Source organism: Grus americana, chromosome 3 (assembly GCF_028858705.1).
Source record: "Grus americana isolate bGruAme1 chromosome 3, bGruAme1.mat, whole genome shotgun sequence".
Classification (NCBI taxonomy): Eukaryota; Metazoa; Chordata; class Aves; order Gruiformes; family Gruidae; genus Grus; species Grus americana.
In genome coordinates, this window is record NC_072854.1 from 81102579 (window position 1) to 81679294 (window position 576716).

The window sequence follows — 576716 nt, forward strand, 5'->3', positions numbered from 1 at the left end:
CAACGAGCAGAGGAGGAAACTGAGAACAAGAAAACCTGATAAAACCAGTAGGAAGGAGGCTCGAGATTTCAAGGACAGGCAGCTAGAAACTCTGATCAGTAAAATAACCTCCTTTAAAGCCTGGGGGTGAAAACATGGCAAATGCTGCTCCGGCTCCCCTGGTGCTGCGCTTCCCGGTGGGGGTGAGCGCAGGGAGCAAAGCCTCCGTGTGATTTATCCATTACACACCGAATTAAGTCGAAGGCCAGCACGTCCTGTGAGCGCCGAGGACCTGTCAGCGGCTGAATGGGTGCATTGTGCGTCAGCTGCTGCTGTCAGAAACCGGGTCCGCAGTCAGAAACTGTCTGCAGAAGCTCTTTTCTGGCGAGGAGGGCTTTAATCGCTCGCTCACTTGGTGGTATCAATGCAGACACTTGTACCTTTGTGCTCCCCTTGCAGGGGGGGCTTTTCACTGGGGTCTGTGCCACAGGAGGCAGGGGAGGAGACAGCACTTCTTAGTGGGAAAGAGGCAAAATCCCATCAGCAGAATAAGAGCGAGCAGAGCAGGGCAGCCTTGCCTATCCCTCGTGGCCTTAGCGAATGAATGCAAAAGCAAGAAAATCAAACCCATGTTACAAATCCCTGACTTAGAAGGGCCCAGGCCTTCAGGGGGGTCATGCAAAGGTTTGGAAAACATCTGATCCCTCGAAAGCTCTTTTTTGTTTTTTAGAGATGGGTGAGCTGGAGTTGTCACATTTTTTTGGTTTTTGAATACTGGGAGTGCAGATGAACGTGCTCCAGCCTCCGAATCAATATACTGTAGGTGGGTTTGGTGAGTAGAAATTTCATGATTTTGCCTTTTTTCACCCCAAGTTTTACATTACCTTAATTCAGCTGATCCATGTCAGGCCTGGCTTGCACCACAGGGAGGATGAGAAGAACCATGTCCTTGGGGAGTCTTTGCTGGTGTCCTCTCTGTAGCTAACTGACTTGGTGCAACAGGATGCACTCAAAGGGAAGAGCCCTGTCTGGAAGAAGAGATTAGTGGGGTGCCTTTATTCTGGCTGTAACTCCTCTGAAGTAACAGGACTCACACCACAGATTAATTTAGACCAGGGTTTTTACTTGACCATCATTAGAAAGGAAGGTTGCTCAGGTCTGAGGAGAAACAAAGACACTGCATCCTTTGTAATGCAAATGTGTTTTATGCTTCAATAGGCTTCAGAGAATGATGGACAAAAAAAAACATTGTACAGAGATGTCTGTGCCTTCCCTCTTATTCTTCTGCGATGTGTAACTTCAAAAGGAGGCATTTTAATTTGACAGATGGACATTTAATCATAAATAATAATGTATACTGGTTCTTAAGTCACAAACGCACAGTGCCTCTGCACCTGTAGCCACTCTCCCTCCCCTCTTCCCAGATCATCCAGCCCATTTCTTTTTCCATCTCCCCACAAAACCTCCTGCCCTTCCAGGCAGATCCAGCCAGTAGAGCCCTGCAAACATCTGTCACTGCTTGCATGGCAGGCTGCAAGGTGGGGAGAGACGGTCTTATGGGTGTGGGGTTCACTTAAGCAACTTTGAAACATCCCTAAAACTGGGTGAACTTGCCTCCTAATCGCTACAGATGGAGCAGGAGGTGTTGGGTGGATGAATCGGTTGCTGTCTGGACTGAAAAGGCTTGTCCTGGGTGGAAATACTGTGACCTTCAGGCTATGGCTGTTTTTAGCCTGTTTCCCTAAGAAAACAAGACTTATAGGATCAGACTTTGTGAGTTTGTCTGTTACTATCTATTGCCAATAACTTTTGAACTTATTGGCCGGTTTCAACCATTTTGACAGAACGGTGGAAGTCTAAAAGCTGTTCATTTTCTTCCAGGTTGTGAAAATAAACTATGATGCAACGGAAAAAAATCCTGCCAATGTTCCTCCAGGTGAAGGGTTGATAAACTCAGCTGTAATAGACATCAGATAACTGTGCTAGGAAGGATGGAAAGTAGAGGGTGAAAGAGGCTGTGAAGCAGACAACTGCACTGCGATTGCTCCCTGAACTGCTCCAAACACTTTCCCTTCTGACTCGCCTCTGTCAGAAATGATTTGCAAAAAATTTCATCTCTTCCCACCGCAGGCCCAGAACTGGTGTGTAGGTTTTCAAAAGAGCACCCATGTTGCCTAAAAAATGGGCCAGAGGCAGCATGCCAGGAGCTGCTGGATGCCGAGCAGCCTGGAGGGTTCACCCCACCGGGGAAGCAGAGCTTCCCTGAAACTCCCTGGTTGCGCAGAGCAAAGCAGCCCCGGAGCGCTTGTCCCTGGCCAGCCAGAGTGCCCCACCATGTTCATAACCACCCTGTTGTGACAGAGGGTCTGTTGGAGAAGAAAGCAGTATGGGGACGCTTTCAAGGAACTGCAAGATTTGGCTTGTTCTGAAGTGTGAGAGAGATATTCTTTTTCTTGTGGACACTTGCGAGCTAATTGCAGCCGTCCCACAGCCCCACTCCTCGGCTCACCCCACTGCTCCAGCTGGCCAGAAACCACCGTATGGAGGAAATGCAAACACGCAGTGATGCCACATGCAGGGAGCTGCAGACCGGTTATTTCCCACAGCTCTGCTAGCGCTTCAGCAAAGGGCATAACTCCGTTTTCCTCCTCACTGAAGCCTTTTTACCTTCTCATGCCTCTGCCACCTTTGCAGGACGTGTGGGTCAGCAGGCACGCGGGCACCCTCTCCAGCGATGGTGCTGGGACACTGGTGGAGATGAGGGCACCTCAGCCCTGGCTTTACACACCTGATGGAAACAGGGAACGCAAAACTCTGCTGTGCTCTGTCCCTCCTTTCCAGCACATTCCCCACTGGTTTCTGTTGCTGAAAACTAGTGTATTTTCACCCATTGCTCTGAAAAGTTTGAACAGAGCATCACTACCAGACCATGGGCTGGAAAATGGCATGTCTGGTGTGTGAGACCACAAGCCAGTGTTTGCTCACGTCCACCTGCCTACGGCCGTCTGCTGCCTCTCGTCTTGCATTTGAATAACGAGGCTCCCTGGGGCAGAGACAACCTTCTTAGGCTGCCAGCGCTCGGCACAACAGAGCCGCAGTTAGGATTCGGTGTTATGACAATAATAAAGAATACAGTGATGCTAAACGCAGTTGACGAGGACATCACAAACAGAAGAAGAACGGGACTAAGACACGGACTACTGACTGTGTGGAAGCGTTAGGAAAAAAGAGGGTTATTTTATATCAAGATCTGCCCAGACTTGTACACATGAGTTCTACCCTGCTCCTATCCTTCCCTTCACTAAGGGAAGCTAAGTCACTTAGCTTCATGAGAGTTTCAACAGATGGACAACATGCACTTTATAAGGTTGAAGTTACAGCCAAGCAGCGAGGCAAAATTTTCTTAGTGACATCCAGAGAAATTTAGTCTGCAGACTGGGAATGATGTGTAAGGCCAGCTCCAGCCTAGAGCTGAGATTCGTTTTGGAAAGCACTAAAAACCACATGATTTGTGCTTGCAAGAAGTATTGTTTCTGGTTTTAAAGGATTTAATTCAAGTCTGGGTCATGTTTTCAAGGCAGTCTGGAGATATTCCAGGGGATTCAATTTGTGACATTAGCGCTCGCTTAATACTGGGGGTATGTGTCCAACAGACAGGAAGCACTCTGTAACATGTCGGGTCTGTGTTTAGAAATAGGCTGAGGAGATTTAGAAATTTTGTGGATTTGCCTGCCTTTGAAGTCAAATCAGCTTGAGCCAAAAAACTTTGAATGCAAGCTGGAAAGCCATTTTGGAGCTTTGTATTACTGTCATGGGCTTAAAGGAAGTCCAGGGACAGCTCAATGTGACAGGCTGCTTCAGGCAGGCTTTGGCTCAAAAAAAAGTCCTAACCGAGTGCTCACGCTTCTAGAACTGCAGGAGAAATTTGGATTTGCCTCCTGATGGAGACCAAATTCAACAGGGTCTGACAATCCCTGTAAACTGCTCCTGGGCTGAGACCCATGGCACTGCCTCTGCTCCCTCCCCTGATGCAGCCCCAAGGGTGAAAGCATCTTTTTACCCATTCCCCTCATAGATGAGGACAGCACATCCACAGCAGGAGTGGCAACTTGGTGGCAAATAATATTCTGGGTGGAGCACCACACCTACATGCATGATGCTTCAGCGACTGTATGGACATTGGCGCCGGTTACTGCTGACACCGGCCTGCACGCCCAGGCTCAGGGCTGGTGGGGACACACGCTGTGGGGCTCTGCGGAAGGAGGAGCAGCGGGGGTTCGGAAGAAAGACAGACCATGGGGATGGTGGCTGTGGCAGTGGTTTTAATGTATCTTTGTGTTCTTCTGAAATGAGCTCCTCCACAGGCGGAAAGGGTCCTACCACAGCCAGGGTAGTCCTGGACCAGAGTGAAGGACCACAAGGAGCTTCCCTACCTATACATGCTGTAGCCCACACGTCTCCCACCACGCAGTGACACCACCATCCTCTGGGACACCAGCAAGGACAGGGTCTTGCAGCAGCGCCCTTTCACAGCCGGGCAATGCCTCCAAGGGACACTTACACCCCTTCAACCCCTCTGGTTTGGATGGAAAGAAGAGGTTCTTCTTTGTCTCCGTTATTACAGAAGCGGTGCGTTTTGTAGCACAAACTTCATATCACGTAGGTCCAAATTCAGACTCTCGTCTTAAGGGTGGTGGAGCTGAGCAGCAGGAATGACACAGGAGCAGGAGGGGAGGAGGCACCCGCCAGCAGTGCAGCACACAACGTGGTCCTTGTCATCCAGCTCCCTTTCATCTCCCTTTCTCCTTCTCTCTCTCACGCACGCACAATGAGGTTAATATTTGGTTTAAAATAAAGCGGAGTAATTTAAAACACACACTTTGCAGGCAAACCAGTGTTCAGTGTAAACAAAGCATTAAACTGAAAAGATCCATATGCACTCGTTATCAGTTATTGCATTTTTTTTAAAAGGAAATCTAATACATTTAAAATAAACCCATAGCATGAAACAAAATAAACTATGGTCTTGGTTAGTTTGGTTTGATTTTTTTATTTAATGAGGAAAAGAGCTCTGTGATAAAGTAATCCTTTCAGAGGGAAAGGCCTGGGCAACGGTGAACACACCAGCCACATGCTGAGGGAAGATTAAAGTCTAACGAGAGTCTTTCCCACAGTTTTTGCAGCATTGCAATACTTCTGTGCTTAGGACAGCCCAGAGTATCCTTCTGGAGGGGGGCCCCACAGCCCCCACAGCTCTTTGCAGAGAAGCCCTGTAAAGACCCACTGACAAGCCCGTCACCTTCCAACATTTAGGAGTCAAGGGAATCTGGTACAAACTGCCCACACTAAGCCCCTAGAAAGAGATCCAGACTTTGGGTTTTTTGATATAATGAAATTTTGCGGGGAGCTTTACAAATGAGCCAAGGGCAACTTACAGTGTAACTCCCATGGGGAGTGGGAGGAAGGCATTTACCTTTCAAAGTCCGACCATTTGTCATCTGAAAAGGTCCTTAACGATGTGGCTAGTACCAGCATGTTACCTATATCCCTTTTACCCAGTGCCACAACCTGCTTAGGAGAGGAGAGAGTTAATTATACATGTAGATTAGTTATCAGCCCTAGATAAATGAGAAAATTTTCCACTTTTTTTTTTAAGACCTTGTCTTCCGTTCAGCGTTAGCTCAGGTATTTTATGTCCTGAGGTTAGCCCGAGGAAGAGAAGCCCCACTAGAGGGTAAGGCAGTGCCGGGCCAGGGCGCCTGCACCAGCGGCCCAGCAGCTGAGCCCTGGGCTCCTCAGCCCCCGCTGCTGGAAATGCACCCAGCGGGGCGCCCGGCAGCACTCACTGCGACAGGCTGCCGGCAGGTTGCATTTCTGCTCTATTTGCCAGAGCTTCCAACGTGGGGCCACGTGTTGGCTTTACAGCAGAAACCAACCAAGGAGGAAAAGCTGTCCCTGCAGAGCGGGACAGGCTCTGGGCTCTTCAGGATGGGACGCACCTATCCTGGAGGTAATCTTCTGATGATCGAAGAAACCACTTCTAACCCACTGCTTTGTAGCTCACGTATGTGTTGGGCAGGAGGCAGAGAAGGGCCCCTTTAATCCGGGAAGCAATGGCCTGGCATCCAAAACTAACTCCTGATATTTGATTTACGGTTCTGAATTTAGTGTGCACAATTATGTAAAGTCCAGGCTGAGAAATTTCCAAAGATATTAACTTGCGCTAATTCGCACTAATTTTTGTCCTCTGATGAGAGGCCAAGGACTGACTGATAAGCCATAAAGTTCAGACCTAATTCTTGCCTGCCTTGAAGCTCAGATATATTTCTGCTTGGCTCAGACCATCACCATAGATGATGCACAGGTCCAGCTTTTAGCTGAGTTATACGGGGTGGAGCAGGAGATGTCCTCTCTGCCAGAATGACCAGGCAAGGCTGAGGGCACAGTCAAGTGCTGCTCTGCCAGAATGGGCCACTTCCGTCTGAGTATTTTCAACAAGATGCAGTTCAGGAAGCAATAGGCATATAGAGGATATAGACATGGATTACAGACAGGGATACGGATGCAGATACTGATACAGATATAGATACAGATGATACAGACACAGATACAAAAGCAGTTCTGATGCAATAACTATGAAGAAGGTGGGAAGGCTCTGAGAAACAGAAGTCAGGATGGGGTAGATTTTAACCCAGGCCGGCTATCCAGACCATCACGCCACATGAGCCTTTAAATCTTTCTTTTTATTTTATGAGTATGCAGTCAGAGCCAGTCGTGACAACTGTGGCTGGGCTGCTGGGAACGCAGCTCCCTTTTAAACAAAAAACGCTCTGTGTTTTTTGAAAAATGGGAGCAATGAGGAAGATTGAAAGCTGGGAAGTGGGAGGTTTCAATATTGGCACAGAGTTAAATGTTTTGATTTCTCAGGAGCAGCCTTTTAATGTGACTGCTTTTTAAGGGTTGTAATCTCTAATGCAACATGTTATTAACTAAAAAGCCAAAATTGACACAAAATCCTTCAGTCAAACTAAAATATTATTTGGTGCTTTTCATGGAGAACTGTGGCGATTTTTTTACCTGTTTGGGTTTTTTGCCTCTCATTCCTACCTGGAACAAAGGGAAATGCTGAAGTCCCACACCCAAGGTGAAGTGAAGTGCCACTCCCTTTCACGATGCTCTGCAAATGATGCTGTACTCTGGGATGTCTGCTTTGCTGCCATTTGTATTTTACGAGCTGGCTTACCTCCCAGCCAGCTCTGCCCGCGGGGCTCTGCAGGCCTCTGGAGCAAGGACAGCAATAACTGGGGAGGTAAAAGAGGATGTCCCAGTCCGATGGTTTGGTGTCGGTGAGTGGGAAGGGAAAGGGAGGCCGCACCAGGCTGCCTTCACCATGGGCAACCGCCTGCCTCTCTGTGCCTGCTTCCCCCTGCCCACGGAGGCGGGAACGGTGCCCTTTTTCCACGACTAAGTGCTTCAGGAGGCACAAGGTGAAGGGCTACAGAATAACCCAGTGGGGTAAAGTTTGTCACCACATCCAGACATCAGTGCTGTAGCAGTGCTGCAAAAAGCAGCAGTAAGAGTGGGAGCTTCTGGTTTAATTTCTGGGGGGTGGGGGTTTGCACCTGCCTTCAGCTCAGGAAATGCCCAGTTTTTAGAGCAGAAGCCTGGTGTAAGTGGGCAAAGCTCCTGCTTCTGCTGCCTGTGAATCCTGTCCGTGTGAAGGCAAGGAGGGAGTGGAAACACAGAGGCCAACCCCCTGAAATAAATATCTGAGAGAAGAGGGTAATTTCCTCTCACCCTGGTGAGCGGCGGGGCTGTCTGGCCCTGCAACATCTGCATGTTCTTACAGCTCAAGTCTATAATCCCGTCCTGAAAGAAAGTGGTTTCTTATGGAAAACCTAAAGATCCCCACCCTGGATTTTGCAGGCAGCTGAAATGGTCATCCCAACAGATGCTAGCAATTAGCCATGGAGAGGAGGCCTGATGAGGGGGGTGAGAGCCATGGGGGCCGTGCCGGCACTTTGGGGTGCACAGACCATGCGAGGCAGCATCACCACAGCTCTGGTGGGCACAGGGTTAGACTGGGAGCCAGCCGAGCACGGGGTTCAGGGGAAGCAGAGGGAAACTGCTCTTTCAACGCTCCAGGGAGATATCTGGATGAGGAGTGCTCAACCAGGGCCCTTAGTTCTCCTCCTCCTCCCCTGCTGACCCACATGCTGCCCCTGGGGAAGGGGTAGTGACGGAGCTGCAGGGGGAGCAATGCGTGGCTAGAAACCCTGCGTGCCCGGGGTGCACGCATCCCACACCGGCGAGGGCATCCTGTGCAAAGCACCCACTTCAGTGCTGGCCGGGACCTGGGAGCTCAGTATGTCCCAAATGTGGGGCTTTGTCTTGTCTCCCTTTTTAGAGGGTGAAGGGGGAAAGAGAAGAGGCTGAGCCTCATGAATTCATGGTTTCAGGCTTTTCTGCCACAACTGAGTGTTCCTCATGTCCTTTGATGACTCCAGAAATGGTGGCTTCTTGAAAATAATAAAAGCAAAGAAAGACATTGTTTGTTGGGCAGAGGGAGTATTTCCTGGCTCACATCCCCCCGTGCCATATACCCAGCTCCTCCATGGGCACCCAGGAGCACCCGCAGGCAGGGGATGGCAAAACCAGTCCCATGGGTGTTGGCCAGTGGCCGCAAGCTGAACACAAAACAGTGGTGGCCCCCTGCCTTCTCTCTGCCAGGCCATCTCTCTTCTACCCAGCTGGCAATTAAAAAAATCTGTTAAAGGAATATAGATTAAATCCTGCCCTGGTCAATTGTTTCAAGAACACCAGGAGGGGACTGAAAAGCCCACGGTCAAGCTGTGGTGAGGTAATGTCACCAGGTCTCACCGTCCCTATGGGGAGGCAGCTCGCCCTGTCCCAGGCAGAATGTGACTTGGAAAAGGCAGAAATTGCAGCCAGTCTACGGAGTTCACCAGGGACCTCATTATTGTTAATTACTGTAAATGGAGAATGTTGGATACTCTGGTGGTGGGGAAAAGGTACCGAGAGAGAGAAAGGGAAAGAAAACACAATAAGCTTTGAAATCTGCTTGGAGAGACACTGATTTCCCAGCAGGGCTGTTTGAAGGGGTCTCATCCGGAAACCCCCTTTCAGCCCCTCGGCTGGGGAAGGAGAGGGAGATGCTGGGGGAGAAGTGAGCCCACCGCCTCCCAGGCTCACCCAGCTCCTGCCGGCTCTGCAGTGCTGCCGGCAGCCCTACGGCCCCTCGCTCCTGATTGGGGCAAACCCTGCTGCCTCCTCACTTTCTCTTGTACTCTTGTCTGGGACAGAGATCACAGCCCAGGTTATCTTTGGTGCTTGACACTGCGTCATGCGAAAACTTGCTTTTCCTGACTTGGTTGCAAATTCTGAACAAAGGAGGGGATTTTCAGAGGGAAATGCTTCAGTACTCCTTCCTTACAGAAGGTATTCCAGAGAAGAGATGGCAAAAGCCCCATCTCCTCTGCCGTTTGCAGTTAGTCACACCAAAGCCCTGGAGAGCACTATGCCTGAAGGTGTGCTGTGAGGGAGGGTGCAGGTACAGTGACCCTAGAGCATCCTTCTGTCTCCCACTTCAGCGATGGGAACCTGCCCCTTTTTATGGACCCATTTGCAGATGCTAAGCGTATTAGAATAGCCCTGCCAGGACATTTGTCATCTTCAGGAATATTAATTGTCTTAGTGCAGAAAATTAACGGGCATGAATAAGCTATTTGATATGTAATTTGCACAGATTCCACAATAATTAATTAAGCTTCGGCTAATGGATAAGTTAAAACTTTAAAGTTAAAGGGAGTTAACTGTATGCTTCGTTCCCACCAAGAGTGTGAGAATCCCTGAAAACCACTTTGGAAAATTAGGGAGGAATATTCCTCCCCCACACGTGCACTCAACTTTGATATGTGTGTGTGGGCCTCCCAAATGAAAGAAGAGTGATACTGCAGCAGGGTTTGGGACTGGTTTGCAAGCTGCAAAATTCAGAAGATGACGGTTCCCAAGGATCCCAGCTGAAGAGATGCTCGTGATAGGCAGAGGTGACCATGGATTTAACTGAGGATGCTCCTTGAAACAAAGGCACAGGTCTGCATTACAAACCTTACCCCTAACAGCGGGGAGAGGGGAGCCAATTTCAGCCTATTAACATATATTTAATGAAAGATGGTAACCAGATAGGCCCATAGTTCAGGGCACCTTCTGATTCACACACATTCTTCTACAAGCCAGATGCCAGAGCTATGCTTTGCGGATCACAACTGGAGGTGTCACGTGGATTTCTGAAAGCCTGCTCCCTGGAGCAGGGAAAAGGGACAACTGTGAGACACCAACAAAAAGTCTGGCTGTAAAGCTGTCAGAAAGGTCCCATACAAGATAGTTTCTAAGAATTAATGCTGCAGGATGGTATATGTTTGCATATCGAAAGTACTAACCCCACAAGAGAGACACAGGCAGTGACAGGCAAAAACTGCCAGGTAGCATCTTGCTGCAATCTCTGGTGGAAACAGGGAGAGAAGCTCAGGTTAGTTTCAGATGACAGTTGAAAGAGAGAACTGAAAGTAAGAAACAAAGGCTTATGCTAGGACCTTAATTCAGTAGGCAAAGCTTTTATGTTTGGGTGTTTTTAATCACATCTACTGTTTCTTTGCTTTTAGATCTTTTCAGTAAGTACATTCTGACATTGATGCAATGCAATCTGATGTTAAAAACATTAAGACGGTGGTGAAACATTAACCAATTTGCAGACTATGAGAAGTTTTGCTATTATACAAAAATAGGAGACCTATGAATATCTAGGAGGTCGAAAAACATTGTTATTATAACCTTAGGAAAAAACATGTACAACCTTCCGCTCTTTTGGAGGGTTGTTTGTATCTAGAAAGAAGATGGTTGTTTCTGAAGGAAGTTTACTTCTGAAGGGTGATGGAGAATCATAACTGAACTGGCTCGGCTGGTTGTGGGATCTCCTAGCACATGGGAATATAAGGCAGCTCCTAAAGACTGTAACTCTGACAGTTGTAAAATGATTGCTTTTGAGAATAACCAGATAAAGTCAGTAAGCCACCTACCCGTGCCATCTCTTTTCTGTGCTACCCACCTGTTTTCTTCCCTCTTGTTAAATGTTCCTGAAAAAGCAAGGCTGAGATATTGTCCTGGAAAGAGTGCATTGTAATAAAATGTAGCTTTTGCCCATCCTAGCACTTGGAAATTGTGTTTTGATTTATTATGTGTGGTTTGGCAAATCTGCTTTTGCAAGCTGCAGGCAATTGTCTGTAGAAACCACACTTGCTCTGAGCGCAATGAGCACAGAGGCCTCTGATGGGCTCCTTAGAGACCACCGCGAATGGAGCCAATAAAACAGAAAGCCAAAGGAAACATTTGTGTTACAGTCCAGGAGGAACCAGACCTTGGTTTTATCAGTCTCCTCAGTCTTCCGTGATGGAAACCTTCTCTAAATGTGCTCGTCATTAAGTCAAGGTAAACACACTCTGCATCCCCAGTCTGGAAAACACGAACCGTACGCTGGCACTTCTGCACCCCTGACTGTCAGCGTCCCGGTAGAAGGCTCAGCCTCTTCCCCAGGGCAGAGGAAGGCTGATGTCGGCTGCGCAGTGGCTGATGTCAGCCGCGCGCACCCGAGCAGTGCCCAAGAGGGCAGCGAATTGGAGCCCCTCACAGTAACGTCGTGGCGTTTAGTACAGCCGGGGTCCACGGGGCCTGAAAATCCTTACATAGTGAACTCTGTAAAATCGGTCTGTGGTCTCAGCCGGGTCATATACCGCAGGTGTTCACGGCCCTACAACCATCCTCACTCCCGGCAGCATTTCCGCCTGCCCCTTCGGAAAGGCATTAGCCCATGGAGGCTGGACCAGTAGAGGCAACAGCCCTGGCTCAGAGCTCAGGAAACACACGCGGTGCTTTTCGATCTGCTGCCTCTCTGGAAATTATTGGAGACCTTATGTGCATGGTGGCCCATGTGCACCAGCAGGCCGGGCGTGAGCAAACCCCACGCACCCACATTAGAAATGCTGTGGCTGGATAGTTTTTCCCAAGCTCCAGCCAGCCCCAGAGAGCAGGACCTGCCAGGGCACAACGTATTTATGGAAGGGTAAAATTCCTCTCTCTGCAGGTCAAGGACCATGCAACATTCAAATCCCACTGAAGTGTATCCTCATCAAAGAACCTGGGACAGCATTTCAGCTCACTGTGAGTAGATACACTGAGGAAAGCCATGCAGCAAGTCTCATACTGAGATGCCCATTGCTGCTGATGCTGCCGCAGGAATCTGTACTTGATCCTACCGGGCTCCAGGGCGATTATTCCCGTGGGTGCAGTTGCTCACGTGCATAAGTAAGTGTGGGAATGGGGGCTTTGGCTGGTGCCACTTAGCAGAGTTTTTCTCACAGCCTTGACTAGGGTTTTACTCCTAAATCTTCTTAATGATCCCAAGACACTCCCACATTCATTCCCTGTTTAACAGGGCTAAGCAGAGCAATAAAGAAGGGGCAAGGAAGCCACAAATGCAGGAGGCTCAGCAAGGCACTCCAAGCACTGGACTACAGTCCTTAAGTAGCAGCAATTACTTTTTCTGCTGGTATATTTGCTGTCTTTGCAGTTAAGGTTATGGGTTTACTTTTTGGCTAAGAAATGCCTGGATTTTCTTTCTGAATTGGCACTGTTATGTACTGCATATTTACAGCACAGTGTTCAGCTGTTGGTCACCAACCCCTTCACAGTGCAGCCACAGGGAAGGTGGGTTTTTTTTCCCCCTTGTCAGTACAAAAATGGGGTTCCTTGTTGGAAGCATCTTGATTTTTGAGGAAAGCGAACAATCACTGCAGAGTCCTTCCAGAAGAGCCACTTCCCTGTAGGCTTCAAGGGAAGGACTCTGCCTCTGGATGCTTTGCTAGTGTTGGTGCTCTTGGCTTGTGCCTCGATGTAAAATTCAGCAAGGGTCTCGATATCTAACCAGCCTGAGAACTCCTGGATCCTGTATGAAAATTTTAGGGATTTACCCTGGTGGTCGTTTCCCAGCGGGGTTGCGAAACTTATGGAGGAGCTGCACAGCTGGTTGCTCTTCCAGAGCAGCCAGCATCACCATGCCTAAAAGCTTCTGTCCCAGGAATGATGTTTCCGCTGTGATAGTGCTCAAGGGGCAGACATGTACCTCTCTTCCTCCGGCAAGTCCGTGCAGACAGCAACCCTCCATGAAGTACACAAGCAGGAAATTCTGACCTTTTCTATGCAGCGCTGCGGTGTTTGCTCCCAGCATAAGGGTCCTTCCAGAAACCCAGTCACCCCTGTACTGAAGCACCTTACCACCTTTCCTCTGCCAGATCCAAATGGCCCTGGGACGTAAGGGAGCATCATGAGCATTTCACAGACTCTGTGGTCCCCATCAATCACGGGTGTCAGTCACTCAGCAGGACCTGCGCTTCAGCAACTTGCACAAGGTCTGGCACACAAAGTCTGCAAACAGAATGACACACGCATGCTGGGGCAGAGCCAGCAGCTGAGTTTGAGTCTCAGCAGTCCCTGTGACGTGCTTTAAATACTAGGTCATCCTTAGCATTGTCATTCCTTGGCAGGGTCTGGGTGCTCGATGTTACCAGCGGCTCTCCACACGGAGCTGTGCCCTGCTGTGTGGGCAAAATCAAGAGGAGAGATTGTGCTAAAAGCGTGCAGTAGTCTCCACTTTAGCGCCCATCCACAGCGCTACCACTGCAGACCACCAGGACCATTGCAAGCAAAAGGTCTTCAGGACAAGTCAAAAAAAAAAAAAAAAGTCATTTGTAAGCAGGCTAATGAGCCTCCTGAAAAGTCAAAAAAAGGCCACAAAAATGCTATATCTGAAACGCACAGGCGCATCTAAACTCTCTTTTCCAGAAAGTCCGTGTGCATGTGAATAACTTTACCTGTAGAAAGGGAATTATTGCGGAGCAGACATGTACTCAGGACGCGGCCCCCGGTGCAGCTCTCTGACGTGTGGCTTGTGAAGGAGGGTGAAGGAGGAAGCTGCTCGCACACCCCCGGTAATCTGTCATCCCTGGGTTCAGGCTGCAGCCAGCAAGTGCCGGCACCACGCACCATTTAATTAACCTTTCTACAAGTCGTAAGATGAGCCATCTCCCTTTGCCGCGAGATTTATTTTCAGCACTACATGATGGCAATAGAAAATAGATACTGCAATTTAACAGGAAAGGGAGCGTAGTAGGGGCAATACAGTTCCATTAGGGAAATTGGTTTAGTACAATGGCGCATTCTGATTTTTTTACAGTCTCCTCTAGCAAATTCATTCTGTTTCTCATGCGTCAAGGTTTCTGAAAAATCCTCGTGTCATATTCATTTCTCTTTAGCATGTGTGTGAAATGTTCCCCGGGCCCGTGAAGCAGATCTGCAGAGTCAGAGATTCACAGATGTTTCGCCTGCACCATATGGTGCGTTAGGCACCATTCCCCGCAGAGCGGCTTCTTGCGCTGAAATTCAATGTTTTTCCCACACATGGGAAAACCAAACGGAGTGGCTATAAAAGGGAATAAGGAAGAAAAAAACAACAACCAATGAATCAAAGAAAACTGGTCTGAAAAATCAACCCAGAAAGGTAGTAAGTAAACTTAGCTAACGTTGTGCACACTGGTGTAAAAAGCTGGTTGCACGCTCTTCAGCATATACTGTGAATTTAAAGCACGAATAAAGAGTACATTAGACAATATGCTAAGTTGTATCCCGGCCACGTGTATATATATATATATATATATATATATGTATACTATTGTCAGCTTGTACTCCAGCATTCAGGCACTTAACTAGAGAGGGCTCTGGAGAAACGACTATTTATAACCGTCTGTGTTTTGTCAGAGGGATGGAATATTGTCAGCACAGCTTGCAAATATCATTACTGGAAAACATAGGCTATTTCTACAGCATCCTTTGTTTAAATCCACCCAGTGCAGTAAGGATTAATTCATTTTAATTTGACAAAAAAATAAACAGAAAAGAAATGGATTGAAGTAATACAAGACTTCCCAAGTCTTTCCCAGCCTATGTCTGTCAATCATATAGACATGTTCAAAGAGATTGTCTAGGGCCCTAATGTCAATAAGACACCTATGGTAAATCCTGTTTGACCTTTCTGGGGGCAATGTACCTAGCTCCCAGCTACAGCTGTGCAAGTCCTCCCCGGGAGGCGTATCCAGCCTTGCTCTGCCCATCGCTTTGGGCCACGCTGTAACAGCTTTTCATGAATGTATTCCTGCTGCAGAAATAGCCCTTTAGGGCAGAATGCAAAGAACATCAGCTCCAGTCAGAGCTACAAGCTGAGCATAAAAAGCAGCCCACACCATTTCCTCCAGCCCCTCGGTTTTCCTTCGAGAACCTGCCATCCAAAAACTGTTCCAATCTTTAATCAGTCCAAACTTGCTCAAGAGGAGCAGTCTGGCCAGGGGCAGGAGACACAGCCCCATCCTAAAGCCTGTGGAGTTGCAACTGTGCCATATGATATGGAATTGAGGTGGGATTTTTTTTTTTGGGGGGGGGGTGGTGGTAAAGCCCTTCAGACCCCAAGAAGCTTTGGACCTGGCAATATCACAGGCGCTTCATGCATCTCCTGCAAACATGGTAAAATAGCCAGGATTAAGGAAAAGAAAACAGTCCCAATTGAAAGCTATACTGGTATATAGTAAAAGATACACGTATATGGTTCTCCAGCCCATGCAAATAGGAAACCCACTGATATTCACCATATATAGAGATTTTGATCACCAGATCCTTTTTCTGTGGGCAAATGTTTTTTACACAGGACATCCCACAAGCTTCAGAGGGACAAGTCATTCAGGTTGGACCTTCTGAGGTGGTGCCCCGTTGCTGCTGGTGTGAACAAGTCAAAGGCAGCAAATAACGATTTCAAGCCATTTTTGGATGTCCCAGGCTGAAACGAATGCCTGAATCGTCTCGCATTTCCACCCGTGTCAGCCTCCAGCCCTCGCAGCGGAGCCAACGGAGTGACTCTGGTGCAAAAGCGGGAGCGATAGCCGAGCCCCCAGGCCCCCCACGCAAGCGCTATCGGAGGGAACTGGTACCAAGCTCCGCTGTGTAAACAACCAGGGCAAAGGAGAAAGAGGTGGTGGTGGGGTTAAATATCTGCTTTCTTTTACGAGACCACCTACAAAATGTTGCAAAGACCCCGCAACAAAAATAATCTGCCACAATTCCAGTGTTAGGCAAAATATAAACAAGTTAAGTGCTCTGTTAAAGAGAACATCTGGGAAGTTGCGGGCTGCGCAGATGTTTTCACAAGTTGTTTTTTACGGAAAAGTAACCCTGCTAAGCTTTCTGCCTCTTCCATCTTCTCTCTCGACTGTGTTTATCAAGTCGAGATATAAACACATTAAAAAACCTTTAGAGGCCCGTCTCACATTGTATTATTAATTTGGGATTGACTGAAGGTTGACAGCTGGTTTCGGTTTGACTCCTGGCTCTTGTAAAGTCACTCCACTCAAATAATCAACCAGTTTTATGTTGATTGGATTTTACATACATGCATATATGTATATAGGTATGTATGCAGTAGTTTGCCAGAAATGACCATTAGACTCAGCACCTGGATCGCACAGGGTACCCCGGGGGTCCTGGGCAGCCGGGAGCGGGGGTCACAGGTAGTTTCAGGAGTCCTGGAGGGGAGGCAGGGGCTGGCTGAGGAAGATTTATTGCCTGGGGAGGTACAAGGGGTATGGTGGTTAAGGCAGCTTTGATTTTAGCATCAGGATCCCACAGCATGGAAAGAATTTAGAATTTTTAGATTGAAAAAAATTAGAACTTTTAGAATTTAATTTATCTTTTCCTAATTCTGTAAAAAAAATCTTGCGTCATTAAAATATAAGAAGTAAATTAGGAAGGCTAATTGGAAGACCAAATACTAAGATCATCATAAAATACAAACGTACCTATTCCTTGAAATACATGGGGAAATAAATTTGTCCACTGGGTCACTAGGAAGCAGAGCAATTAAACAAAGCAGTAATCTTATGCCAGAATAGATATTTGATCCCTTTAAATGCAAGTCTTTTCCTCAGAGGGTGCTGGAGAGGCTTACTACGCTCAGGTAATAAAAATAAGGCACTGCAAGAACCTGAGGTGTTGAAAGAGGAGGGTGCTGAAACAAATTAATAAATTAAGTACTGTGAGTCACCGGACCCAGATGGCAAATAGTAACGCGACCTGAATGCAGTGTTGGAGACCTCAGTGACTGACCTAACAAAAATGCGCTCTCTCTCTCACTAAGAACGGTCCATGTCTCAGAGGACTAACAAGCCATGGAGGCTGGGACCGTGTCTTCGAGCCAGCCCCTATCTGCAACGGGGGAAGGTCCAGGTCAGGGGGGGGTCTACCTCAGACCTGCTAGGCTGGTTGAAATCCAAACAGAAAGTAAAATTTTGAGGCACCTCAATGGTGATGACGGGCATAGTGACATGCAGTGGGATCTGCCACTGGAAGACCGAGCTTCTCCGCTCTGCTCGGCGAGCCGGCCAGCAGCATGGCACCCGGGGATGGTGGAAAAGATGGTCACAGGCAGCGTAGGGTCTCGGTGCCACGGCCTTGCCAGGCCCACCATGCCCTAAGGTGGCAGCTTTAGGGAAACCAGGGAGTTTCTTTTGCCGAGCCAGAGGTGTAGCCAGGACCTCAGGGCTGGTGACCGCATTGGGTGTGGGCGTAATACTACTGGAGACATGGTCACCTGCATGGAGTGGTGGGACCACAAGCAAACATGAAACTGCCCGGCAGTGACACTGGCAAGACTGAGAAATGGGAAAAGCAAGAGAAGATTAAAAAAGCCAACAACTGTGAAAAGCATTTGAGATGTTTTATGCTATTTTACTACTCGTGATGTAAAAATATTACTATAAACACCATCAAGAGGTTCCTCTGTTTCGTTTAATGCTTGGGGTTTTTCCATTTTTTGCTCTTTATAGCATTGCCTCAAAAACCAAAGTGTGATCAGAGCATTGCTGTTGGGACTGGTGAAACCTGGGAGTTAGAGCAGAAGAAGAACAAAAGGGCTTCATGACGATGAGATGATTAATGTAACTTGGAAAAATTGAACAAATAAACTCATAATAAGCAAGACAGCAGCTAGCTTCGCACTACATTATTTGCTCTGCTCCTCCTTGGTCGAGAGCCTTTTAGGCTATCAGCTCGGTGGGGATTTTCATCAGTCCCTGGGGACTGGGGAAGCCTCCACTGCATGGCCAATTTGAGGTGCCTTGAAATAAGTCTGATTTTCTGCCTGTGCTAAACATTCACTTCTTTCATGATAAAAGTTGGTTCCCCTGGAGAATGAAGGCATTAAAATAAATGAATGAATAAGTAAATATTCATTAAAATGTACGTATAGAATGTTTTATTATATATAATATGAATAGGGTTTATATACACTGTATAAAAATAATCTTTCTTTACAACCCCATCCTGCCTTCCTCTGTGATTTGAAGGTACCCTCTGCAGCTCGGGCTCCGTTGCAGTCTCGAGGAGGTAGCATCAGCCATTCAGCCATTGACACACTCCCCGTTATAAGCTGGATCTTGAGGAATTCCCAGCTTGTCCGGGTGGCCAGGGCCATGGGAAAGCACCCGCTGGAAAGCAGCGCTGCATCCCCAGCCAGCTCCTTACGTTTTGGTGAATGGCCCCTAGCACTGCAGGCTGCAGCGCTGGAAGTTCAAGCCGTGGAGTCCCCCGCTCTGCTGCGGCTGGCAAGAGACAAGAGGCATGTGGAGGCGCGGAGCTCTCGGTCTCCAAAGGCCACGTAGCTCACACCTCCGGGCTGAGCGAAGCCCCAGCCACCAGTAATGAGGTGGCGGTGATTAGCCGCGGCCTGGGAGGATGTAGAGCAGAGCGGGAACGCAGCTGCCTGCACGCGTGGGAGAGGGCAATGCCTGTGCCTTGGCCCCCAGCCACCGTGGGGACGCGGCCCCCCAGGGGCGTTGCGCAGCCGGGCTGTGCCTGTTGCACACCCACCATGGGCACCTGGAAACAGAAGATGTGGTGGGACACAGAAGCAAGGGTCCTCGATAGCACCTTCCCTGTGTGGGTTATGTTTAAGCACAGCCCTCGGAATAAATCCATTGCAGTTTCACGTTGCAGAGTGCACAGAGCCTGAGGGTTGTGTTCCTGCTTGCTGGGGATGAAGCCAATTAATAGGAGAAGGCAAAGGAAACCCTGAAACTGCTTTCCTGCTGTTTGATGAGCAACTTGTCAGAGCAGCAAGGAACCTCTGAAACCTGCATATTTCCCTCTTGATTTTCTCTACCATCTCAAAATTCTGGATCAGTCACAGCAAGCCAGAGATTTTGGGGGCTGATGGCCACTCGTCAGCTCTGCATCATGGCCTGGTGACAAAGGTGTTTGCCCATCTGTACCAGTCTACTGACATTTTAAAAAGTCACTGCACTCCTTTTCTCCCAAAGGGACAAGCAAGAATCAATTCAATTTGCAATCTGAAAAGACAAATATCCCTTTCTCTCCAGTCTAAGCATAGGCAGAAAATATTGAATTCTGCTTTGTTGACTGCAGAAGGAAAACAAAGATTTGTCCCTTTCTCTCTCTCTTCTTTTTTATTTTATTTTGAGGGGGTAAGTTTATCCTGGTACAAAGCAAAGTATGATCAGAGGCTAAAGCAGATTTATGTATGGTTGCGAACATCATTTATCCCCGGAGATATTGAGCAGCAGGACCTTTGGTTTGCAGAGACACGTGGCACTCCTGGCTCTGTCTCAGATCACATGCCTCACTGTCTTTCAAGCCCCATGTTTGAATAAACCCCCAAAACTCCAAGACAAATTCAAACAAATCCACACGGTTTGATCAGGTTTCATCCTGGAGTTGTTCTGTGGATGTTCAAGGAAATCACCGGATGACATGGATCACCTTGATATCGGGGTTCCTTGCTCATTGTATATAGCTGGTTTTGTTTGCATTCATCTTTGCTATTAGCCTTGTGCCCACAGATCAGGTCTTGGCCTCGCTGGCCATGGATGGTTACATTCCTTTTGCAAAATCTGGATGGGTTCAGTTTGGTTTAGTTTTGGACCAGGGACAGAGATGGGGACTTTGCGGTAAATCCCACTCAACCGTGTTATGAATTCACGAGATTTTGGTCTGGAGATTGAGGCAGAGATCTACCCTGGTGCAGCCAAAGGAGTAATTTCACCGGAGGGATTGCGGTGTGCTTGGTCTGGGCCATGTGCTATAGCAATGGGTGATGGCTGCTCCCTCTCTGACCCCCATCCCCAGGGTGGCTGCAGCCAGCCCATGAATTTCTGTGTCCCTGGGGCCTGTGGGAAAATGCAGATAAAATGATTTCTCTCTTTAAGTTGCAGTCATCTTCAGAAAGGGACTGTGCAATTGTTCGTGCTGTGCCCTGAGCTGAGGGCTGACGCTGGGCGCTGCTGCTGCTGGAACAGTAACCAGTGGTAACAAACAATAGCTTTTGTCTGCTCACAACAGTCAGTGACAGGGAGGGGGGCAAGCAGCTCGCACTTCTTGTCTCACTCTCGTTTTAGGGACCCGAAGCAAAAGAGATCCTTCTGAGGAAAGCAGGCAGGACAAAATAATTTAGGAAATAAAGTGCTTCAAAATTCTCAGTGTCACTCCTTCCTTCTGCTTTTTTAATGGTATAAGTAAACTGATGGTAAAGCCCCAGATTTCCGCCAGAGCCCTCAGCTCCTTGCTTCCAGGCAGCTCTGTCTGTCACCTCCCAAAAAGTAGGTGTCTTTTTGAGCCTGGAGCATGTCCTTGAACCAGTTCACAGCTTGGCTCCACACAAATTGCTTGGTGAAGAAGTCAAGGTGGCTTCTTTAGGTGGCTTTGCCAGCGCATCAGGCTCTGCGGCCACCAGCGCCGGATGTGTTAGTATGTTTGTGGAAGGTGACTGGAGCTTTCTTAAAAGTCCTCTTTAAAATCCATTTGTGTTCACGAGTCTGTGAGAAATCACAGTTCCGACCTCAGGGAAGCTGCACGATGGGTGAGATGGGAGGCAATAACTAACGAAGGAGAAAGGTGACATTTGCACTAATATCCTACTGGTGCTATTTCGGGCAATGCAGGAGCCTGCTGGTAGCAAAGCAGCCTGATTTGCATAATAATCTGTGTGCCTCCACACTTCCACCAGAATCGTTTATTGCTTAATTAGATGTAGTCAAAATGGAGATATCAGCAGGTCGCATCGTTAGCCTTCCAGCCACTTACTCCCCATGGTGCCAGTCACAGCCCTTGCTGTCCTGCAAGGAGAAAATGCCAATGTAAAAAGGTTGCAGGCAGAGGACAGCCCCGGAATGGCTCAATTCGAGCTCACTTTCTTTGCCAGTTGGAGCTGAACACCAGAGATGAACGTGAAAAAGCACGCTGCTATTTGTCCCCCTTCGAGAAGCTGCTGAAAGGGGCAAACCTGCCTGATGGTCCCAAGGACTGAATGAAACTACAAGGCTCCTCTCCCTGCAAAGCACGATCAACAACAGCTTATTCTACCTGGTTTTGGCTTGAAATGTCACAGTCCTGATGCTTGATCGTTCAGAGTGACCAGGGTGCAGTGGAAAGGGGTTAACAAAAGACACCCTGAACCTTTGCTCAAAACTCATCCCTGGTATCAGGTTTGATTCCTCCTCCCCTTTTTACGTAGCTTGTGCCTGCATTTTGTCTGTCCCGCTCCTCTTGTGGGGCTGAATGGATGAACGGATGCCAGGAAATATAAAATAGCTTCTCTAACGAGCTTCCTGACAACTCTTCCCACTCTGTTTTTATGAGTACTGGAGGCTCATAAGCAGACATGCTAAAGCTGGGAGTCAGTTCAGATCCTGGCTGTGCCCAGTACTTTCTTCATGACCTTAAGACATCTTTTAAGCTAGCTGAGCCCCTTTCTCCCATCTCTAACCCATGGAAGCTGCAGTATTTTACCACATTCCCTTTATTAAAGAGCCATGAAATCTGCAAGTAGAAGCTGCTAGTGATGTATAGTTTTGAGGCTGGTCTATTCCTAAATTGCAGGAAAGCTTGCAATCTGTTTATCCAAATGGAAAATAATCCACACTGTTGTTTTTATGGATTCATCTTTCTTTTTAAAACAGAGCCACAAAACTTCATGTGAGTTTGGACCTAATCCTCAAAAAAAAAAAAAGGCATGTTTGCACAGCTGAGCAGAGACCCCAGTGAAGCTTAGTGCCGTGTTTCAAGCGGACTACAAGCACTGACAGGGGACTTGTCTCGTCCATGAAAAACACCTGTTTCTTTGAGGTTCCCCTGCCTGCTGTGAGAAGAGGGGTAGGCAGCCACTCTGCCCAGAAAAGCACAACTCGGGAAAGCTTTTTCTGCTCCTGTAGCTGATTTTCACATATGTTGTATATTAAAAAGGATATGACTTTGATGCTTTCTCATTCCTGATATAAAATGAAAATTTTATGTATTATTTTTATTGGACTCGGCAGATACCAGGTTTTCAGCCAGGGTCCTGTTGCATTAGGCACAGTACAAGCGCAGGGCTCAAGAGCTTATTGGGACCGTAAGAGGAATCAACGAAGGATACCACTTTGATTTCAGCGTGGGTTTTAATGCCCTGCTAAGGAGCACAGTTAAGATTTGTAGCTGGGAAAACTATACATGTGAGGCTTAACCCAACAAAAAGGAGAGGTAGTCTTATGCAGTCCAGGAATTTTCTTCCACAATGTTTTCAGAAGGTGGTATGTCAAAGAAAAGCAGCAACCTCAGGCAGTGCCTGGCAAGCAGTTCTGCAGCAAAGATGTTAAATTCCTGAGGCACCGGCATTTTTAGGTCCCATAAACCGTGCTCTTGCTGCTGTAGCTGCAGAGACTGTTCACCTGCTCTCACAAGCTTGGGCCCTTTGGGTGCTCACTGCCCCACGGGCTCCAGGGTATCGGGGGCTGTGAGGGCTGTGCTGCTGGGACAGCGGGGTTTGCCCACAGGCGCCGTGAGATATAAAGTAGTGGAATAGCTCCGCTGTTTGGGCTATGTGAGCGGTGGGCACACTCCCTAGTGCCCAAATTTGTGAAAAAAAGTTTCAGCTGCGTGTGCTCCTGGGTATAAAGGGGCATAGAGGCAGCAAGGAGCAGCATGCGCTGGTGAGGTTTTGGTGGTGCCACGGGAGGGTGGGAAACCTTGAGGCAGAGCCTGGCGTGGCGTGAGGGTGGGACAGGGCTGGGGTCCCCGCGCAGGCCATCACTAGCACCCCGAGTGTTGGCCCCAGCTGTCAGTGCCGGGAAGCTGCTCGCTGGGCCTCGAGGACACATCGGCCCCGCTGTGGGGAGGCTGATCCCTGCAGCACTTTTGGGGCAGGCAGTGTCCCAGGCACAGGCAGCCCTACGGTCCTGGGAGCAGCCTGGGCTGCACTCATGGCCGGGCTGCTCAACAACATCACTGTCCCGGCCGTGAGCTCCTTGCTCCTTTTTTTTTTGGCTTGAAGCACCGGAGGGAAGTGGGTCTGCCCGCCAGGCAGGTGGGGGCCCTGGAGGGTGCTGCACTGCAGATAACACCGGCAAGCCCCAGGCAAGCTGGCCGTGCTCTGGCAAGCAAATTATGTGCAGAAGGGAATTAATTTACCCCCTTCCTTGGGTTAGGGGACCCTTCTACACCACCACACCCACAGTCCCTACGCCCTTCCCTGATTCGAATCCCGGGTGATCAGCACGATCCGCCGGAAAGCCGGGGGCAGAGCCAGGACCGCAGCAGAGCCCATCGTGCCCCAGCCTGCTCGCGGCTGTCCCCTGTCCTTGGGCATCACCTGGGCCAGGCAGATGCTGTGCTGTGAGGACAGGCTGCGCTCACCAAGTGCTTTTGCAACTTCTGGGGCAAAAGTAGCTCCTCAAGGAGGAAACTTCTGACAAATGAATCCCCAAAGCCTGCTTTTTTCAGTGACAGACGCACGCTGTTTTCTTCAGCAGTTAATACCCGCAAGGTGCTTGGGAGCGCTGGTGACTGTTGTGGCCACCAAACAGGACCAGGGGTTTAGGAAACCTGCTTGTAAGGGACTATTTCAGGTGCTCAGAGAGTTTGGTCGCCGGCTGTTACTACTGGATCTGTGATCAGCTGGTGCATCTCCGGTCCTCTGGGAAAGGATTTCTAATGAGGATGGAGGCCCCAGGGCTACGATGTGAAACAGAGACGGCTGCACAGCACAGCAGAGCAGATAAGATCAATAGGAAATGCAGATTTGCAACATGTTAGCAATATGACAGCTTCCACACACACCATGGGGAAAGGATTTTTAAATCTTTTAAAGGAGTGGCAGAAAGACTACATCTCATAGATATATATATATATATATTTATATATGTAGGTATGTGGATAGTAGTAAGAGGCAATCCGCCACCTCACCTCTAAAATATTTGCTGAGGATTGTGGAAATCTTTATCGGGTTGGTCGGGTTACTAAAACAGCTTTGTTTTCCTGCAGGAGACCTAAGCCGTACTGCTCCGCACCAAAAGAAGCCCCGATAGGGAGCGGGCAGCGGTTCCCAGCCCGTGCAGTCCTGCAGAGCCCACCGCAGCCCACCGCAGCCAGGGCGGCAGGTCTCCGCAGGGCTGCGTCCCAGCTTGCTCCCCAGAAGCAGGGGCTGCTGCTGCAGCTCCCGATGGCTGGTCAGAGGCGAGCGTTTGGGTCTTCCCCAGCACTTTTAATTCCCCAGGAGGTTACAAAGCACTTGGCAAGCCAGAAGATGTAAGTTGAAACAGCAAAGTATGAAGCAGCAGCGAGCTCTAAGTTTTTAACAGCCAGGATAAATGACTGCTGAAAGCATTCACTGAAGGATGGAGTGAAGTTGCCACCACTTGAAGCCTGTATAATTCAAGAGCAGATCTTCTAAATCATCACTGAAATTCAGCCGCACATTAGTCAAGCTGGTGGAGTAAAAACTGAAGTGACATTCCTGGGCTGTGTTACGCAGGTGGACTGACTAGGTCATCATGATAGTCTCTCCTGGGCTTTAAGATCTGGCATCTATTGCTGTAATGTACCAGAAACACCGTGAGGAGTAATTCAGGTGTTGGCATCTTATCACCTGGTCTATCAGCACCTGTTTTGTGGCTGCTTGCTGCATTAAAGGTGCAAGAAATACCACAACCTACCTATTTAAAGTCTTGTTCGTGAGCTCTGTCACCTCCTGCAATGAGTTTGTTCTTGCTAGGAGGGAAGCTGCAATCTGCCTGGAGGCTGAGTGGAAGAAATAACCACTACTCATAAATGCCTCCTTAGAAAAGGTGTTCCCTTCTCACCACAGTCCCGCAGGAGGAGAGCCTGAGATCCTGTAAGCTCCCACCTGACCACAGCTCCAGCTCAAAACCATGGGCACAAGGAGGGGTGATTATCCACTTGGAGATACTCCTCCAGAAAAACAGGTTCAAGAAAACTCGCTGTCATTCATGTTGAAAAAAAAAATCATCATGCTCTGAGACCAGAGCATGCCCCTGCAGAAGTGCAGGTTTCAGTTCTGCGTGGGGCGAGAGGGATGGAGCAAGTGATTTTGCATCTTACCCTGACGTGAGCTGCAGATACCTCCCAAGTGCGGCGGCCACCTTCCTGCTCCCTTGGTCACCAGGTCACGGGGTGAATAGTCTGTGCTCGCCTCACTGTAGCTGAAGTCATGGTGTTAGCCTGGACACCCTGTGGGAGGGAGATGGACTGTACCCCATCATGGTCACTTGTGCCTGCAAGGCTCTGCGAGGAGCCCAGCTCACTCCTGTGTTTGGTTTGGGGTTGGAAAGGTTCATTCTGTAATTAACAGCAGATGACATCATTTTCATGATTATGTTATTACCAGCAAATGATCTAACGATTTGTCCTGTAACACACACATAACCAGCTCCTACGTGGAGACTGGTGCTGCCAGCCCGCCTGGCACGGCTCTCTGCTCCCACAGCCGAGAGCAGCGCTCCCGGCGATGCCGGGCTCCTCGTCGACTCCCAGCCAGCCACCCGAGTGGGGAGCTCACATTTGGCAAGCACCCTACACATGTCTGTCACATTTCCTAGCAGGAGCTGCAGTGATGTGTCCTGCAGCCCTGCAAGTCAAATACTAAATGCATCAGACAGTGCATTTACAGCTAAAAATATCGCCGAGCAATTTGCCTGAGAAAGGAGCCTATCACCCCTGGTTGGCAGCCAGATGACTTTGCCCCAGCGAGAGCTGCCTTGTGCGCTCCTTGTGTAAAACCATTTCAAATATTATAGCTTGATAACGTTGGCGGCAGAGTTTAATCTCCCAGAGAATGGAAGCTGTGGGTGCTAAATCCTGGCACAGGGAAATGAGTCCAAAGCACATTCCTTCAGCGAGGCGACGAAAGTGTGCCCGCCAGCCCAGCTTTACACATTTATGTCCAAATTTAGGGTATTAAGCAGGTTCTCATACCGCAATCTCTGTTCATTGAGAATGTTTATGACTGAGGGAATAGCAAGTGAAATCCCTGTTCATTCACCAGATTACTGTATGGTCATCACTTGTCTCCTAAATATGTAATAATTATAATACATAGCACTTTGGCAGTATTTTTCATCCCAGAATTTCAAAGCACTTCAATTAAGCCTCCTAATGCAGCTGAGAAGTAGGGCCAGGAATACATCCTCTCAGTTAATCATTAATGAGTTTGCACTACATGATATATAGAGGTTAAAAATAACATTTTGTGAATATAATACATAATCTTGATAATACAGATAGAAATAATCATCTTGTTCACTGGTGGGCAAAGACCCAGCATCAGGACAAGTGCAAGGCTGCTCCTGCAACCTCACTGTTTCCCACCTGTCCAAAGCAACAGGACCAGAGCTGCGTAAGCATCTCAGAAGAATTAGGGAAAACTTACTGCTTTTATAAACTTTCAGGCACCAGTTGAATTTTGACAGAGAGCAGAGTTTTTTACCCACAGGCCCCCTTCCCTGTTGCTCACCTGCTTCTTCCACGCCTGCTTGGCCGGGCAGAGGTGGGCAGCGCTGGGGCGAGACGGGGCAGCCCTGGGGGCATGGATGGCCCAAGCTCCTTTCCACTTTCCTACTCCCAGAAGATTTTGGCTAATGTGTGGAAGGACAGAAGACAGGCCAGACTGCCTTGCCAGCACAGCGCTGACAGCTCTTGTCATGAGTCGTGGCCCATTTTCCTCCAAGGCCTGCTTTCCCCAGGGAGTGGGTTATCCCAGACTCTCCCCGCTCCTAGGATCTAACTCACCCTGCAAAATAAGAAGCATGGAAATCACAAACTCCTAGTACCTCCAGGATGAGAAAGCCAATTAAAAGGATACTTTGCCGTATGATTTTCAAGCTACTCTTGTGATTGTTTAGGAGCATGACTTACATTTTTTTAAGTACATGGCATTGGCAATCCAGCTTTCATTACCAAGATGAAGGCAGATTTAATGTACAAATTAACTCACAGATGCACTGAAACTATTTTTCTTTACCTTGACCCTCAGTCCCCAGCCAGATATAAATCCCCAGCCGTGAATCAATGGCACTTAATGTTCTCCCGTAATTGGGCTGGAGCTTATCTCCTTCTGCGAGACCTGCAGCATCCAGGGTGCAGTGGTTTGCATTTGTCTCAAGAAAAATTACTGGTACAGGAAACAGTGAGCTGAGGGACTGGGTAAGAGTGCTCTTGGTGGAGTTAGTTAATGTTTGATGGACAGGTGATGGAGTAGGCTAATATTTGAACCTCTGAAGATTTAACTTCAAACACCCGTTGGGATTTCAGTCAGCTCTGATCTGCTATGGCCACTTGCCACGTCAAAGGGCTTCTACAAAACCGAGTGTACTTCAGTCAGGCTGGCAGTCTCACTAGCCATTCCCCCCCCGGCTTGTGGAGGGCACTGTGTCCCCAGTGACCTCACAGCCCTGCCCCAAAACGCATCAGATTGTCCCAGGGCTGCTGTGACAGAGAAAGTGAAAGTGAATTGAGTCCAACATGTGGGAAAGGGGCAGATCCAGCAATGCTGAGAATGAGCCGGGGGGTCCCAGAGGTCCCAATTCAGTGCCCTGTTTCTAAATTATTGGCTTTCTCTGGTTGGAAGCGGTGGTTTGAAATAACAGTTCCGATGCATCCCCCAAGGTAGGAATTAGCAGAGCTGCATAGGGAAGTCTGCAAAGTGCTAGGCAGTGCTGCTCAGAGCAGAAAGGACTTTGGGATGGCGGTCTTGTATTTCCTTTCTCATGCTTTGTTTTTTGAGGAAAAAAGGTGCTTTTAAACAAAGATTTCTAAGGTACAAGGTTTCTCCTTGAATTTGCATTTGTTTGATCTATATTTCTCTGCTTCAGCACAAAGCCAATCTAGTTTATTCCACGCTCTGCATCCCCATCTTTCTAGCTTTGAGGAGCTTTAGTCAGAATTAGCAACCAAAGCTCCAGCTCGCAGAGGTCTGTTTACTCAGCCCAAATGATCATAAAACAGGGACATGCCTTCTGGGCTTTGGCCTCTTCTGGCCATTCTGTACTAGGGGAGCATGCCAGCTCACCAACTCCTTACTCTGCTCTCAGTGCTCTCCTTGCACGGAGAGACCCCCAGGATGCGCAGAGGATCAGTGGAGGGACCTCTTGCACAGCTCCCAGCGGGGAACACTGCCGGAAAAAAGAGTCTAGAAACAAAGCCAAGATGTGGGGCAGTTTGCACTGGGGTGAAAAAGGATAGATTTGGGGTTTTACTGTTCTTATGCGATGCTGCACTTAAATGTGGCTTACTCAGAGAGCAGCATATGACCCATGCGTACCTTGTCACATCCAATAGATTTCACGTGAAAGGCTGAAAGCTCTCAATAGCAGCTGGGCCCCAGGGACCATCACAAGGCTGAGCTGTGTGAATTAAATAACCAAGAGCAAAACCCACAACTCCTCTGACAGAGCCAGAACCCTGCCAAGAGTGCGGGGCTGCTCCAACCCTGCCCTTCTTTTTCGGCACCCACGGGACCAGACCTTCCCAATATGACTCTCGTCGCTCCAGTGACTCCAGAGAAACTACAATAGTTTAAATCAACACCGTGTCTGGCCCTTTGTCTTAAATCTCCCACCCAGACTTGATTTTACAGACATTCAGGGTCGCGACAGAGTCCTCATCTATCACAGTCAGGTTGCTCCCCTCCTATCCTAAATCAAACAAGCTCAACCGAAGCAGCTCTTTTGTGGAAGGCTTTCTGGGCTGGTTCCCCCCTTTTCCCTCCCTAATTGTTCGTTAATGTACGTAAATGTTTTAACCAAATAGAGGCTGGAGTTTCCCTCTCCCAGAGGAAGAGAACGTTGTTGGAGGAGGGGACGATCGCACAGATGGATTTATCTGTATCTGATTCTGGGTAAATATTTATTCTCCTTTCCCTTTTCCGCACCCTTCTAACCCACAAGGAACAATGACAGATCCTCCCCTGCCGTGGGGCAGCAGGGAAATATTATTACTCCCATTTTACGGATACACAACTGGGGCAAAGGTAACTTAATCTCAAGCTGGGGAAAGTCAGCGGTCTTTTTTCCACCGAGTCTGAGGGACTTTGGACAGGAGCAGTCAGAGCAAACAGCCAGAGCCAGCCCGGCTGCGGGCAGGAGCCGGGCTCCCAGGCTGCATCACCCGGCACCCCAGGGAATGGCCACCATCCCCCTTCGGAGGCTCGGCCACTGCCGGCCTGAGTCATGGTTCCTCTGCTCGACACGGCTCCTGACTTCAGCCCCTCTGGCTTACCGTGGGGAGGTGCTGGGAAGTTTCATTAATTCATATTAGTAAAGCAGATTTAGAGCGCTGCCTACAATGAATTCTTTGTAGCAGGAGCTACGGCATTCAGCAAGACACGGGGTGCAAAACACTCCTGTGCCTTTTTTTCCTTTGCCTTTTTTTTTTTTTTTTTTTTTTTCCAGAAGGGAAAAATCAATGTTAGGCTTTTATTACAAAACAACAGACTACAGCCACCCTTTTTTCCCGGAATAATAATAATAATAATAATGCATTACGTCAGGTTAGTCAGTAGTTTTCACTAATCTGCAAGACATGCACTACTGACCTCTGAGGTAATTTTGGATCATGCTCAAGCCAAATAAAGGCAGATTTGTGGCTGCAGGTGAGAGATCCTCTGAAAAACCATAAACGTAACCACAATGTCCTCTGGTTTGATCTGAACTCAGCCTGGCCTTCATCAGTTTTTCTGGCACTAGTCCAGACGTAAGACGGATTAATGATTTAAAGGCATTACACTATGATATGATGTAAGTCAGGACAGGGTGGTGGTTTTGTGAAGATAGTTAGCAGTAAGTTAGCAGTAAGTACCCAAGGTAGCAAACCGTGGGCCACCCTTCCTGGATGGTACCTTGCTCCTTGGAGGACATTATGGGCTTTATTGGAACTATTCATCACATGAATGTACTCTTCTACAGGGCAGAAAGTGCCCCTGTGAAATAGTATGCCCCATTTTCCGAGTCCTGAAGAGACAGCAAAATGGTTTGTGGCTTTGGTGGATGATGAATGAAGTCAAGGGAGAGAGGGGTGTGCCTGTGAGGGTAGTGGCAGTGTCCATGCCCATGCCATGATACGGCACGCTGCATGCCCAGAGCGGCTTGCAGCTCTGGCAGCAGTGACCCTATGGCCTGGGCTCCGCATGTCATCTTCTGTCATCTCCCCAGGCACTGCTTTTTGGGCTCATTAGATATATCTACCAGGGGTCCACTTACCCACTCTGTAATCTCTTCTCTGAGTAAGGTCTCAACTCCTGTGTTAATCTTGAGCCTGGACAGAAAATATTCCCCAGCCTGTTATGACTACAGGTCTGCCTGAGCGCTAATAAATCAGTGCGGCTCCAGTGGAGTAACGTAGAGCTTGAGGGAGTGCTGTGTGGGGAAATGTATATAAAAGGCAGTCCCAGTCTTCCTTTAGCAGCCATTAATTACAGTCAGTGATGGGAATAGGAAACAGCAGTCATGCTGGGATACTGCTGCTTGCAACTCAGTCAGGGGAAGGCTGAAACCTGAAGATAGAGAGGACAGGCACTGTGTAGTGGACGGGGGAGATATGTGAAGTTTAAAAACAACCTCACCTTAAGCTTAAGGGTTAGTGCTTGTTTAAGCATGTGGTCTATGAGGTGACATCAGTACAGTGAGGCACAAGCCCCGTCATTGCACAGCAGAGGCACAGGGAGAGAAAAGTGGCACACATGGGAGCACATCAGTCAACGGTGCCAGCCCTGAGGGGCACCATATTGACACCGGCCGAGCAACACCCCAACTCCTCCACTTGAAGAGGCGCTTCTGTTAAACAGCAGTCAGCAGGGACTTTGTAAAGGAAAGCAGGTTTCCCAGCCCTGCAGTTGGGGCAAGGCGCTCGGCGGGGGGACCAGGTTGCTGAGCTGAGGCAGGTATTGGGTCAGGGAGCCAGGAGGCAGCGAGGGGTCGGGCTGCTCTGCAGCTGGCCATTCGAAACACTTGGGAAAGATCTTTTTCTGTTTATCAAACAGCTTACAAAGAAGCTTAGCCAGTCCCTCTACAGTGATTTGACACCAGTGGCACCGTGACTGTAATTATTAACAGGCAAGGAGAAGCGAGCGGTGCGGCAGGTTTGAATAGCGCTCTTGAGAAAGTAGATTTAAATCAGTGGTCAGATCATAGCCCCTGCTTCATTGAAGCTGCTGGTGTGTTTCCTCCCTCAACAAATAACTTTCTTCTTGCCGAGGCCTGAGCCGAAGCACTCACCGCCCAACTGGAACAAGTCAGGAGCACAGGTACAGCCTGTCCTGATGGTTGGCAGCAGCTTCTCACTGTGCCACGACGCCTTCTTTGCACCGCCTTCCTCCCACCAGGGTCACCCTGCTCCTGTCGGTACCGAAACAAAACCGTGTGACAGCAGAGGCAGACACGCAGCTCCAAAAACTGGCTTTATCCTATGATTGCTTTTCCTGACGTCCGTTCAGGCCAGCGGCGGAGTCTCATCTGGCCACTTTCATGCTGGCAAATGAGTTATCAGTTCAAGGCAACTTGGTGCTTTCTCTGGCATGGAGGATTTGGCTCTCCCCCTCTGCTCAGTAAATTTCAATGTTGGCTTCATCTGGTGTGACTCCGCTATGGCTGGAGTGGTCCCACTGCCTCTGGATCTCCTTCCTGACCGCTTCTGCGTTTGCACAGCACAGGATGCCAGACCTGAGTCCGCTGCCTTGGGACAGTTTGGAGCCTGGTGCCTCGTGAGGTCTCTTAACAGATTTATGCTTAAAATATCTCTGAGCTAAGAAGGTGTTAGGCCCTCTCAGAAGTGCTCTCTCTCCCATCTGCTTTTTCATGTAAAAACTGGAGGTGCCAAAATCTGCTCAGAGCACTGCAGAGGAACGGCCAGGAAAGATGCCTGCAGTTGTCCCTCAGGCTCCTGCACAGACAGCGTTTCACAGATGTGAAGTCATGAGTACGGCCATAAACATTTTAAGACCCACCTGCCAAATAGTTCTGGAGTTTTCTAGTGAGAACAAACCTTGCATAAATGTCAAGGGGAAAAAAATCAGGAAGATGCTCATTTTGTGGGTGGATTCAGTGGATTTGCTTTCTCTGTGATGAGCACAGACTTATCTTCACCCTCTCCTATAAGCTCACTAACATTTATTTAGCTATGTAAAGCATGAATTATAGGAATATAAAAAAGTATGTCTCTGTCACACGCACACTCCACCATTCTTTTTTTCAATTTCTCTTCCTATCACACAAATAGGAGTTAAAACAGATGCACGCACAGACTTCCATGCTCTAATTTCCCCAGTTTTATGTCCCGTTACAGCACCTACACACCCTCACCAAATGCAGCCTTCCTCTGTGAGTCATGCTGGAGTTGCCCTGTCAGCACAGGTGGCTTACACACATGTGTGCACACACACACACATACACCCACCCACCCCCCCCCCCCATCCATTCCGACAGCAATGAAGAGCAGCTGAGGAGCTGCCAGCAGGCTGTAGGGTGGCTCCCATCTCCTCGCACCGTGGGTGACCCCATCCTGACAAGGCTCCTGCATGCCCACCTCACATGTCCACCCCGGTGCAGGCCCCCTCTCTAACAGACTTACCTTGGTGCCTCATTCCCCTGGAGCTGTACACTTAATTATTGGAATATTTGGGTCCAGAGACCTAGGGCTGTAAGCAGGCAGATGCCCACCTCTAACTACCCAGCCCCTAGCACAACTCCCCTTCCCTTAACGTGGTGGAGAGAGGGCTCTTTCCCCCTCCATAATCCCTAATAGCTCGGTCCATCTGCGTTTTTAATCACAACTGACTAACCACCACACGGGTGGTGGCTGGAGAGGATAGGACTCCTTAATCTTCCTGGGCTGTGATTCCCTCATCCGTGAAACGGGGACGGTCCCTCCTGGGAGCATCATCCTGGAGCCCTTCCCCAGGTGAGCTCATGCTGTGCTGAGGGCCAGTGCAGGGCTCCGGCTTGAGGAGAGCCCATCTGTGGGGATTTAAGCAGCCAGCCTTCTGCTGACTAAATGCCTTTCATTATAACCTTGGCAAAAAGGCCCTGAGATGCTTTAACCACATCTGAAGTTGTTCACAACCTCCCGGGCAGAGAAATGGGAAAATATAAGGTACGCTGCAGCAGGAGCAGTGCTAGGACTGTGATTAAAAGGCAGGTCACTATAGCTGCATCTGTTATGGGAATAAGAGAAAAACATATCACCTCCCTAACCTACCCTCTTCTCAGTGCTGCTGTAGCTATACAGGCAATTATGTCCTGCTGCTGATACAGCTTACCCCCATCAAGGAAGGGGTTTAGACTATACCAGCAGGACAATCTGGATTTTATTTGCCAGGATGGGGCTGCATCTTCCCTGGGATAGCCCAGCAAGCCCTTCACACCACTGCCGGCTCTCACCTTGTGATGGTGAATGGCCTTAACACGTATCCTCTCCCTTCCTCGTGTGCAAGGCCGTGCTGCGGGGAGGGGACGGGAAAGAAGGGGGCTGTGAACTCTTTCCAGCACTGAGCACCCAGTCTGAGGTTAAAGATTTTCTCTTCTACAGCTGTGGTTTAGGTTTTTTTCACCCTTTTACTGTGGCCTGGCCAGCTCTCGCTGCTCATTTCTCCATGGGGTGCCCTTGATGGAGGCTTGGAGACCGTCCAGTCTTGGTGGGCAGCCTGACCTGCCGCAGCCCCGCTGGCTGTGCCCATCCAGGCTGCAGCCCCCTCCCCAGAGGGGCTTGGAGACCCAAGCAGTGAGTGCCCTGTTGTCCCCTCCTTGTTCTGGGAGAGAGGGAGCCGACCCAGGCACTGCTGCCGAGGTGCTCCAGATCAAGGTGGACAGCATGCTTTGGGGAAACTCATCCGACTTGCTGCAGGTGCAGAGAAGAGGGTCTGTGCTCCTCCAGCCAGCATCCCCCTGCGCTGCCTCCCACCCATCCGCCTGGTCCCAGCTGGCCTCAGGCAGAAGCTGAACAAGTTTTAGTCATTACCTCCTGCCCTCACCCACATGTGAACCTCAGCGTGAACCTGGCACCATGGACGTATGTAGCTTCTGCTCCTCAGCCCTGCGCACAGGCAGGCAGGCAGCCCCCACAGTGGTCCTGCTCTGACAAGGAAGCAGCGTCTAGACACAGATTAGGCAAACAGCTAAAGCACAAGACCAGAAACGGACAAGCCAGGGGAAAAAAAAAAAAAAAAAAAAAAGAGCTCCCTAGCTCTGTCCGCCACTGATTACTATGAGATTTGGGGCAAGGGAGGGAACTTCTTTACATCTTTGTCTTCCTCACCTGTGTAGCGTGGGATAATATTTCTCTTTCTGGCAAGGCTATGATCAGATTTAATTAGCATTTGAAAAGTGCTTTGAAATGGAAGATGCGTTTGGAAAACTGAAGTATTATTACTAGAATTGAGTGAGTAGCTCACAGGGCAGGGGAGAATTTCACTTCTTTTTCCCTGTGGGTGGAATAGCCTGGAGGATACTGGGATTTCTTCGGATTTAATCATTATTCAAACATCTAGTGCGTATCAGGTATCTAAAACAGAACTTGGTTTGGATATTTATTCCACGAAATATTGGATTGCAGATACATGAAATCCAAGCTACGTTGCCCAGACAAATAAATCACATGACACTGGGGCTCTTCCCCTACTGGCACCAACTCTCCTGGCGTGACTACCCAAAGCCGGGCATTTAAAATCTGTTTTCCATGACTCCTCACACAGGATTTTGAAATGTACTCTAGATTTGCCAGTAAAACAAGGTCTTGCAAGAGTCTCCAGCAAGCAAAGCAAGAGCCCTGAAACAAGTACATGTAAAAAAAAAAAAAAAATCTAATAAATGTACTTTGTTTGCTCAGGTTATGATTCTGCAGGATGTTTTAAAGTATTCATTCGCAGTCTCATGATTAATCCTACTGAAGCAAGTGGAACTGTTTCTGGGCAGAATCAGGCAGATGCTTAAATACCCTGCTGAATATGGCTTCCAATTATTATTTCATCAGCCCAAGTGCTCTTGTACTGTATTTTAAAGACTTCCTGTGTATTGTTTCACTCTCTTCCCCTGGATGCTCTAATGCCAATTGCTGCTGAGCCTAGGTTGGAAACATACCACCTCTGTCACCCATGAAACACACATTACTCTATAAAAAATGTGTTTTCCATTCCAAGAAACCTCTGGTAAATTTAAAAAAAAAAAAAAAAAGAAAGAAAAAGAAAAAGCTATAAGTTATGGGGTACATTTTCAAAGCCTTGCTGGCTTGCGGGGGTGGCAGTCCTTAGCTCCATGTCTCTCATTAACTTCAGCTGAAATTGCCTGTCTACCCGTGCAGCTGTGGCACCACGCTCTAAAAATCTACGCTGAAAGTGGTGCCTTTTGGAAACAGAGTCATCAAGTCCCTGCGTAGGCACAGGTTGGGATTGATGCAGAGCTCGCGCATCCCGAGTCTAGCTCGTTTTCATTCCATGGAGGTGAGTGGTGCTACCTCCGAGTGACTCCTGCACATACACAGGCAAATCATGCGTATTTTAAATGAATAAGGATGTGGTGCAAATATCTAGCAGATCCCACTTGGAGAGGAGAATTCAGGTTAAATCCACCTACTAGTCCAAACCCAGAGGTTACTTTCCTTTGGCTGAGCCATAAGCGATTAGTCACCGGTCAGTTTTCACTGAATCAACAGGCTCCACCTCAGCTAAGAGAGGTGCCGAACATGGGATAATCAGAAGATATTTTGATGAACTGCAGCTCCCCTCCCTAGCTGGGTGTGTGTCTTTGAGGCTTGGGGCAAAGCCCCCACCATAACCAGGCATGGGTGAAGCCCCACAGTTTGCAGCCACCAGCCCACAGCTTGCACCCTGCGCTTGCACAGTGCCGCACACAGAAGAGGCCAGGAGGCAGATGGTGGTCAGGGCATTCACCACAGAATAATGCACAAGATGGCAAATCCAGCTCAGGACACTCATATTCTCAGCCCCTAAGCCTCTGTCTGTCTTTGTGTCCTTTCCCCACTAATTCTCTTTGGAAGGACTTCCGTGGAGTTAGCACGGCTATCTGCTGAACTCTACCTAGGACTGGTCCTGTGCGAGGAGGGTGAAATGCTATCATCACCTGTCTGTGCCACAGCGATGAGGTCTACAGGGCAAAGCAATGTTAGCTGCTGTGAGTGGCAGCCTGGGAGGTGCCCAGGCTGGCGGTGGGCAGCTCCTGTGCTGGCCCTGCCACGGGAAGGGTCTGCACGAGCCCGTATCTTCTTGGAGCAGCTAGCACAGCGCAGGGATGCCACATGGATCCTGTCGCAAGCATCATCAATGAAACCCTTCTTTTTTGTTTTGCTTTCTTCTGCCTGATGTTGGTCCTGAGCCCCTGTGCAATGTCTTCTCTGTCAAAGTCTCTGCTTCCCCTAGCAATGCTGCAGTGCTGAGTTGGACAGAAAGCAATGTGAACACTGCAGTAAACCAGTATGAACGGCTGCATCTGAGGCAGCTCCATCCCTGTTTAACCCAGCGTCTCATCTTGAGGACACGTGCCTCCCATTTCTGCCGGAGGCAAAGATAGGTAGTCCCAGCTTGAACCCATTGCTCCTCTGTTTCTCTGACTCATGGTTTAGGTTGTGCCAAGGGTGTGTTTTCTTCCCTCTGCTTACAAAGCTCACTTCCACTAGCAGTGACAGGAGTGCGAGTCTGTGTTATCCATGGGAGACCCAGCTGCTCGCTGTTAATGTTTAATGACAGCTCTGCAAGCTGGAGATATTCTCAGACTCTATTTCAGCTGGTCAGGTTTCGTGCAAACTGTTTTCAGCAAACGCTGTAAATCTACAGAGCATTAAGTTATTTAGTAACACTGGGCCAGATTCAGAGAAGACTAAAGGAAACTTGGTGTGACTTCTTCCAAAGGCTTTCCTGCATCTAGGCTTAATATTTTTCACATATGCAAAACTCACTCCCTATTGCTGTGGCGTTTGTGCAGTAACAAATGTGTAGGCAACAGCCTGCAGCAAAGGGCTGGTGCTGAACGGGACACGGATGCCCTCCCTGTCTCTCCCAGACAAGTTACTATTCTGTCAGCATAGTCCTGCATAAGAAGTGGTGTCAGATAGTTTCCTAGAGTAAATTACTGCAGCTCCATTATGTTAGGCCAATTGATATCAGCAGAGAATTCAGACAGCTAATTTTTAACCTTCTCCAATTTCTCTTTCGCTCATGAAACCATTTCCTGTCCCAGTCCCTCTGACAGTACCCTGGTTCTCCTCCAAGCATCTATCCAGTGAGAGACAAAGCTAGACGTGATGTGTAGGAAGCTCAGAGCTCAAGATCATGCAAATACGATCTAAGGGACTTTAATGATCCTGAACTGGCAATACTTATATGCCCAGCCTTCCAGGAGAAAGGGTAGTTCAGATCAGTTCGGCTAGAAATTTCAACCCTTAGACCAAACTCTGCCTTCATTTAAATCTCATCATAGCTATACAGGTATTATAACTCAGGGACGATGTGATGCCTCCACTCTCCACCTTGACCAAGAACTGATCTGAGGCACGTATATTTTCTGCAGATATTATTGGCAACTCACATCCAAGAAAGACAATTGTAACTGAGAACAACTGCATGGAAATTTCGAAGTGTGGGATTTGGCCCTGGCTGCCTTGATGTTCTGCAAAGACCTTGAAAGATCTTGAAAAGGTCATTGCTTTGATTTTGTAAGGAAGGTGAGCTTGTACAAAGATTTAGGAAACTCTTTGTGCATGCAGTCGTGGGCTCACCTCAAGGGAAAGCTGGCTTTGCCAGCCATGAACGTGGGCACCGCGAGGGTGCCAGGCCAGTGCCCTTTGGATGCAAGGACAAAATGGAGCAAAGGATGTCTGAGCCATGAAGACAAGTTTAAACACTATCCTCCCTTCTGCCTTCCCTCCTCAAAACCCTGAGGGCTATTAAATGTCTGCCAAGGTGTATTCCATCCCTAAACCGGGGAGGGGGCTGAACGGTGACAATCTGAATATCAGGGGAGGAAGGGCAGTGACAAACCTCACCCTGTCTGCAACTGCAAGTACTCCTGGCCCCACATCGCTCGGAGAGCCAGGGCCTTCACTGTGCTCCTCATCGTCACTAACAGGGACAGGGTGGTCCTCCCTGCACACCCCTGCAGAGCTGCTTCCCGTGATGGGAAGAGAGGGGTCTTCTGTGCGTGTAGAGCTGCACGTGCTCAGCTGCCAGGCACTCACGTGTGCAAAACCACACTGCAATATTACAGGAACAAGCTTCACCTGGAGATTGCTCGTCCTGCTTGCTCTGGGGCACGCTGGAAGCGTGCAGGACAGCCTCATCCCTGCTCGTTATAGAGAGCAGGTAGCAGAAGCTGCGAAGGCAGATTTCCGCCTACCCGGAGCTGAATCTTTCAAAAGCCTGGGGTTGTTTGGAGACAGAGTTCATAGGTTCAAATTTATGCCTACTGCTGATGTTAGGTCACGGCAAGGGAGAGGTGAGCAAGCACTGCGGAGAAGGCAGGAGCCGGCTGGGCTGGGCAGTGGGAGGCTGGTGCTGTGGGGCAGCTTCTGTGGGTGCTGGTTTTAGGACTTACTTTTGGCCCCTTTTTGGCTGGTGTCTGCTGAGGATGCAGAGGATGTGCCCAAAGAATGTTGCTACTCTCGGTCTTCTTTTTCCTTCCCTCAATCCTGTTTAAAAGCATCCCTTTCGCAGGAAGAAGACTCTCTGTTAAACTGGGAGTGTTGTCAGCGGCCACTGTAAGTAACCATAATAATCTGTAAGGCAATGTGCAGCTCTGATGTGCAAATGGGATTTAGGGAAGCCTTGCTAAAGGGATAACACAGACAGCATTTAAGCTGAGTTTCAAACTGATCGTAACGCTTCACTTGACAAATGTCTGGTTTTGAACTTTTTTAAGCCTTCATGGCTTTAAGCAGAGAATGTCAGTCTCCTGCAGAATAAATCCTTAATATTGTGGGCTTTCATTTAGGAAGAGGAAAAACTCTGAGCAGAGGAGAAGCCAAAAAGAATATCTGATTTCATTGCTTTCACCATACACCACTATGTACCATTTATTTTCTCTCAGAAGCTAGGGGCATATCTTCTCTAAATATTTACTTACTTTCTTTCTAAGGGCACGTCTGCACTGCAGTCACCACACTGATTTCTGTTGTAGACATACCTGCCTTACTTTTGACTTAATACATCTAATACACCCAGGCTCTAACAGCAACCTAATAAAGCCAAGGTCTAATAGTTACAGCGTGAGGTCAGGGTAGCCAACAACATCTGCTGGGAATATCTTCCAGCCATTCCTCTGTGCCGAGCCAGCCACCCTAAATCTGCACTGCAGGTCTTGCAGTGAAACTGGGGACAAGCAGGCTTTACTGGGCATGGAAGTTTGGCTACAGGAAATCATTCATCCGCATGGATCATTAATGCCTTTCTGAAATGGAGCCACATCTGCCGAGTCTCTCTCTGCCTCCACGTTCACTCACCAGTTAACCTGGTCAAGCAGAGGCTGTGCCATCTCCATCCCTGGAGGCTTTCAAGCCCCAGCTGGATCAAGCCCAAGCAACCCTGAGCAACCTGGGCTGACCTCAAAACTGGCCCAGCTTTGAGCAGGTGTTGGTCTAAAGTCTCCTGAGGTCCCTCCCAGCCTGAATTATCCTGTGATCCCATGACCCTAGCCCAGAGATGCCCTTCTTGACTTCTTGGAGGGCTCGGCTCCATCTCTGTCCCAGCAACAACTACAAGGCTTTGTACTCTGAGCATATTCTACCTCAGTATCAGAAACCAAAGATGTGACTATTTCAAAGACATGTTGTTTTTTCCTTACCTCACTTTCCCACAGGCAGGCAGTATTGATCTCTCCATCCTAGAAAGGAAACTAAGGCTCACTTGGGTGCCATAAGATGGGTCTGGTTGAGGAAATAGAAAAAATCAAAGTTAATGGATCATTGCAAGGAGAATAAGGATGGGCTCACAATGGCTCTATCTAGTTTCATCAGTACTGTGGGAGGCCTCTGGCATATCTTAACTGTAGTCGAACAGCGATTCCTGTTCAAAATGACACTTTCACATTGTGATTGCAAACCCTGCTGCATGCCCCACTTGTCCTTAGAATTGACAGTCACCTCAGCAATCTTCCTGCCGCCCTGGACCAGCAAAGTTTTAAAATGTTTCTTTCCTTTTTTTGACCCTTATGCCTTTCTTAAGTTGTATCTGTCTTGCTGTGCATGTTGCTAGGCAGGTAGTCTGAAAGCCTCGGTCTTCCAGTATATGTGGCACAACCTGCAAGCCAAGTAGAGGATGAGGGCTTGCAAGCCATAGCTCTCTTCCCAATATCGGCATTGCTTTTGCTTTGTGTGAGCTCACCAGCACCAGTCCCTCTCTCTGCTTCCCTCTGTAGAAGGGGGAAACAAATAGCAACCCACAGCAGTGTGAGGATGTGAACGTCTGCATGTCCTTAGCTGTAAGGTGCAAGAGAAGAACAAAGTACTCTGTGCGTTCTAATGGCCCCATTTCCTTACCTCCTCTTTCCCTGAGAGGACAGATCCAGCATTACTAAACTTCCTGCCCAGTTATGTTTCCTCCCTCTCCTGTAGCACTCTGGCTGTGCTCTGCTGCATTTTTTCCACTTCGGTTGCCTCCTCTCTGTAGCAGCCAGAGCCGCGCACCTACTCCAAAGGCAGCCCCAGCCAGCTATTACGCCGGGCCCCCTTCCTTCCCCTGACCCACACGCAGGACTCCAGCTAGCCTTTATTTTCTTTTTTTTTTTTTCTCCCAGGCACTCTTTCAGAAACTTTGGGGAATACTTAGCACTTAGCTGCCTAAATGTCCTGGCCTTCCTGCCCCGGGAGCTCCACGGCAGATGGCAGCAGGCAGGCCGGGGCTGTGCAACACCCCCAGCTCTCTGAAGTGCTCGTGCTGCTACCAGCGCTGCCCTTCCAGCTCAACCGCTTCACTTCCCGAAGGCAAGAGAGAAATGAAGCCTTCCATGAGCCTCTACTTAACTTAGGAGAAGTATTTCAGGAGCCTTAGCAGCCCCGTTTTCAGTGGTTTCCATGAAATTTAAGAACTTGCTTAGCTCTTTGTAAAACGGGGCTTGGGTGCTCCTGGGAAATTTGCCTGCAGTCTCTTCCCAGACTTTGCAGCAGATTCGTCTGAAATGTCTTTACATGTGAGTGACATCTACACGTGAGCCAGACACCCTGGGCTCGGTTAACAGAGATAAACAGGCATTTACAGGAAACAATTCATCTTCTCCTATGGTAGATACATAAAATAGCCCAGAGCAATCACAAAACGATTGCTTTCCTCCACAAACTATAAATTTAATCTGGAAAAGCAGCTCGGCCCTTGACATGTGTTGGAGGATTCAGGTGCCTGGTGCTTTTTGAGCTATACTACCTTATCTTAGGCATTCACACGGGCAGGCAGGTATATACATATATGTACAGGAGCCTGCAGGAAGCAAATGCCCTTCCAGCATGTCGCCTGGACACCAGGCAAAAGATCCTGGATTCACTGTCCTGTTACCACCAAGACGAGGGTTGCTACTTTTGGGATAGCTGGAATAATTTCTCTCCATTGCAACCCTGTATTTATATCCTGTATGTTGACATAAATTGTCCGTGCTGGTATAGCTGAAAACTAATAATGTGGCCCACAATGCTACACAACAAAGCAATGATTAGTGAAATAATAGTTGATTTTATTAAAAAAGAAAATAAATCAAGTCAACTACATGGCAACTGCCAGAGTAATGTGCAAAGGGTATCATTTAGGTTCTGCAGATAACTAGCCCAACCAGGAAATGTATGCAAGATGTCACGTTAGAAGTGTTACATCATCAGGAAAAAATCTCAATGGCTGATCATCCCCGAGGGGGATGTCAGTGTTCCCAGCTTCTGTGCTGAGAGAAGTCTTATAGGAATTAACTCTTTCCTAGGTGATGCACGCCGCTAGATTTTACCAGTATTTCTTCTACCTCATTTGCCTAAAATGAATCATCGCTCTCTTACTTTCCATTTATGTCTTTCACTCAAGTCATAAACAGCATGACTTTGCAGTGACAGTTGTTTGTCACATCTGCTGTGTGACTGAGGACTTTTTCTCCTCCACCTCACTAGTGGATTTCTGCTGGATGCTCGATGTTCACCACAGCCATTCCCATAAAAGGCGATAATTGTTATCTGCTAAATGCACCCCAGGCAGCCTCTCTGTTGTCTGGGGAGCAGCCCTTCGTCTTACATGAAGAAATACTCCCTGTGGATTGCCAGAATGACCCGTCCTCTGGTAATAACCAAGGCAGTGTGAACATTTGTCTATTTTCCCTGAAATATGTTCTGGGGGAGGCAATGATAAAATGGGTTTTTACCAACTCAGAGATCACACACTACGGCTGGTTATTGCTGATGTTAAGGGACCCTTCCCAGTGAGAAAATCCCCTCTCGTCCAGAGGAGATGGAAGTGACGCTGCCTTTCCCCAAGTTTCCACAGACTCCAGGCAAGCTCCAGCCCCATAAAAATGTCCTTTCTAAGTCAGGGGCACAGTGGATAGGATGTATTTCCTTTTCCTCCTTGACATTTTGCACTTAGAGACACTGTCCTCAGTCCTCAGCAGGTGCCAAAGTATCTGAGCTGTTCTTCATGCTGGATCGCTGTGGTTTGTGCCTGGAAACTGGAGTCCAAACCGTTCCTGCTATTAATGCAGGCTCCATCCTGTTGAAAGTTCACCTTTGTGCCCTGGGCCAGGCTCTCACGGGGCAGAAGGAGGTGTCCTGTGAGACAGAAGTGCCTGTAACCTCTTCGCTCCCACCTGCATTTGTTCTCAGTTGTTTTGCATCTCTCTTGCTCTCTCGGTCAGGTAAGACACAAATTCCTAAGTACCTTGCTTAATTTTACTCCTTTTTTTCCTGATGCAAAACTATGCTGCTGCATCTTTTGGTTTGTCCAGGATCTCCAAGCTGCCTCTTGCATGGGCAGTACAGTCCACCTCCCCACTTACCTACACTACTGAGTCTCTTTTTAAGTGATCTTAAACCTGTGGTCTATGGCCAGAAACACACCGCTTCCCAGTTACCCAGTTTTCCACTGGCATGTTTTTTGCCCTTGTATTCACACCAAGAGGCCCACTAAACTTGTGCTTACTTCTGGAGATGTTCCTCACTTTTGTCCTCTTCATCACATCCCTTCCTGCACACCAGCTCCTGAAGACGCTCTCTCCCTATCGCCCTGCTTTTTCTTTCTTGCGCATTCAAATACTATTTCTCTCCTCAGCCCTCACGTGCCTCCCCCCTCTCAGCTCTTCAGCTGTTGTCTCCTTCCAGGCTGTGCCATGCTGCAGCTGCTGAGCAAAGTCTGGGGCGTTGATTTTTCTTCCCTGCTCACAGCCACTGAGGCCAGAGCTCACAGACACCTCCTGGACACCAAAGGTCCTGAGGCAGCCAGGGCCCAGGGGACAGGTCTCCTCAGCACCTCAGGCCCCAGGACCCCCTGTAACACCCTGACCCCTTCCTGCCTGCCTGCCTTGCCTTCCCTGCCTTCCTGCCTGCCTGCCTATCCCTGCCTGCCTGCCTATCCCTGCCTTCCTGCCTTGCCTTCCCTGCCTTCCCTGCCTTCCTGCCTGCCTGCCTTCCCTGCCTTCCTGCCTATCCCTGCCTCTCCCTGCCTTCCTGCCTTGCCTTCCCTGCCTATCCCTGCATTCCTGCCTTCCTGCCTTCCCTGCCTTCCTGCCTATCCCTGCCTTCCTGCCTGCCTGCCTTCCCTGCCTTCCTGCCTATCCCTGCCTATCCCTGCCTTCCTGCCTTGCCTTCCCTGCCTTCCCTGCCTTCCTGCCTTCCTGCCTTGTCTTCCCTGCCTTCCTGCCTATCCCTGCCTTCCTGCTTATCCCTGCCTTCCTGCCTATCCCTGCCTCTCCCTGCCTTCCTGCCTATCCCTGCCTATCCCTGCCTTCCTGCCTTGCCTTCGCTGCCTTCCCTACCTTCCTGCCTTCCCTGCCTTCCCTGCCTTCCTGCCTTCCTGCCTTGTCTTCCCTGCCTTCCTGCCTTATCCCTGCCTTCCTGCCTTATCCCTGCCTTCCTGCCTTCCCTGCCTTCCTGCCTATCCCTGCCTTCCTGCCTTGCTTTCCCTGCCACCTTGCCTTCCTGCCTCTCCCTGCCTTCCTGCCTTCCTGCCTATCCCTGCCTTCCTGCCTTCCCTGCCTTCCTGCCTTCCTGCCTTGCCTTCCCTGCCTATCCCTGCCTTCCTTCCTATCCCTGCCTTCCTGCCTTCCCTGCCTATCCCTGCCTTCCTGCCTTGCCTTCCCTGCCTTCCTGCCTTCCTGCCTTGCTTTCCCTGTCTTCTTGCCTTCCTACCTATCCCTGCCTTCCCTTCCTTCCTTCCTTCCTTCCTTCCTTCCTTCCTTCCTTCCTTCCTTCCTTCCTTCCTTCCTTCCTTCCTTCCTTCCTTCCTTCCTCTTTCTCTCAAATTCAATTCTTTTAATCTGTTTAATGCTGTGCAAGCTCTAAGTCTCCAAACAAGTGGAGTTCTCCAGAGGAACTAAGGCCCCCCAGCACAAAGTACATACTGCGCTGCCCCTGAATGTCTTGATTCAGGAAGCTTTGAGCTCCCATTGTCTGCAGTTCACAGAGTTCACCTGTCTCCTCATCTATTAAAGAAAACAAAGTGGAGAGGAGAGAGGAGAAATAGGGCTGTAAAAGCAGCAGTTGGTCAGAGAGCCCTCATGTTGCTGGTACCAGTTGTGTTCCAATCAATCAGTCTCAAACAGCCCACTGGAGAATAACTGCCCAACTTACCCAAATTTATTTTCTTTAATAACAGAATCCTCCTGTGACCCCGCGGTTATTGCTGACACAAAGCAAGGCCTGCTTGAGCCTGATATCTGCTCCCTTGCTCCCTGCTGTATGCTGAGCAATGGAGCCATCATCCCCTTGTTTTCTGCAGACAGCAGCTTTAAATCACTGCCGGCCACTTCTGCCCGCGAGGGCCGGGAGAGACTTTCCTGCACAGGTCACTCACTTGTGTGCATTTGCCCGTGCGTGCTCAGGGAGACTTTAGCTTTTTCTGTTTTCTTCTTGCTTGGTAAAATAAAGGCCAAAATGCCTGGGGACGTCTGCTTATTTTTTGAGTGCTTGGCTCTGCGAGGGCTGTGAACACTATTCAGGTGATGTAGGGACTGAACAATCACATGGATACTCGGCTACAAAGAGAAAAGCGCTGTAAAATCTCCACACTTGTGCTCTGGCCAAGTGGCATCACTAGCCAGGAGGCTGGTGTGCCCCAAGCAGCCAAACATCAAGATTAAACAAAGGAAAATGGAAACTTCAGGATTATAGGGCAGGTCTTGCATTGTGGACAGAGTCCCAGGGCACAACATCCTATGTGATGTCTTTGTTGCAAACTGTGATCCTTCTTCGGGTGGGTGTTCAAAAATCCTTATGAGAAATGTGGAGGGATGGGTTTTTTGGCATTCTGGAAGAGGAATCCTGCTCAGCCCTCAAGGTTCAACTATAAGGTAGGTCTTTGGAAGGTAAATAAAAGTTCTTCAAAGGGTAAATGAAGGTTTCTTAGAGCTGACGTAAAACCCACATTGCTCTTTATGTTAAAAAAAAAAAAAAAGTGTCTATGTCTGCGTCTGTAGGACTAGATGAATAAAAAACTTATAGAATGAAACCTGCCTTTTTCAAACAGTATTATTTTAGAAACTCAGAGGACATGCTCCTACAGACTTTATCCCCATTTTGAACCCTGCAGTGCAACCTCAGCACAAGAGTCCAAATGCTGCACTGACTTCTTGGAAAGATTTGACCATCCTGGAGGAGTCTTCTACTGCTAGCTGGAAGGCTCAAGGCACTCTAACAAAGCAGCACCCATGAGCTTTCCCTCAGGGAATCCCGGGTGCTAGGTATAAAGCATGCACGCTGCATCAGCCATTGCCGTGGCAGGACACAGCTCCTGCAAAATGCGTTTCCTGAGCGCGTTGTGCTGCACAGACGTGCCAAGCAATTGCTTTCCTAGGTGTGAGACTGGAGTTCAGATACTTGATACCAAAAGCTGTCCCCAGATGCACAGTGTCCCTTCTCCAGCAAGCAGTTGGGTATGTTTGGGAGTACCAGCTCTCTTCAGCTGCACAGCTCGGAGCTGGAGGGTGCCGGGGAGCCTGGGTGTCCCAGAGCCCTCCCTGCCTGCGTGCCACCCTCTGCTAAGAGCCACCCTGTGATGGCCGCACCGGGGGGAGACCCCATCCTGGGGGTCAGGGCTGTGGCAAGCTCCTGCCTGCCTGAGGACCCTGGGAGAGGGCAGGGGTCCCTCTGCAACACTGTTCAGATGTATGGCTTTCCCCTGGCTCCTGCCTCCCTGCCAAATGCCTCTCCCTGTGGAAACCAAAGCCCTTGTTGTCACCAACTGTACGCGTGGTCTCAGCAGGATGAGTTGGTGCAGCTGCCGCGGCCGCGGTGCTGCCTGTCGCCAAAAGGGAAAATACACACGCTGCTCGCACGACTGGCCTTTCTGCTGGACGGCACTTCAAGGTTACACCCCAGATTAAGCTTTGATTTAAGCTCCCTATCAGGTGTCTCTGAGAACAGGCCTGCTGCCCAAGGATGGAGAGAGAGCATTTCACCCATTGAAGGAAAGAGGTTTTGGCGCTTGACTTTGCTTATTCTGTGAGGGGGAAGGTCTGGGTTACATTTTCTAGGCATGTAGGTACAGACCAAATCTCTTGTTATGGTCCATTGGAAGCAGGATTGGACCCTGCTGAGACAGTAAAACCAAAATGCAGGTTAGCTTGGATGCTTCACTTCAGTGAGGGTTTTAAAATCCTTTCCCTTTAAAAATCTGCATTTTTTCTAAAGCTCAAGGACTAATTACAAGAGGAAATACCTGTGCTACGCCTGTACTGGAGAGCAGATTCTGGGAAAAGAAAATCCACTCCAAAAATGTAGGAATGGCCCCACAAGGCAAAGTTTCAATCCAAACCCAAGCCCTTGCACGGTCCAGGAGAGGACATGCTTTCCCTGGGAGGGGAGGACACGGCCACGTCCCTGACCTGCCGAGGTTAGGCAAGACCAGAAGTGAGGAGGCAGAGATGAAAAGCTGGAGCGCAGTGAGGGAAGGTCATCGGGGGTGCTCGGTAAGCCTGTAGTGAAGGAGCACGTGTGGCCTACAGGTATTTCAGGTATTTCCAGGTGAGGCAATGCAGTCCTCTTCTCCTGGGCTGCTTCGTGCAGAGTGTGTGCTGCAGCACGCCCCAGGGGTCCTGGGTCCCATAGTGCTGCCGGGACTGGTGTAGCCGGGGCAGCACCTGGAGCCGGGAGCTTGGGAGTTCATCCGCACACCCTGTGTAGCGGTATCCCGGGAACCTGGGCAATTTAGGCTGGGCACATCTGACCTGCTGACAGCTACACATCCACAACCCCTCCTGAACTGAGCAGCACGGGGGTCTTTTTGCAGGACATGCGAGCGGGTAGGGCTGCAGGCATCTCGCTTGCCTGGCAGGGCTGCTGCTTCTCACCCTGTGAGTAGAAACCTGCAGGTCTGTCTGCAGGGATGTCCTATCATCCCACAACACATGGAATAATTAATGGACTTGAAGCTAAAGTGTTGGCACAGGCTGCGGTCAAATGTGTTTTTTCCAGTCATTATCATGTTTGCACTTGGATGCAATCCAAAGTGTATAAACCTTCCTGAGGACATTAATTGGCTTATTGCCTGTCCCTCAGTATGGCAGGGGGCTCAGGGCTGATGCTGTTTGGCTTTTCATAGGTTTGTTCAGTCCCCTAATCTTATGTGAAAATTATCTGGCATGAATTCTGCAAGTCAGAATGGCAAAAGTATAATTAATTCCCTGTGTGAAGCAAAAACTGCCAATTTTCCACAGCGTCAGCTTGAACATCAACAAGGTATGGAAGTAATATGCAAAAGGCAGACAAAATTTGCACACAGACAGTAGATATACTAAATTTTTATGGGGCAGCAGTGCTTTATATGCCACTGGATAAAAATGTCAATACAGATCCGAAGTGCTTTTCGTTCCCTTTATTTAAGCTGAAAGTCTGGAACAGCCTCTAAAGACAACCTCCTTTTCTGATCAGTAAGTATCTCAATACAAGGAATTTGTTGAGAATGTGTGCTCATGTGATTTTTTTTCTAGACTCTACAGGTCCTCCACAGGTATCTCAGCATAGAATGGAAATTATTTTTCTCTAACCAGGGGTAGGGATTAAAAAGTAAAACATTTCTGAAGCCCAAGCCCACCCCTTCCACTCCCTAAGGCTTTCTCTCCCTATAGCAGACTGTGTGTGCTTATGTGCTCTCTTCCTTTGCACCTCGTGTTCGCTCCCCCCTTGCTGGTCAAGGGCTGGCCCCTGGACCATTGGAAGTTCATTTGCACAATCTGCACTTGACTTAACAAACTCCAACAGTGCTAACAGAGCTCTTCGTTCCTCTTTGATCCCCCAAAACACAAAACAGTCACCACAGTCTGACTGGCCCGGAGAACTGCTGGCAGGTCTGGAAGCCAGCTAAAACGGTTCCTGCGGGCTAATCCTGACCCTCCAACCACTGTTTGCTCTCCATGGTTGATAACTTGATTTGGAGAGGGTGGGTCTCCAAAGGAAAACCTCAGCTGTTGACGCACCAGAGAGGCCACGCTGCATTGCTTCTCATAATGAGTGGTGTTGAAAAGCACCTTTCATGTCTCCATCACGCTGTTTTGCTACAGGTGAGTTGCAAAGCAAAGAAGAAAAGCGAGTTGTGCTCAGATAGCGTCAAATACAACTTGTTCCTATTAACTGGGCCCTGGTGAGTATCCAGAACAGATGTTACAGATATACATCTCACCTCTCCGAAACCCTCTTGACACTTCCTGTTACATTCTGGGACGGTGGTGAAATTAAATATTAGCACCAATGTTACAAAAGCCAGCATGTGCAAACACTGAACTGAGATGTCTTATCTTTTTTTTTTTTTTACCACTATACTTAGAATAATGACGAGGTAGTGCAGGTGTAGGGTGTGTGTTGGCAAATGTGAATTCTTGGGGGCTATTACCCCACTATGTATTACAGTGACAGTGTTGGTGCTCGCAATGTCATTCTCTGTCACACTGCAAACCAACAATTTCAAATTAAAAGATCTGATAAAAAGGCCACGTAATCACTATTTTCTTTTCCTCTGCCTGCAAATAGCCTTATTACTTGGAATAACAGAGGGAGAAATCCATTTTCTCCCTTCACCAATTCCTACTTTACACTTCACACGTCCCAGAAGCTTCCTCACCATCACAGGGACCACTTCCTACGCCTCTCCTCGCTGAACAATTCTTAGCGAAAGGCCATGATAGCTCTTTGTGTATGTAAAATGTAGCAGAAATATTAAACCAAAGATCAAAGGCAGTCCTGTTCCTCAGATACTTTCACTGACCCTTTAAACTGGCTAGGTGCAGAATGAATAATAAGGACCAGGCTCTGCCATCAATTACGCAGAGTTAAATCCAGAGCAGGCTGTTGTAAATCAGGTTACTTTAGAGCTACACAGTGTCACTGGGGGCAGATTTGGGACCTGAGTCTGCAGGCCAAAGAACCAGACTGCAAAGGGAAAATCCCACCTCTCTCCCTCTTCGTTTCACCTAAACTCCCTGGCTCTTCACATAAGCAGCCCCATCTGCCTGCTTAGGAAAGCACACAAAGCTAAGGTCTTCCTGAGCTACCCAGCCAGAGCAATCCCGCCTTCAAGCACAGCCAAATGGATCGCAGATAAAGGAGGTTTTTATTTAACTACCGTGGCAACATGCAGCCCAAAAGGACCAAACAACATCTAATTTTTGTCAGCAGCTATAAAAGGTGGAGAGGAAAGGCTTGAATTGCTTGGGTGCAAAGCTTACTGGAGGAGAAATAAAACCAGAAGACTTAAGTGTTGACTAAAAGGTATCTGGAGTATAGAGTATATATAGGTATAAAGTCTGCCTCTCCTCTTTCTCTTCCCATTACATGATGTTCCTCCCCCTCACACAAGCCTAAGGCTTGAATTTAGCTAAATAATCACAAATTGGCACCACATCGGATTGAGACAATAGAGGGGAATAAGCAAAGTGATGCAAGTCATGATATACTTCTTATTACAGCTATAGCATTTCACAAGATTAAAGGGGATTTTCTAGGCAATGGAGACAAATCCAATGCCAGCTTTATTGAGCAAACGTCACAGATGCTTCACCCGTTAACATGTGGTAGTGCAAACAAAGGAGATTATCTCCTTTTCCAAATGAGCACTGTCAATGCTGCTATTCCATTTATTACACTCAAGTGTTTGCTTTTGAAAGGTGTGTTGGCTGCAGGGACCTGGGTGAGCCAACGAAGTAGTCTTTGAAGCAGAAGTCCCTGCTTGATTGCAGCACCAGGAGAAATTATCGATCGGCAACATCGCTCTTAGGAGTAGGAGTAACACCAACAACCAGGGAGAGAAAAGGAGAAGGGGGTGGGGGGGGAAGCAACCCCAGGCCCTTCCATCACAGATTTTATGGGCCACGTGTCCTGAGAATCTCCACTCTGGTCCACCCACTGAGACAAAGCTATTTGTAAACACTAGATTGTGCTATCTTTTTGCCACCCTGATTGCTAATTAATCAGAAACAGAAGTGCCTGGGTGAGAAATACAGAGTGTCAGGGGAAAAATGAATGGGAACCTGCACAGCAACTGCTGTCCTCACTGTGGAAACACCCCTCTGAAGCCAATAGACTGGACTACAAAGCAAATGGGGTCTTGCATTAAACTGGGACTCTAGGATCTAGCACTCCCCAGCCTCAAACACCTTTTCATCCCGTTTATTACAGAAATGACAACTGTCAGGGCTGCGAAGAGCCCCAGCAGCCCCAGGGCACTGCTCGGTTGCAGCCCTGACCCTGCCCGCTGCCACTTCCATTTCTCTCCCTGTGCCCTTCTCCACGGTCTTCTGTGTCCAAAGCACAGGTCAAAATTTCAGGCCTCGTAAATGTTATGTCTCTCAGCTGTACAGTAAAGTGACGCAAAGGACCAATAAGAGAGCTGCTGTGACATGTTGATTCACTTTGAACTATTGCAGATGGATGAGGATCTGGGGCTGCTTCCTCGTCAGCCAGCCCCGGTTCATGCCAGAAAGCTTTACCAGCAAACACAGCCTCCAGTCAGAACAACCTGGTCCCAATTAGGACCGATCTGTCGCACTTTAAAGGGGTTTAGTGACTGTTTTAACTGACCTTCCAGATGAAGAACTCCAAAAATCTGGACTGGATCCCAAACAATAACGATGCTTGTCAAGGCATCCTTCTGTCATGAGGCTTGCCAAGTGCCTCCTGTCCGTCTCTCATCATTATTTTGATGTTGCTTCTCCCAAAAACATTGAATGTAACAGTTGCTTCTCTGGATTCACAGGGCTAAAATGCCTGATCACCTCTACAGGCTGCATCTCGCATCCTGATAGTAAGGTCCCAATGAGACAAGGAGGAGTTTCACCTGCTAAAAACTTTGGTTAGAGTCCAATATGCTTCCTTCTTTTGCATTTTCTTGCTAAAGGTAGCAGTTATGATAATATCATACTCCATTTTTCCCTAGCCTGGAGTAGCAGTCTGTCAAGTGTCCCCATTGCCTGAAATCAAGCAACGGCAGATGTATATTGCCTGGGATCACAAACTCTCAGAAAATTAGGAATATTTTAAAATTACTAGGCCAGATCTACTCTCTGTGACCCCACTACAAATATTGCATTTGCACAAGTGCCTTTCACAACCAATTTTATTATGGGAACACCTTCAATGTCATTTTGATAAAATTTACTGAGTTTCCATTCTAACTGGCCAAATGATACATTCTGCACAAAATATTTATCCAGTGAGTCAAAATCAGCTTTAATTTATACTTGAAAGAAGGACATGGAGACCCCTTTCTCAAAGAACTTTGGCAGGAGAATATTATTTTGCACTGCTGCTCTACCTCCCACCTCAGGCAGCTGAAGCGTTTTTGCCCTCCTAAGGTCAAATGTTTCAAATGGAACTTGGCATTTGCGCAGTCAGATCTGGAATAATTATAAAGGGGTCTGCTTTCCACTGGGTCAGTGATCAGCAAACCTGGTGAAGAATCCCTGGTGAGCTACCCACCAAAGTGGCCAAAAATTTGTGTCACGGCTGAAAAACTTTGGTCTAGTGTGCCGGAGCCTTATAGTACTCTGGTGCAACAGGAAATGTTCACTATTGGTGTCCTCTAGATGGAGGGGATGATGGAGGAAGCGGTTGCTTGACTTTCATCTTTGGTAAGATCACAGATCCATAGAAAAATTTGGATCAGAGGAACCCCCGGGCAGTTTCTCCTTCCCAGTACTGTACTGCTCTCACAAAAAGGACTATTTCCCATACGTTCATGTGGAGGGTAGATGCTACAATAAAGAGTAACTTAATGGACCACATGGACAATATGATCTGTTGGGAAAGTGCCAGCCTCACTTGTCCAAGGGGAAATCCTTCTGGAAAGCTGCTGCAGATGTAAGGGTTGAAGGCAAGCTTGGGGGTAATGGGGGTCCAGGGACATGGTATGGCTGGATTCCCAGAAAGTATTTGACAAGGCTCAACACCAAAGCTTGTTGAAACACCACTAACAACATGTTAGGCATTACCAGGAAGAGTGCTGAAGAACAAAACATGGGATTTTGCCCGTGGCTCTGCTCTCCACCCCTCAGGAGCAGGATAGTGGAGCTAGAGGAGACCCAGAGGGATGGTAACTGAAATGATTAAGGGGATGGAGCAACTGTCCTATGAGGAGACACCAAAAAAGGCTGGGATTCTTCAGCTGGGGAGGAAAAAAGCAAAAATTATGGTGGTTTATGAAACAGAGAAGGCAGTAGATCAAGTCTCGCTGTCATTTACCTGGTCACCTGGCCGCCTATTTACCTGTACACTGGTACTCACCACCTCCTACAATGCTGGAGCTAGGGGTCACATGGTGGAACCAACAGGAGCTCAGTTTAAACCAAAGAAAACCAAATACTTCCTTATGCAGTGGGTGTGGGACCTGTGGGGCTGGTTGTCCTGGGCAGCAGTGTGGGCAGACGGCATCGGCGAGGGAGAAGGCAAATTCACAAATAACAGCTCCACGCAGATACTGAAAGGACCAGGTAGGGACGTACCCACCAATGTCTGCCTCATACAACTGCAGGCCCAAGTCAGATGTTAGAAAAACCATTGATTTAAACTTTAAAAACCCAAGGTTTCACATTACTTTGCATTTTCTGCTTGAATCCCTGCGTATCTTCTCGGGTGTCAGCAGCCCAGGTTTTGGCCTCCTTCTGGGTTACCCAGCCTAGATAAACATACGTGTGCTGAAACTGTTTCCAGAAATGGCTTCCTCCCCCTGCAATCTCTTATCTCCTAGAGGAGATTGTCAGAGGGTACTTCAAAGCCCTTTGAAAATGGCCAGGGCTCTGCCTGTAGCCCAGCAGATACAAGCGCCCTCGCCCCGAGATGTCAACAGCCGCCCCGCACGACGGCGTTCCGCGCCGCCTTATCACCGCCGCAACAACAACAGACTTTACCCCCTTGCTATCACCACCCGATCTTCAGTCTTTGCTCTGCGATACGCTGCCCGTCTTCTCTCCAGATTTGCCCAGGTGGGTTGTGGCAGATTACGAAAACGAGGGGAAAGAAAAAGGAGTGGTTTTGCTCAGCTCTGAGGAACAGGGAAGCCTGAAGCCTGCTGAGCTTTGTAATTAAAATGTGGAAAGGCCATGACAGAGCTCAAAAGATGGAAGAATGGGCTACAGGGAGCAGAAAAATGCTGAGCACCAGGCTTCGGGCAACGCATCCTTTTGAATTAAAAATAAATGAGAAAATTGCCTATAGAGAGGGGAACGCGGGGGGAGAGACAGCCATGGAAAGAGAGGATGACTTGGGGGGGAGGGCTATTGTTCAAGCACTACCCTCAGAGGAATCTTTTCGGCGTTCCTCCACCGAAAGACTACGAGGTGTAGTGAGGCAAAGGAAAGCACTGCAGCTGTTCCATGGTGTTATTACCCCTGCTGAACTGTGGGAGACCAAGTGCCTGCAAGGACAAAAGACAGGACTCTGTGCATGCAGCTCTCACTCCATCAGCAACTTGAAAATGGAAATGCAAAACGTAAAAGTCACATTTCTGCTTGGAACTTGTTTTCTGCCATCGTTAAAAAGTAGCACCACCACAGGGGCCGGCATCAGGGACACAGACAAGGTGGCCACAGAGGGCCCACGGCACACACACAGCCAAGAACATCCCACTGTGACAAGAAAAGTAGCAACCGTCTGGACAAGGACCTTGCTTTATCCCATGTCATATTTATCCCATCCGTATTAACCCCATTAGGCCACTGCTGCTAAAATTACCATCCCAGAGAGAAGGATTTTAAAAAGATGTTTGGAGTTAACTGAATAAATTGTGGACCAGAAGTCAGAAAAATCAGATGGGTACGTGGCGGAGATTGGTGACGACAATATACTTTTTAGAAAGGGTGAGCAAAATAATTTGCAAGAGGTGTTGGGTTGGGATGGCATAAACCAAGTGATTAAGCCTGTCCTCTGATGAGCAATAACCAAAGGAGTCATACCTAGGTCCATGAGGCAGACACTGAAACTAGCTCCTTTAGGTGATTAATGCTTACGCACAGAAATGGCAGGCTAAAATTTACAGAGGATTGAAGTAGGTGGGCTGGACCCAGGGGACCACCAAGAGCAGCAAAACTCCGAGCGGCAGTAGAGAATCAATATTCATCCCTCTGGGTGAAGTTAGGGGGAAAGAGCCATATACAGGCAGTGCAATTACAAGCACACCTGCAGCTCCAGAAGCTTGACAGGGATCCCTGGCGAGTCTTTTTTATGCTACATAAAGCTTTACAGGTCTGCATCTCTGCTGACCTCGGTGAAATGATTTCTCTTTCACCTTCAAGTAATAAGATCATGATCAGACCTGAAATGCACAGACCTAAAGAACGAGAGATGCCTGGTGACATCTTGCACCCACCACTGGCGCCTGAATCGGTGCCTGCGGCAGGTCTCCTTGCTCTGCGCTGAAGAGCCAGAGGAACTCCCCAGACCGGTGCAGTCCCCTGCAGATGAGCAGGGCTGCTCCTCACACTTCCTCTAGACACATTTCCCTTGCTGAACCAAAAAAGATGGGGCTGAATTAAAAAAGCCGGTCCAAGCCGGGGCTTTATGCCTTTTTTTTCATACACATCACTGATTTATCTGTCCTGTAGAGTGGGGAAATAAATCGGTAACACTGAAGAATACTCTGCCTCAGATGGTAAAATTCATTGGATTACACAACTGCTTGTTCCCCAGTTTATACCATGGAGGACTGCGCTACACGGGTAATGAACAACCCTCATCACATTACATCTTCCCATTGGCTGCCGGGAATGGGGGAAGGTATAGCTTTGGAAGGCTCCATTGGATTTTGGGGCCCTGCTGTTGGCCTGAAACCCATCCTGCTTGTTCAAAAACATTAAGCACGTTAGGACGGCTGTGCTGGTTGATGCCAAAAGTCCACCTCATCCTACATCCTGTCCCTAGCCAGCACAGATGCTTGAGGAGAGAAAATCAGAACCGAGCAAACGCTGAGTGATTTTTCCCTGTAGTATGCAGTGATATTTCCTCCCAGCTTCCAGCTATCCGCAGCTTTGAGATTTCCTAAAGAAAAGGCTGTATATTTGTACCTAACAGCCCTTCTTGGGGCTTTTCATTTCCCCATGCATTTCTCTAATTGGGCTTTTCATCTGCTTATGCCTAAAGTAGGTAAAAGTAGTTTCTATCACTCCCCATTGCCCAGGAGTCCCTTTGCCAGTTCTGAGGTTTATAATGTCCCTCTTTCCTGAGCAGCTGTTTTTTCCCTCTCCCCACCTTGCTACACACCAGGGCAACACTAAAGGCAGAAGTTGACAGAGGTCTCTTCTGTACAAACCTCTGAGCACATCGATTATCTGCTAGAGCTCAGAAAAGTTGCTCAATTGTAAGGGCACTCACATGCTTGAGCAAGGTTCAGTGTTTAAGCATAATACACATGACAATATTAGGTCAGCTGCATGCAGTCATACAAAAAGGCCACCTCCTGCAGCAGTCTGTCCCTCTTTGTGGTCAGTAACTGATGTCTAGGAAGAAAATAAAAAGCAAAGTAAGAGTGTGGTGAAGTTTCCTTAGAGACACCCTCTCCCAAAACTGCCATATTTGTCAATGTCTCAGCTCTAGTCAACCCTCGATCATACCCTAGAGGTATGTCCAATCTACAAAATACGTGGAGAAAAATGGTGAAGGTGACATTTTTTTCCATGAAAAAAAAAATTCCATTTTTTTCTACAGCACTTTAATTTGATACGAAAGAAAACAAAATCCTCTCTCGGGAAGTTCCATCCATCACAAAGCGGCAACAATTTCAGCGTTCCTGGAAAACCTTACGTACAGCGGGCCTTCTTCAGTACACTCTTATCAGCCTCAGCTGCCAGCCCATCCAGTATCTGAAGCAGGGTAGCTGAAGGAGCCTTTTGATCACAGCAGCACACACGTGCACAGAGTTACGCCTGTGTAAAGGATGACCTGAACTGCATTAGCCCTGTCCAGATGTCGGGGTGCATAAGACAGCAGCCCGCCTCTGCAGAAAAGCAACACCCCACAGGTAGCAGAGGGATTTTTGCACCGGGATTTGGCAACGGCAGGTTCTGGGCTCTCAGCTAGCGCAGCCCCTTTTCCTGCAAAGTCGGCGTGCAAAGGTGGGACGACTGGGTCTCCAGCGAGTGCACCCCAACTTCACGCTGCCCAGGGCACAAACCCAGCGGCAGTCATTCTTCGAAGGCACCAGCAATGGCAGAGGTGATTCAACAGCAGGCACTCACCAGAAAGGAGCCCGCTGGCGGGTCGGGCACCGGGGCAGGGTCACTGTGCTGCAGACATGACCAGGTGAACAAGCCTCCCACAGTCCCCGGCGTGTTGGTTCACAAAGCAGAAAAGAAGTCAAGACTTTGTTTCAGCGAGGAACCAACCGTGGGAAAAAGGAAAAGCACATCAATCTCCTTCCTCTGCTTCGTGCAGGTCGCATGCGATAGTTGAAAATACATCGGCCTTACGACCTGGGAGACAGGCGGCATGGGAGGGCATCCCTGTACGCCACCCCGGTGTGCCTGCTCCGCTCAGCTCCCAGAAAAACAAACACAACAGTGACAGTTTACAAACCTTGGTCCAGAGTGAAGCTCCTTCTCCGGAGCAGTTTCCAGGAGGAGCGCTGGCTCCACAGGGATGCCCGGGGGTCTAGATGCTGCTCCCCACCCAGCTAACAGAGCCCTGGGACGGCCATCATGGCACCGAAGGGCGGAAGGCCCCTGTGCCGTGCCCACATGGGGCTGGGCGCAAGCAACCTCAAGCCTCGGCCTCAGCATGAGAGACAGGACCCAGGGAGGGGGTGACAAGGCCCTCGGTGCCAAGAGGGAATGGGCTGTGCTCTTCCAAAAATGACCTCTGGCTCCCCTGGGACACACATGGTGCAACGCGCAGCAGGTGAAACACCACGCCGCTGCTCCCAGTGTCTCCCCAGCTGTCCCCAGCCAGGCTCTGCTCCTCCTGCCGCTCGCCCTGCTTTCGGGGGCCAGGCACAGCGAGCCTTGCGGGGACACAGCAAGAGGCTGCCATACTGCCCGGGAGGGAGAAAGCCCACCATTGCACCCTTCCCACCCAGCCCAGCCCCCTGCAGATGGGGCAGTGTGGGGAAAAGTCTCTATTTTTTAACCAGATGCCTTTTGCCAGGGCGCCGGGAGCGCAGCCCAGGGCTGGCAGCACGGCTGCCTCCTCCCTGCCGGGTATCGGCGCGGTGCACGGCCAGGGACTGCCCTCCAGCCTCCCCGAGCAGGCAGCACAGGCAGACACATACACAGATCAGAATTTATTTCCAAATACCTCATTTATATCATTCTCACATGAAATATTTCTTTCAGAATATAGCCTACACTTAGAAAACAGAAGAGAGGGGTTTTTTTTTTTATAAGGCACATCAGATTATAGACTACATAGAGACATCTCCCTCTCACTTGCGCTCGTAAAATACTGGTGAATTTAAAAGGAATATTTCTAAAACCTAGACCCTGTGTAGCCCCGTGTAGAGCAGTATTTGTAAAGTTATTAGACCTCAGTTTACACACACCTAGTAAAGGGCTATAACAAGTTGTATATACATCACATTTTCAGAAACAGTCACAGCTGGCTACATTTAAAAGTAATGCTACTCCAGACTATGAAACAGGCTGCTTATAAAATATAACCTACTGCTTCCAGTACAGAGTGATGCAAAGCAGTATGATCTTGCAGAAGAAATGTTGTTATTTTTGCAAATGGAAGCTGCTCAGATTCAAGCCTGTCTCCTCACCGAATCCACATTTTTGATCGATTGAGACTGTTTTACAGAGAAGCAAAGCACCCAAGAGAAATCTGGCTTTATGTTTTTCTCCAAGATGACGGTATGACTGCATATCTGAAATCCTGTCAAAGCATTCGAGTAAGAAATATAAAGGCTCAGATGTTAACTTCATGACCAGTAAATATTAAACTATTACCAGCCAGATGCAACCAAGTTAAATGCATCCAGCTTCTGTGCTATGGAAACTGTTTTTCCAGGCTGTTCCAGTGCAGAAGCCAACACATTTTTATTGAATTAGGCCCTAGGTAAAGATTTCCATCCCATTTTCAAGTTTTCAGCAATGGAACATTACCCATTCCACACTCATTTCACTGTAGAGGAGGAAAAAATACTGCCTGTGGAGCCTATGCCAATACAGCCCAGAATCCATTTACATAGTGTCATTTTCTTTAATGGGCCAGGAGGTAAACTGTGGTCAGCTTTATCAACTCAAATGGCTTCCACAGTTCTTCTTTATATCAGGCATTCATTCATTTCTGATGAAAAAAAGGTTCCGGCTTTCTGTCACTGCAGTTTAGTTTAAGACTATGAAAAAGGTCACTTGAAGGTTATGGCCGAAGGAGAAAAAAAAATAATAAAAAAAAAAAATCTGATCTTGAAATATCCAGGGGGAAAAAAAAAGTAGTCAGGGCCATAAAAAGGCAGACAGACAGCACAAACTAAATGTCCTCTGCAGAATAAGTTAAAATACTGATTCTTCCAGAGTCACGTTACCCTTCAGGTCTCTCAAACTCACCAGGGCTGGAATTAGGCTTAGTGTAGTAGGAACCAGATTTACTCAGAGAACAGGTCACACTCAGCGCTGCACTATGTTGATCACTCAGCTAGATTTTAGGCACATTTCAGTTCATCTGTTGGACTGATCAAAAAAAAAAAAAAAAAAAAAAGAGTTAAATTTCTGGGGTGGCCTCAGCCAATTTCACGACTATGAGCTTGGACAAGATTCAACCACAAGCGACTGTTGCCTTTAGAAGGGAAACATGATCTTGGTTGAAAACAGCATCATGAAGAGGACACAGCAGCCTCAGTTTCTAGAGTCCGGTTTGTTATATATCTTGATCTGCCTGATTTGTTATTTGTTTAGCAGCCTTAAAAGGTAAGGAGGGGCATCCTGAAATTCTTGACCGTAGACTTAAAACCAGATGCGGTTTACATGGTGCTGCACGGGTATTTGTTACATCTCTTTAAAAAAAAATAATTAAAAAACCCTAACAGAACAGCATTTACATTCCTTTCAGCTGAAATAGATGAACTGTCGTCATGTCTGCAAAAATACAGAGGAAATCGCCACTGCTCGAGGTAGCGAGTTAAAGCTTGGTCATGTTCTTGGGCTTCCACTCAGCTTCCTGGGAAGGGCAGGGGAAGGAGGACAGAAAGGACTTTCACAAAGTCAGGGGGTGACAAACGAGATGTCAGCTCCGTAAGGGATTAGGTTCCCTCACCGCACACTGAAGGTATATTCATGACCTTTCCAACCGTGGCATTTGTGTATAGATTACACCTCTCGCGTACCCTTTATAAAGCGATCCCTAAGAGCGTTGGCTTGGGAAAACACGGAGAAGAGAGCAGGAGTGGGGTTTTAAAGCTACAAATGTCAGTTAGGAGGCACAGTGTTATTTTTCCCTTTGATCGTCCACGTACAGAGCTCTACGTTTCCACCATTGCTCGTGCGTTCCTCCTGCCAAGCCCTGGCCGCAAAGGCCTCTGGTGTGCTCCTCCCCATCGCATACACCTTACAACACGAGAAGATGAATCCTTTGGACAAATCCTTCTACCCTCACAGACACGTGGTGCTCTTCTTCCTTATCGAGAGGTTTTAGTCACGAAACTGAATGCCAGACCTGATTTATAGCAATTATTTAACTAAGAATCCTTCTGCCACCCTTGAAAGGGCAACCAAGATATCCAGTAGCAACATATACACATACATATAGATCTACACTATACACTCGGGACGACACAGAATGAGATTTCAGCTAATATAGCCTCTATTCGATTTCTTCAGAGCAGCACTCAGGTCCCTGCAACCCCTATACAAAACAGCAGTATTTTTTCCACCAGGATTTGGAGAGGTTTTTCATCTTGTCTGGAGTCCTACACTTGGATTTCTTTGGTTGCTGCTGGGTATCCGAGTACTGAATACCAGCCACGATGGCCGCATCAAAGACCTCCTTGAGGTTTTTCTGAGTCAAAGCAGAGCACTCGATGTAGGACGTGGCTTTTATTTCCTCGGCACAGAGCTTCGCGGCCTCCTCCGAGACCGGCTTTTCTTTGCACTTGTCCAGCTCAATGAGAACTTTGACATCCTCGCGGAGGTCCGACTGTGTCCCGACCAGGATAATGGGCGCCTTGGGGCAGTGGCATCGGATTTCGGGAACCCACTTCTCACTCACATTCTGGAAGGACGAGGGGCTCACCACACTGAAGCACAGCAAGAAGATGTCCGTGTTGGTGTAGCACAGAGGCCTGAGCTTGTCGAATTCATCCTGCATGGAACAAAATTGTGTTAGCACCCCACAGAAAGAACACATCAGCCTCGGACGATGCCCCGGTATGCTCCCAGCTCTAGACCTTTGGGGAAGGATCACCTGAGGATCACATGCCACTGCCATCTTGAGAGGCACCTCAACGTGAGCACCCAGACCACCCTACAAGGGGTGTGACGAGCAGAAGTTGCCCGTACCCAGCCTGAGGTCTGATGGCTGCTAGCCAGCAGGCACCCTGCCAACGTCGGGCACACAGGACGAAGGCGGTGGCTTCCCCACGTAGCTGAGACTTTCTGACTAATGCCACAGCTTGTTTCGAGTGCTTAAATATTTCCCTCGCTCTTTGTACACAGGCCCTCTGCCCTATTTCAGCAAAGGAGCAATGCTGTAGGAAGCAGGTTAAGGCACACGAGCGATGAAGCCAAAAATGGAAGTACGGGAGGGAGAAGGCACCTTCTACAGGTCCACCTCTCACAGGGGTGAGTCAGTGAGCCGCTCCGATGAGGAGCACTCGTGCACCTCAAAGCTGCTCTGCTGACACCCCTATCTCCAGACGCAGGCAAGAGCCGAGCAGACAAGCTGCAGCAAACTTACCTTTCCCAGAACGGGCTTTTAAACTGGTGACTACTTAACAACATCCTACAGGATATGGGAATAATTTCCCTGCCTTTGTGCCAAGGGATTTAAATCTGATGGCAGCAATAACGACTCTCAGTGTGCAGGCTTAACATGCCAATGGCATAGAGTAAGAGCTTTACCTTTCCCTCCCACCCATGCCACATCAAACAAACTGCAAACAGGCCTCCCAGCGCTACCTTTCTTCTTTTTTTTTTTTTTTTCCTTCTAGTGCAAACTCCAGCAAAGCAAAGCCCTTTCTCAGCTTGAGGAACTAGCCACAAGAAAGCCAAACACCTCCTGGTAACAAAGGCGTGCTGATCCTCAGGGAAGAATGCAGCAAGAAGCAAGGGTTAACTCCAGGCAGGCTGCTTTTATGCTGACAGTAGGATAAAAGCAGGGTAACACTAGCAGCCCGAACAGGTAGGATTTGCCTCAGCGGCAGTGACATTTTAATTAAAACGGACCGTGTTCTCAAATGCTCTGAATTGAGAGTGGAAAGAACACACAGAGCTGAAAACACCTCTCTGGTACCAGCAATATACTGCTGAATTGCAAGTTCCATGTTAATTTTCGAGAGGTGAAATCTTGCTTCAAAGCCTCTGGAGGCCCAGGATATGCAGTTTAAAGCCCCCCTGAAGCCTCAGAAGTCTCGTTCCACTCGAATGAATTTCTTCCAGCGAGTATCTCTGAGAGAGACAGCAATTTATAAAACACGAGTCAAGAAAGCAAGCTTCATTAGCTCTCTTGATTCTCAGATTAAGCTTCTGAGGAAGCCAGGCTCTCACCGCTCGGCTGGAGAGAAACCCCGCATTTTCTGAGAGCTGCCGCTCTGAACGACAGGGCTGTTTACAGAAAGGCACCTCAGAAAGGCACCTCAGAAAGGCACCTCGCCATCTAATTGCCTCTAAAACCTCCAAAGCGCTCGATTCAATGAGTTGGAAAGCCAAACCCAGATCTTAAGGGTTTCTACCCAGATGAAATAGTGCCCTTTATATTCCAAGTACACTCCTGCACTTTCAATGGTAGGTACATGACCTGCAGGGCCTCTACACCTTTTTGGGCTAGAGATGCTGAGTATTTCCCTCTGCCTGGAGTGCTTTTTTAGCTGCAGATTTCCACAGCCATTTCACTGCAGCACTGTTTTACGAAAATATCCAGCCAGGTATCTTTTATTACAGACAACTTCCGTCAGTTTAGATAACCCCTTCATTTTTAAGGCAATGACTCTACCCATTCCAGCTGCACTGGGGCAGCCAGCGCAAACATCTTAACCATTAACAGCAGCAAAGGCAAGAGGTGACTGGACCTGCCTGCAGCTTGTCGTTGCATTTCCACAGGCGCTGCCTGTCCACTGGCTGTCACTCGATGGCAGCTTCACCTGCCACGCTCTCCATATGAACACACACAGCCAAGGCTGTCGCGGCACCACCTTGTCTTTTCAACAGGGCAAGAAATCATGGGACAGTTGAGCTGTTCTACTTCATATTGTTACCTGCAGAAGCCTGCTTGTAGGATTTTAGCTTCAGTTTGCAGGGCACATGAAAGTCCTACACTGCTGTCTAGGACTGCACAGCCCTTCAAACCCCTTTCCTAAGTAGGGCGCCCAGTTACAGCTCATCTAAATAGGTTTGTATGTTAAGGCCACTGAGATTTTTCAGCATGGTTTCGGTGAAGGCGTACACCCAGATCGACAAAGCTGTGCAGGATCCTAACTCCCACTGCCTTCAAACACCAACTAGGTAGCAAAATACTTTTGGCTATCCAGATTCAACCCCTGGCAAGCCATGTTGCACACTGCTCAGGGTGGTATAAGCCAGAGACTTGCAGAAAATACAAGGTGGTAAGAAATGGGGGGTTTTTTATGTATCAGGCAAACTAGGAGCTGAGAGGCATCAACCACCCTCAACCTTGTGGACTTAGATTACAGCAAGCCTTGGCTTTGGGGAGGCAGCACTTTTTAAGGGGGTGGCAACGGCAAATATGAAGTCTCCGTGGACAACACCCAATAGGACTTTTTTCTCCCTTAAGCTTCTGCCCCTTCAAAAAAAACAGTCTCTATCTCGGGACACCTCTGGCTATGGATGCTTTGCATGCGTACGTCCCAACAACCATAATTCTTAAACCCGCAGTTATTTAGCAAAAATAAAGACAGTGACAACCGCTCAAAGAGAAAACCAGGTGGCCCTGAATTCCCAATATGTTCAGCCTGTCTAGTCAGGCTAAGCAGAGCAGCAGGTTGAGCCAGCAGAGCAGCAGCATGTGCCCAGCCCCTATACAGGGGCATAGTACGTCCCCCACCCTTCAACAGACACCAGGCAAAGCAGCGGGTTAAGCAGCAGGGAAAACGATAGCAGTTTAATAAGATGATCAAACACTGGGAATCCTTTCAAATCCATGAAGTCATTATTAGCAGGACTACTTTGCGCAACAACTTCTCCCCTCCCGCTGTCACTTAAATCAAATAAGTGGCTTCACTGACCTGACCAGCTGTGTCGCAGAGCTGAAGTCTCACCGGCTTGCCATCGACAGACACGACAGCTTTGGAGAGAAAGGAGGAGGGAGGGGGAAAAGCGTGGTGAGTCCAACTTTACACGTTTTCCATTAAAGAAAAAGAAAAGGAAAAAAAAAAAAGGAAAGAAGAAGATTTACCATCCCGCAGCTCTTAGAGTCTCCTCTTCAATCAGTTTAGATTTAACAACTTAACAGAGCTGGAAGGGAGTCTATCGCTAACACTTGGGCACACACAAGCCCTTCAGGGCTTTCCGATTCATTTCACTGCGAGAGATGAGGTAGGCAGTGACTGCACTAACCCTCAGCTGGCAGCGGGGAGAGCGAGCCAAGCGGTCCGCATCCTTTTTCTGCTACAAGGGCTTTAGGCTATTATCCTCTTGTACATCTTCACCACGCCCGGGACACAAAACCCCCCCGCTGAACCAAAGAGAGAACCCCGAACCTGCCCCTTTGCAATGTGAGACAAGGCAAGTATTTAAGTTTTCCTTGTAGGCGCTTCCTATCTTGCCGAGAGCTGGAAGTTTTAGACCGGAGAGTTCACAATTAAAGCCCGGCTTTGGCCGCACGGGCGGGCGCGACACCAGCTGCCAGCCTGGCTCCGCTACGCGGGAGATCAGCCGGTGCTGCTGGCTGCTACGGAAGTCTAACAAGCTCCGGTCCAGCCTGAGTAGGGTCCTGTCTCCAAATAAATGAAAACGGAAATAACCGAAGCTGGACACCCCCCGCCCCGAGCAGCCCCGCCACGGCCCCGAGGGGAGGCACAGGCGGGACCCTCCCGCCGCCCCGGTCCCCGCGGCCGCCCCCGCCCCTTACCGGAGAAGTTGTCGAAGGCGGTGGGGATGTACTCGGTGGGGTACCCGTTGGTGGTGTAGCTTACCACCAGGCTGGTCTTCCCCACGGCGCCGTCCCCCACCAGCACGCACTTGATGCTGCGCCGCGGCTCGGCTCCCGCTCCGGCCCCCGCCGCGGCCCCGGCTGCGGTCCCCGCCGCTCGGCAGCGGCCGCCCAGTGCCGCCCCCAGCGCCGCCGCCGCCCGGCCGCTGCGTACCCTGCGCGGGGGCACCGGCGGCACCTCGCAGCCGCCCGGCACCGGCTTGCTGATGTAGCCCGCTTCGCCCTCCTGCTGCGGCGGCATCCGCGCGGCGACGCGGAGCCCCGCCGGCCGGGGGCCGGCGCGTGACCCGGGGCCGCCGGCCGAGGGGCGGCGGGGCGCGGCGGCGGCGGCCGCGGGCGGGCGGTGCGGGGCCCCGGCGGGCCGGCAGGCGCGGCGCGACCGCCGCGAAGCCAGCCCTCGGCGCCGCTGGCCCTTCCCGGGCGCAGCTGGTGGCGCAGGCTCCCGGAGCAGGCGGCGCTGGCGGCGGGATCCCGGCTGCGCTGCGCTCGCCTCGCCCGGCGCTACCGAGTCCCGACCGCCGGCTCCGCGCCTCCGCGTGACATAGCGCCGCGCGGGGAGGAGTCGGTGCCGCACGGCCCGGCCCGGCCCGGCCCGGCAGGCGGCGCCACAGCGCCCCGCGCCGCCCGCCCCGACGGCGACGGGCAGGCGGGCAAGGGGCGCGCCACCGCCGCGCGGGCGCGCCCCCCATTGGCTCGCTCGCCCCGCCGCAGAGCGCGGCGACGAACCGCGCGCCGCCATTGGCTGGCACGGCGGGGGCGCGCCGCCCGCCCCGTCGGGGCCCCGCCCCGCCCCTGCCCGCCGCGCCGTGCCGGCCCGGGGCTTCCGCGGCTGGTCCGTCCCCGTTAGCCGGGCGCCGCGGGCCGGGGGCTTCGCCTCCGTGCCCAAAGGCTCCCTGGAGCAGGGGAGCCCCTCGCCCCGGCCGGATATAGATAGAGCAATCGATACGACTTAGCAGGGCGGGAGTGCACTTACGTTTCCACGGGTACTCCCGGTGTGTTCGCCGCGGGAGCAGTGGGCGCTCGGTGAGCTCCCAACTGCAGGCCCGGGGAGGGATAAACTGGGCCGTGTGCCGTGGGAACGGGGGGGACTACGTTTTTAGCACAGTTGAAATAAGTTGGCCGTGGCGTGCTTTGCGATTGGGCACAGAAAATGAAACACCGCTGGAAAGTTTGGCTCTGCCCTAAATTGGGAGCATTATTAACACGTTTCTTCTGGGGACCTCAGCAGCGCTGTACAAACATGAACGGTGCCACCTGGAGAATCCGGCATATAGGTGTTAGTATCCTCATTTTGCAGACAGCAAGTACAGGTAGCTCAAACGACTTAAACATTGAGATTTCAGCAGACCATTTTCATCACCATCAAGTTCCTAGCGTGACCTGGAGTGCTGTTTCCTCATTTCCCTCACTGAAATGGAAACCCATGTGATGCAGCCGGTTTTGTACCGCAGCACGTGCTGCAGCTGCCCGTCGTTCCCCACTGCCCGTCCCACGCTCCCTGGAGGAGCTGGAAATGTTTGGCCTATGGGGCTGTCACCTTCCAGGTTCTAAAAACCCTGGAGCTGCGTGGTCTGACCACCAAAGGCCCTGCCAAGGCTCGTGCCTCACGGAAATACGCACTCGCTACAGCTGATCTTGCTTTTGAATGTGCGCTGGCCTCTTCCATGGGCACAGCCGCTGTGGCTCTCCATGGGGTCGTGGCAATCGTGTACTTAGGCAACATTTTGGGCACTCCAAAGCAGGGCCAGAGGCGAGGGCTGGAAGCGGGGAAGGCAGCTGGGAAGACCCCAGGTTAGATGCCCAATTGGAGGAGTGGGGAAGAAACAGCTCCTTGGAGCCCCGCGCCTGGCCGGCAGCGCCCACCCACTCCCTGCGGGGAGCACAGCCGGGCAGGGGTGGAGCACAGCGGCCAGCGGAGCACAGGGGCTCAGTGTGACCCTCATGACCAAGACTCACAGGGGCCACTGAGCCTCCTGTGGGACTCCCCAGTCCTGCAGAATTACCTTCCCCTAAATGAACAAAGACGGTGCTGCAGTGTGCGGGAGTGAGCAACAGAGAGAAGTCACAGGGCGTCCTGCTACAATTAAGAAGTTTTTCCGAGTCGGGTGCTTTCCTATATTGATCCCCCTGTGAGAAAGCCTGAGAAGAGGAGATCACCCAGGCAACTGAGCTTTGCCAGGATCGACAGCCAGAAAGATCGGAGTTGGAGCCTGCCTGCACTCAGGCGTGTACGAAAATAACAGAAATGGCTTAATTCGTATATTTGGTTATTTTGGGGCAAGTCCTCGTGGGGATGCCTAGGTTGGAACAAAAGCATTCTATTTTAATTCAGTGTAATTATAGCCTGTCTACCTACAAAAGCTGAATTGCTTTAACAATACTGTTGCAGCTAACTCCCCAGAGTATGGATGCAGTTGTGTCGGGATACTGCTAATATGGCTTATTCTTGTTGGAAAAGGGAAAAACATTACGTGTGTTAAGTGCAGTCCCCTTTACAAACGGTTGCAGCTGTTTGAAAGGTTACCACCAGGGCAGCCTGTTGCCACACTTGTTCCTGGGGTTGCTCCGTCCATAGCAGAGCCCTAAAGCCTGCGTGTTGCACAGACACCTGGCTGCAAAGTCACGGCGTTTGTTTAATTCAGTATTAGACAGCTTCAGCCCAGCGGATGTTTCACTGAAAGGATGAGAAGCCTTTGCATGGCTGCTCTGCTGTAATGGTTGACAGTGCTCGGAGCTACCTGTAGTGTGGTAATATCTTGAGCACCGATGCTGTTTCAACAGTGAACTGCACGGCTTGGTGTAGGAGTGATACAAGTGACAAATCACATCCCTGTTCAAAATCAGGTACCAATCCCAGTACCAAAAACTGTTATAGGTCTTTCTTTTAATTCCACTGAGCCAAGAGGAAAATGGGTGAATTGCTGAATTGCAAAGCCTTGTGTCCCTTCTTCTGAATTGGAAACAAATCGCTGTAGTGAAACTGTGAAGGTAGTCAGGATCTATGCAAGAGAAGGAATAACATCTTCAGTCATTTCCGAAGAACCGCATGGAGCATGGGGGGTAGATGCTGTTATATCTGATGGGTTTGCTCCCTACTGCTCTGTGCAGCGGGCAGAGCCACGCTCACAGTCCAGTGTCTCATCTTTATGTACACACAGCCGCATCTCTAGGCAAGGCAAGGCTAACAAAAGGCGCGCACAATGGGAAAAGGTACAGCTTTTAAGACCAGTTCCCTGTGAGAGTTTAGTCTTCAGGCTCTGAGCAGCACCTGAGAAAGTTGTCCCCCACACACATGAGCTTTGATAGAAGGGCCCGTTGTGCCTGAGGAGCAGAGCTGTCAAGAGGAGTCTCCATCACCATGCCCAGATCCTTGTTACTCTTCCCCTTCTGCCAGAGCCCAGCAGTCTGTAGTTTTCCATCACTAGAAATCCAGAGGAACCTTCCACCTTGGGGAACAAAAAATTGGAGAAAAGTCAATAGACCAGACTCGGTTCGCACCACATTTATGCAAGGAAAGAAATAAAAGGAGAACTATAATTACATTTTAACTATATTTTACTCTCGGCAGCATCCCATAAATCATGTACCTTGTTAGTCCTGTGGAATGGCACGTGATGCTGGAAGTCAGCATACGGTAAATATGCTGACGGTGAATAGGCTGACAGTAAATACCATATGCTAGTTGGCTTTGGCTGTCTTGGGCAATGTGTCATGGCACACTGGAGTCATGACAGCAAATGAACTTCTGTCCATTTTGGACAATGTGCCAGCTGAAGGTGAGCAGACATATTGCAATCTCTGATGCCAGGATGGAATATGGCCCAACTGAGGACACAAAGATGCCTGAGCAATGTCACCTCTTATCTGCAGTGACAAATGGCAAATCTGTGGCCTGTATCAATGCTGCAGTGAGAACTCATTAGGAGGAAAGATGCACAACCACAAGGAAAACTCCTGTAGGTGGGCGATGAGAGGGCGAGCAATATGCACTGGGTGACAATCCATTTGAACGGTGTCAAAAGGTGATGTAAGAAAGCTCGCCATGGAAATGCTGCAAGCGAAAAATGCCACATGCACATTTTTAAACACCTTCAGTAGACAAATACAGTCAATGCATTGAGCTAAGTGAGGCTCCAGTGAGACAGCTATAACGGTCTGCATTGTTTCTGTGCTTGGGGAGCGGGGCGTGAGTGGATTCAGAGCTGCATGGTTGCCCTATACTGTAATGTACCCTACCAAATACAGTAGCCTTTTGTGTAAGAGGATGAGCTAACCAGTTGTTTTGCGGAGGGGGGGGCCCATTCGCACCACAGCAGCAAGTCGGAGCAGCTCCCGGGCAGCTGTGCTGGCGGTGGGCTGAGGGTGCACTGATGGAGGGATGCTGTGACAGATAGCTGCTGTCTCCGAAGCTTTCGGCCTCAGCCCTATCGCATGCATGCATCTCATAGGTTTGAACCCAATTGTTTTCAGAGCTCTGAGCTGGGGGATAAACAGGCTTAACTCCACATAGGTCAACAGGGTGGCAGTTGTCTGTCTCAGGGCTGAATTTGGCATATTATCAGCTAGTTCACAGAAAAGCTCTTGCTCTATCTTACATGCTCGCATTAGTCAAATATTATTCTTTGAGAAAAATGACAGAGAGAGGAAATTATTTTATCAAGACGTGAAGTAGGTCATTGTTATATCCTGGCTTATCGTTTTCCCTGCGATATAAAAAATATGAACTGGATGCTGGCCTTGTAGAATGAAAGCTTTCTTCTTTTTTTTTCTTTTCTTTTTTTTCTTGTAGAAACTTGAAAAGCCTGACACGGAGAGAGGCGAGGGAGTGAGGCAGCACACTCCGAGCATGACGTGATGCACTGCTGCTTGTTCAAGGGAAGGGAACAGCCTGCTCTGCTGTCACCAAGATCCTGTTCTTTGTCGAGAAGAGCAACCCCAAGGTCTGGAAAAAACCCATCTGTGATGCACCCCTTCATTTTCCAAAGAGCAGGATCATGGTAATATGGCTGAGCTGGCCGGTGGCAGGGGAGGTAGGGAGAAAAGGGAAGTATGAGGGAGCAAAGAAAGGGCAATAACCTGGGAAAGAAAAGGCAGCTTGTATAAAGGACAGCTCTGACCTGCTCTGACTCCAGGGAAGTGCTTTTGAGGCTGTTCTTCGAGAACTAGGAGGGAAAAGGGCTAGAGAAGTAAAAGATATTGCTGCTTTTATTATATATTTGATTTGTAATTTCAAAAAAAATACATATACATATATATTTGCCAGGGCTTTTTTTAAAGAACATTTTAATCACCCAAGATATCGATCCCAGGGAAGTTTTCACTACCTGGGGAAAGGGATCAGTAAGCAGCACACATTATTAACACAATAAAGTCTCATCACCCCTCCAGCTAAGTTCTGATTGAGAAGACGCTACGAAAAACTCACAGGCAAAAAGGATTGTTGAAATAAACCTGGAAAAAAAACAAACCCAAACCCCCAAAAAAACAAAACAACAAAGCACAATTGATCCAAGCCTCCCAGAGTCCTAGTTAATTCAGAAAACAAATTAACCCTAACCTCCTAAATGCAACTGCCTCTGCAGGGGAACCACGGTGGGAGGTGAGCCCTTTATCTCGCTTTCAAAATCCTTTTCAGCTGATCTGGGGTCACAGCTGCTGAAAAGTGCTGCATGTCCTGTATTTTGTGTGACGGTCACCAATTTGCCTGCTTGTCCTGTAAGCCCCTCGCTGCCCTAGGGCTGCCCCACGGCCCTCCGGGTGCATCAGCGGTGGGATGGGAGCTCTGCTCCGGGCAGGCTGCTCTTCCCAGGGCTCTTCCTGCTGGGTCTGAGCAGGCACAGAGCGGTGGCCCCAGCAGGTCACCTGAGCACTGCTGGGGACACACTGGGTAAGAGCTAGGTGCTGGCAGATAAATGCCGCGGTAAGAAAAATAACAAAGACACCAGTTTTGCCAAACATCTGGATGAAGGAACTGCCCCTGCCCTGTGGCATACTGCATTTCATTGCCCTCCTGCTCACTGGGATTTATAACCTGCCATGCCCCAGGAGCCCTCGTTTACAGTCTGGAGAGAAGGAAGTAAATCCAAGGACTAAGCCAGAGGAGAAGAAAACATGCTTGGGCAACGTGCTGCACATTGGTGGGACTGGTGAGAGTGGCAGAGGAGAGAGCTGAGCAGGCAAATGACAGCTCAGTTTGGACACACATCTCTGAGGAGCCAGGGGCAGAGCAGCTAGCACCAAAAACAGGCATGGTATCTGCAGCACAGATGCTCTTTGCCACACTGCCCATCAGCCCATATGTGAATCCTCTTACTAGTTTTTCTTAGCTGCCACAACCCCACCAGTTCCACAGGTGGACTCCCAAAACAGCTGTCAAAATCCTCGTCCACCACGCTCCTGATCTCTAGAGGCTCTTTCCAGCAGCTGGGAAAAACTCCCCTTCCTCCTATGCAACCCCCTCCCAGTCAGGACAGAGTAGTGGGTAACTTTTCTGCCACAGCGTTCCCAACATTTGTAGCACTCCTGGGAAGAAATCCTGCTGGCTGCCTCTGCCGGTTCCTGCTCCAGCCCTGCTCTCACCCCTGCTGTGAGCACTGTCTTCACCCTTCACCCACGCTTGAGCTGAGGTGACCTGCATTTACGGGCATCTTCATGTGACCCCACAGGTAGATCTCCATTGCCTTCATGCCCAAGCCTAGATTGCAATCCACCATCTCCTATGTACCCTCCTACCCCAATTGTCAGTGTTGTAATCGATGTTCCTGAAGTGGTCTGTATCTCAGAGGTATTTTCTGTACAGCAGACATTTACTTTTCTAGACAAACTAAAAGACCTTTATTGGTTTTCCTCTCAGGATTGTGCCAGGCATCTGTTTTGTTTTCACACTGGTTAGACACCCAGAGTCTCTTTGAATGGGAATGAACCCCAGCAGTCCATGCGCACCTAAATTCATCACTCCTCTCCGTGCACCCCGCCTGCGTGCCATACCTCACTTTGCCAGAGTTTCAGGCCTCAGGGCTGCTTCAAAGGGGAGCCAAGTTCCAGAGCAGCCTGCCAGACCTGGGGTTTCCTCCCCAAAATGTCCACCCTGGTGGCAGGACAGATGTAAGGAGCCTGATCTCCCAGGCCTGCAGAGCGAGAGCTGGGAGGCGCGGGGGGGACTCCAGCTGTGCAATGGGAGATGCAGGGCTGGTGTCCGGACCGGGGAGTCCTTGGTGGCCAGACTTAAGAATGCTGACACTTTTACATATTGATAAAGTAAATGCAGGGATATCTCTTTGCATTTTGGAGGCAGGGCTGTATTTAAGAATAAGGTCCCAGTTTGCACATGAGTTGTGATCCGACCTGGCTGGAGGATCGGGAGGAGGCAGCGAGAGCCCAGGCAGAGCAGGGAGCGCAGAGGGAGGCAGTTAGCAAGGAGGTGGGCGGAAGGACACAGGTTTTGCACGTCTTAAACCCAAATGCAAACATTGCAAGAGGAAGGGGACTGCAAGGGAGTGGACGGTCCGTGTCTCCCCTAGGCATAGGGAACCAGGGCACTGAACAGCTTCGTAATGCTGAGCAGTATCTTACAGTGCTTGTAAAATATGCCAAGGTAGGGCTGAAACGGTCACTGGCCAGGGTGAACAGAGATCAGTACTCCGTGGAGAACTCCACTGCCTCCCCACCGCCATGGGATGTCCCCAGGGGCACCTCTCACTGGGCCGTACATGTCCTTGCATGAGCCCACGTTGCATGGGGGGTGAGAGCAGCTTCCTAATGGGGGACTTAACTTCAGTCAATGGTGCGGGGAGGTGAGGGGGGCAGAGACACCTGGCTGCTCTGTATGGGCCTCTCCTGCGCTCGCTTCTGCACCCACCCTCCCCAGCAAAGCTTGCCTCAGCCAATAGATCTGTGATAACGTGCCTCTGTGTACAGTTTGGCCCATACATTTTTAGTTGGTTACCCTTAAAGTCTGAAAAACAACTATTGGTCCTAGTGCTATCTCTTTTGGAGCCAGCCACTTCCTCTTGGTGTCAAACTTGGAAGAATCCCATGGCCACTGCTGAAAAGCCTTTTCCTTTTCCACGTTTAAAGGTCTTTTCTGAAAGCAGTTGCTAGGATCTTCTCGGTGGGGATTAAAGGGCTTGGAACAAGCCAGCACAAGTGTCAGTTTTCTTGAAAGTGAGCAGGCTGTGCTTCCCTGATAGCTGCCCGACTCCGAGGGCAGGCATCGCAGGACAGCATCCACAGCTGGCTCTGGGGCAGTTAGCGGAGGGGGAAAAGCCACAGCTTTTTCTGTGCTGCATGGTAACACAAAGGCAGGAAAGCAAAGGCCATGATTCACCTGGTGCAGAGCGAACCCCGCCGTCCAAATCTGCACTGTCCTGGGTCAGGTTCTTGTACATGGTGCCTCCCTGATCCCCAGCTTAGCTGAGCCAGCTCAGCGCTGAGTCCAGCCCACCTCTGTGGTGCTGCCAGCTGCAGCTGGGGAGGAGCAGGTACTTCTCAGCACACTGTGCTTCACCCCACCAGAAATCTGCTTTGGGAGAGGGACTGTATGCATGTTTGGGATAGTGGAAAGCAGTTACCCAGGCATTATATTTCTCTTCTTTTTCAGGGAAGGGATGAAAACCTTCATTTCCCAGGTTTCCAGGCCAGAACTTTTCAAACATAATAGGTATACATAATCAGATGTAGAAGCCAGCCACAATGTAAGTTATTTTTTCCCTTTCAAGCATCCCGTCTCTACCTGTGAGTCCCTCACAAACTGTTTTGTTAGCAGCCAGAGTGTCGCCTGGCCAGCGTACAAGGCCAGGCTCAGGAAATTGCCATTCTAGTCCCAGCTTTCCTGCTCACAGACCTCTCTCTGCCTGAGGATTTAGCTGGATTTAGAAAGAAAGGGTTGCCAGACCAGTACTACCAACATGGCTCTACAAGGCAAACCCTTCCAGGGTGGTTTATTTTCACAAGACAGCCTAGTTTAAACCAGTTTTCTGAACAGAATTAGATCCAAAGGACTCCTTTGCTGGATAACCTTGCCAGACGAGTGTCCTCTGTTAGCTGGGGAGGGAGAAGGCAGAATTCATGTACCTAAAAATGTAGCTCTACAGGAAAACTTCTGTAGAGTGAAAACTGAGCCTCAGTTTATCAGTATGAGAAGATACTTCTTAGATGTCTTGAAGTCCTCAGATTAAAGATGTGAACAAGGGCAAATAATTTCTGGTAAATAATGTGATCCTGGCTTCAAACCTACTTGTCCCGCTGCTTTACAATTCTCCATACCTTTGAAAGAGAGTGCCAGAGCAAGAGGGACGAAAATGCTGAACCTCCTCCCTGCTCCAACGGTTAAGGAGAGAGGTTTTCACAGAGAGGTGACCTAGGGGCTTGGAGTGCCAGCCTCTGTTAGCTGTAAATACAAACCACTAAGAGGCACCGGAGCTTTCCCACTGAAGTAAAGGCATCGGGAGCAGGAGATTAATAGGTTGCCAGCTGTGTCGGCATGATAAGCCAAGCAAGGACCTGGGCGCTTTCAGTCAAAAGTGGATTGAGACCTCAGCAGGGACACACGGCAAATCAGCCAGGAGCCACACATGGAAAACTGAGCGAGGCAGCGCAGGCAAACATTTCTTATCTTTGCTTTACGTCAATAGAAATGGCATTGTAAAGGAGGCAGCAAAGTATTTGCTAGAGAGGAGGAGGGAAAAGTCCACAAGCTTTTTTGGCTGTACGTGTGGGTTTTAAAATGCTACTGTTTTCCTCGGAAATTTGTCATTGAAAACAAACAGACAAAAATCACCTAGCAAGTTCTTCCAGAAGGCTGGTTGGTTGCTTGTTTCAGTGGATTTAGCTGGGCTGTGCTGGCTGGAATGCTGCCTGCCACTGCTGTTGCGCTCCGAAGGCAGCTGGGAAAGTACAACCTCTTAAACCAGCCCAAAACACAGCTGCAATAATTACCCCATCTACTCCGATTCGCTACGAAATGGGGCTCAGGGGAGAGGAAGACCTCAGAAATCTGGGGCTGTCTGCAAGGTGATGCTCTCTGCAGCTATCTCCGCATTTCCCACAGCTCGTGCTTCTCCAGCAGCCCAGCCCAATTACCTCCGTTGTCTTTTGCTTTGCTTTCTGGTTTTATTGTTTTCTTTGAGGCTAATTAACACAAGAGTGGATAAGGCCCAGATTTCTTGCGTGGATTTTTTTTTTTTTGGTGGTGGTAGTTTTCATTTTGCTGAGTTTTCTTTTTGCCTTTTGCTTTTAAGCTGTTTTGATAATGCAAGGAAAACATCTTTCCTACCAGAGCGAGGAGAAGACTCAGCAAGGAGAATAGTAATTAGAGAAAGGCCATAAGCAGGTTTCATCTCCTCAGTGAGGTCCAATTTTGCAGCCCCACCCTGTGTGGGTAATGGGCCCCTGCTGCACCTCTGCTGTCTGCGCCCTGGAGCAGGGAAAGGTGCAAATATTCCCACCACACAGGAGGTGTGCAGGTGTCAGTGAGAGATGAGCCGAGAAGAACAAAAGGCTGGTATAAATACAACTGAAACCTCACAGCCTGGATTCATATGGCCCCTGGATCCATCCCTGCTCGGCGGAGCCTCGGGGTGGCTGCTGGCCAGAGCAAAGCTGGTCGCCAGGTTATGGCCAGGGGTGGGCTCACTGCAGCTGGGTGGCTTGGGGCAGGCCCCCCTGCCGCACTGCCCGCGGGGAGCTGTGGCTCCCGACACCCTCCTCCTGCCGCAAATCCTCACCCCGGGTCTGCAGGGCTCTGCAGGGATGTTAAATGTGTCCCTGGGAGCTGGCCTGGAAACCTGAAGGTTCTCTGTCAAAAGGTCCAGTTATGGCTTTTCAGGTATCAAAGTAATGATATTGCTTAGAAAAATCTCAAAGTACAATTGTAGATAAAACAGTGCATTTTCATATAAAACTCTTGGATAAAGCCTTAATTTACAAACATGGATTCTCTGTATTTGCAGTCCCTGACACCATGGTGATGGACATGATCCAAGAGCAGTGACAGATGACCCAATAGCTAAAAGACTGATCATCTCCCTGTTAACACAGGCATGGGGAAAATGAACATGAAAAATTCATGATGCTGAACTGCTTTCCATTTTTTCTCAGCAGAGGAACTTCAGGCAATGCGGCTGTAAAGCGCTGAGCACCCTCTGTTCTTCCTGACCCCACCAATTTCCTCTGCACAAGCTATCCATATGGATTTGACACGTGGTCTCTCAGTCCCAGTAAGGAAAAGTGTACGGGGTGGAGGAGCCAGGTCCCTGCCTAAGCTTCTGCAAGTCCCTAAGGGTCAAGCTAAGTGCAAGCCTGACCCTGTTCTCAGGACCAGACTTGCCCGATGCATGCTTGGAGCCTCCCAGCCTCACCAGGTTGGGTTTTGTCTCAGCTGCAGAACTCAAAGGACGTGGCCCCATCTTGCCCTGTGCAGTCCTGGGCAGCAGTCCCACCAGACCTGGGGCACATCACCTCAGCTGGCTTATCCTCACCGACCTGAGGGGCTTTAAGCCCTGGGGCTGGGGCAGAGGTTGGGAAACGAGGACCTGAAGGCTGTTCTGAAGCTACGTTGGACTTTCAGTGTCCCCACGGGTGTGTTTTTCCTGTCAGACTCAGGGGCTGAGCAGCACCTCCCTGCCCTGCATGGGTACTGGGATGAGTAAATCCATTAACAGCTGTGTGGTGCCAAGACACCAAGGCTACAGCTACGTAAATTAATAAGACAGTCCAGGGAATGCTTTCCGCTCCCAAGACCTGCCCGTGTGCCCAGCCAGTGCCAGAGGGACAAGCTCTTGTCCCCCTGGAGCAGGAGAGCTGTGCCCAAACCCTGCTGAGAACCCTCCCTGGCCCACACCGGCTCCCGAAACATGCCTGGGCACTGGCTGCAGGAATATTCGCTTGGTCTGGGGCAGACTCATGCAAGGACAATTCCAGCCATTTAACTGTATGGGCAACTGCCTGGGCCTGCACCCTGCCTCCGCTTTGTTTATTAGTTTGTTAGTAGCTTGCTGCTAGCCTACACTAGTACAGACAGCGGGCCCGCCATTAACAAGGGCAATAAAGTACCTATGAGGGAAAAGTCCAAAGAGTTTCACTTGTTTTTATGAGAAAAAGGTGCTTTCTCATCTAGTCCTGGTCTTTTTCCTGGTCGCTCCAGAGCTAGAGCGTGATTTTTTTTGTGTGGTGCCTAGCAGAGGGAGCCCTGGCTGCCGTGCATCCCTGCCATCCCAGCGGAGCCTGCTGCTGTTATGAATAATAACACGGTCAGGTTTAAGACAGGCCTGCCTTGCAAGAATATAATGATCCGAGTGGCCAGCTTACCAAAGAGAACAAAGAAATGATTATAGGGTCAGGGAAAAAATAAGGAAAAAAAAGAACTAAAAGAAAACAAAGAGCCATTGACAAGAGGCACAAATTAGTTAGGTCTCGAGTGTCATTCTCCATCTGATAAAACAAAAATGTCCAGAGCAACAATTAACAACAAAATATGAAGGATAAAATATCTCTGTTTATCTCCAGGTACTGACTATGCACAGAGCTCTTTTTTTTTTTTTATCTTGTGCTTTGGGTTGTCTTAGGTCTTGGTTAATGTGGAGCTGGTTGCATGGGGGGGGGGGTGTGTGTGTGTGTGTGTGCGTGTGTTGCAGGTTTGGGAGCTGCCTTTTGTGAAGGGCAGCCCTCCTGAAGGGAAGCAAAGGAGCAAAGCGGGTGCAAAGGGAGCGGGAATGTGCTTTGGCTGCTCCTGGGAAATATCGCCTCAGGGGTAGGAATGAGAGCTTGAAAAGGACTCAAAACTAGAGGCAAATCCAGCATGTGGTTAAGGACGGTAAGGCGGCAATGAATAAAACCAACGCAACAGGAAAGGAGAACTGCGGAGAATGCTGTTCCTGGGCTGCTCTGGGGTAAATCGGTCATTGCTGGCTCGCTGGCAGGTGAAGGAGGGATGGGTGCCCCCACAAAAGGGCCGTATGAACAACGGGGACCTGAATACAATTCGGCTTTACCACATCGAAGGGAAAGGGAATAATCTGTTCTCCACAGCATGTGGAGGTAAATAAGGCAAGCAATAATGAGCTTAAATTGCAGCATGGAAAGCTCAATACGGATGGCAGTTCAAACTTTCTGATGGGATGGACAGTTGCGTACTGCAGTTGCCTTCAGGCGCTGTGGTGTCTCCAGCAAGGTGAGACACCCAGGGCTGTCAGTAATGGTTTGGGACAGTTGATTTTATTTCTAGGCAGCTGGGATGTGCTGGTGTTCCCCGACAGCTTTTCTTCCAAGTATACATTTGGAAAACAATCCAGGGACTGTAACGTGCAGTGGCTCTGTGATGATTTTCACTGGCAACAGAAAGGAAACCAGACAAAGCCTAGGATGCATGTCAGTGCTCTTGCTCCCTCACTGTAATATTTGTTTGCATGCATGGAAGCAGGTGCGCCTGTTCGATTCGCTTTTTCTCCATCCACCCCACTGACCACCTCCTCTTGCCCTGTGGATCACTAGCGTGTCCCTGAAGCGCAGCCTGAGGACCAGGGGACAGAGTATCCTCTGAGGAGGCCTTTTGGGTCCCTTCTCCATGTGAGTGCGGCCAGCTGCCCAGCGGTGGGCACTGCCTGCGGCCAGGGGACTGCTCCTCTCTGTGGGTGAGGCACAGACGGGTGCTGGGTGCCAGACGCTGCCCAAGAAGCCTGCAAGAAGATATAGTCAAGAGCCGTCAGATGTACAGCTAGATCCTGTTAACTACTGTCTGTTCTCGATTTCAGATTGCTCTCTATCAGAGAAAGATCACAGAAACAAAAAATGACACTTGCCTGTTACAGCTTAGTGTTTGGAAGCAGCAGTTGTTCTTACCTATATTATATCATTTACCCATATCACGCTATCTCCGTACGGTCTCGCTGGAAAAGTCCCCATTTGGTTTGCAGTGATTCCTCTTGCCTTCCCTGCTGGATCGACAGACTCAGCTGGTGCCCTCAAAATTGGTCTGAATTCCTCCTACTTTTCACAGCAGCTAGTGGCATCATAGGTTATTCAGTCAAAGTTTTCCCAACAATCTTGTTGCCATAGCACAAAGCAGAAGGGAGAAGCCCTATCTTTGCTGCATTAGCTTTTGTAGTTTAAATAATTAACATTTCTTGTGTCAGTAAACTGAAGAAACATGAATTGAAGACGAACAAATAAAAATACTTTTTTTTTTTTTTCCAGTGCAAAAAGGACTGGATTCTGCAAACCCTCGTGCGGCTTGCTTCCCTGTTAACCCAAGCATAAATGTTCTTGTGTTCAAGGCCTGACTGGAGGTCTTCTGCACGGCTTGTCCTTCAAAAGCTAAATGGCAATAATAAATTGTCCTACTTAAACAAGGGACCGATTTCACCTTTTCACCACACTCATAAAAAAATGGCGGTGCTAAAGACACTTAAAGATCAAAGGCCTGGTATGCAAAACAGGTCCTGTGCACCAAACAGACGAGCTCCTTATGGATTTGTTGCTATGGTGCTATTGCCTTGACAAGTTAAAATATCCCTCGTCAGCCTCCGTGGAAGCCTAGGCAGAAAAGTAACCATCAAAAAATAACCGAATATGGTCTTTGACTACAGTCACCGAGCAGTTAATTATTTTTTGGCTTTCATCACCCTTAACTTCATGTTTGGCTATTAACACACCAACTGATCATTAACCCTACGGACTGAATGACTGATTTCCAGAGGATTGGTCCAAAGCTGGGTTGTTTTTTAATTTTTTTTCTGAAGGACTTTAATATCTCCCACCAACACGCAGACAACCTATTGAATCCCCCGTGAGACTCTGGGGCTGGGCATGGAGGTGCTTGCAGGTTATCTGCCTAGAAACACACTGCTCAGAGCTGATAAACTCATTGAGGCTCTATCCCGCTTTCCAATTTAACTCAAGCCTGGCTAAGCGGCAGGAGTAACCTGACTGAATTGTTGTGGGTCACAGCTTGAGGTCTTTAATCAACATTCCCAGCTTAATCAACGGGAGCTCAGCTAGCCTGAAACCCAAATCAGGATATTTCTGGTGTTTACCCTGGTGCTTCTCCTTTTCCTATCAGGTCAACTGGTTACGGATAAATGTAAAGTTGCTGCAGAAATAATCAAATGTCAGTTGAACTTTTTTTTTTTAACCTCTCTAGCTTTAAAATGCCTGCAGCCGAAATTTTCTAGTGACACCTTGCTTAGGCTGGTTAGAGACATCTGCTAATAAATGAAAGGAGCAATTTTATTTTTTTTTGTGAATAAACTCTTCTGACTCACAGTCCTTATCCTAAGCCACAAGACCATCCTTCCCTCCTGACTTAAGATCCGTAAGACCTAAGAAGCTGACTCTGACTCACCGGAGGAGGGCTGGGATTGAACTGTATCTGCTATGTGTATCTTTCTTCCGAACATAACACAGCCAGAAATAAGATGGGAAAAAGCCTCCGGTACACTGATCCTGGTTTCTCTCTGGGAATCGCTGGGGTTTTCATTGCTCCCTTTGGTATGAGACTGAATTAAGCTCAGATTTGTAAATAGCGGCCTAACCACCCCTGCGCTGACAGGCACAAACGTCAGGAAATATGTAGTTAGTTCCACCGGTGCTGCATCTTTGAACTTTAATTGTAAGTACCTCTGTCATACCGGGGGGAAGTAGAACAACACATCTGGAACTAAAAGCTTCCTGCTAGACTTTCGACACTAACTATTTCCAGCTTTTTTCCAGATAGGACTTTTCAGCAAAATATTTTCTAGTTGAAAAATACCGATTCCTTAAAACTATTGGTTTTCTTGTGGGAGCTACAAAAGAAAACATGCTCAATACATTTCTCAAATAAAAGTAATAAAGAAAAAAATTACGAATATCAAAGCATCACATTTTTCCATCATTGACATTTAGAATAGTGTTTTCTTTATTCAAATGTCTTCTACAATTTAAATAATTTTACTTTTAAGTGATCCAAAAAAATCAGCTTGAAAGTACTGAAATGAAATATTTCCATTGACTCAAACTGCATTTTTATTGTTTGCCTGCAAATATTTTCCATGGTTTGATTTTATATCCCATGTTGTGACTTGAGGGACTTTTTCCATTTCAAGTACCTTCTCTCGCCAAAAATAGTAACCAGATATTTTGTGCCTGAATGAAAAATAGGATGAAGTTCCAGCTAAGACAGCTCACATGTGCCTTTGGAATATGTTCACAGAGGAGCAGCACACCTGTGCCATCACTTCGGGTATACAGCAAGGCTCTGCCATAAGTCAGGCAGAAGAGGGGTGCTCCATTAGACCGAAAGTGCTACTGACCTCCTGCAAGGAGTTGCCAGCATGAGGCTCAGCAGGAGAAGAAAGTGGACAGGAATAGACAAAAAAAAATTGGGGGAGAATAATTTTTCTGCATATATTTATTGAATTTTCCAGTTGCAGAAATGCAATCATGCGGATTCACAGTCAGCAGGATGAATGCCCCAGTGTAACAAAAGCACCAGGTTTCCAGAATTCATATCTAATGCTAAGATCCTGCAGAAAAGTCTGTTGCTGTGCACAGGGAAGGACTGTTCCTGATGGGGACAAGGCTCACAGTGAAGTACCAGGCTGGAGCACTGGAGCCAAGAAGTTGCAAAGGCAGCTGCTGCTGCCTTTATTTACCCACGTTGCGTGCCTGCCTCCAGCCCTGCGCAGCGGTGGGACCAGGAGCGCACCAGTAACTGGCTGCATCCTGCACATTTGTAAAGCTGCCTCCTCAGGCTGCAGCAAGCCCACATTAGAAAGACTTTTCCAGCTCCCGGGAATGAAATAGCATCTCTGCCAGTGCAGTTTATATCAGGGCCTCAGGCAAAAAAGCCCCAGTATAACTATAACCACCTCTACGGTCACAGTTGCCATTGCCCTTGAGGGCAGAAACCACAATAAAACCTTGACCCACCAGCAGCAGTACTGTGCCAGCCACGCTTGCTGCATGCCCCGGCCTGGGATACTGAGCTGCTTGGGCTGCTGAGCTGCTGGGTGTGGGGCTGCAGGGATGCTGAGCTGCAGAGCCGCGGAGCTTTAGGGCTGCTATACAGCTTGGGTGTTGCGCTGGATGGTGGGCTGTGGGGATGGTGGGTGGTAAGGCTGTGGGACTACAGGGCTCCTAGGCTGTCAGGCTCTGGGGACGCTGGGATTCAGGGATTTGGGGATTTGGGGCTGGATGCTAGGCTATGGATCTGCAGGACTACAGAACTGGACATTTGGATGCATGTCTGCCAGTGTGCTTGGCTGTGGGACTGCTGGAACACTGAGCTGGGCAAATAGGAGGCTGCTGGGTGGTGGGCATGTGGAAATGATGGGCTGGAGGGCTGTGGGCTGGGTCCGAGGCTGCAGGGGTGCTGGGTGGAGGGGCTGCAGGACTGCGGAGCTGCACGCAGGTCTGCAGGGCTGGATGCTGGGCTGCGAGGCTGTTGAGTGAAGGTGTGGAGGGGTGTGGGCATGCGGAGCTGCTGGGCTGGGTGCGGAGCGGCAGAGATGCTGGGCTGCGCGGCTGGGTGCGGGCGGCGGGCAGTTGCGGCAGCGGCGGCCGCCCCCTGCTGTCGGTACCGCTGCGGTGCACGGCTGCGGCCGGGGGCGGGCCGGGGCCGCGGCCGGGGCCGGCGGGGAGGGCGGCGGGGTGCCAGCCTGGCCGCCGGGGGAGCATCTCCCCGGCCGCATCCCGGCGCGGAGCCGGGGTGAAGGACCGAGGGCGCCGCGGTCCCCTGGGAGCTGCCCCGGTCCCGCTGCCTGTGCGAGGCACCTTGACACCGCGGTGCTTTGGGGCCTGGCAGGCTGTAGGGCTGCCTCCTCTCCCTTCCCTGCAACGGCCACTTCTCTGCACCCCTGTCCCCTGTTCTGGCCGTAGCAGCGACCTGAATTTGCAAGATCCCGACGTATCGTGGGGTTTTGCTGGGTTTTTTTCTTTTTCTTTTTTCCCTTTGTGCCTAGAGCTGGCAACAGAGGAGCCTGCATTTTCCATGTGAAAAGTCCTGTGGTGCCATCAGGTTACTGATTTACACCATTAGTCACAGCTTAGAGGTCACAGCATCACACTCAGGGGCTATTTGTCCGCTAGCTGGAGTCACTCACAGGACACCAAACCTTGGCATCATCCTCATTTTCAGCTTGCTGTGGCTGTGTGCATAGCAGAGCTGCAAGCAGGAATGGCATCCGGTGTCCTCAGCACCCATCTTTTCCAAACTGCAGGGCATCCCCATTAAGCAGCACAACAAAATTGTGCTCACAGGTAGTTCAATGGATCTAACCTTCCTTCCCCCAGGGACCACCGGAACACCTACACAAGCACTGCAAGCTCCCTAGCCACCCACGGTGGGGCTATTTTTTATTCTCTTATTGTATACTTCTGCTTCCTACACTAACAAACCTCCACTATCAGAAATGTCCTGGTATTAGTACAAATAGGCTGTGCTGCACTCATTTCTTAATCTCCTCTTGGATGAACTAAATAATTACTCACCTGGTTAACTACTTCACATCAAATATAGACTGTACCAGCCCCTAGGACACTGCATGCAGTACAGTGAGTTTCCCAGAGCTGTCCTGTACCACTTGTGCAGTGTTAGCAGCACAGCTAGAGCTCAGGGGGCAAGATCCAGTACAGCGAGCTTCTCAGCCCTCACATGCTCCGTGGACCACTTTTGGAGTCTCTTCAAGAAGCCAAAACCTGATGCTTGAACTGCTCACGAACAGCAGGAGGAAAACACACCGGTTTCTACCCAATTTTAATTTGCAGACCCCAATATTTTCCATCAGAGGTGCAGACCATCTGTCATGAATTTAAGACAACTGACAACAGGGTTGATTTTCTTAGCTCCCTTTCCCCTGCAGATAACCCACAGATCCCCTCAGGGCCTGCAGACAATAGGTTGCAAACTGTTGGCGTTGATAGATGAGCTTCCTCCCCCTCCACACAGCCTGGAAAAGTGCTTGCTTGTCTCTTAAACAAATTAAATATTCCAACTCCAAACAACACTAGAGCTAATAATGGAAACAGGGACACCTTTAGGATTTGAGTCTCCTACCTCCTGATCCTTTCTATCCCCACCCCTCTGCTCTGGCACCCGTTTCTTAGATTTTAATTTAATAACGAAGTGCACAGGCATGTGGATTTGTGTGTGCGTGCAGACTCGCAATGTTAAATAGAACATGTGAGTGAGGTGAGCGACAAAAAAAATCATTCCAAAGGTATCAGTGTTTCAAACTTTGGCCTTGATGCAGGGTTTGAGCTGGCAAGGTGGTGAATTAGTCTCTTCTATATCAGCAGCCACAAAAAAATCACTTTCTGCCTTTCCTACTCCTGAGAGGCTCTTCTGCCTCAGCCAAGTGATATTCTCTGTATCGGGTCCCAGGCACAGGAGCTGGTCACAGGCAGAACCAAACATGTATAGCTGCAGCACCAGCATGAATACAGATATACAGAAGCAAGGACACATTTAGGGCTGTAGACTCCTGGAGGCAAGCTTGGCTTGTGGCTCCCATACCTGTCTGCCAAGGTACTTGTATGCACTGCAGTATTAGACGTGTTCAAACCCTTGCACCGCAAAATACTGGAACTATTTTAATGGTGGAAAAGCATCTGGCTAGCAAACAAGCTTTGTGTGTTTGGGCCTGGCTCATTTAAAAACCTTGTTTCCTCCAGAATATTGGAAGTAATGAAAGTGCCTGCAGTAAAATACCTGATAAGCCTCTCCTCCTCTATAGAGAGGGTAAATGCATGTCATTTTCCAATTAGCTCTTGCTCTGAGCAATTACGTTGATCAAATAATTGAATAAGTGACAGGAATGTGAATTCTGGAGACAGTTAATTTCATTCATCTGCCAGTTTATAACTTGACTTGCATGAACACATAAACCAGGCTAATGTGTTATTTATAACTTTGAAAATACGATTATAATAGTCAAACATGAAGAGTTGTGTGTGCAGAGAGGAAGGTTTCTGCTAGTAAATTATGATAATGTCATAATAAGGGAGATTGTAATTTCTAGCCAGCATGTAGGACAGGAAGGATATGTGGCTTGTGTTTGAAAAAGTGAGCAAGGTTGGTATCAGTGTTAGCAGGAGGGGAAATGGCCCTGACCTGAATGTGGGGCAGAGGGGCAGCCGAAGCCTTACCCTCCTGTTTTGTGAGACATTATGTACGTGCTGCCCCAGGGACTGTCCATGAGGGCTGAACATCCCCCAAGCTCTCCCTGCCCTCGTACATACACCTCTCTCAAAGCAAAGCTGAGCATTGTTTTTGAGGGAGAACCAAGATTGCGATCCTGGTGTGGATGTGGGTGCAAAAGAGACGAACTAGGTGTTTCCTACTTGGGATCAGTCTCAGACGAGCACCAGGGTGCTCTGGAGAAAAACCCAGTTGAGTGTGCTCAGCATCGAGGTGCTGGAACAACCCTCACAAACCTGGTCCTGACTTCCATCAAAAGCATGAATCCTGCTTGGGAGTTTTCTTCAGAAATAATAATAATAAATAATAACAATAACAATAATAATAATAGAGCTCAACAGGAAAAAAAAATCAATTATTTTTCTTCTTAAAGCTATCTTTAGATTGTCTTAACTGATTGTACCTTTTATCTGAACCCCCTGTAGCAACCTGGCCTCCCAGCCAACAGGAATTAATTAGCAGAGATATACAGTAATAAAAGTAGTGCGCAGGCATGAGCCGTCACCTCGCAGGGAGTCTTACCTGGGTGAGCACTACGCTGGCTGCAAGGAGGAAATCTGTGCAATTAATTTGCTTCCTGATTAAAGGCATTTGCTTTCTGGCCCTTAAATTTTCAAGGCCTAAAAACACACGTCGAGTTAAACATTGCCCCAGACAGCAGGATTCAGTGCTGTAATTTTGGTTGGGAATAAACACTTTCCTGTCTAAGCGTATTCTACCCCAAGCCAAGTACGTAGAAAGTGCTCCAATCAAAACTAAAGGGCCACAGAAGGTCCTGCGTGGGTTTAAAACAGTTTCTAAACCAGTTTAGTTGAACCCGTACCATTTTCCTGTGAGGACATGATCTTAGGGGAATTAATTTCACAGAGCGTTAGGCAGCAGAGCCCGAAACCCTCAGGACATCTCAGATTGGAAGGCTATTTAAATGGTAATAAACTTTGGGGGAAAACAAAAAAGTGGTGACTGATTACAGGCACACCAGGAGAGGGGCTACTTGGTGTGAAGATGCCAGGCGGCAGCCCAGGGACCTTCCGCCTATGGCGCACATCGCTTGTCGCCAAGCAAACCAGACGGGCTTTCATCCCACTGAGAGCTTCAGGCCGGGTGGACGGCAGGAGGGCAGCGCTCGCTGTGGGAGGCCTGGGGTTTGGGTGACGGGAGGGAGGAGGAGGTATGGCAGCAGGCTGGCACTGCCGCCCCGGGTGCCAGGGCTGGGCTCGGATGGAGCCACATCCCAGCAGAGCATCTGATCCAGCCTCGCTGCGCGCCCTTCCGTACGTGCCATGGTTTTCCCGAGGCTGTTTCCTCCACCCTGACACAGTGCCACGTATCGCACCCGCTCAGATGACACAACTTTATTTTAGCGTGTCCAACTCTGTTATTGCCGCCTCCTGGAAAGTTGCAACGCTGGTGATTTATGGAGTCTACTGCTCCTGCTGAAGGGGAGGGAAGCCTTTGTTTGGGGCCATGATTTTTCCCACTCAAGTTGAGGCGTCACAGAAACGCACATTTTGCTTGCTCACGTGCTGCTGTTGCTCTAGCATCGCCCTCCTATTGCTTCTTTGCCAGTTGATTTTGCGAAATTCAACAGAAATTTAATGATGCTCCAATTAGCTCTGAGTATAGGATTGGGCCTCTCAAATTCAGGGGCGCATATTACGCTCTTCAGCGTGTGCTTAAGCACCTCGCTGGATGGAAGTCAGAGGGACAAAGATTACAGATCTTTCCTTGCACCCCCCCCAGTCGCCCTCCTCCCCACGTACATTGTCAGGAGCGAGAGCAGGCAGGGAGGTATATGGCCTGAATTACGTTAAGACAGATGCACGGAGTGTAAATTAACTTGGAGTTTGGCCTCCTTCCTCCACAAAGCCAGGCTGGCACCTCTGCTGGAGAAGTTACACTGCGGAGTGGGAAAATAAACAATCCTGCCAATTGTTAGCGGGGCGGGGAGGGGGAAGCAGAGCAGGAGCTGCTTATCAGAGACCCACATTTTCAGAGGAAAATTCACTGAATCCTGAGGAAGGAAGGATTCTCTGCAGAACTTCAAGGACTCTTCTGACAATCCCATCCTGCGGGAGCTGGGCCCCTTCCCATTGTGAAAACTGGGTCTGGAGAGCTGAAAATGAACGTTAACAACCCAAGTCCCCAGACTGCAGCAGTGCTGTAAAGCTGTAATTAAAAAACACCCCAAACAACAAAACCAAAACACATTACTCTTAACATATCTGACCAGCACAGACAGTTGTCTATGAATTGTGATTTTAGAAACAGTAGGAATGACTCAAAGCCCAGAGAACTTGAAGTCTGGAAGTGTCTGAGGCAAAGTTTTCCCTCAGCCCACAGTCAGGCTGGTGAGAGTCTGAAGTTCAGATCTCAATTTTGCCCAAGTTTGGAAGCATTTAGATTTACATGCCTTGTACCACAAAGGATTTGGCGAACTCTCTCTCACCTTCGTGAGAATTCTGATTTTGACTGGATCAGCTTTCTGGGAGGACAGAGAAAGAACTGTGTGTTGGTACAACTAGCTGAAGAGCTGCATGATTAATTTATTTTTTATTAACTTGAAATCATCATTAATCCAAGCATCTCCAAGGACTTCCCAAGCAGCAGTGAAGTTAATGCTACCTGCTCTTCTCCCTGGTCCACCTTGCTAATGCAATTATTCAATAATCACATGCCAACATATTAGCACATCTGAACAAGATTCCCAACAGCTGCAGGGCCAAATTATATTTTGGGTAATCTTCGCCAATGTCTCAGAGTCCAGCTCCTGCCATGACACGAAGAGATTAATATCTCAGCTTTCATACCTCCTTTTAGCTCTTGTACTGGGCTATGAGAACAAATTGAATGCAATCGTATACGCATACGGCAGATGCCTGTTTTCCCTGCACCGGGGTGATGCTCACCAATGCAGAGCTCCTGTGGGGCCCCCACTGGTAACCATGTGCCATCGCAGCTCCCTTCAAGTAATTTGGGCAGCAGGCTCTCTCCATCCTCCCATGTAATCTTCTGCCTGGGTGAGAAGTGGGATGCTGAGGCCATTGAAAGGAATGCAGCTGTGATCCAGCTACCGCATGGGGAGGCAGAGAGGATAAATACCGCAGGGTCACAAGAAGGGTGATCTAAAATTGCCTTAAAGCTGTCCCGGTCAGCCACGTAAACCACCGGGAAGGGGAATACTGCTCAGTGGTCAGCACAGGCCAGGCCTCTAGCTAGTACTTTCACTCTGCTATATGACAGAGCACATCTCTAGCAGAGACTCTAGTTCAGCCTGTAACCCTGAAGTTGAGAACTGTATTACAGGGCACGTTGAGCCCACCGAAGTTCTATTAGCAAAGTTTCCTAAATACTCAAGAGGTAATTACTCTGTATCTGAGGTGGCTCCATCAAATTCTGATGTATTACTCTAGTCAGCATACCTACAAAGGACGTAAATCTATTTTCACAAAAAACAGTATACTACATATGATCGGGAAACATTCTTTCCATAGTTTGCAGTGTTTCTCTCTCCACTACCTTTCAGAGTTTGTCAGGATTGAATACATATCACAACTCTGAAACTTCTGAGGGAAAGTATATTGTCTACAGGCTATGCTCACAAAGCTCTCTGACAGATACGCCCCATTCTGGGTTTGATTTTCCTCAGAGAAAACACACTGGGAGTTTGCATAACTACTAATATTTTTAAGTAAAAGGTAACCCAATCAAAACATAAAAGTTGTGCAGCAAAGGGAATGTAAAGACTGCGTCAGTTATGAAGATGAGTGGTGGGGAGCTTCTGCATTATTGTGCTGGAGTGCAAAGCTGTGTTATGAGCGTGAACTCTCATTGGAATTTGTCATGGTTTAGCCCCAAGCCGGCAGCTGAGCACCACGTGGCTGCTCGCTCCTCCTCCTCCAGTGGGATGGGGAGGAGAATGGGAAGAATCAGTTGGGATAAGGACAGTTTACTAGGACAGCAAAGGAAGAGGAAAACAACAACAACAGTACTTACAACAGAATATACAAAGCAGATGATACACAATGCAATTTGCTCTTTGCCGATCAGCTACTCAGCCTGTCCCCTGGCCAGCTCCCCCCTTATATACTGAGCGCAACGTCATATGCTATCGAATACCCCTTTGGCTAGTTTGGGTCAGCTATCCCAGCTGTGTCTCCTCCCAGCTTCTTGTAAAAATTAATTCTATTCCAGTCAAAAACCAGGACAGAATTTCAGTCCAATATTGAAGTAAAATGACAAGTGGTCATGCAAGCTTGACTTTGAGAAGTCATTAAGCTGAATATCTTACACGAGACAGCTGAAGCTGGGACAAGCGACTGTTCACATCTCTGCAGGGGCTTGCAGTCTAGCAGCGCATCTCTCAGGCGGAACGAAAGTCACATGTTGGTACGTACCCTTAGAAAAAACAGACAGCTGAGATCCTCTGCAGGATGCCTGCTGATGGTATAGAAACACAGCAGGAAAAGAAAACATGAAGAATTACAAAATTAACAGTACAAAAATTAGAAGATGCAGAAGAGCACTACCAAGGAAGGAAAAAGAGTTGACCCTAACATCTGAATCGTTTGGTGCAGCATCGTCTTTCCCCATTATGCTACAAAAACATCCCTAGCCACGCTGCAAGGTACACAGATTTAATGCCCGTGCCTGCCCACAGCATACTGAGGTTTCGGCAGACAAAACTTCACCTAGTGAGGAGATGGACTGTATTGCACACTCAGCATTCAAGTTAAGTATGAAGGGACTCTGGTGACAAAATATCCTCTGGAAGGTAACAAATCCTATAGCATTACACTGCCCTGGTGTTGGTAAGGCCTCACATATCTATGCAAAGTGCCATTAGAATAGAATACAGCCTCTCCTCAATTTGAATCAGATACAGTGTTGAGAAACATTTTCTTCCAACTTCACCTTATTAAGCTACACGCTGACTTCATAAGAATGTAGCTGAAGTGACATCACTTGGCTTTCATCACCTCGCTGCCTCTTACATCTCCCTTACAAACGACTGACCTGAAGCTCTTCGACTTCACTGGAAATTTAATAGTGGACTTGAACTTTGAACCAATATCCCCTTTCTGATGATGATATAATAAAACCAGATATACACCACTAGTGTTGTGTGTCCAACAGTTTTAATACATGGTCTTCACCGTTCAGAAAAGTTATTGCATTAAATTCTAATACATAAATTCCTCTGAATTAAAGAAAAAAAACCACTTCATTTTACACACCACAATTTTGTCACAACAGCTAAAGGAAACCAGATTTTATATGCAACTGTCTCAAAACAAAAAACAAACAAAAAAAACCCCAACCCAAACCCACTAGTTTTTCCCCAGATCAACAAAACTGCTATTGTATTATTCAGTAGTTACTGCAAATCCCAACTTGAACACCACCATCCCCACAAGTGTATAGCTCTGGAAAAGTGCCATTCCAAATTACCATCTGCAAATCTGAAATTTATTAAACCATGACTCTCAGCACGTGTTGACTTTTTCTGTTAACTGAATTAATATACAAAGCTTATTTAATTAAATTGCACACCATTTTCCTTAAGTCATTGGTTTTCTTTTATTATGACTTGAATAGATTCACAAGTTACAAAATACCGATGTTACCTACAGCAGTTTATACAAATCCACACATGTGTCTGAATTGTGACAGGCACAAAAACATGATATTTGATCACCCAAAGGAAAGGCCAGATTCCCTGATCCATTAAAAGCAACATCGACGTAAGCCCACTGCTCCACGGATCATGGCAGAGACAAAATCCGTAGGCCCCGTGTGCTGTAAATAGATTGATGAAGGGATCGGTGACAGAGGCATAACAGAGCACATGGCAGAATTACATTCTACATTTCATCCTCTGATGAGGGTAAGACGTGCTACACCAGCCTGCAACAGAAGCATGAATGGGGCTCTCCTCCTATTCAATCTTATGCCAGAGCTGGGAATCTGGAAACTACAATTCGGCTCCTTACACAAAATCCTCAAGAATCAGAATAATCAAGAGTCTTGAGCTGCAGTTCTACAGCCTTCCCTTCTCTTGCACAGCCAAAAAAAAAAAAAAAATTACATAAGGCTCATCTGTACTTATTCTGTGCTCACAAGATACCTTCTTCTGCTGTACAGAAAACAATAAAATATACCTGTCTTCAGAGAAAAAACCCCCTCCCTTCTCCTCCTCCAAAATACCTGTCATCATGGAGAGCTCTCACTTATAATCCACTTGAAAATACTTCTCAAATTAAGTAAGGCCAGGTTGCTACCTTTGTCCACTTTAAACAGATGACAGAGAATATGTTATTTCAATATACTTCACTAGGTTCTGGTATCAAAGACAGTTCACTAGCAAAATAACGTCTGTGTGGCTCTCTCTTGGAGACAACATGTTCACATAAGTTCTAACTCTCACTGGCCCTGTACCTTGAAATAAAACTATAGCTATTTCAGTGGTTTTCAATCAGTTTTAGCTAAGAGCACCAAGTTACCCTGTAAAACCAATTTGTACATTTTTTCCCTGTGATTTGCCAGCAAAAGGCTCAAATACTGGAGAGCAAGTGAGCCAAGACAGTGGGATGCCTTGCAAAATCTGGCAGTTCAAAAGGCATCCAAAGAACAAGAGAAAGAAAACTAGCCACTACAATGAAAATGGCATTGAACTAGTAGCGTGAAAACAGCGAGAAGTGAAGAAGGTTCAGTATAAACAGTTATGCAGAGTGTTTTAATAGCAATATCTTTTGTTTGTTCAGGCAGTCACAAGGCATTCATTACCATGATACAAATTGCAAAAGCTTTCATTTGAAAGCACAAGAGGATTAGGATACTCAATTATTCCAGTTAATAACACTTACTGAGAGTCTAATACAAGGTTACTTAGCTGTAACATGATTTTCTCAGAATTAAGAAAGTCTGCACCGAAGGGGAAGAAGTTTACACAGCTTAGAAGATGATGCTGACAGCTTTCTAAAGCCAGCCTTTACACAAAACTTGGCTTATTTTATTTTCATACACACATACTGAACAAGATAGCCATCACCTTCAATCCAAATAAGGAAGTATTTGCATAAACTTCCTCCATCTACATTAGAGTTCCCAACCAAATACAGTCCTTGTGCTTTCTGAAAAAAAAAAAAAAAAAAGTTGTTCTTGGTTATTGCTGTATTACAGGAAAGGAGACTGATATTTGCAGGAGCGACAGAGTGTGTATTTTGAAGATTGCATCACTTACAAAAAGCCTTACACCCAGTCTCTTCATCTTGTGCTGCTTCTGTACAGCAAAACTAGCATTCTGTTTCTTCCAAACAAAACAGTACCTTCAGACTCTCTCCCTGCCCTGCACATCTCAAGAAGATTTATGCCTCTCTGCTATGGTTTCTACCAGTAGGTAATGGTCCATAATGCATTTATGACAGCACCTCAAGGAAGAGTGCATACTTCATCAAACGGACATGACCCCAGTGAAGTCCATGAGAAAACAAGGAAGGGGAACACAAAGGGGAAGGGAAGAAAGTTACGCTCTTTCTCTGAAGGGAACAAATGTTTCTGACAGCAGGTTTGTTTTCAGAGAGCTGTAATTTAAGTGAACAGGCCAGCTTATTAAATAGAAGCAGCCCCTTCACCCAAACACAAAAACCTATACAAAACCCCTTTTTAATTTAGATCTACCTCTGAAATGGATGAAGAGAATTTGAATGTTGGAGAAACTGAAGAGTCTGCGCTGTTACCAAACAAATCAGACTGTGCAAAACCATGTTGTATATCTGCAGTGCTGAGTCACATATGGATGGTGGACACGCCTCAGTGAATACCACACCCTGGGAGCATTTCAGCACTTCCCCTCCTACCAGAACACTACCTTAAAAAAGAATTCCTACAATGACATGATGAGAAGTGATCTTTTCCTGCCATATGGTGTACTTATATTTAAGACTTTCACAAACATTTGGCCAAAAATTGTGTATCACAGTATTTCCCAATCCACAAACACTACACAAGCCATTCTTACAGGATATGCTGTCCAAGGAAACATGACCTCAGCCTTACTTCTCGCTCCCCTACCTGCCATCCACCAAGAAAAGCGTTGCATCCTTGCAGGCTTTGATTGTAAGTCTTCAGTTTCTGGAATGCAGCAGTTAGACTTCTGCATTTTTCAGGGACTAAAAAAAAACCCATTTAGTTCATATATTCAATGTACAACATTTTCAGTAAGTGCTTTCACACTCTGTTCATAAGATCAGTCAGGTCACTTCACACCACAGAGGTGGTACTTTCCGGATTTACACGCATCAATCTTGAAGCATTTCTCAGATCCTGTAACTGCTTGGCTGGCTTTCCAACTCCTTCCTCAAATCTTTTTTCCACAACAGGAAGGACAGTTTCATACAGGAAGGATGCATTCTGCCTAATGAATGCTTTCTTCTCAGGGTCCTGTTCACACCGTAAACTGTAATCAACATGCTGGACAGCCACCAGGATGATTTCCACAAGACTCTCCAAAAGAACCATATGCAGCTCTGGAAAGTAAAGCTTTAACGCTTCCTCCAAGAAGGCCATAGTCTGCTTAGTGAAAGCTACTACAGTATAGCTAAGGTTGACCCAGCAGTCATCACCAGTGTATTGGTCAAAATTGCCCACCCCGCAGCTCCTCATCTCCTCCCTGAGTTTCCCCAGCGCCTCTGGAGTCATTAGGTTCATCCTTCTCCACATCTCCTCAGAGTTGCGGTGCTTGGTGGCCTCGATGATGATATCCTTGTAGCTCTGTAAAGCACCTTTGATATCCTTTACCAGAAGGGCGTGAATGACGAAGGTGAGATCCAGTCCAATCTCGCTAAGCTGCTTGCAGTGCTCTTTAGCTACCTTGGGTATTAAGGAAAAGCGAAGGGTGTTACTAGTGTGCAGGCCCTCTTCACATCTCACACATTTACCAAATGTACCAATCTCAGAAAATGGGGAAGCAATAGTCATATTTCGCTTATTTCTCCTGCTTGAAGAAACTCCTTATTAATGAGAAATTAATAACTGAAAGATAAACCCTGACTGTCAAAAATACTCCGGACGATTACACGATAACCGCCACACATACTTAAAGCTTCAAAATACTCATCATTCAGATGTAGCCTATGTAAATTTTCGGGCCTCCTAGCGGCTAAACACAAATCAAGAATAAATACATTTTGCACTCCTGATAAAGGCAGGGTTTTTCTTGCTGTGTATTTTCATCTTAATGCTTTCCTCTGTTATATTGAAAAAATGAACCAACCCCAAATGAATATTAACCTTTCAATGCAGGAAACCTCTCGGAGACCTACTCAAGAGTCAACAACTAACCTAGGGTTAGACAAGAAGATTTACAAACTTTGCAGCCTTTGTTTTGATCATCATGTCACACCACCCTCTTTAGACCCTCTTACCTTGACACACTCTGCCGCAGTTGACAAGCTCTCTTTACTATCAAATACTTGCTTACTGAAGGCATCTACAAACATCCTCATGGAAGAGCGGGCCCAGACAACGAAGGCTGAGTAGCAGCCGTTGTTGCCAGCAAAGTCCGTCTCAAACTCTCTTGCTGTCTCTAGGAGGCTGGTGAAGAAGACGTGGCAGAGCTTGTGGATGTAGAGCAGCGTGGCACCCTCGATGCGCAGCTGTCGGATGGCCGTCTGCACTGCAGCTGCCCGGTTCTTCAGGAAGAGCTCACATGCCTTGGTGGACTGGCCCAAGCGAATGAGCTGGGACACGGCTCGGCGGGTGGCCCGTGGCCCTCCCCGCAGTGAGCGGTCTGGAGACAGCTCAAACACCAGCACATCTGTAAGCTGCCGGACCCGCTCATCCACCTTGGCCCGCAGCTCCTTCACAGGCTGGCTCACGGGCTTGTCCCCCAGGTACTCATTGAGTTTATCCAAGAGGTCCACCGCCCCTTCAAAGTCCCGCTGAGCAATGCAGACATCCAGGTCCTCAGGCAGCTCCTGGATCCACTCAAGTGAGAGGTCAACCACCTCTTCCTCAGCAGAGGGCTCTTCCTCCTCATCATCCTCATCCTCCTCAAAGGGGTTGGTGGATTCAGGGGGTGTTGGTGCAGGCCGCGGCAGGGCCTCCTGCTCAAGGCGTCGCTTCTCACTGAGGGCCCGGTTGCGCTTGGTCTCCTCCAGCACCTCCAGCCACTCCTTCTTGATCTTGGCGTTCTCGGCCTGGAAGATGCGGCTCTCGGGGAACATGAGGAGCTTGAACATGTCCTTCATGGGTGGGTTGTCCTTGACATTGACCACAGCCAACCCGTCAAGGGGGTAGAGGGCGTCGTAGCGGTAGGCGCCGCGGCGGTTGGGCAGGGTGGTGGCCACGAGCAGGCAGTCGTTCATGAGGAAGGCATGCACCCGCTGGATCTGCGCCATGTGGTCGGCATCATACTCCACCAGGTCACCATTGTAAACCAGATACTTGCCAGGGCTCTCAGGCAGGAGGTCGCGGCAGCCCTCCACCTTCTCCAGGAGGGTGGTGAGCGTGCGCTGCCGCCCCTCCTCGCTGGCCGCGGCCTCCTTGGCCGACAGAGGTAGGAAGGGGTCGGCAGCAGCGGCGCGGCGGGCGCCCAGGGCGGGGTCGTCGCGGTCGGCCTGGAGGAGCAGGGCCTGGGTGACGGCCTCCATGATGCCCTTCTGCTCGGTGAGGATGTGGCTGAGCTGGTACATCTCACTCTCCAGATAGCTGATCTCCCGCGCCGTCTCGATGAACTGCCGGTAGTTCTGGTAGACGTTGCGCTTCAGGCTCTGGGCCGTCTCCTCGCTCAGCGCCTGGATGCGCTGCCGGTGCTCCTGCAGGTCCCGGTCCCCGTCTGACTGCTGAGACAGCTGCTTCACGTACTCCCCCGCCGCGAATCCCCCAGATTCCAGCTGCCGCCGCAGCCGGCTCCCGCCGCCTTCGCCCAGCGGCAGCGCCATCGCCGCGCCTCCAGCCGCCCCGCTGCCCGGCGCCCGCCCCGCCGCCGCTGCCGCCGCCGCCGGGGAGACCACCACTGCGCCTGCGCACAGCGGTACGTACGCCGCCTGCGCCAGCATCGCCGCGCCGATCGCGCATGCGCGGGCTCCCCGACGGAAAGCGACTGCCCGGAGCGACGCGAGGCCGCCGCGCTGGGGAAGCGTCGGACTCGGATGGGGCGGGGCGGGGGAGGAGCCGCGCCGCGCGCATGCGCCGAAGGGGGGAAGGGCATTGGGGTGTTCAGCGCATGCGTAGTTGGAACGAGGTTGCCGTGCTACAGCGTTTGTAGCGCAGTGCGCGTGCGCCGGCGGTTTCTGCGGCCGTTGGGCCGGTTGTAGCGCCCGCCCGTGGTGGCGGCTGCGCCGCTGCGCTGCGCGGGATGGAGGAGGACTTCGTGCTGGCGCTGCAGCTCCAGGAGCTGTGGGAAGCGGAGGATAAGGAGGCGGCTGCGGCGGCAGCAGCAGCGTGCCCTGAGGCCTCGGCGGTCCCCTCGCCGCTCCGCCCGCTGTCGGTGGTGGACGAGGCCTGGGAGCTGCTGGACCCCAGCCCAGACGTGCACGGCCTCTTCGTGCAGTTCAACGAGACGCTCTTCTGGGGGCGCCTGGCGGCTGTCGAGGTGTCGTGGAGCCCACGCATGACCCTGTACGCCATCCGGGGGGGGTGCGCTGGGTCTGCTCGCAGGGCAGCCCTGCGTGGGGAGGGGGCCGGGGCTCTCGGGCCGGGCACGGCGGTGAGCAGCCTGCCGCCTGGCAGCGCCTGGCTCGGGCGGGCAGCCCGGTGCGGAGGTGGGGAGGGCAGCCGGTCGTTCCCAGGCAGTGCTGCCGGGTGGCGTTCTCTGGCCTCAGGCTTCAGAAGCTGCCGTGCCGCTGAACGGCCCCGGCAGTGTGCTGGTGCTGTGTCACAGCTGTTGGAAGAGGCTGTCACCCATCAAATAAGCAACGGCTCATCTCATCATATAGCTATGGGGTTTGGGGAGGGGGAGGGAAAGCTGTCATTTGTCACTCTATGCCACTCCTAACCGTGGCTTCATAGGCATGACCTACTAGTGCCACAGCTTCTCTTCTAGATACTTGAATGTCTTGCTTTTCTAACATAGTTTGTGCCCCAGCATGTGGGTTGGTCACTGTTTTGTGATTCATTTCTCACCTTTGGCAGTCGTGAATGGCTTTTCCTATAGTGCAGGCAAAACTGTGAGATCTTAAAGTGGAATATGTAACTTGGTCTTAAACTGCGTATGTCGAAACTTAAAAGAACATACTAGTATTGCTGTAACTTTTCTTCTTGATTTTTATGATAGTTTTACAGCATGGCAGAAAGGCAAATATGAAATGATAATACCATATTAATAAGAGAATTGACTATGAAGGGGAATATAACAGAAATCTGAGACTTAAAAAAAGCTCTGCAGACTGCAGTTCTGCAGCAGATCAGCTGAGACAATTGCTGGCTGCTGGAGGCCTGCACCGTCTTGTCCTTTGCTGTCTGCAGTATTGCTTAGACACTTGGAAATACTGGGATATTGAACTGGTAGAGGACTAACCCAATAATGGAAAAAAAAAAGTGTTTTCTGCTGTGTTACTACGTATAAGTGACGATATGTAAAGGTTAGTAACAGCTGAAAGCTGGGGGGAGGGGTGAAATTGCAGGAACCAGCAGTTAAGTCAGTGTTGGCTCCTGTGAATCTCCAGCCTCTGTTTTATGTATGTCATTCCTTGAGTTCTAATGAAAATGGTCCTTTGCCACCTAAACAGGTTAGCTTGTAACAGTCCGTTGTGATTTTTTTTTTTTAAATTGTTAGAGTTAAGTGATTGCAAGAGATCTAATAAATTATAGTTTCACTTTTGCTAGTTTAGTCACAGTTTGTTGTAAGGAGCTTGCGGGCTTTTTTTTTTCTCCTTGGTTAATGATACTGAGTTTTTCAAGTAACTATTAAAAGTGTTTCTCATGTTCTGAGTTACCTAGCATATGTTGGAAGGGGCTGGCATTTTATCTCCAATTCTCAATTTTCTTCATGTACTACAGAAACAAGTAGGTTTTCATATTTTCTTTCTGTGTCTCTTTTAGCTGTGCTGGAGTGTGTAGATATGAAGGAAAAGGTGGAATGTGTTCCATTCGTCTAAGTGAGCCACTCCTAAAGTTAAGACCGAGGAAGGACCTTGTTGAGGTATTTGAAGATTGCTCATGAATCTGCACATAAAATGTATTGTGCCTCCCCCCCACCGCATGCACACACTTTACATTTCATAGTGGAATTCTTATATGCAGTGACTTGTAGATCGTAAAATAGTGGTAGCTTTATCGCTACGTTTGTGTTGCTTATCCGGGCAATGTCACGGTAATCTTTCAGTTTTGAATTTCTAAATGGGCAACTCTGAGAAGGAGTCTGAAGTCACATGTTTATTTTACTGACTTTATAAAGGGAAAACTAACCCCCTTTTTTTACTCCTAAATTATCCTCTAATATGAAAACCAAACATGGACAGAAGGCACAATCAAAAAATGTCCGTAGCTTCATCTTTTACATAAAAAGGCCAACAGCAGAAAATAAGGATACAGGATATGACTGTCAACATAACTTTGTGTTGCTTGTTGTGCCTGTGTCAAGACTGCTTGTTTGACTTGGCTCAACATTCAGATTTGCTTAATGAACAGGAATTAGGTAGAGGTTCAACCTTCTCACAAGAATCTCTTTCTTTGCTTTTAGAGGGGATAATCTCTTTAAAGATCTGACTTAAGTTTGAGGATTATGTCTTCTTTTTGGAATGTCACTTACTGTAGTAATATTCCTCAAGTATGTTTTGGTGGTATGGAAATGGAGGTAATTTGATTTGACAGGTGGAACAAGTATTACATTTTTATGACCCAGACTGAACATGTGAATGCATGAAAATAAGATCAGTACCAAGATAAATGTAATGGAATAAAATATTTCCAGCTTAATTTTGAAAATATATGTAATGCTTTTCAGTAAATAGCTAATGGTTTGCATCGTTTCAGACACTGTTGCATGAAATGATCCATGCCCTGCTTTTTGTTACTAATAATGACAAAGATCGTGACTCTCATGGACCAGAGTTCCGCAAACACATGCGTCGTATTAATCGCTTGACTGGAGCCAATGTCACAGTAAGCATAATCCACTTAACGTAATTTAATAGAGGATTTTTTCCTGATTTGTTTTTTCAGTATGCCTGGTGTGGTATGAGTAATATACTCGTTCTTGTTAGACACTCCACAGTTGGCACCAATACAGATTTGCATCCAAGTATATGCCACTTCCATAGTTATTTTGTTGGGGATGATGGTGGGAACAGGTTGAGGAAGATGTGGTGAGTTGTTAGTCGTATAATTTTCAAGTATACCCTCTCTAAGTATTTTTCTTTAACCTCGTTTTAAACTTGAAACAACTTAATGATACCAGGGACAGAATAGTTCCATGTTCAGAATAATATTTGGGGAAAAGCAGTTTGTTTTAGTTAAGATTTATATCAGTAAAAGCTAATGGGTTGATGATATTTAAAAATCATGTGTCTGATAAGATCAATTAGGGTAATAGCTGGAGGGAGAATACAATACTGCTATTGTTTACAATACATTCTAAGTAGTATGTCATTTAGGGTGAAATTGTAGACAGATTTTTATTGTAGTTCAGACAAGATAGCCAGGACGTATTCCTACACATCCTGTCTTTTTTTTTTTTTTTTTCTTTAAAAGCTTTGTTTTAATGGTACCTAAATGGTGATCAAGTTTTACCCAAGTTCAGCTCTTCTAAGTGGTAATGTAAAAATCACAGCAGTAATGGAAGGAATGAAACGGTGATATATTTAAAAAAAAATTGTAGAGCTAGTTACATAAAATTAGAAACTTTCTGAATGTCTGCTTTGTTTTTTTTAAACCTAGATCTATCATACCTTTCATGATGAGGTGGATTTGTACCGCCAGCACTGGTGGAGATGCAATGGCCCCTGTCAAAATAGAAAACCTTACTTTGGATATGTGAAACGTTCGATGAATAGAGCACCCTCTGCACGAGACTTTTGGTGGGTTGAGCATCAAGAGACATGTGGAGGTACATTCACAAAAGTGAAGGAGCCAGAGAACTTCTCTAAGAAATCCAAGGAGAAAACCCAGCCAGCAAAGCATCCAAATTCTGAGTCACCTAACAAAGGTATTTAAAATAATTCTTTTTTTCTTTTCCACACTGTTTTTGTCCAAACAGTTCCTTGCATAAATACATATCAAAGACTATATGAGTTTTGTTTAGATATTACTCTTACATAGCAAAGAACAGGGCACATTTTATTTGCGTATTTCTAGGTTTCTTCTCAACTTAATTGTTTGCAAAAGATTTAGTTTGCTACACTGTTTTCAAGCGGCAAATTTTTCGAGCAAAACACATAAAATTCTAAGGTCATGATTTATATATGAAAAAGTTACTAACTTTTCTTACTTCTCTTATTTTGCAGGCAAGACACAAATGCATGATATGCAAGATCTAATACCTTTTAGTGGAAAGGGATATCGGCTTGGAGGAGGAGACAGTGGACTCTCAGAAAAAGGCACAAATTCCAGCAGCAGCGTTAGAAACAGTGAAACACCTGGTTCACAGCTCCGTTCAGTAGTAAGAACAATACCAGTCCCTAAAAATGAGATAAAATTTGAAAAATCGCCCCGTAGTGGCATCTTCTTTCCACTTTATACTGATGATGCCAGTGAGAAAATCAACTTAGCTTCAAAGCGTGAGTTTCCTAAACCCTCTGTTGCTAATACAAAAGCTTACAAGAATGTTAGTGGGTCTCCTGTTAAAATTGCTCGTGTTATGGAAGAAAAATCAAACCAAGGCTCTGCAAATGGCAAGAGGGTAATGCCGCTTTATAACAGGCCATCAAAACAAATCTGTTTTGAGCAGACAACAGCAGCTCAGGTTGCACCTGAGAAAAAAATCTCTGAGTGTACTAAGACCCTGCAGCAATGGCCAAAAATGGAAGACAAAACTGCCTTTGAAAACTATTTCATTAAAAAAGGGAGTACTGATGTCACTTTAAGTATAAATACACCTATGAAAACCAAAGCTGAATCTACAGTGTCCTCTCCAAGTTCCAGCACTGCTGTAGGGCAGGATAAAAAAGTCAGTTGTCCTGTTTGCCAGTCTGAGGTTTTGGAGTCTAAAATAAATGAACACCTTGATTCTTGTCTTGCATAAAACCTTTCAGAAAGCTGTCTCAAAAAGATAAACCAGGACCGAAAACATTGCCCCAAAACTACTTTGCTCAGGGTTTGCTTAGCTGTGGTTACTTCACTGTGTGCCTGTTCTGAACTGGAATTTTAACTACTGTCAGCATGCAGAACAACAGGTTTTGTGGAGCTGCACGTCAGTGCTGACTAGGAAGCTGGTTGCTCCTTGTGTTCCAAAGAATCGACTACTCTCTTTTAGTAGGTGAACGTTTGTGCCAATGTTCTTGCTGCAGAACCTGGGTAATACAAGAGAAGGTGAATACTTGCAGAACTGCATGTTATCAAGGCAGTTTTTAAAATTAAGACATTTTTAATCCTGCTAAATTATCTTTGTTCCTAAGACCCTTTTATGTTGGTTTTTGTAAGTGTTTTTGGCCATTCTTAACCATCTATAATAGATAAGAATTCTTCTGTTTACTGCAATGCCATTAAGTGGTGGGTATTTTTAGAGTAGTAAATATTTTGCTTAAGCCACAATTACTCTCAGGTGGTCCTACTCACCCATGACCTTTTTGAAAAGATAGACAAGTGTGAGAATCTCAAATACTTTCTGAGGAGCTTGTTTTCAAAAAGAATTTAAAAGTTAGCCATACTGTTAGAATTTGGAGCGGTCAAATGGAAGATAATGAACTTCAGTCTTAGGTGTCTTTTGGTCCAGGATCCCAGTTGGACTCTCCACCCACTTTTTCTGATGGTTTGCACAAACTCTATGTTGAAAGTTCACTAGTTCTTAGGCTATAGGTATTATATATATGAGTAGCTGACCCCCATATGCTGATACTAGTAAGTAAAAGTTGTGAGGAATATTGGTAGCAATACTGGTAAAGACTGTTCCTGGCTGTATCATAAAAGCCTTCATGATTTTTCAGTTAAACTTCCAGTGTTTTACAGGCCAAAATGGCATTAAATTGACATGAACTGCCAATCTTTGTTTTGCTGCTTCTGGATGCCAGCCAGCATAGTGGTTAGTATCCAACAAGCCAGTCAGTTGAGTACTGAAACCATTGTGCTGTGAAAAGTTATGAGTGCTGAACAGATGGGTTTTCTCTATAAACTTTCTGAAATGTTAACAGTTCTCTTGCTGCACTGAAAGTATTTAACTGGTTAAACAGTTAACAGCTTGATTCCTTACTTGTAAAACTGATTATAAATATTTTTGTTTAAAAAAAAATTATGCTGTTTCATATATTGTTGCTATAACTTTAAATGGCTATATTAGCCTCAGATGCACATATGTTGCCTTTATATTATCAATTGCTGCTCCCTTTTGAAATTGGGAAATAAACTGATGTGCAATGGAATTTGGCAAATGATACCTTGACTCTTTTTAAACATTGATGTATTTTTTTTTTAAATACTGATGCTACAGATGTTTAATGTGAATTGGATTGTTCTTGCATATTCTGAATAAATTGGTATGTTTCAAATTTTCATTAAGCCTGGGGTTCACATGGCAGTTGTGGCCATCTCGCGTTACTCACCAGTGGGCTCACCTGTATATCTAGTAACAGTCTGGTTTAATAGATCCTTTCTGTATTTTTTTTTCTTTTCTTCTTAAATTTACCTGTAAAAACAGGAGTTGGTGAATATATACTGCATCAACCTCTACCTTCTCCATCATATTTTGAGTACAGTTTCACTTTTGTTGCATTTGAAAACTTTACAAATGTGGATTCTGAAACTTGATTTGACCAGCTAATTTTCCATACTTCCTTCTTAAAACTGCAGAATCTGTCAGTGTTCCTGGTGAAACTTGACATTTCCAAGGACAGTACTACTCAGAAGTATTTGTACTATCATATGTTTTCAAGATGAGGACTAGATTCACATCATGAATGGTCTCTCACATCATGAAGCATTTTTGACAGAGACTTCCTTTAGTATTGTTCTCACCAGTTTTCTGGTTTGTCTTTCCCATTGCAACTGATAAGAGTAAAGGAGAGGGGAGGATTGTAGGTATTGTTAAATGGATTTTATTTTTTTTTCTAATGTCATCTTTTATATCAGTGGTGTTCATAGAAAACAAATGTGGGAATTGACCCTTAGAATTCAGGGAATAGTTAGCCTGTTGGGGCGAGGGGGAACTTAAGCTATAGGCAAGTCCTGTCTCAAATAGACAAATGTCCTAAAATAGATCTGTTTTCAAAACAATTGAGCAATTCTGGACCAGCTGTGAAAAAACATCACCTCTGCCCATGCGTGTTTTTACAATGAAGTGTTGTGATGCCAAGATCTCTTTTATACAGAGATAAAGGTGACAAAAGAGCTGGGTGGATAGGCTTTGCAGTTGCTGCCTATTGCAGGCTATTATTAATAGGTCGTGGCCTTGGTTTTGTTTTGGGTTTTTTTATGTTACTGTGAATGCTGTTTCTGTAAGATTTTGTTCTTGAATACAGCGTCCTTCCCACAATTATAACAATGACTACCAATATATTTTTAAAATATGCTGGTAAATTTGTGTCAAAGGTGAGAAATTTCATCTTCTATATCAGTTGACTTTGTCTTGAGTGAGTTTAGATACTGTCTATAACAACACAAACTAGTAATGAATCTTGAACAAACATGCTTCACTGAATTGCAAAATTAGGTGCATGACCGGAAATCAGAAAAAAGTTAATATACTTGATTTCCAAGACAGATCCGGTATGAGAGAGGTCAAACGTGCATGCTATTTGTCAACAAATAGTCCTGCAAACTAAAGGCAAAAGCAGTCTGGCTCTGTGGTGATCTACCAGAATTGCTCAGGATTCAGGTAACACTTCTAGAGGTTAAACTGCCTAAGTGAGGGTTACTTAGCTATTTCATTGTTATAATAAAAGGGTGCTCTTAAGTTGTCTTGAAACTAGTTACTGGGCAAGAAATCTCGAAGGTCAAATATTTTCAAGTATTATTTTGCTTTATGGAAATGTTACCTAGGAAGTTTTAACAATACTTGATGAGTTCTGATGGGAGTGGGAAGTAGAATTTTTCTCTGGAGTAATAAAATCTAATTAGTATATTGCAAGAAAATATGTAATAGAAACAGTGTGCTTTGTACCATGTTTTATAAGTGATAACATGCATTTCTCTATACTTTACTATCTCCAGTAGTCCAACCACTATTTGTGTTCACTTGGGATATCTAGGTCACGTAGGAAGCGTATTCTTATAGCAAGTTCAGCCCTAATTCCCATGTGTAAGCTGATGGGCAGGATGTTTTTGTCTAGGTGGAGGAAGGCTTCTTGGTCAGGGCAGGTGCTGCTGCTCAGACTGTATAGGAATTAGTTACCTGAGCCTCCTTTCTAGGAGTGCTTTTCAAGAGAACAACTAGATGTAGTTCATTTGGAACAGGCTGTGATAAATAGTGAGTTTCTGAGAAAAAGCGAGATGGACATCTCTTCTAAATTGGTTGAAGCAATGCGTGGAGATGACAGGGTGATGCAGACTGCTCTGGCTGCACAGTGTTAAAAAACTGTCACCACGGCTGTTTGCTTCATCACTGCTGGAGATGGTCATCCCTGAACACAGTGTCCATGCATCAGCTGTTGCATTTAGCCACCTTAAATTGAAGGGCTGCTGAAAGGTTGGACTGGATGGCCTCCTGGGCTTACATCTGACCTGCCTTCCCCTGTGAGCATATGATCATTGCTGCCTGAGACAGCAATGACAGAAGTGAAATGACCGTTCTCCATCAGGTGCTTCCTTCCTACCTGCTAGCCAGCATTCATGAATTGTACACTCCAAACTGAAACACCCAAGTTCTTACTTACATCTGGATTATTACAGCTTTTTTGAAGTCTTAAGCTTAAAGAAACAATTGCTTTTATATGAACGTAAAGACTCTAGGTTAAATTACCCTTAAAGTGTAGTTTATGGGTAGATGGGCCATGAAGCGCACTTGCATGTGAAAATATACTGCTTTTGTTTTCATATACTCATGTATATGGAAAAAAACCCAAGACTGTACGGCTGTGTGGAACTTTGGTGATTCTTCCAGGGGCCATTAGGTGGCACTCCTTGCACTCAAGGAATACTTGGTTCTTCCTCTCTGACCTGTACAGGGAAAGAACAGCAAGTGCAGAATTAACAGCCTGTGTTTCACCTACGCCTGCGCTCCACGCTGAAGACAGATGGCAGGAACCCCGACTGAACCACAAACAAGTTAAAGGAGGAGGAATGGGGAGTGTGTGGGGGGAGGTCTGCAACTAGCTGAGAGTTGCGAAGTAGAATTTACATCTAACTGGGTTTTGTGCAAGTGTTTCTTTTAGCTCTGCTGCAAGAGGGACTTGGAAGATGAGGCAGTAGCTCCTTTTTCTAGTTGAGGCCTCAGTGAATAACCCAAAAGGCATCCTTTTGTGGTCTACGTATACGGCACCTCTTGCATCAGTTGCAGTGAAAAATCTAACTTCCTGTCACCATTCAGCATCAACCCAGTTCCTCAGGAGAGGCAGGACAGAGAGCTTTGTAGGAAGTCAGAGTGGTTTATAAACCACAAAATTTAACTCCTGTGCCTCGGCTAAGCCTGGGAGCTGGAGGGGTGTGACAGGCCAAGGGAAGGGTAGGTGGGAAAGCTAAAAAAGGGAGATAGCTGTGGCCTTAATCCATCTGCTCCCTTTTAGCTTTGGCCAGGCTGCTTTAAGACTAGATTAAGTTTCTAAGAAGGTGCAGCAACTTGGCCTGAATAGCTCACCCTGTCCCCAGCCCATCCATCCACTATCCTTCACATAATTTCATCTGCTTTTTTGTACTAATAAGTCATAGACCTGCCATTTCATAAACTGCATAACAAAGAATGGTTGAAGGAGCAAAAAACCAAGCCAAATATTTGGCCCCCTGTTGCTTAATTTAGAATTAATTTCCTCCCAGTACCTGAAGGGGCCTACAGGAAAGCCGGAGAGGGACTGTTTATCAGGGAGCATAGTGATAGGACAAGGGGTAATGGCCTTAAGCTGAAGGAGGGTAGATTTAGATTAGATATTAGGAAGAAATCCTTCCCTGTGAGGGTGGTGAGGCACTGGCACAGGTTGCCCAGAGAAGCTGTGGAGGCCCCATCCCTGGCAGTGTTTAAGGCCAGGTTGGATGGGGCTTTGGGCAACGTGGTCTAGTGGAGGGTGTCCCTGCCCATGGCAGGGGGGTTGGAACTAGGTGGTCTTTAAGTCCCTTCCAACCCCAACCATTCTGTGATTCTAAATAGTTTATTTTTCTTTAAATGACATCAACCTCCGGACCATAATTTCTGTGTTCACTGCAAGCACCTTCTCTTCAGAGATCTGTCACTGGGCACATAGAAGGTCTGGGGTAAGATGCAGACTAGAGCTCAATGAAGTCTTGGTACAGTATCTTAGCTATAGGAATATGGTTTAGTTGGGGTTTTTAATTGTTCTAGTAGCTTCGTTCCATGCAGCACCTTACTGGTGGGAGGAACACCCATAGGGCCTCTCTGCTCTCACTCCACTTCCTCCCCACAGCTTCGCTCCCCTGCCTTTGCCTTCCCACTCACCACCCTGCTCTCTCCCCAGAAGCATCCCAGCAATTACCCACTTTCCTCCCAGAAGGATCTGCTCAGTGGGTGTGCTACCACCCATTTTTAAACAGGAGGGCATGTGTTGTGTTTTGAGAGAGGCATGAGGCAAAAAAGCTGTGCAGATTGCTTGCCGGCGCAGCCTCTGCAGCACTGGCCTGCAGCCGGTGCAGGGCGGCATGCATCCTTCCCACAGCACCTCAAGCATGGCTTGAGGAACTACTAGCCATTTGTTCAGCTCAAGGGCAGCGCTTCTTGGAAGCAAAAAATAATTTGACCAGAGCAGTTTATTTTTTGTGCCCCTTCATTCTGAGTGCAGCATCCCAAGTCCAACGTTTTTGGCCTGTTTAACGCGTAACCCAGTACACGCTTGCTATTTTACAGGCATTACTCCCAAGACTCGTAGGGGCCGTGCTGTTTATGGTGCACAGCACATCTTATGCTAGCTACTTTTCAACCAACAGCAAGACAAACTCCCTGGTGTGTGACAGGACCGCACAACTTGGCACAGGCCGCTCCAGATAACGTGGTGGTGGGAGGATGTGATACAAAGTCTGGGCTGTTCTGGCAGATGGCAAACGGGAACCCGTTCAAAGGGAAGAGTTGGCTTGAGGATAAAACTCCCCAGGGGCTTCAGAAAGGACGGCACCTCTACCAGGCGTGGTATGGAAAGCTGCGAGTAGGGGACTTCAGTCTCAAATCTGCTGTCTTCTGCAAGATACATCGCTAAGAATTATTTGGGTTAGTCTTTAGCTTTGCATTTAGCAGTACCTATACAGGAAATTTAATTTAAATGTAAGAAACAACTCTTTTACAGTGAAGGTTGTTCAACACAGGAACAGGTTGCCTGGCGAGGTTGTGGAATACTTGAAGATAATCAAACCTTAACTGGATGTGGTCCTGGGTGACCCCATCCAGGCCAGGAGGGCTGGACCAGACCATCCCCGGGAGCCCCTTCTACCTCCGCAGCCCTGGGTTTCTGCCTAACCGCCCCATGAGCGCTTTGGGACAGAGTGAAATTACAGCAGAAGGCGGTTAAGATCCATCTGCTTGTCCTCGCGCTGGCACAGCCCAGAAGTGCTCACACCATCTCTCTTGGTTTATTTCCAGCTGCACGTTTCTTCCTCTCTTTGCAAAGTTCGGCAGGGGCAGCGCTCCTCACTGCCACCACGCAGGCCATGTCCAGGAGTACCCCATGGGGACTGCATCCCCCCCACACCACACACTGGGGGACTTCAGGCAGGAGCTGAGCACGTGCCATGACACAAAGACAGGTACGAGGAAGCTCTGCCCTGCCAAGCCGGGTGGAGGAGCAGGTATCTGGGTCAGGGCTTCTCACAGCCTGCCCTGGAAAGGCAGGTTTTAATTGCTGCTTCCTTGCCAAGCCACACGGCGGGGGGGCGCAGGATTATCAGCCCTGCAGATGACGTGAATTAAAGCTCAGATGTAATTAACTTTGAATGTACCTATAAGAGATTTAGAAGGCAGGAAAAGCATCTGATGACAGGAAATAGGAGGTATTTCAGGCACTGCAAAACCCCAAATGACTATTCAAGCTAGCTGGCAACATTTCCCAGGCAATTTGGCAGAGTTAAGAAGACACCACCCAAGAGGTTTTACTGCTAACATTCAGGCTGACGCTTGGGTCTTGAAATGCCATTTTGTTGAAGCAGACGCACATCCCAAATGGTTAAGTGATGCCATGACTTTGGAGCTTTTTGCAAGGCGTTTATGGACACGAGCATCCCCCGGAGGAATGAGGAGACCTGAGGTTGGAGGAAAATACATAAAGTTGCCTTAATGCAGCCTTCTTGTTAATCCCTTTGCAGGCTCCAGAAATGCTACCTTCCCTCAGGACCTTCTGCAGTGGAGGGCTCCCATGCTAAACTAATGCTCTGCACCTTTAGCAGCGTAGGTGCTGAACCACACATAGGATCACGGTCAGTCTGTGCCCGCCCTGCAGCGGGTACTGAGGGAAATGCTGCCTTAACTTCTTGGGGAAGAGAGATAGATTGGAGGTCTCTGCTGTTGGGCAAGCATCCTCACTCAGCTTTGGGTTGTTACACGATCCCAGCCCTGAGTGTAGTGTCAGATGTAGCTGTGGATTTGTGTTGAAGTGATACCTTTTTCAGGAGACTGACTGGTAGATGTCCTGTTTGTGAATCCTGCACCAGTTTCCAGTCTCCTTGTGTCTCTCCCTTTCCTTTCTTCAATAGAAAGACTACACAAGCTTGGCGTGAAACTGCTCCTGGGTGATGCTAGCATGGTTAGATATACTGAATTCAGTGCCAGCTGAAGGGTACAGCCCATGAACTGCCACGGTTCAGCTGTGTCGTGTGTAATCCCGCCACCTCTACCAAAAGAGGAGGAGCACCCTCAGCAATTCAAGATCAGTTTGCTTCCTTGTGATGGTCAGCAGCTTGCCACACTTGCCACTTTGTCAAGCAGCACCAACTCAGGGCAGGCAGCAGCAGCCGCCAGAGCCCACGCTGCTGGCCAGGACTTGGTAGCCACCCCTCTCTCGGCATTTTTTGCAACTCTCAGCCAAGGGCTTAGGTAGCACCTGACCACCTGGAAAGGCAGCACCCAGCTGCTGCCAGCCTTCATCTCAGGAAGAAAAACCCCAACGTTTTCCTCAGCCAAGTGTTCTATAATTTAATCCACCACCCACACAAGGGGAGCAGCACAAAAGCCTGCAGCTTGGCTGACAGCCATGGGACAACACTTGGGGAGCTGACGCAGCCTGGAAGGATGCAAAAGCGCTGGGCTAGCGAGGGGGCAGGAGAGGCCCCCACGCATCTGTGGGAGCAGAAATGGCACGGGAAGGTGCCGAGGAGGTAGGAAGCAGAGCTGTCGTTCTCCGTGCACTCTTGCCTGAGGAAACTAGAGCAAATTTGCAAAGCTACTGTAAGCACTTGAGGTGTTACCAACCCTCTCCCGCTTCCCCTACTCCGTCATCCCTGCCCCGGTGGATGTCTAGTTGTACATAAAGCTGCCTCCTGAGTATCTAAACAAGAGCTTACACCATCGTAAGCAACAGCAACAAAATCTCCCGTCAAAACACACATCCTTTGATTGCCACAAAGTTAAAATAACTTTTGTTTGTACAGCACAACATCCTCCACCTAAAATAGAGCGCCTTGTCCCTGTGCTCCCGGGGACACGAAGAACACGTTTTCCTGCCGTGACGGGGAGGCCTTGTCCCGGTGAGGACGCCAGGGGTCACTCGCTGTCCCCGGGAGCGGCTTCCCGAAGCCTTTCTGCATCCCCGCTCCCGAGCAGAGCCACGGCCGCGGGCAGCTGTGCCCAGCGCACGCAGGAAGGATCGCGCAGAGCCCCCTGCACCACGCGTGTTTTCCTGCATTTCTATAAGCCTGGTTTTTACTGTAAAATACATGCCCTCCGTGGTAACGTGATATTTGAAGTTGCAGCAACTCTTGCCTATATATAGTCGCTTCCTACTTGCGCTATTTTAAATAAAGGTTGGTTTGGGTGTTTTTTTAAACTAAATTGTTCTCATAGTGCAGGTGGGGAAAAAGAAATAATCAAATAAAGTTTAGAAATTGCTACCTATGTCCCTTTAAGGAATTCTACATATAACAAAAATTTAGGACCAAAGAGGGTTAATTTACTACAGTTTTGCTTGTTGATCAAAATATGATGGTGCAGAACACATGCCCAGGACCACATTACTTACTGTTATGTTGTGGCTGGGGAAGGGGAAGTGAAGGGAAAATAAATATGCCAAATCTGACAGCTCAAACCTTTCTCTTTGCTATTGGGAACACCATCACCCAGACTCTAATCTCAGAAAAGAGATTTGCGGTTATTACCCATGCCTCTGATTCCCTTTGCCAAACGTTAGTGGTGTCTACAATCACATTTTCCTCGGAGGAATCTTTTCTCCTTGATGTCCAAAGATGTTGCCAAGTGCTCAAATAAAAACAGTTCTTCTGAAATATCTTTCAGTTCCAGGAACCGAAGCCCAGATCGCACTTTTCATGTTTAGGGGTGGTGGCGTTGAGCTTGTTGCTGGCTAGTGGTTTGTTGGGGTTTTTCACTGTATGGAAAAACTTTTCAGGATTGCAACAGCAATTAATCAAGCTCCGAAATTCTAGTTTCCTTATGTTTCTTAGAGATGCCACCGTGTCCTCTGCTATAGTGCAATCTTTATTAATAACTTTATAAAGTGACTTGCCTTCAGATAGTTCTGATCTTTTTTTTTTTCCTTGGCTTTTTTGTTTGACCCTTGTTTTCTTTAGGTAGTGAAATACCAGCTCACAACCCAATGCAATATTCAGGTATTAGGCTTTCTGTTGGTGAGTAGGAGTCAAATCTCTGCATTTTAGTTATTCTGGATTAATCTTTTATTTAAAAGCAAAAATAAAACTGAACCACGCCAGCCCTTGAAACGAGCCCAGGAGAGGAACCGGTTCCACCCTGACAAAGCACGCTGCCACCCAGACAGGCCCACAAGGAGCACTGGATCCACACGGTGAATATTAGAGATGAATTTTACTTCCCATCATCCTCAACTGCATTTGAAAAAGAATGGCTTTCCAGTTTAGACACTGCCCTGAAGCAGTGAGTCAGCTGTGTGTGATACCAGCAAGTTGTTAGTCCATCTGCGTGCTTTACACCCCTCCCCACTCAGACGTGAGGCATGCCCTGCAAACCTTTAGCCATGTGAAGATGCTGGTACTGGGCTCATAGGCTAAATGAGGTGGTCACCTTTCCCAGCATTTATCTCCACATTATATACAAGGTAGTTATAGTAAGTTCTCCAGAAGAACCCATAAACTATTACCAATGGAAGTTTCATCCCGAGCTGTACATTTAATAAGACACAAAAAAAAATCCCCAAAGTCCAACAATTTACAACTGGAAGACAGACAAGGAAACCAAATCCTACTTCAAGCAAAAAGTTATGAACCTCTCATTTTCAGAGATAAAAATGTGCTATTTTGCAACACATCCATGAAGATAAAAGTGGATGGGATGCATCAACAATTGACTTTCCCAAGGCAAAAACATTATGTATCCTTTCTCCTCACACCTCATGTTCCCTCCCAAAGCAGATCCCCATCGCATATTTTTGCTTTGCATGTCCCATATTCCTCACACCCAGCCCACACACTTTTTATCTTGGTCTGATGTATGGGTCTGTCTCTTCCTGTCCTGCTTTACCATTTCTATTCAACTCATTCCTTCCTCCCTGTCCTGCTAAGGACTCGAGCCTATCCCCAGTGGGCCAGTGATTTGCATCTCATCTGCTCCTTCCACTTTTAAAGCCAAGTCTTAGTACCTGGCTCATTCATTTGGGAGCTATGGGCTTTTTTTTTTTTTCTTCTTTCTTCCTTATTTTAGGAAAGGGGTAAATGTGCTGTGTATTCACTCAACTTCAAAGCTATGGGGAAAAGCTTGATGGAACTAAGTAGTAGCAAAAGTCAACAAAGAGAATTCTCTGGAACTGGTTTTGTCTGGTAGGACAAGAGGACCTTGAACCTGCTTCTGTCAGCTGCTATCCCCCCCCACCAGACAGGGTCGGGCAACTCCAATTCAGCAGACGCTCTAGAGTGAGCACAGATCTTGCAGCAGTGTAATAGCACAAGCAGGGTTCAACACATTTGCAGGAATTATTTACACTCAAGCTTTACTTTACATCTACAAAACAGCTAAGTGAGTACTCTATATGAAAGGTGACTATTGGAGGCCCAAGTTTCTGCAGATCCATACCCCCCCAAAAAAAATTTTAAAACCCAAAACAAACCCAAAACCAGATGAGATACAAATCCAAGTCAGCCCTATGAATTTCTTCAGTCTTTGCTGCTGAGTACTCATAAATTCCCACTATGTATTTGCATGTGCATGCAGCTATCTGCATATCTGCATGCTGCAGGCAAGGTACACAGGCTAGACATCCAAGGTTTTGAGATTTTGAGTTTGCTGCTGTCACTTAGCAGTCTCCTCTCTTCTTCAAAGCATTCAGCAGGCAGAAAAATGGTACTTTCCAGTCTGATTATAGTTCTCAGTGTGACTTAGAGGTGTGATCTTTCCACTCCTGACCTTAAAGTGGTCAGCACAGCCAGATGTTTTACATAAGATATAGGCTGTCAGCTAGCTTCCTCTCAGATTTGCAAGCATTTTTCTTTTGAGAAACACCCAAGAGAGACTTCATCTTTCCCTGGTGCAGTGTTTGACTTTACTATGCAAAATGATCCTCCTGCGTATTGTGCTCAACAATGTGATAATTAAAAAAAAAAATTAAAAATCAAGTCTACCCAGGATGGTTGCAAGTGCTAGAAAGGCTTCTTCGTTGTTCAATGTAAAACAAAGTTGGGGAAGAAGATATTTCAAGGGAACATATAAGAAGTTATACAGCACTGAAGCATGGAAACAGCCAAAAAGCACTTTGGGATCAGCTCAGTGCTGCTGCCCTTAGGTTTCAGCAAGAGCAGAAGTACCCAAGTGCCATGAAAGGTGCACCAAGACTGGCAGACTCAACTGGAGATCCAGGTAACTCCTCCTGAACTGACACAAGATGGACAAGGACATGCAAGGGGGCTTCACAAGAGTTGGAGCAATGGCAGAAGCACAGCCACCCAGATGCTTCCTTCATTACCATACAGACATTTACAAAGATCATCAAAAAGCTTAGGGAAATTGTGTGGCATCTCATACGGACTGGCAGCTGTAGACTCTACCATTCTTCTGGCATCTTCAGAGGGTCATAACTCATTGGGAGCCACATAAAAATGAAGAGGTCACATTAAACCTTAAAAATCCTGTTTGAAGAGGACTTTTGTTTTGCACCTCATGTACCTATCAGAAAGTGGAGAAAAAACTAGAGCTGCCTGTACGTCTATCATCACTCTCCAGTCAGCCTAAACCATGTGCTATTTTTAAGGGAGAAAATCATCAGCAAAATGATCACCATCCCCAGGCAACTGTAGGCAGTCTAAAAAGCAGCAGACCCTTCTCCAGAGCAGAAATAGCTCTGACTTAAAAAACAAACAAAACAAACCGCAAAACCACCCGCAAACAAAACCCCCAACAAATAAACAAAAAAAAAAGAAACCTCCACAAACCCACCAAAAATCCACATGCTCCCTTTATCGGAGGTGGGGTGTGTGAGGTGTGTCTGTATTTATAAATTAGTTGCTACAGAAAGTTACATAGATTACAAATAACCACATCATTCCGAGAACCTTTATACATCATCTTTTTTAATTAGATTAGCTTTACAAGCAACTTGAGAGCTCTTTCATAATGAACACTGCTTTTCAAATTACACAACTTTATAGGCAACCTGTAAATGAATCCTGAATTTCTTTGCCTGCTATAGATAAAGGTCTCATATTTTACAGCCGGCTAACATCATGAATAAAAATAGCATTATGAAGCTTTATCTTTAACCAGGACTAGACACATACAGATCATAAGACAGTTTAAAAAATAGTTTTAAAACAAGGACCTGCTTGGTGATGCTCAAGACTGAATATTCAACTGACATGAAATGAACAGTTTCTAAAGGACATGGAAGAAATGGCTGACCTGATTTGTTGACCCTATTGTAAATGACTTACGTGGAGTGAAAAATTAAGCACTTTTTAAACCTGTCTGGCAAGCACAAACCTACGGTGTGATTAGAATTTGATACGCCGTGTAACTGCAGAAGTTTGAATTACAGAGGGACTGAAATGAGTTTAAAGGCTTATACTTACATTTCTAAACCAAAACCAACCAAACCTCTGTTAAAGTAGTACTAAAGAAGATGAAGTAGAAGAGGTGGCTTTTTTTTTTTTTTTTTGCTTGTTTCATTGGTAGCCTAAATGCACTGCAGACCAGACAGTAATGAAGATTTGCACTCCTTGGCCAGGTTGGCAGAGGCACTTACAGTAAAGGTATCCTGTCTGTTTTTCTGGGAAGAAAAGAGGAAAGAGGAAGAGAACTATAAAGGGCAAGAACTTACTAAAAAAAGGAAAAGAGAAATCAAAACAAAATTGGGAATTCTGTTGGTTCTCCTATAATGATATACTGATACTGAATTTTTTCCCCTTTCTGTCAGTTTGTTATTAAACAATTAGCTTTTTCATGTTTTACATGAACAATAGTAATCTTTTTAATAAAAAATTACTGAGCTTTCCATAGAAAAGGTCTCTAATTGAATACAAACTATACAGATGCTAAAATTGTCACAAGTTGTAATATATACAGAAATATTTCTGTACACTCACATTGTTTTGGCTAAGTTAGGAAATAAGGGACAGATAGAAAACTGCAGTGGGTAAGCTGATCAACCCCCAAACTCCTGTAAATATGAATGCTGTCTTTTATAGGTTTACTTTTGTTTTCTCAAGCTTTTAAAGCTCAGGAGAAAAAAAAAAAGAAGAAAAAAATCAGTGTCTAAAACATCCATTTCTTAAAAAATAATAATATCAAAGTTTCTCACATCTCACTTTTATTCTGTGATGTCCCCTCTCCTTGATAAAATGAAAACAATGTAAAAGAAAATAAAAATTTTCTTACTAAATATATACCTCAGTATTGATCAAAGGACAGTGCCTTTTTGGGGAAATCCTTCAACACAGTGAAAACCTAACGATGTATTGCACAAGGAGCCTACAGTGATGCATTTCAGCTTCAGTGTGCTGACCATCGCCTTGATACTATATAATAGATCAAGGTGTCACCTTAAAGACTGCATGGGACACCAACATTTGAAAAGGAAATTTTAAAAAAGTGAATTTTAGATATTCTATTAACTTATATACAAAGGAAAGGGGGATGGCAAGTATTCTTTAGAAATGGGAAAAAGCTCAAAATTTTCTGTCAAGTATGTAAGGAGGTTCTGGGTACCTCTAATAGCCTAGGAAAGCCCTTGTATATTCTTGTAACTCGATGGTATTTACCAGGTCCCCAAAGCCAATGACAGCAACCGATAGTGTCAAGTTCACTTAGTGCCAGTCACTTAAAAAAAACAAAACAAACAAAAAACCAAACAAAAAAAAAGAGACAGAAACTTCCCCTCTGTGGATTCAACATACAAAACCACAAACTGAATGTTATTAATAGCAAGATACTGATTTGCGTCTGTTAATAAGGTTCAAGAAGACATAGTCAAAAAAAACAATACAGCAGCAATCTTTAAAAGTTAAGATTAGTGTGAGATATGATATAAAACAATCAGGTTTTTAGCTGGTAATTAAAGTGCTCCTTTTCTGACTTAAGGTGTAAAGAAAATTAAAGTGATTATCAGTTACTGGCAACCCTTACATTAAATTAGGTCTTTCATGGCAGAGGAGAACAGTATGAACAGTTTTACAAAAATAGATCCATGTTATTTTGGAGAATACTGTAATTTTTTTCTTTTTTTTTTCAGTTTTTTTTTTTTTAAGACTCAATTTTGATAAACTGTACCTGGTCATACAAAAATTACCCAAAATTCAAACTTTTACCATATAAAAAAAGGGAGAGATGAATTGGATTCAGCTGGATGACAGGTCTGGCAAAATATAAGAATGGACAAATTCTATGTAGGGCACTTATTTATGTCCAGATGCATATGCTGTTTCTTACTGATTGCTTATCTTCTTCACATAAGCAGTCACAGGCCTGGAGTCACAATCACATAGTACAATGCTTCAGCAGTCAAAGAATCTTCTATTTGATGCAACATTGAAACACTGTTTGCTTCTTTATTAAAATGTTGGTTTGTTGTTGATTTTCCTTTATCTTGTTATTCACATTCAAAAATTAATAGATAGCATCAAGATTTATCAGGGAGAATAGCAAGGGGAGTTGCTAAATCAAAGGCTTATAAAACGTCTTTCCCAACTGAGTCAGAAGGTTTATTAAGTTCAACCCTCACACCTTTTTCACCTGCAGAAATATGCAAAGGAAATCAATATTATTTTTCAGCATTTATCAAAGTATAGTCTATAGAATTGCTACATCACTTCCCAGGTTACTTTTAGGAGAGTGCTTTGAAGACTGTTTAGTGCATATGATCTAGGAAGATACACATTTCTGTATACATGCTCTGAATCCTGTGCTCCGTACAGTTAACGATCCGTCGTTACTCATCATCTCTAAAAGCGGGCATTTATTTGACCGCTCAAGTAGAAAACTAGATACTTCACATCATTTGTGCAGTTTTGAAATTCATCATTCTAGTCTTTACATGCAAAGGTAAGCTTTAAGAACGGCCAATTGAGATTCTAAGGATATTGTCCATTATTCTGGATCAGAATATCTGGAATTTCTGGGTATTTACCTTTGTAAAGAAACTCTGAAGGATTTTTAAAAATGCAATGTTCCATTTGACTTGCTGCTACAAAATAAACCAAACCCACACCTCTGCTGCCCTTTTCTTTAAAAATTGACTTTCAGGCACCCCCAAAAAAGTTTGACTATCAAAATGTTAACAGATACAGCATCCCATATTCAAGAAATACACATATTCTGCATAGTTAGACTGATACTAAGCCAAAAATGAATCTTTTTCTATTTCATGGCATTTTATTCTGTAATTTTATATTTTAGTATCAATGGAAAATAAAAAGCTTCTTGCACAATTCTTGCTGGAGATACAAGAGAGCAAAGAATGCAGTTTTAATTGCAAATGAAACTGGAATCAAAACAATATGATAATATAAATCAGTTACAGGGCAAACCAATACCAGAAGTGAAACAACCCCTCCAACCCAGCCTTCCTTCCTTAAGTGCCTGCTGTTTAGGCACTGGACCCTGGAGAGGGAGGGGTGCTGGGGGCGGGGGGGGGGGAAGGACCTCCCTTGCAGACCCCAAGCCCACCCAAACCACTTCCCTGCACTCTCTCTGAAAAAGCAGCAGCCGGAGCTCTGCAGAGACAACCGAAACAGCTCTGATCCAGCAAGGCTCCACCACATGCATGTGACGCAAAGCCTGGCTTACAGACAGACAGGCAGGCTTCCTGCAGAGACCAGGCAGGCGTTATCCGGCATTCCTGACCGCCTGGGAAGTCACTGTGCCTTGCCAGGCATGAGCCACCGAGCAGCGGGACAGCCTGCCCGGCCGGAGCTGAAGCGCTGCCTGTGTTTCTTTGCAAGCCAGGCAGGAGCTGCAGTGCTCTTAGCGCTTCTGAAATGCACAAAGTCGCCGGCTGCACCAAGGGAGACCGAGTTAAACTGCAGCTTTTGCAGGCACTAGATAGCTCTGGGACTACTTGTGAGCTTCAGACACCTAACAGCAATGAATGGAAATCTCATTTGGAAATGACTAGCCCGTGTCTTCAACATCATCGGCTTCAGAGCTCTTGATGAAACCATGGAGAAACTAGCCCTGTGCATATATGCACCCGTGGTATACCTGATTTTGGTTTATTTTTAAACTTTTGTAACAAACACAAAATCATGACGGCAATTACAAGCATGACAGAAGTCCTAGACTCTTTATAATGCTCCTTATAATGCTAATTTGAACAGGAAAATTAGATCAACTTCCTCTTGAGGGAGAAGCCAGAAAAGGAAAACAGATGCTAGATATGTGGAATTGGAAGTGGAGGAAGTAACTCCATTCTTTGATTCCAGATTTTAATTTTAGGCTTTTGTTTTTCTGATGCAGAGATTCTAGTCCAGTTAAGTTGTATTCACTTGTTGAATGACTGTATTTGATCAAAACCATTTCCAGGGCTCTCAGTTCTGCAGTGCTTCAGTCTCTGCTCTATCCTCCACACCAATCAGGGAGACAAAACCAGGGCAAAGCTGTATCCTCCACATAAAAATACTGAGCAGCCTCATGCCTCAGAGGAAGTGTGAGCAGGACAAGGCACTGACCTGGATTTCCCAAGTCACTGCCTAGCAGCTCAACCACTGGATCACCTTCCCTGCAAAACCTGGCTCTCTTCAGTTATGCTGTTTTTCTCCCCGCTTTCATGCACAGGGTGGGCCAAGGAGGTGAGGTTGGACTACTTAGCTATTCTTCCAAAAAAAATGAACACAAAAGATATTAAGAAGAGATTACCTGTTAGATATTTTACTTTAGCTCGTGCTCTTTCATCTGCATCAAAATACCACACTGTTATTGCGTACCTAGGGAAACGGATGGAAAAAGAACTCCTGAACTATGAAAAAAAAAATGCAACAGTGAAACACTTGACATAAAACACAACTTAAATGAGATATTTCTGCAGTCTGACAGAAGATTTCATAAAGCACCAAGCAAGCAGGTTTTTTTTCCTATTAGTAGGTATTGTCTGAACAGTCAGTGAAAGGGTGACACTGATGCTGTAAGTTTATGCTTTTTCTTGAGTTGCTATTACTGTTCTTGCCCAGAACCTGTAATATAGTCTCTGTCCAGATCACCTTGCCCTGTGACCTCATCTTTTACTTTACTCTGTCAAGTCCATCACTGAGTCACACTGCAAGAATGTCTTTTTTTGGATGTTTGCCATTAGCTACCCCTTCTTACACAGCTCCTCGGGTTTTCCACTGCCTGTAGAGGATTTAAATATGAAATGCCAGCTATTGAGAAAAGACTTTAAGGAGCTTTAGTAAATGGCATTTCATCCTCCGACCCTGCTGGGAGCACAAAGGGGGAGGGGAAAGGCTGCAAGAGGACACGCCGATGGCAGTTTCAAGTTACTGCTTGCAAAGGTACTTGTGTTATCTCCCAGTTCCAGTCAATGTTCAGTGCTCTGGCCATGCAAACAGGTTTTGAGACATGGGCAACAGGAAGTCTGGATGAAGGACTCCAGTGATTTGCCTATTAATGCTATCTGGAAACCCCACTCAAGATGTGGGGGCACTGAATGCAGGTACCTTTAGCATCATCCACTGCCCTACAGTGACAGACAAAGGAGACATGAAAGTCCCTCTGTGACTCAGACCGGGAGCAACTCCTCTAATACTCCAGAGAAAGAAAAGATTTGTGTATCAATGGTAGTTTCTGCCCCACAGCCCTCTCCCAATTCCTAAACAAAGCCACCCCTAGAATAAAGAAGGGAGAGTGAACATGACCATCTTCTAGCAACTCCCTCTGCCCCAAGAAAAGAGGACATAAAAGTGAAGTACCTTGTCAATCTTTCAGTCACACAGTAAGGTGCTAAGGACAAACGGAAGGGACCACAGTGTAAAGCCATTACAGAGAAATAAGGAAGACAAGACCCCTTGGCTAAGGTGGGGTCTGCTTAAGGCTCTGTGTGCTCCTACCCAGTTCTGCCAAGTACACCCTCAGGAACTTCTGGTGTTTCCTGTCCTCCCTCCTACCCACCCAAGAGGATGTCTTCTCCAAAATAAGAGACAGGACGTCGGTGCAAAGGCAGCAGCACAGCAGAAACCTAATCGATCAGTAGAAAAAACCCCACCCTTCTCATAGTGCAACTGGAACTGTACATGGAAAGACCTGGGATCAGGTCATCATTCATAGCATCACTCATTTCTCATCAGGATTCACTCATTTCTGGATAAGAGGCATAGTGCAATACATAGAGAGTCCGTTAGTCCTACCTTGTAGCAAATGCTGGCTGTACTTCATGAGGGTTGCGGCGATCAGACCAGAAGAATAGCAGTCTATCAAATTTGGGTTCAATATCAGCGAATTGGGCTTTACCTTCTGGAAATATCCGAAGGATGCCTCCACTTACCTACAAATTAAATATTTAAAACCAGTGCTTGAAAACAATGTCTCAGTGTATTTAAAAGCACTGAATATCACATTTGATAATACTTCAGACACTTGGAACTGAAATAAAAGCCTTTATCATATGCTACAGAAATCATGAAACTACAGCTCTTCTATTAATACATTTCATATAATGAAATGTTTTACAAATTTTACACTGAGTAATTTCAGAATGCTTGCAAATATTAAACCTCTATTCACATTTAAGTAAAAAGCTGTGGGTTTAGATTCATTGGTTTTTAGCTGCATTACCTACTTGCAAAAAATGGACAAGACTGACTGATATTACACAGATGGCTAAAAATATGCTAATACAGATGAGAGAAACATTGTATTTCACATCCAAGTTTCACTCGTTCCATTAAAGATACTGTTTCATTCAACAACAACACAAATTTATGTCCTGTTTCTGTAAATTAGATGAGGAAAGACTAGGAAACTTCAACCTAAAACTTGAATCTGTATTACTCCTGATCAATTTAGAGCTCTTCCAGGCTACTGAAAAACAGTTGGATCTACCTACGCGTGCCTAAAAAGCAGCACAAGTAGGTGGGGTTAATTATTTCTAAGTCACATTAACTTCTTTGTAACAATGGTACTGATGTTGTTAAATCTAACTATAGATAGTCACCGCAGGCCTTCACGGGAAAGTCATAACAGTGCAAGTAGTAACAAGGTAAATTGATATAAACGACTGTTTATTAATTGTGATCTAAATTGGCAAACAAGAAGTGACAATTTAGATCAATTTGTTGTCCTAAAGAAAGTGTGAGCTTCTTTCTTTGCTAACCAATATACTTGCTAATATATTAATTTGTATTTTAAAATAGATTTTGCAGGAAAAGAAATACCTTTGTTCATAAATTAAATATCCAGCTAGTAAATTTTTCAGTCATTGTGAAAATGCAATTTGCTTGACTTCTATACTCTAGTATGTATTCATCCTTTTCCAGGACAGAAACCATAAATGAACTAAAAATATCCCAAAGTTGCATTTTAAGATGTTCAGTCCAACCAGTGCACTTATATGCGAAGATGCTACCACGGCAAAAAAGACTAGTCATTTATTTTTTAATCAAAGGACCAAATTTGACATTTCAAAGAACAAGTAAGAAACAGAAAACTTCAAGCACATCCATTTCTGACTCAGCTTTCCAATCTACCTGTTTTACATATGTTACTAGTCTCATTGTCTCATCCAGCTCTTATAGGAGCTGGACAGCGTTCAAAAGAAAAAAAAAGAAAAAAAAAGAAAAACTCTCAGCTGCAACCTGTGTTATCCATATCTGGTGCACCCAATTCACAGAAATAGCTTTCACAGCTTTTTTATAAGCATACTCAATTATGTAATCTAGTTGCACAAACAGTAAATTCAAGATTCAACATAAATATAAGGAGAAATAAACTAAAAGCAACTATCTTTCAAATATTCTCTATTTACTCTTCACGTACGTGTGGTGTGCGGGTGTTGACCATGCAAATAACGTACACTAAGTTGCATAATTAGATATTTATGAAATGTGGATACTAGCAGATACTTATATGTATAATTAAGAAACATACATGAAAAACATGCAACTTCACTTCAATCTCACTGTGAAGGAGGTGCTGCTGGCATCATTCAAAACCTTGAAAATAAATGCCTCATCTCTATCTGCTCTTACTAACAGCAGAATTAGGGGGGCAAAGGATACCCACAGTTAACGTAATGTAAGAACATAACTAAGACACAGAAATAAGGACATAACAAAGACCTGTAGCAAAGGTGCATTAGCAAGTATATGTTAAAAAAAAGATAAAGAAATTATTGCATACCTTGGCATCCCAGTCTTTATTAAGATAATATATACACGTAACACATCTTCCGTCTCCATTTGGATTATCAACATGGCGCACATATCCCGTTCCATTGCCTGGATAACAAGCCACCATAGCCTAGAGTCAAAATCAAACAGGATAATTAATTTTATCTGTGTGTGGGGAAAAAGTCAACATTTTATCTGTATTAATCCCTAAGTAACTCATAAGCAACAGACAATTTAAGTTAAAAAAAAAAATCTTTTCCCATTATTTCTATCTGCGTTGTCTTTCTAGTTAAAAACCGGTTTTGAACACAAACAGATGTCTACAACAAAGGCATGAAACACATTGAGAGGAACACTGTTAATTAAGGATGGAAGGTGGGGCTGCTCCCATCTCGTGACTAATCCTTCAGACTTCCCTCCCTTGAATGAAATACAAGAGAGGAAAAATGTCTTGTGTATAATTAAGCAGCATGTGCTTCTCCTTGTGATAAGAATACTTGTTTTCCAGACTCAAGTTGTTTTGTTGTTGTTGTTTTTTCCCTGCTGTGTTTCCAATGCAAAGAATTCCTCCTCAAAAAGTAGCGTCAAAATTTATTTTTAGGAGACTTTTTAGACAAGACCAGTAGCCCATCTTACTCAATCACTCCAAGTGCATTCTTGGCCTTGTGTTTTGTCCTGTACATAGGAGGTCTTTGAACCTTTGTTGAAAAAAGCCTACATGTACAACAAAAACATCCTTTTTAGTCAAGAAGTGAGAAATTGAAAACAGACACCGAACAGTAATCTGCAATAACCTTCTGACATCAAACGATTCCCAGTACGGTAGTATATTCAACTTCCCATGCTGCACTTAGCTCAGCTGACTTGAAAGACCACTAGAAGGTGGTTTGGGTTTTGAGTCCTCAGGCACACAGATGTGTGTGTGAAACAAACTGGCCATCTTGTTAGCGGATGGTCTGATTAGCCTGATTAGCTATCAGTTTGCATGGCCGGTTTGTTGTACGGCACATCCCCATATCTTTATGCATCATGAATTTAATCATTCCAGGTTTTTGACAAGAGATCAGAACGAAGTTTTCCAGGCCAAGTCATCGACTGCCACCACAGTACTTGGATGCCTGCAGTGACGATATGCTTTCTGCAAAAAGTTGTAATATGAATTTAAAAGAAAAGCAAAAAAAAGTGAGTTTCTGCCAACTATCCAATACACAACTAGCTTCAATGAATGTTTGATGTCTAAAAAAAACGCCCAAAACTTTTAAACACAATCATTCCTGTCTAGATTTAGCCTTTTTAAGTTAGAATTTAAAGTTAGACCTCTGGATTTCAAACTCTGTCACCTCTCTTATGTGAAATATAAAAAATAGTTTTCCAAATAGCATTAGCAGTGAAAATGTAACCCATCAAATTAAAAGTATTGCAAATCAATTGTTTCAGTGCATTTTTTGCTTTATACTGATAATTTTAATGTTTTTTCCCCTTTTTAAAATGTTAACAAATAAAGCTTTCCAGTTTGCCCTACTTGCAAGAAACCGTGCTTTGAGCAGACTGAGAAATAGTTTAAAGTACTTGGCAGTTCAATCAGTAAGATACTTGTATATCACATGTAAGCAGAATGGATTTCACTAAAGCAGCAAATATTTTAAACTCTTTATTTCCATGTATACTCTACTAAAGGAAGAAGCAATTTTTTGGTAGCTCCTTCTAGGTAGAAATGAGAACATAGTGTTTGCCAAATAGCACAGTAGCACTCTGGTTATAAAAAACCCCAAACCTAAAAATTAAGCCAAACTTCATTCACATGAGATGGAAGTGACTACACTGCACAAAGATAAGTACTCAAACTACAAAATTCAATATACTTGTAATTTTGAGATTAGGCACTTCAGCTTCTCAATCCCTTTACTGTAATCATAATCTAGTCATCATTACAGGTCTCACCTTATATAAACATATTACATGTATCAAGTAATGTGACCTAATATTTGGCAAAGCCATTACTTATCAGTTTTGCTGCAGGAAAATAAACCCACAAAAATCAAAACAGTGAGTTAAAGATATCAAATAATGTAATAAGGATTCTGTAATTTCCTTTCTTATGGAGAAAAAAAGGAACAAAACAAAAGCAAAGCTGGGCTGGAAGAGGAAGATATTTGGTTTCCACTGAAAGCCAACCCTCTTGAAAAAAACCCACATACCACATAAACCCTGTGTCAAGCTCTCACAGAGCATGAACAGTGCTGAAAGCAAATCCAGATCCAATCCTCTATCATTCCTAAAAACAGGAAAATTATAATTTAAGAGGTTTTGCTGAGAAATGTCATGTAAGTTAAACCCCGATGTTAGTTGTTGCTCAATATCTGCCTGAAACAGCTACTAAAACTCATTGAGAATGAAGAAAACATTGAGATGTTGAAATGTCAATTCTCACTAAAATCACGAGGAGTTACAGTCAGATATGAAAAGATCTTCATGCACATAAGTGACCACCGAAATATCTGTTACTGAGCTAAAAAACCTCACGTTTAAAGTTTAGGACAGTTCCCAGGTCTCTCTGGCCAACACAGGGGTTTTTTCAAAGGCATACTTGGTTGCCATCTGTTCCTCAGATAAAAAAAGATAATTTTGCAGTTACAGAAGCATAAATTTGCATCCTATCACTATAGTTACCTTTATAAGGTACTGAAATGGGTACTTGTTCTCTTTGCTGAAGGGAAATCAAGGAAAGAATCTTTAACATCAATACTGCTGAAGAAAAAGAGGACCAGCAGCACTTTTTGGCAAGTCTGGGGAAATGCCAGTTGTCATCAACTTAACATAAAGAGCAGCCATATTCAAGGTCAGAAGCATTTCATACAATAATTTGAGTCTAAAATACTGCCAATGTATAAAAAAAGCCCTTGTTCTTGACTTTAGAGTCAAAACTTCTGCTATCATTAACTGCAAGAGACGAGAAACAGTTTTGCTGTGATAACTTATCTAATATGTATTTGTTATAACAGTAAGAATGACTCAGCCTTTAGCAGCAAATTGGAAAGCAAACAAATTCTTTAATCAGCCGGTGTAGTATAATGTACATTGCTTTCGCCAGTTAGTGTGACAATTCCTTCTCCCCAGTTGAACTATGATAAGGAAAGTCACAAAACTTAATTTACAGGACACGGGTAATATATTGCTTTGTGAAACAATACAAAGTGAGTTTATGTCAAACTGTCATGTACTGCAAGATTACTCACATGGAAAGGACAAAAAAGTGACCCAGGTAAATAATGAAGTCACATAGTTTTGCTGTTGCTTTACCATTTTACAGCATACATAAGCTAGCAAATATATGTATGTCAGGCAAAAAGAAAAATTTGGGTTAGTGGCTTTTTTTTTTTAAACACTGTTAATAACAACCAAAAAAGCCAGCATTTGAGATCAGAATGTCCAAAATTCCTTAACACTTTAGACCATGAACAATAAAGTTAGCTCTCCAAAATAGAAAGCTACTCATTTCATCAGTTCTCTCATAAAAGTAATTGATGAATTCAACTCAAGGCATTACTTGCATTTTCTTAAGAGAAAAGGAGGTCTCCCCCTTTTGTGTTTCTTGGGCATTATAATTTTTAAGCATTCAGTAATCTTAACTTCTGCAAAGAATATACTGAAGTCTGCTGCTGGATTTGTTCACCCACTGGATTCCTTTGCAAACATTTTTAATATTAACCTTCTTTAACCCAACAGCATTCCCTCTCTGTCAGCCTGAGCCCTCCTGCCCAGCACATGAGCGCTGTCCTAAGACACCCTCTGGAATTCATGCGTAATGGAGAAAGCACGAAAGCGCCCTCCCCGCTCTGCAATCCACCCAACTTGCGTCTATCAAACCCAAGTACTCACACACTGAAAAAGCTGCTGATCGTTCGGTCACATTCAGATGTTCTGCTTGCAAATGTTTAACTCTGGAAAACTAACTTTTTTTTTTTTTTTTTTTGCTAAGCATCTGCATCTTTAGCATGTCAGCCATTATTCTAATTAGCAATTAAATGCATGAAGGTAACATCAGAGGGGATAATCCATACAGCCATCAGCTAAGACACTCAACCCTGGGAGGCACAGCACACCAGTGCAGCAGAAAACACAAGTTCAATTGGGATCAGCCTCCATCCCCTTCACAGACAAGTATGACAGCCTCACCCATACGTAAAGAAGGAAAACTTGCAGGTAAACAGACTGAAGCTTTATCCTCTATCCTCTCCATTCCTCTCACAGCTGGGTACCTGCAAGTTTAGGTATTGCTCCTTCAGAAAAGGAAGCAATAATAGCAAGCTCTTAGGAAATAGGGGAAAATACTAGTTACTTTTCAACACAAAATTCTTTTAAGGGGAGGACTCCCCCTTGCCCCAACCCACAAACATAAAATGGAGAGAGGACGTCTGTTCTGTCATATTAATTTATTAATGTGAAATAACTTGTATTGTTTAGCTCAGATTAAAGAAAGCTGCATCAGTCAAGGAGATGTCACTTTTGCTGTTTGCTGAAGGAACTGCAAATCTCAGTGAGCAAAACAAGATGTCTAAATGCAAGACCAATGACTTCCTACCAAAATTTATCAGATGCTCTCACAAAGACTTCACTGCAAATCCTTGGCATGGGTCATTTGACAGATTATTCAAAAGAAAAACAAAAAAAACAACCCAAAACCCCACCACTGGAATAAAGAACCAAAGAAAAGAAAAAAACACCTGACCTGTCCCTGATTGGTCCATCCGTGATGCATTTCTAGTTCAAGAATTGGTTCATCCCTGACAAACAACAGTTCTGAGGAAATGCATTTCAGTTTAAGCACACGTCACTCAGGTTTTTCACAGGGAGTACAAAACAACAATCAAACTGAGGGAAAAAAGACTGTATTGGTTCTACCTTCACAAGCATAGTCAAGGTGACTGACTTAAACGTGCTAAAGTGGTACAACTTGGCTTGGACTCAGTCTTCTCCTGCAGATTCTTCACAATCAGAGACAGAAACTTGCAATACAAAGAAATTATCAACTGGGGAGAAACTTCTGTCAGCCTTACCCAAAACAGAGGAAGCTAAAAGGGGTAAGATAAACTCTTTGGGACACAGCTAATTCAAGTATTTCAATACTAACTTTCACCTAAGTAAAACTTTATGCTGATATCCTCCATGATTTAGTAAGCAAGGGTAGAGAACCAAGTGTTCACAGAAGTCATCACTGAGAGTACAAAAGCTGGAGAGAAATACTAGCACCTGCATAGACTCCCTCATTAAAAACCACGCCTTTCAATCTCTGTCAACTGGAGAATCTGCACAAGGAAAGCAAACTACTGCTTATCGGCTTAAAAATTAAATAGCGCAGTACTTCACACGTCCCCAAGAGAGAACGGGAATCCGTAAATTTGAGTTAGAAGCTAACATAAAGAAGACACAAACACATTGCAGCAGCTTTGAATCATTTATCTTTAAGCCCTCTTCCTGATACTAAATTACCACAACAGCCATCCAATTTGTCTATTGGCAAAGTATTTTCTGTTGCATTTTAGCGGCACATAAAAACAAGCAAACAACCCCCCCCAACTACTTCAAATACCAGCTATTTGGGTCATCTTCTGGCAAGCACAGAGTAAGCTATTCTTCTATGGAAAAACAACTGAAGGCAAGAACAAGTGGATCACCCCAGGGTGGGGTGACTGCTCTCCTGTGGCCTGCTGAAGGTGGCAAAGCTGCCGGCTCTCCAGCTGGCAAAGGGAAAGCAAACTGAACTGAGAACAGAGACGAAAGAACAAATTCAGATAGGAAGGGAGAGAGGAAAAACTGAGAGTTGACATAGCTTCTTACACTATAAATAGAATCAACACATAGCTATGTACATGGTTTGTATCTTGTGTGAGCTTCTAGGCAGTCTAGAAACTAACGGTGACCCAACCTACATCACTCCTTCCTGGGCCTTTCAATGCAACGGCCAATACGAGATTTCTAATTGCTTTGACTGAACCGTGTTTCGTATGCATACAAAATCAAGCAACGTAACATGCCATAAAAAGTTCAGAACAACAAATTAATACTTTTACTACGTTGCTTATTTCTAACTTGCCAATCAAGTGTTGATTTCTCAGACTTAAGTTCAGAGAAAGCTTTGCCAACCTAGCAGTTCAGTGGCAGGCCCTTCAACTTCTCTTCACACTAAGTCACTGCTTTACTCTTGCCTTCGGTTTTAAGTGACATTTACCTGCTTACAGCATTCATTTCACACATCCTAATAAACTGATATAAATCAGAAGGCAGAAACTTTCATGCTGGTTCAGGGGCCATGTTCAGCCCAGCACTCTAAGGCCATAAGATCCGCATGGAGTTTGAATTTAAGGCAAACACCTTGAATGTAACCCAAGGTGCCACTCAGCAAACAAGCTCAGCTATTTTTTGCTGTAGCTACATAAAGTTTGGTACTCCCCCTTTACCGTTCAATTCTAATTGTGCTCAACAGCAAGATCACACAAAATTGATTTCCAAGTATCATTCCTCTCATTCATGCATGTGCATAGGCTCTAAGAAACGAATTGTTGAAGAAACTTGCCTACAAATACGGATAATTCATCAGGTTTTCCAAATGGCACAGAAAAACCCAGAACTGCAGTTGCTTAAGTCTGATATTCGGGAAATGACTGTGAACGTGGGATGTGCTCACACTTCAATGAATAAACCTAACAAATAAGAGACTTACATAGGGAAGAGAAGCTCCCATGAAGCTATCAAACAAGAGCCATTAACCTAGGGGAGATGGTGGAGATTCTCACTGCAGGGGCAGAAGGCACAGAGGCTTTGATGGAGCCCTGAGGAAAGCAGGGCAATCGGAGAAATGCATCTCAAAAGGTGAACTGATGAGCAACTGCAACCAGTGTTATAGACAGACATAACAGGAAGACCTAAAATACACTTCCTAACTCCCAGCTGAAGTCCTGCAGCTCCACATAAGTCAGCTACTAAACTGAGATAACAACATTTAAACATTAACAAGGTTCTGTCTGCACTCCTGGTGCCTGAGCTTGTAAAGTTGCAAGTCTCAAATTTCCAAACCCAAAGAGAAGAGATCGCTGGGTCAGCTTACAAGCTCCAAGGGGAGGGGGGGGAAGATGGTCTCTTTCTTAATAGCTAACACACTGGCATTTTCCAGGCTGCTACCCAAGGTAGGTAGGACAAGCCTATTCTCAAAATTGTGCCAATTTAACCAAAAGGCGCTGTTTTAAAACTGAATCAGTGAAACCGATGCAAATACCCTTGCAGTCCTTCAATCTTAGCTTCCTTCAAGCCTAGCTTCCATGAACTTAATCTAACTGCTTATTAGGAAAATAAATTAGGAAAATAAAATTGGGTTCAAATCTAAAAAAGTCTACAGAGAGTTGTGTACTGGCTTAAACAGGACATTAAAAAAAAAGAAGTAAAGTTTATCTAATAAGTCTCTGAATATAAACAATGTCTTAAGCCTAAACCACCTGCATTCCCTTTAAAAAAAAAAATTTAACACGAGCACATCCAAGCTATGTTAGTGCTTCAAAGCTTCTCTAAGGTTCAACATAACACATTCTGAGAGTTTTGATATCGAAGTCTACTACAAGCTTTAAAAAGTCAACAACCTAGAACAAAAAACCAAAAAAACCCCCAGATATACCTAATCGAGGCTTCCCAAGGAAGGTAGGTGAAAAGCACTGTCATCAGGGGCAGAAAGTTCTCTATTAAAAGCCTAGGAGCAAACAAGCAAACACAACACTCAACTTTGCAGCTCAGAAGGGTTTAAAGCATACTTTGATTTTTGTCAACCTAAATCTGTCTACATTATGATTAAATAAGTTGACCAATACACTTCAGATTCAAACAGCTGTTGAATAATGTAAAATATGTTTGTAAAATTGGCTGGCCTCCATGGATAACTCCCCATTCCCTCCAAGAGAAGTAGACTGTTGACTCAGTGTTTTGGTGCTGTACAAAAATTTGACAGAGAAATAAGTCAATCAACATAAATTTTAAGAGTCTGGTTTTAATTTAACATCATAAATGCTCTGAAATGAATACTACCATTTAGAAAATAAGTACTTCCAAACTTCCTGCCCTCCTCCTTCCCCCAGATGGGGCAGAAAGTTCTGCTTTTGCATGAGATTGGTCAACTTACTAGTTTCATCACTAATCATTCAGAAAGAGCACAGAGAAGCAACATCTTTAAGAACTAAAAATAACACAACACTAAAACAAATTACAACAGTGCACTAAAATAGTAAGAAGTCTTACTCAGCTACATCACTTAAAATATATTCTGACAGTAGTTTGTGCACATCAGATTTTCAGAGCCAACCACATGACATCAGCAGACATACTGATGATGACACATGAAAAAGCATGGTCACCTACTTTAAGATTAGTACATTGATTACAATCAGTGAATTTGTTTAGTTGTGTGAGATATACTGCATAAGCTGAACTTATATTACCTTAAAAAATAAAGCATATGCACTAGCCCAAACTTCAAAGCTGGAGACTTTTTATACGTCTTAATACCAGGAGAGGCTGGGGAGGAAGAAACTCTAAGGATTAAGGGTGGGCAACGGGTGGCTGTTTTTTGGTTTTATTTTGAAACAAAAATCTCACCATAATATCGGTGAAAGTGAATGGCTGGGAGATTTGCCATTTAAAGAATATTATTCATCATCGCTACCATTCTTTCCCCAAAACTATACCTACTGAGAAGCCTGGAACTTCTTCCCTGTAGAAGATAAACTGTATATGACAGTTTTGCTAAATACTCGGTTATTATATATATTTATTTATATATAAAGGACTGAATTTAGTAATTTCTTACTTAAAATTGTAATTATGTTTCTGCTTTAAGAGGTAAAAATAGCCATATAACTGAAATTTAGCTTGCAGGAAAGATATCTTTCTATAAATTTGAATGTTGTACAACTGCATGGTAATAGGATTGCATATTTAGTACCACGGTTAGCCAGATACTTGAAGGTACTTGTGCACTGTAAGTTTCTTAAGTTTATTGCACCTACATGAACATTTACTAGAGCATCCAAGTCAAGGTCTCAGCTATCACCTCTAGATTTTAACCACAGAAGTATTTACTGCCATAAACAGTATGTCGAGGAAAAGGATTTTTAAAATAGTTTTTAATCATATTTGGAAGGGGACATATAAGATCCAGCATGCCCACAGCATTCCAAACTTGACACCATACACTACAGCATTCACTCCTACTATTAGAGTCCAGACAATTCTTTGAAATTATTTGTAAGTTAAAAACCCAAATAACTATACACCGAAATGCTAATAGACAAAGCGCTGCTTTAATTTATATTAACACTGCACAGAAGCCTGATGGAGGTTTAAAGCCAGACAGCAACAAACAGCCTATAATGTGCTTTCAAATCACCTACAATTTAAATCCAAGAAACGCTGACTCTGCCCGTACTGCTTTTTATGGGCTTTCACATACAAACTGTCTCCACCCAAGCCCTTCTTTACAATCCCACCCTCACACTGTAATAGGGCCTCTCTCCCAGCTGGTATAAACAACACTTGGGTTGTGGTTTGTTGTTTTTTTTTTTTTTTAAACCAGATCACCCAGTGTATCCAGTTCAAATGTAAGCAGGCATTCTACAAATCTACTGGTGTTCCAGCTGTGTTGGGCTCCCATCGGTGCTTGGGGAAAGCCTTGAGGAACAGCTGTGGCCACACAGAGTTAAGGGCTGACGGTAAACACCAGGAGCAGGACTGCTGACCTTGGCATGCGAGTCAGAAGAGTGACTTCAAAACCCACCCCTTCCACATACATCCCAGCAGAGCCAGCCACATTATTTCAGGTTAAGGAGGCATTCTGCTGTGACGGGGAGGCTGCGCTGGCTCCGTGCAACTGCTGGAGGAGGACGGCTCAGGAATGCGATGTGTTTGCTCCAGGAACACGCGGCCATGTGAGCACAAGAAAGATCCGAATGTACCCAACACTGACTCCAGGCAGCGAGAAACACCTGAGGAAACTGCCCGTCCTCACCTAGCTTGATACAAAAGCCCCACCATCTTCTGAAACATCAATTCAGCTGACTCTACAGCAAATTTATGCTCATGGCAGCAATAAGATCATCTTTAGTTTAGGACCTCCTGCAGAGAGCAGAGCTCCCTGGTGCTGCTCCAACAGATTTTCCCCACTCTCCCCGTCAGTCACAACCATTTATGCCCCAAGAGACCAGCGTGATGGAAAAACACATCACCCTCATGCCTTGGGAAGAATAAGATGTGCTGCATTACGAACCATCAATTGATTAGAAGGAACCCATCGGGTTTGTTCCAAGTCCATTTATGCTTGGCGTTAGGAAACTGCTACGAAAACAACCAAACCAGGAAAAAAGCTACCTATTTTCCTCCTTGCCACTATTTCAATAACAAGAATAATATTTTATATATTCATCAAATTATTCACCTTTCCTAAAAGGCAAGTAGGCTTCTCCACAGATCGGCCCTTTTCTGTGAACAACAACCAAAATACCTGCTGATGCTATATGTCAAGGCTCCTGTCAATCACCATTGCTATGACTATCTGTAACTCAACAAGTACCGTGGTTATAAGTAGGATGCTAACCTCAAACTCCACTCTAAAAATCAGAACGTGGCGGAACCCAAACTCCACACAAACTGATGACATATGAAGAAATGCTGTAAGTGTATGAAACTTGACATTGAGGGGAACAAGCAGAAAGCCTCTCTGAAACAACTTGCCACCAAGATCTCTTTCAAGGCATTCAGAAGCACACAGAACCAGAACCTCTTTCCCCAAATGCTCACACAGAAAGTTATAAATCCTAACACCAGCTGAGTTAGCGTGCAGCCAGTACTTACACACTCTTAAACCTTCTTAAAAGCACAGCATTTAGTAAAAAAGGGACGCATACTATTCCACATCCCACCCAGAAATAATGGATCTCAAGACAGGACATGGACACCTCATTCTCTCATGTTTCTGCAGAAAGGTTTTTCTGTCTGTCTGTAAAAATCCCATCAGCAGGAACTTTTCTGGTAAAGCAAAGGACAGTTAGGGCTTTACAATCTACCGTACTCACTGGGGAGATTGCAGGGATTAGCAATAGTAGCCTAGATCAGACATGTCACATCAGACCATGAGGACTGTTCCATAGGACATATTTATGCAACCTACATGCAAGATCTGCAGAACTTAAATTTTATTTTTCAAAGCCTGTTCCCAGCTTTAAGTTGTGACCAAAAAAAAACCCAAACTGCAGTCTGCAAACACCCTGAAATGACTCAAGGATATGAACTCCTCATCACCTTAAGCAACAGCAGTGGAAATTACTGATGGACAGATGATGCAATGAAATGATGAAATGAAAGGAAGATGAAGAGAAGCAGACACCAGAAGGAAAAGCAGCACTGACAAAAGCCTGCATTACCGGAAGGGGGAAACCAATGCTAAGTTCCATGAGAACTAAGGAACAAGTAGAACAACAATCAGTTCTGCAAAATACTAGACTCCAGATTTATATATAAGAAATTAACTTCCCCTTGTAGTCGGCAGGCAATCACTTCAGGGTTGGCAGAAGTCTCTTTTTTGGCCATAGACTATATTTTAAAACAAAATTTCTATACAATTACTTAAAATAAATAACAGATCTTCTAAAACGTGTATCTATTATTGTACACTAACAGTGGATAGTAGTTTCTGAATAGGAGATAGCATTTCAGAAAATTACCTGTGGACAGCCAACTGATATACTGACTTCTATTACATGTAGTAGATGGCCCTGTATCTTTACATTAAAGATACTACAGATCCCAGAACTCACTTTGTACTCTAAATCTTTACCTTGGTAAAACCAAAGAGGAGGAAAACCTATTCTGAAGCCAGAGAAAGGCTGAAGGGAAGAAGTGGGAGTAAGAGCAGGTAAGAACCTGTGGATGGCAAAGGCGCTTGCCAAATATGCGCCACAATAACGGAGTGAGTTCCACAGTTTGTGACTACCCTGCTACTAACCCCATGAAATCAAGCTGCAAGCACTAACGACTGAGATACCCCATCAGGCCTCGTCTATAATTGCTTTTCTGTGTCCTCTGGTTCCTTAATCAACCGCAGTACAAAATATCTTAGACATCAGAGGTTACTCTCAGCACACAGAATTGCAACTGAAAATAAGAAAAAAGCCACTGCTCCATGCACAGCACAGTATTATTGTGCTCACGTCCACCCACTGCGTGCAGAAGGCTGCTCACATAATCTGTCTCCCAGATAAAGTGTTCACACAGAGTAGTCTTGCAAAAAGCTAACTAGAAACAAAAAACAGTCAATTCAAACTGCAGGTGCCATAATAATAGATAACCGCAGTGTTTCTAACAAAATTCTTCCATTAGTTCCAAATGGAATTGACTTCTTTCATGTGTTAAATAATTACCTAGTTTTTACTGGGGTGTGGGTACACACAGAATTATTATATACAAAGATTTAGCTTATATTTAATTACAGATTCTTCTGGGTAAGCACTGTTTTTGTATTACTTATTCATATAAGCAAAATGAATTTAAAGTCTATAGGCAGTAACACAATATAACCTGATTACTTAAAACCAGTTTAAATTCACAAACAGGAAAACAACAGAGCTTAGGATGCAATCTGAAAAGGACACAGCCCACGATGCTCAAGAGGAGCCAGCAGTGTATCGTGGTGCCTGGGAAGGACAACAGCACTACCAGAAGCAGAGCCTGTAGACTGAGGGAGGTGACGATCACCCCCACCCAGCACTCGTTGGTCCCCCGTCCATACCACTGCAGGGGGCTCTTCCAGGCGCAGGGCTTTGCATTTGCCCTTGCTGATCCTCACAAGGCTGCTGTTGGCCCACGCCTTCAGCCTGTCTGCATCTCTGAATGGCAGCTCTGCCCTCAAGCCTATCGACCGGTCCCCCAGCTTTGTGCACACACACAAACCCTCAAGTGCCACTAAAAAGACTATAATATATTTTATTCCCAGGATCAATACAAGCAATGCTATGCAGCTATCAGCAAGACTACTGGCAGTTACTCCAGAAAACAAGAAATTTTTTTCCTCTGTAAAGGCAACCTCAATTAAGGGTTCCAAAGCCAAGATAACTCTTCCTTGCAAATAAAGGACAGCTGACAAAAAAGAAGTGTAAGGAGTTTTTCAAAGGGACTCCATCTTTCCATCACTGCCAAATTCTGTTCTCCACTGAATCCGTGAATAAATCGTTTACTCCATCTGGAAGGCTGTACCCTTCTTGGGGAGCAGGGGGAAGGAAAAAAAAGTGCTTTGGAATTTTCCCTCACTCCAAGGCAATTTTCCTCTGGGGTTTTACTACGGAGATATTAACAGTTGAACTGTAGAAGCTGAAGCCTCAGTAAGGGTCATTTATTACTAGCTTTGTCTTTCAAAGGATGTATGTACCTTTAAAGTAGAAGGATGCGTATTTAGAAAGACTAAAAGGCACAGTAAAAAGCAAAAATCAGAAGCAACACCTCTGCAATATCCATGTTGCTATATGAGAAGACAAAATGAAAATAAAGGTAGTTGTTAGTATCTTCATCAACATTTCTTGTCCTCTAGAGGAATATTATTTTCCATGTTTGCAAGGCTCTCTATAAAGTTATACAACTAAATAGGCAAAAATAATGTATGTTTATCTTATCAATACCTATCTAGCCTACAATATAATTTTGGCGTAGCCTTTGGCTCATGAGAGAGACCACTCCCTTTTTCTATTTTCACTGAGGAAAATGATGAAGTCAGGACTTGAGCCTAGAAACTCCTGTGTTGTTCTTGAGTCTGTGCCAGGTGTTAAGAGGCCTTTGGGAGTCACTGCATGTCATTTTCTCCAAGCTATAATAGAGATTTAATACAAATTTACTTGAGGCATTAATTTTAATGTAAAAATTAGACATTTTTACGTATAAATCATTTTAAGCGTGGATCTTACTCCCAAGGCATTCCAAAGTACTGGAACAGGCAAAGCAAATAGCAATCAAATAGTAAGTTGCAATAGGAATTTCAGTACAGCAAACTAACGTCCTTTCAGCCAAAAATAAGAGTTACCAGCAGGATCCCCACAGGACCTGTACTTTTCCAATGTGACCCGGGAAAAGGGGGCAAGCTGCAGAGTGGCAATGTTTACATGCAACATGGATATATATTGCGTAATCCATCCTAGCTCGGACTGCAGAAAGATGCACAGAAAGGTAAAATGATACCAAGTGCCTGGAGAACAAAACGGCAGGTGAAATTCAGTAAAGAATAAGTGCAAAAGAATACTCTCTTGGGGGGGGAAAGCCTCCTTATACACGGTGATGTCTTCTAAACTGGATAGCATCACTTTAGAAAAAAACTGTAGTAAATACAGGCAGTTCTCCTAAGACCATCATCTCAGCACAGCAGCAAAGGCAACTAAAGTGTCGTAAATCATTAGACAGGGAAAGGCGACACAGAATACATCACTATGGCAGCATACAAATTCATTATGTACTTGTACATTAATACTGTAATTCTGGTTGCCTTAAAGAGGGATTAGCAGAACCAGAAAAGCAAAAGCTGCACAGAAGAGCAGCAGGAGTGACCAGAAATGTGGAACAGTACCCATCTGAAAAAATACTGAAAAGACTACAAGTCTTCAGTTTAGGAGAGAAAGAGTGTCAGCTAAAAAAAATACATGGAAGAAAATGCCAGACTTCTAAAACCATAAAAAGTAAAACTACTTGGAAATGAGTTTTCACAATACGGAGTCTAGGAAACATCAAAATCACCAGGCAGTAGGTTTTAAACAAAAGGAAGTTCCTTTTCCATCTAATCAAACGGCGGGACTCGTTACAGGATGTTGCAGAGGCCAAAAGTACAAATGGCTTTTAAAATACATAAATTAATGGCAAATACGTCCATCCATCTGTGCATATTATGAGCAGTGGTCCAGATGCAACCTCTGGCTCAGACTTCCTGAATTGCCAGAAGATGGATGGCATATAAGAGCATCAGTTTATATCTATTTCAAAGCTTCATATCCACACCAATTATTATTTACAACAAATACATAACGGTATGAACAGAGATGACAAGTACTTGTGTGAAACAGAGATATCCCATAAGGAAAAACTCTCATCCAGCAAATACAAGGAGGCAGATGCTAGAAACTGAAACTAATTAGCCAGAGTGCAGAAACAGTGTAAGTTTTGAGCAGAGTGGGTCATCAGCATTTGAACAGTAACGACAGCTGGTTTATATTCTGTTTCACAGTATTTTAATTTTTTTTTTTTTTTTTTTTTTACAGTAAGACTGGATACTCTTCAAAAACACATAGCTTTAACCTCCAATTCAGGGACAGTCTAGCATCTAGTTCATACAGAAGGTCACTTCAGATGAGCACAACTCCATCTGGCTTCAATTTGCAGCTAGATATAGGGCACGGATGGTCATTGGCATCTCCCAAGAGGCATGCAGCACTTATCTTTCGAACGCAGTCCTTGCAGAGGATAGCCCATCAACAGGGTGCCTGCAACTGCTTGAATACCTGGCAGAGAGCAGCAACTGAGGCAAGCCTAGTCCTCCGCACCCCTGCCAGGGGCAGCCCGCCTCTCTCAGCACCTGCTCCTTCTCCCTGCGTTCAACAGCAAAGGAGCCCACTGCTGCAGACCCGAGGTCTCCAGGGGAGCATAGGCAGGAGCAGCAAGCACGCATGGGGAATACAGAGGAAAGAAAAATGGCTAGAAGTTAAACAGGGGGTGAGGATTGTAACTTGAGAGCTGCAGGTTTTTGATTTACACAACAGCCTGACAAAATATGAGCCTGACTTTTACCTGTTCAAAGGTTCCCTCCTCACACTTCTCTGAAATTGTTTTTAATGTTAAGTAGGTGGCATTTTTCTTAAGTAGAATAAAACTAAAACGTTCAAAAAATAATCTTGTCCAGATGTTTGTTACAAGTTTGCTACATAAACCAGATTAAAAATATGGGATATAGTACAGTAATGCACTTTTTGGTAGTTTGTGGCTTTTAAACAGTGTATTTCACTTTTCTGTCTGTCTAGTAAAGAAAGACTAGCTATCCCTGGTGCACTATGCCCCCTCACTACAGAAGAGGTCTCAAAATCATATATAACTTTAAATAATTTTGGAGAGAAAGTATGAGCCCCCTTATAGATAAATGATTTTAATTTCTTAAACTTTCACTTAAATCAGTCTTGTGAAACATGCATATGCTTTAAATCAGCAAGCTATCCTAGGACAGGATTATGTAATGGGTGTATGAACAGATCGACTGTTTAAACAGGCAACATAGGAGAAAACAGTGAAGAGGCAGCAGCACAGACTGTAGTACAAGTGACCACCTGGATGACCAAAAGGGATTCAAGCCAGGAATATTTCAAATTGTTACATTACTTACATATCCAACCTCAATGTTCCTTTAAGAAGCAAATGACCCCTAGTGGGAAGACAGATTTCTGGTCACTTCACTCAGAGATGCAATAGGCAGGACTTACTACTGACTGTGCCATTGCTGGGAAAAAACTATTTTAACAGACTGCAAAAATTGGCTTGTTTTGTATCTCCTCCACTCCAAACTGCAGAACTTTTTTCCACAGGAGGACTGAGGTTGGCAGGCACCTCCGGGGATCATCTGGTCCAGCCCCCTGCTCAGAGCTGGGTCCCAACAGCAGGTTAGGTGACCAGCAGTCATATCTCCAAGGATGGAGACACCACAATCTCTCTGACAATCTGCTTTTCCATTTGATCACCCTCACAGTGGAAAAAACATTTCCTATGTTCAGATGGAATTTCTTGCATTCCAGTGTGCCCACTGCCTCATCACTGAGAAGAGTCTGGCTCCCTCTTCTTTACCTCCCCCATCAGGTGTCTCTACCTATACACACTGGTACAGTCCCCTCACGCCTTCTCCTCTCCAGCATACTCTCTCAGCCTCTCCCCATATGACCTGAAAAAGTGAATCCACTATTGTGAAGAGTGCTACTGACCGGCTGATGCTCTGTCATACAGGGACTAAAGGAGACACAAATAAGTTAAGCCACACAGAGGTACGATTAGCCAACATCTACTTCACTGGGCATCATACAATATGCCAGCTGAAACTGAGTCAGTTTAAGACGCCCTTATCAACTGGCCACAGTTTCCTTTCTCACAGCAGCAAGGCTGCGTGCCAGCTGCCTGAACAACAATGCAGCAACCGCTGGAACTGGAAGGGCCTGATGCCTTCAGCCGAGCACAGACACACACTGCTCGAATACAGCAGAAGCTGTTGAGGGAACTTGGCGTTAGCCGCTTGAACAGGACAGAGAGCAGCAACAATTAATGTGTAAAAATAATCATCGGGTATAGAATCATAGAATGGTTTGGGTTGGAAGGTACCTTAAAGATCATCTAGTTCCAACCCCCTGCCATGGGCAGGGACACCCTCCACTAGACCACGTTGCCCAAAGCCCCATCCAACCTGGTCTTAAACACTGCCAGGGATGGGGCCTCCACAACCTCTCTGGGCAACCTGTGCCAGTGCCTCACCACCCTCACAGTAAAGAATTTCTTTCTAATATCTGATCTAAATTGACCCTCCTTCAGCTTAAACCCATTACCCCTTGTCCTATGACTACACTCCCTGATAAACAGTCCCTCACCATCTTTCCTGTAGGCCCCTTCAGGTACTGGAAGGCCACAATGAGATCTCCCCGGAGCCGCCTTTTCTCCAGGCTGAACAACCCCAACTCTCTCAGCCTGTCCTCATAGGAGAGGTGCTCCAGCCCTCTGATCAGCTTCGTGGCCTCCTCTGGACTCTCTCCAACAGCTCCATGTCTCTCCTGTACTGGGGCCCCCAGAGCTGGACACAGTACTCCAGGTGGGGTCTCACAAGAGCGGAGTAGAGTATAAAACAGTCTTCTTCATTAGACTCCATTAATTACCCTAAAGGTATGACTTTCATCTCTTCGTTCAAGCATTATGCACACTACATATATGTAACCACCCTACTTTCACACACAGCATCCATATAGACGTGCAGGCATGCACACTTCTATCCGATTCCTATTTATAACATTATATGCTAACAAAAATACTCTCGAGTAGTTTTAAGTTAAATACCAAAGAACAAGAAAGTCTTCAAGTGTAAGCAGCTGTTACGTGCATAAAAGCGTTGCTCTATTTTGACAGACGCTGCTCTGGAACAGCGAGTGAATTTGCTTTCGGCCTGAAGCTCAGGACTGCCACTTACCAGCTAATTCTGGCACAAGCCTGCACTGAAAATATGCCTGATCAGCTATCATTAACCAACAACCTTCAGAAACTGGAAGGAGTTTACAAGGATTTAATAAGCACCAAATGACTTTTTCAAAAGGCCACAAAGACCAGCATTAGTCCTCCTTTTGAAGAGTCTAAGTAGTAAGTCACAAATATGGAAGGCAAAAAGGGTATCATAAATAACGATTACTCCATCTGCAAAGTCAAATAACTTTACCATTCTGTTCACTGAAAATACTGCTTTCAAAATATTATTTCCTTAGTGCAGTGTAAAAAAAACATGCCAATGATTAAAGATCTTGTATTGATATATTATGAATAAGTTTATTTCCAAAAAACACTTGTACAGTCCGTGGACCGTCCACAGTCACTCCCTTACTGCAAAGTAACAAAATACAGAGCACAAGAGACAGGGAGCCCCATGAGTGTCCCACTGAAGAATTAACTAACCAACCCACTCACAACAGTCCCAAACTGAATTTCGAACTGAAAAAAAAAGTGCTGTCTTTGTACAAGAGCTCTCCAAGGAGCCTAAAGAAAACAGATTTATTTTCTGGATGTGCAAGAAGAAGCTTTTGCTGTATACAGAGTATCCGGTTCTCTTTTATAAAACAAGTTTCCTTCTGCTGCAGCAGCAAACCTTCATTTAAGCTACAAGGTTAAATGTAGCTTACTAGCTACAAGTATACTATGTACATACCTACAAGTACTTACATACATACTAGCACTCAGTACAGGACAACATGGTAGCAACCAGAAAGACAGCATTTTGCAAAATTCCCACAGCAAGCTAGCCTGTATAAGCCAAAAGCTGTCAGATATTAACCAGGGCAGTCTAAACACCACAGCTGAATTACAAACATCATGAACACAGGTAAATATCACGACAGAGAATAATATGCTGCTGATACATTTGCAGGAAATAGCTGGCAATCTATTCAGAAATCAAGCATCATCTAGAAAAAGGGAAAACATCTCTCAAACATGTAGTCAAGGTTACTGATACAACTAACCCAGAGATTTCAGAACTGCTGTTCAGACAGTCCTATGACTTGGCAGGACATCACTTCCAAGGAATTTCAGTCCAAGAGGCCACCGGCAAGGGAAGACAGCTCTTCCTCTCAAGCTCTACAGCTATGATGAGAAGCATCCCATTTGATTTTTGGGCAGAATTGAATCAAGCCCATTCTGTGCAGGAGAGAGTATAGCACATCAAAGCAACAACATGGTCAAAAAATCATTGATACCACTGACAGGAAAAAATGAAATTAATTACCCACAATGTACTGAAATCACTGATGTGCACAAACCACAAGGCTATGGGTTCCTAATCTCCAGAACAGCAACAACTCAAAAAACTAACCGCAGTTGCACTGTCAAAAACGACTGGGAAAAAGCAAGCAACAAACCAACCCAGAATTTCATAGAGCTATCCTAATACACCAGGGAACAGAGAGGAAACAGGACAAGAAAAGTGAAATATTACTGAAATTGCCCGTTTCAGGCATAGCCCCTGAAGCAGAGCGAGTGCTGGACGTGGCACAAGGAAGATGTGGCCAAGCAAGGACCTTCCTCACCAGCGGCAGTCAGCAGCAAGCTGCAATACAGTGTTCATCACAGAGGATGCCAGTCCAGCTCTGTCTTGAAACAGAGAAATCAAGAATGTCTTTGGTGCTACCAAACTGTAGAATAATGGATAAGGACAGCCAACAAACATAAGAAATCTAGCTAATAGGTTGGTTTTGAAGCTGGGAGGAGGGGGGGGGGGAAATAATCTGTTTTCATTTGAAGAAAATACTTTTTCCCCTGTGAGTTACATGGGATCACATGGTGGGTAGACCAGCAAAGCTGCTGTATAAAGCCATCACAAGGAAGATCCTTGGAGGACAGAAGAATGCATTTCTGATGGCAAAAATTGAGTCTCACACTGAACATGGAAGAACAAAGAAAAGAAAGGTTAAAAAAGAAAAAAAAAGCCATAGCTAGCAAAGATTGTGTTCGTTCAAATTTTCAAGGGCAAATTTTGGGATAATCAGTCCTTAAGTGTTAAACTAAGGCTGTAGTTTGGCAAACACTTTAAACTGGCATAAATTTGCATTGCTGCTGAAAGAAAGTCTCACCATCTGCCAGTCCCTTGTGCCAGCACAAACATCCGAACACTAAACCAGGAGCACTTCTTTTGCCAGTTTATTTTTCAGATGGATCAGTTCCCCAAACCAGTTCACAGGATGGCCATGTAAACACTTGTGCTGGCAAAGAAGAGCGACTACTTCTCCGGCAGTGCCAGCCGAAAGTATTCACTGAACTACAGCCTAAGACACAGGGGTATGTAGAAGTTCCTAACAGTCACAGGTGATGCTCCCCACCCTCAGACATGCTATATTCATACCACACTTCAAAGTTACAATCACCACACTGTTGTTCCTCAGAAACTAGTATATCTTTATAATTTTCTCTAGTAGGAGAACCTGCCAGAATCTCAGCAACATTCACATTGTCATGTTCACTGGCCATAAACAACTGTCTTTTCTGGATGCTGTGCTTCAAGATCAAAAGATCATTTGCATTAGAGACAACAGATAGCCTTTTGATCATCTGTTCCATTTGGGACCCAAAATGCTTGTACATCAGGAACAACAAATGAAACTGTACTCATTGCATGTCAGGACTTTGTAAGAACTGTGTTCTGCTGAGTATCCATGAATCACCATACAATCCTCTGCTGACCAGCACACTCATCTAGAGGAAAACACCAACAGAAACATTACTGTCAGGAAAAGACTTGGTAAGGATGAACATCAGTCATATTCTATATTAAGGTCAAGCAACTCAAGTGAGTATTGGGAGACTGAGAGAGACCCAGCCACACTTTGCCACAACCCAGTGACAGATTCAAAAACCATACAGTCATCCATTAGGAACCAATTAGATTTCTACCAAGAAATAAATTCAAAGCGTGATAGTGAAATAAATCCCCAGTCTTCTTATTGCCACACATGCTCAGGGTTATATCTTGCAGAATAAGACAGAGCAGAAAGAATATCTAGAAACGTTGCTTGGGTCGCCTGTATGCTATTTTAAACAGCATCTGCAAAACTCCGAATTAACCGATTCTCCTCCCATGTACCCTCTGCCCCCTCTCAGTGCTACTTCAGCTCTATCAGCTGATTACTGCTCCTTAGTTACATTTCTCTTTCCTTGGTAACATTAATCCAAAGGTTTGTAGGAAAGCTGCTACATAAATAAAGGCCAGAGCAGAGAGCCTCTTCTTTCCAGTTTACAGAAAAGCTAACAGCAGGGTATGACAAACTCACTCTCTCTTAGAGGATTATTTTCTAAAGGACCATTACTAACTTTGAAAGAAGCTAATTTAATAGGGCACAGGTGGACTAGTCTGAATTCAGAGCACTCTAGGTCTTCAGAGAACTCTGGGATGCTCTCGCGCACAGCATCATATTGAAAACTGATGAGCATCCAGGGAATTACAAGCAGCAGTTAAAAGTATTTACATTCGGGTCAGTTTATTTTGAGATTGGAGGCAGAGAGAAAGTAAGAGATGAGCAATTATGTAATTCATCAATTTAAAAAAAAAAAAAAGCAGAAAAGCAGGGTTGCACAATGCGTAGCTAATAAAGCAAATTTTTAAGCCTCCGGTGGCTGAGAAGCAGCGGGTGCCACTGGCCTACTGGTAGAGATGGGAGAGCCTTGAAATGCAGCAATTTGAACTGTAGGTCTTCTAACGGGTTACAAGGAGTGGGAATGAAGCAAAAACTAAAGGGATGTAACAGAGACCATCAAACTGACTATTCAACCTCCTACCAATGAAAGGCACGGGGTAGTGTGAGGAGATGGGTGGCACTGGGTGTGATGGGAGCAGAAGCAGGAACAGCTGATGGATCAGATGTCTGTTCACATGGTGATTATCAGGAATCCAGTCCATGACTGGGATGTCCCTATATTACTGCAATACCAGTAAAGGATGCGAACTTTACTAGTTTTAGATGATCAGCACAGTCCACGATACAGGAAAGAGAAACCTAGCAAAAAAACTATAAAGCTGCCCCCTTCCTTAACCCCTTCTCAGCCTCTGCATGTGGAAGGAGGAAAAACCTTCTCACCTGGGTGAGATTCAGGAGGATTTCACTCCCTGACTTTGATGAGTGGGTTTACACCTCCACTGCCTATCTAAGACAGGACAGGCAGGAAACAGAAATACGTGCGCATACAAGTGTGGTAACTGATAAGAGAAAGGAAAACAAAGAGAATTAATATTTTGGAAAGAGATGGAAGAAGAAAAACCTAGAAAATAACAGGAAGTAGGAGAAAGACACTACAAGCTCATGTATGCAAGTATGTGCCACCATCTGCTAGAGAAAAGAAGGAAGCAGTCTGGAAAGAAAGAGACTAAGAGAACAAAAGCAAGGAATGCAGTAAGTCAGGACTTCCGAGATGAGCAAATACTTAGCCATTCTCTTATACCTGCTGCTGTACTGTCCGCACACCTCACAGGTAGTTGGCTGGTTTATACCTACTGCTGTATAGATACCTTTTAGGCTGGAGAGTAAGCTGCTGATGGTCCCGTCCAAGCAGAACCACATCAGTTTAAGTAGATCAGTTCCAGGTCGCCTTGTTAGTCTAGAGAAAACCCTAACAGAGACTTTCAAATGTAAAATCTCAGGTTTCTCACACTTAACATTTTACCTCATTTCATGTCCTTTACCTTAACAGACCAGCCCTGGTGAATGTAATTCGGTTTAAAATCTATCAAAACAATGTAGTTTTTCCCCAATACAGTTTTACAGGCTAAGAGATGCAGGGTATACATCTCAAGACCAATTTCTTTTCCCCTTTTCAAGTACTGCTTCTAGACACTTTGTAGAAATGATGGCAAGTTCAATGCCAACACCATCAAGAGGTATACAAGTTAAGCCTTAACAAAATTTGAAGTGATAATCTAGGTATCATCTCTTCCATTTATTTTTCTCCATCACCAAAAACAATTAGCCTTGATCAACAGCATCATTAAAATATTTGATCAATAATCCATTCATTTCTGTAGAAGTACCCGGCTGCTAGTTAAAGCACTGAAAATAAAAATCTAAGATTCTATAGGAATATTTAGTTAACAGAACATTTTTGAAGACTCAGTAATAGAGGGTAGGAATTTCAGCACACTGTGAAGCGGATTTATTTATGATTCATTCCCTCTAATAGGATATGCTTGTTTACAGAGCTTGAACTAGATCTGTTAAAGGTTAAAGATTCAATAAAAGCTCCGGTGACATAATGCCAACCCTTGCACAACATTCAGAAACAAAGCCAGTTTTCTAAGATGACACTGCAGTGAACCCAACAACAATATTTTAAGTAACTGGCTGCAAGTGGTTTGGGGTTTTTTGCCTGTTTTTCATTTAAAGTTCTAACAAAAAAATAAAAATTAAGCTCAGAAAAACCCCAGAACAACACACATTTAGAACTGTTAGTGCAAAAATCACCTTCTCCTCAAAGCTACAACACTGCACATCTGCCTTCTCAGTAAATGACTCTTTGAGGAAACACAAACTCCTAGACATCACCACCCCAGATCTTCTCAGCACAGCTACATCCCTGACATTTATGAGCACAGCACAATTCTAGCAGGTCCCTTGTTGCGTGAAGTGCCATATCAAACTGCAATCATTTAATACCATGCCAATCCATCACCTTGTGCGGACAGCATTGGTAGTGTTTTAGAGAGGGCAGGAGGATCCCCAAGGGCTGGAATTCTTTTGCTGGTTCAGATACTGGGGAATTACAAATCTCATCAGTGATGCTGCAAATTGGTTTATTTAGCACCTTCGGTAAAACAGTACACTAAGTTCTCCACACACTAACTATATAAACCACAGTATTGCAACATACGCATACAGGAGTAGTAAAATTATTCTGTAAGAGCTCAGTAGGTCAATGTGCGCTACATTTCCACACATTTTGGTCCTATTACTTGAAAATGAAACCAGTAAGAATAAATACTACACATGGATCGTTCCTTTTAAAAAATCTTTGCTGTGAATATAAATCCAACATACCCATCAGGATTCGAAAGCAGACCGTATTTGACTAAATGGACTAAGGAGTTGCACCATACAAAGTGCACTAACAGAAAAGCTCTGGAGTAACCTGTTGCAGCTATTACAGTATCCCCAGTGCACACCTATCTATACTGCCAAGAATAAAAAGTATACCGGGACTCCAGCAGCAATGTAATGAAACCTCAATTTAAAAAAAAAAAAAAAAAAAATTACTTTGGATAACCAAGAGGTATCTCTGTGGTTTTTTTTACATCTTCCCTTTTCCTCTCTAAACAGCGAAGAGCCCTGAAGGGACGTACAGAAGAAGTTTCCACTGCTGGACCGCTCCCCCTGCCACAGCCCTTCGAATCAACTTATTGCGGCATTAATGGGAGAGGAAAGGTGCCAAAAGTCCTCCATGGACCCAAAAGAAGAGAGAAGGTGGAAGTCACATCACTCCTATCCCTGCTGACTTTACAAATAAGCATTCCCACACACTGACAAACCCCATGTTTCAACAGATCAAACTCTTCCACTGACTTGTCCATCTTTTCTCACCAACTGCTTCTGTTTATTCAACTCCGGGGTGAATCTGTGAGTGACTGACAGTTTTCATTCTACTGTTGCTGAAACGTTAGGGAACTGAGCTTTCCTGCAGAACTACAAGCACTGACTTCTGTGGGGAGATAAGCAAGGGAAGGTGAGAAGACAAAGTAATGCATTTCTGTACCACCAAGGAGTAAAGCACTGCGCTTTTACTGATCTGATCCCTGCACCTCTTCTGATCCCCCAGACAGAGAGGGATTTCAGCAGTGACTGAAAACCAGTGGGGTTAAACAATCTTCATTGCTTTGCTGTTGCTCCACAAAAGCATGCAGCATGAAGAGATTTTCCTCTACCTTTCACAATTAGCAAAAGAAACATAAGATAACAGTAGTCCAGGAATTGCACGCGGGATTCAGGATTATGATTCCAAAAGTCCTCTTCTAAAGCCCTGGCATGTATTATTTACAGAAGCATACCACTGCACATAAAAACAGAAGTGGTATTCCTCTTAGCAGCATAGAATTGAGACCCACCAAAGCCACTGACATTTTTAGAGTGCAAGTTTGAAGCACTAGGGCCTTGAAGAAATTTAGGACTGTCTGAAAGTGAAGTTGGCTTAAAGAAGTCCAAGCCAACAGAGATCTAGGAGGAAACTAGACCATGTTCCTGTTAAAAAGTTTTAGCACATTACTGGTTCAACTAAAGGTAGGCAAAGATCACATTTCAAAAAAAAAGAAAAATTCCCACCCACTTTTCGTTATCACATAAGTTTCCCGTGCCCCAAACAAATCCAAGGCTGTTTTTTTCCTTCCAGTTTCTCCCCTCCACCCTCCAGCAGCTTCCTACCAGCTGAGATTCTGCAGCTGCGGCAACAACAGTCCGTCTGTGACAGTGCAACCACTATGGCGGGACGGTTCCTACCAATTCACTAGCTTCCTTATGTTTTAATAGAGGTAGCAAATTGTGAAGGGGCTTCCCTCCCTCTTTTTTTTTTTAAATGAAAAGATACTGATGAATATTCATTACTAGTCCTTTACCAAGGGCGTGAATTTTACTTAAAGGACTGGAAAGGAATTGCAAATTAGGCTAATACAATGGGAGATTTTGACTCCGTTCTCTGGTCTCAAAAAACAGCTAAAGAGTAAGATTTTTGCAGAAGAGAGACTTCATGATAGTAAAAAAAAATAAAAATAAAAAAAATTTCCCCAGAGTTACCCGGTTACCCTGCTCCTCATGGCTGTGACTCCGCTGCCCACCGACTGTCAGAGGGTCGCACTGTAACTCACCGATTCACGGTGCCACCGGGGCACTCGCCCACGGATGAGGGTCTACTATCCGCATTTTTAAGCCCAGCACTTGGGAGCACGCATTGTGAGCCAGGATTTACCAAAACACCATTCGTGCGAGCCTGCAAACATTATGCTCAGAATTTTTCATACTGTTCAGCAAGCGCTGCTCCAGCTAAGGTGAGCGCTGCTGTTCCTCCCGAGAACGCACTGCAGCCGGCGCCTAGCACAAGGTACCCCCCGTTTTCAGGGGCCAACACGTATATTGCTTCCATTTTTTTCGGGAGACCACGGGAGAACTTGTATTTCTACATTTATCCTCCAGCGGATAAGATTCTAGATCAAGCTTTTAACAAAACGCATGAATATAAATGAGATCGCTTTTTGTTTGCTGCTCTGGAAAAGCGAAGAGGCAAAAAAAAAACCAAAACCCAACCCTTTCACACCTTCTCGGTCGGGAGCAATCCCCGGGCGCTGACCGCGCACAACACCCGCCTGCCGCCAACCCGGCCCGGGCTGGCGGCTGGGGCTGAGGGTCCCGCCGCGGCCGGGCGGGAGGCGGCTCCGGGAAGCGGGGCGGCAGTAAGCACACAGACACGCACACACAGAGACACATACGGACGTGCGCACACGCACGCACACCCGCGGACAGGCGCACACGTGCGCGCACACACGCCCCTGCCCGGGGAAGCGCCGGCTCCACCGCCCCGCTCCCGCCCCCCGCCGCAAAGCCCCCCGGCTGCAGGAGGGTTGGTGGTTGGGGAGGGGGGGTGTTACCGGGGGTCCCGACTCCCGCACTCACTTTCGTCCTGCCGTTGATTTTGTAGTTGCCCAGCTTGCCGTTGCAGTGCCGGATGAGATCGTCCATGCTGTTCATGAGCAGCCGGATGGTCTGGCAGCCCGGCTCCTTGCCCTCCACCCAGGTGATCTTGTCGCCGCGGATGTCCTTAGAGGAGTCGCTCTTCTGGCTGACGAGCTGCCCGTCGGTGAAGCGGCCGGTGTGGTGGAGGGCCCGCACCTCCTGGGCCACCAGCCCGCCCAGCTCCTTGCCGAGGAAGTCGTCCACCACGCAGATGCCGTGCTTGTTCATGCAGGGCACGATGTACTCTAGCGCCAGCCGCTGCGGCACCAGCGACTTCGTCTGCCCGTTGGGGCGCAGCGCGGCCCCACCGGGTCCCGCCTGCACGCCGCCCGGGTACAGGTTCGACTTGTCCCGGTACAGCAGCACCGCCTCCCCGGAGGGGGACGGGGACTGGGCCGCGGCCGGGGCCTCTGCCTCACCGCCGGCGGCTGCGGCGGCGACGTGGTTGTTGGTCAGCGAGGCGGCCTCGGCGGGGGCCTCCGGGGGCGGCGGCGCTGCGCCCTTCCCCGCCGCGGCTCCGACCCCCCCTGCCGCCCGGCTGCCGCCTCCCGCCGCGGCCCCGGCGCTGTGGGCGCGGGTCGGCGGGGGGTGCCCGCCGCGGGGCTCGGCAGCGCCCCCTGCCGCGGCCGCTGCCGCCGTGCCTCCGCCGCGGCAGATGAGCTTGTGCTTCTTCCAGTCCTGGCGCTGGTGCTCCTTGCTGCAGTAGAAGGAGCTGCGGCAGCGCCCGCACCGCAGCAGGTTCTCCATCTTCCCGCACAGCTCGCAGTACTGCCGATCCCGCTCGCTGCTGCTGCTGCTGCCGCCGCCGCTGCTGCCGCTGCCGCCGCCGCTGCTCTCGCCGCCGCCCTGGCCGGCCCCGCCGCCGCCGCTGTCATTCGCCATGGCGCTGGTGGTGCCGCAGCAGCCCCGCTCCGCCGCCGAGGGGTTATGTAAGGAGGCGGGCGGGAGCGGCGCTAACGCGGGCCCCCGCCCGGCCGCGCGGGGAGGGAGCGCTCACTGCATCATGGCCGCCCGGCTCCACCGCGGCCCCCGCCGCCCTCCGCCTCCGCCGGCCCGCGGCCTCCTTCGGGGCGGCCAGGCGCGGGGCTGCCGCGGGGGCCCGCACCGCCCTCCCTGCGCCGCTAGCGCCGCTAGCGCCGCCTCATCGCCGCCCCGCCGGCGGCGGCGCGGCCGAGGGGGAGAGCGGCGGCGGGGAGCAGCCGGCTGGCGCGGTAGGGGGGCTGCCTTCCGCTCCCCGCCGGCCTCTCTGCCCAGTGCGCGGGCCGGCGCGGCCGCCGCCTCTCCCCGCCGCGCCTCCGCCGCTGTGTCGGGGCGAGGAGGAGGCGCCACTCTCGCGGCCCGCTTTGCACGTACGCCACTTCCAGCCCGCCAGCGCCGCCGGCGCGTCAGGCGGGCGGGGCCGCGCCGCCAGGCGGGCGGGGCGAGGCCGGGCCGGGGCAGGCCGCGCCGCGCGGAGGGGGCCGATCGGCCCTACCGCACCGCCGCAGCCGCGGGTCCCGGCCCAGGCGTCGAGCGCACGGACAGGCCTCGGGCCGTGGCCGGGCGGTCTCGGCCGGGGCGCCCCCGCGGCGGCGGTAGGGCAGGCGGAAGCCGCTTTCCGAGGAGTGCGGCCTCTCCGGCCGCCTCCGCCGCGGACCCACGCCCGCCAGGGATGGGGGGAAACTCAGCTGGGGGCGGAGGGCACCAGTCTGGGCTGCCCGAGACACCCCCGCCGTCTCTGGGCGGGCGGTGGGCGGCTAGTCCGTGGGTGCCCTCATCCTTGTCCCCAGCGGCGAGCTGCGCCGTTGCCTCCGAGGGCTGAGCGGAGCCCGGGTGCGGGCCCGCCGCAGGTGAGGCGGCGGCGGCGGCCCCGAGGAGCAGGAGGGGCGCCGGGCTGACATGGAAGCCGGGCGCTGTGACCTTGAGTGACAGGGAGGGGCGGCGGCACCCGGCCACAGTGGAGGGCCATGTTTTGTCACTCCCGTAGGCCCCAAAATATCCCCGTGGATAGCTGGCAGAGCAGGACATCCGTCATAAATAACATGTGGCTTGTGTCCCACCTAACTCAGCGGTAACGAAAGCCGGAGTCCGGCCAGTTAAGAAAAAAAAAAAAAAGCAAAATACAGGAAGAAAGAGCAGGTGATGTGGCTGCTGAAATGAGGAGTTGGGCTCAGCACCGTGATCAGCATGGCAAAACCCTTGACAGGAAAAGGAAGCTGGTTTGGCAGAGCAGCACCAGTGGAGGGACGAAGGTCCCGACACAGTCACATCGGCTATGAGAAGCCACATGAGGATCTGGACTCCTCTGAGGTGATGTGTAAGCTCTGATCAATCTGGCTTTACCGTGGCTTTGCTTGCTTGCTTGTAGTACATGTTAGGAAAGCAGAGCGTATTCTGTAATTTCCTGTGATACAGCCCAACATAGTGGTTGATGCCTCAGAACCTCCTGAAAAGCTGGAGCAAGGACTCCTCCCAGGCTGGGGGTTCTTCTGCCCACCCCCTTGGACAAGCGTTTGGTGAGCAGACAGCAAGTGTTCTGTCCATGGTCTGGGCTGGTGAGAGGCAGCACCTGGAGTTGGTGTGCATTACTTGTAAGTTAAGCAAATCCATGCTAAAGTCCAAGAATGTCAAATAGATGAACCAATATACGGATCTGGAGGTAGAAAGGTGAAATGAATCCTCTGGTCAGTAATCCATAGGCTGCCACAGGTTTTAATGTGATTTTGGATAAATCAGTTTTTCTTTGCTACTGTAGAAGAGGAATAGTAATGCTTTTTGCTACTCACAGACTGTTGTGAGGCTTAAGACTGTAATGTACTTGTAGTGAGATACACTTTATGTATGTAATTAAAATGGTTTGGTTCTTATCATCTCTCTGTATAGAACTGGATTTAAAATTAACTGATGTAGCAGTAGGACTTGGAGGAATGTTAGGCACTGCATGTACTACATGAAGGATGTAAAAGGAGAAACAAAGTGTGCCAAGGCTGCAAATGCCTGTGGTACCTACACAGAAAATGAGAAGGAAAACCAGCGTGAATTATTAGAAAGGCAAAAGGAGTACTGAGAGGACAAGGTCATGAAAGCCCAAAGGATGAGATTTCAAGGTGAATGCGATCAGCAAGCTCCAAGGCTAGTTAAAAAAAAAAAAAAAAGCCGAATGAACTGGAAAAGCCAGGGACTAAAAACAGATAGAGTTGCAGATTAGTAATTTCTTTGTTCATTGCCCTTAGAGGGAGGAAAATACAGCAGTAGAGGCAGAAGGAAGTGTGTTAAAAACGAGTTTTAAATCCAGAGCATAAAGTAGACAGATTTTAAATCTATGCTTAATGAGAGCTGTTCTTTAACTACAGAAATATGAGTAGCTTGCTCTATATTCCTTGCTATAGCTTGCTTTAAACAGATTAATGCAACTGAATTCCATGGAGTTGCAGCATTGTTAAACCGGGCTAAATGAGAAGAGAGTCAAGGCTGTTATTTTCAAAAACTTCAGAAATGCAAACAATGACGTTCTGCCAGAAAGAAACTGAAGAGTTAAAGACCTTTTGCATTTGTTGCATACTCCTTCAGCAAACATAATGGAGATGAAAGTCACAGACTTGAAACTCAATAGTCCAACTATGAAACAAATAAGAAAAGGACCAAGGTACAAATATGGTGCCTGGCTAAAACCTAATGATAGTTATTAATTCATGGGCTAATTTGGTTTGAAAAGTGTTTTGTTCTTTCCCTCTTTCCCACATGTCTTTTGGGATGCAATTAAAGGTCTTGGTCTTAGTTTTTACGTTTGCTGATGTGCTGAGCTACTTCAGGTTGTCTTGATATATTGTTCCCCAGCATGGTCAACACAAATACCAAATTCAGCAAAATCCATCTTCGGGTACATCAAGCATTTGGCATATTTTATGATTACAGCACTTCACCAGCGGCACAAAACAATTTAATGAAGGTTTTTATCCAGTGACAAAGCTGCAGAAAGAGTGGTGGTGGTAAGGAAACTGTGGAAGACAATGAGTATTTTTATTACAATAGTGTCTACAACATGCTAGAAATGTTTTCCAAGTATATAAAGGCTCTATTCTTTGCCAAAGAGCTTGTTCCTTAAAAGACAGTGTAAGGACAAAGCACAACAAAAAGCAACATATGGTATACAAAGCAAAATGACCACCGTGATGGTTGCCAAAATTGAAGGGGAAGGGACCTCCTTCTCTTTCTTTTCTGCAGGTTACTCTTCACTTGCTCCCTAAGCGTGGCATTTCCAAGGTAGCTAATTGCTTGTCTGTGTCAGTGAATGTTTGAAGAGAACTTGACTAGTGATTAGGTAATGATAGAGGCATATTGCTTTGCAGAGAATGCAGATGAAAAGTCTTTCAAGTACTCCAGTCATGATGAGGATGTCATGGGATAAACTTAATGTAAGGTCATAGTTTTTTGTCACCACTTAGATATGGATCTGATACGTTTATTAGAAATGCAAAAAAAAAAAAAAGTTGGTCAATTAATAACTTTTCTGTTTTCATTAAGTAGTAATAATAGCTGCGTTTATACCATGCTTTACGTATTTTGAGTACTGCAGCAGTAAGGTTGTATAAGCAACCAAAAAAAGAATCTTTGAAGCCCAGGGAGAGAGGGGAATGCAGAATAACAAGATTAGAGAAGTTTAATTCACAGAACAAAATCAGCTTAGAAATAAAGTTTAATTAAAAAGTAATCTCATCTTCAGATAGTTTTGCTGTGAACAGGAAAAAATGTCCCTGGAACTCGAGGCTAAGTTTTTCACTGCTGCCAGAAGGCCACTTGGAAGCTACACGTGCTCCTGAGTTTGGTGGTAGTGTAAGGCATCAGTCAGACAGATGGGTGTCCACAACAGTGTCACGATTAAAATTCAGAACCTGGGGGCTTGTAGCATTTGTTCTATTCCTTCTAGACCCCTCCACTGTGTTCTTCAGCCTGACTGCTCTTCTTCCACTTAAAGCGTTATTCTGGTCTCGACAGTGGCATTTTTCAAGCTTGCTTTTCATACTAGCAAGTGAACTGTAACAGGTTTGCAGCTTTTCCAAATAAAACTAGAGAACTGTTTGTCTGAGCTGGATTCTCTGTTAAACTCACTTCCTTTCTAATCAGGACAAACTGTACAAAGTACATCCACAAGGCTATGCAAGTGCTCCTTTGTTGAATGCACGCTCTTTTCCTGAGGTACTCGAAGGGTTAGCATGGTTTATTCATCTCCCAGATACCTCCCCCGCCTCCATTTCTGCAAAGTGAGGAAAGGGTCCCCCATTAGAGCTAGTGAGGAAGGTGCAGGGTTATTGACTGGCTCTGCTAGCGCTGGCCATTACGGAGAAGCACGTTTGGTTTCGTTCTGCAACCGCAGGGTCCCGTCAAGTCACTCTAGGACCAGCACAAGCAAAGGGGTCTCAGCAATTTTCAAGATTCAGGCTTCAGCTCTCTGAAGAGCTTGATACTCCCACAATATGAAGTGGCACGCAGCCCTTGGGACAACAGAGAATCAGGCTCAGAGCCCTGAAAATAATCCACAGTACCCTGGGCCACCTCCCATCCCGCTTAGTGCTTGTTGATGCCATCGTAGAGTTTCCTTAAATGTTTTTGCTAAAATTAAAGTATTAGAATAATTTGATTGTTTATCACTGAATATCATAATGGTTAAATGTTTAAAGGAAAAACCTTTCATTATAATCTGAGATTATAAGGGTTGGGCTAAATTATAAGGAGAAGTACTCTTTATGTAAACTTGTTTTTAATATTGTGTTTAATATTGCGGGATTCCTCCAGGCTTTTCAACTGAAATTGTTTTTGCTGTCCCTGGATCTGTTTGAAATGATATGCCTTTGCTTCTCTGGGAATATAGCCTATTTTTATTATGCCAAAAATATGGTTAGGGTTGATCCAGAGAGATTTATTTGTGTTTGGCTACTTTAATAATTTTATTCATAGTTAAAGAAAAATGTATTACCCTAATGAAGTACAAGACAATGTCCTTTTTTTTTTTTTTATGGAAAATGCTGCTACCAGATGTCTGTATCTGTAAAGCTATGGAAATGCAGCAGAGCTTAGAAAATGCTCAAGACTGACTCATTCCAGTTTTGTCCTCATTTTAAACTTTGTACCATGGAAAGTTCAAAAGCTTTTTCCACATTGTTTGTGAGGTTTCTCCAGAGGGAGTATTTCTGGCTTTGGTTAGAAAAGAACTCCTTGTCTTGCTAAAGATTGACAATTATGTACATTTTTGGCCTCTAACTTAAGCAAGCCAGCAGGCCCTCGGGGTGCTTAAAGTCCAGTTATGGACAGAAAGTTACTTTTAAAGAACATTTTTTAAACACTATTTGAAATCCATGCACTGATACAGCGATAAGCAGTTTTGGAGAAAAAAAAAAAAAAAAAGATTCCTGTTTTATGTAAGTCACATTTATCTGAACTGCTCCGGATGCTTTTCTTGATTTTGGTGCAGACAGGTTTTCCAGCGTGAGAAGAAGGGACTCCAACGTAAAGAAAGTCTCTTCGGCACTTCGTAGGGCCACAATCATAACATGACCTTTTCACTTTGCATCTGATACGTGCTTCCTGCCCGTGTCATCATGATTCAGCATCGTGACATGCTGAAACATCATCAAGGTGGAAACAATGCTGAGCAGTGTTAGGGTGATGTGGCCTGCCATGATTATTTTGCGCGTACCTGATTTATTGCACATCGTATTTTCTCTTTCCTCGCCTTTCAGCTGCCAGGCACGTAGTTCTCTCTTCTGCCAGTGCCTGGCCTTGCATTTGGAAAAGAGAACAGGGATGCCCTGAGGTGTGGGCAAGAAGGACAGTTTGCTCTGTGCACCTTGTTTTGGGAAGCCTGAGAGTGCCTCAGCTCATGCATTGCAATATATCCTGCTATTTAATGAGTTACAGTCTCCAGGGTTTTTTCCTGATTCGCTGGAAACTATTACCCAGAGCTTAAGAGAAGAACTCAAGAACTGTTCCTGAAGGCATAAAGATGTATGTGTTAAAAGACTGGACATTTTATCTTTGAGTGAAGATGTGGCTGCTTTTCCCTTTCTCCAGTTGGCTAGCACAATTTCTGGTATCTCTGAATTCTTTTTCTTACCAAGGCAGTTGTACCAGCAAGAGAGATTCCAAGAAAAGAGTGAGCTTCAAACATTTGCTGCTATGAAAGGAGAAACCTGTCTCGGTAATTTAAGAGAGGAAGGAAAAGACAATAGCAAGGGAGTTTTTGAACTGATAAGACTGACTAGGTGTTATTCCTCAATAAGACTTAAGAGTTTGATTTTTTTTTTTTTTTGATGAGGCAATTTCTTGAGACGAATGGCGGCAGGCTTCAATTTTGGTTGTTTTCCAAGGGAACAATGGTGTCCTCCCCCTTTTCTTGAACAATAGGGATACAATATTATAGCTCATGTTTTGTTAAACTCGCAGATAGCACATCTGTCCTGAAGAGCTCACCTTTGCCAGGGCTGGCTACAGACATGCACACAGGCATTGTGAGCCTGAACCCTGAAGAGCCTGAACCCTGAAGATGGACTCAGTACAGGTCAGCACTGTGTTGTCCTGCGCCCCCTGTTCCCCCTTCTGCCAGGACGGTGCCTGTGGGTTCCCATGCACCCTTCTGATGCGTATCAGGATGCAATGTTCTGTTGCTCCCAAGTGCTTCGTGATGCCTTTTCTTGCATTTCCATCCTTCCTGAAGACAGAGGCTTGTACTCCAAGCCTTTTTGTTTGCCTTCAGTGTCCCTCTTGTGACTTTCTGCAACACTTTCTTCACTTGTGCTACATTTAAGCTGCGGTGTTGAGTTGCTGCCCACCGAAAGGGGTGGTTCTGCTCCCTCCAGCAGCATGTTCCTTAGCACCAAGCTTGTCAAGCCCTTTGGTGAGTCAGTTCAAGAGAATAGTTTTCTGTTGGATTAACAAGTTGGATCGGCTTACTGAGTGGTTTGATGTGGTGCAAGAGAGGGTGTGGACCAGCAGGGCCAGGAATTAGGGAGGGAGAAGCAGGACCACCCAAGTCAGAAGGGTAAGCTGACTCAGTCATGTCATATAACTTCACCCTTATTTATTTCATATTATGTAACATCACAGAATCACAGAATGGTTTGGGTTGGAAGGGACCTCAAAGACGATCTAGTTCCAACCCCCTGCCATGGGCAGGGACACCCTCCACTAGACCACGTTGCCCAAAGCCCCATCCAACCTGGCCTTGAACACTGCCAGGGATGGGGCCTCCACAGCTTCTCTGGGCAACCTGTGCCAGTGCCTCACCACCCTCACAGGGAAGAATTTCTTCCTAATACCTAATCTAAATCGACCCTCCTTCAGGTTAAGGCCATTACCCCTTGTGTCCTGTCACTCCATGCCCTTGTAAATAGTCCCTCTCCAGCTTTCCTGTAGGCCCCTTCAGGTACTGGAAATTAGGTACTTGACTCATTTCTACTTTCTTTCTAATTTGGAGAGAAGCCTTTTCCTTTGAACCTGTATTGAGAGAATCAGCAGATCCAAAGTGCAGGATATTCTGTACCAAGACAGGATAATGGCTGGCATCAACTGGTTCGGCTGTCTAAGGATGCAGGGAGACATGTTTTAGGCTATTGATTCTGTGAACAGCATGCCAGAGACTCACATTTTGTAAGTTTGGGGGGTTTTCCCCAGTTTTTAGTAGTTGAGAGGTTCTGTCCATTAAAATAATTATTGAGATTTTAGAACTGAACAAATGTGGTATTAAAAATTGTGATATTGATGCACAGTCATTGTGATGGTGTTCTGTGTCTTCTTGTTTCCTATGCTAACATGCACAAAGCTCCGTGCAAATACTTTTAGTCTAATACTAGAGTAAGATATTTCAGCATGTATATAAGCAACTTATACCAAGGACAGTATTTACTAAACCAGTAATGCTAGTAGTGTATATATAGTAATTTAAATTCCTATATTAGTATGAAAAATTGTCTTCCCCCTTCATGATCTAAATTGACACTATTTTCTTTTTCTCTTTCAATGGACATTCAGAATGGCACAACGCTATTAATGAATCCAGTAAAACATAATGCTGGAATTGTACGCTGGAGAGTTTTTACAAAGCAGTACCTAAATATTAGGTCCTGGAAAATTAAACTTACCAGGAGTTTGTGCAAGCACACAGCTGAATATGAATTATTAACATCTTTGGTTTGTTCTCAGAGTGACAGTACATGCTACAGAGCTGTAATTAGGGCTGGGTTGCATCTGAGTTTTGCTATCGTGCTGCATCAGTTTGTCACTGTTAGAATTGCTACCCCTGAACCTGTTCCTTGCTCACCCAGCTAGCTAATTAGTGACCTAGAGATAAGGTGGCATTTATTGGTACTAGATGAAATGGCCTTTCATTTTTATGCAGAAGCAAAAAACAGGTTGGCAAGCGATTTACACATTCTTCATCTACCCACGGTGCAATGGAAGATGGTAATGCTTATTTTGTCAGGAGGTGGGTTTCACTTTTTTCCTTACTGTTCTGTTAAGCTTACATTTTCTCTCTTTTTTTGTTGTTTTGTTTTTGTTTGGTTTGGTTTGTTGTGGTTGGTTGGGATATTTAGTTGTTTGTTTGTTTTGGGGGGGTTAACCTCAGACTGTGTCTAATGCTAGGACCAAGTTCAGGAGTTTTCATTAAAAAAACAGATTCCTGAAAGGGTTCCTCAGCTTACAGTTTCCTCATTGTGATATAGATAGAGTTTGAACTGGAGGGGATGGGCAGAGAATAGATAGAGACTCTGTCCTCACCTATTTACAAAATGGTACGTGTTGTTGAAATTTGGGTGGGAGGCAATGCTCCTCCCTTGTGCAAACATATCCTCCAATAAAAGCCATGTGCTGTGGGCAAAAGTAGTTAAGGGCTTGCTGCCTTTTTTTTTTTTTTAAATAAACAGCAACTTATCAATGTGAGAGGCCAAACATGGCTAGCTCATATGCACAGAGAGGCTCATGTGTTTGTGGATATGCCTACTCTGCGTACCTAGCCTGGCTCCTACCTCGTTTTAGTTGGGGTGACCATTTCTCCCCTATTTTAAGAAATATTCTGTATTTCATCTGTGACATGAGTAAAAGAAATGCTGGATCATATCTTTGTGGAGCAACACTCAGCAGTGCGTATCAGCCTCAAGAGACTGAATCTTTTAAGAAAAAACTACAGCACAAAGCTGAAAACAGTTCTCCCTCTTTGTTATCTTAAGATAGCACTGAATCACAGACCTAGAATAAAAATCAATTGAGAATGTGGGTTCATGTCAGAGAATCTGCCCCAAGCCTCTGATTTTTCATTTGTAATGCAGATACAGATGGGGCACATAAGGAAGGAAACTTTTTTAAAGGTTCACAATTGCCAACGCGTAACATAAGATGCCCATGCCTAGTGCACTATGTATTTTGCTGCAAAGGTTTAGAGACTGCTATATGCAGGGGAAAGCTTTGAAGCAAGGTAGAAAGTTTGTTTCCCTTTGTAAGCCTTCAGAGCAGCTAGATGGGAGCCCTTCCAGAATGCTCTCTGGAAACTTTCATCCAGCCTCAGTGCTCTATAAATAGAGGAGGTCTTCATCCCTGAGGAGGTTTTGTAATGCCGTTCCGCAGGGGAGTGCCGAGCTCCGATGGAGGCAGCAGCAGGAGAGTTACGGAGCACTGTGGTAGGACCGGGAAGGGGAACGGGATCTCCTTGAATGTTAGATGAGGTCTGCAGGCAGGTTGAGAGGAGAATAATTAAGATGGAAGGCTTTTCCCAAAAATGTATGTGTGGGGAGAAAGTCCCTTAGATCCTATGCAGGAACTACAGCTGGCAGAGTGGAAAATGCAGCCACAGCGACCGTCAGCTACAAATAACAAAGGAAGACACCTGATATTCTCTCAGTCAAGAAACACTCCTGAAGAGGAGATCTTTCACTCTGCAGAACAAATGGAGAAGTTATTTCACTGGGATCAATGAAAACAGCAATAGATGCTGTAAGAATTACTGTAGTTTACCACGCAGAAATTTTTTAATTGCTCTGATGGACTGTCATGAGTAGAGATAATATGCAACAGAGTAATCACAAACATAACTCTGGAGTAAGTCCCAAGAGCAAAACACTTGGAACTTTGTTTCTAAAAAATATGTAAATAGAGAAGAAAACCAGCTGACTGCTACAGAAGCTAGAAAAATCTGTCCCAACACTCTCCACTTTCATGAATGTCAGTCCCTTGATTCTGACAGCAAATTAAAAAGTGTTGTCTTCCAAAATTTAGCTACAGTATGTTTTCCAAGATTTATCTACAGTTTTGCTGGGGTTAAGCTTCATGTATTATTTTCAAAAGAAATTATTTAAAAAATGAGATTGAAAAGGAAAATTTCACTCTGACTTCTGATAGCTCAGCCTCATGGTAATATCAAAATCTCAGTTACTATACGTTTGAAAGAGGAATGCTCCATTACCTGATTATTTGGGGGAAAAAATCCAAAAATATAAAAAAAGAGGCTTAATTTTGACTAAGCACAGTAATTTGGAACCAACAAAGCTAATTTGGAAGACAACATTCTTTCTTCAGAAGAATGAAAAATGAAAGCAAACCATTCTCTCACTCACAGACAGCATATTGAACACACTGGACTAAAGTTATTATTTGATCTCAAAGACCTTTGATATGCAATCTTTAAATGTTTTTCTTCCTGCCAGCAGAGTTTCAGAATTAAGAGATATCTTTATTTTGTTGATATAAAAATAATATGAAAATTACAATAGAGTAACACTGAGCCATTGCCATATGAGATTATTCCTTTGCCTTCCTGAAAGTGTCATCCAGATACAATTTCTTTGAAGGTGAGGGAGATGTGCCTTCTGTGCCAGCACATTACTTACTTTCAGCATGCTAAGGTTTTATGGTAGAGTTTTAAGATGAGAACAATCTGATCTTAGATGGGCTAGAATGTATGATCCAATGTGCTAATTAAAAGGTAAATTAAAAAAAAAAAAAACCCCAAGATGACATATGTACAAAACATGTACAAATGGGAAGGGATTTCAAACAGTAGCATGCATTAGCTCCCAAATACTTCCCTTTGCTTTTTGATCCCAGTATGCAAAATGATCCTAGCCTGCTTCAGCTGAATCATCTACTGCAATCTGAAAGGCCAGAGTGGAGAGTTTTCTTCAGGTAAACAAACCTGTTTACACACACAAAATAAGAGTAGTTGCTCCAATGTTGGTGTAATGCCTCTGAGCAGCTTCACAGAGACCTTAAGGCTGTACTCTTGAAGTGGCGCACACGTAGCTGTGTACAGTGGTTTTCAGAATATTTTGTTAATATTTTGCTAAGTACTGAAATACATTGTTCATAAATCGGTCTGGCTGCACGCTGTGGTGGTACAAGAGTGCCTGAGAAGGAAGGGAGAGGCCAGAACTGGTTTCCAAGTAGTTTATTGACTATTGAACTCTTATGGCCAGATAAAAGCAGCAGCAAATAACTTGATCCATGTGTTACAACAGCACACAGTCTCACCTTCTCTCCCCTCCATGCATCGTATTTCCTATCTAGGTCACCATGCAGTGCGAGGCTGTTGGTTTACCAGGTAATGTTTCCACACGTTGACCCAGACGTGGTGATGCCAGGCACGTTTTCAGGCTGTTTATGCAAACCACCAGTGTCCCAGGCCTGCTCCTGGCACATATTTTACCTTCCTCCTTGCTGGTTTGGTGCCTGGTACGGCTTGTCCAGCCTTATGGATGGAATTGGCTATACTGACATCTAAACAGCTTGTAGATAAAGCCATCTTGCCGTCAGCCTGTCAAACATAAATTCCATCACTACCCTGCAACTGCTGTGTAATTAAACGTTCTCCTGCTAGGCATACTCTGGTTTAACGAGTTTCATGAGTCATGGCAGCAAAGGGAAAGGAGAGTCCCCAAAAACAAGAATGGGCACAAACACCCCCTTGATAATCATCTTATTTAGAGAGAATAAGATTCTCGCTTGTTCAGAGAAGTGAACACCAGGTCTCCTTGGATCCCTTGTCAGAGTATCTCACACTGATGCTTACTAAGGTACCAGAAGAAGGGGTTTTGCAGTTCTGAATTATGTAAAACTTTGTACTACAGATTCTTGCAAGGAAGCGGTTTGAGTGTGCGGTGTATTGGTTTGAGAGCGTTTGAGAAGGAAGGAAAAGGTGAGAACTTACAAATTCTGTGCTCTCATAAGGTCAGCCCCAAACCCATCTACACCACAGTACATACATTACACGCATGAGGAGAGCATGTCCCTCTCCTTTACATTGCCAGGGCCCAGCAGTCAAGATTCCAGCATTTAAAGCAGCACCGAAACAATTCCTTTCTAGCTGCAAGCAACAAGGTGCATGAAAATCACGGGTGTGAGAAGGCAGCTCAGCAGCACAGCTCTCTTGCCCCGCTGAGGCAGAGGAATGCACGCCGAGCATCGCCAGGACCGTCCACACCCCCTGCTTTCACACCTTGTTCCAGGAGGGAGGGACGGTGCCCCTGGCAGTGTGCGCAGGGCGGTGCGGCTTGCTCCAGGGTGACATTTATGCTAACTGTAGGGAACTGCCAAGGCGGGGAAGAGGCAGTCAGTCAAGAAGCGTGTGGGGATGGGAAAAGGATGGGCCCATCTGGAGTTCCTCTGACCACACTCTCCCTCTCGGTGTAGCTCGCACCGAACACAAGAAGCCATGAAAAGCAAACGTCAGCTGCCTTCGCTTCTGGGTGCATGGGGCAAATTGCCACAATGGTGTATAAGCCAATCTTTAAACTCCAGGTCTGTTGGCTGAAGAGATTACCGCTCGCCCAGCACTCAGGCACACCCCCCCCCGCCAGCTTTCCTTGACCTATTTACTGGCAATGAACTAGATGCAGGCAGACCTTGCATTTCAACTGCTTGAGCTAGCGCGGCTCGCTTCGACTCCAGAGGGCCGAGGGAAGCACGTACAAACGGTTTTGCTGACAAACCCGGGAGGGTACTCGTGGTTAGCAGGAGAATGGTGACCAGCCGGGGTGGGTAGACTGGGGCATTAACCCTTCAACTATAGCTGGAAGACGACTTGGGTCTCCAGCCTGGTTGTGGCCATACAGCTGTGTGCAAGCTATGATTGCCCAAGCAGGGCTTTGAGAAGGGCTGTTGCCTCCCTTCCTCTCCCCATGCCACCCCAGGAGGTGTGGCAGCTGTCCCAGCAGCCTGCTTGCTCCTCGTCTCTCCCAGGACTGAGCACTGCGTCCTTACGCAGGGGCTGGCCAAACCATGCTGAGCTGGCTTGTGTCCGGTGCTTGCCTTGACAGGGCTGTGCTGTCCCCCAGACGGGACAAGGATCAGCTTCTGCTGCAGCCCCCCTTGTCCTTTCACCTTAAGCTCTTCATCTATCAGAGTCCCATTGCAAATGCAAAATTAAACCCTCAATACCCCTGAGCAGGGATGGAGGGTTAAATCACATGAAAGATCAGAGTACCTGAGCAGGATATATGCTTAACTAAGGGTCCTGAGCCTAAAACTAAAGTCCCAAATGCCCCCCCAGCAGCTGGCTGCAGCCCTGGTGGTGCCAAGACTTGCTAGGCAGCTGCCTGCGTGAGCTGCCGGTCCCTGTTCATAGCCAGAGCTGCTGCTCTCTGGGCAGCTCAGCACCTGCCTGTTCAAGACCAGGACAGCAGCGTCATTTGGTGGGCATCCTAACTCACCGGCAGGAGAAAGTGGCACATGAAATACTTTGCAAAACCCTGCAAACCTGGGACAGTTGTCTGACCTGCAGAAAGCAGTGGGATTCATATGCAGCCTGTTCCTCCAGACACAGCCAGTTTCTTGCTTCTCCCCTTTTCAGTCCTCCAGGCAATTTTTGAGGTAGCCACCAAAGCACACGCTTGAGGTGCTGGCAGAAGAGCGAGGCCTGTGCAAGCAAGAAACATGGTCCATACACGAGAAGCACTGGAGGTCTGGCATACAGCACCTTCAGTTTGTACATCCCAAGAAAAATTAAAAACCAGTAAATAGAACTGTCTGCTTGTTTTGGCTCAGGTGACTGGAGACTGAGACTAGGTAGTGTGAGTTAATATAATAACTTAATTTCCATTTCTCTGTCTTTTATAAGCTGTGAAGTTCGTGCTGATTTTCTGTATCTCGTATGACCTTCTCAATAGGCTCTCATAGGCTTCAGTTCTGATCTCTGTTTAAACCTTGATATATCTACACTATTTTAGTCTTGTAGACTATTTTTGGACGATATCTACAAGATATTGTCTTTTTTAGCTAGCCTCACAGCCAAAACTGTGCCAGACTCTCCTTCTCTTAGACCCTGATGGCTGCAACATCCTTTCTCTGGTTGTGAGACGTATACACATTTGCCCTGTGGATATTTATTCGCAGGTCTGCTGCAAAAGTTGTTCTCTTTGCTTGCCATTTTGTCACTGCTTTCCACTGACATCCTTATCTCAGTAGAAGGACTCAACCCAATTTATACAAGCCCATTTATATTGTGGCTGATGGTATTGCTCTATAGATGCAGACGGACTTATTTGCACACGCACAGTGGGTGGAGCGATTTTGCTGTGCCCCAGGTTGTTGCAGGAAGGAGCACAGCTGGAGGCGTCCTGCTGCTGTAACACACACACACCTCCCCCAGAGCACTGCACTCCCCTCGGGGCTCCCCACAAATGAGCCACAGGCCATTGAATTGCTGGCAGCGGTGGTTTGTTTCCAGCACCACCTTTCCTGGTGTCCCAAGGCCCCATCACTGTCGCATCAAGGATATGCACCACTCCCGTGATGGGCAAGAGAGCGAGGAGCCCTGGGGAAAGGCGGCTGCAGGGTGCCAGAATAGCCCTGCCACCCCCAGAGCAAATTCCTCCTGCCCACAGCCTAATTGCTGTGGGCTCCAAGTTGCCTCAAGAAACAGGTTGTCAAGGGGAGGCTCAAGGCCAAAGGACTTGATTTTCATTACTATAATCCACGATGGGCCACTCTGAAGCAACTTGCACATTCAGGTAGCCCAGAGCCCCTTCTTCGCTGGTAGATCGGCTGCTAGGATCCTACATAGACCCTTCTTCACCAGCTCTCCTGCCTCTGCTGAGATGTTGTGCGAGTTACCTGGGAGCTTATTTTAAGGAAGAGTACAGCACTGATGTGCAGTTTTTCTAAGGTACATGCTATACGAATGGAAATACTGTAAAGCTGCTCTCAACAAGCACAGATTGAGTTTCCCCTAATTTTAAACCATCAAACACAGCTGCTTGCCTTTGCTTTCAAAGCCTTCTGAGCCTATCTCCGTTCCCTGCATGACAAAATACAAGGTGAAATCCCACCTTCAAGGAGATGCCCCGTCCTGCCCCACACTTAGATTTTATCCCTGCAACTTTGTGCTCTCTATCATGCTGCCTTTCACTTTCAGGAGATGCTCCCAGTGAACATCCGCTTCCCAAAACCTTAGACCAGTCCGCAGCCGAACTGGCAATGGCAAGGCTGCTGGTGTCCCACTGCCCCTTGGGCTGGCCAGGCAGTGATACCACACTGCTGCTGCATTTCTAAATGGGTATGACACTAAATGGTGTCACATTCAGAATACTGCTTAATTTCTCTGAGATTAACTCAGATCAGAATAGACATATATAGGCTCTGGGTTCATGCAGATGGTTATACAGAGAGCTTAGGAAATAAAGATCCCAAGCCTGATGAAATGATGAAAGAAAATATTCTAGATTTTTTTGTGAATTCTGTTCTCTTACTGTCACATAGAATTTACCTTGTAGGCTAATCTAGGGCATCGATCTACTTTATTTTGTTTTAAGATAGTAGTTTCTTTCTTCCCCAAACCATATTCTAATGTTAGTATTTTACAAAATATAAAAGTTTAGACATTTTAGCTTGTCTATGCTAGAAAATGGTAGTTATAGCAATGCAGGAGTAAGCATCCCCTGCTATTGTGCAGATAGCATAAAGACATTTTATAAGAGTAGCAATTCTCAAATAAGAACTGGAAGAAATTTAGCAGTATAAGTCACCTCTCTATCATCCAAAGTAGGGCTTTTTGCCAGTATAAACTAGTTTGGTTACAAAACATCACAGTTCTTACTGCAATTATTATACTAGGAAAACTAGTAGATCCAGACTGTCTACAAAAACACAACTGCAGCAGCCACCAATATCCTAAGGAGCTGTTGCACCAAAGTCAGTCCATTTGTAACTCTTGATTTCATTCGAAGTTATTCCAAGAATTACTTTGTCCCACTGGACCAGATTCCCTTTCATAACAAGAGTGTAAAGTGCACTTCTAGTAAAATCACGTATTCCAGGAAATATGTAAAAAGTATATTTTTTTTTTTATGGTTGGGGGAGGGACTGTGGGGTGAAAATGAGTCATTTCTGTATTGCTGCAGGAATTCTGCCACTCCAGTAAGTATCCAACCTCCCACCAATGTGCTGCCCTCCTTATTTTGCAGGCTTGTGAGATTTTTTGCGGCTCCAGATGGCCTCTTTCTCCCTCCTAGATAGCGCAGCGAGGCCTCACAGTCAACACAACAGTTAACCAGAACTTTTTTTAGCTTGATAAATATATCTGTGTGAAGGTATTACGTGGCACATACGAATCCAAGCGGGGCTGAGGTGCGGGCTAGGCAGCGCGCAGCCTGGGGCTGAGGCAGCTGCGTGCCGGGCAGGAGGAACTCGCTCCCTCCCAGCACATCAGCCGTGGAAGCTTACAGCACGTAGGGCACAAGCAGTGTTAACCTCTCTTAGCTACACCACTTCCCAGCCCCATGCTTTGGTTTCCACCAGCACCCGGGTGGCCTCGTGAGGGGCACGCTGGGCTATCTGCGGATGGATGGCTGGGGACATCCTGGGTACCTGGCCCCACACTCAGCCTGGGCTCTTCCCCTTTTGAGAGGCTAATCTGAGCTCTCCTTCTGTCTGCTCTGCTGTGTTGTGGCTTTTCTAAGCCTGACGGAGAAATAAAAGCACCATCTTCTTTTCACCAGGAGAAATGGAGGTGTTTCTGGGCGTTGAGGCAGCAAGACATGGGGAATGCTAACGTGAGTCAAGTTTGGCAAAGCAAGCAGATGGAATGTTGGTGGCTTTGTTAGGTATTTTAGCTACAGCAGAGCTTGGGAAGCTGGAATAGGAGGGTACAAACTACTGTCCCTGGTCCCACCTCTGCTATTTTCTCCCCTGTGACAGTAGTAGGACAGCACACCCAACTCTCCAAGGTCTTCTGCCAGCTCCCTGTTCCAGCGTGGCCATTTCCCACTTCCTGTGAGCACTGTGAGCCAGTCCCAGTCCTGGCCTTTTATCCTTGGAGTGGCAAAAGTCAGCTTTTCTGGCTCAGAGGGAGCCCAGAGAAATGCCTTTGGCCAGCCAGACCCAAGCAGGTGCCCTGACACGCAGCGTTCCCTGGGCCTGCTCTGCCAAGCACCAGGCACGGGTTTGGCATGGCTTGGTACCTCACTCACAATTAATGCCAACCCATTTTACTTCACATTGCAGCAGCCGAGGGAAGTGCATACAATCCGTAACTGGACCTCACCTAAGAGGACGGAAACATATTAAAACTCATTTAATTCAGGCCTTTGCACTTGTCAATCAGACGTTTTGCAGGCAGCCGAGCGGTGCTCAGACAGCATAGGCAATATTGCCTACCTATGCAGTTTCACATGGCTCTAGCTTTGACCATCATTGCTGTTTCCTCTTAGGTTTGGGACACTTTTTAGAGATGTTGCTCTGTCACCAGGGAGCGTGCAGCTCTGCAGGATCAATGGCAAGGAAAGCCCACTTCACAGGCTGCCTTCTGGCAGGTGTTTCACACGTGGTCAGCTCGGACCTGACTTTGCATTGAACGTGACTCAGAGCGTGTCCCTCGCCGCACTGGGCACTGCGTAGCCACGTGCATCTCTGCAAAGCAGGTGCAAACCACTGCCGTTCATATGTGGAACTGACCCTGCTCAGGTACCAGGGGCTGCGTCACCTGGGGTGTTTTCACTCCTGCTTGGGTGAGGGAGAGTTTGTTTTAACATGTCAGGTTGAAAACTTCAGTGGTTTAGGAGCTGCTTCACATGCAGCTCAGTTGTCCCATTTCAGCAGCAGCTGCCTCCAGGGGAAGGGACGAGTGGGCCGTGACGTACAGACACCCTACAGCCATAGGACTCTACCTGTGTGGATGAGTTAACTGCCTTTGCCTGCTTTTGTAAAATACTCCAAGGTTTATGCATTTCAGTATGTGCCCTATGCACATATTACTCATTTGTTAAAAGCCTGCAGGTTATTCCCCTTCATCTGTTGCACCCAACTGCTGTTTATCCTAATTTGGCATTTGGAAAAATCTTGTCACCCAAATTACATTAGCAGAAGGTGAAAGTAAGCAAGGAGGAAACAAGGACAACTGCATATATTCCATGTGGGTAGATTACTTGTTCTTAGCCTGTGGAACAACTGTGGATGTTTTTCTTACTTAAAAAAACAAAAAACAAACCACCGACCAACCCCCAAACCTCTGGCCAAGTACCAGTTTCAGCTACACCAGCCATACCCAGCTGTACGCACGTGGCTGACTGGTGCCCCCCCCCCCAGAGCAGGGCACATTCCAGTTACTTGGCTCTTTGGGATTAACTGTCCCTTTCATCAAGCTGGCTTGGACTACTTGTTGCTGTTGATCACGCAATGCAAATCTTCCTGAGAAAGACTCTCGGGCTATTGATTACAAAAGATAGCCATTTTGACAACCATGACATAACAAAATCCAAACCCTCCATGTTGCAGGCAGTTGTTGCCATAGATAGGAACTGTTTATTGATCACAGCTAGATATGGAAATATGCATCCTTTACACCAAGCAATGCTGAATATCTAGTGTAGCAGGATGAAAGTCATCATTTATGCCACCGGGGGGAAAGAGCTGTGTCAGAACGTGGGAGGACGTACGTTATCTAACATCCTACCCAACACGTAGCGGCTGAGAGCCACAAGCAGGAGAATTACAAGGCTTCTGCTTGTGAAACATCATGCCTGAGAAGCAGAAGGGTGTGGATTTACACCCACCTCATTTTAGGTGTCTAAATGAAGCATCGGTGTCAGGAGCACAGTTGTCCTGGGCACTCCCTCAGAGACAGAGGCAGTTCAGATTTTAGGAGGGATAAATTGTTTTCTGCGGGCAACTCCCTCTCTCTTGACCACAGAAGACGAGCTGCTACACTCCTCACCTGGGAGGAGTCCAGCTGCTGTGAGGGAGCAGGGTGGCAGAAACGCTGCCTGAAGGGAAGATACTGGTAGTTGTCTGGGGCCACTCTTATGGAAGGGAAGGGGAAAATCCTAAGCGATTGGCTCAGGATTCCTCTGGTGGGTGGACGGCCACAGCCAGCAGCAGTCAGCACGTACAGCAGATCCTCAGATTATCTCCAGCCCAGAGGTGTGCTGGGGAGGAAGGTTGTGCTGGGACAGTCCCCATGAGATAAGAACCTCCTGTGATGCCAACCCTGAAGCCACGCTGATTTACACTAGAATGAAAATAGCCCTCGGAGGTTTTACACTAGTGAAAGGTCAGCCAGACTGGGGCAGCAGGGCCAGCATATAAAGGAGCAGGTGAAATAGCAGCTTTTCTCCCTATGTGCTGGAGCTCTGCTCTAAAGATAGACTCCCGAACTATTTATTGTGACAATTGTGTGTGCCCTCTGCCTAAGAACAGGTTTACCTCTGAATGCTGTCACCATTAGAATAGGTATTGGATGGTTTTGAGGAGCCCTGGGCTCAGGCCAGCATTGTACTGTGCTAACAGAGAATTTAAAATACCTCCCTGTCCCACATCCCCTGCCTTCCACGAGCTTGCTCGCAGTGTGTTCCCTGTTAACACTTCCTATGAAAACTGGCCAGATCACCTTCTCAAAACCCACGGGGCTCCTTGATGCCAACAGAGCGTACAGCCACATGAGCTGCACAGATGGACAAGTTCAGTGCACCTCCTTGATGCCAAGGTGTGCAAAGGAAAATCAGCTTTTACTTTCCCAGCAGACGCTGCTTTCCCAGGGGCCGGGGGGCCACCCTGCAGGTACCCACTACTTCCTCTGGCCACAGAAAGCCGCTGCCAGCAAGGAGGAGACATAGCAAAGAGGGGGTGGCTTCAAGGAGAATTTGGAAAAGTTCCTGTTATTGCAAGGCCAATACCACGCTGAAGAAAAAAGGTGGGTGGTTCAGTAGACCTGGCGTGGCCAGCAGTGCCAGGGTGACAAAGGGCATTTTTCTGGTGGTCAGCCTCGAGCTTGGGGGTGGGGGTGCCACTGCACGTCAAAGCAGCAGTGGTGAAAGTACGCATCACTGTGAACACATGTAGGAAGCCAGTCCCTGGGAGGTGATCGGTGGCTTTGGAGGTCTGAGGTGCTCCAGATGTGTTGGTGCAATTGACCGAGCTCACAGTTCTACTGCCTGACCCACACTCTCTCTGTCCCTTCTTCCAAGAACCAGGCTTTGGAGTTCATAAATATGAAAAAGCACTTCTGTGATGTGCTTTAGCACCTGGCTATCCACCATGGTCAACATAGTGTTTTTAAAGTAGTTGGGTCCAGAAAAGATCATGTTAAACTTTTCAAACCACACATTTCTTTCCTGCAGTGAGAAAGGTGGCTGGCCCACTATGGACGTGTGGCTCACATGGATAATCCACAGTAGCTGCGTGCTTCCCCTTCCTCCTCCTCTCCCCATGAGCCTGTGTGCACCTTCCTGGCAACTGCACCGGCGCATGTGTTTCGGCCGGGCCTGGTGCTTGCTGTGGTAGGTCCCCACAGACACTTGTGCTGCCGCGGCCGAGAGCACGGCATGCTGCAGCCCCAGGAGCAGGGGCAGAGAGCAGTGAGGTGGTGGGGGCAGAAATGCCGCACATGGGCTCAGCAACCTGCCTGCCACAGAGCCTGCTTCTCCCCTGCCACCTCGGTGGTGGAAGCACCTGGGCTGGAGAAATGAGCCGTTTAACTACTGCCTAAGATCAAAATGAAGAGCGCCTTTGGAAAACTGGCAAGTATTAAGCAATGCCTGGGGCAGCTGGAGAAACAGAAGAGGATTTTGTGTTTTGTGCAGCACTGTGAGAAAAGGGAGCGACCTTCCTCGAGGGCTGGGAGACAGAGGTTCAAAGATTTGCCTCCCGGTCTGTGCAACTGGTGAGACACCTGCTTGTGTAAGACCAGACTCCAGGAATGCCTGCCTTCCTGGGACACCACCGGCAGCTGCACTGAGGACAGGAGCGGGGACAGAGATGGGAACTGAGCCCTTGGAGCACTGAGCCTGGCCCAGGTTGCTGCAGGCAGCCATGTGGTACAGGATTTTTGGAAACTAAATACACCTCATAGCGAAAATCAGCAACATTTGCTGCTGTCTTCCTCTGTGGGAAGCCTGTTTGGTCATGTCTCTGGTAACTAGGAGCTTTCCTCTAATTTCAGGACTCAGTCTGTCGATGGCCAGTTTGCACTAAAATATTTTTAAGCCAAATTGTCCTTCAAGTTGAATAGTTTGTCTTCGTCCCTCCTGTCCCCCCATGGTGTTTATGGAAAGAAATTGTAAGCTCTCTCATCCTTTGCTTTGATGAAATTCTTCTCATGTCTCAGAGGACAGGCTGTCCATTCCCCATAATTTTCCTGGACATCTCTTCACAGCACCTGTTCCAGTTTGAGGGCTTTCTGAAAATAGAGCTAACTACAGTGTTTTACTTTACAAACTACTATAGTGTTTGACTTTATTTGTTTAATTTCATCTCTCAGGGATCTCTGCCTGTGATATCCATAACTTCTTGAGTACCGGCAACACCCTCCAGCTTTCTGCTGTTGACAGATTTCATCACACATCAGTCATGTTTCACAACACTCCTGATTTTTTAATATCTAAACTGTCAGTAAAAATATTGAAAGCCCTAAAACTGGTCTTTGTGGGACCCCTTCATTCCAGCACGCCACCTTTCCAACGTTACTTATCTTCTTCCCTTCAGGCAGTTCCTCTTCCCTTTACAATTTGCCTACTAATCTCCATCTTCTCCAGTTTGCCTTTTAATCACCTAAGTAGAGGCACTGAATCAAATGCTTTACTGAAGTCCAATAGGTGACACCTACCATGCTTCCTCTGCCAAAGAGATTGGGTTATCACATCTGAGACAGATAATTACTTAGCTTGGCATGATCTGGTTTTGAAAGACTCTTCTTGCATCTTATCCTGTTTCACAGCTACTCATTACATGCAATTTGTAATTATTCATTCCTCTAAATTTGTTCTAAAGGTCTCAATACACAGTTGGCAGGTATCTGGTGAAGACATGTTCCATACACTATCTTGTAAATCAGATACGTGATTTTTGTGTGACAAATCTAAATAATATGCTATGCCTACTTGTGCTTTCATCGGTGTTTAACATGATCTATTTTTAACTCTTAATTTATGAGTCAGGTGAGTGCTTGCTCCTGAAGGTGTAGGCAGATTCACTGACCTTATTCAGGACCTTCTGTACAGGCTTTATGTGTGTTCATGTATTTTATACTTTAGTTCTCAGGTTGTGCACTGTGTGAATGCTTTATGCCGTCAGGCTCTGGGGAGAACGGGTTGTAAAATTTGCAAAGAGTTGCTCAGCTGACTATAGAATATAAAACTAGTGTTTGAAAGAGGAGAGCAAAACAGCCAGGGTAAATGCAGTGTTTCTCCTTGGAGTCACTCAGGTTCTTTGAGAGCTGCCGTGTTGCAGGAGCAACTCAGTGTCAGGGGAACACAGGAATTTGTTTTCATCAGAGAGATGCTTTCCCTGACAAGCTGGCAGCAGCTATAGGTGAAGCCTTAACCGGGAAGCACTTTCATAGTCCCTGTGCTAGGAGGGGAGTCCTCCACTAGCAAGTGAGTGACAGAATAGTGACCTTCACCTTCTGATCCCTTTCCATCTCCTTTCTGCCATCTTTTCTTTTTTTCTTTCTTTTTTTTTTTCTTGTTTAAGGAACTCTTATCATTTCAAAACTACAGTAATGTTTTTCACAGTGATCTTCACAAGCTCTCTTCTTTATTCTGTAGTTAGCAAGATGCTGGATGGCAGTGAACATATATATCCCTGAGGATTTGCACATTGCAAGGGCAGAATTCACAAGGTGAGAAAAACAAGTATTGTGTAACGCTTAGTTTTCCAGCACAGCAAAGATAAGGTTTCCTTCAATCCTCAAGCTGTTTCCCACTACTATTCTGAGGATCACCTCCACAGCCTGCTCTGAGTTCTGGGAGACTCTGGAGGAAGTTCATTTCTAGCTTTCATCCTGCATGAAGCCTCCATGGTTCGTGGGTCTAAGATCTAGTGGGCTCTCTACCAGTATTTCACCCACCACAGCAGAGGAGAGATTCCCCCAAGGTTAAGCATCTAACTTAACAACCCTAGAGGGGCACAGCGCAAGATAAGAGTTAGAGGGGATGCTGATGGCCAGCCTAGTGATAGTGTTTGCACTTTTGCAAGTAGTCCTGGTGTTGGAAGGTGCGTTCCCCAGTCATGTGAGGAAACAGCAAAGAAAATCTCTGTTTGCAAGGGTGAAGGGGAGGTCAGCAAGATGAGCGTTGCAATTATTTGCTAGAACGGGGCGTCCCAATGTTCTCTTTGTACAGGAGGATGCAGGCACTAATAAGCTGGGAAAAGACCATCACAGCCACGTGGATTCAGAAAGTACACCAAAACACTTTCTGCCTCTTAAATTCTATTTCAAATTCCCTGCAAACAGGCTAAAATTTCGCTGCCATGGATATTTATGGGACAGTTAAGGCACAATAATTCATGTTTTGAAGGGTGCCGTCTACTTGTACTTAAGATATTGCAGTCAGATATCTAGTCTAATCCACTTCTCACACTGCCAGGTACATAAGGCAGATGTCTGTCATCACCAACCAGTTCTATCCCAGATCTGTCTCATGAAGATGTTCAAGTTGCTGACTTGTGATGTTGCTGCTTTTGTCATTATTGTGTTTCCTCGTGTTCCTTGCGTTCACCGTCTCTTCTTTCCCCTTCATGTTGAAACAGGGCTTGTTGAAGGACCTGGTTATCTGGCACTCTCAAAACATGGCCAAGGTCGATCTGTTTTCTCCACTGTACTGTTTGTACAGCTGTGGGTAATCACGCAGGCTCTGAAATCTCAGCATTCCTTTTGCTCTCTGGCTGCTTTATGATCACTGTCCCCCGCAGGCATCTGCACTGAAAGTACTTTGATTTCTGGGGAATAGACATGTTCTTCCAAAATTTCAACTTGTACAGGTGTATGTGTAATGTATTTTTAATAACAGTGGCTCAAAAGAGCTTACAGGGTAGCTTACTGTTGATGTTGATGACATCCATATGGGATATATACTTGTAATGGAAATAGAGAAAAGATTCCACTCATTTTGATATCATATACTTAGACCAGTGAGTAGAGATGTGGACATCATGTGTAGGTATCCTGCAAAGTCCCCTGCTCCAAGCTTACTCTATGTAACGTATTACCCTTACATAGCCTGCGGTAAATTTAGGAAGCAGTAATAAAGGCATTCAGCATTAAAAAGGCACTAGGATTAATGTTTTGGTTATTACAGTTTTCTAAACAAGTATTGATTATCTGGGAGTTGTTGATATAAAAAGATTTTCCTGGAGGACAGGAAAATAAAAACTTCATGCTGGCTTTTAAAAGGTGAGGTTATAAATGCATATCAAACGTTTATTCGTTTGCTCCCAGGGGCCTTTGCGCTGTGACAGAACTATAAAATGTTCAGTCTGTAATGAGCACAGTTCTATAATAATTTTAGTTTTCCGGGTTGGAGCTGACCACACAGCACAGCAATCAGGGAGAGCCTCCAGAATTTTGGAGACACATGGTCAAGTAACAGACTATGACCAGGTCACAGCATTGGCATGGGTATGGTAGCTTCAGCGAGGAGGTTTTCAGTCTTACTGTCCTCAGCATCTCCAAGGTCATCACCCATGACACAAAATTACATTCTTAGACTAATACCTCTTCACAAAGTTTTCTCCAGCTCATTTTCAATGGACAAAGGTCTTTTTAATTCTTTGTGTTGATGCAATCTGTATAGGAAGAGAATTCACCCTCCCCTGTGGCCCAACAGAAACCTTCTGGTTTCTGTGCGTGGATCAACACATCTTTGCCTTTCTCCAGAGTATGAGAAGGCTCATGAGTGTCCTGTGGCACAGAGGTAGTGGATAAAGTCTTTTGATGTGATACCAAGAGCACCTGGGTACAAAAGGCAGAACTACCTCTGTATTAGCATTTAAACGAGGTGAAACCTGGTCAGTACTGGTCACCATGACCCTGTGGAGCAGAAGAAACTTGGATGAAAGTAGCAGCTGGGTGCGGGAAGGTATAAAGCTAAGTGGGAAGGTAGATGGAAGACCACTAACACACTTTGAAGCAAAGGCTTCTTCAACACAAATCTGTAACCGGTACTTCCTGCTCCTGGTTAGCATAACTAATGCTATTTTATAAGGCCAATGGCCATTCTCTGTGGCCAAGCTGGTCACGTATCAGTCCCCTTTTCCCTCTTCATGAGGTCTTGAAGGTCCTGCACACCAGGCAGATTTCTCCTACCCCTCTCCCTATTGGCCTCAATGTTCCTGAATGCCGGGCCAAGTACTCCTGTCCTTACTGGCCTTGGAGGTCCCAGGCACCAGGCCAACCAGGTTGTGATGACCCCATCACAGAACAGGGAAATGTGGCAGCAGACAGAGCACTGTCTATAAAATCAAGCAGTTACAAGTCCTAAGTGGGACTTGCTGGATGGCAAAACCTGTGACTCCCCAGTGGCCAAGGATGCCTTCACCATCATCTCCTTCCTCCAGAGACTGAGTGACTCATATTCTTTTTATGTGTTTCGAGCCTAGATTATGATTGTTATATTGATAACACAAGCCAAGTATTAAGATTTGACCCAATCTGCACAGGGTCCACGTGATTAGGAAACATGAGCTAAGCTATGCTATAAATTCTGTGCTGTGCTACTTATAAAATTGTGGTACACTGATTATGATTATAAAAATCCTGTATTGCTATGCTGATGATAAGGTTCGGGTTAAAAAAAAAAAAAGCTTTAATTGTAACTACAACTTAGTGCCGTCATCATTCTGCCCAGGATCCCCATAGTGTTGGGTGGCAAAACCCCTTCACATAAAATCTCTCCTGGCTCAGCTGGGAATAAATCTAGAAGTCCCATACAAATTGCTGGTGCAGACGTAGCTATTTTTGGAGCAAGGGAACCAGATTTACTCCAGTGTAAATACATAAAGTAGCTCATCCTCCAGTCTAATAAAAAGCAATAAACAGCTCTTCAGCTCTGCACTGGGGAAGGGGTCTACTAAGTGGAGTGGTCCACCACAGAGAAGACAGAGTCTGACCAAGTCCATGAAGGTCCCTGAGACCAGCAGTACCAGCAGAGTGCATGCTCAGGGAGACATTTGTTAATCCCCATTTTTTTTCCCGTAATCACCATAGCCTCTACACATGCACCAGCCACTAATGTTAGTGTTGCAGAAGCCAGAGGGTTTTGCACTGAAGCGTGTAGGAGGGATGGATATTTAGTTTGTTTCTTTATCCCGCAGAACAAGGGAAGCTTCTTGTTGGGGTTTGGAGTCTGTCACTGGGAGTGGTTAATATGAGGCATGCATGATAGCTTATGGGAACAAGGTTCCCCTAACCTGTCATTTCTTGTGTAGGTGTGTTTTGCCCTGGAGCAACCTTAACTGCTTTTTAACAGAACTTTTTGGTGGGAATTGTTAGGAAAGCATTTCTCTACCTACCTGAGCCTTGCCATGTTTTTGGCCCTACCTATACCACAGCATAAAATATTCTGTACATTGGGAATTCTCAAGGCCTGATAGTCATCTCAATGGTACCCAATTTAAACAGAATTACTCCTGATTTACATTGGCATGAATGAGGGTTTTCCATATATAATGTAATATTTTGCCTCTCTCAGATGTAGACACAAACACCACTCTCAGACTCCTTCTTACAGAGGGTTAACTGCAGATGAATCAGATTAACTCTTTTGCTAAGAGCCATTACCTCAAAACTGCAGCACTGAAGAGGACCAAGAGGTTGAAGGAGAATATGTATTTGGCACTGCTTATCCACGAGGCACTGAGGGCCATAGGTACTGAAGACTTTTCAGGTTCAGGTAAGAGACTTAGGTATGGTACAAAAAAAAAATGCAAATTTTGCTGTTATGCGATCGGACTTACCACTTCTGATGAGAACTGCACCTTCAGGCTCCCTCGCTTTTGTGACTCCCATAGCTGAAGGAAATGTTTTGGTTTTGCTTTGTTCGCAGCTCTCACTCCATCAGCATCTTCTCCTAAACTACAACAAACCATAACTTTAGCCCGTACCTTTTCTTTGTCCTGCCACTATGGCAGAAAAGCCCAGCATTTCATCGAGTGGGCCAAACTGAAGCAGCTGGAAATACAAAGGATCGGATCACTTCAGTTATAATTTGCAAGGGGCTCAGGCACAGAGAGGGGCACGGGAGAGATGAGGGAGAAAGGTTCGTCTCTGCACTTTGCTTCTACTGCATTAAGGGTGTTGGTGTTGATGCAGATGCAGAATAAAGATATTCTCACCTTGAATTCCTCCAAAGCAATTCTTTCATGTGGTTGCCTCAACAGAATGAAATCTTTATGAAATAGCCAGCACACCCACCCAGACATAAGCCAGGCACTAACTGTTCATGTTTAGAAACAAACTTTCCCCATGGGTACATTATTCTTAGCCGGTCACTTGCCAGTTTTCCCTTGGAAGATATAAACTAAACATTAGGAATAAAGGCAATGCACAGTTGGTCTCTTTTTTTTTTCTTTTTTTTCTTTTTCTTTTTTTTTTTCCAGCTGGATGTTGCAGCAAACTTGTGGGTTCTCTCTGTTCTTTTCTTTTCCATTCGCTCATTTACAAGTTGGCTAAATAGATGGTGCATTCCCAAAGTCTTCCCGCTGATTCACGCAAAGGCTGCACCATGCTGTATTAGCACTTGGAAGGATCCTGCCACTTCCAAGAGAAATCCCAAATTCAACCAGCTGAAAAACATTCACAGCTTTCAAACATTATTCCAGGAAAAGAGGAAATCATCCTCCCAATCCACCCTGCCAAAAGACTATGGGCATCTCTGTTGCCTGAGAAACATAACAGGTTGTTGTTATAACAACTAGAGACCAGCTGACCTCCCGCTTCCTTTCGTCAACCAGCTGCAAAACTCCTTGGTCATGTAACAGTCTCAAATTGAACATCTGACCCCAGTTTATGCAATTCCCCTGTGACCATTTCGTAAGCTTTTTGTCACTTCGCTGCACTCAATTGTTTGTTGAAAGCATTCACAGTTATATTGGCTAATGTGAACATTTCAGTATGACAGATAGCCTGATAGTTAATCCCTCCATCTCCAAGGCAACCTCACAATCTTGCTCTAAGAGTGTGTCATGTCATGAGATAAAACAAAACCCAAAAGGATATGTATGCGGAGATAATTCCAGCTCTAAGTATCTGTAATGCTATTGCTTTAGCAGAGACTTTAGGAGACATTCCCAGGCTGGTTATTTAAACATGGGAGGGCATTGCAAAGATAGCATTTGTCTCTAAAGCTATACAAGCCATACAGGTCCATGAAGAGTACACTGTGAGCTCTGCCAGTAAACCAAGGGATCTTAAACAGCTTCCAAAGAGCTACGTTGAAATGATTGAGGCATAAAGATATGGTGATTTCATGTGTCTGCCAAATCACTTGGGCCTCACCTCTGTGCAACTCCATTACTTGAAGCTGTAGGTGTCGAAGCAGCTTCATGAGTGTGGTCCTTGAGCTGGAGCTGCCACCACTCCTATGTCTGCCCTTCACAGTGTTCAGCTGAGCCTGTATTAGACTCGGGCTTTTCCAGAGAAGGAAAGATTAATTCTCCACTCTCCTGAGCATCATTTCAAGGTGGTCTCTGCTGACAGTACTGTAGCAGAGCAAAAGCCTCACTGAAGAATATTGCGTAGGAGTGTTTTATTAAAGTAGGTCATTGCCCAAAGTGGCAGACTTCAGGGATAAAATGAATGAAGTTCCTACCTCCTACAGTAGTTGTTTTCAGTTGGTTTGCCCACTCAGAAAGGCACAGATCATACCTGGTCCACCTATTCATGCTCTGTCCTCACAACCGTGACTCTTAAAATCCACTCTTTTCCCATTTGAAAGCTGAGTTACCAACCTTGTCTTAGGATCTGGAGCACAGTCATATGCAACCTATATGCAACATCTCAGTGTGACCTTAAGTCTCTGAGAAAACCTCGTTGGTTTGTTGTTGGTTTGTTTGGGTTTTTTTCCCTACCCTAAATCCTTGCACCTCCTTTCTGTTACCATTTAATTCCTCAAAATGTTGCTATTGCTTCTTCACACTTGTGCAGGTGCCATTCTTTTCAGGCATAAAGAAAACATAACTGGAAGGGGAGGGAGAAAGGTATAATTATCAGCTAGAAGAAAGGGAAAGATATTGCAAATGAGCTGATGCCAGAGAAGTTTATCACTGCCACATTTAAATGGATTGTCTCAGGAAAAAAACCCAGCAAAACAATTCTCATTCACGACAGCATGTCAGGGATGTCAAGCAAGCTGTTGATTATCTCTGGGCACATGCAAAGTGTCACTAAGTCCAACAGAAATCAGTGCAAGACCAAACCTCCATTCCTCACAATTGGCTGAAAATTATCCACTGCTGGGAAACATTCGAATGCCAGCGCTCTTTCCACTATCCTGTGACATCAGCATAACCAAAACCACTTTGCTTTTTGTCCAAATAGCTGCCGAGAACAGGGAAATAGCACAGTTTAAAAAAAAAAAAAAAAAAAAGGTATGTGTTTCCAAAAGCAGTTGTGTACATCTTCTAAAACAAAAGGTTGTGCTTAAATGTGTGTGGCGATAACACTGACACAAATAATTTCTTGTTCTGATTTAGGTACATAGAAAGCAGATAGCTCCTGTGCAGCTGGCAGGGCAGCAATCAAGCTGTTGCACAACTCAATATGCAGATCAGGCCTGAGGAAGTTCTGCCGGGATCCTCTTTGTACTCTGTTTTCCAAATGTGATTAACATCTGTTTTCTTAGATTAGGAAATTGGAGAGAGGTTTTATGTTATGCTTCTGAATAATTTTGAACACTGCATGACAGAGTCATGTGTTCCAGATATTTGGAAATACCAGGTTTTAGCAACTCCTGCTTGGCTGCCTAGAGACTGTTTAAAAGCTCATGGCCAAAACTTTACTTCTCCACTATCTGACTTAGGTGATTTATTGTCCTCCTGAATCTGTTGACAGATTCACCTGGTATTCAAGTTTTCTCTTAGTTGTATTTGTTTATTTGTTAAACATAAAGGTCTGAGCCAGGGCTAGTGTTCCCGCTCTGCGAGAACTCCCAAAGGCTGGGCTCTGCTACGTTGGACTGAAGCATTCGCATCTCACAGCTGGGCTTATCTGGTTTCTAGTAAGGTGCAAGTTCCACCCAAATTTTTTTCCCTAGTCAGGATGTTTATAATCACTCCTGGAGGCTCTTTCCCTCTGTCAAATCGGTTCGACCAATTGACCAACAGATTAAAAAATTATTAAGGGTGGGGAGGAAGGACAGACACACATGCACACCCACACACAAAGGCTGTGAGCACTCGGCCTTTGTGCTCATATAGGCTTTGTTTCCTTGGGAATCCAGCTACTAAAACAGGCGACAGCTATGACAAAAAATGAAATCTATCAGCAGAGCAATGAGACTGATGATTTGCAAGCCTGTTGGTTTTGGGATTTACAACACCCATCCCCTTCTTTAAACATGTTAGAGGAACACATCAGGATGCATGTGTAGGAAAGAAAAGCATGAATAATCCAGTGAAGCAAGCAGACTTTTTGTAGCTCATCACCATAAGAATTGGAGTGTCACCAAGTACCCTCTGTGCAGGGTGATATTTACAGTGTACAGCCACCTCCCTTGTGCTCAATCCTGTGATGTCTCCTATGAACACTCACACTAAATCCCTAACAGAGGGAAAACTATTTTTACCGGGTCTGACAAAACATAGGATGCAAATAACCTAGGTTCAGGAATTAGCAGTCCCAAAACAGGTCAGATTAGCAATCCTCAGTCCCCTCACGCTCCTCTCTCCCTGCCTGCAGGCCAGGGACCTCTATTCTCCTGCGGTGGCCACTGCCTTCCCTGTGGCAGCAGCTACATCTGCTGCCTCTCTGATTTCTTTTCCAGATATCAGGTGGCTTCGCTATCAGGTCTTTACAGTGCACAGCTCGTAGTGTCTCCAGTGTCAGGTCCTGTCTCACTGTCAGTTCGCATCCTCCCGGGCCTCCTTCACCTGTACACCTCGTAGCTGGGTGCTGCGGGGCCCTCTCCCCGCTGGGCACCAAGGGGAGTAACACGGCGCTTGGCGCTGGCTGTTCTGGGCTGTTGATGTGGTCCGATTCACCTCGCGTGGAAGGCAAGCACCGCGGTCCGGACATGTCAGGGAAGAAAGGGGCAGTAAGGAGACAGAGAGTGGGGAGAGGGAAGGGACGGGGCTGAGGGGAAGGCGACATGACAGCCACTTTCTGCGGGTCCAGCCTGAGGAAAGTCGATAGGATCAACGCCGCCCCCCGCTCTGCTCAGCTGGTCGGGCAGGGCGGTGGCGGAAGACTCCGGCTGTCGGGGGCGGCGGGTAGGTAGCACCAGGGCTTCCCCGCCGGCCTCAGCCCTGCCACCCGGCCCCGGTCTGACAGCGCCGCCACCCCCGCCCCAGCACTACATGTCCCGTCGTGCCGCGGGCGAGGGAGGCCCCACGGCGGGGTCGCAGCCTAGCTGCCCAAGGAGTCGCCTGCTCGCAAGTACGGCACGGCCCACAGGGCTACCCCGATTTCGCGGGCAGCAAAGCCCGGTATCACCCTCCACGCCGCCACAGCTCCGCACCGCGCCCCCCACGCCCGGGAGACGGGCCGGCGCTCTCCGCCCGTTTGGCGCCTTGTCGTCAGGCACCCGCTCGGGCGCCCTGTCGTAGGCGCTGTTGGGGCGGGGCGGGGCCCTGGCGGCGCGCGAGGCGGAAGCGGGTTGCCGTGGGGACGCGGCCTGGCTCGGCGGCGGCACCGAGATGAGCGGCAAGGAAGGTGACGGCGGCGGCGCGCGTACCTCTCCTCCCCCTCTCCCCCCAGGCCCGGCGGCGGTTGGAGCCGGCGCCTCCCCGGTGCGTGGCGCGGCGCAGCGCGGCTGCGGCCCCCGCCGGAGCGAGGCGAGTACCGCGGCCCCCCGAGGCTCGGTGCCTCCTCCCCGCCGGAGCGGGGCTGCCCGCGGCCACTTGGCGCGCAGGGGCATGGGCGGGCGCCTCTCGGGGCGTGCGGCCGATGCGCCGCCTGCCGCCGCCGGCGGTGGGCGGTCCAGCCGCAGCTGGCGGCGGCCGGCGGCAATGCGGGCCTTCAGGGGCCGATTCAGCTCCCTGAGCCGGCAGGAGAGCCAGGCGTGAGGAGCTGGGGCTGGCGAAAGCGGGGGCAGGCCCTGCGGCTGGGAGGCGGCGGAGGTGCGAGCCTCTGCCGTGAACCAGTGGTTCCCCTCAACCGTGTCGCTAAATTCTGCCCTTACGCTGAGACAGACCGTTTCTTCAGAGGCCCTGTCACCTTCTCAGTTGGGCTTTACGCATATGCCTGTGAATGTAGTTTAGAAGTCTTCAGCCTTGGTGGTAAAAAAGCAGTTGCTACAACCAAAATGCATTAGGCCTGTAAAGTGCTTGTAGCGATAACTGGCTTTCAATATTGCAGCACTAGCTTTGCAACCCTTGTGTTGGTTTAGCCCGGGCGGTCACACAGACCTCCCTTCAGCCTGAAAGTAGGCTCTGCAGCAAGGAAGCTGGTTTTTTTAATATATTTTTTTTTAAATTAAGGCTAAGTTATTGTTAGTGCACTCTGTGGTTTTCTGATTTTCAAATTGTTGGTTATCCAGTGTTTCTCTCCCTGCCCCTACCTGACTTCAGGAGGGCCTGTTTTTTCTTGTAGGTCATCATCATGTTCCCAACTTTTGGAATACTGCACAGAGTTTAATTTTCTGCACTATTTCAGGAGTTGTGTTTGTAAAGTTTTCAGCTGCTGCAGGAAAAACAAAGCCCTGAACTCATGTCCTAACAGAAAAGAAGGAAAAAATGATTTTCAGTTTCCTCTTTTAGAAAGTAACTACGCCCACTTCTGGTTTTGGTTTGGGATAATAAACAATTAAACGGAAACATTTTAAAATCCAGTGTTCTTCTGTAACTTTTAAGTGGCTTCCTTTTGTTCTTCTTTTAAGGAAATTGAGAGAACTCTACATACTCAAAAAGGTATTCTTGTGTGTAAGAGTTTGCCAAATTTTGGCCTCTGTTAGGAACACAAAGCGTACAGCTGTCATAAAAAGGAGGTAGCAAGAGGAAGGAATGGTTAAAACGTGAATGACACAATGAGTCAGTCCTAGGTGAAGGAAGGACAAAAGGAAGAAACATTACAAAGTGTAAATCAGTAGTAAAACACAATCCAAAAGAGATGAGTTCTGGGTGAGGGTTTGAAAAGGGAGGCTAAGGAAGAGGCATATAAGGCCACTTGAAGAGAACAGCTATGTGGGGTGAAAAGAGAAGAAACCAGTCAATGGGCAGAGTGTAAGATGCTATGCTGCAGGAGATAAACCTGCATACCTGGATAATGGTAGTCTACTTAAATTATGCCTTGCTGCTTTTTCTGATTACTCACGACCCATGACATAAATAATTATGGTAATGAAAAACTTGTAGGTTTAATGACTCCTGTCAAACTGAATATAGAAAATAATAATAAAAAAAAAGGTCTAATCCTGAGGCCCTTGCTGACACAAGGATTTCCATGCAGCCATTCTCTTACAGAAAGGAAATATAAAAGGGTATGAAGATCTTACACACACCACCCCCCCCCCCCCCAAAAAAAAAAACACCAAAAAAACCCAAAAAACCACCTCAGAAAAAAGACTTGGAATCCTACCACACTCATCCATTGAAATTGGTAGGATTTTTTCCTAATCTTTACTAGGAATGTGGTGGAAACAGTAGTATGATAATGTGAAGATGACGTCAGTTGGTAATAAGGTTGATCCAGTTACCTTTATTCTATCCTGTAAAATGTGGCTACAGTCAGGAATGCTCTGAAGACAGCATTATGATGGTGCTTAGGTGCTGGCAAAGCGACTTTATTTTTAAATATATTTTTGTGTGTGTCTCTTCTATTACTAGGATCAGGTGGGTTCAGAAAACGAAAGCATGACAATTTTCCACATGGTCAAAGAAAAGAGGAAAAAGAGAATGTTAATCCATCTTCAGCTTTGATGACGTCTTTTAAGTGTAAGTAAGCATTTGGAAAGCCAGATTACAAAAACATGTAGTGTAGAAATTGCTAGGAAATAAGTAGTATTTAGTGATGGAATAAACCAGCTTTCTCTGAGGGAGAAACTTGAAACTAGTTGGACTTGTGCTTCCTACATTTACAGCTTGATGTTTTGCTTTTTGTGCAATAAAGTCCTGTGAGTGGGATTTCACATAGCTCCTCCTGACTCATGACTTTTTCATCCTGTCTCCTGTTCCTTCTCTCCATCCCACTTGTGCTGAACTGATGCTAAGCAAACTGCGTAAGTGTTCAGCCAGACAAAAGGTGACCTGGCCCTTTGGTGGCAGAAAACTGTAAAATCTGCAAAGGTGTAATGCAAAATCTGAGCCATGGGGACAGGAGATGGCTACCTTTGGGGAGACTGAGAAGGCTCTTAGCTGTTGACCTCAGCTCTGATACATAGATAACTAAGCTACTTTAATGTAAATCTGGATGCATTGATTTGCAAGTTGGTAGCTGTTTATACATGCATTTTTAAAAAATAGGAGTTTAGCTAACTAATATAAACCTGTATGTAGACACTTAGTTTGAGTGCTTTTTTAAAATTAGCTTATATTTCGGTTTCTTTAAATAAGCAAGTGTAAACTTCCCTCCAACCAAATTGTTTCCATAGGATTTTGCACAAAACCAGATTTAAACTCCATTAAATTTAGTTGAACTTTCTCATTAGACAAGCCCTAACAAAGCAAAGTTGAGCTTCAGAAATGAGAAACCTTGACAGAAGGAGGAAGGAGATGTGATACGGGGAACAGATTAATTCTTGGCATAAAATTTTCCCCACCCCCTCATTTTTTTATGAAGCTAAGGAGGATGAAGAAGAGCTGGATGGCTGTTATAGATGGTCACTTAAACATCACATAATTTCCTCGCTTTCTTTAAAACAGATATTTCTTTTTTTTTCTGTGTAGAAAATCATCTGGCAGATTATTAACTTTGACCCCTGAACTTTTATATCAAATAATGTACATACACTTGCACTTGAATTGAGTAATGCAACTGTACTTTCAACTTCAATTTTTCACCCTCAAGCATATCAGTTTATCATAAGGTTGCCATTAATTCAAAACAACACTTATTTCCCTTCTTTCCCATGAGATCCAGTCAGCAGCATTCAGTTAATTTCAGAAAGCATGTAAGGGACACAGTTTATTTAGCTTTTCAAAGATCAGCCCTTTGTATTGCACTAGTGCTTATTAGCCCCAGACGGAGACATTGGTGGTCTTTGTCTCAATGTCAGGCACAACTGTTAAGAAAAGGTGTGCTCCAGATAGCTTATAATTGAGCAAGTTGCATAAGGTGAACCAGAATGGCGCACTATTTCTATGTATGTTGCCTGAATCTAAACATCGTAATGTGTAAAATTAAATTATTATACACATTTTGCTCTTTTTCATCTCTTTGGAAAAATGTTGTACTTGAATTGACATGGTTATCTGTTGGCACCAAAGGTTTCCAAAAAATTAATGAAAAATTGTCTTCTATAATAATAATTAATAAAAACCCAAGGAGTATCCAGTTACACCTTTTTTTGCTTAATACATTTTAAATATGACAGCTCAGTGATACAGAGAGTGGATAGTATCTTGGTTTGTAAGGTTAAGATTTAATAAACCTCATTTTTAATGGTCTGATTCTGTGCTGCCAGAATCAATATAGTCTGAATCTTTGCTTTCAGTGATAGATTAGACATTAAAGTGGAATGTGTGGAGGAAAGAGCTGTGTGGTCTCGATGTGTTAGCCTGGGGAATCCCCCAAATTCTAATCCTTTGCAATTTTAGGCAACAGTACAGTAGGTTTTCTTGCATCCTTTTAGGCTAAAGATTACTGTATTTGTCCATGTTTTACTTCAGGTCACAAAACACTTACTAGTAGTCCCTAACAGGTTTAAAATCTAACATAGAAGTATAAAAGCCACAACTGTCCAGAAAAGATTGGAGCATTGCTAATATTGCAGATCTTCAGAATAGTGAATTTCCTGGTAGATGCAATTGGTAAACGGTCATTGGAAATGTCATGTATGGCATGCTACGAAGGAAAGTACCCTCCCTCAAGTTCCTGTCACTGTGATCTGGGGGAAAATTTTTTCTTGACGACAATTCAGTGGTGGACCTGACTTTCAGAATTTGGAAGAGACACACCAATCAGACGTGCGGAAGATTTAAGAGATCAGTAGGAGCATTTGTGACTTATCTTAGTGTTTCAGAAGACAACTGGGGAAACAGAACAAAATAAGAGGAACCAAATTTTTATCAAGGCAATGAGAAATACATGTACTTTTGTAGCTTCATCTAAATTGTGCTTGCTAGCAAACTGTTACACTTTTCTAAAGGATATGCACTTGTCATACCCTTTAAAAAATGTAACCTCTTAGCTGATTTTCACCATCTTCTCAAATGGACACTTTAACACCTCAGACATGCAGGAAGTGTGTTAGATTTCTTGTAAGTATCTATTAATGGTTTGGTGGAATAATGGTCTATAAAATGTTAATGGTATCTGTGAAACATTCATAGTGTTTGTGATAACCAGATATACATCCTCTCTTCTCGGTGTTCATTGTAGGTAGGGAGAATTTACATCAGTAAGTCAGAAATCTTATTTTAAGTAATTGATCTCACTTTGCTTTAGTACTTCTAGTTCTTAGGGGTAGTAAAATACTTGGCTTTTGGCCAAGTCTAGTTGAGATATGAAATGCAACCTTTATTTTTACTAATTGGTGCATTTTTAACAATATATGTGCCTTAGTCAAATGCCTTTTTGTTTGTTCTGTTTTAGAGACTGGTGAATCTTTACTAATGACTGTAGGATTTTATTTTTTAATTTCTCTTGCTGAATTTGGGTGAAGTTTTAAGTCAGTTTCCTGAAGAGCAGTATTTCAGAATAGATTTTACTAGTTAAAACAAGTGTTTTACCTTAAAATTGTTTGGGCTGCCTTAAAGCATCATCAGGGTTGATGTATAGCTAAACCTGACTTATTCTTATTAAACAAAAGTAGTATCAATGATGAATTTTGCAGCTCTGGCAGGTGGTGGGCAGTGGTGGCCTCCGCAGCCATGCCCCACACAGGAGCAGCTGTGCTGCCCACCTCGGGAAAAGGCACCTTGGGGAAAAGGCCAGTGAGGCCGAGGACCACAAGCAGTTACTGTAGCACAGGCTGTCTGCTCTTCCCATATGCTGTATATATGTGATAACCATGCTTGTCACTGCAATGATTGATTCTGCAGCGTTTCAGCTGGAGCTCGACACCAGGCATGATAAATATGAACGGCTTGTGAAGCTCAGTCGTGATATAACTATCGAAAGCAAAAGAACAATATTTCTGCTCCACAGGTTTACCAGGTGAGTCACATTGAGTATGAAAGTGTTCATAGAAACCTAGAAGCTGCCTTGCAGTGTTCTCTGTGCTTGTGATTAATAGCTGCAATGTTCTGTTGAGAGGAATTTAATTAACTTCCCATAAATGTTCTTTAGGGTGGATGTGAGCTAATGAATGCACACTCCAGTTAGAGAATTGAAAGATGCTGGTTCAGGTTTCTCAGTTGATTTTATTGGCTTATTAACCAGGATCAGAGTAGCAGAGCATAACAGCAGATGAGAGCTTTCCAGCTTTCAGCAAGCTGGGAGAGAAGAGCACATACGCTTCCTTCAGGTTAGTTGCCTCTGCAGTTACTTCCCCATTTTGGTTTTTGCAGCCCCACCCTCGGTCATGGTGACCTGGGTTCTGTTTACTTCAATACATACTGCAACCTAAGAGGCTTTTGTGTGAAGTTTGGAGTTTCTACATGTTTTGTGTTCTCATGAGCCTTCAAGCAATCTTTGGAAGCCACAGACAAAATAGAAGAATAACAGGAAAATTTGAAGCTTTGCATAGCCTGTTGTATAAAATGTTTACTGTACGTGTCAAACGTTTGTCTTATGTGCTATAGTTATAACAGCTCTCCTTGTTCCTTTTCTCAAATTTATTTTTTGTTACCTATCAATACATTTCTGCTGTAGTAGTAACTATTTATAGTTACCATAGTAGTAACAGTTATAAATAGGGATTATGAAGTCGCCCTCTTTTTAACTTGGTCTTTTTCTGTTGAAGAGGCATTGTGATAATTCTAGTAACTGCTACAGCCTTGACTGTAAATAGCTATGCCCACTGCAAGGGCTAGATAGCTGGGAACTGGTAAAGGAAAGAACAAAAAAACCCTCTTTACTCTGAATTTTAGATTCCTGTTTTGGAAGAAATTCCCGTTTTTGTGAGAGCAGAAGCTTTCCGTGCTGTATTTTTATTTCCCTTTCCTTTGCTTTTAGCTATTATTGTGGCTTTACTTTCAGAAATCTGTTTGCTTTTAAATGTTTTCTCAAGACCAGTCTACCAGAAGTTCCTTAAATAGACTGTAAACTAATACATCATATAGATTATTTGGGAGTGGGGGAGGGGGAAGTGTAAAGGAAATTAGATAAACTAAACTTTAAATGCTAAGTATATATTGTGGTTGTGAATCAGATATTTCAACTGTTCCCAAATAGCATAGTCCATAATTACTTTAAAAAAAAAATTCACAGGTAGATCATGTATTGTATTTTGCAACACTGTAACGTATTGCAAAATATGGATATTTTTTTTTTTAAGCGGTTGAAGGACTTCTGCGAATACTGCTAGTTTTCCAGAATACTTTTTTGAAGCTTTTGCACGTGTTTCTCGTTGTTCTTACTTAAGCAATAATTAAAACTCTAGTCTGGAATAAACATCATGCTACCAGAACTAAGTTTGATTATTTTCAGGGTAAGAATCTACAGAATTTCAGAGTCTGCATTAGGTATCAATGAAAGTTAAACTGTTTCTCATTCTGATATCAGCTTTGCTTTTTCCTGAAGCTGTTGAAAATGTATTGGTTAGTAAAAGAAGATGTATAATATTTTTTAACTGTTTGCTCATGTATTGAAAGCTGCTCTTTCAGTTTCTGTTTTATGATGGCAGTGCTCCCAACGGGGAAGAAATACTAAATGAATCTGAAGTCAAGCTAGATGCTGTCCGACGGAAGATTAAGCAGGTTGCACAAGAACTGATTGGAGAAGACATGTATCAGTTCCACAGGGCTATATCTCCAGGTAAATTATTTTAAAATAGGGAAACTATGCTATTTTGCGCTAAGCTCCGTTTCTTTTTATGTAGCAGTGGTTCCTCTTCATGCTGCAAGTCTGAATTTGGCACATTTCTTTAGTTACAAATTAGGACTCGGATTAATCCTTGCTGTTAGCAAAGTTAGCTCTGGTACTGGAGAGGCTGTTGCCCTACAGTTGTCTTATCATTGCAGTTAAACAAAGGTTTAAATGGGAGACAACGACTGGAAAAATTTGGACCCTGACCTAAACTGAAGTTGGGAATAGTTTTAATGAATGTACTGGCTGGTCTTCTCTGACTGAGAGGGCTATGTGCAGCACAGTCATTTACCCCACCTGAAGGGCTATCATTTCTGGGAGGAAAGTGGGAGCGACTATAGTGTGACATTATCCCATTCTGAGTTGATAAAGTTAATGAATTAAAATTCTTAGATTAGCATTTTCTTTCTTCTAAACACTCTGAATGTGTTTCTGTTACAAGTATTAAATCGGTTTATATCTGTTTCATCTGTTTCAATCACTGCTTTTCTGCTCATCTCTGTAAATAGCAGTCTTTACTAACATCCGTGAGATACGGAGTCCTAGTGCTTTCATGACTCTTGCTGTCAAATCATATTTCTTTGCTGAATCCTAGCTGACAATCTGAATCTTACCTAAAATTGTTATGCCTTGTTTGTGGTAACACGTGAGTAAAATATGTAGCTGCTTCTTTGACACCTTCGTCATGGTATAAAAGTGTCTTGTGTTTATCAATCTTATTTTAAACATATTGGAATCCTGTGTATCTTTCCTTGTTCAGGCAAGCTTTCTTCAGTTGAGGAGAGCTGAAGATTTTCCCTGAATGATTTACTTGTTTAAAAATGCCCATAGGATTGATTTGATAAACTAGCAGCAAATACATCTATGTAATTTACAAGACAAATGGTGCACAGGTTAACTTGTACTTATGTCTTACACAAACTTAAGTTTGTTGAGAGTGAGACAGCCCTTAAGTGAAAGCTCAGTTTGGCACTTCTGAACCAGAGGGAGCTTGCCATGCTAGTCTTCAATGGCTCTGCTTCCATTCCACAGTCCTCTTGCCTATGGTACCTTGGGTTGTTCAAATTAAATGTAAGTAGTTATTATTAGAAGAGCTGCTTACAATCTGTGCATCTTGCTGCTATATATAGCTTAGTACTGTAATCAGGCAATGAAAAGATAGAGATAATTCAAAACTCTGACGCTACAGATGACCTCAAACTGTGAACAATACTAGTTATTGTTATTAATATTATGAGTATCTTGAATTGTGGAAAATTAGTTTGGATTTTCATTTTCAGTACTGCTTATAAAGCTGAAAATCCTGGCGTTCAGTTTTATGAACAAAAATTTTTGAAACCTTTGTTGAGACTTGTAAACTATGTCTGAATAACCCCTGAAGTTTGTAGTCCATGTGAGTCTCATAATGCTATCTATAGAACAGCATTTGAGGTCTACTACCTCATGAATCTTTGCGAGACCTCATGATACAAGTTATCAGCCTTGCCATGTGAGCAAAATTGTTACAGGGTAACCAGTTACCCTGCATCAGCTGCTTCATCTGAATTGTCTCTGTTTTCTTACTGTGTGGCTTTGTGTGGTTAAATTCAGAGGCGTACTTACTTCTATTTTGACGGAGGGGGAGCCTAGAATTAACATGCATTCATCTCAGACGTAATAGAGTACACCTACATAGCTGACATATGGAAACTTAACGCGTGATAACTTCTGTGTGTACCCTTGTCTTACAGTAAGTGAGCAAACCTGATGCTAGGTTTCTACTTCCAGATTCTCTCTGCTGAGTAAAAAAAAAATAAAAAAAATTACTGGTTTTGTTTTTTTAAAAAATGCATCTTTTCCAACCTGAAAAGTTAGATTTTTTTTTTCTACGAAAGATATGTAAACTTAAGCTAGCCATAGAAACCTGAAAATAAAGAAATTAATGAAAAAATTTCTGTTCAGGTTTGCTTTGTGTATTTGGTAAATATTTATAAACAGTCAGCTACACTGATTCTCCTGTGTAATTGATTTCTGCCTTGCATAAAGATATCTGTTAATATCAAAATGGACTCAAATAAACTTTAGAAAACAAAATATGCTGTCAGAAACAATTCAGCATTTCTAAAACTTTTCCCCAGTGTTTTAAATCTCAGCCTCTTAAAATGACTAAGATGTATGTGTCCACTGTAGAGCAGGCCTCTAGTAGAGGAAATTAGAGGCCTGCTGCATATGTGTGATGACTCAATGCCTCCACAGCTACAAAGCTTTTAGAGTAGAATAGACTATTTCAGTTGGAAGGGACCTGCAGTGATCATCTAGTCCAACTGCCTGACCACTTCAGGGCTGACCAAAAATTACAGCTTGTTATTGAGGTCATTGTCCAATGCCTCTTAAACACTGACAGGCTTGGGGCATCGACTGCCTCTCTAGGAAGCCTGTTCTAGTGTTTGACCACCTTTTCGGTAAAGAAATGCTTCCTAATGTCCGGTCTAAACCTCCCCTGGTGCAGCTTTGAACCATTTCCCAAGTGTCCTATCACTGGATCCCTGGGAGAAGAGCTCAGCACCTCCCTCTCCCTGTCCCCCACTCAGGAAACTGTAGAGCGCAATGAGGTCACCCCTCAGCCTTCTCTTCTCCAAACTAGACAAGTCCAAGTCCTTAGCTGCTCCTCACAGGACATGCCTTCAGCCCTTTCACCAGCTTTGTGGGGCCCAGAACTGCACACGGTTATGTACATTTGCAAGGGACTTGGAGTGAGATTGTTGTAGAATTAAAGAATTTTCTTGTTACAGTCTTAAGACAACTTAAGACAATTAATCTTATTGACCTCTCTAGGTAAAAAGAAAGGCAAAGAGGTATTAGTACACTAAATAATAAGGGGGAGAAGAAGTAGAGTCTTCTGTCCATCTTTTCAGCAATCAGGTGTGCAGTCTCTCAAACAAATGCCTGAACTTTGCAGTTTTGTGGACAGAACTAAAAGACAGAAATACTCAGCGCTCCATTGCATTTCTGGAGTTAGAACTGGGAATGGCTGTACTTTTACCTTTTTCCTCTCTTCAGTTGATATGAGTGAGTGGCAAGTCTGTGGAATCTCATCAATTGTATAATACTGCCTGGCTCTGAGATCTTCCCATTGTTTCAGTAATTAGGTAGTTCTTGCCTCATTAAGAAGGCTGTATATAAAATCCAGCTGAAATAAGTTGCCTTCATTCCATTTCTGTAGGTCATCCACAGCATCTACTTAAATTCTAGCTCTTCTATGTGATGCTCCTCTGTGAGGGGAGTTTGTGCCAGCTGGTGTCCATTGTGCATGTTTTGTAAGGGCACATGTTGGAATATATGTGTGTGTCACTGAGAAGACAGGGAATGCTCTTAGGCATTGTTTAAATGAGCTCATGTATATGACAAGTATGAAATGCAAACGTTTAGCCAGAGCTTTACTCTTACCTTGTCCATTAAATCCTCCGTTCTCCAGTTAGTCGTTGGGATGGCAAAAAAGGGAATATGCAGGCTTAAAGACTTGGAGATCTTAATAGTGCTGAAGCTAGGATCAAGGATATGTCAGAGATGTGAAGATGCTTGATGTCAGGATTATGAAGCTGAGATAGAAAACCTAGAGACATGAAGAACAAGGGGACAGTTAGATAAACAGCAACTGTGAGAGGGAATGCTTTATTCCCCTTACCCCTCACTGTTATGAAGAGCTGTAATTAGGAGGGAAACAGTGATAAGAGTTAAGCATGTTGCTTTTAGTTTTGTTTTTAAGTTTAGTGTTCTTTAATTGCTGTTGTAGTGGAAAAAGCTGGTGTGCTTTTTTGAAATTAAATGTAGCTGGAAAAAGTGCTAAATCTTTTATCTTTTGTATTTCCTAGAGCTGTAAGTCTTGACCTTCCTTTCACCTACTTTTCAATTCTGATTTTAGTATTTTAAAGAAATTCTGGAGAACTAGTTAAAAAGCTTTTTATGAACAAAAACATTGCCATTAAACTGCTTTTTTCTTCAGAAAAGAATAAACGCACGCCTGTGTCCCATATCTCAAAAGCAGCATGTCCAATTAACCTCAAACTTCCTAAAAATATTCTCCTTTGTCTTGAAACCAAACATGAAACATCCTCCTGTTCCCCACCCTACCTCTCACAGAAAGAGTAAAAGGGATCAAAACTGGGCTTATAATGGAAACCATCGTAGCAGCCTTAACTGGGGAGTCATGACTGTCTGCATAATAAAGCTGCCTAATACATATTTTATTCAGTATAATAACTGTTAGCCTATAAATAGAAGAGTGCTATGAGTATAATGCTTGGAAATATTGTTTGCCACTTGTAATTGTTAACTGCTTTTTTTGGGGTTACTCCAAGCAGTTGTTCTTTTGACTTGAAGATAAAACAATTCTGGCAGAGCACTAAAGGAGTTTCATGCTTTCCCTCATTAAGAATAGTGCTAATGGCACGCAGGACGTTTCCCCAAAGGACACTTGCATGAGCTCAAACACTGAGTATAGCACTAATTGAACAACAACAAAAACTGATGACTGTTTTCTACACGTTTCTTAACAGTACACATTGTCCCAGGGGATGATTAAACAAGCAAACAAAGAGATACTGAAATAATGAAGTCTTTTTTTAATGTAGAGCTCTTCATTTGTTATGTTAGAATGTTCTGCTTTGTTGATATTTTTAAAGCTTTACTATTTGTAATATAGAATTCCTGCTCCTTTGCCCCACTTTGCAGTGTATACCTTATATATCCTGTGAGGAAATGTGTACTGTTTCTTTAAAATTGTTGAGAGACACTGTGCAAGAAAAGGACTGAAAAAGATTGTATGAATTATGAAGGAGAGGAAGAAATTTTTCAGGATTTTATAGATGTATATATGTGTGTTTGGGTATTTATATGTAGATATTTAATTCTAAAATACCAAGGAAAATATCACTAGTATACAGGAAAGACCTGTACGAGCCTTAAAGACAAGAAAGAGGGTGCTCTGCAACACGCTAGGATTTATGGAATTATTCTAAGCATGTTCTAAATCTGCTCTGCATAAACGCAAAACTTGTGTAATGCAGAGGGAAACTAGGAGTTGCTTGATAGGTTGGCATTGTGTGGGATTGAATGGAGTACCTTTTTAACATGACTTTGTTAAATTATATCTCTAGCTATTTGAAGAGTTACTCATTTTTTTGTCCCTTAACAATAAGGGTGTTTGAGAGAACTGCAAGGCTTTTGAGGTGTTAAAACTATTTTCTATAGGGCAGCTTGACTAAGAAAACCTCTTGGAGTGATAGTTGTAACTACGTGTTGATGTTTTTACAATGAGGTCATTAGATTCTCCTAGAAGCAAGTATAGGTGTGGTATTACCTTCACAGCTGATAGCCTACATAAGACAAAAATCTGGAATGAGGAGCCCCTCATTCTTCTGGGGCTTCTTCAGTAGTGTGTTGTAGAGTGATGATAGATGCAACCAGAGCATTGTTGGCTGACCTTTCTGTTTGCCGTGCGCCTGTGCTAGCAGCAGCAGTGGTGAGTGGAGTGGTGTGCGCAGAGGAGCTCATTAGCTCTTTATCATGTCTGCACTTGCTCTCAATAGGATTAGATGACGAGGCTGTAAAATGTCAGCACCTTGTCAAAACTATTGCTCTGTGACTGCTTCTGATGATGATGATGCGGGACATTCTGTGTAAAAGTTCAGCATTGACGCAGTCTAACGCATAATTTATCTTGTGCAGGCACTATTTGCGTTCTGAGAGAATGATATAATGGAGCTTATTTCTGTCTCCTGCCTTCCGCCATTTAGAGTCGCTTTAGGTGTGTAATCATATTGCAACAAACTGCATTGCTGGATTGGACAAAGTCAGTTAAGTCTGTGTGGATGAAAAGGAAACACTTTAACTGTGCTAGAATCCCGGGTTTTTAACTGCAATAAGTAGGACCACCAGACATGATGCTATAAGAAATACTATGGAGATGAGTGAGATTCGTCCAAGCAGGCCAGATTTAGATTACTCATTATTTAAGTAATATTGGGGTTTTTTTGGTATTTGGATTAGAACACAAATTAAAGGAACTATCCAGGTAATGATTTCTGTGTTACCTGTTTTTTTGTTCTTAAGTTTTTCACTTGTAATATGGAAAGAACATCTCATGCTTGAGCTGTGCTTAGCTACCTTTATATTTATAAACACCGATGTATTTCTGAAATACTGCCAAGGTAAAGAACTATTTTGCACATCAGGAACAGTAGAAGTAGGATTTTTTTTTCTTCTTAAGAAAGTTTAAAAACTAATAAAAATAGGTGGCATATTTAATCGTAGGTTGGCGATACAAAGGAAAAGCTTTTTACCGCATGTGGAAGGTATCATGAATTGTAAACGTCTCACCCAGGAAAAAACTTGAATACACCTAAAACTTGAAAGGAAAGCTATCCATGAAGGAAGCAATCAGGTTTCTGCAAGATGGTGAGAAAACATAACAACACAGGAACAGGATGTAACTGAAGAATTAAAGTTCATCTCTTTGCTGTTGTGGGTGAGAGGTAAAATGCCAGAAATGGAAACAAAGTTTCCTGATTATACTGGAAAATTAATGGAATTTGCAGTGAATAAGCTAATATTTATCAGATCTAATTTTGTTCTTTGTTTCTGTTTTGTTACTTTATCTGTTTCTCTGATGTTCTCACATCACCAAGTGTGCCAACAAACTTTATCAAACTGATTTTCTTCAGCCTGAAAGTTACTTATTTGAAACTTGGTACCTCCAGCTTGTTGCATTTTACTACTCTCATTATTTCTGGTTCATGCCTTTTTTCTAGCTTCTTCCAGGAAAAGTGAAAAATCATCAACTGCAAAGCCTCTCACATTTTTTAGAGTCTAAGTTCTTTTGGACAGAACTGTTGTCCAAGTATATTCCTCTTGTTGGACATCACAGCTCTGTCTGCTGATTTTTTTAATTTTTTATCTGGAGTGATTTATAACAACAGATGCTTTGTCCTGAACGTGAATTTCACCTAACCTGCATGTTTTAAGGAGCCTCTTGATATTTCCACAAAATAGAGAAGTGGGAAATTCAGTTTTAAATGAATGTCTACTGTTGCTGATAAGACGAAACAAAAGAAACTTTTTCTTTTTTTTTTTTGTAGGTGAGCAGCCTGCCTTGCTTTTGATTTATCTGCAGTCTTTTTCTCTGCATTGTGTCCTGTATCTTTGTGAACTTATGAAATAGTAATCTGCACACTCTATCATATGAATACCGTATTTTAAAAACTACTTTATAATAGAATCATAGAATGGTTTGGGTTGGACCTTTAAAGGTCATCTAGTCCAACTCCCCTGCCATGAGCAGGGACATCTTCAACTACATCAGGTTGCTCAGAGCCCTGTCCAGCCTGATCTTGGAATGTTTCCAGTGATGGGACATCTACCACCTCTCTGGGCAACTTGTTCCAGTGTCTCACCACCCTCACAGTGAAAAATTTTTTCCTTGTATCTAATCTAAATCCATCCTCTTTTATTTAAACCGTTATCCCTTGTCCTATTGCTACAGGCCCTACTAAAAGGTCTGTCCCCATCTTCCTTATAAGTATTGAAAGGCTGCAGTAAGGTCTCCCCAGAGCCTTCTCTTCTCCAGGCTGAACCACCCCTACTCTCTCAGCCTGTCTTTGTAAGAGAGGTGCTCCAGCCCTCCGATCAGCTTCATGGCCCTTCTCTGGACGCGCTCCAACAGTTCCATGTCTTTCTTGTACTGGGGCCCCCACAGCTGGACGCAGTACTCCAGGTGGGGTCTCACAAGAGCGGAGTAGAGGAGCAGGATCACCTCCCTTGACCTGCTGGTCACACATCTTTTGATGCAGCCCAGGACACGGTTGGCTTTCTGGGCTGCAAGCACATGTTGCTGGCTCATGTCCAGTTTTTCATCCACCAGTACCCCCAAGTCCTTCACAGGGCTGCTCTCAATCCCTGCATCCCCCAGCCTGTACTGATACTAGGAGTTGCTGCAACCCATGTGTAGGACATTGCACTTGGCCTTTTTGAACCTCACGAGGTTCACATGGGCCCACTTCTCCAGCTTGTCCAGATCCCTCTGGATGACATCCTGTCCCTCAGGCGTGTCAACCACACCACTCAGCTTGGTGTTGTCTGCAAATGCTGAGGGTGCACTTGATCCCGCTGTTTGTGTTGTTGATGAAGATATCAAACAGTACTGGTCCCAGTACAGACCCCTGAGGGACGTTACAGGGAGCTGCTCTTCAGTATGTTTCTGAGAGTAACATCATGCTTTATACTGATACTACGGAAGGTTCTGAATGAAAAATGCAGTTGGAGTAAAAACTTGAAAATGTTTATCTGCTGTGTTCTTGGTCTGGTTTTCATACTTCGGAAGCATGCTATGTTAAATTATGTTTCAATGCTATTTCTGGATTATCTTAGTTTTCACTTTTTGCTGGTAACCTTAAAATAGTCTCACTGGAAATATTTCTTTAAAAAATTAAATAATTGTGAGCACGGATCATTGCTGGAAGTTTGAATCATTAGCTTATTTCTTCTGCTATTTTTGCAGGACTTCAAGAATATGTTGAGGCAGTCTCATTTCAGTATTTTATCAAAACACGATCTTTGATTAGTGTTGAAGAGATCAACAAACAACTAATATTTACAGTGGAAAACAGAGAAGAAACAACAAACATGGTAAAAGTTTTTCTTTTCTCCTGTGACAAACATCTTTCTGGGATGGAAATGCAATAAGTAGGCTTAGTCACATTTTTGGCATCTGATTAAATAAGGCCAGTTAGTGGAATGGTGTTAGATATACATGTGGGCTTTGACTCACTTGTTCAAAACATACTTTTTATTCTGACAAGTAGTAAACTAAATCCATGGGATACAAGTTTATAAATTTCACATCCTTTTTATTCAGAGCAAGCTGAACTTCTGGTAGGGGGAAAGATCCAGGATAGTGAAATACTAGCAAACAAATGTAGAGGAGGGATTTTTAATGGTTGTGACTGCCTGTAAGTCCTACGGGTGTATAGTGATGTAGCAAAAGTTAGGGGAGACAAACGAATCCAAGGCAGGATGAACTCCATGAATGAAATCTTACTGAAGTAGTCACAGCTGTATTCAGCTTCTGTTAAAAAGCACGGCATATGTCTTGGCTTGGTCATTTGTAACTTTCCTGAAGTTGATCTTGATGCCTTCCCTCAGAGGACAAGCTTGTGTCCCATCATACCTTAGCTCTAATACCACATCTACTGTTTCCTGACTTGCCCATACTCCTACCCTGCGCTAAATAGAACTTTTTGCATAGGGACGAACTACTACTACCGACCACAGTAAACTGGGTGCAGTTTGATTATTTACAGGGGGCAAAAGGCAGTTTTGTAGTAATGTTCAGAGATGCACGTGCAGCACACATGCAATGTACAGTAATGCACAGCACTACTGCTTTAGAATAATTTCTGGGTCTGCTTCTGTTGAAGAGATTCTGCTGTAAAGCACTTTTTATTTTTTCTTCATTCTTTCAGTAAGATATTTGCAAAGAAGCCAGGTTTTTAGCTTAAGTTCATTTGTTCTTACCAGAAGCAAACCCGTTGTGGCACACTTGTTTTAACAAATTGCAAAGTTGTTAACCCCTGCATACACACCTATGACCAGATTTGTGAATTTGGGTGGATAGCACATTATGGGAACAAGGGAACAGAAAGAAACCTGCCTTGTCTCCCAAGTTACCAATATTTTGGCAAGAAAAAGTATTGGAAGCTTGGATACAAGCTGTAACTTTGTGATGAGTTTTCTTCATGAAGTATCTTTTTTAGCTATTTTAAAGAGTTCAGTTGATATAAAACAGATCTGAGAACTGTCAGTTTCTTATAGAAAATATATTTTGAAATTCAAGATACTATTACAAAATTATGTAATTTGTTTTCATAATGCAGACTCTTTTGGGTTCTTGATTGCTTTGATAGCTTTGGACAGATCATTTAGGGAAAATTTAAATCTATTAGGCGGAGATCTGTCGGCCAAAAAAAAAAAAAAAAGCAACTGCAAGTAAATGTTGGTACAAAGACGTGATAATTCTGTTTGCAAATAGAGATGGTAGAAGCAGGGTATGTTTATCATGCTTGCTAGAATGGAAATCACATCTCAAGTGGAAATGATGCTTTCATACCTTCTGGTATGCTGGAAGGAGATTAGTACTTCTGAAATCAGACTCTGTGAAAGTACTGTGCAATTTAATTTTCCGGAATGTTTTTAATTACCAGTTATGTTGGGTAAGTTAGTGTGTATTTGAACCACTATAGACTGCTTTTTCATAGTTCTCTGTACTGGACTTTGTTCTGTTCTGCCCTCAGACCTCCAATTCCCATGATAAGCAACCCCACACTTGGAGCCTGAAGGTAACACCAGTGGATTACCTGCTGGGAGTGGCTGATCTAACTGGAGAGCTGATGCGGCTGTGCATCAGCAGTGTTGGAAATGGTGACATAGACACGCCTTTTGAACTGAGCCAGTTCTTACGTCAGATTTATGATGGTTTTACTTTCATTGGCAACACTGGACCGTACGAAGTATCTAAGAAGCTGTATACCTTGAAACAGAGTCTGGCAAAAGTAGAGAATGCCTGCTATACATTAAAAGTACGGGGATCTGAAATCCCAAAGCACATGCTGGCTGATGTGTTCTCCACCAAAACGGAATTGATTGACCAAGAGGAGGGTCTTTCTTAAAATAAAAAGACTGTCACAACTGAGAAGGGAAGAGGACTTAGAGAAAACTTCTTAGTTTTGGTTTGTGGGGTTTTGATCCTTCTGAAAGCTTTTTAGGTAGAGACATTTTTAGTTTTATCTATGAGAAGATTGTTTGCAGTGGTAATTTGTAACCAAAAATACTTTTTATGATGTGCAAGAGAACAAATGTTTGACTTTGTCCTCTCAGTATGGAATTTCCTGTATTGCTCCATTGTATCTTCTTTCAGAATGACCAAAATTTCCACTGCACCCTACACCAGTGACTGTCAGTTGTGTGAGTCACCTCAAACTGTTGTGGATGCTGTTATCAGTTTTCAGCAAGCACAGCAGTGGAAAAAAACGGTTAGGTACTGTTATTTAGCATTATCCATAGGTTTCTGCTGACCCCTGTTTTCTGAGTATTTGGGTTCTATACTCATGCCATACCTAAAATGATGCACCTATGTATATATAAGTTCATCCCTTGACCTGAAAGTGAGGTGGACTCAAAGGTGCCATGCAACTTAAGTTTTTTCTGATTACCACTTTTGAGCATGAAACTGAAGCTAAATTAACTTTTTACCAATTGATAATGAAGCTAATTACACCAGATAAATACTGCTGTGTGCTCATTCTTTTGGGGTCCGTTTAAATTGAGCTCTGTTCAAATTAACACTGGTACTTCACAGTTTTGACATGAGCTAGAAAATCCACAAAAAACAAACTGTGGAATGTATTGGGTTACATTTTTTGTAATACACTTTAATGCAGAATCTGACATCTTTCTGTTTGTAGACAAAAGCAGAAGACCTATCAACTATGTTTAACATGAATAATTTGGTGTTAGGACAAGTAGTTTTTGGCCAAAACAAACGCGGGGTGGTGTTGGAAGTCTGTTCTCTATTGTTTGTGCTGCCCTGAGGACCTCCAGTGGGGTTGAACTGGTACAAGTGAAAAAGGGCTGGCCAAGCTTTAAATATCTGTTAGCAGGAACTATATCATGTGCATGTTCCTATGGAAAGGAAATTGCAAACAGAAATAAGGCAGACATTCTGACTTCCACATTTATCTTTGAGGTGGGTATGTCACCATTGGCAAAAAATCAGGGCTTTCTGCCGGTGTCTGAAGTTATGAAAGTCTGATAATGTACATTATGCTAAAGGAAAACAGATAAAACAACATGATCTTTAGACTCCAGGAAATAGGCCTCCCAACTGCAATTGAAAATACTGCATGTTTTTTATTTCCACTTCCATATGCTGTGATACTGCCAATATTTTTCCCATGAGCATGTCCTGAGAAGCTGGTATTATCTGATATATGGATAGGAATGGGTAAATACATTTTTGTCACATTTTTCCATTGTTTCCATATAAAGCAATATGTGGTGGGTTGAAAAAGGAGTGGCTTTTTTCCTATTGTTTAATACTATTTTTTACAATAAATTCTGAAAAGCATTCACTGCCTGTACATTGGTCCTTTTGCCCGTCGGTCCCAGTGGGAAATAATGGTGCGAGTTTCCCCACTGTGTAGGACTTGACGTGGAAATTTCCCTCCATTTCTATATTCATACTTTGAGGGGCACTTTCTAATCCTGAATATCTTTTCTTTTTTTCCCCTAACTGTTCTGTGAAGTCTAAAAACTAGTTAGGATAGAAACTTCGTGTGATCCTCTTGAATTAAAAAAAATGCAAAGGATTCAGATGACAAAAGTTTATTGCTGGAATAAATCTGCAACAGTACCCACGTTTTTACATCTCTCCCTATTTTTCTCTGCTTTTTTTCTGATGGGAGGAGGAGAAGAAAGAAGAAGGATACTTATTAATAAGGAATGGTTTGATTTTTTTTTTGTTTTTTCCCCAGAAATATATGCATCTAGTATTTCAGTTGATGCAGGTAAGAGCATAGTTCTGTGTCTTTTGACCCAGCTAAATCTACTGCAAGTAATTGCATGTTGAGTGTATGTGTGTGAAGCGAAAGCAGATAGTTACTAGAGGTATTGTGTGATATTAAACAGAGGTCTGTCTCTTGACTGTCCTAGCAGCTATCACGTGGAATTTAAAAATTTTCATGGCACAGTCTGAAAAGAGATGAATTCCAGTGCGTGGCAGTGCTTGGCCGAGTGACGTTCTGCCTCTAGCTGTGGAACGAGCACGCTTTAGTCAAACAGCTACTGCTTTTGTGCCGTCATTCATTATTTTAAAATTACAGATGTCTAAGAAGCGTAATTTTTTTTCTAGCAGTCTTCAGAGGTTCTTTCAAAAAATACATATTGGTTCTAATGATTTTGAGATTTAAATTTTCTTTAAGGCTAGAGAAAACTTTTTAATGACAGATGTGATTTCTAAACTTCAGGCTGCCTGTCCATAACTAAAAGCTGTGAGTAATTTCTAATAGGGAGCAAAGCGTATATGTGGTGTATTAAAACACCAGCACAGATGGGAAATAGCTAATGGCCTGCAAACCTCCTGCTCAAGGAAATATTTTCCCCAAAAAACAATTACACTGTAGCTATTTGAAAAGTGACAGACATTTATCAGCAAAACAAGCTGCTAAACAAGCAATGGCAATTTTCCCATTTCTTATCCCATTACTCTGTGGAGCTATTGATATGCTTGGTCTACGGCCAGAACAGGACTACGTCATAGCAGATGTTTCACGAGGGCAGCTCTGCGTGCTAAAAATCATCTGCTTTTCTAGAATCTCCTTTCTCAGAAATGATTTTGCTTTATGGGTTTGCTTTTGTCCGGACTATTAATTTGCAGTGAGGAAAATAAACCCAACCACATTTGGCTTTCCAGAACTGCCAGAGAAGTTATGCAAGAGAAACTTCCTGTTGACAGGACACGTCTGTCTGTCTACTTAGGGTCCTGCTTAGTTGGGTTTTCAGGGAGTTTATTGAAAATCAAAAGCAAAAAAAAAAAAAAAAAAAAATCTTATAATATTTAGCATATTTAGGTGCCTTATGGAATTCTATGGACTGGATTCCGGCGCTGCCCTCGAAGACTTGGCAATTTAAGAGCAGGCAAAAGAGCAGCCAAGACAAACAAAAGGAAGATGGTAGAAAGGGGGGGAGATGAGGCGACAAGGGGAGGACAGGATTTTTACCAGAAGACCGCGTGTGGTAATTGGTTGGTATACCACTTCCCATTTCAGAAAAGAAACTTGTCAAAACTTGAGCAAGTCTGGAGTGTGACAGTAAAGGGTTAGTTGGGAAGGGCAAAGGCAGTGGAGAGGCAAAATAGAAGGAAGTGAGGTAGAGACAAAGAGGGGAAGAGTGGCAAGGAGCGGGACAGCATGGAGGAAGAGCAGGCTGCGCTGCAGGACAGCGGGTGCACGTGTGGGTAGGGTGGGACTGGGGAGGACGTGGGACAGGAAGACAGCTCTGCAAGAAGTTGGAAACAACACTTCGAAACCGGGTGACTCAGCTATAAAAGACACTTGGAGTTGACCATAGGAACCAAATTAGAAATGACCACAAGGTCCCCCAAGCATGTCTGTCTGTCTGTCTATCTATCTATCCATCCTTGGGTCGTAAACTGGATTTTCTAAGCAGCTGAGAACCTGCGGGTCCTGGCCTGAGCAGGGTTTGCCAGCTTCGAGCCATGCTGTCGCAGATCAACAAGCAGCTCTTAGCTCCCACGCCACCCAACTTCCCATGCACGTCCCCTTTGCTCCCGTATTGGTAGCACAAACCTTGATGTGTGAACTACCACCACTTGCAACTGTTAGAGACATGGTTAGATACAGTTTTTAACATAAAGGAATGCTTACGGTGACCACTGTTTTCCCCTTGTGTGCTGTTCACGTGTCCATTTCGCTGTCATTGCTGCTCCAACCCCCTCTCTGTTTCTTCCCTTTCTTTCCTTATCCTTTCTCAGGATATACTGTTCTTTTGAGCCATTGTCCATGTCCATCCCAGGGTTCGGTCCTTTCTGTGTTTAGCTGGCATCCCGGGGTAAACCATCTCCATGCAGGAAGAGGAGTCGGTTGGTTTCTTAGGTAGGTTTGTCTACTTGGACCTCCCCATTTGAAAGCAGTGCTCTGGCTGTGAGAAGAGAGGTCTGGTAGTCCTGCACTCAAAATGCCTGGTGCGTGTGTCCTACGGCAGCCGTAGTGCCACGTGTCAGGATGGATGGGTGGGCAGATCTCATGTTGCTTTTGCAGGTGAGCAAACCTTAGTTATTCTGAGGTTTGCAATCATCGTGAGCCAAGGTAAATTGCCTACAAACATGAAAGAAGTTTCTTCTCCAGTTCTCAGGAAGGTTGTCTTTGAGGAGTATTATTTCCCACCAACCTGACCCATGATCCCTTTGAAAGGCCTGTTTGCAGAATGTAGCAGAAGAGACTTGCTTATGACTTCTTTGGAGCCAGTTGGTGCCTTCTTGAACACTGGCCAAAAGTGATGTGATGGCTCTTTCTCAGCTCCTCCCACAGGCCAGGCAGGCTGGCTCTGGTGTCCCTCCGGCCACCCAGGGGCTGAACTCTAAGCTTCCACTATTGGATTTTGCAGACAAGTGACATGTGGGTTCATCCTCTTTTTTTATTTTTCTTCCCTAGCGGTGTTGTTTTCGTGCCATGCAGATGTTTGCTCCTCCCAAAGAAAGAAGCTGTTGTGTAGGCTCTGCTCCTCCGCTGCCACAACAGGTCAGATGACTTCCTGAGCCCATCATAAACTGTTTCTCAGCTACTGGTGCAGTGCAGGTTTCATGGGACATCATCTATCTTTGGGCACTTGTCCCACAGCCCTGTGCTTTCCTGCAGCCTCGTGAGTCCCTTTTAGTCCAGAAGGGTCCTACCACTTCCGTTTAATTCTTCCTCCAGGTCTTCCTCTCCTCTGATGGCCCCAGCAAGAAGAGCTGACAGACCTGACTGTGCATAAGTGGATTCAGAAATAGTCCAGGTTTTGTTAAAATGAGCTTTTGCACGCTCGGGGACGGGAACCAGAGGGGCGAAGGATGCACTTGAATAGACAGTCCTGGGTGTTTCGATGTCATGGGACTATTGTTAAGCGCTGGCAGTCTCGTTTCAGGGGGATGTTATTTCTCTCCTTGCAGCAAGGACTGTCGGTAGGTATGCCCTCCTTTGTGTACCTCGCACCTCAGGGCGAAGGTGATGGGCTGTGAGGGAACGTGAGCGCGATGCCGTGGGGCGAGGCCCCAAGGCCCTGTGCCGCATCAGTCGGGAGCCTGGAGCCGCTCCCGGCTCCTCCACCTTCCAGGCCGGTTTCCAGCGCTGCCGAGCTGAGCTCCTGCGGCTCTCCGGAGTCGCCCAAGGCAAGAACCTGCCCTCAGCCCTCTATGGGATACTCGCACGTGCCGGTCCGCCGCCTGCCGCGTGCGTGCCCGCCCGCGTGGTTGCGCGCGCGCGCGTGCCCAGCGGGCAGGTGACAGCGGTAACACGCTGATGCAGAGCTTCCAGCCAGCCTCGGTAAAACCCTGTTTTCTCAGCGGAACCCATTTTTCTGATCCTTTCCCCGTTTATTGAGCTGCGTGTGCATTTGCACTGCCGCCCGTCCCCCCGTCCCGCCCCGTTCCGTCCCGTCCGCCCCCCCAACCTCGGAGCGGCACGCGCTCCCCTGCCGCCGGCAGCGCGCGGAGAGGGGCCCCGGCGGCGCGAGGCGGGCAGGGCGCGGGCAGGGCGCGGGCAGGGCGCGGGCAGGGCGCGGGCAGGCGGGCCGGCTGCCTGCTGACACCTCGTGGTGCAAAACGTTTCCTCCGCCTTCCTCCCAGACCTTTTTTCCAGCCTTTTCAGCCCAGCCTTTCCCTGCGGCGGCTCCCCGTTGATACGCTGCTGCAGAAACGTTGCTTTACAGGAGCAAAGCCGTAATTAGCAAATAATTTCGATTCTTATTTCTTAATTGGAGTTACCTGTGCGGAGTCCTACCGATTTGCTGTTACATCGCTGTTCCTAAATCACTTGGGCTCATTTTAGGTTCTTAGCTCTCTCTGAAAACTTTTATCGTCTGTTAAATGTTGGGGTAGAGTTTGCCTGGGACCCACTTTAAAAATGTGTTGTATGGGGAAAGGGGAGCCGTGGGCATCCGTGGCGAGACACCCGAGTTTGTGACTAAATCGTAACGCTCATTGTAAAGAATGTAAAAGGTTTAAACTCAGCCTTAACAGGGCCTGTGCTCTATGGGAAACGGTCAGGGCAGCTATAAGCTTTCAATTTATTTTAGATATATGCTATACTTTAACTTCTCTGGGCCTGCTGCCTTACTAGAAGGATTATTTGTCAATTATTAGAGAACATATATTTGTTCTGCCACCTAGTGTCCAGCTCCTGAAATACTCAAAACAAGCTTTTGGGGGTTTTTGGGTTACAAGTTAGTTGTTCTTTTCTCTGTAAGTTCTTATGAACATAATTAATGGTGCAGTGTATGCTTCATGTTTAGACTTAGATAGGCCTCTGATAGTAATAAATTATACCTGGCACCTTCTCCAATTTGGAAATTTTGGGAATACCAGGGAATAGCATATGTTTATTTTATATCTCATCACATGTGTGTATGATGTTTTGAAGACAAATAAATAAAAAGCCATGAGAAACTTTGACTAAACTTGTTCTTGCAGACTTGTGAATTACACAAATACTCTTATTTGAGCTAGTACGTTTAAGGAGTAGTAGTGCTAATAAGGATTTGTAGACTTGCGTCCTAAATTCCTTAATTTATATTATAATCATGCTACCCAAACAAGAATATGCAAGCCTTTTTTTAGCTGTTGAACGTCTGGTATAAAATCAAACGCTTCTGCAGGTGTGACTGTGCCTGTGTACTTCCCCGCCGTGACTGTGGTTGCCGCACAAAACCCTCAGGTAGAAAGCGCAAGTGGCTTCAAACCCACGAGACTTTGCGTCTGTAGCATAAAAGAAGCAGCTGTGCTGCACTCTGTGACGAGAATGGGGCTGGGGCTGGTGTTTAGCTGATGCTAAAGGTGAGTCGGTCCCTCTCGTCGTCCTGGTCTGTCAGCTCTCCCTTGCCCTGTGCTGCTCGGGGGTGCCACGGGCCGACGGGAGAGACCTGGCATGCACCGCAGCAGAGGGATGCTGGAACACCGCAGTGGGCTTGTAAAGGGGATAACACAACCCGAGTTGTTACCTGCATTGCGCCAGTGGAAAGACACTGATACCAAAACTGCATCGATAGACGTCAGAAATGGTGGCACTGTCACTATGGAGACATTTATTCTTCTAGAGGTCGTTCAAGAGTTTTTTAAGGGTCCTTCTCCTACAGGGCCCGTTCATTACTGAGTACCTTCCACAGGATACCCACCCTGGGACTGAAAGCTATTGAAGAGCACACAGATCTCCTGTTCTTACACCCGCAGTTCCTGCTTGTACTACACTCAACTCCAGGGTGGTGGGCTGGCACACGGGAAACGATTGGGCAAGGCTGGTATGTCTGGGCACATGGCTGCAGAAATCTATTGCTACCCAGGTACTCTGCAATGCAAAATTAGTCCTGGTTTACGTCATATCTGAGCATCTTTGGCTTTTTGTAGCTTAGCTGGAGGTCAGATATCCCATTCATGTAAACTGCTTTCTGGATTACAGCCACAGGAGGAAGGAGATGCTAGTTTGTTTTAAAGCAGTTCCTTTGCCTGTGGAAGATCACAAGTTTTCCGTCTTTTTCCATCACAGCTTAACAAAGAGTGAGATTTCGCGTGAACCTCTGAACGTATAGGACCCAACTAGCACTGTGTATAAAGGAAGGAGAAATTTGGAGTCTTCTCAGTCTTTTGGATAAACTTGGATAACATTCCAGGTGATGTCTTCAGTAAAACCACTTTGAAATCCCTAGCTCTGGCAGGGAGGGATTGGCATCCCTCACCTGCCGAACCTCAGCAGCTACATCCTGCAGCTCTGCCTCAGGTCAAAGCTCTCCCTGAAGCTATGAGGAGCTCTGAGCTGAACTCCATGCTCCCTCTGGGCAGCAGGAAAACCCGGAGACAGGCAGCTACAAAGGTGTCTCTGCACCTTGGCAGCCTTTCCCTGACTCATCTGTGGCCCTGCTTCTTTTCTGATTCTGGTCTCCTTTGCTTTTGGGAATCACATTTTGCTGTAGGGTGTTACCATGAGGGTTTGCTGATGCAGCACCTGAAAACCGAGTAACTGGTATATGTGTACATACTTGTATTTTTGCCTTATTTCCTGCGCACTACCCTCCCCGCTGCCCTGCGCACACACACGGACCATACCCATAAAGATGTGGAGAAGGAGGTGAGGTGAGAGAGTTTGCTCACGCTGAGACACCCACTGCAGTAAAGACAACAGTTGACTGAAAAAATGCAGAAGAGCATTATGAGACTGGAGAGTGACAGGATGGGGAAACAGACTGACTGTAGGTGGATGTGAAGTGATATACATAAGGAAAAATAACCTCTGTGTCCCCTCTTCAAGAGCAAAATGTTGGGATTTCTTCCATGAAAATATCAACTCAATGCTTGTCAGAAAGCAAAAAACCACCAGAAAACAGTCAGATGTTTGGAAGTATTAGGAAAGAACTAGGAAAAAAGATGAGGATATGCTGTATAAATGTCACTATATGAATCCCTAGGTTACCTGCTTTTGAGTGTGACTCTCATCCCTCATCTCAAAAAGGATATAGCAGCACTGGGAAAGGTCCACAGAAGGGCAGAAAGGATGAACAAAGGTAGGGAATAGTTTATGAAAGGAAACTATGGAAATCCAGTGACCTGGAATTCTTCAGCCTGAAAACAATGACATTAGGGAGGGTATAATAGAGGTCTACAGAGTTATGTGTGCCATAGAGAAGGTGCATATGGAGCAACCATTTACTGTGTCTGCCAAGAGAAGAATTAGACACCATCAACCTCAGCTGGCCGTAGCCAGGCTCAGAGCAAGCACCAGCCGCTGGTGCCTCGCGCAGCAGGTACGGACCTGGGGAACCCCTCACCCGTGGGTGCCGCGTGTGCCAAAAGCTGGAGTGGGCCCAAGGGGAGGCTGGGCAAGCACTTGGAGAGCGTGAGAGCCACTGCGGGTTACTGACTCCACAGACCAAACCGAGCTGAGGAAGCCCCTGAGGCCCTTTCAGGCCCAGGCTCCTTTCAGGTGAGCGCTGCTTTCGGCTGGAGGGTTGCCTCCCCCCCCCCCGGAGCGTTGCCCTCCCAGCCCAGTGTGGGCGAATGCTGCGCAGCTGGGCAGCCCCCCGCAGGGGCTGAGCACAGCAACAGCAACCAGGATGGTGCACGCCCGGGGGGAAACAGCCTGCGCTCTGGGCCAGCTGCGGCTGCTGCTGGGGGTTTCCTCCTCCTTCCCAGGAGGGGGATGCAGGAGGTCTCCTGAGAGGTGTGTTTGTGCGGAAGCAGCCACAAACATGGGGAGGGAGGATGCGGGCATAAACTGCTGTGGCCATACTTATGCCCTCTTGTGTTTCAGCACAGGAGAACAGAGTTTAAACAAGGTTTCCTGAGTCATTGAAGCCAAACGCTTTCTACCAGAGCCAGCTATGTCTTGCGCCTTTCACCTCAAGCTCCCTCAGCAAACCGGTCGGGTTTCTCATGAAGGGCTCGGGACCGGGAAGAGGACAGGGTGAGGGTGGCCACAGCTCCTAACCACAGCAGGGCACGGGCCCGAGGAGCGGTGGGGATCCAGACCATGCATGTAGCAACGCCCAGGAGAGACCACTTGGGCACCTCAACACCAAGCAACTGCTGGACGTGCTTCAGGCAGAGCTCTACAGCACAAATGGGACCATCGCAGCATCCCCCAGGCTTGACCCGAGCTCTCACCTCACCACAAAACTTGCACCGCGTGAGCTAACGCAGGTTTTGATGTCGATGTCCTTAAATTGTTTGTCTCTGTAACAGGCTTGTATTGATTTAGGTTAATTTGGTTACCCAAAAAAAGAGTTGTGCTGATTGCTCTAAATGGATTAAATAGTGATTTTAGTTGAACTGATGGCAGGCTTGTGAGTAGACAGGGCCTGGAGCTTTGCAAGCTAATGACTTGGCAGTAATGCAATGAGGTTTTTTAGACAGCTGAGACCAAGCTGTTGCTTTAAATATAAGACTGTAAGTGTTACTATTCTAGTAGATGGTCTCCCAAACGTGATAATTTTCCACTAACTTGGGCTCCTTCTGAATCCTGGCAGATGTCTTTGCTAACTCTTGCTTTTCTGATAATAATTTGGCAAGTACTTTTACTCCAAATGGATTTTGGATTAAATCCAAGTGTAAAACATGTAAAATTTCCATTTTTTGGCAAGATTTTCTAATTTTTGTTCACCTTCCCAGCCTGCTACATTTTCCACATTTTTGGCAATGGGAAAAAAAATTCATCTTAATTTTTTATAAAAATTCAGATAGAAGAAAAATACAAATGAGCCCAGATCCTGCCAACAGCAGAGACCTTTCCCCACAAGTGAGATCTGGGAGGAGGACAGGCCCAGAAGCAGCCACTGTTTAATTTCTTCATTCAGAAAAGAGCAAGGATGAGATTAACCCTTGGTCATCAGATCTTTCGTGCCCATATCATCTCAATGGGAAGAAACCACTGTACCTGCATAAAGTCTTTCCTGCCTGCCTCTGAACCACCCGACAGCTTCTTCCAAGTGAACCTGCCTTCACAGGTCTTTTCTCCATTGAACTGCAAATCCCATTTTAATCCATCTGCTTTCTCTGCTTTCTCTGTTGATGTTTCTGTCTCCAGGTTGGGCCTGAAATTTGAGAAGAACGTGACTCCAGACCAATGAGTCACTGAGCCTTGGTTATCTTTGATTTGCAGGGAAGTCTACTGAGATACTGAATAAACTTTAGCTCAGAAAACAGCAGTCCAGCAGGTAAGTTGTGATCTGTTCCTGTCTTAGGCAGCTTTATGGAACCAGAAGCAGAAAGTTGGTGGCAAGAATGAAAGGAGACTTCATGCCTCAGAGGACAGAGAGAAAAGGAGGAAGGAAAAGCTCAGGGCTACCAACAGGACGATGATTGAAGACCAACAACCTGAATTACCTAAAGAAATGAGCATGTGGTAACCCAGTGTGCACTAAGATGAATTTTTGGCAAAAAGATTTCTATACCATGAATGTATGTCGGATCCTGGAGTGCTTTCTGCATTCCTGGATCCTGGAGATTGGATCCCGATAACCAGAAGCAAACGTAGAGGTGAAGCTGTGGGAGAGGGGCAAGACACAAATCAGAGGTTATAACATTTCTGGAGGAGCTGGGTTACCCAGAAGGAGTAACAAACTGATTCTCTGTCCAAAACATAGGCCAAAGAGATCAAGGAAATCAGCACTGTAAAAGCAAGGAAATCAGCACTGCAAATGCAGCAGCTTCCTGGGGGTGGTGGTCAGTAAGGGGGATGGAACCACAGTCCTGCAACCACAAATTTGCAGTCTGCTTGTAACCCTTTGGCAATAAGCACTGTGGAAGCCATCTCTATCTTCACTGACCTCCTCGTGAGAGTGAGCTGCTGGTGGACAAATGCCCTTTTGTCCCTCCTTCTAACCCACAGCGTGTCCTCAGCCGTTCGTGCAACCCCTGGGTCTCCGACTGCACTCACCCCTCTCGCATACATCCTCGGCGCCCATGCCCGGGGTGTATCAGCATCGCAGGACCACTGACACATTGTCCTCATGCAAGAGAAAGGGAGCTGATGCTCCACTATGCACTTAGGACAAGGATACAGGAACACTGTGGCAAAGCAGGGCCCTGGATCCACATGCCCCCCAGACCCCGTTCATTCCCATTCATCACCCTGGATGTAACGTCCAGCCCCCATAAAGTAAACCTGCACCAGAAGCCAGATCTTCCCCATCCTATACCCAGTCTCTCATTGAGACTTCTTATCCACAGACCATGGAGGCCAGGGGCTTGGAGGCAGAGATATTTGTCAGGTAATAATTACAATATCATCTTCTCACCTTGAACACCTGAAATGTGGGTGAACAAATCTTAACCAAACTGACCGAAACACAGCGCTGACGGACAGCTAGACCGGGAGTGAGGCCATCTAATCCCCTCCTCCCATTTGCCATCAGGTGGTGTCAGATCTCCTTCTGGACAACTTCAAAGCTATTCCAGGCTCACAGCAGAAAATGCTGCCCTGCCCTGGAACACAGCTCTCCCTGGGCTATGAGTTGTAAAATAAACTCTCAGATCGGAATGGCCGGATTTGCTACAAAAGACTACAAAGCTCACAACGAGTAAAAGAATGTCCTACAAAATCTTCTTCAGACTTCCCCAAGCCTTTTCCATGAAACAATTAGTGGATGCTCTTGTTTTGAACTCCGTGACTCACTCCTGTAATTCAGCTGTGGCCTGTGATTGCTCAGTTGCTTAATGCGGCACGGGGAAATAGGCAATTGTGAGAATTTCCTTTCTCTCTCCCTCAGCCTCTTGTTGTAGTTCTGTGGCATGTTCTACCGCAGCACTGAGCGACCGCAGCCTGGATGCTCGCATCCCAGATGTGCTGGCTCACCCTTCAGGCAACGCTTCCTCACACTATTAAACCGTGATCAGGCAGGTTTCTCAAAGAGAAAATGCATCTCACTGCATTTTACAGTACTTCATAATCCAGCTGCAAGCACAGTCCTTTTATCAGTGGTCTTAACAGTTAACTTGTGGCTTGGGTCTACTAGAGTTTTATTTCTAATTTGGTATCTTCTGCCTGTGTACATGTGTGTGCCTATTTGTAAAAACTCCATTAAAGATAATAGACTATTAAAGCACTTACACTGGCTAATGTCTCCCACATTTTCTATTAAACATATTTAACTTTGCCAGTCAGCAGTTTATTTAGTATTATGATCTAGTAAGTGATTTTTAATCACTGGATTGGCATAACATACACATTTGTGTAACTTTCCAAGTACATGGTATGTACGAAAGACATTTAACAATTAAACCAAAAGTGTTTCCAGAGATTCCCAGCACCCACAGAATACATTTGGAGGCTCCTCTGTGCTTACCTTGCCTTGGTCATGCTGTGATAATTTTGGCAGCAGAGCAAGGAAAAAGCCCTGAATAATTTGCCAACTTTTGCACGTCCAAAAGAGAATGAAAACAGAAAACTGAAAAATTCCTCCTGCTGGTACCATGCACCAGAAACCCTGCCCTGCGTCCATTAAACAGCACTGTACGCTTGTCAGAATGAAAAGGCTATGTCATTCACTGTCTGACTCCCAAGTGCTAAATTTCTGCTGTTAACAGGGATGGCAGAAGGGGCTGTTGGAGGAGTGGTCTGGACAGAGGGAGCAAGCTGCAGGGTCCTTCACGCAGGGCTCCCTCCAGCCTCCGGGGGTGGCTGAGCCAGTGACTCCCATGGCCGCAGGCAGCAGCTGCTCCTTTGTCAGGGTTTGGGGGCGAGGGCTTCTCGCTTGTCTGCTTTTGACTTCCCTCTGCTTGGTCTCTTCTCTCAGACATTTCTTTTCACCCTTAGTCTCTTTGCTATTTCCCTTCGGTGGTTGCTTTCCCTCTTACCACTCATCTTCATTTCCTTCCATTTCTTCCCCATTTCCTCTTTTAGCTTCCCTATTTCTCTTGCTTTTCCCTCTTGCTTTCTGCCGAACCATGCGCACCGCATTCTCCTTTTCCAATCATTTTCCCAAGGGCTGGATCACAGCAGCTGTGTTTGTGTGGCTGTTCGTATCACCGGTAGCTTGGGGCACTCAGACGAGGAAGGTGATCCACTCTCTGTAGTCACTGTGGAGAGACGGGAGCCTCCAGAAGGTGACTCAGTTTTTAAGGCTGTCGAAAGACCTTGTGAAGACTGATGTCCTGCCATGGACTGTGTGTAAGAAAGATGAATATCCTAACTTGCGAGCTTTGAATTGGGGGCCACAAATCAGAGCATCTTCCCTCTAGCCAACGTTGCCCTCCGGGTGCCAGACTTCTGCCTGCACCCTGATGGTCTGCACAAGCCCTGCCTGCAGCACAGCAGCAGACTTGCTGACAGAGCTTCGCAACAGCTTTCCCCCACCTAAAGTCCCATCTCTGTGCTACAGACAAAGCATTTGGTCCAAGCGAGCATTTTTGCTCCTGTTCCTTTTTTGCTCTAAAAATAGGTCTCATGTAAGGAATAAGGAAATAAAAGTGAAAAGGGAAGCGAAACTTTCATTCTCACCCAACCATTTAAAAGCAGGTGTCTGCACAGTTTCCACGGCTTTCGTTTTGCTGGCAGAATGTATCCCAGGGGTTAACTGCGACATTTTGAATGGAGGCATGTTTAACCTTTTCAGTAGCAGATCACACAGGAACCATGAATCACAAATGCAGCCTTATCTCCATCCAGACATTTGTTCCCAAAGAGATTTTTCCAGTTCTCTGTGATGAGACCAAGAAAATACAGGCGACATTATAACAACCCCAACAGAGTTTCTCCGTAGACACGCTCTATTTTATACTGAGGTTGCTGACAAGCTGTTATGTGGTAAAAGTCTATTTTCTATGTAGAAATCCGGTCCTACGATCTCCCTGGGAGATTTTGTCAGTGGCTTTCCTAGGATTTCACCTCCAGCCCGGATCACAGCTTTTATTGCTTGCAGGTCCAGGAATGCAAAAATTTGTCAAAGTTGCGTGCTCCCTCCCCTTCCCTGTGCATCGCTGCCCTCCCTTCCCTTTTAAACACTTGTGGGCACAGGAGGGATGACCGCTTTCCCCACGAAGGTGCCTTGTCCCCCAGGCAGGCTCGGTGGGACACTCTGTCCCACACTTAACCCTTCTCCACAGGTCACTGGCGGAGGGAAAACTGGGACCACGTCCAGATGTTATTTGGCCCAGATAGCTCTTAGGAGTATTTTTGGTTAATCTTTATTACTGATGGCAGGACATGATGTAACAGAAAAGTGTGATTCCTTGGCTTTGTGTCTGACCAAGGTGGCTGTTGTGGCGGTGGCTGCTACAGCTCGCTCTCTGCCCCCCGACTGCCGTTCTGTGTGCAGCTGACCCGGTGGCTTTGATAATCAAAATTTTTATTAGCCTGTTAAGTAAGATGCTGGCATTGAGCCACTGGCAAGTTGTAAAGCTGGCCAAATAATTGGAATAATAATTCACTCATATTGAATGTGGTCCATTTAAAGGTGGTGCTTATTTCCTGAATGGAAATGAATCTCCTCTAAGGATTTGGTTTAGATTAGTTCACTGCATGGTTTACTTCAGCCCTATAATTTTACCACTGATACGTAAAGTAGGTTCATAAATAGAGCAATAGAGCCTTGGCTGTACTAGGAGATAGTGCTATGCACTAATGTAAATTATAAATGTAGAGTTAGAAAACCTAACAAGCCCAGCTGGCAAACTTCCATGTATTATTTCACAATAATTGCTTCCAGCCAGTAGACATTTTTTGTACAGCAGAAGACAGGTTATTTATATTATATATTTAGCCTAAAACTGTAACAACATCCTCTGGCAAAGGTATTATCTGATGGTGTCTGAAATGGAACCAGCTTTCCTCTTTCCAGGCATTAACAAATGAAAATCTTTGTGTCATCTCATGGCATTTCCTGAATTGGAGAATAAAATGAGGAGGATTTTTAATTCATATAGTTTATTTCTTAAAAAGTAAATCTATTTTTGACAACCATGTTTCCCAGAATTGTTACGCATGGTTTGTATCATTGACCAGAGATTCTAATCAGGCAGAAACAACAGTACTGCTAGCAGGACTGGCTCTTGGCTTTTCTTTTTTTTCACAGTCAGAAAAATACCTGTGAGCAAGCAAGGCACATGAAGGTCACAGAAGATAGCATGTTTTTTCCTGTTGCCTCAGAAATGCCTGGATGCCTGCTACGTTGCCCATCCGCACATTCCCAGGCAAGCACTACAGTAGTGAGGCTGTAAAGTCAATGATTAGGAAGACGAGTAAGGGTATGGTTTAGAAATCTGAGGCAGAGACAAATCGTGGTGACGTGTGAGGCTCACCACTCAATGTAGCTGTTCCATCTGCCGGTGACGACAAAGAATGAGAAAGCAGGAGGATGGTACTTGGGATTTATGAAGATCTCTCAGGTGCTTTCCAGTCCTTCAGTAACGTGGGAGGATGTCATGAATATTAAGAAATTGGTTGGCCTGAGCTGCCTGCTCCCTCCCCAGTCACAGGTCTTGGCCTGGAAAGTCTCTGCCAGTGTCGGGGTTAGGCGACTGCTGGCACAACCCCAGGTGGTCAGGCCGTGCTTATGACAGGCTCCTTCTCCATAGGGGAGATCAGCCTCGGGGAACTCTAGACAGGTCGGCTTAACCTCTGCCCTGGGCAAAGTCGCTAAAAATAAGTTAATTACTGGTAAAGAACCCAATCAGTTGTGAACTGAAGATGCTGATGTAGTAAGTGCAGAAGGCGTTAATGAAAACAAGCCTTGTCAGGCCTGAGGCTCAGTATTCATTGTTGATGAGAGCACAAGTTTGGTGGATATGGACCATCATAAGTGGGAGAGTTTTCTGTCAGTTATTTTAACAAGTATCACACAACAGCCTGATTTTTTTTTTTTTTTAAAAAAAAGGTAGAAGTGTGTAAGATCAAATTATTCAATGGTATGAGACCTGGCGGATTGAAAAGGTACAGTCGTCCAAGGAGAACTGCTAAGGAACGGGAGTTACTGTAGTGAAGTCTGCAGGGAGCAGTGTAAGACTTATTACTGTTCAACGTTTTTATCAAGATCTGAGAGTAAACATAACATTTCTGCTAAGAAATTGGATAGTGCAATCACTGGCCAGGTGGCAAATAATGCTGAAAAGAAGAGTCATCTAGAGCGGCCAGGATTGCTCAGTGAGAGCTCATCCAGGCAAGTGATGTCTTAGTACAGTCCTAAGCTATCTAGCTAAATTAGATCTCTAAAAAGCAGGAGCAGAGGCTGCACTTACAGGAGGTGAGTTTCAGAGGGTAAGCAGTGACTCTGAAATACTTTGGAGAGGTCAGAACAGAGAAGCAACTCAGTAGGAGCTCCCAGTGTGATGGGAGAAAAGGTGTTGACTGTCTTTGGATACACAATCGGTGAGAAGTGGGTAGCGATCAAAAGCCCCACATGAAACCGTTGCTGGAATACGTATCCCGCTGGAGTGTTCCCAATAAAAAAGAGCATGGAAGAATTTTCTGCTGGCACATCAAAGAGTCACAGAAATAATTCAACAGCTGAAAAAAAAGGCCTTTCATCAGCTGCTGTGAAGTTCATTTTTTTCAGTTTATTCAAAGGAAGAAGACATCAGCCTTCACCACCTAGGGTATGAACACTTACATTGGGGTAAGACTCCAGGGTGGGATTCAATCACTGAACCACAGTCACTTACAGCATGTTAGATGCCAGAGGTCTGACTCCTCCTTTGGGCAGAGGGAAGGATGAGAGAAACTCTCAAGGCTCTGCTCAATCCTGCATCTGGGAGCCTGTGCCACAAGCTCAGAGGTAGGCACAGTGTGCACTCCCTGCACTAAGCGCTTCAGTCTTCCAGCGAGTTCCCCCAGCTGCTCTGCAGGTAACAGAGGAGTTGTTTTAACAGAGCAGCAAAAATCCCCTGCAATTACTGCTAAGATAGCCACATGCAATCAGAGGATAACCTGCAGTTCCTGATGTAAACGCCAAGGACAGTTTCAGCACAGAGGTACGTGGATCAAGTTGGATTTGAAGCCAGACCCCAACCTCCGGCTGGAGACCCAATGCACCGGGCTTTCAATGCCCGGGCTGCAGTCCTGCTCTGGCACCCCTTGGGTTTCTGGCATGCAGTTCCCTGTCTGGCAAGGAACATTCTTTACACCTTTGCACTTTTAATACCTTGTATTTGTGCTTAATATGTCATTTAGATCTCCTACACATATGAGGTATATCGGCATCAACACGGCAGTAACTCGTTGCCAAAGCTAACGTGCTGGAATGCTCTGCGTGGCTGGGTATGTAGGCAGCTCTGAGGGGCCCCGTACAACCCAGAACACGCACCGTGTTGACCAGCTGTGGGCAAGCCCCAGGGTCATCCCTCAGCCAGCATTTTCGCTGCGTCACAGCACCAGCAGGCCGTTTGGTAGCACTGATGCAGCTCGCCGGGGACTGAGCGGAGTGTGGGAAAGCCAGCAAGGGCAGCCGCGTGTCCCAGTGCTACAGGCTGGGACAAGCCATTGCCGCAGCTCCGTGAAGGTGGGAGGTATCCGTGAGGGACTCTGTGCCAGAGTCACTGTGACTGCCCGGACCTCAGGCATGCCCTTCTATGTCATCCTCTCAATCCACACAGGAAAATGGATGTATACAATGGATGTATAACAATGATCATCCTGCAGGTAAGATGACAAGTTAAAGGGGTAAGGGCCATTAACATGAACGCTACAGCCAAATAATAAGTTCAAATCCAAACACATGCGTGCTGTGGAAAACAATAACGACAGGTCAACAGAAAACAATTCCATATGCAGATGTAAAGAGATGAATGCAGGAATGGTTGTTTACTTAGTGGCTGTACCGTAATGTTTAAATCCCAATTTCTGACAAGCAGTAGATACTGAACACTGTGAGACAAATAAATTTGAGGCAATTTGGGATTTGGGGGGGCTAGTATGGTAAAAAGGATAGTTGCTGAGGAAAATACGCTTATTCTACTTTTTAAACCACCAGTGGTCCTGCTTTCATTTCTCCCAGTTTTGTTCTTAGGTGTCTACTGACTTAGAATTACATCTGGTCACACTACTGTGAGTAAAGGTCCCCAAAATTCGTTTTTAAAGCCTGGAGAACAGCAATATGAATCCTCAGCTTGTTTGCTAGTGATCAGGTGTCTCTAGGGAAACTACTTGTTTTCTTGGACTAATTTAAGTTTATAGGAAGGCATTCAGTCAAAATAAACATCCAAAGGCTTAACTCTTTTGATTTGTATATCCACTGGATTAGGAATTCAAACATTTTTGAGTTATCTATAATGTGTGATTCTTAATCCCATAAATATTTTGAACTGAGCGGTAATGAGCTATCAGCTTTACTCTTGTTTTGAAGTCTACCCTGACGCTCATTGAGTCACTGCCTGTGGAACAGGATCAGAAAACGATGCCAGTAAAGTCAGCCAGCTGCTCTGTTACAGCTGTAGATGAACAACGAAACAGATGATTTTGGAAAGTGAAATGTATTCGCCTATAACAACTATCGCATTAAAGTCTCATCGGTTTCTTTCAGATTTGCATGAGTTTGTTTTAAAAAGTTGTTTAAATTTTTTTAACAAAAAGCTGGCTTAGCTGAAGTCTGTAGGAGTTCTGGGGTTTAATAACTGGGACAGGGACTTTTACCTTTTGCATTAAGCATGCTAATTTATTTTCTTACCCATTATGAAGATTACTTTTATGCTAATCACATCACAGAGCACATTCCAGAGTTATTGTAAGTACCCACAGAGTTAACTAAAGCATAATCAAATTTAGAACATCTCATTTTGGATAAGGCATAATTGTATATCTAATCTAAGCACTGATTAAAGCTGTGCAAAAAAATTTTGCTTTGGTTCTGTGGGTGAGCTGAAAAAATACATATACTTAAAAGTTCTTTGCAGATTAACCCCAAATGCCCTTACTTTTACTGTTTTTTGGTGGAAAACAATCCTTTGGGGATGAACTTCACCACTGAAAGTGAAATGAGTTCTTCTGGGTTTGGACATTTAAAGTGAAAATGAAGGGAAAATGGAAGAAAGTGTTAGTTTTCCCTGCAAAAGATGTTACTGAGGGGAAAGAAAAGGTGGTGAGCAGAGCCATGAGGGTGTGCAGGTGAAAAGGAAGCAGCTCAGAGGTTGTGGCTCCAGCAGGACCAGGCAATGGAAAAGTATCGGCCAGGTTCTGGCTGGTGCAAAGGGCAGCGATGTGGGGAGCAGGAGCCCATAGCCACAGCAAACCACTGAGCTGAGCTGCCGTCTCCCAGCCTCCCAGCCAGCCACGGTTATCGTCATCCCTTGTCCTGAGTCTTCTTGCGAGATATGGCAGCTTGGCTGGGAGCTCTACCTCCCCATGGCCATGGCCTCCACCTCACTCTGGTCTGCACCAGCCCAAGCTGCTGCTCTGCCCTCGCCACTGCTTCCTGGCCTCCCACCTCATGGCAGCTTCCCTAGTCCATGCTGAAGCCAGGCTTCAGAAGGTGCCATGTAAATGGCTTTTAAAGCAAAGGAGAGACAATGAGAAGAATAGCTTGAGAAAATCCGCATTAGAACATGAGGTCATGAGAATGACAGTTATTTACTCTACTGCTCTGTGATAGATGCTGCAGTGCCACATGTGAGCCTAGCTTAAAAAGGTCAAGATGTCTTGATCCTGGAGAGATCAAAATAAATAAGTCTAACATGTCTGGGCTTTCCTCATTTTTCTGCTAAGCAAACTCCCTTTTTTTTTTTTCTTCTTTCCTAAATTTGACTTGAATTTGCAAGTAGAGTTGGCTTCCCTTCAGCAGCATGTTTTGGTGAATACGTTATTTACTACTGAAATAGAAAAGGTCTCTGGTGTAGCAGCGATCGGGTAGAGAGTTAAAAACAAAGATGAATGCAAGAAGAAGAAAAGCAGAGTTTGCAGCTGAGCTATGAGATGAACCAGAGGTCGTAAGAGACAGAGCTACAGGAAATCTGTTCATGATGGCAGCAGGTGCAGGGGGGAGCTCTCATACACTGATGTCAAATGGAAGCGAAGGTACCACACAAAGAAGCAGCCATGTGTAGACAATGAGAAGCAGAGAGGCTGAGATGAGGAGTGGAAAACAGAGGGGGAAATTTTGAGCTGGCATGAGGGCTCAGGAAGTCGTTTGAGAAGGAAAGAGGCAGCAGCACTGCCTTCAGTACACAGGAAGGATTGTTAAAATTTGGTGGGATTTCTGATGCAGCATGTAATGCTGTAGTTTCACAGTCACTTTCAACCGGATAAAGGGTTTTGGTGGAAAGAAAAAAAAAAGAGGTTTAAATCCACATCTGTTCCCAGTTTACTGCAGAGCCAGAGAAACACTCTTGCCAGCACAAAGCAGGCAGTAGCATGGGGGAAGGGAAGGAAGACACAACTGGAGAAGAAGTAGTGGAGGGAACAGATAGGACCATTTCTTTTGGTCTGTATATGCCATCATAATGAAAACTGGGAATTAAGAAATAGCAAACCACTCCAACTCCCTCCTGTCTAATCTAAAATAGACAATAGCCATATAGTATCTACTGCTAGGTATGATCTTCTGTGCAATTTCTTCCACCATCCAGCTCACTCTAAACACCTAAATACTGCCCAAAAGTGCATTAGGGCAAACTGTAACTGGGTAGATTTCTTTGTAAGCTCTGGATGTCTCACCAGGTCATTTGGATCAGACCTTCCATGAAGGGCACAACTCAAACAGCATTAAAACCCAAGCATACTGTTCTCGCCTACTAGTATTTGCTTCAGAAGCCTATTTACTTCCTGCACCTTTTTCTCCAGGTATGCTTAAAGTCCTTTGGAGAAACTACCTGCCATCTCCCTCCAACTCATTTCCAACTGTCTGGCAATTGAATGAGGGTGGCTGTCCAAAAGCAGCTCCTCTCTTGACAAAGGAACAGATTGCCATGTTCAATATATATATATATACACACACACATAACACATATTCACACATGCTCCGATTATCTACCACAGTAATGAATTAGTCTGCTGAGTATTCTGTTGTGGTGGGACTTTTTTGTTAAATATACACATTGATGTGAGCACACATGACGTAAGGCAAAGTCACGTGAAGCAGAAGTGTTGAAGTTTGGGATAAACTTTTAACTCTTGGAGTAGATTCAGAGCAAATTAACAGGGTTTCTTGCTGAGTACAGATCATGCTGTGCTTCTTTAGAGTATTAGTTTAGAGAATAGTTACCTTTTGGTAGCTTCAGACTGATTAGCATCTCAAGAAGCTCTGCAGTTGAACATATAAGCAGCTGAAGCAAGTCTCTGCTGCTGCTGAGTTATTTGAGGTAGCATGAAGAAGGGCTGGCTGCAAAGAACTGCCAAAGGATCTCATGGGGCTGAATGACTGGACAATCCAACAACAGATGTAATTCACTGCGTATAAACTGAATTGGCACCTACTGGTAAGAACAATCTTAGCCTCTCACATAAGATGAAAAGCTCTGAGATGATCATTGCCACTGAGAAAGAACCTGTGGGATTAGTTACATAGCAGAAAATATCAGCTAAGTGTCTGGCAGCAATCAGAAAACACAAATCATATGTTACAGACTAGTGGGAAAGGAACACAGAACACAAGAAACAAGAAGATACCACTGTAGAAATCCATAGCTAACCTGTACCCTTACTTAGCCCCCTCATCCCAAAGAGCAGAAGTAAAAAAAAAAAAATAAAAATGGAAAGGGGCAACAAAGATAGGTAAAGCTTTGGAGCAGCTTCTGTACAAGGTCAGTCTGAGTAGCACTGCGCAGTTTGGAAAAGGGATCACGTGATGTGATAACACATATGGAAATCATCAGAGACGTGGACACGTCGGGGAAAATCTCTGTTTCTTTAAGCATAAAAATCTGGCAGCTCTGAAAGGCAGCGAGCCATAGCCAGGCTCAGAGCAAGCACCAGCCGCTGGTGCCTCGCGCAGCGGGTACAGACCTGGGGAATCCCTCACCTGTGGGTGCTGTGTGGGCCAAAAGCTGGAGCGGGCCCAAGGGGAGGCTGGGCAAGCACTTGGAGAGCGTGAGAGCCACTGCGGGTTACTGACTCCACAGACCAAACCGAGCTGAGGAAGCCCCTGAGGTGACACTGAGCAAAGGGTGGGAGAGTCCCAAGGGGAAGTGCTGTGCGTGCTGCCTTCTTCTGACTCTTGCTGAGGCAGCTGCCCCGGGTTTCAGTTGGAGGCAAAGCTGTGCTAGATGGGCCCTTTGTCTGCATCAGCACAGCTGCCTTTTGATAACAAATTTCTCTCTGGCTGATGGGTGCTAGCACTGACATCATCTGAATCAGACACACCACAGCGAGGCTGAAGGAAGAAAGAGAAGGATGCGTGGCTATTTCTGGCATGTGAGGCACAGCTGCTCGCTATCTTCTGTCACAAGTCAGGAAGGGCACGGACTGGAACATGAGGTCAAAGCTCCCTTAGCGTGTCCTGTACGTCTTAATGAATGGACTGAAACCTGGGAACATCAGCAAGCTGTCAGTTGTTAGATAAACCTCAGCTTTTTTTTAGCAACTTTTCTGAGTGTTATGAAAACTTTCCAGTGAACAGGACGGTATTTTTAACTTAAAATAGCATTTGCTGTACCTAAGAGGGCAAAAGCATTTTTGAAGACTAGGGTGGACTGAGGTCATCTTGAAAAATGCCGATTCCATGTACATGGCTAATATAGTGGGTATGATGATCCATGATTGAAGCAGGTGCTACTTTAGCAAAGTCGATACGAAGCCATGGTTAGTGGACAGTCATAAGCTTATATAAAGCTCCTAATTATGGATATCAATAGAAATAAAACTGACAGTAGAGAAATGCTAGGGATAGCATGAAATACTAGGTAATACATGTGTTAACTAGGGAGGAAAAAATACATGGGAAATGATGGGGCACTAGAGTTATCTACAGCACAAAATAATGGGAGGGGATTTTAGCAGAAATTCATATTGTTGCTATGATATGTAAGTTCAAGGGGACAGCCTCAGAAAAATTGCAGTGAGCTTGGAAAAAGGACTTGGAATGATTTGCTGTATATTGCTGTGCGTTAACCCGGTAGGCAACTAAGGCCCATGCAGCCACTCACTCACTCCCCCCCACAGTGGGATGCGGTAAAAGTGTGAGAACTCGTGGGCTGAGATAAAGACAGTTTAATAGGTAAAGCAAAAGCCACGCACACAAGCAAAGCAAGACAAGGAATTCATTCACCACTTCGCATGGGCAGGCAGGTGTTCAGCCATCTCCAGGAAAGCAGGGCTCCATCACACGTAATGGTTACGTGGGGAGATAAACGCAGTAACTTTGAATGTCCCCCCTTTTCTCCTTCTTTTCCCTGACCTTTACGATTGTGCACAATATCATATGGTATGGAATATCCCTTTGGTCAGTCGGGGTCAGCTGTCCCGGCTGTGTCCCCTCCCAACTCCTTGTGCATCCCCAGCCTGCTCGCTGGTGGGGTGGGATGAGAAGCAGAAAAGGCCTTGGCTCTGTGTAAGCACTGCTCAGCGGTAATGAAACCATCCCTGTGTTATCAGCACTGTTTTGGTCACAAATCCAAAATGCGGCACCACATGAGCTGCTATGAAGAAAATTCCCTCTATCCCAGCCAAAACCCATACATATATATAAATGATAGCACCTTGCAACAAAATGGAAACGCTCCGTGTTTGACATCAAGAGATGTGAAGCCGTACAAAAGTAATGAAAATACATATGGAGCAGAGATTGATTCCATATTTAAGCTAGAGAAAGTGAATGAATATATATACATACTCTCTAATTGTATGCATGCATTGCTGAATTCAGCGAGTATCTGACACATAAGGCAGTGCCAGAGAAGGGCCCGTGAACAGTCATATGATGGCTGTAAGACCCAAACAATGCACAGTATGGATACATACATAGAAAATGAATTGTTTCTCAATAGTGTATTTGGTATACATATATTTGGTATAGCCATATCCTCATGATGCTGGGACTGCAGCTCCCCAGGATGTGCGGGAGGCTGTATACCTCTGTACGTGCGGCAGAGGCGGCTCTTTTGGTGCGCTGGTTCATTCGGGCTGATGCAGATCGGGAGTGGGACCGCAGTCACGTTGTCTTCCCTCCTGACTTAACCCCAGTGCCCTGCAGACCTGGGGGAACAGAAACGGGACAGTATTAGACCACCGCACGGGCAGGGGCCCGCCTTGACCTGAAGGACCCTTGCTCTCTGGGCCTGTGCACTGCTCCACTCCAGGGCCTTTGCATGGACAACAGCCCTGACAAGCACCGCTCCTCCCGCCCCGCCGGACACCCTCCACCGCCGGGCCCGCCTGCGGTCCTCTCCCTCCCCGGCGCGGTGGAGCCGCCTGCGGCCCGCCCCCGGCTGGGAGTGGCCGGCGCCACCGCCACTTTCCGCCCCGGTTATTGGGGGGGGGGGTAATGTGTTTCGGGATGTGGCGGCCGCAGTCCCGGTCGGGTGGTACCGACAGGCGGCGTCGCGGCGGCGGGGGGCAGGCAGCGAGCTCAGGTGAGCGGGGGGCGGTCTGTGGGCTCGGGAGGGCGGACCAGGCCGGCGGCGTGAGGCGGGGGGGAAGAGGAAGGGGGGTAAAACCCGCGGTTACCCCCCCTCCCTCTTCCCCCTGCCTCACGCCGCCGGCGGGGCAGGTGCCCAGTTGGAGACTTGGAACGGGTGCGAAGCGCCGAGTGAAGCCCGTGGAGGAGCAAGGGGCCTGGGAGAGCGGGACTGAGACCTAACGGGGCCGGGGTCGGCAGCGCTTCTCCCGGTTGGAAGGGCCGGGCGGCTTGGCGGGGAGGGCCGGAGGCTCTTGATACTGGGAGTCATATGGAATACGGGGGAGTTTGGGGCTTTTGGGTGAAAAAATATGGATCTTCCATTTTGCGGTCTGAAAGTTTTGGGGGTTTTAATTTTTTTTTTTTTTAAGTCCCCAGTGATGTTAGCGTTTATTTCACAGGAAATGTAGTCTAGGAAACCGTTTTACAACACTGAAATAACATCATTTTTTTTAAACTCAAAAAATCCTCTGATTTCACCTCTGCCAGTGTGGAAGCAGTTATATTGATACAAAGATGTTGATTTTTTTTTTTTCCCCTGAATAACTAACTGCAAAGAGGGAAGTAACGGTACTCTTAGAAAAGTCACCCATATAATATCTCTACACTTGGTTTGAAGGGGGGGGAAGGAAACTGCCATCTTAATGGAGAAGCCGTGTGTGTATACTGTTATGAATAGCTGAGTTTTAAAAGACCGTGACCCCTAGTGCGGGTGAGCTGCCCTCCTTCTCCCTCGGAGCAGCAGCCGCCATCAGCTGGCCCCAGCTAGGGCTGCCTGCCTTACCGACACCGGTGCCGGCTGAACAGCCGGAGCCGTGGGGAAATTCTGGAAAAAATCCCACTTCACCTTTCCCAGGAGAGCTGAGGAAGAAAGGCATGTGGCTCACCGGGTGCGTCCGCTGCCTTTTGGGTTGTTTGGTTCTCCCGACTCTGTTAGTCCAGCAAGACTTTCTGCAAACACTTCAGTTGTCCCTGCCAACCTTTCAATAGAAAACAGCTCATTCATGTTTTGGTAATCCACGCTAATCTTTGTGTACAAGTGCTTGAGTAACTTTTCGTTATGCTTCTGAATAGTGATTTAAGAGCTCTGCAGCGAAGTGCTTTTATAATTAAGGCTTTTACAAAATATGCTGAGGAACATATACCAGCAGGGCTACTGGTAATTAAAGGTAAATGAGAGTTTTCAAAAAAATGAATGAAGTATACTGGGATGTATTATTTCTGGTTTTGTCCTTCTGTATTTATTCATTCACTTGCTAATTCGCAATTGGCCTCACAGTAGCTCATGAAAATAGGAAAGTTCTACTTTATTAAACTTTTCTTGTTGTTTAAGTACTAAGTCCCTTTAAGTATGTGGTATGGGTAGTCCCTCATGTCATTGCTGAAGTTAAAAGTTGTGGTTCCTTCTAGGAAGGCATTAAGGGTGGTTTTGCAGTTAAAGCTACAGTAGATTTTTACTATTGATAGGGCTTTTGAGCACTTATGGAACTGAAAAGTAGGGATGACTAAAATAAATATTTGATTTTAAAAAGAAAAAAGCTGAGTTTAAGGGTTTGTGGTTACTTAAAATCTTGTGGTCATGGTGGGTTGAGGGAATGTAAACGAACCCCCAAATGCTTATGAACAGTGTTTTGTATGCTTGAGATTAAGACTACGTCCACCTTAGTATAAGCACTGGGAAGTAAAAAAAAAAAAAAAAAAAAGAAAAAAAGACAAAGTTATCAATTTTCTGTATCGTTCTTTGAGACTGGGCAGTGAAAATAACCTGTTCTCATACATGATACTGATGATTACAGTACAGCAGCATAGACCTCTAAAGAGCGGTCAGAGGCAAGTATTGTGTTGCCGCTGGCTTCCTCCCTCTTTAAATTTAGATAAATCAGCCTTTGTTCTCTTCAGTAAAAAGTGAAGTCAAAAGTTTGGGCCTAAGCTGCCGCTGCTGGAACTGTAGCGGGGCTGTGTAAGCAAAGAGGATTTATTAGCACCAGGATAAATTAATTGTGACGAACAGGAAGACAGAAAGCACTGCAAACAATGTTTTGTTCTCACAAAAGCAAAAACCCTAAAGGTTAATTCTGACTTTGTTCACAAATTAGGCACACTCGGTTAGGCTTTTTTTGCTCACCGTAACTTGGGCCTCTGACAGCTACTGAACCACCTGACCTTTCAAATGAGATTTACTGGAGTGTGTAACACCTCCCAAGCGCTCATCAGGAATTAGGATTTTTTTTTTTTTTTTCTTCATTTTAGCATTGGGTTTCCTCGAGCAAAACTTCTAACTGAGCTGCAGACAGGCTGTGGCCTCTTCTTGTTTCAGCCATGATGCATATTAACGACTCATGTGGAAGGGGGTTTTCTTACCTCCTTTGGAGTGTTGGCCTCCAAGGTGAACAGAAAGGAACCTGTGGAGTTGCCATAGCGATTTCCAAGTTCATCCTTAGCATCTTGTGTCTTTTTCCAGAGAGCAGCCCTTTCACACTGTGTCACTTAGATTAGGATTGAGCCGAGGGTATGTTGTAATACTATTCAATATTCTTGAAGGAAAACTGCTGCAAAACCCTTATGTATTGGGGATGAATGTGCCCTTTGTAAATCAGCAGTCACTGAGGAAAAACTTGGCCCTCTGGCACTGAACAAAGGCTACTGTGCCTGTGTTAAGCAGGGTAGTATCCTTATTTGGAGGTGTTTACTTAATTCTGTGTAATGTTAACTATTTAACACTCCATTTCATTTTCTTTTTTTCTTCTCTTCTAGCATATAGGCACAGATCCCACTAACTGCTCACCTGAAAAATGCTTTCAGGGAGAAATGTTTCTTTATCAAGCCTCCTAGCTACTGCTGCTGTGGAAGCTGAGATCCGCTATGGACATACTTTGTTTGTTAAACATCAGTTTTCTGTATGGAAATTGAATTAGCTATTGATGTGGAGTTACTTCCCTATTTACGGATGCTGAGAATTTAAAGTGGCTTAATGACTAATCTGAAGTCTGCAGACAGAGCAGTGAGATCATGTGCTTGCCTCGAGTAGGGTTTCTTTGTTCAGTGCGATTCCTTTGGGGCACGCAGAATTTGGATTCTGCCTCCCCTTTGTATGCTGTACAATGCTGCACTCTCTGTTTCAGACCCTCCTTCATCTTATAGCCACGCTTCCTTCCAGCATATTGCTTATTATCTCTGTGTGATAAATTACTAATTGGGACCCTGCTGCCTAATGAGTATGATTGGTGGCACTTTCTATTCTTTCTCACCCCCTCCTTCCTTTCCTTCCTCTCTTGCTGCCTTACAAATAGGTGTTAGTTGTGTAACCCTGGTGTCAGAGTCAAAGAGAACAGAGTAACTAGACAATTGACTTCTGTCAATATGTTTATTTGTAACAAGAAGTGTAAAAAATAAAAAAAAAAATCTAGATTTTTATCTTGAAAAGTAAATATTTACTCCATAAAAACAGCTGTGTACTCAGATTTAGGGATGGAAAATGGAAAAGGTATTTTCTTAATAGTGCTTGGCTAGCTCCTTTCATTTCAAAGGTGTATGCATTACCTGTGTTTATAGATTGGATCAAACAGCACCCGAGTCAGAACTGCGAATGTAACAGTGTATGTATGGTCAGATGATAAAATCTCCTTGGAAAAGAGCTGCATGGGAGAAGTGGCTGCTTGAAACTAAGAGCAGAATGAATGTGATGTGTGTGGACTTTCCCTGTTCTCTGCAGTGGCAGAAGAGTTGGTTGGTTGGAGGGCTTTAGTGAACTCCATTTGAAAGGTTTCTTTTGCCGGGCTGAGAGGTCAGTGGGGCAGGAAACCGTTACAGAGGAAAATCTCTTAGTAGAGCGACTTTGAGGCAACCTGCGGAGCAAAAAGTCAAGAGGTTGATATTAAGTATTGTAAAACCGAGTAAGAATGAAAGGGAGTATCTATGGGAGGGGCAGGAACTGGGAATTAGTTTCATTAGATTTTCTGAATTGTTTTGCAAGTCTCCAGGTCTGTGTAAGGTGAGGCATGCGGCATCGGTGTAGCTTTTAAGGACCTTGCTAAATTCTGCATAATAACAATGGAAAATTAGAATGAAAGGATAGAGATGTTTTCAATGTGCCTGTAGATAATGAAGTTTGACAATGGTTTCACGACTCTGCTGATTGATGGGGTGAGCAGAGTAGTCCCTAGCTCAGCTCATCTTTCTGGTGGCACTTTGAGTTTAAATCAGCAGTCAGGCCTTTGGGTCTCAAAAATATGTTTTGAGCATTGAAGGAAACCATTCATAGGATCTTTTTGGTTTGTTTTTGGAAAGCCATAGAGTCTCTAGAGAGCTTGGGAAGTGGAAAGACAGTTTCTTCCTTGCTAGTAAGCTGCCTTCTTGCAGTTTTAGTTGGATACTGCGAGTATTTTGTTTCCCATCTTTAAAGATAGGAAGGTAAGCATCCTTTCCACAGACATATCAGTTCTATAGATTATCACTACAGCAGATACGAAGGCACCTGGAGTGGTGCTGGTGGAGACTACTTGCAAGGCCAAATGCCACAGGCTTTTTTCCTATGGTATGGCTATCTCATTCTTGTGCTCTGGTCGTTCCCCCTCCCACAAATGTTTTACTTCAGCGAAGCACCCCAAAGTTCCAAGGAAGGACCATCACTGAGCCTGTTCAGTGTGGTAAATCCAGGCAGCTTCAGCCCCGTAAAATATCTTTTTGTTGCAGGGGCTAAGCTGATCATATGAGAAAGGGCTTGTTTTCCCCTCTTGTTGGAGAGCATGCTTTTGGGGACAAGAGCTTTTGCTTCTCTGTTAGGGATTTGGCTACTGAGCCAGGGATGAGGTTGAATTTCATGTGCTGGGCTAAAGTCCAGGTGCTTCCTGTTGCTAATGGCCCGTGGAGACCTAGGCGATGGGGGGAATGGGCAGCACAGCTGTTTGCTGGGGCTTGGCTGTTCCCATTTATTGAGCAGTGCATTAACCTGTCAGTATTTGCACTAATAGCTCAGGCTGTGATCTCAGCAGGAGCTGAGCTGTGGATGTGTTGTGTTCCGAGCTCCACTCTTGAAGAAGTGGTAGGCACACCAATCTTGAGAGACTGGGACAGCCAGCTCCTGGGTTTGGTGGTGTTTTACATTGCTGTAGCAAGATTTCCTTAATTTTAACATCCTTGTGGTTGCCGTGTCCCCAGTGGAAGTGACACAGAAGGAGTGCCGACATCTGTGCATCAGCAGCAATGTGGGGCACGAGCTGCTCTCGGACACCCTGGATGGTCCCAGGCTGTGCTACCACTGCGGTGAGGCAGCAGCGTTTTGGCAGGGCACCATGTAACTTTGCTCCCATCCAGCCAGAGCCCCTGTTCAGGAGAGCAATATGCTTTTATTTGCTTAGACTGGTGAAAATCTTGAGACACCTGTGTTGAAATTGTGTGAGAAGGGCCTGGTTGCTATTGCCTGGAGTGCAGCACCAGTGCAGCTGATTCTCCATGTGTTTTTGCTCCCAAACTAGTTAATAATCAACAGGTATTGTGTTTCCCTTTTTGCTGGGAAACCTGAACGTGGTCATGGTGAGACAGCTGCTGTAGCGTTCTTATGCTTTTGGTCTGCCAGGGTCTTGTACAGACTTGGCCATGAGAAGGGCTGCTCCAGTTAATGGTTCCCCCTGAGCTGGCTGGCTGCTTCCTGTGAGAATGAAGACGGGGGGGAATCCTGCTTTGTCAGGGGGGTCTCAGGTTGCTGTAAGGTAAGAAAAGACCAACTCCTGCTTCTTCCTTTGTATGCAGTGAGCACTAGCAGTAAGGTATTTGTTCTTTTATCAGACTGAGAATTTTCCTGCTATGGCACCAGCTTTTGCCAATGACAGAATTTTCCATGGGATCATCTGCTTCAGGGCCAAGTTAGGAACCATTTCATGTTAGCCAAGATGTTCTATGCCTGCCTTGAGTATAGTTGTGATGCTTAGTTTGTCAGAAGTACATTTGTTATCGTCTTTTTCTGTATGAGGTAGGACTAGAAACTAATAACCAATGTTGCTGTTTTGGGAAGAACAACCCATAGGACTTCCAAGCGTCCTTTGCGAAATCTGCTGGCTTGCCCTGTTCTTGTTCAAGGCCTTCCGTTTACCCCTTAGAGCGCAGCTAGTAAGGTTTTTTCATCTTTGAGTTGGATAGGCTGTGTATATTGATGCCACTCGCTTTCTGAATTAATTTCGTATCATTTTTAAATAATTTAACTTTGTTATAACTAGTGATAACAGTGTGTAGCAACATTTTTGCTGTGTTTCTGGTGAGCTTGGTGTGGCGCTGAATTTCTTGATGAGAGCCCACACCTTTCCGCTGGATCTGGACACACACATTTCTTATGCTACTGCTTTCTGTGCTGCCAGGTCTTAGTGAAACTGTGCGCTTTGCCTGGCCGTTAAGTTGGAAGCCTGGGTGTTAAGTGTGGTCATAGCAACTTCAGAGTGGCTGTGGTTTTAATACTGAAAGCACAGTATGACTGTTCAGTGCAAACCATATGAGAAGTACATGGGATTGCTGTGTTTCTTCCAGGTCTCTTCGTAGGAGCAGTTGTTCTACATGTTAACTGTCTAAAAACATCTCTAGTGGCTTGAAAACCATAATATAAAAGTTTTTAAAAGGAGGATTACAATGCAGGGAGCTAACTTGGGAATAATAATAGTAGTAATAATAATATAAACCCGAACAGAACAGGTAAAGACAATGCAGAGGACAGCTTAGGGCTATTCTAAGGAATTCTGTGTAGCAGCCTGTCTACATATTTTAAACACCAACATTGCAATGTAGTGGAAGAAGAAAGAGACCAGCCCTAGAAATCCCTCAAATTCTAAATAAAACCAAGAAAGAGGAGATACAGAAGTAACTGTATTTGTGCACTCAGTTATACATAACATACGCATCTGCAGCACAGTTACAGCTGCCTGATAGAGCTGTGTGGCAGAGTATGCAGGTTTGCCTTTTTCCATGCTCAGAGGCAGCGTTCCCCGGGCAGCAGTGGTCTTCCTCCTTCCTTTGCCGAGACTTGTGTGAGAGGCAGGTTTTGTTGCAGCTGTTCGGAGGTGATGTTAGGGGGTGTGTGTGTGTCTGTAATGCTCTTCGCACCATTTAAGGGATTATGTTTTTGAAAGGCAAGTGTCTTCAGACAGTTACAGTCTAGCAGACGGCTCCATCTTGTCCCCCAGTTGGCAAGCAGCCTAGGAAATAGTATCAAAATACGTTTTAGTGTCGCAAACTGAATAATGCCTTGAGAGAAATACTCTGCAATGTTTGTACACCCAATAAAAAAGCCTCAGTAATAAACATTTTGTGAAATAATTGCAGTAGATCAAAGTGACATTTAAGTGATGCTCATGAGCATCATTTAATCACCAGCTAACTACTAAAGGTCTGCTGCTGTGGAACAATAGGAGTTTCTATGTTGTTATGCCTTACTGTCTTGCTTAAGGCACTGACCATCATTGAAGCTTGTGATTTCTGTGTGTGTGGATGCTGGATCCTTAAATGCTGGTTAAGAACCTATTTATTTCAAGTACTGAACGTTATTCTTAATTTTGGCCATAAAAAATCAGCTGTTTCCAGGTTCCAGGATGTGATGAAACTATTGTTTACTAACATCCTTGTGACCCCTTTGCGGAGTTAAATCAGATAAATTGCTTTCTTGCAAAGTTGGATGCATGTTCACCGATGAAACTCTTGAACTTTTGTTGTGTTATAGATAACTAGTGGAATACTGCAAATCCTGAGACTTGTATTTAAAGCTTAGAGGTATGATAGGATAGTTCAGGTTGGAGAGCACCTCAGGAGGCCTCTGGTCCAACTCCCTGCTCAAAGCAGGGCTGACTCTGAGGCTGGACCAGGTTGCTCAGGGCTTTATCCTGTTAGGCCTTGAAAACCTCCAAGGACTGCACAGCCTCTCTGGGCAGCCTGCTCCATTGCTTGGCTGCCCTCAGAGTGAAAACATTTTTCTCTATATCCTGTCTGAACCTCTCTTGTTTTAAGTTATGCCCATCTCTTTCTTGTCCTACCCCTGCACGCTGCTGCGCATGGATTGCTGTTACCCTCACTATTGGTATGTAGTGTCTTAGGAATGGTGTTGCTAGTAGAGGGTAATCGGATGCCATTTATAACGTCATTAAAAATTTGAGTGGCACACTTGGCGTTCTTTGATTTACTTTCCTCCCTACAGCATAAAACAGCACTGTATTTGCTGAAATTTACTGTCGCTGCAAATATATCTTTATACCCAAAGAGGGCATTCTAACCTTAAAGATGTCTTTAATTCTGTCTTCATGGCTTTCTTTGGTACAGAAGTCCTTGCTTGTGAATCAGACTTTAAGGTAATTTAAGTTTAAGACGTTTCATATGTTTTTGTTCAGTAAAGCATTAGGACACTTTTCTTGTACAGAAATGAAAATCCACATGTCTTCTCAGTATCTCTCTCAGTTTTATTGGCACCTCTTTGTTTTTATAAGGCTGTTCATGCAAGATGTTCCTGCTCACTGAGGGCTGGAGGAAGAGGATGCTTTTTAGGTTGTGAAACTTGCAAGTATCTTCAAAATACTGTGAGTTTTCCTTTCCCCATAGTCAGTAGAGGATTTAAAAGGCTTCCAGCTTAAAGGTAGCACTGTTTCAGTCAGGAATTAAAGGAGCCTGTCAATGAACATCTGCTGGTGAACTATCCTAGTGGATTTACTTGGCATAGATATTTTATAAATATACTTTCTTGTATCAGATCTGTGGATTATTATAGACTTATTTAGATTTGGAGAACAAAAACATAGGCAGGCACAAGTCATATTATAGATAAGGAGTCATCTAAATACAATGTTTGTATTTGCTTCAAATTTCCGGTGAAAATGTAAGTTAAACCTGAAGCTTCCAATGAAACTTCACTGTACAGAATCCCACATGGAATAACATTATTGTAGGATCTGCCTAGGGGGGGTGACCCATGACTCCAAGGTTTGATAGTTTTGAGAATATTAAGATAAAATTCTATCTAAAAGCTGCTTTTTAAATCTCCAGTCCTTTCAATGAAAGCAGGAGTTCTAAAGGTACAAAGCCTTAGGTGTATTCTTATCATTAAAATGTTTATTTTCTAGCTGTGTTTCAGGAGTCCTGTGTAAGTCCTTAGTTCTGTCTTGGGCAAGCATTGTGACTTGGGTAAGTTGTGTAGCTTCTCACGTGGTCTGCTTTAACCACAAACTAATGCATCAGATTACTGCTGTACCTCAGGACTGATGAGATCAAATGTCTCTGAAAACACATTGCTTTCCTTGAAAGGAAGCTACAGGAGTTGTCTGCTACTTCTTAGTAATACGTGATTTGTCAGGAGTACTACGTGTAAACCTGAAAGAAGCAGGGGAAGAAATCCCCTGCTGCTATTACACTAACACTACCCTGGTGTCACCGAAATTCGGGAATGAAAGAAAACTCCTTAACACCAATTTAGCATTAAGAAGCAGGCATTTCCTTTATTGCAGCGCTGGGTGTCAGGAGGATAGTTCCTGTAATCAGGCACACCTAATGCTGGTTCTCTTGTCATATTTAGACAGAAATGTTACAAAGTGGTACACTCCCCGTTACAATAATTGGTTCATATTTCTTCGCCTAGTATGCAAACTAGAACGCATGCTCAGTTCCTTTCTCCGCCTCTATCTTTTGAGTAGGTGGGATAATTTGGGTAGGGGGCTTATGAGTCGGTGGTCGTGGGGACCCTGGCCCAAATTACCTTTCCCCTAGTTTCTCAATATTTCGGTGTTGGTAATTGTTTGCTATACGCCTCAGCAAGATAAGGATGCTGCTGGAGGCAATTAATGTCCTCCCTTTCTGAAAAGTATGTACATAAGGACCTAGAAGTGTCTTGTAGCTCCTCCTTTTTCTCATGATGTGTAGCAGCTGCTCATTCTAAGAATTGTTAGCCTTCTACCTAAAGTAATAATGAAGAGTTTCTTATCACCTATAATACAAGTAGGCCTTCATTACAGGCCTTTCTTCTTGGCTACATTTTCTTATTATGTATAATATAAGCAGGCCTTCGTTACAGGCCTTTCTTTTTGGCTACACTGGGGCCTGTCCCATACAACTGAAAGGAATAGATGAATGTGAGCTGCCTTGCACAGGATCCTGCTAATCCTGGGTTCTGAATTCAGGTTTTCTAAAGTAAGTAATAAATCAAAAAAAAAAGTAAGTATTGGAAATAATGAGTTAACGATCTATATTTATTCTGGAAAACAATTTGAATGATACTCAAAGTTTTCTTCTGCCAAGTTTTTTGTTACTGAAGCAGATCTTTTCAGGTGTGTGTTTAACACCATATGGTAAAATCTGCACCTTTTTTTATTCATTTAAAATGCTAAGCTGAATCCAGAATTTGTTGACCTGAAAAAGAGTTTCATTGGCTTACTCAAGATAATCTTCTTTTAATATAGAGAATATTTTTGAAAGGTCGGTCTGACTTTTTTGCATTTACTTCTCATTATTTTTTAACTTGAAGTATTTTGCTTAAGACTTTGTTTCATTACAGTATCACACAGAGTCCTTGGCACCCAAGAAACATCTGCAAACCATCTCATGTAAGGGTACAACTTCTTTGAAGATTATTAATACTGTGCTTTAATTTACCTGGGTGATAAAAGCAGGCAGGTAAGGTTCAATGAAAGGTGGCAGATCTTATGGCCTTGTAGTTAGGTAGGAGTACATAAGTGAATTACAAATAGCATGTGACAGAAATAAATTTAAAAAAAAAACACCTCTGGCAAAAATCCATGCTTTTGTTAAGCATCATAGGCATATGTTAATAAGCCTAACCTGTATTATTAGCTAATATATGTTAGCCCAGGGAGACTGTCAGAGTAAATTGTGGCAGGTAATTGTCTTGATTTCCTAGATGTGAATAGCAGTGATTTACAGTCATGGCAAAGAAGCTCTTACAAGAGTGTTTTTATTGAGATGATCTCAAAGGGATGAATGGAGCCACTGTGTCTTTAGAGTGGGATTTGGTTTAGTTGCTCATACAAACTATGTGTGTGCTGTGAAAGACATAGCAGGAGCCCTGAAAACTGGTAGCCAAAAGGCTGAGCACCTGGAGGCAAGCAATGAAATCAGTGAATACAGCTGAAGTGGGGTTGGGCTCCTTTTAAATGCACCTGGAGAAACATAGAAACTTCTTAGCCCTGCTGATGGGGAGTGTGAAGCAGGAAGGCTCTCTACCTGGGAGGAGATGGGGTGGTCTGAGAGAAACGGTGAACTGGGGGGCCTAGAAGCTCGTGCAAGGAGGATTTTTGGAGGTAAGTTGAGACATGCTTGTTTGGTGATGTGAGGGGAGTGTTGTGCTTGTTGGGGTTGTGACAGAAAGGATAAACCAAAAAGGACCAAAGAGGTGGTATTCTGGAGTGATATTGGGGAAGAGAGTATCTCTGTGTGGCTATGAACATTGTTTGGAACTTCGTGGATGATTATCACTCTGAACTGTGTAGCATTAAGTGTGACCCATGCAGAGTTCAGTCAAAGGTCCAGAGCAGCAATGGGAAAGATTTCTGGTACAACTGTCTCTTTCACTTGCTTGAAGAGAAATGAGCAATCAGTTCGTGAGAACTAGTTGGGGACCAAGAAGAGAAGTTGGTGGAAAAAAAGGCAGGGTTTGATGGGAGCAGTGGAAAGCATGTGCAGCATTGGTATCAGCAGAGTTTGGATGGTGACAAAAGTGAGTGAATGACAGAGTAGATCTGTTGGTGTTGATGATGCCCTCCTTTGGCACGGAGTCTGGGTGGCTGCTGCTTGACTTGTACCCCTGATCCTTGTCTGCCTCTAATGGGCGTGGCTTTCCAATCTGCGTGAAGACAGGGCTTGGTCCTCTTGATCCAGTCCCGGTGTGAGGCCCATGGGGTAATTCCACATCAATTGCCATCATTGCTCTGTGCTGGCACATCTGCAAAATTCTGTAATGCAATGCAGTTACCTTCTAGAGAGAAACTATATTCTTTCCTGGAATGTTTTTTTTTGTTTTTGTTTTTTTGATATCTAACTTCCTCTGGACAGAGTGACTTCTGTCCCACCTTATTTAGAAGGATCTGTGATTTCTGCTAGAAGAGAGTTGTTTGTGCCTGCGGTTAGTGTTCTGCTGCAGTTTCAGCAATATCTGCTATAGTACTTCTTCCATAGCTTGTTCATAAGATAATTTCAGAATTTCACCTGAGCCATCTACTCTTCTCCTCTATGCTGGGGAGAGAGAGGATATAAATGATGTCTTCACTTTTGTCTTCTCAGGCCCAGTAAAACTTCTAACTTCAGTTTTGTCTGTCTACAGCCTTGGGTAAGGGTTGTAAAGGTCAAGCTGTGTTCTCACCAAAGATCTCAAAAGGGATATGACATGTATCTTTCCTGCTTAGGTCTCTAAGGGAACTGCACTTGGCTTGCTAGGATGTGGAGGTCGACCCCTTGCAGGCTATAATATCTACAGACTGATGATGCAGAGTCTGGTCTTTAGACTGATCTGCTGGTCTTTAGCAAGGACTTACTGAAGTTGTCTTTGTAGCTGTTGGGGATAGGAGAGCAGTGCTGCAGTCTGTACCTCGTGGGTTCAGCTGAGAATCTTGATTTTGCCACTCAGAGCGGCGACTTATTGTCAGTCAGCAAGAGCACAATCCCCACAGTCACTGCTGCAAAGAGCAGAGAGTACCAGAGTACAGAAACTTTGTGGGAGCATAAAGAGTCGCAGGGGTTCATGCAGAGCCCTGAGACTTTCTTTTTTGGGGGAGAGGGGCCAGTGCTGCTCATTTACCTGCCTTCTTGCTACAGGTGGGCTCTGTGCCCCATGTGGTGTTGCAACTGCAATTTGTGTATATGCCTGGCTTTTGCAGTATCTTGTATTTAAGCTGCATCCCGAGGTGCTTTGCTTTCTGTGGGAAGTTGTTGCTCAGCTTTCTTGATGTCTGGAGCTCCATTCCATCTCCATTGTTGTTTAGACAGCATTGACATCGCGTCCTGACAGCCTGACTGGGGCTGTAAGGTAAACTTCCTTTAGCAGGCAAAGGAGGAGCATTTGTCCTGGGACTTGGATATTAAATTGTAAAGCTAAAAGCTTTCTGACTCCTTACCCTTGGCAATATAGGAACTGCCACGTTGTTTTATTTTCATTATATGTGATCACTACTGAGCTGTTAAGAGAAAATTACTTTCTATTTCAGTAAACTCAATTCTGGTTTCAGACTGACTGTGCATCAGATGCTTAATTTGGAACCCACTCTCTTGGTGAAATTAAAAATTCAAATCTCCAAGCTGGAGCACTCAAACTGTGCTTGAATTAGAAATTGACTGCTGTCAATGTGCTCTCACACTTCACTCTTTTTCATTCCTCTCTCCCCTCCCCCCCGATGAGTTTTATATTAGAGTCTTGCTGTAGATGGTCTGACTGAGCAGAAGTAGTGGGAATCCACGCTGTCACTCTGGAGACAGAGTGATGAAAGAGAAGTGTGGTGTGTTAAATAGACCATTCTTGAAAAGGACTGCTGTGTACTAATTTCATAATTACATGCATGTTTGGTGAAATACTTTTATGGGATATGACTTCAAACCCTTTAAGTGTTGTTTGACAATTAATTTAGGACCTAACCAAACTTCAGTTTCTACACAAAATCCTCAATCTCCTATATCTGTGTGATGTTTAAAGCTGTTTTCAGACCTTGACTGAAAGAACCAGAGCGTTATCTCTGCTTGAGACATTTGCATGGACTGCCTCTACAGACTTTTACACTGAAACTGGGAACAAATGTGGTTTGTTTTTTTTTTTTTTTCCAAGAAAGGAAAAAAAACACCAAACTTTAACCCCCTCCCCCCCACCCCAAGCTCCAGAAATAAGCATTGGTTATCTATTGTGAGTATTCACTGTAGGCTTGCAACTTGTGTGTCCTCCTGTGTCTTTGGAAAGTGAATAAATTATTCTGAATTATTTAACTATAAGTTAAAAAGAATTTTACTCACAGGTTTAAAACAAATTGGGCTGCATATTTGTAGGGAAGTTAGGTGTCTTCTGTTATTGAGTGTGCTGAGGGCACCCAGTGCTGCTATGTTTTCCCAGACCTGCTTGTGTTCTCCAGCAGGGTGTTTTGTTGTCCCATCAGGTGGTCCATGGGATGGATTGCAGAGCTGGATGTAGGGTAAGTGATGACTGGGGAACCTCAAAAGGTAACTGTTACATTAAGTGGTTGATTATGTGAGTCTGGAAGTTCCAACTAGCCTACGCTGATAGCAGTGGGTTGGGTGAAATGAGTGAGCTGTATAAGGAGGTTTGGAGACTGATTGGGTTGAGGCTCATCAACCAGAGATGAATTTTGAATCTGAGATGTAGTAACGAGATGCGTGAGAAGTGTCTGTAACAGGATTATGCTGAAGTTTATTGCAAAGGTCTTGGGCTTCCCTGGCTGCTTTTTTCTTTTGTGCTTGTGACTTTTGTAACAGTAGCTGATCATACTGAAAAATGAAGAGTAGAAATGTCATTTTTTGACAGTATCATGCTATCTAAGTGGTCCTGCTTTACTGAGACAGCACAGAGTCACCTGGCTGTTTCAGAGTGAATCTGGCCACTCACTTTTGTGGCCAACAAAATGAGTTCCTTTTAATGCTGCGGTGAAGAAGTTGGGTGGTGTAATTTTCATTCAGCTTAGAGAAATGCAATTTTCTATAATAGCCAAGCCTTGGGTCTCAGGATGCCAGCCATAGGGTGTTGATTAGTTATCAAATAGGCCTTCATGGTGCAACTGCGTGCTTTCACAAGCTGGATACTTATTATATTTTTAAATTTAAAAAGATCAGAAAGGCATATTTCTGTTCTTTTTGTCACATCAAGGCGCTTAGGCCCTGATTTAGCAAGGCATTTGCTTGAGATAAAAGCCTGCTTTTGTGCGTAGTCAATGCACTGCTGAATACTGATGGATGCAGATGTGTTTTAAAGTGTTAGTAGTATCAAACACAATTATAATATGTAATTAAGGAGAGGGGTGCTTCTCTTACTCCTCCTGACTAAACAGGCAATTGTTACTGACATGGGAAGTGTTTGATATTTACCAGCTTGCTTCTTAATAAAGACTTTTTTTTTCTTTCTTAGTGTTAAGGCAAAGCCGGGTTTACAATGCTTTTTTTTTCTTGAGGAGAAAAATTGATGGGCATATTGAAACTGGTATCAGCTAACGTGATTCTTACTCTAGAGAGAGGTGCTGCAATTTCATCAAATGACTTAACATGCATTGTGGCATTAAGGAGGTAAGTGGCTCAAATGTAACAACTCAATGACATGCGTGTTATGGGAATGCATCAATAAATACAATTATTTAAACACTGGCTAAGGAAGACCACTCTGACTTCTAAAATGCACGATTCTTTGAGGTGGTTTTTTAAATGAAGAATAGAAACTAAAATGCATTTAATTACTTCAGAGATGATTTTGTACGTGACGTCTTGCAAATTTAACAGTTGAATAACTGAACCCAGCCTGCAACCTTAGAAACCACAGGAGCCCTTGGTGAGGAAATAATTTGTAAATGGTATCAAATTTAATGTAGCTCAGCTGTTGCTTGTCTTCTATAGATACACTTTACAAAATGCTAGATAAATCGAAGTATAGTTAACATTCAGTAAATAAGATGAAAAAGCTGAATGAGACTTTTGCATTTTAGAGTTATAAAAATCTTTATTGAAAAGAAAGTTTCTTTGAAAGCTTACATGTATGAAGAGATGGTACTGGTTTGTTTTAACATAGGCTGTGTTGAGATCAGTGCCATCTTCTTTTGAATATTTTGTGGTATCTTTGAAATTCAACAAATGAGTCAAAATGTAACTAATTAGGAACCTGCAACATTTTACATATTTTTGATGTAGGAACTGAACAGTAATGGTTATTGTCATGTCCCGAGAATGGTTCATTTTTGTTACTGATAGGTTAAACATTTGTGTGTGTGTGTCTGTAAATAATAAATATTTTCATCTCACTTACTTTGTTTGTGTACAGTTTAATGCAGGTGTTTAAGGCTTCCTTAACAAAAGCAGCACTACAGAAATTGCTTGGAGCAGTGCTTTGATAGTTGGCTTTGAATATTAGCAAGTATCTTTTCCTCCACACCACAGTTACCACCCACAAATGCTCTGAAGGTGAATTTATTATTCCAATAAAAATCAACTGTGGGTAATATAGGTGTATTCAGATAGTTGAACTCTCTTTAAAACTGCATATATAATCTCTTGCTTACTTTCAGGGAGAAGTTAATGAGCTTGCAAGCATTCTGCATTGTGTGTTTAAAGCAGGGGTGGGGAGGTGATTGCTTCAGAGTTTCTGTACCAATCCATAAAATCCTAGTGGACTTCACAAAAATGTGAGGCAGTTACTCCTGTCCATCTGCAGATGCTACTAGAGTGTTTGATCAAAAGACTGAACTGCCACTTTTATGACTGAAAACAAAGACTAATTATCTAAAATAAATTAGACGACTGTTCTGCTGTCCTTTAGCATCAGGCTGGGTACAAGAGAACGGGCTTTTTCCATCAGTGGGAAACGCTCTTTGGCTTCACCTCTCTCTCTTTCATCTTATGGGTGCAACTGAGAACATGGTAGGGCATGAACAGCATTGCTGGTCATGCCTTGCTTCAGAGCAATAGGCTTACCCCCACTCCTATGCTCTGGCTTTAAGCTGTTAGTTTTCATGAAATATTGCTCATCAGGAAAGATTGTTATGGTGAAAGGGTTGCTATAATTAAGTTATTTCTGAGCACTCATAATTTGGATTTGAAGCAATTTGCACATAATCCGATATTAGAATATACATTGTATTATCTTCTAGGATTGTAATATTTTTTAAAGGATAATTTTTTTAAAGTAATATTAGAATTGAAAGGCCATTCTTCCATTTGTGACTTTTTTCTTTTTCTAAGTGCATGTCTCATACAATGCATGACACACTGTAATGTAGGGGTTTTTTTTAATCACCTTCAGTTGTTTCACAGTGTTCCAAGGTACAATTTGATAGTCTTGTAGTTAATTGCCATCAGTTATCTGACATGTTTGAAACTGAGGGAATTATAAGAAAAAATTGAGCCCTGTCTTTTTTTTAACAAGCTAGCTGAATTGGTTCAGTGTAGCTTCTGTATCTGATGTGCAGACAAAGCAAACTATGGTTGGAAGACTATGCAGAAAAACAAAGTCTTTGTAACTAAATTTCAGATATGTGGTGATAAACAACTAAAATGATTCTAATCTTAAGAAAAGGGACACTGCAGAAGGGTAAACAGTGCACAAACAGTATACCCAAAGCCATAGCAACATCCTGGCTGGATTTTGTGAAGGCTGAGGGCAGTACGACTGCTCTCTATCTGGTCAGGCTGTGGCTGCCTCCTCCCCCCCCCTTATCCTTTGGGGAAGGCGTGGGTGTTCGTGTTGAGGTGCTGGTCCCAGCTCTGTGTCTGTCTGCTCCTTCTCTGCCCTTGTGCTCAGGTGCAGCCACGCTGGGGCTAAGGCCCTGCAGCCCGCTCCTTGTAGCATCCTCTGAACTGCTCGTGGCTTGGACTATAATCTGGAGCGTAATTCAGGCAGTGGTGCCGCTCTGGTAGCCAGGTGAGGGACTTGTGGTGCTGGACTTGCCAGGAGGCACACCTGGAGTCCGTAAAGGAGCTGAATGGTAAACCTGTCTAGAGGGTTACCTGCAAACGTGGGGAGGAGCGTGGAGATATGTGGGTTTTGTGTGGACTAGTTCAGGATGCTGGAATTGTACCGCGCTGGCTCCAATAATTTTTAGAATTGCATCCGGTTCACGTGGTGCAAATATCTAACACTTTGGCCAATTTAAACCTTACTTGCATTAGCTTAGTTTAAATTTGATGTTTAAAGAGCTGTAATTGTCTGCTTTAGAAATTCATAGTGATTTAGTGAGATCAATTTTAAACTGATTTTAATTAAATGAAAGAACCTTTTCCATTTTTACAGATGAGCCTTTGTATAACGATAACGTATATCCAGTGTTAGAATGACTTTTTTTTGCATCACTGATTTCTTCTGCTGAAGGCAAATTTAGGCTGTTGTTTTGTATATAAACTAAAAGAATTAAGTTCTAAAGAACATTTTGTTCAATTTGTGTTCCCTTACTCCAAGAGTGGTTCCTATTTGTTAAGACTTCTATTAAATTACTCCCAGTACAGCATTTCACTGTCGTTTTATAGTAGACAGGCTGATGGACTCCGTGACCTTTTTTATTTCTGATTTCTGTGACGCTTTTTCCTCTGACAAAAAAAGAATGTAAGAGACAGCTGGAGTATTCTAATTTATGGTGATAGGAAGCAGAATACAGAAGCTTAACTGCAATCCCATGGTGAGATATGCCATTATTCTAGTATGTGGAAAATGTATAAATTGATTTTGTTGAAGGTTATTTGGAGAGAGTGTAGTGAATGGTGGAAAAAGTCTTCTGGGAAGTTTCAGCTCTAATGCTTAAATTTTTGTATAGAATGCCATTGTAGTGAGGTGCGTATGAGACCTGTGTTAGAAGTTGCTGAGGTGTTTAGAGTATGTGCACATCTCTCAATGTAAAAGTTGATAAAGGGTTGTGATTAGAGATGAATAATAAATATATTGCATGTAAACCCATTTTTTTTTTTCCTGAAACTTGTGTTTTTGAAGAGCACTGTGTGGGTGATGAGAGTATTTCTAACACCTGAGATTCTAGCAATTGATTGTGTTTCATTGAGTAGAGGGCAGCTAATTGAGGGCATAATTCAGGTAGTCACTACATCCCTTGGAAGGGCGAGTCTGGCAAATAGGCCTGGTCAATATGTTTTTGTGTTACAAAATGGATGATGGTGCAGAGCTTGTATTCCCATTGATTGTAAGCAGGACAGAAGAATGGAATACCTTTTAACTAGCAGTAAATCCATAATAAACTGGAAGTATTCACCATATAATCTTTTACCTATTTTTTTTTTTTACAGAAATGTACAGAAAACAAAGACACAACATTCTAATGTCCCACTTTTAATGTTCTTTGTGGTTTTTTATCTTGGTTCTTTCTATTCTGCTGTGCAAGCAGCAGATTTATCTTTTCATCTATGTAAGGTATATGTGGGGAAATTGAGCTATTGAACAGAGGCCATTTCTTAAATGTATTAATACCACAGTAATACCAGCAAGCATATGGTGGCATTGGTTTTCTAGGACTGGTGGTCCTGCATGCAAAACTTCTCCTTTAACTTCATGTTTTGGGCAATAGGTAGTACAGTAAATCTAAGTGAAAACATATAAAGTATTTCATTAGATTGACAGATATGCAGCCATGGAGCGTTATAGGGTCGCATCTGTTCTGGAAGCAGAATCTGAAATGCTTCCTCATCCTAATAAAACATGAATACGAACACAAGAAACTGGACATGAGCAACAACAGATTATGCACAAAATTTCTTTGAGTGTAATAGTTTTGGCTAGGATGGAGTTAATTTTTTTCATAGTAGCTGGTACAGGGCTATGTTTGGGATTTGTGCAGAAAACGGTGCTGATAACACAGGGATGTGTTTGCTGCTGTTGAGCAGTGCTTACACAGAGCCAAGGCCTTTTCTGCTTCTCACCCCACCCCCTCAGTGAGCAGGCTGGGGGTGCGCAAGGAGTTCGGAGGGGACACAGCCGGGACAACTGACCCCAACTGACCAAAGGGATATTCCATGCTATATGATACTGTGCACAGCAGTAAAGATTGGGGAAAAGAAGGAGAAAGGGGGGGACATTCAAAGTTACGGTGTTTGTCTCCCCAAGTAACCGTTACGTGTGATGGAGCCCTGCTTTCCTGGAGATGGCTGAACCCCTGCCTGCCCGTGGGAAGTGGTGAATGAATTCCTTGTCTTGCTTTGCTTGTGTGTGTGGCTTTTGCTTTACCTGTTAAACTGTCTTTATCTCAACCCACGAGTTTTCTCACTCTTACCCTTCTGATTCTCTTCCCCCATCCCACCATGGGAGGGGAGTGAGCGAGCAGCTGTGTGGGGCTTAGTTACCAGCTGGATCAGAGAGACTTAAACAAAGTCTGTGCTTTAGTGTGCTGCTAAGTGAATTGAGAAGGAAGGTGTGCAGAGTATTGCTATGAATAGGGAAGATGATGTGGTTCATCTTACCTGGGTTTGTGTCCCAATGGATGTGATTATGTTAGTGAGTTCACTTAAAAGCAGGTGCAGATTCTTTAGAAAGTGGATGAATACACACAGTGTTCTCTGGTAACAACTTTTCTCCTCTATCTGCAATATGGTCAGTGTCTTTTTTCTGTCAAAATGGAAACCAATGTGCTGTTTGACATCTCTGAAACAATTGTTTTCAGATGCTACAATATGTTAAGCCAAGAAATCTGCAGAAACACTTTATTGACTTTTTTTTTTCCCCCCCTCCCTCAGATGGTCAGGAGCGGTTAATGCCTGCAGGCTCTCTTCATAAAAAGAAACTGGCAAAAAGACCTGGATACATGAGGCCAGAAGCTCAGCGACAGATAGAGTTTCAGTCCCTGGGTGCCTGCAAGCTGTTCAACCTAGAAGAGCTCAAACATGGCAGGAAGTATTGTGGAGACTTTGAGAACTGCTCTCTGTGCAGACAATACAAAAATAACTGTGAATTCTTACGCTGCAGTTCAGTTGTAAATAGTCCTGTAGTTCCCGCTAATGGGGTAACAATGTTGGCTGCTGCTGGAAATATGCCAGAGAGCTGTAAAAATCTTTTGTGTTACAAGAGTCCAGAAAACACGGTGATACCGGTTTACCCTGCTGCACCAACAAGCAAAGGAGAAGTTTCTGCTGTATGCTGTACGCGGCAGAAGAGCCACGGCGCTAAAGTGAGCGAGCCCCAAAACATGTATGCTTTGGATCAGACAGAAGTGAATAACAACTGTGAATATCAAAACAGAGATGTTGTTTCTTGTTCTGTTGGTGCACACGATAGCTTTAGTTCAAATTTCAGCTTCATACAGCTCTCCCTGAGCTCGTCCTCTGGAGTAAGTGATGCTGAAGGCAAGTCAACTGTCGAGGAAGCTGAGCGCGTTCTGCGTCCCAGCACCATAGGAAATCTGCAGAAGCCAGAGGAGACAGCGCAGACTTGTGAGTACTCAGGAGCTTTGCACTGCATCTCCAGGCCCAGAGAGGATTTGGAGTATGAAAATGAGACCACAGCGAATGATAAACTACAGGACTGTGAGACTGTCTCTCTCGCAGATACAGATGCAACGTTTTCATATTCTACAGATTCCTCGGATGCAGCATCCGCCGGCTCTTCTGTCACCTCAGGCTATGAAAGTAGCTTTACTATTAGTGACCGTAACTGGGATACTTTGATGAAAAAATATGAACCAGTGCTACAGGACTGCCTGCTCGGCAACTGCAGTACATTAAAGGTTAGCTATCTCTCTTCATCTTTGATTCCTCCTCCTGGCCCCCAAAACATTTGTATTTATAGTGCCAAAGTCAAAGTTGATGTATGAGTTAGGATTTTATTGGCTTTTGTGACATTTGTTCATAGAGGTTTACACTAGCAGTCTGCATGATAAAAGTGAGAGAACCACTTTCTTTTTCTTTTTGGTTCTTTAAAAAAAGATGATGATGTTGCAGTACCCAATTCCTGTGTCCTACTGAAACTGTGATCCTCTCATTTCTAATATGTCACACGGGAGTTTCTGAATTCAACAAATACCATTTTCTTTCATAGGTGGCTACTTTGTAGCTTGGAGTATATGTAGTACAAAATTTGGGAATGGTAAGAACTCTCTTCTTGAAGCACTGTGATTTAACAACATTAAACTTTGGCTAAGCTTACATATTTCCATTACAAAGATTTCTTTGAGTGAGGCACCTGTGTGAGAGTAGCCTGTAATCTAATAGATGGGTACTCTCCCCGCACAAAGTAAAATAGGCGTCAAGTCCCTGCTCTAACTTGTACTGGGAATTGAACTTTTTTTTTCTTCCACCCCAGAGGAGTACTGGGCTGTTGAGTCAGGAGTTTTTCTTTTTGCACATGTGTATACCCAAATGTATACCTACTACATATACAGGCAGTCTCTATCCCTGTGTTCTTTGTGGGAGAGGAGTGGGGAAACCTTAAGAAGGATTAGTTATGTTTTGTTATACAGTTTTTGGGATGGCAGGGTGGTCATCAGAGGGAAACCATTCCTACCTGCAAAAAGGATCCAAATATTGGCTTTAATGTGCATGTGGGAAGCAGTAAAACAGAGATTAATGTGGATGTGGTGGATTTCAGATTTGTTCAAGATTCACTGAGTGGCAGGGTTTTTTTGATGTGGTTTGTTTTTTGGTGTGTTTTGGTGGTTTGTTTGTTTGGGTTTTTTTGAATGTCTCACTAGTGCTCTGAGTTTCTGGGACACCTTTCTTGTGACTTCTCAGCTCAGACATACCTGCTGAGATGCACTGTATTGTCTTTAGGCCTGATAAAACAGCCTGCTGTGGGGAGGCTTTGCATAGTCCTGCTGTCTCGGTAAGACAGAAGATTGAGAAGCTTTTAGTCTTACTTTACTCTCCATGACATCTGACCTGGCCTTACAATGCTCTCTAATACTTGCTTTTCATAGAGGATGCAAGTAGGACTGAAACTCGGTTCTCTTATTTACAGACTTCACGCACATTGACATGGAGCAGTTTCTTTGGCTTCGTGCCTGGAATGACAATGTGTCCATAGTCCAGGATGGTTCGGGAAATTAATTTGCTGCAAATTTGGGACTATATAACATAATCAAAATAGGAAACTATTTTTCTGTCTTTTCAGTATGCTTATTTGATAGGCACAAAAGAAACATTGCTATCTTTAATTTCTGTATTCATTAATTCATTAAATGGAGAATTGGGGATTTGTGCTGTCAGATGTCTTTGCCCTTGGTTAGCCAGTCATGTATGTTTAATTTGAATCACCTTCCTATTGTAAGGATAATGAGCAAGTTGCAAACTTTTCAGAAAGGACAAAGGCGACTGTAGTTGAGGAAAGGAGACAATACCTAAGTTGTTAAAATTATGCTTTTTCTGTACTTATTATAAAAAAAAAAGTGGTCATCTCATGGTACGGATAGAGGACATGCCACTCTGAAGCAGCTCTTTGATTAGTTGAGCTCCAAATGTCTTATGGGCCTGCAAATAGAAAGCACTTTACTGCGACAGCATCAGTCAGTTTGCTGTGGGCATGCCTGGGCTGTGGTACCCAGGCAGACTTTAAATGACCTGCCACTGTGAGTGTGTGATGGGATAAACACTGCAAACAGCAGCAAAGCTGTACTCTCGGTACAGAGGGTTGTTATACATCATGTATATGAAAAACGTGTCATTTGAGCCATTCTTACTGCAGGCTTCTTTAAAACTCTATCAGAAGTGTGACATAAAATATAGAAAATAATTTATGGTGAGGATTCAGAGGTCCTTCCTTCAATATGTTACGCATTCCTCGCCAGCCTTAGAGAAGAAAGATGGGACTTCCAGAATCTGAAAACCAAAATAAAATAAGGCCTTGAGAGAAAGGAATATGTACAATGTTGTGTTTTGTTCGCTTTTGTTTTTCCTCTAGGGCATTGTATAGCCTGTTATTAACCGAGTATCTTTTTTTATTCTTTTCTGGCTTTATTTTTTATAGTTCTTTTCTGACTAGTCCACTTTCACATACCATATTTAGAAGGGCTACCATTAATTTAAGTGTCTTGCTTAATTTGTGTGTTGATTGTGTAGTCACAATAACCAAGTGTTTCTATTAAGTTGTTGACTGGCTGTACCTATTTTTCTCAATGCAATTTAGAGTTTAAATATAGGAGGAGTGAAATATTTCATAAATACAGACTGTCTAAAGTACAGATTTTCTTGTGTTGAGAAACGCTTCCCCAAGCACTTTTAGGCTTTGGGATAGGAGAATATATGCTGCATCTTTTTCCAGGCTTACCTTTTTCAGTGCTGATAATAGCTTGTTTGCTACAGGTCATGTATAAATTTAATAAGAAAACACTTTTCAGTCTTGTAACTGTAGCCATGTTAGGCTGCAGCTGGCACGGCAATGAGGAGAGGACTGCCTACCTTCTGACCAAAGTCTTCTAACAATGAAAACTTGTAATTACCTTTGAATGCACACCTGGCCTTAGGAATTTTTAGCAAATTCAGAACTTTGTTACCATGAAAGGTCTGGACAAAAGAGAAGCAGTAACATTTCAAATAAAACATTATTAGGGTAAGAGTTTCTTTTTGGGTGGGAAAGGACATTCCCTATATGATATAGGTGTTTTTGGTGTTTTGTTTTTTTTTCCCCGTGTAGCATTTGCAATGTGAACATTTCTGAAAATGCAAATGCCAATGTTATGTAGATAAGCCTAAATTATATTTTAATGAAATTTCATTGGCTGCATGTGAACACAATTTTCCATGCCATAACATGAGTATATTTGTTCCAAAATATTCACACAGTATTTCTTTTTTCACTTACAGAAGAAAATGTGGTTTGCATATGGAAATTCTGGATTTGTTCTGTGCAAAACTCAGGCAAGAAATTGTTAGAATGGGCTCAAGAACACACTGAGTACATTATGATCAGGAGTAGATGTCATGCTGACAGAATCCTCTAATAATCCTTACTTTGATTTGTTCAAAGGGTTAAAAATATCCTATGATCACATGATCTCCTTTTCAAGAAGTATTGTTTGTTATTCTCTGTATGTGTTTAGACTAAAGCTAGGCTTGGCTCAAGTAATTGCAGTTCAGCTGACTTCAAAATAGGTCAGTCCACTTAACAAATGTTGGGCTTAACTCTCAAAACTAGGCCATTCTAGTATGCAGTAATCCATTAAATTTATATTATGCAAAGGTTAATAGTCTAAATAGTTTTAAATACAACTTCATAATTAATTATTTCTCTTTGCATAGATAAAATCCTTGGTCTTACGGCTTCAGAGGCTTCAGGAAAAAGCAATAGAGGAAGATGACTACGATAGAGGTGAGAGTTGCTTCCCCCTACCCCAATTGGATCATGCTGCTTTTTTTTTTTCCTTCCCTCTCTTTCCTCTATTAATTTTATTTTATATTTTCTACTTAGTGGTGGATAGGTGCAGAAGACTAGTTCAATGAACTATGTTGTTTATTCTGTTGTATGGCAGGAAACAAAGGAAGTAGGTCAGCAGCAGGTAGCAACAGTTTTTATTTTCTTGAGCCACATCACCATGTGGGAAGGTTGAAATCCGAATATCCACCATCTGGATCAGCTGTTTTGAAGCAGCATGACTTTAAAAAATGCAGAAATGAATGAAAGCTTTGAAAGGAGAAAGGACAGGCACTGGCTGCTGACAGAGTGTGATTTGTTGCTTGCCACATTTAGTCATGACACTACAGCAGGGCTCAAACACAGAAATGAGGTCAGTAGCTATTATAAAAGTGAATGATACTGTCCTGTGGGATTAACTTGATGTCCACTGAGTCAAAACCGGCAAGAGAATATGATGGCGATACAGCTGCTGGCAAATATCTGTATTTGAATAGTGCTTTTCCTTTCAAATGACTTGGCACTTCTGATAGGTTCTGTGTGTTTGCGTGTGTTAATAATTAGAGCATATATTAACACACATCTCGGGTTTCTTATTGTTTCCTGTTATGGTGGTCTGTGTTCAGGTATTCATTTTGATAGTCTTGAGGTTCTAGATTAAATTCTTCCCCACTAGGTCTGTCTTCAGTTGGGAAGCCCTGCAAATGGTTCGGTAAAATCTGCATAGGTACTTCAGAGAAAAATGCTAGAAAAAGATAGTTCCTTTTCCACCACTTTTTTATTCTCAGCTTTTAGGGTTTGGAGAGTGGTCAGATTTGTGATTTGCCTTTCAAAATTAATGTGGAACTTTGCAGTTGTACGATGGCTTGGTTTCCCTGCTCCCAAAGGTGTCCCCCAAGATGATTAAAATGTGTTTTAATAGTGTCTAGGGAGTAGGAGTGTAGCCCTTCTGCAAATGTGGTTCTGTTGGCCTCTTAAAGGCTCACCTATATATAGGAGAAAAGTCTGCTGTTGTCACAAGTTATTCTTTTAGTGTGGCATCTCCCAATGAGGAAAACCTTTAGGCATGTTAAAAGCTGAGGATGTTGTAGATATTCATGGGTTTAATCTCTGTCAAATAGACATTATTGATACGTATGCTTTACATATGTAATGCTCATAACACTTCTTTAAGTGCCTGTGGGTTGAGTTCCCAGTTGGAGACTTCCTGACAGCTGTGTACTCAGTGTGTGTGGTTCCCCCAGGCTCCAGCTGGGATTCCCTGGGCAGTCAGCCACTTTGACAGCGGTATATTAGTATATCAGGTGTGACATCTGCACGTGATGCCATGTAGTTGTTGACCACAATGGAAAATGATGACTTGTCTAATCTTGCCCAGAAAGCTCTCGTGTAGTTTTCCTGGGTGCTAGTCTTGTATCTTCAAAACAGGACCATCTTCCTGTTGACCCTCATTTTATCAATTACCCTTTTCAGTTCCCACCCCAGTTATTGGGCAGGTAGCACGGAGGGTGGTTTGCGGAGTCTTGCATTAATTCCCCTCAGGAAAATGGTCTGGCTGAAATGTGATTTCACTAGGTGTGGTGGGCACAGCTTACAGAGAGCAAATGTGACGGTAGTACAAAGGTGGAGAGGAGCATCCGCAGGTGGGATTGCTGTTTTCTGTGCTAAGTCTGGCGTATATTTCCATATAATGGAAACATTTGTCCTGATATGGGACTAGATACTGAGGTGCTTGAGAGACTTTGGCTTGTGTTCCTCCATCCCTTTGAAAACTGGAACTCCATCTTCACACAAGCATTCTCAAAATGCCATGCTCCATGCATGCACGTGACCATGCATCCTTAATTTTATCAATTCCTAATTTTTGAGTTGTTGTCCCACTTTGTGTCATACTGGTCTTCGTTCCTCTTATGATACAACTGTCAGCCAGGGGGTTTTTGGTGACTATTTTTCATTATTTTCATGATATCTGAACTTGCTTCCTTAGGTTTTTTTACTTTTTGTTGAAACATGGGCAGTGTATCTCCAGGCAAAGACTCGCATCGAGAAGGTGCAGTGTTGCAAGAGGAATTAGAGCTGTGACCTTCCCTCCTCCTCTTGCAGTGACAAGTTTTCCACCTTTGCTTTTAGAGCTACGTCGCTCTTCCTGGTGGAGAACAAAGTCTTGCCTGGCATGAAGTGAAGTTTGAAAGCTTATTAAAGAGCTTACGGGTTGGCCCAGGACCAATTTCTGTTCAAGTGAAGTCTGTAATTAGCCTTCTTTAAAGGGATCTTATTGCCAGATATTGCTAGCAGGGAATGAAATTGCTAAATGTGCAGAGCTGTGATGTGGGGCATAAATGGAAATATATTATCAGGGAGTGTGAGAAACTGACAGGGTGTACGCAGAGGGCTGAGGACATATTAACTATAATGCTAAAAAGAAAATTACTGTCCCTGGAATTTGAGGGATGACTTTGAGTATAGAGTGAGTCCTCTGTTAGGAGCAGAACTGTTTTGAACCAGATTGTAGTAGTGCTGTGTGTGGCGATACCACTGGTCTCGCTGATTTGGGAGTGCTGCAGGGGGAGGGGAGATCTAGTGTGGTGTGAGTAGCTGCAAAATGCTTTGTATGTGAAAGACGTGAGTAGAGGTGGAGGAAGTGTATGGGTGGCACTAAATTGTCAATAAATGCATTATTGTGTGTAACTATTGCTTCAGTGGTAGAGGGTCTTCTCCAGCTTCAACCATAGAGAAGAACTCTATTTTCTGAGTTCGGCTGTCTGAGAGCCATCCAGTCTTGCAGGGTAGGGCTTGGTTTTTGATGGCAGTTCAGTGGGAGGGAGATGTGTTAGCACTTAAAGCTCCTCAAAGTGCTCAGGGCTGGTTTCTGCTGTCTGACACTGCAAACTTAGCAACTGAAGGAAAGACAAACATCTACTGTCTGACATTGCTGCTTTCCTGCTCTCCAGAGCTTTTTGAAAGCTACCATAGTTTATAGTAACTTTTGAAACTGAAATGTAAGTGAAGTGGTGCCCTACAGAGAGGGGAAAGTGATGCTGCACTGTGTTTTCAGTTGTGGCAACAAAACTAGGAAATGGCACAGAAATAAAGGTAAGTTTTTCCCCACTACAAAGCCATGAACAAATACTTCATTGCAAACAGGTCATGAATAAGGATATATTTGTTTTTCCCCTCTTGCAGAAACACAAAACAGATGCTTGCTGCTTGGGTGTGTTAGAGAACATGTGTGTTCTCCAGGTGCATTTATTTCCTGAACAGGTGATGATTATTTTTTTAAAGGGATATTTGGAACCACAACCCTCCATTGTTGTTTAGGAGAGAAGTGAATGCCTGTTTAAATCTTCAGCTTGTTCGTAGTTTTTCCTTTCTTTAGATTAATCTGTTTGCTCTGTCTTCCTCCTCCCCTTGAGCTTGAGAGGTGCACAGCAGAAATGGCTTTTGCCATTGCTCATTTACCTGTGCTGTGCCTTCTTAAAGACCTGCCTTGGCATGGTTAGGGCGTTGGTGTAGAGGAGCTTCAATCGGTCATTCAAGCAACTACAATTTCTTCCTATACTTTCCGGCAGTGCCATGTGTATGGGGGAGTATGTTTGTTCTGAGAGCGTCGGGGGGGGGGGGCTGCTTGGGGCACGGGCTGCCCTCCTGTCCCATGTTTGTGCTCATCTGCTAGAGGTCACCGAGCACGGTGCTGTGACCTGCAGGGTGCCGTCTCTTCATACTGTAGCCAGCATGGGTTGTTTCAAACGCAGATGTTCCTTGGCTGTGAAATGTTTGTGTGAAATGCATATTCAGTGAGACAAATCTCCTTCTCGGTCCTGGTTTAATTTTAAATAGGGAATGTTTAGGATGTTACATGTTTTATTGCTTGTTCTGTGTTTGTAGGTGATGAAATATCAAGAAGTAGCTTATCTTTTCTGTATTTACTTGTGGTCTCCTCTTGATGGCCACATTACTGTATATTTTCAAAGCAGGTAGGGTACCATGGGAATATAACAGTGTTTTGCCTTGTGTAGCATATAGTAAAAATTGGTCTGTTCTCTAAGGATGACTTGGAGTGTTGTCATGGCTCATTATTCATGATGGAGCTTGACAGCTCCAAGGTTAAACACACTGCTGAATACAGGAGGTAAAAAAAAAAAAAAAAAAAGGCAGCGTATTTTTGTGTCTGTGGGAGTTGTGCTTGCAGTAGAAGCAAGTGTAATTTGCTCAGTGCAAATCTATTGCCCAAACATTTAAAAACCCTTTTCCTGTTCTTTGCTTCTCGAACTCCTCAAACTTAGCTGGTCCAAGAGGCAAATGGATTGGTAACAAAGTGTCAGTCCTGAGTCTTGCTGCTGAACCCCACTAGCTGTTGATGTGCCATCTTGTAACTGAGAAATAAGTTTCTGCAGAACTACTGTTTTTGGGTTTGGTTTTTTTTTTTTAATTCTTGTATGCAGGAGTGTGAGTGTATGAGTTCACTGCTTGCAACTGGTAGGGAACGGCAACTTCCCTGTGCAGCCAGATTACATTCAGAGTTAGGGTTCTCCAGTGAAGGTCATTGAGTAAATCAGAGCAACTCCTCATCAGTCCAACGTGGCAGCTAGAATATAGAAACATTTATGCTTATGGCAAAATCTGTCCTATCTCTGCAATGAAAATTCATGCTGTAAATACATTTAACATCATGTGAGCCTTCAGTTCTTTTAGTTGAGGTCTCAAAGCTTGAGCTATATGAATTGATGAGCTGCCATGGGCTTGCGCACTGAGTGTTCTGCAGAAAAAATAGCATTTGTACGTTGGTTTCTTTTTTCTTCCCTTCCCTCCCCCCCCTTGCTGGTGGTCTTTGAGACCTCTTCATGGCAATAGTCCTTTCCACATCTCGGGATCTGCAAGGCATCAAGGACAGGATCCTGTGCTGTGTAGGAGTTGAGGAGTCTCATTTCACACGTTTTCAATTAAACACAAGTGTAGGAAGGCAAAGGAAAGACTTTGTAGCAGTTAGCCTTCTGTACATTTACACTAGAAAAGATGCTGTTGCTCACTTGAACCAGCTATTTGTTTTAAGGCGACTGCAGAGAGAGAAAACAATAGACTATAATGTTAAGTAATGTCTGGGTTGAAAATGTCATTTGTTAAATGGTGTTCAGAGAGAGATCTTGGCCGCTTCTTATGATTGTACTTGCAAACACTGAATTATGGAATAACCCCAAACTCCTGGTAAGGTGTATAGTTGTTTGGTCTTTCCAAATGTCTTTTTGCAGTTTAAACTGCAAAAATGTTTTTCCAGTTTAAAGTGCTAATTCTAGTCATAGCTCTTAAAAATTTGAACCAATTTGATCTTCAAGTAGGTGGGTTGTGTGTTTTGGGTTTTTTTTTTCCTTTTTTTTTTTTTCTGGAAGAGCTATTTGCAGATGAGGGTTGGACAGAATCCCTGCTTTACTGTACTTCTATTACTTTGAACTAAAATGCTTGCTTGACAGATGGCTGTTATAACAGGACACAGAAATGAAGGCAAGTTAGCTTCTTTCTGAGGAAGGACAGTGAATTTGAGAGAAGCTATATCTGGAAATAACTCTCAAAGAACATGTTACTTAGCATCCTGAAAAAAGTACAATTCAATGTACCTGTGGAAGTAAAATCCTTAAACCTAGCTGTATGTTGAGTGAAGCTCTATATCTGAGGCTACCGATTAAATAAAAGGTGGTGAATGCTGGAGGGGCAGAGCTTTTGTGACACAGGAGACTTACTGGGAGCTTGAAACTTGCAGTTGCAGGCCATTGAGTTAGAAATGGATTTGGAGTGGATGGGACAAATAGGGCTTTCTGTTGTGCTATACTGTCAGAGCCTTGTTTAGTCATAAGCTTGTAGAAGCTTCCTGAAATCTGTGGGTAAGTCTTTTTGGATTTCATTTTTTATTTTTATAACTTTCCAGTAAAGCTATTAAGAGGATGGGGGGGAAGGGCTTGTACAAATTCTCAAAAATGAATCTTCTTTGCATGGATCTTGTTTATCCTGTCTTTCTCTGACAAACTCAAATAACCTGCACAAAAGGGTTTGGGTGGTTAAGGAAAGTAAGTGCTTATGTGAAGTATAAATTAGACTTAATTTTCCTTGCAACAAAAGAGAAGCGGCGCAAGCCTTGCAACTCATCCACCTTCCCTGGGTTTTGCTGTTTAAGACACCAGTCTGAAATGAAAAGATAAGATTTTTTTTTTGTCCGTATTCATTTATTGTTTGGTGCTTGCTGAAACTGTGGACCACTGTGGTGCTGTCATTCAAATGATTGGTCTTGGCTTCTGTCTACTAGTAACAACATCACCATTTCTTTTTATGCAGTCTGTGTCAGGCTCATCCAATTGCTATTGTGTGGTTTTTTTTTTTAAATCACATAATTGGGACAGGACTTGAGCCACAACTTAAAGGTCTGAAACTCCTTGTCATACTGTCAGATGGACAGCTGGAAAACTGTCAGACTTTTTTTTTCATACTAAAACAATATAGTAATAGCTAATGTTCACAAGAGGGAGGACTGGTATATGTTTGCTGGTACACTCACTTCTTGTATTTGCTTATTACATGTGTAGCATGTGCATCTTCAGCAACTTCTTGAAACATTTTTGATGTGAACCCTCATTTTTGGCCCAGTTGTTCAGTTTCCATCATGTCATAGTGTGTCTTTGAGGTTGATCAGGATCTTGCTGTTTGTCTGTTTATGCATGCACATTGAAAATGAAGTCATGTTTTCTGCATCTTTAATTCCTTAGCCAATATTGGAGAGGAAGCTGCTGTAGTCATACACTATCTTGCTTAGACTGTACAGCCTAAATATTTTTAGGAAGCGGTAGTATTTTGTGGGATTCTACTATGCTCTCTGGTTTTAATCTTGGCCAGCGTGAAGAGGTTCAGCTACATCTTATGTTTCTGGAAGCTGCTTGACAAAAAGAAAATTGCTGAAGTTTTGGCATACCATGTGCTTGGAAGCTTTCTCTACTCCCGGCCATCTGCTGTCTAAAACTGACACTGCGGGCTACCCCTCCTATGATAGTCGGGCTCTATTTCTCAGTCCATGATGCAGCCAAGCTGTTCCCAGACAGCCTGGCTAGTCTTTTACAAACAAACAAGCAATGAAAAAATCTGAACAAAATAAGCAATTATGGATAATTTAAGAGCCTACTTGCTGAATTGCAGTTTGAAGTATAGAGCTCTGATGGGTGTAACTCGAGAGAAGTGTTGATGTGCTATCTGGACAGTGAGTGACATGGCTCTCTTGCTACCCAGCCCATCTGCTTACTTTATACTTGCAAAACCACACAGCCCAATTTTATATTCAGGACAGACTTGTCTTTCCCTTGCTCTTTAGAAATACTAACTCCAGATTAGAAAATCATCTTTCACTTGCAGTGTGACCACTGGAGACAGTAGGACTATTAATGCAACCAGCAACTGGAAATTGATTTTGCTGCCCTTATCCTAAGTGTAAGACAAAAACATTTTGAGGGAGTGGGGGGACACCTGTTCTTAATTATTGTCTGCTTAATAAATGATTGGACATAGACAGAAATTTCTAGATAGCATGGTAATGCAACTTCTGTGTAATTGGGGAATAAAAAAATGCTGAATGGCTGTGCCTGCCATTTGAAAGCAAACACAAAAGTCTTCCAGTGCAAGTCCTCTGTGAGGAACTGATAATGCTCCTTGCTGATTGCTGGATGGTGTCTGGTTGAGTTCCTTAATAGGATGCTTTTATTGGAGATCTCTGCAGACCTTGCATTGCTTGCCAAACTTCTTTCTCTGTAGTGTGGGATTGCCACAAGTCAATTAACTTCTCCTTTCTCTTGAGGCTTCCCTCCTGTCCACATGCCCAGACCCAACTGCCCATGCTGGGGTGTGTTCGTAGTTCTGCAGGCACACCTGCCCTCTCCCAGTGCTTCCCTGCCCTGCCTTTGGCATATGCAAGTTTTTCTGCATTCCTTTCTCATCTTTAGCCCGTGGAAGGTAAAAGAAGCAAATGTGCTGTTTTAAGGACCTCTTTAAGTCCTCTGAGGACAGTGATAGGGTTGTGGCAATGAGCATTAATCAAAAAGGTGAAGAGGGGAAATTTTGAATTCCTAGCACTCTTACACAATATCATGCTTTGAACAAAGTTACTGAGTCTGTAGGAAATGCTGAGAGTGGGAGCATCCAAATTGATGCTAGGTAATGCAAGTTTTAAACTTTTGCTGTTGATACCATCCTGTCACTCTCATACTAGTCAGAATTCCTGGTGGGTTTTGATTTGGGGAGTGGGAAGTGATTGGGACATCTCCCTGCTCACTGACTAAAATTTTTAAAGCATGAAAAGGTAGATGAAATTAATGAGTTGGATTGGCTTGATGTATGGCAAAGTGAGGTGCTGGGAATCAGAGCTATAATTCAGACATGCTGTTAAAACCAAATACAAATAAAGATGTCAAGGCTTTTCAACTAGGTCACTGCAGAATGTACTATTCATCTGACTTATTTATGGGTGAGCATTCATGCACACCTCTGGCATTCCCAAATGCCTCTGTATGTCTCCCTGCTAATGATAGCTCACTGGAGAAATAGCATCTTAGAGAAAAGGCTTTAACGTTTGGGTTGCTAGAAGCTCTTCAAGGTTCATTCATCTTCTTGAGAAACTGTGTCAGTGGAAGTAAAGAGCAAAACCAGTTTGGGTTTATATGTGCCATGGCACCATTCAAAGCATCTGTTGCATTGCACCAGAGTGTCAGGGACAGTGTTGTAGCCTGGAGCACCTGCGATAATGGTCTCAACAATAAGACCTGCTTATAAATGAGTGGTCTCTCTCAGATTTCTGTTTTTCATGATGTGCTGCACCTGAAATATTCCTATGCTCTCCTAATATTCAACCCTAAACTTGGAATAGGTGCAGCTGACCTAAGATCTAGAATTACAGTATCTAAATTTTGGGCAATCTGGTTTCCGGTGCCTCCCTCTGCCTGAAGAAACTTTCAAAAGACATGTTGCAAGGAAGTACTAACTGATGTATCCTGAAAAAACAGTGTATGTGAGGCATACTGAGTGAAAGCACACAGGAGACAGAGGCTTGAATTTGACATGCATAACAATATAACTTCAGTACTCAATAAGCACTCTTGAATAAATGTTTTATAACATTTTTGTCTAGCTCTAGGATTTCAGTTGTGCAGAAGATGTGGGAAATTTTTGTTTTCTTCCTGTTGCGTTGTGAGGCAGTCAGATAAGACTAGTTTTGGACTGTAGGCACAAGTGTTGACTTTCTGGAATTAAATACACTGATTTCTCAGGGTGGTATTTTGCAGGGCCATTATGACTTCCAGACAGAGTTTTCACAGGGGGAAATATCTTTAGGAGTCCTACCATAATCAGAAAAGCTTTTGGACATACCAGCTTGAGGAAGGGCTTATACGCCTGGGAGTTTGTCATCTTGTTCCAACTTAGCTAGTTGCCCTGGCTTAGCAGGACAAGCCTTGTGCTACTTATTTCATGGTGTTGTGGTAAAATGCCTTGTAAGCAATGGTGTGATATTGTGATATGTGTGAGGGGAAAAGCCTGTTCTAGCTTTGCTTAACAATATAGTAGGCTCTGTGCTAACCGTTGAAATGTCACAGTGAGAATACGATGGTTGCTTTTCTAAAAATGTCAGCTTGGTGCTTTGTAGTTGATAATTGATAATATCAAGTAAGTTACAAGTTTTACCTGCTTCATTACATCTGAATAACCAAGAGAACATATAGATAACTAAAATCACTAACTAGTAAGGGTTTCTTTTTCATAGAAAGAAATACTGATCACATATTAGAAAACTGGAAATTCAAAAGCAAGTAGTTTGGAATTTCCTGTTGTGCATACTAATAACAGTAAAAGAAATGTTGCTGGAATTGAAAATATTTATAGACTTCTGGATGAATTACTATTAGCAAACAGTTCTCAGGTGTAGCAAGTACTGGGGACACTGTTTTCAGTTTTGGTTTCAGCCAGCAGGTGTCTTGGAAAACAATTTTTAAAGATAAAGTTAATTGTTTAGTAGTAAGACCATTTAAGTTTGAAAAACTAGAATGAAAACATTTGTAGATGAAGAGTACATAATCTGCTGGATTTCTTCGGAAAGCACAGGTGGAAAAGGTGGTATCACTCAATGGCGTGACTTTTTCATCTTTAATTTTCCTTACAGAGGTGAAGATCAGCAATGCAGTCACACCAATGATCTGTCACTTTTAGAATTGTTCATATTTTGAAATGAATCATGTTGTTAAATGCGTATGAAATGCTCTCAGGTATTTTTTTTTAAATAAAGGAAACATTAAAGTTGGTTCACTATTTTTATATTTTACCTTTGAAACTTTCCTCTCCATGTCTGGTTCTCTTCTGTTTATGGCTTGAGATAAGAATTTCACTAATATGTAATTAATTTTTCATGAAAAAGTAAGGCAACCCTCTAAATATGTACAGACATACTGTGTTATCCTCTGAGGATATATTCCCAAACAATATCTCATTTAGCAATGTGATGGATAGCAAAATGTTTTTTTCCCCATAAAAATTAATATAAGGAGGGCTTTTGACATATTCTCTATAAATTCACAAGAACAGTGTAGATGATACAGTGGCTAGAGTTGCAGAAAGAGGAGACCATCAGCCTTTTCCAGTGCTTTCTGGAATGTATTGCTGTTGTGAGAGGTCTGCTTCAGCTGTGAGACTGCATACCCAGCATTGTGCTTTTCTGTCCTTCACTCTTAATTGGCTTTGTTCTGAATCATTTCAGAAAGGTCATGAAAATGTAACTGCTCAGAAAGAAGCGACAAGAATGCTTCCAGTAGAAGACTTGCATAAAGACTTCAGTCCCAGATGAAGCAGTCGAGAGCTTTAAGAATGGCAATCCTTTCCAAAAAGCCAGCATTTCTTTCAGCTTGACTATACTGATGTTCTGTGCATCTCCATCTTCCACATCATACATACAGTCCCTGTGAACGTGAATTCTATGTATTAAAAGTCCCTGCATGCATCCCCCCTGCATTATATCAATTCTTAGGGGGGAAAAAATTGCTTTGCTCACCAGAGCCATTTCATCTGTGAGACTGATGGCAGCTTGTGGAGCAGGATATTAAATCATTGCTGATGGAATGCTAAAATAATGGGGAGAAATGGTAGAGGCAGTAGGGTCTTGCAGTACAACATAAACCATGTTTGGTTTCTTCTGAATAATCTTGCAAACCATTGGTCTGTCAATGCATGGTTTTCTTAGTCTGTATTTGTTGGCTATGGCACTGCATTGAGTGGTTTGATCATGCTTTCGTTGGGCCTGGTATTAAACAAACTTGAGGTAGATTTGAGCATCAAGGCCCTCATGAGAAAAGAGGAGAGGGGGTTCAGTGAGAGCTATAGGTCTGTGGGCATGTGTGCCCTGGAAGCGATGGCAGGATTTGAGCATCTCTCAGCATTATGGAGGGAGAGGAAATTCTTTACCCAGGAAGCATGGTTTAACACTGAGTTTAAATCTATGGTTAGTGTGAAGTCCTATATATAGCTCGGCACTGGCTGGAGGTGGCAACTTACATCTCTAAATGAGGTCTAAAATATGAGGAGATGTCACAGCTAGGCTTCAAGAAGGGAAGGGATGAAGTTGAATTGTAGGAAATCGTTAGTACAGTTGGATTTTGTAGAGGCAAAGAAGAGTTCAGGAAGCTTTGACTGCAATGAATCAGGCCTGCATAAGCTGCGATGTATGTGACTTCCTATTTGTTAAAGCTCAAATAGCCGAGAGCGTGGTTCTGCCCCCCAAATGACATTCAAATGTTTTACCAAATAAAGCTGTGCTTTTTTTCTTTTTTTTTCTTCATGTTTTGACCTTCACCTGCTTAGTCTCAAGGGTATGAGTGACTCCTAGTACTGGCAAATGCTCTGGTGTTGTAGTGGAATGACTTTGAGCTGCTGCTTTGCACTGGGCTAAAGCTGTGCTCTTTTCAGTATGAATCCTGAGCAACAGTGAGAACTTTCTCAGTGGGAGTCACCTGAAATTAAATGAGTCTCTTAATGATGAGTATAGAGGACTACAAAGAGAAAAGATTCCTGCTGTATGCCATAATGTAGTGCAAAGCCTACTAGTGGGGTTTATTGATGAAAAATCCTCATCTATCAAATACCATTCAAGGGGAATAATTTCTCAGTCCTTAATCTGAGCAAGAGTCAAAGTGGTGAACTGGAAGCAGAAAGCTCAATAGTGCATTAGTACTTCTATTGAAGTCTTGTGTTTACAGGGTTAAGAAAGTAGCCCTGATGACTTAAGGGTTCTACACTGCTCCTGACCTTCTCCAAATGTGTACAAGCAGTATCTGCTACTCTGTATTCATAGGCCAAATGTCATGCTTTGTTGCCAGAGTTCATAGAGAATCTGCTGTCCTGTCCTTTCAAAGAACAAATAAAAGGAATAAAACAAAAAAGTTCAGCTCTTTAAAGTGCACAAGCAGTAATTAAAATCAAACCCAAATTCATATTGAAGTGTTAGGGGATGGTGGTCTGAAATATTTTAATGATGACCTTTCCTTGTTGGACAAAACACTTGTGAGCAAGAGCTGAAATTGCCCCAGTTGCAGGTGTTTCTGTCTTTCCTCCTCCTACTTTAAAAATACTTAGGCTCTACTTTCCTATAGTTGCATTGACTGACCCATTCAGTCTGATTATTTAGGGGCAACCTTACATGCTGAGCAAAACTATTTCATTGCTATTACTTCTCTCAGGGCAAAAAAAGGAAAAAAAGCCCTTTTCTTTTAAATCAAGCAAGGAGAAGGCAGGGGTGCATGTCTGTGTGCAAATGGCTAATGCCTCCCCGGTGTCAATAGATGGGAGTTACTCAGAAACAGTATGGGCAGCAAAGCAGCTGAGCTGTGTTTCACTTTCTTCTCTTGTGGCACACTTATTTGTTGAGTGCAGGAAAGCAGTTATTTGCTATGTCAAAAAGTGTGAAATGAAGCTTTTTTTTTTTTTTCCTTGAAGTGTCCTGAAAAATGCTGCTTTTCCTCAGAAGGGGCTGGGGGGGGGAGTGAATTCAGTTCCTATCCAAGCCAGAGCTCAGTTTATGTGATGGCTACAGGAGGTGTAGGTCGTGGAAGGGCTGGAGTCATTCGGGGTGATAAGGCAGCAGGCCTGGCTCTGCTGGACAAGCATTCTCTGGGTTGTAGCTTTAAGGAAGCAAACTTGGACTTCGACAAATCTGTGGTGAGAGATTTCTTGTACCTCCATGTATGCTTCTACAGGGACTGTGCTATTAGTGGTGTCAGCCACATTTCCTGGCCTCCCTTGCACGCAAGCAACAGCATCGTGTCTCCTGTCCCTCTGGAGTTAGAGGCCAAGTCTGCCTCGCGTGCTATGCCTGCTTTAATTTGTCCAGAAGCCCTTTTTTCACTGCTTTAATTTTATAGGGCATAATTGCTTAATAGAAACTTCCTCGCGAAGTGCCTCTATTTGTCATTCGGAGTGAATGCTGTTAAGAGCAACTAATAACAAACTGAATGGTTGCCTACAAAATCAATTTTTGTTTCAGAAGTTAGGAGGGATGAAAAATTAGTTTTTCAGAGAAGCTTAGCCTCCTTGCTCCTAAAAGCTTTCCTGGCTTTCTCTTTCCTAAGAGGCAGCCTTTCCTCTGTTTCTGTTAGAAAAGTGAACTTTTGCGTTCCCCATTCCCTGCTCCAGAGTTCAGCATGCTGCCTCGCCTTCTCTGCACTTACTGGAGTTATTTCTTTCTGTAACAGATGTGGGCAGGTCGGTGGCTTGTGTACCTTCCCCAGTGCTGTGGCAGGGATCCTAGAAGCTGGGGTGTTCTTAGCCAAGATAGATGTGGGTTTTTTTAATTTCTTTCACGTAAGTCAGATGCCTGTGGGGTTCATATTTCTTCGTCTGTAGGAAGATCTAAAGAGTTGTTGTTTAGGTATGTATAGTTGATGCCTATTAGTTCTAAGGAATGTCATCTTTCTCATGCATTTTTATATGATCTTAATTTCTTTTCCCCCATCCATTACAAAGATATGCTGTATGCCTGCCCAAAATTACCAAAGTCCATTTTTTAATATTGAAGATTTGTCCGTCATGTAATGCAACAGTACGCATTGTTCCTAATATCGCTAATGCTCATCTAAAAGAAATATTGCTAAATGTTACCTGTGGTGCAGAATTTCTTGAAGTACCCTAGGGAAAGCAAAGAAAGCATTTATACAGCCCTGGTAGGCAACCAGAAAGGCTACCTATACCAAAGCACACTGGATAACCTTTGGAAAAAATCAAGAAAACAGTGTGAAATACTAGAATTTTTTTTTTTCCCAATTCTCATCTGCAGGCCAATTGACTCTTGACAGTTGGAGGTCTTCTTTGAAGTGATGTGTAGCACACAAACTTAGCTTCCAAGCGAGTAGACAGAAGATACCAGGGGCCAGCTAAAGGTCACATAAAATACCAATCGCCCCTTCTATGCAAAGGGGTTTAAAGCAACAATCCAAACCAGCTTGCGGGAGGGATACAGAGGCTGGATCTTCCTTGATGTTAATATTCTGCTCAGCTAAGATTAACTAACTGCTGCAGATTTCTTTTCAAAGTTAGGGTGAAGCTATAGCAATGCTTATTTCTAGTCACAGAACGTTCTTCGTGGGAGCTCAGGGTAAGGTCAAAAAGTTGGATGAGTATGTTATCACTACCAACTCTCACAAAATTCATGACTGTCCTGCTTCCTCCTATCAGCAAGGAGGCCAGTTTGGCCTTGAATACCTGTTTGAGGAACATCCTCTGGATTTGGGATATGTTTAGGAGTATTATGGTGCGTTCAGTGCTGTACTACTTGTGCATGGTCTTTGCGCAGGTGATGCTTTTGCCGTGCCTGTTTTTCAATTGATATTTTAGCGGCCTCTTCCTTTGTTGCTCAGCCACTTCCAAGTATAGGCAGCTGCTTGCTACTGAAATCTGTGGGAATGACCATAATGAAAAAGGGAGTGTTAATTACCAGGGTAAGCCCAGTGGGAAATACAGATCTGTCAGAACTTCTGTACCTGGGTGGATTCTGTACTCTGGGGTTTTGCACTTATTCATTCAGAAATATGCTGTTTAGGGTTCCTTTCTGGCGAAAATGCTAACAAACAGCTATTTCACTACCACCTTAACTTTGGCTGTGAGGAGTTGCCAGGGTTCCTACTGTGCAAATTCAGCCCCAGCATATGCTGTTTTAAAAATGAAGATTTCCAGTCTTTCAGGTATGGGAATTGTGCACAAAGAAGAGTCCGTCCTGCATGCCCAGGATGATAAGAGGACTGTAAGGCAAGAAGCTTGCTTTCTCCTGTGTCTCCCACTCTGATGTCCACTGTTCCCATGCCCTCATCTTACAATGTTAGGGTATTTCCTAGCAGTAATTCTTCCTTCCACTTTGTGTTTTAGGAAGGTGCTTGGCAAGTGCCTTTTTGTCTCCTCCCAAGTTACAGGTTCTTCCTCTCCTGTGCCCTTATTTTATTTATTCAGCCAGCAGGCTTTGTTAGCCTTTGCTGCTGCTGTTTCTGCTTGTCACCTGGTGATCAGGACTTGAATTTGCTCTTCACCTGCTAATTGTAGTCTCCTGGTGGTGGTAGTGGATATTATCAGTCTGCTGCTGTGCTGCATTTCTGCAGTTGTAACTGTCTCTGGGCTGCAGGCTCCGAGCTGGTGCAAAATAGTCACTCTGCTGCCTCCTTGTAATCTGAAGTCAAGATTAGGGACATGATGATGAGGTGCATCTTCCTTGTCCGTTTCTCTCAATGAGTTAATTTTCACCAGACATGAAAGCTATTGACCTTTTCTTAGCAGGTGGCGTTTCCCTGCATTCCTTTATTTGCAGCAGCCCCCCAGGAGCTTGAGGAACACTAGTGCATGTATGAAAGGAGCTGGAGGTCAAGCCACTGTGCTCTTTAGCATGGGAGGGAGCCTCACACAGTATATTGGCATCAAAATTAGATGCTGGTGGTTTGAATCTGTGCCTTCTGGAAAGGATTTGGGTGGTGGTGTATGTTTCTGTTGTTTTGCTGCTGGCTGTGAATGGTTTGGGTCAGATTCTGCAAGGCCATCCTTGGCTCCTGACAAAGTTCCCTACCCCTTCCTGAGGCTTCAGTCTTCTATGTGTGATTGCAGAGGAATTCTGGCAGGAAGGTGTAATGGGAAGAGGCTGGGTTAAACTTACCCTTTGCTGTCTTTGTCTGTTGGGAGTGAGAGAACAGGACTGTACTTCTGGCTTGCTCTTTGCCTATACCTTTTGTCCTTGGTCTTGTCAGAGCTTCCCATTTTGGAAGAACAGTGGGATTGTGGGTTTCTTTTTTTTTTTTAAGCAAATATTTACATTGAATCATATACTTTTTGCTTTTTTTCCCCAAGAGATGGTGGGGGATGCATTAAACGTCTGGCCTCATATACTCTACTTTTCTTCTAGCTTCCTTGCTGCGCTCTGTTATTTCCCAGCCTAACCTCTCACCTCAAATCGCATTCCTTGAAACCTCTCTGCCCACTGTCTGCAGTCATAGTGCTTTGTGCTTTCTGCCATACTTTATATTGCAGCTGGCAACATTTGCACCTTCTTAATCATTTACATCATTGTTCCTTTCTTTCCTTCCTCCTTCTCTGTTTCTGTTAGTCCTGTGCAGTCACTCTTCCTGCCCCAGTATCTCCAGGAAATTCCCAGGCTGCCTTTAGTATTGGGAGTGGCGCACCTGTATTAAGCTACCATGAGATGTCTCTGCCGACCGGGCTCCAGAAGCTCACGCATACCTTTGTTTCTTACTTTCCAAGTTGCTGCCTAGAGCTAAAGCTGCTGGCGGTCTGATTGCTTCCATAGTCCTGATATGACTGCAGGCATGCTGGCAGCCTGCAGGCCTGGGGTTCAGCCGGAATCACCGCTTGCTCTAACCACATCGGGTGAGCTTCACACCCTGCCCTGATGAGAGCCTTGTGCCAGCCACCAACATGATTTTAATCCCGTTCCAATCCCTTTTGCCAGAATTGGAGGAAATCTGTACTCATTTCACAGCTAGGGCTCATTGGTAATGGATTTAGGTAAATAAGCCAAAGACTTGTTTATGTGTGAAGAAAATAAAGCCAGACTAGAAAAGGAGAAGAAGCTGTAGTGGTAGAGGATATCTTAATATCTAAATAAGTAATTTAAAGAGTCAGGTTAAATATAAGGACAAATGATGGTTTATTTGATTCCCAAAAGGAGATTTGTGAAACTGGATGGAGTGACTAGAAATGTCTGAATTGGACATGAGATATTTTTGCTACTTATAAAAGATTTTATTTCTAACTTTTTGGGAGTTTTATGTTAATTCTCCTGTCTAATAACAGCGGAGGAAGAAGGTGAATATAAGTTAGAATGATGACAGTACAAATTTTGCAGTGTTGGGGAGAACTTCTGTAGAATTTGTTTGAAGAAAAAAAGCTTTTGATCATCAATGAAGCTCAGTAACAGGGATATAGTGTAGGAGACAAGATAGTTGTACAGAGGGGCATATTCTATGGTTTTCTGAAAGAATAATGTTAAGACTTTGACTTTCTTTGGAACTTTATGCAAATACTTTGTTGCATTTTTTATTATACTCTTTCATGTATTTGACACATTGCCTATTGTACCTGATTGCACCTTCTGCTTAAATCTGTTTAAAAAAGTATTTCTGGAAAAGGTTTTGGAAACTTAGCACAATGGAATTTTGTTTGAGGGTTTATTTCTTAACGTTCATCATAGCATAATTGCATTAAGATATATCAGCCTGGTAATTCCTGGAGCCTGCTGAAGAGATTGGTGAGATTTCCTGGCACCAGAAGTGTGTGCAGCTTTCCAGAGGCTGGCAAGGCTGCCCCTGTAGGCCTTTCTCTCCATCCCTTCAAATGTTGAAACATCCAGTTGTCACTGCTGCAGGTGGGATCCTGTGCTGGATGAACCTGAGTTTGATCTCGTCTGGCAATTCTTGTTGCCTCAAGACTGGTTTTGTTCCTTCTGCTGATGTAATATGCCTGTGTTTTGTTGTATGTACTTATGTGCTAGTTGATTGTGCTTGGAAAGATATAAGGTACTGTCTGTAAAGTACCTTTTTTTCTAGTCCTTTATAAAAACCCAAACAAATGAGTGGTGTTCCTCAGGGGTCAGTACTGGGACCGGTACTGTTCAACATCTTTGTCAGTGACATGGACAGTGGGATCGAGCGCGCCCTCAGCAAGTTTGCTGACGACACCAAGCTGTGTGGTGTGGTCGACACCCTGGAGGGAAGGGATGCCATCCAGAGGGACCTTGACAGGCTGGAGAGGTGGGCCCGTGTGAACTGCGTGAAGTTCAACAAGGCCAAGTGTAAGGTCCTGCACATGGGTCGGCGCAATCCTAAGCACAGCTATAGACTGGGCGAGGAATGGATTGAAAGCAGCCCCAAGGAGAAGGACTTGGGGGTATTGACTGATGAGAAGCTCAACATGAGCCGGCAGTGTGCGCTTGCAGCCCTGAAAGCCAACCGTGTCCTGGGCTGCATCAAAAGAGGCGTGACCAGCAGGTCGATGGAGGTGATCCTGCCCCTCTACTCCGCTCTTGTGAGACCCCACCTGGAGTACTGCATCCAGCTCTGGGGGCCCCAGTACAGGAGAGATATCGAGCTGTTGGAGAGAGTCCAGAGAAGGCCACGAAGCTGATCCGAGGGCTGGAGCACCTCTCCTATGAGGACAGGCTGAGAGAGTTGGGATTGTTCAGCCTGGAGAAAAGGTGGCTCCAGGGAGATCTAACTGTGGCTTACCAATACCTGAAGGGGCCTACAGGAAAGCTGGAGAGGGACTGTTTACAAGGGCATGGAGTGACAGGACACAAGGGGTAATGGGTTCAAGCTGAAGGAGGGTTGATTTAGATCAGATATTAGAAAGAAATTCTTTACTGTGAGGGTGGTGAGGCACTGGAACAGGTTGCCCAAAGAGGTTGTGGCTGCCCCCTCCCTGGAAGTGTTCAAGGCCAGGTTGGATGGGGCTTTGGGCAACCTGGTCTAGTGGAGGGTGTCCCTGCCCATGGCAGGGGGGTTGGAACTAGATGATCTTTGAGGTCCCTTCCAACCCTAACCATTCTATGATTCTATGAAACAAAAAAAACCCCGCATTTTTCTGCTGCAACTTAGGCTCGTATAACCACTCCGGCCTGCAAATAGGCTGTGCACCTGAGAATCCCACTGACTTCAGTGGATATCAGAGTCTTTATATTTAGATTATGGATTTTTAAGCTTCTGCCTCTTCAGGTAGGAGACAGCTGGCCAAGGGCAGACTTTTACACAGTAATGCACCTATATGAAGTTTCCAAGTAAACATAAATAACATTCCCCAGAATGGGGGGGGATATATTGTATTGTGTTAATGTAGTTACAGTTAAAGCATCCACACCTCAAGAGGTATTTGTCAAACCCAGTGCTTTGTTAACCTAAAAGTAGAAGACTTTAAAATGATATTTTGTCTCCATTACTGAACAGCTAGAAAACAAAGATTTTGAGACTAGGTTTGTTTTCTTCTGGATGTGCTTTGCTGCAGCTGCTTGCAACCTAACATTGCGATGCTGCCATCATTCATAGTGCTTGTCACTGAAGAAACCATTATGGCTTTCTAAGGTCTTGATAGTGTTGTTATTGAGTATCTTTGAATGACTAGTTGAATTTGACACACTTAGGAAACATGCCAGAGGGTAAACCAAACATTGCTCCCATTCTTACGTGTGGCAGCTGAAGTGGCAGTGAAGAGGTCTGTGAAGAATGCCACCCTGTCCCTCGGCCGGCTTCCAGCCTCGTCTTCCCTGTGGAAGTGAAAACCCATGAAAGGAGCTATATGTTACTATGCTGTGCCAGATCTTTTGTTTTTTAATGGAGCAGTAATGCTTTGCAAGAGAGGTATGTGGCTTCAGATACCTGTACTGTATCTCATACAGTACTTGCTGACAGGATAGCCTGATTCTGTTATTAATGTTGATATATTTTCCATTAGCCTCATTCTGGAGATGTTTGGGTAGTTAATATTTATTCTGTATCTTAGGGACAGAGTTGCAGCCATGTCTGGTTAACTTTTTGTTTCTTTAACAAAAAGTTGTTTTTTCTTGATTTAATTTAGAGCTTGCTTAGGATGCACACAGTGTTTGGTTACATTCAGCTGCCATCTGGGAAATTTAGTAAGACCTGAGCATTGATTGCACGTTATGGTGAGAAAGGTCCTTGGGTTTGTGGGGTTTTTTTTGTTTGGGGTTTTTTTTTTCTTTTGAGTCCAGCATGTAAAATATTTCTACTACTCTTCTCAGTTACTGAAAAATTTCTTCCAAACTTGTCTTGATGATACAGGATCTGAATCTTATGTGCTAGTGTTCAATTTTTAATCTTTCATTAATAATGGAAACTGAGAGTACACTGAGTTGTATATGAATTGCTTTTGGATTGATGTCGTGAGACAAGGTGAACCTGAATATCTTCCTTCCCCTTCTCTTCCATCATTGCACAACACAACCCAGGCTTCCCTGGGTGATGAGGGTCATGCGTCCATGTAAGTCGGGTTGTTGCTCACAGCCTTAGGATTTCAGCTCCAGCATTAAAGTGGCCTAATGCTAACTTCTACATTTGTATACGTTAATTTTAGATTTTACAGCACACTGTTGTGTTCCGAATGATAGTGATACTTTTTGGAGAAGCAGGAAAAAGTTTTGATGAGAGAGAATGAATTATTATACAGGAATAAGGAGCTAAAAGAAAAAAATCACAACAAATTTCAGTTTTTTTGGGTGGGTGTTTTTTGTTTGTTTTAGACTCCACGATCATATTTGCTTTTTGCTATTTTAACTGTAGGCAAGCTACTTCAGTCTGCTTCAGATGAGCTGTCCATAAAATGGGTATATCATCACTTGCTGTACTACAGTCTTTGGAGTTTTAATTAAAGACTGTAAAGCCCACTGAGCTCCAATCATGCTTGGAGCTTCGGAGTTTACATGGTGTTATTATCAATAAATGCTGACGCTTTAATTTTCATGTTTTTACAGAACAGTTGTCCTCATGTAACTTCTTGTATTATAATTGATGTACTTGTGAAAGCTATAGAGCCTGTAGGTTAAGCTGTTCTCATTAGACTGTGTAGGCTGCAAGAAAATGACAGTAATGTTAGTTTGTCATGTCTTGGAAATAAAATGAAGGACTTGAACTGCTTTTTTTTTCTCTGTCATGTAGATTACAACAAAGTTATTTTCTGTTGTAGCAATTATTGGATGGAGTGACCTTTACCAATTTATGACATTGATGTAGTGGAAGGGACATTTTTCCACTTGACCTTTATGCAATGTGTTGGCTTGTCCTGTAGCACCAAATGAGTTGCAATTGACAGATTTGATGGTACACTAACTTGACAGGATCTTATTGTTTGGAAGAAGATATGTGTTGAAATGTGGAGCCTTTAGTAAATAACATGATAAAAGTTATTTGCATATCTTCTATCACTAAGGAACAACTTGCTTAGAAACGACTGCTGCCTAAATTGCAATTTGAATGCTGATTAACAGAGATTCTAGCAAAATAGTAATCAAATAGCGATATTCAGAGTAAAATCTATTGGTTTAACTCTTTTTCCTCTCTTGGTTGTTCTGTAACCAAATAACAATGGTTTTCTGTATTTTAACCTTGCTTCCTGTCTTAACACCTTTGTCCATAAAAGGAAAAGGAATAAAAGATAAACAGTTTTCAGTATATGACAAGGAAGACATGTCTCCCAAGAGAATGGGAGACTTTCCACCCAAAGATGGATATTTTTATATATATATATATATATATATGAGTAGCTTCTTTGGTTATTTATTAATATATTAAAACATACTGGTCAGATGTAATTCTGGGAAGAGAGGAGTTCTGGTTGTGGTGAGGAATGGGGAGCTATGAGCAGATACTGGGGTGAGGGTGGATAGTGTAAAGAGAACCGTAAAGAAGGGCTAAACCATCCCTGCCCCACTGCTCCAGCTGGGAAGTGCAGAGGTGAGCTGCTCTTCAGATCTGTCAGAATAAAGCAGGGAGAGGATTGTGCTTTTTTATGTTGGTTTTTTTTTTTTTCCTTCTTAAATATGTTATCACAGAGGCGCTGATTGGCTTGGCCTTGGCCAGCGGCGGGCCCGTCTTAGAGCCGGCTGGCATTGGCTCTATCAGACACAGGGGGAGCTTCTAGCAGCTTCTCACAGAAGCCACCCCTGTAGCCCCCCGGCTACCAAAACCTTGCCACGCAAACCCAACACAGAGGAGAAATTTAAAAGCAAAGAACAAAAGTCAGTTATCTCAGGTGTCTTGTTATAATCCAGTATCTCTCTCTGCCCTGGTTGAAAGTTCTGATATGTCTTGTAAATAGAATAATTCCACTTACAGAATGAGTAAGATAAAGTTGTAGTGGAACCCAGGATCTATCTGAGACTATTCAAGTAATGAATTATCATGGCTTTTTAAAACTATTGAGCAGCAGGATTGATAAAAGAGCAGCAAATACCATCTGTCTGATCTACATATTTTACCACAGTTCTTCTCAAGCTGTCCAGTTGAGGTAAAGGAGCTGAATGGATGTGGGAGGGGAAAGCAGCTCAACTATCTACTGCTGCATTTGCAGGAGGTATATGGAAGGGGAAAAAAAATGTTTATAGACTTGCTGTTTAGTCATGTTAATGTAATCCTTACTCATTAGTTCAAAGACAATCTGCTCAAACAATTTCAATAGAAGGGGATGCTACTGGACAGAGTCAAGGAGGGAGGCTGGATAGAAATGTTTATTTTCCTATGGTAGAACAGGTGGTGTGGGTGTACTGGCATAGAGTGAAATTCATAGCAGGTTTCATTACTGTAGCAATACTATTTAATGAAGAAAGTAGAGAGTAGTTATTGTGAAGCTGTATGCTACTAAAAACTTATTTCTTGCAGTGTTTCACTTGGAGGTAACGCATGCTACAGAAGATTGTAGGCTTTAATGCATTTATTTTATGTGCTTGCAGGATATGTCTAGAAAGCTCAGCTGCAGGGCTGGAAGCAGAACCTGCATCTGGTGAGCAGCAATTCTGGGGCCTACAGCAGGATTGCACTTGAAAGACATCCTATCTTTTGTATGTAGGTTCATATTAAAATGGCAAATCCCTCATCCTTTCCTGGAGCCACCTGCTTTTCTGAACCCCTTCTGGAGAGCGTGGGGATAGCCAAACCTCTCTCCCTGAGCTCGATTTCTATTAGGTGTTCCTGCCATTGCCTGTACAGGCCAAGTCCCATCAGAGTCCCACTCTGCTTCCTCTTTCCCTGGCTCTGATTTTCACCTGGCTCTCAGTCAACGCTGATACTGGTCTGGCAGGTTTAATTTCCAGCCTCAGAAAGCTCTGATGAGCAGGTGGAGAGGCTGCTGGAGGCAGTGTGAAACTTCATGGGCTTAGGCTGGAAGAAGGCAGTGAGCCTGTATTTAAAATTTTAAATAAGTCTTGTAGGTTGAAGCACGGAGACCAGGGAAGGTGCCTTGGCACTGCTGCGCTCCACTCAGTTTGAACGTGTGAAAGGTTCTTCTGTGGATCTGCGTGCTGGAGGAGGTCGGGCGTTTTTGCAGTGGCTGTCCTTGGGTCGGTTCCGCCATTCCTATGTGAAGGCTATCCAGCCAGGCCTCTGGCTGCGTTTGGTGGTCAGTGGGATGTTGTCTCATTTGTAACTGCTTCGCTGAAGGAGGACTAAAGTAGAATTAAAGGGCTGTGGAACTTGCATAGAGCGCCTTTTGTTCTTCTCCCTACTGACCTCTGCCGACATCTTCCTGTGCAGCCCGGCCTGCTGCCCTGTGTGCTTGGGGGGTAATTCTTAATTCTTATGCCTCATACGCTTCCAGGAGCTCTGTGCTGGGACAGTGGGGACAGCTGCAGAGCCAGGGAGAAGAGAGTATCATAAATATGAAAAAAGTGCACATGAAAGGGAGGAAGGTAGGGGAACAATGATTAAAAAAAAAAAGAAAAAGGAGAAAAAAAAGGATTCCAGGATCCCTTTTGTTCAAATAGGAAAGAGAGGCTGGGCTTTATCTGCTTTTGAAATTAGAAAATTAAGAGATGACTCCAGGAGGTAATAGTCTTTTATAGGGAACAGAGTCCTGTAAAAGAGCAAAAGGGCACTAACTTAAGAAAAGGTCAAATTATGAAAGGGATAATACAAGGTTTCTTATGCAAGAAGCAGTTCAGATTGTGTAATTACAGTAATCCTTTTATCTGAAGATCTCACACAGGTGTTAATTAAGCCTAATGAGGCCCCTATGGAGCAATTGTTACTATCTACGTTTTTACAGGCAGGACCCAGAAGCTTAAAGAAGTGGGGTTATTCGTCTGAGATCATGTAGCAGTGCTGTAGAATCGGCTCATGAGGGAATACGCAGAGCGTGACTTGAAGCCACCTGGCACAGCCCATGGGCAGAACCCTTTATATGAAACTGTGCTGTATATCCCTACTGCTTTTTTTGCCTGAAAATGTAGGTATGTGTAGATGCATAAAAAGAAACTGTGGACTAAGAAAAGTTACTCTTTCTGGATGGGCTGTCTTTATTATGCCTGTAACTGTGGGGTTTTTCCTTTTAATTTTTTTTTTCTAACCCTCTGCTTAAGATTTGCAGGTTCCTGTGATATTTTGGTTAGCATTCAGTGTTTTGTGAGCCTTATGGGGGGCCAGTAATAAGGAAAATATACCTACATTGGTGATGTTTTGTATGTTAATTTCTTCAATGTGTTCATGTTAGTCTTTCCAGTGCAGAGCAGGCAGATAGATTGTTTTGTGAGTTCCCTATAGGGAAATCAAACAAATCTTAATTGTTTTCTGTCTTCCTATAATACTCTTGAGCTGATGATAATTTCAAAAGAAATTCTGTAAAAGTACTGGTGGACGGACAAGGATAGGGAAAGAGAGAATTTTGAGATACTCTTACAATGCTTTGTTTTTAGGATGCTGGGCTTTTGAGCGAGTCATCTAAGCCTTTTGTGTGTTTCTGACCATATCCCACATAGTGTGGGTGGTTGCCTGCCTTGTATTTAGTTGTTTTATTCTTTTTCCCTGGCAGTGGAATTTGGGCAGCTCCAAGACAGCTTGTCAAAACTGCCACCTTCTTTGTGCCTGGAAGCCTCCATAACGGGTTGAATGTGGCGGGTGCGTTTACTCTACCACAATGCGTTGGTACAGATCTGTTTGAGGGAGAGGGTGCCCTTGAGTTGCCAGCTCTGCGCCCTTTTGTCCTACCGTATGGTCTGGATCATTTATAAATGACTGTGTTGTGGTGGAGATCTCAGTGTTTCAAGGCTTTGTTCCTCACATGCAGAACACACAGCTACTGTTTCAGGGGAAGCGTGTTACATCTGCTCATCTTCTGTAAGAGACTTGCAGGCCACAAAAGGGGAAATAGCTCAGCAAGCCAGAGTAATTTTTAGAATAAGAACCTGCTGGATTGGGGGGTTGGTTTTGAGTTTTCAGATGGTTCTAAATGAACAGCAGTCCATGAAAGTGTATCACTTCCAGTACGGAGTCATTATCTGAGAGGGATATCTGGGACCTTTGTTTGCTAGTAGGCAGCTGGTCTATGCTACTTGTGAAAACATACCCCCTCAGCAACATAATGGGTAAGAATCTGTTTTGGAAGACTTTTAAAAATAAAGCTAAAGACTGCTTGGGGCAGTTTGTCTCCCTTTGGTTTCTGGGCCAGTTAAGGGAAATTCTTCTCATTTTCACAAAGTAGGTAGGTAGTGCGAGGGCTGTAACACATGCGTAGGTAGGGAGCGGGAGAAGTCTTTGTTTCAAGGCAGTGCTTTGGCAGAAGGTGGTGACTTGCAATGCAATACGTTACACTGCTGCGAAGCTGCTGACACGGAGTACGACTTGCCCCCTCTGAGGTTATTGCTGTGAGATGCGGCTTTGTTCCAGTTCAGCCTGAGAATGTGTTTCTGTAGAGAAAGTTTACTTTGCACGGTGCTCTGAACCCCACAAACTTTCTGAATTTTTTACAGAATTTGGTGCCATTTTATGAATGCCAGGAAATATTGATCCTCAATTTCAAAATACTCAATTGGACAACGTGTGCTTGGGATACAGTTTCCGGGGGGAAAAAAAGAATTTACTGCTTTTATATTTGATATGCTATATTTTTTTTGCCCTCTGGAGTTGCAGGATCCAGCTATGCTTGTCAATGCCCAAAATGATTTAAATTGTTTTCTGTTTACCCTGTGTATGCTTTGGTACCAAAAGATGGTAGTTAGGAAACAAGCAAGATGTCAGTATTTGTACATGTAAGCCAAATAAACTGCATGTGTAGCTAAAGGTCAAACAGCTAAAAAGCTTTATTTTGTCAGTTTTTGTGTGGTTGTGCCCCACCAAAAGTTAACTTTATTCTAACCTTTAATTACAGTCTGGAGTGTGGTGGGGGAAAAGGGAGTCTGTGTAAATCTAGCAGTGTAGTTCGAAGTCCAGCAGAAATCCAGGAGGAACCCAAAGCACTTTTGGGCGAGAAAGGAGACTGAAGAAGCAGGTGCTAGCTGAGGTGGAGGATGTGGGAAGGGAAGAGGATGAAGGGGCAGAAACAGAGGGGGGAGAAACTGGGGTGTAAGGGTGCCTGTGTGCTGAGAAGAGGGAATTGGTTAGCGAGGTCAAGTTCAAAGGGAAGGGCAGGAAATAAGTCATCAGATGTTAACAGTCAGCAACTATTCTGTGTTTAAATGATTTCCTTTGCCATTGAATTCAGATTCCTTGAGCTGGTGGATATTATTGGATTTAATTAGATATAAGGAAGATATCTTTTATGATGAGGGTGGTGAAACACTGGAACAGGTTGCCCAGAGAGGTGGTAGATGCCCCATGCCTGGAAACATTCAAGGGCAGGTTGGAGGATGCTCTGAGCAACCTGATCTAGTTGAAGACGTCCCTGCTCGTTGCAGGGGGGTTGGACTAGATGACCTTTAGAGGTCCCTTCCAACTGGAACCATTCCATGAAATTTTAAAATTTGTGAATTGATTTTGACTTATGGCAGGTAAAATAGTCTGAGAACAAACTACAAATGTTGTAAACTGGTCTCTCTTATTGCTTGCTTTCTTAGAATATGGCCTTTTCTGGATGAAGTAGAACACTAACTTCTGGGTACTAGAGCAGTTGTGAATGGTGGGAATTGGACACGTGTTTAGGTTGAACTAAGGGAGTATCTTTGGTAGTTTTTAAACAGTTTTTTGTTTTGCATCTACTGATCCAGAGTGCTTGGGAAGGGTATTAGCTTAATTTGAGGGTAAAGTTTTAATTCTTGAAGAGCATTGGGGATAAGTAAGGAACAATGAAAAAGGAAATTAGGTGTATATATTTGAGATTATGTAGACTACTGAATGTGAGAGTAGAGACTTGGAATATAAGAAAACCTTGAGCACTATTGTGGGAACTCATGAAGGGGAATGCAGGGAGCAAGAGAAGAAGAAAAAAGATTTTCTTTAACCAAAAGCAAAATTCTGGCATCCAGGTACTCATCCATAATGAATGGACGTACAGTTTTCAGCTCAGTTACCACAAAGACTTCCTTTATCTTCTCTCTCCCTTTTTGTTTCTAGAGCAAAGCTTCAATTTCTTTGCAGTTTCCCGCTGCAGTTTTCAGAGCAATTGGTGTGGAGTTGTGTGCCTGCATTTATATTCTCTTTATCGTTCTCTGTGTGTAATATCCATTCTATAAGAAAGAATATTTGATACCTTTTCATCAACATGACTTGCCACAGAAGGAGGATAATGCCTAACTGCATTTTGGTTTTGGTGCTGATCTGTAGCTGGTGGCTTAAGCAGAACTGCAAGCTGATTTCTTCACATATTATAGTTCTTGGGGAAGATTGCACAATTTAATATACAACACATTTTAAAATCTGCACTATTTTCTTTCAAACTTCAACTTAAAGCAACTCTATACTTACTCATTGGTGTTTGTTAGCCTAGACTTTGTGCTGCTTTGTGCATTTTTACGGAATGGCTTTTAGAAGTATGAAGATAAACCTTTGCAGAATGCTACTTATCTATACTAGTTTTGGACTTCTATCACACACACAAAAATATCTTTCAAATGGTGTGCTTTATGATGGCATTCTCAATATATTCAGGTTAGGCAACAACAAAGGAGCCTTTCCTTTGTTTGACAGCTGGAACAAAGCACTTTAGATTCACAATACGTGCTTAAATAGAGCACGATACAAAGAAATCCCAACATAATCTGACTGTGTCTCTAGTTATAAAATCCTTGATATAAAAGCCCATATATAGTCCTTCCGATTTTTTTTTTAATTTCTTGTTAGAGTATTTAGAACTTGCTCTATAAAAATGACCGGTATCTCACAATATAGTGCAATTAGTTGTAGAGTATTGGATTGTTTAATTGTTAATTAACTGGCTTGTCTTCTAATCAACCCATGGCATTTATTCAGAGGCAGTGAAGAAAGGCAGATGTTGGCTTAGAGATTCCTGGAGCAAGGAAAGGGACATAGTGAACTGGGATTGAATCGTCCACAGTCGACATTACTATATAGCTGACAGTTGCTCATGGATGTGAACTGTGCTGATTGGAAGCCTTTACCAAAGCTCTCCCTCTACCATCCCCAATATAAGAAGAGGCTGTATTGCAAGCCACGGGAGCTTGGTATTGATTTCTGCTGGCTTCCTTGTCTTGAGGGATCTTTTTAAGGGTAGAATTTAATTCACAATAGGCATCTATGCCATTGTGCTGCATAGCCTTACTTTTTTAAAAAATGTGGATTTAGCCTGGAATCAGTGGTACATGTTTTTCTTTATTTCTGCACAATTTCATATGTAGTGACAGTACTGTCAGCACTGTGTACAGAATAATGTTGGTATCAAATAAAGTACACCAGCAATCAGCTTGGTTTTTTCCTTTAATGTATCTTTCGATGTTACTGTAAATGATTTTTATTGTAAAGTCATATTGGAAATGTAGATGTCTCAGTGGTTTCATTGGAAACTTGATGTTTATGAAAGACGATGAAAAGCAAACAGTCAACAGGGCACTGTTTATTTTGTATTGTGAATTGACTAAACCAGGAGTGATGTCTCCAAAAATGCTTACACATTAAAACTCTGGTGGTGTTTGAAGGAATTTACAAATGCAGCAAATCTGAAGATAAGGACTATATGGGATAGACACTGTATGGAATTGTACCTTTATTTTAGTGCAGTTACAAAGACGAGTAAGGGGTTGCCACATACAGAAAACTGCCCACTATTTCAGCAACTGTTATACATGTCAGGCACTTTAAAAAATGTAATTACTCCCACATTTAAATAATTGTGGAAGTGACTAGTTTATGCTGTAATGTAAAATACTTATGAAGCTTTTACTGTTAAAAACTTTGCTATTAAAAATACCATCAAAATTTAATGTTTTTCAGAATTGTCAGATTAAGAGCAGAGGAGATTAAGCTCCTTCTGGTATGCTGAAATTATTGTACATAATTTTCACCCATATCGTATATCTGATGCTTTGTCCTCTCCATTTGTCTCTTTGGCTGTCATTTGTTGATTGTAAATTCATTGGAGTAGGATTTTTTTCTTCTGTTGTCTGAGCCTTGTACAATTGGAGCCTCCATTGGAGGCTTCTCTCAGAGATGATAGTGGCAAATAATAACTACCTTGCGTGCAGGATAGTCACGTTACAGGAAATTGTAATGTAGGCTTATCCAGATAGTCCTGATGTGCCTTAAACTCAGCCCAGAAAGAACAGCTGTGGGGATAGTTCAGCCTACACCATTGCCAGGCGATAATGAGAAAGAAACATGGGAAAGCAAAATTTTTCTAATGCTGGCCAAGTAACTTAAGAGATTAATCACCCGAGTCAGGACTCTGACATTTCCCTCTGGGCTCTCAACCCCTCCTTTCCCAGAGGCATGCTGGAAAAACCTTTCTTGCTTTGTGGCTTCTTGCTCATCTTCCTGCTGACATTGAAAGTAACTGTACCTACACCCTCACAAAACCTACCGAGTCCTACAGCTTGTGCCCATAAATCACCGCTCCATTTCACTGTTATTCCTAAGAGGCAGAGAATGTTATAGATCTGAATGGCAATCTGTCAGTGGTATTGCTGCTGTGGATGTTCTGCGAAATAGGGGCACTGGTCAAAATTTATGCTGAAAGGCTACACTAGGCTTGCACTAGCACCCTTCTGGGAAGAAGTTTCATATACAACATAGTCTTTTCAGTGTTGAGATGTAAACTGTAGGTGGGAAACTTGGTGTTGTGCTTTGGGGGAAGCATCAGTGAAACTTCTGAGAATTTAGTGTTTTGTTCAGAGCCTAAATGAATGCTCTTAAATTTAACATGAATTAGAGGGGAAAAATCAATATCTGCCAATGTGTCAAGCTTCTTTTTATAAGAAGTATAACAGCTGAAATGTGTATGTTCTTGTGTTTTTTAAAGCTTTCAGACTTCCCAACTCTGTTGCAATGCTGGCATTCGGTACGTTAATTTCTGAAATGTTATATGTGTGTTAAGGATGCAGCAATTTCCTGGCTTATAACTCATATGGACTGACACGGGGAGGAAATGCAGAGCTTGCTGGGAGGCAGGGAGTCTGCTTGAGCAGTACTTGTAAGAAATCCTTCAGATGCTGTTCTCTGTTACTTCTCTCGCAGGGACTATTTTGAGTACCAGGTTTCCTTCCCTTTCCTCCCCCACCCGATTTATGCATACTGATGTCTCCTCTCATTGCTAGGAAAGAAAAAGGAGTGGAGACACAGTAGGCAGCTGATGTTGCCTGCAGCTGGGGAAGCTTGTGGCATCAAATGTGACATCAGGTCATCGCTGTGTGTTTTGGCTACTCTGATGCCTTGAGTCTGGCTGGGAATGCAGGAGACCTACTCTCTTGTACTCTTGTCTTTTAACTTGAGCACCAGAATCAGAGGCAAAGATCAATCTAGCATCTTGATAGGGTAAAGCAGGAATTAGAAGGGTTTGTCACCTGTACTAAGAGTACCAAATAAGTGAGGAATATACACAAAACAAAGAATTATGGAGTTGTAGCATTCTCTACAAAGCCCTCCCACTTTGAGGTGATTTCTGTAGCAGTTGCTTCTGACTCTAAAGGATGTTGAGCAGCCAGGAGTTTGATTTGCTCAGCTGTTCCTCAAGGTCATCTTGATAGATCAGGAGCACAGCTGGAGTGCTAAATTTCACAAAGTTGCCTTTTTGGTTGGAATGGAAAAAATTAAGTGGTGGGTAAGTGGGGTAATTTGGTTTGTGTTTTGTTCTAGTAGCCATTATGCTCTAGCCTTTTATGAACTGAACACAAACATTTTTTCTGTGGTACGCAGGGGCTTATAGCCTTGTCTGGAAAGCTTTAGCCTCTGCTTACTGGCCTTTCCAGGAGCTACTTTTCCCTCTGACTGCTGGAAGTATTCCAAGGACCTTGGCCCAAATAGTATTTTAGTTCAGCTTAGGTATGTGAGCCTTTGAAGGGAATCTCCCAGTTGTCCCGTTTGCCATACTTTGCTTTTGCTTTGTAGAGCAGTCTTGGAGTGCGTGGACTGGTTTTCTTTCAGGTGGAACAAAGTCTGAAGATGTGCTCTAGAGGTGTACCCGAGGGGCTCCAACTGCTAACTGGCCTTCAGTCTGTGGGACTGCACTGAACTTAGTCTGAAGCAAGACCCTCTGAACTGCGGATGTTGGTTGCTCAGTGCTGAACTGTTTTGCTCTGCAGATGTGCTCCTGTTAGTCCACGTAGTCGGACGGGTGGGCATAGCTCTGGGTACAGCTGCTGCTCCTGTCATTCCTACGGGCTCTTCCAGTGTCTGTCCCCAGCCCCGTGCCTTCTTGGAGCCAGCCTTGCCTGGGGGTCTGGTTTGAGTCTGCACTGGGTTTATTTTGTCGGTTTCCATATGCAGGGCTGAATGGAAGGTAGAAAAGGTTTTGCTCTGTACCAGTGACCAGGCTGCACGTGGTAAGGGCTAGCTGTTCAACTAAAATGTAATCTAAAGCTCCCTTTTACGTGAATCCAGTGTTCCAGGACTTGCAAGGAATATCTTCTACTCTGTATCTGTTTGGTACTGTTAAATAGTTAATTTATTCTTAAATTGAGAGCACACGCATACTCCAGTTGCTTGTAATGCCTTCATTTCTGATCACAGTATATGTCTTTACATATCATATTTGGATATTAATAGGTCTACGTGTTCTCCTGCAAGTAATTTTGCAGAAGGCCAATGTTAGTAATTGGGCTGTAGACACCTTGCTTACTAGTCTGTTCTCCAGCTGCATTTCAGGCACGTATTCAAGCTCTGCATTAGACTCCTCACTTTCTAGCCTTTGTAGCATTGCTTTAGCTGATGTAAGTGTCTCTGTCCTGGAAAATGAGTGGTGCAGTTTGAACGTGATGATGCCTAAGTTATTAATGTGCAGGCAAAGTGAAGATGAAATGTTTTGTTTACAGTAAAAAAAAAAAAAGGAAACACATGATAAGATCATCAGAGTTTAGGTTTAAAATTGCCAAATGGGTATGTGTTTATGTAATTCATAATTCCATTTTGAAATTCTCTGTTGTAGTATATTTTGGACACCAAAGCATAGATAGCCTGAGAAAAGAGAAGTTTCTGGTGGATAGATGTCCACCTATTTTTTCTTTCTTTTTTCTTTTTTTTCTTTCTCCTTTTCCCCTCAAAGCAGTGAAGTGATCTAGGAGTAGTGTGTTGCTGAGGAAGTCTTTCCTGTCTAATGACAACCGTTAGAGGTTCAGGAGCAGTATCAAGGTAATGGGGCACTTTGCACTCTGGTTCTTAGTCTCCTCTCTAAAGGCCTGCTCCTGTGTGCAGTTGGAGACAGACTGCTCGAAGACAGACTGTGTTTGAACCTGGGACTTCTTTAGTTCTTACAAAATAGCTAACAATATCTTTGCTGAGCATACAAAAACACTTCAGTCATCTTGGAAGCTTTAAGTTTTTAAGAAAGTGAATGCTGGGGAGATTACCTGGCTCTGGAAGTATCTAGCAAGTAAGAAAAAGATTTTAGGGCTGCTGTGTGTGATTTACACGTGTAAACCCCGCACAAGTCCTGGTTTAGATCCTTTGTGTTTTGGGGGGAAGTGAGGGAAAGAGGGATGGTTGTTTTTTTGTTTTGTGGTTTTGTTGGGTGTGTTGGGTTGTGGTGGTTTTTGTTTTTGGTTTTTTTTTGGGTTTTTTGTTTTTTTTACAGGATTGTGGGGCAGGATCAAATGGCCTTCTTTAGTTGAACTATCAAGAAACACTTCCATCATGTCCAGCAATTTGTGGAATAGCATGATTGATTGTCTTCCCACTTATCAGCAAAGAGCAGACATAAATAAACATAAATATATGCAGTATGTAGCAAATGATATTCTACCTTTACTGTGATGATTTTCTTAAATGTTTTTTAAATGATGATAAATAGTTTTGATAAAGTGAACCTTCTTTTCAAGGGAATAAAACTAATATCAGAATATGTAAAAAGTAGAGAGGTAGCCAGATGTTCTTACATGGTCAATTAAAAATTATGGAAATTGCTTCCTTTGCTCAAAGCTGTTACAAAACATGATCTTTAATGAGAAGAGCAGTTAGTCAGCATCTCCCAGGCCTGTACCCTGGGTTGGCTTTGAGTGTGATGGCTGAAGTACACCAGGCAATAACGGATTGGGATGGAGGGTAATTTAAGTGTTGACTTTTGCTGTTTGCACTGAAGTAGAAGCTTTGTCTAGGGTATCTGTAGGACTGTTACAAGGCAGCAAGCTAGCAACAAAATACAGTGAAATAAAAGGCTGGTAAAGATAATTAAACCTTATTCCAGATGCTTGTCTATAAAACAGTATGTGTTGAATATATTTGAAGTTCCTGTATTTAAGAACTTCCTCAAACTTGGAGACTGCTTTTTGCATGTAAGCTGTCTGTTAAGCGACTTATTTGGAGGTGAAGTATGGGACAGAGGAACAAAGTATGAAGCATTTGTGTGTGATGGAGGTATCTGAGCGCATGTGGCTTCTTTTGGTGTCTCAGTCCATCAGTGAGCTCTGGGATCCTGTGAAGGTCTTTTCTGTGTTGAAATAATGTATTTAAAAGACTAAAATGAAGGTAAAAGAAAGTGGTGTCCTTGAGTCTGATGACTTATGACCAGCAAAGGCCTTCTGTGTCTGCTGCTTGGCTGGAAAATCCTAGAAAATATGATGGGAAGGGATCTCAGGAGAACACATTTTATCTTGCTGGCTTTGACCTTAAGAACTATGCCAGAACTATTCCTGAGAGCTGTTTGACCTGAAAACCAACACTGGGGAGATTTCTTGGCTGTCCCAAGCAGTTAGTGCTCTGCTATCTCTAATGTTTTTCCTTACCTCCTTTACTGCGTCAGGTTTGTTACTGAGGACTCAAGTTCTGAGGAGAGGTGAAAAGCATTGTATTACTGCTTTTTTTGCAGGTTCCTGGTACATAAGAGTACTGGAAGTTACTCCCCTCAGTCTTTATCTCCACTAGATCGAGGAACCATGCTTATTGACATCTTTTTCACGTCCTGTTTGCTGGACTTGTGATCATTTCCATTACTTCTGCTTGATCCAGATCTCTCTTGAGGTGCAGTGCTGAAAGTTTGACTGAGATAAGCCTTATTTGCATGGTTCCCTGCTCCGCAGCTGACACTGAGGTGCCTTGGTCTCTCCCATCCACTGAAGACATGAGCCGGGTCAAACCGAGGGGTCTGCTTTCCAGGAGAGGGAACTTAAAAGCCGAGTGCTATAATGTTCAGCTCAGTGGTGGTGGAGTCTCTTGAGACGTAACCCCTAACTGCAATACAGAAAGGGTAAACCATCATTTAGTGCTGAGAGGTGATGAGCAGATGTGGCCAGCAATAGTACTTTTAAATTACCAGTGAAACAAATTATTTAGAAACATCTATTAGTAGAAACTAATTGAATTCTGTGTAGACTGGAATATATAAAGCAGGATGCAGCCAAGAATTAGAGAATGAATTGGCACGTGCATCCCCTCATCTGTTTTTCTTCTCAAAATAGCCCGTTTCTAGGGCCAGGAATGGTAGGAGTAGAACGGTGAAACAACTGGACACATGCACACAGCGTGAGCATAATTATGTTGAAGAACAATGACAACATCGTCGAATGGCTGTAGAGGGTTGCCACAACTCCTGCTCGGGGAACACAGGAAGCCCAGTGGCGAATGGTTTGAATAAAAGGAGGTGTTTCCATGTGTTTTGGCATTCAGTGGTCATTGATCGCAATCCAACACTTAGTTTTTTGTGTGTAACAGTGGTGTTTTTGATGGCTGTGTTTGAAACTCCATGCGAAATGCGAATGCTGATATATTTTTCTGGCCGATGCATGGACTCAGAAGTCTCATTTGGGCCCAAATTCCAGTTTCCTTGTGGTGATGGGATGAATCCGTTCAGCTGTGGTCCCTGAGAAACACACCACAGGTGTGGTTCACCTCCACTGCTGAAAAGGTGTTTCTACATTGCAAGAAGAGTATGCACATGTGTACCTGTGGCTGTTGGGGCAAGGCCTGGACCCTGCAGTAACTTGGGTGGTGATCTTTTCAGCAAGACCCTTCTGGCAGCATTTTGCACCCTAATAACAAAAACAACAGGAGCTTAACTATCCTGGAGTGGTCAGCTGGCCTAGGGAGGAAATCTAGTCTCACTAGTATGTTCTATGTCTTTATTCCACCTCAGAATGCAAAAGGGAGATCAATGCTAATGATAGATTATTGTAAAAATGGATCATTTCACCAAAGCAGCAAATGTAAACAACCCCTCTTCTTAAAATCCCTTTGAGGATAAAGAAAGAAAATAAGCAGTAAAAAGCATGCACAGATGGATGTTATTCTGATAGTAACATGCTATATTGAAAATGTTAGAAGGGAAGGAATGCTAATCATGCAAAATTGTAGGCAGCGAGGTCACGAGGAAAGTACTGAACTGTAAAGGTTTTCCATTTGTGGGCTAGCTCAAAACTCTCTGATTTGACTAATGTATCATCAAAGGTGTTCTGGCTTGGACCAGCCAGGCTTGTTATCTGTCAGGTATGTGATTTTGCTAGTGTAGTGGCACTATAGAGAATAGAGAATATGCGTACCAGAAATAATAATTTGTAATTTGAAATATGTTCCTTTGTTTTTTACTCAAGGAAAGAAAACAAAGGAAGAACTAACTTATATAGAGGAGTGTTTACTCTAAGAAATGTATAGTGTTATGGTACAGTCAAAGCACTCTCCTAAGGACCATTGTTATTTTTATTTAACATTGAAAGTAAATCTTTTTGTTAGATGATAAAGTAAACATAATTCAGGAGAGCCTAAAATGCGATAATTCTTTAATTGCTGTAATTGCATGTGCGTTTTCTGCTGGAAATATGTTGCAGAGATATCATATGTGATTCTTCAGTTCTTGACCTAATAATGCAATTTTTTAAAAGGTCGGACTTTAAATGCATAACTGCCATCTAAGATTGTTTTAAAACTGGAGCAGTGAAGAGTAGGAGTTTTCTTAGAATTGAATTCAGAGCTGTTACACTAGGAAAAGAGCACAGATGAGCCAACTTTGAGCCAATTCTTTGGAGCCTTACTGAATTAACTCTGTGAAAGTGCTGGGAAGCCTGCAGTTTTGTCTTTGTCATCGAAGAAAGTAGCATAACGTCCTGGTTATCTGATGTTTTCCATAGCAGTCTTAGTAATTCATCCTTGAGCAAAACAGACCAATATATTTTTATCAAAAGGGGAAGAACCATCTGTGAGGTGGAGTTTACTTTTTGTTGATCAACCTCTTTTCTTCTCTTAGGTAAAATGGAACCTTCTTGTCACTGTTAAATAACTTTTTTTTTTTGTGATATTTAATTTCTAGCTGATAAATTTAGACGGAAACTGGAAGAACTGGAGAAAGAGAAAAATTCTTTAAAATTTCAGCTTCCTTCAAGGCATCCTTCAATTAGCAGTTTTTTGGACAGGTTCGTTACACAAGTTCAAGCAGCATTGCGCTGGGCTGCCGATCATCGGTAAGTTTGTTGATTCCTTATTTATGTATATATGATGCTTCTCTTTTTTTCTCAAAATGCGGAATACAATTTATGAATAATTTTGATAAAGAGTTTTAAGGACCTTCTAACATAGCAATATGAAGCTTGTGAACCCTCCCCACTCCCCTGTTTTTTCCTTCTACAATTCTTTCAGAATTGCCCTGAAAAACATTGATCATGATGAACTAATGAATTAAATGGAACTTTTCTCACTGATGTTGAGTGGGAATGGGATTGAATCCTTGACATGGCAGCTTGAGCATACAACAGCAAGGCAGCTTGAGCAACGGTTCCCCGTGGAGTTAATTCTGATGCTCCTTTTCAGGCAATGAAAGGATATTTAAATATAAAGTAAAAACAGCTTCATTTTTTATATGCATAGATCTTTGGGAGCTTTCTTTTATGCGTCACTTGTTAGGTGGCAGTAATGTGCTCAGCACTGTACAAAGTCACAAAAATAAATGCTCAGCCTTCTCTTGAAGGGATAACAACTTCAAAGATTGGGGGAACGTGAGATGTGTTGGATGACCCAAGGGAGGTAGTTAGCTTAGGAAGAAGAAGTTGTCTCTATTTCTAGGTCTTTCTTCAGCTATGCTACTGGTTACTGTTGTTAGAAGTAAGAGGACTCTTCATAGGTATTGGAAGCTATTCTCAAATGCAGTAGCACAAATTAAAGAAGAAAAACATTTTGTTTTCTGGCAGCTTGTACATGTAAAGACTGCAATGTGCTAGTCAATACATTTGGGTGTAACTTTTTATATCCATGAAAATTGGATAAAATCAGTACAGATAATAGGATTTTATTGAGATATTTGAGACTTTTAAGGATATTTTTAGCCTCTATAGTATTTAGTAATGAGGCAGGTTTAAACCAAACTGCACTCCCTCAGTACTGTTTCCTTCTACCTTTTGAAGCCCTAAGAAGCTGTTTTACCATTCCTAAAAGATTAGAATACAACATTCTGTGTTTTGTGGTTAAGATGAGTTCACATATGCATTAATTTGTAGTAATGATTTTGGCTTTAGAGGTGGTGTTGTCTTCATTGAGTCACTAAAGCATCCTTGAAATACGTAGTCTGCTTATTTTTTTCCTATATAATGTATATATAATTATACATATAAAATATGTATCATCTATATAATATACATTTATTGAAAGTGTTCCTGTTCTTTGTATGATTATATCTGTAACTCTTCTCTTTGCACAGGTGTGAGAGCAGTGCCACTTTTCAGGGTCAGATGAATATCCTCTTCACTTTCCTGTCTTGTGCACACTCCTTTCTTTGAGTTTGGCTGTTGTTGTGACACCCTTTCTTTCTCTCGCTTGATTCTTGTAGCCTTTCACACTGCTTTGTGGTCTGACTCTTGTTGATGCAGCAAGTGTACCCTTTGTCTTCAGTAGGGGTGTTTAAAATTTTTCTGTTTCAACAGTATTTTTAGATAGTACAGGGTGGAAAACACATGACCACTTCTTCAAGGAAAATTTGTAGGCTTCAGCTTTTATTTTCATTTTGAATCAGAACAAAACCAATATAGCTGAGATTTCTCTTTTTCACCTGGAAAATTAAAAAGATGATCAGACTGTCCCCAGAAGACCAGATCATTGCAGTTTTCCTGTGGTTAAGCCAGTCTCATCTTTTTGCAAATAAAGAAACTTTTAAAATGAAAAGTGTGTATAGCAGGTTGTTTAACACGTGAGACTGAAATTCATGCCCGTTTTTGTTTTACTTGATTAAATGATGAGATGAATTTTTAAGTGAATGCATTCGGTGTAGACACAGGATATTGGGGGCAGGTGGTAGCGGCCAAGTTTCATGATGCTTAGCTTAGGAACAATATTGTGTTTGTGCAATCACCTAGGTTTGGTGAGATCAGAGAGATCGTTTCTGTTTCCTCAGTACCAATTAGGCAGATGATTTCCAAGGAGGTTCTGAGAATAACCTATGTTTTTATTGTGGAATGTTTCCTAAATTTTGACCAGCACTCAGAAATTTCTGTTGCATACGGTGCTCAGAAAGATGCAGCTCTTGCTAAAAGAAGGCTTCAGAGCTGCTGGGAAGTGCGGTCAGCTGGAGCCGCAGCAGTCTATAATGATTGTAAGGTACATACACAGTGATGGCCCAGCACCTCATAACACGGGTGTCTCTCTGATCTATTTTGTTATTATAGAAATACAGTTACACTGTAATTATGTCTATTTTGTTTAAGTATTAATGCCATTTATTTTCGTGCTAGAGTTTTATTTTGCTCTTTAGTACATTCTTCAGCCCGTAGAGAGGGAGTAAAGCATGCGTGCCTTCTGATGGTCCTGCAGAAGAGATGGGAGCCTCTTGTTCTACACACTTGTTAAACAGCTGTGCATGGAGATCATAATTGTGTGATTAATTATGCTTAAACCAGACTTGAGATGCATGTTTTGTGTGTGGCATGGATGTATTTGCTTTGCAAGATTACGATGGGAAATCATGCTTCAAAAACATCATTTGTTTGAGACAGTATTTTTTTTAAGCAAGATATTGAAATGCATCCATACCCTTTATGTGGAAATGCCTGCACTTGCCTCTAGAGGTGGACACAGAAATGCAATTGGCCTTGCAAGCATGCATGCCCCTATGCAGGAACGTGCAAGACAAAATAGGTTTGCATTGTTTGCAGGTGCATTCTGAGAGGCTGATTATAGACTTGACACTTAATGTAATGCCCTGATTACCTTGGGGTCCAATCATGCAAAGATTTACAGCTGAGGGTTATACTGTGAGGAATCCCACTGACTGCAATTTTGAAAGAACTCGCTGTGCAAGAGGGAAGTAAAATTTGGCATCGTGGAGCAGACACTCCAGATGATCTCTAATGTAGTCTCCAAAAGCTGACAGAAGCTGCAAAAAGGGCTTTGGCAAGTTTCTAAACTTCTGTCTAAGAGAGATTTTTCTCTGTATTGATAGAAATTACATGCCTTAGTTTTGTCTCTTTCAAGGCAGTGATGGATAAATTTCTGAAATATGAAAAAGCTGGGGGAAGCCTAAAGCTATACAAGTTTTCCTTTTTCCTTCTTCAGCGTGTTGTAAAAACAGTGTAAATGTTTGAGATAATAAAGGAAGATATGCCAAGGAAAAATCTCTTGTTCTCTAACTGTATCTGTTTAAGATGTAATCATTCTGGTGGTGGAGTGTTATGACTCAGAAGGTAAAAGGTAGCATTCTGATCTATTTAATCTTTGAGATGTCGATACTCAGTGATAATGCTAATTTTTAGCTTTTTGTCATTTTTTTCAAAGGGTTAGACATGAAGAAACCCAGCTTTGGCACGAAAACGAACATAAACTTTGGAGATCCACTTACCAGGAGAGGACACAGGTTTCGGCCACAAAACGAAACCAACTTTTTCAAGAAAAGAAATGGTTACAGGTAACAGGACTGCAAAGTTGTCTATAGAACCAGTGCTGTGTGGGGAAAAGCTTGTAAGCTGTCACACAGAATTAAATAAATTTATTGTAATAGCGACTTTGCTTCTGTGCAGCAATTAGAGCCTTGGCTGTAGTCCAGTTGATAATCTAAGTGATGATTGGAGATGGCAGCCACAGGAGTTGTGTTAATCTCATTACAGAGAAGCAGAACTGGAAGGCTTGGTGGCTTGTGTGCATGCTTTAACTTTCCTCATTATCTTTTTAAGTGTGCTCTTTATGTTCTAATTTGCCGTTTCAATATTTTGCTGATCTTCAGAAGTTATTTGAAGACAAAAAATTTTGAAAGAAGCAATCTTTCATCCATTTCTGATTAGAATTTACCATAAATGCATGATTTACCAGCTTTTGTTCCTGAAAGATGATTGATGCGTTTCATAAGGATGAAGGAATCATCACAGAGCAGTTGGCATTTGCCAACAATAACTTTACACTGACACGTGATGTCACAACGTGGTAATTTGGCAAATGGAATATTTTTAAGATGGCTTCTTTCCAATTTTAAGTCTGCAAGCCTTTTAAGCAAAATTTAGCTCTTTCTTTTCACTGTCCTTCAAAAATCTCAGCTTACTGTCTAGTACAAGTCTTTGTTTCATCTCCTTTTCAACCTTGGCAATCACACTCGGCAATGTGATATCTTAGAGAGCTAGTAGGTCTAGTTGTCTCCCCCCCCCCCATGACCTTGTCTTGAAATCTCATTATTTTTGATACTTTTCTTCCTTTGGTGAATCAGATAGTATAATTATCTGTGTGTTTTGTATACACTTAAATACACACACCCGCACCCCCCCCCCCCCCCCCCCCCAAAAAAATGGAGAAGAGCATCTTAGATAGATGGCCATTAGCAAAACCTTAGTTAGATGAAGAAATGACTTTTCTATCCTCGTCATCACCTTTTTATGTTGTTTGGATTTATTTCATCAACATATAAGAGCAGACATAGTGTAGTTCAACATTGTCAGTGTCCAGAAAACTATTTTTGATAATCTAGATATCCAGCTGGCCACCTCAAGCTATTAAACTGAAAACTGCTGTACTTAAAGTCCACACCAGCTAATGCTTTTATACTCGCTCTTGGTGAATCTTCATTATTATCTAGTTACACTAGGGATAAATTAGCCCCATCGTTGTACAGGCACGCTATTTATGAGCATTTGATCAAAATTATCATGAATTTGAGGTTCTGGAGAAGGCTGACCTGTGATGTTTGGTGGTTCCCAGCATCCCTCATTGATTGTTCCTGCCCAAAATCTCACAGGATCTGAAATCATTATTTTTTTTTTCCTTAGCCCTACTTTCCTTTCCTTCTACCCTCTCTCCTGTTGGTTCTGCATTTGTCTTCAGGGATTTGAGAGCCCGTGTCAGTATCTAAAATGTACGTATTAATGTTTCTATTGCAGTCTGTACTTCCTGGAGAACACCAGACCATAAGTGAAGCTGGAGGCTTACAATCAGTAGTGATTAGCTGTTGTGTTAGAAATCTCAGTTTAAACTCGAATCCACAAAGTAAAACTCCAGTTTATGTTTAGTGAGCCGAATATCATCTGCTGCTCCATGCTGAGACTTTAAGTCCTTTTTATCTGTCCCTGGAGGCTGATCAAGAGGACATTAAAGGCTTCTTCGCGTTTCTGGAAAAGAACGTGAGAGAGTTCCAGTTTACTGACTAAAATTTCCATTCGCTCAAGAATGCCTGTGAACTATTCCCGAGCAGAACAGCTTTCTCTCCATGAATGCAGATTGTGTGCTTCTGGTATCTATTTATGTTGTAAAAACATTTCAGTGCTAAAAGTGTGTTTGTAAAACCAAATTCTGTTCATATCCCTTTCTGTTCCCATGTAGGTTGCTTATTGCAGTGATTGCAATTACTACGTTTTCAAAGAATATGAAGGTCTTTGTATTAAGTGGGGCCTATTAAGATTTTGGCAGTATTCCCAAGCCAGTAACACAGAAGCAGAATTGTCCTTTGTGCACACTAAAAGCCTGATTTGAGACTGAAGGAAACAAAACTGATGTTTTTGACCTGCTGACCTTTCTGTTCTTGACAAATGCCTGTGGGTTGAAACATGGACCACTGTGTTCTCTTGTCGCTAAATCTATAACCAAAAAAAGGAGGAAAATAGTTGATTAATCTAGTGTGCAGCACTAATATAAGTTGCAATTTTTGAGCCAGTCAGCCTTTTAACATGCAAGGACTGTTTCTTGTTTTAAGTGATACTCGGGGAGCTTGTTGCGGTGCAACAAACTTGAAAATATGTTTGTTGACAAAATGAGCACTAATGAACTAAACTTCACTTAAATTACATTGAAAACATTAAAATAATGTTAAGATTTCAAAGTGAAGCACTCAAAAAGCAAAGAAATGCCAGACTCAATTATCTGTGCAAAGTATATATGTTTTATGAGAGTCTTTAATTATATGAGCATGCCTTTTTTTCCCTGGATCCCTGCCTCATACATTGTTCAAGATGGAAAGTGCTTCTTTAGATATTCAGAATATCACTTTATCTTCATTACTCAGTATTTGGCCCCAGAACCCTTTTACAGTATGCCACTCAAACCCTCTTTTGGATGCAGCTTTATTAGTTTGTGAATGGGCTCTTTTTACAGCATTAATCAACATGGCATCTGAGTGATTCATAAACCACTTAATTTTATCTCCATAACATCACTTTGGGTGAAGAGATATTCTTACTGCCATTTTACAGAGAATGAAGAAGTGAATTACTGTAAAAAGCTACACGGTCATTTCTAATGGCAGTTTTGTAATGCCTAGTTATTTACCTGAAAAAGGTTTGGTGTGTGTGTTTTTGGGTTTTTTTGGGGTGGTTTTTTTTTTTTTTTAATTACTCTTTGTAGCTGGATGGAATATGGTCAGAGCATGGAATTATGAGCTTTGATTTTTGCTGGGAATCTATAGATAGCACTTCAGAGACCCCTCTTGTTGGTTGTATGGATAATGGTAGACATTCAGGCTGTGTGTGGAGATAATATTTTAAGTGGCTTGCAAAGTTTCACAGAGACTGTAAGAAATGTAGAAATGCAATCAAATTCTTTCATTTAATGTTGTGCGAACTTGGACAACCTTAATTTGTGTTACTCCTGAGACTTGTACTGCATTTTTCTAGGGGCAGAGGGGTTTCTTTAACAGGATTCATAGTAAACTCAGGCTTCTGTTCTATGCAGAAAGAAATTGAAGACCTCCGAGCAAGACTGACTGTATTAGAAGCAAAAGATCAACAGCTAAGAAGAGAAATTGAAGAACAAGATAGGCTTATTCAGTCACAGGACTGTGAACTCACTGCTTTACTTGGCTGTGTTTCTTTGAAAGAACTACAGGAAATAAGCAAGGCTGTGGATGATATTTTAGCATTCTCCTATCAAATTCCATTCAGTCTGGATCTTCCAGGGACAGTAAAGAGGTATTTAAATTTCAATATGCTGTCAGTGATGTAGAGTCTTGTATCTTCCCAATGTATTGTTGTATTGGCTGCCAGTTGTTTTCTTCATAATTGTGCCAGCTAATTAGCTGGATTCAGACACTTTAAAATTTTCTAAGAAGAGATGTTGAAGTTCTAATATTAATATACTTCTTCAGGAAGGAAGACTTTGTAGTTATTTAAATGTCTTGCACTTAATATTTTTTATGGTAAAGAGTCACCTACAGAAAGTATATGTATCCATCAACTGTTAATACCTATCATCAGTTTAAACTATTTCTTGTTAACTGATGGAATTTTTTCCCCAGCTCGGTAATGCAATAATTACAACATATTTCTCACAGTGAAAGTGTGTACGAGGCACCATCCAAACAAGTATTAGAGATGCTTCTTGCTTTAGTGAACTTTCAACATAATAAAGTCTGATGTGATGAGTGTTAGACTTAGACAGTGGACTTGAGGTAGTGGGGGAAGGGATACAGCATGAAGACTTTTGGGACACCTACAGTGCATTTGCACAGCATATTGTTCCTTTAAATTGAAAAGTAGCTACTCTTGTTAACTTTTTGGAAATAATCTCATCTGTATTTACAAAAGCAATAGAAGTGCTTCAGGGCCTAAACTGTACTGGCAGTCAGTGGGACGTTGGTGATGGAACTTAGAAAGTGTTACTGCTGCTGTGTCACCAGGACAAAATAAAATTCCTGTTTATCCTAACTTGCATTTCTTCCAGATAAGCAATAACTACGTTGCTTGCAATTTTTTTCTTCTTTCATGTTTATTGGATTTAGTGTGGTTATATTAACATTCATGAGAAATTGCTGCTCATGTGTGCTAATTTATACAGGTTTTTTTTTAAGTCAGCAGAACGTTTCGTAGAGGACACATTCCTTTCTTTTGAGGTTTGTTTAAAATTTTAAATTAGGTTATGGGAAATAGTTTCTTGAATTAAGTTGGTTTGTTTTAATAGTATCTTGTGCCTGTGTTTCCAAGATTGAGGAATAAAAGGTCTCAAGCAGTCTGTCTGAGAACCTGTGCTTTGATTTGAATTTTTTCTTAGTTTTGGATTTACTTACAAAAGAATATTTACATTTTTTCTTTTCTCTCGCATTGCTGATGCAACGTTTGAGTTGCACTTAACTCTTTGGAGATGAGTTAAATTAGTACTGGTTCAGGAGGAACTTGCTCAGAGTTCTTTGCTCACCAGCACCATGAATAACACAATGACTTGAGGAAATACAGGCATTCGTTATGTGAAGCGGGTTCAGAACTTTAATGAAGATTTAGAATTAATTTCTTTCCTTTCTGTTCATTTTTAAAAGATGCCTTGTGAGGAACTCTTCTGTTTTAGTTTTGTTTGTTGATCAACTTTGTGTCACCAGGGCCAATGATTGGGTGCTTCTGCTCTCTATACCATAGCTGGAGTTCTCCTATTGCAAGTGGGGACAAAATAAATGCTGGTTTGGGCTGCACAAGTAAACACGCATGTAGGCAGGCATCTGTGACGGCCTTTCAGGAACAGTTTAAATCTCCTATGTCAGGTTACAGTTGTGTGCTCTTGTCAAACCCCAAAGCCTTTTCTGACCAGAACTAACGGCAATGATGTAGATGTCCACCTATGGCATGGTCACGTGGAGGCTAGAGTCCTTGGTACGGGCTAGAGTTCTCTGCGTTAGGTCCTCTGCAGCTTGTCTGGATCTGAACCTGCAATCTCAGAGCAAGCTCTTGCCTGCCAAGGATTTCAGTGTCCTGACGGGGAGTGTGCTTCATCATAGTTCTTAAGCTGGGCCTTAATGTATCCAGGAATGCAAAGGCAGAAATCTGGCAAAAGGCCAGAAAGCTAACAGGCAAGAGGAGATCTGGCTCTGGGAGGGTGAAAGTGGAGAGGATTAATAGTTACAGCACTCAGCTAAGATGAGAGAGAGACCTGGTGGTCATAGTTGTTGAGGGAATTGGCAACTCCATCGATGAAGTGCTAGATTTTTTTTTTTTTCTTCCCCTCCTTCTTCTCAACTTAAAAGCGATGTGAGCTGGTAGGAATGTGTCACAACCTGGCTGATGCAGCCTTTCAAAGAAGCCTCAGTGAGTACCACTGCCTATTCAGCAGCTTCTCTCCTCTCTGCAGGAGATAGTGGCTGTTTCTGAATTAAAAACACCTTGTAGGTGTTTCCTCTCCATGATGTGGCTTCTTGGTCTGGTAAATCCCTTTCAAAAATCTGCCCAGGTGTTGTATATGCTGTGCCTGCTGCTCTATTGAAAAATGCGCAAGCTGCCTTGGGAGCACAGACTGAAATCTCCAGTCCAGCTGTGTGACTCAACCGCTTGACTTTATCATGTGGTCCTTTCCTTGCCTTTGGTTCTCAAATCTCTTCCCCAGACCACTTGCTACTTTAGGTGGCTGAAAGCACCCCAGGGCTGTGCTTGCACGGTGGTCAGCAGGCACATGTCCACCATGGGTTCTCTGCCACTTCTTGCTTTCAGGGCAGGCTATATATCCAGAGGGACTGAGGGGAAGAATATGTTCCTACAATGGTTGCAGTTAATTAATAGTGAGAGTTAGGCTCACTGTTAAACTGAAAAAAGTGATGGGTGTCTTCCTTTTAAAGCTGTGCAGTCTATCATACCTCAAGTACAGTGATCTTATGGCTGCATCCAGTCATGTTCTGTTCTCTCTCTCCATAAGATGAAAAAGCAGCAAGCAGATAGTAAGACATCTGGTGTGGATATACTTCCCATGTGCCTATAGGCATCCCTTGCATTGTCATACAATTATAGAATAATTTAGGAGGTCATCTTGTCAAACCCCTGCTCAAAGCAGGGCCACAATTTCCAAGTGAGGTCAGGTTGCTCAGGGCCCCATCTGTCTGAGTTTTATATATCTCCAAGGATGGAGATTTTGCAGCCTTGCTAGGCATCCAGCATTTCATCACCCTTGCCATGAACTTTTTTGTCTCGCATCTAGCCAGAATTTCCCTTGTGGCAACTTGCATTGGCTTATCCTAAATCAGTACTTCTTGTGAAAACAATTGTGTATTAGGTAACAGGTTAAAATACTGAACGAGGCCAGTTCAGCATGTTAGTTTCAAATTCCAAAGTCTTGGGATATTTAATGTGAAAGAGATTTTTCTGGAAATGTACACTTTATTTTATGAATCATTGCAGAGAGAAAAAAAAAGTCTTCTAAAGTTAGGGCTATATGTGTGAGAAATAAAACTATTCCTTACGCATGTGTGCTAAAGATCAGTGTTTATGTAGAAAGTCGTTCAGTGTTGATGGGCTGTAAACGACAAGCTCCTGGGTATTGGTTTGCAAGATGCTATGTATTTTTACTGACTGGCGCAATCCAGTTAGAATAGTACTGCTATAATGTGCTTTTGCATAATTATTTGTTGGGTGTGTGAATTGCAGTCGGCACTGAAATAACACAGGGCTGATGTGAAGCATCTCTTAAGACAATCTGTGCTGTAATGAATCGCATTAAGTGGCTTGCAGCTCACTATAAAATACAAATTATTTTGTTTTTCTTGGCCTAAATGCTATTAAATAGCAACTTATTAAAATAAACGTCAGGGAACGTGAAAGAACATCTTAAATGAAGAATAATTGCCCAGATCAAAGTGTGCAGAAGCAAGAGAGCAAGTCAATGTAATATTGGGCTGAGCATTGTTTCTAAGCTTATTTTTCTTGTCAAACATTGTTATTTTCAGGAAGATTAATAATCCTTTGTTTTGTCTTGTTTATCTTCAGTATGTGGTGGACTTTTTGAAAACAAAAAGCCTTTGTCAGTAACAATAGCCTGCTTTGAATTTGAAGAATTGAGAAATGTTAGACACGTTACCCTGGGTCCTTTCCTTGAGGGCTGTTGGAAGCTGAGGTTAAAACCTGGCCGGTTAACGTGCAAATACGTTAGCTTGTGTTCTGACACAGATTCTCATAGAGGTCGAGACCACAGAATGTGGCCATTTTGCTCACCCAGACAAGCCTGATTGTCCTTCATAAGCTAAAATATAAAATGAGGAAATTGCAGTGCAAAAGCTCAGTTTGCTTGCGTGGAGATGTGTTGAAAAGGTGGGAGCAGCTGGTGGTGTGCGCACCACCACATGTGTCTGTGTTTTAGATAAAGACAACATATTGAAATTGAAACAGAACAGGTCTGAGTGTTTCAGTGTGAAGTACTTTCTACTGGAGATTGCAAAAGGTAACAAAATATTTCATTTCCGTATCCACTACAGAAGAGGACACCATTTCAGAAATACATGTTTTTAACTGTGTAACTTGAATCTTCTAATTATAAAGTAAGACCATGTAAATTATTTGACTTACTCTCTTCAGTACCTGTTGCTTCCTTTTTTTTGTTTCTTTTCATTTCACAGTGAAAACTGGGGAAGTCCGTTATACTACTTTTCATATTTAGTTTTATTTAGCATGTTCTCTTTTGGTTTTATCCATATCTACAGATGCACGTGACTGTACAGCACGTTATCCTTAAAATAAATTGCACAGTTCTATCTGGACTATTGTCTGGGCACTGAATGCTGCTTGAAAGAAAGAAATTAAATTAAATATCTTTCAAAATATTTGAATACTCCACCTCTTTTTCCACCCTTCCCATGGAATGATTTTTTAATTAGTAGGAATTTGTTCCACAGTGGGTATGTGGGATCTTCTGAAGATAGGGAAATTCTGTATATTAGTTACTATAGTATTGTCATGGCCAGTGGCACAAGGAACTGAATTTGAAGTTTTATGCAACCAGTTCACTTTGCTTTAGTGATGCCTGCAGCTCATCTGACAAAGATTAATTCAAAGTGAAATACAAATGCTCAGGGGGTTGAAAACCTTATTAGTTGGAATATACTCAAAGCATTCAGCAACTTCATTTGAGGCCAAAGCCTGATAAAGCAAAAAAAAGTGGAGTATTTTTAGATAATTTGGTTTACTTGGGAAAAGTTGGGGGGAGGGGAGAGGAAGATTTATACATAGTTTCACATAGTAACATAGAAAAAGTGCCGTTCAGGATGGGCTGTCATGTACTGTCATTAGGAGAGACTGCTTTGTATATCTTTTGTTGTTCTTCAAAATGTATGTCCACATGAAATTTATAGTCAAATTAGCAGTTAGCAAGCTATGTGAAATTACTGAAGAAATCTGAATGCAGCTATGTTTATTCTTATCAGCCTTTTAACAAAAATCTTAGCTTTGAAGAATTGTATTTAGAAAAAGCAAAACAAATTCCACCTTATCCTTTCAAAAAGATATCTGTTGTTTGCTGGCTAACATGCGGTCTATCCAGGAAAGTCCTTTTTAAATATGTGATTTGAGGTTTTCTTTGGCTATTTGTGTGAAAATGCATACATATCAAAAATATCCTCTGAGAATAGAAGGGTAGCACAAACACAAAGAGCAGAAGATGAGCTGGCTTTATAGCATCAAAATGTTCCTACTACAGTGCACAGGCTGCTCATGGTGCTGACTGTTTGCTGAGCATGTGTGTGGGACAGCACAGGACTGAATTGTACTTTTAATGCCACATACTTTCAGAGTCTTTCCTTCCGGGTCTACTTCTTGGGTTGTTTGGAGCTTTTTTTATCTGCATTTTTCCTGATTTCATAAGCTTAGTAGTGCTTAATTACAAGTAGAAAGTGATGTTGGTAGGTAGGTTCAAGGGAAAATAGTCTAAAATATTTTTTTAAAGATCATCTTAAATATTTTTGGGAGAGACTTCTATGCTGTCTTAAGAGTTGGACTGTGAAGACCCTGATGGTTTAGTAGACCTCTAAGCACATTGCATCATTATATAACTTCTGGCCTCATTTGGTGCTGCGACTAATTAGCTGGTCCTGGGGCTGGCTATACACGGAGCTGTTTTCAGCAAGTCACTCTGGCTTTCACCTTCTCATACAACTTCTGGGTCTTTCACTTGGTGGGTGATTTTTCACCATACCTCTGCCCTAGGAGGATGTCAGCAATCCCGTGGTGCCCCCTTGGCAGAAAGGCTTTCTGCCCTTCTGACCGGACTTTCCTTCTCCTGCCGTCAGTTGTCACTACCTGATAGCCACTTGCCTTCCCAAATACAGTTATATTTTACCAGCGGTGGTGTAAGCATGTGCGTTTGTGTGTGTATATGCAAGATCCGTGTAAGATTCTTGCTCCTGTGCTGTGTGAGAGGATAAAGCTTCTGAGCTCCTTCCTCTGTACTCTTCCCTACTTTGTATGGCAATCTTTCTTCTTTTTCCCCTCCTTAAAAATATCTGTCTCTCTCACACCCACACCCACTATCTGTCCACATAGTATTGCTGTAAAATATCAAAAGTCCAGGGAAAGGATAATATTAAAAAGGAATGCAAATACATAAAATAGGTGAGAGAAGAGAGCTTTTCTCCCTTTGTTTCCCTCTTATAAATATACATGATGAAATGAGTGTCTTGAGCTGTCAGATGTGCAGAGAAAACAGGTAACTTGTGTAGTGGCCACCACAGCTTCATCACCGAGTAATGGGAGCAAAGAAGAGAGCGCTCTTTGTCACCTCACTAGTTCAGTTATGTAGCTTTGCAAGTCTGCAGGAATTGAAAAACAGTGTTTGCATATGAAATGCACCATGTGAAGAAGTGCTGCACAGCCCCAGAAATTGCTCTCCCTGTTGTTTACTTCTGTCCCAGTCATAAGCTCTGGGTATGGGAGTCTTCAAGGCTTCTGACAGCTTCAGTTACTCCCCAGGCCTGTTTGTTTTGACTTAATTTCAGTCAGTGATAAATCATCTTTCATGACATGAGGACGATGCACAGGTCACTTTGAGTATTTGCCTTACTGCCTTGACTTAGGGCCCTTTCATGCTGCTCTGATTTTTTCTTTTTTTTTTTCTTTTTTTCTTTTTTTTAAGCTTAACACAGAATTTTAAAACTGTTCTCTGTGGTAGGAAACATGTCTCTCTTTATGCTATGTGAGATGAACTAAAATACAATTATGGGCTGCTTAAAATGTAGCCAATACCACTGCTGTTACTATAGCTAGGTATAATGAAGCTGGTGTGGTGCCCTGTTTTTTTTAATTGTAGTTCTTTTCTTTAATGTTCCATTGATCCATTTTATTCTGTGCTTTACAGCTTCACAAAACCTGCAGCAGTGGGCTTGGAGCAGAGGAGCAGAGCCAGAGAGGATGTTCCCTGGCATCTGGGGAGGACTCTGCCCTGGAAATGCCTCGGAGCGACTGGCCACACAGCCAGCTTCCTCTGCCACAAGGGGCTTTTTGAGGGGAAACTCCAAATTTCATGTCAAATGTTATAACCCAAACCAAGCTTTGATAATAGGATTGTCTCATTTTCAGCTAGTCCCACGGCTGGGTTTGTGTTTTGAGGAGGCCATCATCTCGGCTTTCTCAAAGAAGTTGGCTGCAGGCTTTTGTGAGAGGCTAAGACAAGTCATAGGTGAAAGAGGAGGTCTGCCTCTTCCTTTGTGAGCCGACTGATTAGGAGGCTCAGCTTTCTTTTTGTAGATAGATAGGTGTTTTCCTCTCCATTTTGTCTACTAGGATTAATTTCATTCCTTTGTTCTCTGCCTAGGATCGAAGGGTAGACTCCTTGGGCAAGTGGCTTTGTTTCTTTTTTTTTCTCACTTGTGGGAGCAATTCTAGAAGAAACTGTACTGAAAGCCTGGCATGCTGTACCATGACATACAACGTCTGTGCTTCAGCACGTGAAGTGAATTTCCTTCCTGCAAAGGTGCAAACAAAAGTCATTGGACAAGAGTTGCCAGAGTTTGAAATTGTGGCAGAGGACTTCTTGACTGAGTTGCCTGTGTCCGGGCAGAGCCCTTTGTTCTGTGGCTCAGCAGTTCATAGTGACTCTGATCCCACTGGGGCTGGTGGGCACCCCTCTTGTAGGGATGAAAAAGGGTGTCTGCAAAGTCTGCTCCTGCACTATAGGCACTGGCCTTCCTTGGGAAGGACAGGAGGGATTGGAAACACAGCAGGGGAAGGAGAGAGCAAGTCTTCCAACTTGGAGGACAGAGCCACTACTAGCAACCAGAAGTATTTTGGAGCAATCTTAGAGTTTTTTGTCCTTCGAAGCAGCATTGTAGAAGGAAAAAGTCCCAGCAGAAAGATGGGTACCACCTGCTTAAGTACCCACATGTGCAGTGTAATGAGGAATCTGGTTTTCCCTGCTGAGCATCTGGTTCCTCCTGCTTGCCTGAACAGCATCCAGCATGATGTAGCAGCCTATAAAGTCCAGGCCACATGTGTGCCAATTCCTCTGGGTATGCATATGATGAGATTTATTTCTCTTTAGGGAAAAATGACCAGCTGTCCCAATCAATGTATGATACTGAATTTGTTTGTATATACTAAAGAGAAACAGCTAACAACAATATCCAGGGACAGACCCTTTCAGTCAGTGAGGTACAATGGATGTTATTCTTAGGAGAATAATTGCAGCTGCTGTGGGCAAGCTCTAGTTTTTGTGCGCTCCAGAGAGATGTAGCAGAAGAATGGGGATCTTTTGACACATCAGAAAAGCGGGGAAACTGTTTGGATGTGATGAACTGCGGCTGCACGTAGCTGCTTGATTGTGCCTTTGTTTTCAGTCTGATGCTCCTGTTTCAGGTAGCAGCTGGAGCAACAACTGCCACAACCTCCCTGTGGCAGCAGCTGACAGAAGAGTGGTAGGAAATACAGCACCACGTGAATGGTTGGTTGAAACAGCCAGTTTGGCGGTCCGAATAGTGTGTTATAGGACCAGAAGGCTTCTCAATACGTGGCAATGAAAATTCAGCTTGGAATCATCATTAAAGATGCCAGCAGCAGCCATCTTTAAGCGACTGTGAACTGGTTGTTTCTGTTAGTGATCTTTATCTAACGCCCCCCAGCTACCATATCGCACAGACTGAGGTGCTGCCTGAGTCCTATTGCAGTCATTAAAAAAAAAAAAATCTTATCATTCTTACAAAATATTGGAAGTGTCATCTAATGCTCTGGTTTTTCTGCAAGCCTCCCATAATTGGGGCTAGTGTCTGGCAGCACTGCAGCAGATAAGGGTCATTTCAGTTTTAAGTTGTGTGTATGTGAGAGTTTCTGGGCAGGATAATGAGTTGTTATCGTCTACTTCATATAGGTATAACTCTTTGAGAGTTGACAAAGACAAGTGCAGTCACCCAGCAACCCATGAGTCAATGGGAAACCTTATTGGTAAGCTGAGGTGATACAAAGACATTGAGAAAGTGTACTTCTAGTTCTGCCTCTTGATAAATTCTGAGTGGGGGAGCACATGTATTGAAGCAATCCTTGACATGAAGCAGCGATGAAGAAATACTGCTCTGCAAATGATAGGTAGAAGAAGATAAAATTGCTGGAGCAAAATCATCTCTCTGATGGTTCAGAGCTAGGTGTATAATTTTGGGTTCTCATTCATATTCCTTGGAGAACTCCGTAGATTGAAATGTGCAGAAGGTCCAATGCTCCTGTACCTTAAAGTACATCTCTTGATAATTTTTTGTCTCAGATCAGATTAATTTTTGAGGTTGGAAGCTTTCCAAGGTGACACTTTGCATTTTACTTCTTATTCAGGTGACTACTCTTTGCAACTGCCACAAATTTCATTTTCAGTATGAATTAAACACAACTTTTCTCTCCTTCTATTTAGTGTCAAAGTCCATGCCTCAAGAGCACTGACAGGTTTAGATAGGGAAATTGGATTTTCACCACATCAGTTCAGCAGAAATTTTGTGGGTTTTATCATTGTTTAACCAGCTCTGTCATCTTATAGAAGTTTTCTGTGGGCTGCATTATCTAAGGAAAAATCAGAGTTTGTTTGGAAAACTGACTTATATTTAAAGGATGATTTTGCTTCCTGACACAGAGATATGCTACTGTGAAAATCTCATTTTTTAAATTCCCATGGATCATTGCACAAAGATGAAAAGGAACTTATGTACCTGACTGAAAAATTGCTTTCCTGTTATGGTAATACCCAGATATGTAGCCCAGCCAGGCTTGTGAACAGATGATGTAGAATGAAAATCTTGTTAACCAATGTCTTCCTTGATTAGGCAGAACCAAACTTTGTGGTGGAGAGTTAAAAAGGAAACAAGAAGTACTGTTTCACCTTAGTGCATTTAATGCAATCTAGCTCTGAATGTTCTTAGTTGAGCGGAAGTGTAGGACTGGCAACACCCTTGTAGGTCTTGCCCTGGTAAAAAAACTGCACAAGGTATCTGTAATACCAAATTTCTTGATTTTACTCAAGACAGCTTTGGGTACAAGTATGTTCTCTTATTTTTTCTTTTAGTCCTAGTTGTCTAGCTTAAAGCTGCATCTTGTCAAGTACGGTTTTGTTCAAAAGCTTTTTTTTTCTGACTTGTCTTCAAAGCTTTCTGAGATATGCACATCAAGAGAACCATAGAAGTACAAGAAAGTTATTGATTGTTTGATTTGATTTTGTATTGTGGATTTCTTCCTTAAAGGCCCAGTGAAGTCCCTAGACTTAGGATTTTTGGTGGCTTTTTGTTGGATTTTTGCCTTGATGTAGACTGTAGCAGATGTTTACACCAAATGTTCCCTGAGTAGCACTTCTGATTTCTTTTGCAAAGGACTGGACAAAAGCTTTTTTAGAAGGTCAGCTTCTGTTTGCTGTTAAAAGCAAGATTACAAGTGTAGGGCTTGGTTTATATATTTTCATCTTCTGAGAGAGTACAGCTTCTTGTGACTTCTGAATCAGAAAAGGAATCATGTTAGAAAAAGTTGGAAAAGTCATGCTCTTTGCAGGCTGTGACCATTAGAATGTTGTCCTTTGCAGACAGTCTCATTATTCTGGGCCAAATTCAGACATACTGTGAACTGTTAAAATTTGTTGATAGTCAAGAAAATACTCTTTAATAATAATTTTATCTAGGAGGGAATGCATATTCATATGAATTGAGGGTTCAGCCCATCGTGCTTTCTTATATGCATACAATCTGAGCGTAGGCTTCTAGGCCGTTGCTCCTGAATTAGAAATTCAAATATGGATAATTTTAAATTGTTCTGACTTGTGCTTAGTTTAAAGAAATGAAAGTGCTTTTTGTTTAAGCACTGTATTGTGGTGTGGAGATAGGGAGTGAAATAACAGGATCTAGAATAATCTTTTAGGTGACAGTAATGTAAGGAAAAATATTTGCTGTTAAAGGGCATCCTTCTGTCTTTCAGTCTCTTCTGGCAGAGATCAGAGCTAGCTGCTTAGTTTCTGTGTGAAAATAAGAATTTCCAGTACATAATTTATTTATTTTACACTGTTACCATGTGTGTATGTTCTATTGTGCAGTTATGGAAACTACATTTTTTTTTGGTCAGTGTATATATATTTTGTCACTAATACAGGAACTGTTTCTGTTTAAGCACTATGTATATTTATATATCTTGAATGTAGAGAACAGCATGACTTGCCTTTTGCCCATTTTCATTCTTTGAATTTTTTCTTAGGAAGCAAAACATAAATGTACAATAGCCTGGTATGCAAAGGGAAGTATACAAGCAAAGTGGAAGGAAAGACATTCAGAAACATGCCTTCCTTTAGTAGAAAGCCATTCTTCCCAGTATTGTGCTAGTCAGCCTTCCTCTGAACAAAGCCACTTCCATAGCAGCTGTAATTCCTGCATGTAAATCATAACTTCTCAGAATATTCTTTAAAAGGCTTTTTAAACATTATCTGTTATATCATTTAATGTGCAAAGCCTGTGACAGAGCGAGGAATGTGTGAACCAGACCACTCGAGTCCCAGTCTTCCTTCTGTCCCCTATTGCATTGAATTGGCTCGCTTTATTTTGCCAGCACACCATTCCTGATTATGAACATCAGCATCTTAGCAGGTTCGAACTGTGTTATTACAATTCAACATACTCAGCACCTATTTTTCTTTAAGGTCACTAAAACGAGATACTTAAAATTTGGTACTGGCTTGCTTGAAGTATTTGGATCTTAACATTTTTCCCATAGTCTGTTATTACATGCCAAGTCAGCCTCAGCTCCTGAATATGCAGCATTCCCACATCCCCCTGCAGTTCTCCAGCTGAAGTCTGTGTTTTGCCAAAGTATTACTTCATTCATCATCCAGAAAGGGTAATTCCTCAGCTCCTGCTTTCCTGTTCTCGTCTAGGGTGTATACAATGAGGCCCTGAGATGTAGCAAGTCCACATTCCTTTTCTTCTCTCCTCGTCATGGATCCTAGTGTGTGTAAATCCATTGCAAGCCATTTAGATGACATGCCTACATGGCCATCTGCGTGAATGAAGAAATTACATGTGATGTATAGATTGCTGTCAGTTCTGCAAGTGTTAAACCCCTTTCTTTTCCTCCATTTAGTCAGTTAAATTTGCGTTAATTGAATTCCTGTCTTATTCTAGTCCTTCCATCAGCTGGGTCAAGAACTTTGCTTTCTCTGTGATGAAGTTAGCTTATATTGAATTTGAGAAGTAACTTCTAAATGGGTCCTTATAATAGATTGCAGAGACTGTGAGGACAAGCAGTCAAATTCTTGATTAGCTGTTCTGCCAGAGAAGAATAGCAATGAGTCAAAACTATGGACACCTTCCCAGGCAAGAATTTAGTGTCATTCCAAGGAGCTCTTTTTAAAGCCATTTTCCCTGGTAGTAATAAGTAAAGCAATTTTTAAGCAGACAGAATACCTCTCTTAAAATGAAATATGCTGCTCCAGGGTGGTGGTAAAAGAAAATACTATTTCTGGTTCAAGTCACATGTAACAGATCGTGGCTGTTAAAGCCCTTTGTCAGTAGAATGAATCAGTATTGACTGCTTGGTTTCTCTTGCAGGTCATTAGCTTGTCAGTTAATTGGAAAGCTTGTGAGGGGCTTCTCTGTAATGGTGTTTTGTGGTAGAAAAAAACAACCCAGGAATAAACTTAGTTAAAAGCTGTTCATAGTTGGTAACTATGGCTGGTTCATACACAGTTTTGATTGCTGCATGTGAATTGTACGATGGGCTAATCTCTAAAAGGGATGAAGGATTCCTGCAGTATCGCTCTGAAGGCTAACAAGTATTTGAAACAGGGATACTACTGTGAAATTCATACCATAAATAAATACACTTGTAAGAGTCTGCATGAATGCTGTAACTGTAACAAAAGGATCCTTTAGATTCAAGTCTGTGGTTAACATGACTATCGCTAGCTTGAGTCAAAACGATGATTTACTAATGATATTCTTCACTGAGATGTTTCAGATTAATATAAAATTCTCTTAAAAGTATAGTTCTGCAAAATTCTCTTAAAACTAGTTCTGCTGTCATTAAAATGGCAGTGTGCAATTCCTTATTAATTTTACAGTAACTTGATAGATGCTCATAAAAAAAGAAATCTGGGTATAAAGAGGGTGTATTTTCCCACTCAGCACCTGGACCTGAAAGTCTGCATGGGCTTGCGCATCGTTAGCAATACAGATTCTACAACCAGGTCTTAGTCTGTAATGCTGTTTTGGATGTATGGTTTAACAAGAAATTAAAAATTGATCTCTCTTCCTGTTCGCTGTGCAAATTCTGCAGTGAAACGTTGTACGAACCTGGGGGAGCTTTCTGTGAGGAAAGTAAACAGATATGAGGAAAGGCACATGGAAGAGATTTATTTAATAGAGGTGCCATTTTTATACTGTTGTTCTTCTGGCTATAACTGCACTTTACATTTTTATTATGGCCTGGGTCTTTACAGTTGAATTTTATAAGGCTGTTTCAGAACAATTGGGTCAGTCACCCATTATTCATTCAATTACACACTGCAGCCTTGCTGCTCCCTGTTGACATCTGTACACAAAGCCCGGCTCTTTTTTACATAACCTGACCAGCTCAAACCCGGCTGTGGGAGATGCTGAAAGTCACTGGGAGCACCAAAGCCTGGGAAAAGAAATGGCTAAATAGTTCATTCCCTCTGGCATGCCCAGAGGCAGGCAGGAAGCTGATAATGGCATCATTACACGTGTAATATTTTGTGTTTTGCCCATATATTGCTGTAGAAAAGGGAGAAATTGGAGACTGCTATGTGGGAAATGTTATTAAACTACATTTAAGGAGTTAGCTGTATTTCTGTTTGTTGCCTTGCACAGGCATTGACTTACACTGTCATGAGCTATTTCTGAGGGGACTGCCTCATCTGGAGCTGGAGGGACCCCTGCGTGCTGTGGTGGTAATGAGGTGACTGGCCTTGCCGGGCTGTAGATTGAAAAGGTGTGTGCTCCGTGAAGCAGGGCATTAGGGAAAGCAATGCAAATAGCTGTCTCATTAACGCGATTAAATGATACGCTGGACAGCTGAATTCTGCCTCTGAGGCCGTCTGGTGCCTCTCTCCAGCCAGCCTTTCTGTCAGTAACCGAGTGCAAGTCCAACTGGCTGTGCCTTGGGGTTCAGACTTACGTAAATGCTGACACTTGAAAGAGGACTCGGTAAGTGCTGTGCTTGGAAAATACAAAGAAGCGAGTTCCCAAAAGAAAACTGAAACGCATGGAGGCAGGCAGCAGGAGCTGTGTGCGTGTCAAAACTGGCACTCGGTCTTAACGGCCTTTCTCAATAACACCGAGTCGTGTTTCTTCCACCTGTGAAATGAACACAATGCTGCCTTACCGTGTGAGAGTATCATTGAAAGAAATCCAGTGATGTTTCTGAAATGTTTGGATACTTCAGTGCTGAGCACTAAAGAAAAGCTCAGAAATAAATTAGTAGCTCTTTATTTGGGAAGAACATCAGTGGTAGGTTGTGAAAGTAGTACAATTTTTACAACACAGCTAAAAGGAAGAATTGAAATGCTGCTGGTGGGGGGTGCTGACTGTCATGTACGCTGAATTGAAGCTATTTTCTGGCGGAAAAGAAAATAGCTTGTGATAAAGTAATTGAACACTGTATAAAAGTGTACGCCTGCAAAGTAGGAGGGAGGGAAGTATTAAAGTTGCAAAATATATCTCTCTACTAACTCCTAATGTTTGATTTGACTTGGATTTTTGAACTTAATGTTAAAAATGCAACTTGTGAATTTATTTACAAGCACCAAGGGCACATGTTTACATTAGGTTTGGTAATATCACAGTAGTAAACCTTTCTGATTTTATATGTGGAAGAAAACTTTGAATTTATTCGTGTAAGCATGGACAAGGCCTCAATTTCAGCCCACTGTTGAATCATTTTGGTACAAGCATTTTGTAGCTTTTCATTAAATGAAACAAACTGAGTGGTGATATTTCATATAAAACTACTGTGAGAACAAGTGACTGCAGCTGAACTTTTCCTGGCAAGAGTTGGAAACTGGGTTATAAGAGGACAGTGAACTGCAAACTTGGTGTCAGAAATGCCTTTGTGTTAGGCGTTGGGACGGTAGCCTCACAAAGCACCAGTCCTTTATGCTGCCGGGAACTTCTAAGATATTATGGTTACAGAAATAATAATAATTGTGTTTCAGATGGTAAGTAAAATGTGTATAAATTCATTAATTAAGAACTGTAAAGCTAGTGTATGAACTGTTTTGCAAACAAACAGGATTAAGTGGGTAGAAATTGGGTGGAGAAAAGGTTGGTTAGTCACTAGCAACACTGAAACCAAATACACAAATTTTATCTTGGTGTTGGCTCTTTTGTGTTAGTATGAGTCATATTAAAGTCTGTGTGTTTTGTGTAGCAGACAGTGATGAGCAGAGAAGGTCAACTTTTATTTTATTTTAATCCCTTCTAGCCTTCAGGAAAAAGAACAATCATTCAGCATGACCATTAAAGAAACTACTGCCAAAGTAAGTACATGTCAGTTTTCAGTTCTTCAGAATATTTAGAGAAGCAGATAATAGCTTACATCTTAATAAATTGTCTGTGGTTTAGAAAGTTGGGTTTGCGGTGTTTCTTCTAAACAGATTTTGCATGTAAATATTTCTAAACATACACTCCAATGCCCCCCCCCCCCCCAGCCAGTTTATATCTGGACAGGCCACAGAGATTATGCTTAAGGAAGCAGACGGAGTAATCTTGTTTCTTGGCTTATGTTTACTAGTGATCAGTCTTCTCACTGGTCTCCACTTAGGAACAGACTTGGATTCATGAAATGAAAGAGAATTCTGGTCATAGCCAAATATTTTCACTCTTAATACAGGGCCTCTTACTTTTCTAGCTGACTGGTTTTGTTGGTGTGAAGGAAGAGCATAAATGAAGTACCTCTTTTCCCTGCCCTTTCACTAATAATAGCAATCTAATTCTCATCTCCCTTTAAAAATACAAAGAAAAGTGATGTGGCATATTTGGCATACCTTTTGTTTCTAACCAGAGACGTTAAATCATTTCCTTTAATTTTCTTATTTCTCATGGCCTCCTTCCAAGAACGAGACTAGTAAAATTTTATTTTTATTTCAGAATGGCTCGGTGAGCCACAAAGCATCTTTGCTCCAGGAGTGCTCTAGAAAAGAGGTCCATTTATTGTAGCTAATTCATATAGGTCTATATGGAACAGAGAGTGGAAAACATTCCTGGGTTTTTATCAGTAATGAATCTATACTCTGAAATAAATTTATTTTTCATATTCTTTTTCTAATAGCACTCATCAAAATTAGTGAAAATTTTACCCTTTATAATCTATTCTTCCTAATCATCTTGACCAATACTTTTAGCGTGCACTGTTAAAAAGACTGTTTAAATACTGTGTCTCAATACCCTTCCTTCCTTCTCTCCTACTTTATTTTGAGCCCATTCTCCTCTGTTCCTTGTTTATGCGCATATCTTGGGGAAAAAATTAGTATAGAACATTATAACATGATGCTTCTTCCTGTATTTTTACATGACTGTGAATAAAGTATCAAGGAATTGACCTACAGCTGATCTAATAAAATGAATGAGACATTTGGTACCTCAGTGTGATGTGTTGTGTCAAGCTATCTGCAAGCTAAAACATAAGTTACGGATTTTGCCTTCTCCCCTGAAAATGCATGCCTCTTGAAGCACGGTGGTTTTTTTGGTTTGGGTTTTTTTTTTTTTTTTTAAGTAACTGTAGTATTTAGAGGCTTTTTCAATAAGACCTGAAACACGGGTAACAATTGAGAAGTCTGCGAGGTAGAATTCCACCGCCTGTTTGTTTCTGTAAGTATTCAATAGGTAAAATATTATTTTAATTTCTTTCCATTCCTATGTGATGGCTTTTATTTATTAGAGAAGATAAATAGGAAGCACATAATGAGACTCCTCCAAATCATTTTTTCTTTTATTTATTCAGATCATCTCATCCTATTATTTTCTTCTCAAACTGAATAGAGCCGGGGAAAACACTACTTTGTCAAAGGTCTTTTCTTTCCCCCTGTGCCACTAGTGTTTATATGGCCTTTTCTGCCTCATCTGTGTTGTTTTCAGCTGAGGCTGCAAACGCTAAGATTTGCCTGTTAATGAAGGGAACAATCTCCCTTATCCACCCTCTTCCTTCAGAAATTAATATGTGCTTTTGCTGCTTTAGATTAACATCATACACTGGAAAGATGGAAGAGGTTGACAATGGGCAAATTTGCTTTTGATATTTTGTTGCTTTTCATCTTGATTCCACGTATCTTTGCTAACCGGCATCCTGCTGTTTTCAGATAGACTGCTTTTTTGAGTAGAATTTTTGTGTCTGAACACAGGTTTGTAAGATGTATTCCTAAACAAGAGCCTTTTTTTGAAAGTCTGCAAAAAACCCCCACAAACCACTGAAGAGGATTTTTAAATAGATACAGTAATATTTGATTGTAAGGAACTTCCCTGAAACCAAAAGGGGTTTTTTTTAGACTTGAAGCTCGCTGCTCCATGGGCTGCAGCAGAGCTGGTCGCTGAGAACAGGGCAGAGGCATTGCTGGGGCCACAGGCACGGGCGCTCGCAGTCAGGCTGGTTAGGAGAGGATGGCACGTTCCCTGGGAGCAAGAGAGGACACTGGCTTTGTGAATGTTCATCATCTTTGTTAGCTAAGAAATAACCTTTCCTTAGTGCCTCAATACGCTACTGTAATGAATAATGGTAGCTGTTATTAAGATAAAATAATTAGAAAAAATGAAAGGAATTGGAGCTTGTAGAGTAGAACTGATGTAATGTAGAAGCAGTGTTATTAGTTTAGAGGATGTTATATTGTTTTGCCTCTCCCAGTCGTTCATTTAGTTTTGTTGAACTATGCCATATGATAGCTCTGAAGATTAATGTTGTTCATTTATCTGCAGACTACACGTGACATAGGTACAGGCAGAGGCTCGGTAATGTACTTATCTCATGTTCCAGAAGAATCGTCTCTGTGAGTTAGAGGAACTTCCTTTCAGCCTCTGGTCCCTGCGTTTGGTCCATTAATAAAGAGTGCCAGCGAGCTCTGTTCCGACAGTAGTGCTTACAAAGTGGACAGTGTTCACTAGAAACTGATTAAACCTCCCAGCTTATTTTGCATAATTGCCAAACAGCTGTCTAGTGGTAATGACTTTAAGTTACTACCAGCATGGGATATATTCATGCAGTTTTCCTAGAGCTGAAAGATTCCCCATCTAATTGCAATTCACTGAGCCATTCAGTACCCCTAAAGAGAGAGCTCTGCTTAGAAAGAAGTCATTAAAATCTTTCAGATTTATTTTGAAGATGTGAGACAGAAATGGCCTTTGGGTTCTTTGGGCACGCTTATTCACCTCTGACAGGTTTGGGTTTTTAAAAACATTTTAAGTGAATGTTAAGAGCAGGCAAGTCACTTAGAAGGGGGTACTGAAACAAAGTGAAATATCTGGGAATTGAAAAATTATAGTAGGTGCAGAAGTGATGAGATAATGTGTTTTTAAATTAATAGGAAGACTCTGAAGTCTTTAGATAGTAACAGTTACTGCTTGGAGGATAGTTCTGTTGACTCAAGAAAAAAATATGACCCATTTATGGTTAACAGATGCTCTCAGCTAAAGCAAGAGGGTATTATCCATTTAAAAGGATTTACAGTTAGTGTCATATCTGAATTATTATACGTTAATTGTCCAAACAGATAAGCCATTAGAGCTGTAAGGCTTTTGCTCTTAAAAAGTGAAGTGATAGCTGTGCTTCTGTTAATAAGCATGGTATATACACTTGTTTTTGAAGGGGAAAAAAAAAAGTCAAGAAGGGCAGGGAAAACTTTCCTCTGGAGATTTCATTTCACATCTCATCTCTTCACAACAACCCTGTGCCTCTCTTGACTATTGCTTTACCCTTGGTTCCAGCGAATGCAATGTTTTCTCAAATGTCAGCTACAATTTTAAGCACGTGTTTGATGTCTGCCTTCAGAACAAGGGATTTGCCTTAGCTCGGTGAAGGATTTTTCTGTTTGTTCATTTTGCTTTCCTTCACAAATGATGCAATATGGAGTAAGAACCAACATTTTTGAATATGTGGGAGTTGTATGAATTGTATATGCTGTATAAGGTCCTTCTCAGGTGGCAATGCGCGCTTAAATGTAAGGTACAGAAACAGTTGAACTTCCTTTCTTTTTTTTCTTCTGTCTCTCTCCATATTTTTAATACCAGTCCTGATTCATTGCTGAAGGAACTTTTAGTTAAAAAGATAAAAAAGACAGAGGGTAAGTCAGAAACCTGAACCCCAGTCAGCTATGTCTCCTGATTGTGAAACAAAGTACAGCATTGAGCTGGTGTAGCCTTATTTATTGCCTGTGCAGAGAAGTAATGATGGCTGCTTTGCCTGTTCTCAGTTAAGATGTGCAGCACGGTATATTTTGCATAAAAATAGCTGTACATTCTGTGTTATGGCATCTTAAACTCCAAACATCGGCTTGTTTACGCTCCACTCCAGGCATAACTGTTAATGCTGAAATTGTACAGAATTTGTAAGATGGCCTTTCTTCTATGTGCAGCCTCTGTAGCTAGTAGTGAAAAATGTCCCCTCTCATGTAGGTAGCTAATACTGATACCATTCCCTATTTTTATAACAGAATGTGTGACAAAGCTTGGAAGTTTTGATTCATGTTGGGTATTTCTGTGAAGACATCACTTCTTATCAAGCTTCTTTATCTTGCTGTGGGATGTTATGTCGTGTCTGTAAACCAAGAACGTTTGAAGCCCCATTTAAATTGCCTTATACTTTTACATGAATGAATTATATATCATGGCTGTCTGCCTTGATCTAGGTTTGCACGAGTCAGAAACTCTGCAGTACTTTGAGGAGGAAAGTGAGTGATATTGAGACTCAACTACCAGCTCTACTGGAAGCCAAAATGCTGGCTGTTTCAGGTAAGTTTTAAGTGATGAAAAGGACTAACATTGAGTGGTTTGTTAGAGCAGTTGTTGACCTTTTCATAGCTGGGATTTCTCAGGAAAAGTCATTGATGTGCACTTGTGTAGATCCCTTGAAGTCATGGCAAGTCCGGCAGAACAGGACTGTGCCGTGCCTTGTGTAAGGTACTTCAGGTGCCTTTCCACGGTTGGGAACTACTGGTGAAACGAATGCAGCGTGGTAGGCAGTAAACATGTGAAGAAGTGATATTTTTCCATAGGTGAAATGGATAAATGATTATCAATAGCTGTTTCTGGACCTTACAACTTATATGCCTTAATCTCTCTAGCTAAGAACATAAATTTACATCAAAGGTATAATAATTACAGGTGTGGCTTTAAATGACACTTTAGAATGGAATACAATAATTGGCAGCTTCTGCCATTCAGATCATTAAACTACTAATGATGGCAGCAAAAGAGCAATTTGGTCCTTGGAGCACTTGTGCATGTTATTTACAACCAGTAAAACATTGAAATGCGATTAGAGTCTGACAGGTAACAGCTTTACATGCCACTTACTTGGGATTACTTCACTGTTCGCTACGGGGTGGTGGGAAAAAGGCAAAGCACAGTTCCCTTGAGGTTGAAGAGGTGGGTTTTCTAATTCAGCAAATTGTTTGCAAGTGTGTAAACAGGTGTCTCTTTGCTGGACACCTGCCTCAGAGAGGAAGCTGAGTAGGAGGGAATGTAGACTTGGGTACAAGGAATTTTCCAGTGTTATACCAACTAAAGAAAGGCTAGAGGGTTTTTAATATGTGTCAAGGCAACATGTTATAGCTATCAGTTGGTGATTTACCTTCTCAGTTAAATATAAGAATTTAGTACTGGCACACACAAATTATTTTAAAATGAAACCTTGTGCGGCATCACATGGTTTGTTTGCCAGAATTGAGTAACATCGGACTTGAGCAAAATCCTAAAGGTAATTGAGGACCAGATCTTGTATTGGTGCTGAATATGCTCAATGTCCTTCTTCTCATAACACTTTTTCAAAATGAAAACACTCTCTATTTGTTTGTGTCCACCTGTGAGAGGTAAGTTGAGCAATCACCCTTCTCTGTCTGTGGGTTGTTTGAATGTAGGCAATTTTCTCGCTTTCAGAAACAGGATCAAAGTTTTCCCCAGTCATTTTATGGCTTTTGAGAGAACAAAATAGCCCATAAACTGGATATGCAACTGTGTCGTGCTGCCAGCAGGAAGCAGTTGGCCAGAAAAGATGTACCTCAGTCTGACACTTTGAGAGTAAATGACAACTTGAGGACTATTTCCAAAACATTCATAACAATATTTTATACTTGTTAGCTCTTGAAAGAGGTTGCTTGTTTCAGGAATGAATTCAAAAGACAATTTAATGCCGATACATCTATAAACTGTTTTCGCAGTACTGCGACTGTGATTGCCTTTTTATGCTTTTTAAGAAGCATCGATGCTATTTCTTAGTACTGATAAGCACTGTTTCTGCTTTTGTTCTTACTCTGAAAAACTCTTACTTCAGAGAATTTTAATTACTGTGAATGGTACAATCCTAAGTTGTTACTAAGGCAAAATTCTGGAGGGAACTAGTTGAAAGTCAAGGAGAAAAGGTAATTTGGAGAGAGTGGATACTGTAATTTCTTTACCTTGTTGTAAGAAATGGATACATTGATAGGATGGCACTTGTTTATGTTAAATGCGGAGTAGTATGCAGAGGATACAGAGGAAATAGAGGAATAATAATAAAGAAAAAGCTCTCAAATATCTGAAAGGGGGAAAAAAAAATTCTGAAAAAAAAGGAAATATTTCAGTCTTGCAGTGTGGAGTGATAAAATCAGAAAAGCCAGGATGCAGAATGAATCGCAGCTAGCAGAGAAATAAGTCAGGAAGGGAAAATTTGGTAAATCCAGAAGAGGAAAGAGGAAGGAGGAGATAAAAATAGTGCTTTTTTTCTTTTTTTTTTCTTTTTTTTTTTTTTTTACTTAACAAGGCGAAAACAGTGAACAGTGGATAATTTAAAGGTGGCTGAAGTATTACATTTCTGTGTATTCCTCTGTTAGGCATAAATGAATGACACCTCTTAACTATGCTTTATTTAAGAAGTAGGTCTTAACCTTTTAAATACTGATTAAGATTTAAGCAAGATGCTGTGTGTACATATGCCCTGAACTGTCAGGCAGCTAAGGGAATGTTACTTAACAGCATGGATATATTAAATTGTTAGAAGGTGGGAGAATCTTCAGTTGGGTAATATGCAATTATTTAAGGACAACCTTGGAATAGCATGAAATTCAGAGGGAATTATAGTGTATATATAGATATGCAGTAAGAATAAAGTTTGGTGGTCATAATTAGAGGTTTTCATTTAGTCCGGAAGCGTCAGGCAGGGATAGATGTCTGTTATTTCTGCTTTTTTACTCTAGAAGTTAGATCGATCATTCAATTTCCTCAAACAACAGTACTAATGGATACTGAGAACAACTGTTTTTCTTTAAACAGATGTTGCATCGTTTTTGTTTAACATAGCATTTTCCTTGAGGAAGCAGTTAAGTGATTTTGGAATAGTGGCAAAGCAAAAAGGTTACGAATGCAGTTGTGCACATCTGGATTCATGTATCCCAAAAGTTAAGATAGATGAGCTTAAGAATATAATTATTAAGTGATGCATTAGTTCTCAGAGTTTGCATGTGATGACTTAATGTTGTGATAACTTGCAAAGCATCATAAATACCTCAGACTTTAACAGCTACTTTGATAGCTTCAGACAACATTCATCTGAACTGTACTTTCTATTCCAAACACATTGATTTACAGTATTGGTATATTTGCACCAGAAAATGTAAGAATATAGGTAATCTTGCTTTGAGAGGAAAATACCACAATAAAAGCAGTGTAAGTGTGATAATTCTATTAGTCCTGTCAATAAAATACCTGGATTTCAAGACTGTATAATAAATGATACTGTAAAGACATAAGAGATGATGCTACATATGTAAATGTCTCTCCTCATTATTTCTTCCATGGAAGACGTGTAAAATTAAATTTAGAGGAGAAAGAAAGAACACTTGGGAATCTTTGGGTTATTGAGGGTCATAGAATAAATACAATAGATTCATTAAATCCTACGGAGATTTCATATGGGGGGGGAGGAAGGAAAGCCTCTACTTAAATACTCAAGAGGTATTTCTATCAACAGCTATAATTCAGATCCTTTATAGCAACAACTCCCTTCTGATTGGCATTTGCGTGTTGCAGTTAATACTCCTGAGATGCTAGTCCAGAATTTTTCTCCAAACTTAATTAGTAGAATCTTATTATATTGTTCATGGTTTTTAAGTCAGTAGCTTTAGCTAATTATAGCTAACAAGTACTCCTGATTGCATGATATGTTACTGTTGACATACACATTTGTAAATACTTACCAATGAAATCTTATGGTTTAGCATCTAGTAGATATTTTTTTATTAAAACAAAGCACTTGAATGTCAGTTCTTAGAAAACTTGCAAGTAATTATTATAACAATTGCTTCTTACAGTAGCTCTTAACATGCTGATAAAAATTTTGTCATCAGTTATGGGAAGAACATGGCAGAACATGATATTCTGTTCTTTCTCTTAGCATCATGTGACTATTTAGCGTGATATTTTTGAGGAATATATTGCAGATTAATCCTAAGCCAATAAGAAAATTCAAATGGGATGATATGTAAGCAAGTGCGAATGTAACTGTAGAAATATTATTAAAATTTATTTTCCTACTTTAGGCTGTTTCATGGGAGAACAAATGATATGTGAGTGTGTTGGGTTTTTGTGGCAAGGTTTTGGTAGCGGGAAGGGGGGGGGGGTTGCTACAGGGGTGGCTTCTGTGAGAAGCTGCTAGAAGCTTTCCCTGTGTCTGACAGAGCCAATGCCAGCCGGCTCTAAGACGGGCCCGCCGCTGGCCAAGGCCAAGCCAATCAGCGCCTCTGTGATAACATATTTAAGAAGAAGAAAAACACTTAGAGAGAGAGAGCTTTTGCAGCCAGAGAGAGGAGTGAGAAGATGTAAGAAACTCTGCAGACACCAAGGTCAGTGCAGATGGAGGGGGAGGAGGTGCTCCAGGCGCCAGAGCAGAGATCCCCCTGCAGCCCGTGGTGAAGACCATGGTGAGGCAGGCTGTCCCCCTGCAGCCCATGGAGGAGGGATGAGGGGGTGTAGAGATTCCACCTGCAGCCTGTGGAGGACCCCATGCCGGAGCAGGTGGAGGCACCTGAAGGAGGCTGCGGCCCATGGGAAGCCCAAGCTAGAGCAAGTTCCTGGCGGGACCGGTGGACCCATGGAGAGGGGAGCCCACGCCAGGGCAGGTTTGCTGGCAGGACTTGTGACCTTGTGGGGGACCCCACGCTGGAGCAGTTTGCTCCTGAAGGTCTGCACCCCGTGAGAGGGACTCACATTGGAGAAGTTCATGAAGGACTGTCTCCTGTGAGAGGGACTCCATGCTGGCGCAGGGGACCGATGAGAGGAGTCCTCTCCCTGAGGATGAAGAAGCGGCAGAAACACCGTGAGATGAACTGACTGTAACCCCCACTCCCCGTCCCCCTGTGCCGCTGAGGGGGGGAAGGTTGAAGCCGGGAGTGAAGTTGAGCCCGGGAAGATGGGAGGGGTGGGGGGAGGTGTTTTAAGATTTGATTTTATTTCTCATTCCTCTACTCTGTTTTGCTTAGTAATAAATTAGATGAATTCCCTAAGTTGTCTGTTTTGCTCGTGACAACAATTAGTGAGTGATCTCTCCCTGTCCTTATCTCGACCCACAAGCTTTTTGTTATACATTTTCTCCCCTGTCTGGTGAAGGAGGGGAGTGAGAGAGCAGCTCTGGTGGGCACCTGGCCCCCAGGCAGGGTCAACCCACGACAGTGAGAAATGATGTTTTTCATTTTTCCTTAGTGAGAAAATAATTTGGGAATCGGAGGGAGGATGTAAACTAAAATGAATTTTTAGTCATCATTTCGTTTGTTTCCTGTATTTGAATAAAAGACATTGTTTGATATATTTTTACAGTATCTTCATAAACTCTGTATGAATTTTTTTTTCCTCTTGAGAATGTGTAATAGTATGGGACTAGATGGCCAGAAAGTGGCTAGCAAGGAGCTAAGCAGACGTGAATGAAAAACTTAACTATGAGATGCATGTCATTAACTTTCCTTATGTCTTTGCAAATACAAATTAGATCCAAACACAGAAGTTAGAATGAGGTGACTTGCAAGTAGTTGGAAAAAAAAAAAGAAAAAATTTCATCTTAAAACTGTCCACACTAGTAAGAGATCTTGTATCATCGTCCTATAATTAGCGCGCACTCTGTTTCATTAAATACCTGCACGTGGGAGCTAATTGGAAATACAGTGGTGGGATGATTTCCAGCAGTACAACGAAAAGGGTTTTTTCCTTATGTCAATGTAGAAGTGTAGTTTATAAATAGCATGACATAAATAGTTGATAGCATATTTTCACAAAACTTAGTGCTGGGGCTGTTGCCTATTTGCTTGCTCTTTGATGCTCATTTAGGGCAAGTTCTGCAGGTTCAGTAGGCAACTGTAACAAAAAAGCCCCCAGCCTTCCAGCTTTGGTAGTAAGCATTCCTGCTGGGAAGGAGTATGTTAGGGGACAGAGCAGTCAGGCTGGAAGATGCCAGTGCAGGCTGAAGGACATTTTCAGCCATAAATCCGTGTGGTTTGGTAATGTGTATGTCTTGTTTTCACGCCTGTGCTGTATTCTGTCATTTCATGCAGAAATGTGTATGGGCATAAAGTTCTTGACATGATGTTGAGATCTTCCCCAGACACGCTAGGTACAGCTTTTAATTTGTCTTTCATTGGAAGGCAATGGTGCTCCTGGTTTTTTATCTTTGTTTCTGAGAACTGTTGGCAACCGTTGGAGAACTCAACTAGTCTTAGAGTCAAAAATACCAATGCCTCTTTGTGCCTTCTCATGAAGGCTTAGTGTTCTGATGAATTGGAGTCTGATAGAGGTCTGTGTCTTGTCAGATGACATAGCTGGTTCCCTATTTTCAGATTCTTGCTTCCAGCAGCAGTTTGGGTTGATGGCTCAAGAGGCATATTGAGATAAATTCTTCTTCATGCCTGTATCGCAATGTCTGGCTCCAGCATACAGTGTTGTGTGTTAGCATGTCTTCCCGCAGCAGTCACTTTATGATCCACAAAGTAAAATTTACCACTGCATATTGGTGCAAGTGAGGTACTTTTTGGCAAGCCTATTAACTCATTTTAAAAATAATGACAGTAGCGCCGCCCCCCCCCCCCCCCCCCCCCCCCCCCGCAACTCTGTCAGTCACGCAGACCTCAGACAGCTATGCTATTTCTCTTTTTATCTCATTTCCAAATGAGACTGCTGGATGTTACTGGCTTTCATGAACTTCAAGGGTAATTTGTTGTAGCTGAAGTTCCAGCATGATATGTGACCAGACAGCAGAAAATCATTGCTTCTGTTGCAGAAGTCAGTCAGTCATGTAACAACTTACTCTTTTTCTCTCCTAAGCTGGAGAGGGAGAGAAGGTCAAGTAATCTCTTTGGCAGTTTCTTTTCCAGGGTTTTGTGCTCAAAGGAGAAATGTTAGATGGGGAGGCACTCTCGCCCTGTGGAAAGGCTGTGCTATGGTCTGGAGGGGACACAAGAAAACCCCTGTGCAGTCAGTGGAAGGGGGCAGTGATGTTCCTCTTTCCACTGACCATCCACGGAGCCAGGGTGACAAACCTCTGAACCTCAGTGCATGCACTTTTGGAGCCTAAACCTAGGTGGTATGAATATTTCTCTCCCTGATCCTTCTCTGGTTTTCTTTTCTGGTCTCGTTGGTGAAGAGGGGGTTGATGATTTCATGCAGCCCTCAACATCATGGAGATCAGGTCTGGCTTGTTTCCCTACTCTTAGCATGTCTCTTCCTCTCCTCTGGTACCGGTAGAGTGTGGAGGCAAAGGCAGGGGAGAGGGGAGATGTAAAAGAACCGGAGATTGAAAGGCATAAGCTGAACAGGAGCTATGAGGGAGGGCGAAGTGATTATGTAGGGAAGCCTTGTGTGCTCATGTGTCTGTGCATATTGGGTGACCCTTGAGTCACTTTCAGTTGGGCATCCTTTACCATGTTGAAAGAGAATGATATGTGACTTGCAACAACCACTTACTGGCTAATGTACATAGTGAATTGCTGAGACTCATGTGCTCCTGGGCTATACTTGTCACCCCCAGTGCAGGCGCTTGAGAGTGTCTGGTGGCTCGGCAGTCACCAGCAGCTATTGCTCCTTGGAACAGGTTGGGTCTCAGTATTGCTGAATTGCCATCTCCCAAACCTCTGCCTTTTTCTTCAGGGTTTGTGTGCCTTTTCTCACTGATAATTTTCACTTGAGCCTTTGAGTCGTTATTACTGACTTAAAATTTTATTGTTGTTGGGGTTCCCCACCCCCCTTTTTAAAAAAAAAAAATATTTCTGAGTTGCTCTGTGGCAACTGATTCAGTCTGGGTGCAAGAGGCTTTCTGTAGCCGAGAATTCCTCCTCCAAATGTATGTCTGTAGGGTCTCTCACCTGCTTCCAGACAGATTTTCGTATTTTACCTTTCAGGATCACATCAATCATTCAGTTTCATTATGCTTCATGAAAGTGTTGGCACGTGTTATTGCTTAAAAACAATAACTGTGATTCAAATATGCTGGAATTCTGTAAAATATTTCAGGAGATGGTAGACTGTCCCTCATTTGCTATTTGTTTTTTCAGAGGCGCAAACACACTGGCTGTACTTCCAAAATCTAACATTTCTGTCATGTTTTTAGCTTTTTCTCTTTTCTTTGTGAGCAGCTGAATGATATTTATTTTCTTCTTTCTTTTCTGGTGTTGGAATCAGTTTGTATTCTCATTAATCACAGGGTGGAGGATTTTCAGTCTTGGTGGCAAATGCCCTAAGCTAAAATGTAAATTTTCACTTTCTTATACATTATTAAAGGTAGTGTTAGCTTATGAAGAATTAGCTTATAGATAATGATAAATAATGACCAGTCTGTTCTTTCCTACATTCAAGCCAATGTCCATTATCTGTGCCTTACTCTTCTGCAAAAATTGCTCCTTTGCTTGTACTACAATGAACATAGTTTCAGCAGGGGTGGGACGTACCTCTCTGCTTCAGGTATGAATAATGGAACCTATGAGTATATGTAATTTCTGGCATAAATATGATAAAAAGTGGGAGTAAAAAAGTTGTGGGCTATTAACTTTGTCTTGTATTTTGAAGGGGAAATATTTAACAAAACTTAAATAATAACACTTTTGTTGGTGTTTACAAAGTGGGACAGATTTCAAACCATATTTTTGGTCAATTTGTTGCTGGCAAATGGTATCAAAATAATGATACGTTAGTTTGAGGCTACTAAATGGGCAACAATCTGCCCAATATAGTAAAATCTGACCATGAGCTATTATAATGGGCATGAGTTTGTGCATGTAACTAGGTATAAAGAAAATATACTTGATATGCAGAGCATTATTTAGCTGTAGTATATAGCCATACAAGTAAAATTTTGGGAAGAGAGGAAAATAAGGTAAATGTACTATTTATGTCTACAGCGAGTAAAAGCAATTATATAACTACTTTGTGCCTGGGGATATTTTTTTTTTTAAATTTTTCTACTGTGGGTTGTTTTGCTTGATTTGGCTGGTATTTTTGGCTTTCACATCAAGCCATTGGAGCTTACCTGATGTGCCTGCCTGTGGAGAGTGGGTTATGAAGGATGTACCTGAGGAGAGAGCCCCAGAGGGCAAGATTAAGGAGGAAGTTTCAACTGAGTTTTTGTTGCTGTCTTTTGAGATAATGGGTAAGGTTCAGCCCTTCAAAGTTAAATGTACATATTTACCTCCTTATGACAGTGTACTGCAGGTGTATTATTCAACCTGTTCAGAGCACTGGATACTTTGAATTAGCTGGAAAGGGAAAATATGACTTTTCAGTGTTGTACTTGTAGAAGTATGATCAGTTTGGCCAAGTTAATGTGAATGATTACAGATTTTATTATAATCCCAACTTTACTTCACCTGGTTATTCCTCCCCTTCCCCTGCCCTGTTTTATCCAAGCACTGTTGATTCCATGTATTTATTCAAGATGAAATGGAATAGATTTAAGATTCTGATAGAGCAATAGACTTTCTAGCCTGGACATTTATAAACAGCTTTCTGAACTTGTGGGGTTTCCCCATTTGGTGTACCAGTTTGCACCCAGTGTGTTTATGTGAACATGTATGCCCTGGCTAAAATTGCTCATTGCTAGTAAGTGTCACTGCAAGACAGAAGGAAGGATGGGAAAAGTGGCGTTTCACCCTTTAGTCCCCTTAACAGAATCCCTGTCTCATGTCTTGGTTTAGATCAGAAGCTCAGCTTTGGTCTTAGACTATTAATTTCTTAGTTTTGTTGTCTCTGTACAGATTTTCTGCGTAAGCAGTCCTATTAGCTTCAGCGAGTTTCCTGAGAAGAATTAGGACTGACTTTGTTTATCTAATAGCGCCCAACTAGAACTCCCCTAGCAGTATGGCTATATAAAGCATAGGTCTGAGTTGTTGACAAAGTAAAAGTTACTGTGTTCACTTAGGCAAAATAATTATTTTATCATAAAAAAGAGGAATTTTAACATTTTTAGGATATTAGCAGAACAAAATATGTTGACACGTCTTCAGAATGTTTCTACAGCATCCAATGTGGCTTTGTCTCTTAACAAACAGAAGACCCCAGGAGGTTATGTCTTTTAATGCTGGCAGCTAAGGATTATATATTAATTTTTAAATCAACCTTCTTATGACATTAGAAGGCAGTTCTTTTGGTTGCTGTGATTGAGGTCAGAAGCTCACTGATGGCACTTGTGGTGCATGAGTTTGTACAAGTTCTTCTGAATTTTCACTGCAGACTTCCAGATGTTTCTGCTGTCATTGGGAGCTGCATCAGGCAGTTTTGTTTTGGCTTTTGGGCACGTATCTGATGCCATTTCCTCATACTTCAGTTTTGATATAAACTTCCCCTCTGGGAATTAAGATCCATTCAATATGTATAAAAATTTCATATGTAATATCATCCCTTTTTCCTTGCTGTCTTCTGAAATCTAAGAGCAGGCTCCAGATTCTAATGAAGAATCTCTCACCTTCATGTTTTATTAAGGCTCTTGTGTGCTGATGCTTGGGATGAGTTCAGGTGAAGTAAAGGTGCACTGTTTAATTGTAAGTCTTGTTGCCTTAGAAGCATCTGAAGCTCTGCCATTTTCCCAGTGATTTTGTCTTGCTTATCTTGCTGCTGTGTTTTGCCCATTTGGAAACATGTGAGAGATTAAGATAATAAAATTTGTGCTGTTGTTTCTCAATAAATGCACTGATAAGTCATAAGATCCTACTATTTGTAAAGCATATTTATAATTATTTAATTGTACAATTCTTTGTAAGATAGAACTGGCAAACAGAGCTTTAGCTGAGAATTAGAAATAGGGGAGTTTTAAACTCTTAAAGATAGACACACACACAAAAAAGTCAGCTTTAAGCAAGGAAAAGGGGTTGACTGAAACTTCCATAGCCTTAGGACTAAATTAAAAAAAACCCAAAGCACAAGGCTACCATACTTTAACAGTGTTCGGTCTTTAAATCTGATTTATTTGATACAGTCTTTTCAAAAATTTAGGAAAGTGCAGTCTCCCCGTGGCACACCTGTCCTCATACAGCCACTTGAGTTTGCTGTAGCATCTTTCCTCCAAGAGGATGGTTGCCATTATTTGCTGGAAGTGCTTCCATTTGCTCTTGCGCTCTGGAGGAACGGAACTGCTCTCAGCAGCTGGCGGTGGTCTTCCAACCTGTGTAAATACTTGAGTCCCATTTTTGCTACCCTGTCCTGAAGGAACTGAACAGCAGCCAAACCACTCCTGTTTGATTTTGTGACCAATGCTTTTGAGAGGTAAAAAGGATGTAATGCCACAATTTAGGAAACTCTGATGTGGTTTGATGCTTTGGATTATGTCTTAATTTTCTAAAATAAACTTTTAAATTGATTTGTTGTGTATAAGCAACAGTTTATTATATTCCTGAAACAAAAGTCAAAGGACACCTCTATATCTGAATAACGCTGGTGGTATTATAAAGTTATTTCAGGAGTCTAGAGTCATTGCACAGACTTCAGAAGCTGATGAGACATCTTATGTGTGACTGGATGTGCTTTACATTAATATTTGCTTCAAGGCTAAATTTCATAAATGCCTTTACTACTAGATGCATTTACTTATTAGATAATACCACCAAATTTTTGCCAAGTTAGGGTGATGCTACAGTTTAGATCTTGTGCTAGAGATCTTTTGTCTTGTATTGGGCAAGCCTACATGGAAATTATTTTTGTCAAATATTCTTTAGATTAAAGTGGATTTTTTTGTAGATTTTTGTGTGGGGTCTGTGTCCCTCCCCCCCCCCCCCAAGCCAAGTAGCTGAATCCTTGAAAAGACACAGGTACAGTTGTATAAATGTAGCATTGTAATAGTTACTCTACTGCTATTCGAAAATCATTTAATAGCTGAGTGTCTCACTGTCATCATCTATTTATACTTAAGACTTCTCTGTGAAGAAACTTTCCTCTGTAGCTGCTTATAAAAATGGTTTTTGGAGAGGTTAGATGGGCAAATGTTACTAGGCTACACTGTAAACCAGTTAGGAATTGAACTTTTGACTCTGGATCCCTGTCCAAAGGAGCCAAACATTTTTAAAAACTCCAGAGCTGTGTGAGCTGGTGGTGGATACTGAGGAATTCTGCCCATCTCTGAGGTTTCACACTTCAGAGAGCGCCAGAAGGGGAGAGTTATGACTTTTAAATATGTTCTTTCAGAAGAACATCTTCTAATGGTCTTTGCGTGGGGTGCATGTCATTTAAGAACTTGTTATGAACAACAGCATAGTGCTGCTTTGTTCAAGGAGGAAATACTTCAGAGTCTAGCAGATTGATAGCATCTCTTTCAAAACTATTGTGAGTTCATGTGTCCTCCAAAACAAGAAAATGGCCTGACAGATCACACCACAATGATTAATGAATTACAGTATGGCATTTTCTGAAGTGTGCACCCTTAGGAACAGTTTTTTTCCAAAAATGTAAATTGTATCAATAATTAAACAGAGACTCTGTGTGTGTAAGGTTAAATCTGCTACAATTATGATTCTTTTTTAGTATATTAATTAAATGGATGCTTGCAAAGCAGGGTTGTTGTTTTTTTCTTCCACATTGGTCTTTCAAGTTGTTGGGAAGTGTGGTTTGATTCATTTCCGTTATTTGCTGTGTAACCTACTGATGTTGTAAGCATCTGCTTTATTGTCTTTCCTCTCTCTTCTCCCCTGCCCCACAAAACATGCAGGAAGTAATTTCAGTACTGCGAAGGATCTTACAGAGGAAATAAGATCACTAACATCTGAGAAGGAGGGGCTGGAAGGACTTCTCAATGAACTGTTGGTTGTGAGTGCCAGAAATGTCCGAAAATTAGAGAGAATTAAAGATGATTACACCAGGCTGAAACAAGAACTTGAACAAGGAGAGGCTGCCTTTGGTAAGTAGTTCACAGGCTGTTACAGCTTTTGCTCAGTCATGAGCTCTTAGAAGTCTACGAGGTTTGAACTATCCTGCATTTCACAAATCACTGATTTTTCTGAGGAAACTTTGGCCAGGACCTAGATAAGCAATATGCTGAATATGCTCCCAGCTGTTTCCACTGGAGGTGGGGGAAGGCCAAGGGGGAGAAGGGATATCCCAGCAATATACAGCTTTTTAAAATCTATCTTAGCCCAGTTCTCAAAAACTTTCTTTTCTAAGCTCATTTTTGTAATAGTGATGATGATACTGTGCATGTATTCACATACACAGAAACATACGTACTCTTTCATGTGGAAGCAGTAGATGTGCTTGGCTGTGCCAATAGCAACATATTTAGTATATATAACTAAATATTTAATGTGTATATATGTAACATATTTGGTGATGGGTCTAAACGTATGAGATGCAAGGGATGCCTGGTTTTGAAGGTGAGTTCTCTTCATAAATTTATGTTTGGGGGGATTTAAACAGCTTGCCAAACGCAATATAATGATGAGTAGTGTGCTGGGGTGGTTGTGTCACAGTGGAATTGGGGAAGTTCACTGCAATTACTGGGAAAGCTACTGACAAATTAACAAATAGGAAAATCATTCCTAGGCTTGGCTTATCCTCTTGTCTGCTGTACCCTCTCCTGAAGTTAAGCAGATAAAGCGGCCTTGCTGCTTGATTAAATGAAAAGGTTGAATAACATTTAATTGACTACAAATGTACAGTTACTATAGTTACCTCTAAACATCTCAGTGTAAATGTGAGAGCTACTTTAAAGCTCTAGGGGTTTGAAATGGCTTTCCTTTTTCAGGATCTTATGAGCAGTAGGTTGGTTGAAGAGAGGAAAGTGCCTTTGAAAAGTACATGAAGCTTCTTCGTAAGCAAGTGGATAAGCAGAGCTATCTTAGGAACAAAAAGTTTTGTAGGCAACTGGATATGTCAAAGACGATGTTTTAAAAATGCATAGAAGTATATATATGTACACACACAAATAAACGCAGACACACTACTAGATAAGAACTTGCTTTTTTAGAAACTAGATAAAAATTTTAAAAATTATTCCTCAAGTTAGTGCATCGTGATCCAAACCCACAAACACACATCAGGCAATGCTTCCTTATTGCTTGGGTTTGCAAGTGAGTTGAGGAGAGTTCTCACTTTCTAATCTGTCCATTTTGTTGCTCCTTTGTTTCTAGGACAATTAAACTTCCTATAAAACATGTGTACTTATATGTATTTTTCTTCAGCAGGGTTTTAAACAAAACCTGTGCAAGACTCTTGCTGAAGCAACAGAATTGGTAGCAGTTCATAGACTCTTTTTCTCCTTTTGCATTTATGTAGCTATAATGAGGTGTCTTCTTGGTCTGACCTCTACTGTCCTACAATTTACGACAATAAATTGCAAAACACTGGGTGTTTACTGTGTGGATTGTTCTTTTAATTTATTGTGATTCTGTAGGCTTAAGGAGAAATTTATTCTTGTGTAAAATAAAACTCTATCAAGCACATACTAGTCAGAGATACATAAATTGTGAAATCTGAGATCTTCCCTTTTCCTTGTCCCTGCCCCCTTGCATGTGATTGGCACCATTTTCTCCTTTAACAAATGGCAACTCGGGTTTGAGAACACTAGCATGAGTTTTATACCAACACATTTAACTGAATATAAGCCTTCTGATATACTCTGGAAAATAGTATACAGATTGTGTCTTGAAAGTAGTATCCACTTTTATGAACCAGTTGTTATTTTGTACAGTACTTCTATGTTTGGAGAATAAAGCATAAACAATTGGAATACAATTTTGTTACCATTTGGTTTTGCTATTGTTTAAAAGAACTGGAGATAATTGTATTGGCTTTGTACTGTGAAAGGTGCGATTTGAGTCGGGGTACCCGAGTTGACTTACTGTACGATCTCAGGCTTTGTGGTTCATTGACGCCAGTAAAATCTGTGGTGCTGCTAAGAAGAGTGGTTTTGCCTTTTCCTCCTGTTTCTGCCCCATCAGGAAAACCTGATGTGAGCTGGGCATTAGTGTGCCCATGAGACCCACCGATGCCTGGTGGGGAGCACCACTATCAGCACAGGGGACACAGGAGGGGTACGGGGCTTGTGATGGGCGGGGGAGTGTTAACCTTTTGGTTCTGGTGACAGTGTGATTTTGGGAGAGTGTCGTCTGGCAGGAAAATGGCTCCTAAAATGCTTCCGCTCCTTGGGCTAGCAGTGCAGCACGGGCTCAGCCACTCTGTGCTGTGAGTAAAATTAGTGTGAGTGGCTGGTACCACTGCTTGGTGCAGCCCATTCTTGTTTAGTTTGACTTCTCCCTCTATAGCTACAAGCCAGGGAGAGAAATCCTTGAAATCCTTTCTCCATCCAACTCTACTAGCTGCAGATGTTACTGTCCTCTGACTTTTCTAGCTGTCTGCCCAGGGTTCATTAGGGTGCCCTTCAGGCCAAATTAGCTGTGCTCATGTAAACAGCAAAAATGATCGGGGCTGGGCTGGCTGATCCGCGTCCTGGCGTGCAGTAGGGATGTACCTGTGATTTCTTCTTGCGGCAGGGTTGTGGTAAGCTTTGGCTCCACTCTTCCTGAAATAGGTGTCTGTCCATAAACTAAACGTAGGTTACTGAAAGGAACACAGAGAAAGCGATCCCTTGGCTTTCTCATCTTTGAAGGCTTATGCTAGTTTAAATAAATTAGTGAGCTTAAATGTCTTTCACTGTAGAAAGGAGATGCTTAATTTTTCTTCAGGAAAGGTAATCAGATGGACTGGAGCTGTTGTCTTCTCTCATCCTTGCTTTCATGTTGTTTCTAGGGCACAATCTTCTTTCCCTGCATCAGGAGCCCTCCCTCTTTTTTTTTTTTTTTTTTAATAGCACCTTAAAACCTTCTGCTAGGTATTCCTACACGTGGCTATTTCTACATCATCTGGCACTTGAACTGCTATCTTTTGTGACTCTGAACTTCTTGAAAACTTATTTTGGATTTTTTTTTTTAATTGAAGATAACACTGCTTTGTCCAGAAAACATTAAACAAAAAAATTGAAACACTATAATATGTGTGTGTGTGTTTGTCTTTATCTTGTGTATAAATTGGTCACGTATTTTTTTACTTCATTAATAATTGTTGATTTCTCACAGTAATGCAGATATAAGAAAGCGGACGTCAAGGGAAGAGACTTAATCACACAATAATCAGAGCTGGAATTTTAAATAGGACACATCATTAGCATGTTAATGAATTTTCTCACTTTGTGCCAGCTGCCCAAGTATAAAAGATATTGCAGATGTAGTGCAAAAAGCAGGCTTGGCTTACTGTGCTGAGAGCTGTCAGTGCTCTCCCCATAAATGAGATTTGACAAAAATCCTTTCATATTTTTAGAGATGCTCAAAACTATGTTTTTCCCATTGGATAATAGAAGCATCGACATGTAACACTATGTATTAGCATTTTAGGATGAATAGTACTAATTTGCCCTTTAGACAGTAACTTTCTTCTGAGGGCATCAGAACACTTTTATAGAAGTGATCAACTGTTGTTGCTGTGTTAGAAATACAAAAGCCAGAGACTCAGAGGTCATGGATTTTTATCTGAAATGGTGGTGAAACAGTTTCCCAATTGATGCTTTAGCATCAATCATGATTGAATTAATCACTTGCAATAAACAGATTTGAAATCAAGTCATATACCGTGTGAGCTTTACATTCTTCTAGGCTGCAGGTATGTCTATAGTCTAAGATATAATGGTTCTGGGAAAATCACTGAAGGTCATCTGCTTTGCTATTGAGCAGAGCAGACCTGCCTTGTGAAGTCAGAAGGTTCAGTTATGGCAAGGAAGAGAACTGCTTTGCAGCCCAAAACCACCAAACCCGTGTTCCAGACAAGTGAAGCTTAATTACTTGCCTGGCTGCCAAACTGCTGGATTGTGTTTATAGATCCTGGCTTGGGTTGATTGGCATTTGTAACCCAGGGCTGGAAATGGAACCTACCCTCTTGTCTTCGTTTCCTCATTACCAGGACTGATGGGCAGGTTTTCGTGCCTCATTTGCTGAATTCCTTTTCTGGCTGCACTCAGCCATTTTCTGCCCCTTATTACACTTTTGGGAAAGTATCTCCTGGTAAATAATGTATGTATGCACAAAACTAGGGGGGGACACTATTTCCTGATCTAATTGCCAGGTTGTGCTTGCCAAGTCATCTTAAGTAGAATTTCTATACTGAATTAATTTTTAGAGGAAATGTAAAATAAAGGCTATCATGCACATCAAAATAGCTTTTTAACCCTTTTTTTAAACTGTTGTTTGGAGGCTGATACTTCAGTCTCTTCTGCTCAACTCTCATTGACACAATTCAGTTTTATTGTCTTAGAAATTGCTCGTGTAAGTCCTAAAGCCTGCTTGTAGAGTGAAGCTTTCTGGAATTGAACAGATATATTTATTAAATAATGAATTAGATATAGCAGAGGGATTTCTTAGGAAGCTGAAATTTTCATTCACACTCACTTTTTCTTTCTCTTGTTCAGTGTACATACTCTGCATGCTTGCACAGAATATCTCATCCCTTTTTGTCCTCTTAACAGAATAGAAACCTATCCAAGTCTATTTTTTAATTCCCCTTTTTAAAAAAAGTATCTTTTGACTTAGCTACTTAAGGATAAAATGTGTTCAGAATGTATTTCAAAGAATAACAAAAATTCTCCTAGTCTTTTTACAGTCATTGTTCAAAAAGCTGCATATTTGGCCATTATGGAGGAGGCAATTAATTAGTCTGAAGCTTAATATGTGGACAGCAGAAACAGCTAGTGGTGCTGCTTAAAGTAATATTGGCTTTGCATAATGAAATATTTATAAAAAGCAGGTTCTGTGCTTCCTATACAGTTGTATGGGATGTGATGTACCAAACTGTTAATGACCATTTACTGCAAAGCATTTTTATTCTCATTTAAAGACACATTTTTGTTCTGATAGATTCAACACTGAAAGTCTTATAATAGAAGCACATACAATGTGCTTCCCATGGGGAAACCTTTCTTTTTTTTTTTTTTTTAGTTTAAATATTTGGTTTCAATAATAGCTGTTATACAAAAGCTTCTCTATTTCTCTTCCTAACGCATTTTGTAATGCTTTTTGAAAATGTCTAGAGATTATTAAAACTTTGTACTGCTTTTATTTCAGAAAATAGCAATATGGTATCTGCCTATGACATAACAAAAATGCCATGTTTTGCTTTACTGATTTTTTTGGGGTGGTGTTTTTAATTTTTTTCTTTAGTGCTGTTTTCTTTGCACCAGATAGGCTTTTCATATTGTTTCCACAGTTCATCCTGCGTCTGAGTGATTATCTGATTCTAAACTGAAAAGCTGAACCTTTTGATTGCTTCTGTTTAATAAATCATTAAAGGAGAACCCATAGCGTGTAACAGATGGGCTTCCATGAGGAAGAAGCTGTTCTGAGTCTCATTGTGTGTCCACTTCCAATTTGTGCGAGGTCATTACATTCCCCATGTCATACCTATGTGAAATGCTTGTTGTCATTCAAGGGAGTGGGGAAATGGAATGGCTTATTGCTTATGTCTATGGCCATCTCTTTTTAAACAGTGATCTTGTCAGATTTAGCCAGCGTTCACTCTGTTTAGCTTTCCAAGAAAGTATAAACCCCTCGATGGTGATGCAGGAACGGGACTGGCACCACAGCTGGTAGCATCCTTTATTCTGAGCTGACATTCAACTGATGCTCCAAAGTAGCGCTCTGCAGCCTTCTGTCAGGCAGTATGTAAAAGCCAGGACAATGTAAGAAAAGGAAAAAACAACCACCCCCCAGCCCAGGAACCCAACCTTGCAGAGCTCCTTTTGTATTGTCATGGCCAAATACAGCCTGAGTAATTGCACTCTGCTCATCAGTATTCTCTCTGCTGTTTCATTTGAAAAATTGGTATTTCTGCATTTGCTTGGACTTGTACTGTTATGCATATTGTGTGCTTGTCTGCATTTCATTGATTGTGAGCATGATTCTCATTTTTAAAGCACTTGGGATCTTTCAGGTTAAGTACACACACATACATCTTTTGGTCTTGTAATGGTAGTCACTACTTTTCAAATTGATATCAGGCTTTGAGAATCAATTTCAGGCTGATGGTTTTCATTCAGTGCCATGCTTCCACAAAATCTATATGAAATAAGTGACACCATTTCTTTAGTAACATCTCTGTTAAATAATATTTAATTGTAAGTAGTTGAGGGGGTTTTGTGTTATGGAATTGCCTTTTTTGATAAATAAGATCTGTAGAATTTAGTAACATATAGAGAGCAAGTTCTGCTAAGCATTTTCTATAACTAAACGAGTAATACATTTTTATTTTAGGTATCAATTTTTGTCAGGATTGAAAAGATTGGAAACCAGTCTGGTTTAGCATAATTAAGTTTGCCATATGTCTTGAGTCACTTGTAATTGTGTTTCTTATAATAGTGATTATAAAGGTCATCTTGTCTGGTGGTGTTCATTTAAATATGTAAGATACTTTATGATTTTCACTTGGAGGAGAGAGGTTTAGTTTATATAAATGCAATGGAGGTATTAAATTTAATCTGGCCATTCTTTATAATTAGATGCAAATATCTGTAATGCAGGAAATATCAAATATGTGTTCGGGCAGCTTAAACTGACAGAGCAGCTTGGTTCAAAGCCCACCGATACCTATGGGGGTCTTTTGATCAGGTCATTTCTCTGTTGATGCTCAAAGGTGAGCTTCTCTTCTATCTCTTTCTTCAGAGATCTGATGCTATGAACTTTACTGAAATGTTTTATATACCTGTGTAATAGTCCTTCTTTGTAGACAGCAGTCTGACCTAATTACATACAGAATAATAACTCCTGAAATGGTCCAGTACTGGTTTTGCAGTCACAGAGGTAGTTATGGACCAGCTGGAAGAAATAGAACTTGGTCTGAAGTTTTATGCTGGCTCTCTTCAGGGGCAAATGATGATCCTTTAACTAGGATAAGCAGTAAAGACATCAAGGTTTTCTAAGTTGTAGTGCCACAGAAATACAGAGTGACTCTGTTGGAATCATGGAACCGCAGGCCGATGGTGAAAAGTGCTACTGAGCAGCCTCCTGCTGCAATGAGAGATGGGCAACCTCAGCCCTGTCATGCAACACGTGTACTTTAATGTGCGTAGAAACAAGCAAGCTGAAAGTTCTGCTAGTATGCCAGGCAACTTCTTCCTTTACATCTGAAATGCTGTTGCCAGCTATATACACAGTGCATTAAACTTCTGGGGTGTGTGTAATATCAAATTATTCCTGGTTTGCCATCTCTGCTCTAAGTTTCTGCATTACTCCACTTTTTAGTTCAGCTGTTTCAGCTGGTTGAGTTGCAACAGGATAAATATGAAGCAACACAAGTGAGTGAATTTGGAATAAATTTGGAAGTGTATACAACCAATTTTAATCATTCTTCATTAGATTCTAATTCTACAGCTGCATCTTCTGTGATACTGGGCTCTGAACTTTCACAGTTTTTTTTAATGACTATAGCTAGTTTCAAGAGGAATGAGATGCTAAGATGCCAGAAAGCTAGGATTAAACAAGAAAGAAAAAAATAAAGTGTCTTCTGCTCATCAGACAGATGGAATACGTTCCCATATGCAATTCTTACTACTTTAGCACGACACTAGCCCTGGTGATGACCAACAAACACTCTTTAAGATTTGCCACGTCTGGAGTTTGATAAGTTAAGTACAGTAGTGTAACAGTACTTCTGTTTTATTTCATTGTGAAGCTCTTTTTTCTGGATAGTGTACAGCTGCCATTTCTAGATCTCGCATTAAGAGAATTCCAGTTTTGGCAGAAAGATAAATTTGTGTCTGACTGGAGCTGCTCAGAGGCAGGCAGGAAGGTGGATCTGTCGGAGGGTGGTGGGGTGCTCAGAAGAGGACCAAGAAAACTGCCCATGTGTAGTTACACTTAACAGATAGGATGGAATTACTTTTCAAAGAAAGAGAAATACTGCTTTCCTTGTCTCACAGATGAGGTAACTGAGACAGGTAATTGGTTTTGTGGTTCTGTTTGTTTTGCCATTTCTTATGGCCTGTATGTATTTGGTCAGGACCTGCTGGATGGAATTAAAGCATGTATTTGACAACTTGATCCTGAAACATTAACAGGTTGGAAGTCTGAAAACAGTGTTTGGCCTTTTAAATCCTGAAGGTTTTTTTTGAGAAGTCAGTAAACAGCTGGCCTACCATTCACAGGTTTCTTTATTTTAAGTTATATTAATTTCAGTTTTGATTCTCAGTGTCATACAGTAGAGTTTTGCTTTTTCTTGTTTTTTTGACATAGTTCAAGTTATGTTAATGTGGCATGATATCTTCAGGTCCCAAAACCGTGCAAAGGACCCCTTAGGATGCTTTGCCTCATTTACTTTCTTTTGAGGATGACTATAGAGATGGATAGGATATTTAAGGAATAGCATCAGTTTGTTTTCAAGTAGCACTTCAGTGAAACCAATCAGGCAGTTATCCTTCCAAAGATTCAGGCTTTCTGAAGATTGAAAATAAAAATAGTACAGCATTTTGCATTCAGTTAATGTTTTGAATTTTATTTAATTTTTTTAGCTGTAAGCAAGAACATGTTGTTTTGAATCATCTGGGATCACTGATGTAAAATCAGTGTCCTAGAACATGATTATCTTGCAGCAGAACCAGAGAGTGAGGATATTGTTTAACTTTTTAGTTACGGGTATTTTTTTCAGATGTATGTGTTTTGATTCAAAAATCTTAGCACATTAATACATTTCTACCCAAAAGTTTTCATTCAAGAGTTTTGGCTTTGTTCTCAAGTTACAGTGTACAAGTCTAATTCTACGCTTGCATAAATACATGCAATTTGTAAAGAATTGTACCTCCTTACATAGGTAAATTCACCTCAGTGCATGAAAACTCAGATAATTTTCTCAGACATTACCTTTCATCTTTGCTTTGATATTCACTGGCAATATTCAGATACAGCATCTCAGAGTACGCACATCTAAGCAAAAGAAACCCCTGGGATACCGTTCCATTTGGAAATAAAGATGTCCCTCATGAAATGCAGGGGCTTTTTCCAGTTTTTGTTCTTGATTGTCAGATGCAGAGTAGTTAGATCTTTCTGCCTCATTCCTTCTCGTTGTTATTGGTTTAAGGTTTTCCTTGAGGTATTTGCAAACATAGTAGTAAAGATACAAGCTAAATGAAGGTTTCTGTAATTAAGATATTGTAAAATAAGGATGTTATAATCTTCGACTTACTTTTCGCTTTATAATAATGTACTTTAAAGGAATGAAATCACTATCTGCTGTATAGCTTGTTACTTGAATCACCACAGGGTTCCAAGCATGCTGCAGACTTTATACCCATAGATACGCAGAAGTATAACCGAAGCTGGAGTAATGGAAAATGTTTATCGAGAGATGGGGAAGGTATAATATCCGATGATAAAAAAAAAAAATAAAAGCACTGAAATTTTAATCCTGTCTAGAACAGTTGGGTTTTGTCCCCAAAATTATTTTAATATTGCATACATTATCCTAAAGAAGGCTTTACAATAGAAAACCTCTTCCAATTCACACCTTTTACCAAGATATAGAAGTGGAAATACAGATAATTTAAATGGAAGAAAGAGAGATTATTTGTTCTGACTATGATTCCCCAGAGAAAATGTATTTACAGTTCTTGGGTTTTTTCTCTAAGCCTTTTGTCTTTTTCCTGTGCTTTCATTAAATCCTAACTGATTACTCTGAGGGAATGGAAATCTTATTATTTAGAGCAGAGTTAAGTACCTTGTATCTCCTGTTGAGGAATGGAAAGTTTTCATCCAAGAATTTTCTTCCTCCCTCTGTCCTTGGAGATGTAAACTGGAGTAAAAGGCAGAAGACCAAGGAATTGGTAATGCCAGGACTCGGGAGCTGGAACTCTGTATCCTTCAGTTTGATTTCTCTTCTCACTGGAGCAGGAACAGAGAGTTTACTCATGTTTCAGTCAATTTGTGTCACGGTTTCCTCGTATGAGGAGTGGAGGTAATGACTGCTGCTGTTACAATTATGTTGTGAGATCCGTCATCTGCGGACTCAATACTTAAGCACAGAAGATAGTGGTAGTAGCAGGCTGTGGTATAAGACCAGGGATTTTATCACCTATAATTGCATAGAATCTGTGGACCATGTGCAGCAGATGCTAGTGATTAGTATTATTAATGATTACCTGCCAGATTTCAGCTGATAGGCTGAGGTCATGTAAGAAATACATCAAACTGGATATTCAAAAGACTATTTTTTTTGTTGTTGTTGTGTTTGAATTCTGGCTTATTTCTTTGTGCAAAAAATATTGTAGCAGACAGAATATAATTAAAAGCTTTGAATGATGCTAACCGCAAAGGAGACTGACCCATCATATTTGCGGAAGGTATGTTTGGTTTGATGTGCATGTTGAAGGCTTGGGTAAAGATAAACAGGCAGTGTTTGCCAAGCTGCCTAAGATTAAACAGTTCATTACTTGTTGGAATTATCAGCTGGAAGACACATTGCATAATTTGAACTACAACCTTTATACACTTTTGGCTGGATTATACCTCTTATCTAACGAGATGCATTGAAATATAATTAACAATGTGAGCTGGACACCACAGGCTGAAACTATGTGTATTTTTGTGCAGATAAACAATCCTATATCTAGATCAGAAGTCATGGTAACATTTTCTCTACTAATTTTTTGTACAGAGAAAAATTTTCTGTGCTCCATGCCAGAGAAAAGCAAATAGACACCAGCCATGTCTCCTGTGGGCTTGACTTTAAGAACCTTTGGAAAATGCTAAATCCTGCAGAAGACAGCAGGATTTGTGGATCTCTTGTATTCTTGATTTTGTATGTTTTGCTTGAGAGAGAATTTTGAAAATACATGGAGGCAGAAATTTTGATCCATTGATATCAGTAAGAGTTTTGCCTCCTGTTTCAGCAGAGTTCAGGGTTTCACCTCTGGCATTCAGCAATACTGAAACTGCAGCATCCGATTCTGATCTGAGCTGCTTAGATGCAGGTACTCTTACTTTGATGGAAGTGCTGTCCACATAAGCAAAAGTAGAACTTGGTCAAAAATTCTTTTAGCTAGAAAATCCTTCAGTTTTATCACCAAATGATATATTTTGCAGTTGGTAGACCTCTCCTGTTAAAAAAGAAACAGATACTTTATTTTGTAGTTTTTAAACTAAAAGCTAATTACTTTGATTTTAGTTCAATGAACTTATAGCCCTTTGACTTTTGCAATGATTTTTTTTATTTTAGGACAATGTTTCTCTGTAGTTAGGAGAAAAATAATTTTCTTTAGCAGTCAGAGCATTTGCAATGTGGCATTTCCAACAGAAACACCTGTAGCATTCATTCTTGTTACTGCAATAAAAGAATGACCTAAATGAAATGTATTGTTCTTGTATTTTCAGGTTTCCAGTATACAGTCTTGTGGGTATGTAAATGTTGTTGTTAATTCTTGTCTAGTGATCAAAATAACAATTTGTCCATCCCAGCAGAAAAATGTGATAACCCTGGTATGAAGTTTGTTCCTTCTATCCAGTACCCATGAAAAAAGCTGTGTAAGTACCAGTGTAATGTATCTTCATTCATCAGCTCATGACATCATCAGCCACCTTCTCAGATGGCAGGATGTTATTGGAGTGGGAGAGATGTTGTTTACATAAGCCTTAGACACTGACTGAACTATCCAACCTTGTATTGTCCTTTTTAGTACCTTAGATGGAATTATAAAGGCATAGGTTTGAAAATTTGTTAGCTTAGCTCTTTTTTTTTCTCTCCATGTGCTTTCTGTTTATGTGCTAAGTAATGACACTCATGGGTAAACTTAAAATTAAAAAAAACTCCAGAGTGTGATACAACTATTCCTGCAACTTTCTGCTGCTGAACATAGCTTTTGACAGTTTCTGCGAGTACTTGGCTTAGTCTTTTGCCAGCCCAGAAAAACATGGATGGTGTCAGTGTCGTAGCCTGAAGATGCTTTATGAGCAAATTGGCCAATAGTCAAAAAGATCTGCCTGCAGTATAGGTTATAGACCAGAGGAAATTGAAAAATAAAGCCCATGTATTTGAATAGCTTGTGCCAGTGAGGCTGGTTAAAACCAGTTGCAGGTATGAGCCCTCCTTGTTCTGCCATCGCAGGCAGCCTGAGACAGCATTGTATCTTTGTTCTGGTATGTAAGAGCATTCTTTATTGCCTGGAATTTGTCTTGAGTGAAATGTGAACGTATTTGCACTGATCACAGAATTGGTTTGGACAACAGTTGGAAGAAAAAAAGAAAATTTAGATTGTCATTTAAACTAGTCTTTCTCATTTTTTTAATCAAAAAGAATCCCCTTGTTTGCATTGTGAATAGCTGTTTCCCTGATGTTGACAAAAGATAGAACTTGTAATTTTTTTTTAATATTTCTGTTTCATATCTTTTGAAATGTCATAGATGGCACTTAATGATGGAATGAAGTTGGTACTTTCAAAAATAGAAGAGAATTTGTAGAGCAGCCGTGGGAGATGAAAGGGTTGGGAGATGAGCCTAGTCATGGAAGGCTCAAGGTGCTTGGTCTGCTCAGCTTAATGAACAGAAGTCTGAGATCATTTGATGGTAGTCTGCAACTCCCTGCTCGGAGACCAGGACTTCATAGTGGAAAGATCGTTATGGTGATAGACAAAAGCAGAAGTGATCACTTCTAATGGCTAGCAATTGAAGCTTGACACCTTTAGATTAAAAAATGAGTCATTTACCTTTTAACTGACAGGACAATTAGCTTTTGCAACAGTTCAGCAAAGATTGTTGTAAATTCCCAGTAACTGTTTGTCAGGTTTTTTTGGGTGGTGTTGGTTTTTTGTTTTGTTTTTGGTTTGGGGTTTTTGTTGTTGTGGTGGTTTTTTTTTTTTAACACCTAGTTCCAGCTGGAATGAATTCAGAGAAATCTTTCTGCCTGTGTTTTGCAGATGACCAGGATCAGTGAATGCAATAATCTCTCAGACTTGTGTTCTGGAACTGTTGTTTCATCAATATAATGATAACTAGAGAAAGCTATTCCTATTTTGGTGGTGGTTTTTTGGGTTTTTTTGTTTGTTTTTGGTTTTTTAGATGAATGAAGCCTAATGCAGAATGTTATTAACATTTTCTATTAGCTTTACAATTCACAGGGTTCTGCAGTAACTCCTGGTTCTCTTCCATCCCCTTTTTTTTTCTTTCATTTTTAATTTACTAGCTCCTGATACTTTTCTCAGTCTCTGCATGGTTTATTTTCTTGTCCAGCTTACGTTATATGAAATTGTTTTCTTACAATTCAATAATTCATTGAAGTTCTGCTCATCTGAGCTCCTAATCACGTGGAGCACAATTTCACACCTTTTCCAGGGTAGTGCACAATTCACCAAGTCCACTCTCTCTACCTGATTTATTTATTCTTAAAAGAAGTTGCCATGTCCAAGTCTTCTCTGACTTGTTTAATTCCTCAAAGGCACAGAATGTAGGTGTTAGCTCATTCTTACGCTGCTTGCATTTTTCCTCTCATTGGTGATCCCTGCTGAGGTTACTTATGTAGTGTATGAGTGGATTGGTTAGGAAAATGGAGCCTGCAGGAAAACACAGAACACTCTAAAAGTGTAGAGTGTTTTACAAGCTGTCTGCCTGACCTTGAAAACCAATATTCACTGGTCTAAATGGAAGATGTATTCACGGTTTTGCAGGATAAAGTACCAGGGCACCAGGATCTTTTCCTGTTTTGGAATACTTTGTCACAGCTCTAAAATGCTGAACTGCAGCTGAGAACCCAACAGGGTATGCTGTTATTAGTTAGTTCTCCTTCTGTAGCATCCCCTTGGGTAGGGTACTACCTTTATGCCTTTTAAAAAAAAAACCCAAAACAAAGTAGTAAGAAATTCCATATCTTTTAAAATTCTCTTGGGTTTTGGGAGTCATTTTAAAAGTTCTGAACCTCCAGAGTCTGTCGTCTTTTGCATTCGTGTTTATTTTATACCCTCTTTCTAGCTTTGTGTTCTGTAATACTTCTCCATCTCTGATAAATGCCATGCATCTCTGCAGCAGAAAAAAAAGTTTTAACCTCTAAGATCTGGGCATTAAGTTGTTTAGAAATTTTTCCTTTTTTTTTTTTTTGTTCCCTAATTGTTTTTTGCATTTTCTGTAGTCTTTATTTGTATGTACAAAATAATTTTATTTAATTTATTATGCTATTTTCTCATTTCTAAGAGTTTTTCTGATGCAAATAGTTCCTGAAGTGACCTGCATGGATAGACTTTGCTGTTAATTTCATTTTCTATTCTGTAAATTATTTTTGTGTTATCTTTATTGTTCCCCAGTTTAACCGAGCTTTCCACATTTGATGTTTAATATTACTTCTTTTTAAAAAATATGGCAGGCTGGTTCCTTGTATCAATCCACATGTAGCAAACCTGAGTCACAGAAAGATTATTCTACTTGTATGGTTTGTGGACTTGGCAGTTAGATGGTTGCTCTAAAAATTGCCAATACTTGCTGACACGTGTTTTTCCAGCCTACAAGTTTAGTGGAAGAGAGTAAACCAAAATGGGAAGCTATTTCTGCTTCTTTCTGCTCTGTACATACCACCTTCTCGCTATCCCAAGAAATTTCTTTAGGCTGTGTTTTACTATTTGTATCTGAAATTCTCACAGGAGGAGGAGAGCGATCTCTGTTTAGTTAAGCAGTGCTCTATACTGCCAAGTCCTTTTCCTGTCCCGGAACAGGTGGATGCTCTGATGAAGTGCCTTCACTCACAATACTGCTCTCCCTTGCTGTAAGATGGTCTGCTCTTGTTAATGATAACCGGGCTAGAGACAGCACTGCGCAGCTCTCACGTGGACGCACACTGTTACACAGTTTCCTTATCACAAGCCTGCTATTTTTCTTATCCTGCCTGTAATCCCTGTTTGACATGGTGTTTAAAGGCTTTGTGGCTGGGGAACCCTGGCTTAGTTGTGCCATCACAAAGGTGTGTTTCCTTCAGCAGTGTTTTCCAGGTTCCCATCAGTTCTGTCAGTTCCCTGTTAGAAAAAGGACCATGTTGAGCTGTGATGAAGTACTGAGCTCTCAAGGCAAGGTGTGATGGTCCCACAGAGGAGTATTTCTGCTATGTTAAGCATCAGGGAGCCCAAGATGACTTGGCTTTGGAATTATTATTTCTTTCTTTCCGTCTTTATTTCCTCTGTGGTGTTTTGCTACTGAACAGTAGAACTGGTGATAAACTTGTATACCCAAGATATTTCTGGAAATTACATTAGCTGTAAAGTTTAAAAAGGCAAAAAGATTCATTTCTGGAAACAACCTACCTAAAATGATTGTTTAATGAAGAATTCTACTTCTGTACATAGAGTATTCTTCAAGGAATAGCTTGAGTCTGAGTGTTGTGAGCTTTTAATGTTATAAAATAGGTAAAAAGTATAGTAATAGAAGAGTTGCTGTCCAAGAATAACTGTAATAAGAGGTTGGTAGGAAAAGTTATCTGACTGTCTAACAGCCAAAGGTCAGTAGCACTGGCAAAATTCATTTAGCTTTTGTTCCTCATTCCTGCTGCAGGTGATTGCTTTCTTCACATGTTATTTTTGTTCTTTTGGCACACTATGTGGCGTGACAGCAAGCCTTTTAACTCTTCCCATCTTCAGCACCAACACCCCCCCCCCCCCCATGAAATGACAGTGTCTCTGAAGGTTTTGATAAGGCATTCTTTAGGAGAGCTTAATCTGCCATCATTTATTTTATTAGATTGAAATATGTTCTTGCTGCCCCCTTTGCTGAGAGTTATTGCTTCAACAATCACAGGCAAATCTGATTTACTGTAAACAGTTATAACAGCAGAGTAGATATGTGGGCCGTAAATTGGTTGGAAAACAGGAGCAATTTGCTAGCAGAGAGAAAGTAACATTAAGTTAAACTGTTGTAGCATTCACTAGAGTCTTGTATCATCAGCTATGCCAGCTTAACGAAGTATTACGAGAAGCCTTATGCCAATTCTTGTTTCGCCACTTACTTTGTGCCTGCGTTACCAGAGAGCACGGCGAAGGCGCTTCCCTGCCTGGCAGGGTACCGTGCTGGCTCCGCTCAGTTGTGGCTGGTGGTAGATCAGCTGCGATGAAGAGGAAAAACGGAAGGGGCTGTTCCTTCGTTGTCCTGAGGGGGCAGCTGTGATGTGGATACTGCAAATAATTTATTTTTCATTTTGTCTAATGAACTGGAAAATTGAGGGGGGGGGGGGGAAGCTTTGATGGAAGAATTTTAAGCGGGGGAAGGGAGGAGGTATGAAAACTGAGAATACATTTGAAGAGAAGTTATTGTAGAGTGGAAGAAGCTCTTGATTTAGTAATGCATGAAATGTGTCCTTCAGCTTAAGTCACTTCCCCTTGCAAACCTCCAGAATCAGGCAAATACTTTTTTTTTTTTTTTTCCCCCTTAAAGAAGGGGTGGGCGATCAGTGGCCCAGATAGGGCTATCTCAGTGTGCAATATCTAGATCAGTTTCTCCCGTGTCTAGGATTTGAATCCGTCTCTCTGGCTCCCCTGATGCACAGGACAGGGGCAAGGCTGGAGGGGGGGGGTGGTGGGTCCCCGGTAGTTGAATGTGCTCTGGAGGAGGGACTATGCTCTGTGTCCTGACTACCGTTCCAGAGCTTTCTCCTTTTAGGGGTTATAAAACTCATCCCACTTTACCAGTCATTGCTTTTCCTAGTGTAAGCTGTCTCTTGAGCCATGGGAAGTTGTAATTATGCAATTTATATGATTTATTGCTTGCATTCAACAGCCACTCTGCACTGCTGTTTCCATTACTTCTGAATTGGATCCATTTAAAAGTTTGATGTTCTTACAAATATCGCATAAATATAATTACAGGTAGCATAACGTTATTGGCCAGTCTCATTTGGGAAAGAATTAATTTCAATAGAAAGTATTTTCAAGAATGATTTAATTTAGAGAAAAACTTCATGTTTGCTGAATTTCGTTTGGTGTGTGGGTTAAAGGGTCTCTCTTTCCCTACGCGCGAGAGATGCCTTACTGCAGGGTTTAACGCTGAGAGAGGCAAGCTCTCTTCTCATTAAGGCAGCAAATGTCAAATTTTACATTAAAAAAAAAAAAGAGCTTTTTAACATTATGTATTTTCCACATAATACCTTTTATGCGGCCTCCGAGTGTTCCTTTTGACCTTGGTGAAAGGCTGTAATTAATCTGCAATTAAAGTAATGATAGCCTTTCAGAGGGCCGAGCGCCGCATCTGCCGCGCGGGCAGCGCGAGGGGGCGGCATTGCCGCGAGAGACGCGCGCGCCGCGCGGGTGCGAGTGGGCCGCGGGAGGGGAGCCCCCCCCCCCATTGCCGCACACCTTGCCCGCGACTGCCGATCACCTTGTGTCCAGCAAAAGGCAGGCCCCAGTAAGATAGATCGGCATGGGTGCAGCGTTTGTTGACGGCCAGGTCGTCCTCTTAAAACCTGGCTGAAGATTGTTACTCTCGGGATTGAACTGTGCTTTGTTCTGCCTGGGCTGTTCTTGACTGCACACCTTGCCGTAATATTCCAGATGGCTGTAGTCTCAGTAGATAAGAATTAAGAATGGTAATAGGGGATATTTTATTTAAATCCATTTCTTTATCTTTCATTACTTATTCACATTCTATTATACCCCGGTGCTGTATTCAAAACACTTGAGGATTTAACAAGGGGAAAAATAACCATTTAAAACTAGGATATTATGTCGGTACCTTTCCTGATGGTAAATTTTTAAAGCAATAGCGCAGTGTAGAAGAGCTGCATCTGTTTCACATGGAAGAGGATGCCTCACAAACTCAAAATTTTGTTCCAGTTGCATTTATAGGCAAAGAGTTAATTCCAAAAGAGGAAAAGACCCACTTACATAATTGGGTGGGAAAGTGTCACAAACAGGTATGCTCACAGACCTTGTGTGTGCTGCTAGACTGACAGGACTGAGCTGAACCTTGTTAATCACACCAATAATAGGCTCTCTTAAAATTATCATAGGAGCACAGAGGGAGCATGCCACACATGTATTTTGTGCTACTTCTGCTGCTGCGTAATGCCATAATGATATTCTGCATTTCCTACATACCTATTCAAAAACAGAGTACTGAGAAGCGTGAGGCATTTTTTTTTTTTAGACACCGAATGGAAAAGCACTTGGTATGGGCTGTGTAATAGGTAGAACTGGTAAGAAGACTTTTTTGTAAAAACTTTGCTAAGTATTTTGATTTGTTGGAGCATCGCAGAATGTTTTGCTGATACTTCTGACTAAAATGTCCTCAAGCAAAGGATGAAAAACAGATGGTAAATACAATGATCTGGGAAATGGGATAACCACGTACACGATCTGTGATTCAGATCAATCTTGGATACTGATTTCTTCACAGAATGAACTGGGGGAGGAACAGAGAGGTCATGCTGAGCCTCTAGCCCTCCTTATCTCTGCACCAGACTTTCTGGGGTGGATGTATCCACCTTCTTGCTTGTAAACAGGCACTTTGAGAAAATTAACGTTTCTTGAGACGGTGACCGGATGAGTCTGGGCATTGCCTGACCTAACCTTAAAATATCAGAATGCTGCTTTGGAACTGAATTAATATCCCCTAGTCAGTGCTGGTGATGCTGCAACATGTAATGAAACCAAATTTTAACGTGTCTGTATAGTAGTGAGTGATTGAGCTGCATAAGTGCTTTTTCATAGAGGACGAATCTCCTCAAATGTCAGTACGGGGAGGAAACAAGCGGGTGCTTTCACACTGCTGTAGATTGGTTTCTGTGCAGCCACTGCGTGCATAAAATTAGCCTTCTGCCCATGATAATTTTTATTGACAGAAGTGGAAGCGCCATTTTCCTTTGTTGCTTGGGGGATTTGAGCTTTCTAAGGGAGTTTATTTGGTTTGTAACGACTGTGCTTAATTTCAGAAGGACAGCCAAATGCTTCAGGTAATTGCTAATGAAAGGCAGGCCCTTCTATGTCTTGATTTCCATCTTCAGATCAGATCCACTCATGGCAGATTTCTGAGGTGTTGGTAGTCTAGACAAAAATAAGTATTTGGTCACCGTTCACTTTCCTACAGCTACAGCTCAGCCCGTTGTGGTATTTTTATACCTTGATAGGAGTTGGACATGGGAACTAGCACCGCATTGTAAGCGTGGTGCTTGAATTCTCTCTTAGGCTTGTTCCGTGACAGTCAGGATTTAGGTTCATGGGAATAGTGAAATGGAATCAGGGGGATGCTGTAACTGTGAGTACCAATGCTCATGTTGTGGTGCGTATGTGCACTGACTTTAGAGTGTCAGGTTTAACATCTTTGTAATCCATCAAGATGACACATGTAGCTAATGATTTTAATAGCCCTCAAGTACGTATCTCTTGACTACTTACCTTAATACAAACTTTTGATTTTAGGATTTGTGTTATTAAATGCAATTCCAGTTTTCATGAGTGTTATTGCTCACCTGTATCTTGTTATGGCACATGCAACATACCATGCTGATAAAGTCTCAGAATTACTATGTTGGTAAGAGTTAATGTATTGTCCATCAGTCTGAACTAGAGCTCAGTTGAGTGTGTTAGGATGAAAAAATATCTGGATCTGTATCAACAGGGCACCTAAAAATATCAGTATCAAACATGTGTTGGGAAAAACTTTCCTTTTTGATACAGTTACCCTTATAGAAGACAGCTCGTTGTTGCTGATAGATCTAATGTAGCACATTCTTAGCAAGGTAGTGGATACATAGAAGGAAACAGACCATTACAAAAATATGGATTCTTTTTACTTAGCGTGCACTACCTGCTTGGTTTTGGAGCTCAACAAAATTGCAGGATGCACATGTGTAGCTAAAAGCCTCATCAGACTGATCGAAACATTTATAAAACACTCCTGATCAATGGAGTGAAGACAATGTGAAATATGTTTTAAGGGGAGATATTATTATCTGTGAGAATCAATACAAATGTTGCAGGCAAATTACTGTTTCAGAATATAATTTGTAATGTTGAGTTGTGCAGCCATTTTCCTTTCAATGCAAGTGTTTAGCCATTTGTTAGCAATAAGAGGAAAATGTGAATTTCATAGTCAACCTGAGATTCCCCCCCCCCCCTTTTTTTTTTTAATGGGTTCACTTTACTAATTCTATTGTATGGAAGATGGGATAACCTGTGATTGGACTTTCAATTGGATTGCATTGCTCTCTGGATTTCTCTTGGTTGTTTGGGGTTTTTTTGTTTGTTTTTGGTTTTGTTTTTTTTTTTTTTTTTTTTTTTTGAGAACACCACCTGGTATAAGATGAAATCTGGACAGCTTTAATGAACACAGGTTTCTGAACCCCTTTTATACACAATTAAAATGACAGCTAAGGAAAGAATGAGAATAGGTCTTGTAAGTTAAGTCATCATCACCCAACTATCCTGAAAATACCATGTAAGAGAATTTCAAAATGGTGAGCAGGATCTGGAGCCTCTGTGGTTTTTGAACGCAAAGCCTTGCAGTCAGCAATTTCACTTCCCATGGGTTTGTGTGACATGTCATGAGTTATTTAAGTGTCTTTTATGAAGGACTTCTCATCAAGCCTTTTTTCTGTTGAGTTTTGAGTACAGCGCTGTTTTGCTCAGTACAATTTGTTTGGTCTGTGTATGTTGGGACACATCTTTGTATTCCATCCAGAAAGGTTATCTAGGTGGAAAGAAAGTAGTTTAGGTGATTGTCCTTAAAAGGCTGTTATAAGTTTACTCATTTGATATCTGTGCACACATACAGTTAATTTAGATGTCCAAAATGCCTACCCTGCTGTGTCCTAGTGTTTCCAGTTCACGCTGGGACTGGGCAAGGGTAGGAATATGAAGCCAATTTGTGTTGTTATGTGTGGCTACTGGAAGGTGTAAAGCCACATCCCTGCCTGTATACGTGCAAGTAGTTTTGTCTGTTCGGAATGCAATTATGGATGCAGCAATACCATGCCAAACTGGTTTGGTGTTTTTTTGTTGTGTGGGGTTTTGTTTGGTTGGTTGGTTTGGGGGTTTTTTTGTTTGTGTGTTTGGTTTTTTTTTTAAGAACATAATTCTACAGATTTGGCTGTTTCTAACTTGCTTTTCCCAAGGGAAACAGGCACTTCAGCAGGGGTTTCTGTAGGTGTGCTCATGGACCTGTGACAAACAGCAAGATTTCTACCAGCATCATAGAAACCAGGATTTGTCCTTCTGTATCTCAATTTTGAATGTTGTGCTGTAAGCACAACTGAAAACAACTTGTGAAGATCAGATTAAGAAAAAAAATCAACCCTCAATTATAGTGTGACCTCCTGAAACGCTTGGCTGTGGATTTGTAAGGAGATGATGGGAACTGCTAGTGTCAGAGTGAAATGAGGGAGTCGGGTATTAATGGAATAGAAACATTAGAGGATGATACAAAAAGAGGTTGGTAGTCTCTTGTGAAAACCTTTAGTAAGCAGGTTACCATGTTACAGTCCTGGTTTCAGCTGGGTTTGATTCCTTAGGACCATGATGCAAATTAAAGGTCCTGTGGAAGCTGCTGTGAATATAGCACTCTTTCATAGTTTGCCCAAGTGGTTAGTTTTGTGTAAAGATTTATAAAAGTCATTCCAAGAGTTGTGTTACTGCTTTTGCTGTCAGATATGGATAAGATTAAAGCTGCGAAACTGTTTACAGAGATCTCTAGAATTCAGAATATAATTAAACTGCGCCTCTTGAAAGATTTTATGACAAAAATGCTTTTGAGGAGGAGTTTATGGAGTGTCCACAGCTTATGCCCAATAACTAATGTGTCTTATAAACTATCTAACCATGTAATGTAATATGTACATACAAGATATTAAAGTTATAGTCAAGCTAAAAATGATGGTTTGATCTTCATGATAAATTTGAAGGGCTGCAAAATCTTGTGGAAAATGCTTATTAGTATTCATTGGGTTTGCCTAGAGGACTCCATTGAAACATTAAGTAATTTTTGGCTTTTTGTCACTTTAATTGTGAAGGTGGTGTGATAGCTCAGAACTTGGAAAGGCTAAATTGTGGGTGGAGGGTCTCTGGGGCTGTCAAAACAGTAGTGTTAGTGGGGGTGTTGTAGTCACTGTGTGGGGCTCATTCGTTTCCTGCTGTCTCTGAATTGTCTTCTAGTTTTTGCAAGAACGTGTATATGCTAACAACGGAACAGATAGCATCTCTTTTTTCGATGCTGCTGGTCACTACATCCTTCTACCACAAGCAGATTTTGGTTTAGATTCCCTCGTGATAAAATTAAGTTCATATCAAATGCAGCTGTTGCACATTGGTTTTCAGACAGGGCTCTCCTTTGAGCTCCAAACCAGAGAGCCTCGAGCAATGTTCCATTTCCATGTTTAATTCGAAAAGGTCATGAATTGAAAGCAACAAAATAATATTGACCTTCATAGGGAGAACTTTTCAGTTGTATGTTGTCTGTAGTATCTAATACCTTATGCAATTGCTGCCACTTCTCTTTTCCTTCACCCGCCTTTCCCCTGATAATCAACTCATTTAGAAACCAATGATCCTCTTTGGGTCTTTAACTGATTTCTAAAGGAAGAAACAAAAAATTGTTTTGGGAATCTTGCAAGGATAGGCTTTCCAATGCAATCCCAGTCTCGGATTTGTTTGATGGGATTTGTTGCAGTTATGCCCTTGTTGCTGTGGTAGGAGTATGCGAAAAATGTTGGGGTTTAGTGCAATTGGCATATATTTAAGGCACCCTAAAAAAGTATTTTAAAAAGCTAGGAAAATAAGTCCCCCCCAAAAGTTCCCAAAAGATAGTGGCAGCGTAGGTAAATATTTAAAATAGTGTTGGAAGTGTGGCTTTAAATTTCCTTTTTAGTCTAAATTATTTAGATGATCAGCTACTCTATAGCTTTCTGAGTGGTTGTTACCACAACTGTCTAAGTCGGTTGCAGGGCAATGTGAAAGGTTCAATTAGGTTTGACAAAACTGAATGTAAGGTTAGAAGTTGTTCATCTTCAGCTGGGTTTCTAATTTTTCTGGCAGCCACATAACCACTGTACATGGAATTTCTAGCTAATATTGGACAAATACTATTAAAAATACTTGAAATCACTTGAGATGACAAAAATTCTCCTGTCCTTCTTTGTTTAGAGCTTGTTTCTCACCTACATTACAAAATCTGTCTTTGTGGTTGGTTTTGCTCCTGACTTTTAAGAGTTCCAAAAAATGTATCTGCCTGCAAGTACTACCTGAAGCTGGCAGCAAGCTAGCTTGGGATACTGTTGTGTGTCTCAAGAGTCTCCCTTCCCTTGGCTTGTCCCGTGGAGTAATTTATCCCAAGCACTGAAGTCCCATTGATTTGGACTAGAATTTTGGCTGTTTAATGACATAAGCGATGATAAAAATAAGATTTACACCTTATTTTCTATAGGTTGCTTCCAATATCTTTTCAGACTTTTTTTTTTAAATCTTGGATCATTAATTGTTTAATGAAAAGTGAGTAAAAAATGTATTTTTCCATCTCAGTAAAGTCTCGCAATATTTTTTTTTTTCCCAAAAGTGTAGTTCTCGTACTAAATGAAAATTTGTCAGGAAAAATTTCTATGAACATAAAAAAGTCCCAAGTTTTCCATCAAAACCTGGGATGCATTTGATCGAGTATTAAGGATTACCAAACTGAGCCAGAGAAATGCAATTTTCTGAATATGTGTTTTGAATTCTTCTAGCTAATGTTATCTCTTGGAAAGAGAAGCTACAGTGCAAACGTTTCTGCAGTTAGCAACTCTGTAAATGCACACAGCGTTTGAAGGCTGTGGCAAATGAGGTAGGAGTGTTCGTCTCCCTCGCTGTACTACTTTAATGTAAATTACTTTCCTGAATATCCATTTTGCATACAGGGAGCAGTACACAACAGATGCTTGGTATGCTTAACTAGGATCATTTAAAAAACAAAGCATCTCTGTAAAACCTGTCCCTTCCTTGGCCATCAGTATTTCATTTGGCACTGGCATTGGTCCTCAGAACAAAGTTCATCTAAGAGCAGCACAGGCAGCATCTCTGCATGAAAACAAATGTTCAAGATGATAGAGAGTAGAGTTGTTAGTGATAATGTGATTCCAAGCTGGAGTTTATAACCATGAGGAGTCTGTAATTTATTAATTTTTGGGTGAAATATTAAATATTAAAAGGAGGAGTTTGTCAGAGGAGTATCCAGGTGTGCCATACAGGCTGCCAGCAATAACTTGCTCCTACTGATCTTATAAATAGTCTGTGGCTTGTTATGTTTTAATTCAGAACACCTTAAAGGGCAACATATCAATATATAACTGTCTATGTCCCTACATGCTCTTTCAAAAAATTAACTTTGGCAGATACTGAAATGGAGAGCAGACTCCTTGGCTCCTCAGGCAGAACCTGCTTCTACAAGAGTTTTGTGTGAGCCAAAGCAGTGTCAATAAATAGTGTGAGCTCTGGATGAAACATTTGCTTGGGAAATAGAGAAGTACACTGGTAGGAGTTGTTTTAAATATACCCTTAGTGATGAATAGTTGTTGTTTGAGAAGTGATGCCTGACTGTACTTTTAAAGATGGTGTCACAATGCATACAAATTGTCTGTATGTGTCTTTAAAGAGGGTGCTTCCTCAAGAGTCCTAAATTGTAGTCTCAATATTTAACTTATTTTCATCCTTTTATAAATAATTTGTATCCTCTTTGTCACTGCTTCCTGTGAATTTCCGTACCTATCTAAATGATAATTTTCTTGAGTGTTCTGATGCACTTTCTGTGTTTATAAAGTTCTTTTTCTTCCTGAGAGAAGTACGAGTTATTCTGCTACTGGAATGTATGTGAAGCCTCCCAGCTTCGTTACTAATGTAAGGGTTGATCCCTTGAAAAATAACACTGCACAGTGTGTGCTAGCACAGACTTCTTCCCTCCCTAGGAACTGGCTATTATTTGTTGAGCGCTGTCAACACACTCGGCACTGTGTAATATAAAGAAAGAGGAGGATGGGATTTCTGCCCCAAAGGGTTTGCAGTCTGTTAGATGCACAAAACAGATTAGATAATGCTAAATATGGCACCGGTCAGATGCACAGATTAGTCTGAAAATGCCAGAGATCTTTTTAATATAACTTCCTCCTTTGATGGATGTAGTCTGTGTTTTAATGAAAGTATAAAAATACTCTTGGCTTCCCCGAAGACTTCACAAAAAGCTACATCTGAATAACTGACAGGTAGGATCTATCATGCCAAGCTTAAGCTTATTGCTAAGCCAAAATATCTGATAAAGATGGTTTGCCTACTGGCAAAGAATTAATTGGATTTCATACTTTCAGTCTTTTCTCTTGCTCCATCATTATTATCGTGGAGTTACAGGAGGCAGAGATACAAAAGACCTATTAAGTCATCCAGGCGATAGACTTCTCAAAGCCTGCCTTCTATTACCCTGCTTTTTTCCTTGAGAGTCAGACCTTTCTTAATTTCATCTTGTTATTCCTAATTGTATCTATTTTTTTGCCATCCTAAATAATTCATTTCCTTATTGGCATACATATCCTTCAAATATTTACAGGCTGTTGCTGCAGCCCCCAGAAAGTTGTTCCTTAGCCAACCTTTATGCAGTTAACTGTTAATATCTTGATGTAATCAATCTTTTCAATCTCCACTTACCATTTTTGTTGCTTCTCTAATAACTCTCTCTAATGTGTTATCTTTCTGGTAATGAGGTGTCCAGAGCTGAATGCGATATTTCATATGTGCCTGCACCAGAGCTCTGCGGAGGGGGGCTTTCAGCTCTCTGCTCTGGGAATTGATGCATCTGGAAATGTGGACAAAACCCCTTGAGCTTTATTGTGCTATATTGTGTAGCAAACAGGAGACCAATTGATTCGGATGACAATGGCTTTGTATCATTTCAGGTGATAAAGCGATATTATGTATGTTTTTCCATGCAAGTGTGAATGGGATCGTCTAGATTTTTATCTCTGCAGGAGTGAACTATATTCACAGAAAAGATTTGTTTCTTTTATCCCCTCTTTATAAGGTAGACAGTTAAAAGCTGAACAGACAAGTGAGGTTAAAATAACGCCAAGGTGATTGGCAGTGCCCTGCTGCTGATCTCTCCTTTGAACATCTGCTGGCACCCTCGGGGGGGAGTGGTTGGGTTAGGAGTGATTTCTGCTGACTCATTATGGTTTATTAACACCAAATTGAATATACGGGCAGAAGAGATGTCCCTGGGGAAGTGCCGGCTAGAAGAACCGGTGCTCTGTAGGTGTGCCTTACTTGCTTGTGATTAAAAATAAATCAATGCTCATGCTGGAAAGGGTGAGGGTGGGTTGCAATCAGGATATGGGGCCTTTGGAAAGTTGAAGGAAGAGTGCTCTTGCAGTAAACCCACGCTGTTTTGAAGTGTGTTGTGGGAATTGCAGCTGTGGTTCGTATCCTCAGTGTAGCAGAAGATACAGGGCGATGGGGAGGGAGAAGAGGCTGGGGAGGCGCAGCCTGTCCCAGCGGCACGCTCCAGGCTGGTGCCTGGGCAGCACAGCACCGCCTCGGCCGCCGAGCCCAGCTGCCAGCTACGGGCCCCCAACAAGTAAATCGGGGTGGATTTAGAACCAAAGGTGAAAACAAATGATCTGAAATTGGGTTTGATATTATTACTAAGCTTGCTATGACATGTTAAATACATTTTTCATATTTAGCTTTTCATGCACGGAAATTAAAGATTCAACAGGAAGGCGCAGCCAGTGATCTGAAGGGGAGTTTGGACTCCAGTCATGTGGGATTCCAGTTTGTTTGAAACAGTGAACTTTTGACAGCACCTTATCTTTCTTGCCTCTCCTGCAGGAGTTGCGAGATCATTTTCTCTTTTAGTTTGACTGATTCAGTTTAGTTGGCTGGTTTATTGAACACTGAGGAACTGACTGAGTTAAACTACTAACACACTTGTTTTCCTTCTTCTAATCTGGAAATAAAAGCTATGTGTGGACACACAGGGCTGCAATCTTGGAAGGATTTGGGACCCAGAACTGGTTGTACCTACTCCCTAATTTGACGTAATGTTTCCTTTTGATCAATTTTAAATACAGTTTTGGATTTCGTATGTACACAAGTCATTGAAAGTAATTTATTTAGTGAATTAATACCATTTTGCAGTGTTCTTTTGCGCCTTTTAAAAAGGACTCACTTTTCATTCAAGCTGAGTTTGTTGTAAATATATTAAAATCACTATGGAAACTTAGCTTTCTATTTTCTAATAAAATAAATGTGAAGATAATAAATATAAAGATCCAACTCTGGTAGGTTATAACTTTAAGTAGTGTTTATGTTGCGTGCTCTCAGAACATACAGCATATATTCTCACATACAGTATGATTTGGTTGTGGATGAACATGTTTTAATGATTGCTGTCCAAAGAGAATCACGTCTTTTGAAGATTAGCTGAAAAGTAGAAGTGTGGATTAAGAATGATTAGAAGCCAGGCTTTGTTCTAGTTATTATCCAGGATTAAAATGGTCCCAGAGAACAACACAGTAGTTTCGCTTACTTTCCAGTTGTGTATTTGATGCAGTGGGTTTTGTAACTTTGGTCCCTGCATTCCTGTGCACATTATCCTGTCATCTTGGGTGACCGGCAGGATAAATTGTTCTTGTACCCGTCGCTTGGCATGTAAGTGTTGGTGAAGAGCATCTGAGTGGTCCCCACACTGGTAAGCCATGGTCCTTGTTAGCGTTGCTTTGGGGTAGTTTGTGCCCAGTGCCTGGGTTAGTATCCCAGTATCTGGGATAGTTGTTCTTCAGTGATTAATACTCTCTCTCGAGTACCTAGCTGGAGGCAGATCCTGGTTTTGAGCGGGAGGGTCCCAATGTTTTATTTTCTCTAATTTGGAGCAAGCCTGGATCTCATGATAATACAAAATGAAATTAAGCATCCCAGCTGTACCTAGTTCTTTTTTGTTGTAGGTGATCATAATCTGCCACAGATGAGTAGGTCTGTATCATTCCCAGCCTTCTGGCATGTTGAGGACAACAGAGAGGAACAAAAGGCAAAACTGCTTGTCTTGTTAGAGTCTAAAGTTTTAATTTATTCCTTAGCTTTTCAGTCAGCCTGGCATATACAGAATATAAAACAATGTGCTGAAGCAGTATATGCAATCATCAGCCTTGAACTGCAAAGTGTCTTCTACTTCCGTGCCTTATTCAGTGTATCTTACTGGGGAATACACTGATATATGCTAAGGGAAAAGGAATCTGAATTAAATTAACCGAAGAAGAATGAATGCTTTGCAAGCAGAATAGCATCATTCTTCCAAGTTTCTGAAGGGTTTTTTTATAGCACAAATTAATTAGTCTCTCAGCCCCTCTGAGATAAAGATCCTTTTACACAGGGCTGAGGCCAGGAGAGACTGTTACATCGTTTAGTCTGACTTTCCCCTTGGTGTGTGCCAGGCAAATGCTCTCTTAATAGCTCTCACAGCCAACCTAATGTGGCTTTTCCTACTGGTCTTTAATAAGTTATTGAGGCCTTGATCTGAAAGAACTGGATGCTACAGGGCAGATCGCTGGCTTCTAGATGCTAGACCCTCCAGCACGCTGTCGTGCATATGGGCATCCTGTGTAGTGCTTGGGGGGGATTAGTGCCTTGGACAGGGATCTGCAGCAACTGCTTGGAGCTCGCCAGTAAGAAAGGCTAAGGAGAGAGATGAGTCCTCAGCTCTGTGTCTCTCCAGAGCTTAGGTATTTAGCCCAGACCTTCAGGGAACTGTTTCTTTCCATTTGAGTTCATAGCCTGCAAGCCTTCTCCTGAAGACAGGACAAAGTGGTTTCTTAGTTTTTCCAAAACCCTAAGCAAAACTGGTTGTCCTTTAAAGTATAGGCAGTATTTAATTTCTCTTATCACCTGGAGGGATAGAGACTGACAGATTTCACTTTGTTGGAGAATACCCAGACTGCCAGGGAAGGAAAGGGAGCCTAGTTTTACTGTCAGTGCTCTTGTCTCCCACCAAGTGGATAGACAGTCATGTTTCCTGGTGATCTCTTTTTCCTCTCTAATGAGCAGTGGAACATTTTGACTAGACTGATACCTGAGATAGACGTTGAGCATTGTGCTTTTGCCAGGACAAGGACGCTAAACCTGGGAGGCTTTAGCTGATGGTGAAACTCAAAGTGAACTCAAAGGCATGTTGAGTGGTTTAGACCACCGACAAATTCCCAGGATGATACATTCTGTGCCCTCATAGAGCTTGTGGAGTAGGTTACATTTTAGTAGAGATTAAAATGTTTGAAATGAGTCCTTTATATTTTGCTATCAACTGTGACTCCTCTTGGTTAGAAAGACCTAACAGCGTGTTATGTCAAACCACTTGCATAAAAGGCTTTCTGCAAGGTTTCAGTGCTACAGGTTTTCTAAGTCCTTAATTACTTCCAGTTTAACACATATTTTTAAGACATCAAACAAATACTAGAAACAAAAAGTATTAACATAGAGAATATATTTGCAAAACTTTAGTTTCCCCTAGCCTTTTTCTTGAAAATATTTTTCAAGTTTGTTTTTAAAGCAAAACCTTTGCCCATTAATCTTTAGTGAAACATCATCAAAACTTGAAGTACAAAGGACTGGTAAATTACTTTTGAATCTATTCCATTCTTGCCAACTGTGAGTCAGCCCTGTCTATCATTTTTGCTAAGATAGCATTGTATTTCTTATGTGACTACTGTAACGTCCTATCTACAAATTACTGCAGAAATTATGGAATAAATTAAAATTATAATGTAGAAAAACATCCCCTGTAAAAGGACGCTTTTAACATAAGACACAGGACTTCAATATCAGGGTATACTGCAGAAGGCTTGTCTTTACGTCTCTTGGGAATTACAGTTACCGTATTCTCAATAAAAACAGTTAAACTATGTGGCAAAAAATTTAAGCTGTATTGTTAGAGGTAGAGACAGAAGGGGGGCAAGGTGGAGGTTCGTCTTAACCACAGCCACATCTCCTATACTGAGGAGAGTTTTGTTCCAGTTAGGGATGTCTTACGAAAGCATGTCTTAGTGACTGAGCAAAGAGGTCATGGCTTTCAAAAGGTCCAGTATGATCTGCAAGCTGAAGTCATATACACTGAACAATTTTGGCACTTCTGAGTATCTCTTTGGATGTTAGTGGCTAGTACCTATGTCACTTAAAATGAGACTCGCTAGTACCTATGTCACTTAAAATGAGAATAAGGCACCCAAGGGAAAATCTTAACCTTGGTTTTCATTCCTTTAATTGCTGTGTTTCACTCCTGTCCCTTTGAATAACTTTTTTTAGACACTCTGTTGGTTGGAATGACTTTGAGGCTCCCTTCCAGTACCAGTCCCTTCTCTCCCTGCCTTCCCGTTTGTTCCTCTGGGCAAGCAGGTGGTTCTTATAATTAAGACATGGGGACTTTCGGGATTTGGGATAATTACAATGTCACTTTTCAGGATGATGACAACTGATGTTTCGTAAGCTTCCTAAGCCTGAAGAGGTTGTTAGCATTGTATCAAAAATTACCATCTATTTTTTTTCTTCCTCCTTTATTATTGTACTATTTGAATTGTCACACAATGATTCTGTAGTGTTCCAGAAGAGGCAAACTGTGTAATTTTTTTTACTTTTGATAACTTAAATGAGATTTGTGGCAAAACCGATCTTATGGTTCTATTGAAGTTTGCTGATCCCTACTTCTTATTCCCTTGCTGAATTCCAGTCCGTGATACTGAAGAGTGGTGTGGTGGAAATATCAATACCATCATAAGTGAAGGATGGTGACTCCGGAAGGTGAATGACCAATTGCAGTCAATTAATTCCGTAAGAAAATAAAAATCATGACTTGCAAAATGATCTCTTAAAAGAGTAGCTGTCATGGTCTGTGGCAGACTTGTTTCTAAACCGATCAAACTTCCCGTCAAACATTGAAGTCTAACATTAGATTTTATGGAAGAGGGATTTATACCCCCAACTATAACTTGAAGACTTGTGCTGCTAGTTTTAACCACTCAGTATGGGGCTTAGGGAAATGCGTTCAGATCAATCACTTCTGAAGAGAAACAATGTTGGGGAGATCTCAATGAATTTTTTTTTTTTCCACGTCCGATAAGTCTTTTACTGTTACAGTAGTCGGGCAGTCAAGTGGCTTCTAATATGCTGGTGACTGCTTTGCTATCACTTCAGAATGGATGCATCAATTATCTTCTCATGCTTTACATTTAATGGTCAGATCACCCTCTGCACTGTAATTATAGTTTGTTTTTAGCGTACCCTTTTTAGTCATTGTTCTAGATGTCATATTTCAGATGAAGTTACTTTATTGAATCTCTTTGGGGAAATTAGAGGAGGAGGAGATTAGAATTGAACTGTTAATTCAAAAACATGCTTTGCTAAGTTACTAAGAGAACTACTTTTGGGATGGTTATTGCTGCAGCATGTATGGATATGAATGTATTGATCGTGCACAGAGCAATTTTTTGCAGACCTGCCCTCCTTTTTTCTACCAAAAAAAAAAAAAATCTATTTGTACGTATGTATATCATGGTTTTTCCTTTGGAATGCTTTATTTCTGTCCTTAATTCTGTCACTCTAAGACAGCAATGGTAGGGTTTTTTTGCTTTCACTCCCTCATTGCACAGTTCGGCATAGATGGGTTGTGAGTTATCCTTCAGTGAACAAGTACAGGCTGCTTCTTTCACAGAAAAAGTGCTGAATGAATCATCCTGCTTTTCTCCTTCTTCCTTTTTTCCCCAGTCTTCAGCATATTTGTGTTGCCTGAAAAACAGCCTTGCTGTGAAGTTTTGGAGAAGTTCATTATATAATCTCCAAGCTTGGGTTGCCATCAGCATTCTGCAGGGAACTTGCTGTGGTTGCTTTTATTCTTTTCCAGTTTGTTGTGGGGTTCGGTACGTTTTGTGATATCTTCTTCATTTATCTGGAACAACAAAAGGGATCGTAACAGATGAAGCTGTTGTAGGGGCTTAAACTATGTGGTAGGTGAACCCCATCATTGTATTTGCCTGCCCTGGTGACAGTGTAGTAAAGAATAGTATCACACTTTTTTTTTTTTTTTTTTAAAAAAATCTTTTGGTGTTTCCCTGCTCCTCTCCTGGGAAACTGCTGTATGCAGCTCCAGGGTGAAGACTTTTTATGCATTTGATTACATTGATTAGTTAAGCAGAATTTATGTCCGCAGCAAGAATCTGTTTTTCATCTTTGTTGTTCATCACTGTCAATTTTGACTAATTAAAATTCCCTTCATTTTTAAAGACTGTATCAAGTCACCAGTTTTACTTTGAACATTTGTTTAAATCACCCACTCCTTATTTACCTTTGAGATTTAACTATTGCTGCATGCAATAATGTTAACAGTCGGTAATAACCTAAAAGATGATGAAACTTGAAACTTCTTCAGGTTTAAACAGCATGAAGGCACCTGAATTATAACTTTTTATGCTTTTGAGATGTCTTTGCAGTTTCCTTTTGTGCTTAAATAGGTTGGAGGTACTTTCTGTCTGTTTAGGCTAGTACATAATTCTTACCTCCGTAAATCAAGGCACGACGTTCTAGTATTGCATTTCATGCTGTCAGTTCTGCATCTTGGTTGCTTCCCTCATCTCAGCATCTGTGCCCCCGAGAGAAGTAACTACCACAGTTGCTGGTGTTGCCCCCTCTCAAGGTGTCTTCTCTCTCGCCCTAACCCTCAGTTGCCTTACTGTCTTCTGAACTTTTCCGTGTCCCATTAAAGAAGTAAAAACAGTAGTGTGAAACTCCAATGTGTGTGAAAAGTAATTAATTTTTACGTGTGTCTCAATATTTTTGTTAAAGTGTGTGAGCAGAGTGGGAATTACTTGGAAGATGATGCAGGCTGTTTTTTCAAATAAGGAATTTCTTCAGTGGTTTTTTTTAAAAAGCAACACAACAGCAACTATAATCTAAAGCACGATTAATAACAAATTAAGCATGAAAGAATCCTGTGCACCGGCACAAAAGCTTTGTGATGAATATAATGTTCATATTGCAGCATTATCCCCTAGTTCATGGTAATTATTAAATTTCAAAGTATCTGAAAGAGAAGATGGAGCAACTGTGTTTCTAATGAATCTGTAATGAGTTCTAAGGCTGGGTAACCATGCGGAGTTGAGGGATTTGCATAATAATGATTATAACTGGACTAAAACTATAGAGCTATAGAGCACTTTTCCAGAAGAAATTAGAATTGTCTTAGAATTTAGTGAAAATTCAGCTTTTGTAGTTTGGCCAGCAATACCACAGCAGTAACTAAGGAAAAAGAACTATAAGGAAGATGAAGTGATGGCACTTCACTCACGCATGTGTTAAAAGTGTGCCTGAAAGCAATGGATTTTATGGGCTCTATAATTACCAAGAAATAAATTTGAATTTTATACTAATTAGATCTCCTTCGGCCAATATTAGGATTCAGAAGAATTGAGTAACAGAGAAGTGTAGCGCGTGGGTAAAAACTTCCCCAGCATCCTTACAGCTCACTAAGTTGAGACTTTTTTTTTCAGTATGAGGATCACCAATAAAGGAGAGAGATTGTTTAATTTCAGTTGCAGGAGGAAGATCTTTGCTTAGCTCTGAGGTGTTGCATGCTAACGTTGGTGGGTTTCTTTGTTTTGTTCCGTTTTACTTTCTACTTAGATTCTTATACAGGAATTGGTCTCAAACTGCATTTATTGATTTTCTGTAGCATTGAAAGAGCTCACAATTTGTATCTTGACTAGGACTAGAGGATTTTGGGGACTCTAAAACAGTGAACTGGAAATTCTGATTTTCTTACAATACTGACTTTGAATTTATATTTCAAAAATACGGTTATACAGACAGCCAGTGTTTTACAACAAAATGACTTCGTCTATATGCTGCCTGTCTTGGTTTAGTCCATCTTTTATTCTCTTAGGACCCATTTTTTAGATTCTAAAAGTGCAGCGTTTTCTTGCTGGTATTAAAGGGCAGCATTAACTGTGTTTCATCTCCGTATGTTATGATTGGAGAATACTTGGTACGCAGTATTATGCTTGCGAGTGAAAGCACTGTGCTGGCCTCGTAATTTGCAATCACAACTGTGACTGCAAAAATAAAGTTTTTGTTATTCTTATCTTTGGTTTTCTTTCTCCTGCTCCATCAGGTGGTTGGTTCATGCTGCTTGGCCTCATCTCACAGCTAGGTTGGTTCTCTTTCTGTCAGGATGTTTTCTGCTCCGGTTTTCCCCTAACACTTGCTACTGATAAACTCACAAAATTTCTATGACTTCGCCAATCCGATTCCATTTCTTCAGAAAATGCTCCCTAGAGTATCTGCCTCCTGATGTTGCACCACTTGCATGTGTTTGCATTTTTCTGGTCTGACCTTGGGTGACGTTGTTGGATGCAAGGTGCTCAGATGGTACGGTCAGTTCCTGGGAAAAGTTGGCAGACAGTGAGGGAAAGTTGCTGAGGTTCACCCCTTGATCTGTAGGGATGGAACTCAGTTGTAGGCCTCTCTTACAGAGTGAGCTCCTTGTGAAGGAGTGGTTGGACAAAGAGTAGGAGTAAGTCAATCATTACTCATATGTCCCAGAAAGTGTTCTTTTGTCTCAGGTTTGTTCCAATCCTGGGGAAGAGTGGCTGGAAAGCTGCCCAGCAGAAAAGAACCTGGGAGTGTTAGTCAACAGCTGGCTGAAGATAAGCTGGCAGTGTGCCCAGGTGGCCAAGAAGACCAGCAGTGTCTTGTGTCAGAAACAGTGTGGCCAGCAGCACTAGGGAAGTGACTGTCCTCTTGTACTCGGCACTGGTGGGGCTGCACCTCAAATACTGTGTTTAGTTTTGGGTCCCTCACTACAAGACAGTGAGGCGCTGGAGCGTGTCCAGAGAAGGGCAATGGAGCTGGTGAAAGGTCTAGAGCACAAGTATTATGAGGAGCAGCTGAGGGAACTGGGGTTGTTTAGCCTGGAGAAAAGGAGGCTGAGGGGAGACCTTATCACTCTCTGCAACTGCCTGAAAGGAGGGTGTAGCCTGGTGGGTGGTGGTCTCTTCTCCCTAGCAACAAGCAATAGGACAAGAGGAAATGGCCTCAAGTTGTGCCAGGGGAGGTTTAGATTGGATATTAGGAAAAATTTCTTCACCGAAAGGTTTGCCAAACATTGGAACAGGCTGCCCAGGGAAGCGGTTAAGTCACCATCCCTGGAGGTATTTAAAAGACACGTAGATGTGGCACTTAGGGACATGGTTTAATGGTAGACTTGGCAGTGCTAGGTTAATGGCTGGACTTGATTATCTTAAAGGTTTTTTGAACCTAAATGATTCTATGATTCTAATATCAGTGTTGGCTTAAAAAAAAAGAGAAGAAATCCAAAGAGATCCAGTTGTGGTATGGCGGATATTGTCCAGCAGTGCGGGGGCAATCACTGACATGTTATAAAGGCCTGTGTGAAGTCAGGTGATTCCTCACCAGGTGTAGCAGATATTGTCACATTTAATTCACTTTCTTTTGCCTTCCATAGGTTCATATATCAGGCCTCTCCTTTTATTTTTCCTGTGCCCTAGATGTGAATGTACCATGGTGATCCATTAGTCTTACGCTGGCGAAGGATTGAGGACAGCAGTTACCGATAGTGCTCAGAGTAGTTTGTATGTCTGAGGTCAGCAAAACCAACCAGCTCACCTCAGCCTCTGGTTGCAGGCTAATGAAATAGTTCATCTCAGCTCTCCTTCACGCTCTCTTGTTGTCATGCTCCGTCCACTACAAAGATGCACATTCCATTTTCTGACCTCCCCACCCCTAACCAGAAATCTCAAGGTTGAATGGGGTCAATGTTGCGTATGGAATCAGAAAGCACATGGGTTACTCTGCGCTTGTCCCAATCTGGTGGCTCAAGGACTATATAGAAGGAGTTGTCATTTCCTTAAAACCTGAAATCCCTCAAGTAATGTCTTTTGGATTTACGAAATTTCTTTTTTGGAAGGTCTTTCTGTGTTCTGAGTCTGGAGCAGCCTGAATCCAGACAAGGTGATTTAAACTCACAAAAATATTTAATTCAAATTGATGTACCTCTACTACTGAGCTAAAATGGTGTGTTAATAGCGTCCAGAACAGTGAATGACATGATTAGGAAGAGAAAATCTGATTTACAAACTTCCTTTTCTTGAAGAATAATCTGTCTGCTTTGAAGTAGCCTTGCTTTTGAATCCTTACCGTGATATTATTTGTGTGTGTGTCTGTACTCCAAACCCATTTTATTCTCTTTAAAATGTGGTCTCTAATACACTTTATCAAATACTCCTTGCTTAAGTGCAACTTTAGGAATATTTTGAGATGGAGTTGGATATGTTTTCTACAAGTAAGTGGTAGTGGTTTTAAACTGCCCATCACAGTTCTTAGTTTATCTCAGTTGAAAACAATCAAGAGAATAGCAAGCAATGATTTTTGTCCCTAATTCCCATATCAAAGTTGTTTGTGTTAACTAGACAAAAAGCATTCTGAGGCAGTATGTGCGAAGACTTGTTTATTAGCAAGAAGGATAAAGTTATCCTCACTTGACCTGAAATTTTTTCTTTGTGCTTTTTCCAGATGCTTTTAAAGCATTTAAATGGAAAAATAATTTATATTTGAACTGCACTAGCATAATGTTATCTTAATATTTTGAGGTTTATTGCTTAATTTATAACAAATCTGTAAGAAGTAAAGGGAATATTAATAAAGTAGTGCTGTTCTTTCAAAAAAACCCAAACAGACAGATTAATGCTACTGAGAATCATGCATTATTAAGTTTCATCAGAGAACAGTGTTATTGAATAAAGAAAATTGTGACTTCCTAGTTCTTAAAATTATAAACATAAATCCATCTATGGTTACTTGTATTAGTGTAGCGTGAAGGGTATTACACAAGAAAACTATTGCCATAGTACTGCTATCTCGTTGAGCCCCTTCTGTGTATCCCAGTTGAGGCCCAGAACCACTGCATTTTGTATTTGACTTCTTCCATATGGGTTGTCTTTGAGAGGAGTTCAACCCTCTGACCCCTTGCTCTATCCTTGTTACATCTTCTTGTGCCAGTTACCTACTGTGAACCATGAATGCTCATCAGGAGTTGAAGCGGTAGGCTTCCAGACTCTGCCTGGGAGTTTTATGCAGGTGGACAAAGGAGCTGTGATTGAGGCAAAGAGATTTCTGCTTCTTTTTTCCAGTGGCAGTACTGTGAGCACTATCTATTTGAACTCTTTGATTTAATCTGCAATGCCTCACCCCATCGGTAATTTGTTCCAGCGTTCTCTATGTCAAATCTGATACAATCTTCTTGGAAAAGATGAGAGAGTCCTTTTAAATCCTGGAATGAAAAGACAGCGTTTCTTTAGAAATTCAGAGTTCTACTCCTTGTTCCTCATAACAATTTAAGGAGGATGCTGCCTTTAATTGCCATTATTTTTTTATGCAGTATGCTGATGTTTTGGGGCTATTTTGAAGCAGAGCTTTAGTGACATCGCTTAATACTATGGGAAGTTTTTGAACTCAAAATCCATTATTATAGGAGAAAAGGTTTAACTTGTTTAGGAAGAGCAATTAAAGAGAGATCTTGGAATTGTAGTTTTGCTCCCCAAGAGCTGGAAGTGCTAAGAGGTGCTCAGCAGATGACCAGGAAAAAGGATTCAAAGCAAAACATAGCCAGTGAGAGAATTTAGTAACTAAACTTACTAAAAACAGATGTCAGGTTGAGCAGTGGGATAGGTGATTTTTTTTTTCTTTCTTCTCCAAGTGTACACGTCTTCTCTGGAAGAAGAGGACTTTCTGTCTCTTGTGAGGAACATCACACCTAGATAACCTAGAAGTACTTGAAACTTGTATCTCAAACATGGTTTGTGGGTTTTTTGAAAGATTGTGGTGTTTTTAAGATAAGTCAGTTGTGACGACACTTGCTTCTGCTAAGGTGGGTCCCCCCTGCTCTGTGTTTTGTGTTGCATTGATTCTCAAGGACATTCTGGTTTTCTTCTTACCTCTTTGTTCCACTGATAAATCAATAAATATTTCAACTTGGCTAAAGCCAATCAGAACAGAACTAAGTTTTTTTTCAAGGGGCTTTTTGAGGGATCTTTTTTAGTTTTTTTGATTAGCTCTTCTAGAAAGTCTGAAAACATTGTGCTTGGGAGGGGGAAGAATTCCCATTAAAATTATAAAGGGAAATGTGAAAAATGATAGTAATAGGAAGAAATCTAAACAAAAACCTTGCATTGAAATATCATGTGACTTGTGCTGGGATCGGGTGTTCCCTATTATGCCCTGTGGAAAATAACTTGCCTGTGATGAGTTGTGCTGATGCAGCACTACAAACAGCTGTTCACACCGAGATCGGCCTTTGTGTATGTTGGCCATTTACGTATGTGAGGGGATAGTGGTGTTGAGCTGGAGGTATATTAAGTAATGCAGCTAAAACAGGATTTTGCCAAAGTTACTTATATCAGCTATTCTTTCAAAGACGCAGAGACCTTAATGTCCATGCAGGTCAGACGGGGAAGTTTGTTTTGTGCCAGAGGATCTTCCCATTTCTGTTTTGCTGTCTTCCACCTTTTCTTCCAACAGTTGTCTGTCAGATTCAAAATGAAGCACCCTGGTACCTCCTAACCCCTCTCTCTGCAGCAGTTCCTGTGTTATGACATGCCTTGACATGTCTCCTTCCCCAAAAGCTGCCTTCCCTACCAGCCCACCTTAGCTGCAGATGTTCTGTATGAGGTTTCTGGGTTAATGTGAATGCTGACACTAACGCTATAGGAACACAGACAGTTGATGTAGATACTTAACGCTGTGACTGCAGATAGATGAGACACCTTTGTTAACAGTCTTTTGAAGAAGGGTGAGTGGAAGTGGAAAAAAAAATGAGGAAAAAAGCAGTTCAGAAGCAGAGCCCTGCTGAGAGGATGAGAGGAGTGAGAGTTTGTTTCTGTGGTATGTACCAGCCGATTAACTTTTTGCATTAACCTCTGCAAGTTATACTCTCCCTTTGAGGAGAGTTTGAGGGCCCCCTTGGTAGGCATTGTCAATCACCATCGGTCGGCAGATCTGCCACCCAGGGTGCCCTGCTCTCCAAGAACTGTTGGTGTGTCTCAGGTCCCCTTTGGGGAGGGGTGGTGCATCCCTGTGCAGGAGGCTGGAAAGCAATCTCCCTGAACACTGACTGTTTCTGGTATCGGGGATATCCCCACTGAGCTTCTGAATCATTCTGTTCCTTCAGGTGACACAATGGTCCAGCCCATCACCTGTGGCGAAACGTGCATTGGCAGGATGCAGCGTATCCTCTTTTACAGCTGAGGAGTGGAATTTGGTTTCACCTCAGTAATGCTTTTAGAAATGAAAGACCAGAAATAGCCTTAATTTTGGTTATGTGTTTAATAGACTTAGGCTGGGGGTCTGTTGAAGCAGCGTGCAGTTTGGAGCAACAAACCGAGCAGTTGGATGCCTGGATTCAGCTCCAGTCTCTGCCTCACGTTCTCTCCACTGATGCTAACACAGTGCCCGTGCCTTTCCAGGCCTGTACATGTAACTGTGAAATAGTGAAACAGTTCCTCTCTCCCTGAAGAATGTCACTTAGTTTTTGGGATCAGCAGCGGATGGTGCTCATTTAAAGGCAGGATGCTGAGCAGTTCCTTGGCACAGGAACTTCCTCGTGGAGGAAGTAACATGCAGCCATCATCCGGAGGCTGCTGGGTAGGGATCATCTGATCTGGGGCAGAAGCCTGAGTAGCCGAAGAGCTGCTTGCTTTTTGCCAGGAGATAATTCCCAAAGGGGTCTTTTATTAACTGTCATAGCCAGTCCAGAAGACATTTCATCCCCTCACAAAAATGAGAATCCTCGCTTTGTTTCAGCAGTTGCAGTGGACAAAGCATACTTACAAGAGGCTGAGATTTGCCCTTAAATACAGCCCAGACATACAAGCTGTCACTTTACTCTGAAGCTCCTTGATCTGAAATAGTTGTGGTTCCCATCGGCTAGAATTCCCATCGTGGTAGTCAAAGTACATTGCTGCCTCTGTGCTTTTTGTAAGAAGTTTTTTCCTGAAATAGACTTTTTTGAGCAGTGAAGGATTTTTTTTCTCTGTTGTCCATCTGGTCCCTTCCCCTGCATCTGGAACGCCATGATTACCCAATCTACAGCACCAGAGATAATTTAAGAGCCTTAAAAAACCAGCAGAAGTTTGTTGAAAGGATTTATAGCCTATTAGGGTGCCTGTATATTTTTCCTCTGTCTAAAGAACCTTTGCATTATTGTGTTGTTTCTAAGGATGAAATTGCCCTCAGGGAAAACTGAAGTCCATCATAAAAATGTACTTGAGAGTAGCGTTCCTTTCCTAGAAATCACTGTAAATGAAAGATATAGGTAAACACTGAAACTGCAGAGTCTGTTTCTTGGACAGTTTCGATCAAAACAACAAATATTCTTCAAATAATTGACAAAATAGGTTAATTATTTTTCTTTTTGTTATAAATGGGATGAGTTATATCTGTGGTGTATTTCCTGTGCCCCAGTAGAAAGCAGATAACGTTAATACCTTTCAGAACTGATGAAGTCTCAAACCAGTACAAATCAAATACAAGAAATCCAATGTCATTTAATGCGTTTGTTGCTAATTTCTTAGCTAAGGAGCCCAGGAAATAAAAGGTTAAGCAAAGATGATTCTTACTAGACTACAAGGTGATTTTTATGGCAGGGTGGCAGAAACTGTTACGCAAGTAGTTCTTTCACTTCTTTGTTTTGTCTTCCTCTCCGCTCCTCCTTGCACCATGCAAGCATGACAGGCCTGTCCTCCCATCCGAATCTGGATAAGGCATTGCATGCTGTCCTGGTTTCAGCTGGGATAGAGTTAATTTTCTTCCTAGTAGCTGGTGTAGGGCTGTGTTTTGGTTTTAGTATGAGAATAATGTTGATAACATGCTGATGATTTTAGTTGTTGCCAAGCAGTGTTTACAATTAAGTCAAGGACTTTTCAGCTTGCCGGGCCCTGCCAGCGAGGAGGCATGAGCCTTCCGCAGGAGGTGCACAAGAAACTGGGAGGGGACACAGCCAGGACAGCTGACCCCAACTAACCAAAGGGATATTCCATACCATATGACATCATGCTCTGTATATAAACTAGGGGGAGTTGGCTGGGGAGGGCTGTGGCTCGGGAACTAGCTGGGCATTGGTCAGCGGGCAGCGAGCGGTTGTGCTGTGCATTACTTGTTTTGTATATTCTTTTATCATCATCATTATTATTATTTTCCTTTCCTACTCTGTCCTATTAAACTGGGTTTATCTCAATCCACGAGCTTTACTTTTCTTCAATTCTCTCCCCCATCCCACCGGGGTGGGGAGTGAGTGAACGGCTGCGTGGTTGTTTTAGCTGCTGGCTGGGTTAAACCACAACAGATGCCTGGCTGACTGCAGAAGGCTGGCATGCCCCAGGAGCTCAGGGCAGTGGGTCAGAAGGTGGCACTGTTCACTCTCTGTAGGGCTCCAGTCCTGCCAGCGTGCTCTCAGCTGGACACCATCCCCTGGAGTGTCTGCTGCACAGTATGTTCCTGGTCTTGAACCTTCATGAGCAAGAAATTCCTGTTTTCCAAGTAGAAAATGGATGACTGTGGTAGTAACTGAAGGCAGGATGGAAAAAGTTTTGAGGAGAGCTCCTCAAACCATAGAGAGTGGATTTTAAGAAATCATTAAGATGACCAGGAGGAGGAGGTGATAACTTCAGGCAATAGCTGTTGAATTGTCAGAGTTTTCTGAAATGACTGTACCTGGTCCCCTGTTGTCTTTTTGACCAGATCAGCTGGCCAAGAACTCTTACAGATCATCTGATTTGGTGGAAGAACAAGTGTTCAAAACTCTGTTAAAAAAATTTATGAAAACATCAATATGCTAATGCTTTTAAAAGAATCATAGCTGTCCGAATGTCACAGAACTTCCCACAAGGATATATTTTGAGCAAAGATGCAATGCCAGAAATCAGAGTTAGGCAACTGTATTTTCCTTTGCTGACATGCTCCACTTTCAGTTTTAGTGAAGCAGTGCTTGCTTCCTGCTGCTGATTGCTGTGTTGTACCCTGTTTAAATATCTTCTGGGGAAGACCAAGGAGAATGAAGCTATTAAAAAAAAAAAAATTAAAAAAATTCTGAGGTTCTCTGGGATCATTTGAAATGAATCATTATTAAGCAATTCTGCCTCATAACTTTTTAGAAAGTGAATATTTAATTGCTACTATTCAAACGCATTTTCTTAGGGAACGGTTCCCCCCTGGACATCTCCTTTCTCTTTGGGTAATTTAGTTTTAAAAATGCTGAAAATTTGAGTAATGCACAATTAAGAATGGTTGCACCACTCATTAGGGAAGTGATAGCAGACTGGCAGTCTCATATGAAGCACAGAGAGAAGCCTTGTCCCCCTCAGTGTTTGCCCTGACCCTGAGTGGATGCATCTTGAAGAAGTGTCTGACACAAATTCCCATACATTTGTATGTCTGTATATGTTAAGCTTCTAATTGATGTTTCTGTAGGGACAGAGAAATCCAGAATGACGGAAATTTTTTTTTCCCCCAGAATAAAATGTTTGGCAGTTTTTTTGCCTCTAATGGATATAAAATGTGATGGAAGGAAACATTAGCCATCAAGAACCCGATGGAAAAGAACAGCAAATTGAAATGAACAGCTGTAATTGAAATAAGGAAAGAAAATAACTCATGAGTTGATTTTAGAAAATTTGGAGAAATGGAGAAATCAAATTCAGCTGAATAGTTCTTTAAAGACAGAATTTTCTTCGCAGTAGATCCTATTGAGTCTTGCAGTAATATGTTGCTTCCCTGCCTCTGCAAATTCATTTGTGCTTGTAATCTAATCCTTCTAAGGCTAATCTAAGCCTTCCTGTGGTACTAAATAGGTAGATATAATCAGCAGTCTGTTGATTTGTGTTACTCTACCTGGTTTCAGAAGCACTTATTATACTAAATAGCTTTTACTTTTCTGGGCAATCTAGCTCATCTGTTTTTGCTGCTGAGTTTTCATGCAATAGTAAGCATTTTGTAGTGCTTACTTTCTGAAGTATGCCTTTTGTTTGTTTGTATTCTGACAATATATTCATTTTCTTTCAATTTACCTGTGGTTTCTAATCTTTCATGTGTTGCTGTCTTCCATGTAAATCATTGTTCACCCAGCTGAGTATGCATAAGTCCTTGCCAGCTATTTATACTTCACTAAAAGCCTATTTTCTGTTTCACACATCAATTTGCATTACAGGTAGGGTGGAATCTGTTATGTATTTGTATGCTGTTTTCTCCCAAAAAGCATGCCCAGTGTCTCATACAGGCAAATCCTTTCATTCTTACTTCATCCACCAGGAGGTTACAGCTATTTAGCTGGTCAGGTTCATGGAGCTGGAAGCATTTTGCAGAGGACTTGACTCAAACATCCAAATTCATTTTCCAGTATTTATTTTTTTTTAATATACTTTTCTACCTGGTTCTGCATATATCACAGTCATTTCTTCCAGGGCTTGTCACAAGCTTTGGTGAGTCGGCTACTATAGATCCATTAGGCAGTTGCCAAACAGGTGTTTATGTGGTACAGAGAAAGGAATTATAAATATTAATGATGAAATCTTCTTTTGTGTCATAGCTATATCCATCTTGCTGTATAAGGAATGACCATTTTTATGCAATTGACTGTCCATTGAATGATTTCTTATGTGTAATCTGAAATCCTATAATTTGGTTTAAGATTATATAATTTTTGAGGTCACCTAGCTGTTACTTCAAGTGTGCTTCTGCAGAGAATAATGATGTATTATGGGTTGGCATTTACAGAATAAGCAGCTTTATAAGGTAGTTGTTTAGCTAAAATTTCAGAAGCAAACCACAAGATGATCCAAGGAATGAATCTTAAGATCATCTTTGGCTGGACAGAGGTATAACCCATGTACTATACTGACTTGATGGATTGATAAGACTGACCTGAATTGACTAGAGGGTTTAAATCAGTCAACTGACTTGACCAAAATAATATCCTTTGGCCCTTTCTTTTATTTTTAGGTGACATTCTTTGGCTTCATCAGAGTTGTAGTCCTGAGGTAGAACTTCATTAGCATACTCCTCCTGTTGTGTCTATATGCCTCTGATCCAGCAGTTTGATCCAAAGATGCTATATGTGGTCTCTGAAGTTCATAGAATTATAGAATGGTTTGGGTTAGAAGGGACCTCAAAGATCATCTAGTTCCAAGCCCCCTGCCATGGGCAGGGACACCCTCCACTAGACCAGGTTGCTCAAAGCCCCATCCAACCTGGTCTTAAACACTTCCAGGGATAGGGCATCCATAGCCTCTCTGGGCAACCTGTTCCAGTGCCTCACCACCCTCATAGGGAAGAATTTCTTAATAATATCTAATCTAAATTTGCCCTCCTTCAGCTTAAGGCCATTACCCCTTGTGTCCTGTCACTCCATGCCCTTGTAAACAGTCCCTCTCCAGCTTTCCTGTAGGCCCCCTTCAGGTACTGAAAGGCTGCTATAAGGTCTCCCTGGAGCCTTCCCTTCTCCAGGCTGAGCAACCCCAACTCTCTCAGCCTGTCTTCATAGGAGAGGTGCTCCAGCCCTCGGATCATCTTTGTGGCCCTCCTGTGGACTCACTCCAACAGCTCCATGTCTTTCTTGTACTGAGGACCCCAGAGCTGGACGCAGTACTCCAGGTAGGGTTTCATGAGAGTGGAGTAGAGGGGCAGAATCACCTCCTTTGACCTGCTGGTCACGCTGTTTTTGATGCAGACCAGGACACAGTTGGCTTTCCGTGCTGCAAGCACATATTGCTAGGTCATGTTGAGCTTCTAATCCACCAACACCCCCAAGTCCTTGTCCTCAGGGCTGCTCTCAATCCATTCTCCTCCCAGCCTGTAGCTGTGCTTGGGATTGCCCTGACTCGTGTACAGGACCTTGCAGTTGGCCTCGTTGAACTTCATGCAGTTTGCATGGGCCCACCTCTCCAGCCTGTCAAGATCCCTCTGGATGTCATCCCTTCTCTCCAACGTGTGGACCGCACCACGCAGCTTGGTGTCATCATCAAACTTGCTGAGGGTGCACTCGATCCCGCTGTCCATGTCACCAGCAAAGATGTTAAACAGTGCCAGTCCCAGTACCAACCCTTGAGGTATGTCACTCATCACCGGTCTCCACCTGAACGTCTTCCATGGTTGTGTGTGTGTGTATATATATATCTATAGTGTGTATATACATATCTATGCTATTTGCCCAAAAGATAAGTAGTCCTACAGTACCTGTTACTGTGATATCTCTGCCTTAATTTGTTGTGGGCCTCCTCTCATCATTATTAAACTGTGACTTTTTGGTCTGTGGCTGTGGGCTTGGTTGTGCTAGGTTTATCTCTGTGGTAGAAACTAAATAGCTTTTCTGTGTTAGTTGTGTTTTCATATAAGCAATATATTCTATGTTAAATTCCCAGATCCTCCAAGTCTTCCTCATACTCACCTGTTCTTTTAATTTGGATGGGGAAGAAAGTGTCTCTATGGGCTTCTGAGGATTTCCACACCTCCTGCAAGTTAATTTTGCTCCTTCTTTAGAAAGGGGCAATATTGTTTATCAGGCGTCAGGTTCACTGGCATTGGACCACGCTGATGTGAGCTGAGGCCTTCTGGTCTCTCCCAGAAGTGAAACCAGACATCTTCTGAGAGGCACTTAGCCCAAGAAAGGAGAGGATTTCCTAGAATTTTAATCATACCCCTTACATTTTCACCCAAACTAATGTGCTTGAGAGCTGTGCTAATTGACCTGATGTTCTGGTTTTAGATTCGTGGTAGTAACCCTCAGAGCTAATTTACACAACGTGCTTTGAACTGAACTTGGTAATGCAAATATAATGTCCTGTTAGCAAACTATGAATGGTTCCTACTGGGATTTGTACAATGATTCTGAGCTCATTATTATTGTCATTCAATACTGTGGATGAGTAGAGGAAAAATAATTAAACAAAATAGTACTTTAAATCCCAAAAGGAATGTAAAATCAACAAAGTTGAAAACCCAGAAGTCTTAACTTGTGTTTAATATATACACTCTGTGGAAAGAGAGGGGGAAGCATGGGTATGTGTTAAACAATCAGCGTAGCTGCCCAACCTAATTGGATGGAAAAATTGATACCCAGTGAATCATGTATTTCCCTCAAATGATTCCATATTTCTCCAAATTTAAGACTGATAATGTTACATGGAAAATGGTGTAAGAAGTATTTTCTTTTATTCCTCCTTTAAATATAAGTCATCTTGCAAAAGTGTTGCTTGGGGATTTAGCTGTGTGACTCCTACTGATATCACTGGAAGTTTCATGGCTAAAATGCACAAGCAGCGCTTTGAGAAAGCCTCTTGCAATCCAACGCTGGAAGCATTGCTGTGTGACCATTTCTCATTTCTACAGCTTGACCTGGTGTGAGTGGCAAAATCTATGGGAGACCTTAAGGGTCAGAAAACTGTTGAATGTTCCTCAACTTTGCGTAAACATACAGGCTGGTACAAGTCCACTTCTGTTAGACTCTGGGCATTTTTGGCCCAACATTTAAAATACAACTGGGGGCAGGTGTGTGGGAAAGACAGGCAAACCAATCTGACTATTCAACTGGCATGTTAAGCAAAGAGGCAGCAGCTCAGTTGAAAAAAATGTTGTGCAGTCTGGTGCTCTGTAGCGTTTGGCTCTGCTGAGACCTGAAAGTCTGAGAGTGCCCTAGAAAGTCGGCTGTGACGTACTCATCAGCTGCAGACCAGCTCAGACCAGTGGATTTCCCCTTGGTCTCACTTCTTCCAGCAATCGCTTTCCAACCTGCTCTTCATTATGACTTTTTTCCCTATTTGACTTCATCCACTTCTCTTTCTGGCACTATTCCACTCTGTTCCTGGCCAGACTGTCTCTCTTACACTGGTAACTGCCCAGTAATTAGACCAGATACCTGAGCAGGAAACCCAAGTTATCCTCTTGATGTTCAGGCTGTGGGACTGGTGGAAAATTTAATTCCCTAGGTGTTATGGCCCAAATTTGGTGTGGTCCAACTGGTGGGCTGCAGACAATTCCATCTACCTGGCCACCTTTTCCATGAAGGAGTGATGAGAAACAGGTGGATGCTGTCTGGAGAGCTGTTTAACTTCTCCTGAGAGTGGCCAGAGGAATTAAGAGTTATTGCTTCTCTTGCATCTTGGTGAGAAGAGAGGGTTGAGAGAGGAGGCATAAAATCCTAATTTCGTACGTTTTGGAGCAGCCTCGTAATACTGCTTGTGCTGTTGCTATGGGGTTTGGGATGTTCTGAAGATTTGAACCTTGACTTTTACCAGAGTTGGCCTTCTAGCTCATGTCTTCAAAACTAAAGAAATTAAAATTTTCCAGGTGCCACTCAAAAAATAATTTGAGTCATGAAGATTAGATCAACTAAGCATGTGAATTGATACCTAAAAAACATTTGGTATTAGAAAATGTTAAATTAAGCTGCTGTAGAAAGAGTCTACGTCAGCCGTTGAGAAGTTATTTCAACATCACCAGACTGACCAGTAAAGTGTCCACAAATTACTGACTTGGGAGTCCTGATTAGATTGTGCTAAAAGTTTTCTTTTCTGGCAGTAACTTCAGCACTGCAAATTTGGTATGGAGAGCAAAACCAGAAGTAAAATTCCCTGTGGTAATGAATGATTTACAGTTTAAGGGAAGGAGCAAAGCTGGCAAGAACTGAAAAAGAGGAATTTGAAAGGCAGAGGAGTGGAAAGAAAAAAGAAGAATGGAGGAGAAAATGATACACAAACAATGTAGACTTAGGAGTCAGGGAGGGAGACAGCTAGGGTAATATGGGAGACAAAATGTAAAAAAAAAGAAAATCATAGTCAAAAGTCAAGAAAAAGTGTCAGCTCCACCAGAAATGATTATTTTCAGTGAAGGAAAAAAAAAAAAAAGCCACTGCATTAAAGCATTGTGCTGCTTTGAAGATTGAATCCACTCATCCTACTTACAATGTAGCAATGCTGAGACTCCATGTGAAGGGCGAGGTCTTTAATTCCCTTCTTTTATGGATGTTACTCAAACAGGGGTCTTAGAGTTTAATTCAAATAAAAGATTTTCTATTGATGCTGAAGTTGTCTGTTTCAATCTAGAGATTTTAAACTAGTAATAAGGCTGCTTTTTTCATCATCTTTCTAAGCAAAGGATGAATTAAGTCTCTCTTTTTGCCAAAAAAAAGGTTTCAGGGAGCTCAAATATTTTATAGTTTATCCAGATAAAGGGAAGATGCAGATTTACGTCTGGTTCTAGTGACAGAAGAGGGTATCAAGGAAGAAAGATATGAAATATAGAGTAGCATAGGTAGAAATTACATAGTCATCTGTAACGTAGTGATGGAATGTCATTGGAATCCCTTGTTTGTTGTGCAGTTGGAAGTGATGTGTGCAACTCATAAAATGTATTTTATCATCTTATGGGAAGTCTTATGCATTCATCGGGACCACCTTAACTTAGAGATATTAAAGCTGTTGGGTTCAAGAGCTCTGGAGTAGTAGAGTTTTGCACTAGAAAGTTAATAGAAAAGCTAACAAAGATTTTATATGTAAGCAATACTAAGTCAGCCGATTAAATTAATGATCCTGTCTTGAAAGCAGTTCAAAAAATGTCTGCCCACTCAACAGTGTGCACTCGTGTCTGTGACTCTGCCCTTTTGGGTGCTCAGGATTAGTATGAGCACTTAGTGTGTATGTGTTCTTATAGCTACATCTGTTTTGCTTAGCTGCTGTAATTTTCCCAATTACATTTTGTAAATATCTGCTCCGGCTTTGTATGTTAGTGGCAGAGAAGCTTTTAAGGCATCACTGCATGTTCATGGTCAAAAGCATCATGTTTACGTTGATATGTCAAGTATAGCCAAATATTACTGATGGCTTAAATGAAACTCGTAAGCGGTTGTGTGCAGGTTGCATAATGCCAGGAGGAGGCGGCCAGGGCAAAGATCGTTGGGGATTAAGGAAAGTGATATTTTAAGGCTGTCTGCTTCACTCCTTGTGCCTTGAATGGCTGCAGAACAGGCTCTGCTCAGCCCCTCTGCCAGGCAGCTTCACGTTTTTTCTTGCTTAGAAGCCCTGTAATTGCATTGCAGAAAAGATGCCTGGTATAGCCAACAGCTGTCGAGTAGTTTACAAAGGTTTTTTGAAAACTGCAGTGTATCATACTATGTGGGACTCTTTGCTTCTCTGTATTTTTGCTAATTGTCAGCTATTTTTCAAAAAAGAAATCGGTGTTTCTCTGTAGTTTGAGGACCTGTTCTAGATCCTTGGAGAGAACAGCAGTGCAAAAATGCTAGTGCTATTTGCAGTTATCATTTGTAAGCGTTGGTACAGGAAGTCACTGCTTTATTTGATGTCATTTCAAGGTTGTTAAAAAATAGCTTGCAATGTCGAATATTATTCTTTCGTGTCGCTATTGCAATTTGTATTACTTCTAACCTTCAGTATATACCTTTGAGCTTCATTTTGCTTTCTTTAAAATAATCCGAAGGACTGATGTCTTAGCAGTCATTTGTTCTACTGGAGTGAAGATAAGTGTTTGTCATTTTCCTTTTCAGTGGTAACATTGGCCTTTTTTAACATTCTTTTTCTTTTTTGTTGCTTTTCAAAGCTCTTATGCTTGTACTCTGCTCCCCCTTTCATCTCTCTTAGTAGCCAGATTCTATAGCAGCATTTGGGAGAAAATGCCTTTTTTTTTTTTTTTCTTCTTCTGTGCTGCAGTGCTGTGTTTTTGCTCCATAAAGAAGTTTTGAGCGCAAACATCTGTGTTAAATATATTTTGTACTTCAAACACAATTATTTTATTCTCTGGCTGAGGTCTGTCTCTCTGTAGGTGCCTGGGTTCTTGCTAATTTGTATAGTCTGACTAGCCAACATGTTGAGCTGGAATATTAAGACTAGCATCAAATTTTGGAAAAAAATGTCTGGAGGGGTTAGAATGATTCAAAGAAATCTTTGACTGTCTTTCTTTTGTGACCTTAAATTTAAAAGCCAAAGTGGATTACTCATTTAATGTAATTTTTTGATTGCAATTCAGGGACTAAAACATTAGGTGTAATATTGAATACTTGAAAGTTCAGCAGAACAGCCACTGTGGGAGAACTTAAATCAGCTGCTGTATATTTTAGAAGCCTTGATGTTGTTGAACGGCTGTGACATACGTCTGATGGTCTGCGGATCCATCCCTATTAGCCATAAGGTATCCTGTTAAGCAAAAAATTGAATCACTTGTCTTATAGTTTGCCTCCTCAGACAAAAAAGAGTTTGAACTGTTCCTCCTTCTCATAGTATGGGCATTAGGTGTTGTCAGTTATTGTCATGGAGCTTAGCCCCTGCGTAAAGCCTAATTCTGCTCTGTTGTTTGTCTTGGATAGCTGTATAAATGGCTCATTCTGGGGCTTTTTGTTTTATCTAACAGTGTTAAAATAAATCTTACTTTCAGGAAAAACTTGTGGCAATTCAAGTAACAATTCTGAAATCTTTTGGTGCTCTGCACACGTTGAGTCTGGTTGCCTTGTTAGTAATGGTTTCCAGATGATCTCTTGTGACTGCTGACAATGCACAGAGGGCAAGCTGGACAAATGGCTCTCCTTGATGTTCAGGCTTTGCTTTGCTTTGCGAGGAGAAACAAGAACTCTTTTTTTTTTTTTGGGGGGGGGGGGGAAGGTGGGGTGTCTGAACAGATGGTCAGCAGAGGATTGAAGTAATAGGTTGTGAACAGAGAGGAAAAACAGGTAAGAGGGAAGCGTGAAGAAAGTGTAAGGAGATTGCTTTCTGTTCCTTTGCCATCTCCTTCATTTCTCCCAGACTGCCCAGTGAAGAATGGAAGGGAAATAGGAATGGAAAGTGAAAGGAAACTTTCCTCATGGTTTTGGAAAGGATATGATACTTCCAATGCTAAGGTGCATTGATAAATAATTGTATAATGTTCTAGGTAAACAGCCACTTGGGTGGCTGCAGAGAAGCTAGCAAAACAGTTGGGAGGGTCCTGTCTGTGGGATGGGATGGAAGACTAAAACTCAACCCTCTCCTTGCCTGTAGGAGAATTCAGGAGCCTCCTGCACCTGCAGATGTTCTCAGTGCGAATAGAATTGTTCAGTTGGATCTCCAGCATCGTTCCAGAAATGGTGCTGTGCAGTCACGCTGGAGCTAAAAAATGCCCATGGTTTCACATCTCAACTCATTTTAAATAAAGTAAAATCTGTCTGCAATGAAGAAAACCTTTCTGGGGGAAGTTGGCTTCTTTGTCACCAGTGCAAAGCAGAGAGATAGTTTGGGTTTGGGGATGAGTGCAGGTTTCCCAGCAGTGAGAACATTGCCATCCGGTGCCAAGTGCTTGAAGAGGCGGGAATGGTTTTCTCCAGGTCTTCAGCCAATTGTAAGCTCCATTTGGTGCACCCCAAACACAACATTTTGTAGCCTTTGAGTCATTTGTGGAAAAGTAACCAAACCTGTGAGTGGGGTCTGCGCCTGGCCAGTGGCTACCACACAGGTGGTATGTGCAGGAGAGAAGGGTAAATTGGAATGCCTGGAGGCTATACCAGACCTGTGGATGGTCTTGCACTAATCGCTTTATAACCCTCCGTACACTTTATATAGCCCCTTAAAGTATCAAGGCAGGTCTGTTGTCATGTAATTTCAGTGCTCCTGTCACTGCTGGGCCAACATTTCACCTACAGCCCTTTTAATATGGAAGCAATATGCTTGCTTTGATATTGCATAATAAAACAGATCGTAAAATTTCAGCTGATTTTTTTTTTTAAAGGTAGATTATTTACTGAAAGTACTTAGAAAGTAATTTGCCTCTTTGTCCCTGCTGTCTCCTACATGTAGCTGTGTGTCTGGCTCACCAGATTTTACAGAAATCTGAAAGAAGCTTAGAAACCCTGTGAAGGTATGTAATTCCCTTCAATTTAGGCAATTTAGTCATCATGGAACTTGAAGGGTCACCTGTGTCTTTGGATGAAAAGTACTACATACAATGAAGAAGGTTCGGGAGGTAAATTCTGGGAATGTCTGTTTTTCAAATGTGCCGTTTTATGCAGGGTGGTTCCCCCGCCCCCTCTTCTGCTCTGCAAACCTTTGATGCTATACCCAGAGAGACAGAATTGTAAGTTGTTAAAGGCAGAGCTGCTGGCACCTCCTGTCATTTCTCTTTATAAGATCTAGTTTTCTGGTTTTTATTTCTTTGTCAAACTTCTGTTCACGTTGAGATTTTCTATACCTTATATCTGCTCTGACATCTAACCCAAGGGCAGGACGTGGCCTCTCTGTTGAAATCAGTAACTTCCATATACTATGTATGTTTAGCTTTTAATTTTTTACATCAAAGGCAAGGTACCACTTGATTCATCGCAGGCTCATTGTTGCACCAAAGCCTACAAATTAAGCCAGCTGTAAGTATGTTGAGGCAGAGAGACAAGAAGATGGAGCGTGTTCATTGTCTGCTTCTGCTGTGTGTAGAACCCTACCATCTCTCCAAATGAGCTGGTGCTTGGCCTTTCTGGGGTCTCCTAAAGAAAGCAAGCTCGTTGTCTTAGGTCCTGCAGTGTCCACCCACTCCCAGCATGTCTAGAGGTTAGACTGTACTCTTCCTCCTGTTCAGGATGTACCCATGTGTTCGAGAGAAAGTTAACAGTAGACCTTCTGTATCAACGACCCCAAAGGGAACTTCCTGAGGAAGATGAATTGTTCAGTCTGTACTTCTTTTCCTGTTTCAATGCAGCATACGTGGGAAAACGCTATGCTGTCCTGTGTTCTGCCAATTTTGTATTTCTTTATTACTTTTCATGTATTTTATTACTTCTCATATTTTTACAAAGGTTGTGAGGGTATGAAGTGGAAGCTGGCAGTATACTGTAAGGTTTTAAATGTAAGCGTGAGCATTTTACGACAGTGATGCTCAAGCTAGATCCTTTAATTCTTTGTTTCTATATATCAGAGGAACTGCCCTATGGTATCAGAGCAGTTGACTGGTGCTGGACAGACAGCTGAAGCTGATGGTGGAAATCTTCATACAGACAAGATGCAACATACTGCATCCCTCTGAGGGCTGTGAAAGCAGTGGTGTGGCATTTGACAATGGATCCCTGAAAACCCCCTGTCCTCTTATGGAATGGGATTGTGATAAGGTCAGCATTCCAAAATCACCCAGCAGTTGCTGCAGACTCTCCTCCATCCAGAAGAGTTGAGGCTTTCTAGAAGCCCTGCATAGTGCAGCCCTGCTGCGTTCACACAACTCGGTCCTGGCAGAGCTGCTGTGCTTGAACTACCCACTGGTGGCACGTCACCATAAAGCACAGCTTTGCATTTGTGTGGCAGGACCGTATCCTATTCTTCAGGCCAGGTGTTTTCAGAAGGAGGAAAAAACATGATGATTGAATTATGGAATCTTCCCATTAGGCATATAGAATCTTCAACTGCATCAAGTAAGATTGGGTTATGTCTTTAAATGCGGGGCTTCAATTTCATTGATGTTGGATACCAATTTTTGTCTTTACAGTTCCCCTTTGTGTAGTCTTCCTATTCACAGAATCTATTTAGACTCCCCCTAAATTTTGGCCACCTCCTCTCTGGTGGCAGTGATTTCCCTGGACTAATTTTGTGCTGTTCTGCAATTATATTTAGAGGATTAGCATATTCCTTAGAACAAACCACAATTGCTGGAAGAGACAAGTAGCAACTACATATCTCAGTATTTACTTCATTACTGGAAGACAATCAGTGAACCAGAATAGAATTTGGTTGATTGACTTGACCCAGATTGTTAGTTTTTTTGGAGTATTTGCACGTCTTTATTGAGCCCACCTATTTTCCTCTCTTTAATCCTGGCCTTTTCTGTTCTTTTTACTTGAGTTCCCTGGGAATAATTCAGTGGAGAGAGGCAGTTGTTCTTTACACAGAGCTTGTTCTTTGGGTTTTTCCACTGTCTGTCTGCAAGATGCAAAATTCCTTACCATTCTGTAATCCAAAATCTTGTTACTGGGGCTTGATAAATCATCTTGACATGTAGTTGAGCAGCTGAGATGTTGTCTTTGAAGTTTGACTGGCTTTTCAAGTTAACCTTTAAATATATCGAAGCCTTTCTGCAGTTTTTCAGACCACAACTTCACACATTAATGCAGCACATCTTCCACAACAGAAAAGATCAGATATTTTCAACTAATCATGTTCTGCTTTCACTTTTCTCTTAGCATTAATAATAATTTCTACATTTAAAAAGTAGAATAGTGACAGGACAAGCAATCTGTCAACCTTGTTCATACCCAGTTCTGCCCTCAGAGTTTACCCCAGGTGGATCAATGCAGGTCCATGCAGTTACTTCTATTTTTATATCATTCTTAAGAGCCAGATCTCATCCTGCATCCTCAAGTTGGGCAAAAATCTCATTGAAGCCAGTGGGAGTTTTACTCTGCCTGACTAATAAAGTATTTGAGAAGGAATTTAATGCTTGTGGATCAGAGAAGCTGATTGTAGAGGCTTCAGGTTTGTCGTGCAGGCAGGTAATGTCTAGCAGTTCTTTTCAAGCTTGGGTCTAGATCTGCTAGCAGCCATTGCAGCTTTTCCAACCTTTTTGTGTCAAAATGCGTGTCGCTATTCACCCCCACAAAAAAGAGAAAAAAAGGGATGGGGGAAGATTAAAAAGAAATAATGCCTTTTAGAATGAAAGGCAAAAAATTAACATTGGGCTTTGTATCTCTCTGACTCAAGGTGTGGATCACTAGTCTGGTAGCGAACTACAGACCTATAGGCTAGCACTTAAAAACTGCTGTGATATTGGCTGCCAATTTTTTTGAGGCACCAATTTTTATTCTTCTGAGGTGCCCAGCATCCACATCCAGAGCTTCCATGTGGACACTGGGTTCAAGGTGTCTCCAGTCAGATACTCGGTTCTAGAAAGTTTTTGAAAATATTGATCACAGAATGCAAAACATTTGTCATAGTCCATAGGTCTTTGTAAGCCCAATTTGTGAGGACCAAGACTGAAGGATAAAAATGATGCTACACCTTCATTTGCAGGCTCAAATAATATTTGTAAGAGAAATAGCATTACCCTAGTGGGACTGTTTTCAGATGAGAAACAACACGTGGTGTTATTTTAAAAGAACTCAATGTAGGTTAATTATTGAAAGAGATTTATGCAGCTTCTAAAATGTCAGATTTATGCTCTGTAACAATTAGGAGGCCACCACAGGAGCTCACTGCTGCCCCTCAGCTCTGTCTTACCAGGACTGATTCCAAGACTAGACTTTTCTTGCTGCTATACGCAGGAAGAAAAATACGTGATAAAATAAGAGAAAGAAATGCTGAATCACTTTTCTTCAATTAAGGCTTCACAAGAAAAGTCTATTTTTAATCTTAGCAAATACTCTGATGTCTGATCTTCTATGAGTATTTATACTTTTTTATTTTAATAACTCCCCTAAAGGCCAATATGAGCTAAGCATGTAAATCCACAGAGAACTGATGAAAAAAACAATCCCATTCACTTAAATGTAAAAATAAACCATTTGGCAAGTTTATGCAGAAAAGAATCTCATAAATTATTATTATTTCTTTTTTCTCTGTCATCTAGTACTTTCTTAGCTAGATTGAAGGCACACACAGCTTCCCGTTTGCATTTCTTTGCTTTGAAGTGATGGTGAATAGATTCATTAAATTAGAACAAAAAATCTGCTAATTTGTTGCTTGTCTTCTATTTCAAATGGATGATCTAAAAGCCTGAAAGTATTTGTGTATTTGTTGCAGTGCTGCTTGCAGTTTGTTACGAGGGAAGTAACCTCCATCAGGTTTTTAAGCAGTATTTTCCTTCCAGCAAAATCTCCAGGTCACAGCTCTTCCAATTACATGCAGAAGGCAGCAAGGAGACAAAGCTAGTCTGAGTAGCTTTCTCTTTCAGCAGCAAAGTTTGCATTTCTTTTAATGTAGTTAAAACATTTGACAGGAGAGAGTAGGGTTTAGTGATGTGAGGTGATTTCCAAATGAGTGTTAGCTTTTTACTGACCTACTTTTGACTAGTGGTGTATTCTTGTCCATTACTTTTTGTCATTGAATAATGCTGATATATTAAGCTATGTGCTTCAAGGGCATTGTAAAATTGCATGTAGGGGCAGGACTGAACTGTGAAAGTGTGAATTACTCTATCAGATCATACCCAATTAAAAAGTGACAAGCACAGCAGGAGAAATTGAAAGCAAGGTTTATCTTTCATGTAACATAAGAAGTCACTATATCGGTTAGAAACAAAGTGAGTGTGAAACAGATTCTCCACCTCTTCTCATCCCTCTCCAAAAATTAATAATATCTGCTGACTTCATTATCTGAAAGAATAAGCCCCTGAGTTGTAACAGCTCATGTTGAAGGATATTACGACAATGGCAAGAGAAGGGGAAGTACGGCAGCCATACACCTCTAAGCTGTCTGCTATCAAAGCGTGCGCTGGACCTCCAGTCAGCACAGTGGGGATTGATGGATAGGGAGTTTGGAAGAAGTGGTGGTACTTTATATAAAGCTGTAGTGTGTCATTAACGGAAGACTTGCAGTGTTGCAGGCTCTCCGCAGTTCCACAGGAAGCGTAGGAATAAAAGCATGGTAAGGAACGCAGGAACTTTTATTAAGCCCTGTAGTTATAAAACTGCTACAAGCTAAGGAAACTTACTTAGTCTCCAGTGCCATGGCAAAAATCCTTACATAACCTTTTGCAGAACATTCACTAACACTCTTCTAATGATGAGATGGGTCTGTGAATGTGTAAAAGAATACTGTTGTCTCTGTACAATATAATTTTCCAGCATCCTGCTGGCTCAAGATGTTGTGTTGCAGAACCTGTTCTGATGGTGAACCTGGGTTAAAGATGTTATGGATGAAATTGTTGTGCTTTCCCGAGTACTAGGGTTGTGGGGTTTTTTGGGTTTAGGTTGGGGGTGGGGTGGGTGGGTGTTGGTGGTTTTTTTTTTTTCTAATCTGATAAACTCTTTTGGAAAATAAACAAACAAAACCAAACCCAAAAGTAAATCAACTTTGCAAAATGTGTCCTATATTTGCTATTGGGATGCAGACTGCTTCAGTGATGTGTGACTGCTGTGTGACCAGGTGAACACCACCTTCTGCAGACAGTCGATGTTACATTGACCCTGATGCTTGCTGCTAATGGTCTTACCTAAGTGGTTTCAGTTAGTGAACTCCTGTGTGTGTGTATGTGTGTGTGAACACAAATTTAGTGCAGCTGACTTGGTTAACGCAGAGTTTTCAGATTAGGCTTTAGTGTGTGATGTTATATTTTGTGAAGGAAAAAAAATACAAAATCAAAAGGGCAAAGTGAGAAAAATGTGAAGCACTTAATATGTGTAAGCTATGCTTGGAGGCATGGGAAGATAGGGGGAGATGGATGGGCAAATTCACAGGGTACCTGCCCCGTGTAGCAACCTTTGCGAGAAAAACAGTGCTTCTCTGTAGAATGTATCTTCATATAAAATATATATTTAATTGATGTACAATGAGTTAAGAGTTTAAAAGTGACCAACTGATTTACAGTCCTACTAGACTTGGAGGTGGCAAGCAGCTATTTAGGGAGGGGGGAAAAAAAAAGTTGTTATAATGTGAAAATCGTTATCCTCTAAAAGCTTCCATTTTCCTGGAGGGGATTTACCTTTTCCCCCATTCGTACCCATGATGGGTATGACCAAGGGTCATCCAAAAGAATGACTTTATTGTTGTGTGTTATGGTAAGTAGTTTATTGCAGTTTCTTCTGAGCGAAGAAGTTGTAGGGACTCGTATGCAGGCAGTATCTAGGTCCCAAGTTTAAAAACAAACAAAAAACCCCAAAGCCCCAGACCATAAAAAACCCCAACCCAAATCTCATAACAATCTTGAGTGGTAATTCTTTCCATTCTATAGTGTCTTGGTTCTATCAGAAGAAGTTTGAAACAAGATTTATAACATTTTAAAGGACTCTTGTGCGCAGACTGAGAAATTAATTAGGCTTGCTTGCTTCTCCTGAAGGTAACAGGGAGGACCTAGCTGTGTGGGTTTTCTTTTGTTTTTTTGGGTTTTTTTTTGGGGGGGTGGTGGGTGTCTTTTTTTTTTTTTTTTTTTGTCAAGAGGAAAATTCTACAAACTGTGCCTTTGGTTGGTCTCACAGTTTTTCTGGCATGACCAATAGGTTAATGCATTAATTACTAGATATATTAATGTCATACAAATACAGTAGACTTTCAAGAAAAAAAGGGAGGAGACACATTGTAATTTGACTGTGGAAAAGATCAATCGTTTTCTCATTTCTAACTGATATGTGTAAAATTTGTGGGTAAGAAATGTGTTGGTTTAAAAAACAAAACCAAAACTGTACAGTTATACCATTACCTAACTTTGACTTATATTTTGCAGTGGCTAGTGTAAAAGAAAATGCTGAAAAGTACATGGAGATGCTGGAGGATAAACTGCATAGGTAAGGATGATGTAGAAACCTCTGAAAGCTTAAAAATGCTTGTTAATGCAGCATTGCATGCATAAAAGTGAATGTTTGGGAATTTGCATTGGAATAATACCAAAAATAGTTCAAAGCTGGAAATCCTGTAAGCGTTATTGTTAAGACCTCTGTTGATGGCTATTTTCAGCAGCTTTGCCACCCGCCTGCCTGTGGATGCAGGTAAAAGAAAGATTTGCTGTGTGTGGAGTTCTCCAGCGCATAGGGCTGCTCTGGTGCAGCGTTGGTATGGCCAGAGCAAAGGGAACGTGCGTGTGGGTGGTGTGCATCGCTCCAGCCACACCTGCAGGTGCTGTAACCCGTGGTGTGAGCTCTTGAGCATGCAGAAGCCCTGAGGTATTGGGGATGTGGCAGCTGGTTGAAAAATCACCCCTCTTTTTCCATGTAAAACCCAACTCTGAGTAGAGCCAAGGGATCCCTTACCAGAATTCTGAGCATCTTTAACAAGTAATGACTCTTTATATAACAATTTTGAAAGAATGCCTTTTTGGGGGATTGTGGAAAACAAATAGAAACCAAGACAACAATGGGGATATTTTAAGAACTGAATTCTAATGCAGAATATACTTATTTTTATGTTTTTTTTTTTTTAACCAAATGCTAGCATTTATATTTTTTCTCTTGCTCTGCAAAGGCAGCTTTAGATTAGCCTCAAGTTTTAGTCTGTTCCTGTAAATATGGTTAGTAAATGTTGCTCTGCTGTTGTAATGGAATCTTCTACTATAGTGGACTTTGCCTTGCACATGTATATTTATATTGGAAAAAGATTTCATAGGAAGTAATTGGAACTTGCGTCTTAATAAAATGCAACCCACTAAATTGACGCCACTTCCTTTTCCCTTACTGAGGAGGCATAATTAAGAAACTTGTTGTCCTCATTATTTTTTGTTGTATTGATAAAGAGAGAGTTCTGGATCTTTAGATTTGCTCACTCAAACTTTTGAATACAGAAGTATTTATTTTGCATAATTGTTAAACTTAAAGGTAATTTAGAGCGCTGAGTAAAAAATGATGTAAATAGACCTTGAAGACCAAGCTGTGTGTCTGTGTCCTGCCTAACCCCCCCCCTTAATAACATTTATACTCCATATACTCCAATCCATAAGTATAAGACAAGTCTTAAGCACTTTCTGTGGGTTGTCTTTTTGAAAACCATACTCTTTATTAAAAAATAAAATGAGGTATAACAACATGTATTGATGCTTCTAGGCTGTATGGATTTAACTTTAACAATTAAATACTTGGAGAATCTGTATAGACTTTTTTCCTCCTTCCAAGAATTTATCAGATGGTATTTGCAGTCGTGGCTTGTTTTGATTTATTTATGCCTTTTTATATAATTTTGGGATTGTCTACCTGGACTTTTCTGCATCAGTATCTTAAATTGCAGTGTGTCTGGACAGGTGTTGTTAATGAGCTTGCAGCATGCTTTTTTCCCCTCTTGCTTCTATTTGTGGGAGAAATTTCCGTGCTGAACTGGTGGTATTCATCCTGCTTGTGTGGGGAGTATCATTTCAGGGGAGGGATTAAAAGTTAAACCCTCTTTTTGGCACTGCTTTATATTTTGGAAACCTTTTTTTATGAACAGTAGTTAACCATTTCGAACTTCCCTTAGCAGATTTAAGAGCTGTCAAATATTGTAATACAATTTGTTGCTTTTGTATGCAAGGGTCGCCTTCCTCAGTACCATATAAACCTTGTCCTGTCTTACTCTAAGTTCTCTATTGCATCCAGGCTACAGGCTTCAAAGATTTGCTGTTGAGACGAGTGTTCTTCCCAGCCTTTGCTGAGGACACAAATGCATGAAGTCCAACTATATTGATCGCTGCAGCCATACTGGTGCATTTAACACGCACTACAGAGCTTGCCATCAGCTTCTCTAACAGACTGTTGCGGTGTTACCAAGCTTCTAAAATTTTCCTTCCTCCCTTAAGAATTAAAAAAACCCCAAAACCAACAATCCCCCTCCCAACAACAAAACCCCCTAAACCTCACCAAATAAACCCAACAGAAAACTCCCCAAAAAAACTCACCACAGTGCTGGCCGAGCCTCCAGATGGCAAAGATTCAATCTTGAACCAGTGACAGTTTTGCAATATGTACAAATGGTATTATTCTAAAAATAGTCTATCCCAAGTAATTCAGGGCTAAGAATTTCTTGTAATATTGGTGGGAAGAGAAAATCTCTACTGGTTTTACCAGAAAGAAGTCCTTAAGATACTAAATCTTTAAAATCTTTTTTGTATTTATGCTAACAAATGGTTATAGATACTTGTTTTTCAGAGGTTCTTTGGACTTCAAGTAATTAACTCCACCTGCTTTACAGCTTGAGTAATTAAGAAAAGTAAGCAAGAGCCCAGGAGGCTTTTTTTTTTTTTTCCCCCCCCCTCTTAAAGGAAGTAACTTGAGAGACTGTTTCTCTTCTTTTGGGTCTTCATATAGATGCTCAGATCACTTCTTATATGCTATATCATAACCTAAAGCAAGGCTCTCGAAGGAGAGTTTAAAGACTGTTTTAAGTCTGCATTGTGGACAGAGGCAAAATTTGCATCTGGCTCATGGATACACGTTTTTGGATGCCTTTGAAACCAGTAGAGGATCAAGCCTGTGCTGCTTGAATTCAAATAAACTTTTCTCCAGATGAAACGTATATCATTTTGCTAGGTAATGTTTCAAATAGAAACAACCCAGATACAAAACCCTTCGATTTAAGATATAGCTTCAAAATAAGGTAGAATTGTTAGAAATGTAATTTTTTGACCACTTTTATAATTGAAGAGACTTAATGAAGAAAACTCAGACCAAAACAGCTTTAATGAAGATTAAAGTTCAAAAAGTATCAATTTTATAAATTAATTTCCCCCCCCCTTCTTTTCTCTTTTCTTTATTTTCTTAAGAAAAGATTGGAATATATACCTCTTCTGATTTTTTTGTCGTTGTTGGTTTTTTTTTGGGAGAGGGAACCTTGCTTATTCACTGGAGTGGGTTTTTTTGGTTAAGTTTTTTTTGTATTTTTTTTAAACAAATGCGGTACTTCTGACTGCAGCCTACAAAATGCATCTGTTCTCACATAGCTTAATAGAATGTTACTTGGTTTAAGAACAGTGCTCTCTTAATAGCCTTGCACCTAGAGGAAAAAAAAGGGAAATATGCATTGACAAAAAGGAAATATGTTCAATATCTAATAATTTCACCCCAAAGAAGGCTAACCACCCATTAAGTGTACAGATTATTTGACATTGTTTTTTTCCTTTTAAAATATAGCTTGTATTCTGAGCAGTGGATTGATAGTTGTTGAGGATAGCATCCTTCAAGAAAAGAATAAATAAATAAATAAATAGGATGTTTAGTAATCCTGCAGGCTGTCTCTTTTCCAGTCACTAATATACATCAAGCCGCTCCTAGAGTTTATACATTAAATCACTAATGGCTCTTTTGAGAGCGTAAATACCATTGCCATCACTTCCATGGTAGACCTTGCAAATCACTTACCTTTTGTTAGTAAACAGCAGATGTGCAAAAGTGGTCGGAGTTAGGATAATGAAACTCTGTTCAGTGAAGGCATCTGTCTGTATAAATATCTGAAGAGCAAGAAATTTTGCTTGGATAACTTCAGCTCATCACTTGAGCCATTTAAGAGGGATTGTACAGGAGAAGTTTACTATAGTTGTCTGATCCAGCTGGTTGAAAGTCAGCTGAGCATCTTCTTGTGGGACCCGTGTTCTTCCACAGAAAAGGTATTTCTTCATCTTATTTCTTTCCACTCCAAGTGAAGGCTCTGCTGGGTTTTTATATCATTACCATGACTAAAGGGGGCTTCAACAATCCAGCTCTTTCAAGAACCACCTGGTTCTGTTATAGGTGAGCTTAAGTCATGTAAATGGTTGAGGGTCATGAATTGAGCCCAGGAAAGAGTGCTATAAAGCCATAAGAGCAGAAGATTTGGGTTGGGAGTTTGTACTTAAATGCTGTCTCCTAAATCAATACTTAAAGTGGCCAGATTTTGCAAAATGTATGGGTACCAATAAACACCTTAGCAGTCAATGGAGATGGAGAGAGAGTACCAGATTATGTTTGCTTAGATACTTAGATGTGGGAATCCAAGTCTAGACTTGGGGTTTGTAAATATTCACTTGTTTTTGAAGATACCAAAAAAATCACCTGCCTTTTAAATGGGTAAGAAAGCTTTGATATGTATTTCTGCATGAAAAGTCATCATCCTGAGTTATTTGCTAGGTCTTGCATATCTCAATGAAAGTCATATGAGGTGAGCAATTGTGTGTCTGTCACACTTTACATGCGTCCTGTATCTCATTAAATCTCTGTCCTAGCTTCAGTCTATTTTCCTTCCATCGCAGAGGGGGTTGTGAGAATGCGTGTGCATAGAAAGATTGATCTGTGTGAGAACTGTATTTGATAGCTGGAGAAACGAAAACAAATGTGTGGAACACGGTAAAATTTAAAGAAAAAAAAATTATCTTTCAGACCATTGCCCTTGCAGAAGCTAGTAAATGTTCCGCAGCAAATATAGTTATCTTATAAAGTGCTGTGCAAAAACAGGAATTTGGTTACATCACTGAAACATGCAGCAAAAGGCTTTGGTTCTTTCAGCTCAGTCTTAACCTTTGGAGACACTGCTGTGCTATTCTTGCAGTAGTAAATGGTAAATAAGCCATTTTATTAAAAAAAAATAAATTATACTTTGCTTTCTATACTTTTTAATATTTTTTTATACCAAAGAAAACTAAATTAATGGTGTAAATCAGCTTCATGAGATTTAGGATGAAATAACAATGCTTTTATTTTTCAAGCGTCCATCTGCCAGATATCCATAGAAACATATTTGGAATACATTGCCCTTGTGAAACTTATTAGAAACTGATAATCTGTGAAAGTTTGCACTCTTAAGCAGATGGAGTAAATGTGGCGGAATTGTTAGAAAAGAGTGTCATCTGAAGATTTCTTTTTTTGTATGCTGTGCATGATTTGACATTTGCTCTAAGAACTGGGGGTTTTTGGCATACCAAATATTTCCTGAGTGGCATTGCATGTTAACATGAAAGTTGTGCCTGAACCATAGCCTAAGCAATTAATGATAGGTACGATATTCAATGAAAGCATCTCACAAGTGAAAATACATCTTGAGGGGGGAAGGAGGCAGAGAGCAAATAAAACATCAGGAGAAACCAATGATCTTGAGACCATCGTTCATCCTTCTGCACGCCCTCAGAATGTAAGAGCCAGACCTGTCATGGAGAATTGAACCCCGAGGCAGCAGAAACCCCAGAAGGAGCTGTCTTCATCGCTAATTAAACAGTTAGGTGTTTAAACATTTCTGCAGACTGTAGTGATTTTCTGCAGTGAGGTGAGGTCCCTGTACCCAACTGGCACTTTTTAGCCTCCTGCACCCGCCCAGAGCCCTGTCTGAAGTCTGGCGCTGTGCTGTTGAAGAGCAGCTGGTGATATCCCAGCCTACAAGTACAAGCTTGCAAATATTGCGCATTTTAATGACAAAGCCCTTCTGTGGCCGTCTGCAGACTCTTATCTTCTGTAAGGGTAAGATTTCATCTTGGGCTGTTAGTGTCCCATATGTCATTGTGTGGAAAGCCTGGTGTCTGCTAGAGGAGAACTGCTGTGCTACAGCTGCTGAGTAAGGCTTTCCAAAAGCTTTTCCCTCTCGTATATGCAGCAGCGCAGGCGTGCTTGGGGGTGCCAGATGGCTGTGGTAATTTTGTGTAACCTGTGACCCACCTCAGTCGTGCTGAGGCCTCTTCAGCTGCTGGTGGTATCTTAGGAGTGCGCAGATAGGACTGAAATGCCATCTTTGCCCACCTCCCCCCAAGCCTATGTGTTTTCTGCTGCGCTTCCAAGAGAGTGCACGGCCCCTTCCCTTGCTGCATAATGATCTGATCTTATTTTGCTTACCACCAGTTCTGCTGCAGGAGTGTTAAATGCAGGTTAGACAAAATACGAGATCCTTCTAGTGACTCATTTAGTCCTTTTCTTCTTCCCAGCTGGTCTAAGTCATACACAGCTGTGAGAACATTAGCTCCAAAACTGTGAGCAGCAGACACTTTATATGCGGCAATGCATTCCTTTATATCTCATGGTCCACATGGTGATGGCTTCTAAATCCCTTATCATAACTGCCTCAGGCTGGAAACAATTTTTTTGTACCAGCTGATGTAAAGATGACATTTCTTGAGCTGAGGGAATTTAATGTGATTGTACTGTTCTCCAGGCCTCAAAAGATTATGCTGTGACTTCCATTCATCATAAACCCAGGGCTTTTTAGTTGCTTTTTCTAATTCCCAGATAGGAATCATGAAATTATTTTGGGGGAATAATATTGTTCAAGAATAACTGATGACTATTACACAAAGGTGTTTTATTGAGCTATTTTCTGTGTTATTCTGCAAGAATGGAGATATAAATATGCCTGCTAGTAAGATGTAATACTGCAATGACTGTGCCTTGCCATTGTTGAATGATACAGCACCTGGTAACATTGCAAATGTATGCAAAACCTTTCTTCTTTAATTGACTCTTTTTCGCTATTTGTCTTGGTTCATTTTCTGTTCAACAATGTTTGTTTTCATGTTAATGGTGGCTTTTTTCCAACTCCTGGATGCGCAGTGAGGCCATGCAGTGGAGTCTTACCCTGATGTAAGGTGTGCTCACCTGCACAGCTCCTTGTTCTCTGAAGCATGAAGGGGATTGTGTGTGTTTAGGACAACTGAAAAAGCAGAAATTGAGCCCAAGGTGTGTTTTACCTGATCTCATGCATCTGTGATTTTTTTTTTTTTAACGGTTTCAATGAAATGTCGCTTGACTAGTTCTGAACAAATGTGGCTGCAATGTGGTGGTTCAGGCTGCCGGTAGATGTATGCAATCTGCATCAGAAATTTGTGGTTTTCTCATGCAGGCAGTGTTTTTAATGCATTTGAATGTGTAGTCTTCACTGAGCTCCATTCCTTCAGACAAGACCTCCAATGTCCTGAGAATTCCATGCCATAGGACAAGTCAGGATTAATTATCACCACATCACATTCCAGTTTACTTGAAAATGAACAGTCTTAAAACAGTTATTCTCTTCCCGTTATTCATCCTGTTATTTTACATTCCATGTGTCTTGAGTCTCCTTTATAGCATACTAGGTTTCCGAAATGTTTTTTGGGAGCTGAGCTGGGTATAAATGCTCTCAACAGCACAGCACACTGGTCTTTAAAGCTGGTCTTAGAGCCCATTAGAAGGGCTGAGTGTCCTTGTGGATGCATAGGTCCCTTTCTCATCTGGTTAGGAATATATATTTTTTTTTTTAATACAACATTGATTCTATAGGGGTAGTTTCCCAAAATGTGTTGTTTGCCTGTGACTGCAAGCTATTGCTTGATCCTTATCTCCCTGAAGTGTGATCACTTGTGTTGCCTGCCCTTGCAGCAATGGGCTGCAGGATGAGGCCCTGTGTGACTATCTTAAATTGTGACAATTGGGAACATGGTTAGAAGTTGATGCCACTGAAGGTGAATGTGGTAAATAACTTACCAAATTCACAAAACCGGAAGACATTTTTGCATGCTTCTGTGACATCTGAAGGTGCTCTGTCTCAACTGTGGTTTGCTGCTCTTTAGAGTAAAAAAGTCTCTTTTGAACATACTATGTAGTTTTACCATACTGATGGGTTCCCAAAAAGCTTTCAACTGCTGCCAACAAAAAACTTGTCTGGGTTCAGTAATGTTGAAAAAGCATTGCAGCGTCACCAAACCCACATGGAGACGATCAAAGACTTTACTGCGGAGAATCAATTCTCCTTGTTGTGAACAGTACACTCGCTTTGTTGCTGTTACCTCATTCTTCTGTCTACATGAGAGACACTGTCATGAAAACAGGATTATTGTTTCTTAAAGGCTCATGTTTTCCTGATATTCTTTTCCAGCCTGAAAACAGCAACTTATGTCATAGCACTTACTTTGCTGTGGAAAGGTTACGACATCATGAATTGAAGGATTATCACTTCAGCTGTGTAGCTGGTAACAAGAACATAGGAACTTGTGAACAAAAATAGCATTTTAAATAGATTTCTATAGGGGAGGGTAAAATTTGCAAAACCAGCATGTATATGTAGAGTTGCTCCCACTCGATATTCAGAAACAGTATTCAAGCTTTTTTACTGTCCTACTGATCTTTTATTTTGGTACTATTGTAGTGAGGGAAAGTTCACTTGCTCAAAATATTCATGAATAAAAGGAGCTGTGAATAATGAAAAGCAAACTGCTAAGTGTGGTGGTTAATAAATTACAGGTGATTTTTTGGTTGCTGTATTGGCACAGCCTTATTTGGGAGATAGATCCTCTGTTTTTAATAATTTTGGAAACTTAATTTTCACAATGGTGAATCCAATTAACAAAGAAGAAAAACTTAACTGTCCTTTCTTACTCTATCTCTTTTTTTTCCATCTGCTTTAAATGTTTGCGTACTTTCTTGTTTGCTGTTCTTTAATTGCTCTATCTTGACGTTAGCATTCTTAGAGAGAGGGCTTTCTGATTCTCCTCCTGGTCTTTCCTTTATTGTGGCTTCTCTATCTCCCTTCTTCCACTTGTCTCATTTCTGCTTTGTAAATTTTATTCTTACCTTCTTTCGTTTCCAACTTTATTCCTTAGCACACCTATTTTTGTGTATCTCCTCTCTGTATATGGGGGTGGGGGAGTTGGATAGTAGGAAAGTAAGAATGCACTTGATTCACAGAAAACCTATTCTCACTTTTAAAACACAGCAGATTATTTTTCAAGATATCTTAGACTGCATGACCCCAGTGCAGGTTCTCATTAAATGTTCTTATTGTCTTCACAATCACTTGCAATATATTTGAAAACGTCTGCAATGTCCTGATAGAATATAGTATCTTGGAAGTTCTTAGTAAATTTAAAGTTAAATAATCTCACAAGAAATTTGCGGGTATTGCTGCATGGAAGTGGATTAGCCTACATTAACTGGGTCTGGAGGAAAGGGAGAATCTTTGCTGTTCCTTTTGTTTCTGGATGTAGAAAGTGTAGCTAATGCCCACAGTGGGGGGAAACTGAAATAATTTCTCTGGAAGTGCAGCAGATTAGAGTTTGTAATCATGTCTCTGCAGAACAGTGCACATTTCATCTTCTGGGTGATCTGGTGCCATGTGCTAGTGGAGATTCTTTGATAGAGAAACTCATGTCATGTGCCAGCACGCAACTTTTGGTTCCCAGCCTGTAACTTGTGTCTTTCAGCACTGGCAGAACTAATATTTATACCCATCTATAGATGAAACACACATTGCACAAGCAGTAAAAATGGAGGAGGGCAAAGAATACAATCTGCTTCTTCCACCAAGTGAGAAAACATATAAAAAAGAAAAAGCCCTATTGCTTCTGTCTGTGGCCTCCACAAGATAAGAGATCATTGTATTGATGGAACCCACTATGCCTTTTGTGGCAGTAGCAAGGATCTTGCTGTCTGCAGTGATAAGATGAATGCTTGCTGCAAGGGGAGAAGGACTTTGTTTTAATTCCTGTGGGCTGAAGGTGTGGAGGGAGATTTTTGCAGAAAGGAGGGGATGTAATGGGAAGGCTTTTGGGTCCAGCACTTGTCTGGGGGAAGGGGACATAACACAAAATTTACTTTTCCACTTTAAGTCCTAGTAGATAGTTAGTATTGCACCAATGTGGTTTTGGTATATATTATGCCCTGAACATTTTTAAATTACTGTTTGGCTTCTATATGAGACAGAATCAAAGAAGGACACGATAATTACAAGCTTAGCAATTGTTGTTGTCTTTTTTTTTTCTTTTCTTTTTTTTTTTTTTTTTTGCTATTTTGCCTGTTCAGGGATGCTGAGTCACGAATATTGATTTCTTTTTTTCCTTTTTAATTGGGAGGTGGGGGAACTGTGGCACATGACTGTACTGTTTTATGAGAAGTAGGGGAAAGCTCTGTTCTTTCAAAATCTAATCTCAGTATTGAAACTAGATCTTTTTAGAGGGGGGGGGGGGGAAAGGAGGTCAGATTTGGGGCCAGTTTCCAGTGTCTCTTAAAGCTTTAGAAAAAGCAAAGCACATGGTTACACAGCCTTTAGTAACTCTCTGTCCATATTAATTCAGGTTTCATCCAGGCTAGGGCTTTTTTGAAGTTAGTGAATTAACTTCAGTAGTTAGTGTGCAGCATTGGCAAAGACAAGGTGACAGGGGATTTTGCTGCTTATTCATGGGAAAGCTTGCCCTCCATCCCCATTCCCTCCAGGCTCTTTGTCTTCATTCATTTTATACTTAGCATAGCAAAAATCATCAGAGTGCGAGGCTGGGTCTCCCCTTCTGAAAACAGAAAGGATTGCTCTTAAAAAGCAAATGTGCTGAAAGTTTACAACCTCTCTAGCTGGTTAGTAATTGTGTATTTTGTTAGGATTTTTTCTTATTCTGTATGCCTTTTTCTTACGCTGCGTTGTTTGGTGCTGGTCAGTCATGCCTGCAAAGCTAGAGTTCAACACTTTGCTGAAACATTAATGTCACAGTAGTCCCCTCCGCTGCAAACTCTTGCCTCGTCCAGAATAAGTAATTCTACATCTCTTTCCTGCTTTGGTGTGCTAATTTCCCTATTTTGGAGCAGAAGTAATGTTTTCCTTATTTTTTTTTCAATCACTTATGCTCTTCCTTGTCTTCTCATCTCTTTCTATTTGATTGAATTACATCAAATTTATTAAGAGTTTGAAGTTCATATTCATCAATTTTTTTGTTTGTTAGTCAGTGATACTTGTGAATGCGGAGAGGATCCCATTTTGTGAATGGTGAATGTCTAACATGACTGATGTCAGCCATACTGGCTTCCTCTTCCCTGAGAGTAGGTTGCGTGGCTTTTTGACCTGGAAGCCTGTACTATTTTTGTTGTAGATATCTATGCAAATGTATGTTTGCATTAATGAAGGGAAGACAGGTTGATACAATGAGCTTTGGTGATTTACTTGTAATAGTTTTCCATTTCCGCTGCAAAAATGCTTTGGCTGTAAGATATTTCTCACAGCTCCAAGTGTGCTTCAGAAAGAGCGTTCAACCACTGACCTCATCCTAGGATTTTCAGAGGATGTTTGAAGGTAAGGTCTGAGACCATCAACATGAGGATGCATTTGCAGTGTGCTATAGCTCCTGAGTAGTGACCTTTGGATACTCTGTCAAGCTAAAGGACAGTGGTTTCGTCATCACTTCCAGATAATGGAGAAAATCTGCAACAGGAGGTGCTAGCGTTATTTGCAGATGTTTAGTAAGAGCATAGTGTCAGGTGAGAGGCACTCTAGAAACTAGGGACTGAGTTTGAAAAATTGATAAAAAACCATCCACTTAAGCACGAGACCGTTTCCAGTCATTTCATGGAAGTCTGTTTCCAGTCTTTTATTTTTACTGAGAAAAAGGTGAGTGCATCATGGCTGTAAACTCTTTAAAATGCTTCTCTTTGCCCACCAGCATCACCTGTGCTTTGCTCGATCTGCCCTGCTGTTGTCTTCTCTGTGAGCTGATTTCATGCAAATCTCTACCTGTCTTAGTTGTGGGGATGTGGTTAGGGGAGGGAGGGATGCGCAAAGCTGTTTGTCACAGCTATGTCCATGGTGTTAAGCTTTTGCTCTCTTACCAGGTCCTTGCCTGTGGGTGAATATATGTAGTGAGAAAGACCTGATCCCTTCTGAACTTGGCAAGAAAATTATTGAGAGGTGGATGTGTATTTTCCTACTGCTACTGTTTTTGCGTACATCCGTGAAGACAGGACTTGAAACCAGTTTGTGCATTTCTTAGATGCTTTGTCATCTCTCTTGAGCAGGATAGCCATCAATAGTAGTAATGGATGTAGAGTGATCAAGGAAGATGAGGGTGGATGTCTGATGTCATCTGCCTGCTGTTCAGCAGTGCTGCTAAATTTTCCTGTCCCTGTTTGGACAATACTTTGCACAAAGTCCTCATTGGCCCATTAGATATAAGCATCATGATAATTAAATGAGTAGAAAATAAATAAAGTATCATCACCTGCATAGCCTGAGTATGAAGATGTAGGATAGCTCTATCTTGCGTGCAACTGGGACTGTCTTTCATGCTAGCATTTGGAAGCATTCATTACTTTGTGCTTACTGCTGGGAACCTTCTCTGCCCGTTTGGGAAGACATGCAGCCCCAGGAAGCCAGCAGCACGCTTTCATTGGCAGCACACAGCAGCCAGGGTTTATTGTAGCTACCAGGCTCCAACCAGGGAGGATCTGTAGACCCTGTCCTTTCTCTCTTGCTTGTTTTGAGCCAGAACAGCATTTGGCTCCTGACCGTATTTGACTCTGCAACCACAATGGGTCATATCGTGCCCTCGGATATTTCAAAGGAACTCCGTAAGTACGCGGCTATTGACATCAGTGTTTGGCCAACACTCTTGTTTTTCCAGGTGTGTCTTCCTGGTTACAAAGGTTGAATTTCAAGGTACGTTCCCACATGATGACAATATATCATCTCTCCCAATTGTATCCCTTCTAAAAGGGCATTTCTTTGTCCTGCTGGTTTTAATTGTTATGTATGCTTAATTCCTGCTCAGTCAGTAGTACACAGGATGATTCATATTCCCAAATTCACTTGACACTGAAAGTCTAAATCTGTTATGCTTTCAGAGAGGGGAATATATTATAAACTGTTGAATTCTATATCAGAGAACAGAGGTGAATAAAAATGGTGGGAGAATTGTAAATTCCTTCTATATGCTTCCTAACACTTGTGGTCAGAGACTGTAATAAACAATAAGATATCGGGCTCATTACTCTAATTACTTTGCGATAAGAACACATTCTTCTCTTAGTATAAATAGCCATTGCTGCTATTGCAGCAGTGCAGATTCACGGCAGCTGAGAATGTGGCCTCAGTGCAAATGCTGCGCTTTCTTCCTGCGCCATGCTTTTGGAAACAAACGCGTTTTCTTGGATTAGAATTGGTTGTGACTTTGAAAGCTGTTTAATTGCTTCAATTTCACTGGAAGTCACTAGAAGTTAAATCCTTTGTGGGGTTCAAGCTCAGGAAAGTATTTAGGCTTGTACAACAGCTCAACTGTTTGAGCAGAGCTTAGATGAATACACAGGTCCTGAGATGAATGCTTTCCAAAATCAGTGCCTAATTCATGCCTCTCCTTTAAAGCTGATTTGGGATCTAATATTAAATAGTGCAAAAAAAAAAAAAAATCTCATTCCAGCAATTCCCATCCAGTAAAAAAACTCCAAAACCAACCCAACTGTTTAATGACATTGTGGGGCTTTGCTGTTATTGCAGGAGCCAAAGGTAAGCGGGATGCAGACTGAGTTATCAGTGTTAGTACCAAACTTGAAGGTGCTTTATCAGATTATGAATGAGGTGAATGATAAACTGGGGTTGAGAACCTGGCTTTATGTGGACTGCTTAATAAGAAGAATTCCCTGGTAGCTTTCTCCTCATCTATCAAAGTTAAGTTTTTTACTCTTGGAATAGATTATTTATAATAGATGTTTCAGGGAGGGTAGGGGCAGAGGACCATTACTCTATTCCTTTTTTTTAAAGAGAAATAAATAGCCCTGAAAGCAGGTAGTAAATTTTTACATTATAGATTAGTTAATATAGTAAAAATAAACTGTACAGTAAATGTAGGGACAAAATTGAGTAGTAAATTCTTACTACAAGGTGCCTTCCTTGTTCCCTTGTAAATTACTTAATTTCCTGCATTCGACGTGTCGATCCCATTCCCGCATCCACCTTGCATTAAGAATCAAAGTGAAAACCATCAGCTGCAGCAGTCTATCACTTTGTGTTTCCAGTGGAGATAATTTAAGTATAACACAGTGACATTGAATATTGATAGAAAGATGACAGGCCGTGATTAAAGTTTTGTGCCGGGTAAAATAAATGGCTGGAGGATTGAAGAGAAAACGACAAAAATATTGTTCAGTATTGTGTGGTATCTTGTTTTTTAATAACACTAATTAAATGTCCATTATTGGTTTTAAGCACTAGAAAAATTGTTCTTCCTCCATGTTTTGAACAGGCCTTTCAAGAAAAGAAAAAGCCGGTATAAAATATGTACATTTCACATAAAATACAAGGTGGTAGTTCTGTCCTTAAGATGCTGATATCAGGCAAGGGAAAGATGTCATGATTCTTCACAGATTGTTTTTAGATTTCAGTTTAGATTTTAATCCTTCAGTATCCTGGATGCAATAGGTAATGCTTTACTGAGTGGAAGAATTTGTGGATAATGAGTGTAGCTGATAGACTAATTTTTTTTTTAAAACATTTGGCAGAAAATACTCTTAGATATTTATGTTTTTCTGTTTACTCAGATCACTGTGAGAGGCCATGTGTTTTTACATGAGTATTATTTCTTATTTGTTGTTATTAGCCTCTTTCTATGAAAAATTCTGGGAAGGAATTTTTCTAAAAATGTTTTATGAGGTCAGTTCAAGTTAATAGCGTTTGAAAGGTCTGAGAAAATTCCTTAGGAATCTTAGAATCCATCCATCATAATAGAATGTGTTTATCCATTTTTTTCTTTATTATACAATTTATGGAATTGGTGGTGTAACCTCATTATGCATATGTATAAAATGCCCCAAACTGATTTCAAATATTAGTGTGAGAACGTAATGAATATTCACGTGAGAAATATTTTGACGTGTTACATATAATTTTGATTTTCTTTATGTTTGTGGATGCCGAGTGGAATTTATGGGAGAGGGTACAACTTATGTCTAGTTCATCACTTTGTTAACATACAGTTATTTGCTGTAAAACATAATACTTCATTAAATCAAAATCTACAGTACTAGAAAGAAAAAGGGAGTTCTGGAAGAAGATCAGATGAGCTGGTTCCACTTGCAGTTGGTCCTGGACAGTGGTTCGCCTCCAGCCTTCCCTCCTAATGCACAATTTGTCTTCTACACTAAAATCTGTATTCTCAATAATGTGTCTCAGCTGCTGATAGAAATCATTCAGCTACAAATGCAAAGTAGGAAACTGCCTACACTCCCCTTTGTTTACCCTGTTTTGACAATTTTGTATGCACATTTGAAAACTCTGTCCCTCATTTTGTAGCACTGTGAAATATATAATAGTTACATGGTACATTGATTTTTGCTCCAGTGTCACTACCATTATGTTAAAAGGAAAGTATTTATTCAAGTTAAAAAGGCTTATTTCCTTCATACATATACATCTTCACATTTGTCCATCCATCTTCACATTCCATGAAGTCCTTCACATGAGGATGAAAAAATGCAATTAAATTTGTGTACAAATAGAACATAGTACATATAAACATAACATGTGATTTAGATGTTCTCAGCTTACTCTTATTCTGTGCACAGTCTTTCATAGGATCTTCATCTGAAGACACTACCTGGAGCTACCACAGGTAACAAAAGGGCAGCGTTACCTGCTAGGTAACAGCACAGAGCGAGGGAGGAAAATAGCGGCAGGGAAGGAGTCTAGAAGTTAGATGCGGATTGTGAGGATTGCTTTCTTGGGCTCTTGTGGTTCTGGTCCCGAGTACTCTCCGGTAGGTCAAACATTACATTTAAAGACCATCAACTACTTGTTTTCTAGATATTGTATGTTTTATAAGGGAGAAGGCAAGGTCAGAGGAGCAAGTTGCTTGTGCCAGAGAAAAGTACTGCAAGCTTCAGACTTTGCCTAGGAGTTCTAGCTAGTCTCCAAGGTAGGTGTTAGAGCAGATTGTCATCTGACAGGGCAGCGTGGAGTCTCCTGGCCTTCTGGGAGTGAGTCTTGTTTTTGCATGGAGAAGTGCAATAATAGTGCTGAACAGCAAACGAGCATTGTCAGTGAGCTTTGAAATAAGGGCGTAGGAAGAATGTCTCTTACACTGGGGGACAACCACACAATCGGAACAATATGAAGTCAATTAATGAGATTTTCAGCTCCTGAGGAGATTGGAGAGAAGAGACACAATGCAAGGAATTGAATTGTGAAATTGAGGTTGTATGAAGGGGTTTATAGTATTAGAAGGACTTGCAAGAAGAAAAAAATAAAAGATTTTGATTTCAGGTGTTTAGAAAAGGTAACTTTCTAGTGCACAGGCCAAGGCAAAAACCAAGTTTTGCTGTTTGGGCAGAGTCCAGGTTTTCTTTGTCCCTTTTCCTGCACCTTCTTTCTTCTCTCTCTTATGTTCGTCAGCTGAGAGCTACAATGTGATGAGCCCTAGCTGTACCTTCTCCCTTATCAGTCTGCCATTGCACACCGGCCAGACGGGGAAAATAAAGTTATTTATCTGTCTCCCTCTCCTTAGAGCCTGGTGTGACCCACTGATAGGAACATTGTAGTCCTTGGTTTGTTCAACAGATTGGTTGTAGGCATGTTAAAATATAACAGCTGAGGTTAAAGATCAAGAACAGATTAGGTTGGAAACTGTTTTTTATGAAGGAGAGAACCAAAACATATTCCTGAAGTAGTAAATACTTGTTAAATGTAAGAAGGGCTATTAATGCGTGACTGTGAATATGATAAACCAAATCAGAGTAGATTTCTGCTAACAAGAAAGCAATATGCTTGCCTGCCTTCCTCTAAGTATTATTACTCCATACTTTCTTTTACTTGCTGCCTTTGTTCACTCCATGGCTGTTGGCTTAAGAAAAGGCACAAAGACATAACTAAATGTAGCATAAGAAGAGCTGGTTCCTTCCCTGTGGTGCAAAATATAAATAGAAGTGAGTGACCACAATATAAAGAAACTTTCCCTAGTTCGTACAATAGATCAACAAAGAATGGGGATATAGAGCAAGTCTTTTAATTTGCATTGCCATTTTCTGCAAGCCTCAAAACTTTCCAGTCATTTTAATTGTTGTAATGAAAATCCCTGTTATTTCTGCCAGACTATTTTTGTTGCATTTCGTTTGCCGCCTTGTCAGAGAAAACTGCCTTTAGGGTCAGTGAATGCAGTGTTAACATGTGTGCCAGGTACTGGGAAAAGGTAAGTACGTGCTTTCCTGAATCTGCACCTTAGTGTGGCTCACCTATTAGAGGGAAGTTGTCTAGAGTATTTCTTCTTAGTGATGGTTTGAGTCCCCTCATGAGTTAGCTTTCATTTATGCAGTTTCTAAATAGATGTCTTGTTATGTAGCCTTTTACCTTCAGTCTCGCTCTCTTGGCGAGAGACATCTTAAGATGTGGCTTCTTAACAGGGATTTCCCTTAAAATAACCAACATCATCTATAAATACACAGTGTTGACCTCAGGGTGTTATAAACCACTTTTAACAATTCACTCACCAAGGGGCATTCCTAAAAACTAGAGATGATGAGACTTACAAGTAGTGCATCTCCCCGTGTTGATTCCGATTGGCTTTTGAGGAGATTTTTGGGGGACTTCATTTTGGTTTGTTTTTTAAATAGTGTTCAATGTAAATTTCTTTGGGCTATTTTTACATGGGGATGTTTTCATTTAGGCTATAATGTTCAGGAACTGAATGTGCCTTGTGTACGTATGCAGAGCCCTCAATAGGAAAGTCATGTTCCCATAGTTCCAGTTAGCACTATAAATAGTTTTAGAATAATGTGCTGAGCGCTACATAGAGAGCCCCCATTGGTATCTCTGGGAATCTTGTGAAAAGGCAGAGGAACAATGTTCTTTGGACTTCAAGGAAGAGAGAGAGAGAATCCTTGCTGGATATGACTCTTGACATGAATTTCACCCAACATTATGCGTAGATTGAAGATATCCTCTAGTTTCCTGGTACCCCTCAGTATCTGGTGCTGTTTGCTAGAAAACTGCTTGAGACTTGGTAAAGGCATCTGCAATTACTATTTCAATTGCCACTTTATGAAGAGAACTCAAGGATAAACCTCTCTGTTCCACATTCATTTCCTCCTGTCCATAAACAGCTCTGTTTCTCTGACAGCTCTTTCATCATCATCAACTTGACCTAATCCAGAATTCTCCCTGCTGCGTCCTTTTCTGTTGCTGTGGATATCTCAGCCATTCTTCAAGTCAACTTAGGCCTGCTCTTGTAAATTCTTTCTGCAAAGTATCCTTGAGATAAGACCTGTCCCAGCTAGCCATTCAGCTAAAAAATTACTCGGGTTGAGTCTTGCATCTCACTTCAACATCCGTTTCCCTGGCCATGACTTGACAAAAGCAGTCTTGCCCTAGTCTCATCCATTCCAAGTGCTGTTGCCACTGCAATGACTGTTTTTTATCTCTCTTTTTTTTAATTCTGTGTTTCTGATAATTTCACTTCGTTTGCTTTTCTCTATTGGTCCCCTCTGTTCTGTCACATCAAACACAACTACTAACCTTCAATGTCAAGGCTGTTCACAATCTTTTACCACCTCCTCAGTCTTTTTTTTTTTTTTTTTTTTTTTAAATCTCAAAAGAATGACTTTCATCTACAGATGTTAAACCACATTGGTATCTATCACTTGCCCTGTTTTTATACTAGCATCTTTTGCCTTTCTTCCATGGAGCAATGGAGATCTTAGATATCCACTGACCTGTTTTGTTGGCCTCCTGCAAGTCCTTAAAATGCTCATTCACTGTGATACCTCAGTGTGCTTGGCAGTGATTAGACTAATTAGTTACTGATGTAAGTAATTAAGCTGTTGTACTGTAACTAATGCGCTATGTTCAGTCCACTGTTGTCTCAGTGTTTCTTTCAACATCCTCATCTGTATCCTAGCTCTTGTTGCTTGTTTTAAACTTAAAAGTCTTTCTGAGCAAAGGACCATCATTGTAATCTGCTTGGTGTTTGTACAAAGTCTGGCGCTTTGGACTTGTGAGCACTCTGGCACTTGGAAGTTCACAATCAGCAGGTGATTAAGGTATGCTTTGTTGTCGCTGGGTCTGTATAAATGGTTGATGGCTTGTGATTTGTTGTGGATTCCAGCAAATTATTCTTGGCACCTCCATTGAACTTGCCACATATACTACTTGGACAGTAATGTACAGACAGGCCTATAACACCTAGAGGTTGATACATCATAAAATATTTATAAGTACAGGAATAATATAAAATCCGATCCAATCTCGATCCATCATTTTGAAAAGTTGCATACCTGAAAAAACTCACTGTACTCAGTACAGGCATCCACATACTTTTGGCTTTATGGAGATGCAAATGCACTTTCAGTGTGGATTGAACAGGAACAAACCAAACTCTGAAATTCAGTTGAGCTTGATTTTACACCTGATGTAAAAGCTAAAGATTTTTGCATGATGGTGACAACATAATTTTTAATAATTATTTAGTATGTGTTTCTGTGTCAGCTATTTGCAGCTTTCAAATAATTTTCATTTAAAAAGTGTTTGAAAAATGCTTCTAAGCACTGAATTTCAAAATATGTACTAAAAGATGCAGAGCCCTTGGGCTTAGGTATATTAAGAATATCCAGGTATATGTGTGTTCTCTGATTTCAGTTGAAAAGTTCAGTGTAACATCTTAGCATCTTAGTCCAAGATGTGTCAGAGTTTTATAGATACAGTGATAAAACAAAGATGTCCTTAAAATAAAAGCAAGCTCTTAGTGGTATGTTCAGTAACTGCTGATTGCTAAAATGGATGTAAAACTTGGATGTAATCAAAAGCATGGTAACTGATGAGCTGAGTCATGGCTGAATAACAACAGCCCAAGCACCATTACACTATACTTTTATATATGCTATTCATCTTCTCCACTGTGAATATGACATACATCACTATCTCTGCCCTAGTTTTGTCAATAGAGCTTTTCATTAAATTGAATAGCCAAAACAAGCTATCCACTGGAAATTATGATTTAGGTCTCTAGTGTATTTTCTGAGCCTTTAATAAGAAGCCATATATAGCTGCAAACAAACTTTTTCAAAAAACAAGTAAATGGATTTATGTATATCTGTAGGGAAATGTTTTGACTGTGTAACCATGATGATGTGACTGACAAGTAGAGAAACAGAGGGGGGTTATTTTATTTTTCTGGCTTGGTAAGTGCCACCTGGATGGAACACAGAAGTGTAATCCAGTGAAGATTTTCTTTTTTCCCCTTTCTAATTAGAGTGATACTCTGAACTCCTTGGGGGAGACCAATTTGTGGACCTCATGCTGCATTCTGCCTTCAACGAACATATATACTGTCTCTAAGCACAGATCAAATAGCTCAACTGCCGGAGCTTAATTTTGCTCTCAGTCTCAATTTTACAGCTTGGCGTCTTGTAGAGTTAAAAATGCACCTTTGTTAGATTAATGAATTCATTGCGAGCAGTGCAGGCTCCTTTATCCGTCGTTTAGAATAAAAGATAGGCTGGTATTTAATTTAGTCAGAAAAGTTAAAATCAAATAGTTATTTTCTTTCTTTTAGTCACTTATAATTGCTTACAGTTATATAGAAAATGATATAATTTGAAAAGCACTGTGAAAAAAAAATATTGCGGTTATTAGATATTAGCATTCAAATCTGTCTGGAAGCGTGTATTGCCATGGGAATTGGCGCTTCTGAGTCCCATCCCAGGCTCTGCCACTGATCTGTTGTATTTTAGCAGGCAGCCTAATCTTTTGGTTCCTTAGAGACAACGTGTATTAAATGGAGATATGACCACATCTCTTATGAGCAAGTGGGATGTTAATATTCAGTGTCTTGTTCTGAAAAACTGTCTGTGGCTAGAATTCCCTTCCCATTTACTGTAGGTGAAAATATCTATTGGACGGATCTCAGAAGCGGTATTTGTAACATACGTGGACATCTCTGAGAGATGATCAATGGAGTGAAAGTATGAAGAAATTTGGTATTTTGAATTTACTAATACTTTTGTTTTTTCTTTGGTGTGATTACAAGGTGGAAAAAAACCAAAGCACATTAGTGAGTAATAAGGACAACACTCAAAAGTGTAAGACTGAAGGAAAGGAAGAGTATTATAGTTTAATCTGATTCACTAGAGTTGAAGCCAGCACATTTCAGTCTAACAAGACATTTAGTGTTCCTATTTTCCAAAAATTAGAGCTGATTTAATGCAGTAAATAGTGTGATTGTTCGTACATGATCTTCTACATCAAATTCAGGAAAACCACATGGCTGCTTTTAGGGTGACAGGCCTGTGTATCTGATAGCATGAAGGAAGCTCTGATTGTGATCGCAAGACCCCTGGACTTGCATCCGATCAGGAGAAGGTCACATGCAGCCAGTGTACGCTGTACAGCCGGAAACAACATCTTAGCACAAGGGCTTTTTTATGGTATTGGCTATGTAATGGGGCCATAATTTTACTGTGTTTCACTTTGAAATAGCTTGTGTTATCTCTGTGGAAGTATTTGAGCTGCTGTTGTTTTTTCATTGTTTTTATTTTCCTATCTAATAATAACCAGTCAGCCCAAAAGTTACTTGAAATAGCAACTATTCTCCCTGAACTGCAATTTTATTTTCTTTTGGCTTTTATTTCAGCTGCGGGAGCCAGCTGCTCCAAAGAGTGTGGGAAGCTGACTTGGAGGCCTGTCAGCTGTTGATCCGAGGGTTTCAACTGAAAGAAACCAGTTGCTGTGGTTTTGAGGAAGAGGAGAACCAAATGGATGAGATGGAGATGACTGCTGATGGCCCATCCGATTCTGAAAAAAGAAAAGAAAGTCACTTTTCAAAGGGCACAGAGCGGGGCACTGTTCCCTGCCCCAAACACAGTGAGCTAAAAGAGGTAACTGAAATATTTTACAGCTGCATTTCAAGCAATACTGCTGGTGTTCCTTTTGAGAGGAGTTGAATCTGGGTGACGGGTTAGCAGGGCAGGTTAAGTATGAACTTAACATCTGGCCTCCAATCTGGGACATGAATAAAATAGCTTATTAGCTTCTCAGAAGCTTTTCAACCCTTTTTTCCTTTCACCATCAGTCTTTTTAAAATGTGGAAATTATTCAGGCAGTGAATACAGAATGTACATAAGGATTTAAAGGAAAAACGATTAAGTATTTAACACAAATTATCAGCTGTTCCTCATCTCACTGATGAGTTTCCCTCTGAGTTAATTCTGCTGACTTGCTAGCCTGGATCTATGTTAACTGAAGTGGGGAGAGAGTAAGTTTTCCTTCCCTAGTGAAATGGTCAAAGGCTTCCTAGCTCAGATGCTGGTAGGCTTCCAGCATCCAACAAATATTAAAAGGAGGAAAAAATCATGAGGCTTAAAGGTTTTCACAGATTTCTTTTAAGTTTTTCTGTTCTGCTCTGGAATGCCATTCTTGCTTAAAAATGTACAGCTACCTCATAATCTTTTAACTGCACTGCCAAGGTAAACAAGCTGTTAAAAAGCTTCATCACCCAACAGCACCACTGTGACAAAAAACCCTCCAACAGGAGTTGTCAGTTTTATTACTTTGGAATTTGGTTGACAAAAATTGTGTGCTTACTTGCACCTGGTGTTAAGAGCCCTTGAACTGTGTGTTACAATGAAAGCTGATGCCTAATTTTGCATTTATACTGGCTGAGACTTAGTGGAAAGCAGGCCCTTGCCTTACTGTAAAATCTCCTCTTGTTAGTAAAAGTCTGTTTTTAAATTAGGCTTCAATAGTAGTTGCAGCCTTTTCCTAGGGAAAACAGTTTATGGACTGACTCCACATAGGAAGTATCTTTATCGGAAATGGTCAGCTGTGGCTTTTTTTTTTTTCCCCCCTCCTGCTCTTCCCCCATCGTTTCCCTGATGAGTCCGCTGAAGTAATATGAGCAGTTCTGTTGGTTAGGGAAAGCTGCACTCCTCTTTCAAAAGTGCAGCTGAGAAGCTCTGGAGGGTTTGGGGTTTTGTGACTGTTTCTGTAGCACTCTTGAGATCTGTGCTGTAGATGATCACCTATTTCACCCCTGCCAGTCCAGGTTGTTTCCCTGAAAATCAGCATTGCTACCTTAGAATGACATCTAGGCAACTGAAGTGAGGTGACTTCTGGTTCTGGAGAGAGGTGGCAGGACTCAGAGGGACAGGTTGCCCATATGTATAATGGAAGAGGAAAGCGTATTTGCAGTGCTTCCGTTAAGCTCTTCCTTTTGAACGTTCTTTTTTGATAATTTCCTCTTTGTCTCTATCAGTCATAGAGGGAACTTAGGGAGACTTCAGCTCTTCGTCTAGGTGCTTAAGCTTTGTGGTATAAATGCCTTTGCCTGAGATCTGCCTGTCCTGGTGTCCTGAATAAACTCCATTTTAAGAATGTGCCAAAGTCCATTCAGAAACCGATATGTATATATACATGTGAAAATGTCCATCAGTGAAGGAACTGTGGAGGTATTCCTTCATCTATTCCTGCAGCGCTCCTAGGACTGACAAACTCTAAAGAAAATAACAAAACTGCTTCTTTTTATAAGAACGTTAATTTGTTTTCCAGCTTCTAGAAAGAGTTGAACACCACAGCTATTTCATCACAGCTTACTTGACTAGCCTTCATCTGCTTCAGTGCTGCCTGCAGCTTTGACCATTGAGGCAAAGTTGTGCATCAGTGACAGCTGCAACCCATTGCAACCATAAAAAACCCAACACAGAGATTCCATCATGGTTCTGGGATTAGGGTTGGTCAGCTTGCTTCTATACTTTCAGGAGCTGGCATGTTTTCCTTGTTGTGAGGTATAGAAGTTTTACCCAAACAAGTACACTTCAGGTAGTAAAGCGTGATCTCAGTAGGAGTGACAGGCTGTATCTAAACTTAACAGCGAAGAGCTATAGCATAACATTCCCTAACATCTCCTAGTAGTTCATCACAAGGCAGAATATAAAAACAAACAAAAAACCTGACGCGTTACTTAAAAACTGGAAGTTAGCATGATTTGTAACATGTTGAAGTGCAAGAGAGAGTATGTCTTGATTTGTAAACGGACTTAGTTGAAAGACAAACCACTTCTGTAGCATATAAGTGCTCTGTTATAGGGTATTGTATTTTTTTATTTAAAAATAATTTAGTGTTTGTGGCAAAAAATAAAGTAGTGGTGTGGCTTTTTTAAATTTAGCCATTTATGTGACTTTTATGGAAAAACTTGTTGTGCATTAGTAGTGAACCTTTTTGTAGCCATTTATCATCAAGTGGGGATACCTAATAGAAAAGCATGTATTTGCCAAAATACATGGCTTGATATTATTTAACAAGGCTGTGGTGTCCCTGTGAGGGCAATATCTTGTGGTTGCCATGTTTCTAGAATGACTATTTTCTTCTGTTGGTCACTGAAACAAGAAGAAAGAGTGGTGTTCTTTGTATTTAGAGGTTACTGAATTACTTGCTTCAAAACGGTATAGCAAAAGGTGATAATAGCATACGTATGCATATATGCCTTGGAAGGTACATTTCATTCCCAGGTGATTGATTTACTTTATGGTGAAATGCTATAAACGAAGCTCTCCAGTTATTTATCATGTCATATCTGGCTAAGTATTACAGTGGAGTGGATATTGGTTTTGCTGATGTATACTATAAGTACAGTTTTCTTGCATATAACTGTATCTTACTGTATAGGTTTCATTAGAAGACAAAGAAACAACTAAGACACATAACAATAACAAAAGCAAAATAGATGAATGGAAAGAATCCTTCACTTAGATCCTCAGATACTGCTTTTGCAGAGGGGCTGTTTTTAATTTTTAATTAAATATCCTCACTAGATCATAAAATATGATGTGTTCTGGTATAAAATACATAAGGTACAAATTCTTTGAAAGTTCAGATATTTTACTGTCATGTGTGAACACAGGTTTATTAACTGTCAACAGTTACTTTATAGTCTTCGTAACTGTGTTTGCTAAGACGATACAGATTTTTTTTTTTTCCCCTCAGTTTGTTTATGTGGTAGACTGTGGCATCCCAAAATAATCTGGTAAATCAGGTTTCCTTTATAACACTGACAATCGCATGCTTTGGCAGCTCAGCTTGTTGAAACATCACTACTAATTTTTTTGGTCAAAACTAAATAAAGTGAGGCCAGCAAAAATCATCCTGTGGAACACTCTGAGTTACTTAAAAATTAAGATATCCTCCTCTCAATTACAGATAATTCATTAGATTATAGTATTTTAAGAAAATGCTGAAGCAAAGTTATGGACAATATTACTCGGCTCAATCATGTCAAAGTCAGCTTGTTGTCTAATGTATTTGAGATTCTTGAATTTTCATGTAAGCATGTACTCTTCAGCTGGTAGCTATGTTGATGAAATTAGGGTGCCCCCATCATTGCAGTTCCAGTTTGTCTTTTTGTGACTAATTGGGCTTGATTTTCTCCCAAGTCTCTGAGGAATTAAAGATGGGTTCTAGTTTTTATCCTAGAAATGTTCCATACTTTTAAACTGACTGCAAATTATTTTGCCCAGGTGACATGTGAGTGAGGTGGAAGTCGCTATGATCATTATTACATAGTTAGATACATATCTGGGTGATTTCTAAAATATACAGTAACATTTCATTTCTCTTCAGATATTAATGCTTGCTTGTTCCACTCCTTATGATATCTTGCTTTATTCGTTGCTTGTTGATAATGTATGTGTAAGCAAAACCTTTTTGTAACGCCAGAAACACCGATGATAACTGAGAGGTGGGTGTGTGTGTGCTGGGACCTCCCTAACACCAAGTAGCTTGATGACCATGAGTATGTGTGCACCTGCAGGCCTGAGTTCCTGACCTATCCTTTTTTCTTCTTCTTCTGCTATCTGGCATGCTGTGCAGTGCTCCCTCTTAATCACTATGAAGGAAAGAAACACCTACTAGATTTCAAGAAAATTGAGGGGATTAAAGTTACAAGGTAAAATCCAAAATTCAGTAGTGTTACCTTTTGTAAGTCAGCGGTTTTGGTACTTATCCCATCAGAATTCTTTGTAGATCATTTCTCACTTTTTCACCCTAAAAGAAGCAGAGAGCAGGGGTAAGAGTAAGGGCTGCTGTCTTTTCCTCATCTCTGCACGCTTCAGTTTTGCCATCTGGGCCGATGTTTCGGGGTCTTTTGTAGAGCACTCTGGTGTTGGAAAGATGTTCTATAATTGGAAAGCCTTTGCTTGATTCCCTTTTTTATTTAAGATCCTGAATGTTCTAAGTGATACTAAGTGGACAATCATGAAAAAATAATAATTAATATTTAATGTGGTGTCTGTCATTAAAAAAAGTCATCACAGGATACAACACAAATTTTTCAGAATTTAGCAATACCAAGCACCAAGAAAGCCTCTGTCAGCAGACTGTAACTCATTACTGTGCATTGGGGTAGCCTGTGGTCCAGGAGGCAAATGCGCAATGTCTAAAGGACAAAGCCTTTAGAAAGCTAAATAAACTGTGCCTTCATTTGAGTTTTAATTAAACATTGTATTTGTAGAGCTTCAAAAATAATTTGGAAACTTTAAATTTAATCTTCCTTTTAAATGTCAGCATTAAGCATAAGTGAAAGTCAACGTTTGAGTGTTTTTTGTTTTAATCCAAGCTGGAAAGGATTTCTGTGGCAACAGGCAGCTGGCCTGTACACAATGATCAGATCATCATCGTTGTGCAGTAAGCTACCCTTTAGCTGCCCGTGATGCTGTTGTGCAGTATCTACTGGTAGAAATGCTAACTCCTTAGCTAGAGATCGTAGCATCTCAGTAAGCTTAAAGCTTAAGTGTATTGTGCAGTAAAAATATAATCAGAAAATTAATATTACTGGTAAAAGAAATCTAAGCAACCTCTTTTCAGGTAGATTACTGAAAATAGTACCCAGTAATAATAATGATCTTATGTCAGAGTAATGATTTTGTATTTTATTTTTTATATATATATATATGCACATACCTGTGATATTAAGGATTGCCCTACCAAAGTAATATGCCTATCTCAGTTTATTTAAAGATTATCAATACTGTTACGTGTGATAAGTATTAATGATTTTCCAATAATATTAACATCAAATTTCTTTGCTCAGCCAATCAATGAAATGTTGGCTAATTTCTGTTAGACTTTACAGATGAAGCAAGTTTTGAAAGAGGAACTGGCTATAGATAGCATGTGTTACCAATACAAAACATCAGGGGGATGTCTCGTTTTTCCTACCCAAAATCATTTACAGGGTTTCTGCCAAAAAAATTTCTGTAGACTCTTGAATGGTTTATAGATCCATAAAGCTTGATAGAAAAGTCTATTTCAATCTATAGTTAGTCCTTCAGTTTTAAAGGCAGTATTCCTTGTGGGTTTTAACTGGGAAGCCAAAGGCAGGCTTTAATAAAATGTATTCAAATTTAGCTTTAAATATTGGGTGGCTGCCACTGCTCCATTATAAATGGAATTGAAATGTTTCATGCATGTGAAGCAAAATGATGTAATTGTTCAGCTTATATAACTTTTTAATGTGCTATATGGTTTTTATAAGTTCCATTGAAATCTTACTGTTTATATAGCATGTATCTACTGTATACTTAAGAATTTATCTCTAACAGGTTATGGAAGACATTTCATTTGGAGCAGAGGGTCATTTATCTGAGGTAAGTGTTTTCTAGGCAGTATAAAGTGGTGATATTGTACAGACGTCTCTGGGTCTCAATTAGAACTAATGACATTTGTTTTTGTAGTATTACCTTTGGGTAAAAACGGCCAGAGTGTGTGAGCACTTAAGAAAAGCAACACAGGCACAACCAGAGTGGGTCTGTTTTGTTTTGTTTTGTTTTTTCTATTGAAGATAATGGCAAAATTGTGGTGTATTTCAGGAAGTTTCTAGTTAAATCCTGTGCTAGTGCTTTTAATACATACCAACAGCAGGATGAATGTGTTGGGGAAAAGCAGGACCGATATTATTTAGCCAACCTCACTGTAGCACTGTAATGATGCTTAAGAATGGAACAAAATCATGATGCTTTACTTATTTCCTTCTGTACCACTCAAAATACCTTTGAATTTACTTTTGAGGTATAAAAGCATACTGCAGCAGAATACAGGGTAATAGGAATTCCATCTGAATAAAAATACTGCATATTTGTCATTTTGCACTGTTTTCATAAATAAAAAGATGTGACATCCTCGTCTATATATTTAAGAAAGTCTGGGATAATTGAGTAACATGAGATGCATTTCCTGTGAGAGTAAGTGATGAGAAAAATCTGCTTACACACAAAAATCTGTCTACATACAAACTAAGAGGTTAGATAATATATGTGTAAGCAGAGTTATACTGGTTCTAAGAGCTGTACTGATTCAGTCTGGTCCATTTTTATATCGGTATGCCTTGGGCTGCAACTTACTTATTAGGGAAATTTAGTATCCAAGCATTGTGTCCAGCCAGCAAATTAATTACACGGGTAGGTAACCCCCAGCTCACCTTCCATAACAGCATACATGCCACCTGTCAAGTACAAGTGACAAGTGCTCAGCCAAGCAAATATTAAGTAAATAAATAAAAAATTGCATTTTGAGATGAGTATTCAGATGAGGCGTTTCTTTGGATTCCCACCAATGAATCCAAAGACTGTGGAGCAGCTGAAATGCTCCAGGAAAGATAATGTAACCGCGAGACCGAAGTCAGATTGTTGACCTTGTGTACAAGGAGAGTGTGACATGAGAGCACACCTAGGATAGACTGCTTGGCTGTGTGTGAGTTCAGCATAAATAAAAACAGGAAGCCTTGAGAGTGAAGGTGAACTTTGCAGAAAATGCAAATAGCCTTTCTTATCAGTGAACTTTGCTGTGAATTAAAGCAAAACTGTGCAGGTGCTTGTGTGCAGAGATGACATGAAATAGGGGCGGGTAGTCCCACGGGATAAAGGTAGCAAAAAGCCCTACTGCCAGCAGGACAAAATACCGAGGGCACGTTGGTAGTGATAGCTGCCAAGACAGCAGAATATTTGCTGGAAACTAAAAATTGCATGTGGTCTGGACCAAAGCAAGCGAGAGTACAACAGCATGCTTGTGTCCAGCGGTGATCTGCACTGATAGCTATAGCACAGCCCAGCCCTTGACTGAAGTTGTTCTTTTGCTTAGCAGATGTGCCCAGAGCGTGTGAGTGTGATGTGTGTGCTGGGTTTACAGATGCACCAGAGCTCACAGGCACAGAGAGCTGCCACTGTAGAAGCATTCACCAAGAGCTTAATATCTTAGAGTCCTCAGAAGCAGAGGAGTTTTGCCCTTTTGAAGTTTCGAGGAAACAAAATGCATAAAGAGAATAGAGAGCAACAATACAAATAAAGGAAATGGAAATTTGCTAGCAAGGCAAGCTCTACCACACAGCCACAGCTGGATTGATGTTGACTTGTAGACAGCTCTCTAAAAGCTCTATGAAACTGTCAGCACCCTGTACCACGTCAAGGCTTTGCCTATATGTTCCTTTGATGCTCTGGTCCCCAATCCACTCTCGTCAGTCTCCCCGCTGCCTGCAGGAGAGCACCCCAGTAGTCATTCCAGATTGTTGCATCTTAGTGACTCGAGAGCAGAGATTGGGAGTGAACAATACTGGGAACCACCTATAAATGATACCAGCTATGCTGACTCCTAGCACAGCAGGGTGTGGACACTAGAAAACAGTTTGGTGCTTTTGTTTCTTTTCCAAGTCTTGGCCCATTCTGAATTTTTATTGGTAAGTCAGAAAGTAGCCTCATCCTCCCACAGCAGGAACTGGAATTGTCCCAGTGCACACTCATTTTAGGAAGTCTGTGCTCAGGGAAGATCTTCAGTCTACTAGAGATGAAAATGGAAAGACTGCTGTCACCCAGACCACAGCAGGGTGCTGGAAGGCAGTGGAAAGCTCTATTTCTGCGTAGATGCTTTTCCAAGGACACTCCTCTATAGCTGTAATGGAAGATACATGAGGGGAAGAATTGCCAACATCGGGCTGTAATTTTGATGAGTCATTTAGCACTCCCATGTGTTGTTGTATCCCTGCAGAGGAGGAAAGGGGATCAGTGCAGCAAAGGGAACGTGGGAAGAGTGTGTGATGGTGGGGAGGAGGTAGGTCACAGTTGCAAAACAGCTGTTGGGAAAGCTTTATGTCTGAATTGTTGCATATGAGAAACTGAGGAGTGTGTTGTAGTGCTGCAGTCTCCTAAATGTACATAAACAGGCTGATGGAACAAGCTAGAAGCCTCTAAGTGGAGGGTGATAAGAGCAAAAGTAATTGGGAAACAACCTTGATCCCTTTTCTGAGAAAAGCGGATAACCACCTCCATGAAAGAAAAACTGACCTAAACAAAGTCAAGGAAACAACAGGTGAGCTTCTGTGGGACAAAATCTGTAGGAGGAGGAATCAGCAGATGAATTTTGGTACCCTTCAGAAGACATCATGTTTGTAGCACAGCACCATCTTCTTTTGGTGCAGAAAAGAGCAAATACAGTAACAGACTGCAACTCTTCAGTGACCCAAAATAATTTTGAAAAGAAAGGACAAAAAAGTTCCTAAGGATGAGCCTGAAAGGGTACTGCACGGTGTAAGAGTGAACCAGCAAGACCACTGAACACACTAAGCTACAATAAACAAGACACATGTGAAATGGCCAGGGAGTTCAGGGATAAGCTGTATGTAAGGGATAGGTGAAAGCAAGCATGTGTGTCTTCTAGTAGGAAAGGTGAATAAGAAAATAATGACATGAGAGCAGAGGGCAGAAATATTTTTTCTTCCTTATTTTCTTTGCTTTAAGTCTTTCTAAAAATGATAAACTATGTCCATATATGTAGTGCTGTTAGTATTCACTGCAAGGTAGCAAGAGATGAACACAGTAAAGGATCCTAAGGCAAGTGAGATGTACTCAAGTCAGGCTAGACTGATGAAATTTCTTCTGAGTGCATAGGAGCCAAGAAAAACAATCTCCAAACCATTAACAAGCTTCTTTGAAAAGTCCTAGAGGAAGCTCGAAGCCCCAGGGGATCAGTAAAAGGCAGAGTTGGTATTTGCCTTTAAAAAGGAGGTAGACCAGGAGTTTATGTGCCAGTCAACATAATTTCAATTAGGATTAGAATTCCAAATGCTCTTGATAGATTGAAAGAATAGCCTGAAATCAATAAGATGGGATATGTTAAAAGACAGGTGCAAATTACATTTGAGGAAGAAGAAAAGTTGGATTTATGTATACAGATTGTAAATAGCAGCTAAGATGACAATACTGCAGAAGCAGAATCTAGGGCTATAGTGGACTGCAAATAGTGTGGGATTCATTACCTTCATCCTGTTGCAAGAAAGGGCAAATGTCATTTGCAGCCTCATTAATGGGAATGTCAGTTGTAAGACAGAAATAATTACTGTGCTTAGCTGAGAATGTCAAAGCCTCCAGAGGACTACGGCACTCATCTGGGCACCTCTCACTCTCTAGAAAGACAGGAATAGGCTGAAGAAAAGAAGGAAAGGAATAGAAATAAAGGGTTTAGAATTCCTGGTCTGGTTGAAAGTCAAAGTCTTCAATCACATAAAGAATGATAAAGAGGACAACTATTAGTTACCATTGTGTGCTATGTAAGGGTAAAATTACATGTAACCGTCTTGGTTTGTAGTAAGGGGGGAAAACTTGCAAGAAGGAAATCTTGCTCACTGTAAGGGCAGTTTAGCCCTGGAGCAGGCTCTACCCTGTGACCAGAACCACAAAATCCTGGTCAGCTGCTAAGAGCCATGTAGACAGACACCAGCTGAGGACAGTCACAGTGGGCTTGCTTGCACTGCAAGTCACAGAACGGGCTTTGGTGGTCCCTGCTTGCTTCCTAGTCAGCCTTGCCATGATGCTAGGATGGTGTTGGTCATGAGTATTGTTTTCGAAGTAAGAGATTAGGGCTGTTCTTAGTGGCCACTTTGCCTTCATCTACAACACCTACCCAGGATGATGCATAAAGGGCAGGAAATCTGGGATGCAGAGCAGGGACAAATGCTTCCTCCACCTGCACTTTGGACGCTTTGTGGCTGTGTAGCTCATTATCTGAGGGCATGTGCGCTTAGCCTGCATGTGACTGAAGCATCTGCTCAAGCAGGACAAACATACGGATGGTTGCGTTTTGTTTCTAGAAATGATTTAAGAGATGCCCTGGCCTGATGTTCTGGAGTTTCAAGTGCTCGCAATTTCCATTAACTTCTGCCAGGGGTGAGGGTAAGCATGCAGCACTTCTGCCAACAATAAGTCACTGTTCTAAACCTTGTACCATAACATGAAGTATCTGCCTGCATGGGAAAATTTTCGTAGTCATTATTTATGTTATTTTGAATGATTTTAACTATTATAGGAGAGAAAGGATTTAGTACAGGTGAAAGAAATCTGGGTTTGATATTCTGCAGAGAAGGTCTTCTAAGGCTTTTTTCTTATTGGGGTTATGATATTGCTAGTTGGAAATAAGGCAATGCCTTTTTACGAAGGTTCCTCTGTAGGAAGAATTAATTTTAAGGATATATCTGGGAATCCTGCTTCTCAGCACAACCACCAAAGGCTCTAATAGAACTCTTAATCCTTAATAGAGTTAGATTAATCTAGCTACCACAATACTGATTCTTCTATATAAAATTGCTGAACCAGATCCAAGAGCGCATTGGAAGGTGTTTGCACTGGAAAAGCTGATCAAACATTTTCCTTGAGTAATGCTGTTGAGGAGCTGGTGCTTATAGGTGACTAAAATGACTTGTAAAAGGGTAAAATGAAATGCAGAAGACTGAAGTGGAAGCCGTTCCCTCGGCTCTTAATTCAATATGCTGATGCTCCAGCTGTGCATCTGCTGGAACATTGTCTGTTCTTCCTGTTTCTTTCATCAGACTCTCGCATCTCTGGGAGAGAATGAGAATTTCTGCTTTGCATGAGAAGCCAAAAGAATTTCACCTTAAAAAAACAAATCACACCCACATTTGTGCTGTTTTCACCTGCTTAAGGATTTGGGGGTGGGGGGGCAGAATAAATCCCAGCCAGCTACATCCCCTGTTCATAGAAAAATCCATAAAGCAATATTGCATCTCAGCTCTTTCCTGATTCCTGCAATTTCTCCTAGCTGCTTCCTAAAAGTGCTGTTAGTGCAAAAATAACCAAAGGAGTCTTAAGACTTACAGTAGCTTGTAGCATTGACATAACCTACAAGCTTGGATGAGTTGTATTTTATTAATATGTTGAGCTGGAGGCAGAGTCCACTCTCCTCTCAGAGATATTGTTGATCAGTGTAAAGTGCCGCTTTCCAACCGGGAGCTGTTCTGAAGAGTTTGTGTGGAACTGACAGCAGTTTCCCTGCCTACATAGACAAATGTCAAATAAAAATGTTACCAGTGACGTTACTAGGCATGAAAGGCACTAAGAGAAATCTTTCCGATCTACTTCTCTGGGCTATCAAACTTCTTTGAAAAGAGGGCCTGGAGGCAGAAGCTGTGGAATTGGTTGAATATTTGGAATTATTCTTGTATATCTTTGAGAGCAGTATACTTTTTTTCCCATTTCATTTATAACTCCTCTTGACGCTAAACTAGAGTTCTCTGTGTGACCACATCTTTCCAATCCAAAATAAGAAAGACCATATATACATGTTCTGGAAAATCATAATTTATGTGATGACCCTCCTGCATTTTTCATGTGATGCCTGCAAGTATGTTTCTGAGAAATGATGCTTGTCTAAACTATGGAGGAACTTCTCATTTCAACTAAAAAGACAGCTGTGTCCTATAAGTGCAAAAATAGTTTATCTGCACACTATTATTGCTGTATTAAAGAGGAATTAAGCTGTGAAATACCTGTTAGGAGTTTATGATTAATAGGCTGTAACCCCTACCTTTATGGAGATGTTTCAGTTACACTGCAGTGCAACCATAATCATAACCATACAGTTATGATTAAATGGGTTTCAAGTGTTTAAAGACCTAAACAAGTTTGATCTGATTTTTATTTAACTCAGATTTCCCTGCCTTCCCATATTGTTGTAACAGTTCTCCATTGAGCATATTTCCCTAGTACTTATTATTAATTTATCTTCATTTCCAAGATAAACAGGATTTTTCTTACATTATTAGACAATCCGTTATGTGCTCAGAATGTGATCATTCAGGAAGAATACAGTGTATTTTTTTCACATGAGATAAAATGGATGTTTTACTTTGAGAGAATCTAAGTATTCAGTTGACAAAGGAATGAAAGCTAGTGAGTTAAAAACGATAGTCTCTTATTTCTAATGATGTTTAGTGCAAGACCAATGCACCAGTAAAGTCCTTGCCTGGAACTGCAGCGGGGTAGCCAAAGCTTAGAACCCCAAAATACAGATTAGTACTGATGCAAAGCACCGTGAGAGGCCTTTGCTACAGAACGAGTGTTCGCCTTAAGTCCTAGGGTCTTGGGGGCTTGTTCTCTGGGTTTTCAGGATCTGTGCCCATTAGAGCGAGGCCACACTTGCAACCTGGAGCCTCTTTTGCCAACCAGGTACCTAAACGCTGTCTCCAGCATCTTTCAAACCACCTGAAGTTCTGCGAGGGGGTAGGGCTCAAAGGCCCATTTTGCCCTGTACATTCACTGACGTGGTGAACAGGGAAAAACATTTTGCTGTGGATCTTCACAGCAGGGCTAGACAAATCCAGCCAGTGTGCTCATCATCGACATTAGCTGCCCAGTGAACTCCTTGTATTTGCACATAGGAGAGAGGAGGTGTGAGGGCAGTTCTAAAGTGGAGGAAATTGATCTTTTCTTGCAGCAACTAATGATAGTGCTAATTGGGTGACCGATTATCTGGATAAATGTTCCTGCCATCAATAGCAACCTAAAAGAGAAAGGGATACCCTACTGTAATGCATGTCTTTATAATGCTTTTTATATTTAAATATACTTAATGGCACAGGTATTCAGGAGTCTACTGTAACATGTACTTTTTTCTGTTTGCTGTCTGTAGTAACTGATGGTTTCAAAACAGGACTAGAAGTGTCATCCTTCTTGACAGCATGAATGTGATTCAAAATCTTCTCTAGTCATGGTTCTTGATAGAAGCAGTGACTGGATCAGACTAAAGTATTGAATATATTGATGTTATAAGAGCAAGAATCTGCTTTTTGTGTGTCGCTATAGGATACCCATTCTTCAGGATCTGTACGGGACTAATTCATTTTGTCAAGTAGACAGGCTGTAGAAAGAGTCTGGTTTGGAAACTTCACTTACAGCTTTTGTCAGAGCAATACTCGGGAGTTTGTGCACTAATTAAAAGCTGTTCTTTCCAAATTAACTGTTCAATGATTATATAGCACTGAATGTTTTTTGTCTTGTTTTTCTTGTATTTGAGATGATGTTTATGTGAAGACCTGATTTTCTTAAGTGTAATTAACTGTTTGAGAAAAATCAGTGTTCAGAGGTGGAGCTTTCTCTAGATGGTCCTCATTTTAGATGTACTTTCAGAGTACTACGTTTTTACAATTTACTTACTCTTCTAGCCTGAGACCCAAGTCCTTTCAGACAACTGTCATCTGTTCTTGCATGCGTGTCACAGAATGATTCCCTAAAAGCTTTCTATTGATATAAATTGCCTGGGTTATCCCACTCCCTAACAGCTTATGGAGCCCTGCTGGTGTACTGAATAATGATTTAGCAGCTGGATGGAAGACTTCTGTCCCTGGTGTTGAGAAAAGGACATTCCTAGTTGCCGTAGGGAGAACATGTACCACCTTCTCCTCCCCTGTTCTCATTTTAAAAACAATGGGTCATTTTTATGTCTATAAATTCCATGGAGTGCTGCTGTAGATTCTGCTTTTGGTAATGACGGAAGATGGCTGCTCAGGTCTCGTGCACAGAGCCGGGGACTCAGCCAGTTGGTTCTCAGGTTGTGCTTCGCTGTGTCTAAGCCGCGGGCCTTTGCAGTATAAGTTCTCTCCAGCTCACTCATGCAGGTTCGAGCTGCAGCTGGTTGCGAACCCGTGCAATCTGCTGAATAGCCACGTCTGGCAGAAGACCTCGGAAGGCAGAAACTCTGTGCTGCAACTGAGGACGTGCCAGCAAGCAGAGCTCTTCTGACATTTGACTGTGTATGCACTGTATGACACAAAGTGTAAGGATAGCACAGAACTGAGGTCTGGTAAATGTGTTTACCAAAAATCAGATTGTTTCATAGTGGGCAGTGTTCCAACAAGTATTAGCATGATTTCTTTGGAAGTCCTTTGATTGAAGGCTTGATTTCTTTTGAACAACCACTGATGGCTGCTATTACAGCAACAGATCAGCGCAAAAGACTCCAAGTACTTTTTTAAAGGAGAAGAACTCTCTGAAGATTGTATATGGCCACATGTGCAGCTGGCTATATAGATGAGTGCATATACTTAGGTCTAGAGAAAATCCATTTGTCTGGATTCCAGCTGATGAATGACTCCATTTTTTTCAACATGGCTCCAGCAGAGCTTCATCTTGGCACCATAATCTTTTCCTTACAGAAAACCCCCGTCGTTCACTGTAGACAGCACTGTGGTGTCTTGGGAGGGAGAGGAGAGGCTTGTCTCAGTGCTGCACAATCCCGCCTCAGATTTGCTGCTTATTTGGGTCATTTCTCAAAGTAATAGTCAATATAAGATATGAAAGATAAAGGTACAAGTTACCCTTGTGCAGTACATGTGAAAGCAAACAAACTTCTGGGAAGAACTTTGCAACTGGTTTAAAATAGTTTAAAATAGAAAAGGCATTTGTCTGTATAGTAGAGAACCATTGTCTTTGAAAATATAGTCTTGTTTCATGATAACACAATAAAAAGGTGTAGTTTCATCTTGTCATCTTGAAGACTTTGATGCATTTTCTCTGTCAGTTGACCAAAGTCCATAAGTATTCTAGCCAGATTTTTCCTCAAAAAAGTAAGTACATTTTGTGTTTTTAAGAGATGCCGAAAGTGATGCTTCTTGAAATATTTAAATGGCCTAAAAGTGTAAATCACATTTATATGAACAACTTGAAATTTAGGAACCTAAATGGTGTAGTCAGCGTGAGATTTCCCTCCCCTGCTGTGGTGAGACAATGGGGAAGAGGGAGAGCCGTTCAGACTTCACACGCCTTTAATCTGCTGCTGAAAGTGAGATCATGACTTTTTTCTTCTGGGAAATAGACTGAGACCACAAGCTCATTCCATTTTGTATAAATCACCAAATTATTATATAGTAACAACTTTTGGTCTCTCTAATGGGAATTTGCTTTTAGGCAATGTCTTAACACTACAAAGTATCATATCTCCTTGCTAATATTTTATTTTCCCCTTAATTTCATGCAAATTTGATATAGAAAAGTGCAGTCTGCAGCAAACATGTTTTCTTTTCTTTTCAACTTCCTGTAGGAGTTCTTCATATTTTCCGCAGAGTTGGGAGAAAAATGTGAAGCAATAAGTGAGAAATTGGTGCATCTGGAAGATCAACTGCAAACTTCCGTCTGCAGAGTTGATGAAGGAGTTATTCATATCCTTTTTGATATAGCTATAGATACTTATCAATCTATGTAAGTATGTGAAATACTTGCCTTTCAGATTCATATGGAGTACTAGTTTTTACTGCAGATGAAGTACATTAAGAAGAGGAGAATTGATTGTCTTGCTGAAGTGGGTGTTTTGGTTGTAGCAGCAAGTTTTCCTACAGTGCATTTTCACTGTGGTCTGATCCAGCTTCAATTGATTTAAACAGAATTTAGGTCTTTGTAAATTGAGATTAGGCACTGAAAAGCCTTTATTCTACTGTTAAAATCCTTTGGTTTGTAATGCTTATATAAGTAAACACCTAGTGCACCAAAAGCTGCATGGATACAAGCATCCATGCACCTGCATTTCCCAACATGATTTAGCTATATTAAATGCTGCATCATTGACTCAGACTGTGTATATTGTCACATGGAGTTTGGGGTTTTTTCCTTTTAAAAAAATGGGCAGCAGATGCATCATGTGGCGCCCTATGCAATTTAATCTGCCTCTAACACTCCAGTGCCAGTAACCGGATGAGATGTTGTCTTATAAAGCACCCTTATCTCTTTCTCTGCTTCATCTGTCATTCAGTATCTGACTGAATATTGCTGATCCTTTATGAGGCGTTTGTTGGACCTACATCTGTGGACATTTTTCAACATTTAAGAGCACAGAGTATTGTTTCATTTGTAACTTTCATAGAAAAACTTACCACGAAAGAGATTTTGTTCTTCTAAGAACGGGAAAAGAGAATAAGAACCAGTGAGGCTGAGGAAGGTGAGAGCACTGAGCTGTGGTTAGGTTTTAGTGGAGAAGAGATGGCAGGCAACGGGATAATGAAGAAAGATGAATAGATTGAGGTTGGAGAGATTAGCAGGAGAGCCCTTACAGATACCTGAAGGTGAGTGGAGATGACAATGGTGCTAGGAAGCATTCAGTTCCTCCTAAGTTGAGGCAGGCAGTCCTGCAGGAGACAGTTTAGAGAAAGGATAATAAATAGAATGTGTGCAAATACTACTGTGTTTTAGGTAATTGGGCACCTATTGCCAGTTCATTGCAAAATTCCTATTCTAGAAACTTGGTTTCTTTAAGGCGGGGAGGTGCTGGGGGAGTTGCGTCAGAGGGGAGAAACCCAGTCACTAATTTGTTACTACTTCAAATCTTTCTTTTCTAAGCATTTCAATGCACAGAAAAATTATTTTCTTGTATTTACCACAGGCCAGTTTGCAATATTCTTTTAATCATATTTACAGCATGCGTGCTCGCTTGCAGTTGTGTTGCCCTGATGCTGTTTGTGAGCGTTCTTTTCAGAGCTATATGGATGTGTGTGTAGAGCATCAAATTCCTTCCTCCCTTTCATTTACTTGCTCTCAAATTAGCTTTTCTCATTGACTCTAACAGAAGAACACTGAGGGTTGGAGTTACGGGTTCTTTGCAGTGGATTTAAGTTCATGTTCAAATCAGACAGGTCTAATCATAGTTACAGTTTACTAGGTAAGGTGAAATAAGCTGAAAAGCTGCTTTTTTTGATTCCTGAGGAAAATACACTACAAGTATGTAAAATACTAGTATTTGTATTTTCTGTGGAGCGTGCATATTTCTTTGTAGCTGTTGAAACTGCAAGAGTTAGTTGGAAAAATAAAATCTAATCATCGAAAGTTTGAGAAGAGTTGTAGATTAGTCTTGTTCTAAGCCACAGTTGTCTGATATAGATCTGATTTCCTCTATCAGTGAAATTCAGCTCACGTTATGTAAGTATAGAAATGCACACTGTGTGATACCCTGGTCCTCTTAGCAAGACCATCAGTCACAAAATAAGAAACCATGTTTAAAACATAGGGACATACAGAGAAGCAGTTCAGCAATTCAGCTACCCCTCATTAACATTCAGTTGCTATTTCAGAGGTAGTCCAGATCAATGTGCATGAAATGTTGCCATCTGGTACATGTAATCGCTGTGCTGTACTTGAAAAAGGAATGGGAAAAATAGCTACCACAGTGCTACAGACCTGTAGATTGTTTGGGGTTTTTTAAATAATAACTGCTCAGTGCATATAAAATAAACTTTCACTCATTGGTAACTTGCCTATATTGCAGGAACTAGCACCGAGATTGGTGCAAATAATTAGACTCAGTAGAAGAATTTATGATTAATAGATGGATCTATTGTTTGCATGGTAGTTTATTTGGGTTTAAATAAAATAATTTCTTATCCCAAATATTGGACAGTTATGTAGTCTTCATTAAAAATCTGTAGAACTGTGAGAGCAGGAACTGAAAGATCTGGAATTGTAGTGAAAGCAGGATACATTTTTCAAACTCTCGTTCACTGGTTATTTTCACCCTTCCCCTCAGTCCCCCAAAAAACTGCCTTACGCATGAATGTTACAAACTGTTATTAGGTCAAAAATCTAACTAGGGGCTGCACAGATGTAAATTAGTCCTGTTGTCTGGTTATTAAAAGACTTCTAAAGACTCCACTGAGAAAAATAAATTCCTGATGCTCTCGAGCCATTTGCCAATGTTTAGTGTGTGTCATAGCTTTGATTAATAATTAAGTTTGTATTAGAAGAAAAATCCCAGATGTCATTGTTTTTCATTCTACATTTTGATGGCATAGAACACTTAAATCAACCGTGCTGCTTGTCGTAATTGCCAGCACAACCTGAACAAAGGAGAAATCAAGTGATATTTCTTGGTCCTGAGTATATACCCAGACCCACTTGGGATTCTCATTTATTACTGAAGCCTTTCACAGCAAATATTAAACTGTACTTTTGTATAAAAAGCATCAAACAATAGCAGGGGGAGGGGAGGGAAGAGCTCGTCTGTAGCACTATGACATATTTGCTAAATTCTGTGTAGTACAACCAAACAAACCCACAAAACATTCAATTACGGTTAATCATTGGCGAGTGTATGAAAACAGTCCACATGATTAATTGGAAAAACCAAAGGATGAGAGGTGACTCATTCTAGTGTCTAAGGAGCTGATGAGAGGTGTTACTTTCCTGACAGTAAAGGCCTGGAATTCCCAGTAAAATTAAACGGAGCCTATATTGCAATTTCACAGTCATTTTTGGTTTTAATTAGCAGTTACGTTTTGATAGACAATTTGAATGCATGTAATAGTTCCTCCTGCTGAAAATGCTTTTGTTGGAAGAAAACCTGACTGGACTATTATTATAAAAGCAATCTCCATTCCTCACCCTAAAATGGGCATTTTAAACAGTTATTCTGAAAATAGAATTTTGTACCTAAACGTTCATTAGGCATTGCAGGTCACTTGGCTAACCCTTCGCCTTTCTCATACGGCAGGCTCTCACACAAGTCTCGCTTTACATCAGCGTAGGTTTTTGACAGAATCAGGAGCACAGATTTTAGCTCCGACTGTACCTCACTGAGGAATCTCACCCGAAGTGAACCTGTAAGAAATTTTGGGATGCCAGAATTTGGATGGCAGGAGGGTGGGCTGTTTCCAGTGTGTGCCACATTGAGAGACCATGGTTCTGCCTTTCTTGTTTGTGTTGTGATGGAGGTAGATCAGTGCATTTCCACCCAGGGGCTGCAGCTTCTTTGTCTTCCATTTTGTGCTGCAACAAGTGTTTTGAAGACAGATCTGATATCCAGATCACTGAAGTGATCCATTTCTCAAAATGTTGCAGTTGTTCTCTTGGGGTTTTTTTGTTGAGTATTTTTGAGGGGTGGTATTTTGGGTTTTGCATGGGAGGGGCATTATGTTAGTTTGTAGAAACACATTTGTGGCTGTGAAGGGGGTAGACGGGAATGGAGGGGGGAAATGGAAAAATCCTAATCAAGTTTCCCTACCACAAGCACCCTTGTATTTTATAAGAAGAAATAAGTGATGGACTTCCAAAGGCCATTTTTCTGTCTTGCTCTGAGAACACACAGGCCTCGTATAGGAGCAGTAGGGACTTGCTCGGTGTCTTTCTTTCACTCCCAGGAGTGAGCTACTATAAGGCCAAAATCCAGGGCATTCCAAATAAACATTGAATTGTCTTGCCTCTTTGCTGGTCCTTTGGCACATAGCACATACAATCACAAAATCATTTAGCGGGAACAGACTTACTGAGATCATCTGGTCCAACTCCGTGCTCAAGCACAGTCACCTAGACCAGGTTGCCCAGGACCATGTCAGGTTTTGAATATCTCCAAGGATGGAGACTCCACAACCGCTCCGTGTTTGACCACAATCACAGTAAAAAAAAAAAAAGTTTTCTTGTATTCAGATTCAATTTTCTATTTTAGAACTTTTGCCTGTTGCTTCATGTTCTGTCAGTGGACACTAGTGAGAAGAATCTGGCTCCCTCTTTGTTCCCACCCTTCAGGTATTTATACACCATTGGTAAGATTTCCCTGAGCCTTCTCTTCACCAGATAGAACAGTCTCAACTCTCGGCATCTCCCCCTATGGCAGATGTTCCAGTCCACTAAACCAGCCCTGTGCTGGACTCGCTCCAGTAAGTCTGTATCTTTGTTGTACTGTGGAGCCCAGAACTGGACCCTGCACTCCAGATGGGACCTCACCATTGCTGAGTAGAGCGGAAGGATCAGCTCCCTCCACCTGCTGCCAGTGGTTTTCTTAGTCCAGCTCAGGAGGTTGTTGGCCACCTTTGCCACAAGATGCATTGCTGGCTCATGTTCAGCTTGCTGTCCACCATCACCTGAAGGTCCTTATCTGCAGAGCTGCTTTCCAGCTGGTTGCCCCCTGCCATGTGCAGAGGTGCCTGAAGTTAGGAGAACCATGTGTGACTATGTTGTGGGACATCTAGGTGAGCTTCTGTCTCCAGCTGCTGTAATATTCAGCTGTTAGAAACAAGCAGAATAGTTAACCAGGTAAAAAACCAAAACAGAACACCCTCTTTCTGATTATTTCTGTTCTTCAAGTCTTAATTTCCTCTTCACATGTCCAAAACTGCTGTTATTCTCCAAAATCTCCTAGGCTTTCCCTTACATCAGCCCTGTGGTAGTCATTGACTGTCCTTTTGTCCTACAATATACTCTTAGTTTCTAACTTTTCCTATAGGAAGGCAACTGGTTTGTAATATCTGCCTTTTGTCTCTTTTCCCTCAACATCTGTGCTAAAAGAACAGAAGATATGGTGATGAGCCCATTTTTTTCCAAAAATTAAGTAGCTCCACAGTAATTAGATTGGCTTTTCATCTCCTTGTAAATCATGGACTCGTGATGGTCAAGTCTTTTAAAGAGAGAGAGAAAGTCAAATAGGTGTCTTCAACCAAGACAACATTAGAGCTGCAGCATTGTTGCAGAATATGGATTGTGTTTGCCTGAAGCTGTTCCCAAGGACTTTAATTGACTGCTCATGAGACATTAGAGAGATTTTGTCAGTTTTTCACAGGAAGACAGCAGGACCAGAAAATGGTCCTGGTTGAAACTTGTTTTGGCTCCTGCCTTTGATACTGGCTCAATATCTGCAGCACTGGATAGAGAATTTAAGCATTTATATGTGGACCCATGCAAAACTAAGGGGTTTTTTCATTTTTAAAATGGTTGAAGTTCATATCCGTAACCTCTGTACATGGATAGAGATTCTGTGCTCAAGCTTGTACCATGTATTTTGCCTAGCCATAAAGGCTCTTTTGACAGTTATGAGTCTACAGCTGGTTGTGGTATTATTTATGAGATTATCGAAACTTGCTGTAGGTAGACTATGCAGTCATCTTTCTTGTTGCTCCATCTTCCTATTGGTTAGTTTCTTTCCCCTGTCACCTTCATTTTCCTCCATCCTTCAAGATTTCTGATCCAGTGGCAGTGAAATGTTTCAATTTTGCTTTTCTCTGTACCTGAAAAAAATTTTCTAATCACTTGGGATATTACAAATAACATCATGTAGTCAGAGACTGCACATCAGAAGTAATTAAATTTCAGAGGCTTCATGGTGTTTATAAACTGAAAAATTTCTTTTTTACCAGTTAGGTTTTCAGCAGAGCATCATGATTAAGTTGCAGAGTGGTGGACAGTCCAGGACTGCTTACAAGAGGATAATAATGTTTCTTACTTCAGAGACGATGCAAAGCATAATTAATTTGCCCTTGTACAGTGCTTTGAGATCTTAGGATAGGAGAAGTTTTGCGTGTACTGCTATTACTTGTAATCAGAGACAGAATCCCGTTAGATTAATAGAGCTGTCCAGAAATTAGAAGTATGCCTGAATACTCCTGGTGAATGTATTAAGAGTTAAGACATCATATGAAATGTATGTAAATACATAAAGATGAACTTTTGAGGAACTGATAACAGAATCAAAAGCAGGCAAAAGGTTTTTCAAAGGCATAACTGTGACTACCTGAAATAGCAGTGATTTGTAGAGCTTTCCCATGGTCGTCTCTAGTTGCAATTTTTCAAAAGCTCACTTTTTACAGTCACGTAACCTGAGGGTGTCTTTTTTTTTTTTCTTGACATTGCATTGACATCGGAGTCAAGTAAAACAACATCTCATAATGGATGAGCTCTGTAAAGGATAAAGCCTGTCCTTGTGCATTACCTGTCCTCTGCTTTGTATTTTTGAAATAGTGGTATTTCAGTGTCAGCCTGTTTCATTTCCCGTGAAGTGAGTTTCTGGCTCTCTTAGAGATCATTTGATGGTCTTCTGCTAGAAATGATCTTACTTCTCTCTCCCTTGACCCACTTGGGTTTGCCTTTTGGGGTCCTTGCCCTTCAGCCATACCTGTACAGGATGCCTCAGTGTGGATGGGGTGAGCCCTAGGGGACGTTCACATGGACTTGGTCACTAGTTTAGAGCTTCAGCAGTCTCCGACTTGTCTCACGCTTGCTTTGCTCTCCATGTAGCATAATCTGTGGAAGAGAAGATAAGTTTGGTTGTCTCATTGAGCTACACCCAGTCCTTGCCCTTGATTCATCAGTGGATAGTCTTACTGACAATAAGATTACGTTTATCAGCAGAAAGGCCGATGTATTGATAGTACAAACTGTGCTTATTCCCAGGAGAGACTAGTCATCAGAACAAAAAGCTCTACTGCTTAGGAAGCCCAGCTACTTAAACTTGTGCATGTCTCAGCAGTTGCCACTGTCCTACCTTCACCTGCCCGTCTGCTCAGCACTGCTGCACCCCTGGTATTCTTGCTGCCACCAGCTGCCACCTTCCTGCTGTCATGTTGGGAGAGAGGGAGGTGGAAGGTCTTTTAAAAGGCAGAGCCATTAGCTGTCATTTTCTTCCTGAGTGCCTTGCAGGAAACCTGAACTAGACAATGGCAAATAAAATGTGGAAAACTCTCTTTTCTCAACCAAATGAAGTATTTTTACTGAATTATCAGATGCTTTTCAGGTGGTCTTTTTCCTTTTAACGCACGACAGCATGACCTTGCTACTGCTAATCTCTCTGCTTTTCAACTTGTTCAAAGCATTCACTGTGAAGCTTTGTATTGCTTCATATTTGTGTTTCCTGTGCTATAATTATACTGATAGTTCAGCTAAGATTAAAGCCTTCTGGAGGTAAGTAGAGCAGAAACAGTTTCTCTGCTATAAGCTAATTTTGCTGTTTACCTCAATTCCCGCCCCGCCTTGCGTAGGTCGCTAATGCCACACAAGCTGTGGTCACTTGGCTTCTGTCTCGGACTGCTCCCGCTGCCCTGTTGCCTTCACCAGGGGTCCGATCTACCCAGGTCTGCGTCTCTGGCTTAAAAATCCACCCTCCATCCATCCGGGAATGCGCAGCTAGTGCTGCTGCCTCCATGGTCCAATTTTCTTATCTCCTTCCTTCCCATGAGGACCGTATCGAAGCAGTGTCCTCCATCCCCTCCCTTTTTTCAAGTGCTAAATAATGCTACTTGAGAACTTTGGTTTGCCTGGATTTTTTTTTTTTTGAAAGCAAGTGTGAGAAATGTATTAATAATTAATCCAAACAATTTGGAAGAACTTGAAGCTACAATTAGATAGCCACAGCCATCTGTTGTGAGCAGCAGAACAAGAATTTATTTAATAACTTGGAAAGAGAAGGGGGACTGCCAATCACCTATAGATTTATTCCTTAATAAAGCTTGCACAGTCTCTGCAGAGGGAGATCCAGGTGGTGAAGGAGACACTCCAGACCGTGCTGGTGCAACTTCAGCCAGCCAGGGAGGCAGGAGAAGAAAAGGCTGGAGACTTCCTCTGTGACAGCTGGTGTCCAGGAAAACAAGACTTGAAGGAATAATGAGCAGAAGGAGCTGGTAGGATGACATTAATTCACAAAGGGCTGCTTTTAGTAACTGAATACTGTTTTACCGAGCCTCGGGGATCTCTTCTCTCCCTGCATAACTAATAACTAAATCAATTATGGAGAAACAGAGCCTGGAGGTCTATCATCAGAAGTAGTCTACACAGCCTCACATGTCTTGGCACAGATTGGGAAACAGCTTTCAGAGCAGAGCAGGCCCTGTAAATGTGTAGATTACAAATTGATACATTTCAAGTGAGTCTGCAAAGTTGCCTTTAATGTCAGTGAAATGTTCTCCTTGAAGACTCGTAAACAGTATCTGTCTTCCTTACTTGTGGATTTTTTTCCCTCTGATTTAAAAATGTAGCGTTAAAGCTGGAACATCTAGTATTTCTTGAAAAATAGCTGTAAGAATAACTTTTTTTTTTTCCTTTGGCTTTAACAGCTTTCTTGCACTGAATGTATTTTCACATTCTTGACAATAATTAAATCAATAGGATGAAATTCAAGCTACCTGAGTTCTTTCAGCTGAAATTTGGACCTCATTTACTTGGTGGTATTGAGTACAGTCAAGGTAACTAACAGCAGCCTCTATGGCAGTAGTCTAACTCTTTTCATATAGGTATTAATATAAACTTGCTTTAGTATTACAGGGTTGTAAAGCACAAAAAAAATACTGTTGGTGATTTGTGTTCCTTATATTTAAATATTGTATGAACAGTAAGTCATTTAAGTCTCCTTATAAAGTTTATTACTACTATTATATTACTTTGATCTTATAGATTTCAGAAGGAATGGAGGGGGTTTTTTGCAGTAGACACATACGTATATATACCTATACATACTTAAACATGTATTTTTATAGGAAATAAAAGCAGTGTTCAACTGAAGCCAACTAATATAAATGATCTATATTTAGATCATTGTTCAAAACAGTTAATGTCTGTGGGAATTCATCATGTACTCTTACTTGGATAGTAATATATCTCTGCTGTCACAAAAAAAATCTGCTTCTGCCATATGAGGGTGAATTTAAAAAAAAAAATCTATTTGGGGTTTTTTTTGAGCCTAGAGGTGAAGAAAATGTCTTACAATTCAGTACTGTACTTTTTTAATACTATTTTTCTGACATTGTTAGAATGACATTTTTTGTGCTACTTCTGCTACTCATTTTATAGCCACATTGTGAAGGTTTTTGCAAATTTGAAGGTCACTGGACTACTAGCCCACTAAGATGGTGTTCATTTTCTTTGTGTTTTAATACTAGTTGAAACTTCTACCTCAAGGTTAAGTACATAGGGAGGGAGAAAAAAAAAAGTGCCAGGCAGCTGAAGCATAGAACAGGATTATAATTGTATCCAGGAGCATACGGTTGTCAAACCAGGGGAGCAGAGCTCAGGTGGTTTCTGTAGTCGTCAGATCCTCAGGGTGGAATTACAACCCTGTAATTCAGAACGTGGTTGACTTTTCTCATTGTGTAATATATGGGCCAGCATCTGTGTTGCGGTAAAGACTCTTGGATCTTCACCTTGCGTGGACTTTGCTCCTCAGTTCCCATCCCCATCTCAAATGGAGATCTCTTGCTGCTCTGTTTGACAAGTTTCTTTCTCCAAGCTTTTCTGGACAGTCCCTGTTCAACACCTACCTCCCCATAGTGGATTTGGCACTTTCTGAAACTCCCCCAGCCAGATGAGCAAGGCATTTGTCTCCAGCTTAAGGCAGCAGCCCGTGGCACTGACATTCAGCCCACATGGGGGGCCGGCTCCCCTCGGAAACCCTGGCTGTGCACACATTGTAGCCTGGCTGCCTGGGCATGGCTGTCAGCCAGAAAGCACTCATGGAAACCCACGTGAGTTCAGGTAAACAGAAAAAGCACACTGTCATGATAGTGTTTCACAGCTTCAGAGCACCACTGAATTTTAATTAAAAATCAACTTATGCAACCACTCTAATAAGACACTGAACTCCTGAGGAGAAGGGAAACTGAATCAGTCATCATTCATGTCATATTTGTATCTGTTAGCATTTACTTTATACATAATGTGGACTACTACTACTTTAATTTATTATTCCATTAACTTCACTGTTTGTTGTGGGAAGTTAGAGCCAGTAATCATTCCTTTTCTCAGACATGCTGAATAATAAGCATACTAAAAAAAAAAGTATACTATGCAATGTATCAGCTGCCTTTTATCTGTGGATAGAAAAACTTTCAAATAAAGCAAAGTATGTTTTTAACTACCCCAATGTCTGTTTGTACTCTGTGCAGCGTACAAGATTTTAGAAATTTCATCTGAGGGCAGGGGAAAGATGGGGAGGGAGGAGAGGAAATGAGAACCCTTGTGTGTGACTATTATTGTGCTGTTGACAGCAGTGATTCCTCTGCTTGGGAAATTCTGTGATGCTGTCTGGAAACAGTCTAAAGATGCATTCAAGACTAGAGTCTCACGGCAAAATGTAGCTATTTTCAGCGTGAAAGGGAAAGAAATATCATGCGGTGAGCTATACAGACAGGTAAAACCTGCGCTCGAGTCCTGGCTTGGCTCAGCCTGTCTTGCTGCGCAACTGAATCCTGCCTGCCTCCCTCCGTTCCTCACCCGAGGGAGGAAGGCTCTTTCCTCACCCATGAAGAAGGGTGAAGGAAAGGGAAGGGGCATATGACACTACACCAGCTACAGCAGTAGCTGACGTCAAAGCCATGCTCTCACAAGCCCTTATTGCCACAGGGAAATGACGAGAGGTAGGAAAGTGACTGTGGTGTCCCAAGGACCACTTTCACACATGCTTGCTAGGACTTTGTCACGTCCAGGTGGACTGGTCTCCCACCACCTGCAAACAGGAATCCAACCAGAAATAAGCCTTTTTTCTACCCGTGTTCTCCCTAAGACCCCAGTGCTCAAGGGTTTGAGGAATACATAGAGAAGCACGTAGGTGTTGTGTGCTGAAACCTCTGCCACAGCAATGGAGAGCTGCAAGACAAGGAAGCAGCTCACCTCAAGCAGTCTATCACCTGTGCTTTGAAGGAGGAGTTGTTGGTTGTGTTTTTACACATACACCCCCAGTGTACAAACATATTCTCAAGGGCCCAAAGAAGAAAGCGAGGAGGGATAGCACCCCAAAGGGGGTTTAGCTCCAGCCTAATACTTCTTTTCACAATCAATTAGCTATTTTTTTTTTTTTAAAGCATGACAGCTCAGGCTCTTGCTATCATTACTTGTTAAATCAAGATAAGCACACCTTTTCTAGAGCACTAGTGAAGGCAGTTGAGTAGTGGGTCCCAGATAGGCAGAAGTGCTGGAGAGAGCTCCAGGGTGAGATTAGAATAATCCTCATGTATCCTCTTAGTTTGCTATCCTATTAAAAATGAGACTGGGACCAAGAGATTTTTTTTTTTTGTCTCAGAGATTAACATATGCCACAAAGAAGGTCTAAAATATTATGCACATGTGGATATTCTTCTGCACTGTTAAGGAGGATAATACAAGTTTCTGGAGAGATATTAAAAAAAGGGCCTGTGAATATAGGAAAGTCTTACTGAATCTCAAAAGCAGCCAAGCCAGCAGCCGCAGTAAAGCATTTCAGATTTCTAATGAAGGCTTGAACATGAGGCCTGGGAAAAGAGCATCTGGGGTTGAGTGAGTGTGGAAATGTCCAAGTTCTTTACATGCATGGCACTCAGGCTTTCCCTCCTTGCTTTCTTGTCTGGAAGAGCAGTCTTAGGGAAGGGGGTGTTGAGGCATTGTCAAAGACACACGCAAAGTCGATACATCACTAGCCTATTTGTTCTTACAGTTGCCTGCAAAGTTGAACAAATAGTTTATAATAATAAGCAGCCATACTGGAATACTAAGTGGAGAGAGAGAGAATATTAAAGTAATCAGAGTCACAGCTAGGAGACACATGACAGATCTCACTGGAGAAATGGGAAATTAAGAAGCCTTTCTACAGCGACAATCCAATTTACAAGGGGAAGAAAACAACCTCAAATTTACTACTTTTCTGACAATGAGCCTGTGAAACACCGAAGGAAGCCCCTCTGGGACATCTTGCCAAATACACTCAAGATTTTAAGTGTTATCAGCTGACTCCCAAAACCCAGAGCTTTGCACCTGCTCTCAGGCTTCCCTGTTGGAGCAGCCCCAGTGCAAGTCTCAGTTGCACAGCAAGACTGGCTGAGCCAAGCCAGGCCCGAGTGCAGGTTTTACCTGTCTGTATAGCTCACTGCACGATGGTTCTGTCCCCTTTCACACCAAAAATAGCTACATTTTGCCATGAGACTCTTCAATGAGAGTCAGCGTCACAGGGATCAGGGCAGAGATACCAAGGCAAACCTTCCACTCTTTGGGGTTGGGAAGGACAACAGGGACATATCCATCTTACTAGTTCTGTGCTCTTCCAGAAACTTTAACGTTTTCTTTTCCTATTGTTTCTGGTTTAAAGTGTATTTTCAGGAAGTTCCTCATGCATCCTCCATGACTTGAAATTTAAAAGGACCAGAATTGTTTCATTTCTCTTGGCTTAAGTACAGTAAGGACAAGTAGTGAGGCCTATTCGTTCTTAGCTATTGTCTGAAGAATTTGGATCACAGCATACTCCTCTACTTTAAATAACATGAGTTCCTGGAGCTGCAGCTGACTGGTTGACGCGGCCATTTCCCCCACTTAGATGGGCAATGTTAAAGAGCAGGAACATGGCATTGCCATCCGCACATGGCACTGACAAGACTTTATGAGCACTGCCAACTCCACTGTCCCCACAAAGTAAAAGCAGACAAGGATTCAGGGGAAAAAAGAGGTACAAGAATGGTTGGAGATCAGGAAAAAACTAACTTTCTTATGACAGAAGACCAGCAAAGCTCAGTACAAATAACTTAGCCAACTAAAGACCAAAAGGTGACCCGCTCATATCCTTTAGTATTTACATGGGGAAACATTTCCAATGCCTACTGGCTGTTTCATCTAGCGGAATCCTCCACAACAACAACAACAAAAAAAATACATTTCTAGTAGGGAGAATAATTGACCATTGGAGCAAGAAACTATCTCTCAAAGTTAAAGCAAGCTTGGGATTTCCCCCCCGCCCCCGAAATTGTGAAGAAACATCTGGGATGCAGAAGGGCTAACTCATTCCATTCAGAAAACTCTGCAACACAGGTTTATACAGCCTGCATGATACGTATGGCACTGAGGAATAGTCATAGTGCTTTGCTTTAAATATAGGCATTTTCCTTAATGGCTTAAAAAAAAAAAAGGCACAGAAAGAAGAAATGCTTTGATAAACAACTGTTGTTTTGCTGCAGAGGTGGAGTTGGAGGACAGGGCAGCTGGATGTCTGCAAGTTGGAATAGCCTGTTTACCTACTCTCTGATCTCGACCTTAGCTCAAAAGGGCAAGTGAAACCAAACATTAAGGAAGGGCTTATTGTAAATCTTCCCTGGGATGCCAGGACTGAAGCTATTACAAAACAGTTTAGAGCCTGACTAGGCAGGAGCCTTGGGTTTTGAGCCAAATTTCCTCCTTCCTAGGGGCAGGCAGGTTAAATGGGGCTGGGGGGCACGTTTCACAGTGTAGCACCAGGCAGGACGGGGTGATACTGGCACCGGACTCGGTAGCCGGGGAGCCAAGGCAGCGCCACAGCACTTGCACTGCACTCCAGCCTAAGAGGCAGCACAGCCATTTGCACCACCGCGCAACATCCCCTGCAAAAGAAGAAAACCCAAAACAAACCCAACCAGCACCATAGCCATCAGGCACTGCTTGTCTTGGCTCATGGTGCTGGCATTCAATCAGCCTGTTGCCACTTGCTTTCATTAAATGAGAAGGAAAAGGTGAAAAGAGCACCCTGCCTCTCACAGCCATACATTATTTGTCATTCCTAATTTTCTATAATGAGCTGTAGCAAGCGAAGCCAGTCTCTCTCCATTAATCCTGATGGGGAAACTTTTCCTCTTTGTCTTCCCATCAAGTGCCCCAGCTGTACCAAACCCCCAACTCTCCTTGAAACTTCTCCCTCGCATTGTGAGCAGAAGGCAGCAACACTCTTCCAGCACAGCAACGCTCCCTGGTTATGACATGGGAACAGTAAGGCATCACCAGCTTTATTTCCTTCTTTCTACTGTGCATGTTTTTATTATCCTGAATTGGAAATGTAATATTGGGTCTGCTTAAATGTCAATGCTTAATAATCCTATTAAAATAAAGAAGTTCTTCTGTAGTGGAAAAAAAAATGAAGCAGCAATGTTGTGTCCTGAAAGATAAATAAATCATCAGGCCTGGTTAATGTCTTCTCTTCTGCAGCTTTAGTTCTTGGGCTTTAGAAAGTTCTTCCCAGAAGATATACTGAGGCCAAGGGGACAATCATTCAGGGATTTCTTTATTCACTTTCCCTATAAATTGGTAACAGAGCCTGCTTATCTTTCACAAAAGATATTGGTAAGCTTCAAGTTTTGCCTCTAAAACTGTTAATGGTTACTGGGCCATTTATTATGGGAGGTGGCATTTAGGTCTAGGAGTTCAATCAGTAGAAAAGAGAACAATCCCAACTCCTGTGTACGGACAGTCCTCTACAGCAACCTAAGCAAAGTCAGCTGATGTCTCACGCTCGGAGCTCCCAAGGCACTTATCCTTCTCGCCAGTCAGTCCACCCCTGGGTAAGGGCTCAGGCAGGCACACGCACTCCACATTCATCCCTTTAACACTTTCAACATATGGTTTATGCATGTCCTAAACAGTGCACAGATTTGAAAGAAAGGAGCAAACTTCATATTGGAATTCAAGGATTTTTCTCAGCTGCTAGTCATCTTTTCATTTCAGCTCTCTTCTTTGATCTCCCCACACAGCATCCTGCCTCTGCCATGGGCTGGCACCTCAGCTCTGAGACATGGGTGGTTGTGGCAGTCCTCACCCCTGCACTCTGCACACATGCACGCACACACCTCCTTGCACACACACTTGGTCCAAGGGACTAAACAGAGCCCAAATGCTTCACCCTGACTGCTTTGGCTTGAAGCCTGCTGAGAGCCTGATGCTCAGGAGAGGCAGGCATGCCCGTCAGGGATTAAGGATCGCCAGAGGTCAGCTCACAGAAAGCTGTTTTCAGCCGAGTCTTACGCACATCTGCCTCTTCAGAGGCTGAGGCCAGCCAGGCACAGAGCAGAAGCATTTCTCTCCAACTACTCACTCAAGCATCTACAAATCTTCTCCCTATCACTGCAAAACCACCAACATAACACCACCAGATAGGCAAGAAAGTTTAGTTCCACGGGTTGAAGCGGGAGGCAGAAGGTACATTTTGGGCAGGTAGGGGCTCGCCCTGGCAGCTCCCTGGAGGAGGGAGAGCTGTGTGATCCTGTCAGCACCATGCAGGTCTGGGCTACCAAGCTCGGGCTCTCACAGGGACCGATCAGCTGCAGTAATATGTTCACACACCTCCTTTCTCATCTTTGCAAGGTCAAAACAAACTCATTTGCCTGGAGATACAACAAAAACAAATTTAAGAGTCAAGTACAGTCTGGTCCTCCATCTGGCCCTACCAAAGCTCGGCTGCATGATCACAGGCTTTCTGCACCTCGCTGTACCAGGCTCAGCTGGAGTTAATACATCAGTCCTGCATGGCTACTGTGTAGCTCAGGTATTGGTTATGAAGGACTTCAGAGAAACAGGAGAGTAGAACCTCTTACACTTGATAGGCAACTCCAACCTATCAAGCGTGAGAGGTTCCCCTATCTCAAATATTTAGTAGTGCTGCTCAGCGCTGTCCTCACTAATGGGAGATGAGAGGGCAGAGGTCCCTGTCCCTCAGGGCTTCTAAGCACATCAGTGATTTTGAGGATGTGAACCCAAGTCCCTAGTAAATTTTACCAATGTTCTTACTATAAAAACATCACATGCTGGATGGCAAGGCTGTACGTGCTGAGCTTTCTAGTCAGTCTTGCTCACTGATGCTAGGATGAAATCCGTGTGGCTCTATTCTTGGCAATCAGGTGTCCTGGCCAGTCTGTGGGAACCCCTTCTGCAAGGATGCACTGTGCACCTGACACAGACTGTTCATCAGGCCCTTTTTTTTTTGGTCTACATCTCTTCTGAATTGGGGCACCAGTTTGATTTTGAAAATGCATACAGTGCTTCAAGGAGGTTTGAGGTAAAAAAAGAAGCATCATGATCGTCTATAGTTACAGATTTGTGTAACCCCTCAGTTGAAGAGGAATGACGCTCACAAGAGACATCCTCCATGAGCACATGCTGCAGAAAAGACAGACTGTGTGACTACACCAATTGCAAAATTCAGCACCCATTAGAGGGCAAGTCTTCCTTATGACTTGGTGATGAGATTTCAACCGTATGCTCTTGTAAATCTTTCTCAGTATGTCACTGAATGCAGCTTAATTCTCACCCGGAGGGAACAAGTTGCCCCATCAGGAGCCTCAAGTACAACATCAAATGGCAGTACTTCAACTCCCAGCCACTGCCCAAGAGCTTACGGTGCTAGCATCGTCTCACCAGAAGGTGGAGCAAATTTCCCCATGCTATTTTTGGCTAAAAGATGGACTCAGTAAGTTTTACTACAGCTCACAGGGAGGAGCAACGTTGCTCTGAAGCAAATCTCAAGCTAGGAGGGACCTGGATTGAGTTTTGGCAGGCACCACTCACATGGGTGAGTCCAGCAGGCAGCTCCACTTCTCTCTCCCTGACAGCCTGACACTGATTTTCAGCTGCTCTTTCCACCTGCTGATGCCCTCTGGAGACCCTGCCATCTTCTTCAGAGTTTCTCCATGCAGATATCCAGCCTTTCTAGCAGGGGACATGGTATAAGAATTTATATCAATGGCTGTTGAAGGGCAAGCTTCACCTACAACTCAATACACACATTCCCACCCTCTCCCAGGCTAAACACTAAGTCCTGAACTGAAACCCACCTCTCCTCCCAGGCCTGGCAGACAATCTGACAGCTTTCAGACATAAGTAAGAGGAGAAAAAAGGCCAAAAAAAAAAAAAAGCCCCCCCCCCAAAAAAAAAAAGGCCCAGAAAGCAAATTGCACTGCTGTGTTGAAAGTCTCAGATCTGCCAAGTGTTCCCTGCCACTTTTAATCACAAGTCAAAGTAATCCTTTAAGAGGTTTTGCTGGAGGGAACACTACAGCGTGCAGGATCATGTAGAGTTCTCCAAGGAGAGTCAAAGTGATACCAGGAGAAAAACAGGCAAGAGGCATGCCACTGACATGGCTCCCAAATTCTGCTCTTAAAACATTAGGGAAACCTGAGATTAGACAGATATTCACAGAGGATGCTTGTTATGGCAGCCGGTAAGTGCATTTCATTTCTAAATTTCATCTTTACAAGCAGCACTGACCCAAACATAAGATTTAAGCACAAAGAACAATTTACTGCCCCTTTTGGAGCAATGCCTGAGCTGCTTAAGGAAAGCTTGACCTGAAGTGACAACAAAATAAAGAGCTCTGATGTCTGCAACCACATCCCCACAGCATCTGAACTCTGCTAGGACTCCTCCTGTGCCTCTCCCCTTTGACACTGGTTAGTATTCAAGGGTCACCTCCTCCAAGCTCAGGAGTGATGCATCCCAACAAAGAGGAAGTCAGGCAAAAATGCCTTGAGGCCTGCATGGATGAACAAGGAGCTCCTGAGCAAACTCAAACACAAGAAGGAAGCCTACAGAGGGTGGAAGCAAGGGCAGGTAGCCTGGGAGGAACGCAGAGAAGCTGTCTGAACAGCCAGGGATCAGGTTAGGAAAGCTAAAGCCCCAGTAGAATTAAGTCTAGCCAGGGATGTCAAGAACAACAAGAAAAGCTTCTGTAGGTTCATCAATGATGAAAGGAAGACTAGGAAAAGTGAAATGAAACCATTTCCATTCTGCACCTCACATTGGAGACACCTTTCTCACTCCCTGCATATCCTCCAGCCCAGTTGATAAATTGGGTAACGTGCACTTGCCAAGCAGCAGCCCACTCCAAAGCAGCAAAGAAACCCCCCACACCACCTGCTCAGGGGCAGGAGCGAGGAGCTTGCTGTTCCCACCACTGGCTCTCATCAGCTTCACACCGAGAGGGGAAGGGAAGGATTCGCTCACCACTGACCCGCCAAACACAAGAGAAGCAAATGCAGAGATCAGCAAACATCAGCTCGCAGACAGCTGTACCATGTTTCATGCAGAAATCAGGTCAGGGATTATCTAGACAAGGGCACAATAATCAGGACTGGCTGGCAGACCCTGCAATTCCCTCTTTGGGGGGTACAACATGCCCAGTTAATCTGTGAGGTTGTTTCCTCCTTCCCCACCTCTCAGCCCTTTGGTACTCCTCATTCCTATCTGCACATACAAGACCCTGCTTTCATCATGACATGGGCTAATTAACGAATTCTGACACAATAATTAGCCAGTAAAAGTAGGTCTACATTTTCTTATTTAACACATAAATGCTGTGGTTCTAGTGCCAGAGAAGCTGGCAGCCAGGTACACGTTGGGTGGCCATGCTGGCTGCTGCACTGCAGCTTGTCCTGTTTGCACTGCTCCATGATGCTGAAGAGCTGCTGTGCGTGTGGGGACAGGGCGCTCTGTGTCGGGAGAGGCCAGGGGACACGGCAGAACCAAGGGAAGGGCCCTATCTGACTCAGAAATCACTCCGCCAGGGCATACCAGACATCCTATTGAGCCAGATCACACTTTAACGCATCAGACACGTTTTGTATGAGAGCTCTGGCACATCCATATCTGTGTCAGATGATGCTTAACCGGTTTTAAAGTAGCTCTATGAGAGTCACGGAGCCCATGAGCCTGTTTTGACTCAGTAGCCATGTCACGGGTGGTGGTGCCAAATAGTCTGCAGACAAGGAGTAACAGCTCTATCGAGCCCCACTGAACCAGGGACCAGGATGCACATCCCCAGGAGCGCTGGCAAAGCAGCATTTCACATGCCATTTTGAACCACAGATATCAGTTTACTCTGCAAACGCTACCGAGTTTTAAATATCAAATGCTCTGTGTGAACATATTTCTCCTCACCTTCCCCCCCACCCTCAGGGCCATATTGCCCTCCTCTTTTTCCAGCTTGCAGACTTCTTAATGAAGTTTCAGTACTTAACTCTCTGGTCAGCAGTGGATAGGCAATATTGAGGAACAGACACTATCTTCTGCCCAGTACAGATGCTGAGGGAATGTTTTATTTTGGGAAGATACTTCTAAACTTTGTCAGGATAGAGAATATTGGCTATCTTGGAGCAAGCTAGGACCAGAAGACTGGTACCCATTCTAACAGCCATCAGCCCACGTACTCTGAATTAGGAAGCATGGCTGTTAGGAGGCGTTAAGCACTAGACAGGTCCAGCAATGGTTCTGCTAAGCCAAGGAGGGCAAAGTTGTCTGTCCACACCACTGTGCCGGGTGTCCGACGTGTGAGCCAGTGTGGGTACGGTACCCCTCACCAGAGGTATCGCATCCCAGTGCCACCGAAATTAATGTTAATTTACAACAGCTAGTGTCTGGGACAAAGGCTGGACATGGTCTGAACTGGCTCCTGACTTTTGGCCTCACAAAGGACCTTTGGGAACCCTGGGGAGGGTACTGAGGGCCCATCCACGTTTCCAGAGCAATGCATGAAGCTCACTGAGAGAAACCCTGTTATTAGCCACTACGAATATGCCTCCATCTCATAGCAGATGGCAGCATCACATGCTAAAGCATGTTTTGAAGTGCTTTATGTGCCAGGAAGCAGTTACATCAGGTTAGGAGTTCACAAGCACACTGGAGTTTGGAAATTCATTTGCTGCTGTTCCAAACAGCAGTTGCAAGATCTGCTGCCTCTACGTGATTATACTGCTATTTCCCTGCCCTCAGCAGCTGGAAGGTGCATTTTATGTGCTTCCTCCCCCAACATGGATTCCTAAAAACACGTAACCTTTCAGAAAGACTCTACAGGGTGGGCTACTCTGCAGCACAACTCACCTGCCTTGCCTGTTTTTTTTTACATCTTTAAAAGAAAACACATTGAATAGATCCAGGGTCCGACAAGTTATGGTTGCAGAACCCACAGGAGCACGACCTCCACAGGTTGGCTTCAGTCTACATTAGTAATGCAAACTCTCTAACACAAAACCTAGTCCAGACAAATATTGAGCTGATGTTATCAGCTGATGTTATCTCACTGCTGTTCCCCAGTTAAGCATGAAGTGTTCAATACTACAGGTGTTAGATGTTCACGTCACAAGCCCCACCAGCATCCTCAGTTTCAGGAGGTATGGAGGATGCTCAACAGCTTAGTGGAAGAGTCGGTCACTTTAACCTGTGCCCTGATCCCTCGAGGTTGATGATTTTTAAATTTATCTTTCAGTCCCATTTAATAATGTGTAAAGTGTTCCAACTTGGCCACAGCCTCCTTTGAGTACAGGTTGCAGGTGAATGCTTAAGTAGTCACATTCCTCAATAGCCTCTGTAGTTTTTAAAGGCTTGGATGAGCATACCAAATACTGTTCCCTCTGTCCCAGCAGAGGCATTAGCAAATTATGTCAGATAAAACATTTTTTAAAGGGTACTGTCAGGGATATCCGAGCAATTGCCAAAGCTAAGAGGGAGAGTGAGGATTCAAATGGTGAAATGCCAGCGAGCAGCCTGAGCTGAGCCATCCCCTGTGGGGTCTGGGACCCTGAAATTGCAGCATTAAGTCAAAAAATGAGAAACGTTAGAAGTCAAATAGATGAAGCCAGAATGAGTTTGTTCTCAAAGGTGAGCAATGTAAACCGTGATCTGTGGTTTTAAGATTGCTTACATTTGCATAACCAACACCACAGTAAAAAAATAAGAACATGTAAGTAAATTCCTGAATTATATTTAAATAAACCCCTGATTAAGCTGTCCCTTAAGGCAAGTTTAAAAGGTGGTGAGGTTTTCCTGCCTCTGAAATATACAATTGAGGCCATGGTCCCAAAAAGACAAAGAAAAATTGTCACTACCAACCAGAACCCAAACTGTTGGAGGGCAGCAGCACCTTACTAGAAAGGTCCTACTGGGATAAGGTCCTACTGGTGTAAGAAAAAAAAAAAAAGCCACAAGACATGTACTAGTGCATCACAAAGCAGCGTCTGATAATTCTGTGTTTCTCTAGCCCAGCATGGCCAGGTCCCACAGGTTACAAATTCATGGATTAGTATAATCCATACAAATGTAATTACAGATCTTTATGGCTCTTAGCAAGCTCTGCATACTGGCCATGTGCAGAAATACAAGTACTTCTCTAATCTCATTTTCTGATTTCCACCCCCCACCCCCCCAAAAGCACATCACCAAGTCATCCTTTATCCAGATTGAAGTCTGATGCTTTTGATCTGTCGGGATTGAAGACTATATGCTGCCCAGCACAGAAGCTTATTTTTCTTATCTCTTCCTCCACATCCCCGTTAGTCTGTATGGCTACAAGAAAAGATTCAGGGCAGATGTCAGGCAACGAGGTCTGTAACACCAGTCAGATTTTAACTACTGGCTTGTCCTAGACTTAGCATGGACACTGTGCTCCTCTCAGGCTAAGTGCCATGTGTGGCTATGCCTGGTAAGACCTAGAAACCGGGACCGGTACCCTAAGAGAAGTGGTTGTAGCTGGCCCATGCCAGCAGGCCGTGCAGGGCAGAAGGACTGTCTCTTTGCCCTGCTCTCCCATCTCAAATGCCTCGTGCAAGGGTTAGCTCAAGGCAGTGCAAACTTGTGAGCATGGACACAGAAGAACCAGCACCCTCCTCCTCTTTTACAGTCAGGGAGGAAAGGGGCTGCTTTTCCAGAAGGAATGGGTCTCCCTGGAGAGCACCATCTGAAACACCTTCCAGTAGCCAGACCAAGAACTGGATAATCCTGTGCTACACCTGCCTCTACCCCTACACGCATCTAGTTTAGGTAGGTAGAATTCTTGTGGGGTTTTCAGGTGCCACAGCTAACCAAGAGTCTTCCTTGTAGGATCTGTGACTTGATCCTGGAACAAGCACATGGGACTCCACTATCATTGTATTTTCTCCACTAAATCTGTTTCCAGTCCCTTCACTTGAGCCTTGGCCTGAAATTTGGGTATTCACAGCAGTGAAGAGGAAGACTTCAGCATGCTCTGTCATGCCACTGCAGGAGAGCGCGCGCTGTTCAAATTGGCAGCTCGCCCTAGCTCACCGTGCCTAGTCACTCTGGGAAGACAAAGGAGAAAGGCAAGCTACAAGGGCAATTCAGCATCTCTTTTACCCACCAGCTCTGCAGGAAGCCTACGGAGGCCACTCAGGTAACAAGCTACGGAGCACCGTTTCGCCCCAGAGGCTGCTTCAGGAACAGGCAATTAAGGAACAGCAGTCAGGGGAAGTTTCCAGCCTGTCACCCGTATCACTCTCCCAGACGCGTGCGTGCAGGTTTAAATGCTGACGAAGGATGCCCTTACTGACAGCCCCGGATCTCGGTGCTCCCAGAGCAGACGGGGAGCTAGAAGGGCTCCCTTTCGCACAGCCAACACGCCCCATCCCTGCGCTGCAGGGACACCTTCAAGGGGCACGGGCAGAGCTCGCTTTCTCTGACCTATTATGTTAATGGCCCCTGTGATGGAGACAGACAAGAACTATGCCAGTTAATAGCAATTATAATGAAGGAGAGAAACAATCCTTTTTCCAGTTGAGGTCGATAACAAGGCTCCCATGGGTACCTATGGGAAGCAGATTAGGACTGTTAGAGGAAATTAAGATGTACACAGAAGAGTGTCGAAGGAACCCTGGAGAGGAGTTTTGAAACTCTTCTAGGCTGATGAGAAATGATTCACTTATTTTCCCAAATGGATTTTAGAAGAGGAGGCAGAGTTGCACGTACATAAGAAAAGCCATGTATTCGCTGGAAATAGGTAAGCCATAAATGTTATTTGCTCAGCTCTAAAGCTCTTCTCCATACTCCAGTAGATGTAATTGCAGAGTGTTCCCACCTTCCCCTCCAGATAATAAACACCTCACTCCCAGTGAGCTTCACCTGAAATAGAGGAAGGGAGCCAGTAATGACTGGCCTTATTCCCTACCAGTTTATCCAATTCAGTATTTCTTTAGCACGAACTCACTTTTTTTCTGAGCAAGCAGCATTTTCTGCCTGCAGAAAGGTCTTCATTCCAACAAGCTATGACATACTCTCCTAGCTGGGGAGAGTTTACCCCTTCCCAGTCTCCACTGGTTTCCCCAGTCTAGAGTCAGGGCTTCACTTCTCACTTGATAAATCGTATCTCCAGCAAGTCTCCATGGCTGTTAAAGCAAATTCAGCACCAGCCTGACTTCTCCACTGCTTTCGGTCCAGTCAGCAACAGAGGCAGCGTCCCCGGCTCAGGGCTGTCCTCTCCCAGCCCATGTGCTCGGGGCCTGCTCGCCCTCCCTTTGCATGCAGATGGCCAGCTGCTGTGCCAATTAGCACCAGTTCTGATTTTGCTTCCTGATGTGAACACGTGCATTTGGGACAGAAACCAAACAGCCTGCCTTCACTGAGCAGCCAGGTCCCAAACAGCTGACGCTGCATTATCAGCAAGGACCACGTCTGAGTGCTGGCTCATTAGTTACCAGACCTCTGAGCCATCCAGCACAAACCAAACAGAAAATCCTTCTGGTCTCTGAGAGCTGCTCTTTTTCCAGGTCAACACTCACCTCCATTCACTGTCTTCCAACACCTGAAACATGTTTGCTTTCCCCTTTGAGGCAGGGCTTTGCTCTTTTGAAAAGCAGATGTTGGATGCCAGTTTTCCAGGTAGCTATGTCAGGACAATTTAAGCCAGAATAGTGTAGTTTTTCCCATGATGATGAGCTTAACACTTCTGCCCAACAGGTTTACAGACCCAGGAGCACCAGAGAGTGCACAGATACTCTGGGCTGCTACCACCTCCTAAATTCTACATGAACAACAACAGAAAACCACAGACCAAAACTCACTCAGGAAAGTAGTATTTTAAGTGAAAAAACAGGACCTCCTTTGTCCTACATGATAGTTCCTTACCCTCCGCACCTCAGGCTGCCAAATGTAACAGCATGACCAGGGGCTGGATAAAGTCTTCGCTTATCTTTTATTTAGGGAAGTGGGACAGCACAGACAAAACAGAAAAGAATAGGAAAGATGCCCCCCACCCTCCTCCAACAACAGTAAAACCATGTGATTAGATTTTCTCAGCTACATCTCACTAGCATCTGAGATCCTGTCCCTTCAATGGAAAATAGCTATGTTTCTCCTATATTGTCTCCTGTTTGGTTTCAAGGAGTCAAAGAGGCTGTGCCAGTTTTCCCAGGAGAGGAGTGCTTGGGCTTCCCACCAGTTTCTGTGGGAGCTGCAGGTGCTACAACCTGTGAAGATCAGGATCCTTCAGGTCAGGTGCTTATGTACTTTGAGCCAAGTTTCTTCAATTTACCAACAGCCTGGATTAGGGCTCCGGAGGGGAACAGAATGACTGTAGGGCAGAAAAAGGCTTGGCAGTCCTAGGAAGAGCCATCCCCCAGAAAGGCTGGGAAAGAGGAGAGTCGAGTGGAGTGCGAGCTCCTATTTTTGACCATCCAGTGTCACAGCAAAACCACCTCCATCCTTAAGAACTATTTCATAGAAGATGCTCAGTGAATTAGTGATGGCAAAATCCTGCAAGTGCCTGCAACCTTTTAATCTGACTTTGAGTCCCTTCAGATTGAATTTCCAGGTATTGTTGCACCTGCATGCGACACCTGGAAAAGAACTTCAATTACAGGCTTTTGTTCCATCTTGAAAGTCATCTCCTACACTTTCTCTTTTATTGTAGTTACTATGAAAAGGGATCCTTTGGAGCTTTTTTTGAAATGCTGACATCAAAGCCCATCTAAGATTAGCAATGTACGTGCTTGCTATACAGCTTTAAGGACTCCAGCAAACTTCTCCCTTATTTAGCTGCTATATTCAGCTCTCAAACATCAAGTAGTCTGTTTTACTCCTATAGATATCAGGGGCAGATAGAGGGGAGATAGCAGAAAGGACACAGGGGATGCCTAATTCTTTACTGCACAGAATAGTAGGAAGTTTCAAATGAGAGCTCCCATCCATCCCAACCATACAGAGCAAATGCAGCTGACAAGAAGAAAAAAAAAATGTGCATTTGTGGCATGCGGGTCAGAGGCAATACGGCCCTCTCCTCCTTCCTCCATTGGCTCAGTCACAGATAGAGCATCTGCAACAAATTAATTTCCCTCGACGCGTTGCAGCCCCCTTGGCTGCACACAGACCGCATGCTCAGCATCTGCTGCCTTTCCTCACAAGTTCATGGCATGCTTTCAGCCAGTCATCACAGCGCCTACAACTGCAGACTTTCAAAGGCTTTTACAACTGGATACAGGATGGATCTTCAAACCCAAAGTCAAGACAAGACCAATATGTTCATTTTCATACATTGTCCAGATGAGAAATTGAACCTGGCTCTTCTTACAAGAAAAGCTAGGTACAAAACTTCAGAGGACCCACACTCCTTCAAGCCATATAATTCTATCTTCCTAAAGAAGCTGGCTATTAAGTCTCTACTGTAGAACACTGTTTTGTTGAACATACTTCTCTACCATTTCAAACCCAAGGTAGGATATAAATAATTTCAATGTACTACATGTTTTTGCTGCTGTAGAGCAACAGCTATGAGTAACAAAGGAGCAATGGTTTTGAAATTGCACACTAAAAACCCACCAAAAGCACTGTTGTGTAAAGGTTATTTGGGTGGTTTTGGTTTTTTTTAAAAGAGAAAAGAGTAGTTTAAAGCACAAATTTCAGAGACAGTGTCAACCTTTGAAGGTCCTGTTGCATGCAAGGTGCAAAGCTCAGATGAACCCGATGTAAACAGGGAGAGGGAGTAAGATCTATAAACACCCAACTGCCAGAGATTGACGTGAGTTACAGCAAGTCAACTGGAGGTGACTTTTCATCCCTTAAATTCCTACTTCTCAAAGCTTCCTGCTGCAGACAGGCCCTTCCTCCTTTGTTAGCACCTCCTGTTTGGTTTCCCTCATCACCAGCTCAGAGGAACACCCAAGGACACTCTGCAAACATGCTCCAGCTAGGAATTAACTCATCCAGCACTATGTGCTAGAGGGATGAGATTTCCCTTTCAGAAGTGGGGACACCGTTCTGCTTCTGCACATTGCTGTGCCATCGTCACTGGGAGGTGACTGGGGAGTCATGAAGGCAGCAGAGCAGCTAGCAAAGGACAGGGGAAGAGGAGCAAAAACTAAAACCACAGTGCTCACTTGCTGAAAGGCCATGGTAGCATGCAGCAGCCCTCTGGAGGCCAGGGCTGTGAGCCCAAACCCATGGGCAGGAAGAGCTGCCTCCAGTACCTAGCCTCACACCGAGCCAACTGATGCTCTTGGGCATTATACCAGCTGGCCTTTATAACCCACCTGTTAAGACCCCCTTGTTGTGGTCCTGTCCCCCAGCTGGGTGTGGGCCCCGAGTCCACTGGTTCAGTTTTCACCACTGGGAACTGCCACTCTGGAGCATCACAATTTGCTCAAGGTTGTGCTTACAGGACCCCAGTAGGGCTTACGCTTTTTTTTCCCCCCATTTACTTTAGCCTGAAATAAATGAAGAAGCCTGGACAGGAAAGTGCAAACATTAAGCAAAGGATCTAGGATATCCATCATGGGTTTTCTTCTAACAAACCCGATAATCACACTGCTCCTTTTGCACATGCAGAGCCTCACAGTTAAAAACCTCTGCTATCCAAATGCTTCCTCCACACACTCGCCCTTCCTGGCTGTTTCTCCAGCACAACCTGGGACTTTCTTCTCACCCAGTACTTCACAGTGCAGCGTAGATGGAAAAACTTTATTAGACAAGGAGGAGAGAGGCTTCAGCCTCCTTTGCCAGGGCCAGCAGGCCAAGAGGTAGCCCTGTGCAGATGTTTGTGCTTTTATGACTGCAGAGAAGCATATGGTGAACATTAAAGAACAACCAACCAACCCCCAAAAAACAAGACCAAAAGATACACCACCAGCAGTATCACCATTTACAAGGTACATGCATGTGACAACACAGAATGAGAGAGGCAGCAGATAACATTTTGAGCTTCACGGGTAATACAGATGTAAATTGGCCTAGCTTTAACGGCTTTCATCTGTCATCTAATGCTTCAGCTTAGATCAGCAAGGGCTCTGACTTCTCTTTTTAACGAGATTTATTGTGTTCCATATTCATCTTTGCTGTGAACTAGGAATTGCTATTTGGGGGAAAGCTAGCAGGGCTAAGCTCCAAGTGAGAAGAAAAAAAATAAATTCAGCAACAAAACCACATTTCCTTGGGGTAATGCTGTGAGCAACAGTACTTTCTATTAAGAAAGATCTCCGCTGCTAAGCACTGAGGCATAGGATTTGTTTGCAGGTTTATAGGATGCCAACACCTGCTTGTACCAACCTGCACATAGGAACATCTACAAGGACTGTTTCCCAGCTGGCTGGAGCAATCCAGCAGGGACCAGAGCACACCCTGTCCAGCCTGTGCTGCAGTAGCCTGTCCCCACAGCAGCACAGGAGCATCGAGCAGCAAAACGGCACATTGAGAGGCTACAGAGCAGCCTGGGACAGAGGCAACAACACGCTCCAAGTGCCAAGTCATTCCTGCTCCTCCCCGTTACTCATTGCCCTTCCGGAGAGCTTTCTGCTTTGCTGGTACGTGCTGCTCTCACCCAGAGGCAAGAGCCAAGTTCCTATCATCTTTGAGGGAGTTGATGGCTTTCTCTCCTCCACTGACAAGAGCACCTAGGTATGGGCTCCTATAAATCGCTTTGATGAACTTGGATGAGGGAATTGATCTTGACAGAATAAGAGCCATTGGCCAAAACAAAGTTCAGCTCAGACTGAGGCTGAGCTGCCTTTCAAGCCTGGTTAACCACAAATATGAATGACAAAGCCTTCCCTTCCTGTGCTGTGCACCTTCTGCCTCCCTCTGGGTCCTGCAAGAGCAGGGGGTGGACGTAGATGAGAGACCATCTTTGACTAGTTCTAGATTTGTGCAAAAGCCAGAAAATACTGGAAACAGATGTTTTTAAGGGGAAGTATTTTTCTCCTAGAAGTTTCCCAACTGCCCAGAGACACTGCTTACCTGAAATACTGTCTGAACTAACGGAATATTGCTATTAGATCTGGGCAGGAAATATTTTTCCTATCCTATGAAAAGAACCTTCATTTTGTATCCCTCCTGAGGAAATCATGCTTTGCTAGTCATCTTACTCAGGGAAAGGAAAGGAAAACAAAACAACAACAAACTGCAGCAATTAAGAAACCACCTGTACTTCCCACCATAGCTAATAGATAAGTAATTGTGCACTTCCTTGAAGTACGGGAGAATCAGATTCAAATTCTTGATCTCCTTAAATCAGAGAGACTTTAGTCTTGCTCTTTCAACATCCCTGATAATCACATGGGTCTCTAGGCTGTTGATACTTCACTGACAGTATTTTTCAGGAGTTTTGGACAACCTGAAATCCCCTGCAGGATGGCAACCCACCTGGAGCCAGACACGCACTATTGAGTTGGGATGCGGCAGTTCACAGAGCGCCTCTTGCAAGTAACTCAGAGCCATGGAAACTACCAAAACAAAAACCAAAAAGGCTTCCGTGGTGCTGACAAGACAATTCCAGATGGCTTGTAAACCATGTCATGGGTAACAAAGTGTGAGAGATCACCAGACTTATGCAAAATACCTTGCATCTCATGAGGAAATAATTTATCACAGACAGGTTAGAAAGTGCCCTGGCCTGTTATTCCCACTGTATTTCAGCCCAAATGTATTCATCTTGCTTATGAAACTCGAGAGGGAGTTTCACACCACACAAATTCAGAGATTCTTCCAGCTCACGCCTGGCTTCATAAGCTGAAATAAGTGAACTCTGCAGGCAGGGCAGAACCAGTTTGGCAACATGGCATGGGGAAACGGTTGTATTGATAGGCAGGAGCTTTTGAAACAGCAGAGGCAGGCAACCAAGGTGTTTTGGAAAGACTTCTGAAACTGCTGACTTAGAAAAAGAGCGCTGGAAATTATTTGTCATATTGGTTTGTAGTTGTACAGGAAATCTGATAAGGCAGAACTTTATTTCCCTATATGCTTTTTTCCTTCACTCACATGAAGGGGATGCCAGGAATATCCTGGAGCAAGGACTTGCGTAGGTAGTCCCATACAGCACTCAAGTAAGTGCCACTTTTGCCTTATATCTTGAAGAATAGCACTGAGGGCAACTTCAAAGCATATAATGCTCCAGTACAAGCAGGTTAACATCTACGGGCAGAGAAAGAAATGCCTTAGTGTTATGGATAGCCAGATCCCAAGAACAGATTGAAGTTCTTGGTTTAAGGTGGGGGGGGCGGGGAGGGCGGAATCTATTCTCAGTGTCTTTAACCAGCCTGTGAAGCATAAAGGCCTTTTACACAGAAGTTGTCATACAGGCAATTATAAGAGGCAATAGATTTGACCTACAGATCAGAAACAGTAGATTCATTTGTCCTGATCTAGACCAAATCAGATTAGTGCCAACATACCACAGCAAGAACTCAAACTACAGGCTACCCTTTCCATCACAAAGCTGAAATAAACTTGCACACACAGAAAGGTTCTTTCATACAACTTACATAAATCCAACTAAGACTGCATCAGAAATGAAACCAAATATTAGTGCATCCATACGTTTGTTAATGAACACATAGATCAAGTTGTCTCAGATATCTACTATCTCTAGTTTAAAAAAAAAACTCACATTGTATGATTTTTGTTGGGGGAGATCTAGCCACAGACTTTATTTCTGACTTGCCATGCTAATGTGACTTTAGAGTAGTTAAAGGCATTTCTGAGTAAAACTAGAATAATTCTTGATAAAATCTGAAAAATCCTAATTTGCATACACTCAGCCAAGAAAAAACATTTTCAAATGGGCAAGTTGAGGGTTGTTTTTTTCTGCCATCATGAAAGAGGTTAGACAAACAGATTGTATTTTTATTATCTGTTCACAGGGCCATTTACTAGAGCTCATTAAAATGTGACTGCCCACGATAACATGACTGAGCCTTGACATCTTTCCCTCTGCCAATTCATGCTATGTGAAAAGTCTTTGTACCCATTTCAAAGTCAGGGAGAAAAAAAAAATATCCATGGGCTTAATAAAGAAAAAAACTCGTTGACCCACAGACTTAGGGTGAAAGTCTTCAGAAGTTATAAAACCTCACAAATTCAATTAAGTTAGTCACAAACACCCAGCCTCCCTGAAAAACTAGCTTCTTAAACAGAATACCTAGACAATAATCTGGTTTTGTAAACCCAGGTCAGATACCCCTCAGGATCAGCCTTCCTGTACAGCATTTGTGTGGCTGTGGCAGTCTGAAGCCAGGAGTTTGGTACACAAGCCCTTTGAGACTCAGGCTTCATCACCAGATGCTCACCTGTTGCTGGAAGCCAGGAGAGCCAACACCCCTCCCTGCCCACCCCAACCTACCATGCCTGTAGCACAAGTTTCCTTCACAAGCCAACCAGTAACAATAGTCTCCTGAGTGGTTTTTATTTTTAAGATTGGTCTACCTTTTTTTCCCCTTACCCCCTCCCTCGGCAGGCTAATTCTTTTGTTCAAGGCTTGTAGAGCATGGTCTCGTTAAAGGCTGCAGCAGATGGTGAAGATGCGTTATGGGAATGACAGCAAAGACAGCGGGATGCACACGAGATCAACATGAAGGAGCACTGAATAGCAGCGATACTGAACTGTGGCATCATTTATCATTGTAGAAAGCAAGACATAAGGTTATCTCAAGGGATTAATTGTTTGAAATCCCACTAGGTCCCTCCAACCATTGCCCTGCAGTTTCAGCTATTGAACAATTCCATTCCCTGTCCTTCAACCTGGCTGGTTTGGTGTTGGGGAGTCACTTTATTGTTCATGTAGCTCTTTATACATTGAAACGAGCAGTCTTACACAGCACTGAGAGATGAGGAAGCAGGTGCTCTTAAAAGTAGGAAAAAATGGCAGGAAGCAAAATTTTCTGCATAAAGCCACAGAGTAAAAATCAGGGACAGAGCAGAAATGAGGAGTTACCCTGGCCCTCTAGCACTACTAATTCCTCTGGACGATGCTTACCCCCACTTGCAGAAAGAATGAACAAAAGCAGTTTCCCTTTGAATGCCAATCAGCTCCTTTACCAGATACTCTTAAATCTAACTTTATCCCGATTGCTGCAATTCTGCCACATTAAAGCGATTCTCTGAAGTAACTCTGATTTATTCACAATACTGCTATTTAGCAGCCAGAGCAGCAGAGCAATATGGTTATGTTTTGATTTCGATTCAATTACCAACAGAGTAGAAGCCATAGCACAAAGCCGAGATACGCGCAGCACAGCTATGGCAGCGGTCACACACTGGCAGCTCGATGCCTCCCCTTCCCCAAATTAAAGCCTTTCTGGAAATAACCCTCCACCGCATGGCCCTGGGTCAACACATGGGGACTCACACAATTTACCCAGGGAGACCCCCAGGTACGAGGGGGCAGTTTTGCTTTCCGAGAAACAGATTGAGACCTCTCCTCGCCAACAGGGACAAAGCTGGATTCTGGAAGCAGCACCAGCTGGAGAAGCTGTAGGAGCTGGGGTTTGAGGAAAGGGAAATACCACATCCCAGGAGGACATGGGCTCTTCACATGAAACAGATCTAAAAGCTGAGATTAAAATACAGTTCAAAAGAAGCAGTTCTCTTTTTAGAGGAGAAAGGAGAAGTCACCTCAGGCCAAAGCAAGAGCAGCTCTTCCCACAGACCTACTTCAGCACGCCTGGGACCAGTCCCTCTGAGCAAGGGGGATGGGTGTCCAGACATCAGCAGGGTCAAGAAAAGCCTGACCTCAAAAGATGACTCTCAGATTTAACTCTACTGTAAACTTCAAACATCAGAGCACCAGAGCTCCAACATACAAAGATACAACTACCTCCTCTGAAAGCAACACTTTTTAAAAAGTGGACCCTGCCAATCAGGCAGCTAAAGGAACACTCAGATATAATTAAAAAGGACACAGACACTTTCTGCAGTCAGCCCTTACCATGTTCTGCTCTGCTAGTTGTAGCCAACGTACTGCACAAGGGCCTGACAGGTAGAAATCAACACTCACCAATAATTTTTAGCAGAGATCTATGAAGTCCACAAAACTGCTTCTATCACTCTCAGCACCTGCAGTAGGCACAGCTTCACAACACTTCACCATCGGCCGCCCAAAAGCGATCAGGACCCACCTCACTGCTCAGCAGGACTGAACATCTTGCTCCAGGCCCTGTGGCCAAAGGGGCCTTGCAGAGGCACCTCATCGTTAGCCACAGCTGATGAGCACTCACCACTGACCGAGGCTCCAGTGCTTGCAAGTCATGAGATTAATTACAGCTTTAGCTACCACACTGGCAAATTAAATTAGCCCCTTCAGGTGGCCTGAATGAGCATAAATGCCCTCACCCCCATGCACACGGAACATGGAGAATTTAAAAAAAAACAAACCCAAAAACTTCTAGAAAAAGGACAACAGTAGCAGCCCAGGTTAATAGCTCAGTTTACCACTCTACCAAAGTCTTGGTGCTTGTCTTAATCCCATTTTTTTTCAATGCCTCTGAGTAACCAAGCAGTCAATTCAGCATGTCCTAGATACTGTCTTTTACCCAGAGTTGAAGGAGTTCTCTGTTTTGGGAAGGTCTGTATTTTACCTGGAGGGACGAGCCGTCGCATTAGCCTGTTAATGTGACAAAGCTGTAGCACCAAGGACTTCACCAGCGCTCCTTGGGGAAGCATCTGCGTTTCTTTGCAGCCTCCTTAGAAGCTGCGTCAGCTCTGATGGCTGTCCCAGAGCCACTTCTGCAGCACCGGGAGGCTGCCATGAGCTCTAGAGAGCCATCCCCTCCCTCCTCCTTTTCTCCCCTGTGCCCAGGAAAGGCCTTTTTACTGTAACACTGAAGACCGTAGCTCATGCTAGGGTGACACCTCAGGTTTTGTCACCCTCAATTCAAAAGTAAGACTGTTGAAATAAAAGCATCCTGCCCTGCTGCCCCTTGGAGACAGAAATGAGGCCAAAGCCATTAATTAATTTGTGTTCTGGGGTTCCCGGGAGTTCTTGGGAGCTTGGCGTCCTGCTCTCAGGGGCCGTCCCCAGCCAGCTCCCTGCTGGTTTACAGCTTGTGATTTACAGGAGCAGTTGAAACCTCTGAGAGTAAACACAATTGTTTTATTTTGCATCTAGGTTTCCGTGTGTCTCATGCCTGTGTAACAGAATGCAGTGGTTTTTAATGGGTCCAAAGGTGTTTTCTCAGAGCAGGACTTTATAAACCAGTTGATTGTTTAAAGTAAATTCGACTATGGAGCCACAGAAATTCCCCTTACTAAATTTTTGAAGTTCTGAATGGCCATCTGGAGGAGCCGCCCGGCTGTGGGGGAGGCCAAGGGATCAAATTCAGCCTGGAGGCCTCACTTGGGAAGACTAAAGTTAGGTGAGAGGAATCCCAACCAAGACGCTGCAACAGCTGCTGAGAGTATTTGTGGAGCAGCCACCGAATGAAATATAACACGGGGTTTTTAATGGGGTACACTGCTGGTTTTAGAAATTAAGCTTTCCAGTCTTGTTACTGTTTTGGAATTCTTTTAACTGCTGGAGATGCGGGATGTACTTCGGTTCATCACCTCCAAGGAAAATAGGTGCCTGAATCCCAGTGATTTCAGTAGGAGCCGAGATCTTCCAACTCTGGGGCTTTGTAACCTGTTTAGTTTCCCTCTCTAGTAACCGGTTTGTCTGTACCCATAACTAAGGGTGAGATTTAAATCTTTACCTAAGGAACAAACTGGTAGACTCCATGATGTTTTTTCAAGTGGAATTCACTGCAATTTGGGGGGGGGGGGAAGACTCCTCTCCTATGAGGCGCAGCTCTGCTGGTGTGCGGAAGGTGATGCCGGTCCCAGCGGTGGGGGCGGCGGGGGGCAGCAGCGGTGGGAGCTGGGCAGCCCTCCTCCTGCACCCCGCAGCTTGCATGGCGCTGGCTTGCTCTGCCGGGCCCCTTTTGTCGGCTATTACTGCCAAATTTAGTGTAAAACTTGTAGGGGTTTGTTTGTGTTTTTTTTTTTTCTATTGTATCCTTTTCCATCCAGCCACAGTTAGCACTATTGCTGGGTAGCAGCTGTAAGTAAATTAACAGATTATGCTATCTGTGAGCTCTGAAATTAGCTACTGTTAGCACTCATCCTACACGTTCTGTTACTGCATTGATACCTACCTGATTTGTATTCTGAATTTTTTTTTTCTTTTCTGTTTTATTCCCCCTTGTGCATGCAGCCAAACAGGGCACTAGTAGATAATTGACCAAATAGTTTTCTGCAAATTATTTCTGTGTTCAGCAAAAATGGGCTGTGCACAACCCCTAAACACTACATCGATTGCTGACGCTGCTATATTCGTATTTGGGATGTACCTAAGCTATCGTGGCTACATTTGCTTACTCTGAACGCTGTGAGCCGTGCTAGAAACTGTCATTTCCTAGACAGCATTTCTTGTAATATGACAGTTTACTTCTACACTTGATACCCACTGGGGTGGGGTGAAGGGATGATGATGATTATTATTACTATTATTATTTAGAAATTAAGAAGAGGGGAAAAAAGATCATTTAAACTATCCTTGAAAAATTCTTAACCTTTCTTATGCAATTATTTTGGTTGCATGTTCTTATTTTAAGTGGCAAGAGGAAAAAAAAGAAAAGATTAGGCATGTCACATTTGTGACAGTAGGTTAGGAGAGACCCTGAGCTGACAATTTAACTTGCAAAATCAGACAATGTTGAGCTGTGAAGTAAAAAAAAATTCTCAAAAACGGTAATGGAAATTCCCTGAAATGTTACCATTATTCATTACTGGCATGAAACCAATGAATAAATTAATGGAGTAGGAAGCAATGATTAGAGAGTAACTTATCTTAGTAGACCATCAAGTGTTCACCACCAGCTGCCTATCAGGCATAGCGTCATACAGTTACTGGATGTAGCTCTGCACAGATGGCTGCAGCGTTCTGCTTGTAATGTAACGTAGCATAACACCTTTACGTATTTCCTGCGTTACACCAGACCGAGCATGGCATGGTGGCAGTCCTTGTGTCCCAGTGCTTCCTACCAGGAGATGATGTGGGCACGGGATGACAGAAGCTCAGAGTCAGCTTCGAATGCGAACGGTAAAACAACAGCTACAGAAACAGGCACTGTGTTGTGAGCCACGACAAGTTGCACTCAGAAAGGAGCCCAGCTGGAGTTCAAATAAGACATGACTGTAGATTTGAAAAGACCTTTTTGCTGGAAAACAGCTTGATCTTGACTGAAAACACATATCAGACTGCAGAAATTTCTATAAGCAAAAGGAGGAATCTGGCTGTGAGTGAAGTGATTAAACAACAGCTTTTAAGGTTCAGTGACAAATGTCTCAGCGGCATCTGAAGACATTCAAGGGGCCTGATACTCCTTGCTTTACAGAGTGCCAAGGAGAGAAGAAACGTCTTTAGAAAAGCAATGGAAAGCCACAACGCGTAAGAGCAAAACCGGGCTCATTCTGACGCTTCCGGACAAATCCTTATGTTCTTGCTCTCTCTCAGCCACCGCCTTTGCTTCCAAGGGAAGGTCCTATTTTGAGCTCCTTGAAGGGGTCGAACGGCTAAGCAGCTTGCTGTGTGCCAGAGCACGCTGGAGGCTGCGGTGCCACGCACTGCAGCAAGACAGGCTGGAGGCCCAGCTGACCCCTCTCAAGCCACCAAGCCTGTTGTGTTCGGGGTCATCTTGTTAATTTTTGAGGATTCTGCAAGTTCTGTGGATGTTTTCTGGCTTTCAGCTGCTGGAGCAGGGAGCAGTGGTAGGAGCAGGAAGGTAGACAATGGAACAGGGAGAAACGAAATCACTGATTTCCTTCTAAAATAGAGAATTGGCTAACTTTGGCTAAACTAAAAACACACATGCACTTACATATGGTTGTCACTGGCATAAGACAAAATATATGAAAAATTATCACAAAAGTAGTTTAGATTTTGTAAATAGCTAAATTAAGGGAGCTGGACTAGAACTTGATTTTAAAGTGGATACTAGACAGGCATGATATAATACAGTCTATTTTTTGATACTTAAAGATTGTTCCAATCTTTCTAAGCCATGAATTCCTCCAAAAATGTCTTGCCCTGCTCGGGCATGAACGTTGTGAAGCTGGTTTCTCCCAGCACGTCTCTCCAGATAAGGGCAGCCTTTGGGAGCTGAGAGTCTGGCTGAGCCTTTCCAAGTGCAGGGAGCACTTCAAGGAACCAGCTAAGCCATCTCCCTCTGGGCATCACAACTCAGTAAGGCTCAGTCAACAAAAGAGCCTTTAGGGTCCAAGACTGGTGGGTGTGATTTAGGACATGCCTTATATTGTTCTGGAGGATGAGAATTAGAAGAACTGGTTCCCTAATTTCCATCTCAGTGATGGAGCTGTGAGTCACTGTGGTGATAGGAAGCTTCTCGGGACAGAGACTTGTCCTCTCCATGAGGACTGGTGTCATGGCCTCAGCAGGAGAAAAAGGAGATTTCTGTCTATCCCTTACAAGCCTCAGCTGCTGGGGCAGGCAGGGCATCGTGCAGCCTTCAGTGCAGCCTGCAAAGCAGTCCGGCTGTCCACTTGGGATTCGATCGCTACAGCACATTTTGAAAGACAGAAAAATGCATGTTTAGAGTAAACCCTGCTTTGAAAAGGCTTCCAGGACAGATCTATCCCTTTGGTTTTCAATGGAGCACAGCTGATGGTGGTGACTCGGTAGTGGCAGGATGGAGGACTGTGGTTGGGCTGCCCACTGTGCCCAAGATAGACCACATTTGGGATGAAGTGTCTGTGAGGCTTCTTCTTCCCTGGGACTTTGACAGAAGGGGTGTGTGAAGGACTGGCCATTGCTGTAAACCCCCTTTATAAACAGTGTCGAATGCTCTTATTTGCTATTTTTAACAATGCCACTTTTTCAGGTGCGTTTACAAATTAAGCTCCTCAGCCCAGGCTCTTCCCTGTTGCCCTCTGGATGGAGCTTGGCACCGTGGGTTTCCAGCCCGGGCTGCGGCTGCAGGCGCTTCAGTGATGCAGATTGTAACACCTGTAAGTCTGGCCGGCGTGATGAGCGTCTGCCTGTTTACACAACGCGCCTTTGTACCTGGATGATGTTGAATCAAATCCTCGATACACTCAAAGGGTGACTGGGATATCCCTGTTTATAGTTGCTTAATTGTTTTGCGTGGCTCAGAACAGCAACTGCAACAAGCACAAACAAGCAAACCATGACAAGGGATGCTTCCATCCAGCTCCAGGCAGCATCTATGATCTTTCCACAGTATGCATTTGTCTTGGGGGGGAAATGAAGCATCTAGGTCAGGGTACGCTTTTAATAGGAAGGACTAGCACAGGAAAACCTTGTAATATGCTGCTGGTGACATGCTAGGCAGAAATGACGGTAAGCTCATGGAAATATATGGAAATTCGACATCCCGCCTCTCGGTCCCCCTCCCCACCCTCTGGTATGTATGACTTTGAATCTGCTTTCGAGAGCCCCTGCTGTGCAGGGGCTGTCCATCCATCTGGCAAGGTTACAAACACATTTCAGTGCTGTCTACAACATGCCTGATGTAACCTCCCTTCTATAGCCTCTGCTCTCCTCCTCGCAATCTTTGTTTGACGCGGAGGAATGAAGCCCTGCAAAGCAAAACCAATGAACCATGAAGAATCGCAGGGCCCAAACTGCCGGATCCCAAGAGGGGAGAAGGAGGGGGAAACAGGCACAAAAGGAAGAAAGGGGAAAGAAGGTGGAAGAAAGAGCTAAAAAATACAAAGAAGATCTTACAAAGGAGGGGTTGGGGAGAGAGGATAAGGAGAAAGCCAGCAGAGATGGGCTGCGCCCTCGCTACAGGGGTTTAACACTCAGTTATTACTTGCTTTGTAGCTATGTTACATCTGTCAAAATCTCAGATTCTGCCTGTCGAGGTATTTACATTATGCTCACTCATGACAGCAGCGAGCCTGTCACCAGATTCCCTTCCCCTCTCCTCTCCAAAGCTGTTAAGGAGGGAGAAAGCCTTTGTTTACTTGTCAATTGCGATTTTTTTTCTACCAGGAGACTTTCCCTAGCCAGGTCATGGAGTGGGCCCCCACTATAGGAACTGGGCACAACGATATTGCAGGTGTTGGTGGTTGTTATGGCAGTTGGGACGAGATGTTGAAGTTCCCGTGTTAATCAAGAATTGTGTTTACTTATTTAGCTAAGAGCTAAAGTGTTAATTTAGTTGTTCAGTAATTTATTTTGGTTTCTTTATGGCACCGAGGCAAACTATTTGTTGATATTAATCAGAAGTTCTATGGCCTATGACTTTAGGACATTTTATTAGAAATTAGCTAAGAAAAAAAGAGAACAGTCAAATCTCTCTCTGATATGACTCTGTGGAATAGCTGTTTATATGTTGAGAGCCAGTGCGCTGAATACAAAATATGTGAGTCAGAAGCGTTTAAGATTGAAACAGACTCTTGGTTTTGTTTCTCTTAGAAAGAAATTTAAATTGTCCTGATAATTTATGGAGGAAGCCTAGGCCTTCCTAGCTTGCTGCCTTTGAATGAAAGCATAAACAGGGGAAGCTTTGCTGAAGAATCTGCAGAGGGAAAATTTACCCACAGGAAACACAGATCTTCCCTGGGAATTTATTGAGGTGCGATGGGACACTGGGACACTGACGATGGCCTGATCTTCAGAAGGCCAGCTTCTGCTCCTGGGTGCAATTTGCAGGCACTGTTCAAATGCAAGTGCCAGTCTAGGTGGTCATACATCTGTAGCAGGGGAATCAAATGTGTTAGCAACTAATACAGGAGCATCTTTCCACTTTTCCATCTCAGTTTTTTTCAAAAGCAAGTCACGCTCTGACTCAGCCTCACTAAAAATACATCCTTCAAAAATAAAATATTCCCCTGTGCCCCACTTTCTGAGATGGTGGAGCTCCCTGACACAAGACCTCACATGGGCCACCAACAGCTTTACGCAGACTTTTAAAAAGAAATGCATTTCTTTCTATTTGTATGTCACGCTGCTCGTACTAAAAATGGAGCACCTAAAAAGGCAGGGAGAAGGGCTGTATGGCTACTGCTTTTGCTTTTATTTAAAGCTTCAAAGGCAGTTTGAAAAGAAAGGCATGGGCTGAAAAACTCCCAGCCAGGTCTGCAACCTTTAGAAAAACGAGAGTTCAGCTGGAGCCTGTGGAGCCATCACCCTTGGTAACAGCTCAGGATCTGGCCCTAGGCTTCTCTGTTGCAAAGGGAGCTAATATGGAAAACATTCCTCATTGGTTTTGCAGGGTTTTTTCCCTTTCTTTCTAACTGGAATTGAAGCTGAGTTTTGCTTATTCTCTGCTGAAGCTCACAGGTTACTGCAAAGTCAAAATCTGCTTGCGTAACAGTAAGAGGAAAATCATGTAGCTGCTTGCAGCTTTTCATATCTATTAAATTTAATCCAGTTTGCCAGGCAACAAATAAGAGATGGGATCACTAGTGTGCTGTATTACTCCACTTAAAGGCCTTTTAACAATTTGCTATTGTTTGAAAAAAATTGCATGTCATCTGTATTAGTCACACTCTTCCTCCCAAGAACATAACCTTAATTACTATTACTAGTTTTGCGTGCCTAATGTGTTTGGTCCCACCTATTTTGCTTGTGAACCTGTTATTTTCAATCACCACCTTAAAAAAGAAGTACTTCATTATTACGACTGTGTTGCTTCTTCAATAAATGCCATGATATTTATTTTCCTCTAGGCAGGCAGGACAAGCAGAGTGTTTCGACTGCTTTGTTTGGCATGGTAGCATCCCTAGTTTTCCCTGTGATATAAATATAAATGGTTCAAAATGAAAAGATAAAAAAAAGTGATGCTGGATTGTTCTCATTTTATGACTGGCTGAAACTGAAACCCTCGCTCTTGGAATGGGAGCTCGGGGAGGAACACGGTGGCAAATGCCCAACTGCAGCAGCTACGTGCTCCAGTGAGGCGCTCGGAAATGACCCCGCTCACCTACAAATCCGGGGGTTTCTCATACGTGCCTCACCACGCTCCCCCCTTGTCTCCTGGGAAGCTACTTGGCAAAGAGGTGGCACCGTGATTCCTGCTGCAGGATGTACGGTGAGAGGCTGTTTTTCTCTCCCTGTCTGCACCATCCCTTGGGCACAACGACCAGCGTCTTTACTTAACCGATGGGCTTTCTTTGTTTAGTTTCTGATTGTAATATCGTCACTTCAGTATGCGGCCTGAGCCCACAGGGCAATTCTTCCCCCTGACTTGACTTTTTTTGTGATGGGTTTTCAGCTTTTCTTGACTTTGCCTATAAATGAGTATTTTGAAAGACATTCATACTGCTTCCGCATTGGCTGGGCCTTCACTTTTCCTTTTTCTGCACTTAATCGGAACTGTTCGTACAGATGCCAGAAAGACTAGTTAGTTGGCCATTCCATGCTGTACAAAGACAAAATGGTTGGAGAAGACCACAAATTCTATGACCCAACTACTTTTTTTTTTTTTCTGAAATTATCCTGATTTACAGTGTTCTGATTAGAATTTGTTAACTTTGTTGCGTAGCAGAGGTTTCCCGCCTACCGGTCCCTTTCATTCTCCCTACTGTGAGACAGATGCAACTTTCTGAAGGGATGTAATGCCTAATATCAAGTAGCAAAGGTCACAGGAGAAAAGGATCTGGAGAGATAAGACAATGCCTCAGATTGGTTTTTGTCTTGTCCCCGAAGATGTCGGCTTTGGACTCCATTTTCCATCAGCACTCTTTACAGCTTAAAGTGTGTTATAGCATTGTTAATAGGAAGAATTGCTTTAGGAGATTAGATCACTCAATATGGAACTCAGCAGTACTGGTACTTTCAACCTCAGTCCATCCCAAAGCTGATAAATGCCTTACTGCACTCAGCACAGGCACTGTTTGTCTGAAGTCTCACTATTTTCAAGAGTCCTGCTGAGTGAGGCTGAAAATATTCTGCTTTTGTCCTAGTCAGGTGCTGAAAATTTCCCAAATGCCAGTCATTACAGGGAAAAACAGCACTGAAAAGTCTTATTAAGGTTGCCAAATTACATGCTCAAAAATTAGGTAATTAGGAATGTATCATGTCTGAAATCCCCTTGCCCACATCTCTTTTCTTATCGTAGGGCCTACTGCAGTGACTACACGGTGGATTGTGCTCCCTTGATGGGCAGATACTCAGTATTTTCTGTTTCGAATGCAGCCTGCCGCAAACGAAACCTACTTTTCTGTGCACCGTACAAACCCTTCTCAGAAAGCTGGGCGTTTCCTCATCAGGCTGCCTGCCAGCTGAGCACTACAGCCTTTGAACCCATCTCAGATGTCAGTCCGACGATTCCCAAGCTGCTTTTCCCAGTACGGCCATCCCACTGCGCCCCGTAACACCCCTCTTCCTTCGCACCGTGGCCGAGACAGCGCGGCATCCTCTGCTGCACTGCTCCCAGCCCTGCGGCCGGGCTCCTGGCCTCGTGGTGCATCCCATGGGACACCCACCTCCCCGCGGGCTGATTCACGACTTGGGACCTGCTGAATTTGTGCGTGACTTTGCACAGCAGCTCTATGAGGGCTGGAGGCTGTCGGATCCCCATTTCACAGCTGAGGCATAGAAAGGTTAAGGTCAAAAGGTAACATTGATTTCAGCACCTCCTTTGAAGCGATGAGGGTGTGATGATTTGGGCATATTTGGCAATTTACAGCACAAAACACACCCGCTAGCATTGTCCATTGTCAGCCTCTCAGCTGGGAGTGCTCCAGCATCTCAAGTCAGGCACCAAAAAATAGAAAGAGAAACGCAGTATCAGTGATCACCGATGCCAAATTTGGTTTAAGTGGTGTGTCAAGCATGACACAGGATCTCTTTGATGATTGTAAGGACAGAACTGGATTTTTCAGAGCAGTGATCAGTTGCTTCAACCTTGAGATAAACTTTTAATTTCCTGTGCTTCAATGCCTAATTCACCCTGTACCTCCCGATTTCTGCAGCAGACGAGACTTCTTTCTCTTCCCCAGTCTTCCCCCCGCTCCATCAAATCAACTTTCCCTCCCATCCCATCCCAATTTCTGCTCTCCGTGTTTCTCCTTATGCCGGTGCCATTTCCCAGGCTGCTCCCCTTCTCCCAGTCCGGATCTCCCCTCTCCCCAGCTCTGTCCGTGGCACGGTGGGGTGGGATGACAGCCTTCGCTTAGCACGGACAGCTGGCTTCAGCATCTGAAGCATCGCAGTGGGCCCAGGGGGGACAGAGGTAGCTCCCCGCTGCTGTTAGCGGGGAGCACCTTAATAGTCAAACTAAACTGGCTAACTAACTAAAATGGTTACACGTACAGAAATGCAAGATGTTGCCCACTGTACACTGGGAGAACTCAAAGGCTACTTCAAGAATAGTTAGAGTTGTCCATGGTAGATGTGTTGCAAACGGAGAACCTATCAGAAGTACAAGGGAAGGTACAAGTATGTAAACTAAAACACATGTTCATTTTTAAGATGTGGCCATTTGTTGCTTTTTTCCTTCCAGTTATTGTCCTAGTCAGAAATATTTTATCAATGATAAAACAAGGGCAGAAAGCAGAAAAAATGTGTAAGGTGATAAAAACAACAATGTACAGGACTTAGTATTTCCAATTACTTGAAAAATCAGCTCAAAATTGAGATACAAATAAACATATCTATGTGAATAAAGACCATTTTCGTCCCTCAGCAAATCATCATCTCTTATTCCTGTCTTCTCCCTACAGTTTGTACTGCAAGTTATGGCTGCATTTTCCTTTAGCTACATTCAGTGTTTGTTTTTCTTTTTCTGCTCTTGCCTCAGAATCATTCCCTGATGCTTGCATGGTTTTTCCCCTGTTATTCTCTCTGTAAATACTTTTTCCTTCTATCAAAATTAAAAAAAAAAAATCTCTGTCAAACAATGAATCACCCCATAGCAAAAAAAAAAAAAAAAAGAGCAGCCATAAGCAGAAGACTTTGCAAGAATTGCCAGTTTTGAAAGAATCCCCACAACCAACCTACAAGAAGCAGTGAAAAAGGTAATGAAATGAGCACAACCATTTGGAAAAAAGGGAGAAGGAATTTGATATGAGTGTATATGTTGAGGGATCAGTCTGTGAGCATTTTCACTGACTTTTCCAATTTCACCTTAACAATTTCATGAAGTGGAAGTTAAGCAACATTAGCCCCACATGCTTTTAAAACTTATTTTTGCTTCACCAGGCAAGCACTCCTCCTCTTAATAAAGCAAACACTTCAGAGTACAGAGCTCCCTACAAGACTGTTTTCCTGGTGAGTAGCAGCCACTGATCACTTGCTGCACGAGGACTGCAGGACTCTGACCAAGGTGTCCTGGTGGATAGTCCTGAGCCAGTCGAGACTTTAGTGGGCTCTGATGGAAGCTGTTGCCTTCCTTCTGATGTTCAAAATTCGGTGATGCTTCTACTGAAGGCTGGCTTATGCTACGAAAGATGGCGTGAACTGGGATATTGTAAAGGCAGGCACCTATTCTCTTCTGACGAAGGAGTTATCTCCAAGAAACAGTCCTTAATCAAATGATGGGGAATTGTAAGGAGTGAAGCCACTACAACTGTTTACTGTATGAACAATAATCAGTGCCCTGAGTCATTACAAAGCCTGTTGAAACACTTTTTGAATATGCAAAGCATGCACTGAGTAACTGATACAGGGCTAGACCAGAACCTAGCAGACCAGGAAATCACCAGAGATAAAGGCACATAGATCACTTCTTGGGTACCCCTCCAATGGTTACACCTAATGAGGAACAGAGCAAAGCTCCTCAAGTCTTGCGGCTCCTTTCCCAACACAGGACTGGGGCAGTATCAGTGACGTCAACACCACTGCCTTTGCAACTCTGAAGTCATACCTCTTGTTCACAGGAGCACAGTGTGAGCAGTAACTTCTGCTCATCTCTTTGGTCCATAACACCAAAGGCAAGTGGGTCTTCAGATACTTGTGAAGATTAGAGCTGCAGTGCTACAAACCCTAGTCTGTCACAGATGCATTCAGGATAGTGAAAGCAAGTCAGTCAATGTTACAGAGTCAATAAGCACAAGTTAAAGTGCATTAAAGTCCTATGCAGATGCCCTCATCTGGGAATAAAGTCATCCTCTAAAGAGGATTATGCTGCGGTAAAAATATAATACGCATCAGAATGAGACTATTCACCTGAGGATTTAACACGCTCTACACCCTGTAATTTAGGTGCATTAAGATCACACATTGAGTTGAATCACTTTGTAGTCATTGACTGTGTCCCATGTTTACATGGTCATGGTGTGCTCTGTGTGTGTACCTGTGTGCTCTGTTCCTTCCTCCACTTCTGTCTCTTTTGAAGGAAGACCTTCGGAGTCAATGCCAGAACCCTCTTTTACCATGTGCGGCTGCACTGCCTACCACTGACTCTATATAGCCCCATGACACTGCAGAAGTGCAGCCAATACATGTGGTGACCCTATTTCATATTAGTAATTTCAGGAAACAGGTCAGAAAGTGTCCCATATGGTATGCAGCACACATTTTGTATATAGCATTTCCAAGCGCAAGGACTAGAGGAAAGGCTGAGTTTGGTGCGTGAGATGGCACGAGTGCTGCATAATGGCAGGTAGAGCACAGACACCCATCCACGCTAGCTCCAAAACCAGAAGCTTTATCATCATATCGTTATGCTATCACTATTGCTATAGCTGATTAGTTCTGCTGACAGGCAAGACTAATTACCTTAGGTGCAGCCTTGTTATCTTCTAGCTATACATCTTTAGGGAATCAAACTAACATTTGGTATTGCTAATAACCTGCAGCCTGTGTCATAAGGTGGCCTGAGGCCAGCCAATGGTAGCGTGGGATTCCTGGCATCGTGCTCATGTGTGAAATAGAGGTAAACCCAAGATCCCCCCTGAGCATCCTTAGTGGTCAGCAGCAAGGCTTTCCCTTCATCAGAGTATGGGTGCCATCTTTTGTAGCATTCCCAGTGACATAATTGCAACCTGCTGGACAAACCCGTCTCCTGTGTGACTTTGTTCTGGCAGTTCCCTTAGACATGATCAGATTATTTTTTCCCCTGATGATCTATTGATCTAATGTACTGCAGTTTCATTGATATTCCCATGTTAATTCCACTCTTGTCTGGCATCACAGAAACTTTTGCTTGCTCATGCAGTGTAAATTAGCTTCAGCTCAATTAACCTCTTGACATACGTTGTTTTTTCTGATTTCTCTTCAGACCTGCTAGTTTTCCTTCGGACCACCAGCACTTGCTTTCTTTGATGAACGCTCCTCTGCATTGCAACACTGTGCTGTTTCAGCAGTGGCTGCTATGACACAAGGGTACAAAGCTGCTTTACAGCACAGTTTTCTGAGGAAGGCAGATGGGTGCCCTGGTGCATGAAAGCACCAGAAACTCTGCATTAGCTCAGTGGAAACAGAAATTAGAGAATGTAAGAGCACAAGAGCTAAAGGCCCTGAAACGAAGCTTGTGAACTTGCATTTCCATTTAATTCCTATGCCTATATAAGAAGAATTTGGCCCAGTGCTATCAGGGTTAGGTGTGTACAAGATGCAGTGTACTGAAACAGTTTACCCTATTTATCTTCATTAGCTCCTTTCCTTTAAATTCCCCCTAATTCAGAAAGGGGAGCTCTACTCATTATGGTCAAGAAGGGTATTACTGCATGTGAAGAACACACAGATTTCTAATGGCGTACTCCTGTTTAATTGAATTCAGTGAATGACAACACCATGACATTGCTAAGATTAATGACTCAATAATTTTTGAGACAAGGCAAAACGTGAAGTAAATTGATTGCATTAACTTTTTTTTTTTTTTCCCCTTGGAAAAAGTACTGCATACCAGCTCAGCAGTGTCCTGGAGAGAACGCTTTGCTGTTAGACAGCAAAGCCCAGCTACCCCTTCTCTGTTCAACTCTTGCACTCTGACATCACTTTGGAGTAACTTTTAATGTAATTTCCTAGTTGCAGAGATGCAGGCTGATAATAATTGAGCTGAGATCTTGACAGACCAAATGATTAATGCAGAGGGCTTTTTGGAGTGGAAACTTCAGTTATTATTAGATTAGTCAAGAGAAGGAGAGAAGGTGTGTGTCAGAGCATGGAACGCAAGACTGCAGTGACTGCACATCTCACTCTTGAAAAAGTATGAATAGATTTTAATTTCTGCCATCTTGTTAGGAACTCTTATTCACATAAAAATCAGTTCATGCCTAAATGCAATGTCAGATGTAACATCTTGTTTAAAAATCCATTTGCAGACAATGAGATGTCTTTCCTACATGTGGCAGAAGTTGAGGTGGCTTTTCACATAGTATCTGTGACAGTGCCTGTCAAAAGTGCCTCTCTGAGATGTAGAGGGTAGTGTTTGGTATTGCTCAACATCATCTGTAGTATCACATTTGGTTTTTACAAGATAGGCACAGAAAAACAACAGTTATAAATCTAGTGAGAAGGCTGGGCATTATTACACAGGCATAGTGTTTTGTTTGCCTGCAGGAGACGATGACAAAGACAAGTATTCCAGAGCTAGGATTTTGCTAATTAGATATAGATTAGAAATGTTAATCAAAGGATCCAGAGGAGGATGGAAGACAGAAGTAAGGTAACTCTTCATATGATACCATCTGGAGTCCAGAAACCAATGACAGGTGTTGAGGAGAAAGTTTTCTCAAGTAAGCTGCGGGAAAACTGGGGTATTTGAGCTTTGGATGGCATAGAAGAACAGTCTTAGCTTTTGCCCTCCACCCTTCCCTCCCTCAGTCAAATGGGGAGTGACAGGGGAGACAGCAGCAGCAACAGCCATCTCTGGCAAAGAAAGTCCATCTTATGTCAATAAAGGGAGATTCTAGTGCCTAATGTAGGATAAAAGAAAACCATAAAATGGCTGAGATCCACAAAGAATATTTACCAGTAAGTATAATCTTAATAGTGGGATTTTTACTACTTTATCTGCTTGTATCCTATTGCATTATTGCAAATACTTTCTCCTTAAATTTCATCTACTAGTTAAACTTACCCAGAGTTAACACATGACACATGACATGTTCCTTAGCTACAATTTGGTGACCCACAGAGCAAGGGTCCTGCTATGGGTGCCCTGCTTCCCAACACAGTCCTTTCAGGAAGAGAAGGCAGCTCAGGATCACAGCAGCTGTGCTGGCCCTTCCAGGATCAGCTTTCTCAGGGCTTGCCAGGGAAGAAGGACCTCTTGAAAAGCAGGCACAAAAGAACACCTCCAGGCATGTCTGAAGGGGAACGCTTCTGAACCCTGCAGTTCCCAGAGAAGGTGATAACAATGCCATATCTCTTGCCATCTCGCCATTTATTCTCTGGGCTTCTGTGCTTTTTTTTAGTCCTAGAACAGATCCAAATGGTGTGCAATGGTGCAGAACAGACACTGTTGAACCAGAGCCTGAGGAGATCAGTGCTGGCCACCACAACAGAGCTCCCAGTTCCTGTGGCAAATATTGGAGAGGGTCCACAGCATCCCTCCTGTGACAACCGCAGAAGAGCCAATGCCTCTGAGAAACCAGGTCCTCAGAGACTATTGACGTCCTTCTGGCTAGGGGCTGTCTTCTTGCAAAAGGGGTCTTAGATGTAGGTGTTTGGGTGGTACTTCAGGAGGGATAACACAGGAAAAAACATCTGAATTCGGGCCTACTGCCATGTGATAGATCTTTGAAATTTAATGCTAACCAGTTGTTTATGCAGCTAATATTTGGGGGCATCTGCAGCCTAGGATTTCTTCTTTCTTCTTTGCTGTCTGACTGAAGGGAATTTCATCACTGTAGACATTAATATGAATTGCAATTATGGTTCTGCCCCAGTGTGCCTTGTTTTGTAATGGCTAGTACTGAAGAAAAAAAAAAGCATTTTCACTCTGAAAACAGGTCATATTCTACCTCAATGGCTAAATGTGAGCTCCTTGTTTTAGTGCTGTATCATTTACCTCGCTATCCAACTGCAAGCCACCTCACCCAGACCTAAGTGCACAAGAGATGACATGAGCAGGGAAAACTCTTTCTTTCAATAATATTGCAGCAGCACAGAGAATTTATGACCCTGAAAAGATGGAGGTTTACAGTCACAGAACACTGAATCATTACAAGTTTTGAAAGAAAAAGGGCAAGGACAAATTTTCCCTGAACAATAAATAAACTTTTGAGGTTCAGATACCTTGTGGTAGGAGCTGATGATCAGCACTCAGTGACTGAGACTCCACTGCAGAGGCAGAACCTGTGCATTCAAGGATTTCTGCAGCGTTGTTCTCGCATGCCTGGACAAAGGCTCACTGCACACCTACAGTCACATTTCCATGAATGCCTACTCCGTTCTTTGGCATACTGTCAGCTGTGCAGTCCCAATTTCAGGCACGATGGCCTGTCTCTGAGTAGTGCTGAAGGCTCAAAAGTCTGCATGAGGTTTACAAAAACTGAAGTTAAAGATTGTTCCTGCAATTCAGAGCACGGGTGCCATAAACCAGCCATTCAGAGGCAACCAAAACCATTCTGAAAATGATGACCTTTGGGAAGATCATGTCATGTGCAGACTGACATGAATTTATTGATGTTTGGCCAGGAATTCCAGCCATCTGAAGGGATCGTTAGCAAAGCAATATGCTAATGACCTGCCTTGCTCTTAACCAGAGGGAAATGATCTCTACTATAGCCCGTGGTCAGCAGAATTTGCTCCAGCAATGCTCTCCAGTGAGTCCAGGAGCAGCTCTAAGGCATGGCTGGAGGAAGCAGGGAACACAGGGAGGGAGCAGAGTCAGCACTGGCCAAAGGCTGCCCAGGCATGTAGGGATCTATAAAACCAGTGTTATTGCTCCTCCTGCCACTGGGGAAATAGGTGGGATGAGGACAATGGCTGCCCTTGTTAAAAGGGCTGCCCCAGCAATAGCCACTGCCTCGTACACTCTTACCTTCTCTTCCTGGCAGGAGCACCAGAGGCCAGCCTGGTTTCCCACGGTCATGTCACAGGTAGAGCAGGGAGAAGGGAAACCAGCAAAGACCTGAACTAGTGGGGTGTGAAGCACTTAGAGATGCTGTTCCCTCTCACTTCCATCGCATCTGGCCCTAAGTTACTTTCCTACTCCACCCTCTCCCTTCCCTCCCATCTACTGGAGTTAAGGATTTTGGTAAGCGCTTGGTTGCCAAAGAACGTCTCTAATGCTTTCCTGATTAAAGTGGCATAAGTGGGCAGCACTTCGGGGAAGCCACACACGATATATAGGACTCTGGGTTTTATTGTGAGACAAAAGGCAGGGATCTCATCAGGCTTACATTTGCCATCATTAATCAGCAGAAGAAAAAAATCTTTCAGCAGTGCTGACAGTTCCAGTTCTGGCTTCCTACTAGATTTAGACCAGATGTGACTCGAGTAACAAGACAGTTGTGGAAAAAATAATTGTTCCTTCTTATTTCATAAGTGAGAAACCCGCAGATGCTCAGCTCCTAATTAAATAATAGTGATAGTGAAGTGTGCAGGTGGAGGAGACATCCAGATGGATTGCTGGTTCTCTATTGTATGTTGCCACACGCTTCCACTGACTTCTGCTCAGTCAACAACTAGTTTACACAGAGTGTTTCCCTTTGCTCTTCACCCTGGGACAGAGGTGGCTCAGGTTTCTCCCCAGGGGCAGAATACAGGCTACTTGTGCCCTCCTAGGAAGGAGAGGCTGAACTTCCATCACAAAGATTTTGGGGGCTTGCAAAGATAACTGAGTAACCCTTCTCTGCAGTGCTGGCAACTCCTCTGACCCCCTTCCCACCTTCTCCTCCAGCAGCAGTGATTCCTCAGGACTCTGCCACTGGCGAAGCAGGGCATGGGGCCAGTCTTTTTGCTGCATGCTCACAGACACCTACCACAGATAAATACTTACTGTGATGACATCCAGTCCTGGCCACACTTTTTGCCTTATTTCATGATGCAGCTACACTGAAAGGAGATGACTGAGAGTTCAGCCAGAGTCCCTTCTGCCTCTTCTTTTAGACCTTTGCTAAAAGTGACATCACCTACCCAAAACATTGTCTGCAAGTCAGATATTGTTTTTAAATGTGCTGGTCTTACACTGATTGCATGAAGTGTGGGACTGAGTCTACCAGTAAGAGGAAAATGAAGTGGGTTTCAAGATGGCTTTACAAAGATTTCTGGCATCAACTTTCTTCTTGACAGTGTCTGCAGCACTCAGACTCATGAAAGGCATTTACACAGCCACAATAAATTCTATTTTTATTTGAGATAATTTACATACATTTTTCCAAGTGCCTGAAACAATAGGCATAATACAATTGGCCTTCAAGGAGTCTCTGGATACATTACAACTAAGAAATGATGGGGACATTGGTATTATATGGTCTTTCATCCAAATAAGACAATGTTCTCAAAATGTTAGGCAAGTCCAATACAACTGTATACACTTGTGAATTGTCTGGGTATGGAAATGTTGTCTGTCCTGCAACTCATGAGGAAGTGTGGAGAGGAAGGTAGGAGGAGATGTCCCACAGCAGTGGGTCTGGGCTGCACCTGGCAGCATTACGAACACGCCCAACAGAACGGGGAGCAATGGCTCATGCCAAAAAACATCTTCCAACTTTGAAGTAGGTGGCAAAGGGCCAGCTCAGGATACGAGATCTGAGGCACACACTGGAATGGGTATTTCTCTCCTTCTCTCTGTTCGGTGAGACCGTAGATGAGGACCGATGTGTGTTTGTGTGTGGTGTCCATGGGTACAGCTCACTCAACCATCACTAACCACAATCTGCTCTGAAGTGGTAGACAGATGCCTCTAAACTGGATGCATGTCTACACAAAAGGTTTGTGATCAGTACTTCATACAAATAAGTTATAAGGAAACCGAGACGCATAAACTGTAATAATGTAACTGGAACTCACCCAGGACACTCAAGGCAGCAACCTTTCATTACTGCTGTGAAGACTGACGTGGGAGCTGGAAGAGCTCTGCAGATGGCTAGATGTTTATAGCTTGTTCAAAAGACTGCACCTCTGACAGCCGACTGTCCCCTGGCACTGTTTCATTGCACTGAGTGAGAAGTTTAAAAAAAAAAAAAAAAAAAGAAAAAGGAAAAAAAAAAGGGCAACTGCTGACCTACTTCTCGTCGTACCTACATTTGCCTTGTGTCATTCCAGGGACTGAAAAAGTCCCAGACTCGCCTCATTTATGGTATTTAGCTGTGCTTCAATGCAAGGTTCAAAGCTAGGCTGTGGAAGAGAAAAAGCACAACTATAAAATAAAATGTGCTACAAATAAAATCAAATAACTGAGGCTAGAGAATAATGGTAAATGACCAGGTAGCACAGAAATAATCATTTTACCACTTCGAATTGCAAACTATCAAGGGAATTGTCATTTAGTCCAGTTTTATTAATGCAATACATAACTGATTCAGAGGAGGCAAAATGCAAACTCCCTCCTGAATTAGTTTAACCAGTGTGAATTTGTGGGTAGACCAGGCCTCAGTCGGAACAAAAGAGAAAATAATCCCCTTGTAATGCAGCATTTAACACCTAGCAGGCAGGTGATAATTGCTTCAGTCCGAGGGGATTAGCACATTGTAACCTCATTATAATGTACAATGTAACTTCCCTATATGGGGTTGTCTACATGGAAAACTTATAGTGGCATAAACAAAGGTATGAATTCAAACTGATTTAGTTTTACTGGAATAATTCCTGGTGTGAATTTATTTCTTTGGAGAGAAGAACGTGTTTTGTTTGTGGTGCTTGCTTTTTTTTTTTTTCCTTTTCCTTTCTTTTTTTCTACTACAGTTTAGTCAATGATGTTTTAGAATTAATTTAAGAGAAATTGAAAATTACCACTATTACTCCTGAACAAGAATGTACACACAAGAAGTCCAGTCTGATGTAAACTATATTATTTAACTCTACATCTTTTTACCAATGTAACAAATAATTTTTTTCCTGTATGAACAAGCTTTAGGTAAAGTGAAACTTTGCTTCAAACACATGGTGCAGTTTCATGATAGGCTTAAATAGACCTAGATTCATCTTGTCACTGCCCTTAGTGATGGTAGTAGTATATGGGGGGGCTGTATATCCAGACAAATCAGGTAAAAGTAATCTTACAAGTAAAGAATGAAGGAAAAGAAAAAAAGGGGGGGGGGGGAAGATAAAGGATTCCTCTTCTGCATTTTGGGGAAGGCTCAGTCAGGGTAGGGAGCGAGAGATGGCAGGTTGCCTCCATCTAGCAGGGGTTTAGACTCAGTTCAGCTGGCTGCGAAACCACACAGTATTTTTCTTATATCCTGAGTACGGTAACTTAAGCTGTCTGAAAACCAGACACCCTGGTCTGAGTTTGGGGGTTTGGTTTGGGGTTTTTTGTTTTGGTGGGTTTTTTTTTTTCTGTTTTCCATGGAGAGACGCGGGCTCCGTGGACTCTTGACCTGCCTTAGGCACTGAGCTTAGTGGATCCCGTGTCGCTTCATTATTTAATGCCAGGTGAGATGAACCCCACCCTGAATGTCCAGTGAAATATGCTGAAGCAGTTTGGTCAACTTCAGTTTAAATAGTGTGGGTTTTTTAAGAGTTCACCCAAAATGAGAGACATTGGATGTCAGCCAAGTCTCCCACCACTTAATGATACAAGAGCATTCCTAAAGTAAGTATATGCTTTGGGGGAGTCAGTTTTTATTAACTAGCAAGCATGCTTAATTGTATGGAGCCAAGTAGTAATGCACTTAAGGAATAGTCATACACAGAAACACTAGACAAACATGCATTCTTGCTGAAGCAGAATGATTTCTGATCTCAGTGGGAATGTTGGCTTAATTGCTGGTTGCAGGATGAGAGGCATGGAATACTTGTGACATGAAGATGTGTGGGGGAAAAAAAAAAAAAAAGCAATTACCAGCGGTTTGGTGCAGAGTGAAGTTCCGCCACTGCCGTTGGTGCCTGAGCTGGCTGCCAGGGCCCCCTTTGCTGCCCTGGGATACCCAGAGCGTGGCTGGAGCTGGCAGAGGGGCAAAATTCTCCAAGAGAGAGACACGGTGCTAAAAGCCTCAGTAAAGTCTGCCGTTGAGAAATAGGTGTAGTAACGATTCCATGCCAGTCTAGCCGCCCTTGTACGCTGGGGCTGCTCTGCTTTGTCTGCTGGTGCAATAAGATGCTAATGCTTTTTGTAGACGTCCTGAGGAGAGTTTCCAGATTATACCATGCTCTTGAATGTATTTCTGTTGTTTATTGCATCAAGCCAGTTCAGTATCAAATAGCAAACCCTCATTTTATCAAGGACCCTGAACCAACATTAATTAAGGCTCAAGTCAACTCTGAAAATGTGCGGTGTTATGCTGATTTTATAAGTGATCTAAGCGAGGAAAGGGGTTAAGAGAGCTCTGGCCTGCAGCCACAACACACGGGAGTGGGGGAGTGCTGGTTGTGAGGGTCTTCTCCCAGATAATGGTGGAATCAAGAATTTTATCACACACTTCTTGCCATTTCTCCCTAAAGAGCAAGCCCCGATGAGGTCTCACCTGACTGTCATTTTATGCATAGCCAAGGTCACAATGAAGAGTAAAATATGAAAATCTAATCTGCTTTGCTAATGTAAAATAACTTCTTTCTGTATGTAACCTCACACAGGGTTCAGCCACTCAGCTATAACAGGCTAAAGATTATTTTCAAAGGCTTAATTCAATTTCAGAGAGCTTGCTGCGAGCTCCCAGAGAACAGTGTGGGTGCCTCCCTGCTTGCCCTGAGAGGGATGCATCGCAAAGTTCTCCAGGATGAGCTCTTTGATTTCAGATGCACCCTTACACACATCAGTCAGCTCAGATGCATCCATAAAATTTGAATCACCTGGGGATTTGGCTGCCTTATAAAAAATGCATGTTGCCATTTACCAGGCATTTACATCCCAGAGAAGTCTAAGGAAAATTCTTCTTCCATGTGCTGTAAGCTTTCTCTTAGAAAGTAGGAGTATACACAAGGGCACATATTTTTCCAAATAGGATTTCTATTACAGGTAAAATAGTATGTAATAGCCCAGCTATGTTTTGCTCTAAACAAGTACTCTAAGGGTTTTTTGGCCCTTTTTGTACATGAGTGATCAAAAACGTTTGCTAATTGTTCCATTAACTTCTCACGGCTTGCTGCAGTCAATGGAGTTAGGCACCAATGAGCATCTCAAAATCCAAGCTAGAGTACGTCTCTTCACCTGCTCCGAAAATACTGTTTCAAACACCTGACCTACAGCTCTTTGCATCTTCCTCTGAAGAATGTGGCATTGTTAGTACAGAATACTGGCTACACAGATCATGTTTTTCTCATATTTCCCCCCCTGTATATATTACTGATGCCAACGGAAGCTTGCCATTTTGGGATGCATGGGATCATACATGGGTTCAGCATCAAGGCCTGCGTTATTTCCTGGGACGCCAGGGTGACAAGGCAGAAATGTAAAGATAGAAAAGTGGTGGTATAAATTGACCAAAGTGTACTTCCCTTACATTGGAAGCGTAGTTGCGAATGCCTCCTGATCTCCCCAGGTGGGCTTTATCACCAAACACCTTCCTTTATAGTGGCGCTACTTTCAGGTACTTAGGATTGACAATTCTTTTAATATAAATTGTTAGCATCCATATCAAGCAATAAAGCATCTGTAAAAAGAATCATATTGTCCAATTTAATTGGAAGCATCTAATAGATGGGGCTATCTAGAAAAAGGTCTTTTGCCAGGAAACAAACACTTATCTCCCTACAGCAAGTGCAGTTAACAGTTTGCTAATTCTTTATAACAGGCATTAATCTTTTTGTGCTCTCTCCCCCCAACAACTGGAAGAAATTAAGTTTCTTTTTAATTACTCTGCAGCATCTTTACTACATTATTCAATTCAGCTTTAATAATAAAAATACTTAGCACATACATAGCATTTTACATCTTCATAGTGGCCTACAGCATTAACTAACGCATCCCAAAACATTCTGCACTTGAATTAAACATGTACACTACTGCAGGTAAATATCCATTTCCTTTGCACCTTATGTGGTGTAATTTAAGATTACACAAACATAACAGAAATCACATTCCTGTTATATTTCTAGGACCAGACCCAGGTCCTAGGATTTCTTCCTATTCTGTTCACCTTCAGCTGCTGTTTGATGTAACTTTCCCATCACATACTGCTGCTGAGGAAAAGAGCTCTTTTGGGATAAAGTATGTGCAACGCTCTTTTAGGAAAATATAAACTGGAGGCAGTTCTCCAGCTTGGGAAAGGAGATAGAGAGTTATTTTTACTCTTAAATTCCTTAGGGGGAGAGGCACTCAGATATGAATGTGGCGAGAGCCATACAAGTACATAGAGTGAGAGAGCAAGAGAGGGCAAGAAGTGATTAATGCGGCTCGGCTAAAAGATGAAACTGAACCAGCAAACCCAACATTTTGACAGAAAGATTTCTTTACAACTGTGGTCACTTTCAAGTTAAAGATACTGTTAACCCTAGTTTCAAACATCTCTGACAGTAGCCATCACCACCAGCTAGGAAGAACTCCTCTTCCTAAAGCAAATGACTAGCGATCACCGGTACCATTTGCTTCCCTAGCTGCCTGGTACACTCAAATCACCCCCAGGCTCTCTCAGGTCTCGCTGGAAGTGGCGCGTCTCTGGGGAACCCTGCCAGAAATCAGCTGAGTGGTGATGCCGCACTCGTGCAGCAACTGGGAAAGAGCTGGTCCTCGATGAAAAACAGTACAGGAGTCCCCGCGCCGTGCTGCAGCCAGGACCCCAGGGTGCCCTATCGTCTCCCCTCCTGCTCTGCAGAGCTGCCGAGACCAAAGCTGCCGAGCCAGGCCCCTGCGCAGCCCTGGACTGCAACACCTACAGCTCCAGCACCAGCGCCAACAGCGCTGCAAACTCTGTGGGACAAACAGGCGTATGCAAGTACAGACAGGGAAAGGTTATTTCTTCTTGGGTCTTGTTTTGACTCTGGAGCAGATGCACTGGCCACCGCCAGCCGTCATGGTGTAGACCAGACGACTCTGAAATTAGTAGCAGAACAGTGGGCATGAAGAGAGAGTCTTGTAGCTGATTTTGCTTTTGGTTATTTAAAGACAGAAATGTCTAGAAAATTCAGGCAGCAAAGTCATCTGTGTTTCTAGGAAGGTTGTGTATTTTTATGCTTTGATTTTTTTTTTGGAGCAGTATCTGTGAGACTGCAAATATAATTAGTAGATGTATCAAACTGCAGCCCAAAAAACCCCAAAACATTTTCCACAGTGTGGACATTTCTCCTCAGGAGCTGTTTGTGACTCACTGTTCCTGTCAAGCAGGTTAATGTGCCTCTAAATTTCACCTGACAGAAAATGTATCACAGTGTCAGCTGCATTAGGGAATGACAAACCTAGCCCAACGGTGGTACTGTTGGACACCTCGAGGTTGCTCTCAGCAAGCACGGGTGGACGAAGTAACCTGCCTCAGTTCCAACAAAATAAAAGGACATGGCCAGCTCGAGGACACACTAAGACAAGTTCAGCAACTTGTAAAAGCACTCATTAATCTCTCTAAAATGAGGTTCCCAGGTTCTTGGAGGGAAGGCATGTTGAGGTGGAATTTGTGTGACCTGCTTATAAGCAGAAAACCAACTTAGAAACAGTGTTTGGCCTCTGAACAGCTTCTGCCATTTTGAAATCACCTTGCACCAGTCCATCGCCCACGGCAGGTGCAGTCCATACAGCCAGAGGGAGCTTGTTGGCTCCCACGAGTGGCTGGGATGTGCTGAAACAGGGCAAGTTCTGCAGCACAGGTGGCCAGCGTGCTGCAAAGCTGCTCATGTTGCTGCTGACCAGGGGAGCTCCTAACAGCTTACCCTGCTTTTGGGACCCAGCCTTGTAGCTGTCTGCATCATGGATGTGCCAGTCTGCATGGGATTAGCTGGTGATATCCCAGTATGTCTATAGACTGTTACTGCCTCTAAGTGAGAAGACCGATGACTTTAGCTTTGGCCTTACTGACTTCAGCTTTTGTATTGAAGGAGACAAATTCATTCCCTGTGCATATCCTAACTGGAATTAGGATCATATGCACCACATCCAGAAATTGCATGTATCTTTCTAGAACCTGGATTTCCAAGCCACGAGATTTCCTGTTTTCATACTTCAGGTTCTTGGCTGTTACGGCCAGGACCAGCTACAGAATGATGCCACCTCCTGTACTGATGGTCTCAGGGCCACACTACACCAGTGACTGAGGAGCTAGAGTCATGGATCTGGAATGAACCCAGGTGCAAAGAGGGGAGTATTTCAGCTCTTGTCTTCTCTGGCTGCTCTGGGAGTTGTTACAGCACATTTTGTTTGAGCTAAGGCTGATGCTGCTAGCTCCCACTGCAAGATTTCAGTTCCCCCGAAGAGCTTGATTTACTTTCCTTGTTTTTTAAAATCCATTTTAAAAAAGTCTGAAGAGTGAAAAAAATATACCAAAGCAATTGCAATCAGCTCTCATTTGTCTATTTATATATCTTTATCTATTCACTGATGTCATTTTTGCATAGATCTCAGAGAAATGGATGATGGATGCAGGGCAATGACTAAATACCTCCAGCCAGACTCTAAAAAGGATTAGAGGTTAAAAAACCCCAACATATAAGCAAACTGGTTTTGATCTAATACCTAAGGTCTCAAGCAAGCAGAGCAGATAGTCTGGACAACCTGTCTGCACTGTGCTGGTTCTTCTTCATCCCTCCTGATGCAACACAGATGTCCAGCAGCTCAGCAGCACAAACCTCCGCCTGTGGTGCACCTCCCCAGATAAGCCGCCGTGGGAGCTATGGTGGATAGCCCACCAGCTTCAGTCAGATTTGTGGTGAGTCTATTCCACGAGTAATCCGCAAAGTCTTTGAAATCTCTGGCTTTCTGGATTCCTTCAGAGTCCCTTCCTTCATACTGTAAACAAAGACAAACACTGTAAAAAAGATTTACTGGAACAACGGTATCCATCTGCTGCTACATCTCCACAAACACACATTTAATAGGTTGAGATTAAGCAGTTGGCCAGACAAGATAGCCAATGCATCAACAAACATAGCTGTAGCATAAATAAAACCAGTGTGTGAAGGCAGTTAATGAGAAACGGGTTTGTTTCTCAAAATCCCTGAAGTTCTCCCCAGAAACCTGATGGGTCTTTCTCTCTAGCTGCATTCCTCCTGACTCTACAACCGCCTTGGCACCCAGCCTTTTCTCTCCCTCAAACAATCAGACTGTCTTAAAAAAACCACAAAACAAAGGTTGCATTCCTTTCAAACTCAGTTTGTTGGTTTGATCGGTGTTTGTTTTTTTTTTTCTCATGAAAATCAGAAATGTGTTTGTTGGGAAAAAAAAAAGGTGAAAAAATAGCCCCCAACTGTTCAGGTAACCGTTTGTTTCCACAGCTATGCTCTCATTAAATCATCAGCTATCACAAGACTATGGATGAAAGATAAGAGCTGGCAATTTTGAGGTGTCACATTAAATCACAGCTGGCAGAGGAAGGCTGGACAGGGCAGCTGCAAGGAAGTCCTTTGAGGGATCCCCACCCTGGGGTGGGTCTGCTTGCCGTTCGGGGTGCTGCGTTACGTGCTGGGCATCAGTGGCAACACAGAAGCAAGGGGAAGGACCTGCTGCAGTCGTTGTCAGACTCTGTGGCTCAAACCCCTTTCCCACCAATCTCAGCAAGGACGCTGCAGAGCAAGAGGGGAAATCGTCTCTTCTCGCAGACTACGTGTGGCAGCTTTCATCACAGCTGCCCTGCCCTCATCTCCTGCACGCATGGTAAGAGTGAAACAGGTATAGAGACATGCTCATCTATCTAGAAAGGATGAGGAGGATGGAGCAGACAAGCTTTCTTATCTGTCACTCACCATGTTTCTGTCCTGTTGCCAATGGACTACACTTCTTCTTAAGCAGCACAACATGACAATAAACAAACATTTACAGCTTGGGGAAAAAAATAAATGCACTGGTGCTCGGAGCAGGTTTTAGTCCACTGGTAGTGAGGCCCTGAGGAAAACATGCCTATTTTTACATCCGTGTCTCAGGTGGGAGGCCAAGCCACCGCTCTGAGGCAAGCATACCACCACGGCCACTACCTTCCCATCTGCACGTGGCGTACCCCACCCTGGTTACAGCCATGGTGCCACCTGCTACCTCTAACAGTGGGTTTTCCTCCTCGTGGTGGAGCAGCTGCGCGTGGCTGCCGAGCACTGTGCATCACAACCAGTTTAGAGCCCATGTTTGCGTGAGGCTTTCACTCTGTCCACTGAACAGAAAGGGTGGGGGGCTATGGAGGAGTCAGAGAGAAGCCACTTCACAGTGTCTTTGGTGGCTGTTGACTCAGGTGGATTTAGGTTACCATTGCCTCTTTAAAGCCCCTGGCTCACAGCTGCTCAGTTTTTTGTTTCTCAGGACATCGGTTTAACCCCCATTGGCATCACACTGCCCTCCACTCCTTACACCCTTTTCCACATAGCCGTGGCATGAACTTTTCCGTAGTAAGCTTTGCCTTCAGGCCACCAAAGTGTTAAACCTCTAATGTGCTCACGGACTGTCTGTGCCTTTCCATCCCTGAGGGCAGGTTGGTATTAAGGTCCAGAACGCGCTCCCTTGGGCCACTCCAAAGGCCATTAGAGTTAGTGGAAAGGCACCTTGAGGGCAGTGAAAGGATCAGGTGGGCAACAGCTTCGTAATTGAAAGGACTTAAAAAATTCACGATCAGTTTGTCAGAGGTGGCAACTCATTAGCAGGCAACTGATTTTTGAGATGCTGCCAGCCTGACTTTTAGAAAGCATCCCTAATTCCCAGTGTGCCAGCAAGGATGAGGCGTGTTTGGCACTCCTGAAATGACTCCCAGGAGCATCGTAATGGTCAGCACCCAAAGGCTTTTCAAGTTTGGAGTTTGTGAAACTCAGAGGTTGAACTCCTTCCCAAAGCTTTGTCTCCAAAATGTTGGTGGAAATGCTTTGCTACATACAAGTCAAATCTTTTTGCTGAAAGCCCTCGTGGTTACCCCTGCTGCTTTACTGAGCACATATTGTTACTATTTTTGAGAAAAAGTGTCTCAACAAGTTCTTCCCCTAGTCTAAGAATAGGAGGTTTTCGGAGAAATGGCTTTATTGCAGAGTGGCCTTGATGCAAAAATGTAACTGTCCCTGCTCAAGACAGAGGGTTTCCAAGTTTGTTAAAAAATAGATGCTTTTGACAATTTTATTGTAACTTATTGTGAGTGTGAAGTAAAAGAAGGGGATTTTTGTGGTTTCACTTGCATTTCTGCAGTTATATATGGTAATTAAATGTAAAAAATGCCAATTAAAAACAAACTCTGGCAAGAGATTAGTCAAAATATGTGCACTTGAATTTTTTAGGGGCTTGAGGGGGCATTCCTTTGACATTTGCTTTTTAAAAAAAATGCCTTAAAATATGACACTTCAAAAGCAGCTGCTTTGTCTGTTCACAAAGTGGTTTCCATATGCAGAGTTCACGTCAGATGTACAAACGTGCATGTGCCCAAATGACCATAACCACCAGTAAAAGGTGAAATAATCATTTGCACAGTGCCTTCTCAAGAGTGGTGGATCTCTGTTAGTGCTCACTTTATAAGGAACAATTAAGGACAGAAGATGAGCCTTACCAGTAATAAATGCCCCTATCCAGTGCAGCATGCCAGGGAATGAACTCGCATTGGTGCCATGAAAAAAGAACAAGCGATCTTAGACAGCTGTCTGGATTTTCTGGCCTATCTCACCTATTTCTGTGAACATGATTGGGTCTTGACCTGGTCACGTAACTTTTCTGTATCTCATCTTCCTCATTTGCAGAGTGGGGATAATCGTGTCTCTAAGTGCTGTCCAATATAACAAAGCAAAGTGCACCAGGAGCGCAGAAAATCATTACGGGAAAGGGTTGTTCATTGTCATACATAAAAATTGCCTGATTAGCTAGTGCTGTTGTGAAAGATAGGAAGGCAAAGTGCTCAGATGGAGTGAGAACTAATCAAGTTTTTTTTGTTATTGCAAAATATTGTTTAAAATTAGCTGAAGGTTCAGATGTGCTATTGCAGGAACGGGTTGTGCCCAGCCTACCGTGCTTTGTTTCTGTCCTGTGGGCCTTTCCTCTTGCGGTAGGCAGCAGCCCCAGCCATGATCTGTCCCCGCTCCTGCCAGAAGGCTCTTTCCACAGACAGTCCCACACCTGCCTTGGGGACCACTCAGCCGCTGGGCCATAACAGTTCCTCCTGCTAGAAAAAACTCGGCCTCTGAGAGCAAAACCATCTGCTCTGAGAAAACCCCTGCAGGAAAGCCAGGCAAGCGTGAGGTCTCACGGGGACCGGGAGCGTTAGTGCAATATACAGTCATCACTGGAGACAATTAAGAAATCTGCTCGCAGGAGAAGCGACGGTAAACACTGTATTGTGTGCTACCTGGTGTTTATCATAGAGATTTCGAATTTAAAAGATAAATAAACATGTAGGTTGTGAGCAGCAGTCAGGAAGTAGGTACAGAGCTGCGTCCGATCAGGATGAAGGTCTGGTTTCATCAGGGACAAGGAGACCTGCCTTGCTTGTGCCGATGCATTTATGCACTTTGTCACCAAGATCCCTTCGCTTCAATGCCTTTCCTAGCCTGCAGCTCCCTTCCCCTGCTCGCTAGCCTACCCGAATTGTGGAGGCATTCTCAGTTCACCTCCTTTTGTCCCCAACTTTCCCTCTGCTCTGCACCCCATAGCTGAGCTATTTGCTTTCAAATTTGCAGCGCTTTCTGCCCCCTGAGGCAGGGGTGCCCGGGTGCAGCTGCGAGCTGCCGTGCAGGGTGGGGATGCTGGGGTGCCCTCCCTCTCCCTGCCCCAGGGGCTCACGGCTCGCTGCCTCAGAAGGAGAGCGCGGGGTGAGCTTGGTCTCCTTTCCAAAAACTGAGCCGGTAAGCAGCCAAGTCTCCCCTCTGGTCACTTGGGGAATTTGTGACAGTGGAGGGGGTTTGCCTCTTTCTGCTGGGCATGGGCAGATGTGTAACTTTGTGTCCCTCTCCCAGTCCTAGGTCCGCATGACCCAAAATTGTTAAGTATAATCCCTCCAGCAGGCCCCAGGTTTTTGAGTCACACACGTGTTGTGACGACATTTCACCCAAGTCAGCAGAGGCCACGTCAGCACTGGGAGGTGGCAGGCTGGTGGCCGTGTCCTCCATCTCCGCTTTTCCATCGTGTTTAGGACAAGCTGCGCTCTGGTGGCACAGACACAGCCTCAGTGAACCAGCAGCAGTCGCTGGGGAAAAGCTTATGGCTTCCCACCCAGCCCTGCCACCAAGGTGCTCCCAGTCTGGACTGGTCTGCAATTGATGGTGAGGGAATCAACAAGATTGGTGCATTTTGGGGAAATAATGGGAAATAACTAGACATCTGCTCTAGAATAATGCCTAGCAGATTTATATCAAATATCAACATTGATACAAAAATTAAATATCAAATATAATTAGCACAGTAGAATCTTCCAGTCAGACCACTGATCCCAAACATCTCCAGAAATTAGGATGAAAGGGGGAGGATAGGGGGAGGAAGAAAAGAAAACATTCTTTGTAAAATAAGATTCAGACATCCCCATAATTAAAAGAGGAATACAACCTGAATATCCAATCACAGACATTAACACCCAGATGAATACATTTATAAAGAAGATAATAAACAAATGAAGATGTAATTGCCCCCGAGCATTTTTGGCACATGTCTTCATTGCGTTAAAGCCCAGAGGATTTGAGGGAGAATTTCTGTTGCAGTGCTTGCGAGGAATGTGTCGCAGTGCTGGAGGGAGGATTTTTCCGTTCAGTTTTCTGCCACTCTGGTGGTGAGCACCAAAGAGGCACATTTTTTTCCTAAATATGTTTTTTGTTTGTTGGTTTTCGTGACTGTAGTGCTGCAGAAGTACCTTTTCCAGGTGGTGTTCTGGAGGCTGCCTCTCTCCTGGCTGAGCCCTCAGGAGACAGGAATTGTCATAACAAACTGGAGTGAGCATCTATCTTGCCCAGGTCCCCATGTCTGGCAGCCCCCTCCATGGACTGCTTAGGAGAGATACAGCAGTAATCCCATGGAAGGCAATTACAAACTGCCCTGCTTCCTACTTCTTCTTCATCTCTCTTTGAAAATTGCCATGGAAGGAGGCTTCCCACCTTCTTCAGAATTCCCTGTTTCTTATAACATTTACTTTCATCTTTTGGCAAAGAGTTTCACAGGCCACGAGCCCATTATTTGGGAAAGCACTTTCATTTTCCCTTTGTACTAGTCGGTTCATCACTCATGTGGGACCAGATGCTGAACTAGGAGAAAGCAGTTTAAAGCTTGTCCAAACTAAAACCTTCTTTTAAAACTCACCCTTTCAGGTCTTGTCAGCAGCTCCAGGCATCACCAGAGCATATTGAAAAGCAATTTGTGACATCTGCGTTCAGCAATTTAAGTCTGGGTCTTGCCACAAACAGCTTAAACTGGAAGAGCATTAAAAGGTTAAAGGGACAAAGCTGCACAGAGCAAGTTCTCCCCAGGGATCCAATATTAGTTGGTTGCGTGGTCCTGGAGGTAGTGGGAGGTTAAGGAACAACTGCAGACATACCACTGAGCATGGCTGAGCAAGTCACTCTCCCGCTGCCATCCTAACAGGGCAGGGAAGAAACTGAATCTCAAGAAAGACCAGCACTTCATGTTAGCTGAGCATCTTCACCTTTCCTGAGCAACTTAATTGACTTTCCTTGTGAATGAGTACATGGTGAGGACAATGCAAGTGCACGGAAGGGGGAACCAGCAGCTAAGCGGAGGGCTGAGCTCCTATCCCGGCTCTGTGGAAAAACACCACCACCATTCACATCACCGGGTGCTGGGGGCATATTTCAGGATTTGGCCCCAAACAGCTGTGCAGAAAATGAGAGGCAGGAGGCACAGCACCTGTGCAGTGGTGGAGAGGATCCCTCTCCCCTAGCCCCTTCCTTCCTCGTGCACCAGGCATGATTCTCTCGAGCCCCACACGCAGCCCTTTGGGTACGGGGCCAGGGCTACACCGGCTGCCTTGTCCTCCTGAGTGACACACGCTGCACGGAGCTCGGCGCTTCCCTCTGAGCCCCCATCCTGGCCTACGCAGGCCCTCCATCCCAGCCCTCCATCCCACCCTGGCCACTCGGACTCTGGGAACGTGCAGTCTCAGCAGTGCTCCCTGCAGTGGAGCGGGGCAGAGGGGAAAGGCAAGGACCCCTTCCCTGGCAGGCTGCGCCTGGATGGGGGGAAGGAAGCGTTGTCCGATAGTGGGATGGTGATGGAAAACTTCATGACTGTGGCTCCCTGCACAGAGCAGCAAGGGAAATCAGACACAGTTGTTTTTATTCTTTTCCTCTTTCCCATCATGCTGCCACTGCCGAGCAGTTTAAATAGTGGGTTTTAAAGTGGATTTTACAGACTATGCTATGATCTTAATGTATAACATTTAACAAAACTATGTCAGTTACAATTCTGTGCTATAATTCCAAATTGAAATATTTTTCTACGTTGTTTGAAATCAAAGCCAGCTCTTTTCTCTGGCGTATAGGAACTAGAAAAGCAGGAAAGAAAACAACTCTCTCTTAACTGTCCAAGCTAAAAGAAGCCCACTCAACACTCATAAAATAAAAGAAAGAAACATCATCAATCAGAGGAAAAGAGATTTGATTCTAAAAGCTTGTCTATGTCATTTGCAATACAGGTAGATAATTTACTTAAATATATGAGTGTAAGTCACATTATTTCCACTCATGCAATTGAAACCAGTTTGATCCCTACTGTGGTACATGTAACTGTGTTACATACACAGGTTACATATAACCACAAGGCAACAAACAGAAAACAAACTAGAGGAAACTTGGCACTGGCTTGGAGTTTTCCTTCTGAGGGGTGAATTTTTATTCCCCCTGCAAAACCTGATTTCATGCCACGAGTGCTAAAATCATGACTTGCTTACTAGCAGGTACAGTTGGGAGCTCAAAGCAAAGAGCACAGGGTAATATTCATAAAAGTCCTTGTCCACCAACTGCCTGCAGAGACCAGCAAGAAGATCCCTGGACAAGAGACAGCAAGGCGTGCAGCACTACCTCAGATTTCTTCTCTTTCCAGATATAATTTACTCCACATGCTGTTTACCCACTGATTTTTCCAAACCATGTCTTGGCTAGAAGACAGGTGATGACAGGTCATGGGAGGAGCAGAAGAAATTTGCAGCTTGTCTTGGCTGTACCGAATATGCACTCATGCTTGGAACAAATCAAACCCTTTGTGCCATTAACAAACTGTGGCGAGTCCAGTGAGCCTTTCCTCCCTGGCAGGGACTGGAAAGATGCACCAGTACTATAAACAACAGATTTATGGGATGAGTTCAGTGCATTGACACTCACAATGGAGAAAACAAGGTGCAGGCTGGCTGGCTGGGCAGCAGGGGACAGGGAGAGATTATTCTCCATGACCAGTATGTGTCACACATCTTTCTTTACTGCCTGCTTGGGAGCTGCCCTTGAAGCAACAACAGTGCCCTCATATTTCTCCAGTTTTCCAAATTGTCCACAAAATTCAGCAAATTCCTTGTCCTACAAGCCACTGGGGTGTCACTTGCTACAGATACGCTCTGGGAAGTAGCTCGTGCAGTTGACAAGTATGGCAGGGGTTGCCTATTTCACTGTGGACATCTCACGATTGTGCTAGGTATCAAAGCTTCACAGTCAGTAACATCTAACTAACACCACCATGAAAATACATAAATTATATCCCATGCTGCACAAACCTAATCTTTAATAAATAGACATGAGGAATACTCCCTCTTTTGCAAGTTGTCCTTACTCTGCAATATGTGAAGGGAAGGAACAATATACTTCTGTCTCCATCGACTCTCTTAGAGAGTAGGACAGCTATGTTCTTCCTCAGTAGCATCTTCTCTGCTTCTCCAGGCACCACTGAGGGAAAGCCCAAGATTTCACATGTCCAGGGTATGTCCAACGGAGGTGAAAGACTAAGAAAGGGAAGAAGTGTGACAGCTGGAGGCAGCATGGCTCCAGTACCTGTGTCTCTGTCCCTGCAAGCACACAGAGCATCCGGAAAGGGCAGTATAAGCTACAGGACTGAGCATGAACATGGCCTCAACGGCAGCTGAATAAATGCGCACGGATTTGCGTCAGTGTGTTATTTTTGCTGTTGGACCCCGCTGAATTTATTTGACCTGGAAGTCACCGATCATCTCCCCAGCTGGGAACAGAACAGCAGCACATGGTGTGATCTGTATAAAAGTCTAAGCTACAATGGCCCAGAGAAAGAGAGGAATTTGGTGAGGTATATTTATGTGTCTGTGTCAAAAGATCAAGTCTACAAAATCACTGGATTGTTATACCAGTATGTCTCTGTAGCTAAAGATGAATAGCGAGAGAGATGAAAAAATGCATGTTGTGCCATGCAGTTCATTTAATTCATCTCCATGACAATGCATGTCCATTTTTTCCAACTAATTTCCGAGGTTTTGGCTATTCTTTTACTGTGCCCAGAAATGAAGCTCCCCCCCTTCCCATGAAAATTTACTCCACAGACTTCATTGCCTGGACTTCTTTTTTCACATATAATTAGCTCTTTGCTACTATAGTTCTTTTAATTAGCTTTTTCAGTGACAGAATTATTTCGTGCTGCCTGAATTCTAGCAAATTTTGCCTAGTTATACAATGCAACAGTTCCTTAAACCCCAGCCTACCAGCTACACTTCAGGTTTGTTTCCCACGGCAAGTCAGTGTCTGTGATTGCCTCTTGGCTAGCTAAAGAGTCTAGAATATCTTAGATTTCATTGGAGTTCATCAGAATCTACTTTTAGGGAAAGTGAAAATAATGTAGTACTTCAAAGGTGTTGGAATCCGGCCATTTATTGATATGAATATTCTATTCAGCTACGCCCCCCTTGCCCAGCTATTTGAAATGCACATTTCCCTTCCTGACTCAAAAATGGTGAGTACATCGGAGGTTGTCCAAAGGAGTGAGCTACCACAATGCTGTATGCCCACATTACCTGAACTTAGCACAGCCTTAACTCCCAGTCTTCATCTTTCAGTTTATTTCCCCGATAGGACTTACCAATGCACAGAAATCCAGATGCAGTCATCCAGAATCCAGCTGTGCCGCTTCCGGGAATAATTTATTAAAAAAATGTTTGTAGCCTAAAACCTGGTAAAATTCCTGCCTTCTTCAAGACTGTCTCCTTATCAAGTTGCGATTGGCACTTTTGAGTTGGCGTATCAGTATTTCCTTGCACGTGCCAGCATCGAAGGGAAAGTACATGCTCCTGTCTCCAAATAAAAGACATTTTCCATATGTGCGCTCTCCACTCTGTCCTGCCTAATGACTATACATTAAGATATTATGCGGGAAAGGTTGCAACATTTTGTAGCATATGTCTGCGCAAGCAAGAAGCATGTCTCACACCTGCTTCTTGGCTTGGGACATTATTCCTCATAACTCTCTTACAGCCTTGCTGGCTTGCAGTGCTGCGGGCTTCGAATGGCAAGCCGGGGCGGCAAAATAAGCCTTTCCCTGCTTGGGGTGGCAAGCTATGCAAAAGCCTGCGGTCCCTTCCCTGGCCTTGTGCTCATGGGGAAGGGGTGCTCTGTGAGATGTAATGGCCAGCCCCCTTCAAAACAACACTGTCAAACCACTTCCAAAGGAGGCTTACAATTATTCACATGGGAAAATGCTTATGACTTATTTTCTTATGCGAAATTCAGAGAGCTGGTCTGAAATAGAGACCATTTTCCTTTAAATAATGTAAGCAGTGCTGGAGCAGGATTACATCTGTCACAGATAAAAATGTTCTATTTATGCCTTATTGTAATCCATTCACTGGTTTATGGTCCTCATGTCCTTCAGGGAGTGTCGGAAACCCACACAGCGTTCCCGAGTGCTACATTTTGCATTTGGATCTCCGATTCTGTTGACAGATGTGTACAATCACACGCAGCAGTCAGACAACTCCCTCTTGACTCTGTGTCGGAGGAAGAGCGAGAGAGCAAATTATTTCAGCTGAGGTCAGCATTAACTTAAGCTCAAAATAACTCCCTCCAGATCCACCTGTTTCAGACAGAAGCATGTGAATAAACAGTGGTCTTCGGTGAATTCCAACCACTTCCCTATTTCACATCCCATTTTGGGGCTTTGTCATCACAGATGTAGACAACAAACAGGTATTCTATTAAACAAAAAAGGCTGCAATCAGCCTGATAAATAAAAAAAAAAAAATACCCTCACTCTACAAGTGTAATGTAATGAGTTAGTAAACACATATTTCACATTCTATGTATAAGCATTGAATATGTAAATACAGGCATGTTCCTGAGTGCTTTGGGAAAAATATTATCAATTTATTGAGAATGGTCTATTAAAAAAAGAGACTGATGATTGTATTCATGTTAAATTAAACAAAGGTTTTTGAGAGGATACCCTTCATACAAGAGAGTTTCCAGTTTCTCTTAGTTTCAGTTGCTGATAGTATCAGCTTCCTTCTTCCCTGTCTTTCTATATCAAAAAATAACTTCTTTCATTCCCTATAATAGGCCATAGGAAATGCAGTGAATCACTGACCCTTGTTCCTTGTTGTCTAGTGGTCTGAGATCCACTCATCCTCCAGGGCAGGGACTTCTTTTCTTTGACCACATCCCACTCAACCTCAGGCTGGAGGGCTCCCGGCCTTGCTGGACCCTGCTGAAGATGTCAGGGAACATCTCGAAATGGTTCTTGTCGGTCCTAATTATTGATACTGGTGTGCACTGGCTAGTGTCTCCCAAGCCCTTCAAAGCTGCTTCTCAGATAAAGTCACCTGGAGTTTAAGCAGAGGTTCTCAGAAGGGCTTAGGATGCAAAACCAGGGCCCTGCTCTTGACATCATTCTTGAAATAACCCTTAGTAACGTAAATCTGTTCTCCTTTATATCCACTTAAACTAAAGTCTAAACTCTCAAGAACTGGGAGATTTTCTCTGAGTAACCACAAAGCTTCTTATAGCTGGAGGCCAAAGCTGAGGGGAGGTACCATCATGTTAACCTCAGGCAGCTTTGATATTTTTGTTGGCTGTGTCCTCAGAAAATAATGGTATTAGCAGCCCTGACTAAAATACAGAGAGCTGCGGCTCCCTCACAGCAGGTAAACAATCTGTGCAATTGGGCACAAATGCTGATAACAAGGTCTCTTCCAATTAGGAAGCAACAAAACGAACTGCATCAGCAAAAATTCCTGCGAGGATATTCCTTAAGGCTTCTTTGTGCTCTTTATAAAACACAAACATTTTTACTATGCAATACCCCCGAATTCATCAGCTGCCCGGAGGAATACTTAAGCACTGCTTCTTTGTGAAACTGCACAGAAAAGATTGCCTGGTGCTGCTGCAGCTAAACCGTGGGGTCAGAGCCAGAGGGACGCATTTACACAGAGGAGGCACAGACAGACATGCACAGACACAGAACTACAGCCTCTCTGTGCAAGGGGAGTTTGCTAGGGTAAGCTGAAACGTGTGTGTAGACATTTTAATTTCCAGAAAGCTGCCTGAATGGAATGTGCTTGAAAAACAGATGCGTTTTGAGAGCAGCCACAACAAATATCAAATGTGGGTGACACATGGGGCTGAGATTGCACCATCAGAAACATCCCGTCCTTGATTCCCTTCTTTCTGAACACGGAAGGCTTGCTTCTAACGCTGCAGAAAGACAGGAGTGCTCCTAGAGGTATGCAGAACACGAATTTTGCGGTTCGTTTTTCACTAATGTCTACACAGTTCCCTAGCACAAACAATTACATTGTCTGACTGTCTCAGCCATTTATTGCGTCGTCAGAGCTGCTTGGCTCACATGTGAGCCTCCTTGATGATGGTGCATCCTGTGGGTCCTTGATCCCCATCTTTTCTCAGGTCCGATTGACAGTCATTGGCAGCAAATCTATGCAGTGCACATGCAAAGCAATTGGATTTCAGCCTTGCACTGGAGTGGTGAGGAAGGAATTAAGGGAATCAAGGAAGAACTAAGACCATGAATTACTGGATTTATGATGAAACAGTCATTGACTGTATTTGAGGCTTATTCCTGACCTCTGGAAGGTCATCTGTGAATGACATTGATGACTCTTGGAAGAATTACTGAGGAACAATTTCGTGAGGTAAGATGGGGTTCAGGGGATAACATACATCATCAAACAAAGGTAAAAAAATGGCCAAGGAGAAGAGTTTATAAGACAACACATTACTTGATGTCAGCGTTGGTAAAACTGGAAAATATCCTTTTTTTTAAAATGTGCAAGCATGGCCACTTGTTTCATATTGCCTGAAGGGATGTTCCCACTGCTCCAAAGGGCACTGCCAGAAGAAGAACAGCTCTTTCTGGGGCCAGGCGCATCTGGAGGGGCTGGGGTGGGAGCAGGAGAGGGGTCATGGTGCAGTGATCCTGAAAAATGATCTCCTGCTCCCTTGCTGCAATCGACCTAGAGACTTCCTGGCCTGAAATTTAGTGGTAGGCTGGGAAGAAGAGGTTTTCCTAGCAAAGAGCAGCAGCACTGCCTCTGGGAGACTGGAGTTCGGTGGCAGGGAATGGAGTTTGCCAAAAGCAGTTTGTAACAGCCAGTTTGGCTGTGATCTTGACAGCCATTTCTATCAAACCAGGCTGATTCATCTCCAGCACAGCTCTGTCTAGGCAAGAGACATAAGATTTATAACAACCTCTTGGAACTGTTTTGTAAGTGCTTTGTAAATGACTCCTTTGATTTGCACATAACCTTCTTCAGTGGAGATACTGAGCATCATTCAAGTGATGTAGCTGCCTGTGAACTGGGTAAATATGAGCTAATCTCCTTTCTGATGGCAAAGGCCTTTACTGCAGCTCACAGTAGGAACGGTCCCTTCTATTACAGTAACAATTCATGATTATGTTGAAAGTTGATAGCTCAGTATGTCTGTGCCTATGCCAAAAACCTGCCTGGGATGTCTGGACAGTAGCCCAGGTGGGGGAAGGAAAACTACAGTTGGTCTGGCTAAGAGACCCAGCTGAGTCCCCAGAATTAGTTGCAACCCAGATGGCACAGTAAGGTAGTTCAGGACGAATATTTGTGTTTAGATACGGGTATGGCGCTTAGACACCTCTGCCATGTTCGCACAACTGTCTCACAATACTGAAGAGGGCTGGATTGAGTGGAAACCGTTCTGTATCAGCAAGAACTGCCCTCACACAAAGAGTTTGGCCATGTTTTCTTTCCAGAGTAATTAGCACGTTCATAACCTTTAACAGTGAAGCAGCAAGCAGAGAGTTCATGTGCATTTTCTGCAGGGAGTTTGTCCTTCTGGAGGAAGAGTGTGAGGGTGGATCCCTTAAATGTTCAAGGTTTCTCAGGGGTGGGGTTAAAGTTCCTTTTAAACATGGGGTTTATCACCAAGATCACCTGAGAATCCACCCTGTGCATATTCTGGACCTTCAGTGGTTGAAGCCTGGGGTTTCCCACGTATGGACAGGACGTTAGATAGGGACATAGCTGCAGTTTATCTCAAGGCCAGTATTTATGGGGTGCAATGCTAACATAGAGGCTTTCAAAGGTATTACACAACTAGTAAGAATGACTTTAATGGTCCCTCTCCTGGGGAGTTCCTAAAGCTAATGAAAAGGTAATAATATGAAAACAGCAAAAGAAATAGGTGGCGTTAAGTGGTGGAAGGCTGAAAAGAAGTGTTATGTTAAAGAGAAGACGGAAGGCAGGCAGATATATGTCTGAGGTGTCAGGTTTGACTGCTGAAAACCCCACTGGTCTTATGAAAGTGGGCTGTTGTATAAAGTGGAATATTAGAGACATTTCTAAGGGCACAAAGTCAACAGCAAAGTTAAAAAAAAAAAAAACAGGTTGTCTGATCTTCACCAAAGCGGCAGGGAACAAGAGCAGCCCCTGCATGGAAGGCTCCAGAACAGCAACAGCACGTGGAAGGACAAAGAAACAAAAGGGTGCACGTCCAGAGCCTACAGCAAGAAGCAATAGCCTGTCGCAAGAAAGGAAAGACTCAAAATCTCTAAGAGGCTTTATTGAATAGGATGAAACAGATGCACCATCAGGAGTTAATAATACAGGACTGCTGCAAACACGTTTCATACTGTTGAGGATCTCCGCAATTTCCTTTGATTAAAAAAAAGCTCTTTGGTAGACCAGTCCGGAATATTTCTGTTGAATAACACTCAGTCATAAAAATATTGTTTTAACAAAAGCATTTAGATTTGTGTGTGTGTGCATGTGCATGCCTGTGCATATTTAGACTGACATGGATGAAATTCTTCAGGAAATAAATCATAGGTTTTGAACTGATCTACTTTTCAACACTAGTGCTCATTTTACAAACTTTTATTGCTTTTCAAGGATTCTGCTTGTACAAGCATATTAGTTGTAACAGTTCTGCACTTTTTATTAAAGAGGTATTCTCATATGCTGTAAGGATTGTTTATGTCCTATTGAAGGTTTTTTGTGATTCTTGTTTGCTTTTATTGAGAATATTAAAAGAAAAGCATTCAAGCATTAAAAACTGACTGTTTTGATTTTCACACAGATCTTTGTGCCTGGAAGCTGCCAGAGATACATTTGTTATGAAAGAAAAGAGGAAGCACCTTGTGTATTGCCCTTGGAAATTTCCACTGATACATACGCAGCTATTTCTAATTGCACACACTGCAGCCATGCAGGGGAAACGTGAGCCCTCTTTTTCTTTTTCACCAGAATAATGGCAAGTGGATGACATGACTGAAGTATATCAGTGAGAGTCTTGCTATAACCATGGTAGTACAAGGAGCTGGGTAAGACAAGGCATTCGTTTAGAGCCGCCTTCACAAATAAGCACCCCTCTTTTGTGCTCATGTCTTCCCCTGAGCTTTTTTTGAGAGCCGCCCTGCCACAGCGAAGGAGCATCTAGCAGCGGTGGGGGCTGGGTACCTCACTACTCTCTGTAACTCTGAGACATTCCCCCACAGGCTGGCTTTTATTAGACTAAATGGCATGACTGGAAAAGATTAGACAAGGTTTCTAGCACATAGCACCTTTGCTAGGTCTGAAACACACCAGCTGACTTCAGAGCTAAAAGCAAACCAAAACCAGTTGCTCAGAATTTGGTTCCTCCATGTGCATTGCTCCCTTACCATAACATTGCTTTCAGCCACTGTCTCTAGCTGAAATCAGCCGATATGATACTGAAGCTTGAAATATTTGCCTGAAAGAGTCTCTTCAAGGGTGGCATCCAGGACAGAACAGGAGCGATTCACTGCTGTGGGTAGTGGGCAAAACTTAATTGGTACCAACAGTGAGCTCAGCTATGGGTGCAACACTGGGAAGGAGCAAGAAAAACCTAAGTGTCTAAGTACTTATGAACTAAGTGTAAAAGTACTTAGGCATGCGTAATACATCATTCACTCTATTCATATGTGTTTTGAAGGGGACACCCCTGCGGCAAGTAAAATGACACTACAGTGTCCGTTACGGCGGGGCTGGTTTCTTGGGGTGATTCCCTGATTAACAACAGGGCCAGGATGGCTCAGCAGCCTGCCACTCTGCCTCTGGAAAAGCAAACCCCCAAACCCTCTCAGCATTCTCAAGCCTTCCTCTTTCTTAATGGGTTCCTGGCCTTTTAGCTTTCCCCACACTTCCCCAATTAAAATGTTCCGGCCTTGGACGTGGGAAGGCGCGCACAGCTGCACACCCAGCTTTCCAGCCCGCCGCCGTGACGGCTGGAGTTGCTGACCAAAACCTTGGAAACAGATTTTTTAATTTAGATTTTTGGCCAAGCTGTGGCCTATTTTAAGCCATTTAAAACACTCTGGATCTCATGCAGGTCTCCGTTGCCTTGAAGTAAACCGTCGGCAGCAGCACAACCAAGCTTCCCAGGGGTGGCTCCGGGTAAAAGCAGGAGGAGAGGGGATCAGGACCCTGCCTGTTGTTTTACTGTTTGCACACAGGATAGGGTAGCTTCAAGTTTTGTTCCAGATTCTCAGCAGAGGCAGACCCTCTGCTGTTTTGTCAGTTTAATGGGAATTTAATGTATCTTTTTCTTCTCTCCAGATGTGTTAACAGAGATCTGCAGCTTCATAGCTGGATCCCTGAATGAGTGTTCAAAGAAGATAAGGGCGCAAAGAGCTTTCCTGCGTCCTCTCCAGAACATGTTGCAGGCTGTCCCAGCCCCCAGGGTGTCCCTGCTACCTACCCTCCTGCCTTGCAGGACCTCAGGGCCAGGCTGGGGAGGGAGCACCCGGTGCCCGGCTGCCCCCACTCACCAGCTGAGTCCTGGCAAAGGGGCATTCTCCCTTTTCCAGAGGTCTGTGAGCAGTCCTGTTGTAGGACACCACGGCACTGTTATCAGCCCTCTCCCAGCAATCCCCAGCGTTTTGCACTAAGTAAGGTCCCCTTAGCCCAGTGCTCTGCGTCTGGCAGGGTAAGAGGAGGCAGTGGGCAGGGGAACCACATGAGCCTGGATGTTACCTGCTGGTCAAGACGAGTATTTCCCAGTCAGGAATGTATTTGGTTGGGAAACAAGAAGGTTTCTATGAAATTTGAGCAGTGACATTCTGTGGTGGACTTTTAAAAACAGGAAGGCCAAAGATTGAACTGGTTTAAAATGTAGTTTAGAAGGTGACTGGGCTTACGTGTTGTGGTGACCTGTGAGGAGGGGACCCATGTAGCTGGGCTGCAGCAGCCCTTGGCCGCCCCGTGCCCGGGTGAGCCAGCCTCTCTGGGGCAGATGGTGCAGCTGTCTCATCCTTCGCCAGGGACGGGGATAGGCCAGGTCACACTGCCACGGTGTGACAGGGCTCTTCTGACAGGAGCAGTCTCTTCACAGGAGGAAACACTCTTTTCCTCATCTTTTTATAGCAGAGACATCAAGCACTGAACTTTCCTCCGTTGCCAGTGAGTGGGGTCAGAGTTTAGATCAGAGACCTAAGGAAGATGGTCTGAACACAAACCCTGCTCCTCTTCTTACCAGCACAAGCTTTAGGGCTGAAACTTGCCTCAGCTCAAACAATTTCTTGGTACTTAGTTGCTCTGTGCTTTAGTTGACTAGAAATGGAAATCCTGTGATGATGGCAGTGTTGAAGGTCTGAGACAGGTATAAAGCATTACTCCTTTGCTCTGGATGACACTACTAATTGAGCAAATATACTTTTTTGTTTAACAGTCTGCTGTTGGGCTGAGGTCTTTGCTGCCAGGCAGATTAAAATGCATGCAGCAATGTTCATTTTCAGTTATTATGCCTCTCCTTTGCTGTTAAAAAGGGAGCATAGATCTACAGTTCAAATATAAAGACGCCTGGTGACTAATACATAGCATTGGCCTGCAGACTGGGTCATTCTCTGCTGTCAGGCATGGCCGTGGAGGCCGAGGCATTGCTCTGCTCGGTGACATGTTTTTCTCTGTGCACAATGATTGAATGAAGATCGTGAATGAATTTGCTGTGGCAGTTTTATAAATCCCTCCTCAAAGCTAACAATTACTAAGATCGTGTTCTTCTCAGTTGGACTTTCTTACAGTTGTGTCTTGATATTAGTACATTATGTCACCCATCACTACGGGGAAAATGACAACAGCCAATTTATGTACATGGGAATGAGATAGGCTAGTTATAAGGTGTCCACTGTGATTCAGCATTTGCTGAACTGTTAACACATTTCTCTTCAACTGACAGTGCTCACTGTAACTGGAAGTCTAATTGGAGTAAGAGACTTGCAGAAATCTGCTGTCCTATAAAACTTGATTTTGAAATCAATGTGCAGTACAGTCAGCTCCACTGATGTTCTGATTTCTTCTTCTGTCAATGTCTGTCCTTTAAATAGCATGCTGTTTTTATGTGTAATCAAAATTCATACAGAAAAAAAATCCAGGGGACATGAGTGAGACAACACAGCTGCACAGCAGCCTGGAAAGCTCTGCAGATCTAGGCCAGTAAAGCAGACGTCTCATGATCTCCTGACCTAGCAACTCTCCCAGTAATGAAGAAACGTGTAATAAAAGCTTTTGAGAGGAGTCAAGGCTTGTGTGCTGCAGACAGCCTTGGTTACGATCAGATTTTAACACAAATTTTCACATTGCTTCTCCTTACCAGACTGTAGTACTGCCTGACCATGCAGGGTGAGATTTCTGCTCAGTGACAGCCACTTGCTCACCCATCCCTGTGGGGTGGCCTCTCTCCTGTGGAGCTGTTTCTGGTCTGTTTTGGGATCTGATAGGGGGAGTGAAAATGGTGGGGCCTCAGTAGACATTTGGGAAAGGGACAGAAGGTGATTGAAATGGACCAGAAACTAGAAGCCAATGGTCTAGGACAAGGAAGCAGAAAGGCACTGTTGCAGGTTTGGAAGTCAGAGGTGAAGTCACCAAAGGATATACAACACAAACTAATAGCTAGTAACAAATGCAGGAGCCTAAAAAATATGGTGATTTTTAGACAATAATTTTCAATGAAAATAAATATGACACCCTTCCATGAGGACAGCTATAACCAAGGAGGAAGTAATTTCACAAACAAACATGATCAGAGATCAGCTCTTCAGGCTAGGAGAAGTGAGGACCGCGGTCCCTTCCAACCTTGAGATAACCTTGGGGTAAGGTCCAGACTGGGAGGGAAACAGTGGAAGTCAATGTGACTTGGCACTGGCCATCGCCAAGGGAATGTGATATGTCAGACTCATTTCTAAAAATCCTGTCTCTGTCTGTCTCAATTATCAAGGACTGAAGTGCAGGCAGTTCTTGTGCAGACTGCACAGGATGGGGTATGGGCGCACAGTGGCTTCCCAAACCTGTTCTTTGGCCTTGCCAAGGCCCGTCCCCTCAAGTGAGGACCACTTGTCCCTTCTTTCCTCCAAGGCATAAACCTCTTCAGAAAGAGATGGGAAGTAGGCCAAGGTTCAGCTGGTCTTAATCTTTTCCCTTCTGCCTCCACCTTATGATCCAGGCCTCAGGAAGGGATGTAGCCCCAGTCTTCATCATACAGCCAGGTTATGCAGCAGAAGGTGCAGACACTGCACAGACACCGGTCAGTAGTGGTGGTGGGGTTAAACTGCTACAGGACCCCAGAAAATCTACGTCTGGTCTTTAATTAATCAGTCATTTACCTTTTGATCTTCATTTAGTGCATAGGCTAGGTGATAAAGGATCAATACAAAAGTTTACTGGCACAAAACTGTAAATGTAGCCTCTGTGAAACAGCAGTGACTTCCTTCTTGTGTGCAAGTTAGCTGCTGGTTTGCGTACAAAAGGAGCAGACCACTTGTGTAAGGATATTAAGTTCTAAACTCAAAAGAAGATTTACTGTGGAGTTATAGGACTGATCAGCTTTGCCACTTTGCATTCATCAGTTTAAAAATCAAAGGAAAGACTGCTTGCTTGCTTTCTGGTTTCTGAGAAATACGGTTTAAGAAATAAAAGTATAAAAATGTATTGCATCTGCAAAACAACCCATAGTAAATAATATCTATTCATACTATATGTAAATTCATGCCCTAGCTGTGCAAACACTAGTTCAGAAACTTGTTGGCAGGAGCTGCAGTAGACAAATATACAGGCTATTGGCAGAAAAAGTACTTCCATTATTCATTTGCCACTGGTACCCAGGACTGTGATGCTATTCAAGGTAATGTACTGTCTCAAAATAAATCTTTTATCACTACTCACTTCAGCAGCTGGAGCTGGTGATGTATGCAAGCACATACAGATACAAGGCCAAAAGACAGCCATCTCTTGCTGGAACTGCTCTATTACAGCACAGTTTTATTTAAATACTATGCACTGCTCTTTTGGAGGGTTTTATCAAGTTAATGGTCAGATGTGTCCGCTGATGTACACGTGGCTGATGTGTACAGTGCCTTACGTGCACAACATCTAATAAGGCTCTTTTACAGTAAAGTCAAGAATCTGTGGGAGTCTGTGCAGAAAAGTAGTAATGGTGAGTGACTGACAGCACTGGAAAAGGTGAAGGGATTTTGTGCTTCCCTGTGGTCTGGACCACGAGAGTTATAACAAGACCCAGAACACAGAAGCAGCAAGATTTTTTTTTTTTTAAAAAATATCTTTCTTCAGTAGACTGGACTGATGCTAAGATAAATGAAAACTCCTTTCGTCCCTGAAGAGATGAAACAGTCTATGGTGTTAATAATCTTGATCCCAACTCAAGTCAATATTATTTGAATCAAATGCTAAGTTTTTCATTAATTTAGATGCTAGAATATACTTGAAAATTGACTAAAAAGAACAGCAAAACCTTTCTGCTGAAGTTTTGCATAACAATACCACAGGAAATATATACGCACAATCACATTTAACTACAATTCCATCCAGCAAAGAACAGAATGGCAACTTTGCCTGTGCTCAAGAGAATATTTAAGTTTAAAATTTAGCCGTCAGAGTCCTTTCTTCTGTCTGAAACATGGTGGAGGGTAATTGGTGTGTGGAACCTGAAGCATAGCAAGGGACACTATTTTATGGTGTAGAAACTCAAGGAGATATGAGTAACAGGGCAGAGAAAGATGGTTCCCACGGAACCACTTTTTTCTAGTTAAGTGGTGCTAAATGTCTTTGTACCAGGCTAAAATACTAAAATTGGAAGCACTAAATGCTTCCTAAAAATTTTAGTGGAGATTTCATGCAATGATGGAAAGTGAAGAGGGCATTTCTTGTATGCTTTGGGTTTAGTTCATAACACCACACAGACTTTCAAATGCAGTTGTATTCCTCTGCTGTCTTGTCCTCCAAACACAGAGTGAATAAACAGTAGCAGAGAGAATAAAGGAAGACTTTGGGAGAAAAAAAAAATATGTTTTTAAAGAGGAAAAGGACAACATTTGTGGGGCATGAAGCACACAGGAGGAGCCACTGGTCCCATCATCATCATGGGACAGGAGGACCCTCCAAAGAAGTAGAGTTTGGCTTCAGTAGATTCACTTAGGTGCTGGGGGTGGCAGGAGATGGGGCTATGCTTTGAGGAGGTGAAAGCAAGGCTGGCTGCACGGGAGTTAGCAGCAAGCATGGGCAGGGACATAAGCAGGCACAGGCACAGGGTACTGTGCAAACAGTGTTAAGGTAGGGCATGAGTGGGACCATGGTGGCAGAGCACCTGTAGCACTGATCATCTAGAAAAGGGGGGTTAGGACAGCTAAACATTAGCTGCATGGTGCTGCTCATGGCTGTTGGAATTGCTTCCAGTGTGTGGCAGGTCATTGCCCCAACATCAGGATGCCCCATGCTCCAATGGCCCACAGAAGGACTGCTGCCCCAGAGGAACACCAGGCCCTGTGTAGACTCTCTGGGGGCTTTCTCCTGCTTCTTTGCTGCTCCCTGAAGCACTGCCAGGCATTGCTGGTGCTGGGCCACAGCTCTGGCTGCTCCTTCCCCACGTCGCCAGCTTGCACTGGTGCCTGCATACATCACAGCCAGGCTGTGGCCCCACAGCTGCTCTGCATGAGCCCCCGAGGGGCTCATGTATGGTGACCAGAGACAGGGATAATGGCCCAGAACACCATCTGCAAAATGAAATTCCTTCTGTGAGCCCTGCATCTTGTGGGCCAGCCTCACTGCTGCCTCCCCTCCACCACCAACACTCATGCCAGCGGCCGTTCTCATATGGATGGGCTGAGAGAGATCGCTTTAATAGCACTCCTCCTCTCCTGCTTCTGCCTGGCCAGGCCTGGTTTCATACAGGAGGGACAGAAAATGGTATTTAGATACACAGATCAGTTGGCTGGGAGCTAGGATATGCAGTGTAGCATGCTTAAGATAATTGTGTATGGGGTTCTTGGAAACTCACTCCTCCAGGGTTTGATTAGTAAGAAACTCCTTGCTTCTCAAAAAGCTGATGAGGGAAGCTGACAGAGACAGTGCAGCTTTAATCCAGACAAGGAAAATACTGTCTTTTAAATTAATTTCACAGTTTCCATCATTTGCTGCAAAGACAGCAGCAACAGTTAGAGTGCATTTAGTAACAGTAAACCCCTTGTTCTTCTTGCCCAATATTTCTTTCAATATATAGCTGTTAGTCCTTCAAAATCCTTTGAACACTACCCAGGTCTCCATGTCAGTTGAAATCACTGTATTTATTGATCTTCTATATTTTAATCCATTGTTCACTAGAGTATGTAGACACCACAATTCAATAGCCTAAGGAAGAATGGGATAACAGCCTAAGGTGTCATGGGATAAATTTCTGGTTCATCTTCCAATGAGTAAAACAAGATTGCCCAATTCAGCTGGAGAGTTATTGGTCCTGCCTGTTCTGCCGCATGCCTGTATAAGCTAAAGACATCTACTTTTCATGCAGTGTGTCCATTTCTTCTGAGGGTGCACCCAAATGGTCTTGCTCCACCTCTGGTGTCTGGGCCATGAGCAAAAGCTAAGGCAGCTGCTTCAGTTTTGACAGGCACTGCTAAGTCTTTTAACACAGGCAGTAGAAACACTGTCTATGCAGTGGGTTGAACAACATTTTTCAGTGGTTTAGATCACAGACACTATCAATAGGAGTCAGGTGAGACTTGGAATAGTTCTTCAGAGGAGAATTCCTGCACTTCAACATTAGTATTCTGAAATGGGATGTCAAATGCCTGTAGGGCACTACATTCCCAACAAGCTGTACAACATTGTTAGGAACTTAACTTACACCGGTTTAGTGCTGGTTGTTTGTTGTAGACATGGAACGAGCTGAAAGGATGGTTACAGAAAACCAGAAGCAAACAACCAAATTTACATGCAAGTGGGAAGCCTCTTAAACCAGACAGTGCAGCAACCAGAGATCCCACACTGAGGTTTTAAGGTGTTTGCTAGCATCTGTACAAACAAATGAACAAAATTATTCATCAGGGACATCCACTGGGCTTCCTCAGAGCTTACGCATCATGTAGGCTTGGGTCATGTCAGCAGTGGGAACCTCCCTGGAAGAGGAGCAGGCTTGAGCACTTGCCTCTGTGCCTCATGGCAATCAGAGCAGCTAACAAACTCAGGCAGGGTCTGGCAGCTGAATAATTAATTCTTCTTTTCTCCTGAGCTAGGGAAAAGTGCTGACATGGAGGTGGAGCTGATCTCTTCTGCTTAGGGGAGAGGGGATCCAGCTGTGGGTTCAGATGGCAGCTAAGACGCCAGGCAGACTGGTGGGACTCTACTTCTGAGAGTGCCTCTCTCTTTCCCCATGTAGCCTGGATGATTACCCAAGTTTGGGTTTTTTTTTCTCTCCTGCACTCTCCTTCCTCCTCCTTTCTCTCCCATGCCCCCCCTACCTCACTGCTTGCCTCCTCCCCAGCCTCACCCGCACTGGGAAGTTTTGCCAATAGAAAATTTATTTTACATGTAAGGTGGCTGTGGGCCTTTTAACACTCAAGGCCTGTTTTGGCTGAGCACCACCACCTTCCTCAATGGCACAAGCCCTCACACTTCCTCCAGCTAGCAACACAAAGCCAAAAAGTGCACAGTTTTTCTCCTACCCCACAGTGCGTTGCAGTGTCTGCTCTGGCCTTGCCTTTGAGCTTCAGTGGGCAAGGTTGAGCTGACTGAAACTCAGACTGCGACTCCATGTCTCTCTGTTTCTGAAACACCTTCCCTGCTGCTTGTCCACACATGTGAGTAACCAGGGGGTGACATCCTAATGGGAGGAGCATGCTTGGAAACTTTGTGCTTCTGCTGCGCTGGGACAGAGGTTCTGGAAGTCCCCTGCCTCTGAGGAGAGAGTTGAGCAAATCCATTGCCCTGGAAGGGGAGGAATGGAAAGGCTTCAGAAGCAGCAGAAGCTATGAAACCCCAGGAGTAGGAAGTGTTTCTGGGCCAAGTCAACACTAGCTCTACCAAAGAGACACTCTCCTGAAGAAAAGTTAGGAGATGCCAAGTGATGTGCCCAGCAAACAAGAGCTTCACATCTTTCCAAGTAGGGATCGCATCATCTCCCAGTTGTCACAGCAAGGAAAGGGGAGGAAAACTCCAGTGCTGCTGCTAGTTTTTGTTTGCTCTGCCTGACAAAGATGTTTCAGCCTCAAGGTCCTTCAAACACAGAGCAAAGGGAAAATATGTGCATGTTTTTTGAGCTGGCGTTGCTGCCATTGTCCAGTCTCCACTGGCCAGTGTCCACTTCTGTGGGTCCTGTTCCTCTTAATACCCAAGCCATACAGTGACCTAGGAATCTCACATCTCCTGTGGCACTTCCTTCTTTTGGATCATGATGGGCTGTGGTAACCATGTTTCAGCCTTCCTGCCATGCAGGTCCTTCTTCTGGCTGCCCCTTACTTAGTTTTTTGGTGCTCTTACCTCATTGGACTGCTTCATGGCAGTGAGGACAGCCTTCTGCAGCAGTTTTCCCTGCAAACCCTGACCTCAGCATGACCTCTGTTACAACTGCATAGCAAAACCTGGCTAAGGTACTCACAGATCCCTCTGTGCTTCTTCTACAAACTTAAGAAGTGCTTTATGTTTTCTTACCAAAAAGCAGGATTTTTTTCAGAGAAAAAAATTGAGGAAAAAGAAAAGGAGAGGAAAGCAGATAAGCAGAGGCAAAGCAGTCCCATAAACTTACTGAAAGTTTGGCGTCAGAAGATATTATAAAGCTCTTCAAGCAGAAGATGCAGATGTTGTAAACAGCTGGATACAGTAGCACCTGCACAGGTACCCACTTCTCTGTTTCATTTGCTACTGACCATGAGGACCTATGCATGCTACCTATCCTCTGCCCACACAGTACCTCCTGCTAACTTGTTTTGCCTCTTTCCTGATGTCCTTTGCCTTTCCTGGTGGTTCCAATGACCACAGTCATGCCCTCGGAGCAGCACAATGTGCATCACCATAAACAACATCATGAAGAACCTTCATATGCATACCAAATTTCTGTAGCTAGACCTGCATCATAATATGAACCTAGTGTTTGATGGCCTCAGAAAGTCAGAAACCATCAGATTCAAATAACTGCTACATGTTTGTGAGCCTAAAGGCTGCTGACCATTTGCTACAGCATCCATTCCTGCTCCTTTCTTGCCCTGGCTTCAAACCAGCATCCCTTGTTTGTGCTTATACCAATCAAAGAGAGCAAATGCAAGCAAGCATTTCTGTGCTGTGTTTGTAAGAAGGACTTAAATACACTGGGAACATCTTCAGTGAGGAGAGAAAATGTGGGAGAGTATGGGCTTTCATGTGGCATCACACTAATTAAGGGATAAATGGATGCAGAGAAAATGGTATTGTGGGAAGCTGAGCTCTGAGCACATGCAAGTCCCTGGGCTCATCAGCAGCTTTCTATAATACATCATTCCTATGTTACATGGTCAGGAGGTGCTATAGGGAGCCCTGAGGTGTTTGGTTGGGCAGTACTGATGTCTGTTAGTCTGACAAAATTGTCTTGGGTGGGAAGAGTTTGTGTTCTGCAGCACAGGGAAGGAAAGGCTGCCTGTGTGAAGCATAGAGATCACAGAGACAGAGAGAGAGCTGAACACAGGCCCTGTGTATGGACTGGAGGGTTGGCACCTGTGTACAGCTGGATGTGTGGCCGCTGCCTTTCACCCTAATTGCCAAAAGAATATTTCACCTCAAATACTCATCTTCAGATCAAATTCCTCATTCCCTTAAAATGTTACGCCTCACCTTCCCTATGTCCATGCTGTCATGGGGTGCATCTTTTGGATGCATTCACACAGTGCCCTTGCAGCTAGTTGCTTTGCTGAAGCTAATATAGTTTTCTCATGTGGCTGGATTTTTCCCAGGGCTTAAGCTTGTTTGATCAGAGCTACCTCTGCCCGATGCATCCCTATGCCATGCCCATACATAACGAAAGCCTGTGAGGCACCTCCACAAGCATATTCCACCTCTCCACAGACTTAATTTCTGAGGCATTTTTGGCCTATGAATCTTAGCCTTTGGTTCTCCCTTTGATGACTGTTTAATCAGATAGTTTAGCCTAAAATAAAAAAAAATCTCAAAATGGCTCCAGAGGCAGTTCACAATTAATTGTAATCCATTCATCTAAAACTTCTTCATGGTAAGAAATTACCCTGCGCTGTTTATGATATTATAAAATCTTAAATAAGAAAACACAGATGTTAGTTTAAAATGAGAAAAGAAAGTCTAATGAACAGCTGCTAATCTAATCAATCCCCTCATTTAATTTGCTGTTCAGGTTAGATATAAACATCAGTAACCTGATGGGTAATATCTTATATCAGAAAGATATTTGGAATCCGGGAAATTCAGAATTCAGACTGAATTGAAAAGAAAAAGAACACCAAACGACTCAACAGAAAATATGTGGAAACTCCCAGCTCTTTCACAGAAAAAGGATGTGGAAAATTCCAGAAATACTGAAATACCTTGGGCTATTCAGAACAAGAAGTGTAGCTGCTTCTGCCCAAAATGAAAATTCTTTGTAGTAAGCTGCAGAGCAGCAGCATTCACTAGTACTTTATTTCTAGCCATACATACAGTGCTGAGAAAGACATTATTGCTAAATAGTTCCAGATTTTCTCATATACAGTCATCTTGCATAATTGCATACATCTGTTAATTTTGGCAAATGTTTTTATATTTTTATAAACAGGTGAATGAAATATTGTCCTTTTGTTCATATTCTGTGCTCATAGTGAGTTTTCAGAGCAGCTTATCAGGCTGATAAGCAGTGCTATTTCTCTGCCCTTAAGAGTAAGAAAGGAGTTAAAAAATCACAGTACATTAATTGCTCATAGACTCCAAGAGTGGTGTTGGTGCTGATGTAAGGGAAATGTTGTGCACACAACCTATCTCTTATATTTGGAACTGATAAACCTGAAAACACACACACATCCTTACTGCTGCAAATTCAAACAAAACCTGCGTCTGTGTGCAGTTTCACTTCTCTGTGCAGCTGGGAGGATGAGGCCTAAGCATTGCTGGGGGCTGTCAGTCACTGAAACCTACCCCCCAGGGAATATAATTACCCAAACCCAACTGTTCAGTAAAGGATATTAAAAGCAAAGGCTTCTGAATAATGCCATCTCCCTAATTACCTAAGGGTTTCTATCTTCAAGAGACTGACTGATCACATCTCTTCTCAGAAACTCTAAAGCTAAAGTTCATGCCGTGCTAAGGGAACAGATTGATGAATCTGATTGTGTTTGCTTTCCTTGAATATCTGCAGTGGCAAAAGCTGTTCCTCATCCTAGTTGTTCTGCTGGAGAAGAGCAAAGCCCCAGCTGGAGGGTGCTATATATACATAAGCATCCAAACATCAAATGTTCTTCCGAAATATATCTCTAAAGCACCTCAGCATCTTGTGTCTGCAAATTTAGATTAAAATCTCCTGTCGGTAAGCTTTTCTGTGAAATTTCCAAAATGCCTGCTCCTTAACAGGCCAGAAGTTCCCCATGAACCACCCTGACTGCTGTGCAAAAGTCTAGCCCCTGTTTGAATCCCACGGTACCCCCGACCTTCAGGAGCTCCTGCAGCACCACATCCCCAGGTTTCATCAACCTATGGCTGGAAATGGATTCCTTCGTCAGGAATATGTGGCCTGTTATTTCCAGAGTCTGGCCCCTTTTCCTTTTTGCTATAAAAAGAAAGAACAGAAGGCCCTGAAATACTTTCTCTGTACCAGTGGTTTGTAATATTTTTAGTTCACGTTCCCCTTTCTTTTCTGTATGCATTCATCCCTTCCTCCGCTCCTTACATCTGCTGCCTGCTCTGGCCTGTCCTGATGCTCTGTACCCCAACCTCTAGCCTCCAGATCTGACGTGTAAGCTGCCTTCTCTCCTGCAGAGGAAACCTGTGATCCCCACTCTGCAGCAAAGGGAGCCCCGCTCCCCTCTCCCCAGCCCACCCCAGCTGCCGTTACCCCCTGCCTGCCAAGCTCCCGCCCACCCCTGCCCGCACAGCCCCGGTCTCTCCAGCTGCAGCCATCAGCTCTGCTGGCTCCTACCGTCAGGGGTCCAGATGAAATGTCTGTCTGTCTCACTGAAATGCAGCTCCCCATGGCCTGTGTATCCAGCCCTGCCTGAGTGACAGATGCAGCCCCTGCAGAGCATCCCCTTGGCAGCGCTGCAGAGGGAGAGGGGACGGGCACTGCGAGGAGGCATGACTGTACCCACACCCACAGGCAGTGCCACGACCACAGGGCGGCCTCTGAGCCCATGGTCACTCCATCCGCCTCTGTCCATCCACCCACACTGCCCACACTCTGTCCCTGTGGCTCAAGGCAAATACCTCACTCTTCGTCCTGCTGCCTGGAAAGCAAGAGCACCTGGGATGCGGGGAGACAGGAGACACAAGGGCTGGCAGAGGCTCCAGGCCTCCCTTCCTCCCTCCCCAGCCCTTGGCTTCAGCGCCGTGCCTCTCCCCTTCATGCAAACTGTTCCCAGCGGCTGGGTGATTCCTAAGCTGCTCGTCAGAACTTCATCCCTACCTACATGCCATTATTTATTTGTTATTCAAAGCATGTCGGCTTTGAATTTTTTATTCAAAGCATTCTTGCTTCTGCAGTTTGCCCAGGCAAGTGAAGTCGTAGAAGCAGGCCCAAACACATCAGTCTCAATGCTGAGACAGTTGTACTTTTTTAAGGAAGCTTATGCAGTGATAGATCTCCAGAATGAAACATTACCTCATAATTAACATTCATTAGATGTATTTATGTCAGCGTGTAGCCCCAGACATGTAGGTTGATGTTCAGTGAATGCGTACGACCGTGTGTGTACTAAACAGATGTTCAGTCGCTTCAACTCTTGATGAGTTAAAGTCAACTTTAATGGCAGTCTGCATTGGCAGGCTGGCACGGCTCATAAGAATGAGTCACATGCAATTTTTCAGCTGAAGGCATGGGATTTGATTCTGTTTCAGTGGAAAGACAGCAAAGCTCTCATTGCCTTCCTTTGAGCTGGATAAAAAGAAGAAAGGAAAAAAAGAATAAAGAGATTTTCCATGCCATGGCTAATCATTGCAAAAAGATTTGTTTCTGATAAGTTTCATAACTTCCATAAAGCTAAAAAATAGGTGTATGAGTTTGATTCGAACTTTTGTAAAATGTTGTCTCTGGCTTAAAGGAAAACACACATCATTTCAGCTGAAAAGGATTTTTTCAGGCTTTCACAGGCAGAAGAAAAGAGGGTTTTATAATGGAAGTCCCAGAGCAACCTCAGCTAATGTGTTCTGTACCAAGGCATGATAGAAAGAGGAAAAGCTTGGGTTCCGCATACACCAAAAGCACATTTTTAACAAGCTGTTCTTTATTGTACTGAATCACACCGTTTATATGTTTTCCTTCTACAAACAATTTTGTGTGCTTTAGACAGAGAAGGGAAGAACAAAGAAATGAAAAAAATATATATGTCAAAACAAAGCAACTTATAAATGAACTCGAATTCATTCAACTGAGATAATCAACACATGCTGTACTTCAGAACTGTTGGAAAGGACAACAGAATGACTCCATTAGACGGGCTATTGTATAAAAACGAGACCAACTGAGGCAAAATACCTTGTGAATCCGTAGAAAATACGTATCAGCCGTTAGAGCTGGGTTTCCTTCCCTGTGGTACATCCTGTCTAGAACGGACAAAATGTGACACTAAAGGCTGGCAGAGAGGTAACCCATTTCATCTTGCATCCTTCTCAACAGTCCTTTTCCCAAGTGTCTTCCCTCTTCCTTCTCACTATGCTGCTTAATTGGCATTTTCAATGCAGCACTACAGACTCTGATGGTTTTCTCAAGACAGTCACTGTTTTGGGCCTTAGGGAGCCCATGAGAAAGGCAAAGCACATTAAATCCCACAGATTTCATCCTGGACCACTGCTGCCACTTATTTCCCTCAGCAAAGAGAAGATTTCCTCCTGGCAAAGAAAAAAAGAGCTGTAGCTTTGAAAACCTACTGAATCCAATGATCTGCAAAGAACGGAGATGCAGAGCTACATGGGTGCTTCTGCCTGGCATTCCTGTGGATGATATCTTGCTCTCCTTTGGTTATTCCTTACTTGCCAGGGCTTTCAGGAGGCACAGTGCCTTAAGAAGACATGGAGTCATTGACTCCTTCCTCTCTGATTGCCCGCCAGCCACTAATTACAGAGATGCAGAACCGCAGAATGTTATTAACGTTCATCTGACCAGCTTTAATTACCTTGCAGAACTCACAAGAAAGGGGATTTTTTTCCTCTAGTCAGCAAGCTTGTTGCACACGTGCATAGAGGTCACACAAAACCCAAGGAGCTTATGGGCAAGAATGCAATGAAGCATGAGAAGGACTCCATCTCTGCACAGTTTACTTGCCTGTGCTGGCACAAAGGAGAAACACCTGGGTCTCACTGCTTTAATAAACAACAGCTTGCAAGTGGCAATGGGATCCATACACAAATTTGGAAAATACAAATCAATAATGAGTAAGAGCCATATGTTTTCCTGTGTGACAAGTGAAAAGGTGTGGAAGAAGCCATGACCTGCAGAAAACTGATTAATACAATGAGCTGTGCAAATTTTTATGTGGAATCCAGGGATACAGCCCTGCTAGTTTACCACAGAGGGGAACTGCTGTTCAGAGCTGCTGTCAGGTGCCAAATCTTACTAGAAAAACTATTATACATGTTACTTTAACTAGACTTGTATCTTTAAGGTAGCCCAGTCCTTTAAAAGAAATTGCATTACACTGAGTATGGGGAGGAAAATCTGCTATATGGATATAGGGTGTCATTTAGCTGTAGCCTTACTAGAAGCTGCATGCAGGTCTGCTGCACTGCTGTGCTGATCCAGTGTGGAAATCAGTTCACAGCTGGTTTAATAAGAGAACGTCAGAGTCTGCCTGAGTGGGCAAGGAACACAGCAGATGGATCTACAAAGCTGGCCGTGCACAGAGTTATGAGGGTGGAAACAAAAGCTGGGGCTTCTCAAAAGGTTTCTGCTGGCAGGCGTGACAGTCTTTGGGCTCTGGGCAGCCTTTTCCAGAGCATGAAGGTCAGGGGCCTGCGGGCAGCGCAGGGTGCCCCTTGTGCAGAACCCTGTGCTGGGGCTGCTGCATCCTTGCTGCAGTCAGCTATCGCAGAGGGTGGTCCTCATCTTAACCCAGGACTTGGCCTCCACAAACTGCACAGTTCAGCTGCACACCAGGTTCATCAGCAGGTTTCCGTACCAGGGTACAAAGGGAAGAAGCTACAGGTATACTTTATGCCAGTGATCAGACAGCACAGGGTGGGGGCTGTCTGTCCAGCAACCCACATTTAAAGTGAGGCTTTCCTTTACATACATATTTTTAAATTTTCTACTCTACATTGCGTCATGTGTTCTCCTTGGTTGCCATCTTCCATCGCACACTTACTTTACTTTGTTTTAACTGGCTAAATAATAGCCATACATTTAGCACATATGAATGTTACAATGACTAGTGATACCTTTATTCAGTTAGTGTCATACCATTGGATATTATATTTGAATATTGTCCCATCCACTCAGTTTCCTCCATACAATACTTGGAGTCTCTTGTGCAGACCTCAGCTGATGACAGATGTCATTTTTCTGCTTGTTGGTCTATCATCAGTTGTGCTTTCAGGCTCCCTAGTACTGCCTTCATACAACTGCAGGAGTTAGATGTTACGTTTCTCAGGTCTCAGTAGCGATGCCTTCACCAGCTCCGGTGACTTCTCCAGGTCACTTGCAGCACTTCAAGACACAGTTGCTTATGCAATGGTTCAAGACAGTGGGAGGACTGGGCACCACCTCTTCACAAGCAACCAAGGGTCAGAAATAAATCTTCTATATGAACAAATTGTCTTGTAGATGATACTGGTAGCTTATCTGGAAGGAAGGGTCATGAGAAACTGAATTGTCCAAGCAGAGGAAAGCTGGAATCTGACAAAACTCAAAGCTGCTTAATAGCTGTGTGGATTGCTGTCATGTCCTTTGCACCCAAAAAGTAGAAAGGAAGAAACTCACTGAACATCCCTAGATGGCACGGAAGAGAACTTGGAAATACCCTAGCATCAGTTCCTAGACATTATGGTAGGAGACCTGTTTTGGAGGCAGGTTTAGGAGTAGAAGTATAAAAAGGTCCAAATGGGGCTGCCATCTTGCCTGTGAAGCATTGGCTTCTAGAAGTATTGGTGTCAAACTTCTCCCTGACATTTGGTTACTCTCCCATTTTCCATCCAAATGCCAGTATATACATTTCAGTCACTGGTAGGAAATGCAAGTGTGCACCAGCCCCTTGTCAGCCTGCCCTCAGGACTCAGTCTGCTGCGTGTGTCAGGCAGGCTAAGCACAACAGATGGCACTGGCAGATGGATACTTGCCAGTAATAGATATCAAACTAGGAGCTGTGTTCCTGTGGCTGGATGAAAGACATAAACAGGCAGAATAACATATAAACCTGCATGGCAGGCAGACAGCATGCATCTCTCATGCAACAAGTTCCTCAAGTCCTCCCCAGGTGGATGGGGCTGTGACTGCAGAATGTGTGTGCAAACATGTGGATTGGATTCTAGATCTGGCAAAAACATAGAGTTTCTGGGTCAAATAGAAATCGATTCCTTTAAAATGTGTATTTTTGCTCGTCTCATCTACTCTCTCTCATCTATCCTGCATTCACTTGTCCATTTATCTTACCCGTGCTTATTTAACCTACACACACAGAGACAGAAATAAAGCACTCTGAGATCAATATGATGCATGAACATTTCTGCTTGCGTGTGTTAGATGCTTTTCCTGACCCTTTCTCTAGTTACTGAACTGTAACTTCCATGGGTCAGGAACTGTCAGCTAATCTTGTACAACAAGGACCCATCCATGGCCGGTCTTAAGACACTAGCACAATAAACATGAATTACAGTGATGATGATACATCCTGCGCAGTGTCACACAATTAGCTTCTCTTTGACCTATAGCAAATCAGTGAATCAAACTTGTGGCCTGGCCGCTTACTCTAGATGGTCCTTGGGCTCTGCACCATCAGGAAGCAAAGTTTGTTCCCTGAGCATCTCTGGGGCTCATGCACCTCAACCATCTCCACCCAGGGCTTTAAAAGCATGATTTCATCCCTAGGAAATAGCAGAGATGGAGTAAGAAACAAATCTGTTCCTGACTATCGTTTGTAACGCTATGCCAAGTTTCCTGTGCTGAGACTCAGGGGAATGGGAAGACAAAATATTTTGTCGGAAGAAATACAAACAGTATCCTATGGTGTAACATTTATGTCAGCTCTTGTCAGGGCAGTACTGCAGCTTCCCGGGGTCCTGTGGAAGCAAGTCACAGCAGGGCATGGTTGGAAGGATGTGTAGTGGGGTGGCTCTGTTTGTCTTTTCTGTCAGTTGTTACCTGCTCTGCTATGGGACTGGTGACTGTCCCAAAGGAGCTGGAAATCACTCTCTATGAAGCAGAACATTTGCAAAAAGAAAACGCTTTCAGATGGGCCAAACCTCCCCTCCTTTCTAACACGAGGAAGGGCAGTGCGTGCCCTCTGGTCCCTGTGCTCCCAGGCTGTGGTGGAGGGCAGGCGGCGAGGGGGTCCCTGGGTGACCCACGAGGCACGGAGGGGTGGCAGTGCTGAGCTCCTCCAGACAGAGACTTGCTGGCTAGGTGTGTCTGCCTGGGCGTTACTTGTCCACAAACGAGAGCAGTGGAGATTGCTGCAGCTGGGGGAAAGGAAGCCAGAGAGTCCCAGGGGCCCTGCCTACATTAGGATATCAGAAGAGAGGTCACCCTAAGCTACCCCGGCATTGTACTTCACTGCTGTACATAACATTTGGGAGCCTGAATGCATGCGTGAGGCAGGGGCACCCTCAGAGACTGTGGAGGTGAAAGGCAGCACTGCATGGATAACTCAAAGCAATTAAATGGTGGGTTTTGAGATGGGCTCGCATGTTTCCCTGTAGGGCAAGGGTGTTGTTGATAAGTGAAAATTAAATGTCTTTTGCTAATCCCCTCAGGGTGACGATACCTGTCAGATGTATCCATAACTTGCACTCAAATCTCTCTCATTTCCTCCCACTCTTGAATGTAATAGTTATCTTCAGCACCTCTGGGCTTGTATACTGTCATTGAGCTGGAAGAGACCTGAAGCTGCCATCTACTTCTGCAAGATGAAAGGGAGGAAAAGGGAGAAAAAAATAAAATGAAGGAAAGAAGAGAAAAAAAAAGAGGAGCAGGGTGCCCACATGAAGTTGGTCGTTTGTAAACTTTCCAAGATGTGCCTTGCTGGGCAAGTTGTTCTACAGTCTCACTACTCCCACTCTTGGAAAGCATTTCCTGCTATCTAATCTGCATCTCCCTTAAACCTATTACTTCTTGTCCTATGCCTGATGGATTTCTAGATTAATTATCCCGTCCCATCTTGCAGCACCCTTCTACACAGTTGACGACTCTTAACGCGGTTTCTCATTCTGAGATCTACATCTGCCCTCCAGTGCCTTGCTGAATGACTGTGCTGCTGTCTGTTGTTCAGGGCATTAACAGAAGCACCCAAATAACAGCAATGACAAGAAAGACCCTACCCACCTTGGTTTGTCCTTTCATTTCTGGCCCAATGGAAGCTTTCCCAATCTTTTGTTCATTGTGTTTTCCCAATTTCCTTGTGAGTATCTGTGTGATATAGTGCAAAAGCATTTCTAATCTGAGTTGTAAGACAACGGTACCTCTCCCCTGTCTGCAAAGCCCCAAACTCTGTTGCAGCAGGAAATTAGATCATTTTAACACAATTTTCCCTTGACAAATCTATACCAATTCCTACGCTTTTTTTTTTTCCTTACAGTGGATACAAATTATCTTGCTGACCGGTTGTTGCTGTGTTCTTCTAGCAGCTGAACTGCCAGGTCTGTAATCCCTGAGATCATCCTGTTCTTACCCCTTTCAAATGAGATGCACCGTTTACCTTTCAACCATTTCTGGTAGCTCTCCTATTCTTCACAAGCTCTTAAAAAAGTGTTAGTGACTCAGATTTAATTAGGCAGGACTTTAAAGGGCCCAGGATGAAATACTTTGGACCCCACGAGTGTGGAAATATCATTCCTCTTGACGTATCGTAGCCTAGCCTAGGTAAAATACCTCAGATTTCTGCCTTGCATTAGCTTCAGTCTCACTTCAGGCAAACTTAGATTTTCCCTGTCTTCAGCTGAGGTTCATAGCATTAAGGTTCACCTCTAATCTAGTCAGAGAAATGAGGACAAAGAAGAGAGACTTCCTGACCTGAAGAATATTTTAGATTTTTCACCCTTTTGCTGAAGTTTTGGAAAACAGCCCTTGCCAAAGGAGGCTGCCGGAAAAAGGGCTCTGGTGCTTCCCCAGCCCCTCATACTGCCAGGGAGCTGCCACAGTGTGGGAGCACGATGCTCCATAGGACCTTACAGACAGCCTGTCACGGCAATGCAAAGACAGGCACACTTTGCACTCAGGGGGGTTTGTCCATGGACACTGAACAAATAATGAGGTAAAGAAGTACCCAAAAAAGGAAGGTCAAAGCAAATTGATCTGTGGCAGCAAAACTGACTCTCCAAAAACAGAAAGAAAAGACTCTTTTCTTACCAACATCAGATTCATTCACACGTAACTTGTTGAGGTCACTGGCATTGCTCCTGGCACAGCTGCTCCGAGAACAAAGTTCTTGTGCAGATTTTGTTACAAAGCATTTTGGGAAAGTGGGAAATGGAGGCTAGTGCTTAGGGCGAACAACTGTCCTTGACTATATTTCCTTGTCTAAAAGATGAGCTTGAAGTACAGACACAGCACAGAGAAAATCTATAAATGAAGAATTTATAAAATAAAGGGTCAGTAGGGTTTCTTGATCTAAAGCTAAGAATAATCAGAGCTGCAGCCAAGGTGCCTAGAGATATGGGTGGCAGTAATTAGTTTCATGCTGGGTTTAAAAGATAACATATTAGATGTAATCATCAACAGCTCGTGAGACAACAGAGGACAGGTTCAGATAGCCGGTGCACACAGAGAGAAGGTACATTAGGTCAGCACTGTGTGAAATAATCAGTTTTCCTTTTGCCTGGTACTTATTAGTGAAATATGATGTTCAAAAATATGCCGAAATTCGACGCAAAATGTGGTTTACCTAGTATGCATAGAACATAAGCTTTCATGGTGAGAGCAGCAAAACCTGCCAGTGCAAGGTTTAAGTTTCAGGTTTGGCACTGTTCACTCCCCTCAGACTTTTAAAAGCCTTGTTTTATAAAGATCCAAGTTGTCCATTTCTACGCTGAGTGAGGATCTTCAATCTAGGGGGTGCCCAGCTGGTTGTTGGGTTGTAGGTAGGTGGTTATGAATGGTCTGAAGACTCGCCGCCCTGCTTCACCCACTCCTCCACTCTGCTCCCCAGAGTGGTGTGTGACACAGCAGTGCCAGCACTGTTGACACCAGCTCTGGGGTGGTGAAGGACGCTGCCAGCCTGGGGGGACTACAGTAGGAAAGCAGGAAGAAGAAGGAAGAAAATAGGATCTTGTTTTCCCCTACCACCAGAGCAACACAGAAAGGATGGGGAAAGCAGCGCAGCAGGCCTTAAGTTTCTGAATTACTATATCTGGAGTACAGGAGGAGGTAATCTCAAGCTGGGTTTTCTGTGGCACAGTGGACTCCTGTCTTCTAGCCCTGCTCCTGGGAAAGCTCTACCCGAGGCACAGCAGAGCAAGGAGGAAGGCAGCTCAGTACCAGCCAGGAATGGAAACTATTCTCACAAAGTGTACAGGAACCGGGAGGTGAAAGCCTGTTGGTGCAAGCAGGAGAAAGAGGCTAAAAAAGGCAGACAGTATCAGTTATGAATGCTAGGATTGTAAGGCTGCTTCTTTTCTGAGTAAATATCAAGTACCCTGACTGTGGTTTTTGGAGTAGTAAGGCAGTAGTTTACTCCGGTTCACATTATTCTGTTCATCTCACAGATGACTTTGTAACCTTAATTACTCAGCAGGATGAAAGAGACACTGGTGCCTGAAGAGATGCTATGTGAACTGTACACACTTGAGAAGGCTTACTGCATGTATGGAATGTGCACAATGTGCATCTTTTTTTCACAGTAAGTGGAAGAAACATTTCTGTTTCCAGCAGAGACCACGCAGAAGTTTTCTGCTTGCACAGAAAAGGTCATTTCCTTTATGCTGTACGCAGGCAAGGAAGAGTTTCAAAGGCAATAGCTACCTGATGTGAAATTTGTAGCAGGTATCAGCTCTGTACCATGTGTGGGAGTGCTATGTGTCCCAGACAGGGGTTCCCAATAGCTGGTAGGCTGGACAGGGGCTGCCTTCACGAACTGCTGAGTTTCAGGTGCAGGTGGCTAACTTCCTTTCAAAGGCAGGTTAAGTTTAAGTTGGAACACCTAAAATGGCATAGGATGTCAAAGCGTGGGCAGCTGAGCCCTAGTCCTTACAAACAGCAATGCCAGGGGTGGCTCAGCTGACCAGGCACTAAGGACCCAATTCAGCTGATTAAATATAGGCATCCAGCCCAGTGGCAAACAAGACATCGGAGTTGACATGGCACAGGACCCACAGGGGACATGCACACTTCTGGGATAGCCACTGGACACTACATTGGGTACCACAGAGCATGTAAAATGATGCTGTATGTCTATACTGAGTCAACTGAATAAATATTTAGATGGTTATTTTAGGATTAACTGAATCATTTTCTGGTTGTTTGGACTTAATTACCACTGGCTATAACAGGAGCTTGCAGCAATAGACCACATGCAGGTGCCTGCTTGTAAACGGGGTTGTGAAATCCCACCTTTATTGTCTATACATGCCTATGCGGACGTTGAATGGGAAAACTCTGACTATTCACATGCCTAGTTAAATTGAAAACTAATTGGAGACCAGTGTGACCTGCGGGCAGAAATCAGAAGGAGGAGTGGAGGAGAGAGAACCTAAGAAATGCAGCATCTAGGAGAAGTGGGTTTACGTGACTAGGGAACCTTTGTCAAAAGAAATAAGAAATCTGTAGCCTAAATTAATCTAAAGGACAGCAGTGGTGGGCAGAACACCCAGGAACCACTCCAGGAATTAACAGAAAGGCTAAAAAGTGTAAGATATGAAACTATGTAGTGTTAAGATGATAGTAATATGTCCCACTTGTCATCCAAATTGTAACACTGATATTGAAAAGTATGCACTGCTGAGGAACAGCAGAAATGAAGAAAAATGTCATGGAGGAGCACTGTAATAATGCAAGAAATATGACTGAAAGAAATAAGAAGAGAATATATGGGGAAAAAAGAATCTGTTTAAGTCAAACTCAGTTCAGAGGACAGCTGAAGAGGTTTTAGCAGAATGCTGCTACGGGTCTCTGGTGAATTCTTATGGTTAGAAATGAACAGAGATTGCAGTATTATTAGAGAGAAATAGTGTCAGATACTTTGGTGCTATAGTATAGTGTAACAGGACGACTGCATTTTTTTCAGTTTGGCCTTAGACTGCATGTGACTCATAATCCTACGTTGTTGCCAGATAATACTAATATTATTGTTACATTAGCCTGTAATGTTGCTCATAATTTCATTACGTTTAATCAGTCTCTGTAAGTGGATAGGTTAAAAGAAGCCTCCAAAGTACCTTTCTAAACACATTACTATTATTATTTCAAAATGGCAAGCTTTGATGAATTAAGGGAAGTAAATGTTGAAGTGGATTGGATTTGCATTGGATTGGTGGTGAGCCCAAGGTCCTGAGTGTCAGGGAAGCATAAAATCTCCTCAATCAACAAAACAAAATCTATTTGGACCTTGAACCTCCAGTGATGGAAAGAAGCCTGTATGGAAGGGCTTCTTAAGAATAGTTGCAGGGTACAAGGAAAAGGAGAGAGATGACAAAACAGCCTTCAAAAAATCAGAAATAAGCAGCATTTTTTTTTCTGCTTTAATAAAATATTTTCCTTATATTACATTCTTCTCAATTTTTAATTTCGTTGTTACCATGCTGCATGGCTTAAATTAATTAAAAAAGAAAAAAATAGAAGAATGAAGGGAAGCCATTTCTGAGAAGTGTTCTTGAGAGAGCTCTTAAGCTGTATTTTCCTTTGTCACACTGCATATCAGGAAGTAAATTTGAATAAATGGCACCAGCAAGCGTCTGAGGAACCCTGCAAAGTGGCAACGACATTTTCCCAAGGCACTACATAGCTGCCAGTATAAGCCTTTTCGTATCTCTCCCTGGACCCATCATGTGATACGAAAGGCTCAGGCAGACGGGGGATGGAAGTGAGGAGTATCTGCTCCCTGGAACTCATTCCCACGGCAGAAGGATGATGAGAGCTGGTGGTGAAAACAGTTTGACTTTATGCTTTCTCATGGTTCATGGAGATCTTCACAGAAACAGGTTTGCAAGGAGAACCCCAGACATGTGAGATGAGCTTTGGGGGACACCAAAATGTCCAAGCCCAGAACATATCCACCCAGGGATCCACTGGCTTGAGATTGCTGTACTCCCCCGTGCCAGGCCAGGCATTACAGCCCACGCTACACAGATCCTCCCTGGTCACCAGCTCTGTCTGAATGTTTGCCAGGGATTTTTAATGAGGAAAAGGGAGGAATGGTAAAACCTTTAGAGGTGGGAGTTGAAAAATTCTTATTAGCACTTGCAGCCTGCTCTGTGTTTTGAGATATCAGTTTGTCTAGGAAGCCCAGAGGGGCAGATGCTCTCTCCTGCTTTGTATTTGCACAACACTTAGCAGTGAGAATAAGCAGCTTCTGTTTGGGACATTTGGGAATAAGACAATACAAATGATACTATTAACTCTTCCTCAGACAAATGCATCATCCCTTTAGTGGTTACTGGAGTCTGAAGTGTACTTCAAATGACAAAAAAACAAAAACCACTCCCAAAAAATGAGAAACTGATTTTGCTTTAAGAAAGCCCAAGGGTAATTTGTTTCCTTTGCCTAAAGGAAATCTCTTGACTATATTGTAATTTCTTATCTTATTATGTGCTTTCCCCACTAATTATTACTATTCCTTCTCAGTTTGGACTTTAATTATAAAATATCAATTACAATTTCTGCATGTTTATTGGCTGGAATGGCTACCTGATCCAACAATTATCTGGAGTACTACACTGAATTCAAGCTCAAAGCTCTATCTTTTGAAAAGGAAAAAATAATATGGAAACCTGCCAATCCCCCTGACTGACCACAGGAGATAAGTCCTTCATACCAGTTTTGATAATAAACTATGAAAATTGACTTCTGAATACCAATTAAGGTGTTTTCCAAAGCAATTCTCCTGTTTTGCTAATTTTTTTAATGGTTATTTTTATTGAAAGTATGGGGAACTATTAAAAAAGATAATTGCATAGCTTTCAGCATGGGAAAAAGACAAGATGGAACATTTTTATTACACAGATTTGAATATGTTTGATTCAGCTGTTTCACTGCTTCATCAAATGCAGCTTCCAGGGCCCAGCTACTGCTGCTGGGCTATGCTGCCCAGGAAATGTCCAGAATCGTATTCTGGGGATGAACGGCTAAAAGAGCCCAAGGGCAAGTTTGTATTTTAAACAGCATTCTGGCTTCATTATATAAAATCATGGGATTTTTTTGCATTTGCGTTAGCAAAGACTGTCATCCTTGTTGGCCCTTTTTTGCAGTGCTTGGGATAAGTGTTGCACCTTAGGACTGCTGGCTGCAGTGGGACCGCTCTTGCAGTAAAACATGATTCAGCATGAATAAGGGTGTCAGGAGCTAGTCCTAAATTGAATGGATGGAGGGCTGGAGTCCTCCATACAAGCCTCAGAGCATTGCCTCTCTTCTCTGAGTCTGTGTATTCTCTACCATGACACTACTAAGTGTGTTCAGTTCTAATTAATTTACCCGTGCTGGTTTTGGTACAGTGTGGCTGATACACTAACAAATCTGTCCAGATTAGGAAAAAAATACAGGCACTGTCAAAGCCGTGCTGCCCTGTGGATGGGTGGGGATGGGTAGGGAAGTATCCCACCCTTAGTCGATTTTCCTGTGTGCAATGGCTGGATGTGCCTTCCTCTTCCGTCTTCTTGATCTCACACGATACATATTAACACATACTTTGCATCCAGCCTTTCTTCTCCAGAGTGCTTGTGCCCTGTGCCTCCAGTGACAACTTGCCCTCATGTTATTCCTGCAGTTCCTGCCTTCCTACTCCGAAGGGCACCTCCCTGCCCAGCCCCTCTTTCCTCTCTTGTCGAGCTTTTGCTGTCTCACCAATGAAGCTCCAGGTCTATAACCAGGCATGGTGGGGAGAGCTGTGATGAAGTGAGCTAGGCTCTGCAGCCATGACACTCTACCCTAATGAAGCCTTTGATGCCATGCCATGATCCTTTCCGCCCTTCATCTTCCTCTTCCCCCTTCCTCCGCTAAGTACTTACTGTCTCATGACTTCTAACAGATGGCCAGGAGTGTCTTTTCTCAGGTTCCCTGTTTACCCCTGCAGGCAGGAACGCCGTGGCTGGCTCCTGGCACCTCCTGTTGGGGCTGGGTCCTCTGCTGTGATCTTGAAACACCACCTGTGCTGCTGCGTCCTGCCTTAGGATTTGCCTTTGGCACTTCCTACAGAAGTCCCTAAACTCTGCTGGTCTATGAGGATGGAGGTGCCAAAGAGAAAACGGAGGAGAGATGGGACCCTCTAGATGATGAGGAAGAACAAAGAATCAAGTGGAAGTTTTGGGGAAGGAGGTGAGAAGTTGGACTGAGAGTTGCAGAATGGGTAGGTTGGGAGGCTTGAGGCATGGATGCAATTTTAACACCATACTGGTCAACTTTTCCAACACACGCTGAGACTACCACCCCTTCTTGGGGGTACTGAATAAGATGAGTTTGTTAGTCAGTCTTTAGCAGCTGAAAACAGAGAAACCACTTGTAGGGTTCGTTCTGCAAAATATTTGCAGCTGCTGCTTCAGCCAAGTATCAATTTTAATACACAATGTCATATGAAACCATTTGTATACAACAAACTTGGTAATCTGGAGCCACACAGGGCTGGCAGAGAGCAGTGCTTATGTGAGAGAGGTTGGCTGAACGTTCTCTTTAACAGTGCAAGCGCTTGAGTGTTGCAAAGCTGATGGTCACGTTGCCTAGCAGACTGTGGAGATGACAGACGGATTGCTCAGCAAATGGCTATATATGGCTGGGGCCATTTCACCAAGCAGTTAGATGAGAAGTGTTTGTGGACAGGAGCCACCTTTTTCACTCTGTGTTTGTACATCTCCTAGCACAGTGAAATCCTGGGCTTTTTTGTTGGTGGCAAAGTGTTGCTGTGCTACAAATGAATAACAAAAAGCACAGCAGGAGGAGCCGATTGTAGGCTTTCCTATTAACTGTATCAACACACATAGATGACAACATACATCATGATTGTATCACAGCTTCTTGGGTGTCTTTAGCACAGTTGCCAATTAATCCTTCTCAGTGTCTGTGCTCATCTTTAGGGTTCACGTTGTGATGGAGGCAGCGAGGCTGTGTTTGCCACCAGTCAGTGTGATACCACGCCAGTGTGAGCCATCCCAGGGCCTGGCATGCTGCTGCTGTATTAGCCGTACCCAGATGAACGGGACCACAACAAATGCCTCCACGATGTGAAACTCATAAATACTGAGCTGTATGTAGCGCACAGCTGGAATCTGGTACTGTTATTGCTGTGCCCGGCTCAAGTGACAGACGTGAGAAATCTCTGTGCCTTGGCAAGTAACTGGCATTCTTATGATTGTTTGCAACACGCTGTTGATGATGAATAAATGAGCGTGGGTGCAAACATGCTTCTGAGTTCGTGACTGGACTGTACCCTTTGCAGACTTGTTTCTGCCTGAATTGAGACAAGCAGTGACTGCAGCATCTCCCCGTTGTTCCTGTCTATCACATTCACTGGCTCGGTGCTTACGGGTCATGGGAACAGCCAGATGAGTTACTGTGCTCGCTGGATGCAGAGTGCTCCAATCTGTCTGTTGGAGTTTGCCATAACTAGTCACCTCACAGCTTTGTTCAGAGAAAGCAGTGATTTCTAATAGCCTTCTTACCAGTACTTCTACCTTTGACATTTCTTTCCCTTTCCACCCCTTGTGCTGCTTCTCTTTGTTCCAGTCACACCAAATTCAATCTGTTTGCCCTCATCTGCACAGACACCTCAGCAGCCACAGACCCCAGTGTCTGAATGCGACTGTGCTTTGCCTTCCATTCTTGGGGATAGTATGACTGGTATCCAAATCCTCTGCTCCCCTGCAGTCTGACTTGTCTGACATCAGCTATCCTTTCAAACCACAGTCACAGAAATCACTGAGTCATAAAAAATAGAGCTGGGACAGCCCCCAGACATCCCTAGACTATTCCTTGTTCCTTGAATAACCCTTTTGAAAACAAGTTTGCATCTGTTTGCCTGTGCAGGGGCCTCAGTATATTCAAAAATCTTTCTTACTTTGCACGTAACTATGTCTACCTGTGATTTAGTTCATGTTCCCCTCTATCTTCATTTCTTGTTTGCCAGTACATTTTTGGGAATCCTCACCCTCATTCTGATGATGAACCCACACCCTTGTCTGGGTTCTTCTGCTGAAGCGTGGCAAGTAGTTTGGAAAAGCTACAGGGTAGGATGCACCCAACCCAGAGAATCTGACATCAGACTTCCTGATACTGCTCCACAAACATGATTGCAGAAAAAGTTTTGAGGATTCACTTTTATGGATCAGAAAGCAATTAAGAATATAAAAGAAATTAAGAAATGCTGGGGAGGGTCAGAGCAATGGAGCTCTTGCCCAGCACACTGTTTATGACAGTGGCTCTGGGAGCTGCTACTCTGGAAGATCATGTGAAGCTGGCCACTTTCTGTGGTCCATCCCCCTCATACCCCACCAGTATTCAGTCTCTATGGTCAGAGTGGAAAAAAGTACTGGCTGTGAGGAGATTCATTTCCTCTAGGCAAAACACTGGGATCTGGGATTTATCTACTTTATAGAAGATGAGAAGTGCTCATCCGTGACTACTTCCAAATTAAGGATGAGAGTGACTTCCAACTAATCATACCTGCACCACTGGGAATGCAGCATGTGCTAGACACAGACACATCACAGACTCTCCTTCAGAAATAGACCTAACACTGTCTTAAAACTATTTAGGATTTTTCATTCCTATAAGGCTGCTCCACTGCTGTAGTTGTCATCAGCTTCTCTCCTATTTCCTTCCCAAATTTATGACCAGCAGCAGGTGTTGACTTATTTCTTTTTCATATGGTCTTCCCTTGCTGGTGTTTCCCAGTCCAGCATAGGAAGTAGTCTTCCCTTTCAGCTTTCACTTTGCTGGGCCAACAAGGCTCTTGAAGTCTTTCTCTTTTTCTGTGGATAATATGAATTACCCTTGCTCTGCCATTTCCTCCAGTAAAGATTAATTCCTGTCTGGAATGTTTTTGAAGTTAGACTGAATTCAGTTATGCCAGAGTTTACGGGCTGGATGAAGATGACAAACTCATTTCACCCAGGCTGTATCAAAAAAGACTCCAGAGAAAAAGTTTGCAGTTACTAGCTTTGGGTAGATTTGAATTATCAACCTGTTTGGTAAACAGCATCAGTCAGATTTGTAGCTCACATCAAAATGGGCGAGTCATGGTTAAAAAAAATGTACCCAACAACAGAAAACCCAGACGGTCTCATGAGGATTCCCTCACCTTAAGTGGAAGTCTTGTGCAAACCACTGGGGCTTTTCTGATCTGTTTTTCTTAAGCTGCAGCTGCATCCAGCTCTACACAGAAAAACAACATGACCTACTCCCCAAGGCCTGTCCCTTTGCAAGCCTCACCCTCTCCACCACTTCTGGATCCAATAGAGGACCAAAGCCATGGGGGTGGGATCAGCTTTACACGGTCATAACCAAACTATGGAATTTTTTTTTTTTTAAAGTTTTCAGTTTCAAGGATCAGATTTTGGCTAATATTCATTAATACAGTTGACCTGGAAATCTAGGCTCACATTTTGGGGATAAGCATGTTCTCAATGCAAGATCTTGGCTGGAGAGAGCAGAAGAGGCAGTGCAAATCTTGGGGATATTTTGATCATTTTTCTGTGGAACGTTTTAGTGCTGTAGAGTCTGGAGCTGCACTACTAGGGACTGTGGGAACCTCACTTCAGCAAGGCTGTAAGGGGATGACTACAGAGGTAGAAAAAACCAACAAAAATAAGGAGTGGTATTTTCTGAGGTATAAAAAGTACCTCTTCTGAAAAATTTTTTGCACAAAGATCAGAAAGCTTGGTCTTCATAAAATAAAGCTCCTTTGTTTCACTTAAGTGCATGTTTAAAGAAAGTGCGCAGCTACACAAAAGCATACCACAGCTGGTTTTATCAGTGTGTGATAATACATCATGAAAGCAAAGAAGAAAAGGGTTATTTTTTTTTTTTAAACACAAAGTATCTACTTCAGGAAGGTATCTGTCAACACTTTTCTAAACCTCTGTTTCCAAGGAGCAAGAAAGTTCATTGGTCAAAAAGACTTAGCGCTGCCTTCAAAGTCGCGCTGCCTTCAAAGTCACGATGCCTGAAGTGTGGGGGTTTTTTAATTATTTTGTATGGAGATGCAAGTACAGTGTGGACAACAAGGTTATGCTAAGAAAATCTTTTTGTCAACATTCAGCATACAATCTCTCTTTTCTGCGTCCATTCTTCACTATGATACACTTCACACAACAGAGCTGTGAGTTAATCTTTGACTCTTTTCTTGAACAGCAGTTGTTAGTTTCATTTTATGGAAACTCACTCACCTGAGAGTTTTCCAAGACCAATATAATCAGTCATCTGGGTATAGCATTTCAAAATTAAGGCACACCTGCATTTGCTGATTTCATCTGAAGAAAGGTAACTAGCTATTAACACTCCACCCCCCTCCATTTTGAGCATATTTGTTCCCATCTTCCTTTGCTTGTGCAGTTTATCCAAGCTTTAGGGTATTAGGTTGGGCTTTGGTCCTTATGTGTAAGAAAATTTGGTCACTTTTCAAGAGTTATAATACAAATTAAGAATCTTTCAAAAATTATAGGCTCAGAGTATTTTAATGCCTGACCTGGACAAATTAGCTGAGAGGTGGAAGTGTGGACTCCGCAAACTTACCTTTTACTTTCCATTACAGGGGAGCAGCTAAGAGTGAGCAGGGAATGCAACACAAGTTCTCCACCTTTAGGAGCCTAGCAGCTTCCCTGAGAGCCCTGGTTACACACACACATACACATGTGAGCATATATATATAGGTATGTATGTATATCTATGTTAGAGAAAGAGAGGGAGAGAGATTTTGGTGCCTGTCAAAAGCCCCATAAAAAGAACCTCCTGAGGTTTGTAGCCACACTTTTAGACTCTCCATGCATCGGGGAGATAAAAAACCCGAAACAAACACATTGATATTCGATCTCTGTTAAAGGAGGTAATTATCAGATTAATGTCTACATAAGGGATACATTATTGCTTCTTAATAGTAATGGTGTAGCAATTCTAATTACTTCTGTAGATCTTACACCACTTACTATTTTTGAACAGAACAATTAGTTTAATTACACATTGTTTCCAAAGCGGCTGAGCACTTGTCTGGCTCTAAACGCGCACAAAGGTTAAAGCGTCTCAGCTGTTCTCTCCAAATGAACGGGAACGCCATACCCCACTGGGGCCAGTGCAGCCCCAATGAGCTCATCAGCTGCTCCACCCAAAAACCAGCTGCAAAGCCCAAAAGCAGCTTGCTGCTTCCAAGCTCTCTGTGTAAAACATGGATGGGGAGTAAGGATGAAGGAAAGGAAATGCTGTGTGGGAGCGGATGAGCTCAGTCCAGGGGAACAGCATCTCTCAGTTCTGGTGATGATGGATTTGACTGCTCTTGGAAATGCAGTGGAAAAGAGATGCCTTATAGAGATGGCAGGGAAGCCCTTGTGCACAAGCATGGGGAAAAAAGGAAATCAAAATGACTCTGGGGGTTTTTTGGGGGGGGGGTAACAGATTTGTCTGTTACTGGGAATAGGCAGCGATTTGTGGTTGTTTTTGTAAGGCAGTGGTAGCCCTACCAAAGCTGAGGAAGGGCAAGCGGTAGGGCAAGGATAGATGCCACTCTGAGGTTTCATTTCCTAAAGGCAGAGATGACTAAAAGGGAGCTGCAAGAGGAGAGAAGATAGGCCTTTTGGGCTATGCTTCTGCAGCAAGCATGAAGGATGGAATAAAGGAATGGAATAATTAAGTCCCTCAGAATGACAGTTCCTCACCTGGGACAGTAGGAGCTGAGGAGGAAGGATGTGAAGGTCTGAGGCAGTAGAAAGCCCTATGAAAGATGTATGAGATGTGTAGCTGGATGATGGCTTCAGGAACAAAGCTGGACTGTTATGTGAGCACAACACAAGCTTCAGAGATCAACCAAGGAAGAGTATTTCTCACTTGCTCTCTGCTGCTCGCATTTTACAGTCAGTGTCCATAATTTTGCAGCTTGCAGGACTTAAAGGTTGTAATTCCCATCCTCCATGGCAATGAGAAAGGGTATGTTTTTTTGAGAGCCCATGGTTTATTTTGCCAGGTCTGTGGCAAACATTGTACATGTGACAGAATAATGGAATTGTATAATTAGTCCTGAGTACTGCAATCACCTCAGACTCCAGTTTATAAATCACTTACACTCTGTTGCCTCACGCTGGGGGAGAAAGGAGTCTGTGCATTGACCTATGCTGCTTCTGCAGTTGCTCAGCCTCATTGATCTCTTTGGAGGTTGCAAGGGACTCGCTGGAAAAATTTGACTACACAGGCAAAGAGGCTGGAGAGCAGGTGTAAAGACCTGCATATCCTGCATTCAGTATGAATAAATTCCCTTCATGGATATCTTCACACTTTCCCACAAACCTTCATTAAGCTTACATGAGTGTTATCTTATCAGAAGATCTCATAAAGAAACGAGGTGTGTCTATCCATTCATACCAGTGGCAACCACGGTAATGAAGTAATCAAACATGACGTATAATATGCAACAGTGCCTGTTCACAGGTGCTCTGTTAGATGTGAACATACAGGGTGTGCTGTAGCCACCCAGGACTCTGTTGTGCAAAGCTGTCACTTCACAGCATGTCGTTCCAAGGAAAGCAGCCTGGAGAAATAACCCAGCCTTTCCACACTGGTGTGCTCGCAGGTCCAGTGAGTGGGTTTCCACATGAAGACCCTGTCACTGCTTCCATTACCAAAGCTCTGCTTCATAAAAGCATGAAATGAGTCTTCCTATACTGTGCACATTCCTCGCCATGTTCTGTGCTGAGGTTACCCACATCTCTACCCATGCCCCTCCTCTAAGCTAGGGCTCCTACCCCCTTTCTGCATGCCCTTTCTGAGCCAGCTTTGTTTGTTACTGCTGCTTTTTTTGATCAAAACAGCTGGTTATTTCTGAAAAATGAGGACCGGATGTCAGTGTAAGGAGGGATAGCCTTGCTGGGGCTTTGCTTGGCTGAGGAGTCCCTACATGCGGTCCCTCTGTTCAGCCAGGCAGGCATCAGCTGCTTCCTAACCGGCATGGCAAAAGGAGCCCCACAATTCAACTGGGCAGGAGCAAACGAGGAAGAAGACAGGAGGACTCCACACTTCAAAAGTCTGAGTGGATTTTGGAGAGGTGAGGACACAGGAGCGAGGGGAGCTCTTCATAGCTTTGGCATGGATTAGTCATTTCCCCGTCACTGTCAGTTTATTTGCTTTCTCAGTGTATCTGGTCTGCAGCAGCCAAGAAGTCGTTCTGCAGAGGTGCCGTCTTCCTCCCATGCTCTGCCACACACCCCTGAAAGCAACCAGCTTTCCACCATGTTGGGACCCTGTCAGCCATCAACATCTCCTCCAGCATGCCTTCGACTCCCAGCTGGAGAAAGGATCTGTGAACCCTTTGGCCCCCGTTGCCTCAGTCCTGCTGTTCAGGGCTGAAATAGATGAGAAGGAGAGTACCTGGATGGTAGTTCCCTGCTGAGGGCAGTCTGCAAGCTTTCAGAGAGGGCACAAATCTTTCATGCTGGATGACTCTATTCACAGATGGAAGATGCTAGAACATGACACCAAAAGAGACCAGAGGGGGAATGGTGATCCTCTCACCCATGTTCACGGCAGAGCAGGTGTCATGGGGCTGATGATCTGCTGCTGCCCTTCCTGTCCCCTCTGCAATGAAGAAGTTACACTCCATTCTAGAAGTTCCATCAGCTGAAGCATTTATTTATTAAGCCACTTGCTTGTTTTGTGGGTTGCAGAAGCAGAGCAGTGATGAGATTGCACTGTGGACACTGAGGAGAGAGGCTAACCAAACTAAAAGCTCACAGACTTCCAGGGACCTGTCTGAAGGTGGATGGAGCACCTGACTCCCTTGTGGGCTATTGGCAACAAAAATTGCTGAGGTGCATGAGCTTTGCTGCCTTCCTGAGGCACCACAGCTTGGAGCAGAGCTTTGTATTTGCTTTGCAGTCAGTTGCTTGTTAGCAAACCTGCTGCAAGAGAAACCCATTATGAGCCTTTTTTTATAAGACGGCTGCATTCCTACCTTCTGTGTTATTAATACATCGGTAAAGATTACTTCTGATATTTTTCACTTCTGTAACATGTTCTGTCTGGGGAATCTCAGAACATTTTGCAAACATTAATTAATTAGACTTGCAGCACCACTATTTACTAGCTAATTGTTGGCCTTGTTTTTAAAGAAGATTAGTTTCCGCCGGCTCTAGATGCTCCATCTCCCACATCCAGTAGAACCTATGTCAGGACATGTGCAGCAGATGGACATGCTATTAAAATGCCCACGCTGCCCAAATCCCTTGTCTGTCCTGTGGCATCAGATTATGTGCTTTAGAAAAACAATCTAGTCCTACAACTGAGATGCTCGGATAACCAGAGTTACTATATGTGTTGTAACAGCTGGCTTAAAAAACAAGTGAATGAGTTGGTGGCTAAATTCAGATGAGGGTTGTGCTGGATGGAAAGGGGTTTTGCTTTTTGGAATTCATAAACCTTTTTTCAATGAGCTTGTGTTGCCTAAATTTAAACTATTTTTTTACTTCAGTTGACCTGCTAGTATTGGGAATTTTAAATTCTTTTTAGCAAGGAATACAATTTGAAATGGTTGTATTCATTTCTGTCTGTTAGCTATTTTTCTTTATAGGCATCTTCTTTTTTCAGACATCTCCATTCCTCTCATTTGTGTTTGCAGACCCTCTGTTTACATACTTCTTATATAGACATTGTGATTTCTCTGACACAGTTGCAAAGAACAGCTTGCTTTCTTTATTTTTCAGTATGTTCCTTTATTAGTGTTCAACCTCGAAATTCAAGACCAAAATGTTTTCTCAAGAAAGGTATGAAGACTGCCAGAATTAATATATTTGGTTCTTGACTGCTCAAACTTTAAATTGATACCATAAAGGCAGTTTCTCTTGTGGTCCTGGGTTTTGTTTTCTTCCTAATTCCTTTTGTGCATTTCTGCATTTCTGTGCTAAATCAATATAATGCCAGACAATCTGAAAAAAAAAAAAAAAAACCCAACAAAAAAAAACCCAGAAAACAATCTATGGAATGATAAATAAATTTGCCACATATAATCTGAGACTAGGCTTAAAAAAAAACCCAAAACATTACCAGCATCTGACACAGAGGGAGAAAAACATAATGCTGCTGTTGCTATTGCTGTTGAAACTATTTCTTGTTGTTTCTACTTACCTTAACTAGGTTTATCCAGACGAGTTCTATGAGTGAAAAAAACTGACCAGTTTTCATGTCCCCCACTGTTTTCCAGCAAAATATCAAGTCTCTTCCCCTCTTCCATCCCACTCAAGACCCACTGTTTCTGAACAGCAAGTATTGCTGAAATTGATTTGCTTTAAATGAGAAAGTCCTACTATAGGAGGAACCAACATGCCACAGAAGGGCCACAAAGTTGAACTGTATTGAAATTCTGATTACTTTACCTTTTTTACATCCTTAACAACAGTTGAGGCAGTAGCAAGAGAGTCAGTCCTCTTACCCGAGCTCAGCAGTACAATATCCCACAACAGCAGTAGGGTAATAGAAGTGCTGTGATGAATTGATGGGTTCATTAGTCTACAATCAATGGATAAGACTTCATAATAGAATAGACCTCACAGGAGCCAAATACCAGCGCTTTAATTGCAGCAGGTGCTCAGTGCCAGGGCATGTATTAAAAAGAAAAATTAAATGTTTCACTGGAACAAAAAATCCCTAGAATCAGGTAAACTACAGGAACAAAGAACAAGTTGTCAGGAGAGAAAAGAAAGAAAAGGGAACACATTAACTACCATGCTCATTTCCAGCTTTGCAGACAGGAGCTGTATACCTGAAAGCTGAGTACGTTTTCTGTTATCTGGCCTCCGTTGCAGTAATAACTGAGAATATGCAATCTGAAACGTGCTTGTCCCCACAGCGCCTTTGTGAGGCCAGGGAAGCTCTCTTACTGCCTTTCATGGGCAGAGAAGTGACAGCTTGGAGGTACAATGTGTCCAGGCACTTCATCTCCACTGGGCTGAGCGGGGAGCCAGCGTGCAAGGGGTTGGGTGGGAAGGTGTGGGGAGGGTTGGGATGGAGTCCAGTCCTGCTGGCCCCCTCCTGCCCCTCGGCACAACACACTGCTCATTTGCAGGTACTGACGTTTTGGGAGCAGAACATGAAAATGAGCCGTCATGCTTCCTCTCCTGCAGAGATTTCAATTCTCTCTGTGGTTGTTCTCCTTTACGAGCTGTTCATGGTAGACAGAGAATTAGGCTGAGATTTTAGTGAGCTGTACCCTCTTCCTGCCTCTACAGCTGGGCTTCTGTCCTCACCTCCAGGAGCCACTATGCATCATGGCTCTCTTTGCATCAGGTACACGCACAACGGGACCCTCACCTCAGCAGGCTGCAGCTGTGACACAGGCTCCAGGCAACTCTAACAGTAAAATATACACCTCTTGCTCACTTGGTGCAGGTGAAGGATGTGTCTCCTGGAGGTGTTCAGCTCCAGACCCCCACTGGTGGGGTGAAATGATATAAATCAAGTGGGAGAAGAAGGCATCCTGTGGGTGGTACAGCACCAAACCACAAGGAAGGGAGAAATAAGTACTATCAGGTCAGGAGTTTGTGGCTTTGTGGTCTACAAGACATGCTAATTATGATTAGAGAGAGGATTGTTCTAGCATTCAGACCAAATTCTGTTCTCAGTTACTCAGGTTTGCCTCTACTCAGGTTCCGGGGTGCCCAAATGCTGGCGTAGTTGGACCCAAATGGACAAACCTAGCCCTGATTTTAATCACTCCCCATGCCACTTACTTCAACAGAGGTTATTTAGTTCACAACAGAGTTGATTATTTCCTATTATGCACAGTCAAGTTCCAAAGAAATATACAGTAAAACCATACATAGAAAAGTTAAAAGGAACAGGCTAACAGCAAGTGTCCTAGGCGATGTCCCTTGCCAACAAAAATGTGGCTGAGTACAGTGCCTTAAATATAAATGCAAGAGAGGATATTTATATAAATAAGAGCAAACCTGTTTAAAAAAGACTGTGATAAATATGCATATCTGTTAGGGTATCTACATACATAAGTTTTTGCGCTTCTCTATACATACATACATGTGGGGAGACTAGCATGTTTATATAGAGAGATATGTGAGTGTATATTTATATATGAACAATGTTAAAGCATATATGAGTGGGTTTCTTTCAGTGTATTTGTATATATCCATATATAAACACACACAGACAATGTGTGAGACTGTGATACTTATGAAGATGTCTGTTCCTGTGGTCATAATAATCTCTGTAGTAGAACTGCACACTGAGAATATTTTTGTAAGATTTACGTTTTTCATATTTCAGACTTCAGAGATCAGCATCTGTTCAATTTACCATAAGCCGGCAATTTACCGTAATAAAAGTGGAAATGAGCTGCTTACGACTGATCCCTGTCTCCTCATGCGGTATGTCCACATGTCACACTCTTGTACCTCTTAGATCTGCCAGTTGCCCGTGCCATCTACTTATCTGTGGGCACTCGTGCTCTGCTCAGGGACGCGCGGTTCGTCTCTCTTAGCAAGGAGGCTCCAGTGAACGCACATCTGCTGTCAGCACGAGTGAAACAGGCATCCTGGAACACAGTCGAGATTACGAGCTTCCCAGTGAAGCACCTGAAGAGCCTGACTCACCTGGTTTTGTAGCCTTTACTAGTAGTGGTAGATCTAGTCTCATTTTTGGTTCTGTATGACTAAAGAACTGGAGAGCTGGACTTTTTTACTACTGTGAAGAAAAAAGGAGAACAAAGGTGATGATGATCCAGGCAGAGAGAACTTACTGTTTTCTCTGCCACAGGCTCTCCTTTTCATCTTCAGAGAGTCACTTACACCAGCATTTTCAAAATGTGGCTACTGGTTCCTGGTACCGAATGTAGGACAACTCATTTCAGTACTCGCGTTACAACACCTATCTTTGGCGGCCTGGTCTGAATAGTTTATCCTTAACACCGAGTGCTGCTTATAATGTTAAGAAGGCTTTACATACACCATCAAAGATGAGAAACAGTTTCAGTAAGAGATGCTTTTCATGCACAGAGAAACTGCTTTCAGCAACTACTGTATTACTTTATATGCACTGTGCATACACCGAATATTATCCACTGCAAATTCCATTTTAGTGAGACTGCTGTGGGCGATTGTTCCTTTGTGCAAAGTGTCCTGGGAGAGCACAGCTATAGCTCACTATTGTCTCTTTCTTCCATTGTCACCGGAGTTCATTTTGTACTTTCTTGAGCTGACAGCTCTGTACCACTATTGGTCCAATACAGATAGGGCAGAGAGGAAAAAAGACTTGGGATCAGCTCTACTTTTTGTAGCATCCTACTGCATTTTATCAGTTTGTTGTTAACAATAGCTGAAGGCAAGGCCTAATGATATGCTGTTGTTAGGAAGCATGAGTCTGAATGTGTGAGGGAGAATATCATAAAACAGAAATAAAAACAGGGGCAATAATATGAATGTTTTATCTGCTATGAATCTGTTGAAAGATAATGGGTTATTATTGAACAGCCTAATGAGAATGAATAAAATATGTATGTTGTATAAATAAAGGGAGGAACTGCAAGATGTACTAACAGGGGCTGGGGGTCTGAAATGGAGCAGGAAGTAGCTACTGTTCGACTTTATAAGAAAATGCTGTTATATGGCTTGCTTTCTGCATGGCTGACGGGAATTCTCTTCAGGAGCCCAATATTACCAGCAAAGCCTCTGCCGGCAGCTGGACACGGGTCAAAGGTAACAAGGATTTGCAGGACTCATGGGCTGTTTAGCATTCAGAAATAGAGACGAAGAGAAGGGAAGTCCTGGATACCAACAGCTAGAATGAGAAAGTGGGAAAATCTTGATCTTTATTTTTTTGAGGACAGGAATGGTAAAATTTTCATTCGAACACTACAAAACAAATTATATTTTACCAGCAGGACAGTGCTTTAGTACTCTCAAGGTGGATGATAATAGGAGAATGAGCCCTAGAGACAAAAGAAGAGCTTCGTACAGGAAATTAAACCCAAGCTTTGCAAATAAGAACAATAGCCTACAATCCAGGTAAAACTGCAGACACAAATGAGTGAATACAAAATGAACATCAGGAGAGCCTGAAGCAGTGACACCTCAAAACACAAAAGAGAGGAGAGTGGCTTCACAGCACCTACTGAAATGAATTTATAACAATATGCATACTAATGAACCTGAAACGCCACTTAGTTTTTGCATCCATTATTCATTGTTCAGCTTTATAGGAAATGCAGCCATACAATGGAACGATTACAGGGAGCATCACTGGGAGTGGGATGATAACAGGGAGGAAACAGGAGCAGCATCTGTTCCTTCACCCCGGTCCCCTTGCATGAAAATTACCATAGCATTGGAAAAGGAAAAGGTTGCAGGAAGAGAAACCAAATGAGAGACTCAAGATGTCTCAGAGCTTTTTTTTTCTTTTCCCCCTGAAATCTATGGGATCGCTGTCCCTGAAGGAGCAGGAGGGTCCAGGAGATGAAAAGAAACAGCCTACAAGGGCCTGTGCTCTCCCTTGGCTGTCTGGGCATGTTTCTGGGGGCTCATATAGTCTTCTGAAAGCAGAAACCATCTGTTGATGATGAAAGGGCCTTATGCAAGAGGAACAACACAGGCAATGAGGGGAGCCGGTTCAGACAACCAAAGCTATGCAAGGTCCTGGGCACAGGGAAGCTGGAGGGAGGTGTTCAGAGAAAAACAGACTGAGGCAGCAGCGATAGCCCACGTATCCCAAGTTCTACTGTGGTTCCTGTCCCTTTATGTCTGCGCTGGCAAAGGCTTTCCTGAATCAGATTTCTCAGCCACCTCCAGCACTGCAGGACATGTTGAATTTATACCACCATCCTTTCTAATGAACTGGGTCTTTCTTAGTCCTAGGCAAATTTGATGAAGAATTATGTATATGTATAATATATATTTCAAAGTTTCTAATGTTTCTCCTAAACTATGTGCCCTTCACATTTTATTTTCTGACTATCCAGGGCCACAATAAAAGCACAGGGGCTGACGCAGACCTGCTGGGATAACAGATACCCTCTCTGCACTCCACTGGCTTTATTTGCACCCCTTTGAGCAGACTGCAGCTGGCTAGTTTTACTGCAAGCTACAACATCACCAATGGGACTAAGTTTAATACACTGAGAGCTTATTTTGCATAAACAAACTAGAAACAAAATGGCTGAGGTTGGAAGGGACCTCTGGAGGTCATCTGGTCCACCCTTCAACGAAAGATGGGGCATGGGCTTCTTCAGCTGTGAGGACCACAAGGTTCCAGGCACTGTGTTCATGTTTCCAAAAAAATATACAGAATACATGGCACATTTACAACTTTATGATGTAGAATCTGTGGCTAAATTACAAAATTTAACAGGGAATATGTGATTTTTACCTATCAAATTACAGAGAAAAGGGATAGTACAAACAGACTTATTGAAATCATAGGAGCTTTTGCTAATTTTTGCATGTAGTGTACCTTACAACCTGAGAAAGCATACTTTTAAGAGCTACACCTTCTGCAGGTGCACTCAGAGGGTTCATGGAAATTATAGCATGCACTGGTATAGGCATCAGAGTTAATAACCTACTGGAGCTTTGTAGCTGAAAGTGTTGAGCAATCAGACGTTGTATTCACTGGAGTTCAAAGTTGTGCTGAAATCTCTGGAAAAGTTTTAAATTTTCATAAGATGGAAAAAAAAAATTCACACACCTGGGTTATACTAGAGTGGCTTGTGTTTATTTCTCCAGAAGAACTGCTTCTACACCTGGATTTGACATTGTAAGTTCTTACTGAAAAGTAATTAAGGTAACCGGGTTTTACAATTTCACATTTTAGAAAGCCAATGCATTGGGGAGAAGGATTTTTTGGCTTTGTGTGGGTTTTTTCCCCAAACCCCAACAGGCTTTCCAGTTTTTGATTGTTGGAAAACTTGTAAGTTTTATTTGTACTACAAAAGGATTGAAAGCAATTACAACTAAAACTTGATGTAATGATTATCATGTCCAACAGCTATATATGTATCATCACTACTTTCTGTGAGAAGGTTTTGAGCAGTTGTACTGCTGAATTTAATTCCACTGTGCTAAGCCATTGTTGTGCAGAGGCGTTTGCAAAACTATGGCTTCAGTCACTTTTAATGAGTGAATTCCTGTTTTGTCTGATTTTTGCAGTAACAGGAAAAAACAAAGCAGATGTATAATTCATGTCAAATAATGTGCTTTCTTAACTTCAAGATACAGTCTGTCTGTCTGTCTCTCTGTGTGATAGTATGTTTGCTTTCATGGTGTCTATGTATTTATTTTAAATAAAAGACTAAAAAAACCTCCTGACACCCCAAATATGGTATACCAGGAAGAGAGCAGAAGGTTCATCCTCAGGGGTTTTGTCTCTACTTTGTCAATAAAAACCCTCAATGAAACCTGGATTCATAGCATGCAGATGCGTTGTTCATTATGTCTTTATGTATATAATGAATAAATCATAAAGTCCAAATAAAAGTATAAATATTTATATTCATGTACACATGCAGATGGGGTTGCAGTAAATCAGTGTTATCTGCCCTGCCTTGTGCCATCTTTTTATTATTATTAAATGTGTAGGAGCTGAGGAACTATTTATTTTCCTTCCCATCCCATTGCTACATTATGTTCAGATTTCCTGACACCTGCAACTTACAGAGTTTGCATTCATGTTGGGGAAAAAAAAAGAAAAAAAAGAAAACTCAGCTACTTCATTGATGGAATCAAATCAGACCTAGCTAGATGGGGTGGTAAAACATTTTTCAAAAATCCCATCAGTTTGAATTATAGTTACACTCAGAAAATGCCTGGGGATGCACTGCGCCAGTGAGCTCTGTCGTCTCTCCGTGGACCGCGGCTGCTCTCCGGGGAGACAGGCAGCCTGACGCCTGCGTTCAGGCTCCGCAGTGTGAGCCCCAGCTCTGCTACAGGCTGGCCTGGGGCCACCTCAGCTCCCTCCCCGGCTACCACAGTGGTGGAATTAGCTTGCCTATGTTCAGTCTCAAGGGTGTTTATGTGTTCAGTTCCTAAAATGTGGGGCTTTGGTTTTAACCGGGTGCCCTAGATCCTACGGTGATAACAAACTAACACTAACTGGGTGCAAAATTAGTTCTGGGCATAGTCTATGGCCATCTGAAAATCAGGGAGAGTGAGTGCAGCAGTATGGAGCACCAGTGACATTCTTCTATAGCCTTTTTTTATCTCTGTCTGCCTTTTGCTATAATTAATGTCACACACAGCAAGTCATACTGCGTGTATTTTATGCCCCCAATAGTGCCATCTCAAGACCTGGCCTGATTAGTCTGTAGTCTCTCTGTATATTGTCTTTGTGGGACACTGTCACTTGTCTAGTCATGTATGAAGCTGGAAACAAAAACTCTACGTGCTCCATCCTCGCATTGCTGGATTCATGCCTGTAAATCTTGTTGATTAGAAATAAAACTAGGCTGTTACCAATAACGGATACTTCTTACAGGAGACAGTTGATTACTGTGTGTGATGCTTATAAAATGGCCAGGATTCCTTTTGGAGGTAACTCCATCATGCTCAGTGATGGATAGCAAAACAGACTGCCACTAAAATGAAATTCAGGTTATGCAGCAGGCCATGGTGTGACTGAGCACAAACATTAAGAAGGTCATTCTGATCTGATTTATAAAGTTCATGCAGTTATTCTGACTTTCTTGAAGCAGAAATCCAAATATTCTGATGGGTGGTAGTTTAAGAACGTCCTTGAACACAAACTTGTAAGAAAATATTCTGGACAAATTGTGATTTCGGGTTAGAATATCACACACTGCCCATGATTTAATTCCTCTTCCATATTCATGTGCAGAACTCGAAAGATGATGATGATGTCTGTTCGTCTGCTTCGATAACTACATCTTCAGCTCTTGCTTGTTTCCAGCATTGTGAATACGCAGATGAAAAAAGACATGCTGTTCCATTTATAACCAGCAATTCCTTTGCTTCCGTCTTAAACAGTTTGCAGGAAACATTTTCTCCAGCTTCATGACTGAGCCTGGAGCAAGAGTAAAGGTGAAGGACGTGGTGGTGGAGAATAGCAGGCTTTTTTGAGGTTCTGGTGGGCTCCTCTCAGTGCAGCCACACAGGCTGCTGCTTACCTCTAATACAGACCCCATCTCAGGGTCTCCAAGACGGTTGGGCAACCCTGCTATGAGATTACAGACTAGTGATACAAAGGACACAGTTAGAAATATTGTTCTGACGTAAATTCCATGGTAAATGCAAAACTTCCATTCCTCCACCTTGCCTCCTTGACACGTAAAAGTCTTTTTAATTGAATTACCCATTTCCAATCATCTCCCCAAAACATTCCAGCTTCACATTATCTCTTTTGAATACTGCATCCCACTTCCTTACTAGCCTCTCTTCCTACCCAGCCTACCACCCTCCCTAAGCACTCCCAAACCCCACTCCAGCTGCTGCGACACACCATTTTGCACAGCTGTTTTCTTCCCCCAGCCAACACCTGGACTTCCGCAGCTGCCTTTCTCCCCAGGCTCCTCTCTACTCCCTCCTCAGCACCCTAGGCCCTGCCTATTTGATTCTAGTTTATTCTGTGCTGGTTACACCACGCTAAGCAGCGTAATGCTTCATGGTGGTTCATTAAGCAATACAACTAACATCTGTCGTGTGCGTGCTCTCTCATCCTCTCCCCACAGGAAGATGTGCGCTCAGCGCAGTGTTCGCTTTTGAGATTTTTTAACTCTAGGTATGTGTATATATATATATATATATATACGTGTGTGCGCTATATGTAAATATGTATGTCTGTATACACATATACATATATAAACACACACACACTTTGCCTTGCATTTATATGAAAGAAGGAAACAGTACAGAAACGTGTCTTGCCTGGGAATGAGGACTGGGGATGTCTTTATTCTCCAGGGAAGCTTCTTACCACCGTTTTGGGCTAATCCTTGGGAAAGCTGTGTCTCCAACAAGACTGGGTTTTACCTTGGTTTCGGCAAGTTCCACTGAGCTTTAGGGAGTCTTTCAGAGCCTTACATCCTTCTCCTGAAATCTGAAAAATGAAGGACATCTGAGAACGTGGGTCAGTATTAGATGGGGTGCAGAACTACTCAGCATACGGAGCAGGACTCACTCCACAATAGCTAGATATGCTGTTCCGTGCATTTACCGCTGTTTCTTCAAATGAGCGATATTTCCACCTAGATATTTTCAGGACCATGTAAGGGATGAAAGAGCACAAGCCTGCTGATTTGGAAGCCTTTGGAGAACAGCTGCTTGGCAAAAGCAAGTATGGTATTTTTTCTATGCAGTTCACCAATTGCACACTTATTAGAGTGGAATAATTTAAAACATCCCAGCTTTCACTTTTTCCTCTGTTATTTCTGCCATTTTATTATGTTCCACCCAAAGCTACCTTCTCGGCTTCTTGCAATATGGGTCTGTGCAAGTCAGACACCTCAGAGGGTGCCTTGTGTACTCTAGGGCACTGAGAACAACCAAATCGAGCTGAGTGCGGGCGTTTGCAGCTAGCTGCGTGCAGGGAGGAGGGCATTGCTCTGCATTGGTACGCTGCCTTCCTCTGATCTAAGGGTTGGTATTTGCAATCAACTCCCACATATCTTTGCGAAGGTCAAAACCTAGGAGCGGGAAATGAGCCCACCCACCTTCTCTCTGAAGACTCTGCCTGCCCAGATGGCAGGGGGAGGGTCTGCAGGACCACGGTCCTTGCTTTTCTCCTAGCGCATGGGGAAGCTGCATGGGCTCCTTGGCACCCCTATGCCCCTGACACCTGGTGACCAGAGTGGTGTTTGTCCACAGAAAAACAGAAGTGGTGGAAGGCTGGGGTAGGCTGCACGGTGGAGTTTGGGGCAAACTTTCAGTGTGTGATTGAGGAGCTGGGTGGGAGAAAGACTCTTTTACAGTTACAGCCCTGGGTATAAGCTCCTGTTTCACATTAACTATGCTTCTGATGGTCATACACACAATGCCTCACTGTATAAGGATATTAAACACATTGTTATCATCAAGAATAAAATGGATCCATTTTAGTGAGACTGTATTAAACATACTGACTGTTCTCCCTTCCATACTCTTTACCGCACACTGCATGATGACACGCTTATCTCTTAAAAATTCCATAAGCTTGGACAGGACATATGAAATTTTCCAAAGTAGAAATAAGGTAGGGAGGAAAAAAGGATTATCTCAGAAGTACATTTTTGCAGACAGGTCTGCTGTTATACAGTATCAAATGGAGCTAATCCTTCATTTCACATATATCCATTTGGCTTCATTTTTTAGGGCTATATTCTTCCATCAGATTTACAAGGCGGATCTTATCTAAGTTAGAGAAATGAAGGATGTTCTCAGGCTGCAAAGTTCATCTGCCGCATGCTCGTAGACTCCAAGTAGTACTTTCCTCTGGGTGCTTTACCATTGCTGCTGTGGGATAAACGGATCTCAGGGAGGGGCTACAGTTTCATGGAAACAGGGTATTTTTAGTTCAACACCAGCTGAAATTTTGGCTGTTTCAAGTGCAAAATGCCTGAGGTGAAATAATTACCGTGCAGCGGTGTCCTCAGATGTGGTGCCAAGAGCCACATCAATGGCTACGCTGGACTGAGCTGCATTGCTGCAGCCTCCTTGAAGTCACAGCCGCAGCTGTGCCACCCACCGCCGCTGGCCCCTCGCAGAGGGCATCCTTCCACGCACGGCAGCCCTGACCCCCGGCAGCTGCTGTCCTGGGCGCCCCAGGAAGACGCTGGCTGGGTCAGCTGCATTTCCTCACGCTCCCTCCAGCAATGCCTCCTTGAAGCCACGGTCCGATGCAGCCTAATGAGACCTGCATGTGAAGGAGGTGGTTTTGCACCCTGATAGCAGTAGTGGGCTCCCTCTGGCCCTTTCCCCTCTTCAGGCAAACATGTTTTTATCAAAGAAACTATTTTAGGAGGGATCTTTTACTTGTAAATGCAAGTCAGTTTAGAGACTGTAAGCCAAACCAAGCCCAGGCTGCCCTCAAGCCCTGCCAGTCCGGGGTGGAGGAGGAAGCACTCTACCCTCATACAGGTTCAAACCAAAAATCGTGGGCACGTGACTTGGCAATGGCCGGGGCCAGACGTTTCAAACTTGATTGGATTTGGTTTTGCTTGTAGATTTCATAGAGAGCAAAAGTTAGTTTTGAAGAGCGTGTTCAGCATTGTTAAAACTGCAGTTGTTTAAACCAAGCATTAGATAGAAGGACATCTGAGCATCTCTGTGCCTTTGTAAATAGATTTTAAGAGATGCATTTTTAAAAAAAGTTCTGTAGGTGAACATATCTCCTTGCATTGATAAAATCTAGAGGCTCCACATCTTGAATAACTTTGAATCAAGACATATGCATGCCTTTGATGACGACTCAGCATAAAAGGCATGCAAAGTTAGTAAAACATGACATGACTTAAAAATTGCTGCTGCAACTGGGAGCACTTATTGGGGAAAACTGCAAGTTTTGTTCCAGAGAAGCAGCAGACTATGGCTGCCTCCAGGGACTTGGTGGAGAAAAGCCCTCCATATTGCCGGATGTGTGGGCTAGGAGCCTTCTCATCTCCCAAAACTCATGACAGGCTGTGCCTTGGCTCCTGACTAGAGTACCCCTGCCTTCCTGAGCCCCTTTCACAGGCTTCCGAGTGTCAGGGGGCAGTTTGACACAGGGGTCACAAACAGTGTCACAGACATGAGTTTAGTTAGCAGCAGGTAAACATCCCTGTCCTCCCTGTACAGCAGCTCGATGGGACTCCCAGCCCGGCTCCGGCAGCATCAGGGCTGCAGCAATCAACCGCATCCACTTCCTCTGCAAGGAGGGGACTCTCCTGGGGATCAAAGCACCGTGTCTGGCTAAGGAAAAACTCACCCAGAGCCAGAAAAGAAACGATAACTAGAGCTTCTTCAGACAGGTCAGGGCAGTGCCTCCATGGTCCTGCCTTAGATCAGGTCTCCCAGGCAATTGCCCTCACTGTGCTTTGGTTCACGTGGCGGGGGAGCCTCTGAGTGCACAGGCTGGGGTCCTTCAGGATGAAACAAAACCAGAAGCCATGTCCCAGTTGCTAAGGGGAGCTCAGCCTGCTCCAGAGTCATCCGCCACTGCAGAGGACATTGGCTTCTGGATACCGACTCTGCCGCTCGGGGGTCTGTCCCTGCTGCCCCATGCTGGCCAGTGGGGCTAAGCACAGGAGGCACCATCCCTGTGCTCAGCGCTCCTCTGTAGCTGAGCCCATTCTTATTCACTGTTTCTAAGGAAAAAATGATGAACAGAAAAATGTGTGCCAGAAGGACAGCACGGTAGAACTGGGAACAGTGCCCAGGCCATCTTCACCTAGGACCTGACATCACTGAGTCGCCTTCCCCTGCATCTGTTCAAGACATGAACCTCCACAGACACTAGCTTTTACCAGGGACAGACCCCATCAGGCAGGGACACGGAGGCAGCCCCCCAGGTGTGCCAGTCCCAGCCTGTGCCTGCCATTCTGCTTCACCCAGGGAGGGCCAAGAAGGAGCAGGGCAGTTAGTGGGTACCTTTCTGACAGGGAAAACAAAAGGGAAGAAAAAGACCAAGGAAAAAATTCTGTCACAAATACTTCAGCCCTGTTGTCCTAAAGACAAGTTTTGGACAGATCGGTAAAGGATTACAAATATCTGTAGAAGGATGGCCTTTGTCCGCTTGCTCTTACGAAAGAGGTTTGTGGAAAAAATCTATACTTTTCTTGTTCCTGAAGGCACTGTCTTTCACTATAGGTATGTGGCAGGTTTACAGATTTCATCAGTGGGACAGTTAGTCTGCTGTTAATTAGCTGTGTTCTTACTAATCGGCATAAAAGTCAAAGGGAACAACACGCAAGCCTTTGCACGCTTTTCAAGATCTGTCCGTGGCTCTAAAACTTGAATTTGTTGACAGCAGACCTTTAAGAGTGTGCACGTATATATGTGCGGTTTCTAGCTATGCAGCACTTATTGCTGCATCTGCCTCTGTAAGAAGTGCAAGATGCAAAAAATATTGTATGGAATATTTGGTTTTGAACCCTTCACAATAAACAGCAGCTTTAACGTGCTGCTTTTCTTCACAAGGTCATTACTCCAGCAAATGCCCTCTGCTTTGATTTTCGGGTAGTACAACAATACAGATTAACAATTACAAATAAACTGCCTGCTCAGAATGAACAAACAGTGCACTGATAACCAGCTTTAGATGATATCTGTGTTGGGTGTTACTCAGAGTCAGAGAATATAAGGAATACAGAATATGCCTGTGCTGCTTCTTGCCCACCTCTTCCACCCCAGCATTTCAAAGGAGATTCTCCAGCCCAACATTTTTGCGATTCCTGATAGACGTCCATGGGAAGAGAGGAGCCATTGTAGTGACAGCTTTCTACTCAGCATCATACATCACTCTCTCGAGCTATTCTTAGTGATGCTTGGAAAGCAGTCAGAGCAATCTATGAAACTAGCCAGTGATGCTGACAGCATCTTACCACAATTATGAGGATGTATACAGTGCTAGCTAATAAGGCTGGGGGAAAAATACCGAAACAAAAGAACATACTCTGTTTTCCATTTTTTTTCAGAGGCGTTGGCATGAAGGATTTCAGGAAGGGAGGGAGTTAGGACTGAGGAAGGACACTGAAAAGGACAAAAAAAAAATACCCCAAATAGAAAACCTCACTTCAAGCTCCCTTCTTGTTCATTATAGATTAATTTGATCGTCAATAATTCTGACTCAAAGAAATGAGAATTACTGGGATGGATTTAAGAAAGCTTAAAATTCAGTGTGGTTTTAGAAACAAGAAGAGAGAAAAAATTAACCTTGTTATACAGGAGACTGAAGTTCTCAGGGAGGTAACCTTTGCTGATGTACATGAGTGCCAACTTCATGCCTGGTAATGAAACCAGGCTGATTTTTGACAATTGAGGCTTTGGCCTGAGTAGAGGAATCTCCTGTTGCATTCCTTCCACTGCAAAGGTTTTCGGAGCTCCACATCTCTTGTGATGACCATTGTAAACAGTTATTGTCAAACGATTATATTAAAACACAGGCATCAAAAACCAAGTAAGCTACTAGCATGAAAGGAATGCGGGGGAGACATCAGTGAAAATATAGAAATGGTGAGATGTAATAAATTGTTGAATGCTTGCTCAGGGAGCTGCTAAAGCAACATTATTTGAATCTTTGGTCTTTGAGGGGCCAAACGCATATATTACAGGGAGGAATAATCCTGCCCCTGTGCCATGAAGAGGCACAATTTTTTGCACTGCTGACTTCTGCTGTGTGTGGAACAAGGCAGCTGGGAGAAGGATCAGTCGCACAGGTGCTTAGAGAGCCTGATGCCCTTGTGCTGTCAGAGGTGGTAACAAGATGAGCAAGGCACAAGGCTATTTTCCATGCATGGCAGTAAGACCCGAGTTCTGATTAAAATGTAGGATTTTTCAAGTGGTTTGTAGCTGCCTTGGTGACACATGGGCTGCCCAGCAGAAATTTGCTCTTCCTCCAGGAGACTCCATCAGCAGTGCTGCTGAGGGGCTGAAAGCACAGTCCTCCCACTAAACCCACCCTTGCATCAGACTCATCACAAAAGCCCCCTATCCTACTGCTGCCCCATGGACACGGCAAGCATATCCTACACTCTGTGTATAGGCTACACTGAGAGCCATGCATCTCCATGGGAGCTGATCAGATACTAGCAGCAAGCATTTTGCCAGGTCACATCATTGTTGTTTGCTGAAAAACAAACCCAGGAGCTAAACAGAGAGCTTCAGTTTGTGGGAATACAGTAGAGTCCTGATCCCATAAGTCTGGAGGGACGGGCTCAATCCAAGCCCTGCGTATAGACTCCATGGGATCTAACTGGCACAGCGTGCATTGAGGAAGCATTACTAGAAACCCTGATACACAGATTCTTTTACAGCTGTCCTTGGAAGAAGCAACCAACAGTAAGTTTATAACAGCCCTCTTTGGCTCCACCATAGGCACTGGGGACCCAAAAAGGGACTTCAGTGATCTAAAAGTGAGACGTTCAATACAATCATATCAGCCAGACTCCCTCCACAGTACATGGAAGGAGACAAGCACATCCAGAGGACATGTCCAGAAGCCTTGGATGTTTGCTGTGATAGTCATCTAAACCGCTCTTCAGAGATGGCTTTCCACTGATGACTGTAGGCCCTGAATGACTGATTCAGAAGAGATGCCTTGTCTTACTTTTATACAGCTAACATCAGATGAAATTAATTCTCTTCCCTTCTTATGCTCCAGTTCCCCAGAAAGGGCTAATTCCCATGATTTCTGAATCAAGCCAAACATGGTGGGAGACAGCCAATGTCAGGAGAGAAGAAAAGAAACTTCAGCAAAGGGCACAAGTGACTCCAAGTGATATTCATCTTCCTACTCATAGATTTCTTCAAGCCTTAGGGGCAGCAATGAAAGGCATACAAACATTGGTATTGCAGCAAAAGGCAGAGCCATTTGGAATAAGGAGTTCATTTATTGTTACTCATATCAAGCACCATAGGTCCACAGCACAGTTAGGAGCCCTTCTACTAGGCAAGGCCAAGAAACACTTCTTTCCTGGCTCACCTGGAAATCCTGTTTAGCTTGGCTTTAAAATTCTAGCTCCCACGGGACTGCAAAATTGGTAAAAAGTTAAAGAGAAAGGGTAGCCAAATGCTCCTAATGCTCCAGACAGCAACAGTTAAGCTCTGAGCAATGGTCTTGCTGTCGCTCATTGCGCTGGTTCATCCATCTCAAATCAATCTGGTGTTACATACCTGCTTCCCTGGCCGTGAGTAAGAGAAGCAGAGGAATAGCACAACCTGCCAACTCGGTGTGAGTTCTTCTGCCCTGGGCAAAGGTGGTGCTATCTTCCTGAAGATGTGACAGTTACACAGGAGTGCCCAGTTGCTTAGCAAATAGTACATGCCTCAATATGAAAAATGTGAAGATTCGTTCCATTTTACTGCAGAGGCAGCTCCAAACCAGCTGCTCTGTTGGAAGGCAAATGGGGATGTGTCTTCCCATTTGCATGATGTCGGTATTTAAAAATGTTGCGCCTGGACCCTGTTGTGCCAGCTACTGCACAAAAAGAACTAAAGACAGCCCCAACGGGCAAACAAAATGCCAGGCAAGAAGTAACAGCTAAGCCAGTCCCATAAGGAAAGGCCGTGTTGCTGCACATCAGCCTGCCGGGTGGCCGCGGGCCCGTCCGGCCCTGCTGCTCTTGTGCCCGAGGAGGGGTGTGAGGGCAGATTGGAAAGAAGAGAAATGAGGCAACTTTGCAGGTGTTTACAGGGGTCTTCTCCAGTAGCAGGGGAAGCATGGAAGAAAACCCAAACCCTCCAGCCACTCACCAAATGGGACCTGAAGATCCTGTTACCTGCCCTGGTTCATTCCCACAGGCGTGCTGCAGCTCTCCGGTGCACTGCACAGCACAGCCCCAAGGCAGGATGATGTGGGTTAAGCACAGGGTGCTATGCCTTAACATGCAGTTTCTCAACCTTTGTGGTGGGTTTAAACCTTTGTTGCTAGCTTTTATGTTGAGTATGTTAGGGGGTTTTTTAGTCTAATGAGTTTTCAGCATGTCTTTGTTCCCTCACACACACACACACACGCACGCGTGCACCCCAGAAAACCTATTCAAACATATCTTGCAAGGATTTGGAATAGAAATAGGAGATAAAGCACTCAAACCAGAAAGCAAGTGGGTCAGTACAGCCCAGTACTGTGGCAGCACGGAGGGCGCAGCCTTGAGCGGTTAAACCAGCACGTGCTATTGAATTAATAGCCAGTCCTGGTAGGCTTCCCTCTCTGTGCTCTGCACTTTCCTTCTCTTGGTGGCTACTAGTACAGGTACAGCCAACAAAAAGTCATTCCCAGAAATATGCAGGGTCTGTTGTGACCAGAGGGCAACGTGGAAAAAGGAGGATTTGATTTCCAGAGAACTCTTGCAATTCACTACTGGTAGGGGGCATGAAAACAAAGGAGGTATCAGGCACCACTCTATGGAGATAAACCAGTGATGTTCCTCATTAATGCTATGTCTTGTTTTAAAGTTCAAGAGATACTGCAGCTTAACTTGCCTCCCTTGACTGGAATTCATCACTGCTAATAGAGCAGAGCCACAGGGTGAGCTGTTAGACATGCACTGGCAAGAGCAAACTGTTACTGCATGAAAATCAGCCCACATTAATGTCCTTGAAGAACCAAAGTCTGGGTGGAGGATGCATTTCCCTGCTATGCCTAGGGGGGATTCTATTTACTAACTGGCTAGGGGTTAACAGTTCTGTTTTTCTTGACTTTCCAGTGTTAGAGTTTGCCTTTACTGCCCTCCATTCAGCTGCACCCACAGAAGAATAATATAAAGGCAAAATCACAACACTGAAGTTTCAAAATCCCCAGGCAGGGCATTTTGTATGTGTTTATATGCATGTCCTTAGAAGGACTGTAATATGTCTGAGGATGAATTTCTTCCCCTCAAAGAACAGCTGTGAACTGATTTTTGCAAGCTTTACATTTTTGACACATCTAATTAGATGCAGTGTTATGCCTGCAATCAGACATAGACCAGGTGAGAAGCCTTTCCTGTGATTTGGGGATGAGTCGTAGCTTCAAACTGTGACACCTTTTGTTTCCTGTGTACTTGCATCGCTATATGGCTAAGGTCACCACCGTGCCGCACGCAGATCACCCGTTCTGTCCTTGGAGCTGCTGAAGCCTTCGTACAGTGGAGAGGTGCTGTGCTCTCTCATCGAGACCTAACTTTTGTTCTTTCCACTTCTTTTCTTTCTTCCAAGTTAAGTCATAAATCAGTAAATAAGGCTGCTTGCTTGTTTATAGGAACTTTCCCTCCATAAATCACCGTGTCGCACAGAAGTCAGCCATCAGTGCTACAGGCAGTGGGGCTGAGCGTTTTACAGTGCTGTTGGAGCCCAGGAACGGAGCGCTCATGCTTGTTCGCATACAGCAACTTCCCTTCCTCCCCTGCACGAAGTCCTCTGCAGCTTCCGAAGCAAGGTCGAGTGTTCTGCCAGGATTCCCCCTCTCCAGGAACTGAGACACCCTCGGAATATCTGATTGTGTGTTCTTTTATCCCAATTGCATGGCTTCTTTATACATTTAAAAAATCTGTGAAAGTCATCATCACAAATACTAAGCATGCAAGCACTCCTTGAAAACCAACCTCGATTTGTAAACTCATTTCCCACAACTTGATATTGCAATATGGACTCTTTGAATGTCAGTATGTTTAAAGTGAAGGAAAGTCAACTGTGAAACCAAAGGATACACACATAGAAACCTGATTTGCACATTTGTGATAAACTATAAACTCTTCTAGTGTCTTGAAAGTATAATATCATGTTCACCTTCAAAGTGCACCTTAACAGTGTATCAAAAACAGTTTACATGTCGTGACTGATTATAAGGCTTTTCATCTTGCACACACAGCATGTTAGATATTAACCTTTTTATTTATTTATTTTAAAGAAATTAAGTAATTATTTTATCTTAACATGACTTATTAATTACAGGCCTAGCTGTTAAACTGCAGGCTGAATCTGGAGCTGCCAACGCTGTGGCTGATGATGTGTTTGTCCAGGACACGGCTTCAAGTAAGGAAAAGCAATGTGCAACTACAGTAAGAAAAACCATGAATCCCCCCCAGAATCTGCCACAGAAGCAACATCACAGGAGATAATTAAGTCAAAGGCTTAAAGATCTTAATTCTTACTTTTTCAAATCGTGAGACTTCTGTGGATAGATTTTCAACTCTTCCTACTAAGAAGATTGGGAGGTGAAGTACAGCATTTTAAAGCTCTACCACATGAGTTGTCCAGTGCTGGTAGCACGACGCATGACTGAACAAGAGTTTTCTGAATTGCCTGGGGAAGAAAAAAAGCACAAATCAGTGACATTTCTGTGGGCCCATGTGCCTCAGTCTCTTAGATATTACCGCAAATCACAGTCCTTCTTTCCATCTGTATTAAATTCAACCTCCAGCTCAGGGGAGGATGAGACTGAAGGACAAGCAGAAGATTCTAAGTAACACAAGAGACAGTTTTCGCCTGGCTGGGTGGAAAACAACAAAAAAATAGAAAGGACCTGAAGACAGAAAGCAAAAGCAGGGAAGGATTGGCATCGCTAAGGAATTCAACTTCCAGTCATCCCTTCCACCAAGGGAAATGAGATTGTTTTCTTTTTGTCACGCTACGATATGCAAATCAATCTCACTAGCTGCAAAAACATACTTCTATTGGACGCAAAAGATTTTGTTTCATAAAATTAAAAAGCAGTATTTAGAGAAAGACTCACAAAGACAGCAGATTGTTTTTCCGTCTCATTTAAGTTGTGATTTGCCATTCGTTTACAGATACAAATGATGGCTTTTTAATGTAATATTTTGGTAAGAAATATTTAATAATATGCTCTGAAACAAGAAAATATGTTAAAAGGCACATTATTTTTCAATACCCGGGAGATTCAGAACATCTTTTTGCAATGGAAAGCCTAACTATTTTTTGTAATGATTTATTCGTGTGCTAATCTCTTCAAGTGCTTCTGCATTTGTTAACAACTATTCACCGCTGATTATAAGCGGAGTTTTGTTACTTTGTTCAACCCACTTTAAAAAGCTTTTTCAAAAAAACCCCTCACTGTTTTGTTATCCAGGAAGGAATGAAATCTTTTTTTCAGTTGACCATGTGGAAATTGGTGAAACGATCTCCATGTTGGGGCATGCCTGTATATGTGTCAGAGAGACAACACAGACTTTCCACAGTGTCACCTAGTCACCTATACAGTGATTTCTGGAGTGATACAGTGATGATCTGGAGACGCTGTTCATATTTGCACCAAATTGAGAAAGCAGGACTGTGACTTCATGTTACTCTTCAGCCACATAAATCATCATCAGCTCCGCTGAAATTATCAGACTGCATTCAAATGAAGGATGAAAAACTGACATTAGAGTTTATGTTTACAATTAAGTTTGACAAACAAATTTTAATGATGCCAAGTGCAATATGCCCAGTTCTGTCATCTTCAGTGTGTGCCTATCACCTATTCAGAGGCTCCAGATGTACTTTGAGATTTACGTTCTCTGTCTACGTATTCCCGTCAATTACAGCACACATCAGTCTTCAGTAAGATTTATTATCTTATTTTATCACTGGGGCTTGGATAGTGACGAGTTGTAATCTTACAAACTATTACGGAATTATTTCCACTCGTTGGGGCAAGTTGTTTTCAGGAAGAGCAATTATTTCTTGTGGGTTTTCAGTGGCATTCAACCCTTAGCCAGAGGTTGGCCTCAAGCTTATGTGGGTACAGATCAGACCTAGAATCAGAGGGAGGTATGCAGGATGGGCGCTCAACTGCAGCGTTAAGATCATCTCATCTGTGTTGAGAACTGTTTTAGAAAAGCTATTCTCATCTGGGCCTTTCTCTACATTGTCAGAAGAGCAGCAGAATAAAAGGGCTCAAATATTCAAAGAGGTCGTGAAGCTTTAGAGGCAAACTTGCAAGCTTAGTGGTTTGTCGATGTCTTTTTGGACAAATGCATATTGCATATTGTCAGAATAGAGCTGCTCAGAAAAGAAAAAAAAATTGACTAAGTGTTTTTATTGTTGGAAATGCCAGCTGACAAGGTCAAAATGCTCCATAAATGGCTAGTTTTAGAAACAGCTCTGGCAGAGCGCAGGCCTGGCTGATCCCTGCCTGCCCTGTTTTCCACCAGCTCCTCTGCCCACAGGCACTCTGCTCCCTCCCAGGACAAACGGCAGCCTCAGGGGTTTCACTCCAAATCCAGACAAAACCTGCTTTGGAAATACTGAAATCTCCGGACAATGGGATTAACCTGTCAACTCAGCTTCCACTATTTGATCTATGCTAGCAAAGAGTGCTTAGGTAAAAGCTTTAAATTACAATTCACATCCAAGCCCCACTTAGCTCAGTCCCTAGGCTTAGGGGAGTGCTTTCTGCTCTAGGAATGAGGAAACATCAATGGAATGAGGAAACACACTGCCTTGAGTCAAGTGCCGAGGGTGGACGTGGCAGAGGTGCCCAGGGATGTCCCTGAGCCTTGTGTCCCTGCTGGGTGGCTCTAGGCAGAGCCCTGCGAGGGCAGACAGCTTTTGCGTTGTCCTACCAGGATTCCTCATTCTCCCAGACAGCTACCCTGGGAGCCTCCGACAGGGATAGGGGTCGACAATTTAGATATTCCTGTATCTAAGGTGGATGCTCCTTAGCAGGCACTCTGCACTTCACCCAGGTCCCAAGACGCCTTTGACAAGGGAGGCCTGAGCACCTCTATGGGCTTCACTCCCTTCTGTCGCCCATCATCCCAGGGAGCGGTAATGCATAGGGAGCTCTCATGACAACCTTTCATCCATAATATTCATATAGGACTTTGGCATCATTGACTTCATTTTACAGTTAAGAGAAAACAAGGTTTGAGAACTTAAGTGAGTTTTCCCCCAAGGTCACCCACGAGCCAGTGGCAGAGAGAGAACAGCTCCGAGTCCCCTGAATCCCAGGGCGCTGCTCTGTGCAGGGGAGCACATCTCCCCCCAAAACCAATTTGGTGCAGACATCCAAGCCCTGCTCAATCTGTCTGGGTTGCAAAGGGCAGAAAACAAACAGGATCTGCAAATTCCTGCTTTCCATCGTGTCTCTCTGAGGTGTCATTTGTGCCCGCGTCAGCTTTCTTAAAGGGATAGTAATCTAATAGAAAAGAGCAAAAAAGCTGATCTGACTGCTGCTGAAAGATGATAATCCAGAAACAATTAGGTATCTATCCACCCTTCTTTGTTAAAAGCATGAATAGCACATGTGGGGAACATACCCTCAGATGGCTGGAAAAATGAATTGTCTATTTTTACGGATCTTTTATTTAAATCTTGCAACTAGTAAGAAAGCAATTTTAATAAAAAATGCTATGCATAGAAGAATTGCTGCTTTTCATCTGAGAAGTGGCAAAGTGAAGAGTTTTCTTTATTTTTACTAATTTTCAATTTGATGCAGATGTGATTCCAATGCTAATTATGCCCCCCACTGTCTCTGTGCTCCAGTGAAATGTGACTCCCTGATGTTTCTCATTGTCTTTTGTTTACAATTATAAGAAGTTGATGGAAATCATCTGGTTTTTGCTTCTGTACTGCTGTGGGATTTGTGCAGCAGGAACCTGTCAAACTCATGACCTCTAGCACTAGAAACTGTGGCCAATTCAGGCTGCAGTCACAGCTGAAATCTTAGTATTGGATTATTTCTCTCTCCCCACTCCGCATATCTGTGATGAAACTGTTCCTGAATCATGGAAGGATGATCTCACAGTTAAGGGTAAACAGTAGGATCTTCATGAGTGAATTTTGATGCCTGATTTTGCTAAATATTGTCTTGCTCAAGGCACCTTTTTTCTTGTGCCTCAGTTTTCTCTTGAAAAAAAGAGATAATAATGCAGATGTGCTGTGAGCATGATTTCATTAATGTTTCCAGTGCTTTGGGACATGCTGGAGACTGGAGGGCTCTCTCAGCACCTACACACTATCTCCAGAACCAGGATCCATTAAGTGAAAATGCCTCTTGTATAATTTGCTGATGACCTGCTCATGACATCGACCAGACTGGACAGCCTGTGAATGTATTTGCATTTGCTGGAACTGTATGCATATATGGGGCATTTGTGGATCAACCATATACCTCACGGACAAGCAAAGCTTACATTTTAGGAAGACAAATAATTGAGTTCACCTTTAATTATATATAATGTACCTGGGCATCTTGTACATACACATGCAATGGCAATCTTTGTACTGGCAATGAAAGCATTACCAGGAAAAGCCATCTGGATTGCGGTGCTATATAGAAACCATTAGAAAAATACAGCTCGCTATCCAATGGGATAATTCAATTCATTCTATTACTTTGAAGAGAAATATGTGGTAAAATTAACAACTGTCAGATTGCCTCCTGCGCAGAGGAACAAGAGAAGGCTTTTCCCCTAGTTCCTAGAGATTTTTGTCCTACTTTTCCTTAAATTCCACCCCTTTCCTATAGCCCCCAGTTCCTCCACTATTCCCAGTGTTTCCCTCCTCCCTGCTACACTACCAGTGTGGAAATCAACCCCCAAAAACAAGGCTGAGGCTTAGGCACATTGCTCCATGGAAAGCGTATCCTGACGTTTAGTCTGCTGGTTGTACACCTTGTGGTACAAACCTATTTGTATGAGGTCCAGCAAGGGGTAAACTGGAGGGTTGGGCACTGGGGTTCCCTAGTGGAAATTTGTCTCAGCTCAGCATCTTTCGCCACCCCAGACTGGTAACAGCTACTTTATGCAAAATATGAATATTAATAACATCTAATAATAACAATGATGAAGTTATTAGCTGCATTTCATAGGTTCAGTTGGGAGCACAGATAGCCAGCTTGGGTGTCAAAGTCAGAACTGGATGAAGCTTGCCTGGGTTCCAACTTACTGGAAAAACGTGGCAGTCAGTGTTTGGAAGTAGACAGACGAACACATGACCCTCTGTTTTGGCATGTTCTTCCTTCAGAAGAAACCAGGGACTGAGCCAACATGATGAATGAATCACCTCAAATCACTAGAGGGTAAATCTGAAAAGATTGCAACTTCATGTTGCAACTTGCAATCACCCACACTTTTCCACTGTTAACCCCTCTGAGACTGATTAAATTCACTGCAGTTTCACACCGGTGGTATGAGTTTATCTTTAATAGGTCTTTGAGACTTAGGCTACTGCAAATAAGAAGAGAAAGCCAGACACATGCTATCTTAAACATACTAATCTATATTTTATGCTAATTTTTTCATGAACCATTTTTCACGTGACAGGCATTTCTTCATAATCTGAAGTTTCTGGCTGCATATTTCTAACAAATCTACATTTCTGTGCTTCTCTCCTGCCATTATAACCAGTTATTAGTAATGAATGACCAGTTTGCTGCAACCACTAACCAGGTAGCCTCCTCCTTGCGTGTACCAAGGATGTCCCTGCCCGTGGCAGGGGCGCTGGAACTAGATGATCTTTGAGGTCCCTTCCAACCCAAACCATTCCATGATTCTATGATTCTATGTCAATGATCCTTATACCTCAGATGGTTCTTCTTCTCACTTTAAAGCTGCTGGAAATGGCAGTACGTGTAACTGTCTTTGAACATTCTGCCCCCTTCGTCTGTGGTTGGAACTGCAGAAGCACTGTCCCACCTGCCTCCACAGCCTGCTTCGACAGGAACCGTGCTCAGCACAGCTAAATATTTTGTGCCCACAAACACAGATTTGAAGTGTCTTCCCTCTCACAAAGAGCACAGCGAAGCTGGGGCTCTCCAGCTGTACCCTCTGCCGTCTGCAGGGAGGGAGGTGAAATAAAGAGGCGACTAGAAAAATCAGTTCTGTTAAAATAGGCTCCCTGCTGCTGGTAACCATACCAAATATGTGACATTTGAGGTAAAAGTGAGTTCCAGTAGCTCAAGCATTATCAACCCCTGCTGCTGTATCCACCTGCTGCTGCCCTCCTTCAGGCCTTTTCACCTGCTGGTGGCTTGATGCTTTCCCCTGCGGTCCCCAGCACCTGCCGACAGCCTGCTGTGACCCTCTCCTGCCCTGTTTGCCTTTCCTTTTAAAAAACATACCCCTTTTCTGTTGGGAAGCAACCACTTAGGAGCTGCTCACATCAGGGAAGTGGCTCCAACTCCAGCTCTGAAGTCCTATCATCAGCACCTTCAGGTCAAACCTCTCCAGTTTTCAGGGTCTCTCGTGTTGCCTGACACAAGCGTCCAGTGACACCCTTGCTCACAAAGGCAAGCAAATTGCAATAGGAGACAAAGCTCAACCTAATCCCTTTTACAAAATGTGAAGCGGTGGGGCAGAGGCACCCTCTTCAGCTGGTGAGCAAGCACGTGAACCCAGGCCATGCCTCCACATGGGCACCGGGCATCTGCGCAGGGTGTGCAGCCTGCACCCAACCAGCACAAAGTACAAAAAATGGTGCAGAATAAATGTTGCTTTAATCCATGGAAAAATAATTTTTACTTAAGTTACTGAGCATCTGGCGACCCCTATTCCAGGAACTGGCAATGTCTTATTTTGCAATTTTGGGCAGCACTTCTCTGTGTCTCTATTAGTTCATTTGAAAACACATGGTGTTCATACAGGACATTTGTAATCCATGTAATGCAGAGCATTTTACAAAGAACACTAAACACCGTGGTTCTCACTTGGCCAGTGGGCAGAAAGAAGCCCAGGGACTTTAAACAAATCGCCCAAGGTCAAACAGCAGCCCGGTGGCACATCTGGTATGCCAGATCTCCAAAGCCATGTAATAATCCTTTATTCACTGGATAGTATTGCCTCCCTAAAGCCAATATAATGATATTCACTAATGAGGTTGTTAGGTTTAATTAAAGCTGGTAGAGTGCATTACGTAGCAGGAATGAAATTATTGTTTCATTATTGTATATTATAACAATTACAGAATAGCTAGACTTCTGCATTAACCACAGAAAGAGATTACTCGAATTTTGTATCCTATAAGTGTTTAGATGCATCACATAGGAATTGCAACGGACAAAAGCACTGATGTTCTCAACATCATGCTTAAGTATTTGCTTGAAATCTTATGGCTTATTAATCACTGTACTTTTTAATAATGGTTTAAAATAAATTCAGTTAAGAATGGAACACTATTCACTGAAAAGGCTGATTCCTTGAAACCCTAACTTATTACTGAGGGTCTGGTGTGCTATATCTACTGATACATGATAAAATAATTGGGAGGTGGGGAGACTTCAAAATACTGGAATATGAGATATGGCACTGTTTCATTTTTAAATAAAAGATTCTGCTTTGTTTCCAATTGAAACTGACGCCTACCTGAAAAAATGTAAACAAAATTTAAAGGAAAGCTGAAGATAAAATGGCTAAAATTGGAAGAGAAGTTTTCTAAATTACTCTATTTGGGTCTGTTTAGGCCTCCATTATAACTTTAAAAGTGCATCACTGCGGAGTGACATGTGTTCTTTTATCAGATAGATTTCCCCAAGGACCAGATTTTGATCCCGTATGTGTCCCCTCAAAGAAGATAAATGTAATTTGCATGGGAAAATCTGCAGTCTTGGCTCATACTGAGAAGCACCTTATTGCGCAGAAATCCTCCCTGAGACTTCTTGTGCTGCTTAAAGCAGGGAAGAGTGTCAGGATCAAATCCATAACTTACTAATTGAATAATTCTCTCATATTTTATCCCTGAAACTCGATGCATCAGACAGCAACAGCATACAATACATTTGTTCACACATTTTCTCCCTCTCCAAGACAATCAGGGCCATGACCATGACCTGGGGGATCAGAAACCATCCCGGGGTCTTGCTTGGCTGTAGCCACAGTGGGGAAACAGAGCAGTGCTGCTTGAACCATCTTCAGATTCAATGGAAATGGCATGGAAGAAAATAGCCAAACTAGTTTATAGCCAGCAGCCTAAGGAGCATATAAATAGCACCAGGTTTTTTGGTTTCCTATCCATTGCATATACAAGTAAACCAGGAACAAAGCATAACAGTCAGGAGGAGCATGTGGAATAGTATTGCACAAGTCTCGTTTTACTCATAGTTGTTAACAGCACAGGCAATTAGAAACTGCAAAGACGACTTCCGTCCTGTGTAAAGTCAATGTTCATGTACTTTGACCCTCTGCAATACAGCAACATCCTTAAAGCCTAAAAATACTTCCCTTATTCACTACCCTTTTTGTTCATCTCCTTTCCTCCCATCTATATTGCAAATGTGGCAAGACTTCCTATTTCTGTATGACTGCTCAGACTGTTCTTGGTTCACAGCTGAGGCCCAGACATTTGTCCCAGGCCCTCTCTTTTCAGCAGATCCTTTTATTCTCCAAACACATTGGATCATTTCAGTCTTACACTGATTATGGTCAAATACCATGCAGAGCAAAGCATTCACAGGCATGTGAATAACAAAGTTCATCTTCCTGGGTACACAGAGTAACTGCCTGCTCATGACAGATAAGGATGTGCGCACGCCTGTGTCTAACTGCTGGGTTTGCTCCTGCAGGCGCATCTTTAGGTGTGCAACATCCCAGCAGTTCTCTTGAAAGGCCAAGTCAAAAACCCAACGGCAGCGGCAAACTCTCCACTGATTCTCGATGGCTGTGAGTCAGGCACAGAATTTACAAAGGTAGCTCTTTTAATAAGCCTTTCGGAAGCACTTAGCTTTTCAGCTTAAGAATATGCTGCAGTTTCCATTTTCTATGGAGAGGTTTAGCTCATTATAGATCAACATGTGGGACAGAAAGAGTCCATAAATACTAAACATCTCAAAGCATTTCACAGAAACTCTGGAAAGCCTGAGAATGTCCTTCCAGCCCCTGAAAGGAAGCAGAAAGCAAGGCAGGGACCCTCTGTCTGCAGCAAAAGGATTCTGTGGCAGTGCAACATTCGCGTGTACTCTTGCAATGTTTGAGTCTAGGCTCCCAAGTGGGTCTCAGGCGTCTCATTGATGTTTCCAGCACCTGTGTCCCAAAGCCAGAGCCTCAAAACCTGGCCAATGTCTCAGACCTGGCCAGTTTTGTAAGCCAATATGCTCTCCCAGTTTTCTCGACACAGACAAGGCTGAAAGAATGGATGGATCTCAAATTATTCAGACATTTATCTCATATTTAATTATTTATCTAGCCAGATTATGGATGGAAAACTGATGTAAATGCATCCTTGGGAGGCCAAAGCCCTCATGCAGTGATGAGAAAACCCTTTTACATGGTCACCCTTTTTGGCCACGTGAGATCAGGGCTTTGGACAAGTGCATCCTTGCTTCCAGAGCAGTGTCTGGCCACAGCTCTGCATCGCTCCCCAAGTTACATGGCACTGAAGCCCCCAAGGTAGCACTGCCACTTTTCCTCCTAGGCACCTGATCAGGGGATCCACCAGCGGCACGTGAGGGTCGGTGCCAGGTCCCATGGGTGTATGAATCCCAGCGTAGACTAGTACAGCTTCAAGGGGAGATCCTGAAAAAATCCCACCCTAGTAAGCAGTGAGGTCAGAGAAGGATTACCCGGGAAAAGTGAGACCCATGGTGCTGGGGGCTTTGGAAGCACATATTCATTCCTGAAGAGAGTACCTCACAGGGAGACAAACACCACCACTTTCTGCAAGAAAGGGCTGATTTAGCTCAAGGGCTGAGCTCACGAATAAGTTTCATGCCAGATCCACCTCTTTTCCTTAGCGTTTCATTTCCTACCGTCTGTTTTAGGCAGCGCCTGATCAGTGTGCCGGCTTTCACAAATCCCATTCGCAGGTGCCCACCTCACCCCATGAGCTCAAACCTTTCACTGAGCTTCTTTTCCAGTGCGAGAGGCTGTGCCATGGGCACGGGGCGGGAGACAGGCCTCAGCACTGTGCTGCAGACGGGGTGAGGTGTAACCCCAGACAGAGCCGCGAGGGTGGATGAGGCGGGAGGCTGCCGAGCAGGGCTCGTGCTCGGCGCCCGACCCTTGCCAGGTCCGTGCATCGCAGGGGTGAATTCCAGCGGGGCACCTGAGGTTACAGCACCCAGCCCAACCGCCCGCTCGAGCTAAACCTTCCTTTCTGGAGAGATCACTATCAGCTAACAGCTAGCCCGTCTGATAGAGCCGTGCATTTAATCCCATTCCCTAAACGCGAGGAGCTGAGCAGTCTGTCACACCGAGCCAGGAAACGGGGAACTTCAGCAACTTGTGTTGATGCAGGAAATGTTTCCGTGCCGGTGGCAAAGCCACATCAACCCACAAAGAAAGACAAGCTTCCAAGAACGATGAAGATAACATCTTGTTAGCAGCAAATACAGAGACTTAATTTAATTAATTATAATATAGCAGCTTTTCAAAATGTCTGAGAAACCTCACTGGAAATTAAATACAATACAAAAGATAGGAAAAGTAAATCTGTGGGTGTAAGGGAAGGGAAATGTCAGATATCCACTCTTTTCTTATTCTCTGTTCATGCTTCCCCTTACTTTCTTTCCTCTTACTTTCATCTTCTCCTGAAACTGATTGCATCATTACCAAGATGAAAGGGAGAGAGAGAGAGGGAAAATGTAGAAGAAGAGATAGATCACTCATAACTGTATACTATCACGGCAAGGTCTCTTTAGTTTCATATCAAGGTTGGTCTTGGTGAAAGTGTTGATCTGTGACCTGGAGGAAAGCCTGGAAGGAAAACAGGCTAAAGCAGGCAAAGAACCAGTGAAACAGTTTAATTGAGAGTGCGTGAGGAATGGATGGATCTCAAATTGTGCAGACATTTATCTCCATTTTTAATTATTTATCTAGCCAGGTGATAGATGGAAAGCTGGTGTAAACAGATGCTTTTCTGTTTTCCAAGGCTTCCTGGCTTCAGTCAGATAGGAGATTTGCAGCAAATAATCTTCTTACAGTATTTCCAGATCATTTTCATAGCTGGAGCCACAAGCAAATATTCATATGTAAAGATCCATGTATATATGTGGCCATTTTCTAAGCTCAGAAATATCTTGAGCTTCATTCCAACTCTAAGCAAACATCCATACTAGTTATTATGCTATCTGAGGGGTTCACCCTTCTGCGTTTGTTTCTGGTTTCATCCTAAGACTGAGAACAAAACACTCCTGTCAGATTTACACCTGAAATATTCAATATCTTTTTCTTCAATGCTTGATACTTATAAAAGGAGCAAAATGTTGCAGTGAAGATACACTGTGTGGTAAGGATGCAAGAGGGAATTTAAATTCATGACAGCTGTGATACAAGAAATGTTTTTTTCTTTTATAGCTGGATTTCTTTTTCTCCTGAAAGCAAAAAAAAAAAAAAAGTAGAATAAAACACAGACAAAATGTTTTGCGGGAACTGGGCCACCAGTAGTTATTTCTTCCAAGCTAAGCTTTCACCTACAGAGACTATTCAACAGAAAAACAGAAAGAACCTTTTCTTACATCGCACAATACCTCCAACAGACCAATTTCTTGCAAGTGGGTGACTTTGCACATTAGACAAAATTCTTAAGTCCACAGGGTAAACTCTGATTTGGATATTCTGCTCTTCTTTTCTGCACTGTGGAGCTAAATGATGACAATAATGAAGCAGAACATGAAACTATTATGACTATAACTTTTGACGACACTTGTTTTTGCAATGTTAACCACATGTGCTCTTTTCAGACCAGCTTCAGGTAGATGGCTATGTACATATGAAATGCCACCAGCAGACTAATGCTATCGGTACTAATTGGCCAAATAACGAACGATTGCAGAGTCTGTACTCTCAGCGTGCCTGGAGGGTGACTTTTCCCAAGCAGAGTTAAGACACATTGCCAGGGCACCAGCTGCATAGGAAAAAGCCTGCTAGGCTGTGCCTACTCAGTATCTAAAGGGAAAAGTACAAACACCCAGGACGATTCAGCATAGCCTCTCTCGGAAGATCTACATTTATCTAAATAAATTTCTTAGAGGGGTCTCTCACTGAGTTGCCACCTCTACGTATAATTCAGCAAGGTTTAGAATCAGATCCAAGTTTCTCCCCATCCTTATTATTTTACATTTTCACACAAGGCTTCATGATTATTGGTTTGGAACATTAAAATGCAAATGATAGAGGAAGCAATACATATTTAAATGTACAGTGTCAGCTTGGTATAAAAGCTCTTCTGGAACAGAATGACACTATTTTCTTCAGTAACTTCTAAAAGTGGCAAAATAAAAATGAAAGGGGAAGAAAACTTCAGGCCTATTTGCATTCATGCTTTATTGGTCATGCTGAAAGAAAAAGCTTAGTAAGCTTGGGAGGGGGAGGGGGACAGAGGGAGAAAAACAGTCATTAGTGGAAATGCAACCCGCAGCTAACTCTATGACTTCCCAGGCAGCACGAGGAGGAGGAGAGCCACCAGGAGCATTAGATTTGAAACAACGGTAACCTCCTCCCTACAGAAAAACAAAGAGGAGCTTTGACTTATCTTGTCTTTGTCACTTCTGGAATCAATATCCTCTTCACGTAAACACAAAGGAGAAAGGGTGAAGAAAGGATGAAACCAGGGCGGAATGCAGAAAGCTTCTCTGCCTCCTATCCCATCCTTGTGGGATGCCCTGTTATTTTCCAAATTTAACTTCTGGCTAAAGAATGACAGAAGGTCACTTATTCTCACGATGCTTTTTTCAAAGCTTGTGTGGTTACCAGGGCAATAAAGAATGTTTCCCATTTTACTTTTTTAATACCGCTTTCCCACTGCCATATTCAGTGTTTCCTGAAGCGATAAACTAAGACTTAAAAAGTGTGGAAGACATTTTTCATAGCCTAAAGCTGTAGCTCACAGCTGTGTGCCTGTGCATTCCCCATTTTCACTCCAGACTCAACATCAGGACCTCAGCGTTTAATGTCATATGTTAATGGCTAAAGGAGGCAGGTGGCTGAGCTGTCACTACAAGCCATTTCTGCCCTCTTTACTCATGCTGCCATAAAATATCCACCCTACCTCCACTTGCCTCCTCGGACACAGTTCTGCTTCCCTCGGAGGGACTGCAGAATTGGGTTCTATTTTAGCAATAGCAGGTCTTAATATGGATTACAGAAAGTCCCAAAAGGTAGGTCTGTATTTAGTCTCTAAACACCATGAAGCTGAAGAGCATCTGGACACAGGCCTGGACCAGCTCTCTGTTATGGAACAGCACATCTTGATGAACTGACAAAGTCAGCAGAAAACCTAATTCAGGCCCCGCCTCCTGCATGCACACACACATACACACGCACACAAGTACAAACAGTCCTTTTCAGGTAGAGCTTAAATCAATTCCCAGAATTTAGTCTTAACATGTTGTCAAAAATGCTTTTGCTGGAGGAGTTGTGTCTGCATTGGCTTTTGGCAGGATAGCGAGGAGAGATGGGAGAGTAACACCCCTGGATGAGGGAGCTAATGAGTTGGCAAAACTGCTGCCGTGAGTACCAGCCTCTACTGAGAGCAGAATTGGGAGCTTTGAAACTTGTAGCTTTTGCAAGTGTTTTATTCCGGAAAACCCCCTCATTTTAGAAAGCCTGAAGTAGTTACTTACAGTTTAAGTCAGATCATCTTGAAATGGGACTGTATTACATTCACAATTTCTAAGTTGCACTTGTATTTGCGGATAATCAAGCCGCAAAGTGAATTAGCTCGTTAGACTCCACTGCTTGCGTTTCCCTTTATTACCACTCAAGCCGTCTTGTGCTCGCTCCAAGGATGCGGTCACTACACCAGGGCTGAGCCAGCAGCTGTGGGTGGGTGCCTGGGAGGGGAGCTTTGCTCTTTTCCCTGCTGTTCTTTCCCTTCGGCGCACGGAAAGCTTCCGAGCCGTGAGTACGCTTTATTGTCTCTTACCCTTCAAAAAGTCATCTTCCATAACGTGTATTATTCTTTTAAACAGAAATTAATTCCAAACAGTGTCACCCACTCCTCCGCCCCATCCCCACGCTGGCATTACACGAGTGAAAGGCCGCCTGTTCCCCACTCCCTGAGCTCCCATCTCTTCACCAGGGTCGCCCCTGACTCGAGCCTGGCAAAACTTGGTGCTCTGGGATTTCAGCTTCCTGCGCCAGCACATGAATCACACTGGAAATTATTATGAGTGCGAATTAAAATAGCCCATGAAAACATATTAAAAAGATTGTCTTCATTAGCCAAATGTCAGCAATAGGGTAATGGTCACCAAAGGGAATCCGATGTTACACCCCAAAGGATCCAGCTAATTAGCTGATGCCTTTCTGGAGGAGACGTCCCAACAGCAAGACAGTTACTTATTTGTCTTCCACTCAGTAAGGGTCAAACTGGGTAGACACCATAACTGTTTCCTTGTAAACTAATAACTCCCTTTCAAAACAGGCGTTGGTTTGGCCTGTTCTGGATGTCTTTACAGGTTCTTATTAATTGCTGGTAATAAATTTCCTTCTGAGACTTACATTACAAATAGCACTGCCTAGAGTGAGGTTGGACATCAATAGAGGAGGTTTCTCCAGTTTTCTTCATCCTAGAGCATTCTCGCAGACCAGAGAGCATGGCAGTATTTTACACTTCATTTTTACTTACACCTTTTTTCTGCATAGGCTGAGCTTCTTATATATCTGCATATAAAGTCCCTATGTCAATTTGACTTTTCCCTGGATGTTCCTTAGTTTGCAGGGTTTTCATGCATCCATTCATCTGAGTGTCTTCTGCAGCGTCTCCCTTCCAGTAATCTAATCCCAGTCCTTGGATTCACATCTCTTGGCCTCTGCAACCACCTCGTTTGACTTCTCCATTATTTTCTCTACATCTTTTGAAGATCTCTCTTATTTTCTGTTTCCTACCTGCTGTTGTTCTTTCACTCAGTAACTTGCTTCCCATCCAAAGAGTGATGGAAATGGAAAAATTTGTCTAAGAAGTCTCCAGAGGTGCAGTTAGCAGCTGCATTAGCAAAATGGAGCAAACTACTGTTAAATCAAACCACTCTGTAATCCCATGTTACCTCACTTTAACAGGAATGGAGAAGACAATGCGGTTCATTGACAGCCAGAATGTACAACTGGGGCACAGATTCCTACACAGAGGAGCACAGAGAGTTTGGTACCAATTCAGCTACATGCCCTTGCTCCTGAAGAGTACCTGTTTTAAAAAATATTCCATTGCAGTTTCTCAAAGAGTGGTAAAATGTAGGTAAACTGTGGTAAATCTCATCTTCAGGGTACAGATTTAGTAGAAATACAATCTAGATGATAATTAAGGATAACCAGAAGGCAAATTAGGTGTTTCTCTTTAGCCTTCCCAGATATCTGATGAATAGGACATCTGAAGCTGCTGAACAAAGCATTAGTTTTGCAGTACGCATAATAAGCTGATAGAGATCTAGTCACACAATACCAGAGACCTTGATTTTTAGAGTAAAGAAAATGAGTCTAGATGTGTATATGGACAATAAATCCACTCCCAGTTACATTAGATAAGTTTGAATTTTTTTAAAGTAGGGATGCACAGCTTCATGCTTCTGTGGGTAAGGCAATGATCAGCACAGGTAGGCTGAAATACTTCTATACAGTTCAATCGCAGAGCACGAGTACTGACCCCATTGTGCTTGAAACCAAGAGGGTAGGTACGATGGTATCCTTCACCATCAAGGACCTCCAGGCTCTGACGGTTTGGGGACTACTTGCCTGTATTAGCCAGCAATGCTGTACTTCTCTGCCTGCAGCCTGATGTGGCTTCTGGTCCTGTGCAGCTTATGCCTCCTCTGGGAAACGCTCTTAAGCCTATTTTTCTTTTCATTTCAGGCTCCAGCTCTGTTTCCCACACATGTAGCGAATTGACCCAGTGTGTCACAGGGAGACACGTCAGCCTACACATTAGGTGGCCGAATGGGCTGGCTCAGCTCCCTCTACTTCTTCATTAGTCAGAGGAGACACCCAGGCTCAATGACCTCAGGGAGGTTCCTCTGAGCTGGGGGCAGTCTGGCTCCTCAGCCAGCGCACAAAGGGCTTCACCTCACCCAAATGTACCTGGCCAGAGTGAGATCTCCACCAGAGCTAGTGTCTGCACTGCTTCTGTAGCCAGTGGCAATGGAGGGCGGCAGCTCTGGATGATTAATCCCCTTTTAAGCCAGGTATATGGGTAGGATGGATGAATCACTGTCTGGCACTGCCTCCATTGACTGCAGAAGGAATTAGGCAACTAACTTCCGTCAGATGCTTCATTTCTAAGTGAGGAAAATTAGGTTAAATTAATCCCTCTCTGTGTTGTAATGGGGAAGGCTAATGATTGCACATTATTTGAGGAGAGACACTGTTCCTCACCTCAGTAAAATAAAATCACTTTGTTATTTGTGTTCCAGCTGTGCTATTTGTTCTGATGGGTGGATCACTGCTCTCTAATACTGCAGGTAAAATGAGAGGAGGCATCTAAATCACTGATGCAGTATTGCCAATTGTTTGTATCTTATTGCTGGTCTCTCACAACATGTTATATTTCTTGAAGCCTTGGGCATTGAAAACAAATGAGAATACCACCTTCCTTTTTAAATATAAACCAGAAGTTTATGCTTCTAGTCATCTGGAAAACAAGCGTGAAAAAGCATGATCCGAGTGTGCTATACAAGAAAAAAGAAGTCAAATGCAAATAAAAAGTACCTAGGATATACTGAAAAAGAACAACTCTCCTTCATTTTAGCCTGGTTTTCAAGTCCGACACAAGAATTTCTAACTTTTGCTTTCAGTAGTTTTGCTTCACAGAAGAGCAGAATGAACCCTAAGATTTCTTGCAAACGTGGTTTAAAAAAACAGTCTTGAGTTGTAATATCCATTACACCATGGTCAATGAATGGCACCAAAAACGCTAGCTTTCCCACCTGTTCCTTCATGAGTCGGACCCTCCGGAATTTTCCTTCTATTTTGTTTCACACACAGAGGCCACGTGCAAAGCTCACAGACTGTCTCTGGCTGTTGCTTGTTAATTGGGCTGTTGTATGAAAATAGAGGAGAGTTCAAAAAGATTCCTCAGCTTGCTGTATTTCCCTGCGCGGCAGCAGATGCAACCAAGGTTACATGGGACCCCAATCACACGGCAGAGTCACACAGCAGTAGGCCAGACAAAATAGTCCTACTTTGACTTGTTACCTCATTAGTTATCCATTCCTTCAGGCCACAAGGCTCCTATAATCAACTGCAGGTCAAAGCCTTTTCCCCCTCCAAAACAAGGAAATCTTCTATTGTATTCCAGCATGTGACTTAGGGTTCTGTCCAAATCTTGAGGAAGCTAGTAGAAGTAAGGCATTAGTAAGGAGAATTAATGAAACAGTGTACTTTAGACATTGAAGGATGATTCAAGAAGTCACAACCATCCCCACAAGCAGCTTTCTTCACTCAGCGCCTTGGCAGAGGGAAAGCATGTAGAAGTGCAATTCTCACTTTGGAAGTAAAACTTCATAAGCATGGGAATGATGGAGTAGGACTCAAAAAGGTTTCTCTTACTATTTTGCTGACTTCTAAGTAAGGTTGCTGGTACATGTCATATCTTAAAATGAAATTAGGAAGAGACTCAATGCAGAAGGAGTGCGCATATCGCCCAGCAGCTGGAGATTCATGAGTTGGAGACTCATGCTTTGACAGTTGACTTCTGTCTTACTTGGGCAAGTTGCTGTTCTCTCAGCCTTCGTTAAGTAGCTACACTTGAAATGGACCTATTCCACTCGCTCTTTCACGGATAGTGGATATTTTAAATCATCTTTGAAACACTCTGAAATTCTGCAAGGCAAGGAATTATACGCAGTGCAAAGTATGACTAATGTTTGTGTGAGTCATCGACCGTGTTACCAAAGATAGAGAAACGAATATGCACAAAATAAGGCTGATCCTGCAAAACCCAAAGATCTCCTGCTGTGTGTGCGGTGGATGTGAGCACACCAAACGGTGTGCTGGGATTTTCCCAAGCGCCCCGTGACAGCCTGTTTCAGCCTGCTTCTCTTGCCGCGGGAGGGAAAACGCCAACTGCCAGGCCAAGGCTGGGTGCTTCGGATGTCCCGCCATGCCGCTTCCTGGTCTGTGGAAAAAAAAGAAAGCCTGGAAGTAAGAGGAAAAAGGCATCTCGTCCACAAGCAGAGGAAATGTTGGGAATACCGACCTAAGATGGCCCGCCTGACCATGCCGCACACAGAAGCGCGCTGATGCAGAGCTGACCCCGACGAGCTGGCCATCTGGTACACGCAGCGTGCTGCAGCGGGAAGAAAGGGATGTTGTTTTCCAGCAATACTGTGGCCAAACAACCAGCAGCAGTGGCAGCCAGGGAAATGGCCTTATTCTTTTGGCAAAAGCCTCTGCATGTATACATACGTCTGTTCCCTCACCCACCCCCTGTCTGAATGAGAAATCAGGGCCTTCTTGACATGAGGCAGCACACGCCAGATGCTGAGCAGTCAACAAGACAGATGCTGCCAGGGGGACAAAAGAGGTAATCATATAAATACTTAAAAGCTCCTTTTAATCAAAATGTTCATTGTCCTTTTTAAAAGGAAGGTACTTTTTAATAGCTATTTAATTCCTTTTGAAGGCAAGGAAGGGGCGGAGGAAATATTTCTTTACAAGGATGAGGCGCTTTTCTTTTTTTTTCCATAAATATAACAACTTAGTTGAAACTTTCTCCCTTTTCTTTTCATGGTGCTTTTTCCCCATGGGAGCTTATAAGGAAAGCAAACACGAGGCTACGTCTTTGCTCGTGCATATATTGATTTTATGAACAGTATGAACGGTGTGTATCTGAGGAAGAGCAGTCCCCCGACGGACAGCAGTGCACTGGTAGGAGCTGATCTTTTGTGGTGCCCCCAGCCTTCTGTAACACCCAGAACTCTGACAGTTGCATTAGACCCACGGAAATCTGCCTGGAAGTCTCCAACGTCCACTTTTGCTGTTTGTTTCTGTATTTATCTCTCGTACATCCATTGACTCCCAGTCCTGCTTGTAAGGGCATATAGAAAATAAACCTTTCCCCCATACAGAGTGAGCGTGAAGGGGAAATGCCTCATGAAGCAGTGCCCAGACCATCAGCAGGCATCGCCGCCACCGCTGTCCCAGCTCCTACAGCCCAGTGCTCACTGGCTCTCCTATAGCCAGGCGCCGTTACAGCCGCTGCCTGGGCTGCCAGAGACGACAAAGCCTTTAGCAAACGAGAAGTGGATGAAACACCCAGATTTGCTACGCGGTCCCTGGAGCACCTCCTTGCTCTGAGGAAGGCACAGCAGCAGCTGTCTAAAAGTTCGCTTTAATTTTAAAGTCCAGCTGCCCCCATAGTCTTTGGGAATGGCAGCATTGGCTTTGCCCTTTTCAGCTGTGTGGAGGAAAGGCAAAGAGGGATGGCAGCGGGAGGTCGCATCCCAAGTCAGAAGCATTTGCATGCTTTCTCCCAGCCTGCCCCCTCCCCTCCCCTCTCCCCGTGAGGATGCTGGCACCGATCACGAGCCCGCTGCGGTCCCAGGGGATGACACCATCTGCAGTGAGGCTGATGAATTAGATTCAGCACGCCAACGGCAGGCTGCACAGACAACACCCTGCCTACTCGGCTGATGCAGAGGTAATGATGGGGGAAGAAACCTTGTTTTGTCATTGTGTCTCTTCCTGAACACATTCCAGCCAAATGTTTCCCTACCTCTTCTCATTTGTGAAGGCAGCCCCCACAATGACTCCCACAGCAAATTCACTGCAAGCGATGTCAGCTTCCGTGCAGTGGTTCTTCTATGAATCCTGTCTTTAGGATCGTACAAGACCTAATTGGGCTCTGCTAAAGTGTCTTACTTTGGGTATGTAAATAGCATAAGACCAGATTCATGTCTTTTTTCTCATAGTCTGTCTCGCTTATGAGTTAGCACCGCTTTAGTGTGGCACAAACAACTCAGAAAGGTGTAGCTTGGTTAATACTCACGGTCATGTCCAACACAGGTGCTCTTAATCAGGTTTTACTTTGCCTTTCACTTGGAAAGTGATGCCAGACATTTATCTGATGATGGATTTTGTCAAACCTGAGGAAAGCTTTGCAATGTGACCCCAGATGATTACTTATGAGCATGTCCCAGATGTATTGCATCTCCATGACTCATGGCTGCCAGATGGTGGCTCTGGAGAGAGCAGAAACAGGTACCATTTTAACATGTTTTTGACTAACGTGACCCCTTGATCCTTGGGAGAAGGCAGACACATGGTATGCAAGAGGCAGTGTCCCTGGAGATGCCAGATTAAATACAGAACCTCAGGAATGTCTCATTTTGACTTGCACCATTGGCACTTTCTAAGCTCTTTCCCAGAATCATGAGGGCTGGTTGCCTGCATACCCAAAAGCAGAGAAGCAGGGAGAAGAGGGAAGCCAGGCTCTTCCCATCCTCATGGGAGCTGAATCTTTGCTGCACACAAATGCTGACAAAACCCTGTATAGGAATCACAGTGAGAACCACTGCTGAGGCAGACGCAGCCCTCGGGGGCTGAATCACTCCTCGGTGGTCAAGGGATGTTCAGATGGTGTGGCAAAGGCACTGCCAGCTCATGGGGGTCCTGCCATGCAAGAGGGACACGACCCAGCTACGTGTTCAGGCTGGCCCGAGGGGCTTCAGCCATTGCAGTTCAGGTTTCTTCATAGCATCCCTCTGTGTATAGGAAATGTCATTCACAACACATTCACAGAGCAGGAAAATATTAGGAAAACAGCAGCTGATATGAATAATTAACATATTTAACAATTGCTGCTTGATTTCATACATGACACCCTCTCTTCCGAGGTACTGCCCCTCCCAAATTGCTTAAAATCTACATAGGAGAAAAAATTGCAGAAAATTTGCAAAAAAATTTCCTTGATTTCCATTCACACCAAGGACTATGTGGTGATATTGCCAGCCAGCATTGCCAATAATGAAAAGCGGTTTGTCTTTCTGCGTAAACCTCACTAGCAGCAGCTTGGGTGAAGAGACCAGCTCCTTTCATTAGAGACACCATGAAATAACCAGGGGCAGAACTTTCCTGTGGCAGGTAACTTCTGCGCCTGCTAGGTCAGCACACAAAGAAACCTTTTACCTTCAACAAACAGCCTGGTTTGATACGGTAACAAAGAGCAGAAAGGTGCCTGTTAATAGCAGAGAATCCTGTTGTACGTAAGCAGATAGCCTTTCCCAGAAAACCTTTCAGGGTGGTCCTTCTTCCCACCCTGGCCCACGCTTATCTCTTTGTGCCAGGGGGAGGAGAGAGAGCACAGCCCCCTTTCTGCCTCCAGACCAGGGATGTGGGCTAAGGTCCCACGGTAGCTTCCTGCAGGGTCAGAATTCATTCCCTCTAACGTGAACGCTCAGGACTTAGAGCCCCTTGAATTATTTACTGTTACTAATTTATATAATGAATGCAACTTTTTGTTCCCATTCATGAAGTCTCTGCAAAGAGGAAATGCCTTTTAGGAGCATGTTCTTTCTTTACAAGAGTTTGCATTAGTTCATGGCTTTTTTTAGAGCTAATAGCTCCGAGCATCAGCAGTCATTTGCTGTACAATCTGTGACCAAAGCTGCCATCCAATTTCTACTTTGGTTGGGACAACCAAAGAATTGCAACCAGGACTTGCACTCTCTCCCATTTGCAATTGCTGAGTAAATCTAACATGATTTTTGGAGTTTTTTTAAAAATAGACAGAGGAGTGCTATGTGGGCACAGCTTTTTTGACTGCTGGTATTTATGATGTTTTGGTTTCTACAAGTAATTCTGCAAGTCAGAACCCATTCATGCCTGTAAAAGGCAATAAAAGGAACTTGAGGCATCAGCAGTGTGAGTCAGCAGCTTTTATTTTTACAGGCATTTGTGAATACTCATTTGTTGTATTAACCAAAGGGTCTCTCTTGCCAGCTAAACAAAAGGTGGCGAGTTGTAAGGTGGAGGAAATGCTATCACAGAGGCTGTATGAAAAGCTCATCCAAGCAGATGGCCAAGTTAGCAGCGTACTCAAAATCTTGTCTGGTAGCTTTAGATAGCATTGCAAAGTGAGTGTTCCTCTGGCCTTTCTGTCCACTGCCTGAGGAGTGAATGGGTCAGCAGAGGGGATCCAAACTTCGTTGCTTCACCTCCTACCGATCTTGATGATTGGGCACACAGACCCCCACGCATACACACAAACGTGGAGGAGACAGTTGCATACTGCGTCATCAGTCCACCTGGTAAAACTGAATTCAATGTGGATGATCCACACTTCTTACTTCTTCAGACAGCACCAGTGAAATATCACTGACTTTTTTAGTGGCCCCACATGGACATCACAAACTCTCTGTTAAAGTCCCATTGAATTCAGTAGGAGCTGGATCAAATCATATTTTCCCGTTATCGGCAGTCTTTCACAGTTCTGAAACACGTCTCTTAAGGCCTGTTTTCAGGTGCTGATGTTCAAGCCAGTGCTAAAAAACAAAGACTGCGGAATCCATGTATCTGCAGTAGCATATAAGATATTCATCTGTTCCTTGCAGTAGGAGCCAGCTGATTCATGCTTCATTAACCTGCTCAAAATTTGTAGTCTTCCCTCTATCCCTAAGCAATAATTAACAGCTGAGTGCTGTAATGACTTCATGTTTTACTAAGACTTCATTTTTTACTAAATATTAAACAGCACATTTACTAGCACATTAAGGAGTATTACCATCAATAATTAAAAACTGAACTACAACTGTCCAAATAAATGAAAAGAGTATGTTTTATAATGCATGATTCTTGCTCTTATATTGCATTTAGTCACTTCCTAATTTGCAACATCTAGTGATTCACTGCAAATTAATGCTATTCTAATGCACATATGTTTTACGAATTAATCTTTAAACATCTGTTCTTCTTCTCTTTCTGTGAAAGGTACCTGGGAGTGCAACTGGGAGAGAAAGCCATCGACCAGCAGAAAAGAATGAAGGGTAAAGAGACACACAAGAACCCCACAAAATACAGAAGAAAAATCCTGCTTCTCCTCTCTTGTCTTTTAACCACCAGGACTCACCAGAAAATATTTTGCTTTGCAGGATTGCTGAGATACCTCCGGATAACCCAAAAGACCGACCAAGCTTCGTCAACGCTGTGCTAATAAACCAGAGTTATCACTGAATGAGGATCCCTCATGAGGTTCAGGAGGACAGTGGAGAGCAACTTCTGCACAGGATGAGTGCGTTTGGAAGGTTTGTTCATCGGCTGGAGTCGTGACATCATTGCCACACGCTCCGCAGGACGCGGCGCGGGGCTGCGGGGATGCCAGCTCGCACAGACGGACACCAGCTGCAGGGACTCGGAGTCGGAGCGCAGCAATGAAGGGTTAGAGGGAAACGGGGCCTGCCTTTCCTTCCACCTTTATGCCCTGCTTCCTGCGGCATGGCCGAGATGCCGTGCAGCCTGGGCAAAACATTCAAAGGAGCGCCCATCCCCTGTTCAAAAGTGAGCTGGGCCCTACAGATCCTTAGCCTCGTGGAAAATCACAGCAGCAGCATCCTTAGGACAGCATCTGACTTAGTCCAATTATTCAGAGAGCAACATACAGATTAACACACAGACTCAAGAGAGAGAGAGAATGAGACAGAAAAGAAGATTGATAATCATAATTAAAAGTCTATGAGACACTCATATACGATGCTTTGTTACCAGGGTAGGTTGTATTGTCTCAGTGCCAGTGAAACTTAATAGCAAGTCATTAGCCATCGAATCACTAATACTGATTTTAAATCAAATAATGTCTCTTTGAGATTTATCTGTAAGAGTTTGGGTGTCTGAAAAATAATGTGCTACTTAATCATTAGACCAATTAGGGGCTGCAGGTTAAATATGCTTCATAAAGGAGAGCCAGCGTTTTCTGCAAGACAATAGGTCTGGTTCTGGTTTCATTTGCCAGAAGAATCCCCACTAAATCAAATATTTGAAGTCAGATCTATGAGATCAGAATTGGGCCTAGCCTTTCAGATTTTTATCTTTTTTTCACCCAGTAATTAAAGACAAGACCTCATTACACGTGACCAGCTGCTGTGGCATACTATTTTAAACGTAAGTCTTTCAAGGTGTGAGAAAGTGAGAAAAACAAAGTGGATTAAAATAAAAACATGCGCCTTTCTTTTTTGCCTTCCGGTATAATTGACATATACTCACCTTCCTGATTATATTGTAAAAATAGTCAAAACTAATGAAAATAAAATCACTTCCTAGCTAGCACTTTGAAAGGAAGCTTGAGCCTGGAGGAAATTTCACAGCTGAGCTGTAGGCTCCTGGGGAAAAGGAGGCTTTACAATACAAGTGCTGCTGACACAACCTTCCGTGCAGTGATGGTGGCAGTTCTTACAACGTGTGCAAGGTCTTTTAGTCTGAGAAGCGCTAAAAAAAAATGAAGGCAGTTTGTTTTCAAAGGCATCACTTTACATTTTATCATGGGCAGGTTGCAGTTAGGGGGATGTGTATTTGTAATCCATGATCTCTCTGACCAAGCCCTCTTTAGCTCTTTTTTTCCAGACAAAATTTCTTCTGAATTGAGTGAGAAGCTCTGAACAGGGTGTAGTTATATATAATTATACAGCAAAGCCCAAATTACTGAATATAATGGGGAGGACCACAAAAGCTGCAGATTCCTGCATTGAGGAGGAGACAGGAGGCATAGATGAAGAAGCTCCTGTGTTTCCAGCACAGTACAGATTTTCCTATATGCTACATCACTACAGAGAACTCTGTGCACTACAGTAATGCAGCCAGCTGGTCTCTTGTTTATTTGGGCTGTACAGTCCCTATGCATCATGTTGTATGACAGGTTATTATAGCAGACACTGGAGGAAGTCCTGGCTACTCTTTCTTTGGTCAGTGGAAAAATTCCAACTAAGGATTTCATCCCAAAGGTCAAACCCAGGGAGAAACAGAAGAGCGAATGAGGACATGGATTTACAGAGTTTCATATTATGGCCTCAATATTAGGGCAGGACGGTTCAGGTTAGCACAAATAAGACACCTTTTAGTGCCTTCAAAGACACTGAAATAGCAAGAGCTGGCACTTCTCATGCTCTTTTCTTGGGCGTACCTCTAAGAGGTTTAATGTCAGCTCACTGATAATTCACAGCAGCCCTCCAAGATGTGTTTGGCTTAGCTCTGTACTACAGCCCTCAAGGCAGAGAGAGAGGAAGGAAAGCGAGACGGGCAACAGGGACACAGAAGCAATCTTACGTGATTTTAAAGTGAGATCTTTGGAGAGTCCAACTGGGTCTCCACGACAAAGGGTTACACAGCTGTAATGCGTGGCAGAGTATCGCTAATGACCGTTCCCACAGCACTGCTCTGCAGTTCCGCAGACAAACAGCAACACCAGCCATGCAGGGATCCCTATTGCCCTCTGGGCTTATTGGTTTAGTTCTTCGGCATGAATCATCATGTTCATTTTCCACCGGTACCTGCTTGTTTGTGAAGAGCCCTCATGAAAATCGTAATGAAGAAAATGCACCCGACCCACAGCAGTGCGTGGCACGTGGTATGAAACGTATTCCCTTTAATGCCACACAAGGGACTTTTGTCCGAATGACTTGCCATAAATCAGTCAGGGGCAGCGTTCCAGGCCTTATTCTTGTAGGAAATCTTTGGGTCTGAATAGAGAACTGAGCTTTCTTAAATTATAACTATCCACTGCCAAACCCACACTATTTTTCATGATGTGGGCTGTGGGCCTCCTGTTCTGCTGTTTGTAATCT

At 43.4% G+C, this 576716-nt stretch overlaps 6 protein-coding genes across 19 annotated transcripts; 3 read left to right on the plus strand and 3 right to left on the minus strand.

Annotated features, from left to right (window-relative positions):
* Positions 1–58341: 58341 nt before the first annotated feature.
* RHOU (ras homolog family member U) lies at positions 58342–65959 on the minus strand. Its single transcript, XM_054822312.1, has 3 exons — positions 65314–65959; positions 64469–64527; positions 58342–61371 (listed from the first exon to the last, which is right to left on the minus strand). The coding sequence occupies exons 1-3, from the start codon at positions 65633–65635 to the stop codon at positions 60916–60918; spliced, it is 837 nt and encodes a 278-aa protein (XP_054678287.1). The 5' UTR covers positions 65636–65959; the 3' UTR covers positions 58342–60915.
* Positions 65960–91145: 25186 nt separating this feature from the next.
* On the minus strand, positions 91146–96604 carry EXOC8 (exocyst complex component 8). Of its 2 annotated transcripts, XR_008576590.1 has the most exons (3): positions 94993–96604; positions 93641–94438; positions 91146–92700 (listed from the first exon to the last, which is right to left on the minus strand). XR_008576590.1 is itself a non-coding variant. In XM_054822089.1 (2 exons), the coding sequence occupies exons 1-2, from the start codon at positions 96508–96510 to the stop codon at positions 93830–93832; spliced, it is 2127 nt and encodes a 708-aa protein (XP_054678064.1). In that variant the 5' UTR covers positions 96511–96604; the 3' UTR covers positions 91146–93829. The 2 variants fall into 2 exon arrangements, 1 of the variants encoding a protein (XP_054678064.1); XM_054822089.1 differs by having other exon boundaries at positions 91146–94438.
* A 203-nt stretch (positions 96605–96807) lies between these two features.
* On the plus strand, positions 96808–103209 carry SPRTN (SprT-like N-terminal domain). Of its 2 annotated transcripts, XM_054822265.1 has the most exons (5): positions 96808–97189; positions 98612–98711; positions 99545–99673; positions 100448–100715; positions 101014–103209. In XM_054822265.1, exons 1-5 carry the CDS (start codon positions 96927–96929, stop codon positions 101748–101750), a joined length of 1497 nt encoding a protein of 498 aa, XP_054678240.1. In that variant the 5' UTR covers positions 96808–96926; the 3' UTR covers positions 101751–103209. The 2 variants fall into 2 exon arrangements, with proteins under 2 accessions (XP_054678240.1, XP_054678241.1); XM_054822266.1 differs by lacking the exons at positions 96808–97189; positions 98612–98711 and adding an exon at positions 99085–99365.
* An 11282-nt stretch (positions 103210–114491) lies between these two features.
* On the minus strand, positions 114492–151125 carry EGLN1 (egl-9 family hypoxia inducible factor 1). Its single transcript, XM_054818832.1, has 5 exons — positions 149728–151125; positions 122760–122879; positions 120770–120906; positions 119286–119353; positions 114492–117164 (listed from the first exon to the last, which is right to left on the minus strand). The coding sequence occupies exons 1-5, from the start codon at positions 150667–150669 to the stop codon at positions 117100–117102; spliced, it is 1332 nt and encodes a 443-aa protein (XP_054674807.1). The 5' UTR covers positions 150670–151125; the 3' UTR covers positions 114492–117099.
* A 102-nt stretch (positions 151126–151227) lies between these two features.
* On the plus strand, positions 151228–202451 carry TSNAX (translin associated factor X). Of its 2 annotated transcripts, none has more exons than XM_054818834.1 (6): positions 151228–152076; positions 184993–185100; positions 188368–188482; positions 190113–190243; positions 198828–198955; positions 200620–202451. In XM_054818834.1, exons 2-6 carry the CDS (start codon positions 185085–185087, stop codon positions 200992–200994), a joined length of 765 nt encoding a protein of 254 aa, XP_054674809.1. In that variant the 5' UTR covers positions 151228–152076; positions 184993–185084; the 3' UTR covers positions 200995–202451. The 2 variants fall into 2 exon arrangements, with proteins under 2 accessions (XP_054674809.1, XP_054674808.1); XM_054818833.1 differs by lacking the exon at positions 151228–152076 and adding an exon at positions 182813–182881.
* A 23504-nt stretch (positions 202452–225955) lies between these two features.
* On the plus strand, positions 225956–434162 carry DISC1 (DISC1 scaffold protein). Of its 11 annotated transcripts, XM_054821745.1 has the most exons (15): positions 225956–226073; positions 246509–247201; positions 247346–247494; positions 251000–251069; positions 287985–288135; positions 291431–291560; positions 294800–295035; positions 310741–310795; positions 315149–315251; positions 327661–327849; positions 386359–386419; positions 407881–408124; positions 413840–413884; positions 423612–423728; positions 431769–434162. In XM_054821745.1, exons 1-15 carry the CDS (start codon positions 225986–225988, stop codon positions 431916–431918), a joined length of 2481 nt encoding a protein of 826 aa, XP_054677720.1. In that variant the 5' UTR covers positions 225956–225985; the 3' UTR covers positions 431919–434162. The 11 variants fall into 11 exon arrangements, with proteins under 11 accessions (XP_054677720.1, XP_054677711.1, XP_054677712.1 ...); XM_054821736.1 differs by having other exon boundaries at positions 246509–247494; XM_054821740.1 differs by lacking the exon at positions 225956–226073 and adding an exon at positions 226244–226310 and having other exon boundaries at positions 246509–247494.
* Positions 434163–576716: the final 142554 nt, after the last annotated feature.

What these genes read in the sequence shown, in the direction of transcription:
- RHOU (XM_054822312.1), bottom strand. Translation starts at nt 65,635, where the DNA reads ATGCCGCCGCAGCAGGAGGGCGAAGCGGGCTACATCAGCAAGCCGGTG. An exon ending in CGCCTTCGACAACTTCTCCG is followed by an intron (nt 64,528 to 65,313) that starts GTAAGGGGCGGG and finishes TTCTCTCCAAAG; the next exon opens with CTGTCGTGTCTGTCGATGGC. An exon ending in TCTGCGACACAGCTGGTCAG is followed by an intron (nt 61,372 to 64,468) that starts GTCAGTGAAGCC and finishes TGTTCCATGCAG; the next exon opens with GATGAATTCGACAAGCTCAG.
- EXOC8 (XM_054822089.1), bottom strand. Translation starts at nt 96,510, where the DNA reads ATGGCGCTGCCGCTGGGCGAAGGCGGCGGGAGCCGGCTGCGGCGGCAG. An exon ending in CTGCGGCAGAGTGTGTCAAG is followed by an intron (nt 94,439 to 94,992) that starts GTAAGAGGGTCT and finishes TTAATACCCAAG; the next exon opens with GTAGCTAAAGAGCACTGCAA.
- SPRTN (XM_054822265.1), top strand. Translation starts at nt 96,927, where the DNA reads ATGGAGGAGGACTTCGTGCTGGCGCTGCAGCTCCAGGAGCTGTGGGAA. An exon ending in CGAGGAAGGACCTTGTTGAG is followed by an intron (nt 98,712 to 99,544) that starts GTATTTGAAGAT and finishes GCATCGTTTCAG; the next exon opens with ACACTGTTGCATGAAATGAT. An exon ending in TTCTGAGTCACCTAACAAAG is followed by an intron (nt 100,716 to 101,013) that starts GTATTTAAAATA and finishes CTTATTTTGCAG; the next exon opens with GCAAGACACAAATGCATGAT.
- EGLN1 (XM_054818832.1), bottom strand. Translation starts at nt 150,669, where the DNA reads ATGGCGAATGACAGCGGCGGCGGCGGGGCCGGCCAGGGCGGCGGCGAG. An exon ending in CAGCCAGCATTTGCTACAAG is followed by an intron (nt 119,354 to 120,769) that starts GTAGGACTAACG and finishes CCGTTTCCCTAG; the next exon opens with GTACGCAATAACAGTGTGGT. An exon ending in TAAAGTAAAATATCTAACAG is followed by an intron (nt 117,165 to 119,285) that starts GTAATCTCTTCT and finishes ATATTTCTGCAG; the next exon opens with GTGAAAAAGGTGTGAGGGTT.
- TSNAX (XM_054818833.1), top strand. An exon ending in TTTGATGACGTCTTTTAAGT is followed by an intron (nt 185,101 to 188,367) that starts GTAAGTAAGCAT and finishes TTGATTCTGCAG; the next exon opens with CGTTTCAGCTGGAGCTCGAC. An exon ending in CTGCTCCACAGGTTTACCAG is followed by an intron (nt 188,483 to 190,112) that starts GTGAGTCACATT and finishes TTATGATGGCAG; the next exon opens with TGCTCCCAACGGGGAAGAAA.
- DISC1 (XM_054821736.1), top strand. Translation starts at nt 225,986, where the DNA reads ATGTGTTTCGGGATGTGGCGGCCGCAGTCCCGGTCGGGTGGTACCGAC. An exon ending in CGCTGGGCTGCCGATCATCG is followed by an intron (nt 288,136 to 291,430) that starts GTAAGTTTGTTG and finishes TTTTTTTCAAAG; the next exon opens with GGTTAGACATGAAGAAACCC. An exon ending in CTGGAGGATAAACTGCATAG is followed by an intron (nt 386,420 to 407,880) that starts GTAAGGATGATG and finishes CTTTTATTTCAG; the next exon opens with CTGCGGGAGCCAGCTGCTCC.